Raw genomic sequence first — 546,524 nt, 5'->3', positions numbered from 1 at the left:
CCGCCTTGTATTGACCTAATTGTGCATGTGTCTACACTTAAATTTATCTCCCATTGATGTAAGTGCCCCATTACATGGTCATAGTAACACCACCTCCTCATGTGGCATTGAGCCATGGTTGACGTACAGAGGTTGACGCAGCGCAAGTGTAGACATTGCATTACGTATCTCTGCACTAACAGTCCTCCAGCAGCTGTCCCTCAGTACCTGATACTGACTGCTCTGGTCACAACTGTGAGCTCTGCTGCCCAGAAGTTATGTAGACCAAAGCCCACCTCCCCCCACCTTTAAAACCTCCACAAATTTTTGAAAGGCCTTTTCCTGGTTGTCCAGCTTGGTGAGTAAAACCTCTATCTGCTCTCCATTGTTGTGCATAGCTGACCGTGCTGGCTACATGTTCCAGACACACTCCTGCTTGGAGTAGACGGGAGAAACTGGGTATCCTGAGCCGGTGGGGAGAAGAGGCTGTGCAGGAACAGCTTCGAACCAGCCGTAAAAATATCAACATCTACGAGCGGATTGCTTGGAGGATGCAGTGGAAGGGTTACACCAAGGACCTGCAGCAGTGCTGTGTGAAAGCCAAGAAATTGTAGCAGGCATACCAGAAGGCCAGGGAGACCGACAGTCAATCTGGTGCAGAGCCACAGACCTGCCTCTTTTACAAAGACTGCATGCCAGACTTGGAGGAGACACCACCAGCAGCCCGCACGCCGCTGTGGATATCTCCAAGGAGCCCAAGTCACAGGCCCCTGCTCTGAACAGTGAGGAGGAGGAGTATGGGGGACAGGTGACCAGGGGATCCAGCTGCGCAGTTAGCCAGGACCTGTTTTTGACTCCAGCATAGTCCAGTCAGTGCTGGTAGTCAAGCACGGGTGAGCCTGATGCAGAGGAAGGATCCTCAGATAAATCTCTAAATAAATTTTCCATTACAGGGATGGCACCCCCAAATTAGCAGGACACAGCTTTCAACTTTTCATTTATTTAGAAGATAGAGTGGTACAACCAAGAGAGGTAGAATTGCTATCTGCTCCTCATTCCCCTCTGGAGTTATGCAGAGGGGGCCATGCGGAGCAGTGTGTTGTGTAGCAGAGATGTCCCTTGACTCCTCCTGAGAGATCTCAATGGAACATCATGGAGATACCCTGCAATCCTCTCCCGAAAATTTCTAGCCTTGCTATGGAGAGCTCCATTGTGCCTGAGGAACAGAGGTGTCACGTACATTACTGGTTCTGCACTTTCCCTCCCCTTCTTCTCATGCACACACCCTCAATTTCAGCGTGTGTGTACACGTGCATGCGAGTCAATGCAGACCCAAAAGGACCATTCTTACCCTCTAGTCTTACCTTCTACATAACAAGGCCATGAAAAGTTCTTACACTGAGCCCACCAAATAGAGCCCTGTACTTGCTGAGTGTATCTTTTAGAGAAACATCCAATCTTGATTTAAATACACCAGTCATGGAGAATCCACCACATCTCTTGGTAGTTTGTTTGTTTGGTTAGTAATCCACAATAACCCCTAAGACTCTTCCACAAAGTCTCTGCTTTCTAGGATACAATTCCCCATCCTGTAAGTATGCACAACGTTCTAACCTGCCTTTTAAAATGCAAGCTGTTTAGTTGAGCGCAGACTACCAAGCAATCCAGATCACTCTGACCTGTCTTGATTGTTATTTGTCACTTGCTACCAATCTTTGTGTCACTTGAAAACTATCTGCAATGATTTTATATTTTCTTCCAGATATTGACAGAAATCTGACCAGATAGGGTGAGTTTATGGGGATGTCAGTTAATATGTTATGGTGGGAGCAAGGGCAGCTTCATCCACAGAAACCCTGCAACAGGGGCTCCTGTCTCACAGGGTTGGGGCCCAGTTCCCCACTCTGGGTGATGCAACCTGGTGCAGGGGTTGAAGCTGCTGCTGCGGGGAGAGTGCAGGGCAGGATCACTCTCCAGCCTCCCCCACAGGGCCTCCCATCCTCACCAGGTCAGGATTAGGGTTGCAGTGTGCGGGCAGAAGGTGCTGTTGCGGGCATTTAGTGGCGATGAGCAAGAGGTGATGCCCGCAGAGCAGGAATGCACCCATTGAAATGGGAGGCTGCATCCGCCACTGAGTTTTAGTCACCAGATGGTTACAAGTTTTTCTCTTAGAATGGGAGCCCTGTTCAGTCTTTGAAGACAGGCTGCATTGTTGTTAGTTTTGTCGGGTAGTTTCTTTTTGGGGAACTGTTGAAAGTAGTGTGCTAGGTTGCTCTTTGCCTTAATCTCTTTGATTTGTACAGAGTTTTGGGGCATTGTTGCTCCCTGGGAACTGGGCATTGGTGTTTTGGCTGAGATTTCAGAAAGAGGGATTTGTCTGGGTGTTGTTTGACCAACTCCGTTCAAGGACTGGGGTATATAGTGCAAAAACAAGTTACACTAAGAAAATAATGACAGGTTTCAGAGTAACAGCCGTGTTAGTCTGTATTCGCAAAAAGAAAAGGAGTACTTGTGGCACCTTAGAGACTAACCAATTTATTTGAGCATAAGCTTTCGTGAGCTACAGCTCACTTCATTGGATGCATACTCCACAGTATGCACGAAAGCTTATGCTCAAATAAATTGGTTAGTCTCTAAGGTGCCACAAGTACTCCTTTTCTTTTTACTAAGAAAATACACAGACTGTGGCAGTGATTTCTCCTCCAATGGCAAGCCAACTTGCAGCCTGCCACCGCTCAGCAGAGGAGCCTTAAAAAAAATGTACTTGCAAATTCAGCAAATTTAATAGGGAAACCAGTTCAACACATGAATATGGAACCAGACAATGCCATTTTTACCATCACTTTTCAAGGGAGAAGCAAACTTTAACTTCACCTTAAAGAAAATTTGTGGTTGGAATATTAAGAACTTTCAGGTCATTAATGAACAAGCAAATATTCTGTACAAAATTCCTTTGCAAACTTAAAGAGCTTAGAACTACAAGCAATACTCTGAGAAAGTCATATTTTAACTTGTTTTGACAGTCTACGGATGTATCACATGAAAAATACATATGAGAAAATAGTGTTTCTGCATAAAACAGAGTTAAACAAGAAATAAAAATATGCAGTTAATACAATTCTGTCCCTTATTTTTCTGAGCCACTGCTTGCAAGACACTACAGTGTATATATCACTGTTTCAAGGGTGTCTCTCCAAAGGGAAAAACATCCTGCTAAATAAATAGAGCTGTACATGGGTATTGGCAGAAATATTAAACATATATTCTAGAGAGAAAAGAAAATACAAAATTTATATAATATCTAGATTGATACAGATATACTGGTAAATAACAAAAAGGACAGGGAAGTCTTACAGAGCGATCTGGATCGCTTGGTAACCTGGGCCCATTCAAACAAAATGCATGTTAATTGCCCAATACAGAGTTATACACACAGGAACACGGAATTCTGGCCATGCCTACAGAATGGGGGACTGCACCCTGGAAAGCAGAGACTTCAAAAAGGATCTATGGATTACAGTGGTCAAACGATTTGAGTTTCTAGTGCCATGCTGTGACAAAAAGTGCTAATGCAGTCCATGGATGTAGAAAGAGAACAGTAGTGAGTAGGACTAGGGAGGTGATTTTACCTCTGTGTACGGCATTGGTGAGACTGATATGGGAATACTGCATCCAGGTCTGGGGTCCATATGTTAAAAAGTATGTTGAAAAATTGAAGAGGGTGCAGGAAAGAGCCACAAAACTGTGCAACTTCCAGACCTTAACATGTTTGCATTTCTTTTAAGTGTAACCATAATTCTATGTTTCCTGGGTTTATAATGCTTCATTTTGCGATAACTGCTGTATCCCAGTAACATTTTTGCCCTTAAGTTATTGATATATAGTCTCGCCTTAAGACAGAGTTAAAATAGTTTTTGTCTGGGTGTTTAATAATCAACTGAATATTTGCTGGGGACAATTTGAACAATCTATAAACTCAAATATATTAGTGAAAGCTATTCATCAAATGATTCTGAACATCTAATAAAAATTATGTTTGCAGACAATTCATGAACAGAATAAAAGGCTAAATTGACCAAATAAACTGTTTGATCAGCTCTATCAATAGTCCATTTTACTGGAGCAGTCCTCAGACCCAGGATTCTGACTAACAACTCAAAAATATGCTGATGACTTGATTATACTCTTGTCAATGCAAAACTGTCTATAAAGGAGTTTATTCCCACCAGAAGCACACTACAAGACATAGGCTCTAGAGGTCATCCTACGAAAGAATGAAATCATAATTAAACAAAACAAGAAAACCCCAGCCCAAATTAAAATGTTATTTTGGAAGCAGAGATACTGAAGTGTTATATACCTAGCCCTGATAATAAATATCACAAAAAATTTCAAGCTAGCTATGAAAACATTAGAAGAGGAAAGGCAAGGACGTCTTAAACTATTTGAAAATAAAATCTGGATAAATAAAATCCAATTACTCTACTACAAAACTATTCACTAGTATAATTCTGCCACTTAGGTGCAAAGTCTGGGGCCAAATCTTAACAGTTAATTGCACTTATCAGAAGAAATCAGCACTGACGACCCTAACCCTACCATTCTGCAAACAAATGTGTTTACAGACCAGAACTCACCCAGCAATGGCTGTAAGAGCAGAACTAGAACTAATTAACACCACCACATATTAAATTTCCACTACTATATGAACTAAAGCATAATATACTCTTTCCATAACACATCTACACTGCAATATATACCCTCAGCTGGCCCGTCTGAGCTGGCCCGGGCTCATGGGGCTTGGGCTAAGGCAGGGGTTCTCAACCTTTTCTTGCTGAGACTCCTCCTCAACATGCTATAAAAATGCCAGGGCCTGGTGGGAGAGGGGAAAGTGCAGGGCTCCGGGCCAGAGGTGGCAGACCCTAGGGCATAGGCATAGATTTACTTCTCTTTGTGGGGGCGCAAGGGCTGGTGGGGCTTGAGCCAGCTCCGCACACAGGTTCCAGGGAGAGAACACCACCTCCACCCTCTGACTCACTCAGTAGGCCACTCAGCCTGTCTAGGCTGTGGGGGGATGCAACCAAAAAATATAACTCAAAGCGGGGACTCAGTTCAAGTTTGAAAACCACTCAGGGTGCAAGAGGGGATAGCTAGGGGTTGTGTGTGGGCAGGGGAGTAGCTCAGGGTGCAGGAAGCAGGTATTTAGGGGCTGTGTATGGGGGGGGGGCTCCCAGCTTCAGCGGGGGGAACGCTGGGGCTCCCAACTTCAGGCTCCCAGCTTCAGCCCCCCGCTGCCCCTGGCTTGGGGGGGAGGTTTGCCAGCTTCAGCCCCACGTCGCTCCTGGCTGGGGGGGCACTGCCAGCTTCAGCCTGCGCCGCTCCCAGCTGGTGGGAGGCCTGCCAGCTTCAGCCCCACGCTGCTCCCAACTGTGGGGGGGAAGGGCTGCCGGCTTCAACCCTGCACCAATTCCAGCTGGAGTGGGAGGGCCACCAGCTTTACCCTACGCTGTTCTTGGCTACAGCGCTGAGGCTCGGGGCACTGGGTTTCAGCTGTGGGGCTCCATGGCCCCCTTGAAAGGGCTCATGGACCCCCAGGGGGCTGCAGACCCCTTGTTGAGAACTGCTGGGCTAAGGGCCTGTTTAATTGCAGTGTAGATGTTTGCCCTTGGACTGGAGCCTGAGCTCTGGGATGGTGGGGGTGGGAAAAGGAGGGTTCCCATGAGACAGTCAGCTGACATGGGCCCGTTGTGGGTTTTTAATAAATAAAGTGCTTCACAACCAAAAATGACAACTAAGGGAAGATATGCTGTTTCTAGGCATCAACATCACTACAGCACTGAGAAGTGGGGTCTAGGGAAACAAGCTTGCCCCAAACTGAATACTGAAAACATCAGACAAAACCCAAAACCTCTATACAAATCGTGGAAGGGAAGAACAGATGAGAAAAAAGGCAGACTTTTAATAGATCCCTACATACAACTCTCAAGCAACTCACTGCAGTGAGATCAGGAAAACAAGGTGGACTGTTCCCAAATACAGAATCAGTGATCACAAACTGAGAACCACAAAGCACAATGCAAACCCAAAGAGGAATGACTGTGTAACCACCATAAGAGAAGAAACTGAAATGGAAAGACATTTTCTACTCCAGTGTCCACAAGATGAAGTAGTGTGCCAGTGATATTTTCTCAAGTTACCAGAAACAACTACATAAAAATAATAAATAACACTTGGCTCTGAAGTGAATGAAAAAAGCTCTCATTCTAGGGAAAAATAAGGTGAGAGGAGAAATAGTGTCATATAATTTGCCACCAAATCAGACATATTAATGGCAAATGTCTACAAGGGACTAAACCCCCAAACATTGCTGTGATGACCTACTCTGGGCAGATGCTGAATTACCTCTGCGAGAGACCTCAGTTGCCTGGGTTTTTGTACACATTGCCAGCACTGCTGTCTTGTCATCCCAGCAGATCATTCTGATTATGAATTTGTTGGAGGAAAGGGGGCTGCTAGGGAGCAGGAGCAGTGTCTCTGCAGTGGGGAGGTGCACAGAGGTGTGTGCGTGGGGGGAGGGAGGGATGCTGTTCAGTTGTACAAGGAGGTGTGGGGGGTAGGGGGTGCGTGGGGCCAGGGATAGGCCACTCAGCAGCTGGTTACATAGCAAACCGCCCCTGACTCAGCAATGGAGTATCCTTGCCAGAGGGACAAAGGGATGCGGATCATCCGAGCCCCGCACAGGGCACATCCTGGCCGCCCGGCTCTCAGCTTAACACACATTAGTGACTTGATAGGGGATGGGGGGCAGTGGCTCCCAGCTGTGTATATGGGGGGAAAGCCGCTGTGGCGGGGAGTGGCAGAGTGGCAGCTGTGTGTGTGGGGGGGACGACAGGGATGCGGGGGGAGGCGGAGGCAGAGTCTGGGCAAGCTGTGGGGAGGGGGGCTGACCAGGCAACCCAGCTGTGGGGGAACTGCTGTGTTGGGAGTGGGAGCAGGGTTGCTTTGGCGCGGGATCAGAGGCTGCCCAGCCTTGACCAGGGTCGGGGGGCGCTGGAGCCCCCGGGATAGGGCCGGAGACCTGCAGCCTACGGCCCCTGCGCGGGCTCCAGAGCGCCGCAGCCCCGCCCCGCACTGGCCGGCCGGCCGGCCGGGGGAGGTGCCTGCTGGTCGGGCCCCCGCGCAGCGGGGCGGGCGCTGGGCGGAGCCGGGCGGGCTGGCCGGGCCCTGCCCGCGGCGCTCGCTGCCCTGTGGCGCGGGGGACGCTCCCCGCTGGCGGCTCGGCTCAGCCCGGCTCGGCGGCGCCATGAGCGGGGCGGCGGCCGGGAAGAGCGAGAAGCGGGACGAGGCTCAGGCGCTGGCCCGCAGCTGCGCGGGGAGACCCGACTTCCAGCCCTGCGCCGGGCGCCCGCTCTGCGCCACCCACAGCCACGGCCGCTGCTTCCGCCTGCACTGGTGCTGCCACCTGGGCTGGTGCCACTGTGAGTGCGGGCGGCCGGGGTCGGAGCTGGGGGCGTTGGCAGGGGAGGGGGCGCGGGGTCGGAGCTGGCCGGGCGCGGGGCCGGGTCGGAGCTGGGACTAAGGGCGTGGGGGTGCAGGGTTTCTGTCAGATGCAGGGTTTACAGTTTAGTCCAGTGGCTCTCAGCATCCCTTGCTGTACACATTAGTCCAGCGCCAGTGGCGGGGTGCGAGCGTGGCTGGCGTGGGGCTGGTGAGGGGGTTGTCCAGGGAGGGGGCTATTACGGGGTGGGGGGTTGGCCAGGGAGGAAGCCAGAGTGGTGCTGGCTTGTGGGAAGGGGCTGCCTGGGTTGGAGCAGGGCTGTCATGCGAAGGTTGGCCAGGGAGGGGGCCATGGCCAGAGCGGGGATGGCATGGGGTGGAGGAGAAGGTTGACTGGGGAAGGGGGCTGGGACTGGAGTAGGGCTGGGGTGGGATTGGGCTGGGCTGGGCTCAGAGTGGGGCCGGGGTGGGGTTTGGCTGGGGGAGGGGGGTCCGGGCTGGCGTGGGATGGGGGTTGGCCGGTGCAGGATCAGAGCAGGCACGGGTTGGGGCTGGCCTTGACCCTGCTGCTGAGCCAGGCAGGGGAGGCTGTGGAGGTAGGTATTGGCTGTGCCCTACTGCAGCATGGGCTTTGTGCCCTTCCCTGATCTGGCTGAGCCCGCTCGGCTCTGGTGGTGGACATGAGTGAAAAGGCAGTTGCTGGTCTGTGGTCCTTGTCCTCTTGACACCATGGTGCTGTGCACGTGATGCCCGGGGTGGTGCCTGCGTGTTCTGGGCAAGGACTTTGGCCCAGCCACTGAAGACCCTGATCAGAGAATCAAGCCTAGATTTTAAAACGGAGCCTGGTGCAGACTGGGACTGAGCTGTGCGAGTTAGCTAGTGTGGGGTGTGTGTGTGTGTGTGGAATTGGGGTAGCCACCCCTCTGCTAAAAGCTTGGGGAGCAAGCAGCATACCCCTATAGCTGTCCCTCTTCTTTGTATCATGCGCTCCGCCTGCTTCAATTTGCTTCAACAACTGCCTTTCTCAATTCACTGTTTGAATTCAGCAGTTGAAACTGGAAATAAGATTTTTTTAAATGGTGAGTGTAATTAACGAGTAGAACAGATTTCTTATAGGCGTGTAAATTCTCCATCATTTGGAGTTCTTAAATCAAGGCTGGGTGTCTTTCTAAAAGACATGCTGTAGTTCAAAAGTGGGTTGTTGGTCTAGAATCGATGCAGAAATTGTGGGGTAAAATTCTGTGGCTAGTGGAGGTTGGACTTCTGGTCTTAAAATTCATTAAATGTACAAATACTTATATAGTGAAAGCATCGATCAGTGAGGCTTAGAGTTTATGTACATCACTATTGAGTCTTTGTGCTATTTAAGGATCTCCACCTTAACTTGATATAAAATGGGAATTAAGACGAGATAAATGCTTTCCATAGTTAGGTTTCCAAAAAATGAACATCTTGGTTTGAGCTTATTCATGCTTCCTTTAATTGTAAAGTTTTTGGTATTCCAAGGATACATTTTTGGGGGAATTGCATTTTTAGGTATGGTAATGACGAGACATTCTGTCAGTAACACCGACTGTATAGAAGAAAATGGATAACATTTGTGTCATATTACTTTTTTTCACTTCCCTCACACTTTGACTGGTATAAGAGTAACAGCCGTGTTAGTCTGTATTCGCAAAAAGAAAAGGAGTACTTGTGGCACCTTAGAGACTAACCAATTTATTTGAGCATGAGCTTTCGTGAGCTACAGTTCACTTCATCGGATGCATGCCGTGGAAACATCGGATGCATGCCGGCATGAAGTTTCCACGGCATGCATCCGATGAAGTGAACTGTAGCTCACGAAAGCTCATGCTCAAATAAATTGGTTAGTCTCTAAGGTGCCACAAGTACTCCTTTTCTTTTTGACTGGTATAGTTAGTGAGTTTTTCAGTAAAATTTGCATCTGTCTGAGGCTGGTCAAAAAGTAAATTTCATCAGTATGCTGTGACCATTTGTTTATTTTTTTAACTTTTTATTAGGGCAAAGTTACAATAAAAAGTTAACATTACTTATGAAGTCTCAGGTTAATGTTCCAAGAACCTGGCTAATGATTTTGGCTTGCTGACTGGGGAGCCCTCCTCCTCTGAGTATGATAGAAAGGGAGACCAAATTTGTCAATATCTGTGCTCTCTTTGGTGCATCTCTTGTGTACATAAGTGGTGTGAAAACTTTTCTATTACAAGGACAGTCCATATTTTACTGTACCACAGTATGTTAGGAGGAGGGGCAGGTCACACATGTTCAGTAATGTGCAATAGAGTTTAGCTGGTAATAATAATAATAATAAGTAATAAAATGAAAAGGAGTACTGTAGCTCACGAAAGCTTATGCTCAAATAAATTGGTTAGTCTCTAAGGTGCCACCAGTACTCCTTTTCTTTTTGCGAATACAGACTAACACGGCTGCTACTCTGAAACCTGTCATTATGCAATTAATAAAATGTTATCTTTAAAATGCAGATTTTTTTTATTGGCTCATTAAGTAAGCAAGTCAGGGGATCTCTAGGAAATAGGCATTTTGTCATAAGATGAATCTCTCTAATAATTTCAGGTTTTCCTCCTCAAAACATTTAATTCCTGGACATAACCATCACATATGCAAGCACATTTCCCCCCAGCCTCCAATCAAGCATCTTGCTAGAAGCAAAAATATGATGGATCTTAACTGGAGTCACCATCAGGGCCACACAGAGGTTTTGGGAACCTGGGACAAAATCTGAAACTGAGGGCCCCTCACCCTTAAAAAAAAAAATTACCATGTAGATGAAAGAGTTTAAGAAGAGGGGAGGAGTCTGAGGGGCACAGAGTAGGCCCAGGCCTGTGGAGTCTCTTCTCTCCCTGCTGGGATGGGGGACCAGGGTGGGTGGGTGGGGTCAGAGAGGACCCAAGCCTGTGGGGATGCTGCCCACCCTGCTGGGATTGTGGGTCTTTGCCTTGTGTGTGGCCAGAGGCTGCTCTTGGTCCTGTTTTTCCCTGAGCTCCAGCCCCACTGCTGGTGGGAGCGGTATCCCCAACTCTACTTCTGTATCCGGGCTCTTGGCCTGGCAGATTTTATTGCACCAGGTCCCAAGGCAGCCAGTGGTTGCAATGGTGGGATCTGGGCTAAACGTGAGTGTCAGGTCACAATGCCTCTGGCTCAAATTTGGCCTAGAGACCGCTTTGGCATTTTGGGGGGCAGGAGCAAACTGCCCCTTTTGCCCAACTCTAGATGGTCCTGGTTACCATTTATTTATCTTGAGCCAGAAAAGTTGCTTTCCCAGTTCTGTTCTTTTATACTCTCAACCAGCCTTGCAAATAGATTGTTTTCCATCTACAGGGAATACAATATGTTCATATCCCAGCTTATGCTATTAAAGAAAACTTTTGTGTATTACAGGAAGATTCACCGTAGTTGTTTTCCTTTATCTTACGACTTTTTTTTTTCTTTGTATTTTTGTGCAAATGCATTTTTAAAGCTCCTCCTTCCTCCTAAAATACTAATGGGATCAGTCTATTGATCACAGTAAAACTGTTTCTCTTTATGAGACTCTGTCTTATCAGAAAAACATAGCTGGGTTTCAGGCTGTCAGCATGAAAGATTGTTTTTTCTTACAGTGGTTGTGCCCGTGAGGGTTGATAAATTGCTGCATAAAACACTTAGCGTTTTATCTCTCGCACTGTTCAAGCTGCAGGTTTTGTGTAAAGGGAGGAGCAAAAAGTGACAATCCTGAAAAGTATATATGATGGCTCAAGAAAGTGGAAGTCTTTCTATAAACAAAATTTAAATTTAAAACTTGGTTTTGGAAATCCAGATGTATCACTTTTGACAAACAATATTTTTTTTTCTGACTGTATAGTTATACATGTTCAATGATTACTATACAGTTAATCTCTTCCTCCTGGTCTCAAGTGGGCCTATCCCGTTTTATATTGTATCAATGGTATTGACGTTGGGTGAGGGACAGAGCCAAGGTTTTGAGTTTTTTCAGTCTCCCTTCTGACCTGCTCTTGATTTTGGAAACTCAGTATCATCCTTCATATTAAGTATAACCAAACATGATGCTGGAAGAAGTCTGTGTATAGGTCCCCTTGACTATAGCCCCAAGGAATTATTTTTTGACTAGTTTGTGCAGGTGTGTTTGCTGTCACAATATTCCTATTACAGATCTAGGCTAGTGGAATTGACCTTTTGCTAAATGTGTCAAGTGTTCCTCAGTAGAGCTGGGTGAATTTTTTTTGGTGAATAGTAAATTTGCCGGAAAATGCAGTTTCAGGGTGACCGAAGCTTATTTGCAGATTTGGTAAAGCATTTCAGCTAAAGAGAAAACGAGGATTTTTTTTTCAAAAACGTCAAAAGAAGGTTGTACATCTTCAAAACAAACCATTTCAACATTTTGTTTTGAAAACCTTAACAAAATTTTTTTGATTTTTCATTTTGGCAAGAAAAACAGAAGAAAATGAGTTTTGGTTCTAAACAAACCAAGTCTTGGTTTTTTTTGGGGTGTGTGAGGGTGGTTGGCCATCAAACCAAAACATATTAATTATTTGTGCAGCTGTAATTATCATCCTCTTCTAGCCTACCTTCCCCCTTCATGATTTCTTCAAGTCTTTTCCAGTCTAGTTCATATTTTCACTTGCTTTGAATGCTTCACCTTTTCCTGTCTGTAATTCTGCTCATTAGCTTTCTTTTTTTCCTCTGGAGTAGGAATACTTTTTATATTTAGTGGTATTTTAACACTGCTATGTGAAAATAGAGTGTTGAGCACTTTTGGGTTGGGAATATAAGAACAGCCATACTGGGTCAGACCAAAGGTCCATCTAGCCCAGTATCCTGTCTTCTGAAGTGGCCAATGCCAGGTGCCCCAGAGGGAATGAACAGAACAGGTAATCATAGGCGCCGACTCTGTTGGTGTTCCAGGGCTGGAGCACCCACAGGGAAAAATTAGTGGTACTCTGCACCCAGTGGCAGCTAAGCTCCCCTTCCCCTACCTCCTCTCCCCTTCCTCCCCCCAAGCACACCGCATCCCGGCTCCTCTGCCTACCTCCCAGCGCTTCCCCCAGCTGCCGCCAAACCTGTTTGGAGGCATGCTGGGAGGGAGGGGGAGGAGCGGGAATGTGGTGTGCTCAGGTGAGGAGGCGGGGAAGAGGTGGGGCCAGGGCGGAGGTTTGGGGAAGGAGTTGGATTAGGGGCAGGGAGGGGGTGGGGACTTTGGGGAAGGTGTTGGAAAGGGGGTGGGGTGGGAAGAGGCGGTGTATGGGGTGGGCCGCATGGAAGGGGTGGAGTGGGGGCAGAGACGGAGTGGGGCCAGAGACAGAGTGGGGGCGTCGAGCACCCAGGGAAAAGCGGGGAAGTTGGCGCCTATGCAGGTAATCATCAAGTGATCCATTCTCTGTTGTTGTAAAGGGACTTAGGTGTAGCCAGTCATGTCGCAGCTTGGCAATAACATGGTTCTCTCTTTACAAAGCATTATTGCCTGGCTTTGCTCTGCAGGAGTGAATCCCATTTTAAACTCTCTCTGATCCAGAGCCTGTTTTGGAGACAAGGAAGGGCAAACTCTTGCACCCCCTAAGAAGTTTTTGTTTATTTCAGGATGTCTTATTTCAGTTGGCCAAGCTATTGGCTGAAGCATAGAAGTATGTAATCATCCAATTACAGAGTGTATCACAATGCGTACGCACACGGGGGGCAAACTGAGGTTGCACAGGCAACCTTAATTCTGGTATTTCCTCACTTTGAGAGCTTGACTTTGCAACCTTAACATAAAAAGAAAAGGAGTACTTGTGGCACCTTAGAGACTAACCAGTTTATTTGAGCATAAGCTTTCGTGAGCTATAGCTCACTTCATCAGATGCATATAGCTCACGAAAGCTTATGCTCAAATAAATTGGTTAGTCTCTAAGGTGCCATAAGTACTCCTTTTCTTTTTGCGAATACAGACTAACATGGCTGCTACTCTGAAACCAAGCTTAACATAGTAATTTTTGTCTTGTCTTTTCAGTTTGCAATTGTAAAAAGTTAGGAACTTACAAATTCCATCATGTGGAACCATATTGGTTCCTATATGGGTCATCAGCAGGGTTGCGACCTTTAGAGCTGTAGCACACATCTCTACCACTTTAGTTAATGGGTTAACTGATAGCAGTAGTAATCTGTTATCCTCTAGGTGGCTCACCCATTGGAGGATGAAGGTATGTTTTTGCCACAGGGTTTCACAGCTATGTGCTGACAGCAGAGGAATAGTGAGACTTGGGGATAGTGGGTTAAATTCTAGATTCTGGAAGAAAGTGTGCTCTAGTGGTTGTAGCCTTTTTGCCTCTGCCCTGCTCTCCTGCAACACTGCCCCTCCCCACTGGGTCCTGATCCTGTCCTGTCTTCCTTGCACCAATCCATACCTTCCCCCAAACACATCTCCATCCCTTAGCATGCCTGGGTACCAGCAGAGTGGGCATTGAAAGCACAGGAGAGATGTTCTCCTTGCTCTGTTTCTATCTGGTGCCACAGTGGTCCCTGACAGCCAGGAGGAGCAGTTGCAGGAAATGTTCTGCTCAGCCGCTTCAGCTCTGGAATGGTGCATGCAGTCACTCTGTGGAGATCATATGTGTTCAATCCAGTCAGCACACAGGAGCTGTGTGAGGATGGAACATACTCAGTGCAGATGGAATCTTCTGGGAATTTAGCTGTCAGTCTTTAACAAACCTCTACTGAACATGTGCAAACTGGTTTTGGTTGTGGGTTTTTTTTGAGGTTTATAATTGGCAAAATTCAGATGGATTTTCACACAGATGGCAAAAGGCACAGCTTCAAAGCATGAAAGTGCTAGAATTTCTCCATGAAACAGTTGTAAGAGTGTTTTAATATGGGGAAAACATTGCCCTCTTACGTTGTTCTCAGAAACAGCTGAACCATTTTTGCTGAAATGTAAAATAAATAGATCAGAGGCAACCTAGTATGGTAAAGTTTGGAAAAGTTATAAACAACTGAAAGCAGGGATATATAATGGCAAGTGTTAGATAACTGTAACTTGAACTTGTTGCCAAAGGTGTGCCAGCTGCAAGGGAGACATTTTCCACTTTGTTCCCCCTTTAGTTGCTCGGGATAAAGATCTTGAGAGAAATCAAACATTTTTTACATAATTTGTGTCATAATTTATAATCTAATATTATGCAGACATTTTTGCTGCTTCTTCTAGTCTGACCATCTGCATAATGCAGACTATAGAATTTTATCCGGTGAATTCTTGCATAAAGCTAATAATGTGTAGTTGAACTACAGCATCTCTTTTAGACTTCAAATGGTGGGAGAATCCACCACATCCGTAGATGAATTGTTTCAGTAGCTAATTACCCTCCCTGTTAAAATTGTACATTTTATTTCTGACATGCACAAGGTGGGTGAGGTAATATCTTTTATGGGACCAGCTTCTGTTGGTGAAAGAGACATGCTTACATAGAGCTCTTCTGACCATTTTATTTTATTTCTAGTCTGAATTTGTCTAGATTCAGTTTAAAGCCATTGGATTTGGTTAGGTCAGGGGTTCTCAAACAGGGGGTTGGAACCCCTCAAGGGGTTCCAATGTTATTACATAGGGGGTCGCTAGCTGTCAGCCTCCATCCAAAACCCCACTTTGCCTCCAGCGTTTATAATGGTGTTAAATATATAAACTATTTTTAATTTATTTTGGGGGGTTGCACTCAGAGGCTTGCTATGTGAAAGGGGTCACCAGTACAAAAGTTTGAGAACCACTGGGTTAGGTCTTTGTCTGCCAGATTAAAGAGTCCTCTACTATCAGAAATCTTTCCATACAGATACTTTATTCACCATGATCATGTACTTTGTGCAAAGAAGAATTCACATGATAAACTGGATTAATTTTCAAATCCAGTTTAAGATGGTGTATCTAGAAGTAATGGTGCAGAAACACTTAGATGCTAGGGTGATGAATGCTATATAAAGCCTGTAAGAGATAGAAGAGAGGTGTTTTACCAGTTGATATCATAGAAATGTCCATAAAGACAACTTGATGCCTAGAGTAGCGTAAAGGTTGTTTCTCTCCCCATATTAATGGCCTTTCATCTCATTTTGAATAGTTATAGCATTGTAACTTAATTTTACGAAAGGAAATAAAAACTAAATAGAATGACATCTTATTTCTATTCTCGTATATGACTCTAAGGGCTACTACTAAATGTCTACTGTTTCTTCTGTACTACTTTTGATATTGGTATACCATTTTAGATCTAGACTACATCTGTTAGTTGCTTTGAAAGTTTAGTCTCAAAATCATAATATGAACAAAATATTAAATCTGTATAGCTGCAAGATGACCCAAATATGCAGAATTTATCAGATTGTGGAGAAACATTGATAGGTTTAAAAGAACTGTCTGCGTTGAATTTTGATATCTTAACTTTGAATTTGGGTAATGTTTAGAAAATTGTAAATATGTTTACAAAAATCCTAATATTGCTTTGTAGGAATAGGTAAAAAGCAGGCTTTAAATTCAAGTAACCCACTGCAAAGTCAGATACCTTTTGCAGGGTTAACTCTTCTGTCAGCTACAGTATTGAATAGAAATTGTTACTCACTTTTTTCCAAAGTTCCTAAGAAAGGGTGACTTATACACCAAAAAATTTCCCACCAGATGAAAACAATTAGTTACTCTACATGAAGGTGAAACTGCATCACCTGCTCTCTCCTGCCTTTGAGGAGCTCAGGCTCACAGAGAGTGTCCCTTTGCCCTAAAGTTAGAGGCCTGATAGTCTTTAAGAGTCCTGGAAAAATTATTCATCTCACATATAACTGTGATCAAAGGGCTAAATGACTGTTTTTGTGGGTCCAGATCAAGACTTGACATAGGTTTCTTGTTGGACAATATATGGAGCTATGGATATTTCAGGTGGGAACTTGTACTGCCAAAGGAAAAATACAGTAAGATTGTTCCCCTCAGTGGATCTCAGTTTTCCATATTCTGGAACAAACTTTAATTCTCCAGGGAATTCTAGGAGTATTAATTAAAGAAGATACTCACTCTTGAGTCCATGCTTCTAGTCAGAGCTCAAAATTCTAACCCTTGATTCCAGCAAGCGACATTGGGCCACCACTCTTGTAGGGGAATGAGTGATAGGCGGTGCTGGGCATTGTTGTGCTTGCAGTACAGATGGGGTGCAGGACTCCCCCTTCTGGAACATACAGATTTGGTACCTTCGAGCTATTCAAGGGTTCCCCCATCAGGCTCACTTGGGGGGTATAAACCCAAGAGTGTGTGATTTCAGTGCATCCTGAACGAAGTTCCCTCTAAGCTGCGCAGCAAGCAATCAAGGGCTGTGCAGATGGGGAGTGGCCCCTCTCCCCCAGCCCCGGAGCTGGTGCGGCCTGGGAGAGGAGCCTCTCCCTGGGCCCTGGCCCAGCTTGGACCCCAGAGCCCACACCCGCAGCCAGAGCCCTCACCCACCTGCACCGCAAAACTCTGCCCCAGCCCTGAGCCCCCTCCGCCACTCCAAGCCCTTTTGGCCCCACCCCCGCCACACATCACCTTCATGTTGGTGCACATAACAAAATTCATTCTGCACATGGATGTAAAAAATTAGAGGGAACATTGATCCTGAAGCTCAGCTGGATGTTTTGAGACTGTTAAACTGCACCTCTAGGACATATAATGGTAGGCCTGTGCCAGAGTGATCTGCACTGACAGGCTCAGATGGGAGTTTTGAGGCTAGCATCGTGAAGGCTTTTGCCCTCACAGCTTTCAAAGCTGGCACTGTGTTAAACTTACTGGATGCACTGGGGACAGCTTTCAGGAGCTCCCCACAGAACCTGAACACCCATGGCAGTAGCTGATCCCAGAACTCATTCTGTCATTGTTCGCCCCAAGCCACCACCAAACAGAGTTGGGTTTGTCCATGAGGGACAATTTCTTAAAACATTTATATTTCATTTCCAACTAATTTACATATGCTGACTTGCAGGCCTTTGTATCAGTACAATCTTATGATTTAGCAGAAGTATACAAATGACTTGGTAAGATGGACCAGTATTTTGTTTTTTCTTAGAGATGAAAAATAAAACAAACTTCAACTGTGTAATTCGGAAGGTGTGGATTTCAGGCCCCATAGTTGTTTCTACTACATATTGTGGATTTATATAAATCTAGAAAATTGCTGCTAATGTATCTGATTTCAGGTAGTCTACACAATATCCCCCCCGCCATGTTGTAGTATTTATGCATTTTAAACCTTTTTTATGTTTTTTTTTCTTCCATTGGTGTTGGCTTCATGAAATCTTTTATCCATGGGTTACAGAATTAGTTTTCTCACCAAATTAATTTAAAGTTTTCATCTAGCTAATAATAATGTGAAACAATGAGCGTTATATAACTGATAACTAAGTAAATTTGGACTATGTACCAGATGTCTCTTCATGAAGTTTTGCCAATATTCCAGTTTTAGTGTACTCACATATTAAGTATATCTCTCTTCCCCGCCCCTTCCCCCCCCCAAAAGCCTGTTTGAGCGTGGCAGCTAGGGCTTGTTTTTAGTGTATCTGTTATTTATTTGAGGCAATTTAGAAGGTGTTATATATGCGTGATTTATATAAGATTCCAGAGTGTCATCTGTCACTCTGAAACCTAAAATGTCTGATTCATTGTGAAGCGATGGTAACCGCTACAAGCATGGCTGACAGCTCTTTCCGTTCAGCATATTCAGGTTCAATCGTCACTGGGATTGGCTGTCTGTCACCATCCCGTTTTTAAGTTCTCAGCCATTTTGACTTTATGAATTATATCTGTCTGGTGTACACTATACAGCTACAGTAAAGCATGTGTTTGTGCCATATATCTATGCCAATGCCTTGACCATTGAGAGATCAGAGGTAACTAAACCAATCACCACCCTTACTGTACAGTTAATTTGCATGCAACAGTTTCATTCATTGTTTGAGGGAGACTAGATGGATGGTGGATTACTTGACCAAACTGCAACGGTTCTTCAAAAACACCCACCCAGTAATGCCAGATGTACATAGCCCCTTACCACAGCACACAAATCAACACAAAATCTTCCTCCTAATGTTCTAGCCTCCTCAAAGAGGCTGTTGCTTTATCTGATCACTGACTAATCTCCAGTGTAATGTGGAGCAAGTGTAGTTCTTGGCAGATTGTTTGGTTAGCTCAATCTTTGAAAAAATAGTTGGAGAATATAGCTCCTTGGTCCTTGGGTATGTATAGTTTTTCATCTGTTATTCCAATATGCAAGGGAGGTGTGCAGATTTCAAAGGACTCACCTCCCATTCAGGCACCAAAATATAAGTAGCCAGATTTTCAAAAGAGCTCTGTATCCACTGTGCTGAGCTCTTCTGAAAATCTGGCCATAAGAGTCAGAATGGGAGGTTTTGGGTGCTGAGCTCTTTTGAAAATGTGCCCCCTGGTCTAGATATAGCTCTTCTTTAAGTCTTCGAAGGAGTAAAAACCTTGCCCTGATGCAGTGATAGATATAAAGCAGACCCCCACCCCCACTAGACTAATTTTTTTTTTCAAGGCTAAAGTGAAGCCATGATAATTTCTAAAGGCTCAGTATTGAAATTCCACTTTATCATCTTGGCAATGTCACTCCCTTGCCCATTACGACCTTACTCTGCAGACTCTGCCAGAAAGTCCTCAGTGGTTCTCAGAGCTTTAGTCCCGAATTTTCTTTAAACATTTGTACTGTCCTCCTTTGTGTGTGCTACCGCTCTGATTTATTTGTCAACATACTTGGTCATAGTTGAATTTGCATACACCAGCCACGCACACAGACTCTTGTGTAGGCTTCAGTTCTTGTTCAGCAATACAAACAGGCTCAGGTATATAAGGGAGCCTGCTTGCAAGAGGTTACATGTGCAATCAAAACTTTCTAAGAAGGTAGGATTGTTTCAGTAATGCATGCTTCCCCACTGTGATGGAAGTAGCTCTGCAGACCAGCTGGAAGTACTCCAGAATTACAAGTTGAGTACAATTGTTAGGAAATTGGGTCTCTGAGGTTTTTGTCTCTTAAAGGCATTGGAAAAGTCCCTGCTGTTACTAGGAATGAAGTTTTAATCAATCTGTTTCAAACTCTATAGAGTAAATAGAGGCTCTTGGAACTGAGCAATCCATAAAGAAGTAGGTCGATCACTGTTTTTTTGTTTGTTTTGTTTTAACTTGTATAATGAGCTGATGCTGTTTGTAGCCTTTCTTGGCTTTTCTGATACTGGCTGAATAAGAACTCTGATCCTGGCGGTGTTTCTGTGAACTCTTTTCAGATTCACATTTAACAAAGACTTTGAATATCTGTTGCTCTATGATTTAAAGTTTGAGGAATGGTTTTGTTTTGTTTACACTATTCTTGTATTCATGCCTAAAAGGTATATGCTTTTTAAATGGACTTGTGTATGTTATTGACACTGTCCTTTATACTGAGCTTGACTTGCCTCATTGAATTCCATTTAAATTGACACCTTTTTATCTGATAGGATTATGCTATGATATGCTAATAGGATTAACCTAGACTACTTAATTTGAAGGACATTATATAAAAGTCTCTTATTGGAAAGGGTTTGAGAGGCAAAAACAAATATTAAGAAAGGAAGAGTCTGGAGCCAAAGAGTTGTAGTTTTAAAATCTTAACAGAATGGGACTTCAGGTGCCAGTATATCTTTGCTACATGTATACTTAAAGACCTGGCATGGGATAGTATGTGTGGTATAAAGACCAGATAGTCTTTGATAGAGTATTTTAGCTTCTCTCATAGACTTTAAGGTCAGAAGGGACCATTATGATCATCTAGTTCACAGAACCTTACCCATCCATTCCTGTAATAGACTCATAACCTCTGCTTGAGTTACTGAAGTCCTCAAATTATGTTTTAAAGATTTCAAGTTACAGAGAATCTGCCATATACACTGATTTAAACCTTCAAGTGACTCATGCCCCACGCTGCAGAGGAAAGTGATACAGATCTTTTTGTATGATATTCCGGTCCTCCTCCATTTTGGCAATACCTCTCAAATTTGTGTCATCTGCAAATTTTATTAGCACACTCCCACTTTTTGTGCCAAGGTCATTAATAAAAATAAGATTGGTCTCAAGACTGATCCCTAAGGAACTCCACTAGTAACCTCCCTCTAGCCTGACAGGTCACCTTTCAGTATGACCAGTTGTAGTCGCCCCTTTAACTAGTTCCTTATCCACCTTTCAATCCTAATTTTAGTCGCATCTTCTCCAGTTTAACTAGTAATTTCCCCTGTTATCCTCTAGTTGCTTACAAATTGGTTGTTAAATCATTTGTTCTAGTATCTTTCTAGATATCGAAGTTAGGCTGACTGGTCTATAATTCCCCAGGTTCCCTTTGTTCTCCTTTTTAAAGATAGGTGCTATGTTTGCCCTTTTCCAGTCTTCTGGGACCTCTCCCTTCCTCCATGAATCTGAAAGATAATAGTTAATGGTTAAGATTGCTTCAGCTAGTTCCTTAAGTATCCTAGGTTGAATTTCATCAGGCCCTGCCAACTTGAATACATTGGACTTACCTAAATATTCTGTTCTTTTCCTGATTTGGCTTTCATTCCTTCTACCTTCTTGTTAATATTAATTGTGTTGAATATCTGATCGCCATTAACCTTTTTAGCAAGGACTGAAGCAAAATAGGCATTAAACACCTCAGCCTTCTTGATGTTGTTAGCTCTCCTTCCCCACTCAGTAAAAGACTGACACTTTTCTTTGTCTTTCTCTTGCTCCTAAAGCAGGGGTAGTCAATTATTTTTTGTCAAGATCCAAATTTCTTGGTCAAGGTATAGTCAAGGTTCGATCTCCAGAGAAAATAACACTAAAAACCCAATAATGATGATGATAAGTAAATAAAAAGATTTTGGGGTCCATTCAAAACTGTCTGGCAGTCTGGATTTGTCCTGCAGTCCGCCTATTAACTACCCCAATCCTAAGGTATTTAAATAACCTCTTCTTATTACCTTCTCTGTCCTTTGCTAGGTGTAACTCATTTTGTGCCTTAGCCTTTCTGGTTTTGTCCCCATGTGCTTGTGCTATTCTCTTGTTCTCCTTAGCAATTCATCCATGTTTCCACTTCTTACAGGATTCCTTTTCAGGTACGGTTACCGTGCGTTTGTATTTTCATGATCACTTTCACCCAAATTGTCTTCCACTTTCAGATTCACAACCAGTTCCTCCCTGTTGGTCAGAATCAAGTCTAAAATGGCTGCCCTCTTGATTGCTTTCTCCACTTTCTGAAACAAAAAGTTGTCCCCAATTCATTCTAAGAACATTTCCAACAGATATCTGGGTAGTTAAAGTTCCCCCATTACTACCAGGTCTTTTGTCTTGGATATGTCTGTCACTCTTGTAGTTCATGTTGCTTAATAACATCACTACATAATTTTCAAGACTGTTTCTTTAATATTTGAAAAGTACTCTGTGAATATAAAAGACCTTATAAACTAGATGTGGGGGGATTTTTTTGTTTTTTTTTAACCGGGCAACCAATAATCTTACTATTTGGTTGTTATATACACTTTTATTATACACCATGCCATAAATAGTCTTGCTGTTTTGTTGTTACAGGCACTTGTATTGTTTGTTCATTGGGCATAAAGGACTGTTGGTGCTAGAATAATTTGGGTAACCTGTAAGGGGGGTTTGGAAAATGCTAGCACATTTTTTTTAATGACTTCTGCTAAACATCTTCAATTATTAACAGTGAAATTTCCAAAAAAAAAAAGGAACAAATCTTTTCAACATTTATGCTGCGTGGTTACTTTTCCTTAATTGGGCCAATGAACACACAATGGTCATGTTCAAATTCTGTTTTATATGCACTAATGCAGTCTTAGTTCACAGCATTTCAGCAGCATGATTAAATAAACGGTGTTCATTTAAATATGGACAGTCAGGATAATATTTCTTCAAATGTTGTAAAATTCTTCTGTGAAAGCCATGTCCATCAATCCTTACCTCAGGGCTGGTGCCTTCCTTACAGCACCTTCAGGGGTGTGATGGGCCCAAGTCATAGTCCATCAGGTACAAGTAGCTGTTGTAGTTAACTCCAATAGTGTGGTATGGTGCTTTTTAATTCCCCTTACAGAGACTGGGGGTTCTCCTCAAAATATTTCCTAGTACCAAAGAAGTACAGAGGCTGGAGGCTGATCTTAATTCTAAGACAACTAAACAAGTTTGTGAAGCCTCAGAAGTTCATGATGTTGACTTTAGCAAATATAAGTCCTTCTCTAGAGGAAGTAGATTCATTTTCATCCCTCTATCTGTGAGATGTCTCCTTCCATATAACTATACACCCATTGCACAGGAAGTACGTACAGTTCTCCATAGGCCAAGATCATTTTCAGTACCAAGTGCTTCCTTTCGGCCTATCTTGGCCCCAAGTGTGTTTTTAGATCAGATGCGGCACATGGTTCTGCAGTACTATATTCAGTTCTGGATCCTGTTCCAAAGCTCCCTTCTCCTAGGGACACTGCTTGGAAGTCACCTGAAGTGGAGCACTCAGAGGGGCACTACTCAAGAAGGAAATGTACTAACCCTGTGCAGTAGCTGTAGCTCTTTGAGATGTGTCCCTATGGCTGCTCCACTACCCACCCTTCTTCCCCTCTGCTTCAGTTGTTCCGTAGGGGATGACTGAGTAGAGAAGGAACTGCGGGTGGTTCACCCGCATACCCTTATATAGCCTAAGTGTCTGCCACAAGGAGGCATAAGGTACATGCGTGGGTTGAACAGGTACTGTTAGCTAGTAATCACCAATCAAGGACTTGAGCGGCACTGTTACCCGCACGCTGTAGGACACCCCACCTTTACCCTTCTGTGAGCTCAAGGCCTACCCTGGTTGATTTAGATACCTCACCCTTTCCCATCTTGGGCTCAGGGCAAAACCTGGTCAATTTAAATATCCACCCTTACCCAGTTCCTAGGTCTAAGGGCGTACTCTTCTGCGGTTTGCAGGATCCTAGAGCAGTGAAAGAGGCTTATACAGTAATATCATTATCTTATATTTATTAACAATTACCAAGCAGAATACACATGCTAAGCTGTATTTTAGATGTGTCCCCTTATGGATGCTCACCAATCCTGATCATGCAGGTGGACTTTCCCTGTTGACCAGGCAAGATCAGTCTTGTCTATAACTTTGTTGTATGTCACGGTTGTGCGGAGGATTCTTAGCAGCTCTGATCTTAGGCTGTGTCTTAGAGGTGAGTTCTTCTTCTTCTTTTTCTTCAGCTGGTCTCCTTCGTGGACCCCAGTTTATATAGTGAAATTTGAGTCCTCCTTAGCTATATCTTAACCAATCATTTTACTAAAATATTACAACTTAATTCTTTGACCAATCCTAACCTATTGTGAAATAAATCTTTAACCAATCATACCTCACCACCTTAGTTGACTTAAATCTTACAAAATTAGTTATGCAACAGACAGAAACCATCAAAAAACCATACAGATAAATAACAAAGAAGTAGGGACCATAAAGGCAAAACAATAGAAGTATAGATTTTACAATCACAGCTGTTAAGTGACTCCTTGTCAGACAGAATGCCATCAAGCGAAATTTTCTTTAAACATCTTAAGAGATTCCTTGCTTATCTGGTGATGGTGGGTACTATTAGGAAGGGTACCTTCTTAACAGCCCAATATTACATTGTTTTGATATAATTTAGAAGGAATGTGAGGATGTGACTTCCTGCATCTTGGCTTATGGCTGCTGCTCTCCTAATATGGCTGCAGGGGAAAAAAAGGCCTCAGACCTTATAGCACATGAACATCTGAAGTGAAACATCCATAAGGGGACACATCTAAAAGAAGTACAGTTACTGCACAGGGTGATTAATGTTTCCTTATGACAAACAATGGCTAAAAATGATCCTAAATCCATATTTTAAAAACACGACCCGTTGCACCACATCTATTCAGCGTTCACCTCTCCACTAACTTTTGTGAAGACATCTGCTGACAAAGTAAAAAGTGTCATGGACAAATATCAGGCAGAGCTCAGTTTCAGACACTTCTTGTTTAAACATTTATGAGAGACCCCCAAGATTTTTATCCCATTATAAACCCTTTTATAAACACAACAGGAACTATGTAGCCACTACCAGTCTCTACTATAACAAAGATACAGCAGTACTTAATTTCTTCCTGGAGCTTATATACACAGTGAACTCTGCTTTTCATTGAATACAGGAAAGTATTATTTTCCATCTTTTGGACCAGAAGCCAAAGGAGAAAACAGCACATCTTAGATGTGTCCCAGGTTTTTTTTAGGAGAGCTATATCTTCCACATAAGCAGAAATGGCAAGAGTTCCAACAAACTATTTCCTGTGCATTTACCTGGTTCAATACCTGTACCTTGACAAAGCACTGTAAGTTACAGAAAGCATTCATCAGTGGAAGTGGTCTTCTGTAGCAGAATCCTTCAGCTTATTGTGTAATTCTGAGTTAAAAATATACATTAAATGGCAGATTAAAACATGTATAAATTGTTAAAGATGGGCGGCGGAAAACGTTTCACTAATGGTTTGATCCAACTCTTATTAACATCAGTGGAAAGATTCTATATGTTTCAGTGGGAGTTGGGTTAGGCCCTCTGTCCTTGGTGTAAGAACTGATGGTCCTGGCCTTTAAGATAGAAAGAGGTAAATTAGGCTTTGGTTGATTTTCTTTTCCATAGAAAGGAGATGCCCTCCAATCCAACCATTCCAGCTTTGTGTGAGGTGATATTTTTAATAAGTTGAAGGTTATTCTCTTTGAAATTCCCATAGTTTTTTTCAATAGGCATATAGCACTGTTAGTTGGTTACATTTACAGTCATTACGTTAGAGTAAGGAGGCTAAAATTACTTTGTCACAGATTTTTTATGTGATTCCTTCAGGGAGTATTCCTTCTCATCATCTCCTGACTGACTCTTCCAAGCTGCAGAGCTCGGTGGGCATGGCTTCCTCGGAGAGAACTGATCCCATAAAACAAACATTTCATTTGTCTGTATGTTTAAAAAAAAATCAATTTGGGCTTAAAACTAGCTGTCTTTTAAAAAATAAAATATGTTCAATGCTTTTTAAAGATATGCTCCAGGTGCCAGTAACAGCAGCAGAAATCAGTTTATGTAGAAGATTTATTTTTCATAACGTGCAGAGCTCATCTGGGTGTGTGTTTGTATACAGGTCTGTAGAGTTTTTTGCCTAAGGCGATTCCAACTCTCCATTATGCTGCTCTTCATGGCTTGTCCTTGGGATATGTTTGACATATTTTCAGCTACTACAAGGTCAAACAACTTAGCTGGTAATCCTCTGTTTATAGAATAGCCACTGTTTCCCTCTACCCTGAAATTAGTGCCAGCGTGGCAGATTTCAGAGACATATTGTGAATTATGCCATTGCTAGCAGCATGCAGTAACAAACAGCAAACATCTCAGATTATACCTGATCTGTTCCCCACCTTTATTTTGATTTGTCAGCTTTTCTTTCAGAAGAGTAATTTAGACTGCTGCCTCCCTTTGCCTCCCCCCCCCCCCATATATGGGAAAACAAGGCTGTTGACTCAGACTTTAAGGCCAGATCCTCTAGACTGACCACCTGTACATTCTAGGGCACAGAACCTCACTCACCCACTACTGCAATAGACCCACAACCTCTGGCTGAGTTACTGAAGTCCTCAAATCATGATTTAATGACTTCCAAGTTACAGAGAATCCACCATTTACTCTGACAAAGTTATAAACTTTATTACTTTGAACATATAGATGGAAATTCAAGGCTTTTTCTATGTATATCTTGTACCATAGAGTGTATTTTTTTTTATATTTGAGTGCAAAGAAAAGACTCCAAATGTAAACAGTAACATGTGACTTCAGCAGTTTTGATCAGCTGACCATGTATGTATCAAACTGCTTCAGGTTCACAATGGAAAACACTAATCCGTGGATGTTTACTACTTTGTTAGCAATGGTCAGAGAGAACTCCTGAAGCTGAGGACATTATTTTCCATCTAAAGTGAACTTATTAGTTCAAGTGGCAGTAATTTCCCCTACAAACTAAATATTCCAGCATGCTGTAAGTCTTCTCTTGTTCTCTCCCTTTCCCTGCATTATATATTTCCCTGCATACACACATTTTTTGTTGCTTATTCCATCAGTTTCTCCCTCTTTCTCCTGCCCACCCCAACACCCATAGCTAAGGCTTGGAAAATCTAACAAACATCTAATAAACAGAGAATGAAGCCTACTAGCCAAAGTCAGATACAAAAGATGGGGCTGTCCCCTCCGCTGGGAAGGAGCATCAGCCTGCTGTCAAGCTAGCCCACTGCTTCCAGTTCTGGGATTCCTCACAGTGTTTTCCTTGGACTCAGCTTGAGAGTTCCAGCTTTTGCATTGGCCCCTGGCTTGTTGGTGTCCAAGTATAAATGCCCACCATATGCTCTGACACTAGAAAGGAGAGGGTCTATCCATTCATCCGCACCCCAGGTTACTTGGCCAAGGCATTGATCAATATTTTCCCATATTCTCAGCCTCCCTAAGCTGGAGGGATACACAAGCTTTATAAAAAGAAAAGGAGTGATCCAGACATAAGGGATAGAAGGAATTTATGTGAAAGGAGGAGGAGTGAGACACACAGCAAGTGAAGGAAGAACTGAAGGCAGAGAAGAAACACAAAATTAAGGGGTAATATGAAATTATTGAAAGGGTGCACAATACACTGGGAGAAAAAGGAAATAAGGAATAAGAAGGAAAATGGGGGGAAGCATCGTAGGAGAGAATTCAGCACTACAATAGGAATGAAGGATAAAAGATAAAAGTACTGTAATTTTAATAGTGTAAAAAAATTAAAATTCTTTTTACCCCAAAAAAAAAAGAAAAAAATTTATGGAAATTTTATGTAGCTCACGAAAGCTTATGCTCAAATAAATTGGTTAGTCTCTAAGGTGCCACAAGTACTCCTTTTCTTTTTGCGAATACAGACTAACACGGCTGTTACTCTGAAACAAGCTTTATAAAGTCTGTAAACCAAGTCCAATTTCAAGAAAAAGGAAAATTAGAATAACAGAGTTGAAAAATTAGTTTTCGAAACCAAAGTAAGTGAAGGAATGTGACTGAAGACAGAGCCTTCTTTTGAAACATAGGGCAACTTTTTTTCCAGTTGTTGCATAATTTAAGGCATTTTCCAACCTTTTCTATTAATCTCTTGCCTCCGGATCCCAGAAAAACTCATTTGGCAACAGAGAAACCCTGGAAGTTCTTCTTTCATGATTGACATAAATCTATCAGAGAGACAAGGTGGGTGAGGTAATATCTTTTATTGGACCAGCTTCTGTTGGTCAGAGAGACAAACTTACACAGAGCTCTTCTTCATGTATGAAATAAGCTTGAAAGCTTGTTTCTCTCACCAACAGAAGCTGGTCCGATAAACAATATTACCCCACCCACTTTGTGTCTCTAATATCCTGGTCATTGCTACAACTTCACAGCATAAATCAGTAATGGCTAACATGTCCCTTCATCACAATACAACTCACTTTGTTAATGCATTGAGAAGCCTGCGGTGGCTTTTAAATCCTGTATAGAGAAAGATGGGGGCATCTAAAATATTCTTCCTTTGTTGTTTTCATATCATAACCACTGTATTTTGTAGAAATCTTACTAAGATGCGTCAGCCTTACAATATCCTGCTGTGAAGCCTCTGCTTAGTGATGGGGAGATTATAATGGAAGGGTGGAAATTTGTACTGTAATTTAATTTTTTTGAAAGTAAAAAATATGAGGGAAAAATGCATGACTAAGGAGCTTGTTTGGTTATCTACAAACAAAAATGGAGCCTTAACATTTTTGACCAAGAATTCCCTTTAGGATTGGGCCCTTCTGTTTGGAAAATGACAGTGCTAGAAGAGGAAACTCAGACAGTGCAAACCAAACCTCTTTATACATGGTGATTGCCCAGAATCTTCAGCACCATAGATCAGTCAGGCAACTCATTATTATACTGCAACTACCCTCATAGTAATCACATGTTGTATATATAATAATTGTTGAAATGGATCTTTAATGGCCCACAGCTGGGTGGATTGTTACTGGTACCAGTGAAAATTTGGAAACAGTATGCTTTATTTATTTGAGTATTTGAGTAATTTATTTGAGAAAGAATCACACAAGCAGTGAAGGTTATAGAATACACATCTCTCTAATAAGCCTTCATTCCCCAAGCATAAAATCTCAGTAACAATGCTGGCCTTACACAGTATCCTGATTGGCAAAAAAAGCAGGTATAGCTACCAGTCCTAGATGGAGATTTCTCTTCTTCTCCCCTCTCAGGTACTTGGTCTGTCAAATGTCCCCCAAAGCAGGGTCTTGGGTACCCTGAGGCCTTCTGGTTCAAAAGTCCTACAAAAGTCCCTCCAATCAGGTCTTGATTACCCCAAGGCCTTCTGTTTTACAGCGTCATGGACCTCTTCAGACGTTAATTGGGGAACTAACTAATTTACTCTGCTTAGCATTTATGCCTTCCATTCTCAAAGGAGTCACGTGTCCCAGAAGTATGCCCTGTGGGCGTTTCATTACTTGTTTTCCTCTAATTCATATTTTAGAAGGGGGCTGCAAAATGGAGACAGACCAAAGATCAAGTGATGTTTACCCTCTCATCAATCCTTCACTTTAGCCTTGAGCATGATGCCATTCAGATGGGTCATTTTGACCCAGGTCAGTCTGTGCCAACCTCACTGATAGCATGTTTTTATGTTTCCTTTACCTGGTGAACTGGTTGTCGGCTGATATATTCCAAAGATTGATGTTGAAACATACACACAGATAGAGCCTCAAGTGCAATTTCAGCACTTTCAGTAAATTTCCACACCAACTGCCTGATGCAAAGAGAATCCTGCTCCCAGAATCCTCTAGCAAATTCAGACGTACCAAGTCATACCAAATTCATGCTTACCACATTCATTCATATCAGCCACAGTAATTCACAATAAAATGGCACCAACAATAATATTTGAGATGTAATGCTCTCAAAATACTTTACATAAAGGTGAGTATTATCTCTGTGGGTTTTAGCTCTCAGATGTTGACTGACTTGCCCAATGTCAAACTGAATCGGGATTAGAATGTATGTTTCCTGATGTTCCAGTCCCCGCTCTAAGCGTATTAAGCTGTACTGCATCCTCCGTGGTTTTTATCATATGACATTATTTGGCTATACTTATTTAGGACTATGCTATCCTTTTCCTCAAACAAAATGAAAATAATCACATATAGTTCAGAAAGTCCTCTGAATGGAGCAGGATCCTGACAAAGGGGTTAGCTTAGATGTGGGCATCATTCAAGGACACCAAAAGAAAACACAAAAGGTGTGTTGGCCGACACAAGGGGGAACCACATTCACACTCCGTGTGTAGTATGCACATTCCAATAGTACCCTGCATTCCCTACTCCTGGAATTGTAAGGCACACACCAAAGGGAGTGCACAGTGGTGGAACTTTTTGGAAAACCCCCCGAATGTGTCCTCAGAGATGGTAATTTTTAGACACTCCTTGTCCCCTTGCTGTGGCATGGAACAAACACCATGATTTTGGAGCCCTGTTACAGGCACATGCTGTACGTTTGTATTGACTAAAATAATAAAGTATTCTGTGTTTTCAAAGGACAGGATCCGCATTTTGAAATATGTTACACTTTGGCAAGCCAGCCAGGAGGAGTTGTGAGCTTCTGGTCCCTGAAGCTGGAAAACAACCCCTCCAGAGAACAGAACCTAAAGAGCTATATACATCTAGCACCTGCAGGGGTAGGCGTAGTGCAGGGGATATACTGAGCACAGGAAACAAAGATGGCTAGTGCTGAGCTGGAAAATATACGCAAACAGCTAGAGGGGCAGTTTTGCCAGCTATAGAGTGAAGATCTCATTATTTGTGATTTCTTAAATGTTTCAGGAGAGAATTGAAGCAGAGTTATAGGAAAGACCTGGTTAGCTCTAATTAGATATATTAATCAAGTCTCTGTCACTGGACCTAACCAATCGGCCACTAAGGAAGAAAACAAGAGAGAATTTAATCCCAGCAAGAGAGAAACAGCAGTACGAGCTCTGCAGTGTGCACCCCTGCTACAAATGGATTTCAAAGTAACAGGACAGATTGGATGTTCGAATCAGAAGGTTGGATGGAGTTTTTTCTAGTGCATACAGGAACAAGACCATGAAGGGGTTATGCAGAACCTTGAAGTAATGGAAGCAGTGGTTAAAGCAATTACCCCGGAACAAGTCCTTGGAGTTAGATGGAAGGAAATAGTACCATGACGTTACCAAAGCTGAGAATTTTAAGATCCTACTGTGAAGAGATGGATGCAACTGAACTGTATTGGAATCTTTCCAGTGCTGCCCAGGGTCCTGAAGATACACCTCAGGATTTCCTGGTACGTGCCTTGGATTTGTGACAAAGTACTGCTTGCGTCACAGGAAGCTGATTCCACTCTGAAGTACAATCCACTCCTTGTGCAAAATATGTTCCTTCTTTCAGTTTCCAGTGGGCTGCAAAATAACAACATTCAGACTTTACAATCTCTTCATCTGTGACTGAGCTATCTCCGAGATAGCTGTCACAGGTAAAGCTCTTTTGGAGAAACTAAATACTGTAACTGGCAGGAAAAGAGAAAAACACACAGTAGCAAGAGGGGCACGAGGAAAAGCTGCAGACCCTCTGTAGTACAACAGGCCTTTGTTGTTAGTGAGCCAGAGACTGATGAGATAGCAGCACCAATTAAAAAAACAAAACACTGTATATGTCACCAACTTAATGGATGGGATTGGAGAATTGAAGAGAGGCCTAGAAGAAATAAGAGCTACAAATGGAGATCGCCGTTATCAAGCTGGTTCTGAAGGCACCCCATCATGACAGAAGGAGACCACTCCAATCCACCCCACATAGAGCTCTTTGGAGGTGAGGCCATCCCAACTGCTAGATGGAGGGCAAAGATAATACATGCAACCACTCTGTGCGGTGTAGGAATGAAGAGCGCTACTAGTATGGATATCATAAAGACACCCCTTGGGATGGACTGGAAGGGAAACTACACCCAGTTGCTCCAATGGGACCTCGAGGGACCAACCAGCCCCAAAGGTCCCACAGAGAGACAGTCGCCATAAATAAGAAATTGAGAAACCCGTGGGACTAGTACAACTAGACATAGAACCATAGACATGTCAGACTGGAAGGGGCCTCTATAAATCACCTAGTTCAGTCCTCTGCACTGAGGCAGGACTACGTATTATCTAGAGCATTCCTGACAGGTGGTCTTCTATCCTGTTCTTAAAAATCTCCAATGTCGGAGATTCCACAACCTCCCTAGGTAATTTGTTCCAGTGCTTAACTACCCTGATATTTAAGAAGATTTCCCTAAGCTTCCCTTGGTACAATTTAAACCCATTGCTTTTTGTCCTGTCCTGAGTGATTAAGGAGACCAATTTATTATCCTCCTCCTTTATAACAACCTTCTACTTACTTGCAGACTGTTATCCTGTTCCCCACTCTTCTCTTCTCCAGACTAAACAAACCCAGTTTTTCCAGTCTTTTGTGGTAGATCATGTTTTCTCAGGGGTGAAAGTAACTTAAAATTCTTAACAGAATGGTCATATCGCAACCTCCCTTCTCACCTCCACTCCTACACACTTAACTTCATGGATCCCTTTGCATGACTTTGATACAGTAGCTGTCTGCTAGTTTTATTCTAGAGTACTGGCAGTAGCTTTAAGGGTACGTCTACACGGACGACGTTAAAGCACTGCCGTGGTGGCCCTTTGATGTGACTGTGTAGTCGTGGCTCCAGCACCGGGAGAGAGCTCTCCAGGCACTGTAGTAAAACCACCTCTGTGAGGGGAGCAGCTCCCTGTGCTTTCTGCGCTGCCACTTACAGCCCTGCAACTTTCCTCCCTCAGGGGTGTGAAAAAACACACTCCACCCCACCCCCTGAGCGATGGAAGTTGCAGCGCTGTAAAGTAGCAGTGTAGACAGTGCTACAGCGCTGGTAGCTATTCCCCTTTTGGAGGTGGTGTTATTACAGTGCGGGGAGATCCGGAGCCACAACTACACAGTCATGTTAAAGTGCTGTCGGCTGTGATTAGTACAGTTAAACCTAGCCTGTTTCACCCATTTGTACTGAACGCTTCGGCCACTTTCTTACCGGTATGCTGTACCAGCCCGTACTGGCATACTTTCACCTCTGTTTTTTCTAGATCTTTAATCTTTTTTTGTTGCTGTCCGCTGAACTTTCTCCAATTTCCACGTCTTTCACGAAGTGTGGTGCCCAGAACTGGACACACTGCTCTAATTGAGGCCTTATCAGTGCTGAGTAGAGTGGAAGAATTACCTCTCAGGTCGTGCTTACAACATGCTCACAACCTCTCAGGTCCTGCTTAATACATCCCAGAATGATGTTTGCTTTTTTTGGCAACTGTTTTTCATTGTTGACTCCAATTTAGTTTGTGATCCACTATAACCCCCAGATACTTTTTCTTCGCTACTCCTTCCTAGCCAATCATTTCCCATTTTGTATTTGTGCAATTGATTGTTCCTTACTGAATTTCATCCTATTTATTTCAGACTATTTCTCCAGTTTGTCAAGATCACCCCAAACCCATCATCCCCGGCTCCATCCCAGAGCCCTCACCCCTCCTGCACCCGAATCTCCTGCCCCAGCCCTGATCTCCCTCCCGCCCGCTGAACCCCTTGGTCTCAACCCAGAGCACCCTCCTTCACCCCAAACCCCTTATCCCTCAGCCCCACCCCAGAGTCTGCACCCCCAGCTGGAGCCCTCACCCCCCCCCAGCCCAGAGACCCACACTCTGAACCTCTCAGCTCTAGCCCAGAGCCCCCTCCTGCACCCTGAACCCCTCACTTCTGGTTCCACCCCAGAGCCCTCACCCTCTCCTGTAGCCCAACCCCCTGAGCCAGCCCGGTGAAAATGAGTGAGTGAGGGTGGGGAGAACGAGCGACAGAAGAAAGGGGGGATGGAGTGAGTGGGGGGCGGGGTCTCAGAGGAGTGGCAGGGCAAGGGTGTTCGGTTTTATGCGAGTAGAAAGTTGGCAACCCTATTTGATGCCCTTTGAATGGGGTTAAAGCAGCGGCATAATGGGACACTGGTGCACAGGTGTGCATAGTGCCATGCACATGGGTGAAGGAGACCCTTCCTAATGTACCAGAAAGGGAGCTCCTGGGTTGCTTGAGAGAGATCAAAGCCTGAGCCTCGCAGCTGCTACTGGCACCCCCACTGCCTGTGACAGGTGGGTTGAAACACATTTTCAGTGGCAGACCCCATACTGCTCCTGACTCAGGAGATGGAGAGTCCTGTTGTGTACAGTGTCATTGATCAGGTTGTTAAACAGCAGTGTCAGGAATGGCCAACCCACCGTGGTCATCTGTCAGCAGCTCTTCCCCATGTTCAGCAGAAAACAATGAATGTGTTGGTACTCTTTCTGAAGGCAATAAAGTCCAGGGACCTTGGTATGGTAGAAGTAGGGAAATGTGGGCTCAGTTAAAAAAGGGGACATAATACACTTGAAATGTTGGGCTCATAAATTGCCTTTCTGCTAGTCTAACAGTCATAGCTGAACCAGGGAGTCAGGGTCAGTGGCCGGAAGGGTTAGAGCATAGGGAGACCCTACTCCAAATTCTCCAGGGGTCATCGTGTAAAGTCAGTACTCCCATCAGTTCAACATGCTGAATGGTAAAGTGTCCAGCCAAGTGTGCAGTGAAAACTTAGCGAAGGGCAGTCACTGTCCTTGTTCTGTGAGGAAAAAAACTAAAAATAACCAATACAAAGCAGTTTGATTTTGTTTGTATGTGTGTTAAGAAACTTCATCGCTAAGTTTTTATTTTGGAAGACACTGATGGCACAATGGACTTGTCTGTCAGAATTACACACTCTGCAGTGAGTGGTGGTAGACTATTGGGTAGAAGTGTATTTTTTTTTAATCTGGATTTTCTTTGGTATAATAACCTTAAAATGTGTCCTTTGTTCCTGGTTTTCTAGTGTGGTTGGTTTTAGAAAACAAACAACAACCTACTGTGTGTAAACTAGAGCCAGCCAAAATTTTTCAAATGAAAAGTTTTTTCTTTAATTAACCAAAAAAAAAAAGTCCTTTTTTAATGAATTTTTTCACCAAAAAATCAATGTTTTTGAAAATTTTTGTGCCTTTCACAATTAAAAAAAACAACCCCTATTAAACACACAATTGAAAATTTTTGTTCACCAAAAATCTGGTTTTAGGTAAACTTAAAGTGTGATGGTCATTTTGAATGGCAAACATTGGGCAGATTCATGTAAACACTTTTGAAACCCCCAGTTGGGTCTGTTACGACCTCTTCTAAACAAAAACCATGTAGAATTTTTTTTGCAACACTAGTTTTTCACTTGCAGGCTGGCTCTCATGATCTCTTCTGAAAAGCCCATTGCATTTTCACTTGTCACCCATGGCAGTGGGCTCAGGGGCAATTGCAGAAGTGCTTGTTTTGCCACAATTTCTGTCTGGCTGATCCTAAACTGGTGGCAGGAATGTTGAGTGCTCTGGACTCAGGGTTTGTGGGGTGGGAAGAAACCATCTTTCTTGAGAGCAGAGAGAAAGGGAAGTCCTCCTCTTCCCCTCTCCAAAAAAAGCAGCAGGGAGCAGCAAGAGAGCAATGGGTAGCTGCACTGGAATGCCCACAAGCCCCCAGAATCAGTGAGCAGGAAAACCTTGTTTCATCCAGGATATCATACCACTGCTCGGGGACCTCATATATCTGATCATATGTGAGGATTTCCATTGAGGGTACAACTCTCCACACAAGTATGTGAAATCTATGAGTGGGACATATCCTTCCTGTGAGAAGGATCAAAGAGAAGCAAATCTGGGCTGCTAGAGGGAGCTGTCACACAGTCTCTTTTGTCTCTATGCCCATGCCCATGTCCAATGTCTGTTAGTTCACTGGTTTGACAGCTTCTGGAGTCCTGTCCCAGTTCTGGTGCCCAGAATTCAAGAAGGATGTTAATAAATTGGAGAGGGTTCAAAGAAGAGCCATGAGAATGATTAAAAGATTAGAAAACCTGCCTTGTAATTATAGATTCAAAAAGCTCGATCTATTTAGCTTAATAAAGAGAAGGTTAAGGAGTGATTTGATCTACATGGGGGACAAATATTTAATAGTGGGCTCTTTAATCTAGCAGAGAAAGGTCTAACACAATCTCATGGCTGGAAGTTGAAGCTAGACAAATTCAGACTAAAAATAAAACATTACATTTTTAACAGTGAGAGTAATTAACCATTGGAACAATTTACCAAGAGTTTTGGTGGATTCTCCATCACTGACAATTTTAAAAACAAGTTTGGCTGTTTTTCTAAAGGTTCTGCTCAAGGAATGATTCTGGGGAAGTTCTCTGGCCTGTGTTACACAGGAGATCAGACTAGATGATCACAGATGATGGTCCCTTCTGGCCTTGGAATCTGATATTACGCTCCACAGCACTCAGTACTGGGATGGCTACAAATGATCCAGTCATCAATTCCGCTGCTGGTACCAGGCCTAGCGCTGAACCAGGATAGGGTTGAAGTGAAGAGAGTTTGGTGTGATACTGTTCGTAGTGATAATTCACACCCTTGTAACACATTAGGGCTTTTGAAAAGGATGATCAGGACATAGGCCAAGTTGAGAGTTTAAAAATGCACCTAAATCTTCATGACTCCCAGCTTGTACAGAGGTAGGAGACTATTTGCAAGACCTACTAAACCATGGATAAAGAAAAGGAGTACTTGTGGCACCTTAGAGACTAACCAATTGGTTAGTACTCCTTTTCTTTTTGCGAATACAGACTAAATTAACAGCTGCTACTCCTAAACCATGGATGTGTCATTAGGTCCAGCTCTGTGTCTCCTAGAGGTTGTAATATTTAGACATGCCCTGCCCTGGCCGGTTGGGGTTGCTGTGGTCTGACGCTGTTCTCACAGAGTCCTGAGTCTCTGTTCTGCATGTGTGTGCTGTATGTTTGCACTGATGGAAATAATAAAGAATCCTGTGCTTTAAAGACAAAATCTGTGTTTTGAACCGTGTTAGGCAGTGCTGCACCTCGTCATCAGCAAGCTAATAACTGTATTTCCTTTTAAGCTACATCTTCATAATAAGAATGAGAGGAAATGCCTTCCATTCACCTTGAAACAGTCCCCTTGCTCAAAAACCCCTTGTGGTTAGCAGCCTCAAAAGGCAAGCACCCGTAATCTGCTAAAGAATGGCTTATGGTAGGCCCTGTACTTACATAAAAAGACAAATTGCTCTGCAAGAAAGGTCATACGGTCCCATGTTTAAAAGAATTCCCAAAGCAAATATAGAAATCAAACTAAATACAGCTAGAAACAATCCAGTTAGAGAGGCCCCAGTGCCCCCTGTAAGTGGGAGATTTTTTTGAGATTCAAATGAAATACGTCGTGAAATGTGTTTTTGACTATGGATGGTTAAGCCACAGGACTGGGAATGGCAGACTTCTAGAGAGTCAAAAAGACCAAGATGCTAATGAGGGGGAATTGCAACAAAAATCTATGTCTTTGATATTCAATTTCTTGCTTACACACTTAAACATTTGCTCTGGTATATGACTATGTGTGCCTGTATGGTACTTTGCCTCTGGACCAAAAGATGGTAACTTCATACTGCACACCCAGGCTTGGCTGAGCACAGGCAGTCCATTACTCATGGTAGGGTGTGCACCCCTTCCGAACAGAAGTTATGTGGATGTCCGTACAGCTCAGATGTGTTAGTTTAGAGTCCAGGGTACTTGTAGGGAAAAAAAGATGTAGGATAAACAGTGTTCCTTCTCCACCTATGGTGGATGTCTACACTGCCTGAGCTGTTGTTAAGCACATAATGGCTACTTTGTTTGCTTTCCTCCTGCTTACCTACTTACAGCTCTGGCATTAGAAATTTTAATAATTTTATAGCTTAATTTTTTCTTCTTAGATAACCCCCCCCCCTGTGCTTGTAACTGTTCTGTAATTGAGCTTTATAGTTTGTGAAAATCATAGTAAGACTTAAACCTTTTAAAAGGTAATTATGTAAACTAATTGCTGCATTTTATGGTCCTTTGAAGTAGTCTCAGATTTCTGTCTTTCATAACAAAGTACTGGTTTTCAGCTCTATCTCCTTATTTCTTTCTTTAGCGTAGCTCTACAGTGTTGGAGTCCACTATACAACCAACAGAACCCTATTTTCTTATTACATAGCCAGAGAATCAAAATGCCATAGGCACTCGAAGAGCTTTGGAGTTCCCTTATTTTCTGCCTTAAAATTCCATCTGCTAACTACATAGAGGCCGTTTTGAGACTAGAGAAAGGGAAATGCAAATACACGAATAAAATAAACTCACTTTGACAAAGAACAGACTAATTAATGTTAAAATGATTCAGTTCACCAAAGGAAATATCTGTCAGAACTGATCCCTGTTTAAAAGACAAGATTAATGTGAAATATTTTTCACAGGAGTTTTCTGACTGCTTTCTTTTGTTTTTTTTTAAACCAGTTTGGTGAAACACCATGTATTTTTGTTCTGTATTGATGAACTAATAATAATAAGATGATATAATCTGTTTGTAGCAATTATGGTTTTTAACTCTCTTTATGCAGGTAAATACGTCTATCAGCCAATGACTCCTGTGGGACAGCTTCCCAGCACTGAAATACCTATCCGACCTAGGGAATCCACAAACACCATTCAGATCTCGGTCTCGCTCACTGAACGCTTCTTGAAGTTTGCACCTGTCTTCCAACTGCCATTACCCCCCGACTCCCCACGATACTGCACAATTTCCGACCTTTTTATCGACAATTATCGTGTGAAATGCATCAATGGGAAGATGTGCTATGTCCAGCGGCAGCCTCCCGCTGCGCCCCATAAAATAAAGCCTGAGGAGCTTGCTGTTCGCAATGCCTTAATTTCAAGAGAGAGCAATAAACCAAAAATAGATCCCTGCTCTTCCCCTTCCAGCTCCGAGGACTCTGGGATCAATGCTGTTGGGGTTCCCTTTATGGAGTCATGTGATGAGGACACTGAAGAGGGGGCCGAGCTAAGTTCTGAAGAAGATTATAATCCAGACAGCAGTTGGGAGCCAGACGAATGCCCCCTTCTGTTGCCCTCACCATGTGAACTGGAAGTGATCGAGACTATAGAAACCACAGTGTGACATGCCATGTTAGAATCAGTCCTGCGTACACTAACCAATATTGCTTTTATAGCATTTATATTTGCTTTCTTTCTGACAAGTCCTTTTTCCCATTGCACTTGAGACTTTTCAACCTCCTCACAGAAGAGCAGTACCAAGACTTACACATCAGTGAGTTAGTTATTTGAATAACTAATTCTACCAATTAATTTTAATGCACTCCTTCACTAATCGGATCTCCCACTTCTACATTTAAGCAATGTTAAAAAATTATATGGCTTTTATGACAAAGTGGGCCTTATCTTAGTCTGGGTCACTTCCTTTGCAGTTAATTGTAACAGGACTCGCACCCTCCTGCTGTTTTCCTCTATCGGGACATTTATGATGTACTTTCACAGCACAGGGGATATTACAAAGCAGCATGGGGAAGGTTATGCAGTTGGCCTGATGGCCGAGAAGTCTTTATTCTCTCCTTCTGTCACACAAACGCATACATCTACGCCCAGTTGGAGATCCGAAGTACTTCCTCTGTCCTCCTCCCAAAGGCTCCCCCGATAGCACACCCCTTTCTCCAGTCCAGATGTGATTCCTTTCAAACCCTCTCAGTTCCTCCTCTTCCAGCTTGTGAGAGAGCAGTGCAAAGTGCCTCCTACCCTCTTCCAGGCTATGTGTAATGTGTCCACAATAGCTGAACTCCTGATAACTCAAAAGCCGGGATTGAGCTAAACTCCACTGATGAGTGAATTGTTTTGCTGCCAATACATCATTTAGCCAGAGCCAGCCATTCTTTCTTCTGACTTAAACAAAAAAGAACGGCGCTAGTTTTTGTTTTTATTTTAGGTGAAGATTTCGGTTGTAAAACAGGCTACTCTGGATTTAGCTGTGAAGTGACAGCTAAAGGAGAGAGCTCAATCAGAAATTGTTCTAAAATAACATGAATGTTCTGTGAAGAACCATCCTGCATTGAAAGGGGGGTGGGATAGATGAACGAATAGTTCGGTTCTGCCCTTTGTCTGAATATTTGCATTATCTTTGTTTTGATTAGGGTTTAGTTTAATTGGTCCAAACTACTGCCATTGCTAAGACCAGGTCTGAACGTGTCTGACTGTCTTTAAGGCAAGCTCTAAAGACAACAGATTGGGGTGAAGAGTTGCAGGACAGAAAATGGCTAATTGGTCTAACACTTTTCCTCAAGCCCTTCTTTCTAATTTGACCTCTTAAATGTATTTATGCCATTTCCTCCGAATTTTAATTTATTGGCACTGATTAGATGAAAATCTTGATAAACAAGGATTATCTACCTTAACTAAGCTTTAAAGACCCAATGTACATGTATCGTTGTAGCGTTGTTAAACCATACTGGGTTACAGTTACCAATAGTCGTGCTATTAAGAAATACACGTCTGTGACACCTTCGTTTGTATGTGTGTATTTTAGCTGGAGAATCCTAAAGAGGTACTCTCTAGCCAGTTCAACAGTTAGACATGGATGGATTCTAAATGAAACTTAAGCAAGATGGGAAAATAAACATTTTTCTGACCTTATGCGTCAGTCCCTTGACAACCTCTAAATGTATTGTTCTTTGAAAAGTTCTGTACGACTGAACCAGTTAGGTATAGTCATAATAACAGTTCTGCTTCTGACTGTAAACATAGCCTTCTTGTAATTCTTTTGTTTGCTATTTACCTTTCAAAATTATTGGAGAGAATAAGGATATATAAACGTACAGGTTTAGTTATCAATACTAGAATCTCTTATTCTATGTTGTAAAATGGAAAAATCTTTACCACTCTATCCTGACTTATTGCTAATTTTTATACACTTTGTAATCAACACCTTTAGAAAATATTTAGACAACAGTGTGTGTGGTAGGAATTTAACATGAATTGTTATATAAAGTAATATTGTACTTTTTGACTAAAATAACACTTTGAGAGGAGAAATAATAGGTTTTATAGTTTTGATGAAGTATATAAACAGTGCAATGCTTGTTAAACAGATGAGGAATTCGGCCCTTGTGCATGAGCAGATACAGTCTTACCAAGCACTTAAAGAAACATGCTGTTTGGTTGACATTTAAAGGAAGATTGTAGAAAAAGCTATTTAAATGGGGTTTGTTTTTTTAATATGGGATTAGTCTTTCTTGGGTAACCAGGGTTTTTACTTGGTGGCGGTCTGTCTTAAGCATTAATTTAATTAATGCTATTGAATTTGTATTATAATCCTTCAAATGTAATTTGAGACTCTGAGGAATCTGAAAATCTGTCATCTTGTGGCCTGCCTGGCTGACTTAGCCCCCTGGAGGGGTTCTTCCTGTTGATGTCTAAGTGTATTTTCAGGGATCTAACATTGTCAGAGGGGCCCTGTTGGAGAGAACAGTGGAAATAATTACAAATTATATTTTGGTGAGGGAATAGAATATTGAAAAGGGTAACCTGAGTGCTCAGTAATCTGAAGGGGGAGACCTCCCCTTCTTCCTTTGAATTTACGCGAGCACGTCTGCTGTCAGCAGGGCTATAGTAGTGTCTAGTGAAAAATAGTTGGGTGGTCATGACTAAGATTAACTTAATTTCCTCTGGTGACACAGATTCCATATCATTGTGTCAGGATACATTTCTTTCCAAACTGTTAGTAATTACTGTGTGTGTCTCTTTACCATGATCTGTTTAAAAGTCTTAAGCACAATGGGCTAAATCCTAACTTGTATTACACCCCATGGATTTTAGTGGAGTGCTTGGGGATAGGGAAGGGCAAGATTTGGGGAAATGTTTTAACAGCTAATTCTATAATGCATTTCTCAAATTTATGTTCAGTTCTTGAACCAGACTCTGAACAGATCACTCTGTGTGTACTACTTCAGAAAAATACTACTTTCTTAAATAAATGTGATTTGTTTTCTTTTGCACAAGCACAGGCTTAGGTAGATTTCTTTTAAAGAATACCTTTCTGATATCAAAGTTACACGTTCTAATTTGAGTGACTGAGGAGTGTCCTCTTTCAGGTGTATGTATTTCCTCTTTAATAAAATACTAAACCACTGCAGCACAGCTTGTCTTAAGTAACTCTGTATTCCACATATTAGAGTGACGGGTTTCACAGTTCTGTTCGGTAAAGAAACAATCACTCTGGCCCCAATTCAGCAAGACGTCTAACTTTCTGGGCAGAAGTAGCTGTGTTGAAGTCACGTGCTTCAGTATCTTGGAGCCTTGATCACAAACATTGTGTGAAAGTTTAAACAACACAAGTTCTGACTTGAATTTAAATAAGTGAGATACTGGTGTCCATGCTTCCAAAAGGATGTTAACAAATTGGAAAGGATTCAGAAAAGAGCTACAAGATGATCTGAGGTCTGGAAATCAGGTCATATAGTGAGAGAGTAAAGAAGCTCAGTTGATTTAGTTTATCTAAGAGAAAGGTTGCAGTAACTTGATCACGGTCTACAAGTTCCTACATGGGGAAGGGATTTCTAATAGTAGAGATCTTTTTAATCTAGCAGAACATGGCATAACAAGGTCCCATATTTGGAAGCTGAAGCGAGACAGACTCAGACAAAAGGCAGGTACACCTTCTTAGCAGTGATGTAATTAACTATTGGAACAATTTATGTAGTGATGTGGTGGATTCTCCATCATGGTTTTTAAATTGAGACTGGATGCCTCTTTAAATTATGCACAAGTAGTCAAATAAATTATAGGCTTGAAACAGGAATAACTGGGTGGCATTCTATGACCTGTTTTGTGCAAGTGGTCAGACTATACTAGTGTTTCTCAAATGTGGCCACCTGCAGCCCCCAGAGGCATTTTTTGCAGCCACAGCCTCCTGGATAGTGGCTCCTCACCCAGGGCTGCCAGCAGGAGTTGGGCCCAGCCTTCCTCTGAAGCCACAATGCCAGAGGAACAGGCAGCTGGTGTGAGTTCCCCACCTTCCCGGGGTGGTGGGGCTTGGGCTTCTGGTTTCAGCCCTGGGATGGCAGGCACCAGCCCCTGGCCACAGGGCTTCAGGCTACATCCCCCAGCTGGGGGGCTTTGGGCGCCAGCCCTGGGCTCACCCTCCCCATCATCCTGGCCCCCACTGCCTCCCTACCCACCTCTCCATCCATGGCTTAATTCTGGCTTGCCAGGGCTGCATAAGTCTGCTGTGAAAAGCGATATTTGTATGTTTGTTTATCACGTTTCACTGTCTCCCAGCTAGTTAGTAAGTCTGCTGTGAAAAGTGATACATACAAATAATAATTTTCACAGCAGCAGCCTTACTAGCTAGCAATTTTTTTTTTAAAGGCAGCCAAAAAACCCCAACAAAAACACAAGAATGTGCAAAGCACCTTATGTTGTTTCTATTCTGTTTAGGCCCAGTAAAGAATAGACAACTGTACATTATTTTTTATTATTGAGTCTGCAAAAAACCCCTACATAAATACACATGTCCAAATCATTGTAATTTATGTGCATACTTATTTGTTTGGCCTAAAGTTAATTAAGCATTTTACGAAAAATTGCCAGAGCAGCCCCCAGCAAGAGTTGGTGGCTGCACGCTAAGGCCACCCAAATATGTCTTGAGAACTCCTGGACTAGACTCTCACATGGCCCCTTCTGGCCTTAAAAACTCTGAATGCAGTAAATGAGTGGCGAGGAATTTGTGACCTGCAGATTGCTTTCTATTTCAGCCACTGGTTTTGCCAGTCAGCTATGTAGGACTGGCAGGAAAGATGCAAAGTACAGCCATCAGCCAGTGAGGGCGATCAAAAGGAAGATTACTTTTAGAAATGGGGTTCAGAGGCATGAAGCTTAAAAGGTACATTAGTACCAAAGAGTAAATATTACTCCATCCACCTTGCTTTTAACCCAGAAGAAAAGTTTATAATGACATAACATCAAATGACTTGCTAAAAATTATTTCCTCTCCTAGTTATGATGTTCTTGGGTGCTTCTTACCTAGACTTGCAGACACAGCAGAGGACAGATGTGCAGTGCAGCTTCAGCATAAATATTGCATGACCAGAGTTGTAGTTAAAATAATCTTTAAAAAAACATGTCAGAAACTTGGAGTTTGGGGCTGGAGATTGGCCCCAGTGGCTTCCTGTGGCCCTCTGGCAACACAAAGGGGTCACAGCCATCGGCAATCAGGCCTCAGCTGGTAGAGCCGTCCCATCACTTGTCATATGGACTCGGCGCCTAGCTTCTAATCATTCTCACTCATTTGTGAACCATCTGTTTCTGCGCTCTGCTTGGGGGTGAGTAAGGTGCACCCAGCATTGCGGGGGGGGGGAGGGGGGAGCCACTGCTCTCCAGCATGGCATTGGGGCTCTATTAGCCCCATACTGTTCCTCCCTGCCCTTGGGGTTGTTGTCACCTCTGCTTTAAGACGGTGTGAAGATTTCTCTCATGACTGGAACAACTCAGCTGTACCCCATTTGGGTCAAGCTAGTGGGTTAATAGTTAATTTTTGCCACATTTCAGCCACTTCTATTTTAGGTCTTAACACATCGCCCCCTTGTGCTGTGCGGCTGTGTACTAACTGCTGCTGTGTAACTGTTTTCTGACTGAGCCTCCCATCCGCAAATCCACCCCTCTTGGCTGGTGCCTGAGGACAAAGAAAAGTGTTTCTGCAAAGTGTGGGGAATAATGTTGACTAATCAGGGTCATTTTAAATCTTATCCCATGACTTTTGCCTCCCTCTTCTCAAAACTGACTTATTACTGACCCTCTCCACCTATATCTGAAGACAGATGCAATGGAGCACAGTGAGTATTGTTGTCTATCTCAGGAGGGGGAGGGGCCTGTCCTGCCCCCACTGTTGTGAATGAAATGTCAGCAGAAGCAGTGGGTGATGTGACAGACTCAGTCCAGAAGGATCTAAGAGAATACTAGCTCTCTCACTGCTAAAATCCCCTCCCCCAGTCTAGGGAGGGGCTACTAAACCTAGAACCCAACTGAGTTCAGGGGACAGCAAAGGCAATAACGGGAACAGGTGTGGGGGTCAGAGGGCCAAAACTAGGGAACCAGAAGGAGACACCAACCAGAGAACCCTGGACAGCGCCCACTGCTCCTCAAAGGTATTGGGAGAGCCGGCAGATGCTGCCCAGGGGAACTCTCCCTGGATTCGTGAACAGATAAAGGAACGAAAAACAGCCCCACAGTCACAGCCCCCCCACCCACAACCTCCTCTCCCTGGTGTTATGAATGGCCACCTTAGCCATGGCCAGGAGGAGTTTGACAAGGTGGTCCTGTGACTTCGTGGGGCCTCAAATCGGGTGTGCATAAATAAACAAGTGGGGGGGGGGGAGAAGTGCAGCCAGAACCTCAATAAGAGGTACTCGAGGGGCTGCAGCCTGGTGCACTGAAGATACGCGTGCAGCAGGGTCTCCCTCACGCCACAAAAGGGACAGGCTTCAGGGACAGAAGTGAACCATGCCAAGTACATGCCCGTGCTCACGGCTTCATGGAGGAGCCGCCAGCTGCTATCCCCGGCAGGCTGCAGGACTAAGATGGAATATAAACTGGCTCACTGGGGTTCCTCACCCTCTACTGCTGGTAAAAGGTCCCGCTCCTTGATATCTGGGTGGGACATGAGGGTGGGGAAATGAAGCGTATGCAGCACGAGCACGTATAGATGGTCTCTTGATGTGGTTCGAAAACAGACTGGCTGCAAGACACGCAGCCAGCTCAGGGTATGAGGAGGGGGAGGCCGGGAAGGCTCATGGGGCAGGGGACCAATGGAAAGATCCGGAGGGCCTGGAGTGAGGGGCAGGCGGGGTGCACCCTCTTGCAGGACCCACTCAAGGAAATCCCGAGCTGCAGGGGACAGGGCTGCCTCCTGGAGAATGCACCAGGGGGTTTTAAGGGTGGAGAGCCCCTTGTGCCGACCGAGCAGCAGGGGATCCACCCAACCCCCCAAGGGCGTAGTCCAGGAGGTCTCTGATCTTGGTGACTCCTGCCAGAACCAACCTCTGGCGCACCAAGGGGGACTCCGCCACCTGCACACAAAGATGAGGATTGTGTAGCAGGGGCTCCGCGAGGAGATCTAACCCCTCGGTGGCCACAAAGGACCTGGTTGCTGCCTCCAGACCTGGAGGAGGTCCTGGTAGAAGACCAGCAGTTCGGAGAGGTCTCGCAGAAGAAAACTCAGATGGAGAAAAAAGAGCTGCCGGTCATATCGGAGCCCTGCAGATGGCGGAGGAAGGCATGCGCCAATATGCTCCACGACAAGCCACCTGCACTATAAAGGAGTCTCTGCAGGGTCTGGAGGTGGAAGACATGGACCTGTGTGTGCAAACACGTCAGGCCCTGTCCTCCCTCCTCCAGGGGGAGATGGAGAACCCCTGCAGAGACCCAGTGCAGTCCCGGCCAAAAAACCTCCAGAACCAACCTCTGGAGGTTGGCCAGGAACATGGGGGGTGAGTACAGGGTGTTGAGCCAGTGCCAGAGCATGGACAGGACCAGCACTCTCCCCGAAAGGGAGAGGTACCGGAGCAGTCCTGTCCAGCCCTGCAACAGCCCAGTTACCCTGCTCTCTAAACCGGGCCAGTTCTCCAGTAGAGACGGATGTGTGGCAGAAAAGTAAATGCCAAGATAAAGCAGCGGACCCGCACTCCACCAGATGGGCTGAAGCGCGGGTGGGAGGGAGCTCACCCGCCACCCGGCCCGAGCTCTTGACCCAGTTGACCTGGGTGGAGGAGGCTGCTGAATAAATAGCTTGGCAAGCCTCCACCCGCACCAGGTCTTCTGGGTCCAGGACCACGTCGTTGGCATACACTGCCAGGAACAGCCGCACCTCTGGCTCATGTGGCACCAACCCTGTCAGCCTCTTATGAAGGAGATGGAGGAAGGGCTCAATGGCCAGAGTATACAGCTGACCTGACAGCAGACAACCTTGATGCACTCTTCGCCTGAAGCTGACAGGTGCAGTCAGTGTCCCGTTGAGCCTGACCAGACACTCTGCGGAAGCGTACAGCACCTGGAGAAACCTCACAAACCGGGGCCCGAAGCTGAATGCCTGCAGAGTGCCCAGGAGATGCTCATGGTCAAACGCCTTCTCCTGATCCAAAGACAGGAGGGCAAATGACAGACCATCCCTAAATCCAAGCTCCAAGAGATCCTGGACCAGATAAAGATGATCAAAGATGGTATGGTCCGGGACGGTGTAGGTCTGGTCAGGATAGACCACGTCCACCAGCACAGACCACAGCTGCAGCGAGATGGCCTTCACCACGACCTTGAAGTCCGTGCTGAGGAGTGAGATGGGATGCCAATTTTGGAGATAGCTGAGGTCCTCCTTCTTTGGCAGTAAGGCGAGCACTGCTCGCCTGTATGACAGTGGGAGGACCCTGCTCTCTAAGGACTCAGCCCAGACAAAGACAAGGTCCAGGTTGAGGATGTCCCAGAGCACGTGGTAGAACTCCACGGTCAGCCTGTCCATGCCCAGAGATTTATTGGTGGACATGAGACGGAGGGCTTCCGAGAACTCTGCCAGAGTGACAGGCAGCTCCAGCCGGTCCCAGTAGCCCGTGCTGACCGTCAGGAGTTCATCCCAAAGCACTCCGCAGGCATTGGCATCGGTTGGATCTGGGGAGAAAAGGTTAGCGTAGAAGACCCGAGCCCTCTTGCACATCTCCACCGGATCCGTGAGGGGTGTACCATCAGCTGCCAAGAGGCAGATGATCTGCTTTTTAGCTCCCATCTTCTTCTCCAGGGCATAGAAGAAGTGGGAGCCGCGATGCATCTCCTGCAGGAGACGGATGTGGGATCGAACAAAGGCACCCCAGGCCCGAAGATAGTCAAGGGCCTGGAGTTCCTCTCACTTCTGCCAATATGCTCCACAGAGGGGTGGATTCACGGGGCTGGTGGCCAGATGCCTCTCTAGCGCTAAAACCTCCCGTTCCAATTGCTCTATCAACACATCCCTCTGCCTGCTGGCGCCCCGGGTGTGGCTACAGCAGAAGAGCCAGGCGTGCACCTTCCCTGGCTTTATTGTGGGCTTTATTGAAATGCCAATAGGCCAGCCCTGGCCTCTCCGAAGAAAGAGAGGCCGTCACGGCCACCAAATGGTGGTCCGAGAACGGGTCCGGCCAAACGCTGGAGGAGTGGGCCTGTGAAAGATAACCTAGGATGGGAACAGGGTCAGGTCAGGGGAGGGGATGGGGACACTTATTTTTCTCAATGGCCTAGGTTTGTGTCCTGCCCCGACCCCATTCCAGCCCCTGCTCCTATCCTTAACCTTTATTCCTTCCCTCCTCCTGTTGCTGCCACCCCCGGGTTTGCCTCATTTTCTTTTTATGAGGGACCCTGCGAGGCCGTTTTTGTTTTTCCCTCTCTTGGCCCATTAGGGGGGCTGCAGTTCTCCCGTGGCCATTGTCCCTAGTGCTGAGTTGGGTGGTGTGGTGCCAGTGGGACAGGTGCTGGAGAGAAGATCTGATCCATGCTTGCCCGTCTCCATAGGCCACGGGGCTGGCAGCGGGGTCCAATCGGGAGACGCTCCAGGGTCCACGACCCCAATCCCCACTCCGCAGAGGAATGAGATGCGCTGTTTCTTGGAGGATAGCCGTGGCTCCACAAATAGAGTGTGTCTCGCTCTTCAGCTAGAACCAATTAAGGTCCCACTCATTCTGCTTAAAAGCTCTCCTTTCCAGTTCTCTCCAAAGAGCCCAGCTGAAAGGAACTGGAGGAGGAGCAGCATTGCTGAAATCCTGAGGTAAGGGTGACGCTGGGAAAAGGGGACTACAGGGAAGTGGCCTAGGGAATCAAAGCAGCATCAGTGGTGAAGGGAAAGCTGCCACCAGCGGTTATCATTAGGGTCCCTGGGCCAGAACCCAGAGTAGAGGGTGGGCCCAGGTTCCCACCTCCCCCACATTCTACAGAGAGCCCCTTGACAGTATCTCCCATACTGGCCTGTGATGAAAGTAACTCAATAGGTTGTGACTCTTGCCACTACACTGTGAAAGGAAGGTCACATTGGGCCCTTAGTGAGTTTTTGAGGCCCCTGAATCCGCTCAGAAGCATGAGACCCACCACTCTAGGCTTGGAACTTTGTCACAGTGAGCACTTTTCCCATTCACCACTCAGCAGTGCCTTTTGGTTGAGGCTAGCTGATCAGGGAGAGGGATGGTCCCCATTGTATTCCATGGGAGGTAATGCACATGCGCCTAGAGCTGCAGGTTTAGTATAGGCCGAGCCTGAGTCAGATTATATGGGCCAGCCCTGGGTGTTTTAATGGGAGTAGAGACATACTCTAAATCAAGTCCTTTTGGCCTAATCTAGTTAACACTGGGGGATCTCTTGATTATGCCTAAAAAAAAAAAAACCTTTGACCTTTGGCCTCCAAGCAGCATGGAAGTGATGTGTTCCTTTTGTTTGTGATTTTTAATTCCCCCTCCTGCCCTCTAGTCAACTGATGGGAGGAAGCCAAACAATGTCTTTTGCCCTCATTCATGGCCCCCAATAGTGCCTGTGTGGGTCAATGGACCATTCATGGTGGGCTGGACATACCAACTTCTGTTGATCAGCATTTCACATCTATTAATGGGTCTCTAGTGTCTGGTCACAGAAATTCACAGTACAATAGCTCAAATATTAACTTACATTAAGGGCTACAGCAGTCATAAGTGAGATTAATGCATACAGCAATTTACAAGTATTCCCTGCAGTCTAAACCCATTCTTATAATGCTAATACCTCTTTTATCAATACTAACACTCAGTTGATTCCAGCTTTGGCGTTACCAGTGTTCAATTAAGCTAGGTGGCCTGTGGCATGAGCTGGCACGTGGTCTGCCAAGATCACAGGCCCTACCTGTCTGTCCTCCGCAGGGCAAATAACTAGGATCAGTATTGCATTGCACAAGGCAGTTTGGGCACTGGAATGAGATGAGCATGTCGTCATTCCTTTCAGAGACTCTTGCGACATGATCGACTTTAGGATTAAACCAATTAGACCTGCAGTTGGGTTAAACCCATTTTAAAATAAGTAGGCTGCATTTGTCAGGGGGAACTGCAGTATCACAGCATGGTGTTATCTGTTAGCAAGCTTCCCAAAATGGGCCTCCCAGAAGGCAGCAGCAAACTGTAGGGATAGATTAAAAAAGCCACCTGAACAGAGACAGTGCTATGCTTGCATGCAAAGCGTGGCCTTGTGTCTGTGTTGCATGCAAGGTCATGCTGTGAAGAAGATGCCATTTTTTTTGTACACCAGGTACCTACAACAATGGTATCCTCTATATGTTTTCTGGTGCCAGATGGCATGGTCCTGTGGGCACAGCCAGGCAGGAAGTCATAGTTTGGGTTTACGGTGTATACGTAACTGACATGGCCCTGGGTGCCATTGGGCTAGGAAGAAAACCTTCCCTTAAACATGCTCCAAGGGCAGCGGGCCCTGCAACTTGTCAGCCAGCCACACCATGGCCAGGCACAGTAGTCCTGTGCCCCCAGCTGACTAACCGGGATGGGAAAAAACTGGTCCACACACTAGAATGTGCCCCTTCCACCTTGGGCTTGGGAAAGGCGCTGAGGGCGAGCCTATGAAGGAAAAAAAATCACAGCCCTGTGCTCCTTGGTGTTTTCCAAACTGCCTCAAGCCCCCTTGTCCCACTAGTAGCTGTAGGGGAAACCCAAGTTTCCCTGTAACTGAGCATCACGGGCACGGTGACAGAGGTGAGCCCTTGGACGCATGGAACCCTCAGAAGACAGTTCTAGCGAGAGGTGCCTGGCCCTGGGCGAAAGGCATTTGGCTCTGAGGGCAGACTGAAGTTTCTCCCTTGGCAGCATTGTGTACTGACAGCCCCTTCCTGGAGAGCCAGCCCTCCATGCTGGCCCATTCGGTCTAAAGTGAGGCTTATGCAAAACCCGCAGTGGCAGAAACCTGCAACCACCACCAGGGTAATCTGACACCATAAGAGCACCAGATATTAGGTTTAGGCTTATAGGGTAACCAGGAGCCTGACAGTGCCTGCTACTGATCCAGCCAAGAAGAGCTGGACTAGCATATGCCAGCTTGTTAGATGTCAGGGTTATAAGAGATGGAAATTACAAGAGAAGGGCAGAGGCACCATCTGACTCAGTGGGCTCCCCTAGGCTGCTAGTCAGGTACTATTGCTATGGCCACTTCTTGGGGGAGAGGGGGCGGGACATTGACAGAGGTGAGACTCTGGAAGTGTGGAAACTTCCAAAACGTGACTATGCCAGACACTTTAGGGACCAGGTTTAGTCATAAACTTTGGTAACTTTCAATGTTATGTGTCTTTGTGAGCAAGATATTGGATTCTAGTTCCACAGGGGAGGGACACTGAGCTTCCCCAAGCAACTAAAAGCATGGTGGGGAATTACTGCAGATCCCAGGCCAGGAAACCAATGCCAGAGGCCCTGAGTGAATTGTATATGCTAATTCAGACCAGGTTCAAGAAACCCAGGAGCCAAAGCAAGAGTTTGTACAAAGGGGGAAGCCTGAACTGAGTCAGAGATCCAAAATTGACATGAGACTGTATCTAAGAGGGTTTAACCCTGTTGGAAGGGTGTGGAGACCTAGAACCCGTCAGGGCTCCACCTGGACACTGGGTGACACCTGTTAACTAGTCTACACAGATGCCATGTTATGTTTATTTCTGAAATGCTTTTGTTCTAAAATAAATGCCCTGGTTCTGTGAAAGCCAGCTTGTTATTGCTGACCCTGTCACTGTCCCTGAGAGTGACCTACAGGTGCAGGACTAAGGTCAGACCTGCTGGGATAATCACAGTGAATTGCAGGGGGCCTGCACCCCTAAACTTGCAGTATGGAGGGAGAGGACAACAGGTTCTGGAGGTCTGAGCCCTAAAGGGGAGCCCCATAGAAGGTCACAGAGGGGGCTATCACAAAGCAAGTGTTGATGGACAAAGAATGCTGACACTGACATGAAGGAATCGAATAGATAGTTTGTCAGGGCTCTCAACCTGAGCAGTAAGGCTCACTGTGGAACAAGCAGCCTGACTGCCAGCATGGCTAATTAGACTGATCTAAAAATCTGGCTACGTGTTGGTTCTCTGCCAAGGAAACGGCAGATCCTGTGACTATCACTCTGAAAGAAGGCTGAATGTTTGGACAATTCACCCGAAGACCTCCTGATTCAGGACCCACTTGAAGGAGTTGACCTTTTAGTTCATGTCTCCTTTTATAAGAAGCACTCTGAGGTATAAGAGAAAGCGTTCCACTCATCGTATGACTATTTGCTTTTGCGCCTTGTTTCCCCTCGGTTATTCACAAATACAACCATGTCAGTCAGTGTTGTCTGTCCGAATCAGGACGTGGTTTCCCTCTAGGCTGGACTGGAACCATTGCAGCGCCAGCTTGACAGCACTTTGATCTAGAAGGTTTATGCTAGGGGTCCTTTCTCCTTGAAATGTTGGGCAGTCAGCACTGCACCGCTGTTAAATAAATGAGTGACCCCTGCTCCTTCCAGCAGGAGGAAGGGTAAGATGAGTTTGGCACTACTCCCATTCATTAACCTCTGCCACTGCTCTGACTTCCTACTGGGGCATGTCAGGCCTGGCCCAGCCGCCTGGCAGGGGGCAGACCGTAGACATATGCTAGGTCAGAGGTCCTCCTAGAACAGCCCCTTGGCAAACCTCACCAAACTGGTATCATGGTAGCCCTGCTCAAGGCTGCACAGAGACAGAGTGAGAGTCTCTGGCCCAAGAAGCTCAGAGTTTGAACAGACAAGACAAAGGGGAAAGTGAGGCAGGAGGAAGGGACGTGACTTGGCACTTAACAGGTCAGTGACAGAGCTGGGAACAGAACCCAGCTCTCCTGCCCCCCAAACCTGTGGTTGATCCTAGGTGTCACAGCCTTCCTGAGGAAACTGCCATCAACAAAAGGTCATTGTCTGCCAAGAGGCCCCAGCACTTGTTAGTCAGAAAAGAGTTCACGGTGGGTGTCAGGGAAGCTAGAAGAGAAGGAATGCATGTTACCAAAGGCCCCTCCCCCCACAGGGAGCAGCCGCACAATGACAAAGGCATTATGGTCTGGAGACATTTAAAGGATTTGAATAGAAACATCTTTGAAATGCCTCCACTGAAATCTATGTGATTGGACGAGCTGGCCCTTTAACACAGGGACATGGGGCCTAAAAGGGCAGCCTGCAAGTCCTTTAATCTAGAAGTAGCGGGAACTCTTTTTTCTGCTCTTTGATTTCCGGGCATCTCTGCAGCACATTAGCATACAACACTCTGCTCCCTGAACATGAAAGGGCTGGGCGCTTTCCCCACCCTGCCTGACAATTAGCAGGAGACTTATTATTCAGCTTAATGCGGGGGAAAAATACAGCCTTCATTAAAATTTTATCAGCGCTGCCTTCCCCCTTTCCTCTGTAATTTATTGCAGCTGAAAAAAACCACAAGTCATTTTCCACTTATTGTTTCTTTGTACCAAATGTCAGCCTTTGAGCAGAGGGAAAGGTCACCATTCTTATCTCCCCTTTGGGCTGGGAGCACTGGCCCAAGAGTGTCCCCCCCAGCGGTGGCTCTTCTCCCATCAGTACGCACAGCTCTGAGAAGTACCAGGTTGGGGAGTGGTTTTGCTTTTTTCTAATTGCTGCTGGGGCAGTCTTGTGAACTCAGAGACTTTTCCACATGGCTTGCAATACTTTCCTTTGGATGACACTTTGGGCTACTCGTGCCCATCCAGTGCCCAAATGTCACAACCGGGCTACCTGCAGTTACACTCAGATACAGCACTTAACACGTGTGCTAAAGCACTATACAACATACACATCAAATGTCTTCTGTTGAGAAGACAGCCTTCCTATAGTTCAGATGCCTGGAACAGGGTGACTGAGTTTGTGTCCATCTTCCCATTCAGCTAGAAATCATACATGTCCATTTGCATAGAGGAAGAATCCCACAGTGGAAAGTTCCTCCCATAACCCCGCAAGTGCATCCTCAGTCACAGGCTCCCAGCTACTCAGGTGTCCTTGGCAGCCGGCTGAAATCTGACCACTCATTGGGAACTGCTGATTACAGGCAAAGAGACATTTCTATCAGAGACCAGGGTCCCCTTAGGGAGCTAACAAAGAACAGGTGGGTAGGAGGGCCCCATTTTGAGGGAATTAAGGGCATAAGAGATCCCTGACTTCACCAATCAGATTGTAGCCAACAAACATGGAAGTTGGTGATGTCAGTGTCTGTAGAAAACACAGACAGCCACAGCTGGACTAAGGGGGGGTCACTGCCACCTCCCTTATAGATCACTCACAAACCAGTTAGTAGCATTTTTGATTTGTTGTGAAATAATCAAGGCATCAGTGTTTCTCTCTTTCCCGTTCACTGTAGCTCTTGGGATTGTGTTTCCAATCGCTCCCTTGTCTGTAATGCACTGTTCCTCACTCTCTCTCCCTCCATTTCCCACATCTCTCACTCTCTAGCCCAGGGATGGGGTGTCAAACACACAGTGGGCAGGCTGGATCTGGACCCCAGGACTCTCACACCTCTGGCCACAGCTGACCCTGCACATTTCATAGGCTCTGGCTGGCAGATGCCTGACTGGCAGCTCACACGGCCAAAGCTGGAATGCGCAGGGCTCAGTGTGCTACTGCCAGATTGGCCCTAGACCTCTGCACCACTCCTGCTCCTCATCAGCAGTTCTTGGAGCAGCCACTGCTACAACAGGGGCTGCTTTCCATGCCCCAGGGCTGGGTTTCTGGCTCTCGCTGCTGCTAAGCCCCAAGACACTAGGCTGTGGGGCAGGGGGATATTCCCCAGAACAGGGGCTGTCCTCAAGCCAGTAACATACCTATATAACCCAGCAGCAGGATTGGAAAAAATGGTTACTCACCTCTTGTAACTGTTGTTCTTCGAGATGTGTTGCTCATGTCGACTCCAAGTAGGTGTGCGCAGGTTGTGTGCATGGCTGCCGGAAAGTTTTCCCCTAGCAGCATCTGTGAAGTCGGCTGTGAAGCCTCCTGGAGTGGTACCTTCATGGCGCTCAATATATGAGCCTGCCAACCCAGCGCCCCCTCAGTTCCTTCTTGCCGGCTACTCCGACAGAGGGGAAGGCAGGCGGGTTTGGCATGGACATGAGCAACACATCTTGAAGAACAGTTATGAGAGGTGAGTAACCATTTTTTTCTTCTTTGAGTGATTGCTCATATCGATTCCAAGTAGGCAGCAGGGTCAGGGTTAAGGAATGCTGATTGTAGCACTGCTCTGCCGAAAGCCTTGTCATCCCTGGCGTGCCGGACAATGGTGTAGTGTGAGGTGAAGGTATGTACCGAGAACCAAATCGCTGCCCTGCAGATTTCTTGGATTGGAACCTGGGCAAGGAACGCTGCTGATGAGCCCTGGGCACTAGTGGAGTGTGCGGCAAGAACTGGGGTTGGCACCCTGGCCAGCTCACAGTGAGTGCGGATGCAGGACGTGTTCCAGGAGGATATTCTTTGAGAGGAGATCAGGAGGCCTTTCATCCGGTCCACCACCGCTACGAATAGCTGGGTCAATTTTCTGAATGGCTTAGTGCGCTTGATATAGAAAGCTAGTGCTCTTCGGACATCGAGGGAATGTAACCGCTGCTCCCGGGGACTAGCATGAGGTTTTGGGTAAAAGGTGGGTAGGAAAATGTCCTGGCTGGTGTGGAAGGCCACGTGCGGTCTGAGTTGGACCTTATCCTTGTTTAAACCACGTAAAGGTGTTCCGAGGTGAGGGCCTTTAGCTCAGAGACGCATCTCACCGACATAATGGTGACCAGAAAGCTGTCTTCCAGGAGAGATCACACCCTCACCCCACCCCCACCCTGCCCCTATTGGAACCCTCCCCAAATCCGTGCCCCAGCCCCGCCTCTTCCCCCAGCGCACCATGTTCCTCCTCCTCCCCCTAGCGCTTGCCGTGCGTAACAGCGGTTTCGCAGCACAAGCGCTGGGAGGGAGGGGGGAGAAGCAGAATGCGGCGGCGTGTACAGGGGAGGTGGTGGAGGTGAGCTGGGGCAGATCGGGGAGCTGCCGGTGGGTGCAGAGCACTCACCAATTTTCCCCCGTTGCTGCTGCCTATGGGAGAGATACAAGAGGGAGCACATGGCCAACAGTTCAAACGGGGGCCCCATGAGCCTCGAAAGGACCAGGTTAAGATCCCATGCAGGGACAGACTGACAGATCTGAGGATATAAACAGTCCAAGCCTTTGAGAAAGTGACCAACCATAGGGTTGGCGAAGACCAAGCTGCCAGACGCGCCCGGAAGGCAGAGATGGCAGCAAGGTGAACCCATATGGAGGATGCTGCCAGACCTTGCTGTTTCAGGTGTAGGAGGTACTCTAAGATGAGCAGTACTGGTGCCTGGAGGGGGTGTGTGTGGTGCTGGTCACACCAACACGAAAATCTTTTCCACTTTGCCAGATATGTGGCTCTAGTGGAGGGCTTTCTGCTGCCCAGCAGGACCTGCCTGACTTGGTCCAAGCGCAGAAGCTCCATGGGGTTCAGCCATGACGCTTCCAAACCTTGAGATGGAGGGACTGTAGGTCGGAATGACAGAGGCGACCATGGTCCTGAGTAGGTCAGGGAGGAGAGACAACGTGACCGATACATCCACAGATATCTCCAGCAGCCAGAGGTGAAAGCAAGAGCTGGTGTGCTGTACCGTGGTGGATTGGCTTCCCCAGGTGCAATTTAAAGGGCCTGCGGCTCTCAGCAGCAGCTGGAGCCCCCATCCCTTTAAATTGCTTCCAAAGCCCCGCTGCCGGAGCCCTGGGATAGCGGCGGTGGGGCTGGAGCGTTGATTTAAAGGGCCTGGGGCAGTACCAGCGGCCAAGCCCTGAGCCCTTTAAATAGTTTCTGGAGCCCCGCCGCTGCTTCCCCAGGGCTCCGGCAGGCTCCGGGGACGGTTTAAAGGACCCGGGGTTGTAGTGGCGGCTGGAGCCCTGGGGAAGGGGCAGCGGGGCTCCGGGGTCGGTTTAAAGGGCCCGGGGCTCGGCCGCCGCTATTGCCCAGGGCCCTTTAAACCGCTGCCAGAGCCCCTGGCTGCCTGTTACCCCCGGGAGGGGGAAGGAGACACTTGCCGGTACAGGGGGGGCCGGGGCTGGCTCTGACCTCTCCCAGCCCCACCCCTTCCACCCAAGGCCCCGCCCCAGCCCGTCCCTAGACTTACTTTCACCCCTGCCAGCAGCGTGGTGTGCCGGTGCTGGCAAGGCCTTGCTGGAGCTATCAGAATCACCGCTGGGTTGCCGGGGAGAGCACACCCTGTGGATTTTGAGCAGGACTTTGTGCACGAGAGGGAACGGAGAGGTGTAGATCAGGCAACCGTTCCAGGGTACCAGGCATGCGTCCGTGAGGGAGCCCAGGATGCAACCCTGGAAGGAGCAGCACGTTGGGCACTTCCTGTTGCATCAGGTGGTGAACAGGTCGACCTGGGGAAACCTTCACCTTTGGAACACTGGGTGTTTGACATCCGGTCAGAGAGACCACTCATGTGTGTGGAAGGACCTGCTGAGACAGTCCACCAGCTTGTTCCGAATTCCTGGGAGAAAGGACGCTTCCAGGTGAATGGAGTGGGCTACGCAGAACTCCCATAGCTGGAGGGCCTCCTGGTATGGGGGGGAGGAACAGGCTCCCTCTTGCTTGTTGATGTAAAACATGGCTGAAGTGTTCTCTGTTAGAACTGCTATGCAGCGACCTTGCAGTTGGGCCTGGAAGGCTTGGCAAGCAAGGCGCACCACCATTAGCTCCCTGACATCGTTCTGTGAGCACAGGCCCAGTGTCTGAAGGTTCCCCAGATGTGCCCCCCACCTCATAGCTGATGCGTCCATAACCAGGGACAAGGAAGGCTGTGGAAGGGGACTCCTCCGCACTCTGCTCGGGGGTTGAGCCACCAGCGAAGGGAGGAGAGGACCTGTCCCGGCAATGTGACCACCGAATTCAAGTTGGCACGCCGCAGGCGGTAGACTGAGGTGAGCCATGCCTGCAATGGCCTGACCTAGAGTCTGGCGTGCCAGGTCACGAATGTGCAGGATGCCATGAGGCTGAGGAGATTCAAGCACCCTCTTGCTCTTGGAGTTGGGAATTGCTGAAGTCCTTGAATGATATCTGTGATAGCTTGGAAAAGGAACTCCAGTAGGAGGGCCCAAGCCTGAATGGAGTCTAGCGCTGTCCCAATTAATTCTGTCCTCTGGGTCTATTCTAGGGTCGACTTCTCCATGTTGAGGAGGAGACCCAGCCATTTGAACATACACCTGACCAGGTGGAGTTGGGACTGCACCTGCGCCCTGGTGCGGCTCCTGAGCAGCCAATCGTCTAAGTGGGGTATTCTTGCACCTGCCGTCGATGGAGGAAGGCAGCCATGACCGACATGCACTTGGTGAACACTCGGGGGGCTGCTTAGAGGCCGAATGGAAGGGCCGTGAACTGGTAATGTTCATGGTTGACCACAAAGCGCAGGAAACACCTGTGTGCCAGATGAATCGCTATGTGGAAGTACGCGTCCTTCATGTCGAGGGCGGAGTACCAGTCTCCCGGATCCAGGGAGGGGATAATAGTGTCTAGGGAGACCATGCAGAACTTCAACTTTACCATGAACTTGTTGAGCCCACACAGGTCTAGGATGGGTCTGAGACCAATGTTCCCTCTAATTTCTGACACGCCGTGTGCACAAAAAATTTCTTCTGTGCAAACTGTTGTGCTTCTGTGCAAATTTTTGTGCATGCGGTGTTTCACCGTGTGTGCGGGGCTTAGGATCTGTGTGCGTGCGCACATGTGCAAAGCTTAGAGGGAACAGTGTCGAGACCCCGTTAGCCTTAGGGATTAGGAAGTATCGGGAGTAGAATCCCTTGCCCCTTAGCTCCTGCGGAACCCCCTCCACCTCCTGGATGAGGAGTTGCTTGTGAGAGGGACGGGGACAGGGGGTGGGAGGGTGGCCTGGAACAGCATTGGAGAGAGTATCCTGCTTCCACTGTGCGAAGGACCCAGCCGTCCAAGGTTATTTAGGACCATGCATGGTGGAAGTGGGATAAACGATTCAAAAAGGGCGGGGAAGGATCCAGGGATAAGTCTGGTACGCCATCCTCAAATGTCCCTTCAAAAGGCCTGCTTGGAACCTGATGATGGTTTGGTCAGGGACCTGGCCTTGTCCTGACGGGGGTTGGAAGGCTTCCTTCTGTTGCTCCGTCCCCTCCACCTGTAAAAGTCCTGCCTTGGTCGAGGAGGGTAGGAGCACTGTTGTGGCTGCTGGGACTTTAAGTGCTTCCGCTGGGTTGCTGGGGAGTGCATACCCAAGGACTTCATGGTTGCCGTCGAGTCCTCTATGTAGCCTAGAGTCAGTCTGTTCTGCAAACAAGCCCACCCCATCAAAGAGCAGGTTCTGCATAATCTGTTAAACCTCTGGCAGTAGGCCCGAGGTTTGTAGCCGGGGGGTGCGCCTCATGGCGACTCCTGAGGACAAGGTGCGTTCCGCCAAGACTGCAGTGTCCAGTGAGGCCTGTAAAAAGGTCCATGCCACTGCCTTGCCCTCTTTTACAATGGCCCCAAACTCCTCCCTGGACTCACATGGCACAAGCTCCTTGAACTTGAGCATCAAGTTCCAGGAGTTGAAGTTATATCGGCTGATTGGCAATCCTGAGCTGGAGCCCCCCCATGGAGTACACCTTGAGGCCAAACAAGTCCAGTCGCTTGGCCTCTTTGGATTTGGGTGCAAGGGCCTGCTGCCCCTGCCTCTGTTTCTCATTCACGGCCGCAGCCACCAGAGAGCAGGGCTGCGGATGCGTGAAGAGATATTTGTACCCCTTAGAGGGCAGGAAGTACTTGCACTCTACACCCTTGACTGTAGGGGGAATGGAGGCTGGTGTCTGCCAGATGGTCTTGGCACTGGCCTGAATAGTTTTGATGAGGAGCAGGGCAACCCACGACTGACCTTCTGGGGACAAAATGTCTACCACCAGGTCCTCTGATTCCACCACGTACTCAGCCCACAGGCCCATGTTGCACGCAGCCCTATGCAGAAGGTCCTGGTGGGCGCGGTTGTCTGTGGGGTGTGGCCCAGATTTGGAGGTGCCTGCGATGGCCTCGTCAGGAGAGGAAGATGAAGAGGGCAAGCGGGGGAGACTGACCACTTCCGTCTCAGGAACTTGAGTTGGAATCAGTTCCGGGGGGGATAGGGTGGGGTGGGGGGAGGGCGAGGGGGAAGTGGGGGCACGGTGCCTCCTCCGCATCCCTAGGGGTGGGCCGACTGTGGAGGCCTCCAGCACCCTCGGTTCAGAGGTGGCCGACCGGGAACCTTTAGACTGCACACCCTGGGTCAGGTGGTATGCCCATGGAATCCAGAATGGCCACAGACTTGGCCCCTGACAGTGCACTGGCCATGGCCTGACTGGTGCCGGTCCCACTCCGAGTACCTAGACACCGTCTCCGACCCCAAGGAACGGGATCGGGACCACGAGGGCCAGGGCGGCGCCGAGCAGAGCTGAGCCAGGGAGCGGTGCTGAGAAGCTGGAGAGCGGTGCTGCATAGCTGGGGAGCGGTGACATGACCTGGAGCTATGCCAGGATGTCGAGTGGCGCCGGGACCGGTGCTGGGTCTGGGACCTTCTCCTTTAAGGTGACCGGCGTGCAGATCAGCGCTGCGATCGGGAGCACAGGAGCAATCTGGAGTGGTGCCGCGAGTTTGATCGGTGCTGCAAATACGACTGGTGCAGTGACGGGGAGCAGTGCCAGGACTTGACCAACTGTGCTGTCTGCTGGATCTTCGCAGGCTTGCCTTGAGACAGTGCCATATGCTACGGTACCGGAGGCTTGGCATGGATCAGAGGAGACCTCAGTGCTGTCATGGTGATGAGGTCCCTCGGGGCTGCAAAGGTGTCCGGGGTGGACGGCAGCTGAACTTCCTCAATGCTGTGGGTCGGGGAGTCCAATAGCATCGGACTTGATGGCTCCCCTTGTGGAGCTGAAATCGATGGTGCTGCGTCCACAGGCCTGGCTCTGGGCGCTCCTTTTTGGGACGCACCACATTGGCTGGCTCTGGGTGGGGGGGGTCTCTGGGACGGAGAGCCACTCTTCTCTTGCTTCCGGTGCTGCTTTGGCGCTGGGGAGTGGGAGCGGTGCTGGGTCGATGCTGCTGGTTTCGGTGCAAGGGAGCAGCGGTGCCACAGGTCTTGGCCATAGTGGGGGGACTGTGCATTGAAGAACTCCGTGCTGGGTCCTGCCACGCCGAAGGAGGCTGGGATTTAAGTGCCGCCTCCATAAGGAGGTGCTTAAGGCAAAAGTCATGCTCCTTTTTGGTCTTAGGACAAAACCCCTTGCAAATCTTCCACCTATCGGCTTGGTGAGCCTTTCCCAGACACTTCAGACAAGAGTTGTGGGGGTCGCCCATTGGCATGGGCTTGAAGCAGGACTTTGCAGGGCTTGAATCCTGGAGACTTGGGCATGAAAGCCTCTCAAGGAAAAGCGGTTGGGACGGAGGGTAAACCCCCAGCCCAACTGCTACTAACTACAACAAAAATAAACTAAAATAATTAAAGAAAAAATAAGAACTACTCTAAGAACGACTATAAAACAAGCTAGGGAAACGTGGAGAACTTGCTAAGCAAGACGCCACAGTTCCAACGACCGTCGCAGATGGTAAGAAGGAACTGAGGAGGTGCTGGGTCAGCAGGGTCATATATGGAGCAAAGGCGCCACTCCAGGGGGCTCCACACAGACCCGATGGATGCTGCTAGGGGAAAACTTTCCAGCAGCCATGCACGCAACGCATGCACACCTACTTGGAATCGATATGAGCAATCACTCGAAGACATGCATCTGACGAAGTGGGTATTCACTCACGAAAGCTTACGCTCCAATACATCTGTTAGTCTATAAGATGCCACAGGACTCTTTGCCACTTTTACAGATCCAGACTAACACGGCTACCCCTCTGCTACTTGACACTCGAAGAAGAACTCCCTTTCCACAGGGCTTCACCGCCACATGCAACATGTGCAGAATCCAGCAGCATATGCCCTAAATGCAGCCTGATCACCGTGCACCCACCTGGCACAACTACAGGCAGCCAGCACAAAGTGATGGTTTGGGTAAAGGCCTCTTTCAGTAATAGTATGGAGGTAGAGGCAATGTGTGGGTGGTCCATGGATTTTACTAAGGCTGGTATTGTCTAAGTGGCAGCGTTTATATGGTCATGGTGTAATACCCTGTGTCCCTCAGCTGGGGAAGGGAAGCACTTTATAAATACAATTCTACCAAACTACCAGTTCAGGTCCAGCCCCCTGGGCTGGTCAATGTCCTATGTACACTGAGCTGGGGCTTTATATCCTGCAGTATCTTTCAGTGCTGGCCCAGTCAGTGCAGCAGTTAGTCTGATTTGTGTAAAAACTCCAGCCATTCATCTGGGGACCTCCACAATAATTACGCCACCCACCCTGTTCCAAGTGCAGGGTTGGGGCCCATGCTGTAGAACACGGTCGGAGGGTTTGTTTAACGGCTGGGAGTTCCATGTCGAATCAAACATTTGCTGGGATACTAAAAATACTGTAAAGTTTAACAAAACCAGGGGAGGCATTACAAATTATGACAGGGGTTCACAAAAACAAAATCCACTCTTGCTACCCGTGGAAATGGACAGCCTTAGCAGAGAGATCTGCCTGGAGCATGAACTGACCACTTGCTTCTAGTGCACACCCTCCAGGAGAAGAATCCAGTGCCACAGGGGTGATGGTCAGGTGCCTGCAGTGTTACCGCCTGAGAATTACTTTTCTTGTGGATACATAGGAGGTCAATCCTCAACACTGTCAAGTCATCAACTCATCTGCACTACAACCCTCTTTCCCAGAGAACTTGGGAGGAGGGGCTGTTCTAGATCCTTATGTGGGAAAGGAAGAAAATATTGAAAACTCAAATTCCATCCTTTTTTGGACTAACTCATGTCCAGACCACTCTGAGTAAAAAGGGGGAGGGGAATAAACATGTAGACCATTGCCTTAGGAGCAACCACCATAATGGCTGTGACACTCTATACCTCAGAGGAGCGCCCTGTAACCCCCATATTCCTCATTTATATACAATTGTGATCTTGCATATAAAGCAGGCCATGTAAGGTATCGGGGAAAGGTTATGATCTGCTGAAAGTCACTGTTCTGTCTAAATATGCATATCATTAGTACATATGAAGTGACGAGATTGTGTTTTATGTTGGTCAGTAACACATACTGTAAATTAGGGAATCAGCCAGATATTAGCTCCCAGAGACAACAGCAAGGAAAGTAACCAACGCCCAGGTGGGGTGTCAAACAACCATTGTCCAGCAAGGGAGTTACAATTCAATGACTCACCTGCATAAGGCCACACCAGAGGAATTGCTCAACCTTGCCTGGGGACTCAGCAATGCCACCAGACATTCCTGGACTTGTGTTCTCCAAGCACATGGACTAAGGGTATAAAACAAAACACAATGCCCCATGCTTGGTCTTTCTCCTTCCCACACCTACGCTGCAAGCAAAAGGACACTCAGAAGACTGAAGACTCCAACAGAGGAGACTGGCCCAGGTTTCAAGGGTGAAACCAGTGTTCTATGAACTGCAATATCCAGTGGGGTGAGAAAAACTGCTTAATCTAGACGTTGCCTGGTCTAATAGGGTTGAGAGTTTAGACTGCATGCTTATATTTTCTTTTGGTAACCACTGACTTTTTGCCTATGACTTATATTCACTTAAAATCTATCTTTTGTAGTCAATAAATTTGTTTAACTGTTTATCTTTACCAGTGAGTTTGCCAGAAGCGTTTGGTAAGGGTTTTGCTCAGGTTTACAAAGGCTGGTATATATCCACTTTCCATCGATGAAGTGCTGAACCAATTAATAAATTTGCACTGTTCATCTTGAGCAGTGCAGGGCAGTATATTCCTGAGGTACAAGGCTGGGAGCTGGAGGGATTCGGCTGGTGCCTTTTGCTGTGTGATTCATGAGTAGCTCTGGGAGCATTCATGCAATCTAGCTGGGTGAGGAGCTTCACATGCTGTAGTGCTGAGTGATAACAGTGCCTAGAGGGGCTTAATGCTTCTCACTAGCAAATCATTGTGAGAGACAGACCAGGCTGGAGAGTTATGGGGGCACAGGGGTCCCACAGTCCCAGGCTGCACCCCAGGGATTCCGTCACAATGGCCATATACATTTACTTTATATTTCCTTCCACCCAATTGGAAACAGAAAAATGTTTGTGGAACCCACTAGAACAGCGACTAGCTCATATGCATAAGCTTGACTTAGTGGTTTGTGGCTGCCAAGTTTGCTGAATGGTAAATTGCTACATTTCTCTTGCTCCTAGAATTCCTGATTAATGGCACTTAGGAGAAGAGGAACTCTCTCACAGAGCTGCATCTATCACAGTAACCCCTCCACCAGCTCCTAGAGCACAGTTTAAATACAGACATTTACCAGGACTGAAGGGTTTAAAGGCAGGGCATTTTTATTAGAGAATGTAGTTTCACAGGAGCATTGCACACAAGTTTGTTTACTTACAAATATATGCTCTTTTGCAGTTTCAGCTCCTTTCAAGTGCTGAGTGTGTTTCATGCAGTCATACCACCCACTTTGCTTATAATCCAGGAGATCCTGAGGGGGTTAGTGATTTGTCAAAAAGATTATTTTTACTAATACTAAATTTAAACTCAAATAAATTAGTTATTTCCCTTATAATGTTGATGAGGCATTTTGAGAAATGCTGAGTTTGGATATGTGACATGTTCTGTATTCCCTTGGTCAATCTGTCTAAGGAATAAAAATGAACATATTATAGGTTCCAATTATTTGGATAAGCTTTGGCTGCAGACACAGTCACCTTGGGGTTAGTACAGATGCTTCAACTTCCTGTGTTTGGCTCGAGTGAAGTACATGGAATTGACAGCACAGTTTATAGCTTTCAGTGCATCCCACTGGACAAGAACTCTAACAGTGATCTCTGTGATGTTCCTTCTGTTTTGTCAGAAGAAACAGAGGAAAATAAGCCAGCAGAGAAACTACTACAGATTCCACATGGTTACAAACCCAGTAAAGCCATCTGACACAAAGTGACATGTCACAAAGGATTTTGGGAAGAATATGATGGCAATGGGCAGCAAATCCAGCCTAGTAGGGCAGGCCCCATAGCCAATAAACTCACGCTCCGGGATCGATGGTAGGAGCCTTCTCAGAATGTTCTTATGCAACCATGGAAGGACTGCACCCATGATCTGGCAAGGGGAGGGCTACTCTTCTGTCAGTGGAGGGGGAGTGAGATGCAGCTGGAAATTCTCATTCTGGAAGACACTGTTCAGTGCAGGGTCACCCTGAGAGACATTGAGGAGCCCATGTTTTTCACCACCATGAGTTCGAGACAATTCTGTCAGGAGAGCTAACTGCAAGACAAAAAGAAATACACCACTAAATACACAGAGGCCTGAGCAATCTTTAGGGAAGCATTTATTTTAAAGGGTGTGTGAGCGCACGGACAGTATGGGATCCCTCCACCTGTCCCCTTCCTTTCACAAGATATTCAAGTAACAATGATACAATTAAGACAAAGGGGATACATTCGCACCCACTGTATAGTTAGCTGTGAAACTCATTGCAGCAGGATATTACAGAGGCAAACAGATTAGTATGAAACCCTGGTTGAACCCTTAACTATGGAGAAAGTGCTCACAATGCCACAATGAGAACAGCAATGACAGCTATGACAGCAGGACAAAGTTACAAGGGATTTTCACCCTCTGATTCACAGTATGAGGTGATCACTAGCTGGAGGCAGAAAGGAGTCTTTTGTGGGGTAATATTGCTCACTGACACTTATTTTGAAGATTTTTATACCTTTCCTCTGAGGCATGTGACATTGGCCACTGTCCAGAACAGGATCCAGAACAGGACTATTTCTGTATGGCAATCTTATGTTCCTAAGCACTGACCAAGCAAGGAGGTTCTCACCTTCACCCTCTCTGCAACGTACCGCATTTTAGATGGATAGCCCCTCCACCCAAGATGTATGTGAAAGACAGAAAGCAATCTATTGGGGTGAGCTGTGTCTATATTAGTGCAAGGACCATGGAATAATTGCAATTGTCAGAAGGCTTTTATATGGCAAAACACTGTTTTGAAATGAGTTTGGATGTTAATATTTTTTAACTTGGTAATTTGTATATTTGAATTTTGGTAAGTGGGATATGGTCCTTTGAAAACAGGGTGAGGGCACTTAAATGCAGAATGGAGTTGAAGGTGATAGCAGTCTGTGCGAAATTTTGCCTGTGTATTGAGAGTGGAAAATCCTGCCTTTGTAAGCTCCAAAAAGATCAGAATTTGATTTAATAAACCTTATCTTTCCATATTGCAGCAGCATTGAAAGAAGCTGGACAGCACAGCATGAGGAGGAGGTGACCAGCCCTCTGTGGAGAAAGAAGTGGTTCGGGACTATTTAGAAAAGCTGGACGTGCTCAAGTCCATGGGGCTGGATGCGTTGCATCCGAGAGTGCTAAAGGAGTTGGCGGATGTGATTGTAGAGCCATTGGCCATTATCTTTGAAAACTCATGGCGATCAGGGGAAGTCCCGAACGACTGGAAAAAGGCTAATGTAGTGCCCATCTTTAAAAAAATGAAGAAGGAGGATCCTGGGAACTACAGGCCAGTCAGCCTCACCTCAGTCCCTGGAAAAATCATAGAGCAGGTCTTCAAGGAATCAATTCTGAAGCACTTAGAGGAGAGGAAAGTGATCAGGAACAGTCAGCATGGATTCACCAAGGGCAAGTCATGCCTGACTAATGTAATTGCCTTCTATGACGAGATAACTGGTTCTGTGGATGAAGGGAAAGCAGTGGATGTGTTGTTCCTTGACTTTAGCAAAGCTTTTGACAGTGTCTCCCACAGTATTCTTGCCAGCAAGTTAAAGAAGTATGGGCTGGATGAATGCACTGTAAGGTGGATAGAAAGCTGGCTAGATTGTCAGGCTCAACAGGTAGTGATCAATGGCTCCATGTCTAGTTGGCAGCCGGTATCAAGTGGAGTGCCCCAAGGGTCGGTCCTCAGGCCGGTTTTGTTCAATATCTTCATAAATGATCTGGAGGATGGTGTGGATTGCACCCTCAGCAAGTTTGCAGATGACACTAAACTGGGAGGAGAGGTAGATATGCTGGAGGGTAGGGATAAGATACAGAGGGACCTAGACAAATTAGAGGATTGGGCCAAAAGAAATCTGATGAGGTTCAACAAGGACAAGTGCAGAGTCCTGCACTTAGGACGGAAGGATCCAATGCACCGCTACAGACTAGGGACCGAATGGCTCGGCAGCAGTTCTGCAGAAAAGGACCTAGGGGTGACAGTGGATGAGAAGCTGGATATGAGTCAACAGTGTGCCCTTGTTGCCAAGAAGGCCAATGACATTTTGGGATGTATAAGTAGGGGCATTGCCAGCAGATCGAGGGATGTGATCATTCCCCTCTATTTGACACTGGTGAGGCCTCATCTGGAGTACTGTGTCTAGTTTTGGGCCCCACACTACAAGAAGGATGTGGAAAAATTGGAAAGAGTCCAGCGGAGGGCAACAAAAATGATTAGGAGACTGGAACACGAGTTATGAGGAGAGGCTGAGGGAACTGGGGATGTTTAGTCTACGGAAGAGAAGAATGAGGGGGGATTTGATAACTGCTTTCAACTACCTGAAAGGGGGTTCCAAAGAGGATGGCTCTAGACTGTTCTCAGGGTAGCAGATGACAGAACAAGGAGTAATGGTCTCAAGTTGCAGTGGGGGAGATTTAGGTTGGATATTAGGAAAAACTTTTTCACTAGGAGGGTGGGGAAACACTGGAATGTGTTACCTAGGGAGGTGGTGGAATCTCCTTCCTTGGAAGTTTTTAAGGTCAGGCTTGACAAAGCCCTGGCTGGGATGATTTAATTGGGGATTGGTCCTGCTTTGAGCAGGGGGTTGGACTAGATGACCTCCTGAGATCCCTTCCAACCCTGATATTCTATGATTCTAAGCTCTTGGGAAGAGTTGGCACCCAGACTGCCGGCTCCAATGGATGGCACAGAGTCGGGTACAATTTGATTCACCAATTAAAAAGAAGAGATGAAGACACTTTACCCTGGAGGTTCCTCGATAGAGTCGACAGAGTTGGTCAAAAGCCTGGATTTGCTGGGAATCCAACAGGGACTCTGAACTTGTCTAAGAAACAAAGTTACAAGGTTACAAAAAATTAGAGACATAAAAATCAAATAACCAAAATTTAAATCTGTATAGCTAGGTATTTACACTGGCTCACTATCATTAGATCTGAGCACCTATGCTACAGTTTTGTACCTTGTTAAAAAAGGGAACATGCTTGTTTTGCTTTATGTCACTTTTCTATGCAAAAAGAGTAATAAAGACTGAACCACACAACACAAAGCTCTAAATATACTAAGGGGTTATGGTGACATCATAAACCATTGTAATAGGTACTTAGCACTACACTGTGCTTAATTCTTATTTCTAAAGTGCTTTATAGATATTAATTAAATTAATAATCTGGGAAGAGGTGGGGGGGGATAGCCTGTCCAGAATTATTGTACCCTTGCTTGGTTAGAATATTAAAATGTTTCTATTTTGTATTCCAAAACAATAAGATTAACAATATGATCTATTGAGAGCTAATGATGCCAGATCAGCATTAATGAGGATTCCCGTTAGCTGCTAGTTTCTGAAATTTACTTTTACAAAACAATATATAAAATATTCATGCTAAAATATTTTCACTATGTTCTCAAACGTGCAAAAAATATTTGTATGCAGGATTTTGTTTATACAGAGTCTTTATAACAATACAACTAATGTTTATTTACTGAGTCACCTTAATATGAACTTACCTTGAATCTCTTTGGGTAGGAAAGCAGGAGTCACAGTAGTGGCTCAAGACAAATTACAAAAAGAGAACTAATATTACCTCTTAAAGAATGAAGTTGATGGAAGTTTTGCCATTGATTTCAATGGAGCCAGGATTTCAGCCCTCGTGTATTATCCTGACAATACCAAGCACTGACACTTGACTCTGTGGTTGTGCATTTTTAGTGACGGTTATACAAAGGTATATTGGAGAAGTAGTGAGTGCGTCTTCCTGAATCAGAGCCTTACGCACTCAACATCACAGTATGTTAACTTATTCTGTATTTATTACCAAAGTTATTTTGTGCTTCGACAGCACCTTCAAATGTTTTGCAAACCTTAAGTTTCAAAACACCGCTGAGAGTAAGCATGGAACACACTGACACTTCATATGCATGTAACCCAGGGCATAGAGGTTGTAACCTTCCCAGAGTCATACAGCAGTTCAGTGGCTGTGCTGAGAAAAGAACCTGGGGGCTCCCAGTCTCCTGTTCTAACCGCAGGACTACAATCGTTCCCAAATGAAAATACTTAAGCAATTCCTTACGTTAAAGCAGCAAGTCAGTAACTACTGTATTAAAGGTTTCAGAGTAGCAGCTGTGTTAGTCTGTAGCCGCAAAAAGAAAAGGAGTACTTGTGGCACCTTAGGGACTAACCAATTTATTTGAGCATGAGCTTTCATGAGCTACAGCTCACTTCATCAGATGCATGCAGTGGAAAATACAGTGGGGAGATTTATATACACAGAGAACATGAAACAACGGGTGTTACTATACACGCTGTAACAAGAGTGATCAGGTAAGGTGAGCTATTACCAGCAGGAGGGAAAAAACCTTTTGTAGTGATAATCAAGATGGGCCATTTCCAGCAGTTGACAAGAACGTCTGAGGAACAGTAGGGGGGGAAATAAACATGGGGAAATAGTTTTACTTTCTGTAATGACCCATCCACTTCCAGTCTCTATTCAAGCCTAAGTTAATTGTATCCAGTTTGCAAACTAATTCCAATTCAGCATTCTCTCAGAGTCTGTTTTTGAAGTTTTTTTGTCGAAGCATTGCCACTTTTAGGTCTGTAATCGAGTGACCAAAGAGATTGAAGTGTTCTCCGACTGGTTTTTGAATGTTGTAATTCTTGAAGTCTGATTTGTGTCCATTTATTCTTTTACGTAGAGACTGTCTGGTTTGGCCAATGTACATGGCAGAGAGGCATTGCTGGCACATATCACATTGGTAGCTGCGCAGGTGAATGAGCCTCTTATAGTGTGGCTGATGTGATATCTACCAATCAGAGGCTCGTTCACCTGCACATATACCAATGTGATATATGCCATCATGTGCCAGCAATACCCCTCTGCCATGTACATTGGCCAAACCGGACAGTCTCTACATAAAAGAATAAATGGACACAAATCAGATGTCAAGAATTATAACATTCAAAAACCAGTCGGAGAACACTTCAATCTCTTTGGTCACTCGATTACAGACCTAAAAGTGGCAATTCTTCGACAAAAATCTTCAAAAACAGACTCCAATGAGAGACTGCTGAATTGGAATTAATTTGCAAACTGGATACAATTAATTTAGGCTTGAATAAAGACAGGGGTGGATGGGTCATTACACAAAGTAAAACTATTTCCCCATGTTTATTTCCCCCCCTACTGTTCCTCACACATTCTTGTCAACTGCTGGAAATGGCCCATCTTGATTATCACTACAAAAGGTTTTTTCCCTCCTGCTGGTAATAGCTTACCTTACCTGATCACTCTTGTTACAGTGTGTATGGTAACACTCATTGTTTCATGTTCTCTGTGTATATAAATCTCCCCACTGTATTTTCCACTGCATGCATCCGATGAAGTGAGCTGTAGCTCATGAAAGCTCATGCTCAAATAAATTTGTTAGTCTTTAAGGTGCCAAAAGTACTCCTTTTCTTTTTACTGTATTAAAGCCAATATTCATGAAAAGCTGAACAGCAACTGGGGCACACAATCTGGTTTTAATGAATAGCGTATTAGTTTTTATTGTATTAGAACAGGTTAGGCTTGGCTCAGGCTAGCAGTTGTTGGATGCCTAGGCTTGCCAAGGGCAGCAATAGAGGGAAGACCCCTGAACTCTCATCACCGTAAAGAGTAGGAACCTCACCTGCCCAGATACACCTAGTTACTCCTGTAACATCCTCTTGGAGGCCAACCCTTCCCTTTCTGCCAAAGAGCATGAAGGCCAGGCGCCTGCTGGAGAAAGTGTGCTGCAGGACAGAGTTGCCACTTTGCCTGAGGACATGTCTCCTCAGCCTCTAACTTGGTTTTGAACTACTACCCAATGAAGGGAGGAGAGAAGGCCCCAGCACCCTCTTGCAAAGTCAGTTAAGCCTGGAAAAGGCCCATAAACTACCTTGGGAAGAAAGAATTCCATTTGGTCAGACGCTGGGGCACTAACTACTGAGGAGCAGCTGGAGGGCAGGTCCCACTCATGCACACAGCACCCAACACTGGAGAGCTATTCCTTATGCTAATAGGGAATGCAGACTGATGCCTCTAGCTGCTGTGGCATTTCAAGGAGATGAAATGCAATGTTGTATTATGTTAGTATAATGCCCTCTACTGTTGACAGTATTCTATTACCCACTGTATAACTTGTGCCAACATGGCAGCATCCTGAACACTACATAATACCTGCCTCCATCATAATCATAAATGTCTACATTTCTTTTACCCTGTGTCCTTCTGTCTCTTTTACAATCTTTTCCTATCTTCTCTTCTTACTGGTTTTCTTGAGCCCTTTGTAAGATTTATTTTCCTTTTCTCTTTCATCTGTTTTCCTGTGTCCCACTATGTTTCGTTATTGTGTGCTTTTATATTTACTTTGCTCCACACCTGCTCTGAGCAAAGCAGTGGACAGGGCAGGATGTCTGTATGCACATAAGAGCTGTCACTATCGCACTCAGACAGTTTATTCATTTCAACTTGCTCTGTGATGAACGGCTGGGGATGAATTGCCGCCTAGAGGCACAATGCAATTGCTGGTTGAAAGAGATGTGAAATCCTGTATGTATAGTATTGCTGTCTGAAGAAGCACATTAAGCTAGTGAAGAGGTTTGAATTTTGAACAAACCTGCCTTCAAGAGGCTGATTCAGTTCCTTGATGAATTCTAACACTGCAGATTAAGACCTATAATAGATCACTCATGCCAAAGTGCCGTTTTATAATTTGGTGACAAACTGAAATTGATGATATAATATTCCTGACTCATTTCCTTTTTCCTTCATGTTTGAAATGTAACTATTTACACAGTAAAATGTTACTGTCAGTACCTGTTGGTCAAGGAACCAATAGATTTAATTTGCTGCACACATTACAGAATATTTTTTGAAGAAGGTAAATTTAGAAATAAAGAGATCCTAAAAAAGTAGGGTTTACGCATCTACTCTAGATAGACCTGTTATGTAGTGGTGTTTCTGGTCAGTAATGGCTAGGCTTGGAAGGATTAGATTTTTAATTAGTAAATGTCAATTTCACCACAATTTCCATTCTTAACTGAAATTTACAAAAAAAAATACTGCTTGAGAACTTAGGAGAGTTTGATTTAAGGATATTTACTTTGTATATTTTGATGGGATGTTGGTAACTTCTGATTAGCAGTTATAAAGCTTTAGCTTTTTGCATTTCAACATCTACTGTCAATAAATAATTATTGTCTGACCTCCTCCCATTATCTGACCGCTCCCCCATAATTTCCCAGGACTGTGAAAATTTAAATAAATAAAAGTAGAAAAAATATTTAAAACCCATAATTTTGCACAAGTGTGAAAATTTTATTTGATAAGAACTGAAAAAATGCTTAAAACTAATAATATCCTTCAAAATTATAAAAAAAATGAATTCTGCCAAGCCTACTAATTACCTATGCCACTTGTAGAGGAAAAGAAAGGATAACAAGGAAAGCTGATCATCTACTCTTCTCAGTCATTCAAAGACAAGAAAATGTAACATAACTGCATCGAGTTTGCCATTTCTCCACTTGTCTGTATGTAACTATCAGATTGTTCTCAGGATTGAGGAGTTGAAATATTGCAAGCAACTTTTCCTGTTGTCTTGGAAACAAGCGATGTGGGTCCTTTTCCTTTTTTAACCATATAACTAAAGGAATGTTTTTCCTTGTGATAGGGAGTCTCTCTTAGCAAGTCTGACACCTGTGTTGGTGCACAGAGGTTAAACATCTAGTTTCACACTGAAATGTAGTTTCTGCCTCAAATGCCTCAGGCTGGCTGGGCAGCCAATTACTGCCCGCTTTGCAACTCCATGAGAACTCAACAACATAGACTTTCTTATTCAGAAAGGGTTTTGCAGCCTAGAAACAATCCAGAACAGAGTGCTAGTTGAGTCAGTGGTGGGTTTAAAAGGTCTGGTTGATTTTGCAAAAAGGAGGAAAAACAAATTCTCTGTGCCACATTTTCAATTCCAGGCTCCCCATTTCCTACTCTGATCATGGTGCCCAGGTCACCATCAAGGCGAGGATATTTTCTGTAGTATGTTTTTTCTCTAGTAGTCATAGCACCGCTATGCTAAACCTGCAATTATCCTTGATTCCACAGCTGCACAACCCATCACCAGCTAGAGCCAGAGTAGAGCAGCAACATACAGTAGTTATAAGTATGGGTACTTGGATCTTGTGGCATGATTATTAACCTACAGAAGTACTTCTTCCAGGAGCCGTACCTTCCACAAAGATTGTCACCATATCAACTAACCAGTGTTTCAAAGGGTATCATGCTATTCCCAAAGTGCCACTTGCAGAGGCAGTCAGTCCGTCCATTCAGGAACAGCAGAGTGTATGATAATTGGAAGCAGGTGGTGAGGCAAGGACTGATTAAGTCCTTGGTCTACAACCCCACCACACCCAAGCCTGGAATCCTTACACTTTCAGGTCTGTATCCTGCCTCTGCTGGGGTGGGAGGCAGGAGGCTGTAATGGAGCTGGTTGAGAATCCCTGATTCTGGAGCTGAGGCTACAATAGCCTTGATATAGATTACAGCAGTTGGCTGATGATGGCCCCCAAGGGACCATGCCCCAGCTAAGAGTTGCTGGAGTGCAGTGCACTTCTATGCCCGGGGCTGCAAAATGTGGGCAGCATGGAGCCAGAGATGAAGCGCTCTCTGCCCACCTGTTGTGAGGAAATACCCAGCTGGAGAGATCTGGCCTCTTTCCATCCCCTTCAAACTATTAGAGAGGCTTGGTGACTCCAAAGACAAATACATTGTTACAGCCTCTTCAACCTAGAAACTGCAGACAAGAGAGACCTACTGGGCAAAATACAGATAAGGAGCACAAGGAGTCAGCATGATTGGCATTGGTTTCTGCACATCAGTGGCTTAACCATTGACAAGTTTTCTGTGGGCTCTGCAGTAAAGGACTTGAGTTCTGAGGAGAGATTTGAAGAAGGATAACAAGCTAGCTTAGTGGATGTTTACGTGGAGCTTCTCCCAAGCGTGAGGGGCAGCATGGGAGAAAGCACACAGGTACTTGTTTGAAAATTAACAAGCGGGCAGTGGAGGCTGACTTCATTGGCCAGTTGGAGGTAAGTGTCAATATCTTGATAGTAAATAAGAAATGGTAGTTAGGGTGGGGTTGAACAGGAAGGACCTTGAAAGTGAATACAAGCAGTATTTGATGCAGTAGAGAGAAGGGGGAGCGCCAGTGGAGGGATGCAAAAACGGTGACATGATCACAGTGACAACTTAGGAAAATTATCTTTACAGCAACATTCTGCATGGATCTGAGCAGTTTGCAGTGTTGCTGTAGCCGTGTTGGTCCCAGGATATGAGAGAGACAAGGTGGGTGAGGTAATATCTTTTATGGGTACAACTTCTGCTCAACCAAACTTTCGAGCTACATAGACCTCTTCTTCAGGATATGTGCAGGACAAGATGGCATTTGTCAAGGGCATAAAGAAGGATGTTGCAGTAATATAGATGTGAGATGATGAGAGTTGGATGAGCATTTTAGCAGTGTGGATGGATAGAAAAGGCCGTATCTTAGACACGTTATGCAGAAATTAGAAAAGATTATACAGACTGGATGTGAGGATGTAGAGAGCGGTGTGAGTCAAAGATAACACCCAAGTTACAGGCTTGAGTGACAGGAAGGATGGTGGTGTTGTCCGCAGTCATAGAAAAAGGAGGTAGCACTGAGGACTTGAGGAAAGAGATTAGGAGCTCTGTTTTAGCCAGTGACCTTGCACTGATGGCAAGACATTCACCAGATGTCAGAGACATGAGAAGCTGAGATTTTAGTTTAGTTTGGAGAGAAGGAAACAGGTGTGGAGTAGAGAGATAGATCTGTGAATAATCAGCAAAGAGATGGTAGCTGAATGTATGTTTGTGGATGAGATTAACCAGAGATAAGGTGCATAGGAAAAAGAGAGGGGACCCAGGCCAGAGCCCTCTGCAAACCCCACAGAAAGCTGATCAGTGGATAAGAAGGAGCCTCTGAGGGACATGCTGAAGGGGTAATTAGAGAGGTAGGAGGATAACTAGGTGAAGGCAGAGGGTGAAGCCAAGGAAGGACAAGACTTCAAGAAAAGCATGATTAATGGTATCAGAGGCAGCTGACAGGTCGATGAGGATGGAGTACTGAGTCTGCGCTTTGGCTAAGAAGAGGTCAAGACATTGACAAGAGCAATTTCAGTGGAGTGCAAGAGGCAGAAGTTGAAGTAAAGAGAGTCTAGGATGGAATTGCAAGAGAGGAACTCCAGACAGTGATTGTGAACAGCATGTTCAATGAGCCTAGAGATGAAAGAGAAAAGGGAGGGAGGCGATAGTTGGAGAGGCAAATAGGGGCAAGGGTGGGGGTTGGTGGTTTGGTTTTTTTTGAGATGGGAGTCTAAAGCAGGGATTCTCATGACAAATTTTTTGGTGACCTCAGAGTGCAGGCACCAACCCCTGCTGGTGGCTGCTGTTAGGAATTTTAGTTAAAATTGTAATTAAGTTTAGGAAAGACAAAGAAATAAATATGCACATATACATGTCAAAATCATTCCAATTTATTTATGCTGGGATTTTTTGCAGACAACAATAAAAATACCTTGTTATCCCTAGCCTGATTCTTGCTTGCATGCATATTTATACCTGCCTCTGGAAATTTCTGCTATATGCATCCGACGAAGTGGGTATTCACCCACAAAAGCTTATGCTCCAATAAGTCTGTTAGTCTATAAGGTGCCACAGGACTCTTTGCCGCTTTTAATAAAAATAATGTACACTTGTCTCTATTCTTTACTGGACCTAAACGGAACAGAAACATAAATAAGGTGCTTGTCTTGTCTTTTTTATTGTTGTTTATGGTTGCTTTTTTTAAGACTTGCTAGCTAGTACGTCTGCTGGTGTGAAAAGTGGTATTAACAAACATAAAAATACCACTTTTCACAGCAGCAGACTTATTCAGCCCTGACAAGCCCAGGGACAAATTAAGCCCTGGATGGAGAGGTGGGCAGGGAGGCAGTGGGGGTCAGAGGCCATGGGGAGAATGGATATGGGAGCAGGGGAGGCAGTGAGGGCTGGGGGAGGGAGGGATGGAAGGAACGTAAAGGAAGGTGTGGAACTCACTGGCAACCTGCTCCTCCAGCACGTTTCTCTCCAGAAGGGGGTAGGACGCAACTCCTGCTGGCAACCTTGGGGAGAGGCCACTGCTTTACCCCCTTCCCCCATCACTGTTCAGGAGGCTGTGGCTGCAAGAAAAGCCCTGGTGGCCGCATTTGAGAAATGCTGGTCTAAAGCATGCTTGTATTGTGAGGGGCAGAGCCAGAAGAATGAGAGGTTAAGGAGAGGATTAAAGGAAGGGATGAGAATGTTGGTGATAGAAATTAAGTCAATGAACTCTCCTCCAGAAGCTGGGCATGCTGCTTCCATAGTGCTCCCAGGAGATGAGGAACAAACTGAAAGCCCAAAGCTGCACAGGGTAGGCTACTGGTTTGCCCATGATCACTAGGATGGCATGGAAAGCATCTTTTCAGTAAGAGATGCTAATGTGCCCATGAAACCTCCAGAACTTAATGTTTAGAAGTGCCCCATTTGTGTGTGATTGTCATGGGATAGACACATCCTCCAGCTGCAACAACAGAAGACCGGGTGTGGAGGCTTAGTGAGACACATTCACATACTGGGTCTGACTGTAGCCAATGCGACTTGGGCTGCCACTTGGGTTTTTAATCTGGGGCTTTCAGTGATAAAAGCATGAGCCACCACCACTTGATCAAAAGGCTAAGGATTCTAGCTGGAAATTCAGAAGACGCACTAAGCTGGAGACTCAAAGTTCTGTGGATCAGCCACTAGCGGGGAATGTGTAACATGCACTGAATTATAGGTGTCACAACACAACAAAAAGATGTTAGGATGTCACAATACACATGCATGCCTCAAGCACACCACAACATGACAAGCCCTATGGTCACAGTGAGATACGGAGTGACGAGACCTTTATCCTCAGCCTAATGAAGACCTATGAGGTAACCCTCTTGATCTCATGGGACCCCCAGAAGCAAGCCTATTTTAAATATATTACTGCTGACAACTTGTATCCCATGACAAACTGTGACTCTGCTCTTTTTTCCCAGCAAGGTAAAGTGAGTAGAAGAGTGTTGGTGTTTGTAAGTGAACAGAGAAGTAGTAAACTTATCTGGGTTTGTACAAGTTAGGGTCTTTCCTTGGTATTTGCAAAGACAGAAAAAACTTGTGTGTAGAACTGCTCCACTTCCTGGAACTAAAAACTCAGAGCTCCGCTTGATTGTGTCCTTCATTCTTTTCTTTTGTCCTTTTAGAAGTCTTAGAGGACACCAAGGCAGAGGCAGAGAAAGTGACCACATTTTTAGCCACACTACTTTTCACATAGAAACCTGCCATTTAGACAACAGAAACAAAGATTTGTTATTTCTGCTCTGTAATCTCAAACCTACCTATTGTTACTGCAGATACTGTCGGAAATTGTGAAGGCCATAAGAAAAAATGACTACATCTTAAACATCTAAAATGCTTCAATTATCAGAAAGCCAGAAAACGCTGGTGTCTTTGGCAGTTAGCCAAATGCTCTCTCAGATACGGTCAGGATATACCAGTTTACATCTTTTGCTGTGTCAAAAGATAAGACTGTCTGGGCTCTGCAGGATTAATGAGATAGTAGTGGTAAAGCACTGAACATTAAAACAAAATATCCATAGCAAATAGGGGTAAGGACTGTAGGAATGTAGAAAAATCTGTGTTTTGCAGTTTAAGTTTAAGATAAAGGGTTAAAGATAAAGGATAGTGCTCCAATTATCAGAGATTGTTAATAATAAGGAAGTGTGTGTGCTGAACTCATAGTGACCTCAAAACCAGCCAAAAACCATTTTTTAGCTAAGTTAGCAACAGGTGATGACATCATTTGTTTGTTAAGGCTATAAAAGGGTGAACTCTTAAAAGGTTAGGAGCACTAGTGGCACCTTAGAGACTAACCAATTTAAGGTGCCACAAGTACTCCTTTTCTTTTTGTGAATACAGACTAACACGGCTGCTACTTTGAAACCTGTCCTAAAAGGTTCATTGCTAATACCTCCTGCCTGACCAAACTGGAGCTGACCAACATAGGTCAAAGCACCCCTGATTTTAGCCCTTTTTAAAATACCTTAATCAAATATTTATGAATGTTTTCTTACTGTTTGGGTTCAGTAATTACTTATCAGTAGGCTTTTGCACATGTTTAGAACAATGGTATAGATACCATTGATCTACTGGATTTAAAAAAAGAATTTATGGTGAAATTAATGTGTGGTGCTACCCTGTATTAATAAGGCAATAAATAACAAAATAAAATATTGTTGTTAATAATAATAATAAATTTCAACAAAGACAATTAGATAACATTTTTAAATGCATCAGGAATGAAAGGAATCATAGCAGAGGCATAAATAAAATTATTACCTGATGATGGCAAAATTGTCAATGAAGTAGAAAAGGCATTAATTCAATACATATTTCTGTTCTGCATCTGGAACCAAGCTGGCTCATTTAACAATGTTATGTATTGATGCTGAAATACTTTATCTTCCAACAGCGGCTAAGGAGCCTGTTAAACAGCATCTTGCAAAGTTAGACATTTGAAAAGGAACAGTTACTCACGTTTTTGTAACTGTTGTTCTTTGAGAGGTGTTGCTCATCTCTATTCCAGTTAGGTGTGTGCGTGCGCGTCGCATGCACGGATGTTGGAAACTTTTCCCTAGCAGCTACCCATTGGGCTGGCTGTGGAACCCCTTGGAGTGGCACCGATATGGTGCTCTATATGTGACCCTGCCGGCCCGACCCCCCTTCAGTTCCTTCTTGCCAGCTATTCCGACAGAGGGGACAGTGGGGGGCGGGAGGGGGGAATAGAATAGATATAAGCAACACATCTCGAAGAACAACAGTTACAGAAAGGTAAGTAACCGTTTCTTCTTCATTGAATGCTTGCTCGTATCAATTCCAGTTAGGTGACTCCCAAGCCTTACCTCGGAGGTGAGGTTGGAGTCAAGGAATTGCAGACTGGAGAACTGCCCTGCCGAAGGCCGTATTGTCACGTGATTGGTGGACGATGGCGTAGCACGACATGAAGGTGTGCACCGAAGCCCATGTGGCAGCCCTGCAGATTTCCTTGAGGGGTATGTGTGCCAGGAAGGCTGCTGACGAGGCCAGAGCCCTCGGGGAGTGAGCTGTGACAACAGGTGGAGAGACCTTCGCTAAGTCATAACAAGTACGAATACAACCGTGATCCAGGAGGAAATACGCTGGGAAGAGACTGGCAAACCTTTCATCTGCTCTGCTAGAGTGACAAACAATTGGGTTCTTTTGCGGAACGGCTTCGTTTGGTCTATGTAGAAGATGAGTGCCCTTCTAACGTCCAGCAAATGTAGCTGCTGCTCATGGAGGTTGGCGTGCGGCTTTGGATAGAAAACCGGCAGGAAAATATCCTGGCTGACATGGAAACGGGACACAACTTTTGGTAGGAAGGCCGGGTGAGGCCTAAGCTGCACCTTGTCCATATGAAAGATGGTATACGGGGGCTCACATATGAGGGCTCGTAGTTCAGAAATGCGTCGTGCTGAAGTGATGGCCACTACGAAGGTAACCTTCCAGGAGAGGCAGAGGAGCAAGCATGAAGCTAGTGGCTCAAAGGGAGGACCCATGAGACGAGATAGGACTAAACTGAGGTCCCAGGCAGGGACAGTGCGCTTCATTGGGGGATGGATCTTTTCTAGTCCTTTTAGGAAATGTCCCATGATATGGTGTGCAAACACTGAGCGCCCGGAAATGCCCGGTTGAAATGCCGAAATAGCCACGAGGTGAACCTTATGAGAACCGAATGCCAGGCGCTGATCTTTCAGGTGCACCAAATAGTCCAGGATGCACGGGATTGAAGTCTGGAGTGGGAATACCTGCCATTGGGCACACCAGATAGAAAACCTTTTCCACTTAGCTTTGTAAGTGGTTCTGGTAGAAGGCTTGCGGCTTTCCAGGAGCACCTGCCTCACCGGGTCCGAAGAGGCGAGCTCTGCTTGGTTCAACCACGGATCCTCCAGGCCATGAGGTGAAGTGACTGAAGGTCTGGGTGGAAGAGGCGACCATAATTCTGCAAGATGAGGTCGGAAGTGAGAGGTAGATGAATTGGTGACCAGATCAATAGGTTCATGAGGGTGGGGTACCAGCACTCGCAAGGCCAAGCTAGGGCCACCAGGATGACGTCTGCCTTGTCCCTGCAGACCTTGAGAAGCACCTTGTGGATGAGAGGAAATGGCGGAAAGGCATATAGTAGTTGACCGGACCATGGGATCCGCAATCGAGCCCAGGCTGTGAGCCCAGGAAAGAGCAAAAGGCTGGGCACTTCCTGTTGGCCAACGTGGCGAACAGGTCGATTCGGGGAAACCCCTAGCTGCGGAAGATGGAGTGGATGACGTCCGGCCGAATAGACCATTCATGTGTGAGGAACTGCTGGCTCAAGCTGTCCACTAGTACGTTCTGAACACCTGGCAGGTATGAGGCTTGGAGAAGGATGGAGTGGGCTAAACAAAATTCCCATAGGAGGAGAGCTTCCTGGCAGAAAGGAGACGACCAGGCTCTGCCTTGCTTATGTAAAACATGGCCATGGTATTGTCCGTCAGTACTGCTACACAGTGGCCCTGCAAACGGGACAGGAATGCCTGGCAAACGAGGCGGATTGCCCTGAGCAATTTGATGTTGATATGCAGAGCCAGTTCCTCTACTTGCCATAGGCCCTGAGTCGTCATGCTCCCGAGATGCTCTCCCCAGCCGAGCGCCGACGCATCCATTACAAAAGTCAGAGTGGGCTGGGGGGATGGAACGGTACCCCAGCGCTTTCCATCCGGGGGTCCAGCCACTATTGTAGGGAATCGAGGGTATGTCCCAGAACGGCCAGCACCATGTCCAGACTGTCGCTGCCTCAGTGATACATGGACGCAAGCCACGCCTGCAGGGGCCTGAGCTGCAATCCCAGAGATTGTAAAGTGGCCTTGGAATCTTTTAACATATGCAAAGATTCATCTGTGTTTTCAGCAAACAACTTAGTGCAGTCAAAATGGAGGTCTTCTATTGTATTCTGGATCCCCTTTGGGAATCCTGAGAGTTAAAGCCAAGAGGCCCTCCTGCTGCTATAATACCTACTGCTGTAAAAATCAAATAAGCAGCATCAGCATCAGCATTGGGAGAAGAAGCCTGCAGAGATGTCTTGGCGAGCAGTTGGCCTTTTGCAATAATTGCTTGGAACTGCTCTCTGTGTTCTGTCAGTAGATGTTCAATAAAGGAGTTCAGCTTGGTGTAATTTGTGTGGTTGTACTTCGGCATTAAGACCTGGTAGTTGGTGATTCTATACTGTAAAGAAGCTGAAGAATAAGATTTTCTATCAAGGAGGTCGAGATGCTTATGATTTTTATCATAGGGTATAGATTTAGCATGGATCTGCCTTTGCCTTCCATATTCATTAACCAACTTGCCCACCAAGGAGCTAGGAGATGGGTGAGAAAATAAAAATTCTGACTCCTTTAAGGCATATAGTGGCAGGAGCTGAGGCAGGAGTATGCCAGATGACATTTGCAGGATCCAGGAGTTCCTTGTTGACTGGCAGGGCAATATGTGCAGAGGAGGCTGTATGGAGGATGTCGGGCAGCTTATCATGCGGTTCTTCAATTTCCTCGAGAGAAATCTGTAAAGAATCCATGACCTTTCTTGAGGAGATCCTGAAACTGTATAAAATTGTTAGCCAGGGATGGTGGAAGTTGCATGACAGCTTCATCCGGGGATGAAAAAGATGTTCACAGTTGGAGAGACCACCTTGTCAGCCCTCAAACATCGAACATCCTGTTCCTCAAACATCTCTTCCTGAGGCTCCGGTCTTCTGGAAAGGGAGGCTGGGGAGGGTTGACTATCTCTATGAAGGGGAGAGCTTGAAGTCCTAGAGAATCAATGGCAATATGCTATCCAGGGGTCCCAGTACAGCCAGGGGGGTGGCGCATATATCATGGGTGGCACCCCAGCAGGATGGAACCTGTGGACATCTGTCACTAGTGAGCTCAGGCTCCTCAGGGATTTCCAGAAACAAACGTTCAAGGGGCGAAGTGGAGAGCCTTGCACTGATAATTAGGAGGCTGAGGCAAAATCTTCATCAGAATCCTCCTCCTCTAAGTCACTCGGTAATGCTGGGCCAGCAGAAGGAGCTTGAGGTACCGCCATCGGTATCAAACAGGTGTCCGGAGATCTGGAGGCCCTTGGTACTGAGGAGAGATCTGAGCCAAGCAATGGTGAATCAGTGGGTCTCAGACATTGCATGGTCTTGGGGAAACCTGAATTCTTGTGGTTCAGAGAGCGTTTTTGGTACCATGTCCAGGGCTTGAGCTGAAGTAACAGTAGCCGAAGGAGTCAACGCTACACTAGTTTCGAATGATCTGGGGGAACTGGGACAGAGCCTGAGTGGTCTTTTTTGGTACTGCAGTAGAGCTCTTGCCGCCATGGTCTCCTGTTGGTACCAGTGGTCTTTTGGAGGCTGATATTTTAGGGTCTCTTTGATTAGACGAGCTCTCAATACCTGAGGAACCAGCAGCTTTGTGGGCATCATGTCTAAGACTGATGGGAACCAGGGAAGCTGATGCCTTTGACTTCTTTGAGGTAGATTCCCTACCTGGAGAACTTGGAGCATGGTCTTTGGAATACTTATTAGAGGAATCTTGGGTCTTCCTCTTAGATGCCCTCGAGGAATGTGGCTCAGAGATAGTCTCTGAGTAAATCAGCTGCCTCTTCTGGCATACAGGGGGAGGGCCTGGCCTGGCAGTGAGCTATCCAGCATAAGGAGTCAAGTTTTATCTCGCTGTTTTTTCTGGCTCTAGATTTTAACGTCAGAAAGAAGTTGCACTTTGGGGATTTATGAGATTCCCCAAGGCAATGGATGCAGCGTGAGTGTCTATTGCTCACTGGGATTGCCTCCTGGCACAACAGGGAATACTTGAATCTGGGAGAACAGGGCAAACCCACAGAGAGGGCAAAACCTCTGCGGGGGTTGGGGGGGGCTAGCTTTTATATATATATTGAAAAAAAACAAAAAACCTAATGCAACTAACTACTATAATACACTAACTACAAAAAGAACAGCTGAGGCAAAACTCAACTTGGACAACGAGCTAAAGCTATTTCAAGCCAGGGTGGCTGAGAAGGAACTGAGGACCATTAGCCCATGCAGTGCTGTATAGCAATGGCATGGGGCATGAGACTGAGGAACACGCATGTGCGGGCCGAACAGACACTGCTATGAGAAATCTCTGATCGAAGACGCAGCTGGCGCAAGCGTATCTAGGGTGCAGCAACCATAGGGACACTACTTAAAGAAGAACCTATATTTTTAAAGTTTACCTGAAGCTGCTGCTAGGTTTCCAGTATGCTGCAACCCAGCACATGCAGGGACAGCAGACCTCCTCCCCCCGTGCCCCTTTGGCAATGCAGGCTCTGTGTTCTAGGTAACCTGTGCTGCAAACACCTCCCTTCTCCCATCCCCTGGACACTCTTCAAGCCACCCCTCCCATGCCCCATTGAAGTTTACCAATGTTTTAAAGGTGGGTGAAAGGGGCTTTTCTGTTGCTTTGACTGATGGCCAGCTGAGTTAATTTGTTACATAATTTACTGCTGCTGAGTGGTCATCGTTATGATTCTAAGTTTGTTTAGGGCACCTAGAGCATTTGTATTGGCAATTTTATTGTTTAGATGTAAATGCAGTTTTAATATATTTTGTAAATAAAAATATTAAAATTGTACATGGTTAAAATACTGAAGTGCCACAACTTAAACGTTTGTTATGCATTTAAATTATAAACATTATAAACTTGAGTGAAGAGGCTGGGGACATGAAGAGCAGTCAGGGGGTGAGAACAAGAGGGGCTCTCGGGGCTCTGATAAGCCAGAGCTAGCTCTTGTAGGAGGAGAGAAGAGCTAAAGGGCACTTCCTCGAAGACCACGGGCTCAAGAAAGCAGGGAAATGTGAAGCACTTTCCTACCTGCTGCTTCTGCAGTGCCAAACAGCTCTTCACACCCTCCACCTGACTCACTGAGCTTTTTCCCTTTTCCCAGCTCAGCCCTGTCCCATCTCTCAGCCAACTGCTCTCTTGGGATTTGTTTCTTTTTCCACTAACAGACCCATTGCATAACGATGAAGATATTAAATAGCAGTTTCTCCACACACACCCCACAAAAGAGTAGCCTTTGCTTGAGTGCCTACAGACCAGTATAGATGGGTGACACTGAGCTTTTTGTTAAACTAATCATTTTCTGAGAAATTGGTAGTCAAAAATTCATGAGATATTGATATAAAATGTAACCTCAGTAACTTGAGTTATAGCAATTAATTTAAGCACATTTTTAATCTTCTAATTTTGAAAATAACAGAAAATAGTAATATAGCCTCTCTTAACCACTCAAAATTTCAAATTAATACCTTGGCTTCAATCAAAAATTAGAGAGCTATAACATATGGCTTGCAATAGAAGCCGAGACAGCCTTAATTATGGATTCTCTACTGCTATTCCACAATACATACTACATAGAAGCTGCACACTTTTCATTTGATAAAATTTGTAAAGATGATGTTTTGGGCCACAAAATTAATCTACTCTCAAGGCTAGGGAAGATTTTCTGTTCCCATTTAAAGGGCTAATACAGTATGACCGCTGAAGCTGCACTGTGCTGTATGTATTCCTCAGAGATTCCCTCTTAAAAGTTTGCCTTCTAGCAAGAAGCCTCACCCCGCCCCTCCCCACAAAAGCTGACGGAAGAGGACTAATGCTGTTAGCTATCCCTTGATCAGAATTGATTTGGCAGACGGTGAAGTAATCTGCTAGAAAAGAATTTGAGCAAAACACCATCACAATGTACTCAGTCACTGATTTACTTTGCTTTCAGAAGAGAATATGCACTAATGGTTTGTGTATGTGGTAGGATGTTTTATTTTCAAAGAAAATGCACAAAATATCTAGATGTATTTAGGGAAAAGTCCATATCTCCACCTTCTCTGTAACATTCAAAAGCAGAACTCTGCTCCCTGAGATACATAATTCAGAGGAGACATCTTGGCAAGCCATCCATTATTTATTTTTACTTGCACTTTGTGGTATCAACCCCAGGAGAAAGTAGGAGTTTGCATGTTCACAATTTATTTCTGGCTGCATTAGGTTGAAAAAGACTTGCACCAGATGTAGATTTTCTTATTGGCTCGATGCAAACTGACAGTGGTGATGTATTATAGCCAATCATCAGTAATTTCTTACTATTATGAGTTTGGTGCCATTACCATTATCTAGACTTTCTTAAAATTTCCCACCACAGAGAAATGGTCAGGCTCAGTTTGGAGTAGGGTGCAGGAGGTGGACAGCAGATCCTGTCTCCTGGGAAGGTGGATCAAAGACTCTCCAATATCTATCAGACCTATAGCAGGTCTGCTAGTGAGTCTATACAAAACACAGTTAACATTAATCTAAAAAACTGCCCCCAAAGGCCTGTTCCAGGCCCCCACATAGCAGATGAAACGGTAAATGCATCCACCAGGATGTCACTCTGTGGGAGCTCAGCCTCCTTTCTTATAGGGTTCATCTCTGTAAATGAAGCTAGGCTACAAAAATGAGATGAAATTCACTAATAATCTAGAGACAGCAAGGACAGTTCAACATGTTAGCACTCAGGGACGAACCCTCCCATGAATCTTACCTGTGCCAGAGATGCACCATTCCCTTTTTTGAGCTCTGAGAAATTCTCACTTAGTTTTCCCCCTTTGTTACTTGAGTTGCATTTATAGCAAGTCCATCTCATCTGTCCCTTGGTTTCAATGCCACACTCTTTACTCAGCAGACAGAGTGAGTGGTACAAATGGCCACAACTGTAAAAACAAGAGAAGAAACTTCACTATAAACTTCTAAAATGTGATAATACTAATATACTAAATAATACTAAAACTAAAAAGTCTTATTAAGGCTAAGTACAATAATGTCATGCTACTGAAAGGGGAGATTTTCCTGTTGATTTTCAATTAAGAAAAACAGCTGCTTACCTACAACAATAGTTCCCAGTATATAAATGCCTCCACATTTTCACACCCTTGGATCAAGGGTTGTACAAACCCAGAGTCACTAAAAGCAGAGAGAGCCACAAAAGAATCACATCTTCTGACAGAGATCACATCCATAATGCTTTGCACATACAGACCAGGCCCCTTCATTTCATGATGGCCTGTTCAGAAGCAAGAATTTCAAAGATGGGAGATAGTGAGTGTGAAATTGTGGTGGCAATATATTATGAGAACAGTTACAGGTAAATAGCCTTCAGATGCTGAACAATTACCTCCTCGTGTCTGTTGAAGTTCAGCTACCCTCAGACCCTGATCCTGAGCCATTGTTGACCTCAGGGAGGAACCAAGCAGGGGCTGATAATGTCACTCAAATAGCTCAGTTCCTTTCTGTGAGAGAGGTCTTGGGGCAGAAACGTGCAACAGCCCAATGCTATCCTCTAAGGTCGTTACCCATTTTGTTTCATCTGCAGCTGGGAGCAGGAGTGAGGCATTATAGTTCACAGTGTTCTCAGCAGGAAGACATCCAGGTCTACATCTGCATCTCTTCCAACCCTGCTGGTGCAGTAGAACAACTCCCCAGTGAAGACTGGGATGTAGAAGAGGGCTAGCTGGCTGAGACTCAATCCAGGGAAGAATTGGATAGATTTACTTACCTCGTAATTCTTTTCTTTGACAATTACTCTACAATAGTCCTTAAAGTGGGTTTTCCTTCCCTCATGCACTTGGGACACATTCCACAGGAACAGACATCCCAGACTGAAGCAAGTGTCCACTAACATAAGTATCCTGTCTGACAGCAGAAAGAACCAGCTGCTTCAGAGGAAGCTGGAAGAACCCCTTAGTGGACAGAACTGCTCACAGAGGCAGTGTGGCTTGGTGGCCAGGCACTGGACTGAAACTCAGGAGACCTAGGTTCAATTCCCAGCTTTGCCACTGGCCTGCGGGGGACCTTGGGTAAGTCACTTCATCTGTGCCTCAGTTTACCCATCTGTACAATGGGGATAATGATACTGACCTCCTTTGTGAAGCACTTTGAGATCTACTGATGAAAAGCACAATACATAAGAGCTAGGTATTATTCTATGGCCTCACTAATGATAACAAACTGTGACTGTGGGGTCCAGAGAGGTTAGCTCTGTTCTACACTTAAAATTTAGATCACTCCAGGGTGTGACAAATTCAGATTCCTGATCACTGCAATTAAGCTGACCTAACAACCAGTTCCAGATGTGGTTAGATCAACAAAAAAATTCTTTGTTGATCTAGCTACTACTGCTTGCAGAGCTGGATTATCTACATCAATGGAAAACCCCCCCGTCAGTGTAAGACGTGTCTGCACTATGGCATGGTTACAGCACCTGTGGTGTAGACCTTAGACCACAGCAGGCTAGTATGGGGCAGACTGCAGCCCAGTTTGCTGTGAACTAAATGTTTGCGTAGTCAAGCCCTTAGTCCCCAGTCACAGTAACCTGGCTCTTCCCTATGGTCCCTCCTGGGGTAAGTGCTCCACAGTTCTGCTAAGCCTCTCTCCATAGCCCACTGTGGAGACCCTTTTCTGGCACCTCCACCTCTCTCTCAGTCTGCTGGCCCACACAGGAAACTTCTTAAATGACCCTTTAGACAGGTTTCACTTATTTTGGGATTTTGTATGCATCAAGAGGAATTGGTGACAAGTGCAATGTAAAATCTAAATAAAATAAAGATGTGAACTCCAGTTATGGGAAATGACTAGGTTTTTTTCCTTTATCAATTCCTTTCATAGAAAGGTCTACGCTTATCAATCAGGGATGTGCCGCAAAAAATGCCAAAACGCACGTTGCTAGCCAAATAATAATAAAGCACCCTATGATCTCCTTACATACTTAAAGCAAAAAGATACAGTGATGGCAACAGCTCCACTACAGCAAGAAGGAAGACGTAGCATGGGTGCCTTTGTAGCAAGCCTCAACACTCAAACAAATAGTAATACTCAGGGTATCTGTACAGTTACCTGAATCTTTTGAACTTCTAAAACAAAGGTTTGGTTTGAAAGTTGGATAAAGGCTTATGGCAGTTCCTATTTCACCAAGGTAGTGTTTCCATCCCTATGTATAAAACATGAACATGCACATATGTCTAGCTTTACCTGAAGACAATGATTTCATCAGCCATCTCTTGCCTTCTCTTGTATTGCTGCAGACAGATACAGCAGTAATCCTGCTTTGGGTTAAGCCCTCTAGTGATGGAGGCTCTCAAGTTACACAAGGACCAGTGCAGATCGTGGTTCAAGAGGTTAGTAGTTGTCTCTAGAAGGGTCTGTGCAGGAAGACAATTTTGTCATTTTGTCACTACTCTGCAGAAATTCTATATGTAGTAATTTATCATAGCAAGAAATTTATGAAATTACTAAAAGTAAAACGGTAGCCTCTCCTTATACATTCTATACCTGCTACCCAGAAAATACAGTACCCCTTTATCTCCCCACATATGTTAACAGAGACCATAACTTTTTGCTTTTATCTATTCAAGTCATTCATTTACAATCTGTCTTTCAGTGGTTTTGTTCAAGTCCCAATGGAACTGACACATTCTGTGATTTTGCATACTCCAGGTTTCCTTTCTTGTTCTCCATCTTTATGCAGTACATTTTTTCAGAGGGAATTCCTAACATCCACCATTTTATGAGAATTATAGGGAATATAAGGGTGAAGTGGGAGCAGTAAACTGAAATACGCTATACACTTTAAGAGTAAAAAGTGCAGAGAATTCCAGTCTGCCATAAAACTGACAATTCTGTCTTTTTGATTTGTACACTTTTAAAATGGAATTAAAAATCAGAGGCATTTCACTGTTAGGAATTTGTTTCCTAGGCTGTTGCACACTTTGCTCTCCTGTTTGTGTTCATAGAATATACACAGAAGCCCACTAAAAAAGAAATGAAACTGTTAAAGGCCTAAACACCTATAAACATTCTGTTTAGTTTTTTAGATCCACAGCATTGTAAGGAGGAAATCAATAGTATTTTTCTCTAATACAAGTTCAAAGCACCCATCACTGGCATAGGAGCTTTATCATGTTCATTATCCCTAGGGGAGTTTTATTATTACACTGTAATCCCGCATGATTGAATCTGACCATTTATATAATTGATATTACCACTCTTATACAATTGCAACAAATCTGGTACAAGTAGGTCATGTAAGGTGTCAATGGAAAAGTTAAGTTTTGCTAAATATGAATATCCTGGTTGAATCCATGTATCATCTTTGTACCTAAAGTTATGAATATTGGCCATGGACTTGTATCTTATACATGGGTTGTATTCCTGAGTAATACCCATCAGATAAGACTTACATCAAGGCTAGACAGTTGTGTATTGATGGCCCATTAAGGACACTTAACTCTAACAATGGGCCATGGAGGAAACTCCTCCCACCCAGTAAGCTTTCCTGTGGACACCACAAGAATATGCACAGCAAGAATATGGGCAAGGACTGCCCCTGAGAGTCATCAAGCCATATAAGGACATGTGATATGCTCATGTGACCCTGGATTCCCTCTTGGGCCAGTAACACTGCACAAACAGAGGCTGTGAGCTTTGTTCGAGACAGTAAATTTCCAGGCACATAGCAAAGGATATAAAAAAGGCCCCTGAGATACCTCCATTTTGTCTCTTTCCTGCCCTGATTCTCTGGGCGGTGGATTTACAATTAAAAGGAGCATTTTGAACTATGGACAGAAGACCTTCCCATCTTTTGGAAGTTACCAGAGACACTTTACAAGACAGCAGTCTATTCCATCACTGCTACAAACCTGATATAAGGACCTTGCAATTATTTGTATGTATATGATCTATTAACCACTATTAACTCTCTTATTCTTTTCATTATTAAACATTTAGTTTTTAGTTATTAAAGGATTGGCATCAGCGTGATTATTAGGTAAGATCTGAGTTACATATTTACGTGGCTAAGTGGCTGATCTCTTGGGATTAGAAAGACCCTATAATTGATTTAATTGGTTTTCAGTAACCACTCATCATAGAGTCCAGAGTCTGGGTGGTGAGACAAGGGCTGGATTGCCTACGGAGACTGCATTTTTGGCTTCTTGTTAACCAGTATGATGAGACAGAAGTTTTCTTTGGTTACTGTCTTGGTATAACCTAATGATAGAATAACCACCAGTTTGGATGAGTCTGCCCTATTTCTCAGCAGTGTGTCCTAAATTTGGCATCCTCAGCTGTGACACACTGTGAGGCATGGTGACATACACCGAACACTTTGAAAATGGAACAAGACCTATGCAACCCTTGGAGTGCTGTGACCATTCTCCCTTGAGGCCAGTCATGTTTGCACATGCTGTTATGGCTCTCAAGGACTGGATAGCTAAATACTGGATAGATAAATGCATACTTAAATGCACAAGGAAGACTTGCACAGTAATACAGTCTGCCAAATATCTGATTAGCATAATTCAAAATGCAATGGGTGAGCAAACAGAATGAACGGTCCTTAAAGGGAAAGGCTCAGCCTAGCCTCAGAGTATGCTGCAGGAATGAAACATTTCCAAGGCCAGCATATGCATGGTAGGTCACATGCTGCTTGCCTCAGTGAGGCAGTTCCTCCAAATAAGAAAAAAAAAAGACTATGAAAATAGTCTTTCCTGTCATTTCCTGTGGCTGATTGTTGATATTGATCCCTAAGTTAAAAGGAACTGAAAAGTTACCGTAAACCTAGGTTTGATGAGGCAACATCAAAATGACTGAAGTTTGAGACCTGGCCCATTAATGTCTTTTCAGTGTTTGTCCAGAAGCATCCTTTCCTGTAAATCTTCTCTGGGAAGAACCTCTCCCCTCCGCAGGTGAGCTTTTGCCCCCTTAGAGGGAGCTAGGTAATCTGCTTGTCTTTCACAGCCCCAGAGACTGACTCAGCTGCTGTCTTAGCTTGACTCTTCAATAGGTCAGGCGATATTCTCTCCTTTGTCAGCCCCAGCCTTGCTCCAGTGAGATAGTGGGGAGGCATTACAGGAAGAGGAACATTTGAGGAACTTGTCTTTTTTGCTTTCACATTCTCTGACTGAGACACAAAATGGCAGCCAGATACAGCTGCAGAAGTCACTTCCAGGAATCAAAGAGGGAAAATCCTGGATTATGACTGATGGTTGTCCTGCCCATCAGTGAGTGAGGAGGAAACACCCAGTATCTGTGCTGTCACAGACTGCCCTGTGAGCCATGGAATGTTTGTCACACACCCAGAAGGGATCAAAGACAAACATATTTCTGCCAAGTCAAAACAGAATGGACTCAGGAAAAGGCTGAGACATCGTAGTACATTCACTCTATAATGTGCTCTATCCAAGACCAGCCCAAACACCATGAGGAGATCTTGCAGAGTGAAAAGGATGTGTGAGCAGTTGAAAGAGGAACTCAACTGTTATAGAAAGGTGAAGGCATTCCAGGTAACATGTATGCGTCATCTTCCCTAATTGGACTTATCAAAACTAAACATTACAAGTGAGGTCTTTCCTCCATTTGCCAGAGTTGATTTTGAAAGGAGACCTAAACAGGAGTCTCCCTCCCTGAAACTGGGCAAAAAAGCCTAAAATGGATGTAGGAATTTACTTCCCAAACTGATAGCACCTGAATGATAGAACTGGACCATCAGTTGGTCACTCTTCCTTCATCTGGCAACAGCTTGACAAGTATGAAAGATAAGCACCCTACTAAGAAAGGAGAGTGCTTTGTGCAAATTTATATCACCTCTGCACGATCTTATCATTCCTTATTTCCCTCTTCAGGATTATTCAAGGACATTCGCTCCTGAAAGGATACACTGGGAGAGGCACAGGGCAGCTCATAAAAAGCAGCAGAAGTTGCTGAAACAAAGGGGACAGTCTGTTTTAGACACTATGTACGGCCTGTGGCAGATGTTGCTAAGTGATGTCAGAAGGCATCTGCCACTGAGGATCAGCTCTGTTTCCTAGGAAACATGAAAAGGGAAGGGAAAGAAAGAGAAGATTCTTCTCTTTTAAAAAGGATCCTTCCTGGACAGGTCTGCATAGTGCAGTAAATCTCCCCAGTTATCAGTATTCAATATTCCTACAAAACAGTAAACCTGCTTGATTATCAGCACCTGATGAAGTCACTGATCACTAGCTATGCCTGTCTGTAGCAAACACACTTGGCTCCATTGTCTGAATTGCCTACAGAGGTGCACAAAAGGGAACTGGGGCTTTCCTTCCCCGGAGGAGGAAGTGCCCTTCAAGGCAGTCCTGGCTCTTTTGGAAGCCCTTTTTTCCTCTGGGAGGAGAGGCCAGATGATGGGTGCAGAAGTATCACTTGAGTCCACTGCTTTTCCCCAGAGCCAGTGGAATCACAGCAGGAGGGAGGAAGCAAGAAGGGAATTTGAGCCATCTGTGAAGGCTCTTCCCAGACATAATCTTCGCAGAAAGTCAGGAGAGGCCTGTGGACTGTAATAAGATCAGCATCTCAGTGAGGAACCCGAGTATCTCCAGGCAGATGAGCACCCAAGGGGACAGTTTCTGGAGCGGGGGTTACTGGCACTAAGATAAGTGTAGTGAATCTGAGTAACTGGTATGGGGGATGAGTTTGAGGAACCAGCTGTTCACAGGTGCATGGTAGATCTCCTCTGGCCACATACCCCACAGTCCTTATCACATCCATGCTGCACACCATTCCATTCTCTGCAGACATCTGACTCATTACGCACCTCAGGTAACAAGGCACCTGCAGTGACCTTTGATGAAGAGTGGGGGAAGAGGCAGTATGCCACCATTTTGGGGTAGTGGACCTTGTTTCCACCAAGTTGCAGGGTTCCAGTTGCACCACTAACCCTGGGGTCCATGTATAGAAAGCTGGTATGGATGGGAGGAGTGCAATGGAGCAAGATTGCCAACCAACCCCAGGGGTCCGGGGCCTAAATCTTTGAGCTCAAAGCAGAGCTGCTATGAAGAGCTGTTTGCTGTGGCACAGAAGCAGCAAGACTGGGGTTGCCAACTATTGAATTTACTGCCAGACTTTCAATATTCGGTGTTCTTCTTAAACCCCAGCTCCCAGAGTCAAGTGATTATGTGAGATTTTTTTGGGGGTGTGTGTGTATAAATGAAAGTAAAAAGGGCCTCAGTTTCAGATTGTGAAAATATGACCCAAGTGAATTCAAAAGGCAAAGAGAGAACTCAGTTTACCTCTGTTAAAATTAAGCCAATCTCATGAGTTTTAGGGGCTTGACTCAATCGATTTTTTAACCCTTTGGTTTGGCAATACAGGAAGATACTGGAACACACTGGAACATACTGGAAAACTTTTTGCCCTATTAGCTATTCATGTGGCCTTTGGTGATATGGCTAAAGGCTACAGGATTCTCCGAGTGTGAGAATGCACTGCAGGCAACTGCAGCAATGGCTTTCATGGAAGCAAGACTTTTTAACCATCTTTAAACAAAAAGTAATTTCTCTATTTTCTTAAAATGAATCCAAGGTTAGAGGCTTGAAAGATCTGTAGAGTGGTGGTACAGGCCAACATACTAATGAAAGGGGGAGAAGGACAGGCTTTGGGAGAAGATCAGAAGCTCCATTTGGGTATGCTAAATTTCAGTTGACAGCTGGAATATCCACAAGATGTCGTCAAAGACAGGATGAGATTTTTTGTCTGGACGGCAGAAGGTATGGAATAGAAATGTAAAGGTATCAGTTGACAAAGAAGAGTCAGACTCCCATGAACAAATTTCAACATGAGCCAATTTCAAAACATGTATTAAAAAGTATTAAAAGAAATCATACTAAAGCTACATAGAAATTCAAAGGGCATAAAAATGAACACTGAAATTCAACACTCTTTTTAAGTAAATTTTAGAGCACAATCTGAACTATGGCTGCTTCCACAATAATATGCTAAAGTGTGGTTAAGACATGTTGTGATAAATGAAGGGGAGGGGGGTAGCTCCCTTTTATGGGCACCCAACCAGCCAGTTAGCTATAAAATTCCTCTTAGTAGCTGTCCTCTACTTGCTTTACCTGTAAAGGGTTAACAAGCCCATAGGTAAAAGGAAGGGAGTGGGCACCTGACCAAAAGAGCCAATGGGAGGGCTAGAACTTTTTGAAATGGGGAAAAAACTTCCCTTTGTCTCTCTGTTGCGTTCTCTGGGAAAGAGGGGAACAAGGAGCAGTTATGCTATAAGAAGCTTTAAGCCTGATATGAGCAAAAATAATCAGATCATACCTAGAATTACTTATTTGGAACTCCCAAATGTATAAATAGATTAGGAATGTTTCAAAAGACATGATTAGGTTTATTTCTTGGCTTGTGGACTCCTCTGTGCTAACCCCAGATGCTTTAGTTTTGCTTGTAACCTGAACCTCAAGAGAGCTATCTTGATGCTTAATTTTTAAAAGAAACAATTACAAGATCTAGCAAAAAGCCTAAGTTCCAAATGTATTTCCTTTCTTTTTGTTTTTAATAAATTTTACGTTTTTTAAAAACAGGATTGGATTTTTGTGTCCCTAAGAGGTTTTTGCATATGTTGTTTAATTAGCTGGTGGCAACAGCTGATTTCCTTTGTTTTTTTTCTCAGCTATTGTGTGTGTGTGAGAGAGAGAGAGAAAGGGCTCGAGGGTAACCCCACAAGAAAGAATTCCCAAGTGTTCCTTCCTGGGTTCTCAAAGGGTTGTGTTTTTGTTTGCACTTTGGTGGTGGCAGCATCTACCCATTTAAGGTCAGAGAAAAGCTGTGACTTTGGGAGTTTAATACCAGCTTGGAGTGGCCAGTACTAATTTTTAAAATCCTTGCAAGCCCCCACCTTCTGCACTTGAAGTGCCAGAGTGGGGAATCAGCCCTGACACATGTTTAACTGTTTCAGAGTGGTAGCTGTGTTAGTCTGTATCAGCAAAAACAACAAGGAGTCCTTGTGGCATCTTAGAGACTAAAATTTATTTGGGCATAAGCTTTCATGGACTAAAACCCACTTCATCAGATGCATGGAGTGGAAAATACAGTAGGCAGGTCTAAATACACAGCACATGAAAAGTCAGGCAACTCCTATCTTTTCATGTGCTGTGTATTTACACCTGCCTACTGTATTTTCCACTCCATGCATCTGATGAACTGGGTTTTAGCCCACGAAAGCTTATGCCCAAATAAATTTGTTAGTCTCTAAGATGCTACAAGGACTCCTTGATGTTTAACTGTGTAGTTGGCAATCTATTTAAAAAAATATTTCCCTGTAGTGCTTTGTTTTTCAGTGCCTCATAGAGCTATAGGAATGCACACATCTTTTGAGGGTGACAAAAGCTGGGTTTCCATTTACCTGATTTTTTTTTTAAAAGTACTGTGTTAGTTCCTGACAATTAATGAACTGAAAAGAAAGAAAAACCCCTCTTCTAGGCAACACTAGTTAGGCCCTTTATTTAGCAATGGGCAGAATGAAGAGGCACACACAACTTACTTGCTCATAGTTAAATGTGTCCAGCATCCCCAGTACAAGTCCCTGAATTTCTCCAAGTTTCCCTCTACCATAAACTGGATCCTGTGTTAAAAAATTAAAAGCTGTGATTAACAAAAATACAGATCATAACATTTTTACATTTTATTGCTCTCTGTTTACTCCCATTTTGTAAGAAAGACAAAGGAGTAAGGGTTTAGAAATATTTCCGACACAAGATAATCAGAAATACCATATGTATTTGGGAAAACTGGTAAAAAAAAATCAAAGCCTGACTTCTTACTGGCAACCATCATGCTAGGGTCAAACCCCACCCTTTGGCTCACATAATCTTCACTCCTTCATTTTGCAGGACCACTTTGCCTGTAGCTACAGATTAAAAATTTGCTCAACAGCATAAACTCAGTTTGTCTTCTCACTAACTTGTATCACAGTGTCTCCCAAATAAAGCCTAAGATGAGAACAAGCGTGGCCAATATTCAAGCAAACTCCTATTGAAGATAGTCTAGCCAGAACAAAGCCTAGCTCAGGATTGGGCCCACTGGCCTTAATATAATGTTGGAGAAGTTCAGCCTATGGTGCACACAGCTGTCTGGAAATGGCAAAAAATGTTACAGTTAGGACAAAAGTTCTCATGAGAGAGGAGATAAACTCTGCACAGAAATACCAAACAATCACCTCTGCATCCCACTAGAATGCATCGAAGCTCTCTTATGCATGCTGGTAGGTTAGAACTGTTGCTACCGTTTTTCTTTGAAAGAATGAAAAAGTATAGCTGAGTGTTAAGGATGGATGTTTAAGATAAAAAACTTACTTTACATTTTGTGATAAAATTAGATCATAAACACATTACATAGATAAAATCAAAATAGAAGTAATAAGAGAAAACCCATAATATTCATGCTGAAAGGTTAAATATAAAGAAGAATACTGAAATGATTTGTTGGTAATTTCAGGATACAACTCATCACATGTAATGGTCTGTATAAAAGGCAAGTTCCAAATACTTTGCCTAGCAGACTAACAGGAAGTAGTTAGACAAGCTTCCAAAACATTTGCTGGCTAGTCCAAAATCTATTCTAATAAAAAAAAAAACTTTAGAAAAAGGACTCAAGAGTGCATTAGTTGCACAGCAGAAGTAAGATTGTTAGATGAAGTCAAAATAATTTATTTATAATGGTAGATTTGCTAATTTTGCACTAGTTAGTCAATACTAGAGTCACCCAATTACACAGACTACAGGAACAACATAAGATTAGTTTGGCAGCCTGTACAAATATTTACTCCTGGGGGAATTCTGCACAACTGCGCAACGCAGAATTTTGCAGAATTCCCTATGTCCTCTGCAGAATTAGGGCTGCAAAGCCGCTGGCTGCCTCTAGGGGCCACTAGGACTCTGCAGAGCCCAGCTCACAGTGAGCGGAATGTCCAGCCTGGCTGGGCTGGAGGCTGCATGCTCTGCTTGATCCTCATTCTCTCAGGGATGGGAGAGGGCCTGGAAGACCCAGCTCTGGCAAAAGGCGAGGAAGGGCAGGGCTGCACCACAACATGTCCCCTTGTACAGGAAGACTTTGGCAAACCAGTAAAGTGCCTGAAATCACTATGGCTTATTGCTAAAAGCAGCCAAGTCAGCAGGCTGTAAATTGGCCATTCAGCAGTCTCAGTTTAACGAAGGCAGGAGGGGAGGGGGGTCTTTGGGTGCCACAGAGAGGGCAGCTTGACCCCATGTCCTTCCTGATAAGAATTGTGTTGAAGTTGCTGATACATGCATCTTAGAAGAGCAGGATGTGCCCCAGGAATGTCTATTGGGGCCTCAAGGCTGAAAACTCTGGAAAAATCCACACCTGGTTAATCAATAATCAGAAGAAAGCCTCTTGCTTGACCATTGAAACAGCTTGCTTGACAAGTTTTCTTTAGGGGACATGTCATTCTATTACTAATGTATAAATAAAGGGGGGAAGTTTGAGGTGGTGGGACTCTTCAGGACTGGACTCTCCCTCTGGATGCATCTTGTGTTCCCCAGCGGCAGATTGGCTGCCGCTGTGCCACTCGAGAGCCACACTCTGCTTTGGTAATTATCCAGGGTTGGGGGCGTTTTACTAACCTGTTACAGACGTGTGTATAAGTGCTTGAGACTAAGTAAAGTTTAGCGTTAAGTGAAAGCACTCTTGTGTTGTCCTGTTTGTGCCAGCCATCTATAGGTCGGGCGGCCATGTCTCCCCTGATTTATTTCCTGATACCACCTCGCACAGAGTAAGTTACCAAGAGCTTTGAGTTGAAAGAACCCCAGGTAACACCCTGGTAGGACAGTAAAGAAGCTGGGGGGAGTAAAGGCCCTGGGGGTTCTGGTGTCTGGGGTTCCCTGCAGCTACGCTCTGGGGGGATGGGAGTGCAGGAGTCTGGGCTCTGGGGGCTCCACACGGCCCCCTCCAGCATCCCTCCAAACTGGAGCTGGGTTGTTGTAGGGATTTCTTTAACTCTCTTCTCCTGGGGGAATCTTTTTTGCTGTTGTCTATATTGTTGACAGGTATTTTGCAATAAATTACCAAAATAACTGAAACTGGAGTGATTATATTGTGTTATTTTGTCAAAATATGTAGAATTTAAAATATTATGTACAGAATTTTTAATTTTTTGGCATGGAATTCCCCCAGGCATAAAATATTGGTGTGTCCCAAAATGCTGTCACAGGGAGTTTATTCACTTTTTATTAAAGCAGAATTGTTGACCGTACAAATTACGTACTAAAATGAGTTACAGGAGGCGGTGATTAATACATAAGATAAAATACAGGTGAGATGAGACAGGACAGGTTAAGAGTTACAGTGGAGACACACCGTGATGTAGTGAATATTGATTGTTCTCCTGGCATTTAGTTAATAATAATGCAGTACCCATAATGCACTCAGCACTTTCCAGAGAGACAACTGGGACAAACTGCTCATAACTTAAGGGCAGGCAGACAAGTAACCAGAGTCTAGGGAGAATAGGAAACACTTTTTTTCTTCTCTCTGCTCATCGATGCTGTGATGGGGTGGATCACAGAAAACCCCTTGGGAACTGCCAACTGATGTGTTGAGACTACCTTTAAGCCGTTTCCCCTGGCAGTTTGGGACTCCAGAACCCTGCCTGGTTGTGCCAGACACGGTTGCCGGCTACAAACTCAGACCCAAGTCTGAACCACATCCCACAAACTACAGGCTTAACTGAAAACAGCTTAATAAGTGTTCCTGTTTCCAACACTCAGATGCCCAACTCCCAATGGGGTCCAAACCCCAAATAAATCCATTTTACCGTTTTATAAAGCTTATACAGGGTAAACTCATAAATTGTTTGTCCTCTATAACACTGATAGAGAGATACGCACAGCTGTTTCCCCCCCGCCCCCAAGTATTAATACACACTCTGGGTTAATTAATAAGTAAAAAGTGATTTTATTAAATACAAAAAGTAGGATTTAAGTGGTTCCAAGTAGTAATAGACAGAACAAATTACCAAACAAAATAAAACAAAACACACAAGTCTATGCCTAATACAGTAAGTAACCTGAATTCAGATAAAATCTCACCCTCAGAGATGTGTCAATAAGCTTCTATCACAGATTGGACGCCTTCCTAGTTTGGGCACAATTCTTTCCCCAGTACAGCCCTTGTTCCAGCTCAGGTGGTAGCTAGGGGATTTCTCATGATTGCAGCCTCCTTTGTTCTGTTCCACCGCCTTATATAGCTTTGGCACAAGGCAGGAATCTTTTGTCTCTTGGTGTGTGTGTCCCCCCGCTTTTAAATGGAAAAGCACCATGTTTAGGATGGATTTCAGTACCAGGTGACATGGTCACATGTCCTGTGAGACCCCAAGCCTTCATGACTCACAGGAAGGCCTGCAAGCAAAGAGAGCCATCCACAGTCAATTGTCCTGGTTGATGGGAGCCATCAAGATTCCAAACCACCATTAATGGCCCACACGTTGCATAATTACAATAGGACCTCACAGTTATATTTCATATTTCTAGTTTCAGATACAAGTGATACATTTATACAAATAGGATGACCACACTCAGTAGATTATAAGCTTTGTAATGATACCTTACAAGAGGCCTTTTGCATGAAGCATATTCCAGTTACATTATATTCACACTCATTAGCATATTTTCATAAAATTATATAGACTGCAACTCACACTTTCATGAAATATCTTTTGATTTCCTGACAAATCATGGCCAGGGATTTCTCATTTCTTCACTAAGGCCATGTCTACATGGGAACACTCAGGAAAATTAAGGTGAATCAGCTAAAGGGGTGAAATCTATGTACATAAATTAAAGCACATTAAGCCCGGTGGATGCTCTCATTCAGAAGCAGAGTGGCCATAGCTCCCTGTAGCTTAGGGCAAGTCTACACTACAGAGCTACATCGGCACAGCTGCACCGTTGTAGTGCATCTGGTGAAGATGCACTATGACGACAGGAGAGCGCTCTCCTGTTGGCATAATTACTCCACCTTCTGAGAAGTGGAAGCTATGTTGGTGGGAGAAGGTTTCCCACCAACATAGTACCAGTGTGAACAGAGCAAAACTTGCATTGCTTGGTGGCGGTGTGGGGGGTGTGTGTGTGAGGCTTTTTCCACCCCTGGGCAATGTAAGTTAGATCAACTTAAGCAGTCACGTACACTGACCCTTAATCATCCTGATCAGGAAGACAGGCTCTTAGCTGCAAAGAGGGGGGCAAGGTTCTACAATGGGACAAGGATGACCAGCTCCTTAAACACATCTATAATGTGGAGGTGTCAAAAACACCCACTTCGTCACAGGAGGGAAAAAAAGCTGAGAGATCATAGGGGGCCTTCAATATGAGTAACATATACAGGAGGTCTCATGTAGCCAGTACTATAACAACACCCTCAGAATTTCTAAATATTATAGATGACAATTTCCTAACTCAAAGTGATCCTGCCAGCTAAAGGAAATTCTGTATTAGACATCATCTTGACAGATAAAGAGGAATTGATCACAGAACTAAAAATCAGTTGCAGCTGAGAGACAAATTTATAACGTGCAAACAGAATGAAGTCCAAACCAAAGTAGTTGCTACTTAAAGGACCAATTTCAGAAAGCTGAAAAAAAATTATGAAAAAACAAAACAAAACTATAAACTCCCCACCCCCAGAGATTTTAATAAAAAAATGTGAATGATAATTGGGAATTATTTAAGAAAAGTTTACTAGATGACCCAAATGGCACAACTGAGAAAGGACATAACAGAGCTTGTAGGTACAGAAAACAGGACACATCAAGAGCAGGTCCATCTTGGGGGGTAGGGAGCCCAGACTCTGGTTCTGGGCCTCCCTCCGTTTCCCCAGCCAGCTCCAAACTGAAACTCCCTCCAGCCTCTCTTCCGGCCTTTGTCTCTTTCCCGGACAAGGAGGCCACCTGATCTCTTTGTTCTCCAACACCTTCAGTTGGCACCTTGCAGGGGAGGGGCCCGGGCCATCAATTGCCAGGAGACAGGGTGTCGGCCATTCTCTGAGCAGAACCCTGCACTCCAGGGCTCTGCAACAATCACACACCCTTATCCCATCACCTAGATACTTAAGAAATGCATAGGGGAAACTGAGGTACCCACACAGGATTCAGAGAAAACATTAAGAACATTCTCACTTTGTCACAAAGGGATACAGATATTACAAGTTAAGTTGCTGCATATATTAATTTACAAGCATTCCACAGAGTCTAACACCTCCCTTGAACAATACTAACATACAGGTGAGCTGGTCTGGTTTCCAGATATGAATTTATGAGTGCTCAGCTGATGCCTAAAGCCTTGGCAAGAGTTGGCACCTGGTCTGCCAGCATCACAATCATATCATATTATGATGAAATACTTTCCATTTCAATAGTATCTCATGAGGATGTTAAACAGTAGCTATTACAGTATGACATTTTTAAATCAACAAGTTCAGATAACTTACATACAAGAGTTATCAAAGAGCTGATTGAGTAGCTCACTGAACAGTGAAAGTTGATTTTCAATAAATCTTGGAACACGGGACATTCCAGAAGACTGGAAGAAAGCAAATGTTATGCCAATATTTTAAAAGGATAAACTGGATGACCTGGCTAATTTTAGGCTTGTCAGCCTGATCTCGATCACAGGAAAAATAATGAAACAGCTGATCTGAGACAGATTAATAAAAAATTAAAGGAGGATAATATAATTAATGCCAATCAATATGGATTGATGAAAATAGATCCTGTCAAACAAACTAGATTTAAAAAAAAATGAGATCACAGCTTGGTTGATAAAGATAATAGTGTTGATATTAGGGCTTTTGATTAATCACAGTTAACTCATGTGATTGACTCAAAAAATTAATTGCAATTAAAAAAATTCATCTCGATTAATTGCAGTTTTAATTGCACTGTTAACAATAGAATACCAATTGAAATGTATTAAATTTTTTGATTTTTTTCTACATTTTCAAATATATTGATTTCAGATACAACAGAAAAAAGTGTACAGTGCTCACTTTATATTATTTTCTATTACAAATATTTGCACTATAAAAATTATAAATAGTATTTTTCAATTTACCTCATACAAGTATTGTAGTGCAATCTCTATCATGAAAGTGCAATTTACAATGTAGACTTTTTTTGTTACATAACTCCACTCAAAAACAAAACAGTGTAAAACTTTAGCGCCTACAAGTCCACTCAGTTCTACTTTTTGTTCTGCCAATCGCTAAGACAGTCAAGTTTGTTTACATTGACGGGAGATAACGCTGCCCACTTCTTATTTACAATATCACCTGAAAGTGAGAACAGGCGTTCACATGGCACTTTTGTAGCCGGAATTGCAAGATATTTACGTGCCAGATATACTAAACATTCATATGCCCCTTCATGCTTTGGTCACCATTCCAGAGGCCATGCTTTCATGCTGATGATGCTTGTTAAAAAAATAATGCATCAATTAAATTTGTGACTGAACTCCTTGGGGGAGAATAGTACGTCTCCTGCTCTGTTTTACCCACAGTCTGCCATATATTTCATGTTATAGCAGTCTTGGATGATGACCCAGCACATGTTCATTTTAAGAATACTTTCACTGCAGATTTGACAAAATGCAAAGAAGATACCAATGTGGGATTTCTAAAAATAGCTTCAGCATTCAACCCAAGTTTTAAGAATCTGAAGTGCCGTCCAAAATCTGAGAGGGACGAGGTGTAGACCATGCTTTCAGAAGTCTTAAAAGAGCAACAGTTTGATGCAGAAACTACAGAACCCGAACCACCAAAAAAGAAAATCAACCTTCTGCTGGTGGCATCTGACTCAGATGATGAAAATTAACGTGTTGGTCTACACTGCTTTGAATCATTATCAAGCAGAACCCATCATCAGCATGGAAGCATGTCCTCTGAAACGGAGGTTGAAGCATGAAAGGACATATGTATCTTTAGTGCATTTGGCACATAAATATCTTGTGAGGCCAGCTACATCAGTGCCACGTGAATGTCTGTTCTCACTTTCAGGTGACATTGTAAACAAGAAGCTGGCAGCATTACCTCCCCTAAATGTAAACAAACTTGTTTGTCTGAGCAATTAGCTGAAGAAGTAGGACTGAGTTGATTTGTAGGCTCTAAAGTTTTACATTGTTTTGTTTTTGAATGCAGGTTTTTTGTACATAATTCTACATTTGTAAGTTCAACTTTCATTATAAATAGATTGCATTACAGTATTTCTAATGGGGGAATTGAAAAATACTATTTCTTTTGTGTTTTTTACAATGCCAAGATTTGTAATAAAAAATAAATATAAAGTGAGCACTGTATACTTTGTATTCTGTATTGTAACTGAAATCAATGTATTTGATAATGTAGAAAACATCCAAAAATATTTAAATAAACAGTATTATTGTTTAACAGTGCAATTAATCACACTATTAATTTTTTTAATTGCATGATTAATCATGATTTTTTTAATAGCTTGACAGCCCTAGTTGATATAATCTATTAAAACTTCTGTAAGACATTTGACTTGGTACTGCACAACACTTTGATTAAGACACTAGAAAAATATAAAATCAATACGGCATACAGCACATGGATTAAAAAGTGGCTAACTGACAAATCCCAACATAATAATTGAGCAGGTGTATTTCTAGAGGTGTCCTGTAGAGATCAGTTCTTGGCCCTATACTACTTGACATTTTTATCAATGATCTGGAAGAAAACAATCACTGAAAGTTTGCAGATGACAAAAATTGAGGGAATAGTAAATAATGAAGGGGATAGATCACTGACAGCGAACTGGATCACTTGGTAAGCTGGGCGCAAACACTGTGTGTTTCAGTATGGCCAAATGTAAGATCAAACATCTTAGAACAAAGCACGTAGGCCATACTTACAGGATGGGGGACTAATCTGGGAAGCAGGGACTCTGAAAAGGATTTGGGAGTTATGGTGAACACGAGGATCCCAGTGTAGCCAAAAGAGCTAATGTAATGCTATCCTGGGATGCATAAGCAGGGGAACATCGATAAGGAATAGAGAGGTTATTTTACCTCTGTATTTGGCACTGGTGCGACTGCTACTAGAATACTGTGTTCAGTTCTGGTGTCCACAATTCAAGAAACACCTCAAAAAACCAGAGAGGGTTCAGAGAAGAGGCATGAGAATGACTGAAGGAATGGAAAACATATCTTAGAGTGAGCTATTGAAGGAGCTCAAGCTATTTAGTTTAACAAAGCTAAGGAGTGACCTGATTACACTCTATAAATACCTCCCTGGGGAACAAACATTTGAGAATGAGCAATTCAAGCTAGCCTATGAAGATATAACAATATCCGATGGCTGGAAGTGGAGGATAGACAACTTCAGACGAAAGAAAAGGTACAAATATTTGGCAGTGACTAATTAACCATTGGAAAAAACTTACCAAAGGTTGTATTGGATTCTCCAGTACTGGCAATATAGAAATCAAGATTGGAAGTTTTACTAGAAGTTACGCTATAGTTCAAACAGGATTTAATTCACGCAAGTTCTATGGCTTGTATTAACCAAGAAGTCTGACTAGATGATCATAGTGGTCCCTTCAGTATTTATAATCTGTGAGTCTAAGGATGCCTGATTCTTTGCTTCAGTAGGTCAGAAATCAGCCAAAAAACCTCAGGGACTGTGCTAATATCAAAAAAGCCTCGGGGCAGACTGTTTCCTTTCATCTGGCTTATCCTGTTCTCCTCAGTCATGCCATCTCTGCTGTTGGTGACTCTCTATGGCAGGGGCAGGAAACCTGCGGCATGCAAGCTGATTTTCAGTGGCACTCACACTGCCTGGGGCCTGGCCACTGGTCCCAGGGGCTCTGTTGCCAGTTGGGGTTCCGGCCGCCGGCCCTGTTCAGCCCGCTGTTGGCCCCGGGGCCCTGCAACCGGTCCAGGGGGCTCTGCTGCCGGCCTGGAGTCCCGGCCGCTGGCCCGGGGCTCTGCAGCTGCCCCCAGCTGTGGCCCACTAGCCTCAGCCTGGGGCAGTGAGGGGTGCAGACAGGGGCAAGAGGGTGTGCAACTCAGCACCCCCACCTTAAAAATTGTTCCAGCGCCACTGTACTGGGATAATTTTAAGTCCTGATTTGCTGCTTACATCACTATCACACCATGTGGAACAGTGCGCTGCATGTGACGTTGAGATTAGAATGTACATGCAAGAACTGGAATCAGAATTTTCTGACAGATTTTAAGATTTCCGGTGATTTGGCCCAATGCTTTCTTTTCTAATTAAACCTGAAAAGTTCAGCAAAAGCGACTTGAATTTGTCTGTACTTCAGTTGATGGGTGTTGAAGATTTCAAAATGCAGCTCATTCAGTTAAAAAGCTCAGAATTGTGGGCATCAAAGTTTGGAGATCTGCGGAGTGCACTTGAAGCTACCGAGAGAGATCATGGAGCCTCTGTTCTGACCTGCTGGACATCCCTACCAGTGAAATTTAACTGTTTGAAGAAAACTGCATTTGCAATGCTTTCAGCATTTGAAAATGCAAACAGGTATTTTCACACATGAAATCTGTCCCCTGTCTCTCTCAGAGCCGGTTAACAACTGATCACTCAGAAGCCTGTGTGCAGCTTAAAGTATCCAAATACATGCCAGACACTGGAAAACTCAGCAAGGAAAAGCAAGGGCAAGGATCACACTAAATTGATAAGATCTGCATTTTAATTTAATTTTAAGTGAAGCTTCTTAAACATTTAAAAAACCTTATTTACTTTACATACAATAGTTTAGTTATATATTCTAGACTTACAGAAAGAGACCTTCTAAAAATGTTAAAATGTATTACTGGCATGCAAAACCTTAAATTAGAGTGAAGAAATGAAGACTCGGCACACCACTTCTGAAAGGTTGCCGACCCTCGCTCTATGGGCAAGAGCTTGCACTTGAACCATAGGGATTTACCGCTCTCCTGAGGGATCACCCAAGGAATGCACTGTTTGCAGCTGCATGGAGGGAAGCACCCTTGGGACAAGGATTCCTTGTGCCAGACTAAAGCCAGAGACTCTCACGTTCTTGAATGAGCTTGCATGGTCACACTGCAGTCCTTGGATTGCTCCTTATAATTATGGGGATTATGCTTAGCAAGATCCTGATGCCCTAGCTCTGCTTCTTGATCATCCTCCTGCAGTCAGTGCAGTGAGTCCTGGAGACAAGCCTCAGAGCATGGTCCCCTCAAATTTGTCTCTGCTCCTATTGGATTCCATCTCCCCCCCCGCCCCAAAAAAAAGGCTACCAGCTTCATAAAGGTCCGATTTGCTAAGGTGTCCTCCTCCTTCTCTCCAGAGGACTGACTCTGGATGCAGAACTTTTGACACAGGGATATCAATAAGCTTAACCTTAAAATGAATCAGGGTGAAGAGGCGAAAACTCAGGGCCCTGGCTCCCCGATAAGGTCCTCTCTACCCCTAATGAATTGAAGAGCAGGACAAATATTTCCTTTCAGTACTCCACTTTTTCAAGGTCATAACGGAGATTGGCTAGGGATAGAGAAGAATCACTTCCATGGTCTCTGCTAACCCATATACAATTCCTAAAGAAATGCTGGAAAAATATGGCTCTTCTCCCCAGGGTGAACTGCAAGTGCTCCTTGGTTGAAATGACCTCCCCTTCTCCCATGCTGTGCATGCAACTGCCCCCAAGGATCCACTGGACAAGTGAGCAGAAGCCTTTCACTTCAAACAGGCTACTTGGATTTCCAGGGCCTGTAAGTTTTCCCTTGAAAGGAAATAAATGTTTAAGGCATTTTTCCTATAACTATGGCCCTGGTATCAGTTGCTGATGTTTCCTGGCAGTCTCCTACTAATGGGATCAGGTTGCAGGCTTGCCAGAAGGGCTCTAATCAGCTTAAACTCTTTTCTCTCTGGTTCTGAGAGCATTTGCTGTGACTGCAGTTGATTAGATCTCCTGGGAACTCTTTGCTCATGCCTCTGCTGCACTTCTATGAGGTTATTTTCCTGCACTTCAAGCCCTGATTTCCTTCTGCTAATGCAGAGTAAGGAAAAAAAAAACACTCACCATATTTAGACGTCAACAATAGGCCAAGGACTTTCCTGTTTCAGGCAACATCTGAGGGGCACTGCTTTTTCAGCGAGCTCCTTGTGATGAAGAATTTTGTAAATATCAAGCAAGCCGCATGTGTCTCAGGATGATGCTTCCATAACTGGGGCTAGACCTTTAAGGATCATGTAAGAATCTTTTTCCGTTATTACTCCAGGCTAAAAAGGTCTTTTGGAAGATACCTCCAGTGGCTCAAAAGCAAGCATCATTCTGGAAGTTAATGTGAACTGATGCACATTTTAAATGAATGGCACCATCCAAACTAGCATAAAATCAACATTAGACTATCATTATCAGTCACAGTTCTCCAGGACAGATTTGCCATGCCTTCTGATGGTCAGAAAAATGGTCAGATTGCTATAAGCAAAATCTCTGACGCAAAACAACTTTGCACTATAGTTAACAGCTTCACAGTTTTAGTATCACCAGATACATCATTCTATCAGATTACGGATACTGTCTGTGATGTGCACTGAGATGAATCTTTCAAGACATGCAAGATGCAAGAAGTTGTCACAAAGCACCAGTTACCTGAGATCAGTACACGAGGATGCCAATCCACGAACAGAATTACATGCAATTAACACTTTCAGTTCAATTGTAGCTGCAGAAACAGAACATATGTTGCTCTTTTGGGCTTTGTGTATTTCCCCATGAAAAAACTGGAGAAGAGAAGACTGAAGGGGGACATAACAGCTTTTAAGTACATAAAAGGTTGTTACAAAGAGGAAAGGAGGGAGAAAACTGTTCTTGTTAACCTCTGAGGACAGGACAAGAAGCAATGGACTTAAATTGCAGCAAAGGAGGTTTAGGTTGGACCGCAGAAAAACTTCCTAACTGTCAGGGTAGTTGGTACACTGGAATAAATTGCCTAGGGAGATTGTGGCATCTCCATCATTGGAGGTTTTTAAGAGCAGGTTAGACAAGCATCTGTATGGGATGGTCTACATCAGAGGTTCTCAAACTGTGGTCTGTGGCCCACCAGTGGTCTGCGAGCTCCATTCAGGTGGTCCGAGGATAGTTCCCTCTAAGCTGCACGCCTGGGTTGCCACACACAAGAGAATGAAGGGCCACCTACCTAATTAGTGGAGCCGTGCAGGTGTGACTCCATTGATTAGGTGCCTGGACCCTGGAGAAGACACACATGTAAGGTGAGGTGGTGGCCTTGGGGGGAAATAGTGGGTAGGGGGCAGTGGGGTGAGAACAGGGAGTGGGGGGAATTTTGGACATGCAGGGCTGCAGCGGCCAGAGAAAGACACCACTTTCTCCAGCTCCAGGGCTGTGGTTGCCAGGGAGAGACAGCCCTCCTTCCCAGCCTCAACTCTGTGGTTGCTGTGGCAGGGGACAGACTCCCCCTCCTTCCCAGCCCTAGCTTGGGGGCTGCTGCGGCAGGGGAGAGAGGGCACATACATCGCATTAGAAAGGTAAGACTACTGATATTAAAATATGAGTTGGGTATTTCTACTTGTAGAACAAAAAATTTTTTTTTAAAATTAATATAGCGCTTTTATCCAAAGCGCTTTACAATAGTTGGCTAACGGTACAAACAACATTCGGAAAGACCATTAAGTGGCCCACTGAGACCCTCACCAATTTTCAAGTGGTCAGCAGAAAAAAACACGTTTGAGAACCACTGGTCTACAGAATACTTAGTCCTAACTTGAATGCAGGGGACTGAACTAGAAGACCTCTCAAGGTCCCTTCCAGTTCTATGATACTGTGTTTGCATTCCCCTCTGAAGGTCATCAGGTATGCACATGAAATGAAGATAGTATGTAGCTAATACTGAATCTGCTCCCTGGATTTGCGATATCAGTGCTCTCTTTTTAAGCAAATGTATAAGTGGTACAATATGGTCAAAATTTCAAAACACAAAGTAGGGAGATAAGAGATGTACAAGTAGAAAACAAGCCAAAAGTCAAAAGGCCATAGGTAGGTATCCCATGGTTTTAGCCATTAAATAGCCTTGGGGTCAGCTGGAAAGTCCTTCTGACAGGCCAACACGGGACAAGCAACTATTCAGTATGTGTGCAGCATCCTCAGCTGCACTCCAACTACACAGAGGCCTGTCCCTGAGTCCCCACGTGTGGTCACTTGCTGCACACCTCACCATCCCTCATCTGAAATAGTTGAGCTTGCATCAGAGACAGCCTCCCATCAGGCTGTGTGAGGAGGCTCATTCCCTTTCTCCTCATCACTATGTAGCAGTGTCCACCATAGAAATGGTCTGGAACAGTCATAGAATAATAGCATCATAGAAGAATAGGGTTGGAAGAGACCTCAGGAGGTCATCTAGTCCAACCCCTTGCTCAAAGCAGGAACAACCCCAACTAAATCATCCCAGCCAGGGCTTTGTCAAGTCAGGCCTTAAAAACCTCTAAGGATGGAGATTCCACCACCTCCCTAGGTAACCCATTCCAGTGCTTCACCACCCTCCTAATGAAATAGTGTTTCCTAATATCCAACCTAGACCTCCACTGCAACTTGAGACCATTGCTTCTTGTTCTATCATTTGCCACCGAGAATAGCCGAGCTCCATCCTCTTTGGAAACCCCTTTCAAGTAGTTGAAGGCGGCTATCAAATCCCCCCTCACTCTTCTCTTCTGCAGACTAACAAGCCCAGTTCCCTCAGCCTCTCCTCGTAAGTCATGTGCCCCAGTCCCCTGATCATTTTTGTGGCCCTCCACTGGACTCTCTCCAATTTGTCCACATTCTTTCTGTAGTGGGGGGCCCAAATTTGTACGCACGCAGTACTCCAGATGTGGCCTCACCAGTGCCGAATAGAGGGGAATAATCACTTCCCTCGATCTGCTGGCAATGCTCCTACTAATGCAGCCCAATATGCTGTTAGCCGTCTTAGCAACAAGGGCAGACCTGCTGACTCATATCCAGCTTCTTGTCCACTGTAATCCCCAGGTCCTTTTCTGGGGAACTGCTGCTTAGCTAGTTGGTCTCCCAGCCTGTAGCAGTGCATGGGATTCTTCCATCTTCAGTACAGGACTCTGCACTTGTCCTTGTTGAACCTCATCAGATTTCTTTTGGCGCAATACTTTAATTTGTCTAGGTCACTCTGGACCCTATCCCTACCCTCCAGTGTATCTACCTCTCCCCCCAGCTTAGTCATCTGCGAACTTGCTGAGGGTGCAATCCATCCCATCATCCAGATCATTAATGAAGATATTGAACAAAACTGGCCCCAGGACTGACCCCTGGGGCACTCCACTTGATACTGGCTGCCAACTAGACATCAAGCCATTGATCACTACCCGTTGAGCCGGACGATCTGGTCAGCTTTCTGTCCACCTTATAGTCTACTCATCCAATCCATACTTTAACTTGCTGGCAAGAATACTGTGGGAGACCGTATCAAAAGCTTGGCTAAAGTCAAGGTATATCATGTCCACCGCTTTCCCCATATCCACAGAGCCAATTATCTCATCATAGAAGGCAATCTAATTGGTCAGACATGACTTGCCCTTGGTGAATCCATGTTGACTGTTCCTGATCATCTTCCTCTCCTCCAAGTGCTTCAAAATGGATTCCTTGAGGACCTGCTCCATACTTTTTCCAGGGACTGAGGTGAGGCTGACCAGTCTGTAGTTCCTGGATTCTCCTTTTTCCCTTTTTTAAAGATGGGCACTATATTAGCCTTTTTGCAATTGTCCGGGACATCCCCCGATCTCCATGAGTTTTCAAAGATAATGGCCAATGGCTCTGCAATCACACCAGCAGACTCCCTCAGCACCCTCGGATGCATTAGATCCGGACCCATGGACTTGTGCATGTCCAGCTTTTATACTCCTCCCTAGTCATCTGTCCAAGTTTCCACTTCTTGTAAGCTTCCTTTCTGCGTTTAAGCCCCTCGACGATTCTCTGTTAAGCCAAGCTGGTCGCCTGCCATATTTACTATTCTTTCTGCACACCGGGAGGTTTGTTCCTGCGCCCTCAATAAGGCTTCTTTAAAATACAGCCAGCTCTCCTGGACTTCTTTCCCCCTCATATTAGCCTCCCAGGGGATCCTGCCCATCAGTTCCCTTAAGGAGTCAAAGTCTGCTTTTCTGAAGTCCATATTGTGCTCCTCTCCTTTCTTCCTTTTGTCAGGTTCCTGAACTCGACCATCTCATGGTCACTGCTGCCCAGGTTGCCACCCACTTCTACTTTCCCTACCAATTCTTCCCTGTTTGTGAGCAGCAGGTCAAGAGAAGCATGGCATCTAGTTGGCTCGTCCAGCACTTGTCTCCAAGATTCTCCAAAAACTTCCTGGATTGTCTGTGCACAGCTGTATTGCTCTCCCAGCAGATGTCAGGGTGACTGAAGTCCCCCATGAGAACCAGGGCCTGTGATCTGAAAACTTCTGTTAGTTGTCTGAAGAAAGTCTCATTTACCTCATCCTCCCAGTCTGGCGGTCTATACCAGATGCCCACCATGACATCACCCTTGCTGCTCTCGCCTCTAAACTTAACCCAAAGACTCTCAACAGGCTTTTCTCCAGATGGGCACTAATATTTCATACTGGAGCTCTGAGCAATCATACTTCTCTCTTTCATACAGTGTAACTCCTCCATCTTTTCTCCCTCGCCTGTCCTTCCTGAACAGTTTATACCCATCCATGACAGTGCTCCAGTCATGCAAATTATCCCACCAAGTCTCTGTTATTCCAAACACATCATACATAATTCCTTGACTGTGCCAGGACTTCCAATTCTTCCTGCTTGTTTCCCAGGCTTCTTGTATTCATGTACAGGCACCTAAGATAACTAGCCGATTGCCCTACTTTCTCAGTATGAACCAGGAGTCCACAGAGGTCATCTGATGAAGAGTCAGTGGCCAGGCAACCACCCACCCATATATCTATGAAAAGTGACAATTTTGGTATCTCTTGGATTTTGTGAAGGAGGTTCTTTGCAGCAATATAAAACCTGATGTTAGGAGGTGAGATATTAGAGAGGACTGGTAGCCATTCGGTGTTTGTTAGTCTCATAGGCCTGGTCTACACTACGGGGTTAGGTTGAATTTAGCCATGTTAGGTCGATTTAAAAATGACTGCGTCCACACAACCAACCCCATTCTGTTGACCTAAAGGGCTCTTCAAATCGACTTCTGTACTCCTCCCTGACGAGGGTCGTAGTGCTAAAATCGACCTTGCTTGGTCGAATTTGGGGTAGTGCGGACGCAAATCAACAGTATTGCCCTCCAGGAGCTATCCCAGAGTGCTCCATTGTGACCACTCTGGACAGCACTTCGAACTCTGATGCACTAGCCACGTACACAGGAAAAGTCCCGGGAACTTTTGAATTTCATTCCCTGTTTGGTCAGCCTGGCGAGCTAAGCAGCACAGGTGACCATGCAGTCCCCCCAGAATAGTAGAGTGTAGAATGTTTCTACGCTCCCCCCATCACCTCCGTCCCTGAGGTTATCGCAGATTAGAAGGCGGAAAAAAACACACTTGTGATGACATGTTTTCCGAGCTCATGCAATCCTCCCGCACTGATAGGGCACAACTTAATGCATGGAGGCATTCAGTGGCAGAGGCCAGGAAAGAATTAAGTGAGTGCGAAGAGCGGAGCCAGGACTTGATGCTGAGGCTAATGGGGGAGCAAACGGACATGATGAAGCAACTGTTGGGGCTGCAGGAAAGCCAAGAGCACAGACCCCCCCAGCTGCATCCACTGAATAACCGCCTACCCTCCTCCCTATGTTCCATAGCCTCCTCATCCAGACGCCCAACAATGTGGAGGGGGAGGCTCCAGGCACTCCACTCCAGAGGATGGCCCAAGCAACAGAAAGCTGTCATTCGAACAGTTTGATTTTTAGTGTGGCTAAAATAAGCAATGTGGCCTTGTCCTTCCCTCCTCCCCCACCCCACCTTGGCTACCTTGTCCGATATCTCTCTCTCTTTTTTATTTAATAAAGAAAGAATGCATGGTTTCAAAACAATAGTTACTTTATTTCGAAGGGGAGAGGGTGGCTGGCTTACAGGGAATTAAAATCAACAAAGGGGGCGGATTTGCATTAAGGAGAAACAAACAACTGTCACACCGAAGCCTGGCCAGTCATGAAACTGGTTTTCAAAGCCTCTCTGATGCGCAGCGCACCTTGCTGTGCTCTTCTAATCACCCTGGTGTCTGGCTGCTCAAAATCGAATGCCAGGCAATTTGCCTTAACCTCCCACCCTGACATAAATGTCTCCCCCTTACTCTCACAGATATTACAGAGCACACAGCAAGCAGCAATGACAATGGGAATGTTGGTTGCGCTGAGGTCTGATCTAGTCAGCAAACAGTACCAGCAAGCTTTTAAACGTCCAAAGGCACATTTTACCACCATTATGCACTTGCTCAGCCTATAGTAGAACTGCTCCTTAATACTGTCCAGGCTTCATGAGCCATGGGAGCAAGGTGTAGGCGTGACCGGGCAGTCCTGCCAGCTGGGAGAGCAGCCTGAGGCAGAAGCCTCCAGCTTGCATGATATTCCAGGCAGGACTGAATCTCCATGAGACAAAACTTAAAGAAGAAAATGACCTGGAGTCTCTGGCTCCCATTCAGTGCTCTAAGAGGAGAATAGCCATGTCTGTCCAGGCGCTCTGATCGACCTCACCAAGGTCTGCCAGAAGCACCCAGGAGACGTACGATGGCTATTAGTCTTACTGCACCGTCTGCCGCAAAGGCAAGGAACTGCTGCTGTGTAGCAATGCAGTGCCGCGTCTGCCAGCAGCACCGAGGAGACGTACTGTAATGGTGAGCTGAGTGGGCTCCATGCTTACCATGATATGGCGTCTGCACAGGTAACCCAGGAAAAAAGGCACAAAATGATTGTCTGTCGTTGCTTTCATGGAAGGAGGGGGGCCTGATGACATGTACCTAAAACCACCCATGACAATGTGTTTGCGCCATCAGACATTAGGAGCTTAACCCAGAATTCCAAAGGCAGTGGAGACTGCGGGAACTGAGGGATAGCTACCCACAATGCACCACCCTGTAAGTTGATGCTAGGCACGGTAGTGAGGACGCACTCCGCCGACTTAATGTGCTTAGTGTGGACATACACAACGGACTGTATAAAATCAGTTTCTAAAAATCGACTTCTATAAAATTGATCTAATTTTGTAGAGTAGACATACCCATAGCCTGTTATTACTATTATTGTTTGATTCAGTTGTACATCAACTAGCTTTCAGGAAGAGTTTAATACAGGTGTACAGTATTCTCTCACTGAGTAGTGGAGAACTAGTACCAAGCTGCGTAGTACTTGCACATTAGCTCCCTATGTTGAGCTTCCAAGCTTATTTAGAAAGCCATTTCTGCTCTTAATCTTCTGAGCTACCTTTGTGAAGTGGTCCTTGTAGGTCAGTGTGCGAGCTCCAGTTACTCCTAGATATACTGGCTTTGGGTCACATACCAGTTGCTCTCCATTCAAAAAGATGTTGAGTTCTGGCAGCATTAGTGTGATTGAGATGAAAGCATGACGACACTACCTTTAACACTCTAGACTTAAGTCTCCACTTCTTGCAATAGGCACCGATGGCTGCCATGTCTTAGTTCAGGTTGTCCTCAATCTTTCTGAAGTCTCTTGAAGCTAGGCAGATGTTATTTACATACTTCAATGGCCTTGAGATTGTTGGAGGCAGATCATTAGTAAATATGTTGAAAAAAGTTGGGGCAAAAACAGATCCCTGAGGGAGTTCATTCTTCTGGGTCCTCCATGTGCTCAGTTTATTGCCTTAGCACCACTTGGACTTTGTCTGTTTTGAAGCATCATTTCCATAGCCATTACAACCCACAGAGATTTTGACATCTTGACCAGCAGACCAATGTGCCAGATAGTATTATACGCTGCTATCAAGTCATGAAACACCACTCCTGTCTTCTTCTTCTGTTGGAAACCACTTTCTATGTAAGTGGTAAAGAGCATGAACTTGGTCACAAGTGCTCCTATTAGGTCTGTGGCCTGCCTGATCATCACTCAGAGCCTGTCCTACCATGGGCATGAGTTGTTGCCAAGATAGTCACTCTAGAATTTTGTAAGCACATCTCAGAAGTGATACTGGACAGCAGCTAGATGGAAAGGAATGGTCCTTTTCTGGTTTCTTTCTGCCATATCTTAGGCATCTTGTTCTTTTGGAGGACATAGCCATTTTGTGCTCCTCTTACCAAGATGTAGCAGCATTTCTTGTACAGTCTTGTCAAGGCCACCTGCTTTTCCTGCTTTCCTGAGGCTCAGTGCTTTCTCCACTTCTTTGGTGGAGGAAGGCTGGACAATGTCTTCCTCACAAAATGGTTCCACCCTTGAGTATCAGCTCCATTTCCTCTTTACTGATTCCTCAAAGGGCTTGTTTCTGTTGGCTTTTGCTAGATTAGTTAGGCATGTGGTGATGCTATTTGGAGACCCTTTCCTGACATGTGGATGGTGGTTTCTGTGCTGCACCAAGATTCCTTTAAGTAACCATATTTCCTGCTAGACCGTGTGTACATATTTCCCGTAACTTCTTACCAACGTTCCTTGTGACAAGATTTTAAGGCTGTCAATAAGATGGTTTGCTTCTCTGAGTCACCAGATTTCCCACACTGCTTCAGAAATTCTGCTTATTCTTCATTTAAGTAGGGTATATAAGTCTCTTGGTAGGCATGTGGAATGGATTTAATGACTGCTTTAAAGATTGCTTTGAAGAAGCAAGTGTAAGCATTTTCTACAGAGGCATTATATGGTATGCACACTACATACTCATTGGTCAGCTCCGAGTATTTTTTTCCATTCTGCTCTTCTACAGATCCACTGCAATCAAGGGATAGTGGTTACTATGGGGATTGTCATTTCTATCTGAGCAAGAAGAGGATGGTACTGGCTGCGTGGGAGGCTGATAACAGTTAGCCCTGCTGAGGCGACCCAACTGCAGTCAGGAAAGCAGCCCTGCTTCCACTGTGCAGAGAAAAAGGTGGCTGACTGCTTAGGGTTATGTAAGAGAGATATGGGTCATTTAGAGAAGTCCAGTCTATGTGATGCAGTCCATTTTTGTCAGATTCTCTGCAGCCCCATGAGGTGTGGTGGCTATTTAAGTCCCCAGCATAGGACAGATGGATGTTGAAGTGCTGGTAAAAGTGGAGTGTTCCAGGTTTTATCAAGACATTTACAAACATTCACAACTTCCAGTTGATCAACTTTTGCAATGATACTGTAGGGCAAAGTAGTTGGTAAGACAGTCATGTGTAAACTTTTCCAGTCACGCCCCACCATCCCTTACCAGTGACGGAATCTGATTGGCTGACCAAGTTGTAGGTCAGAGTGGACTTGTAGACTCTAAAGTTTTACATTATTTTTTTAAGTAACTACACTCAAAAATAAAAATTCTTCATTTGCAAGTTGCATTTTCACAATTAAGAGCCTGCACTACAGTACTTGTATTAGGTGAATTGAAAAGTACCATTCCTTCTCTTTTTTACAGTGCAAATATTTGTAATAAAGATAATATAAAGTGAGCACTGTATACTTTGTATTCTGTGTTGTAAATGAAATCAATATATTTGAAAATGTAGAAAACATCCAAAAATATTTAGGTATTCTATTAACAGGGACATTAATACTGCCATTACTCATGATTAACTTTTGTTAATCGAGATTCTTTTTTTAATCACTTGACAGCCCTATTTTGAATGTTTTATGTCCTTGGATTACAAAAATATTTATGCATTGTTCAGTGATGGTAATTCCTGTGGATTGTACAGGAACTTCAGTGGCCTTGCAAGATGGACAGAAATGGACCTCATTATTTTTCAGATAACTTCTTGCCTCCTCGACTAGTCCCACCCCCTACACGTGACTTTCCTTATTTCAGTCTTTCTTGACCGGCCCCACTTGCATCCCACACATCCAGGCATATTTTACCGATATGTACTTCTACACACTTTAAAAACTTTACCAGTATATACAAAGCATGCACTTGTAAATGATGTGAATTGTATCCATTTGTGTACTCTTAAGTGTATACATATTTCTCCATATTCTAGGCAGAGATGGCAGCAGCTCCCACAAATTATTTTGTAACCTCTTTTGCAATTTTTGTTTACAGGGTTTGTGTGTGTGTTTGTTTTTAAACAACTTTGTCAGACTGCTTGGGCTGACATTTCCCATGCCAAGTGTCCGCCCTGAGCTGAATTTGTTTTTTGAAAATTTCAGCAAAAACTATTCAGGCATTTCAGAAAACCATGTTAGTGAAAAATAAGTTTTTCCCATGTTGAAAAGTCCTTACAGCTATTTTACTGAGAAGCTCTAGAACCTCTATGCTTTGGACCAGATCCTTGAAATGTAGCAGGTGATCACTTTACTTGGAGGGCCAGGTATGGCCTTAGAGAAGGGGACAGAGGGGAAAAAAAGTGAGTAGGAAGCTATCCAGGACACTAGGATACAGTGTTGGTGGTAGCCAACAGGCTGGACACACAGGCATTGGAGAAAGGGTGAAGGGAGGAAGCTAGCAAGTGGCAGAGACTAGGAAGGTGATGGATACCTAACGGATGAGGTGGTGAGAAGCCGGTGTGCAGTGTAGTTGTAGCCGTGTGGGTCCCAGGATATTAGAGAGACAAGGCGGGTGAGATAATATCTTACTGGACCAACTTCTGTTGGAGAGAAAGACAAGCTATCAAGATTTGATTGGCTGGAGATTTGTATTGGTGAGAAGGAGGCAGTCAGTAGAGGAAGCTTAAGAGATGGACTCCAGGAAAGGGAAAAGGAAGGAGTAAGAGGGAGTAGTAGTGGGGTTAAGGCACCAAGGGACAGCTTGCCCAGAGGTAGTGGGAAGGGAGAAGAGGTGGCTAGAGGAAGCAAATTAGCAGGAAATGGGAGTGGAATGCAAACTTGATTGCATGATACTTGGGAAATTGCTCCACAAAATGGCTAAAATGATCCAGAACACTTAGAGCAGCAGCCTCTGCATAGAGTTCTTCCTACTCAATAAGCACTAATGCCAACAGTCTGCCAATATTCACATCTGAATCAAACAAGATTTGGAAATTCATCCAATTCTCAGTCAAAAACCAGCTGTATGCCTGGAATATACTGAAGTGATAGACAGCTTCCAGAGGTAACAATTGCACAAAGTGACCGGTGTCATTTTAGGTCATACTGTATTATAAGTACATTTTATTTTAACATGCATAATTTAAAAGTAACAGCATGGAAAGTACATCATACTGAGATACTATATAAATTATAGAGAGCAATGGGGAGCTCAGGTCTTCCAGCACACCATGTACGTGATCCATGACATACAGCAAGTTATTTTTATATCTGTCAGAAAGCCACTCACTCGTTCCTGGAGCATTCTATTAAATACGTGGCTGAGGAAAGCCAAAAAACAGCCAAAAAGCAGACTGAATGAATACAGCTACTTTACAGATGGTAAATCAGTCTTCCACGAAGCTGTACGTAGAGAGATGTTCCATGCAAATCATTTATCCTAGTTCTGGGGGATAAGTCACTTCAGGCAAGGGTTAATCAATCAGCTCCAGAGACAGGGCCAACACCGCTAAAGGCAGGATGTCATCCCAGAGCTCCCTCCAATCTGGTGCCTATGTATTAACATTGGCTCCTGGGAGCTCCCTCCAGCACATCCCTGTTTCTACATTCTTCCTCCTCTCTCCACTTCCCTAATTTCTGTTGAACCTTCTCCTAAGTGCTCATTGTTTTCTCCTCTCTAAATTGTTTCTAACCCCTCTAGTATTTCCTTCTGCCTTTTTTGGCAAAATCAGTTACACAATTAAAGGAAATAAATCTGTATTACCAGGTGAAAACTCAGATAAAATGACTTAAAACACAATTCCTGAGCCTGCAGTCTATTCCTTTATACACTTTTTCTTATGTGTCACAGATACAATACTGCAAGAGGACACAGTCAAAGTTCAATTCCTTTCTGTCTTTTTTTTAAACCTACAGTAAATTGCTTATAAAACTTTAGAAGCTTAGGAAGCAGTTCTTTCATATCAGATGGTTTTCTCCATTTATGTAATATGCAATTGTTTCTTCATCTGTGACCAAGCACAGCTGAAAGCAGTTACATGAGGCACCTAGTCTCCTGGGGCCCTCCAGTGGCAGCAGGGCTTCAAGCACCTGCTGTGTAGTCTTCCGGCACCTGGAATCCGGAGTTTGCCCCCAACTGGGCCTTGGGCCAACTCCATTTGGTAGGAAGGGCATTGTAAGACTCCCAGGGAGTGGAACTGTGAGCCTCTTCACAGGTTGTTTAAAATTCTTTGAGCTTCTTAACATCCATAGGAGATTGAAGGAAGCCCCAAAGAGCCTCCTAGGTGGACTCCCCAATGCAATTCTTAGGAAGTGAATGAAGAAGATTCAGCCCTTCCACGGGCCTTGGGGAGAGAAGAGGAAAGGCCCCTGTCACTCCCCAGTCCAAAGATAGGACTGTTTTTAAAATGACACAAATTCTGAGACAAAGAACTTTCAGGCAAAGTTAAAGCTGAGACTACACATCAGCAACTAAATGGTGAGAAGCTTTCTACAAATGCAGTAGGCAGTGCTGTTGTAGCTCTGTTGCTCCCAAGATATTAGAGAAACAAGGTGGGTGAGGTAATATTTTATTGGACCAACTTCTGTCTGAGCCACACAGAATTAATTGCCTGTGATCAAAGTTCCACCCCCTCGGCCATGAACAGGAACACCTAATAAGTGATGAAGTGACCCCTGTTCTCTCAAGGCTGTTGGAGCTGCCAGGTCCTTCAGTAGAGAATGGGGGAAATTCAGACTAATGTAGAAAGGACCTCAGCTTCCTTTCTGCTTAGTCACCCCCCACCTACCCTGAAAACGTGACAGAAGTGTGTCCGTCAGAGTTCTGTGGAAGGAAGTACCACAGCATTGGGATGGTCTCAAACACAGCTCTGTCCTTCCCCCTCCCCTGTTTTGACAAAACTTTTTTTAAAAAAATTGTGCAATTTACATTTCTGGTTTCTCCAGCTCCCCATACCTCAACGGGAATCTGAATATATCTGCTTTCAGAACATTAATGAAGCATTATGGATTTGTAATAGAATTAACCCTCAACCTTCCATATCTCTCCAGACAGTGTTCACCCACTTCAGATAAAACTTCTCTTAATGCCCCAGGAGATTTCTCTAAGATCTCTCCTAATGCACTTCTTTTAGGATTTCCTTTCTAATAACTAACTTTACAAAAATCATAGGTTAAGAATAGATAAAAGCACAATCTAATGTTAATCATTATTTGACACAATCTTAATTATGTAAGGTTTAGTCAAGACAGTGTAAAATCAGAACCCAGGATCGAGTGTTTGCAGCAACAGCCGTGGAATCTGTTCCTGGAATTCAGAAGATGCCCCTTACCACAGCATTTAGCACTGAAGTACAGAAATTAACATTTCCATAAAGTTAGATTTATGTGGACCATTTCCCCCCCCTTTAGATTTAACTGCTTAAACTTAGAATATTGTAACCCTTTTCTCTCAACAGAAGAGGAAGATATCTAGCTCAGTTTACTGAATTTGGTATCCCCTTACAAAGATTAGTAAATCCCTTGCAACTGTATTACTTCCAGTCCACAGATCTTCACCCACAGCATAGACTCAGTCTCATAGGTTATATGTACATTGCAATTAAACCTCTGTGGCTGTCCTGTGTCAGCAGACTCTGGCAATGGGGCTGTGTAGACGTTTAGGCTCTGGCTGGAGCCCAGGCTCTAGGTTCCCATGAGTACATGTCCCAGACTTGCAGAAAAGCTCTGTGTAAGCTCAAAAGCTGGTCTCTCTCACAAACAGCGGTTGGTCCAATAAAGCTACAATTGCTCTTTCAAAGCACCCAAATAGCTCCACACTGAGCTCTTGTAATGGTCCTTGTGTCTGGCTGTTCAAAGTCAGCAAACAGCTGCTCCACCTCCACCCTGGTGGCAGCTTTTCCCCCTTTGGTTGAGGGGTGCTTTGAAAGAGCCATAGCTGTGTTCTGTGCTGGAGTGTTCTTTGGACCTATAGCTTTGAATGCTGCTAAGAATTATGTAGCACTTGCTGTACATTTATAAATATGACTATGTTTTACTGATGCTATGAATTACACAGGGCTTGTGTAGTGTTTAGATGTTGCTTGTAATTATTAGAATTGGGCGCACTGGCTGTTCAGCGTCTGAAAGGACAGGAAACAGGAAGGAGGGGGGAGGAGTTGAAGAGGCTGAGGGAGAGCTAGTGAGGGTGCAACAGCAGCTTGGAAAAGAGGTTTCCACTTTAAAAAATAAAGTCCTGTTGAAGTTTGTTAATACCTTACCCGGCTACTACAGCATTTTGGCAACGAAGATGGATCTTCTGCCTCTGAACCCACCTGCACCTTTTCTAGAAAGCCCAGGTGAGCCTCCAATTGCTTTTACTGCCTGGACCCATATGTCTGAGACTTATCTGCTTGCAATCAGTGCTACAGAGATTTCTGAAGTAAGAAAGCATGCTCTGCTAATCCACTGCCTTGGAGCAGAAGGGCAGCGTATATTTTACACTTTTCCCCTTGCAGACGATAAATATGAGACTGCACTCACTGCATTAAAGAACTTTTTGTACCAAAAGTGAATGTAGTAGCTAATCGCTACAGATTTTGCCAGCGTGAGCAGAAACCAAGGGAGACTATAATGCAGTATATTGCTTCCCTGAGGGGTCTGATTGTAACTTGTGACTTTGGGAATATGGCAGATGAGATGATCAGAGACCAGCTCATTGAGAAAACAATCATGCTTCTTGTAAGAGAACATTTACTTCTAGTACCACAACTTACACTAGAAAAAGCAATAACCATTGCTACCCAGATTGAGTCAGCTACAGCTGAAGCCAAAATAATGAGCACAGTCCAGGCTGTGACTCCTTTGCAGAAAAGTTCACCATTGCTGCAGACAAACAATTACAAGAGGAAAACTAATGAAAAACCACCAAATCAGCAAATTCAAAATACAGTAAAAGAATGCTTTTGCTGTGGATCCCCACAACACCTGGCAAGCTACACAGGATGTCCGGCAAAAGTGGCTCAGTGCAATCACTGCAAAAAGATTGGGCATTTTGATAAAGTATGTCGCAGCAGCCAGTTCAATCAACAGGTGCATGCCGTTACAATACCAGATGTTACTGTGCTGAGCGTGGACAAAATCATTACTGCACATATTCCAGAATAAATAAAGTGCACGGTAAACATTTCCGCCATAGCCTCAGGCAAATCACACTCTATTCAGCTAATGTTGGACACTGGCTCAGCAGTATCTATACTACCTGATTCCATCTATTTGCATTACTTTAAAGATGTGCCTCTTACTGAACTCAAGCTTCACTTGGTGTGCTATTTGAAAAACCATGTTCCAGTACGTGATTGCCTGCTAGCAATAGTTACTTTTGGTAATTGCTGTGTAACTGCAGAGTTCTACATTGTCCACAAAGGCACTCCTGTCCTTGGCAGAGATTTATTGGCTGCTTTAAATCTCAGGGTAGTTAATGGACAAATTGATCTTCCCCAACAAAGCACTCTTGCGGTATACACACCAGTTTCAGCTGGGATCCAAAACCAGGTTGAGGAGAAACTCTGCTGTGCTTACGGGTTTCTGCATAAAGTTAAAATGCGGAATAATGTGATGCCTGTATGACAGTAATTACCATTTTCAGTCAGAGAAGCTGTTTCAGAAGAACTTAGAAAACTTGTTCAAGAGGACATTATTGAAGAGATTAACTCCTTGGAATGGGTTTCACCTATAGTAGTGACACAGAAGAAGGGTGTAGGCATTCACCTTAAGGGAGCCAAATAAAGCTATTGTGATCGACAGCCATCCTCTTCCTCACAAAGAAGATTTGCAGAACTCCGTGGAGCAAAGATGTTTTCTACTCTTGATTTGCAGAGCGCATACCACCAGGTTATGTTGCACGAAGATAGCAGAGACCTCACAGCATTTATTACATGAGGGACTATTCCGTTTTAAACGTGTTCCATACGGGTCTCGCATCACCCCAAGTGCCTTCCAAAAAATAATGTAATTGATTTTGAAGAATCAACATGGAGTTCAGTGCTTTTGGATGATATTATCGTGTTTGGAAATACTTCAGAGGAGCATGACAATAACCTGCAGGCTGTACTAAACTGCATCAGGAAAGCAGGCCTCAAGCTCAATAGGTCCAAATGCAAACTCAGACAAACTGAACTCTCCTTTCTGGGCATACTATTTCACAGGCTGGACTAAAACCTGATCCGGCTCATATCCTGGCAATTTCAAATGCTCCTCCTCCAACAAATTTGCAAACCTTACGTTCCTTCTTGGGTCTTACCTCCTGGTATGCAAAATTCATTCCCAGTTATGCTTCTGACATTGAACCATTACGAGAATTACTACAGGGAAGTTCAACCTTAGCGTGGACAACGGATGCACAAGCTAGTTTTGAAATGGTGAAAGACTTGATTGTACATAGTCCAGTACTTGCACTATTCACTCCTGCATTGCCCACAATTGTAACTACTGATGCTTCTAATTATGGACTTGGGGCTGTCCTCAAATAACTTCATGAGGACAACAGAAAGAAGACTGTTGCATTTGCTTCAAGGACACTAAGTAATGCTGAGAGAAAATATTCTACAGTTGAAAAAGAAGCACTTGCTTGTGTCTGGGCTACTGAAAAATGGATAACTTACCTGTGGGGCCACACGTTCAAGTTGCGCACACACAATAGCCCTTTGACGACATTGCTCACCACGGAAGGACTGGGAAGAGCAGGATATCGTATTGCTAGATGGTCTGCAAGACTACTCTCTTTCAATTATGAACTGGAATATAAGCCTGGAAACCAAAATGTCGTAGCTGATTGCCTTCACCAGATGGCCCACCGGAGGATGAGGATGTAGTAGTTGCGCTTACTACAAGCACTCTTACTGCAGTTACAAGAGAACAATTTCATGTTGCTTGTAATTATTAGAATTGGGAGCACTGGCTGTTCGGAGTCTGAAAGGACAGGAAACAGGAAGGAGGGGGAAGGAGTTGAAGAGGCTGAGGGAGAGCTAGTGAAGGTGCAACAGCAGCTTGGAAAAGAGGTTTCTACATTAAAAAATAAAGTCCTGTTGAAGTTTGTTAGTACCTTGCCTGGCTACTAGAGCTTGCTGTAGATTTACAAATACAGTGTGCTTTGAGTACCAGTATGTATTCTGCAATGTGCTGTGAGCTTATAAAGTTAATTTTATTCACCAAAAATAGAACTTTATTGCAAAAATATGCAATAGTTTCATGAGTGACCAGACAGCCTCATATTTTTTTTCAAGCATTTTTATTAGAAAAAAGTCATTTTTTTAATTAATGCAGTAGTAGAGCTCACTAAGCCAGTCTGTGAATCGAAGGAATTGCAGGTTTCCATTTTCTCAGAATAACTCTTATTTATCTATTTAGTCACTTTCATTATCGATGCCCTGCATGACCTCTATGAGTTCAGGTTTGCGAGATTATTTTGTTTGGTTTATAATTGTTTCGTTTTTTCCATGTTTTGCAAATAATGAATGTTGAATTCTGTTATTTATATACTTTTTCCATCTTGTGAATCTATTTATATGTTTTGTTTCCTTGTGTGTTTATATTTTGTATCAAAACAAAGATAAAGTTAAAAATAGAACTTTATTAAGTGGGGAAAACAGTATACAAAAACAATGTAATACTTTTTTTAACAAATTAACAGCGTGGAACTTTAAAATTGGAAAGGCTGCAAACATTTATGTGCATTTCAGCGCACAAACATAGTCCGCTGTGGTTATGCATACACCAACCATGATTCTCACAGGTCAGCGTTTGTGAAGCTGTGATTTTTCTTGCTGTTCCCCAGGATGGAGAAGTAGGGGTATGGATGCAGTCTCTGATGCCATGTAGTCTGGGATTTGTGGATCTGTTGGTCAACCAGTGTCTGCAGCATTTGGGGGTGCTGCCTGAGAAGACCCATTATGTCCTGGTGCATTTCCCTCTCCTTAGGCCTTTTTCCTGTCTTCTTTTTCCTTATTCATGCAGAGGGTCATATTGGCTCTCCACGCTCCTTGTTCCTGATCCGATGCAGCACTGGTTCACAGGACTTCACTGAAAGTGTCCTCCCACCTACTCCAACCAAGGGATGACAAGCAGATGCCAACTCTACCTCTGTTTGTTCTCAGACAAGTAAAAGAATGAAGAGGTAATATCGGTGTTTAACTTGGGAACGGGCCAGGCAACAATCTTTAAATTTAAATATTGTAAAGAAAAGTGTACGCAAGCTTACCCAAGGTACCTTTCTCCTTCATCAAGCTCATCCAGTGCTCTCCTGGTGGGACTGGCTAGACTGTGGGGGAGTCTCAAATGGCATGGCTGGAGCCCCCCACTGTGTCCCCCACTTTGCCCCCCCCCCTTCTTGCTGTTCATGGCAGAGGTCTCTGTCTCAGGCTCCTCTGAGGTCTCCATGGTGGTCTGTGAGGTGCTGGTGAGGTCTCCGCCACATATGGCATACAGCTTATTGCAAAAGTGCCAGGTTTGTGGCTCAGCACCAGATCAATTGTTGGCCTCCTCAGCCTTGTGATAGCCCTGGCAAAATTCCTTCACTTTCACACAGCACTGCTGCTGATTCCAGTCATATCCTTTTGCCTGTATCTCCCATGTAATCCATTTGTAGATGTCCACATTTCTCAGCTGGTCCATGGCTCTGCCAGGGGCATTGTGGAACAGCTGCCGGAGGACTGTTAGGGTATCCAGAGTTCACAGGTCAGTAGGTTGACCATGTTTCCACAACTTCTGGGAGGTGGTTTTTCTGCATCGCACTAACAGGATGCTTATGGCGGCAGACAAATTTGAAAGCAGACATGCACGAATTGGTTGACACAAGACTGACAGTCCACAGCCCTATGTTCACCCCTTTTATAAGACTATGTTAAATATTGTACAAAGCATACTGTATAAGGTATCATTTGAACACTCATGATTTGCTCATCATTACTGTCCTGGTAAAATGGGTGGCAACACTGTATGTAAAGATAAGATTCTACTGTATACTATTACTAAGACATGCAACAACATGTTCTGAAGGGCAGTCACAAAAAGTTCCCCAGAGACAAAAGGCTAGCCAATGCCTCAGCCAGGTGTCAATGAGATCAATTGGACCATCACCTAATTAAGTGGCCATTCTTCAGTGGGAGAGAGGGTGTGGGCAAAAAAAAAAAAAAAAAAAAATCTACATTTTGACAAAGAAGCATCTTAAGGTTCCTGGCCACACAGACTGTGTCTCCTGAACATCAGCTGGAGATGAGTCTTGTACACGAGAAAGGGTTATAAGAGGAGAGGCCAGATGCCCCAAATCACCTCTCCCTTGCTCTCTGCCCATAGCACCATCAATCCCTGAAGAATAAAGGGAGCGGCATTGGACTTGGGGGAAAATCCTGACCGAAAGAGGATCAGCCAGTAAGATTGCTGGAACATGTGGTGAGAGAGACCTTTGCTTTGTATTCATTTAGATTGTTAAGTTAGGTGTTAGTTGTGTTTTACCTTTTATTTCCTTGTAACCAATTCTGATTTATATGGCTCGTTACTTGTAGTCACTTAAAATCTATCTTTCTGTAGTTAGTAAATTTGTTTTGTTGTTTTATTTAAACCAGTGTGTTTGTACTGAAGTGTTTGGAAAACTCCATTTGGGATAACAAGATTGGTGCATATCATTTTCTATTAATAAATGATAGACTTCATATGAGCTTGTGTTGTGCAGGAGGGTGCTGGGCAGTACAAGATGCACATTTCCGGGGGAAAGTCTGAGGTTGGGAGTTTCTTGGTGTTGCCCGCAGTGTAATTCATGAGTGGCTGGCTATAGCACTCACACTATAGCTGGGAGTGATTTACATGCTGGAGGCTGTGTGAGAGCACACCAGGAGGGTTGCTCTCACAGAGAAGCATGTAAAAGGCACCCCAGGTTGGGAAATTGAGGGGACACAGCTGTCTATCAGTCCAGATTGTACCCTGGGTAACGTCACAAAGATGACTTACATTGACCTAACTTTGTAGTGTAGACAAGGCCTAAGTAAGGATTTAGTAGGCTAACTTAGGCTCCCATTTCTTAGGAATCTCAGCCCTATGTTTTAAAAATATTTAAATTTTGGACCAAGTTAATTAAGATCTAATAGGTAAAAAACTGTTTGGTTTACAACATACAATCTTTACATTACTACATCTTCTCTCAAGGCTAAACATTATCATTTCAGTTAGTGTCCCACCACACCAGTCCCCTGAGCATTTTTCATCTTTGTAGCCTTAACGAATAATTAACCAGATTAATTTCTGTAACTACTCCGAAGTCAACAATTTTACATCAGGGATGGATTTGGCTCTACATTCTGAATGTGGTATAACCAGGGCCTTATGAAAGACAACAATTTAGTAAACACCTGTATGCTCACTATGTTTTCTCTTCCCCTGCTGCTCACCTGGAGAATTCTCTGCAAGATTGAGGGAAGGGCAATAAATGCAGCCATGTTGTTTAGCACTTGCATTGTCAAACTCTTCAGAGCTGAAATAATAAATATGTAAAAATCATGCACAGCTAGTCAGAACTGGAGGTTTATAAAAACAACAACATGTTAGACTAAACATCCTTGTGAATTCTTATACTCCTTTGTTTTCAAAACCATGATTAACATTTACAATAAAAATAGTTATAATGACCAGAGAATTACACAAAAAAATTATAATTCTTTATATTTAAAAATAAATGTAATTTTCAGGTATGTTTTTGGGACTCTCACACTACTATGATTCTCCCCCCAACATACACACACAAATTGCCACATAGTCTGGGACCTTCCTGAATTTATTTATTTTTCTAATCTGGTTATTTACTGCAGTTCAAATTTCCCTATTGCCATCAAGTATAAACCTGCAAAACTCATTCACATGAATAGTCTTACTGACTTCAACATTTTCCACTGGTGGCCAACAATTCTGTTATCTGTGTGCCCAGGATGAAAAAGTCAGGATCTGCAGGAGCTCAGCATCTCTGAACAAAATACAGGCCTTAGATGACTCTGGTTATCACACAAAGTGCCTCCTATGTGATGATTTTATAACTTATTCTCAAATAAACCATGCTCAGTTTGGTTTCCCTTCACATTATGAAGGGCCCTGACCAAGAATAAGGAAGCTCTGGAGGCAGTGTGACAGGACATGGATACCCTTATAGCTGCATAGCAGTGACGCCTAAGGGTCAAACATATGACAAAAAACTCAGGTGCTCACAATGCTTCAGGCCTGTTCCCTCTTTCTGTCAGCACAAAGGAAGGAGATGCCACCTGTAATTGCCATGGCATGGAAGAGTCTCCAGCAGCTCTCTGCCCCAGGGCTCACATGGGGACTGGTGGGGCAGTGGCTGGTGTATGGTCCTATGGGGGTCAATGCCAGCCAACTCGTGCTAGAGCAGCCCCCAGGCTGCTGTAACCTGCACCAGTGCTGGGGCACAGAATCAAGGACCTGATTGTTTCCTCACCTTCTTCTCTTTCCACTCTCCTGCACTGCCCTGGGAGCTGGGTGTGGGAAGGGAGCCATCCTGTACTAGACTTTCATCTAGGTGTAGGGCAGGCAGAATCAGCTTGAGTATATCTAGGGAGCAGGCGCAGACCCACAGATCTTGCTGATGAAAATATCTGATTAAGAGGGTACAGACACGTGCACACCCTGATGTGGAGCGCCCGCAGGAACGCTACTTGAAGAACTACTCTCTTCTCCCTCAACTGGAATTCAGCAGGTGGCCAGTGGGGGAGCTGCTGAAACAGAGAAGAGGCTGCTGCCGCTGCTCAGAACATTCATGTCATATCGAAGCAGGTCCTATGGCTGTAGGGGGAACCATATGGAGCAACTGGGCAGGTGGTGTCAACTCCCCCACCACCCTCGCAGTAATGGCCAGATTCAAACACTTCTGTTTAAAAATCATTGGGTGACATTCAAGAAATATCTTTAATTCACAATGAAGAGTTGCCTTTAATAATTCAAAGCCATGAGGACCACAGTGTTTTCTGTGCCATGGGCTGGACACCCCTCCTGTAAAAGTTGTGCCTGTCATAATCCATTTCAGCATATGTTCCAGGCCCCTGTTCACTGGATTCTCAGGGGCAATAGCTATACAACTCTTTAGTCCTGGGATGGCCTTTTTATCATGTGTATACAGTTCTCAGCAGAATGGGTCCTAGCTTCCTGATGGGACAACTAGGCAGTATGGCAATATAAAAATTAAATAGCAACCCACTTTAAGAATGGACTAAAACTGGTTATAATTCAGGATGCAAGTGTGAAAAGGGAGGGCAATAGTTCCTTTACACTTTTTCCTCTAAAAGGGTTGAGTGTTTCCTTCCTTTTTAGGCGCATTAACCCTGAGAACCACCTTCAATTTCCAGAATTTTTAATTTTAATAATGAGCTTGTTTAAATGGATGTTAGACTCAATAGCTCCTCTTTGCCAGAATGCGATGGCACGCCCTATCTTTGGCCATGGCTCTGATGACAGATGATCCTTGCTCTCCAGAGATCACTGTGGATTAAAAACCACAGGTTCTTAGTCTCAGTCAATGCACGGTCACCCTCCACTGATGAACCAGCAAAACCCTATCCACTCATTGCACAAAGAGATAGTGACCTGCTGTTAGAGGAAACAGTCATTGGATTGCACTAGGACTGCAGTATTTACTGCACCAATGGGTTGTGAAGACTGATGGGGAAAAGGAAGGAGAAAATGGAGGCAAGGAAGAACTATCAGATGATCCCAGAGGTCCATGACTTTCCCAAAAGCCTCAGTACAGAGTTAACACAGGGAGCTGCTATTGCATGCACAGAGTCAAGAAACCGGAGCTGTGATGCAGTTACCAAACCTAACCACGGAAGCTGTGCAGGTAATAAGAATTTTGACTCATGCGCTCCCTTTATAGTCATGGATGGTTGGAGTCAGCCCAGCGGTTTGTTCCAGACTAGTGGACTGAATGTGTATGAGGCAGATAGGAGGGAGGCAGTATGGTCTAGCAGGTGAGGACTGGACTCTAGCAGAAGGAGACCTAGATTCTAGTCTTAGTTTAGCCGCTAACCTAATCTGACTCTGGACAAATCACTTCCCCTCTCTGTGGCTCTGTTCCCCTCCCATCTTTGTCTGTTTATCTATTTAGACTGTCAGCTTTTCAGGGCAGTGATTGTTTATACAACACCCAGCACAAAGGAGCATCACGATGCTAGCATCATAGAAATAAGACAATAGCATGAGAAAATTCTTAAGTGTGCGAAGGCAATAGTGTATTATCTATCTACGGAAAGGGGATGGAGGCAGACAGAATAGGGTTAATTTTTAAGGCAACAAATGGAAATGTTTAATTTGATTTATTCTTCTTCTTCTGGCATTGGGCAGAAGAAATACCTACGGTATCAACTGTTAACACACAAATGACAAACACCCAGTTACAAATAATGGGCATGCTCTTCCTTGCTTGTGTTTTTGTGTCAGATTTGCTGTGTGTGGCATCTAACTGTTGCACAACCAAGTTTTCTGTATAAATTCACTTCAATATATCTGAAAGTACCTACAGGAACTCCTAGTTAATGCGCATCACTTGCATGCACACAGAATAACTATGGTGGATCAGTATCCAGAGAATGAATTGGAAAGACCCCAAATCTACCCCCAATGGAAAGCCTAAGAAACGTACAGGACCTGAAGCAAAACTGACCTATATTGGTCCAAAGAAAATAGTTGCAGAGTCATTTAAAGCAATAGGTTCTTAACTCAGATGCCTCAGCTAATTGCAACTTCCACTGAGTCAATGAGGAGGCAAGTAGTCTAAGTAGCCAGGACCAGATGATTTAGGACTTTACAGGTCAAATAAATAACTTACATTGTACTTGAAAGGCAATTAGGGACCAGGGCAGACAGTAACACAGGTGTAATGTGCTCCTGGTAAAAAGTGTTACTTCACAGCTGGAATAGAGTAACTGCATTTTTCACACAGGCGTACACCCTAGCTTTGTTTTGGAATTGTACACTAGTTCAGTCACAATGCTTAGTTCCTCACGTTTGGTCAGGAGAAAAGGAGAAAAAAGACCGAGGTCACATTTTCAGTGGTATCTGGCACCATAAGGTGCCAACAAACTTACGTTCAGAATACTGACACAACACTGTTGAACTGGATAGCTTCTGTGGTGACATCATAGCCTCCAGGAGGGGAAACCAGAGTGCCTAGAATAATTAAGTGCACAATAAATCCTACAATTCTGGCAAAAATAAGTGATTACTGGGGCTATCAAGCAATTAAAGAAAGTAATCACGATTAATGGCATTGTTAAACAGAATACCGTTTATTTTAAATATTTGTGGATGTTTACTATATTTTCAAATATATTAATTTCAATTACAACACAGAATACAAAGTGTACAGTGCTCACTTTATATTTCTGATTACAAATTTGCACTGTAAAAAAAAAATTGTATTTTTCAATTCACCTCATATAAGTACTGTAGTGCAATCTCTTTATCATGAAAGTTGAACTTACAAATATAGAATTATATACAAAAAACTGCATTCAAAAAAAAAATGTAAATCTTTAGAGCCTGTAAGTCCACTCAGTCCTACTTCTTGGTCAGCCAATCACTCAGACAAACAAGGCTGGTTACAATTTGCAGGAGATAATGCTGCCCACTTCTTGTTTACAATGTCACCTGAAACTGAGAACAAGTGTTCGCATGGCACTTTTGTAGCCGGCATTGCAAGATATTTATGTGCCAGGTGAGCTAAAAATTCATATGTCCCTTCATGCTTCAACCATCATTCCAGAGGACATGCTTCCATGCTGATGATGGGTTCTGCTTGATAAAGATCCAAAGCAGTGCGGACAGATGCATGTTCATTTTCATCACCTGAATCCGATGCCGCCAGCAGAAGATTCATTTTCTTTTTTGGTGGTTTGGGTTCCATAGTTTCCACATCAGAGTGTTGCTCTTTTAAGACGTCTAAAAGCATGCTCCATATCTCGTCCTTCTCAGATTTTGGATGGAACTTCAGATTCTTAAACCTTGGGTCAACTGCTGTAGCTATTTTTAGAAATCTCACATCGATACCTTCTTTACATTTTGTCAAATCTGCTGTGGAAGAGTTCTTAAAACGAACATGTGCTAGGTCATTATCTGAGACTGCTATAACATGAAATATATGCAGAATGTAGATAAAATAGAGCAGGAGACATACAATTCTCCCCACAAGGAGTATAGTCACAAATTTAATTGACGCATTTTTTTTTAAACAAGCATCAGCAGCAGGGAAGCATGTCCTCTGGAATGGTGGCCAAAGCATGGAAGGGGCATACGAACATTTAGCATATCTGGCATGTAAATGCCTTGCAACACCAGTTACAAAAGTGCCATGCGAATGCCTCTTCTCACTTTTAGGTGACATTGTAAATAAGAAGCAGGCGGCAGCATCTCCCGTCAATGTAAACAAACTTGCTTGTCTTAGCAATTGGCAGAATAAAAAGTAGGACTGAGTGGACTTGTAGGCTCTAAAGTTTTACACTGTTGTGTTTTTGAGTCCAGTTATGAAACCAAAATAAATAAATAAATCTGCATTTGTAAGTTACATTTTCACGATAAAGAAAAAAGGTATAAACGGTATATAAAATGGTGTTTTTAATTTATACTGGGGGGGGAGGGGTCGCACTCAGAGGCTTGCTATGTGAAAGAGATCACCAGTACAAAAGTTTGAGAACCACTGAGTAAGAGAATGTAAGAGCCAGTATTGCTCAACTCTCACTTGCTCCAAATGTTAGGCATATAGCAACACAAGCATTGCATCTGCAGTTACTACATGATAGATGTTCTCTAACACATGGCAGTGTACAATAATACACAACATGTATCTTTTCTCGGATGTTTATTACAGAGTACAACTTTAGGCATTTAATTAACTAATCCTCACTCTTATTCATTTGACACAATATGCCTGGAAGCTTTAGTAATTTTGTGCAATGCCCAAGAAATTGCCACTTGAGCAAACAAGTGGAAGTTTCAGCTATTTGGCAGGATGACTAATGCATACAGTGGTGACTACTAAAGGCAGCATTTGCCAGCAGTTACCACAGTCTTTCTCCAGACTTCAGAGAGATATGTAGTGACTGAATAGTGGCAGTGGGCAAATGCTGACTCTTAAATGGACTCTACTGTAGACAGAATGGCCAGTTCACCCCTGCACTGAAGTGCAGTCTCCTCTGAGGTGACACATGATAGCTGTTTAGCACCCAGAGCACCACCATAACACTAAGACAAGAAAGAAAGAAAATACTATATCAAATTAACACTACTGGGGGAATTTATGTAGGCAGAAAGTAATTACATGCTTTCTAAGTGGAATTTGTCCAGGTCACATAAAATATATAGTTCTGTTGGAACTTTCCTGAACTGCCAGAAAAGCACCAGTCTTCAATGAGCTCCCTGCAGAATTCCTTGCTGCCCCCACTATAGACACAAGAATTTTTTGGGAGCCCCTTACTCAGTTTCCTACTTTAAAAAAAAAAGCTAGGCTTGTGTGTCTACCAAGGAAGAGGGATAACAGTCAAGCTCTTAGAGAACATTTTTTCATCCACAGATGTCAATGGCAAACAAGTATCATCCCAATATTACAGATGGGGAAACGGAGGCTCAGGGAGATTAAGGGATTTGCTAAAAGTCAAAAGTCACAGAGTAAGTTAGTGGCACAGTTGGGAAAAGATCACAGGGCTCTTGATTCCCACCCCAATGCATTATCCACTGAACCACTCTGCCTCTGCAGAACCGGAGTTTTTGAGTTTAGACACAAAAAGTTATTTACCTTGTAACTGGTGTTCTTTGAGATGTGTGGTCCCTAAGTGTGGGACTCCACTGTGGGATGCGCGTGCTCCATAAGCCCGAGAGTGGAGAATTTTTGCAAGCAGTGTCCACTGGTCTGTGCCTGTGTCCCTATTCTCCTTGTGCTCTGCAGAGAAGGCATAAGGGGCAGGGCAGACTGCCTGCCTGTTCAGTTCCTTCTCTACTGCAAATCTTGGCCAAAATCCAAAGCAGAGGGAAAGGAAGGCAGGTAGTGGAATACAGATAAGGACCACACATGTTGAAGAAGAAATGGTTACTCACCCCGTGCAGTAACTATGGTTCTTCGAGATGTGTTCCCCCATGGGTGCTTCACTCTAGATGGGCCTGCACCCCCTGTGCCTTTGATCGGAGATTTCTCATAGCAGCATCTGGCCCGTGCATGGGTGTTACTCAGTCTCATGCACTGTGCCATTGTTATACAGCATTGCACGGACGAACCGCCCTCAGTTCCTTCTCTCTCATGAAACCCTGTAGCAGAGAGCTCTGAAGCAGAAGGCAAGGAGGGTGGGTAATAGAGCACCAATGGGCACATACATCTTGAAGAACCATGTGTCCTTTTCCAGGGATGGTATTGTTGATGCCAATGTAACCATACAGAATTTTAGTTTGTAAATAAAAAAGTTGAGTGGTTGCGGGTTGAAAATGGGTCTTCATCCTCCTTACTTTTTGGGAACTAGGAAATATTTTCAATAGAAATCTTTTCCCTGATGTTGAAGAGGTACCCACTCTGTTGCTCCCCACTGAATGAGAAATTTTTCCTCCTGGAGAAGGATCTCTTCAAGAGAGTGGTCCCTGGAAAGTGACAGGGAAGAGAAACTTAATGTTATAGCCCGAATGGATGATATCCAGCCCCCATTTGTCTGTTGTTGTGGGGAAAAGAGTGCTAGCTGGCTGCCAAAGGAGATCTGGGGATTGGGTAGGGGTGGCCTCAACAGTGGTTTTCAACCCCAAACCTATCTTTCGGCTGGGAGGTGAGATTGGGTCGATGTGGAAGGAGCTCGGTATGGTGGCTTTTGCACCCTCTGCTCTGTCTTTTGTAAGGTGATTCCTGCGCTGATGGTAAAATGGTTGAGGCATAGGCCTCAATTTGTATGGTCACTTAAGGTATTTCCTCTTCATACCTGGTGTATATATACACCAAGAGAGCAGAGGGGAGCCCTGGAATCCTTTAGTGAGTGCAAAGACTCATCTGTCTTTTCATTGAAAAAGGTTGATCTTGAAATGCAAGTACTCTACAGTGTTCTTGAGCTCTCTGGGAAAACCTGAAAAAAGTGTAGCCACGATTCCTGGTGCATCACAATGGCAGTTGCCATTGATTTTGATGCGGCATCAGCGGCATCAATTTCAGATTGCAATGAAGTTCTGGTCACCAGCTTGCCTGCATCAACAAGGGCCTAAAAGTAAGCGCTATCCTGCTAGAACAACTTGTCCTTAAAATCCAGGAACTCTGAATAATTCAGAAAATTTTAGTTGGCAAATCTGATAGATATTCTAAACTGGAAGCTAGCAAATGTAAAGACCTTCCTCCCCAAAAGGTCCGGGCATTTGGCCTGCTTATAGGTGGGTGTTGCGGTCTAGATCTCTCTGTGGCAACCTGAACAAGAAGTAAATCAAAACTCCACTTCCTTAGCCAGGGCAAAGCATTGCTTCTCTGCCCTCTTGGGGGTACTGTGCATGTTGCCAACGTGCACTCCAGCTAGATTCTGTGGGTTGCAGCTTACACTGTGAGTCCTGGACCTTCTCTAAGGAGATTTGGAGCTCTACCAACATCAGTGCTTAAATTTGTAATGAAGGAGGTGCTGGGCTCAAGCAAATTTTTTACTTTCATAACTGTCACAGCAAGCCCAGGGGTGCGGGCTCTATGAACTGCCAAGCCTAGAGGTGTAGGTGCTCAGCCCTGGCAAGCCCCTGCACAAATTAAGCACTGACCTCCACCCTTTGTAGCAACTACTGGAATCGCTTGTGGTCATTCAGAAGGGAATGAGAAATTGGAGTGACTGATACTTCAGGAGATGAAGATACCCTTGGTACTGGTGGAACCATCTCATAGTCTTCCCCTTCTATAGGATCAGGAGGAAGTTGTAGTTGCACTCTTGAATAGAAGAAACATGGTATGACTCCCTGCTAGATTGCACAGACCTTGGGTATTGTGCATATGGTCCCTGGCTCCAACAGAGCCAGTGGGAAGGGTTGAAGGTGGGTTGTGGAGGTCGCCAAGGCCTGGGGTACCCTGGTCATGAGGGGGGTGTCCTGGTTTGGATAAGGCAGGCTGGTTCCAGGAAGCTCTTCATCTTCTGTCTGGATTTATCTCCCTTGGTGGAGACAATGATGGTTTCTCCAGTATATCTGATTCCCCCAACAAGAAGGTCCAATCCAGCTTGATCAGCGATGCCATTATGGGACCTACCGCTAGTTTTGAGAGCCCTAATAAGCCATCCCTTCAAGCCACCAACTTCAATATCAACCTTTTATCTATTGAGACTTTTTTCTTAGTAGCTGTCATGACCACCAAGCAAGCATTTGAGTTGACAGCCTTTTTCATAGAGGAACCTTACTGCATGTTCCACAAAGACAAGGTGGTGCTCAGGGCACCAGAATCCTCTTTTCCTAAAGTAAATCCCTCCTTCCACACTTCCAAAGAGGTGATGTGCTTCCTTTGTTCAGTCCAAAACCACAACATCCAACTGATAAGTTGTGTCAAAAAGCAACAAGAAACTATCTCAAGCGTACAGAATTCACAAGAAGATTGGGCTTCTTATTAGTGTCCTTTCATCTGAGATGCCAGGAACTCAGATTCCAAGCCCCGCGTCACTAGGTGGATTAGACTCTGTATCACAGAGGCCTACAAACGATCAGATGCTCCTATCCCAGAATCTGTTGTCCCTTTGTTGGGGGGACATTTGTGAGGATGAAGAGAGAAAGGACAGTCTCTGTCTGAAGGCCGATCTGTATTCTCTCCTGAGGGCACAGAGGAGAATGGAGAGACTGTTTGGATTTTGCTGCATTGTCACCTACCACCTTTTGCAGCTTTTCTCCAAAAATGAAGAAGCCTGTAAACTCAGCCAAGCATAGGACCTGCTTAGAGTGAGTATCCGCCTTCAGAGTCAGAGTCATAGGTGGCACCTGGCCACTGAGCTGGAAGCTATGGCTCAGCCTGAGAAAATCATTGTATCCGTTGAGACACCATTTCTTAAAGCACAGCTAAAGTCAGGGTGAACTCTGTAATTAATGGCTTTGAGATCTTCCAGACAGGAGAGAGATGCTCCTGCAAAGCAGGTGGCTGCCAGGGACACTTGGAGGGTGGCAGAGGCGGCTACAAAGCTTTTTTGGGGAGTGGCTTCCATCCTTCTATCTGTGGGTTCCTTAGGACAGAGCTCCCCTGCTGCCCCCAAGGGAACAGCCATATCCCTGGTAAGAGATAGAATCACAGAACTGGAAGGTTCCTCAAGAGATCATCTAGTCCAGTCCCCTGCATTCAAGGCAGGACTAAGTATTGTCTATACCATCCTTGACAGGCGTTTATCCAAGCTGCTCTTAAAAATCCCCAATGATGGATATTCCACAACCTCCCTAGGCAATTTATTCTAGTGTTTAACCACTCTGACAGTTAGGAAGTTTTTCCTAATGTCCAACCTAAACCTCTCTTGCTGCAATTTAAACCCATTGCTTCTTGTCCCATCCTCAGAGGTTAAGAAAAACAATTTTTCTCCTTCCTCCTTGTAACAACCTTTTATGTACTTGAAAACTTATGTCCCCTCTCAGTCTTCTCAAGACTAAACAAACTCAATTTTTTCAATCATCCCTCATAGGTCATGTTTTCTAAACGTTTAATCATTTTTGTTGTTCTTCTCTGGACTTTCTCCAATTTGTCCACATCTTTCCTGAAATGTGGCACCCAGAACTAGACATACTACTCCAGCTGAGGCCCAATCAGTGCAGAGTGGAGCGGAAGAATTACTCTACGTGTCTTGCCTACAATACTCCTGTTAATGCATCCCAGAATGATGTTGGCTTCCTCCCCCCCATAGCGTTACACTGTTGACTCATATTTAGCATATGACCCTCAGATCCCTTTCCACAGTACTCCTTCCTAGGCAGTCACTTCCTATTTTGTATGTGTGGAACTGATTGTTCCTTCCTACTTTGTATTTGTCGTTATTGAATTTCATCCTATTTACTTCAGAGACCATTTCTCCAATTTGTTCATATCATTTTGAATTTTAATCCTATCCTCCAAAGCACTTGCAACCTCTCCCAGCTTGGTATTGTCCGCAAATTTTAAAAGTGTACTCTCTATGCCATTATCTAAATCACTGATGAAGATATTGAACAGAACTGTACCCAGAACCAATCCTTGCGGGACCCCACTCATTATGCCCTTCCAGAATGAGTGTGAAGCACTGATAACTACTCTCTGGGAATGATTTTCCAACCAGTTATGCACCCACTTTATAGTAGCTCCATCTAGGTTGTATTTCCCTAGTTTGTTCATGAGAAGGTCATGAGAGACAGTATCAAAAGCCTTACTAAAGTCAAGATATACCACATCTACTGCTTCCCCCCCATCCACAAGGCTTGTTACCCTGTCAAAGAAAGCTATCGGGTTCGTTTGACATGATCTGTTCTTGACAAATCCATGTTGAAGGTTATTTATCACCTTATTTTTTCTATGTGTTTGCAAATTGATTGCTTAATTATTTGCTCAATCATCATTCCGGGTACAGAAGTTAAGCTGACTGGTCTGTAATTCCCCGGATTGTCCTTATTTCCCTTTTTATAGATGGGCACTATATTTGCCCTTTTCCAGTCTTTTGGAACGTCTCCCGTCTTCAATGACTTTTCAGAGATAATTGCTAATGGCTCAGATATCTCCTCAGTCAGCTCCTTAAGTATTCTAAGATGCATTTCATCAGGCCCTGGTGATTTGAAGGCAGCTAACTTTTCTCAGTAATTTTTGACTTGTTCTTTCCCTATTTTAGACTCTGATCCTGCTTTATTTTCACTGGCATTCACTATGTTAGACGTCCAATCGCCACCCACCTTCTTGGTGAAAACCGAAAGAAAGAAGTCATTAAGCACCTCTGTCATTTCCATATTTTCTGTTATTGTCTTTCCCCCCTCATTGAGTAATGGGGCCTACTCTGTCCTTGGTCTTCCTCTTGCTTCTAATGTATTTGTAGAATGTTTTCTTGCTTCCTTTTAGGTCCCAAGGGAGTTTGATCTTGTTTTGTGCCTTGGCTTTTCTAATTTTGTCCCTACATATTTGTGTTATTTGTTTATATTCATCCTCTGTAATTTGAGCAACTTTCCACTTTTTGTAGGACTCTTTTTTGAGTTTTAGATCATTGAAGATCTTCTGGTTAAGCCAGGGTGGTCTCTTGGCTTACTTCCTATCTTTCCTATGCAGTGGGATAGTTTGCTCTTGTGCCTTTAATAATGTCTCTTTGAAAAACTGCCAACTGTCTTCAATTGTTTTAACCCCCTTAGACTTGCTTCCCATGGGATTTTACCGACCAACTCCCTGAGTTTGCTAAAGTCCGCCTTCTTGAAATCCATTGTCTTCATTGTGCTGTTCTCCCTCCTACCATTTCTTAGAACAGAGGTGGGCAAACTACAGCTCGTGGGACCATCCTGCCCAGTCCCTGAACTCCTGGTCCGGGAGGCTCGCCCCCGCCCCTCCCCTGATGTTCCCCCTCCCCTGCAGCCTCAGCTCACTGTGCCGCTGGCACAGTGCTCTGGGCGGCAGGGCTGCAAGCTCCTGGGGCAGCGCAGCTGCAGAGCCGTGACCTGGCCCAGTGCTCTGCACGGCGCGGTTGCCTGTCCTGGTGCAGCTGCGCCGCCAGCCACCGGTGCTCCAGGCAGCGTGGTGAGGGGGCAGGGAGCGGGGGAGTTCAGGGGGTGGTCAGGGGTGTGGATAGGGGTCGGGGCAGTCAGAGGGCGGGGAACAGGGTGTTGAATGGGAGCAAGGGTACCGGGGGGGCAGAAGTCAGGAAGGAGAGGAGGGGTTGGATGGGGCGGTGGAGGGCAGTTAAGGGTGGTAGGTTCGGGGGCGGTCAGGGAGAAGGGATGGTTGGATGGGGCAAGGGTCCCGGGGGGGGGCAGTCAGGAAGGAGAGGGGAGGTTGTATGGAGTAGGGGGTCCGGGAGTGGTCAGGGGACAGAGAGCGGGGGGGTGGATAGGGCAGGAGTTCTGGGGGGGGCCGTCAGGGGGTGAGAAGCAGGGAGGAGTCAGATAGGGGGTGGGGGCCGGGCCATGCCTAGATGTTTGGGGAGGCACCGCCTCCCTTAACTGGCCTTCCATACAATTTCAGAAACTTTAAGCGGCCCTCACGCCAAAAAGTTTGCCCGCCCCTGCGTTAGAATCATGAATGCTACCATTTCATGATCGCTTTCACCCAAATTGCCTTCCACTTTCAAATTCTCAACCAGTTCCTCCCTATCTGACAAAATCAAATCTAGAACAGCCTCCTCCCCTAGTAACTTTTTCCACCTTCTGAAATAAAAAACTGTCTCCAATACATTCCAAGAACTTATTGGATAATCTGTGCCCTGCTCTGTTATTTTCCCAACAGATGTCTGAGTAGCTGAAGTCCTCCATCACCACCGAGTCCTGTGCTTTGGATGATTTTGTCAGTTGTTTAAAAAAGCCTCATCAACCTCTTTTTCCGGGTTTGGTGGTCTTTAGTAGACCCCCTACCATGACATCACCCTTGTTTTTTATCCCTTTTATCCTTACCCAGAGACTTTCATCAAGTCTGTCTCTTATTTCTATCTCATCCTCAGTCCAAGTGTATACATTTTTAATATATAAGGCAACACTTCCTTCCTGCGGCAGCGGATTCTGAGCAATAGAGCCCTTTGGTTCTTGAATATTACAGAACCTGAGGTCCCTCGTTAATATATTTTCCCTTTTTAGGCTTGTTCCATTCACCCCTAATCACTTCCTCAGAGGAGAAGCAAAGGGGAATTGCTGCCTGAGCGGAAAAAATTTACTGAGGCTTAATTCAGGTTTCAGAGCCAGACAGCTCACCTTCCTCAGTGGAGGAGGAGGAGGAAGAGGGGTCTGAGGAGTTTTATCTCCTGTATTTTTTGGTACTTTTTCTTTCCCCTTTTAGCCTTTTTTAGTTTTTAACTTGTTTTGTGCCCTTTAGGAGCCTTGATGCAGCTTTGGTAAGCCCTCTTGTGACTAGCCTTGCTTTGGATCTGCAGTTGTTTCGACAAGTCTCTCAGAATGCTCCCCACTGGGTCCCATTCAAGGGGAAGGGGGGAAACTCATGGTCAGAGCCCTCCTGGTTGGCTTGGGGGGGGGGGGGCTGGTGAGAAGCCCTGTCTCTCTTCCCAGGGTGCGCAGGACCCACTTTAAAACTTGGAGGGGGACGACTTGTGGCCACACAAGCCTGTTCTGCAGCGGTCCCCTAGGACTTTACCCCTCAGTTGAGTGGTCAGGGTCCTTCACCCTTTTGGAGCCTCTCCCTGCTCTACACTGGAGTTCTCAGTCCAGGTTTCCCCCGTCGTCGGAGTCACAGCAGCTCTGGTAGGTAATGGACTCCTCCTGCTGGTCAGACTCATAGCCCTGGGACCTAACAGAGCTAGGGACAGAAGACTGGATGAAGGCTGGGCACAACTCAGCACCTTCCAAGTCTAGGAAAGCAGTCCCAAATACAGAGCACCGCTTGTATTTGACCTGATACTTTCTTGGCTGTTCTACCATGCCCGTATGGGGGAGTGGAGCCGGCAGGGACATGCTGCAGTGGAGGCTCAGGAAGGGTTAAAACCCCAAAGGGTTAACCAATCCCAGGAGGAGGAATACTGAGGAGGGAGAACACTGCTCCCTGTGCCCAAAAAACTGGGCCGAAAAGTTAAAATAGGAAGAGGAAGGGCAGGAGAAAAAAGCCTCCACTGTCTGGCAGCAAGCAGGAGTGGTCAGACTATGTGGTGCCAAAACACTGATCTGCAGCTGTGAGCTGCAGAGAGAGGAGAGCAGCCCATATCTCCAGGACTGTGGGAGACATTGGGCTGGAGAAAGGTAGGAAGTGCTATAGTGATATATACAGTCTAGATTCCCGGTTTAGAAGCCAAATCATCACTTAAACATTATTTGTTGATTATCACAGCAAGACTTTTAAAGCACAGACCTCTTTTAATTCCTCTGTTATAAAGGGGGCTTCTTAGGTACTCCACCTCCCTTTACATATCAGGCCTTACCATTACTCCAATAGTTACCCTGAGATAGGCTCTACAGCAAAGATGACTATGTGTCAGGACCTAGCCTTTTCTACTTTCTCAAAGGGTGTGTTCTCAGCAGAATATTACATCCCATTTCACCACAGACACTCTCCTATATACATGGAAAATCATCAGGCTCCAGGGATATGGCTCTGAAGATTTCTCATGAATACCACTCTCTGATCACAGAATCACAAGAGCAACAGCCCCACTTCCTTGTAGGAGGTAAGCCAAAGGCCTTTTGAATTCCAGTTTCTGGATAACTTGCAGTACACACAATGGCCCAGCTTTGCAGAACCATGGTTCCACCTACATGTAAGTTGAGATTTGTGCATATAGGTGCCACAAAACATGCCCAAATCGTGACTTGCAGGTATGCCCTGGGCACTGAGCATGGACAAATCAGGAACATACAAAAGTAGGTGCATGGATGTGAAGCAAATCTGCATAATTATAGGAATCTACCAAATCACAGGTCCAACTGAACAAAAGACCAACTTAATGGATACTGAAAATGGAACTCTTCCTTCCACATTTGCACAGTACTACATGCCCTAGTAATAGTGCCTTTTATCCCCTTACCTCTCGCTGCTGCTGGTTTAAACTATGTGAATTCCTCTGGCAAAGTGCAATTGTTTTCACTAAGGTATCTTCAATATCCTTTAATAAGTGGAGTTCTGTTGATTCTAGGTTAATGAAAAACAAAGATTACAACATGGTTCAGATAGTTTACCATGCCATTACTGCTAAATCATTCCAAAAAATAAAACCATGCTGCTCACCTAATAATCTCTTCCCTGTATCACAAACAACTGTTATGAAGACAGGCTCTGACCCTTTTTTTGGATTCAGATCTATAGCAGAATAAACTGTGCTTTGCAAAATGCTTTATGCAACCACATCTGAGTTTTGGCTTAGATATGCCTTGACACTGATTAAAAACATCACATTTTTATTTGATGTTATTGAGTCCTGGAGCTCATGAACAGAGAGCGTAGTAGGAACCACACTATGTTTCCTGCCAATGTAGCAGAGTTGCTTCCTTTGGGTTATTTGCCTAGTTTTCGGTAATGGTAAAAACTAATACAAAGTGCTGTAAGGCTGTAATATTTGTTTGCTGCAGAAGCAACTGGTAAATTTCTTCATTTCATTACTGTATGTTTCCTGACAAAGAGCATGCCCACAGTGAGGTACACAGAGTAGCAGGTTTCAAAAAACAGAAACTGCTACATCAGACCACTGATCAACCCAGTCTAGTTGTGGCCTACTTCCAAGAGTGGCCAATACCAATTACTTCAGGGAAAAAAAATGTTAAAAACCTCACCCTGGACAATCATTACACAACCTGTTCAAAAGGGAAGCTTCTTTCTATACCCTGACAAGTTAATGGTTGGCTTATTCCTGAAACAGGAGAGAGGTAATATCATATTTGTCCTATCTAATATAACTACAGATGATGTCATCCATATACATGTCTGATGGCTTTTTACTCTTAGTAAGCTCTTGGCCTGAACTATATCGTGTGGCAATGAACTGTACAGGCTAATTCTGCTTTGTGTAAAAAGACTAAATTTAAAAGGAAACCAGTATGTGCAAAATGCTGAATGTATTTGCTAGCTTCTTCACCATGCACACTGCTAAGTGCAAATGCATCAAACCACTAAGTTGTGACATGACTGTAGTTTCTCATAAAAGTTTTACTTTGGATTCCAGCATCAGCCATATTCTCTCTAGAGAGGAACGCATTTAGCTCCTCACGACCGCTTTATTAGGGATTGAGGGACTTTTTGGCAGTCCATAACTCCAAGATATATAATGTAGTCTTTTTCTCATTGTTTCTTCAACCAAGAAGACTCTCAATCTGTAAGATGAAAGGATCACTATGTGGAAGATTTCTCTGTCCCTGGAATCCTGAAATGGGATCAGTTACTGCCAGATGTCTCTCATTTTCAAGGACAAAAGTCATTAGCTGTTAGATCTTCCTGTTGTGAAATTAGAATCATGAGATAAATTTCTGGCAGATCACCACAGTGCCAATCATGACCACAAGGGATCACAGAGCAGCAACTGAACTGTGACAATCCATTGAGGCTCTTGTGAGTTAAAAATCTGAGAATCGCTGGATGATGAAAGTTCACTTGAATTGCTATGATAGCTAAGTTAGCATTTTAAATTCTAGCACTTCTATTTCAGAGAACATACATCTCATGGGAAAACTGAAGGTAAAATAGTTTTTAATTAAAATCAAAACCAACAGCTTACCTTCAATTTCACATGTAAGCATCAGCAACTTGCTTCGTAATTGCTAAAACAAATCAAAATATATCTTAGACCATTAAAGTCACAGGGTTTATACAAAGGGCACTTTGTTACCTCAGCACGACTACTGCAGTGCATAGACCCTCATATGTGGGGAACAATCTGCAAGTTAAACTTTGACTAAGATAATCAAAATCAAGTCTCAATCTGTTACAAAGACAACATTCAAAATGTAAAGCAAATTTAAACCAATGCAGAGATGTCTGCTGAGTCTGCAGACAGCCTGGAACATAGCTCTGACAAAAGCTAACTGCTGTTGTAATAACTAGACCTACCAATTTACCATAATTGTGAATTCAACTGTCAAAAGTGAGTGAAAGCTCATAAAACGTCACAATAATCTATAATAATAAATGTTGATGGGTAAAAGGGCAAAAGGGAGACAAAAAGACTATGTTAGTTCGAACAAAAAGGCCTTCTGCTGTAATTCAGGAATTGTTTTCAGATCATGCCTGGTAAATAAGAGAAGTGTGGGGCCTGAAACCAATGAACACAAACGGGCGTGTCAGAATTAGGCCTAACTGGTGAACAAAATAATAAGGGGATGAGCTATTCCAGCTATCAATCCCTTTTGGGTCCTAAAAAGAGACCACTGGCTGACTGAAAGATGAGAGCAGGAGAAGGTGTGAGCTTCACCATCCTGGGTGCCACCCACAGTGTCTCCTGGGATCCTGGACCTTCTTCATCCTAATTCTGAGAGATGTCCTAACCAGACTGGGCCACAGAGAGGGACTCGGGTGACATCACCATCTCCACCTCTACCCGATCCTGCTAAATCCCAAGCACTGCCTGGAAATGTGAGATTCTGCCTTCCCCCCTTCCCCAATCTGTCATTTTCCTTCCCTACCCTATTTATTTCTATTCTTACACCTCTCTCCTTTTTCTGTATATTTTGCATCCTGTGACCAGAAAAAGACAGCTAAGTGAAATGTCCTAAACAGTCCAAGTTTGCCAGGTCTCAGAGTGGTTGTTCAAATCATATGCTGTGCCTGTATTTCTCCAACAGTGAGGCTGCAAGTTAGAGCTGACACCAGAGATAGACGCTGCATTTGTTAACTTTGCTGTTCTTTTTTTCGCCCTTCTTGTGTGTTTTCTCTTGTTTCATCTTCTAGAAAACAGGACTGGACTTTAACAAACCAAACCAAACCAAACAAACAAACAGCTCCAGCCCATCAACTAACTTTTTCTCTTTTCCCCAGAAAGGAGAGTTACCACCTAAAAGACTGTCAAATAAGGAGTTTTTTCCTTCAAGAGGCTCTCTAAAGGGAAAGGGAAGTTGTTAAAATGAAAGCCTCACTTAACTCTTTACATTTCAAATGCTTAAATTGTTTCTCTCTCTTTTCTGTATCTTTAATAAAAGGTTAAAAAGGACACTTAATGTGTTTGCCATGATATTAAGCAGGCTGAGATCTCTGAATATCAAACACTGAACCTTGTTTACAACTGTTTAATGTTGGACAGTTTCAGGGTCCCGTTACCACCTCTGACTCTTTGGGCACTTTATGCCATCTAAATTAATACAATACTGCCCTCATTCATCTCAGCAGAACAACACTGAAAACTAATAATGACCTTTTAGTGTCAACACAACCTATTTCGCTGCTGATCATTTCAGCAGAAGCGTTCAGCTTTGGAATACAGGACATCAGTTTACCATACCTCAAGCATTACTAGGAAGGCACCATGAATGTCTCCTTTCTTCTCCAGCAGGTAGGAGGAAGCTTCATGGAGCAGGTGTTTCTGGGTAATCTGGGCAAAAAATAGTCTATTTTAAAGAATCTGCTGTTTCTGTTGTTAGATGGAATGGAGTGATTGCATTGGTCAGAGTGGACTTCACATTTCCTGTGCATCCATGTGCTCATGATCCTGGATATTCCCCATCTGAGGCACACAGACATTTTCACGTGGGATGGAGTGTCTTCATTCCTAATCTCACACTATAACTATTAAAAAGGGAATTCCAAGCTTAAATAGAAACGAACAAAAATCAAAATCAAGGAAAGATTATGAGCCATAATAATCAAATACAGGAGAATAAGAATCTCTATAAGCTGTAAAGTACTGGAAGTGCTGCCTACAGAAGTACCAGTCTCTTATGGTTTCAAGCACCTTCCAACACTTTTACCGGCCACAACAATAGAGAGCTCTATTCCCTAGTTACATGTAAAAGAAAAACACCACATACTGCCATTAGAATGTGAATGTTTGTATGTTTACATATGAAACAGACTGTAATCTGATTGAATTGGCTTGAAAGACATTCCCTAAAACAGGTTTCAGAGGAACAGCCGTGTTAGTCTGTATTCGCAAAAAGAAAAGGAGTACTTGTGGCACCTTAGAGACTAACCAATTTATTTGAGCATGAGCTTTCGTGAGCTACAGCTCACTTCATCAGATGTTTACCGTGGAAACTGCAGCAGACTTTATATACACACAGAAATCATGAAACAATACCTCCTCCCACCCCACTGTCCTGCTGGTAATAGCTTATCTAAAGTGACACTTTACACAGGATCTAACCCAGGGGTGGGCAAACTACGGCTTGCACCAGGCGGCTCAGCCATGCTCCGGTGCCTGCGGATGGGGTAGGGTGCAGACGCTGCCTGGTTGCGCCTCCACATAGGAGCCGGAGAAGGGACATGCCACTGCTTCCGGGAGCTGCTTGAGGTAAGCATCGCTCGGAGCCTGCACCCACTGAGCCTCTCCCCACACCCCAACCCTCTGCCCCAGCCCTGATTCCCTTCCCACTCTCCAAACCCCTTGATCCCAGCCAAGAGCAACTTCCTGCACCCCAAACCTCTCATCCGGAACCCCACCCCAGAGTCTGCACCCCTTCCTGCACCCCTGCCCCAGGGCTGATCCCCCTCCCGCCCTCCAAGCCCCTTGGTCCCAGCCCAGAGCACACTCCTACACCCCAAACTCCTCCTCCCCAGCTCCACCCCAGAGCCCGCACCCCAACCCCAATTTTGTGAGCATGCATGGCCCGCCATACAATTTCTATTCCCCAATGTGGCCCTCGGGCCAAAACGTTTGCCCACCCCTGATCTAACCAAATGACAGAAGAAAAGATTCCATTCTGAAGACTTAGATCCTCTCCTCAATGAGCTGAGAACTGAATCTGGAAATTAGTAAGTTACGTTTTAAAAAGAGCAGCAGCTAAACTGCTCTCTGGCACCACACAGGCATCATTATGAATAGGATCAAAGCATGTTAGAATCAGATTTTACAGCATTTCCCAATTCTTCTTTATTTCTTAACCATGTGAGAATAACAATTAAGAACTGGGCTAATATAATTGTGACCTAGACTGGAGCATAGCTCTGATTGTCCTGTCTATGCTGACTGCCTAAACCATGACAGAAACTCATTTGATAGGAACTGCATTTAACTAAGTTTAAACACCTTTACTAAAATCTGACTGAATGTGGATGAGCACTCACTGTGTACCAGCCTTACCTGAATGGTCTCTTCCAGTCTGTAGAACTCCAGAACCTGCAGTGTCTCTAAAACATGGTCAGGATTGTAGTGACACAACAACTCAATGAACTGTTCAGTGACACAGGGAGATATCTGTAGCATGTCCTGATTGATACCTTCCCTGGAACACAGACAGGAATTTTAATTGCTATTGTATCTCATTCAAGCAGTAGACATGTTAGATGAAAGTAAAAGGCTGCATGCAGCAGACAAAACACAGGTTACAAACCCAGAACTAAACCTGAAGAACGCCTGCCCTCTATAATGGCTTCCTTACAGAACAATGTCAAATTCAAGAGCTCGGTCCTTCCCAAGAAGTTCTGTGGTTTGAGCCCAGGATACCTAAAAGGTCACCTGAAGCTTTAAAGGGAACGGGTATCTCCAGCAACCTTCCCAAAGATCTCTGGGCCAGAGGCTAGCTGCACACACCAAGCCATGATTAGCTGATTAATCTGTTAAGACTGCCAAACCACTATTAACACAGCATGTAAATATAGTCCAGCCCCTCTGCCTCAGCATGGGGTGAGGGGTGGACTAGGTGACATCTCAAGGTCTCTTCCAGCCTTACATGTCTATGATTTTATAATTGTGTCCTAAATTTAGATATAAATTTGTTCATGCTTCTCAGCTCTTTGTTCTGGTAAAAACAACAGGCACAGCAGGTACATCACCCAAACACACACCACAAATGAATGGATTTCATTGCACTTGTTTGCAATGGAAACACTGTCTTTCCTGGGAAGTGACCAGGAAATGGAAATGAAAATGTAATGAAAGCTTTGATAAGAGAACTGTAGAAATATACACTTCTCTCTATTTACCATCACTGCTTATCAGTCATGGACACAAGGGCACTGGATTTTAAATTTCCCACGGCAATTTCTATTAACCCCCACGCCCCTAATTTAAAATAAAACTCTCGCTAAATTAAATGGGCCAGATTAATCTCTGACGTATTTCCCGTAACTTCAGTGTAGTTACATTAGGGGGATGAATCTAGTCTCATGTGCTGCCATAAAAACATTTGTATTTGAGACATTAAACTCATTTGTTCCTCTAGGAATCTCTGTTTTAATAAAACCTCTGCCTGAAAGAGGATATAAACATAATTCATACGGATTGGAGAAAGACAGATGTTTTTGAAGGGGCTTGAATCATGGTTCTTCCGTCTGACATGCTACAAAGATTGGACATTTAAAAAAAATGTTTTTTAATAACATGTAGATGTTGATGAATATGATGTAGATATTCTTTGACTGTTCAGCAGCCATGAAATTAAGTTATAACCTTGCAGATCAGGCCTTTTGAAGTAAATAAACCAAATCAATTTACAAACTACTGTGAAAAAAAGTTTTAATATTTCATAAAGTGCAAACAAATTATATTGCTAAAGCTCATTTTGAAGTATATCCCCATTACACACACACACACAAATCCACAGCACTGGCAACACAACATAATCAGTAGAAGCTTGTGTGTTATGAATAATAAACTACTCCAATAATCTAAGGTCTCTTCAGAGAGAATTTCTTAAGAAGAGGACAGGTCAGGGGAATATTGTCAATAAAGAAACTTAATTCTTGGGCTTCCAACTCCTTCGCTCTGTAGTGATAGTTGCAAAACTAAGTTCACTGGACTCATTTAAACTCTATTAAGGATCATTCTTCTGCACCTAGAATCCCACTTATGTTTTCCTTATTGGTCATTTTGGCATGTGCCATCAATCCATTATGCCCATTTAATTCTATTATTTTGGACCTCCAGCAATACTGCTGAAGCCCTGAGAGAATTAAATGGACTTTATTCATATTACAGCCATGTTGTACAAATGTGAACAGTGCAGGAATTCAGGTAGTGCAAAGAGGCAGGGTCTGTGGCCTGACTGTGGTTTGTTGAATGTCAGTCCTATACAGGAAGTAGAGATATTTTGTACAATCAAATTCAAAAGCTGATATTATGCTTTTAAATGACTTCCTGTTGATGGTTTGAACACACAGTGTGATGTATGTGCTTATGATCAGACTAAGAGGGAAGTGGCCACTTCCTAACTATTTCAGGGCTAAATTGGATGAGTTTATTACCTGGAGATTTATGAAACCTATTGCTGTTGACAAGAAAAATATTGAAGTCCAGTGCAATTTCTCCTTTCTTTGGGGCTCATTTATCACAATAATCTGATGGTGATACTGTAGCACAAACACAGGCAAATTCAAAATCCAGATGGCAGTAACACCTGTTCATCAATATGCAAGCCAAACATCTGGAGCACACAGACAGTCATACTGAAAATTTATGAACTGAGAATTATCACTGTACAGGATTGTGTGTTCAGTTCTGGGCATCTCAATAAAGTTACTGACAAATTTGTGGATTCTTAGAGAACAATAGCAGAAGCTTAGACTGCTGGTAATCAGAAGAGAAAAACAGGCAAAGCAAGTTTTCAGAAACGGAATTTTGTCCTTATGCTAATTTCACCCCTTTTCCTATGGAACCACTTTTGTAACTGCACAATACAGTTTAATGCAGGGAGAGACTCCTACCATGGACATCTCAACTGATAATCACTCCCCAACTGGCCCTACCCCTTTAAGAAGCCACACTCAGGCCTTTCTGGGCTAGGCTCACCAGCATGAGGTTAGCATATAGCAATCCCAATGTAAAAACCCAGTCACAGAGAGCAGAAGTACCTTTTATGTATGAAGTGTATCTATCTTGACTGGCCCTGTCACTTGCAGACTAGTCTCCTGTGGTTTGCAGAGACTTTAGCTCCTATCTCAAGGAGAATAACTTTGTCCTCAGAAGAGACAGCCTTTTATAGCAGCAGCTACAGTGGAGCTCAGCTAATCAATTTCTTGCCTCTCTTTGGATCTGTATTAGCTCCTTCTCTGCCTTCATGATGCAAGTGTCTGCAAATGTTTGTGTAATGTGAAAAATCACAAAATCTTAAAGACCTGGGATGGAAAAGCCTTGTTAGCGCATCTGGATCATTCCCGTGTCAAGGCAGAATTGTACCCTACAATGTTTTATGATCATGTGTGTATTTATGCATTTATAAATGTGTTTACAGCATTTATATTTGTGTTTACTCTTTAACTAAAGAGTTATGATTTTGAGCAGAAAGTTATAAACTATCCAATTTACTTACATACCTTGGGTCAAGGAGACTTCTCAAAAATTGGAAAAGCAAGAATTGGTCCTGAATAGTGGGAAAAAAAAAAGAATTAATATTTTAATATAATAATCTGGTGTTGAGTTGTCTGAAGTTATACCCATTGAAAGAAATATTATTCACTCTTATGGGACTGATGCTCATGAAGAGTCTGGCCAGAGCCGCTGCCTTGAGCAAATCTCCTAAACCAGTTTCACTTGGTATAATTCCTCCTAGCCTAGCGGTGGTTTTTTGGATTGTAAAAGGACTACATGATCGTTATGAACAAGTGCTAGCCATCCGGTCTTAGAAACCCTGCAGCTGTGCTGTCAAGTGAAGCAACCTGAGCTTCACAGATAGATACATTTTAAGGCCAAAAGAGATTATGATCTAGTAGTCTGACCTTCACAGGCTATAGAATTTTACCCAGTGATTCCCACATCTAAAACCGTAACTTGTGGCTGAACTAGAGCATCTTTGGAAAGTCATTCATCTTTAGTTAAGAACTCGTGATGGAGAATTTACGACATCGCTTGGCAATCTATTCCAATGGTTAACTACCTTTACTGTAAAAGAACTCTCTCTTATTTCAGTTTGAATTTGTCTAGCTTCAACTTCCTCCTCTTTGGATTGCACTATGTCTTTCTCTGCTAGATTAAAGAGCTCTCCATTGTTAGATACCTTTTTCCTGGATAGGTAATTACAGACCATCAACTCTGAACCTTCTCTTAGATAAGAGAAATCAACTGGACTCCTTAAGTTTTTCACCATAAGACTCTTTTCCAGACTTTAAATCACTCTTGTAGCTCTCAATTTTTAACATCTTTTTAGAAACCAAGACACCAGCTCTGAACACAGTATTCCAGCAGTGGTCTTACCAAAGAGTGGATAAACTTTGCTGCCACACCACTGTGACAACAGATCTTGACTCTGAGAGGATCTTTAGACCGAACAAGCAGCTCTAAAACACAGGCCTGTAACCCACAAGTTTTAAGAGCCTTATGCAGAAGCAAATGCTGCATGGAGTGTCAATCCTTTGAGCCCTTTCAGGAAGTCTTATAGACAACACAGTCCCTGACAGCGTGCTTCCTTCAACATTTATCATAGAAATCAGAAATGGGACGCACCTCTTAAGTGCAGGTTATTTGCTGGATCTACCAGAATTGGCAAAGCTTGTGGTATCAAACAACGAAAAGCTGTTGAAACTATCTAATAAACTTATCAAAAACCAAGACAATCTAACCAAGAGCAGAACTATTTATTATAACTATCACAACAAAAATGGAGGTTGGTTCTGTACCTCCCCAGCAGCAAGACAGATAAGAACAGACTGTCTATATAAAATTGGCTTGATGGACAAACATGTTTGAATGGATCCTGGCAGGCACTATGTTTGGGGCAGCTAGGAAAACAGCTCTTTTACACCTTGTTTAGGGACTCAAGAGTGAGAATCATAGAATATCAGGGTTGGAAGGGACCTCAGGAGGTGATCTAGTCCAACCCCCTGCTCAAAGCAGGACCAATCCCCAATTTTTGCCCCAGATCCCTCAATGGCCCCCTCAAGGATTGAACTCACAACCCTGGGTTTAGCAGGCCAATGCTCAAACCACTGAGCTATCCCTCCCCCGAATGGAATGTATTGATGCCAAGCACAGAAGGGCGTAGCAGCTTCTTACTAAAGGGAATAGTCTGACTCCTTGCTGTATATTTGTACAGAGGAGAGCACCAAGGGTTCCATTTGTAAGGATTTAGACGTGTTTGGAAGTGATGAGGAAGTTACTCACCTTGTGCAGTAATGATGGTTCTTCGAGATATGTCCCCCTATGGGTGCTCCACTGTAGGCGTATGTGTGCCCCTGCACCTCTAATCGGAGATTTTTGGTAGCAGTGTCCCATAGAGCCGGTGCATGTGCCCTCCCTCCCTCATGGTCTGCCTTGAGGCTATTTAGCACTGCACAGACGAACCCCCCTCACTTCCTTCTCTACCGCACAGCCCTATCGAGAACTTTGCAGTAGAGGGGAGGAGGGTGGGTTGGGGAGCACCCACAGGGACACACATCTCAAAGAACTATTGTTACTTCACAAGGTTAGTAACTCCTCCTTCTCCTTCGAGTAGTGTCCCTATGGATGCTTCACTGTAGGTGACTCCTGAACAGTACCCACCACTGGAGGCCGGGACTTCGGAGTGGAGTCTTTTACTACAGAGAGTACTGTGGAGTCAAAGATGGTGTCAGCGGCCAAATCTTCAGCGATTGCATAATATTCTGTGAAAGTATGGGCAGAGGCCCAAGTCGTTGCTCTATAGATTGCTGAGATAGAGGTATCCCTACAGAATGTGACTGAGGTAGAAAATGACCTCATGGAGTGTGTATGGACTCTGGATGGAAGCAAGTTGTGCCCTTGATAAGTGACTAATGCAACTAGAGACCCATTTGGATAGTCTTTGAGCTGATATCACAGAGCATTTGGATCTTTCTGTGGACAAAAGGAAGAGTTTAGGGGATTCCCTGAAGTCTTTAGTCCTGTCCAAGTAGAATGCTGATGTCCTTCTAATATCTAGCATATGCACAATTATCTCCCAGGTGTTACAATGTGGTTTTTGGGAAAAAACAGGGAGATGGATCTGTTGATTCATATGGAAAGTGCAGAGAAAGTAGGGAGAAACTTGGGATATGGCCTTAGAGTTACTTTGTCTTTTTTTAAAAAAAGGCTGTGACTGATGCATGTGCCATCAGGGCCGCTATTTCTCCTATGTGCCTAGCTGAGGTGATGGAAATTAGAAATGCTGTCTTCATGGACAGGTGAGAGAGAGAACAAGTTGCCCTGGACTCGGAGGAAGGTCTATTCAAAGCCCTGAGAACTAGGTTAAAGTCCCAGGCTGGAGCAGGTGGTGTCACACGTGGGAAGAGATTCCCAATGCCCTTAAAGAATCTACTCATTAGTGGGTGAGCAAACACCAAGTGGGAAGCCAATTTCGTTGCGAGATGAACCTTAAGGGAGCTGAGTGAGAGTTTAAAATGTAGTGCAAAATCAGAGGGAGGAAAGATGAGGTTGGGTCTGTGTGTTTGGAATGAGACAAACTTGGAGTCATTTCCATTTTGTAGATAAGTATGTTGAGTGGTCAACTTTTGGTTGTGTTGCAACACATCTTTCAGCTTGTCAGAGCATTCTGCCTTTAAGACTTAGAACTAAGAAGAAGCCAAGCCTGGAGGTGGAGGACCCGCGGGTTGGGGTGAAGGGTCAGCCCATTGTTTTGAGAGAGCGGGTGAGGGATGGGCTGAAGAGAAACAGGAGGGCATATTGCCATCTGTGTCAGGTAAGGGAGCCAGACTTGTCATGGTCAAGAGGGGCAATCAGAATAACTCTCGCTTTGTCTTGCTGAATTTTCAACAGAATCTTGGATAGAGTAGGAAACTGGGAAAAAAGACATACAAGTGGGCCCTGTCTTGTGGGAAGATGAGGGCAATTACCAGTGAATGTTTCCCCAGGCCAGCCCTGGAGCAGTAACAAGGACCTTTCTTGTTCCGTTAAATAACAAAGAAATCCATAGTCATGGTTCTTCAAAGGGTGGATATATCTTGAAGCACCTCTGAATTCAGTACCCACTCATTGTCGTGAGAAAATTGCAACAGAGACTGTCGGCTGTATCCTTGGTAGACAGATAGCTGAGATGAGCACATTGTGATGAGTGCATCAATTCCAAAGTTTGAGTGCTGTCCTGTAGAGGGAAGGAGATCTGGCAGCTCCTTGGCGGTTTACACAAAACATACAGGTCACATTAAGTCCATCATGACCTTTGTGTGTTGTTTTTGAAGAAAGGCAGAAAGTGTGCACAGGCACTCCTGACAGCCCTTCGCCCCAAAAGAGCTTTATGGAAGGTCATTTCTGTGGAAGGCTATTTGTCTTGAACCTTGTGGTTGTGTAGGTGATCTCCCCAGAGTATTAGGCAGTTGTGTCCCAGGGTGGTGAATGCGAGTAGCAAGAGGAATGCTCTCGCTTGTACTGCATCAGGGTTGGTGCTGATAAAGTCTAGTCACTGTACCGTGGTTAGTATGTCGCTACAATGAAGAGAAACTTGGAGAATACCCTGTGTGGAGCAGTCTGTACTGAAAATGATCCTGCCCCAAAGGTAAGCAATAGGAAATCTCCTGTATGAAGGTTGTATTGAGATATGGAAGTAGGCACCCTGTAGGTTCAGGGCTAGAAATCAATCTCCTTCCTTTAGAGCTGGTCCTAACTGCTGTGAAGTAGGGCAAGGTGACTTCTGAATGGCATGACAGGTGTATAGATGGTAGCTGATTCTGTAAGGTATCATTGTTCAGGCCCTCGACCAGCTCATCAAAAGTGCTTATAAGAGACAGTTTGAGAAGTCATGGACTGGGGTGCAGACTGTTCCCACTTTGAGCCCTGGTCCTCTTACACTGTGGCTCATAACAGCACTGAGATGGTGGGTATTGAGAAGATTGTGACCTGTGGTGCAGTTGAGAGGTATATCTTCTCTTCTGTAACACAGTGTAGATTCCTAAGGAGTATAATGTGGTCTGAGAATCCTTCAGGATGTGGAGAGAAAAATCTGTCTTTTCCGTAAAGAGTTTGGCCCTTCAAATTGGAAGTCTGTAGCTCTTTGGGCAATCTAGAGAGGTGTAGCCAAAAAAGTCAAAAAAAACCAAACAAACAAACAAAAAAACCACATCACAACCCACCTCAGTTCCACTGTCATGGAGACTTGGGCAGGCAGCTGTAACAGCTACATCCGGTGCTGTCTCTAGGACCAGTCTGGCTATTAACTGACCTTCTCTAAGAATGGTCTGAATCTGTTCTTTTTGTGTTTCCAGTAATGTTCCAGAAACATATTGGGTTTCCCATAATTAATAAAATTGTATTTGGCCATGACAGTTTGGTAATTTATGACTCTAAACAGTAATGTTGTCGATGAATACACCATCTTGCCAAGCCTGATCATATGGAGTTGACTTGACATCATGTTGCGGATGTTGAAAACAAAGTCTGCCTCTTTGAGTAGAGATGTACGGGGTTTTTTTGGTTTGTTTGTTTACACTCTGTTGCTGGATGGTGCAATGGAGGCTGGTGTCTGCCAGATTACTTTGGTAGGATCTAGAATCGTCTCATTAATTGGGAGGACAATTCTAGATGAGGCGGTGGTGTGCAGAATTTCCACCAACTTGTGATGTGTATCTGCCACCTCCTGTAGGGGAATCTGCCATCCTCTTGGTAAGATCCAGAAAGTTCCTAAAATCTTCACCTAGTGATGAGGGGTGGGCAGCACAGCCTCATCTGGGAGACATGAGGAGAAGCGTGCTGGAGGGGTAGATTCCTCTTCAGGTTCTTTTTCCTGTTCTGAAAAAGCTTCCTCCTGCCCTTACTCAGGTGTCTGGACAGCCAGGCTGTAGCAAACCATCTGGTGGACTCTCCCTGAGAGACATAGGGGATGGTCGCGACATATGTGTGTACGTCGCCCAAGAATTACAATATGGCCTTCGGGGGGAGTGAGGGAGAAAGGTGGGCATGGGCGGTGGGCTTACCTCAGGGGGCCCGTACTGCGATTGTAAGTTAGCTTGATGGAATTGGGGGGTACCCTTGTAGTGTGACAGTGGGCCACAATGAGGGCCAGGAAAATGATCTCCTCCTGGCCAGTGTCAGATTCTTCACTGCGTAAGGGTGGTGCTGACTGGGGTATTGGCAGTATATAGCCCAGTGCCAAGAGCGATTCTGGGTGCCGGGATGTGCTTGATACTGGGGTCCTGGTACCAAGTAATGGGGATTGTGGTTCTTCCCCAATCATCAGGTCTCCAGGGTACCAGAGCTCATGCAGTGCCATGCGTTCATTTGGTACCACAGAGGAAACTCCGTGGTACGCTGTCAGTACTGATAGTTGGGCAGAGCACTCCCTCAATGAGAGTTTTGTTGTGCCCAGTACAGAAAGTTTGTTGGTGCCACTGTTTTAGAGATGGTATGGTAATTGTCTCTCTATGGGTACTGAGGCCACAGGCAGGGGTGGCAGGTTTGTAGAAATTTTGGTGGTGCCCAGAACCTGCCCCCCACCTACCTAAGGCTCTGGGAGGGAGTTTGGGTGGGGGGAGGAGCTCTGGGGTGCAGGCCCTGGGCTGGGGATTAGGGTGCAGGAGGAGTGCAGGCTCTGGGAGGGAGTTTGGATGGGGGAGGGGGTCTGGGGTGCAGGCTCTGGGATGGAGTTTGGGTGCTGGGTTCAGGCTCTGGGCTGGGGGTGTAGAAGGGGGTGAGGGATGCAGGCTCTGGGAGGGAGTTTGGGAATAGGAGGGGGTGCAGGGGTGAGGGCAGTGGGTCTGAGGATGAGAGGTTTGGGGTGTGGGAGGGGGCTCAGGGCTGGGACAGAGAATTAGGGTATGGGGGGATGAGGGCTCTGTCTGGGGCTGGGGTTGAGGGGTTTGGGGTGTTGGAGAGGCTCAGGGCTAGGGCGGAAGGGCAGCCTGCCCTGCCATTAGTGAATGGTGGGCAGTAGGACTCTGTGGCAGCAGTTGATGCGGGGAGCCAGCAAAGCAGAGTCAGGGGGCTGGGGGAGGTGAGAGGTGAGCGGGAGCAGCAAGTGGGGACCAGGGGAAAGACCCGGCCCCAAACACTGGTGTAGCTGGGCCCCCGGGCCCTGAATATTGCTGGAGCCTGGGCACCACATGTGTATATAACTCGCCGCCCCTGGCCACAGGTCTCCAGAGTACCAGAGCAGGTGTGTTACCATGGGCTCACGTGGTACCACAGAGGAGTATCTGTAGTATGCTGTCAGTATCTATGGTTGGGAAAGTGCACCTGGTACCAAAGGTTTCAGAGTAACAGCCGTGTTAGTCTGTATTCGCAAAAAGAAAAGGAGTACTTGTGGCACCTTAGAGACTAACCAATTTATTTGAGCATAAGCTTTCGTGAGCTACAGCTCACTTCATCGGATGCATACCATGGAAAATACAGAAGATGTTTTTATACACACAGACCATGAAAAAATGGGTGTTTATCACTACAAAAGGTTTTCTCTCCCCCCACCCCAGTCTCCTGCTGGTAATAGCTTATCTAAAATGATCACTCTCCTTACAATAAGAAAAGGAGTACTTGTGGCACCTTAGAGACTAACCAATTTATTAGAGCATAAGCTTTCGTGAGCTACAGCTCACTTCATCAGATGCATCAGTTGCATCTGATGAAGTGAGCTGTAGCTCACGAAAGCTTATGCTCTAATAAATTGGTTAGTCTCTAAGGTGCCACAAGTACTCCTTTTCTTTTTGCGAATACAGACTAACACGGCTGTTACTCTGAAACCTCTCCTTACAATGTGTATGATAATCAAGGTGGTCCATTTCCAGCACAAATCCAGGGTTTAACAAGAATGTCTGAGGAACAGTGTGGGGGGGAAGGAATAAACAAGGGGAAATAGGTTACTTTTTATAATGAATCAACCATTCCCAGTCTCTATTCAAGCCTAAATTAATTGTATCCAACTTGCAAATTAATTCCAATTCAGCAACCTCTCTTTGGAGTCTGTTTCTGAAGTTTTTCTGTTGTAATATCGCAACTTTCATGTCTGTAATCGCGTGACCAGAGAGATTGAAGTGTTCTCCGACTGGTTTATGAACGTTATAATTCTTTTGACAGGTTTCAGAGTAACAGCCATGTTAGTCTGTATGCATCCGATGAAGTGAGCTGTAGCTCACGAAAGCTCATGCTCAAATAAATTGGTTAGTCTCTAAGGTGCCACAAGTACTCCTTTTCTTTTTGTTATAATTCTTCACATCCGATTTGTGCCCATTTATTCTTTTACGTAGAGACTGTCCAGTTTGACCAATATACATGGCAAAGAGGCATTGCTGGCACATGATGGCATATATCACATTGGCAGATGTGCAGGTGAACGAGCCTTTGATAGTGTGGCTGATGTTATTAGGCCCTGTGATGGTGTCCCCTGAATAGATATGTGGGCACAGTTGGCAACGGGCTTTGTTGCAAGGATAGGTTCCTGGGTTAGTGGTTCTGCTGTGTGGTATGTGGTTGCTGGTGAGTATTCGCTTCAGGTTGGGGGGCTGTCTGTAGGCAAGGACTGGCCTGTCTCCCAAGATTTGTGAGAGTGTTGGGTCGTCCTTCAGGATAGGTTGTAGATCCTTGATATACCAAAGGGTTTCTCTGTGCCGCTCTTTTAGAGATGGTACGGTAATTGTCCCCTCTCCTTGGGGATTGGTACTATGAGAGCATGAGTGTGGAAGCCTCTCCATCTCTGGGACCAGTGCCTTCGGGATGGTGCTGCAGAGCAGAGCTCACAGCAGGGGGCCCCTTATAGGTGCCATGCTTCAGAGCTGCTGGTGTCACCCTACCAAGGTGGCTGTGCTGGGGAGCCCCTCTGGCTGGCCAGTTGCTTCGAGGAGCTCTTTTTATGAGCCTTTCCAGGGGTAGTCTGCTGGTGGCGCTCTCTCTCTCCCTCTTCCCCCCCTCCTTCTCCTCTTCATGACTCGACCCCAAAGGCTCCAGGGATGATGGGGGGGGGGGGGGGGGGGTTCCGGAATCCCCTGCAGGCTGAAGTGTTTTCTCCATAGGGAGGCGTTTTAACTTCAGCTCCCAGCTCCTGTGAGGCTGCCATTTTAGCTGTGGCAGGTAAAGCATTTCTGTGAGGCTCTCCCAGGCACAAAGAGTGTCTGGCCATTACAAGGAATTGACTCCTGGTAGGAGAGGCAGGGCTTGGAGCAGACACACCCAGGCATGCCCCTGGGCAGGGGGCTGTCATCCTCTAGCAGGGAGGAATGCAGAAGAACGTTGTCTTTACCTTTTTTTTTTTAAACTAAAAATAAAAAATTATGAGTCTACTAGTGGGGACTGGGGGGGGGGGGGGGGGAGAATGCCCCCAGACAGGGCAGGAAACTGAAGTTCTTTTCCTTTCTCTCTCTCTTTTTTTTTTAAACCCAAAGGAATAAAATAAAACAAAGAAACACTAGCCTAACTACTTTTAAGAAGAACAAAGGTAACAAAACAAACACTACTTATGCTAATGACACAGATAAGGAAGGGACAACTGCTCATTCCTTCTGAGGCCAGTAGAGAAGGAAGGGGGAGGGGGGGTTTCCACCCAAGCTGTGCTAAATAGCCTCAAGGCAGACCAGGAGGGAAGGATGGCAAATGCGAGGACTCAATGGGACACTGCTACCAAAAATCTTCAATTAGAGGTGCAGAGGCACACATACACCTATGGAGCACCCATAGAGACACTACTCGAAGAAGAAATGCACCTTTCGGTTTCAGGCTGCACAACTGACCTCAGGCAGGGGGTTGGATGGAAACTCCCCCAGCAACAAGTTATTTCATAAATGCGCAGTTCAGGGGCTTCTACACTTTCCTCTGTTGCAGCTGGTTCTGGCCACTGTCAGAGACTGGACTAGATGGACCTCCAGCTTGAGCTGGTCTGAAAATCCCTGTGAACATGGCCAAAGCCAATGCTGAGAAACACCTGATTCAATTATAAAAACATAGTTCAATCCAAAGTGCGTTTGCAAGTTTTTACCTGAAGATTTTTAATGATTCCCTCAATCTGGTCATTGAAGTGAGTGGCTATCAGGTCTGCCGCTTTATTCGGGCTCAGTAACAGCAGCTCCTGGAGACAGAGGGAGAAAATACACTACCTTTAGTCTTACAAACTACAGGATCATGCATTAATGCTGATCCCACTCATACTGTACTATACCTACAAATCTACATGACCATAACTAGAAGTGTAGTAACAGTGGATGAGGAATGCTTTTGAAGCAACAATTAAAAAAGATTAAGAGGTACAGAACAGGCAGAGACAGAGCACAAAAATCCTCATACTGGTGACGCATGGGCCTCAATCCTGAGCTGCAGTTGTCACCTCACCAGCTCTTCTTCCCTGCGTTCCACCCCTGTTGCTCTGACAAGACTTCCAGTTAGTGCCAGTTGTGCAGGTGTTTTGGTGATGTGGCTCCTGTTGTGCAGGAAGTGGACTAAAACCATCAACTAATTTCACAGGCCATTCGTTGGCATTCCAACAGTGATAACTTCCGATCAATACAGGCCTCAGCTGGACTGAAACCAGGGACAAAAAGGCTCTATATCGTATCTGACATCGTTAGGAAACCTACAACGGAATTGTTCTTCACCAGGGCAGTATCACTACAACAAAACCAGACAGGATGGCAGGTGAAGGGAAAAAGAATTTCCTTTGTGAATTTATCTAATTCATTCTGTTCTGATTAGAAGCACTTTTTCCTCAATTCCATACTGTCCTCACAGGTCATACATAGATTAATTTTCCACTCACGCATTTATGTTGGTAAGAGTAAGTTATTCACATATAAATATGGCACCAAGGAGCCTGAAAAGCACTGAAAGAATGTGATACAGCACTATTCAGGGACTAGCACAATAGATACATTATAGTGGGCCACTACTAAAGCAATATAAAAGGTGTTTCTAGCAAAGCCTACCTTACAACTACTCAGAACTTTGGCAAAAATATTCTTTTCAGACGAGGAATGGACAATTTGATTAGGTCAGAGTGATTTCTTTTGCCAAGTTTCACATAAAATGAATCATAATTTACAGTTACCCAAAGTTAAACAATTAGAAGCTTTGAGTTTAAGTTTAAATAACTGAAAATGATCATTTTCAAATGAAATTCGGTACATCATTAATCCTCATGGAGGATAATTGTTTAGCCTACTTTGGAGAGAGATTTTTCATCCTGCAAGATAACAATCGTGAAAAATAATGTACCAAGAAAGAACAGCTTTTCAGCCCTATAATTACACTGTCATTGAAATATAGTTTTGATGACGAAAGTTAACTTGAAAACCAGTAATTTACCAGAAACTTGGCCTCCAAATGAATAAAATAATATCCACCACTTCGGTGTTATACGAATAGCTGACAATTTTTGTCTCAAGCTTTTTAAAATTGTGTTTGTACTGAACTTTGAAAAAGGGGAAGGAGAGTTGTTTATTGGTTAGAGCAGGGGACTGGGAAACAGGATTTGTGTGTGTGGTATTCCTGACTTTGCCACTCACATGCGGTGTGATTTTAACTTAACCTCTCTTTGACTCAGTTTGCCTCTGTAAAATAAGGATATTGTCTTCTTTACAAGACACCAACTCAGCGTGCATTGTCGAATGCTTTGATGGAATGCACAGTAAACATGCACTATGTGACTACTGAAAATACACACCCACACACCACAAGACAAAACGTATAGCAGCTATCAATTCCTCCTTTGCAGTGCTTCAGGAAACTCCTCTTCTATAAACCCTACCAAAACCAGCTATGCCATTCTCAAAGACAATACTCTCCTGCCTACAAAGAAGCACAAGGTGGATAAGGGAGAAACTGGTTTAAATTCAGAAAAACAAGCAATTCAGTCTATGCTGTACCTCAATGTGTTTCATAGCCTTCTGCCACACTGACTGCTTCTCCTCGGCACTGTACCCAGGAATGGATAGGATATTGTGGATGTAGTTGAACACTTCTTCCTGAAAGGCATGAACTAAGAAGGTATAGTATGTTCTGGGAAGTGCATCAATGACAGCTTGCAAACTCACTTATTTGGACAGTGATTTTCAGACTACCCACTAAACTGTATTTGCAACGTGGACAATTGATTATTTAAGGATTTCTTTGGTTGTTAGAAGAAAAGGAGTACTTGTGGCACCTTAGCGACTAACCAATTTATCTGAGCATAAGCTTTCGTGAGCTGTAGCTCACTTCATTGGTTGCATCCGATGAAGTGAGCTATAGCTCACGAAAGCTTATGCTCAAATAAACTGGTTAGTCTCTAAGGTGCCACAAGTACCTCTTTTCTTTTTGCGAATACAGACTAACACGGCTGCTGCTCTGAAACCTTTGGTTGTTAGAGGTGAAGATGAACGGATAGGGAGGTTTTAACATCATAGCTCTGCTCACAGAATTAAGACAGACAGTCACAGAAGGAGCGCACTTCAGAAGCAGTACTAGGGCTAGCCCACCTTGGGAAGCGCCACTTCCAATGACTAAACTGTTGGACAACCTCAGCTACTGGTAATAGTTAGGGTTTGACCTAAAGTAGTTCCTAAAGGAACAAAGGCAAAGTATGAGGAGGAGTAGAACTGTATGTGAAAAGAAGTGGCTGAGATTGTTGACAAAGAGTAGCTTTACTTGGATCTCCTCAGTTATTAGAGCAGTCATCTTTTTCCCTTCTGGGGAGGATGGAATGTGACCCCTTGACAAAGAGAACAGATGAAAGGAGGGAAGAGAGTATTCCTTCAGAGTGAAGGTCATTGCTCCCACCTTCCCACTGTATTGCTTGCTATTGCTCACATTCTCTTCAAGATTCTCCTGTGTCGTCCTCAGCAGCTCACCAATTCTCCTTTATCCTCCCCACTTCCACCTATCACTCTCTCTAGTCCTCTGTTTCTTCTCCCTGTCTCTATTATCCACTTTTCTTTTCACTTCTACTTTTCTCCTTCTCCCATATAGATTTCAGCCTGCAAGTCTATAAGAAGTTCGCAATATCAGATCTAATATTCCAAAAAGAGAAGCTGCAAGGCTCTTCTACTGAGTCATGCTGCTGTCAGGTGTGAAAATTGGGCAGAAAAATGCAGAGTAATTTTCATTGACCTAATGAAAGAGCACTTAATTGCAGCCAGAAAATAAGAGGGGTTTGAAGTCTCTCTCAGGAGAGGGAATCCTGGGCAGGGACAGAAGGGAACTGCTGGGAGAAACACTGGGAGCATGCCAAACTTAGGAGCAAGCCTAACCTCAGATGTATGTTGTGTTGTGGTTTAAGTTAACCAAGACAAACCCCAAGAAGAAGGTGACTTTTGGACACTAACCTAAGCCTCAACTACTCTAGAGAGATCAATTGTAAAACTGACTGGGAGGGGGAAAAAAAATTCAAATCTAGATGAGAATTGAGAATTTTTAAGGACATTTTACTAAATACAAATCCCGTAAGCATTTAAGAATGCTGCATCAGTTTAAAAAAATCCTGGTTCGATGAAGTGAAAGCAACAATAAAAAATACAAAGATAATCTATAACATGTGGAAAAAACAGGAAGTTGATAACAATGAATATAAATCAGAATTAAACAGACATTACAGAAAGTTGGTTTAGATGATCATAATGACCTTTTCTGGCCACAGACTCTATGAAAGTATCAAAAGAAAAATCTATGGCCAGCTAAGTTAAGGATAATAAAAAGATTTAAAAAAAATATATTAGGAACAAAAGGAATTGTAATAACGGTTTAGGTTCATAACTAAATGAAGAGGGTACATTATCAATAATGATAAAGACAAGGCAGAAGCATTCAATAAATATTTCTGTTCTCCATTTCGAAATAAGCTGGATGATGTATTCATATACTAGGATGATTAAATACTTTCTATTCCAACCATAACCATAAGAAGGATGTTAAACAGCGTCTACTAAAGATAAAAAATGTAGGGTCAGCAGGACTGGATAATTTGCACTCAAGAGTTTGAAAAGAGTTGGCTGAGACACAATTTGACCCACTTGTGTTAGAAAGCTAATGACAGCCAACTCACTTGGACTAGCATAAAAGAGCCCTAGTATGGATACAAAAGCAAACCTTACAGTCATTCAGGATGGGTACTGTAGACACATTGAAAATCAGCATAAAACAATTAACTGCTACATACAACCAGTTGAACTCTCTAGCGTAGACCAAGACTCAGCATGTGCCCAGGGTTGGCAGAAAAGGAGGGGGTTCTAACCTTACAAGGTCGATGACAGGGGGGAAGAGGAGCTACTCTCTTCTTGGCTGAGGAAACGTTAAGAGCATCACATATTTACCTACCTTTCTCACTGGATCGCGTAAGTAACAATCAATGATTTTGTCATAGAGATGCTCCCGTTCATACATAAACTCACAAATTTGATAGCTGAAATAAAGAAAGTTTTCCATGTTAGAAAGACTCCGCTCTTTGACACCAGATAAGAAATGGAGTATAGAATGTCCATCTCACTCTCAGCTCTGAGGCAGCAGAAAACAATTACACAGCCCAGACATGAGGGGATAAATATGTAACTTATAAATAATAATATAATATGGGCATTAGAAGTATAATTCTAATTATTAATGAAGTGTCCTGTCTAAATCCTGGAGGAATATTTCCCTGCTGCCTTTGTGAGTGGAAGAGATGCTGCCCCTAGAAACCTGCTCATTATCTCCAATCATTTGTGATGGAACTGAATGGTTATCCTGGGCTGTTGGTTAGAAACCAAGACAGAAAACTGAGGATGCAGGGAAAACAGCTGTATTACAGGGATGATCAGCTGCATTTTGTTTCTGCACTGCTACTTCAGACAGGTTTGGCACCCCTCAAGTAAACCAATTACTTGGTAACAATCTGAGTTTTCCCCTTCAAAAAGTGTCTTATTGGTCAGAGAATAAAGAATTCTTTCAGGACTGTCTTCTGCCATTTTTCACAGATTCATAGATTTTAAGTCCAGAAGAGACTATTATGAACATTTAGTCTGACCTCCTTCCTAGTCAGAGACTCTCACTCAGTAATTCCTGCATCAAGTACAGAACCTTCTAGCTGAGCAAGTGCAGATCTTTTAGGAAGAGAAGTCCAATCTTGATTAAAAACTGTAAATAATGGAGAATCCACCTCATCATTCCTGGGTAAGTTGTTCCCACGGTTAAGTACTAACACTGTTGAGAGCCCCAGGTTTTTCGCAAATAAGACCACCACAAAAACAAAAACACAAGATAAAACAAAATACAATGAAAAACTCTCATCACAGCAATGACTCCTACCCTGTGGGCTGGGCCTCAGCTTCCCACTACAGGCGTTGCAACCTGCTGCACAGGGTCACAATATTACTCATGTTTGGCCTGGCGGCCTCTCCATCATCATGACAGAAGGGCAGCCAGTCCAAACCTGAGCGGCACTGCAACCCTGTGCATCAGGTCGCAATGTCAGCTGTGGGAAGCCAGGCCTACCTCTGCAGAGTGAATACTGGGCAGGCTCACTCAGCAAACTCCTGCCTGGGGACAGGACCCAGCACCCCCATGTGGACAAAATGGATAAAATTAAACACAAAATTCCTGAAAAATAAAATGAAAAACTATAAAAAACAACAAAATGTCATAGGGTTCTGAGATTTGCATTGTATTTCTAGGTGAATTTGTGTAGCTTCAAAACAAGTTTTCAGCAAAAGTGCTCCCAAACAATGAGACACCTGTTTACAGAGCAGAAAATGCAATTTTTGGGAACCAACTTTATTAACAACAAAGTAGGATCCCAAGAATCAGTGGAGCCTGTGATGCTGCACCCCGTAATGCTTTATGGAAATAGGCTTATGAAAGTAAATGTGACATAACTGGAATATGTTTTATGCTAGATATGCCACGTAACATATCTCTGCAAAGGTTATGATCTACTGGATATATTCATCCTATTTGTATGCATGTATCATTTTTGTATTTGAAGTTATGAATATTAGCTATGTACTTGTTTAATTTTAAGTAGCCTCAGTGAAGCAGTTGGTCAGCTTCCTGAGAAAAGACTATTCTCAGTAAGTGCCCAATCAAGAAACACTTAAGCTAACAATGAACTTGGAGATGCCAATCCACACCTGAGCTTTCCCAGGAATGTGGCCTGGCTGGTAAGGAACTCAGTCATTCATGGACATGTGACTTGCCCATGTGACTCCAAAACTTGGAGCTGGATTCTGGATAGGAAAAAGGGGGGGGGGGGGGTGTCTCCACCCACAAGAGAAAGTCTATTTAGGCCCCTGGGAGACTCCTCCATTTTGCCATGTGCACGTGGTTTGCTCACGAAAGGCTGAAAGGAATGCTGCTAAGTGGACCAATTCTTCAAGCCCAAGCAACAAAATTTGGAAATTTAATGGGGGATGAATCATTCCAAGCCAGCAAGGGGTTTATAAGTCGTTTTTAAAAGCGTCATGGCACAGCGCAGGTATCGATTTCTGGAGAAAGCCGATCAGCCAACGTATCGGCCACAAATGCGTTTCCCACCAAGTTAAAATCTATTTTACAAATGAAGACTACCACGAAGAACATGAAGAACAACTTTATAATTGTGATGGAAAAAAATGCGAGCCAGAAAGAGCAGAAAATAACAGCTTTTTTTCTAAGTGAATCATAAGACACTTCTTTCAGCATGGCCCTCCTAACCCACGATCCATTAACACACGGTCGTGACGGCTTGACTCCCAACATCTGTGCGTAAATGGGTCTGTACTGTACTTGTAAATTCCTTTAGGATGTGGACCCCCCCCCCCATCCTCCATAGTCACCCATCATTACATTACAGTCATTACAATATGCCCTACATAGACCACGTGAAACCTGACTATTTTACTTTCCATGATGGAATCAAATTCAAAGCTAGTCAAGTTTCACATGATTTGGGGTTCCACTCTGGAAGGTTCACACAGCTCTGCAGAAAGTACTGCTAAGAAGAACTGAAAACAATCAGGATGACATTAAATACAAATGGACTGAGAGAGATTAGATACAAACTGATAATAAGGAAATAAAAGTGAATATGTTTGGGGGAAAGAAATCCAAGCACAGCTGCAGAACAGCAGTGAGATACTTGGAATGACTACATATCTTCAGTGATGATTAGAATGGCTGAGAGGGCTACAGGAGGACTTTTAAAAACCAGGTAATATACACTGTAAAACCAAAAAAGCTTACAATTCAGCTTTTTCTGCCATAGGGATGAGACGATTCTCTTCAAATTGTACTATCCCTCCAGCTTGCAGTAGTTCTAAAAGGACCTGAAGAGATATTCAATAATTATTATTTGTTTTGTGGTAGTACTACAGCCTCAGATCAAACAAAGATTGTACCTGTCTGAAAGAGCTTGCAACCTAAAACCAAATATTACTGTTGGGTTTTAGTTTACTTTTGGTTCTCCATCAATCTGAAGGTCACATTTCCCAAGGATTTTCCTGATGGTGCTATCAAACACAAGACAAGTACAGGAAAATGGGTGACCCTCTCTGCCAGTGATACCCTAGCAACAGGGAGCAGGAGTTACGAAGGAAATTCAATGACAGAGAAAATCAAGTAGCCTGGATCTTCCCAATTAATTAACTTAATGTCAGAGAAGGTGATAAGACACGACCCACCAGGGAGAGGGAGAACTTGCTGCAAGGATGATAAAGGAAAATAATTAAGAGGCTTCAAAATGGAAAACTAATTATTAAACAAAAGCAACTAAACTTAGGCCTTGTCTAAGTGAGACAGCTGCATTGATTTTACTTCAACTGGCTTTTAAATATTTGCATATTTTGTCCTGGTTTTAAGTGGGAACATTTTCATTTTCTACTCCAACTCCAGCTCTCCCATAGCATCAGTTATTCTTCCACAGAGATAGGCAGGCTATACATATCAGGAAAAAGACAACATTTAGGTACATGTAAGACCTAGTGAGACTGAAGCATAAACAGGAATTGAAGTAAAACACTTGAGCCCAGATATCGCAGTGGTAGCAGCGTGGGGGGAATGCATTGTCCCAGCTAAACCTAGACAAATGCCATGTTAACTCCATGTGTGTCATACTTTCTGCAGGAGTCTAGATTAAAAGATTCCTGATGGCCCTGGTTCATTTGGGGACAGGAGAAAGGTTCTCTCTCTTTAAGGGGCTGTTTCAGACCCCAGTAGTTGGGATCTATAGTACCCATCTCCAGGCCCTGTTATGCCACTGCTCCTGGCTGTGCCCTGCTCTGCCCTCCTTTCCCACCCCCCATCTCCCAATGAAAGCTTCCATTTTGGTACATTAGCTCCAATACAGCCTGTGGTCACTCATTCTCTGTCTTCTGACCAGGTTAACCCTCCTCTAGAGATTGGTAATTCCTAGCACTTCTTTTTTTGACCAGTTTGTCTCTTACACATAGTGAAATACACCTCTAAAGATTGCTACCTGCTGTCTCTCTGAGTGTCGGGAATCGTCATCAGGGCTGCATAGAAATTCAAGGACCTGGTCAAGGAGAAAGATGACTATTTTCATTATATATTAAAAAAACAGTGAGGAGTCCTTGTAGCACCTTAGAGACTAACGAATGTATTAGGCATAAGCTTTCATGGGCTAAAACCCACTTCATCAGATGCATGGAGTGAAAAATACAGAAAGCAGTATACACACACACACAGCACATGAAAAGATGGGAGTTGTCTTACCAAGTTTGGGGGGGGGGGGCAGTGCTAACAAGGCCAATTCAATTAAGGTGGAAGTAGCCTATTCTCAACAGTTGACAAGAAGGGGTGAATATCAAGAGAGGGAAAATTACTTTTGTAGTGCTAAGGAGGCCAATCCAATGAAGATGGACGTTGGTCGTTTCCAACAGTTGATGAGAAGGTGAGAGTATCAGCAGAGGGAAAATTACTTTTTATAGTCACCCATTCACTTTCAGATGTTTGTGGAGCCTTACTCTAAGGCTCTGACGCCTTTCATTAAATATGCTATTATCCATTAGTATAACCCTTATAGACTTGCCTGCTTTAGGGTTTGTATGCACTGGTACACCAATTGGTGCAAACCCCTAGTAAGGTACAGCATACCCTAGTTTCAGACTGTACAGAAACATGCTGTGTATTAAACCATTCCTTATACAAATCCATATACATTATACTTAATTGATACAGGCTTAAATCAGGTAATCTGTTGAGCCCTTTATTCTGGCACCCCACAGTTAGTGGCATGACTATACTGTTCTCAGGGAGAGGGTTGCAGCCAGTGTCAAAAGATTAACATTTTGGTTCTCTCCTTCCCAACACCCGCACTCTCCCCAAACACACAAAATCTATAGGAAACAGATGGAAGCCTGCCTTTCCATGGCAAGGAAAGACTCCAGGGTCTGAGGAAAAATAAAAGGTAAAGAGACACTATAACATTGTTACTGCACACTGTCTTCACCTCAGGAGATATGTGGAGGGGTCAGAAGCAGAGGTTTCTCCCATATCTCACATAATTACATAAATCACAGCAGGCTGAAATAAGAACAAGTATTTAAAACATTGGCACTTTTGTGCTGCCTTCTCCGTGTAGTTTCTGAAATCACAACCACTGAGCCCCCACCCAGTATCCCACCTACTATGTGGCAGGTAACCGATCTTTAGTACACCTGAGCCTACAGTGCAATTTTCAATTTATTTGTGGAACCTGCATGTCAGAGACCTCCATATACAGCTGAGGTTTCCTCAGTGACAATGGAACATTTACCTGGTCAAAAAGCGTCCTGTTTACAAACAGCGTATTGTTGGGTTTAGCGAGCTGCCGGGCAAGAAAGGTAAAAAGACAGCCAACTTGTGATGGGGTGAAATCAGAATTTTCCACCATAACCTTGTGAACGAGAGAAAAAACAAACATGATTTATCCATTATTCAATCACCTTTGAAACACACAAAACAAGACGCCACAGCATGACACACTAGAAGTTACACTAGCTGTACCAGAGTGAACTCTGAGGTGTTTAGAGAGCAGCACAACATCTTACAGGTTTTCCAAGTTGTGGCATCACAACTCTGCCTAGTGATCAAGCCTGCTACTTCCTTACGTGCCCATTCAACATAATGTACTTCTGTCGTGAAGACTGTGAATGAAACTAACAGTCACCCTGTGGGGTATTCATTCCTGCATGGTTTTAAAAAGTAGCTTTGGCTCCCATTTCAGATTAGCTCAGATGTCCCAGTAAGAAAGCAAGTGCATGACTAGCAGCATAAGAGAAAGCTGGAAAAAAGGCACAAGTGCCTGGAACAGAGTGAGTACAGGGGAAGCCAGGTGGGGCTGCACTTAGATACCCAAGCAACTATATGTATCTCTCTATGGCTGGGTAAGAGGATTCCTGAATTAACAAGGAAGGCATACTCAGACATGGTTACCTGAAGAGATGAAGTGCATGACTGCCTACACCCACTACTATGGTAGAGGCACCTGACTGAATGTAGACAGGGTTGTGCTTGTGCTTCCAAGGGTGTGAATTTGCACACATGCTCTGATACTTTAAGGACTCTCAATAAAGGGAAGTCTGAACAAGCTTAGCTGTCTGGAGCCCTGGAATAAAAAGGGGATATTTGTGCCTAGACTTCACTGTCTGGGGAGGGGACTCCTACAGGAAAATCTGTGGCTATGTTCTGGGAAATAAGTTACTGAATGAACAGGAGGGTCTCATTGCCTGTGCATGTGTACAATGGGGTGCTGTTCCCAAGCATGAATGCCTGTGAAGCAGCTGAATTAAGAGGACCAAGTTTTTAGCCATGCTCAGTATCTAAGGAGCCCCCAGGCCAAAAGTTTCCAACTTGAGTACTTAGAGCCTATAAATTGCAGCCCTTCAGGGAGACTCAAGGAGAAAAAAAAATCATTTGATTATGAATTGAGAGACCGATTCTGGGGTGCAATCCAAACCAGTGAGGGGTTGTCTCACTAACTGCCCTGTAATCCTGGGTGCTTCCCAACGCTTTGCTGTTGTAGCTCCCAACCTGGGCTGCTCACAACCTGCCTACCAGCATGCAGGTCACACCTGAGTGTCTGTGCATGCACGGCTGCAGAACCTGGTCCAGCAGCTGTGATCCCAGCAGCCTGCCAATAACACATCAGTCACACACTGACTTCCACCAGCCTCGGTTACAACCAGAGAGATGACCCCAACACACTCCAGTCCTGAATTTCCCCCAAATGTCCCTCAAGTGCCCAGCCCTCTCCTGGACGGGTCCTTTGCTCCTGTAAACAGACAAAACCCACATCACAGCTTATTAATTTAACGGGGGTAAATACACTCTTCTCTTTAAGCATAGCACTGAGTTAGTTTATATTAAAATAAAACAAATTTGTTAGCATCACTTAACCTATGTCCTATTGCTAAGTAAAAGGGAGAAAGTTAGACAGTGTTATAAGGAAGTAAAAATGCAACCTGAATCTAAAAGTTTAGAACTTAATCTAGCAAAATACAGGCTTTGCTCAACATAATCTTTGTGCAAGAAAGAAACTATTACAATAGTGCGTAGGTGTGAATATAGGGGTGCTTAGTGTCAGAGTTTCCCGAGCTGTACTATATGATTGTTAAACGGAGGTGTTTGAATCAGCCTCACCAATACAGGAGGAAGGAGGTGTTGCCCCCCCAACTGCCTTCCACTTCTTCCTAGCAGCCCCCAAGCAGCTCTGGTGAGCCAGGAGCATTCTGCACAGCTGTTTTGCCTTTCTTGTTGCAGCTGCTCAACAGCTCCCACACTGGCTGTTTGCTGAATCAGAGAAGGGGGGGAACCAACACTGATTGCTCCATTGCCAACTTCTGTGCTGAGTTTTGGGAGTCCCAAAGAGAGCACTTAGCAAAGGATGGCTCCCCACCCTACGCAGCCACCAAGGGCAGCCCAGCAAAAGGGGCGTCTGTCTTCATGAACAAGGTCAGCTCCCAGACTACTGCACTGGGCAGCACAGTATGGGGAGGAGAGATCAGCCCTCCGTGGAGAAAGAAGTGGTTCGAGACTATTTAGAAAAGCTGGACGTGCACAAGTCCATGGGGCTGGATGCGCTGCATCCGAGAGTGCTACAGGAGTTGGCGGATGTGATTGCAGAGCCATTGGCCATTATCTTTGAAAACTCATGGCGATCGGGGAAGGTCCCAGACAACTGGAAAAAGGCTAATGTAGTGCCCATCTTTAAAAAAAGGAGGAGGAGGATCCGGGGAACTACAGGCCAGTCAGCCTCACCTCAGTCCCTGGAAAAATCATGGAGCAGGTCCTCAAGGAATCAATTCTGAAGCACTTAGAGGAGAGGAAAGTGATCAGGAACAGTCAGCATGGATTCACCAAGGGCAAGTCATGCCTGACTAATCTAAATGCCTTCTATTATGAGATAACTGGCTCTGTGGATGAGGGGAAAGCAGTGGACGTGTTATTCCTTGACTTTAGCAAAGCTTTTGACATGGTCTCCCAAAGTATTCTTGATTAGGGGGCTGGAACTCATGGATTTATGAGGAGAGGTTGAGGGAACTGGGATTATTTAGTCTGAGGAAGAGAAGAATGAGGGGGGATTTGATAGCTGCTTTCAACTACCTGAAAGGGAGTTCCAAAGAGGATGGATCTAGACTGTTCTCAGTGGTAGCAGATGACAGAACGAGGAGTTATGGTCTCAAGTTGCAGTGGGGAAGGTTTAGGTTGGATATTAGGAAAAATTTTTTCACTAGGAGGGTGGTGAAGCACTGGAATGCATTACCTAGGGAGGTGGTGGAAGCTCCTTCCTTGGAAGTTTTTAAGGTCAGGCTTGACAAAGCCCTGGCTGGGATGATTTAGTTGGGGATTGGTCCTGCTTTGAGCAGGGGGTTGGACTAGATGACCTCCTGAGGTCCCTTCCAACCCTGATATTCTATGATTGTCTAAGAGGAGAAGCTGAGAAACAACAAGTCTTAGGGCTAACGTATGCCAGTTGGCAATGGTCCTCCAGGGACCATATGCCAGCCAAGGACAGCCAGAGGGCAGCATGCAGCACCCCCTGCCCCTCCATACCTCTGCACAGGAGGAAGGCATGTGAGCTATACCTGCTCCATGCTTACTGGGGATAAGGAAACTTGTTCCCTGTGTGTCACCTGAGCAACACAAATGGAGCAGAACACGGAAGAGAACATGTGTCAAAGATTTATGAGGAAGTCAGTTGATTCTTGATTGAATCTTTGTGTCTGAGTTAGGGCAACAGGCAACTCCCTCACACTGTGGGAGCCCCTTGACCTTGATGAAATGTATTTTGCTTTCAGGCTGAACACCACTGCCCTATATTAAAAGAAAGGTTGCCTGGGCATGTTCGATTGTTTGGGGAAGCTCTGAATGACAGAAGGAGCCTATGCCTACTCACATCTCTCTCTGGCCCCAAAAGACAACAGAGAGCCACCCTGACGCTCCTGAATGGGGATTCTTGCCCCTGCTTGGGTAGGAATGCACAGATGAATAATGCGGGGGTGACTATGCCTATGCTTGGGTGTCTGGACTCAACTGTGCTCAAGCTTTGGTGCCTGGGAGAAAACACTGGATGAAGCAGGACAGACTATCTTAATGCTAAAGTGAGTGAAGAACCCAGGATAAAGGATCAGTCCATAAAGGTCATCTTAACCACTGTAAGGTAGATAGGGACCAGTAATGATGTTAATCATGGAACAGCACCATGTTATGTTTCAAAGGTAAACCCATATCATCTGCTTTTCCTTATGTTTCATTATCTATAAAAGGATTTGTGGAGGTTCCTGTATGAAATAAAATAACTAAAATATTCCTCTAGTCAAATAAACTAGATCACTAAAAGGGACCTTTCCTCTTTCACAAATTCACAAGGAATCTGTGCTAGTTGTTTCTCAAGCTGAGGACTCATGTTATGTAAAACATAAAAAAAGCTTTTGTTTGCTGAACCTGAGTTAGTATTAATAAATACTGAGTCTAGTATTAATAAATACTTATCAGTATCACCTCCGCAACAGATTTTTCACTCCAATTCTGCCACCTACACACTGGATGTGATCATGGTCTCTAAAATTGTTATCACTAATGCACTGGCAGCAGATACATTCAAAAGAAAAAGGTCAATAAAAATTCAAACAACAAAAAACACATTTGCTATTGTCTGCCTGTCCACAGCTGGCAGCAACATTGTTCTGAACTCACCAGTGCAGCACAGTAGCAACAGCTTGCAAGGCAGTGCAAACATTGGCCTGTACCCACTAAAGCACAGAAGCCGCCTACTGTAGTTAGTAGGAGGGGAGGATTTAAAGAAGGTTTTTACTCCAAGCCCTCTCCCCATATCTTTTCAAAGAAGCTTGGGCAGAAATTCACATTTCATTCTCAAACAGATGAGCCTTTTTGCTGTCACTAGAATACATACAAAATATGTGGAGGTGATATCCATGTGCTAAAAACATTTATCACATACCTATGGCCTCATCGTCTACCCACTCATCCATCTTCAGAGGTTCTCGTCTGCATTCCAACCCCCTGAGCAATCTCAAACAGCCAGCACTTACAACCCGCACTGATAACAGACTCTTGTTTAGAGAGCTCACACTCCTGTGGCATGAGTGGATGTGGGAAGAAAGAGCTGGAGAAGGAATGGCCACCACATGTGCTCTCTTGACTTTTTCTTTTGCTGACATGTGATTGCATTAGGAAGATTTTTTTGAGGGAACCATATAAATGATGCATCAGATTTGTTTATTTATTGGAAGCCAGTAGGGGAGTACTAATGAAACTGCTCCCCACAGAGGGGAGGAGAGGAGGGGAAAGAGGTACTTGGAACGCTGGTCCTGCTTGCTAAAAGGGTATGTCTTCTGGAAGTAGCTGTGATAACAAATTTCAGAGTAGCAGCCATGTTAGTCTGTATTCGCAAAAACCACAAGTACTCCTTTTCTTTTTGTGGTAACAAAGACCTTCTTCCCATTATCTGTAGTTAGGGGAACATTTTCAATTCTCTAATGAAATTTGGCAATTCTTCAGACAGTTAAAACCTGTGAAAAAATTTGTGACTTATTGCCCAAAGATTCATGAGGAAGTCAGTTGATTCTTGATTGAATCTTTGTGTCTGAGTTAGGGCAATAGGCAATTCCCTCACACTGCGGGAGGCCCCAGACACCCGTGTGTGCTGTGAGTTCTATATACTCAATGCTGGATTAAGTTGTTTTTTGAATGGAAGAATGACAGAATGCCAGGGTCACAGAGATGGAACAGAATAAGTTTAACTTGCAATTCTTACAGTTGCCTGTTGAGGGGCTCTGACTATTCCTGTTCTGCCAGGCAAGGGAGGTGCGAGGCAGGGATTCTCCTCCTGCATGTTTTCTCTCAAATTCAATCAAGTTACAGGAAAGGAGATCTGTTATATGAAGTATTCTGAGAGAATCTCCTAAAGCTTCTATTCTCCAGCAAGCATGAGGGGCTTAACCTGTACAGTCCTTTGGAGGCAGAGAAATCCAACTTGACCCTGGAGGCAGGACTGAGGCACTGTCACTATGACTGACCTTCAAAACTTTACCTCCAATTGTCTCATGACACATGGCAAACCCTTTTAGTGAAGATTGGTGGATGGATTCAGGCTTGAGAGTCAACAGTTCTAATCCTTTCATTTCAATGAACCATTTAATTAGTGAAAGAACTAAATTTAAGATCAAAGGATTTAAAAGCTGTGGGAACACTGGAACCTTTGGATATACATAAACTAGCCCTCCTGGCCGGCTCTGCCACTATTCTCCTAATTTGCCTTTCCTTCTCTCCCTGGATGAGCAGCTATTTACCTTCTCTCCATACCTGCCAACAGCACAAAACCAGCTCCCATCCTGAGTGACTGGCACAGCAATAGATAACATGCTGCCTAGCCACTTGCCTCACAGGGGTCTCTTCGTGCCACTGTTCCTGCTTCACTGCATTCTCTTTTGTTTCCGTCCAAAACATGTTAATAACGTGAATGTTTACAACAGCAGATATACCCAGAGTACCTCAGTCAAATGATGCCTCAGTTAAGGAACCATCGAAAAAGGAGTTTACACACTTGTAACTGGAGGTTCTTAGAGATGTGTGGTCCCTATCCGTATTATCCATGTGTCCAGAGCCAGAAAATTTGAAAATAGTGTCCGTTGGTCCACGCTTGTGCCGTCTCACCTTGTGCCTCCATCCAAGGGTTTAAAGGGAGGGCAGATCAGACCGTCTGCCTGTCCAGTTCCTTCTCTACCGTTAAGAATCAGTTAAGATCCAAAGCAGAGATGATGGAGGGTGGAAAGGGGAATACAGATAGGGATCACACATCTCTAAGAACTTCCAATTATAGGTAAGTAACCTCCGCTTCTTCTTTGGGTGATGGTCCCTATTGTATTCCACTATGAGTGACTGACAAGCAGTACCTAAGTAGGAGAGTGCGTGGAGGTAGATGATAGTGCTGAGCAGAGTACTGCGATCCCAAAGGCAGCATCAGCAGAAAAGCCCTGTATCAGGGCAAAATATCTTGCAAACGTGTGAGCGGAGATTGGTTTTTCCAATCGTGTGAACGGAGATTGGTTTGGTTTATGCCTGATTGGTTTTGTTCTGTGCAGGTAAAAGGCCAAGGCCCGCCATACATCAAGGGATTGGAGTCTTCGTTCCTCTGCAAAAGTGTGGGGTTTAGGGAAGAACATAAGTAAGTGAATCAATTGGTTAAAGTGAAATTCAGAAACTACTTTAAGGGTGAATTTGGTGTGTAGATGCAAATTATATCCTTATGGAATATAGCGTACAGAGAACCTGCCATCATCGCTCCAAGTTGGCCAACCCTTCTAGCTGAGGTGATGGCTACAAGGAAAGTGACCTTCACGTAAAGGATACACAAGGAGCAAGATGCTGAAGGGTAAAAGGGGAGTCTTGTGAATACTGAAAAAAACTAGGTAGTGGTCCCACTGGGGAATAAGCATCTGAATAGATGGGAATGTTCTTACTCAGGCCTTTCCAGAATCTATTGGTCAGTGGATGTGCAAAGACCAAGTGGCCCTGGTAAGGTGGATGGTATGCACTGATTGCCACCAAGTGGACTCACAAGAAGCAGTTGGGCAAACCTGAGGTCTTCAAAGATAGGATATAAGCCAAGACGAGAGGAATAGCTATAGTTTCTGGGAAACTGCTTCTGATGTGTCCAAGAAAATTGCTTCCATTTAGCTAGTTAATATTTTCTAGTAGAGCCCTTTCTACTATCAGAGAAGATGTCTCGTATAGCTGTGGAACATGCATGTTCTAAGGATGACGCCCATCCAAATACCAAGCACTGAGGTGGTACGGACACAGATCGGGTGCCCGATCTTGCCATTCCACTGGGTCAGGAGCTTGGAAAACACTGGGAAGATGATTGGTGGTAAGGGTGACATACATAGAAAGTTGGGAAACCAGAACTGTCTGGGCCAGTAGGGGGTGAACAAGATGACCCGTGCTCCATCATGCCAGATTTTGGATAGAACTCGAGGCAGGAGGGGTAGCAGAGGGAAGGCATAATTGAGCTGGTCTGACCAAGAATAAGCAGAGCACCATTTTGGGCGTGGCAACCTATGGCTTCGCTGGAGCAATGTGGGGTGCATTTGCCGTTTGTTTGAGAGGTGAGGAGATCCCTAGTTGGGGTCCCCCATAGAGTGAAAATATTGCACAGTATCAAGTCATGCAGCTCCTGCTCATTGTTGACTATGCAATGCCTGCTGAGGGAGTCTGCAAGCACATTTTTTGTTTCCCCAGTAGCTAGACTGCTGATAGTGTAGCGGCAATCAAATCACCCTAGTTCCACAAACTGACTGTGTCTGCCCACAGGAAGGCGGATCTCACACTTCCCTGTTTGTTGATGTAGGAGACAGTTGTAATGTTGTCTGACGTTATAAGGATGTGGTGAGTGTGGATGAATGGAAGACAGGACTTGCATGCCTTCTGGACTTCTTACAGCCCCAGGATATTGATGTGCATACTGGACTCTCGAGATGTTGAGGTACATTGTGCTGCACAGCTGTTCATGTGGGCTCCCCACCTGAATATGGATGCATCTAATGATGGTCCTGTCCAGAGAGGAAAGAGAGAGTGGATGAGCACGCATACCAGACGAGGATTTGTCCACCATAGCAGGGAAGACACTATGCTGGCCAAAACTGTTACCATGAGATTCATGGAATGGCTGTTTGGAGAGTATACTGACTGCAGCCACATTTGAAGGCAACAAAGGTGGAGTTTTGCAAACAGGGTGATGTAGGTGCATGAGGTCATATGACCTAAGAGAGACAGACATGACTCAATCAGTACTCAAGAGTTGTTTGTGATGTGAACTATGATATGGTTCATGCCTTCATTAATGAAGAGCTATTCTGTTGGGTCCAGATGCATGGAGGATATCTAAGAGTTTCTGATGGGAGTTGTGGATCTCTTCAAGAGGAATCTGAAGCTCTCCAGAAACTCTGCAAAGATGGTCTTGGAACTCTCAGAAGTAATTGCGGGGGTGGGGGAGAGAAGAGAAGGAGATATAGAACTCACCGCTTCATTTGGGGATGAAGATGGCAGTCTTACTGGTTTCAGCCAAACCACCAGATCTGGAGCATGTTCCTCCTTCTCCCCAAGATCTGAGCTTCCCCTTAGAGGGGAGGCAAGGGGTGACTCCCTCGAATATCGGATCAACTCCTCAAGGGGGGTTTCTGGTCCCCGTGCCCCAATATAGCCAGTAAGAGGGTTTAATAGGCCAATAGACTAGCAGCTCAGACTTAGATGGGGTGGAGGCTGGTCCCAAACCAGCGCAGGTCTTTTGGGCGGTGGAAGACACGTAGGGTAAGGAAAGAAAGTTTCATTGGGTGGTTTGGAATCTCCCAATGAGAAGGCTGATCCCAGTTCCGGTAGCAGTACCTTTGGTGCCATTGGAGGGGAGATGTATTCTGAGTATGGGATGGGTGATGAATGCTAGAAGGAGTTTGATTCCCTCAGAAGTGATACTATCTCCTTAGAGATGGAGGGGCCCAATGGAGGAGAGGATTCTGCATCCAGGAGAGTGAAAATGTCCTGTGGGGCAGCAACAGATTCAGATCTCCTTGGTGTGATAAGGATTCTATTTGTTCGAGCCACCAAAGCCAGCCAGGACAGCAGTATCTGGGAGCTGACAGTAATCTGACTTCATCAGTGCCAACAGATCCTGGACTGGTAGCTATACCTGCTTTGTTTGCCATTCAGGATACCGTGTAAGGCCATCGTAGTTACGGAGGGTTTAGACTTGGGAAATTGAGACTGCTTATGGAGAGACTTATTATATAACCTTTTACTGCTTGTGTGATGCTCTCTCAAATAAACTGCTGTGCATTGAGCAAATTGAATCCAAATTTTCACTGACACCAGTAACAATCTGCCCAGCTGTGGGCCATTAAAGATCCATTTCAACAACTACTTTCAAATTCTCCAGCTCCGGATGCATGATGCATAACCCACAGTGGAATACAACAAGGAGCATCACTCGAAGAAAAGCTTGAATTCCCAGGTGATGCTCTCAGAGATGCCTTAATGTCTATCTACCAAGGTGCCTTGCTAACAAGCAGCTGTAGTTTCAATTTTTCAGTTATCATTAAATACTTACATTGGACTCCAGTGCAGGACACGAGACTCTCTAGTCAATCTCTAGTTAAACGAGTTTACATACTTTGTGCAGTGCCTTTCTTCCCGAATTACATACATGCAGTACAGCAATGAAATAGATACTGCTGGCGTGGAGGTGAGCAATGGCCATTTTTGGTCAAGGATACTGGGATAATTCTGTTTCCCTAATGAAAACTGCCATGAACAGATGCAAGTTGGAGGATAAAGGAAAAATTAGGAAGTGCTTTGCTATGGCCTCCAATGGGAAGGACCTCCAATTAATAATCCCTCAGTAACTTATCAGCTGAGGGGCTGGGAAGGATCCACTCATCCTTTGCCAACTTTGCTCACTCTTGAATCCACCCCGGCAAAGGGTTTTTTAATCCTGATGCAGGACAAAAAGGACCTTAATGTTTCACCTTGGAAATAGTCTCTTTTGAAATTTCTAGAAGTTTTCATGCTGACACTTCTGTGCCTCCTCATCTTGTAGTCAGAGGCAGATTTCTAAGCCATTCTTAAAAGGGCTGCTCTCCTATTTTGATCCCAACAGTATTGAAGAAACACTGGGTCTTCAAGACCCAACTGGGGGAAAATTAGGTCAAATTTGTGGTGGCCCAGCCCTTACTTCTTGTTTAAGAGACAGGCCTCAGGACAATGTCTGCATCAAGAAACAACAGGAATCCCAAACTAAGGACCCTGCTTGTGAAACTGAGTTAGAGAGCAAGGGCTTGGGGAAATGGATGTACTGCTGATATCTGCTATGATGAACTGTGGAACTAAGCAAAGGAAGATGGGCACCTAGAGTCCAATTTGCTAGTTTGGGGTTCAGTAGGGAAATGAAAAGGGTCCTTTCTTTGCTTCTCTTTTAAGGAGCCAGCTTGGGGGCTGAAAGGATACTCACATTTTGCTATTATTGGGGAGCGTGGAACATAGCCTTCTTGCAGTGAGGTTGGAAATACAGAAGATGTCTGCGACTAGATGTACAAAGCAGCCCTGACAAAAAACACACCTAGAGTAGCTCCTGCTCACAGCCCGGTCTACCTCCTTCCCCGACTGACAGATGCTTTCCTCCCCAACCATGATACTCCCCCCAAAACTGCCCTTGCTGTGTGCTATTTTAGGCATTTACTACAACTACGTAGGTATTTTGAAAACTGAACAGTACCTAAGCCTAGAGCTCTGGCAACAAATATTTTTTAAAAGTGAAAAAATAAATACTATATTTGTGCTTTACCCTGTAACTCAGACTCCTGAGCTGAACTGAGCCTAAACTATGTTCTGACTGGATGGGAGTTTACTTCTGCTTCAAAATATTAAAACATAAAACTTCGCATTGAACTGCCTTTTTTGTTTTATTTGTATGGCTTGCAAATTTTAGAATAAAATCTACATATTGTAAATTGTACACATGATTATATATTTATTCATAATAGCCCCAATTTATTTATTTTAGATTCCAGATAGTAGGATTTAAGGAATCTGATTTATCTATAACAATGAGATCTTTGGGCAAGAGGCCCTATTATACACAGTGTTGGGAGAAAGCTAGCTGGGTGCAGGGTTTTGAGAAGGAACAAAATCCCAGGAAACAAGATTTTTCAGTCAAAAAACCAAAATCTCTGCCATGATATATAAAACAGTGCTTCTCCTCCAAGGTCTCAGATGCAAACAAACACTCATGACAAGCAGGTACCACAGCAGGAACTATACACACTTTATTGATGGGCAAGCTGTGCATCAGATGGGTCGAGTGATCTCCTGAAAGTTACACAATAAGGCACTGACAGAAATGGAAAGGGAACTCATAAGACCTGTTAATCAGTCCTCTGTTCTAACCCTAACTCTACAGTACACTGCCTTTTGAAGTGACTTTGTAAATAATACCGTCTAAATGAAACTCAAAGGGTTAATTTTTTACACGCATTCACCTTTAGCAGGATGTCCACAATTCTTTGTTGATACTCCACTGCTTGCTTGTCATTCTTAAAGTCTTCAAAAGTCTGCATTAGAGAAGAGAATTTGTTCCGCAGTATTCTTTGGCAACTTGGGAAGAAGCTTTTCAATGTTATTCCCATAAACAAAAGCAAGTATGAGCAAGAGGGTTTGTTAAAAGGGTGACAAAGGTACTTTCACACTCCTTGTAAGCATGTTACTTTATCACTATCTTTCAGGAGCCAAATGTCCCCTTGTTTTCTTTTGTTGGCCTGTTTAACTGATTCTAAGGCACTTGATACTTTGGTGATAGAACAGACAGACTGATTAGATAAGACAAGTATAGTGGGAAGGGAAAGAAGTGAACGCAAGAGAAAATATGAATAAAGAAAATGTTAATATTAAAACATTCTCCTGTTGAAGCACAAGCCTGAGAGTTTGTTATTTTTATCCCACCTGCAATTTTAGCAGTGGCTTGATAAGAGAATGGCTAGCCCAGTGCACACAACAGAGTCAGATTTTAAAGCCAAAAGGAACCATTACGGTCATCTATTCCAACCTCCTTTACAATACAGGCCAGAGAATGTCACCAATGGTACATCTACTCAGAAGTTAAACACCTGCAGCTGCCCTGGGTCAGCTGACTCAGGCTTGTTGGGTTCAAGTTGCAGGGCTGTAAAACTGCTGTGTAGAATGTCTGGGCTCAGTCTGGAGCCTGAGCTCTGGGACCCCGGGAGTGGGAAGGGTCTCAGAACCCAGGCTCCAGCGCAAGCCTAAACATCTACACAGCAATTTTTAGCCTCACAGCCCAAGTCAGCTGACCCAGCCTAACCCCGGCTGTGCCGCGGGTCTTTTATTCCAGTGTAGATGTACCCCAAATGGTTCCTGCATCAAGCCAATAACCTCTGCTTTAGCTAGTGTATGTCTTTTAGAAAGACATAACTTGAGATTGTGCAACGATAGATGAATAGAGGAGCTAGCTCCCCCCCACCCTTCGCTGAACTTGAATTGCCTCTTACCAGTGCAAGAACGTTAAGGAACTCTCTGGTATCAAAGTGCAGCAGCGTACGAACATACGGGTAGACTTCTTCATCTGCAGATGCCTCAGCTGAGTGGAGACGGATAAGAAATTCAAACACCTGCAACGAATATTTACACAAATGTTGATAATTTCCCACTATTACTCCCATTGTCACTGGTTGAATACGTGAAGAAAGAGTTCTAAACTCTTTAAGCACAAAAATACAAGTTAATAGAACCATTTCTACTTGAGTGTCTTAAATAGTGTAGGATGAACGTACAGCACAGTATTCTGGTATTGAGCTCCATACACCATTGTGAAAGTTTACCTTGTTGCATAAACTCAACAAGCAAGTAGTATCACTATACATAAAGCAGTTTGGTTTAAAATATCACATGATTTCTTAAAAGCTCTTACACAACTGCATTATTTTACTGCAGCTCAGTTGCATAAGCAGAGATCCTCTCTGTATGCTCCCCTACTGATGAATTCAGGCCAGGAGCAAAAATGATTACAGCCAACTTTTTAAGACCTGGGTATCGAACTTTAGGCACTTGGACCCATATTTAGACATCTAAATAAGTGGCATGGTGCAGATCCCCACTGAAGTCTATGTGAGCTGAAGGTGCTCAGCACCTCAAAGTTCAGGCCACTTATTCAGATGCCTCACTTAGGGCACCTATATATGAATTTTTTTTCTGAAACATTTTTAACTTCAAAGTACCACCATATACAACGCAATTTTGCCTAAAATCAATGGTGAACGCTGATGAGGTCATAGGCCAGACATGAAGCTATAAGTTACAAGCTGAAACACACCATGAACCTTATAGGACAAAGAAGTCCCACTTACATAGCAATTTACATCTTCAGAGAGATGTACAAACACTAACCTTCATGATCTCCTGTCAGTAGGTAAATTGGTATTATTCCCACTTTATAGATATGAAGTCTGGGTAACAGACAAGTGAAATGACCTGGCCTAGTTCACACAACAAATCTGCAGAAAAATCTGAGAGACTTTCAGTCGTGTGCCTCTAGACCCGGCCAATGAGCACAGTAATCTCAGCAAACTGCATTTTAGTATTAGAAAATATCTGACTTGGGAATTTCTTTTCTGGATTCCTTCATAGCAGTTGGAGGCAAGTCAGATCTTTAAGAGGACAAAACTATTCAGATTTGCAGCAGAATCTTTCAACCAGAACAAATGTCTAAGAAAAAAAAACTTAGACACTGCCAAGGCGTAAGACTGTTGGACATGAAGGAGCCAAGAATGGAGAAGTACCTGAGAATCGACTCTCCCATTCACATCCAACAGTCCAAATACTGGGGAAACTCAGCTGGGCCTCATGCAAGACTGCACTATGAATTGCGGTAACATGTCTTGGGATGAGCTTCTAAACCCAAAGAAATCCCACTCTGAAGAAAAGGCAATGCCTTATTTTTCCTGCTTTTTGTATACATTTTCTTGTCAATCCAACAGTGGTACAACTTCAGCCAGTCAGTTATACAGGAGAACCTCTGTTTCGAACACCTTGGGAATGGAGATTATTCATAACTCTGAACAAAACATTATGGTTGTTCTTTCAAAAATTTACAACTGAACATTGACTTAATACAGTTTTGAAACCTTACTTTGCATAAGAAAAATGCTGCTTTCCCGTTTTTCAGTAGTTTACGTTTAACACAGTACTGTACTGTATTTGCTTTTTTGGGGGGCGGGAGGGGGCGTTCTTTGCTGCTGCCTGATTGTTTACTTCCGGTTCCAAATGAGGTGTGTGGTTGACTGGTCAGTTCATAATTCTGATGTTCACAACTCTGAGGTTCTACTGTATACCCAGTAGGTGGACCCTTTCTTAGATCCAAGGTGGTGTCCACAACCTTGGCTGAGTAGCCTAGAGTAATGATCGGTGTTTCTCAGATCCCAGGCTGCTAAATGAAGGCCCAGATTGGGGTGAAATATCAGACCCTGAAATAGAAAGCCCTCTTGTACTAGAAGTATCCACAATGTATCAAGTTTCAAGAACCACAGTCATTGAGGCCAATCAAGAGCTATCAGAACAACTCTGGAAGAGAGCACAGCTAGGGGACACTGACCCTCATTGCTGCTTTTCTGGAGACTGAGGTACTGGCTATGCTGGACCATGTTGCTGCTGTGCTAATTTAGATGTTGAGCTAGGACATGGAACTCCTGAGGATTGCTGGGGAAGAGTGCCTGAGTCTGTCATGAATGGTAGAGAGAAAAAGTGTTATTTACCCCTTCACATAACACAAGAACTAGGGGTCACCCAATGAAAGTAATAGGCAGCAGGTTTAAAACAAACAAAAGGAAATACTTCTCCACATTATGCACAGTCAGCCTGTGGAACTCATTGCCAGGTGATGTTGTAAAGGCCAAGAGTATAACTGAGTTAAAAAAGGATTTTATGTAAATTCATGGAGGATAGTCCATCAGTGGCTATTAGCCAAGATGGTCACAGTCAACCCCATGCTCTGGGTGTTCCTAAGCCTTTGACTGCCAGAAGCTGGGACTGGACAACAGGAGATAGATCACTCAAAAACACCCTGTTCCGTTCATTCCTCCTGAAGCATTTGGCATCAGCCACTGTCAGAAGACAGGACACTGGGCTAGATGGACCATTGGTCTGACCCAGTATGGTCGTTCTTATGTAGCTTGATGCCTGCCACAGCAACTGGGGCACACCTGGCTTGCACATCCGTTGGGAGGTTGGTCCTGGCATCCTGAAACACTGTCAGTGATCTAGCCTGCCTTAACACACCAGAGCAGTTTGGCTCATTTTTGTAGCAATTTGGCTTGCTCCTAACACCTGCTCCATGTTTTCTGCTTTGACAAGTAGGCACGACAAGGGAAGCAGCAAGCACAGTCCCTTAGAAAATACCTTGTGTTCACATACTCTAGATCCAAAATGATAAAATCTGAAAAGACCAAATTGCAAAGTTAGTTAGGGAAGTAAAACTGACCAGAAACGCAGAAAAAAGTCCCTCAGCTCAGCAAAGGACTGGCCTGCCTCTAAGTGCTATGGAGAGAGGAGTAACACAGTGTACAAATTGCTGGGTGACAAAGGAGAAAGATACACTAGGCTGGGCAAGGTCTTGAAGAGGCAGATACAGCATTTGGAGGGGATGCTAAAGGTGAAGGGAAAACCAGTGGAGGTACTGAAGGAGAAAGGTGCAGCAGCGGGATTACTAAACAGCAGAGTTTAAAAGGCAAATATGAGCATTGGGGGAACCAGGAAGAGGTAGCTGCAACGGTTAAGGCAAAAGAGGCCTTGGATATGAGCCAAAGTTTTAGCCACAGAGATACCGAGGAAGGGATGCTGAAGGTTGTACTGCCAAGGCCTTTAAATGTACCTATTTCTGTAGCCGAGAGTTTGTTTACTTGGATGAAAAGCCCACAGAAGTGCTGAGCAGCTAACTTCCCCTGCAGACAATCTCACTGAGCACTAGGAGTGCCTCTGTCTACATTAGCTTTATACACTTTGGAAGTGTACTAAGATAAACTGCCCTAAATGCGCAGTAAGAGCCTCCACACAGAAAGTTAGTGTGGAGCAGCTAGCATGCTTTATATCCACACCCTAGTTTACTGTGCACTAAATCCCCCATGTAGATAAGTCCTGAATGACTTCGTCCCTACTGTTGTCAATAAAGTACTATTCAGGAGCACTACAATCATTCACTACTTCTGAATGCATGGCTACCCACACATTGCACGTCACTTCAAGTGTCCTAAGAGGTCAGCTATAATGAAAGCTCAAAACCTAGAACTTTTCCATCTTTAATTTCCGTAGTCCTATGCTGCCTAATGTCACAAAGTCTGTCTAGAGACTAGACTGAGGACTGCATGTTTTCCCATTTCTCAAGGAAGCAAGAGAAATATTAAGCTTGATGTCAGCCTTTTTATAAACACCTGTGTGGTAATCCATGGTGGGTTATAAACTCACAGAGCTGCAGATGCCCAAGTTGCAGTAGTTTTCTGTCATACACCTACCCAGTAGATAAAAATTACTTAAGACAAGGTGATCCTTCATCTCTTATCAACAGTCCTGCAATACCTGCTTCATTCCCTATGATGAACAGTGTCCATCCAAATTAATACTCACCTGGTTTTTAACCAAGGGTACCAGATCTTCAGGAATATCACCCAATGGATAAGCACGACCTGCTAAGCAGCAGCTGTGGGACAAGGAAAGAAACCAGTTACTACAAAGCATTGACCTAGTACCTCCCAATCCTAAACAGATTGGAACAGTGCTGTCTCCCCCACCCCCTGCCCATTTTGGAGCTGCCTACTCTTCAATATGCATTTTAAAAAAATCAGTTCTTCATATCAAAGCACAAAACTGGATAAACATGTATCCTTAACAGTGCTATTACCACAAGGGAATCCCAGTTTTCTGCATAAACATAACCAATCAGTGTTGAACTGTGGCACAGGGAACAGGAGGTGGCACTGGGACTTTCAGAGAGGAAACATACTATTTTTCATATATGTATATTTTGGACAGCATTTGGAACACCACCAAGTCTCCTCTTTTCAGATTCATTAGAATCTTGGATGTGGCTTGCTCAGATTCAAGAAGTAGAGACTGGATATTAACCACCTGTAATGGGGTGTTCACCCACACAAGGCCCAGAAGGGTTAAAATGGCCAGGTGGGCCAATTAACTCCACAGGCTGCACCTGGAGAAGCCAGGAAGCAGGGAATTGACTAGAAGCACACTCAGCTGGAGGGGCCTATATAAGCCAGGAAGCCAGCAACAGAAGAGGCAGCAGGGAAGGAGTCTGCAGTCACTCCCTGGGAGAAAGGACACGTGAAGGGAGCTATGGGCAAGTAACCTACACTTACTCTCTTGGAGAAGGAAGTGTGCCTTGGCAAGCCTAGAGAAGGGGGAAAAGCCAGAGAAGTAGGCAAGGCTCAGGGGAAAAGCAGCGAAGTGTGGGGTAGGTCAAACTTCACTGCCAACAAGAGGGCCCCCAAGCCAGGATCCAGAGTAGAGGGCAAGCCCAGGTCCTCCCACTCACTGCTGATGGAGTGGCACTGGCAGGTCAGTGAGCAGAAAGACTGCCTGAGACCATTTGTCAAGAGGGACTTTGATACCCAGGAAGGGGACGGCTGAGTCATGAAGGAGGTGGCTGCGGATCCTGGAACGAGAGGGTTCTGGAGGACAAGAGGATAATGGAAAAACTTTGCCAGGGTGGTAGTGATGGCTGTGCATAACACCTTGCAGAGCTAATCCCCAGGATAGCCAGGAGACAGCATCACTAGTGGCGAGTGCACCCTGTGGCACCACTATTGGCCAATAATCTCAGAACAGCATTGGTCATAGGGGCATAGAGTTTAGGCCAGAAGGGAACACCAGATCATATAATCTGACCTCCTGTATACCACAGGCCACCATCACCATCCAGCACCTGTACCAATAACTGAAATTAGACTGAAGTATTACAGGCCACAGGACACTAGACTATTCTTATTATTAGACCCTAAGTGCACAACTTTGCATTTGTACTATTGAACTGAATTTCATCCCATTTATGTTACTTCGATCTTCAAGGTCATACACATCCTCCTGTACAATATTCCAGTCCTCCTCTGTATTGATGATGCCTCTCAACTTTGTATCATTATAGGATGGTCAACAGAGGAAACTATTTATTACCACAAGCAGAACCACCTACAGAATCCACAAAGGTTGCCAACACGAAAGGTTAAAGATGGATTTCTGGGCTATGAAGCCCTGGCGTAGGGGAGCACTCTGCTGCAGTTGGCGTGGAAAGAGGCATTATCACCAAATCTCTATATATGAAGTCAAAGACAGTATCCCAAAGCCTGAGTCAGGAGCACCCAAGTTCTAATCCCACCTGTGCTACTTGGTGTGTGGCCAAGGGTCACTTCATTTCTCTGCTTCCATTAAATGCTTTGTAAAACATAGATATTACTACCTTTCACAGATTTTATGATAATAAATTCTGACTCCCTGCATGACACAGAATTCCACCTACCATGCATCACAGGGGTATTGGGAGGATTAGTGTCTGTACAGCAATTTCAACATGTAAATGCATTCTAAGTGCTATCTATAAACATTATGGCAGTATCTTACCTTATGTACACAAGGAGCTTGTTCCCCATAACCACTTTCTCATCTAAGAACACAGAAAAAGTCTTTTGTCACCTTTCATCCAAATAACTAGACAACGGAATAGGGATCTAATCTTTATTTACTGAAAGGAAAATCTCATTTACTTGAGTGTTCATTGTTACTCATAACAAAAGTGGTGTCAGTACAGTCTTATGGAATTTTTCCATTCTCCATAACTTTACATATTTGCAGCATGTTTGTCTGAGAAAGGATAGTAGCTTGAGAACTATGAAGACAGTTTAAAGAAGAAAGTATTTAAGATGTATTTATAGGCTGTGTGAAGTCTGGAGTCCTAAACAGTAACATCATCTCCTCCCCACCTCCCTAAATTAGAAGTGATCAGAGATCAGTTAAACTTGTGATCAAAGACACTAGAAATATCAAACAGTATCAAAGCTGTAAAATCTTAAAGCCAAGCATGCTGTACCTGTGAGAGACTTCCCAGCATTAAGGGGAGGAGCAATGACTTTGAACAATTTCTGCAACAACAGTGAAAAAGAGAAAAGTTTCACTATTGTTTAATTGTTATACATCACATCATTTAAGTGCCAACAAGTCGGTCAGCAATACGCAAATAAGTCGAGTCAGTCCCTGCCCCCAAAGAGCTTAGAGCCTAAAAAGGAACACAAAGCTAAAGAGTGTCAGAGAATATGAATTAGACCATGACAAGACAAAAGCAATGCCTGGTTTAATAACCTGAATTGTTTAAGAAGGTACCTCCCTGAGAAAGGACAAGCTCACCAAGTTTTACAAAAAAAGAAGGCACAGAAAGAAAGGTTCCCTAAATGCACTTGTGCTAGGGAAGCACTTCTCCATCTGCTAATCCTGCGATGATCTACAAGAGAACGGCCTTTGTCAAATAAACTTTCCTAGATCCGTTAGATCAAAGCTTCCCTCTAGTGGTACTTAGCTGCTTTCCAGGAATCTAGAGTGCATATTAAAAAAAGAGAGGCTAGCTGGCAAACTCTAGCATGCAATGAGCTCGGGGAGCCACAGAGGCAAGATAAGCAATAGTACCAGGGAGCAGTCAGAGAGCACTGCTGATCAGTCCTGCTCCCCCAGCCTCAGATTCCTGCCTCCATGGCTCCCCAGCCCTGCTGCCTAACCCTCCCCAGCCAGCCCATACCACTACAAGCTTCCAAACCATCTGTTAAGGTTCACCTGAGGGAGCCTCAAACTCAAGGACCTAGTGAGCTATGTTAGAGCCAGGCTGCTCTCTAGAGAGCCACAGCATGTTCAGCCACCAGAATTGTTTTCCTAGGACAGCAACAGGCTCCACCTTCCCAGGAAACATTTTCTGCAAGTCTCCCCAAGAACCTGTCCACTTCATGGCTTGATACCAGGACAGAGGGAAGAAAACTCCTTGCCCTGGGAGTGGTGTTTGTAGTTCCACTAGTGAGGGACTTAACTTTGGCTGACAAATCAGCCGTTCTTTGACAGAAAGAAGCCCTACATTCATCAGACAGAGACTCCCCAGGGGAGCATAAATTGAGCTGTGGGTATGAAGATGGGCAGTGGAGGCAGAGTGAGCAGTCAGGACAGGAAGTCAGGTGCTATGCTTCAGCATTTCACTGCCTAGGATGCAAGTTGCATTTGTTGTACAGAATAGCCATTACCCAACAGTTTAGACAGAAACAATGAATAATACTCAAATATAAGTTGAGATTTTCAAGGCAGTACTGGGAATTTAGCCATCCACGCCTTCCACTAAATTAATGGATAACTTCCTGCACTGCTTTCAAAATCTGAACCGCTGTTAGTATTAAACCGTGCTATGCCTGAGGAGTTATTTATAGCTACATGGATCTAATCCTTGAGCTGTTACAAACAAGCCAGTTGGCTAAACAGATACAAAGGACACTTTAGACTGCATGTTTACATTTCAAGGAGTCAGTTTTAAAAATAGCTATCTCCTAAACCACTAGTTTTCAACCTTGTTTCATTTAAGGACGCCTAAAAATGTTTGAATGGAGGTGCAAACCCCTTTGGAAATCTTAGTCTGTGGACCCCCAGAGATCCACTGATCACATGTTGAAAATCACTATCTTAAACTACTGAAGATTCACTTGCAATCTCAGAAAATTAACTGTAAATATTGTAAATTGGACAACAGATTTTTCATACATAAAAAGATTTGTCTCACTGTACCTGCACATTGCAACACAGCTATGTAGTCATTAGTGATGCCTTCATAATAAGCACTCTTACATTTACAGAATTCTCTCAAGAGCATTTGCCATCAGGACTATATTCAAGGGGTGTACAATGGAGGTTACTTGCCTGTAACTGAAGACGTGTGATCTTCATCTGTACTTTACATGTGGTACGCATCAGCTCCCTGGGCCAGAGACTGGAATATCTTTCAAGTAGCATCCACTGGGCCACACCCTCATCCTAGATCTGTCTCCTCCTGCTCAGTACCGAGCGGTAAGAAGAGATATAGACTGACCACTTCTTCAGTGTCTTCTCTACCACAAACATGGTCATGGTCCGAAGCAGAGGGGAAGGCAGGCAGGTAGTGGAATAGAGATGGGGCCACACATTTCAAAAAGCCTCCAGTTAGAGGTAAGTAACCTCTACTTCTTCTTTGAGTGCTGATCCTTGTGTGTATTCCACAGGTGGGTAACCGGCAAGCAGCAGCCAAGTAGGAAGGGGGTGCAAGGATGGAAGTACAGATATCTGTAACACTTCAATTCCAAAGTCTGCGTCAGCAGAAGAGGCTTGGACCAAAGCGTAATGCTTATGAAAGTGTGGCTAGAACTCCAGACTGCCGCCTTACAAATGTCCACAATAGGCACATCAAAGAGATGCTACTGAGGTTGAACTGTGTAACTCCCATTCACGTTCAGTGAAGAAGTGCCTGCTAAGGCTGCCTGCCAGTACACTCTGAGCGCCAGGTAAATATGACTCCAAAACTGTGATGTGATTCCAGGTACACCAGTTCCATAAGTTGACTGCCTCCATGCACAGTGGAAGGTATCTTGCCCTCCTTGTTTATTTATACAGAAGACAGTCATGTTGTCTGACATTATCTGGGCATGTCAGGATAGGTAGGAGTACTTGGGGTGCACTATATCTGTCTGACTGCCCTTAAATTCCAAGAGATTGCTATGCATCCTGGCCTACCTTGTGTCATCTGATTGCCTATGTGGGCTCCACAATCTAAGAGGAATGAGTGAATGATTACCAACATCCTGGGTGTGGGAGGTAGGAAAGAGACTCCAACGCATGTGTTTCGGGTTCATCTACCAGATGAGTGAAGCCCTGACATTGACGGAGATTGTGGCTACAGTGATCATGATGCAAGACAATAGATTTGTTGAATGGCATCACAAGCACAGGAGGCCATGTGACCTTACAAAGAAAGATGGATCTGGAGTATTGTTCAGTGTTTGAGAGGGACTCTTTTTTTTTTTTAAATCAGACTCCTCACAACATAAAATCTGTCTGCAGGGAGGTGGGCCCTTCCTGTGGCTGAGTCCATGGTTTCCCCTATAAAATGTATGAGTTACATGGGACTTAGAGCAGACTTTTCCATGTTTATGCAGATTTCCAAAGATGGAAACGCAGGGAAGGAAGAAAGGTAAGCAGCAGGATACGGACCCTGGACTTCAGGAAAGCAGACTTCGACTCCCTCAGGGAACAGATGGCCAGGATCCCCTGGGGGACTAACTTGAAGGGGAAAGGAGTCCAGGAGAGCTGGCTGTATTTCAAGGAATCCCTGTTGAGGTTACAGGGACAAACCATCCCAATGAGTTGAAAGAATAGTAAATATGGCAGGCGACCAGCTTGGCTTAATGGTGAAATCCTAGCGGATCTTAAACATAAAAAAGAAGCTTACAAGAAGTGGAAGGTTGGACATATGACCAGGGAAGAGTATAAAAATATTGCTCGGGCATGTAGGAATGATATCAGGAGGGCCAAATCGCACCTGGAGCTGCAGCTAGCCAGAGATGTCAAGAGTAACAAGAAGGGTTTCTTCAGGTATGTTGGCAACAAGAAGAAAGCCAAGGAATGTGTGGGCCCCTTACTGAATGAGGGAGGCAACCTAGTGACAGAGGATGTGGAAAAAGCTAATGTACTCCATGCTTTTTTTGCCTCTGTTTTCACTAACAAGGTCAGCTCCCAGACTGCTGCGCTGGGCATCACAAAATGGGGAAGAGATGGCCAGCCCTCTGTGGAGAAAGAGGTGGTTAGGGACTATTTAGAAAAGCTGGACATGCACAAGTCCATGGGGCCGGACGAGTTGCATCCGAGAGTGCTGAAGGAATTGGCGGCTGTGATTGCAGAGCCATTGGCCATTACCTTTGAAAACTCGTGGCGAACCGGGGAAGTCCCGGATGACTGGAAAAAGGCTAATGTAGTGCCCATCTTTAAAAAAGGGAAGAAGGAGGATCCTGGGAACTACAGACCAGTCAGCCTCACCTCAGTCCCTGGAAAAATCATGGAGCAGGTCCTCAAAGAATCAATCCTGAAGCACTTGCATGAGAGGAAAGTGATCAGGAACAGCCAGCATGGATTCACCAAGGGAAGGTCATGCCTGACTAATCTAATCGCCTTTTATGATGAGATTACTGGTTCTGTGGATGAAGGGAAAGCAGTGGATGTATTGTTTCTTGACTTTAGCAAAGCTTTTGACACGGTCTCCCACAGTATTCTTGTCAGCAAGTTAAGGAAGTATGGGCTGGATGAATGCACTATAAGGTGGGTAGAAAGCTGGCTAGATTGTCGGGCTCAACGGGTAGTGATCAATGGCTCCATGTCTAGTTGGCAGCCGGTATCAAGTGGAGTACCCCAAGGGTCGGTCCTGGGGCCGGTTTTGTTCAATATCTTCATAAATGATCTGGAGGATGGTGTGGATTGCACTCTCAGCAAATTTGCGGATGATACTAAACTGGGAGGAGTGGTAGATACGCTGGAGGGGAGGGATAGGGTACAGAAGGACCTAGACAAATTGGAGGATTGGGCCAAAAGAAATCTGATGAGGTTCAACAAGGATAAGTGCAGGGTCCTGCACTTAGGACGGAAGAACCCAATGCACAGCTACAGACTAGGGACCGAATGGCTAGGCAGCAGTTCTGCGGAAAAGGACCTAGGGGTGACAGTGGACGAGAAGCTGGATATGAGTCAGCAGTGTGCCCTTGTTGCCAAGAAGGCCAATGGCATTTTGGGATGTATAAGTAGGGGCATAGCGAGCAGATCGAGGGACGTGATCGTTCCCCTCTATTCGACGTTGGTGAGGCCTCATCTGGAGTACTGTGTCCAGTTTTGGGCCCCACACTTCAAGAAGGATGTGGATAAATTGGAGAGAGTCCAGCGAAGGGCAACAAAAATGATTAGGGGACTGGAACACATGACTTATGAGGAGAGGCTGAGGGAGCTGGGATTGTTTAGCCTGCAGAAGAGAAGAATGAGGGGGGATTTGATAGCTGCTTTCAACTACCTGAAAGGGGGTTCCAAAGAGGATGGCTCTAGACTGTTCTCAATGGTAGCAGATGACAGAACGAGGAGCAATGGTCTCAAGTTGCAGTGGGGGAGGTTTAGATTGGATATTAGGAAAAACTTTTTCACTAAGAGGGTGGTGAAACACTGGAATGCATTACCTAGGGAGGTGGTAGAATCTCCTTCCTTAGAGGTTTTTAAGGTCAGGCTTGACAAAGCCCTGGCTGGGATGATTTAACTGGGAATTGGTCCTGCTTCGAGCAGGGGGTTGGACTAGATGACCTTCTGGGGTCCCTTCCAACCCTCATATTCTATGATTCTATGATTCTATGTCAGGAGATGGTACAAGAACATGATTGCTGACTGAACTTCCAGATAGGAAATAGAGGTTACTTACCTGTAACTGGAGTTCTTCAAGATGTGTGGTCCTTATCTGTATACCACACACAGATATGCATGTGCACCATGCACCTGAATTTGGAAATTTTTAGTAAGCAGTGTCCATTGGTTTGTACATGCACAGTTCTCCTTGTGCTTCAAACTGAGAGCACACGTGTGGAACACTCATAGGGACCATCACTCAAAGAGCTGCCTGTTAGAAGCCAGTCATCCAAGTATAGGAAGATGGCGTTGTAGCTGCTTTCTCTCAGCTGTGCTGCCACTACTAAGACAACCTTCCTGGGTGCTGTTGCCAGACCCTACTGGAGTACTCTGAACTGGCAATTGTTCCCATCCTACCAGAACCTGAGGAACCTTCTGTGGGATAGCTGAATGTCCACAAGAAAGTAAGCATCTTGCATGTTGAGAGCTAAGAACCAGGTTTCTTCCTCCAAGGAGGGAATTACTGATCCCAGCCTAACCATGAATTTGGGAATAAAAATATTTTGCTGATGTAGGTCGAGAATGGGCGTCCTCTTCCCTTTTTTCTTCCCAACCACGATTTAATACTGGGAGTCAAACCTCTTCCTTATATGCTGAGGTAGCACTCACTCTATAGCTCCTTGCTTGAGAAGAAAGTCTCACCTCCTGCTGGAGGATCAGAGGATCTCCTTGTGACAGTGGCCCCCTGACCAAAAGCAGGAAAGGGTTTTTGGAGGATCTGGGAAATGAAATTCAACAGTGTTGCCAAAGTGGATGACATCTAGTATCCACCTGTCTGTTATATCTCCCCAGCTGTGGGCAAAGTACAATAACAGACTTTGGAAACAAGTGAGGATGGCATCATTGTAAGGTCACAACTTAAGTTCCCTCTAAGCTGCGTGGCCAGGTGGCCACCCAGCAGGCTATCAAGTGCCGTGCACTTCAGGTGTCCCTCCCCACACTGCCGTCCTGCTCCTGTCTTCTGCCTGGGAGACCCTGGCCAGCTGCTCCCGGAAGCCTCCTGCTTGCTGTGCAGAGTGGGAGAAGTGGTGGCAGGGAAGCACTGATGTCAGGGTGTCCTCCTACCCCCGCACTGTACCCCATTCTCCACAGAGCAGGGGTGGAATTTGACAGGACTCAGGACGGAGGGAACTTGTTGGCAGCTGTTGCTGTGTCTGAACAAGCATGCTTCAGACTGCTGAGTGCTGATCTACTTAAAAGGGCAGTGCGGGTCTCTCTCTCTCTCACACAGTCTCTCTCTCACACACACTCAGGTCTTTCACCCTCACCTCCCAACATATACTTGTATTATTATTGTTGTTACTTGATACTTCTTTCAAAGCATGTTTTAGTTTTTTGACTGGGCTATGCATTTCATAATTTTTCTCTCTCTTACGCTTAAATTTCATTCTTTGAGTAGTGAGTTCTAAAATGCCAAGCCTGACCTGGCTGGAGTAATTATCTCTATGGTAACTTTAAAATATCGATATATCATATCTAGGCTTTTTGATTCTATTGGTGGTGCACATCTGCATATTACCTTGATATGGTGCACATCATAAAATACATTCCACACATCGATGGAAAAAATTAGAGGAAACATTGGTCACAACTCTCAAGCATCCCATCAAAAGTAACCTTTAGCCAGTGGATCAGATTTGGTGGCTGATAAGGTGGATGGAGCTGTATTACTTGGCCTCTGCACTCTGACGCTTGCATGGTGGTTTGTATGGTCATTGGTAAAGAGGCTGTGGAAGAGGTTTTCACTTGTACATCTGTTTATGATGCTTCCTCTTTGGGGCAGGGGTATAAAGATCCAAGGAGTGGAGGGTTGTCCTGAACTCTTTTAGTGAGTGCAAAGACTCATCTGTTTTCTCATTGAAGAGATTGGTTTAATCAAAAGGCAAGTTCTTAATGGTATTAATGGAACCTCTCTGGAGAACCGCAACAATTGAAGCCACTACTCTCACTACATCATTATGGTCTCTATAGATCTTGATGTGATATTGACTGCATCCACTGAAGCTTGCTATCAGGTTTTAGCCATGAGTCTACCTTCCTTAACAAGGGTTTAAAATTGGGCCTTGTCCACTTGGGGGAGTTTGTCTCTGACCTCCATAAACTTCAAGTAGTTCATATATCGATAACAGGGCCTGGTAGTTAGAGATTCTGAACTAGAGGCTGGTGGACAGAAATACCAAAAGGTCCAGGTATCTCGCTCCCTTGTCCGCAGAGGTGGTTTTAGGGTGTTGCCTGGATCTTTCCACGGCTCCTTGTACTACTGGGGAGTTGGGGGCAGGATGGGTAAACAAGAACTCTGCCCCTTTTGCAGTTACAAAGGACTTTTTCTCAGCCCTTGCAGGGGTAGCGGTACACATTGCCAGCATATGCCATATCGCTGTAGTGGTTTAGTAATGGCCTCTTCACTGGGATAACTATCCAACTGGGTGCCATTGGCTGCAGGATATCCAAGAGCTCATGCTGCATATCTTGAACTTCTAATGGGATCTGAAGTTCTGCCAGCATCGTCGGCAACTATTCTTGACATTGCCTATACCCCTGAGTTAGGTGAAGATGGGGGAATAGCCTCATTGGGTTAAGAAGATGAAGATAAGCCTGTCGGTACAAGCTTGTCGTTGTCTGCTTCCACGTACCCCTGAAGAGCAGGATGCTGTTGCCTAAGAGAAGAGGGATGATGGGACTCTAGCAGAGCACACAGATCCAGTGTGTCGTACAAAATGATCCCATGGACCCCAACAGGACTAGTTTGAGGAGTTGAAGACTGGTTTGGGGGCCCCAAGGCATTGGTACCAGCAATCCCTTTGAGGGTAATCATGCTTGTGCAGAAGACAGGTCCAGATAACTCTCAAAGCCCTGTTCGGACTAACCTGTCTGGGAGGTGATGATTCATCCTGGACATCGGATCCAGAAAGCCAAATCAGTCTCCACCACTGGTACCATCAGAAGTGGTAGAAGGAAGCTCCAGCTCATGGATGGAGTATGGGAATAACTCCTTCTTAAGGTTGTAAAAAGAAAAGGAGTACTTGTGGCACCTTAGAGACTAACCAATTTATTAGAGCATAAGCTTTCGTGAGCTACAGCTCACTTCCTCAGATGCATATCGTGGAAACTGCAGCAGGCTTTATACATACACAGAGAATATGAAACAATACCTACTCCCACCCCACTGTCCTGCTGGTAATAGCTTATCTAAAGTGATCATCAGGTGGGCCATTTCCAGCACAAATCCAGGTTTTCTCACCCTCCACCCCCCCACACAAATTCACTCTCCTGCTGGTGATAGCCCATCCAAAGTGACAACTCTTTACACAATGTGCATGACAATCAAGTTGGGCTATTTCCTGCACAAATCCAGGTTTTCTCACATCCCTCCCACCCCCATACACACACAAACTCACTCTCCTGCTGGTAATAGCTCATCCAAACTGACCACTCTTCAAGTTTAAATCCAAGTTAAACCAGAACATTGTTAATGTTATTTGTTAAAACAGAATGTTAATTGTTAATTGTACATTGTTAATGTAAAATGTTAATTGTTAATGTCAATGTTAAAACAGAACATTAAGGTTGTATAATTTTATGGGGTTAAGATACCCCTCAGAAGAACCAGGCCCAAAAGTAGAGGAGTTCCAGGGTAGTAAATGTCCCAGTCTGTCCTGGAGTACGAGGTTCTAGGTTACTAGTTCTGCCGGATCTGGTGCTGCGACAGACTTTGTGATTGGAGGATCCTTACAGGATCAAACCAGTCCATTCTGGAACTCTTGGTCAATACTGGTGGATATCAGTTATTTGACTTGCTAGAGGGACAGCACCAGTATCGACACCAGGCCTGGTGCTGTTAGACCCTCTTCCTGCATGCTTTCCCTTTGAGGCTGAGAGACTTAGGCAGATAGAACTCCAAGGGACTTCCAAGTTGGGTGAATTTTCACGTGCAAGGAGTCAGAGAGACCTCTTCTACTGGAAGCAGACAGAGGGGGAAATCTATTTTTGTGTCTGTGAGAATGCTCCTTACCCTCATGAGAAGCCCGAAGCAACAGGTCTTTAGATTCATCTGATCCAGCCTCTGCTCCACAGCTCATGCTCAGAAGCATGCTGCTTGAGGACTGTGGCCAATGTGCAGGAGGGTCTCTCCAGCCTGGATCTGACTGGAGCCTCAGGGCTTTCTTTATGAGGAACTTCCTCAGTCAGCACTCTCTTCCCTCTTGTGTCCTGGGTGGGAAGGAGTGACAGACACTGCACTTGGTGGAAATAAGTGCCTACCCAAGGCAGTGCTGGTGGTCCTCATTGACCAAGGAGGATCAAGGATAGGAGATGCGGTTTTTAAGCCCGGGTTTCTGGGCACAGCTCCAGTCCCAAAGGGAGAAGGAATATGTCCCACGGTGGGGAAAACTAAGCTATAAAAATACTATATAAACACTAACAAATGATAGTCTCTGTGAAAATAACAGTGTAAGACAATGAGAGAATAGCTCTGGACACAGAGGATTCTGACTCAGGTCATGAGGCTGTAAGAAGCAACTGAAGACGTGATCAATCCACACTTCCCCTTATGCCCTTGGTGCTGAACACGAAGAGATCCAGGGTCCAGGCACAGACCAATGGACAAAAGTTGAAAGATTTTCCAGTCTTATATGCATACCCACAGTGAAATACACATAGGGAGCAGCACTTGAAGAAAAGTGGAATCCACCATGCAGCAGGGTGGATTTGATTTAAATCACTAGTCAGGGCAACTCGATTTAATCATGGATTTCTACATAAAAGTGCATTCTTGTTAGTTGTTATAACCTTAAGACATTCTTCACAACTCAGAGATAGATGTAGGTTTTATTTTTAGAAGGTACACACTATACATTTTTAAGCGATTTATTTTGAAAACTTTTCAGATTAGTTTTACAGCTATATCAGAAAATGAATGAATGTTTGGTTATTTCATTTACCAAAGGTAATTGAAATGGATATTTATGAAGTCACTGGGAGGTAAACTATCTCCAGTTCAACAGGTTAATCATTAATATTTGGAGGATTTTCTTGCCATGCTGCATTAGGAGGAGAACATCATCAGACAGACATTTAAATTGTTTTATTCAACTAAAACCACAACAACAACGTTATGTATTCTGGATGTTTTTCTTCAACAGCAAACATATAATATTTTAACAAAACAAGCATATGAATTTAATTTAAAAAGTCAAGTTTTTTAAAATCAGGTTTGTTTTGGTTAAAATTGTTTTAAACTAAAATAGTTAAATGAAATATTGAAAAAACCCAACAAAAATTAAATTGACTATGTCAGCCAGGTCAACATGAGAAACTTAAAATATTGGCTTCTGAAGCTAACTCAGTCATCTTCACCTTCATTTTCCTGTTTGTTCATAATCTGGAAGAGAAAAATAAGCTTTCCTGCTTTTTCAGATCCCAAACAATTTCTCAATTTGGAATGAATTAGTCCAAAGGAAGAAAATATTCTTTCTACACCAGAAGAAGCTACTGCTGTTAAAAGGGAGATCATCACTTCAGCAGTCTCTGAATCCAAGTGCTTAAGTGACTTCCACCAGTTCACTGATGTAACTTTCTTTAAAACATCATCAAACATACATTTCTTGAATGGTTCACTCTTAGCTCTGAAGTTTATTATAGTTGGCATTATGGAGAGATGATTGCTGGATGTCCATGTCATAGCCAACTCCTTTTCTTCAGCAGTTAAGGTTTGACCTTGGTGCCGAGTATTGAGATTATTTACAAGAAAATGAGCTGGAGGTAGTGCTTGTCCCATTCTTTTTTTTTTAATGCTTGTAATTTAACTCTGTCATTGCATATTTCTCTTTTTAAGTTCTCACTCGGTTCCTTCCAAATTTCAACAGCGTCAGCAATAAAACAGGTATTTCCCTGCATTTTGTTCAAGGCTACAGAAATAGGCTTCAGGGTACTCGGCATGTGTTCAACATCTCTCTTAAGCCCAATGTTGAGAACTTGGGCTGTGATAGTGCCATTTTTTCCCCCACTACTTTGTTCACAAACTGTCAGCAGGTTAGGCCAGTTCTTGATATAGTGCTCAAAACAGTCCACTACTGAGTTCCATCGCACGTCTTGTGGGAGCGTTAGCTTGGTTCCTCCCACTTTTTTCAAAGCAGCTACTGCAAAGTGGTTGATACGGAAGTATTTTGCAATTTCAACAACATTAGCTTTTATTTGTGGAACACTGAAGTCTTTGGCTAGGAGGTGCATCAAATGAGCACAGCAACCGTATGATATTAGCTTGCAACTCTCTTCTAAATAATTTCTTCTCATCTTGGATACATTTGCAGCATTGTCTGTGACCAAGCTGCATACTAGACATTTGAATTTTTTCCACAGTTTGTTATAGCTTTTACTGCTACTTCTTGTAAGTATTCTGCTCTGTGTACATTTCCTGCTGTATCAATTGTTTCTGTAAGGAAGACATTCCCTTCTTCTGTTGTCACACAAGCAGGTACAACAGGATCATTGTGGACATTGCTCCACCCATCAAGACTCAGGTTAACAATTTCACCCTCTAGACCTTTTGCAAACTGCTCAATTTCTCTTTCATACACTTTATCCAGCAATTTGCCTGCAACATCTGCTCTGTTGGGTGGACTGTATCCTGGTCTTAATGACTGAATCATGTTAATGAAGCATGGGCTCTCAATCATACGGAAAGGAGAGTTTGTTGCATAAAGAAACCAGGCAATTTTTTCATCAATTACCCCATTTTGTAATCTGCTGGTTCTTATCACAAACTTATCTATGGTTGTTCCTGGATGTTGTAGATATTTCTTTCTTTTTGCAACAGGTGATATACTGTGGCTGTGTGACATACATGATGTGACTGAAACACTATCATTGGCAGGTAACCCTGAAACTATAGAAAATGATGATGATCTTGAAGGTGGATAGTCTTCAGAATCCTGTATGTTGAGGATGGATTCTCCTAAACAAAATAAGTCAATGCAGTTATTTAATTATTATTACCATACTGCTCATTTAGTATTACTCATTGCATTAACTGACACTCAGTACTACTTTAAAGGTGAAATTGTAAAAGGAAGATCTGCCTATTTCAGCTATTTATTTTTTAAACACAACTGCATCTGAAATGGTAGTACCATAGAGTAACAACTATATTTTTTGCTCAAACATGAGAATTCAAGAATAGTCCAGAAGGAAGACAGGCAGTCCTGAAAAAAGACGTATGAAATAAAAAAGTTTACCAACCTAAAGGTCCTGCATGTTCAGACATGTTCCTTTCATCATCTTCAACGCAGCTTCCTCCTGAGAAGCAACACTTCTCATGCTGTTGTTTCATTTGGGTAACCAAGCCTTGCATTTCTTTGTTGCACTGTTTGCATTTTGCACGCATGCCCGTCTTACCCACAGGTAGAGGAACTTCATTAAAATATTCCCAAACTGGGTCTCTTTTACGGTCTGCTGCCATTATAGGTTTTTCCCTTCTAGTGAGAGAATGGTATGGTAGATCTCAAATCAATAAAGGCTACACTGAGAAAGACCTCAAGGCTTCTGGAATATGCTGCTCAAACAGTTTCACTTTTGTTTCTACTGCCTGTCCATCCCCTCCCACATTTATCTCCAGACTTCTTCTCCTTGTCCAGATCTATTCCGCCCCCAACAATCTTCTATTCGTTTGAAACTTTGCACTTTTAGAGAGGTAAGGGATTGACTCTGTGTACACAAATTTGCAGAGGGACAATAGGGTTGATGTCTGTTATTTCTCACCTCCATATAGTATTTATTTATTTTAAAACATTTTTGCTGTTCACAAGCATGTTATCTCTGGAGACATAAATCCACAGTTTGAGAACTGCAAAACTAAGTATCTCTGATGGTATCTTTTAGACTCAGCACTGAGTCCCATTGTGTAGATAGAAAGATTAATCTAAATAATCTACACAGAAGCCTCTGGAACCCCATAAAATCGAGTCCCTAATCCATGAACTATTGGAACTCATTTACAAAACTTTTCTTAAACACTACATGAATATATTGTCTCATACTATAGAATTAGAATTTATAATCCCTATTCCATGATGAGAGATCTTTGAGCTATAAAGTATATCTTAAAACTATCTTTATATAAATGTTTTTTGGGAAAAAAACCTATCAAAAAAATCCAATTGAAATAAAAGAATCGGATTAAAAAAAATCATTGATTTTTATCCACCCTGCCATGCAGCCTTCAGTCATATCACTCTACTGGATCCTACCACAGGAGACATGCCTGGCATTGGTAGTCTGTGCCCCAATACTAGAATTAAAAACCTGCCACTATGCAGAGGCTGCTCCTCTTGTAGTTCTGACCACCACCACACACAGGTACATTCACATTAGATGGCGTTAAAACACTAGGTACACCCAACAGACAAAAAGACACAGCACAGAATGGGGTGCCGAGAGAAAGAAACTCATTTTCTCACTTGCTGACTTCCAATTGGACAGAATATGGGATGCTATCATCATGCATTACATCCTATTGTCAGAATGGCCATGAGCAACATGTAGACAAAGCAGCCCAGATTGTAACATACATTACCGTTACTTATTGTGTTGCATCTGGTTTTTGTGTACTTGTTTTGTTTTATATTTTTTACAGACATTAGATCTGCCAGTGTTTGTGGCCTGACACTCAGCAGAGCACTGATACCTCAGACATTTTATGGTATACTTAGATTTAAGAAAGGCATTTGAACAAGTTTCACAGAATATTCCCAGAGAAATATGAAAAATGCACATTAGGTACAGCAGGAGAGAGGAGCAAGAATTGAATTTGTATACACTGAACACTAGCTATCAGCAGAACTCCCATGCTCAGAATCATAGGGAAGAACATGCAGCACATACGAGCATTACAAACTGATCCTCAGATAAAGAGTGCTAAATGGCACAGACCAATATCTCACTGCAGTTTGAAAAATTAAAACATGTAGATGGAAACAATCCCTCCCAATGTCCTATGAAAGGTGCAGGGAGAAACAAAAAGGAGATGGATGGATTAAAGAGCGGCATTAGGTACCACAAGCATAGGTCATGACTAGTCTTCCTACCTCCATCGGACTAATGAAGTCATTCATTCCACTGTTGTACACATAGATCATGGCATCATACAGATGATTTTCCCAGCACAGAAGAACTACCTGTATGGAAACAAAGCAGATTTCCTCAGCTGTAGAGAATCCTTGTACAGAACAGCCTAACACCTTCCATTAGCCCATTAATTCCCTTCCTGTATTCACTCAAAGACAGCTCTGACCATAGCACTTATCCTAGCCAGCTGCAGGAAAACAGCGCCATGGGTGGTTGTTTTTTTTGTTTTGTTTTTATTGGGGAGGTGGGGGGGAAGGGGTGTTTGTTGAGGGGGTGGGGGTGGTGTACAAAGTTACACAAGTGAGAATTTGCAATATGCAGAACTCTGCCAAGCCACCAGGGTGGGGGAGACAGATCTGATTTATGGCTCTACACTGTACATCTGTAATCCATGGCCTGTCTGAGGTACTGGAATGAGAAATCCAGGTCGTCTTAATTCCTTACAGCCTTGACCTCTGGAGCAAGGGAGCCAAGAGAACAGCTCTCCAAATGTCATGGCTTTTGTTGAGTTAGTAAGTTGTCCTGTCATCATGCCATCAGCCAGCCCCAAACCAGGGGTGCCCACCAGCCTACAGGTTAAATATATTTCAAAAAAGTCAAGGGGCCACAGTTCATACCTGAGGATTCTCTGCCCTGGCACACTCCCTTTGCACTAACTCAGGTGTCAAAAAGGGAGCCGCCCCTTGCTTGGAACACCCAGCAGCCGTGAGTCAATATATTTTACTCCAATATCCTGGTGCAGGGGGCATATCAGGAGTGGATGCAGCTAAAGCATGCTGCATTCTGGCTAATCCCAGCTGCTTTACAGCATGCCACAGGCACATACTGAACCATTCCAAGTTAGAGCAATGTCCAGGTTGCTCTAACTTGTGCCAAGGCAGAGAATGATGGGGTAGTGATTGATGGCTGCTTCTCAGCTTTTCCCCTCTGCTGGGCTGCCCTGGGGACTGAGTGGACGAAGGGAACCATCCTTTGTTATGTGCTCCCCTAGGTCAAGGCCGAGCCTGCTGAGCTCCTTCATTGCTCCCCCTGGGGCTTCCACAGCCTAGCCGTGAAGCAGACAATGGGGAAACCAGAGCTACCCTTCTCCCTGCCAAGCTGATGAGCAAATGCAGAGGAGACAGTAGCCATTAGTGCTTCCAGCTCACATCCCAGCTGCTCCTGGGGCTAGAGGGGAGGCACATGGGTGACCATGGTCCCTACCATCTCCTTGAAGTCATGGCCCACTTCAGATGCTTTGGCTGAAAACAAAAATAGAGGCTACAGTGCCTTGAGAATATTTTCTTCTTAACTCAGTCACCCATGAAGGCAACTGTGTGGTCCCCAAGGCCACAAATGCCCTAAACAATACACATATTAAAGTAATGTAATTAAATTAGTGTGGTTAAAAGGATGTCGGGTGTAGTTTCGCTAAAATGCTGCTGTTCTCTGGGTTAAATTTTATCTTCAGTTACTGACTGAAGACAATGAGGTTGTTTAAGTATAATAAGGTCTGAGTTTGGCCTACATAATTTTTATCACTGGTGACGCTGGAGAAAGAGGAAAGAACACAGCTTAACTTCCCAAATCCAGGTGGAGTTTGCTGGGCCAGCAGTTACAAAAAGAGAGAAGTTTACAAGGAGTATCCTGGGATATGTAGAATGCTGCCTTGTACAGCAGAGCTGCCGCTCGTGCGGATGAAGTCCATGATAGTTTCATAGATTCCAAGGCCAGAAGGGGGGCAGCGGGGGGACAACGACAACAACAACAAAAAAAGCAGTTACTAACCTGTTCTTCAAGAAGAGTTCCACATGCCATTCCAATTCAGGTGTGTGCATACTCAGTGTGCCAGAAATTAGAGATTTTTTCCCTTAATGATATTCATCGGGGCAGTTCATGCAATCTCCAGTGCCTCATTCTGCTGCACGATGGTATAAAGAGCAGAGCCACCTCTGACCTTCTGTTCCTTCTTACCAGAAAGATTCTTATATAGAGGTGAAGGAGAGTGGGTCAAGAAATGGACACGTGCAACATCTCAGAGAGCAACAGCTATATAATTGGTTAGTAACCGTTTTTTCTTCTTCGAGTGACTGCATATGTCCATTTCACTTCAGGTGACTCACAAGCAGTTCAACCTGGAGATGAGTTTCAGTACCTGAACAATAACTGAAGGACTACTTGACCAAACTTGGCCTCATCTCTAGAATGCTGAGATACAGCGTAATGAGTTGTAAAGGTGTACACCAACAACCAAAGTTGCAGTGATACAATTGTCTGTTATAGCTACCACAACCAGTCAAGCTGCAGAAGTGGCTCGAGACCTTGAAGAATGTGCTACCCGGTCTTGAAGGTTTACATTAGCAATGTCATAGCAGATGAAAGTAGGAGCAAATCCAGGACAAGATTCTCTAGGTTGAGACTGGAAGGCCTTTTATCCCGTCTGCAACTGACACGAATAGCTGGGAGGATGACTTAAACAACCTAGTTCTAGCCAAGCAAAGTTCCAGAAGACTGGAAGAAAGTTAGTGTGCCATTTTTTAAAAAGGGTGACCCAGCTAATTATAGGCCTCTCTGCCTGATATCCATCCGTGGCAAGATAATGGAGCTCTTCAATTGGAATTCGATTAGTAAAAAATTAAAGGAGGGTAATGTAATTAATGGAAATCAAAATGGGTTTATAGACAATAGATCCTGTCAAACTAACGATTTTTTTTTAAAATCAAGACTACAAGTTTGGTTGATAAAGATAATAGACTTCTCTAAGACATTTGACTTGGTACCATACAAAATTCTGATTAAAAAACTATAATGATATAAAAATGACATGGCACACATCAAGTAGATTAAAAATGTGGTAAGAGAGGTCTCAAAACGTAATTGTAAATCCATGGTAATTTTGGCCTAATTCCACAGCAAATAGGATAACCTGTTGGGAAATACAGAGGTGGGAAAAATTGGTCCAAAACTAACCAGTATTCTGTTCCTCAAACAGGCTGCTTACAAATTCCTGGCTGTCTACAAGACCCTACCACAAAAGAAAACTGAGGAGGTGTACGTCTCCCCCTGTGATTTTTTCTGTAGTAGTCAGGCTGTCTAGGAGTGACAAGCAGGTACCGTTGGTATGACTGAAGACAGAACTGTTTCATTTTAGGGAAAGGAGTGTACATGCCCAGTGATTTCAGAGCGGCCCTCAAGTCTTTGAGCTCTGAAGCTTCTCACCAGTCTGCTAAGAGAAGAGGGTAGGATCCCTCAAAGGAGAGATTCTGGATAGTCTGTTGGAACTCCTGCAGAACACCCAATGACTGAAACCGTGATGAATATCTGTGCATTGTTTCTGCTGATGCCATCACTCGGGCTGCCAAATCCACCCCATCTAATGCAACTTGGAGAAAGGTCCTAGCTACCAGTTTGCCCATTTCCAAGGTGGCCTGGAACTCCTGCCTGGCATTCTCTGGCAATTTGTTTGCAAACTTCAGTACATGGCCCCAGAGGGAAAAATTGTATCTAGCCAAAAAGGCATGCTAGTTAGAGACACAAAACTGCAGGCCAGCAGCGGAATAAAGCTTTCTATGGAAAATGCTTGGTCCCTTTGCTTCTTTATCCTTTGGGGGACAAGGAGACCATCCCTGATGCTTGTCTTGGCAGTAAACAAAAGAGCACAAGGAACCTGAGGGATGGAGGTAGAAATGTTGATAGCCCTAAGAACGGACAAAGTACCTTTGCTCAGTTCTCTTGGCTGTCAGCAGCAGAGATGATGACATTTGCCACAACAATCTTGCGGGCTCCAGAATGGCTTCATTTATAGGCAGAGCATTTGGAAAGGTCCTATTGATGTCAGTAGTTCTGCCAGCCCATAGAACTCTCTTGCACAACCTTGACTAGAACATCAAGAGAGGAAGCAACCCTCTATCAACTTCTGGTAGGGCCTGTAGACACCTTGAAAAGGCGAGGACATGCCTGACACCACAGTCTCATCAGGTGATGATGAGGAGCAGCACAAAGGAAGTAGAGATGGAGCCTCCTGTACGGAAATTGATGGAAGTTCTGGCACACGAGGCAGTTCCAGCTGGGTACTGGGAGTAACATCCTGAGCCTCCTCATGGAAACTGATCTGTCATCCGCTTGGTGATCTAGAAGGAAGAGGAACCTGGTAGGATCTGCTGGTGGTGGAAAAATCCTATGGGTTCCCATACGGCCATTGGTAGCATATAGGACCCAAGCCCTACCAGCCCAAGGATTCAGATCCCTGGATCACCTTAGGATATCTGCTAGGCACCAGGAACGGAATCATCATGAGGAAGGCAAGAGAGGAGCAAGGGACACAGAAGCCTACCTCAGTCTCAGAGGAAAGATCCTGAGTCACCTCACCATGGACATGCTGTACCATGCAGTGCTGAAGTCCAGTGGAACACCTCCAGAGATGTCAGTACCAGAGACAGCATGCAGAGTTTGCCCTTGGACTGCACTGTGCAAGGAAGTGCCAGACAATCTGAAGTCCCTCACAATACTGAGAGTCTTGGAGGCAAGTCTGAAAACTCCGCCTGAGGGATCAGTGGGTAAAGGTTGATTTGTCTCCTGCACTGCTGGAGAATCCAGCACCAAGAGATGGTAGTCCTGTGCCACAGCATAAGTTTCCAGCATTGCTGGTACTAAGAGATTTCCCTGCTGCTGCATTGAAGGGGATGGCACTGCAGTGGGGGTCCACCTCAACAGCACAAACACCAGTGCCACAGTCAACGGCTCCGGGCAAGATGAAGTCTGTGCCCAAAATGTATCTTCCCAGAGAACACATCATCCTGTCATCCAGCTTGTTTGCTGGCAGACAGTACTGAGGACCTCAATATTTTGGAGGAGTCTGGCCCTTAAAGGCATGCTGTCTGTGTTTCTTCCTCAGCTCCATGGAATGGGATAGAAGTGCGCCTCAGACTCTGCACCGAAACAGAGGAAGAAATACTCCAGGTAAGGCCCCAAAGGCCTAGAACCCAGGACTGCAGAGCAACTAAGCGGCTGATATCTCCAGGCTACTGTAACCCAGTGGCAGCTGTAACTAGGGTGACCAGATGACAAGAACAAAATATCAGGATACATGAGGGGGCAGCCACAGGCTCACACCCCCCTCCACCAGGGCTGGCTCTAGGTTTTTTGCTGGGGGGGGAAAAAAAAAAAAAGAGTGCCGCTGAAGCAAAATATCAGGACAAATGGCATCCCAACCGTACATCCGTCAGGACGCGGGACAAACAACTAAATATCAGGACAGTCCTGATTTTATGGGGACATCTGGTCACCCTAGCCGTAATCAGCTTGCAACTCCACTTCCCATGACCCACTATGGACACAGACCATGGGAAGTTCCGCCTGAAGCGTTTGACAGATAGCAGACTCATGGCTCCTGATTGGCTTCCTGCCTTATATAAACCCCCAGGGGTGTTCCAGGAAATATCCTTGCAACGATGTGGATCTCCTGTAGCTACCACAACCATTCCTGCTTCTTGCTCCTGAATTCCTGGCTTTTACCTCAGCTTGATTAGGACTTTGCCTCCTGACTCAGACGCTGACCTTTGGTATCGACCCTGGCCTGGAACCCAACTACGAACATCTCTGCTACTTCCAGCATCAGTTTTGTCCCTGCTCTGACCCTTGACCCCGACAGCCTTTGTTCGGATCCTGACACTCAGTGACCACGTCAAGCAGGAAGATGGACACAGGACGGCCTCCATGAGAAGGTGACGCAATCTCACCTCCCAGCCCATTTTGGTCCAGGTCTTGAAGTCTCTGCAGATTTGACAGTGGTCCCGGATGTGACCCTCACCACGGTACTTAAGGCACCTGGAATGAGGGTCACTGACTGGCAGATTTCTTGCTGATAGTGCAAGGCTGAAAGCCCAGAAACTGAGGCATGCTCTGGTACTTGGCATCAGCATCCAGAACAAACAGGAACCGACATGCTAAGAAAACTAAGAAAAATGACTAATGAAACTTACACTAAAGCACTCATTAACTATGCAATGAGTACTAATAATTATATACCAGAGAGAAAAATAAATCCCTGAGAGAGAAAGCAGGAACAAGCTAACCTGCTCCAACTACCAATCACGGGAGGCAAGAATGAACTGAGAGCGATCAGGGTCAATCTGCCCTTTATACCAAAGTGCAGAAGCATGAGGCAGCGGAGATTGCATGCGCTGCCCCGAAAGATACTGCCAAGGGAAAAAAGTTTGACTCTGGTGCACTGGGTGCACACACATCTGAAATGGAATGGACATACGCAATCTCAAAGAAAGATTGTGATCATCTGACCTCCTGTATAACATAGGCTATATTAACATGGCAGTTCACCTGCTGTATGTCTAGGCTGGTGATATCCATATGCACAATGCAGGCCTCCATGTCCTCCATTAGGTTCTTATCTTGGTAGTGAAGCAGCAAGTCTTTCATCACTTGAGCTGTCATTCCCATCAACTTATCACTTAAAATGTAAGGCTCCAGGCACTCCAGAAAAACACCCTTTGCCACTGAATTCTCACTCAATTTGTCATACATCTGGCTGAACAGAAGATCACTAAGAGAAAAAAGTGACAATTACTTATTAAAACGAAGATTAATTAAACTCTATTAAATGTTATAATGACCTGCTTTCTATACAAAACGAGGTAACTACAGCATTCTGCATTTCTTAGCTTAACAATTGGAAACCCCACTTAACACCAATGTAGACACAGTTTAACACTTTTACAAATGTATCAATCATATTGTAGCCTAGGAGGGAAGCTGGTAGAGGAAGCTTTAGCAGAGTGGTTCATGAGTTCAATTGCACCCACCAAAACACCCTTGGGGGACAGGTGGGGAGCGGTATTCACTCCTTTGCACAAGAAATTATATGCAGCTCTATAGCCCAGCACCTGCATCATGGTGCTACTGCTCCCAGCCATATCTCTGTGCAATGATGTCAGAGTCACGTGCTGCCAGGGAGGCCCAAAGGGCAAAGTCTGCCAGAGGGTGTCTGGGTATGGGGGGGGCATGAGGGTTCCCCCATGTGTCCCAGGCTCCAGGCAGCAGGACACAGGGCTCATTGTGGGGCCTCTCCCCACTCTGCACAGCAAGATCCAGATGCTGAGCAAAGATGCCTCCCCTACCATACACCGAGCAGGTGCTGGGGTGACCAGCACTGAGAGTGGGCCCTGGACCCTCACTGGACCATATCCCTGCCCTAGCATTCATTATATCATGCTCTCTTTTTATTTATTTTTTTGTTTTGTTTCATACTGTGATTACACTACAGTTTAGTATAGTGCAAGGGTTCTCAACCTTTCTTTCTGAGCCCCTCTCCCCCCAACAGGCTATAGAAACTCCATGGCCCAGCTGTGCCACAACAACTGTTTTTCTGCATATAAAAGCCAGGGCTGGCGTTGAGGGGTAGCAACAGGTGGTGGGGTTTGGGGTCCCAAGCTGCAGTCCTGCACAGCAGGGCTTTGGTTTTCTGCCCTGGGCCCTAGCAAGTCTTAACACCAGCCATGCTTGACGAACCCCCTGAAACCTGCATGCAGCCTCCCAGGTGGCCCTGGACCCCTGGCTGAGAATCAATGGTATAATGCAGTCATTGAACACGGAGGCTACATCCACCACTAGAAGCTGGTGAAATAGTTTTTTCAAAGAACAGTGAAAACTAGACAACAAAGTGCCTCCAAATAAAGTCAGAGAGGTGCTGGGTCCACACACAGTTTCTGTACACAACTATTTTGGTTAGCGTGATTTTTAACCAAATAGTTATGACCAGCCCAACTCCTGGGGTGCATGCAATTATACCAATATAAAGACCATATTTCCCTTCCCTATGAAATAAAATAGATCAGTATAAGCACTTTTACATCAATTCAGCTGTGCCCACACTGGGGAGTTGTATTGCTTTTACTAGACTGGCATAGTTAGGTGGTATAACTAATTTGTAGACAAGCTCGAATAAGCATTTAACATGCAGGAAAAGTCCTGAAGTAAAATAGGAACAAGAACTAGTAGACTCAGAAAATCTTTTCCAATTCTATCTCATCTAATTCTTGGAGTTGGAAAGGTAGATGATTTACTAGAGGAGATAAAGAGAAGTGTGGGAAAGCAATGTGCACGTAAACTAAACAGAACACTTTAAAAAAAAAATAAAGTGATTAAGTGGAAATGAGAAATTTTTTTAATACAAAATTAAAACAGTGTCAGCTTTTCATTTTCCTGGTGTGAAATTTTCCTGCTTTTACATAGACTGACACTGTGGTTTAATAATTTTACCAAAAGGGTTTAACATGAATGAATCAAAAACATTACTTTTGAACTGGGATGAATATTCATAACCTGGGGGTCATTTGTCGAAGTACGAGAAATTACTCTGTGGGGGAATGTAGAAAATTCATAAAAGGAAAATCTGTCAAGTCAATTTCACAGTAGTTGTAGCAAGAAAAAAAAAATCTAGAACAAAGGTGCTGAGACAGTAAAGTGACCAGTTCCGTCATAAAATCTATAAAGATTGGATAGACAGATCAAATATAAGTGTACTGATGGAATCCAAAAAGTCTTTGACATTTACATGGATACAGAAAAGTCAATTACATTAGGTAGAGTTAGAAAAATTAGAAGTGATAAACTCTCCCTGCTTTATTGCATAACTGGCTTGGCAATAGGGAGGAAGGTTAAAAACAAACTTCCCCTTTTGGCCTATTATTCCATAATTGTCAGCTATCAGGTTTTTAACACCTGTTCGGGTCACCATGAGACAGAGCATATAGGACTAGATGGGCCACTGGCCTGATCTGTGATTGCAGTTCCTATGGTTTCATTAATCTGACAGACAAGCATGCAAACTGTCTTACGTTCGCTGAAGTAAAAGGCAGTAGTCGACTATGACAGGCACCATATCCTGTAGAAAGACCATGAAGAAAGAGTGAGTAACTCAATCACAGGTAATGTCAAACAGTATACATTATCAGTATGATCAATACTGTGAAGAATCAATGACCGTAGCTCACACATTTAGGCAGTTGCCCAATTACACTGATTTTCCTGGACAAAAGATACAATTATACAGCTGTAACTCCTCCAAAGCTACACCCACATCACAGGCCTTTCCAAATTCTAGCAGTAACAAAAAATTTATTTTAGTACATCAGCCCGCAGAGACTGCAAATCATATCTGGGCCCCATTAGGCGAGCTGCTGCAGACACAACATAGACAAAATTGACAAAGATGTAACAATTGCAGAAGAGAAGTACAAGGACAAAACATGACAGCAACACACATCTCTCAATTTGCAGGTTTCAAGACCTTTTAAAAATCTTCCATACTTGATGAGTGGATGACAAGGGATTTGGGCTCAGCTGGACAAAGGGAAAATAAGGAGACAACGGCCAGAGAGTTTGATTTGGATTCACTTGGCAATGGATTCTCAGAAAAGGTTTCTGGACAGAGCTGGACAAGAATTAATTCTTGAGGAAAGTTTTGAGGTATGTTCCAGGTTATTCTGGCGCCCCATTTAATAGTACTGAGAACCGGGGCATCTGAGGGGATTAGAGGTGGTTGAAGACAGAAGGCAGCTAATCTTCCTCTCCATAAATCTTCTGAAGGAGGAATGGGCAGAATGATTAAACATTTTGGAATATTAAAATAGATCTCATTTTCTTCTGATTCAGTGGGTGAGGCTACCCCTCTACTGAGAGTTCTAGGAACCCCTAAACCCGTACCTGTTAGCCTGGACAGCCTTCTCTGGACACCTGAGAAAACCCAAGTCCAGTGGCAGAGCTCTCTCTCTGGTACCTTGTTCGGCATAGCTTTTACTCTTCCCAAAGGGATCACATTCCATTGTGAACCCCTCAGGTCTCTGCCATGGGTATCCAGAATTCCACAAATTCATCTCTGGACACTGCTCAGCTTGACATACTCAATCTTCACCTGTCTAGCCAGGGTCAAATTAAGGTGTAATTATGCCATTGTTCAAAGAGGCTCAACTTTTAAAGAATGGATAACAAAATGTAACAACTTTGAAAGCAGATTAGAATGAAGCCTCCCGAAGGCCACATCAGTGCTCCAGATGCAGAGTGTAGCACCTTGTTCTTCATCCATAGAATTAGAAAGTTGACAGGTTTCAGAGTAGCAGCAGTGTTAGTCTGTATGCGCAAAAAGAAAAGGAGGACTTGTGGCACCAAATTTGTTAGTCTCTAAAGTGCCACAAGTCCTTTTTTTTTTTTTTTTTTTTTTTTAAGGAAGTTGAGTTATTTTCTGGTCATTATGTCCCAAGAGCTCACTGTCTTCTGGAAGAGCCGTTTAACACCACAGCATTTCAGTTCTGAAATATTCTGTATACAAACTCCTGTTTGTAGGACTGATTTTGGAATACTCTAGAACTCTCAAGCAGATTATGGTGCTGGCTGTAGAGGATTGCTACATACCCTAACAGAGCACACAGGGGATTCAGTCTATTTCTACTGGTGTAGATTAGAAGACATCGAAAATGAGAACAGTCATACTTGAATTAAGAATACCTAGGAGTAGCTAATACCTAATTTCTCAAAGAAATCACACATTTCATGAATGTTTCAACAACATTTAAAACCTATTATATAAAAAAGTCAATGACTTTCAGAGAAAAGCTACAATTTTATTGTAAACTGCAGCGTTGATCAAGAGAGCATCTGAGGTTCTGTACCTGAAAGTGTTGCTCCATAACTTGGATTTTACCCTGGTCAGGACATTTTTTCAAAGTTCGATCCGCATAATGGAAGAGGATTTCAACCATCTAGATGAAAAGATAACAGTGGGAAATTTTCTTCACATACTACTATCAGCAGGGTTGGTAGTACCACTGTATTAATGTTGCCCAACATTTCCCATTATAAAAACTTGTTTTCAGTTGGTTATAAAACTTTGCCAAATTAATTGTTCCACCTGAAATTCTGCACGCCATGTATGTTCCTCAGACTGAATTTTTTTTTTTTCCCCCTCAAAATTTCACCCAAAATGGTTCAGCCATTTCCAATAATGAGGTTAGGGAAAAATAGATTTTGCCATTTTGAAAAAACTCTAACATGTCCTTTGAAAAGCTCTAGTGCAGGAGTGGGCAAACTATGACCTGGAGGCCATATCCGGGCCTCAAGTTCCCACTGGGGAGCAGGGGCTTGCCCCGCTCTGCGCGGATCCTGGAAGCAGCGGCATGTCCCCTCTCCGGCTCCTACTCGTAGGGGCAGTCAGGGGGTTCCGCACGCTGTTCCCGGCCCAAGCGCCACCCTTGCAACTCCCATTGGCTGGGAACCACAACTAGTGGGAGCTGAAGGGGTGGCGCCTACGGACAGAGTAGTGCACAGAGCCACCTGGCTGAGCCTCTGTGTAGGAGCCGGAGAGGGGACATACTGCTGCTTCTGGGAGCTGCTTGAGGTAAGTGCCCCCCAGAGCCTGCACCGCTGACCCCCTCCCATGCCCCAACCCCCAATTTTGTGAGCATTCATGGCCCGCCATACTATTTCCATACCCAGATGCGGTCCTTGGGTCAAAAAGTTTGCCCACCTCTGCTCTAGTGCCCTCATGCTTTGGAGCAGGGACTTGAAATTTGGCATAGGGTGGCCTTTGTTTCAGTGAAGTGCTTTTTTCCATTCCTAAGAAAATCTGCCCAAATTTTGCAGTTACAAGCTTTTTGAAAAACGACAGTTTACATATGCTCAGTAGAGAATAGTCAGTAGAGAATAGCTAGAGATTCTATCTGCACTGAGCATGCTCCAGCCTGTTACGAGTGTTAGTAACAATGTAGAATTCATGCCTGCATCTTTGCCTGAGATAGAATTTTGGGTATTGTCTGCCTGTTTGGTTTTTATACTCTTATAATCTATATATTCACATATCTTATACTAATGCGTGTGAACAGAGGATAAAGACCTTGCTTCTGCCCAGCCAGATGGGTTTATTAGTACAATGAGAAAGAGATAAGAAACAGAGCACAGCTAAAATGTTACAGCGTATGGTCGGAGTATAACATACGAGCATACACTGGAAGGCTGCCTGGCTCTTCTCTCAAGCCAAGGTCAAGCAACCAGTTAGGAGAGGTAAAGGGGAAGGAGGGGTGTGGTGGAGTGGTGCCCCACCCCCATTCCAGATTGGGCTACAACAGGCCAGAGCAGCTGCACAAAGCAGCAGCCAATCAGGGAGGGCCTGTTAGAGAGCCAATCAGGGCCAGTATTACAGCCAGCCAATCAGGGCTAGGCTAGGCCCTATATAAAGGCTGCTTAGGAAGGGAGCAGGTAGTCTCTCCCAGGCCTTTAGAGGGTGAAGGTCTTTCTCCTGCATATGGAGACTAGCACCAGGGACAGCGCAGGGCTAGGCAAATAAGGGGAGCAGAAGGGAACTCCCACCCAGTACCTGCAGGGCTGCAGGCACTGAGAAAAAGGGCCTAGCCGGTGCAAAGGGGCCAAAGGGGAAACGGCCCAGGTTGAGAGATGGACGAAGGAAGAGAAGGAGGGCAGGCAGGAAGGCTGTTGCCAAAGGGTCCCTGGGTCAGGACCCAGAATAGGGGCCAGGCCTGGTTCCCCGCCTTGCACTTCCACCTGGCCATTGGGAGTGGCCATCACAGGCTGCACCAGACCCCTGCCAAAAGGGGTTAGACTTTGGGGTGTGGTTGGCCATTGTGGCTGGGGCGAAGAGAAGGACTGCTGATAACACCAAACCCCTGGAAGGGGGTGAGACCGGAGCAGTGGGCACTGCCAGAGGGCAGTGTCCTGAAGAGGACACCATGAGCTGGGAGCAACATTGGTTGAGATGCCAATCTAGGGTGAGAGATGGATGGGACAGAACAGGCAGAGGGCGCTCTGCACGAACTGAGCTAATTCCCGGAGAGAACAGCAGGAGGCGCTGCGGTGGTGAGTCCCAACCCCGTCACGGGGGGAGGGCAATAAGAAACACAAAGCCAAAGTAAAGTCTGGCCTTGGCCAGAGCACAACCTCACTTTTTACCCCTCCCACGGGATACAAAAGAGATGGGATGAAAACCCCAGGCTCATGAGCCTCCAAAACGGAACATGACCATAAGCTGTAAAGGGTGCCATTAGGGACATGCACTGCAGGTATATTTGGGCCTGATAAAAAGGGGGGAATGGGGACACAGGCAAGGCTCTGCAGTGTCAGAGCTGGGAAGGGGGATACAGGGTAAATGGGGTCACTGGGGAACAGACTCTGCTGGCATGCAGAGCTATGGATATGCTTGCTTGGAACTAACCCCAATAAACATCGCACTGCCTGCACTTCAAACTTCTGGTCTTCTGCTTTCTGTCTGTGTGACAAGAACCAGGGGAGGAGGTGAAGGGAAAGCCTTCTAACACAGCCTAAGGCTGCAGGACCTGAGCAAGAATTTATCTGAAAATGCTTCTAATGGCAGTTGGGGCCAATAGCATTCTGTTTTTTCCACTGAGATTTCAGCTTTGAATTGAGCTTTTTGATGGTCAGACAGCTGAGGGACGCTCATCCTATCAAAAAATTCCTGGTTTGTTCTACCAAGAACATCTGAGTGTATAAAAGCTTTCTATACAATAAATAGAGGCTGCCAGAATGTCTATTCTGCATGTCCCGCCGTTTGGTTTTTCTTGATTGTTGGTACAAAAAGTAGGAATGGGAAATGGGTGACAATCTAAGACCTGGCAGCTGAAGCAACAGACTCTTCACAACTAATAAGATGCATATGTTCCAAATGTAGCAGCTTCCTGAGCTTTGCTCAGCATAAATGAAAGTCATTTCTCCACTATAAAAGACCCACTATTTACATCAAACTATTGCCATAGATTTTCACTGTTTAAAAACATACCAGGGATAGTTGGTTTTGGAATGCCTCGGTGCCTGTGAACAAAAGGATGTTCAGGAGTCTGAGGGCAGGTTGAATATTTAGTTACTTCTGAATTGGTCTTCGCTGCAACTAAACATTTCATTGTGCACTGCCCACAAAAACAAGACTCAGAGGCAAGTGGGCAATGTCAACTGGAAGGGATTATTTTGCAGGTACAGGCACATTTAAGACACCCACTGGAAGTCAGGCTAGGTACATGCAGGATAGCTGCCAATATTGAAGTAGTGAAGTCTAGTTCTTGAAGGGTACATACTGGCTGGGATTGGGACTCTGGTACCTGTGAAGTGCCAAGAGGCAGAAGAATGAGTTAAATTTGGCACATGCTAGATACCACATCCTGCAAGTAGCTTTTACCTGAAGTACATGCTTTGTCAGTATGCCCAATCGCTAGTTTCTAATCAGTTCTCTTTCAAATAAAGCTCATTTAAAAAAAAAAAATCACAACCTACATACGCACACCTACGGAGATTTTTGGAGGACAGAAGCCAATTCTTTCAAAAATAGTTGAGGGGTAAATTAAGAGTGGTATCAATACATATGAAATTGGGATTTGGAACTCACTCGGTCTGCAAGGACAGACTTTCGCTTATTGGCATCCCCAGACAACCCTGTAAAGGAATACAAAGAGAAAAAAAAACAAAGGTTCCTTTTCATAATCAATATGTAAATGGAAGTGAGGACTCATTTCAGCTCCCAAAACTCAGAAATAATAGAAGACTTAACTGCTGAAACCCTTTAGCTGCAGGTGTCCAGATATCCTGAACATACTTAGACACACCTCATACAGACAGGCCCTTTGCATTAACAAACGAAACCTACACTTCATGTGACGATTAACTTAATCTGTTTATTGATGGTTTTAGAAAAAAGATTTTGAAAGGGCCCTGTTCTGATTCTGCCCCATTCAGTCAGGAGGATTTGAGTTTTAGGTAACTAAGTCTTTACCTGCATTTTTATAGTCCCTTAGATTAGTTTTGTGAGGCATAATTATTACTGTATTCATAAGATGCTTTGAGATCTTTGCATGAAAGGAGCTAATTTACTGCACTACAAGTGCAAAATACATCTATCCCAATAAAAAATATGCAATTCCTTTGTATATTGAAAATTGTGATGTGTAAACTAAAATTTATGATTTTCATTTATTCAAGTACCATAGAATCTCAGAGTTATGAACAGAGTTATTAACTGACCGGTCAACCAGACACCTCATTTGGAACCAAAAATATGCAATCAGGTAGCAGCAGAGATGAAAGAAGAAAATAATGTATAGTATAGAACTGTGTTAAACATAAACTACTAAAAAAAATAAAGAAAAAGTTTTGATGTTTGGTTAATTTAAATTAAGATGGTTCAAAGCAGCACTTTTTTTTGCATAGTAAAGTTTCAAAACTGTGTTAAGTCAATATTCAGTTGTAAACTTTTGAAAGAACCATCATAAAGTTTTGTTCAGAGTTACAAACAACCTCCAGTCTCAAGGTGTTTGAAACTCTGAGGTTCTACTGTATTACAAAGACACATAAAATACACAAGGATATTTGTCTCTATGTCCTGGAACTTAAAGAAGAGCAACCTGTCAAAATCCATCAGAAAATTTATAGAAAACGTAGGGTGAACCATATAAATTATAGTTCATTGTGAAATTCAGCAAAGCAGGCACAGGCATATGTAACATACTTCATCAGCTAAGGACACCTAGAGGAGAGGGTGTTACTTTAGTACCCAATAGGGCCACAAAAAAACTCCAACTAGTACAACTGCAGGGAAGCACTGAAGTGGTGTGCTTTCCAGCTGCCCTAGCAATCCCCTGCATAGAAGCTATGCTGGCTTCTTAGTCATGCCTGCGCATAAGTGAAGATGTGCCACCTTGCTCCTCTTGTGCATTTTCAATCACTAGGGGCCTCTGACTTTTTTTAAATTCATATCAACACCTTCTTGAAGCCCTGGGAACCTTCTAGTAAGGTATGAAACACTGCTTTGCAGTAATCCCTTATTACAAGCCTCATTTTCCAAGAGTCACATCCTTTACAGTTGTACTTTTCCAGGAAAGTGAAAGCAGATGGAAGTAATTACCCCATAACCCAGTAGGGGTAGGGGAGGTGCTTTGCCGCCTTAAAACAGCTAATTACTAGAAGGAGAGAAGTTTTTACTAGGAAACTGCACAACTCTACAAAAGCCAGTCAGCCCATAGTCAACACATTTGCATCATCCTGATCACATTCAAACTACAAGAGCTTTTTTATTCTTCACGGATACAATTCTCACTTTAATTTCTTTTGACTAATGCTTGCTTCTGTGTGCATGTGTATAAAAGCTACCCCATTGCTTTAAAAATAACTTACCTACTACAGCCTTTGCTTTACCCTCATGAAAAGACCATGCTAGAGCCAGGGCCTCAGTAAGACAGTCTTGTTTCAGAAGGTGATCCACTCTCTAAAATTAGATGTACAAGCAATATGGGACTCCTCAGAATTCCAGAACAGCAATCCTTTAAGCCAGTATTTCCCAACCGGTGGGTCATGACCCCCAGGCAAGTGATGAAAGACAACTATGTGGGTCTCAGGGCATTGAAAACTATTATAATCTCAAGCAAAGAAAATCTTGCTCCCCCACTTACCTTTCTAGGTCAAGTATTCTGTCAACCTCTCAAAACTACAAATGCATTACAAAGGCTTATTATGATGGGTACATTTTTTTTCCCAACCTTCTTACATTTACTACAAGAGTAAAAAATGTATTTCAAATAAGGGGTCGCCAACCTGGAAAAGGTTGAGAAACACAGATATAGACATACAAGGCCAAGCATTTTAACGGAAATAATTTCAGAGATTTTGAATTTTAAACAATTGGGATGAAATCCTGGCCCTATTAAGTCAGTCAATAAAAAAGTTTTGCCCTGGACTTCAACAGGACCAAGATTTTACCCACTATCATTTAAACCAGTGGTATGTGTACCCCATGGGTTACGCAGAGGTCTTCCAGACGGTACATCAACTTAGCTAGATATTTGCCTAGTTGTATAATAGGCTACATAAATACTTATACTTTAAAATTTCTATTAGTCCTGAAGTTCCTTTCCGCCATCAAGCTACTTTTAAACAATTCACACAGTTTATTAAAAAACATACATGCCTCTTCTCCTGACTTACCTCTCTCCAGCTCCTTATCATCATCACATGAACAGACTGAAAAAGAGAAACAAAAAGGTCAGAAAGGGAGATATTCCTTTATGGGCAGTTGTTCATGAGTAACAATCTATGGATTCCCACACATACATTGTAGTCTTCCAGTGATACACAGAGGCTGCAACTACTCTTCAGAGACTGGAGATGTCGCTCCAAACAGGAGAATTTCCTACCAGCTATTATATAGCAAGTTCATAGTTTCCAAAAAGTCCCTACAAGACTCTGCTTAAGCCTGACCTACATTTTGAAAGAATGGAGGACACCAAGCACAAGGATGTACCTTATTGTTCCATATGTTGGGATTCAGCCTCTCTTATTTTTCACCTGTTCTATTCACTCTAGTTCTTCTTGTAGATAGGGACTTGTTAATTTCTGCATATTTCATTTGACATTTTACCCACTATACATTTACTCTGAAGTAGCACTCAACAGGGACTGTAATCCTGGGTGCTACTTCAGCACATGCCTGGGCTAAAACCAGACTGGATTCAGGAAACTTAAAATAAACAACACTGGAGTTACTGCCTACAAAACCTCCCCATTTTACAGCCCCATGTCCTAAAGCTTCATCAGAGATAAGACTGCAGCACTGGACCTCACAGCTCCACTGAAATCTTTCAGGAATCTCCCTTGCAGAACACTTCTTTCACTAGAATCACTAAAGCCACCTTACTCTTGAAAGTGCATACATTTCCTGAGAGCTGTCCGCATTTACCTTTGTGCCAAGATAGAAGATTTGACCACCACAGCTGCTGATGGACTGGTAACAGGCTCTCTCCCCAACCAGGGCCTGGGAAAAACATAAGATTTACTCCAGCACAAGCTGCTTTTATTTTTATTTTCAGTAAACATACATGACATATATGGCTGTAACTAAACCCTGAGGACATTTAGCAATGAAGAAATAAAACAAGAGTTGGGGAGGACACAGCAGTTTGTCCAGTCATGCTATTCACTCGAAGTGGAGCTGGAGACCTAGCAACCCAATCCCTTTCACAGATGCTCACTCATACGTCACTGGAAAAGTCACTCAGTGCAGGGAACACTGTCTCACACTCATGTCAGTGATGACAATTACTGTATTCACAAGACACCACCAGAAAGAAAAATCTCATGAGAAATGGCAATTCAGAGTAATTCCAGTCTTATTTCACAACAAAAAGCATTTCTGCTCAGGTTATCTGGTTAAGGCCAGAGAGAAAGAGGGGGGGAAAAAGAGAAGATAATAAAACACAGAAGGATGAAATCTTCAATAGGAGAGTGCCCTGAGCATCAGCCAGGATGTTGGTTAAATATGGACTACAAGGGAAGAATATCCCCTACCAAATCACCATCCTCACTTCCTCCATCACCTGGGTTTGTCTAGACATATCCAAATCTGGCACAACCCTGCTTAGCATATGAGACCTAGTGAGATTATAACCAAAGATGATATGACTGCAGTCTCTGCATAACAGCAGCTGGAAAAAAAAACCTGGTAATTTACCATAGCAAAACTGGTTGAGTGTTGCCTCTACAAAGGTTAATGGTGATTAGAGTCTCAACACAAACAACATTAACAACAAGGGGGAAGGAATGCAAGGCAAAATCGGGAAAACAGGTTAAAGAATATTTAGTTTAGTTAGATGTATTCAAGTCAGCAGAGCTTGATGAAATTCATCCTAGGGTACTTAAGTAACTATTTGAAGCAACCTTGGAACTGTTAGCAATTATCTTTGAGAACTCATGGAGGACGGGCGAGGTCCCAGAAGACTAGAGAAGGGCAAACACAGTACCTTTCTTTAAAAAGGAGAACAAAGAGGACCTGGAGAATTAAGGACTAGCCAGCCTAACTTTGATAACTAGAAAGATATTTGAACAAATTATTAAAACAATCAATCAATTTGTAAGCACCTAGAGATAAAGAATAGCCAGCATAGATTTGTCAAGAACAAATCAAGACAAACCAACCTAATTTCCTTCCTTCTCCCACTGGCCTAGTGGAGAGGGAAGAAGCAGTAGTGTGAGAGATCAAGATATTTCACATCAATCCCACATGACAGTCTCATAAGCAAGCTAGTGAAATGTGGTCTAGATCAGTGCTACTCAAAGTGGTGGTCTGTGGACTGGTGCCAGTCTGCGAGCCATCGGCTGCCGGTCTGCGCACACATTGGAAAAAAAATTGCCGGTCCCTCACATCAGATAGCTTGAGAAGCACTGGTCTAGATGAAATTACTATAAGGTGAGTGCACAAATGGTTGAAAGACAGTACTCCAAAAGTAGTTATCAATCGTTTGCTTTCAAACTGGGGAGCCTTATCTAGTGAGGTCCTGCAGGGCTCAGTCCTATTCAGTATTTTCATTAATGACTTGGATAATGGAATGGAAAATATGCTTATAGAAGTTTGCAGATAAAACCAAGCTGGGAGAGGTTGCAAGCAATTTGTAGGACAGAACCAGAATTCAAAAGGACCTTAAACTAGAGAATTGGTCTGAATTCAACAAGATCAAATTCGATAAAGATAAGTGCAAAATACTTCACTTAGGAAGGAAAAAAAATCAAATGCCCAACTACAAAATGGGAACTAACTGGTTAGGTGATCACAATGCTGAAAAGGATCTGAGGTTTTTAGTGGATCACAAATTGAGTACGAGTCAACAATGTGATGCAGTTGCAAAAAAGGCTAATATTCAGGGGTGTATTAACAGGACTGTTGTATATAAGACATGGGAGATAATTGTTCTGCTCTACTTGGCATTGGTGAGGTCTCAATTGGAGCACTGTGTCCAATTCTGGCTGCCACACTTCAGGAAAGATTTGAATAAATTGGAGAGAGTCCAAAGGAGAGCAACAAAAATGATGAAAGGTTTAGAAAATATGATCTATGCAGAAAGGTAAAAAACTGGGCACATTTAGTCTTCAGAAAAGACGACTGAGGGAGGACCTGATAATAGTCTTCAAATATGGGCCATTACAAAGAAGACTGATCAATGTACACTGAATGTAGGACAAGAAGTAATGGGCTTAATAAGCAGAAAGAGATTTAGGTTAGATATTCGGAGAAAAAAAATTTAACTATAAGGTTAGTTAAGCTCTGGAACAGGCTTCCAAGGGAGATTGCAGAATCCCCATCATTGAAGGTTTTCAAAACAGGTCAGACAAACACACACTTGTCAAGGATGGTCTAGGTTTAACTGGTCCTTCCTCAACACAGAGGGCTGAATTTAATGCCTTCTCAAGGTCTCTTCCAACCCTACATTTTTGAGTCTGTATTCCCCCTTCTGGGATGCGACCCACCCCAGCACCATTGAGCTTCAGCAGCTTTCTGAAAAACACCATCCAATGAGACCATACAAGAACCCTCTTACAGCACTCTGTATTGGGACCTGCCATTATAACAGGCCAGGAGACCCCAATAACTTCAGTTTCTTCCACTCAGAATTTTAGAAGAGGAACGCTGAGAAAAAGGGGAAAAATGTGGCCTTTGCAATAGTCACTCTACCTGCCCAATCTTGAAGAACCAGCTGCTACAGTCACCATTATATTTATCTTTGAAGAGGGTTCTGAGGCTCAGTGGGACGATGGTGCATCCTATAAGCGTGAATGTGAAGAGGCAACACTTCAAGAATTCTCACTAAATCAACAATAAACAAGCTTTTTAAAAAAGGAGTACTTGTGGCACCTTAGAGACTAACAAATTTATTTGAGCATAAGCTTTTGTGAGCTACAGCTCACTTCATCAGAGCTGTAGCTCACGAAAGCTTATGCTCAAATAAATTTGTTAGTCTCTAAGGTGCCACAAGTCCTCCTTTTCTTTTTGCGGATACAGACTAACACTGCTGCTACTCTGAAACCAAGCTTTTTAAAAAGGCTCTTTAAAAAGGTTTTAGGCAATCCTAAACTTCCCTGTTTAAAAAAAGCAAATTTCAAAGAGTGTTATCAATCAACAAGTAAAACACTAGCAGGCTACAAAGTTCATAGATCTTTACCAATGCTTGGCTGACATTGCCTCCTGTGGCCAGTGATTTGAAGTGACTACTGTTATATACTAGCTGCACCTCCGAAATCTCTATAGTCTCCAGCTCCTCCTGCGTCTGGCGATCTATCATATGCAGCTTCTCCACACTGTCCAGAAGCACTACTGTGCGTGAGTTTATCCACTGGAAAGAAGGCATATGTCAAACTTCAGCAACATTTCATGCATAACTATCAGGACAATATACTACAAAAACACCCTAGAGCACTAATATCTTAAGCTATTGGTAGCCGGCAGCATACAGAAGTTATTATTCTGGGTGTTTGGGGTAAGGCTGAAGTTTAGAATCTAACTATTTTACAGGACAAAAGTGTAACTACAAGGAAGGTGACAACCAGAAAATTTTCTCTGGAGCACCCAGTTATGAGAAACTTCCTCACGGAGTTTAATTTCTTGTACTGTAGGTCTTTAGTCAAAGGAACAATTTTTGCTCTTAAAGCTTAATATATACCTGGCACATCTATATTGCCTTCCTCCCTGAAATCCTTACTCACATTCTTGTTATTGTTGTTCTTCAAGATGTGCTGCTCGTATCCATTCCAATTAGGTGTGTGTGTGTCACGTGCAAAGTCAATAAAGTTTTTCCCCTAGAGCAGAAGTGGGCAAACTACGGCCCGCAGGACCCTTCCCTCTGGCCCACAAGCTTCTGCCAGGGAGCAGGATCAGGACAGGCTTGCAGAGGAGCCAGCCCAATTCCCCTGCAGCGTGGTGAGTGGGGCGGAAGCTAGCCCCTGTCCCCTCCCCTTCTGCTCTCCTCCCTCCCCGCCTTTCTTGCGGTCACAGTTCCCCCAGCACCTGGGCAGTGTGGCTGCAGCTCCGGCCGGGTGGCACAGCTATAGCACTGCCAGACCTGGTGCTCCAGGGGGCACAACAGAGGGAGGTCGGGGTGGGGAGGCGAGGAGCAGGGGGAGTTGCGGAGGGGGATGGTGACGGTCAAGGGGCCTGAGTCCTGCTGCCAGGGACAGGGGTAGAGCAAGCCAGGGCCCCCCTCCATCTCCAGCATGCTTGACCCCCGTCCCCAGCAGCCAAGCCCAGACAGGGAGTGAGCCCTGCCCGACTGCCAGGGAGAGCAGCCAAACGAGGAGGGGAAATGCACAGGGAAAGGACTGAGCACCCCTTTCCCCCAGCCAACAGGTAATGTGGGGTGGGGAGAGCAGGGAGGGTTGGATAGGGGATGAGGGGCCCCACGGGGGCGGTCAGGGGACAGAGCAGGGGTGTTTGGATAGGTTGCAGGAGTCCCAGGGGGCAGTCAGGGGTGGGGAGCAGGGGGGGTTGGGTGGGGGCAGGGGCCAGGTCACTCCTCGCTGTTTTGGGAGGCATAGCCTCCCCCAGTCTTCCCTACCCAGCCCACCATACAATTTCTGTACCCGCTGTGGCTCTAGGGTCAAAAAGTTTGCCCACCCCTGCCCTAGAGGCATCCATCAGTTCAGACCTTTGAGGAACCAGCCAACCATGGGGCTGGGAGAGACGGAACATTCAGACGCTCCCGGGTGGAAAGCCAAGATAGCAGCGAGGTGTACTTTTATGGATGACGTAGCCAGACCTTGCTGTTTCAGGTTCAGAAAGTACTCTAGGATGAGAGGTATACACACCTGAAGTGGGGGTGTATGACACTGGTCACACCAGCAAGTAAACCTTTTCCACTTTGCCAGATATGTGGCCCTAGTGGGGTTCTTCCTGCTGCTGAGTAAGACCCTCCCTTACCTGTTCCGAGCACAGAAGCCCCCGAGGTTCAGCCATGAAGCTTCCAGGCCGTGAGGTGGAGGGACTGGAGGTTGGGGTGACTAAGACGACCGGGGTCCTGGGTGATCAGGTTGGGGAGGAGTGGCAACATGATCGGGGCATCCACCAACAGCTCCAGGAGCGTGGTGTACCAGTGTTGTCGAGGCCACGCTGATGCCACCAGAATTATCTCCGCACCGTCCCTGCGGACCTTGAATAGGACCTTGTGCAAGAGGGATCGGGGAAAGGCGTAGAGCAGGCGGCTTCCACAGGACAGCAGCAATGTATCCATGATTGAGCCTGGGGCTGTGTTTCTGGAAGGAGCAGAAAACTGGGAACTTTCTTTTGTTCCAGGTAGCGAATGGATCGACCTGGGGAAACCCCTACCTTTGGAAGATGGAGTTTATGACATCCAGCTGGATGGACGACTCATGATTGGGGAAGGATCTGCTGAGGTGGTCCACCAGTGCATTCTGAACTCCGGGTAGATAGGATGCTTCTAGGTGAATGGAGTGGGTTATGCAAAACTCCCATAGCCGGAGGGCTTCCCAACATAGCGGAGAGGAATGGGCTCCACCCTGCTTGTTGATGTAAAATATGGCAGTAGTGTTGTCCATTAGAACTGTCATGCACTATGCTAGTCGCACCACCCTCAGTTCCTTGATATTGATATGGAGAGAGCGAGCTTGTGCTGCGACCATAGGCCCTGTGTTTGGAGGTCTCCCAAATGTGCCCCCCATCCCAGAGCTGACGCAGCCGTTACCAGGACAGTTGGGAGCTGTTGAAGGGGACTCCTTCATCCACTCTCTGAGGTTGAGCCACCATAGGAGGGACTTCTAGTACTTGCTCTGGCACCGTGATCACTGAGATCAGGCTGTCACGCCCCGGGTGATGCACCAAAGCAAGCCATGCCTGGAGTGGCCTGAGCCTCAGTCTGGCATGCCAGATCACGTAAGTGCAGGCTGCCATGTGGCCGAGGAGAGTCAGACATCTCCTTGCTGTAGTGGTCAGGTACTGCCTGAGGCCTTAAATAATGTCTGTCATGGATTGGAATCGGGACTCTGGCAAAAGTGCTTTTGCCTACGAGTCCAACACTGCCCCAATGAACTCTATTCTTTGGACTGGTGACAAGGTTGACTTGCTCACGTTGAGGCGGAGACCCAGTCTCTCAAAAGTGGAGCTGACTAATTGGAATTGAGACTCCACCTGCTCCTTGGTGCGCCCCCTGAGCAGCCAGTTTTCAAGGTAGGGGTATACCTGCACTGTGTCCTTCGGAGGAAGGCTGCTATGACCGACATGCACTTGGTGAACACCTGGGGGGTCTCTTGACAGGCCGAAGGGGAGCACCATGAACTGATAATGTTTGTGGTCGACCACAAACTGTAGGAATCATCTGTCTGCAGGCCGAATAGCTATGTGAAAGTACGCGTCTGTCATGTCAAGGGTGGCACCAGTCTCCCAGATACAGAAGGGATAAATTGTACTCAGGGAGACCATGCGGAACTTCAACTTCGCCATGAACCCGCAGATCTAGAATGGGTATGAGACCCCGCCTTGACCTTGGGGAATTAGGAAGTATTGGGAATAGAATCCCTTGCCCCTGAGTTCCTAAGGAACCTCCTCCTCTGCTTCTATGGCGAGGAGTGCCCGCACCTCCTAGATAAGGATTTGCTCATGAAAGGGACAGGGAAAGGGGGGTGGGAGGGAGGGCGGGCAGGAGCAGAACAGGAGAGAATATCCCACTTCCACCATACGGAGGAACCAGTTGTCCGAAGTTATTTGGGACCAAGCACAGTAGAAGTGGGACAGACAATTCAAGAAAGAATGGGAAGGATCTGGAATCGTGGCTGGTGCGCCATCCTCGAGCATACCTTCAAAGGGCCTGCTTGGAGCCCGACGATGGTTTGGTCGGGCTCTGGCCCTGCCCAGGCATGGGGTGGGAAGGCTTGTGCCTGCCATTCCTGCCCCTTCTCCTATAGAAGTCCTGCCTTGGCCTAGAAGGATAGGAGTGTTGCTGCTGTTGCTGTCACTTAAAATGTTTATGCTGGGTTGCGCACACAAGGATTTCAGAGTAGACTGGGAGTCTTTTAGGCTATGTAGCCTATCTGCTCCGCAAACAGGTCTGCCCCATCAAAAGGCAGGTCCAGCAGGATCTGTTGAATCTTGGGTGGAAGCCCCAAGGACTGCAGCCATGAGCTACACCTCATGGAGATTCTAGAGGACAAGGTACACGCTGCCGAGTCCGCAGTGTCCAGTGATGCCTGTAAAGGAGATCTGTGCCACTGCCTTGTCCTCCTCAAAGATAGCTTCAAACTCCTCCCACGACTCTGCTGGCACCGGTTCCTTAAATTTCAGCATCAAGTTCCAGGAGTTAAAGCTGCATCTACTCAGGATTGCCTGCTGGTTGGCAATCCTGAGTTGCAAGCTCCCCATGGAGTACAAATTGCGCCCGAATAAATCCAGGCGCTTGGCGCCCTTTGACTTGGGCGCTGAGGCTTGATGTACCTGCCTCTCCTCCTCGTTTACTGCAAATGAGCAGGACTGTGGGTGTGTGAAGAGGTATTCATACCCCTTAGAAGGGACTAAATACTTTCTCTCCACACCCTTCACGGTTGGAGGGATGGAAGCCGGGGTCTGCCAAATAATCTTTGTGTTGGCCTAGATAGTTTTGATAAGGGGTAGAGCCACTCTTGATGGGGCCTTCCGTGGCCAAGATTTCAACCTTAGGGTCCTCTGACTCTACCACCTCCTTGGCCTGCAAACACAATCCATGCCACCCTGTGTAGGCGGTCCTGGTGGGCACAGCTGTCAATGGGGTGACAGCCCCAAGGTGAGTGCCCACAACTGCCTTGTCCGGGGGAGGATGAGAAGGCTAATGGGGGAACACAGTCCTCCTGACCCTCTTGGTCCCCAGGGGCCTCTGGCCCCGCCTCTATTTCAGGGCCAACCACCCCTGGATCTGGCTCAGGAACGGGGATCAGTTCCAGGGGCAGTAGTGCAGCCGGTACCTCCTCAGCACCCCGGGGGTGGGGCGACTGGCCAATGCCTCCGGCACCCTTGGTTCAGACACCACCAAACTAGAACCCTTGGATTGGGTGCCCTGGGCCTGGTGGTACGCCCATGGGGTCCAAAATGGCCATTGCGCTGGTCCCTGCCACTGCGCAGGCTATAGCCCTGCACCCACACCAGGCCTTCCACACGCTGACCTGTGCCGGTCCTGCTCAGAGTATCTAGACCTCGCCTCCAAGTCCGAAGACGGGGACCAGGATGGCAGTGCCGAGAGTGGCTGGGCTGGGGAACAGTGCAGCGACCGGGGTCTGCTTGGGGACATGGACTGGTGTCGAGACGACCAGTGCCAGGAGCAGGATCGGCACCGGGACCCAGAGCGGTATTTTGCCTCCGCCAACAGTGCTGAAGGACTAAGCATCACCGGTTTGCCTCGAGACGTTGCCACACGTTGTGGCACCGCAGGCTTGACTCGAAGGACAAAGACCATGGTGCCGTCATGGCAATCAAGTCCCTCGCAGCCTCAAAGGTGTCTAGCAATTCCACCTCCTCAATCACCCGGCTCATGGAGGAGTCCAACAGCACCAGACGCTACCATCCTCCTTACAGGGCCGAAATCAACGGTGCCGGCTCCAAAGTTTTTGGCAATGGGTGCTCCGCCCCAGGACATGCCCCATTTGCTGGCTCCAAAGGGATGGGTCCCGGAGTCGGAGATCCGCTCCTCCCCTGCTTCCGGTGCCACTCCTGCACTGGGGAATGGGATTGGTGCTGGGCCATTCCCACTGGTTTCAGCGCCGGGGAGCAGCGGTGCCATGGGTCTCTTCCAGAGTCCTTCTGCAGTGCTGCTTCTGCCACTGCCACAGGGGCACTGTGCACCGATGAGCTGTGTGCAGGGTCTTGTGGCACAATGCAATTTGTGGACTGAGCACTGCCTCCATAAGGAAGTGCTTGAGGCAAAAGTCCTGCTCCTTTTGTGTTCTGGGGTGAAACCCTTTAAAAATCCTTCACTTGTCCACATAGTGCGCTTCCCGCAAACACTTTAAACAAGTGTCATGGGGGTCACCCGTTGGCATGGGCTCGTTGCAGGTCTTGCAGGGTTTGAACCTCTGGGACTTAGGCATACCCAAGTCCCCAAGGGGAGAACGCGGTCAGGTTGGAGGCGAAATGCCCACTCCCAACAGCTATCTGTTGTAACTACTTAAACTAAACTCAACTAGGCTAGAGAACTCTAAAACTATACTAAACTGAAAAGCTAGGGAAAAACAGGGAGAGCTTGCTAAGCAAGTCACCACAGTTCCAATGACCATCACTAGCGGTAAGAAGGAACTGAGGAGGTGCCAGGTCAGCAGAGTCATATATTGAGCACCATGGCGGTGCCGCTCTAGGGAGCTCCACAGCCGACTCAACAGGTGCTGCTAGGGGAAAAACTTTCTGTCCACTGTGCACACGGCATGCACACACCTAATTGGAACTGATATAAGCAAGCACTTGAAGAATACAAAATTATTCTCAATCCCCTGAGTAAGATAAGGGACCAAAAGTCTTATTAGCATTAGTAAAAGGAACACAATAAACCCCACCAAAGCTAGGAATTGAATTCAAGAGTCCTTCATCCCATTTCCTATTAAAATTTATACATTAGGCCATACTCCCAAACGGAAAAGGCTTTTCTGTTTGCTTTCAGAGTGCATCTATTTTTCAAGAAATTTCACTTGCTAAATTAGAGATTTAAAAGTGCCAACAAACATAACTGGTTCACTGTGGCATTTCTTTAGATCGTTATATCCTTAGTGCTCTTTAAAATGCGTTTTTAGGGTTTGCATGTAAATTTGTGTGTTAACATCTTGTCTTCCTGTTTGATGTTTAACAAAATATATGCACAACGGAAACCAATGTTAGAGCTTCCCGGCACCTTTGGAGCCATTACTTAGTAATTTTTATTTTTTTTTATAAGGACTTAGAATCTGACCAGTAAAATTTGGCCCCATGCTTAAAAAGCCTTCATTCATACACTTTGTTCACCAGGGACATGCATTCTTTAGCTTGCACACTGTACAGCTTTGGACAGCCTAGTTTCTTCACCCCATAGCCACTACTTAACCATTTTTTAAACATGGGATTCTATTAAAAAGCTACAACAAATAAATTAATTTCAGTTCATAAATTCCAGATCCAAATAGCCAATTTGCATGCACAAAGAGAGGGCTATGTTTGTTAGAATAAGTTTGTAGAGTGAAATTACAGCACCCTGAAGCTGAGGGATGTTGACATGCATTTAAAAACACAGCAGGCTATTATCTCCATCTGAACACAAAGGAAAAAACGTTACTGGATCAATACTTACAGTAAAATTGATCAGGTCATAGTGCAGATGAAGTTGCTTTTGCTTAGTAACATGTATTGCACCTGAGTCATCTCTCTTCACCTGATGGAATTAGACAAGACAAACACACAAACTTAGTGCTTTCTTGAACCCAAAACCTGCCATGAGAGAACAAATTTTCTTCCACTGAGGAAGGAAGCCCAGTTCCAGGGTCTTCAGATTTTCTCCAGTATCAGTGTTCTAGATGTGTCTGTTAACAGCACCATCACTGAGGCGGCTTCCTAAAATGGCCTTAAAATGGGGCATAAATTCCTTTTCTCACTAGAAGTCACTGATTTTTCAGAGTCTAACATCACAAAGTGTTAGTTTATGTCCTTTGTATTTCTAATGTATTTTGTTTAATTACTTTTCATATATTTTAATAGGAAGTATCCAAATCTGGGCTCTGGCCAAAATTTGGCCATGGCAATCCAACATTCCTTTGTTGGCTGACTGATCTATTTTAAAAAAAAATTATCTATACAAATATTGGTAGATGTTGATGTTTGGTAGATCCAGGGTGCAATGGGTTTGTTTTGATTTAGGGTCTTTTTAGCTATCATCTATCATAACTAGAAACTGGTCCAACAATACATATTACCTCACCCACCTTGTGTCTCTAATATCCTGGAACCAACTAAGCTACAACACTGCAAATAATTAGGATTGGCAGAGCTTTTTGGGTGGTTTTATTTTATTTTTTTCCAGACAAGGTTGATGTTTATTTAAGCTTTTTTATTTTTAATCAACTTAAAATGTCCACAGTTGCACAAAATTATGTGTTTTAACCATTTTTCTATCGATTTACATTTTTACACTTGTGGGAAATTATGGGGGTCAGACAACTGGAGGGGGAGGGGTGTCAGTCAACTATTTAATGACAGTAGACCTTGAGATTCCAAGAGTTAAAGCTTTAACAAAGAACACACACATAGACAACATCACATCCAATATACAAAGAAAATATCCTTAAATCAAACTCTAATAAGTTCTCAAGCACCATTTTTCTTACTTTGCATATCTGTAAGTTTCAATGATCATTAAAGGAAATATTTCTTCATACGTTTGTGTATGCACAGTGAAATAGACATCTACTAATAATTACTGATAAAAATCTAAGCCTGTCAAGGCCTGTCATAAGTGAAAGTTTGAATGCCAACAGCTGCCAACGGAGAAAGTTCATGCATTGTGAGAACATAAGCCTTTTCCAACAGGAGCTATACTTTCTGGTCAGATTTTATTCACACCACAACCTTAACTCTGCCCTCATAGGAATCCCAGGTTTCCAAACTAGTACACTACATATCTGCAATATTAGTGCTGGGAGAGGGTAGTACAAAAAGGAATAGGTGGGTGAACAGAGTTATGGCTGAAGTGCATGGCTTGTGGAATACAGCCGTGATTCTCGAAGTTATTTGACCATGCACCCCTTTTTTGTGTCTAATATTTTATACCACCCCACCCCACAAGTGTATATGCCAATAAAAACAAAACATGCAACTCAATATTAAAAACAATAAAACATTGATTCAAAAAGAGCCAACAATCCATTGTAATAAGAGCAAAAGCAAAACTGATTGTGATCCATGCTTACAATTAAAAGTGCACACCATTTCATAGCAAACAGATTAACATACAGATGGCAACGACTTTGTATAATGCTATGCAAGCTTAACAGAAATCTGTCAAAATGCACAGTGTCATATGAGGACCTGATATGTCAGGGAGAATCAGCTTTGCTAGTTATTCATTGCTGTGGGTAAAATGTGAGCAGAATTTTTTTTCCCCTAAAGCTTACGTCCCGTCCCGTCCCCCCACCCCCGAATACATTCTGCAGTTTGAGAACCTTTGGCATACAATAAAGTGTGCGCCTAGAAGTGAAGGAATAGACGGAATATACTGTATTCTAAATTAGCTTATCTTTATTCCCTTGTTGTTGTGGTTGTGTGTTTGTGTAACAACCCCAACTCCTTCACAAGGAAGTTTTTGTTGTATTAATTTAAAAAACAGTCTGGTTTTTAGAAGATGGTGTATACACTTGACACCTCTACAGACCACCTTAGAGAGAGGGTAAGAACAATGTATGTGAAGAGCCAGTTACCCATCGAGCCCATCATTTCTCACCATGCCTCTCACAGTATAATATTTCACAATGAAAAGAAGGGGGCTAACCCCTTGTGGGAGGGCTCTTGCTGAGGGGTTGAGTAGCTCTCTAGTATTATCAACGTAAGTCGACGTCTAGAGTTTCAATATTAATTTTGGATTAATTAATAATGGATTTTGATTTATCCAAGCACAAAACATAGGGTTTGCAGCAACAAAGACTGAAATAAGGCTTCTTTGCATGTGGAGAGTTCAAAATATAGCTGTGAAGAATTTAACAATCTGTCTTTAAATAATAAGCAGTCACCTCAGGGCTTAAATAAATATCAGTGAAAAATTTCTGCCCTCAGAAGCTATTTTTCAGCAAGATAAAGTATAAGGACAGTGGCATAAAATTAAAGAACTTTTTACATTGTAGCTAATTTAAATGGCCACTACTGCAAATTGAACATTATACAAGGTGTAAATGTATCAACTATTTGCCTCAAAAATAATTGACTATACAGTATATTGTTTGAAACAGTATTTGCATTATGATAGCACGTACAGACTTCAAACAGGAACCCCAATGTTCTAGGTGTTGCAGTAGCACATAGTAAGAAACAGTCCCTAGCCTTCAGAGGTTACAATCTAAATAAAAACAAAAGAGAGAGAGAGAATGAATTACCTTAGTTATATACCCGTGGAAAACTAAAGCCCAAAGAGCTCAGTGACTTGCTCTAGGTCTTACAGGAAATCTTTGCAGAGATGGACACTGAATCTCATCTTCCAAGTCACAGTCCAGTATATTACCCATAATCATAAGACCATCCTTCCTCTTGAAAATACACCGTAAGTTGTTTACAAGCAACTCGCTCTCTGATCATATTGCTACTGTAGAAACTTCATGCCCTGACACAAGCCAATGGGCCTTTCCCAAGTAGTTAGCCACTCTCAGCCACTCAGTCTAGACACATCCCTCAGATCCAGCAGTCTGGAAAAATCCTCTCCCCACAATTCAGTTGCTCTCTAAGGGCATGTCTAAACTGCATTGTAAACCCAGGCCTGTGGAACACAAATCTCCAGACTCAGTGTTTCCAAGCCCACACTTTTGTGCCTACACTGCACAATGAACCCAGGTTTACAATTTCTAGACCCAAGTCACACAACTGTGCTGACGCACCCAGGCTGCATTACACAGACCTGAGTCAAACCTTCTGATTCTGGAGGCATATCCCAGGCTTCCTACTATGCTCCCCAGTTATAGTCGCTCTATGCTTTGGGGTTCCCACAGTACACCATGAAAACTTGTCTGCCCATCCTGCAGCAACTTGACTGGAAATTCTCAGCTTGCCCACACGTGCAGCTGAGCCATATTCATGCTCCCAGCAACTGGAGTCAGCAACATGGATGAACTGCCATTGGAAGAATTTGTCCAGCTTGTGCTTTCACTCCTATTTCAGGAAACAGGCAAAACATTCCTGAGACACTGGTGGACATTTCAGCAGCGTTTTCTGACCCATTGAAAGCACCTCTCAAAAGGAGGAGATGGACATGGCAGACTCTAACCTGCTGATGACGTTCATAACTCTTGCTATAACTCCCAGATTGCCCATATGTAGACAGGTGCTTCTACAGCAGGGTCACAAGTACTGACTGGTGGGATCTCGTCATCATACGGACCTGGGATAACCAGAGCTTTCACATGGAGAAGTGGGCATTCCTGGAGGTTTGTGATCAGCTTGCTAGACCTTCCAGCTTCAGGACAAACACAGAAGATAAGCCACTTCAGAAGTGGGTTGCAACAGTCGTCAGGAAGATGATTACCACGAATCCTACAGGTCCATGGCTAACCAGTTTGGTGCTGGCAAGTCAACTGTGGGGGAAGAGGTTTGTTTATGTCCACCACATCACAATCTTTCTGAAATAACTGCCTGTTTTGAGAGAATGGGCTTTCCAAACTGATCCCAGGTCATTAATGGGACTCATGTGTCCATAGTTTGTTTTCGTCAAGAAGCACATGAATGTATAAACTGCAAACGGTACTACTCCATCATCCTGCAGTCCCTGGTTGACCACAGACATAGATTCACAGACAATAGCATGGATTGTACTGGTTAAGTGCATCATGCCAGCATTTCCTGCAGATAAAAACATTACCTTCATGGACAAGTGGTGACACTAATCCTACCAAATGACATTGTTATAAATGGCGTCATTGTTATAAATGGCCTGCTGTGCTCTGAGGAAAAAGGTGGGCCATTTTGTCAGGAGTGGACTCATGGCACTACTGTATTGTTGAACCAGTACACAGCCAGAAAGAACCAGTACACAGTCATAACTGGAGCGAGTTCCACATATGCAATGGAAATCAGGGATGCTTTGTGTGCCCATACTATGGTTTGCATGGCCCCAATAGATGAATGAATGAGTCCCTATATCAATAATAGGAACAGTGATTGAATACTACCTGAGGGACTGGCTGGGTCCCCTTCACACTTTCTACCAATGGTGATGGTTTTTATGAAGAATTTAAGCTCATGGGTATGATAGACTATATTATGTTTTATAAGCGTTTATCTTTATTTTGTAAAATGGGCATGTGCTTCAACCCACCACTTATGGATTGCTATTTATGTAGTTCAGTTTTAGTTAAGGTAATAAACAATCCTCATGACACCACACCTGTGTGCAAGAGTCTGTTTTTGCACATCCATTTAATAAAACTTGACAGCCAGGCCAGCCACCATCAAAGGCAGAATTTGTTCTCTTTGATCCTGTTGATGTGTTTTGCACACACTTACCACTGCTGCACTGAAGTGGAGGAATGAACAGGGAACATTTGCCCATTCCAGCAAGCGTTCACTCCTTGCGACACAGACCACCCAACAACAGAACTGTCCGAAGTGGGCTGCAGGACATAGTGTGGTGAGGACTCAGGGCAAAGAGCTGGAGTGGGAGGTGCAGATGGAACTGGAGCCTGCACTCCTACTGTCTTGAGCACAAGCTCCTCCTCAAACAGCTCTCAGTGCTGCACTCAAGCCCAGCTCATGGTCCAGCTATGCTGCCAATCTCTCCTCATGCTCTGCAGTCTCTCTCTGTCCTTCAACCTGGCCTGCCTCCTTCTCCCATTGGTTCTGCAGTCGTCATTAATTAATATCAGCCTCCTCCTTGACGCTGTACGAGTGTACACAATGCAAGACGCCTGATTGACTGTGGGTGCCCTGCAGAGGTGGAAGGGTCTGCCAAGACAAATGAAACGATACATTATTATCTGAGTATGTCCAAAAAATTTGACTTCCTTTGTAGCAAAAGTGGTTGTGGAATCTCAAACAATCTCAAATTATATTTTTTAATCATTTTTTTTCAGAATATAACAAAACCAGAGTTCTCAGATGCCCTTTAGATACTTGAGAGCTGTGCAGAGCAGAAAGCCATCGGACATTATCATAAAGTCCAGTTTACAAAATCAATTTATAAAATTTCCATACCACTGGCCCCTTATGGTTGCAGACAGAGGGACACTTGGTGTGGTTTGCTACCTATGGCTTTAGAATCTGTTTAGGCAGTCCACTTTCTGGAAGACATAGCAAAGGGATCTTCTGTTCCAGGCTACCAGGACCAAGCCAGACGTGTCTGCTAAAAAGCTTTTTATGTGTATCACACGCAAATCTATAAATGGAGGGGGCTAGTGGCCTATAGAGGAGGCCCTAATAATATCCTGCTCTGAAATGTGACTGTTCATCTGTAGTTCCTGCTCCAGGAAGAGCTGGCAATCAGCAGCGAACAGGATTTGGTGAAAATTCATGGTGGGATTAACAGGATAGTACTCTAGTCAGCAGATGTATTGCAGCCTCCCTGAAAGCTCCCTGCGTTCATGCAGTGAACACAGTGCAGCTTGGGCTTACAATACCGCAGCTTGCCATGGACTACAAACACACATCCTGGACAATTTGGACTCATGATACACCATCCAAGAATTAAATACCTATCCCAAGAATAGCCTGGACTCAGAGCATCCATCACCTGAATACCATCCCCTTCTGCATTTTGGATGTTTAATATGGTACCACGGACTACATACACACACATACCTATTACAGTTTAGACTAACTGAACAGGCAGTTTGGGATGGTCTGATGTGGCCAAATTGTACAGTGGGGCATACTTTCAGGGAAGGCAGTATAAGGCCCTTAATTTTAATGCCCCAACACAACTTTGTAACCTATGAGTATAGAGTAAAAATTTCATCATAACTGCTTGTTTAGCTTTTGTTTTCACTTCCCAGTAGCTATTTTGAATTCCATGTTGTGGGGGTGGCTGTGGGTCTGGCCGTGCCATTGGCGTGCATTGTCTCATTAGCAGATACATGCTGCAACACCTGGCTTGTAATAATCATTTCATTGGGTCATAAGACAGAAATCCACCCCATCCACATACGAACAAACCTGGAAGCAGAAACTTACCAAGTTCCAGTGCCACTTCTGCTTCTCGTTCCACTGCCTACTGCTCCCCCAGGGCATCCTCAAACATTTCCTCAGAGTGTGGACCCAGGAAATGTGGTAGCTGCTCCAGCCGCAAAGGTTCCTCGGGGACAGGCATGTGCAAAAAAAGTCACTTCCTAAGCTTGATCTTGTGGCACCTGTGGATCAGGGATGACCATCTCCACTTAGAGTATAACGTACCACTGTGTGCTTAGTGGTTGGCATATTTCCCAGCACCTGGCTGAATTCCTGACAGAAGAGGCAGGTAGACAGGGAGTTCCCAGAGATGTGGTGGTCATCCCTGACTTGGCGGTAATCGGACTTGAGTTGCTTGATTCACACACTGCACTGATCAGCTGTCCGGTGAACCACCAACATCACAAACAATGCAATTTCCTGGTAAGACGTGATCATTTCTGGTACTCTTGCTGATGTCAAATGTCTTATTTTCCTTGCACCAGAGATTAACCAGAATCTGGCTGCATTCCCATGGTCAGTTAGCAGCACATCTGGTGTAGGGCTTAATGCTGAACTACTTCTTGTTGTTGGCCATAGCTAACACAGGAACTGGTTAACTGTGTTGCAAGTTCAACAGTCAGCACTGGAACGAAGGGGTGCTTCCAGTTTCTGGGTATCCAGTGGGTACTTGATAGAGGACCAATAAACACTGGCCCAGGACATTGTGGGACAGCACTGGCAGACTCTCCAGACACGAGTCTGGGAACCCAGGTTCGAGCTGTGTCCACACAGCGAAAAGACAGGACTTGGTCCAAGTCCCACCACCCCGGCAGGACCTACAATTCAGATCCTGAGGAGTTAGTCACCCAAGTCAGAAATATTTGTGTGTGGATGGTAGGAGGATTGGGGCTCAAACATGAGTCTGAGTCCAGGTTTACAGTGCAATGTAGACATACCTTAAGAACCATTCCAGCTCCCACTAACTTCACTGAGATTGGACTGGGCCCCAAATCAGGACAACTCAATAAAAATTGTTAAGCGGAGGAAGAAGGTTCAGCATGGATCCAGAGAAAACATTTTTCAACTTCGTTATATTAAAACTACAAACACACTTGATCTAGCCATCTTAGACTTGGGGTATATTTATACAATGGCACTGTCTCACAGCATTGCCAAGCCAATTAAAAAAAAAGACACCACGTCTTTCCCAATTCAAAAGTGAACTGCAGTGATTCACATCACAGGACGACATCGATCCAGAGTAAATTAATTTCTGTCCCAGTGTTTTAGAGGTAATTATCTAGAAGACAGTAGGCAACAAGCAATTCAGACTTACCAAAAGAAAATGAACAACATCTCCTCGACAGAAGGCAAGCATGGGGTTCACAGAGTTCTGTGCAGCAACAAAATGCCACGCCAGCAGTGGCACACTAGAGGGATCCATCTAAAAAGAGAGACAGAACAGCCTCTTTATAATACTGTGTACACAGAATTAGGCTAACACTCACTCTGATTTCAGTGCGATATACGAACAGGTCAGATGGAACTCTTGATGCCAGTGGTCTCTGTCTGCTCCAGCACTTGAGAATCCATTTAGAAAGTCAGGAAAAGCAAACTTTTGACACCAAAAAGATCGTATTTTCTCTGCAACATTGTCCACAGAGAAACACGGCATTCTCATGCACTGTGTACAAATTACCAGTAAAAAATTATGTTAAAAAGGAGTTAAGACTGAGAGGACATAGTAATTTATAGTAAAGTATGTTACAGGCAAGTTGTATTTATTCCAAAACTAAGAATTCTATGATTGAGCTCCAAACGTGTTAAGGTATGAAAATGTACAGTTAGGGCACTAACTCTGCCCTGTAGGGACACCTTGTAATAACGATAGGATTATGGTTAAGGTATTTGATTGCCTGTGGTCTCATTAAACTGATTTTAAAAAAGACTGAGTTCTTCCCCCTTATGGTGTCAACTACAGGTCATAATCATCTTTATGCCCCATGCCATGGGAGCCACTACCTCAGGGAGGCATGGCCGAGGCATTCCTATACCTCCGCTATCCCTGCTTGCAGGAGCCGCCCATAGAAGTTACTGCATCTGATGCAGCCTTCAGAAACACTGCCTCCCATCTCAGTCCCGGTCCTGGTATAAATCAGGTCCATAGTCTCCTCTGCCATAACTCCCTCATACAAAGATCTAAGAGTGAACTTCACCATAAGAGTTGTCTGTGACCTTAATCCAAAAAGAAGCTACTTGTTCTTACTCACACGACCATAGGGAAAAGTCATCCACACCTTCAAAGATGGTTTCAAGCCAATGACTAGAATCTTTAGCCAAAAAATAAAATAAAATAAAAGTTACAAAAATAATTTGTCTATATTTTTCAATATCTTTCATTTTAATTTAGCACAGATAGATTATGAGAGAGGCAGAATACCTTAGTTAGGGAAGCCATTGCCAGTAGTGAGTACTGGGTGATAGGATGATCTCTCAATTCAGTCTTTGCATGTAAGGGCTCAATACAGCAAACTTCTCCCTTGGAACCACTGAACAGACATCGAGACTCACATGTTCTCACACCCATAACTCTCCTGAAAACAAAGCAATCAACTTGATGAATACCTGTCCAGTGCCAAGAATGGGCCTGCCCAACACTTTAAAAAAAAAAAATTCAAAACATGATCTCAGATAACTACTCAAAAAAAAAGATCTTTTCACAATGCCTGGTAAGAGTTAGGGATACTGCTTTTATGGCATTTCAAGGCATATCACAGACACGGACAGGATGAGTGACTGGGATTCTGTTTTAAGAGCATTTTAGCAGCTCCTGGCCCATTACCAAGAGTTAGCACTACCCCACCCATTGTAATTTGTCAGGCCCTAATCCCATACTCCTGTCTCTGCCCACAGCTGCATATAACACAAGTTATACACAAAGGAAGAAAGCTGCCGAGAACTACCTTGCAGCTATTGCCAATGAAAGAGTTGGGAGAACTGGGCCTGAAGATTAAAAGCTGCACTGCAGGCTGAGAGAGAGGGAGCAACTTTGGGGCAGCTGCAGGAGTATGGGATTAGGAGCTTCTAAGGGAATGGTAATTTTCCCCACAGCTGCAGTCACCAATCTGCTCTAGTTCCTTTTTCACGCCCATCTAAATATATCCAAATTTGATCAAATTGCATATTTTACTGCAGTTGTAAGGCCAAATCTTAGTTCCAACATATGGTCCAAGGTAGGGAGGAATCTGTTGAACTGTGCTACATTAGGATGAATACTCTCTCCTTGTGATCCCCAAATGTGGTCTTCTACATACACCTGTGCTGTGGGTGTGGAGATCTTATACATTGCTTAATGATTTAGGCAGAGAAAGATTCTATGCTACTTCTGCTGTAGGCTTTGAAATAAAACTTTGTACCTTTATTTGATTTTATTTTATTAAGGTCCTGATCTATGAGTTTCTCACCATTTGGAAGATACCCTATTAGTTCAAATCCTTTTTTAGCTCTAAAAACTTTGATTCAGAATTAATACTCCTCTCTACTGTCACTTTCCCACAAAACATAGTTATTCTCTTACTTAAATGACAGCTCAAACACGGAGCCTCCACTGTCATTGCAAATTGCAAGCGTTGGGTCATCTGTAAACTGAACAGAGAATTAGATTATACCTTTTCTGTCTCAATTTTAAATTTAAAAAAGTCAAACCCGATGACAGCACATTGGCCTTCTATTGCAGTGCCAAAGATGTGGGGGGAGTTGATAGTGCTTCTGCCCCAACCTGGTATCTGTAAAATGATTCATTATCTACCTAAATTTCAACCTGCAGGGGAGGTGAAGGACTCCCCAAAGGTATCCCATTCTGGTAATGGAAGCGGTGTTTTGGGAAACTGACAGTGCTTCTTCCCACCACCTAAAACTGATTCCAGTCCAGGATGACTGAAAACCCCCAATACGGGTATCGGAAGTTTATTAAGCACCTACCCTTTGATTCCTTTCTTCCAAGAGAAACACTGAGGGAGAAAACACTAAAGTTTCAGTATGTCTAGGTTCCAGATAGAGGAAACATCCTTAGTAGGTTTTTTTTGTTTTGTTTTTGTTTTTTTAAGTCCTATGTTACCAGTCACTGGGGAGAGGTCTGAATGTTGCAGACCAGCTAGATTCTGTTGTCTCTGATCGTGAGCATGGTAAGATTACTAATCAAATATATTACTAGTCATTTTAATGTGACTAAGGAATGGAAGGAAAACGCTCTGTCACAGAGATAAAGTTGAGGATCTTGGGACAGGGGAGTTTGAGTGGGAGTTCTGTTAGAGGAGAAGCAAGGAGGCAAGCCCCTGTTCCTTATGGGCAATGAGTGAGTGTGTGTGTGTTTTTTCTTTTTTCAATTTGCAGAGGCTGATAGGGGGCAGTGCTGTGAGAGAAGTGGAGACCTGATTAGAGGGCAGGACTTCCCTGATTGGGGGCATATAAAGGCAGTGAAGGAGCCAGCCAGTGGCATACAGACGAAAACAGGGGATGTTAGGGGGAGTTTCTGAGTGGAGTTTGGGGGAGGAGAGGTTTGGTTATTTTGTTTTGTCCTCGTCAGAAGCTTAGGCTATGACAGATACAAAAGCAGCAGCGGTAGTGACACAAGGGATGGAAGAGACAATGAAGATGACCAGATGTGGAAGCTGCAGGATGTACATTATCCTGGAATGGGTACCTGACAAAAACTTAGTTTGTATGAAGTGCCGTCTGGTAGAGCTGATGGAAGGTACGATCCAAGGTTTGGAGAAGCAGGTGAAAACTATGGTTGCATTTCAAAGGGGATTCAAGCAAATGATGGAGGGAAGGCAAGACTCAGAGATGCAAGCTGGACTAGACAACTGTGAGGGTAGACTGCTGGGTGAGGAAAGTGGCCAGTGGAAGCATGTGACTATGAGAACCAGGCAGAGGAAAAAGATCAGAGTGAAGAAGAAAGAGTTCAGGAACATGTTTGCCGAGTTGGAAAATGAAGGGGCACAGCAGGCAGTAACAGATAGGAGGAGGACAAGGAAGAAGAGAAGAGTGGCTAGTCCTACAAGAAGAGGGGAAGAGACAATGGAGATAGCCAGAGTTCAGAGCCCCAAGAGGATACAGAATGACTTGCAGAAGATTGCAAGGGAGAACAAAAGACAAGGGGACTTGCAGCCAGAAAGAACAGGAGGAAGGCCAATCACACCAACACCAGGAAGAGGTAGGTCTATGTGACTGGTGACTCCCTACTAAGAAGGGCAGACAGGCCTGTTACTAGAGCTGATCCAGAGAACAGAAGAGTGTGCTGTCTGCCAGGAGCTAAGATACAGTATGTGGATCTTAGGCTGAAGAAGATCCTAATGGGAGCAGAAAGAATCCACTGATTGTCCTTCACGTGGGAACAAATAATACTGCTAGATTCTCACTTGGATGCTGACAGGGAGCTGTGGTCACTTGAAGACAGTTATCAGGCCTGGTGCAGGTTGGAGGGAAAGTTCCATCGTAAGGAGATGAAGCTTTAGCTCTGTTTTTCCTGGAATAACTTTTGAATCTTGAGCAAATCTTGCACTTGGCTGCTACACAAGTATTCACCAAGCAGCAAATATGGTGCAAGTGGCCATCAATAACTCAGATGGACTCCTGGCAAGTGAGGCAACTCGTAAATCCTAGGGATTTAGGCATACCCCAAAGGGGAAAAAAGCTCCTTCAGGGAAGGGGAGGGACCCTAAAAAGCACCTAAAATCAGCTCAAAATAAAACTAAACTAGAACTATTTAAATAAAAACTGATTACCTAGTCCTAACAGACTAGTTTAACTAAAGATTAAGAAACTAAGAAGAAACAGGTAACTAGCTATATTACTTGGCACAACTGAAATTTTCCATCTCAGGACATAGGTAGTGGAGAAGAAACTGAGGGTAGTTTGTTCATTGCAACCTCTATATATCCCAAGTTGGGGCACAAGTAGAGATACAGTGCACGTACAGAACAAAATAGGAACTGCTGCCAAAAATCTCCAGCAAAAGCATGTGGGAGCATCAATACCTGAAATGGAGCACCCATAGGGCTATTACTTAAAGAAGAATACCTGATCTTTTCCCAAAGGCAGAGAACGGGACTTCCGGGTTTTATCGAGTCTGGGACTGAAGGGAATACTGGTCTTATCCATGAAGATCTCATTGAAGATGCTTCCTCCTGGCTTGCACCCTATTCTTAGTTTCCTACTTTTAAGCACCTGAGGGGTAGGGTGGTGGCTCATCTGGGAAAACAGAGTCTCCAGGCTGTTTGCTAAACTTAGGACCATTTCGTTTGTCAGCAAGGAACAATTAGGACAGAGCCCCATCAGCACTGTCTTCCAAAGAGACTCCTTTAGCTTCTTGCATGCACTTCTTGTGCTTTGGTTCTTGCTCTTTATGTGCACCACCAAGGAGAAGGAGGCAGAAGTAGTGAGGGCATGTCAGTAACATACCTACCTTGCTTTGCTAATTAAAGCTTTAACTTCTAAGTTAGATTTAGTCAGCTAATCTGCTGTTCTTGCAAGATGAATCTGATAAACCAAAGTTTCTCTCTCTGTCAGTCCCACTCCCCGCCCAAGATTGCAAAAACAAACCAAAGAACTTTTGGACTCTCATTAGGATGCATCACTTCAAATTTGGGAGGAAATTCTACCTCAGTCCCAGATCTAACCTATCAATTTTGAGGCTACTAGACCCTTATCTGCAGATTTTGGAGGGAACAGGAGCAAAGTTTTAAGAGAAACTCAGCTGCAATCTTAACAATGGAGTAGATGTCACTTTCTAATTACTGCTTTTCATCTTGAAAAAACTCTAAGATAATTAAAAGAAAATAAAAAGAAAATCTGCATCCATTTTACAAAGCTCTAGATAAAATGGTATTGGCTCTTATATAATGCTTTTCATCAGTATACCTTTTAAAGCATTTTGAGATCATCTCCTTTGTAAAGCCACTTTGAGATCTACCTGCATCAAGACATATAGTCTATTACTACTGGGATTATTAGGGAACTATATAATAAGAATACTGAATGCTTATTACCTTGATGTGTAAAATTGCTGTTCCTGGGGGATGAGCATCTGTTATTGATCTTAAAAGTTTCCCACTAGCCAGATCCCACATGGTAATCTGCAAACAAAGTTAATTTTCTTCAATACAGGCTTTTGTTATCAAGAGTGCAAACTAAAACAAGATGTTCTCCATGCCTCCCTGAGCATCAATAAATTAACAAGTTTCTCAGTTCCCAAGAAATTTCCAATCTTAGATTTTCATTTTATGAAGGGGATCTGATAACTTATTTCTAAATTTGATTTGATGCACACTTTATCTTGCTTGTCCATGCACAGCCTGGAAAAAAAAATCCACAGAAGCTCTCAATTTCCAGCAAAACCTACCTCTTGTCACCTTATATGATATCAAATTGAATGGATAATTATAATACACTCTAATTATCTACAATATACCATTTTTAAAATAGTGCAACAGTTCATACAATTTCTCCTATAACATTAGAGATCTATGTGTAACATCTACTACTGATCACTGCTCTGGATAGGTCAGACCTGTTGACCATAAATCATTCCATTCTCTTCAGATTCTTATACCATGCCTATCACCAGGATATTTGATCACTCTACAGCATTGCATGTGACATGTTAGCATCTGACAAAAAAAAAATTTCTAATCTCATCTCTGTCCACTCAAGGAAAACTGCATGTTAAATTTTATTTTATATCTGCATGCTGCACTGTATGTATTTTATTTGGAAGGTAAAGTCAAAGAAGTGTGGTGAGGTTTAGATTCTTTGGAATCATGTTCCACAGTCTTGGGCTTGCCACCAGTAATTAAAGACTGCTTTGTAAAAGCATGCACACAAGAGGGAAGAATTAAGGCTGAGTGTACTTCAATAAAACTTCCATGTATCCCAGCTTCTGAGTGCTTTACCATATGGTCTTAATGTAAAATTTTATTGTTATTATTTTAGAGATTCCATGACCTGGAACTGTTTGGCTAGAGGATCAACAGGGCATTGGCTTTTCCACACTTAAAGTGAGAGTTCTCCTCAGACTTGTCTCACTGACTCATTGAAACCTTTATGCATTGGGTGCACAAAGTTTTCAGCAGCACAAACAAAATGGCACCCTATGGAATCCTATGCATATCCTAGAATATCACAAGGATGCAGCAATGCTCCAGTGTGCATGTCCCATAAGCTTACCTCCTCTGACTGTACATAAAAAAAATGTTTAAAAAAATTCAAAACTGAACACCCAGATGCAAAGTGCTATTTTCATAGATTCATAACAGCCTAATTAAAACCAGTTTCCACCAAACTATCAAAAGGTATTGCATCCCTTTACTAACCACCTCCTTGCTACATTTCAATTTTCTGTCTTTAGCTATTGTGACAAAGGAAATATTTTTAAATGGTGTTTTTTAAAAAAAATTGAGAAATTATTTTTCTCTCGTTCTCTAATTGAATAGTTTTTACTCAAACTTTAAATTTAAAAACCCAAACACACACACACACACACACACCACTAACCTTCCAGTAGTGATCAGAGAAAATTTCAGCATGAAAGATCAGAATGTTATGGAGCTTGAGCAACTGAAATCATGGTCTGAAACAGGAAATGCTCAGGCAACTAACTAGATTTCCCTGTTACTCTAGCTATAATGCTGCTACAGAACTTCACCATTACTACATCTAAGAGTTCTAACACATCTAGAAAGCTAAAATTCTTAACACAACTTTTATATACTTTTATGCTTTATTTTTATAGAACAACTTTTATTTGCAAGTAAGAGTTTAAAAAATATTAAAAGTGTGGGTGATGTGTGCTGAGACCAACAAAACAAAAGATTTAGTTCCATATTGTTACCCTCAGTTTTGCGCAAGCCTTATATAGATCAGAAAGATGAGAGGGGCACACAGAGGCAATGTTCAAGTTTCCCCACTTCAGGGTATTATATAAAAACTCACTAGAACATGACTTCGTGGGGGAAAAAACATGTTCAAGCATCTTCCTAGCGTGTAAGAAACTCTGGTCTCCAATTTTTACTTACTGAAATTGGCTTGAAAAGCAGGCATCTCAGCCACTGCTAATCAAAGTGTATACAGAAACAAATGTATTTGTATTTACTTTACAACATCCCAAGTTAATACCCATCACCCTGCTTCCTCCCTTCCACTCCCCATCACAACCCAAGGAGAGAATAATGATGAAATGAAATGAAGAAAATAAGACAACAGAGTAGGGATACTATTACAGGAGGCAGATATTTTTCCTTGTTATGAAAGAAGAGAGAAAGGTATCTGGTGGAAAAAAGGCACAAAAGGAGATGAAGATAAATGAAGAAAGGACACGCACGTTGAGGTTATGGAAAAGGTTGCAGAGACTCTTAATCTTAAAATATTATTCTGATATGAAATTTATCTCCTTGAGAGACAAGGTGGGTGACGTAATATCTTTATTGGACCAACTTCTGTTGGCAAGAGATGAGCTTTCTCATCTCTCTCACCAACAGAAGTTGGTCTAATAAAATATATTACTTAACCCACCTTCTCTCTCTCATATATCCTGGGAACAACATGGCTACAACATTACATACAACACTTTATCTCCTTGGAATTTTGACTTTATAACTATGCATAATATTTGTCTTTCTTTAGGACCAGAGATAGGTGCAAACTGCAACACTAAATCAGAGCCCTCTTTCCCCAAAGCATGTCAAACTTTGGACCTACTGCTTCATTATAATACATAAAACCATAACACTGAGCAGCCCCAAACTTTGGGGAAAGATTCATATGTGAGTTACTCAAATTAATCCGAGCTCTCAAAATAATTCAGGATTAAGTGGAGCATATAGTTCCTAGATAACACTCAGATCAAACAGGAAAGGCTTAAACCCAAATCAACTAGCTCCCTAGGAAGAGATGTTGGTAGATGTTGGTAGACAAGCACGCTGCACCAAGAGAAACTGTTATCCTTCAAACAATCATTCCCTAACCTTCTTATTCCCCAACATTCCTACTCCTATTAAATGTCAATTACCTGTCCTTTTGCAAAGCCACACAGTAGTCTTGAACAGTCATTGTTGATACTCAGAGCTGAGATAGCCCCGTACTGGGCCCCAACAGCAGTGCTGCCCAGACAAAGCCGAAGAGCCTGGTTTGGATCTAAACAAGAAGTAATATTAGTAAGAAAACAGTGATAAAATACAAGGTATAACTATTAAAATTAAGGCCTCAGTCCTACAAATACTTATGCACATGCTTCACTTGGAGTATGAGTACTGCTCACATGCTTAAAGTTAAGTACAAGTACAAGAATTTAAGAGCAGGGTCTAAAGGGCATGGCTACACTTGCAGATGTAGAGCACTTTGAGTTAAACCAGCCCTCGTAGAGCACAGTAGGGAAAGCACTGCAGTCAGTCCACACTGACAGCTTCAAGCGCACTGGCGTGGCCACATGTGCGGCACTTGCAGCGGTGCATTATGAGCAGCTATCCCAGCATGCAAGTGGCTGCAATGTGCTTTTCAAATGGGGGGATGGGGTGGAGTGTGACGGAGTGTGTTGTGTGTATGTGGGGGGAGAGAGAGTGGGTATGTGGGGGGCTGAGAGCATATCAGCATGCTGTCTTGTAAGTTCAGACAGCAGCAGACCCCTCTTACCTCCCCCACCTCTCTCTCTCTCTCTCTCTCTCTCTCTCACAGCATTCCACACTAATGGTTGCTTTGTCTTGGAGCAGATAAGCAGCCGGCTGTCAGAAACGGAGCTTTCAAAGGGCATTTCTGCATTCCTACAGCCGATTCCAAACAATGACAAGAGTAGCCACTTGATTTAAGGGGATTATGGGACGTTTCTGGAGGCTGATCAGAGTGCAGTAAAGCAACACCTCGCTCACATTGGCGCCGCGGCACCTCAGCGAGGGCACAACAAACTTTATTCCACTCGCCGAGGTGGAGTACCAGCAGCGCTGTAGCCATGGAGTCTGAGCACTCTACGTGCCTTGCCAGTGTGGACAGATAGCGAGCTAGTGTGCCCGCGATTCCTTTATTGTAACTCACAAGTGTAGCCAAGCCCTTAACCAGAAAAGAGAAGGAAAAACACTTTGTATTTGCTTGACTTAGTAGACTATTTTAATAAGAACACAGTATTTGGTGGGGGTTTTTGAAAACTACATCAGAAGAAAAACAATTCTGATGATTTTTGGAAATACAGGCAAATATTTAATGTCCTTTCAATTATTCTTTCGTGGTTGCTGTTGGAGCTGATTTTTTTAATAAACTGCTTTTACTTTTTACTAACAGGTGGGGGAAGAAGTGAAAATAAAGGAACTTGTGTCCTGCCTCCTTGAGCAATGGCATCCTTCCCAGTACAGACTGCTCTCTTACCAAAAAGGAGGATTCTAGTGAGGAGGTAAGACAGCTTTCTTTACCGGAAATTTCTGGACACCATTTAACAAGGAAGTTAATAAAGCCCAACCTGAAACAATACATTTGTCTGAAAACATTTGCCACATGTTCAAATAAGCGCAATTCCTCCTGAAGTTGAAGTCTGAAATACGAAAGGTGTTGTTTTCTTCCTATCAGCTCAAAACACAATCAGTTCCTTCCTACTTTAAATTTTACTTACAACCTGCCAGTTAGGAGGAAAATTGCAACCTCTATAATTTTTTTTTAAAACTTGTTTTGTAAGTTGTCTCATGTCTTTTTTGACGTTAATATTATAGCTTCCCAAAAAGTTAACAAAAAAACCCTTTACTATATGGAGGCTGCAGTTTTCCTGCTAACAAGAGAAACCAATGCAGCAGGTCAGACTAGATGATCATAATGGTCTCTCTGACATTAAAGTCTATGAGTCTATAAAAGAGCAACCTATTTTTATTACCAATCCTGTTCATTCTGAATTTACACACACACTGGATTGCCCCTTTAACAATTCACTTTTGTAAGTAATATTAGCATGGTATTTTCAACAATAACATTCAACAATGCATCACCAACTGAAGTCTTCCACAAGTAGCTCTTTACCAATCTAGCTATAAAATGTGTCTTATTAGCTAGCTTTACACCATTAATTTAGAAGAACTATGCTGAGTTACATCTGAATATTATTTTTAGCCCCACAGTGCAAGTGCCCGCCTGACATCCAGAGCGCGCAATCTGAACTCCTCTTCCAATTTACAAGGTTTTGAAAAGCAGACCAGTAAGTATGTGTCTTGGTTGGTATGAAACTGTGAAACTACCTTGGACAGGAATTCTAGATGCAGCCACAGCTGGACAGTGTCCTTGTAGAATAACGTATAGGGCGGCTCTGAAGTAAGCAACCTGATCTCGGAGACCCTACGAGTGGACGATATTGAAACCAGGAAAGACTTTCCAGGAGAGAAGGAGAAGGGAGCAGGAACCGAGAGGCTCAAAGGGAGGACACATGAGCCGCAACAGTACGAGATTCAGGTCCCATGGAGGGACGGGATCTCTAATGTGTGAGTATAGATGTTCCAGACCTTTCAAAAACTGGACCATCATAAGAACGGCCATACTTGGTCAGACCAAAGGTCCATCAAGCCCAGTATCCTGTCTTCTGACAGTGGCCAATGGCAGGTGCCCCAAAGACAATGAACAGACAGATTATCATCAAGTGATCCATGCCCTGTCACCCAATCCCAGTTTATGGCAAACAGAGGCTAGGAACACCATTCCTGCCCATCCTGGCTAATAGATTCTTGGAAGATAGCCATTGATGGACCTATCTAGCTCCCTTTTGAACCCCATTATAGTATTGGCCTTCGCAATACCCTCTGGCAACGAGTTCTACAGGTTGACAGTGTGTTGCATGAAAAAATACTTTCTTGTGTTTGTTTTAAACCTGCTACCTATTAATTTAATTTAGTGGCCCCTTGTTCTTGTATTATGAGAAGGAATAAACACCACTTCCTTATTTACTTTCTCTATGCCACTCATGATTTTATAGATTTCTATCATACCCCCCCTTAGTTGCCTCTTTTCCAAGCTGAAAAGTCCCAGTCTTATTAATCTCTCCTCATACGAAGGCCGTTCCATACCCCTAATCATTTTTGTTGCCCTTTTCTGAACCTTTTCGAATTCCAATATATCTTTTTGGAGATGGTGCGACCACATCTGCACACAGTATTCGAGGCGTGGGCATACCATGGATTTATATAGAAAGAAAATATCACATTGCCTCTTATCTATCCCTTTCTTGATGATTCCCAACATTCTGTTCACTTTCTTGACTGCCGCTGCACATTGGAGTGGATGGTTTCAGAGAACTATCCACAATGACTCCAAGTGGTACTTCTTGAGTGGTAACAGCGAATTTAGACCCCATCATTATATATATATATATAGTTAGGATTATGTTTTCCAATGTGCATTACTTTGCATTTATCAACATTAAATTTCATCTGCCATTTTGTTGCCCAGTCACCCAGATTTGTGAGATCTTTTTGTAGCTTTTCTGGGACTTAACTAACTTGAGTAGTTTTGTATCATCTGCAAATTTTGCCACCTCACTGTTTACCCCTTTTTCCAGATCGTTTATGAATATGTTAAATAAGACTGGGCCCAGTACAGATCCCGGGGGGACACCACTATTTACTCTCTCCATTCTGAGAGCTGACCATTTATTCCTACCCTTTGTTTCATATCTTTTAACCAGTTACCAATCCATGACAGACCCTTTCCTCTTATCCATGACTACTTATTTTGCTTAAGAGCCTTTGGTGAGGCCCACGTGATGAGCGAAGACCGACCTGCCCTGGAGCGGAGGGTGAAGACCGAAATAGTGGCCAAGTGGACTTTGATCGATGACAAGGATAACCCTTGGAGCTTGAGATTCAGAAGATGGTCCAGGATGGCCCACAGCGAGGCCTGCTCAGCCCGGATACCCCGGACTCAGGCTCAGCATGTGAACCTCTTCCACTTGGCTAAGTAGGTTGCTGTGGTGGAGGGCTTTCTGCTACCCAACAAGACCTGTTGACCTAGGCTGAGCATTCCTGTTCTTACACATTTAGCCATGCAGAAGCCATGCTGTCAAGTGCGGTGCCACCAGGTTCGGATGCAGAAGACTGCCATGGTTCTGGGACAGCAGGTCTGGCCAGAGAGGCAACTGCAGCGGAGCAGCTACCGAAAGGTCCATCAGTGTGCCAAACCAGTGCTGCCGAAGCCACACAGGGGCTATCAGAATCACCTTCACCTTGTCCTGTTTGATCTCCATAAGGATCTTGTGGATTAGCGGCACCAGTGGGAAGGCGTACATCAGAGCCCCCGACCATGGCAGCAGAAAGGCGCCCAACAGGGAGCCCCTGTCCAATCCCCGGAATGAGCAGAACACATGGCATTTCCTGTTCTGACAGGACGCGAAGAGGTCCCACCTGTGGAGTCCCCCCACCTCTGGAAGAACATACGGACCGCCTCTGGGTGGAACAACTACTCGTGGTGAGTTCAGAAGGTCCTGGTGAGGCAATCTGATAATATGTTCCTGGCCCCAGGTAGATGCGCGGCTACCAGATGGATGGCATGCTGCACACAGAAGTCCCAAAGGTGGAGTGCTTCTTGGCAAAGGGCCGATGACCTGACTGCCCTGCCTGTTGATGCAATACATTGCTGTGGTATTGTCTGTCAGGTCCTGCACCACCTTGCTCTTCACTTGGGGCAGGAAAGCCTGGCAGGCCAGGCAAACCGCTTTGAGCTCCCTGACATTCATGTGGAGGGACAGATTGTCCTGCAACCAGCAGCCTTGCATGCAGAGCTCATCCAGGTGGGCTCCCCGACCAAGGCATCAGAAACCAGAGTCAACGACAGGGATTGAGCCACAAAAGGAACTCCCTCCAACACTGATTCAGGGCTCAACCATCAATCCAGGAATGGTCGGATGTGAACCAGCACCCTAACTACCGGTCTAGATTGTGTCTTACTAACTAACTACTGTAAACAAACTATTCACAAGGCCTTAAGGTTCAAAGACCGATGTAGAACAACCATTAGCCCTTGTGAAATAAGGGAAAGACACTCCAACTAGCCACCATGGTCAGCAAAAAGGAACTGAGAGGAAATAGGGCCAGCGGCACCTAATATACTGACGCATGAGCGTGGCACTTAAGAGGGCGCCACAGCTGACCCTACTGATACTGCTAGGGCAAAAATCTCCAATGGTCTGATCCTGTGAGTGCACACACACCTAGAATAGAACAGACATGAGCAAGCACTTGAAGAACTGTTCGCTTGTGGGGGGGTTCTAGGTTTTCTTCCCCTGTGAAGGGCTTATGGAGCTCCTATCCCATGACAGAAGGAGGAACCAGACTTCGCCAATAAAATGCCATCGCTATCTGCTTGCAGGGGGAGTCAGACCTAGGCCTTGTAGAAGTACTCTGTTTTGCCTGGCTCCTGGAAAAGTAGCCAAAGGTGGCCTGCAGTGGAGAGCCACAAACAGCACATATGCTTGTCTCCTCTTTTACTGTTCTTGGAGGCCAGATCCACGAAAAGAACAAATAAAAACAAAAAAGAAAGAAAGAGTCAGACCCTCAAAAATAAGATTGCTAATACAGTAAGCTGCAACAGCCAGCAAGAGAGAACCCTGCCTCCTTCACTGCCCAGCTCATACACCCTCAACTGCAATATACGATAACCTGGCCTTTCAGCATTCAAAACAACACTGTAAAGCAGGAGACACAAGCCATTCATGCGACGTACATGCACAATGCAATATTACTATACCTTTTCCTTTTCAGTCCATCGGGATAGGGTCAAGAAAGAGAAAAGTCAGAGAGAAATCAATACAACAGAAGAAAGTGAAGATAGCAGTAACAGACATACTATCAAATAATGTAAAGAAGGGTCTAGAGCCTCCAAATTCTGCTGGTAGAGCTTGTTTTGTTAACTCTCAATGTTTTGTTTATTTAATAAATGGGAGAATGGGAATTTTAATAAATGAGAGAAAGAGAGAAGGGTGGTTGGTAATCATATTACAGCAGAAAAAAATTAAATATATAGAATTACTACAGAAGTGTCTATGCCAGACTTAATCATGAAGTCAGTATGAACAGAGCAATCAAAGAGGAAGTATAATGGAAAAGCAATAATTTAAGAGAACATTTGTGATTTTCATCTTATGACCATGTATTATGCAACATAGTAAATGACAGGAGGGATTTTTTAAATCCACAAATTTTTGAAAGTTTGTTTCAAGTCCCCAGGTAGGATTTTCCCACATGATTTAGGAGCATCAGCACCATTGACTTTCACTGGGACTTGTGCTCCTAAGTCTTTTAGGCAATTATGAAAAAAGACCTTTCCCTTCCCCCATAGTAAGGAGCCACACAGAAGCAAGAATAAAAATACACAGATAATTCTGTCAATGAATTTTGCTAGTGAGCTCATAATATTCAACCCCCTACATACCCACAGTATTTTCTGTATGGTTATGTGTCCACTGCAGAGCTAACTGGGGCTCTTACTTGGGACATCCTAAACCCCCTCCATGCTACACACAAAACCTTCTCACCCAAATTTGGTGCTGCTTTAAATCCAGACTAGCTGATCTATTGGGGGGCGTGGTGTTTTGTTTTTTAAACCAAGCTACTCAAAGACTTCAGTAAGTCTGGTAGGAAGTTTCCTCTTATTTACAGAAGCAGCCCCTTGGATTATTTATTTCTCAAATCACATTTATTATGGAAATGCCTACAGGCCAGGCCAGAATAGGGGCTCATTGTGCTAGGCACTGCACAAACATAGTACAGGGAACGAGCACACGGCTAGGAGTCAGGATTCACAAGTTCTATTCTGAACTCTCTCCGACTAATCTTACAACTTCACAAACATTTAAGTTAGGCCTCTCACCACCTCTCTGACATAGGTATATCAATGACCCATCTACAGATGGCGTATGAAACATAACAGGTAAGTAACTAGACTAAGATCACACACAAGAAGCCTATGGCAGAGCTGACATTAGGTCCCGATCTCCTGTCTGCTAATGCCTAATCCACTCACCATACTGCTTAGACAAATTAACTCCCTTCAGCCTCAGACATGCAGTCTAATATTCATATAAATCTATTGTTTGAATACGTTCAGTTTTCAAGAGATGTTACAGAAATAGAAGAGTTTAAAGAAAAGCAACAATCAGAGGCACACAAAAATATCAGTCATATGAGAAGAAACGAAGATGTGAACGGTTCAGAGGAAACAAATAAAAGGTAACTGACAGTATTAAGAAAAATACTCTATAGAGAGTATAGAGAAAAGAGACACAGGCCTTTATTTACTGATACCCAATGGAACAAGGAGTCACTCAATGACATTAAGGGCATATTTAAAAACAAAAAATATTTTTACTTTTAAACACAATGCAAAATTACCCTGTGGAACTTACTTCTACAACACAGAGGACAAGAGCTTTGCACCTTTCAAAAGAGATTGGATATATAATAATTAGAACAGTTACATTACAAAGGATGAATGTTTATAAAGGCTATAAAAAAAACCTCATGCCTCAGGGTGTAACTCAGCCACTGACAGAAGTCAGGAAGAAACTTCCTCCCATGGACAGATTTTTCTACTGTGACATTTCTTGTACTGGCTTCTGAATACAGTTGGAAACTGGACACCTGACTACACACAGACAACTGGTCTGGATCATGCAAGGCAATCCCCATACCTCTGTAAAGGTGTACTTGAAAATCCCTCCTTAGCAGTCTCCTTCAGTTTCTCCTACTGATTTGACAGACTGGGGGTAAGAACTATTGTTTTAGATAAGAGCTTTCAAAACTACTTAGCAGAAAAGAGAAGTGTATAGTACGTATTTCTGTTCTGTATTCAGAACAAAGCTGATTACATATTCATATATATGATGAAATGTCCTCTTTAATATGCTCTTTAGTTTCCACTAGAAAATAGAATCTACTAAACATTTTTAAAAGTCAGTAAGTATGAATGATCTGTACTCAAGAATTTTAAGTGAGTTGGTTGAGGAGTGCTCCAGACCAGTAAGGTTAATTTTTATTAACTTAGGAGAAGTCAAGGTTGTGCCAATATGTATAAAGGATAAACAGGATAAGCCCTGTAATTATAGGCCAGTAAGCCAGACCCTGATCATGGGCAAAATACTGGAAAGGCTGATACATGATACAGGAACAATCACTGATGCAGAGCACTTGATAAGGTGGGCACAGTTAAACATACTTCTCAATACAGCTAAATGCAAAGTCATACAAGTAAGAGAATGTTGATGAGACTTACAGCAAGGGGGATTGCACCCTAGAAAGTAGTGACACTGAAAAGAACTTGGGGTCATTAACAACTGCACATGAGCTCCCAGTGTGGTCATGTGGCCAAGAGGGCCAACATAAGTGGATACACTGCGACAGTCTGTACCCCTATGCTCACCCTTTTTACAAAACTATAATGGATTTTGTATAAAGTATGCTTTGTGAGGTATCATTAGAAAACTCAATTTGCTGATCATTATTGTCCTGGCAAAATGTGTGTGGCAACATTGTATCTAAAATTGTAAGATTCTACTGTAGGATGTTACTAAGACATATTCTAAAGCTGGGGACACAGTCAGAAACCAGTTCCTCAGAAACAAAAGACAAACTGATGCCTCATCCAGGTGTCAATGAAATCAAATAGACTATTACCTGGCTAAGTGGTCATTCTTTGACAGGAAAAAGGGTGAGAGAAATTTACATCTTGCCAGTGAACAGCTGGAGGTTCCCTCTCCATAGACTGGCTGTCTCCTGATCCTCAGCTGGAGATAATTTTCAAAGGAAAAGAGAGCTATCAGACAGGAAAGCAGAGGCCCCAAAATCTCTCTCCCTTCATCACTACTCACAGCATTACCACTACCTGAAGGACAAGGAAATTAACACTGAACTGGGGGAGAGATCCTGACAAAGGATTTCAGCAAGTAAGACTGCTAAAGTATATGGAGAGAAAAGGAGTACTTGTGGCACCTTAGAGACTAACCAATTTATTAGAGCATAAGCTTTCGTGAGCTACAGCTCACTTCCTCAGATGCATCTGAGGAAGTGAGCTGTAGCTCACGAAAGCTTATGCTCTAATAAATTGGTTAGTCTCTAAGGTGCCACAAGTACTCCTTTTCTTTTTGCGAATACAGACTAACACGGCTGTTACTCTGAAACCTGTCTATATGGAGAGAGAAACCTTTGCTTTGAATTAACTTAGCTTGTTAAGTTAATTAGATGTGTTTTACCTTTTATTTACTTTGTAACCAATTCTGACTTTTATGCCTTATGTGAAATCACTTTAAAAAAAAATCTATCTTTCTGTAGTTAAAAAACTTGTTGTATTGTTTTATCTAAACCAGTGCTTGCATAGATTTTAGATAACAAGGTTTGTGCATATAATTTTCTATTAATGAAATGACAGACTTTATATGAGCTCATATTGTCCAGGAGAATACTGGGCAGTAAAAGATGCACATTTCTTTGGACAGTCTAGGACTGGGAGTTTACTTGTGTTCCCCACAGTGTAATTCATGGCTATAGCACTCACAGTATAGCTGGGAGTGATTTACATGCTTTCCGAAATTTATATCAGAAAGACTGGTGCAGATTGAATCGCATCAGGACATCTCATGCGAGATGTGGACAAACCCTCTTCAAATGGAAAATGAGGCAAACACCTGTACATGACTGGGATCTCCAGGCTCAAACGATAGAGCACATCATATGAGGAGGTTACTCACTGTGCAGTAACTGATGATGTTCTTCGAAAGGAGTGCCCTGTGGGTGCTCCACTGTAGGTGTCGGTGCACCCCTACGTCGTCGTTTGGAGGTTTGTACAGCAGTACCCGTATTGGCTGCACGTGTGGGGAGCCTGCCTCAGATAGCAGTCTTGTCTTAATAGTGCGCATGCACGGCCGAACTCCTCAGTTCCTTCTCTACAATGGAGGCCGCCCAGCTCTGAAGTAGAGGGGAGGCGGGAGGGGAGCGGAGCACCCACAGAGACACTCATCTCGAAGAACGTCAGTTACTGCACAGGTGAGTAACCTCCTCCTCTTCTTCTAGGGGTGTCCCTGTAGGTGCTCCACTGTAGGTGACTGAAAAGCAGTATCTCCCAAGGAGGTAGGGACTTTGGATCTAGAAGGAATGCAGTGGATAGAACAGCTCTGCCCATAAGCATATTGGTAATGGGTCCCTGTGTAACAGCATAATGTTTTGCAAACGTATTTTCAAAAGCCCAAATGGCAGCTCTGGAAATGTCCTTAAAGGGGGACATCATGCAGAAAGGCCACTGAGGCCACCATGGATCTGGTGGAGTTAATCCTGATAAAGGTAGGAGTCACGTTCTGTAGTTGATAACAGAGACAAATGCAACTCGAGGTCCAGTTGGAAAGTCAGTGGTTAGAGATAAATGAGCCCTTAGAGCGTTCCGCAGTGGGGACGAATAGCCTGTTGGAACGCCTAAAGGTTTTAGTCCAGTCAAAGTAGAAGGACAAATCTCTGTGCATGTCCAAAGTGTGCATCTAAGATTCAAAGGAATTTGCATGTGGTTTTGGAAAAGGTAGGGAGATGGATAGGCTCATTGACATGGAAAAATGCGTGCACCTTTGGGGAATTTCGGGAAGTAAGCGTAGGGTGACTTTGTCCTTAAAAATATGGTGCATGACGGATCTGCCATGAGTGCTGCAATTTCGCCTGTGTGTCTCACACAGGCAATCGCTACCAGAAACGCAGTTTTCATAGATGTAGGAGGGAACATGTGGCTAATGGTTCATATAGTTTTGGGTTAGGCATGTTAAGACTAGGGGGAGGTCCCAACATCGATTAGGCAGTTTGATGTGTGGGTATAGGAATCATAGAATATCAGGGTTGGAAGGGACCTCAGGAGGTCATCTAGTCCAACCCCCTGCTCAAAAGCAGGACCCATACCCAATTAAATCATCCCAGCCAGGGATTTGTCAAGCCTGACCTTAAAAACTTCTAAGGAAGGAGATTCCACCACCTCCCTAGGCAATGCATTCCAGTGTTTCACCACCCTCCTAGTGAAAAAGTTTTTCCTAATATCCAATCTAAACCTCCCCCACTGCAACTTGAGACCATTACTCCTTGTCCTGTCCTCTTCCACCACTGAGAATAGTCTAGAACCATCCTCTCTGGAACTACCTCTCAGGTAGCTGAAAGCAGCTATCAAATCCCCCCTCATTCTTCTCTTCTGCAGACTAAACAATCCCAGTTCCCTCAGCCTCTCCTCATAAGTCATGTGTTCCAGACCCCTAATCATTTTTCTTGCCCTTCGCTGGACTCTCTCCAATTTATCCACATCCTTCTTGTAGTGTGGGGCCCAAAACTGGACACAGTACTCCAGATGAGGCCTCACCAATGTCAAATAGAAGGGGACAATCACGTCCCTCGATCTGCTCGCTGTGCCCCTACTTATACATCCCAAAATGCCATTGGCCTTCTTGGCAACAAGGGCACACTGCTGGCTCATATCCAGCTTCTCGTCCACTGTCACCCCTAGGTCCTTTTCCGCAGAACTGCTGCCGAGCCATTCGGTCCCTAGTCTGTAGCTGTGCATTGGGTTCTTCCGTCCTAAGTGCAGGACCCTGCACTTATCCTTATTGAACCTCATCAGATTTCTTTTGGCCCAATCCTCCAATTTGTCTAGGTCCCTCTGTATCCTATCCCTGCCCTCCAGCGTATCTACCACTCCTCCCAGTTTAGTATCATCTGCAAATCTGCTGAGAGTGCAATCCACACCATCCTCCAGATCATTTATGAAGATATCGAACAAAACCGGCCCCAGGACCGATCCCTGGGGCACTCCACTTGACACTGGCTGCCAACTAGACATGGAGCCATTGATCACTACCCATTGAGCCCGACAATCTAGCCAACTTTCTACCCACCTTATAGTGCATTCATCCAACCCATACTTCCTTAACTTGCTGACAAGAATACTGTGGGAGACCGTGTCAAAAGCTTTGCTTAAGTCAAGATACAATACATCCACTGCTTTCCCTTCATCCACAGAACCAGTAATCTCATCATAGAAAGCGATTAGATTAGTCAGGCATGACCTTCCCTTGGTGAATCCATGCTGACTGTTCCTGATCACTTTCCTCTCATGTAAGTGCTTCAGGATTGATTCTTTGAGGACCTGCTCCATGATTTTTCCAGGGACTGAAGTGAGGCTTACTGGCCTGTAGTTCCCAGGATCCTCCTTCTTCCCTTTTTTAAACATTGGCACTACATTAGCCTTTTTCCAGTCATCCGGGACTTCCCCCGTTCGCCACGAGTTTTCAAAGATAATGGCCAATGGCTCTGCAATCACAGCCGCCAGTTCCTTTAGCACTCTCGGATGCAACTCATCCGGCCCCATGGACTTGTGCACGTCCAGTTTTTCTAAATAGTCCCTAACCACCTCTTTCTCCACAGAGGGCTGGCCATCTATTCCCCATGTTGTGATGCCCAGCACAGCAGTCTGGGAGCTGACCTTGTTCGTGAAGACAGAGGCAAAAAAAGCATTGAGTACATTAGCTTTTTCCATATCCTCCGTCACTAGGTTGCCTCCCTCATTCATTAAGGGGCCCACACTTTCCTTGGCTTTCTTCTTGTTGCCAACATACCTGAAGAAACCCTTCTTGTTACTCTTAACATCTCTCGCTAGCTGCAGCTCCAGGTGCGATTTGGCCCTCCTAATTTCATTCCTACATGCCCGAGCAATATTTTTATACTCTTCCCTGGTCATATGTCCAACCTTCCACTTCTTGTAAGCTTCTTTTTTATGCTTAAGATCTGCTAGGATTTCACCGTTAAGCCAAGCTGGTCGCCTGCCATATTTACTATTCTTTCGACACATCGGGGATGGTTTGTCCCTGTAACCTCAACAGGGATTCCTTGAAATACAGCCAGCTCTCCTGGACTCCTTTCCCCTTCAAGTTAGTTCCCCAGGGGATCCTACCCATCAGTTCCCTCAGGGAGTCGAAGTCTGCTTTCCTGAAGTCCAGGGTCCGTATCCTGCTGCTTACCTTTCTTCCCTGTGTCAGGATCCTGAACTCAACCAACTCATGGTTACTGCCAGATTCCCATCCACTTTTGCTTCCCCTACTAATTCTTCCCGGTTTGTGAGCAGCAGGTCAAGAAAAGCTCTCCCCCCAGTTGGCTCCTCTAGCACTTGCACCAGGAAATTGTCCCCTACGCTTTCCAAAAACTTCCTGGATTGTCTATACACCGCTGTACTGCTCTCCCAGCAGATATCAGGAAAATTAAAGTCACCCATGAGAACCAGGGCATGCGATCTAGTAGCATCCCATTACTAAGTGATTCCTTAAGGGACTTGGGGTCCCTTAAGGAATCACTTAGTAATGGGATGAGTAAAGACAGTCCTATCGTCAATGGCATCATAGAACACTGTAATTGCGGCCAAGTGGAGTTTGATGGGACTCAGAGATTAAATTATCTGGACTCTCCCTAATAGATAGTTGAGGATTAGTGGGAGAGGCATGGAAAAAAGGAGCAGTGTTTGTGACAGCCCACCAGTGTGTAAATCTTGTCCAGTTATAAAGGCAGGTGGTGCATGTAGAATTTGTTGTGTTATGAAGAAGTACATTTTGAACCTGCTCCAAACAAGTTCACTCGGCATGAGAGAACCATGAAGGAGCCAAACCTTGAGGTGTAACATGGTTAAATTGGGGTGGAGTAGTAGACCCTGTTGGGACAAGAGATTTGGGCAGAGGGTAGTGGGATGGGTGTGGAAAGTGACATCTTGGTAAGGAAAGGGTATCATGCCTGTCTGGGCCATGTGGGGCTATCATTATGACTCTGGCTTGGTGTGTTCGTATTTTTAATCAATAATTTGTGTATGAGTGGTATCAGGGAAATGCATACATTAGGTCTGTGTTCCATGGGAACATGAACTCATCCCTCGAGGAGCATTTGCCTAGTCCCGCTCTGGAACAAAATCTTGGGCATTTCTTGTTTGCTGCAGTTGCAGAAAGGTCTGTGGTTGGGTATCCCCATGTGTGGAATATGTCTAGTACTATATCCTCATTTAGTTCCCATTCGTGGTCTATGGGAAATCTTCTGCTGTAGTCATCGTGGTGGTAGAGAGAGAGCCAGGTAAGTATGCAGCTGATATTCAGACATTGTGTCTGAGACACTAATTCCATCGTTTCATTGCTTCTGTACAAAGGGAGCGGGATCATGCCCCCCCCCCTTGCCTGTTTACATAGAAGATGTATCAGAGGAACAGCCGTGTTAGTCTGTATTCGCAAAAAGAAAAGGAGTACTTGTGGCACCTTAGAGACTAACCAATTTATTTGAGCATGAGCTTTCGTGAGCTACAGCTCACTTCATCAGATGTTTACCGTGGAAACTGCAGCAGACTTTATATACACACAGAAATCATGAAACAATACCTCCTCCCACCCCACTGTCCTGCTGGTAATAGCTTATCTAAAGTGATCAACAGGTGGGCCATTTCCAGCACAAATCCAGGTTTTCTCACCCTCCACCCCCCCACACAAATTCACTCTCCTGCTGGTGCTAGCCCATCCAAAGTGACAACTCTTTACATAATCAAGTCGGGCTATTTCCTGCATAGATCAAGGTTTTCTCACATCCCCCCCACCCCCATACACACACAAACTCACTCTCCTGCTGGTAATAGCTCATCTAAACTGACCATTCTCCAGGTTTAAATCCAAGTTAAACCAGAACATCTGGGGGGGGGGGGTAGGAAAAAACAAGAGGAAACAGGCTACCTTGCATAATGACTTAGCCACTCCCAGTCTCTATTTAAGCCTAAATTAATAGTATCCAATTTGCAAATGAATTCCAATTCAGCAGTTTCTCGCTGGAGTCTGGATTTGAAGTTTTTTTGTTTTAAGATAGCGACCTTCATGTCTGTGATTGCGTGACCAGAGAGATTGAAGTGTTCTCCGACTGGTTTATGAATGTTATAATTCTTGACATCTGATTTGTGTCCATTTATTCTTTTACGTAGAGACTGTCCAGTTTGACCAATGTACATGGCAGAGGGGCATTGCTGGCACATGATGGCATAGATCACATTGGTGGATGTGCAGGTGCACATTCACCTGCACATCCACCAATGTGATCTATGCCATCATGTGCCAGCAATGCCCCTCTGTCATGTACATTGGTCAAACTGGACAGTCTCTACGTAAAAGAATAAATGGACACAAATCAGATGTCAAGAATTATAACATTCATAAACCAGTCGGAGAACACTTCAATCTCTCTGGTCACGCAATCACAGACATGAAGGTCGCTATCTTAAAACAAAAAAACTTCAAATCCAGACTCCAGCGAGAAACTGCTGAATTGGAATTCATTTGCAAATTGGATACTATTAATTTAGGCTTAAATAGAGACTGGGAGTGGCTAAGTCATTATGCAAGGTAGCCTGTTTCCTCTTGTTTTTTCCTACCCCCCCCCCCAGATGTTCTGGTTTAACTTGGATTTAAACCTGGAGAATGGTCAGTTTAGATGAGCTATTACCAGCAGGAGAGTGAGTTTGTGTGTGTATGGGGGTGGGGGGGATGTGAGAAAACCTTGATCTATGCAGGAAATAGCCCGACTTGATTATGTAAAGAGTTGTCACTTTGGATGGGCTAGCACCAGCAGGAGAGTGAATTTGTGTGGGGGGGTGGAGGGTGAGAAAACCTGGATTTGTGCTGGAAATGGCCCACCTGTTGATCACTTTAGATAAGCTATTACCAGCAGGACAGTGGGGTGGGAGGAGGTATTGTTTCATGATTTCTGTGTGTATATAAAGTCTGCTGCAGTTTCCACGGTAAACATCTGATGAAGTGAGCTGTAGCTCACGAAAGCTCATGCTCAAATAAATTGGTTAGTCTCTAAGGTGCCACAAGTACTCCTTTTCTTTTTATAGAAGATGTAGGCAATGTTGTTGGTAATTATCCTGACATGTTGGTTTTGTATGAAAGGAGAAATTGGAGGCAGTCATTGCATATTGTTCACCGTTCTAGACATTGGATGTGAAGGGATGTCTCGGCAGGAGACCAAAGACCCTGGGTAGTGTATTGGGGCGTGTGTACTCCCTATACCATAAGGGATGCATCTGTAGTGAAAACAACCGATGGGACGTCCTGTAGAAAGGGGACCTGTAGCAAAGGTTGTGAGGCAATGTCCACCAGTGGAGAGAGAGTCCTAGACTCTGGGAGGTATGTATAAAAGTTTGTTCAGACCATGGATATTCGGTCTGTAGACAGTGGAATCCAGCTTTGGAAACCTCTCATGAAGAGGCAAGCATTCCTGACTACAAAACTGCAAGAGGCCATGTGACCTTGGAATTGTAGGCAAGCTCGTGCAGCCACTTGTGGACTGTTGCACAGCTTGGGAATGAAAAGGTTGATAGTGTTAAAAACGTGGAGTGGGAGAGATGCTATTCTTTTGCATGAGTTAAAATGTGCTGCTATGAATTCCAGTTGTTGGGTGGGAGTGAATGAAGATTTACTTAGTTCATTCACAGGCCAAGAGCATGGAAATATTGGACTGTCCATTGTGTGGACTGAATGGCTTCTTGGAGGGTCCTGGCTTTGAAAAGGCAGTTGTCGAGATAAGTAAAAATTATGATTCTCTGCCTTCTGAGATGAGCTGTTATGACTGTGAGGAGTTTGGAAAAGACACAAGGCGCAGTCAAGAGGCCGAAAGGTAGGACCCTGTACTGGTAGTGTTGTGAGCCCAGAACGAAGCGAATAAAACGTCTGTGAGCAGGATGTATGGTCACAGGAACATAAGCATCCTGCAGGTCGAGGGCTGAAAATCCAATTTCCCTGCTCCAGTGCTGGAATTACGGTTGCAAGAGTCACCATTATTTTTTTGTAATTTTATTTATCGAATTTATTGAGGCATCTGAGGTCAAGAATGGGTCGCCATCCCCCAGTTTTCTTTTGTGTTAAAAAGTAATGGGAGTAGAACCCTTTTCCTCTGTGTTGGTCAGGCGCTGGCTATACTACTCCTAATTGGAGGAGGTGATGAACCTCTTGGTGGAGCAGTTGTTCGTGAGAGCGGTCCCTGAAAAGGGATGCGGGGGGGAAGAAAATGGGCACTGAAGTATGGATGATATTTTCCATACTATCGGCCACATTTTCAAAATTCGCTTACTAGTGGGAGTGAGTTGACATGGAGTGATGAATTGGTGCGGCGACATTGATATCTTGGTCACAGATGTTGTTGTTCAGATGGTCTATGACTTCGTTGAGTATACACTGGGTAGCATGGATGTTGATAAGGTTGGTATTCATATTGTCTCTTCCTTTTGCAGGGGTTTGGATACCGAGAGACTATAATGTTGCTCTCGAGTCCTTCATGGAGTGAAGCACATCGTTGGTGTTACTGGCAAATAGTTTTTCACAATCAAAAGGGAGATCTTCTGTAGTATTCTGAACCTCGCAAGGAAAAGACGACGACGACTATGAAAGCCGTGAAGCTCAATGCATCATGATTGCTGTAGCAGTGGACCTCGCAGCTGTGTTGGCAACATCAAGCGCAGCTTGTAGTGCGGTATGGGAGATGATTTGTCCATCAGACTATGGCTTTAAACTGATGGTTCCCTAACCCCCCGGAATGTCATCAATAAAGTCCATGAGTTTCTCATAATTTCTGTGGTCATATTTTGCCAGAACAGCCGCATAATTAGATATCCAGAATTGTAATGTGGATGAAGCATACACTTTACAACCAAGAAGGTCCAGCCTTTTACTGTCTTTACCAGTTGGGGTAGACCTGGGAACTGGTGTTTGTTCTTTTGGTTAGCTACCTCTACTACCAATGAACTTGGCGCTGGGTGAGTAAAAAGGAACTCAGACCCTTTGGAAGGAATAAAATATTTCCAGTTAGCTCACTTACAGGTAGATCTGCTAGTAGCTGGTGTCTGCCATATGGTTTTGGCAGGATTCATAATGGCTGGATTTATAGGTAAGACAATCTTGGATGTGGAGGAAGGTTGCAGGATGTCAGTCAACTCATACTGCTTTTCAGAAAACTTCCTCCAGATTAATCCTCAACTCATTGGTGACTCTTTTGAAGAGGTCTTGAAATTTTTTAAAAATCATCTGACAGTGTTGGTGGGAAGGCAGTACAGCTTCATCTTGTGTGGATATGGGCTCCACAAGGGTTGGGGAAGCATGTGTAGCGTGTTTATCAAAGAGTGGAGTAACAGCTGCTTGTTGGGTCTCATTCATAGCCATGTGCACTGGTGGTAGCGAGGTGGCATTGCTCCTATTTTTGGCATCTTGGCAATCATAGTAGAATCACTTATATGGTGCTCATGGACCCCATATTGCCACTGACCGGGGAAAGGCATAGGTGGTGCCATCCATGGGTTTGTATACCAGGGAGGGAGGTCTTTGATGAACAAAGACCTAGATTTTCTGTGACCAGTGCTGATTTGGCTCTGTGACTGGGAGAACTGGTATGGTGAAAAGTCTCCCTGCGCTATGGCTTCCTCCTCACTAGAAAAGTGAGATACAGCTGGAGACAGGCGTCTGGACCGCATGCAAATGTCTGGAGAAAAATAGGTGTCAAGTAGAGGTAACTGTAGGTTAGGTGACACCTGTAGGTCGGGTGAATGAATGAACTGCTGTGCCGGAGAGTCTGCATGAGAGAAACCCTCTGTTAGGAGCGCCAGCAGCACTGGAGGGTCGTTCGGCACCGAATTTCTCTACACCATAGCGCTCAATGCATGCGCTGAGGTCAGCGGTGCCGGGAAGGTAAGCGCAGCCCGGGTCTGTTCTGGTAAGGTCCTCTGTGCTAGCACTGTGCCCACTGCGGTGCCAGACGGTGCCAGGAGAGAGGCAGGCAACTTGAAGCCTGAAGCCTCGGCACCGGGAACTTGGGCTGTCACCACAGCCAGAGGCGGAATTAGCGCGATGCTGGGGGAACCAGCACATCAAAGGTGCTGAGCCGAGAAAAGGTCTGCATAGAAGAAATAGACCTGCTCAGCAACCTTTTTTCTCGCAATGTTTCCCTTCTGGGTGAGGGAGGCAGGCGTTTTTTTGTTTTGGTTTTTTTTGGTCCTTTTTGGAGGTAGGAGGGCTGCAGTTCACTGAGGAGCCCATACCTGGATCAGAAGCAGGTCCGAGTGACTTCTGCCCAAGAATCATTTTCAGACGGAGTTCTCTATCTTTATGGGCCCTGGATTTTAATTTGGAACAGTGGGCACACTTGAGGAATAAGGGACCCCCCCCCCAGGTATTTTATACACTGGGAGTGACCATCCGACATAGGGATGGCGTCCCTGCATGCAGTGCACCACTTAAATCCTGGGGAACCAGGCATATTAGCGTTGGCTGGAGACTAAGAGGAACAAGCGGGAACAATTTTTGTTTTTTTAAAAGGGATGAACTTATCTAGTAACTACAGTGCTAAAGTAAGGGGAAAAAAGGATGTAGAATGGGTAAGAGAAAAAGTTTTAACGAGTCTGCTGTAGGTCCGACTCCAGCCGGGGACAGTAGAGAAGGAACTGAGGAGTTCGGCCACACATGCGCACTATTAAGACAAGACTAGTATGTGAGGCAGGCTCCGTGCATGTGCGGCCGATAAGGGTACTGCTGTAAAAATCTCCAAACGGCAGCACAGGGGCACACCGACACCTACAGTGGAGCACCCACAGGGACACCTCTCAAAGAAGAACTGAATGTCTCTCATTCTTTTGCCGGGAGCCTGAAGGACATGCACCAGCTCACCGCTGCAGCAATGTGCTGGCTATCAAAAACTTAGATATAAATTTGTAGTTGTTGCTACCTACCCAAACCATACAAAAGATGATGATGATATTTACATGCTGGAGGCTATGTGTGGACAGACCAGGAGTGGTTGTTCTCACAGTGAAGCAGTGTAAAAGGTACCCCAGATTGGAGAATTGAGGGGACACAGTTGTCCACCTGTCTAGATTGTACCCTGAGGAATGTCACATATATAAACTAGGGAATAGAAAGTAAGAGGGAGATATTCTGTATTCAGTATTAGCAACATCATTACTGCAATACTGTATCCAGTTCTGGAGTCCACACTCTAAAAGAATGCTGAAAAATTGGAAAGGGTTCAGAGAGGAGCTACAAGAATGAGTCAAGGCCTGGAAAACCTGCATAACACTAAAAGATTTAGGAAGTTCAGTCCACTTAGCTTATCAAAGTGAAGATTAAGTGGCAACTTGATCAGTCTACGTCACCTACATAGGGAGAAGATTTCTGATGCTAAAGGGCTCCTTTAAATTAGCAGACAAAGGCATAACAAGAAAAATGGCAGGAAGCTGAAGTCAGCAAACTTCACACTGGAAATAAGCAGCACATTTAACCATGGGGATTATTAGTCACTAGAACACATTATCAAGAAATGTGGTAAACTGTTCATCATTTGGAGGCTAAACACATCCAACTTGATTTCTAAAAGACATACTGTCAGGGTTCCCTCCCCACTCTGAACTCTAGGGTACAGATGTGGGGACCTGCATGAAAGACCCCCTAAGCTTATTTCTACCAGCTTAGGTTAAAAATTTCCCCAAGGCACAAATCTCTATTTGTTCTTGGACTGAGGTATGCTGCCACCACCAAGTGATTTAACAAAGAACCAGGAAAAAGGACCTCTTGGAGTTCCTCTTCCCCCAGCAATCCTCCTAAGCCCTTACACCCCCTTTCCTGGGGAGGCTTGAGAATAATATCCTAATCAGTTGGTTACAAAATGATCAAAGACCCAAATCCCTGGGTCTTGGAACAATGGGAAAAAAAATCAATCAGGTTCTTAAAAGAAAGATTTTATTTAAAAAAAAAAAGTAAAAATCATCTCTGTAAAAATCAGGATGGAAAATACTTTACAGGGTATTCAGATTCAAAACACAGAGGATTCCCCTCTGGGCAAAACCTTAAAGTTACAGAAAACAGGAATAAACCTCTCTCTTAGCACAGGGAAAATTCACAAGCAAAACAAAAGATAAGCCAGGCAAGGCAGATTAGTTTACCTATACTGGCTGCAATATTGGAGACTTGGATTAGGATGGGTTGTAGAAGATGGATTTCTGTCTGGCCCCTCTCAGTCCCAAGAGAGAACGGCCACAGAAACAAAGAACCCCAAACAAACCCTCTCTCCCCACCCCCACCCCCCCACCAGATTTGAAAGTACCTTTTGTCCCAATTGGTTCCTTTGGTCAGGTGCCAACCAAGTTATTTGAGCTTCTTAACCGTTTACAGGTAAGGAGGAATTTTAGGCTACCCTTATGGTTATGACACATAATGTAGCTCAAACACATCTTCTGGCCTAAGAATCAATGAATAATTAACACTTTCATGCCACCTCATGTTCTGGAGCCTGCCTCAAGGCACCCAAGAACATAATTCATCTTCACGTTCCACTGTGACATTGAACAGCAAACCAGATAACATCTGTTTTAATAATGCTTAGACTGTCAACTTTCTAATGTATTTATTGTTAGAGTTTTGAACATGTCTTAAAGTGTTTGCACATGATTTACAAGTCCACGATTATGTGGATTTTGAATCGTGGGAGAAGAAATGCCAGTCATGCTGAAGTTATGGTAAACAGAGGAGAAACCTTTGAAGAACCCCTAATGTAACATTAAATGTCCAAATTCTACATTTTAAAAGTTGATACTGTAGTTTGACAGACAACTTTATCTCACTTTACTACAGCAAGGTTTCTGATGTGCCTTAAAGAGTTTGTAAATGATTGGATGTTTTTGAAGCAGTATTACATATATATTGTTCCAAGATTTTATAGATATTGCTTCTGTCTTTTCCTTTGTGCTTTGGATGGGGGTGTATGGAAACATTCTCTGTACTGATTGTCTCTTTTCTTCTTTACAGAGAAAGGAGGAACAAAGTAGTTTGCACATATATAGTGCTTTACAGGTTCAAAGCACTGTATCCGACTGATGTAAACTGATCTTTACAATATCCCTGTAAGGCAGGGAATTATGCTTAGCAGCATCTCCCAGCTATAATATGGGGAACGCACAGTTTTTCCTAAGGTCAGCCAGGATGAGAACTCAGCCATTCCTGGCTCCCAGTCCTGTGCGCTAGTTACCACTAGTCTGCTAGTACCTCAGAACACCACATGCAAATTTCCACTGGTGTGGTTGGATATGGTTGAGAAGATAGAGTACTGTTACTTCTGCTAGCTTCAAAAGTATCTCACACTCAAAGTAAATCATGCAAATTTGGCTTTTAGATTACAGTTTACATTTAATTGAGAATATAACAAGTAGGACCAATTCTTGTTCAAGTTTGATTTTATCCTCAGCCCAAAATATTTAATAGCAGACTTCTCTCACCTTGAGAATCAGTCCAATAAGATTATAAATCAGCAATTGTAATAGCTAAGAAATGTATTACATTGTTAGACTTAACATGTCCTGCCAACATTTAAGTCAGGATGTAATCTGATAACAAGGAATCTATTATTTGAAAAATTAGGACAAATCCTAGCAAAAAGATGATAAACATTGTGACACAAATTTATGCTGATCTTGTTTATATTGCCTTAACATTCTGTTAAACCAAAATGAGGAATTTTCCTTAAGTATAAGAGACTTCTATAATAACAATTGCTTAGAAGATAGGAAACATTCCAGAAGGCCTATGAGATTTCTGTTGTGTGAACTCTAGTCAACCTGACACAACTTGTTATAAAGTTATAGGAAAAAATAGACAAATGACAGAATGGACACTTGCCATTTTTTAAAGCAATTTGAGTGTTTTGTCACGTTTATGACCCTGTATTTTGTACAGTTCTTTACTAAAATGAATTAATGTTTAATATATAAATTAAATATTAAAATATGACATTCAGAATGGGATCTGAATGCTAAAGAGGCACCAAAAGGATATTTTTAACTTACCAAAAATTAATGCCAAACCATGGGAAGTCCCCACTGCTATCAGACTTGACGCTGCCTGAACAGAACATGGAGAAAAGTTAAATTTTGAAATATTGAACTGCCACAAGTCCATGATTTAAACCCAGTCAGCATCTTTATTGCTGCTGACCAAAGTTAATAAGCAAAGGGAAAACCATTTTAGAAAGCTAGACAGCAGTGTACATTACAGCAAGCTTCCCACAGACAAGTAACAAATACATACAATTCAAAATATCTGTATCAACCACCCATCACAAGACTGCTATTAAAATACAATTTTACAGCTCCCTAACTGCGATGATCCCGCCCAGCTCCAACCCTGGAGGGGGACCCCTCTCCCAGCTCCCAGCCACTGGGCAACAGGGTCCCTGGAGCTCCCAGTCACTACAGCGGGGGCGGGGGAGTGCGACAGGGTGCTGGACCCTCCTCTCTCCTCATTTTGTCAGGGATGTTTTAGTAAACGTCAAGGACAGGTCACAACCTTCGTGACTGATTGATTTATTGTCCATGACCTGTCCCTGATTTTTACTAAAAATATCCAAGACAAAATCGTAGCCCTAATTATTTATTTCTGTCTAAATGACGACTGGTAAGGAGGATATATCAAGGGAAACTTGGCATTGACATTTGCCAATCTTTTACCTCACATACAATGGGAAAATATTAGTGCCTAAGTTCACGTATACACTACAGCTTAAGCCGTATAAACCACCCCCCTGAGCAACGTAAGTTACGCAGACCTAAGCACCGGTGTGGACAGCGCTATGTTGGCGAGAGAGCTCTCTCCAATCAGCTTAGAGCGTCTGCACAAGCAGCAGCGCCACTGTAAGCTCGGTAGTGTAGCCATAGCCTAATGAGCCTTGGTCATGGTCTGAAAAAAGGTAGAAAGTTGTGGGACAGGTGATCAACAGAAGCTTCCCAAATGACATTGCCCTCAACGTGACAATAGTGGGGGTGAGGGAAGAGGGTAGAACTCCACTGCAATAAGTGAGGTGTCTCAGGCTACTCCTTCTGCCCTGCATGCTTAAGATTCTGAGTGTGAATCAATGCCACCTTCTGGGAGAAGGCATAGGATGAAAACGTCAAAGTTTCAATACTGCACTATGGAGTATGAGGGATGGACCACAGATGTAACAGGACGTTTTACTATACTGTACTTTACAGTTCTTTCAGTACTTACTATTGCAGTAGGTAAACCAGCATCCACTTTGTCCTACAGTGACAGAAAAGTCATTATTAATAAAGTAAAAGGAGGCAGGGCTCCTTCCCTGTGTACATTTCTGTTCAGTCAGTACAGCTGCACTTTTGGAGAATCGCTCTGTGCTGCGTCTCATACACACAGTGCTCCAATAGCAGCACCAACACGACAATGAGGAGACTACGCCAGCAGCATTGTGTGGTCCTGCCTGTGGAACTGTCCCACAGAAGGCAGGAGCGAAGCTGTGGGAATAGGTACAGAACCCCATGATTCTATGGGAAATTTAAACCCCCCAAAGTGAAGAGGGTTATTTGCACCCACTCCAAAGAAAAAAGATCGAGATACACAATTAGCTTTAGCCTGCCACATGAAAAATATTCACTTTCAGTTAAGATTGCTCAACTGCATTTCTTATTAATGCAATTTAACAGAAGTCGAGAAATCACCAGCTGCACCAGCATTAAGATTCAAACAAAACTAAATGAAAAGAACCGTTACTTACCCTATGGTTCTTTGAGATGGATTGTCCATACCGATTCTACTCGTGGTGCACATCTGCCCCATGCATGCGAGATTGTATTTTTCTTTTTTTAATAACAATATCCTTAAAAGGCAGGGCAGCCTCAATCACAACTCAGTTCCTTTGCCAATAAGAATCCCAGAAAGCGGGACCCTGATTAGCAGGGATGTAGAGCAGATCATGGCATCTGTGTGGACATAAGGTACAGAGAGCAGGCTGCCATCGGTTCAAAGAGGGTACCCCAACAGACCAGTTAGAACCAAGTCACAATCCCAGAAAGGGGGAGTCTCCTAGACTGGGGTGAAAATGTGGGAGACCCTTGAGAAATTTTGATACCATAGGGTGAACATACATAACGTAACCCTGCACCTATGAGTAATCTGCAAAGATGGCCACCACGTGTACCCTAATCAAGCCCAGATGGAAAATCTTTTCCACTTTGCAGCACAAGTGAGTCTGGTAGAGGGCTTCCTGCTCTGTAGGAAGACCTCCTAGACCTCAGATGAACGGTCTCTCTCTAGGGGGGGTTAATCCAGCCAGCATCCACACAGTCAGATGCAGTGAAGCCAGGTTCAGGTACAGTAACCGGCCCTTATTTTGAGAAAGTATGTTGGGAAGGAAAGGTAGGGTTATGGGTGGGTCCACAAAAGTTCACCTGAGAACCAAAACTGTCTGGGTCTTGCTGGGACTATCAAGATGACACAGTCCAAGTCCTGCCCGAGTTTCTTGAGAACTCTGAGGATTGTGTGAACATGCACTAAAGTACAGAGGAGCCATGGGAGGAGAAATGCACCCATCTGCAAACCTGGGCCTACTCCGTACCCCCAAGAGCAGAATGCCCAACACTTGCTGTTCTTATACATCATAAATAGACCCATCAACAGCTATCCCAACTTCAGAAAGATGCTGTGTATAACAGAATTGCTGAGGAACCGTTAGTAACTCTTTCAGAAGTCCTGTTGAGACAATCTGCAAAGGTGTTTCACAGTCCAGGAAGGGGAATAGACTCATGTGATTTGGTGGACTAAGCACCATTCCAACAGATGCAACACTTCCTGGCAGAGTGGAGATAACTTTGCCCCTCCCTGCATGTTGGTGTAGTAATTCACAGTGGTGTCATCAGTGACTACATGGACAGGGAGACATTAGAGAAGAGGAAAGAAAGCCTTGCAGGTGAGTCACATTGCCCTGAACTCCATACGTTCATATGCGGCAAGCTCTCAAACAGTCATACTTTTCCTTGGGCTTTTAAATGGCCAAAATAGCTCCCCGCTACAAAATGGAAGCACCTGTTATTACTATCTTGGTGGCAACAGAGAGAGACTGGAACGGATCTGTACACCAGTTTTAAAAAGATGGGGACTTCTACAGGGACAGTGATAAGCTGGTCCATGCCGCATTTTCTGGGTGGATATATATGGATTTCAACCAGCTTTCTAGCAGCTAGAGGTGAAGATGCTGTGCAACATAAATACACACTTCCATACATCCCATGAGTTTAAGACACGACTTCGCTGGTGTTCTAGGGTACTTGCAGAGCTGGTTGATAGAATCTGCCATGGTTGGAAAGCACTATTCATTTGATAAGCTCTTGCAGACTTGCAGTCCACTGGAGCCCAGATAAACTGTATAGATTAGGTCAGGGTCACAGAAGGCTTGTCCCTGTTGACCCTGAGACTCAGGGAGCTGAAGAAACAAAGGACTGCATAAATGAAGTTTTTGACTTTTTGAATCCCTGAACAAGCCAATTTTACAGGTAAGGACATACTTACATTTGTACTCCCAGTCTGCACAGAGGGGCAGCTACTCCTTTGTGAAGACGGGACTGGGGGAGGGCGGCGATGGACAGAGGCAAATGTTGAGAGGCCAAAAGGCAGTAACTCCTTGTACTGGCACTGACAGGTCCCAACCAAAAATCTGAGCTTGGTGAATGGAGATGTGAAAGATAGAGAGCCACAAACCAGTCCAATGGATCCAGGGAGGGGAATACAGCAGCTAAAGTAACCATATGGAATCTGAAATGTCGGACGGAGACATGGAGATGTCCAAGGTAGAGGATGGAAATTCAACCCCTCTTCTTCTATTCCCACTACTTTTTCATTCCAAAGAAGCCTCTTCTTTTTAATTCCAAAAGTACTTCCTCCACAGCTCCAAGTCATATTAAGGAGTTCACTTTCTGTTCCAAAAAAAGGACACTCGTGAGAGCATTCCCTGAAAGGAGATGGGGAAGGGGGTAGGCAGAAACTGAATGGAATACCCTTGACTAACTACCTTGAGGACCCACAGGTCTGAGGTTATTCTCATCTAGTTCCTCAGGAAGAAGGTTCTCAAAAGGGGTGGATGGGGAAAGGACGAACCATAAAACGTTCTGCCAGGCTCTCAACACTCACATCAAAACCAGTTCTTTAAGGAGGTGCAGCACGTGGGATGGAGGAGGATTGAGCAATGTCTGTGGAACCTCTGTCTCTTGCATGGAGGCTCAGAAAACTGTTATGTGTAGGACTGACTTGGATTTGCTGATTTCTCTGTGATGTAAAAACACAATGTGGGAACACAAAGGCCCAATGGTTGAAGAGTTGCCTTAGTGCACTTAAGACTGATGTGTTGTCTGTAGGGTTGGGGGGGATGGAGAAGATCGGTAACCTCAAAACAGGAGGTCCTCTTGTGGTTTTGACTTCCCATTGGATTTCAGGTGTCTGGACCCAGGAAGCAGGTCTCATGGCAATGCCAGATGCCATGGTCTCTGCCACCATATCCAAGCAGGTCCTGGTGGCCAGCTACACCTCTACCATCAAGGTCTTCACTCCTCCTAGTGTTCTCCTGTGGCAAATTGTTCAGGAGGTTTGAGAATCGCTCCCAAAGGAGGAAAAGAAAATTTAAAAAAATCAAGCTTTGAAAGCAAAACTTGATAATTAGCCACCCTCAACTGGAGGCTGACAAGAATAGACATTGTGGCCAAACAGGTACACTTTTGGGGGCGGAGCTCCCTCTTGTTTAGATTTCTCCTGGACCACCAGTAGTCAGGTGTCAGGTGTTGGAAGAAACCCTCAAATCCCCTCACAGGGGGGCTAGCATTTCCTATCTGCTTTGAGGTAGGTGGAATGAAGGTGGGAGTATGCCAGATCTCCTTCACCAGCAAAAGATCACCCTCATTTTTGAGCATTGCTATTCAGCCCACCTTGCAATGTGGATAACATCCAAAAATTTACCTTTTTTCTTCCTGAATTATCTCAGATAGAATGTCCAAAAGGATTGCTGAGAACTTTGAGGAGATCCTGGAAAATTTTAAACTCATCTTGTGAGACTGAAGAAGATACGTTAACAGCTTCACCCAGAGCCAAGGAAGCTTGTTGAGGAGGTTGGTGGTTCCTGGACAGGAGAAAGTTGGTCTTTCCAACTGAAGTACTCCTCCGCTGTGTTTGGGAAAGTGGAGCAGTTAGAGGAGGCTAAAATTGTTTCCTCAGAGAAGGGGGTATTGGTTGAGAAACAAAAGAAGTGGGTCTCTTCCAGAGTAGGAGTTCATGCCCAAGGGAGGCCAATAATGGCCAGAGTTGTTAAACTGTAGAGGATATTGTGACGAAGATGCTCTTTGGAATCTACTATGTTCATCTTTATAGTACTCTCTGGGCTGTCCACTAAATGCCCACTGTCTCACCCAGGGAGGAGATCGGGATCTGGAGGTAGAGGAGCCTCCAGTGCATTCAAGTGAGGACAAGCAGACATAGGTCTCCTCCAGAGAGAGGCAGTCCTGTCCAGGCTATCAGGTCTGCACGGTACCAGATGGAACAAAGCCAAAGTAGACAGCTGATTCAAGACGTCTCTCAAAATGGTCCAAGAGAGGAGACTGGTACCAGACTGATGAAAAGTTCCACCAATACCAGGATGTTTGGTACCAAGTGGACAGCAGTGCCAAGGAAGTGCTCAGTGATGTGGTAGGTGGTAGTCACCAAGGGTCTTGGTGCTAGAGCACATAGTGCAGACGCCATGCCAGAAGCACCGCAGTCCTTTTGGAATGGAGTCGTCGTTGATGCCAACGCACCAGGACAGGGCTCGAGGCTGCACTTCCTAGCAGAGGGAGCTTGAGAAGATCTGAGTCTCATACTCAATGAAGGACGGCAAATTTGCATCTGACGTCCTGACTGCAGTGGTGCTTCTTTTCTCCTCTCCCTGGTGCCTGAATGCCATCTGTGGGAGGAGAATGCAGGAGACGTAGAGGTGGTACCACAGCTAGCCAGCGCTGAGAACAGGAGCAGTTGAGCTTTCCCAGGCTTCTTGGGGACAATAGACTGGGGTTGCATGGACATCTCCATCAAGAATAACGCAGCCTTGTCTCTCTGTTCTTGAGGATCTTTTTAGCATATCAAGCAATGCTATGTTGTGTCCCTCTCCCAGGCAGGTGAGACATCTGCAGTGCACATCATTAGTGGGCACAGTGGAGTTGCATGAGGGGCAGGTATTAAAGATGGGAGACTTGAAAGTCACCAAGATGAACAAAAATAAATAAAAACCAAAGTTTAAGAAAGCTAAACGAGTTCACAAGTGAGACAGGAGAAACTGTTGCTCGAAGACACAGACAGTACTAGTGTTTCTTCTTACCACCCATGGCACGATGGAACTGAGTGACAATTACAGCTGCCTTACCACTTATGTCCTCGGCTTCAGTGGCCGGGAGGGCACAAGGGAGCAGCCACAGCCGACATTCCTTTTTTTTTTTAAACTGATTTCATGCACATGGGGTGTACATGCACCAGGAGTAGAATCTGTGTGGATAATTACTAACATATTTTACCACAAAATTAAATCTTGCTACCTCAATGCACTCTAGCTCATCACTAACACTGGCAAACCAGGTGCCAGATCATGCGAAAGCCTAGGCATCAGCTGAGAACTGTCAAACTCACAGCTGGAAGCTAGCCAATTCACTTGTATTTATACTAATACAGAAGTGATAGTTAAATGCATAAGAATGCATTTGGTGTTTAAACTTCAAAAAAACTAATTGGATATTACATGCATTGTTTTCACTTATCTGAATCCTGTTATAATGTAATAGCAAACATTTATATTGTATATATTCTTGTAACTAAATAACCCATCAAATAAGAAAGAAGCCTTGTGTAATCCAAATTAAGAACTAACAGGAATGTGCTAATTCTTGTGCATTGAAGGCAATCAGTCAGTGTGTGATGATCAAAAATGCAAAACATGCTCCTTTCTCTCTGCAGATTACTACATCTTTACTGTCATTTGGAATTAGACTGCAACTCATCTGTACATATTTTTACCTGCTTTAACCTCTCAGTAACTCTCATTCCTTTTTCTTAGCTAATAAACCTTTAGTTAGCATACTATAGAACTGGCTGCCAGCATTGCTTTTGGTGTGAGACCTGGGATGTAAATCTACCTGGGTGACTGGTCTCTTGAGAGTAACACCAAAAATCACAAATATTCCAGGTAAGTGACCATTTATCACATAGCACTACTTGCCTTGGTGGCACGATAGACTGGAGCGTCTAACAGGACTGTCTGCGATTCCCTTATAAAACTGCTGAAGTACTTTGGGAGTTCACATTTGGTACTTGATTGGTGAGATCTAATTACAGATACTACCAGTCTGGGGTGTCTGCCTTGCTTTTTACAGTCTGCCCTGAGGCAGGCACTCACAGTTATGAGCCATTCCAGACAGCATGACAGTCATGACCAAAACAAAACTCCCTTTTATTTCCAATATATAGCATCCCACTTGGCATACATTCAAACCCACAAAAACAAGCAGCTTTAACTCTGATCTCAGACAGACACTTCCTCTGGGTCAGTGTAGCAGTACAGTCATACTGTGTTTTATGTGGCAAGACTGAGGTCAGAGTTAATATAGTCCATCTGACTAAGACTGTAAAAAAGTGGATGCATGCATTATAGCCAATGAGGCTTATAAGGGCAGGGATCAGTCAGACCATAAGCTGATTCAGTATCATCATCCATTTAATGAAGCAAAATAGTGCTGAAAGAATCTTTTTTTTTTTGGCAGAAAACATTCTAAGTACGTTTCAGAACAGCAAGGCAAGTCTATTTGGTTAGCACAACAGCTTGCTTTCCTACTATTTAGTTAATCAGAGATTTCAAGAAAAGTTACCCCTTCCCCTTCAGTGGTTCATAAACTTTTTTCCTAATGAAAAGGTGATATTTTCAGTCTTCATATCATTACTATTGTCATGGGGGAGTTCCCTCTGATCTGTCTTTATTTAAGAATACTTTAGCCATTTACTTTTCTTTATAACTAGATGTAGTGATTAGACTGGACTGGAACACACAGGTTTATATTTCATTGAACTTTTTCTTTGAGATGAATTCTTTAACAGCCATTTCCTTTGGGACTCACTTTCCTTCCAGAGGCTGTGGATGAGCACTGCGAGAAACCAGCTTTCCTGACTCAATGCACCACTCCTTTGCCTCTTCATTAAGCTCAGAGGTACAGAATATTACTTGAAGCTAAGAGCGCACAGTGTGAAACTAGAAAAGGAGTACTTGTGGCACCTTAGAGACTAACCGATTTATTTGAGCATAAGCTTTCGTGAGCTACAGCTCACTTCGTCGGATGATGCATCCGATGAAGTGAGCTGTAGCTCACGAAAGCTTATGCTCAGATAAATCGGTTAGTCTCTAAGGTGCCACAAGTACTCCTTTTCTTTTTGCGAATACAGACTAACACGGCTGTTACTCTGAAACCTGTCAGTGTGAAACTGATGAAGTAGAACTCTACACACTTCTTACCAGAGTAGCTACTGTTTTTATTTACCAATTTATATTCTCATTCCTGTTCATTGTAATGAATAAGACACTTACTGCAGCAGATACTATTTGGGCAGAAATTCCTTTCAGAAGAGAAAGACGGACAACCGATCCATGAAGAGAGAAAGAATCAGGGAGTTTTTTCTTTCTAAGAAGAGTAAAAACGTTGTTAGTCCAGAATAAATCCTACCATCTGAGTTTATAGGAAAAAGTTACTAACAGTTGCAATCACCTCATTCACCACACACTATCCAAACCATGCAATGAGAGAGGCAGGAACATATTTTCACAAATGATATGGAGTGAGGTTTGGGCCCCTGCCTTGAATTGTACCCACTTTGTCAGACAGATTCCACAAGCACTTGTATGTCAAGTGAGAAATCCATTCAACTTTCTGATGCACACAGGCACAAAACCAAAGGGAAAGAGATTTTTAATACAAAACCTGCCTTGTTAAAAAGTTAGTGTGTCTGCTTTGTCTTTTTGTTAACCCTTCAATTTGACCAAATATTAACAGCCCTCCAAAAAGATCATTTTCAGGCTTTTAAGAATTCTCTCCAATTCAAATGATTTCCTCGCCAAACACTGAAACATCAGAACTATTAATAAAAGGTTGCAAATGATTATTTTCACACTTCATATTTGAAAATGGCTGAAATGTTCCTGCTCATTTTTATTTAATCACCACCACCCTTGGGCAGAGATTAGATATGGAAAGTTTCAGCCTGAAAAGTGAAAGTTTGAGAAATTACAAGGAGCTGAACATGGCCCATTAGAATAGGGACAGCCAGGCAATCTTAACTATAGGTGTTATGCATTAACACAGATTTTAAAATTTAATTGAACTCTTAGGTTGAACAGTTTCATTTGATTTGAAAGTTAACAATGTTTTTAAATCAGCCAAGAACAGTAAAACTGGAAACTTATTTTTCCCCATAAACGAATTCAAGCATATTTTATTAAAGTGTTACTGTATATACAATATAATGTACTAATAAAGCCCCACTGACACAGGGCCTCATTGTGATGCTATAAATTAACTGTAAATTCCTACATATACACAGATTTTCAAAAATGGCCTTTGAGAACTCCTGGGTGCTCAGCACTTCTGAGTGAGGACACACATTTAGGACCTCACATGTGGACTTTGTTAAGATTTTCAAAAAATAGGTGCCTATGTTTTTTTAGTATGGCTTATGGCTATTGTCAAAGACCACGTACCCTGAAGTTAGCTTGGCCTAAAGCCTGCAGCAAGGCCTTGTGGTTTCTGCAGTACTTCTGTACAGCAAACTGGAAATACTACTTCAACACTTCAGGCAAACTGAATTTGATAAAAACTTGTTTTTAACCTATGAAAATAGCCAGTATGTCATTGTATCTTATTTGACTTTACATTCAAATCATTTTATTTTGCCCCAATCATTTTTCATCTAATCTTATATTAATAACCACTGCACTGTGCAAATTTTCAGGGGGCAGCTGGAACTTTTGGCCCCAGAGAAGGAACCAGGAGTGGTTTGGGATTGTGGGGCTAGAACATCTGGTACAAATAATCAGCCGTTAAATTGGTTAAATAATCAACAATACAATGTTGCCCTCTAAACCGTGATTAAGTTAACACTCCACTAAAGAGAGGGAACAGTTCACATACTCTCAAAAAACACTGTTTCTGGATGTCTACACACAAATTCATCAATTACACTGTTCACATTTGGAAGGTTTTCTTTACAATCACAATAGATAATTTTTTAAATTTAAAATAAGCCATGAAAGTCTAGATTCTGGTACACAGTTCTGCAAGTTTTCACAGCCCACTGCAGCATATAAAGAGCCATGGTGCAAAATGTCTATCTTTCTGTCTAGTGGATCCTTTAGGAAGAAGTAGCCCGTGGCAGAATTACTTTTCTTTGTCCACATCATCCATTTTTAACACCTGCACTGGGGTTTGATCCTATCAGAGTTTACAAAAAGTATATTGAGGGATTTTCCTCTTAATGGTGGGTTTTTCCCCCCAATAAGATAACAAAAAGATTAGGTTTTTATTGAGAAAACTGGTTCTTTTATATGAAAAATATTTCAACACAGAAGTTTGGGTGGTTCTTTGCTTGGTATTGTTCTAAATGTCTTTTGAATAGTAGACCACATTTCTAGTTTACAATTCAATACCTGCTAGCTTGTCCCATTGGATCTCATACTAATCCCATGGATTGAATAGACTTGAGTGTAGGTCAGAAAATATAGTTGTGTGGTGCTCAGTGAAATATGATAAATCAGTTCCAATACTCATGACACACATCTTTCTGACACCATCTTTGAGATTTAGAACTGCCCAACTTATCAGTTACCTTTTCGAGTGCGTCCTGTCCCCACTGTCCGAGCTTGCCAAGGAAGATGTGTCATAGGAGTGAGTGTCAATATTATCAATGTTTAAAAGAGAGGGATCCTCAAGAACGAAAGACTCCTCTTCATCATCAGTCTGAAAGAAAAGCAACAATTTGGTAAACATGACAGACAAAACAGATGAGTCACCTCTAATGGAGTTCTCAGGCTGTTGATGCCAAGGTCACGCTTCCTTGCACTTAGAACATATAGGGAGCCACAGTGCTTTATAAACAACCATCCAGAAAGATGCCAGTTACAAGGGGTAACCAGTTTTTCTTGGAGTACTTGTGTTACTAGTGGAGATCCCCACTGCTGGAGTCTGACAGGGACTGACTCTCAGAAGATGTAGGGGCCAGAGTCTAGAACGTGCAGTCAATGTTCAAAGTGGAAATAAGAAGCCAATTCTTAAAGGTAAATAATTAAGACTGGAACAGATTATTAAGGGGCACGGTAAATTCTCAACCACTTGTAGTCTTAATATCAAGAATGGGCAGTTTTCTAGAAGACTTGCACTAGTTCAACCAAAAGCTATAGGGTTTCATGCATGGATCACTGGGTGAAATTCTCTGGCTTATATCATATAGCAGATTAGATTAGATCATCATAATGCTCCCTTCTGGCCATAAAACCTACTAATTTAAGTACATAAAAACAAAACACTAAACCAAACTGAGCCACAGATCTTGAGGATAAATCTAGGGAGCTGTGTGTCAAAGTAAGGCCAGAGGCACTACAGAGATCCACAGTAAAAACAAAATTACCTAAAAGTAAGTCTCAGCGTATGCCTTGGCTCTAGACCTTCAGGAAACATGATGTTGCTCCATTTTTTAATATTTGAAGGTGGGGGGGGATTGTTTTTATATATAAAGACTCTTGCTCTTGTAAGGGAGAGGAAGAAAGATTGTAACAACCTTACCATTCCCAAAGTTATTTGTGTGGGAATCTATATACTGAAAAACAACACACAAAAATTCACGGATATAAATGAACCTGCCCTACTCACCCAATTAACTGCTGCAACATGCACTGATGTATAATACATGCCACCATATATACACACTATGCATATACACAGAGAGCACACAAACAATATTTTGGTGCCTAGATATAACAATACTACAAGAGTAGTCTCTGTATCAAATGACAACACAATATTGCATCAAACTGTATTTATCCATTTATAACATTTACCTACATACCTAGTGTTCTGTGACTACGTATCTATTCACAAGTATGCCCAATTGTGTTTCTACCTACCTGTAAATATTTTCTAAAAATACAAGTATCTTAGAAATATAAGATGGCATCATCTGAGTAGAAAACACAAAATCTAAGTGCATCACACTGGGTTCAGAGTAATTACTACACAGTTTGTGTATTTTGACAACCACAGAAAGACAAAATATTCAATTTCATTGTAATTTAGAGAGAATTTATTAATATGAACAATTCTGTTTGTTTCAATATTTTGGAACACTACAGTATATGACTGGGTTTCTTAACTCTTAAAAAGGTACTCACCTCATTTAATATGCTTTCCAGTGTTGGAGGGGTATCAACCTGGGGAATATCAAACTCTTTGTCATCTATCTAAATAAAAAAGAAAAACAACAGATTGAGTTTAGCCTCTTTATTCCACCTTCCAAACACATTTTTACACAGACCCAGAATGTACTTCACAACTTTCTGAAGACAGACTGGAGCATGATGTACAGTAGAATTTCAGGTTACAAACTGACCAGTCAATCACACACTTCAGTTGGAACCAGAAGCATACAATCAGGCAGCAGCAGAGACCCAAAAAAAACCAAATACAGTACTGTGTTAAACTACTAAACAAAAAAATAAACAGAAGGCAGCATTTTCTCTTCTGCAAAGTTTTAAAGCTATAGTAAGTCAATGTTCAGTTGTAAACTTTTGAAAGAACCACCAAAACGTTTTGTTCAGAATTACGAACCTCCATTCCCAAGGTGTTCATAACTTTGAAGTTCTACTCTACCTTCACATTCAGATGCCTTCAATGCACTCAAAATTGCTTTGCAGTGGTCTGAAGGACAAGAAAGCAATCCAGTGTGCCATACCTACTATATTTAAGAGGTTCAATTAGCAGCTTTTCTATTTCATTAACTCCTCAAAAACTACTTAGTTTGTAAACTAGGGATTCTACTGTATCTCGAGGCTCCAACTTAGATCATGCCCCTGTTGTGTTAGGTATTGCTCACACACTAAAGCAGGTGTTCCCAAACTGTGATATGCATACCTCTGGGGGTATGCGAGACATCTCTGGGGAGTACATGAAAGAAATTGTGTAACGGTGGATTTTATTTATTGTATTTTCATAATAGGCTACTCAGACGAAGCTTTAAAACTCTGTGGGAATTTGTTGTATTAAATACCGTAGTTAATTTACTTCAAGATGTACCAATAAGAACACAGAGACGCTGAAGTACAGAGTCCTCACCTCCAATCACCGTACAGCATGGATTCAGTTGCCCAGCAAATGTCCAGCCTGAGCTCAGAACTTATTCAGGGTGGTTTTTTTCAGTTGTATATGTCGGGCTATAACTACCTGTACATAACAGTGGAATATGGACAGATGGCTAAAGACAGGTAGTGTTAAGAAGAACAAAGCATCAATGATGAGAAGGGCAGGGGTACGATGGCAGATCTGGAAGGGGGTACACAATAAGAAAGTTTGGGAACCTCTGCCCTATAGTTATACCAGTATATTTCTATCACTATAGTTGTACTGACAACTCTTCATGTGAATGCTCACTCCAGAATTAATGTCCACATAGGGAGTTATACTGACATAGCTACAGCAATACAATTATAATGGTACAGTTATGCCAGAAAATTTCACCATGTAGACAAGCCCTAAGAGACAGTTCCTACTCCAAAGAGCTTAAATCTAAATAGACAAGACAGACTAGGTGGAAGACTTATTCTGATTTTACACATTGGGCACAGCTATTCTAGAAGGGATCTAAAGCCCAGCAGCATCTGGGGCACATCCTAGGAGAGGGAATATGGCAGACACTCTTGAATCAACTTTTACCCTCAGCAATTTTTCATCAAGAAATTCCAGTTTCTGACAGTAACTTTGAGTAGTATGGCCTAATATTTATTTTAAATCCTTAACTTTTTTCTGCTTCCTTGGTGATGTTTAAAAAGAGCTTTTCAGCTAGTCATTTTTCCCTTTGCCCACCACCAGAACAGTGAATGTGAGTATACCTACTTTATCAAATGCACAAAATACAATACATTGAAGAGAGATTTCTCTCAAAACTTTAATTACTGTAAGTGTTCCTTATAATTATGGTGTTTTAAGACAAATGTTATTTCCAAGTTGACACTGTCCCCTTGGTCATATAATGTTAACAATTCTTAACACAATTAAACGAAAGTAAACTGAACTTATGCTCTGTAGATAATTGGTTTGTACACTGAAATGGAATCATTTGTAACATTTCTTACATTTATTTTTTAAGAACAGTTTGGCAATCCAGTACAAACGGCAGCTTTGGCACTCCCTATTGCCATCTACATATAAGCACTAACAATATATTTTAAAAGATAAAATGAAAAAAATTATTAAACTTCATCATACTAAAGTCATAATTAAGGCTGCGTGTCTGTAACAGAGATTCCGTTACTTCCGTGACTTCTTCAGCAGCCAGTGGGGCTGGCTCGGGGCTGTCTGAGCCAGGCAGCCCTTGGGCAAGCAATAGCAGCAGTTCAGGTGTGGGAGGGAGTTCAGGGTTTAGGCAGATGGTTGGGGTGTGTCAAAAATAAAGGGAAGGGTAACCACCTTTCTGTATACAGTGCTATAAAATCCCTCCTGGACAGACGCAAAACCCTTTCACCTGTAAAGGGTTAAGAAGCTAAGATAACCTCGCTGGCACCTGACCCAAAATGACCAATGAGGGGACAAGATCCTTTGTTCCCCCACCTCCAGATTTGAAAGTGTTTGTCTGTCTGTGTGATGCTTTTGCCGGGAACAGATCAGGAATGCAGCCTTACAACTCCTGTTAAGTTAGTAAGTAATCTAGCTAGAACATGCTAGAGATTTCCTTTTGTTTAATGGCTGATAAAATAAGCTGTGCTGGATGGAATGTATATTTCTGTTTTTGTGTCTTTTTGTAACTTAAGGTTTTACCTAGAGGGATTCTCTATGTTTTGAATCTGATTACCCTGTAAGGTATTTACCATCCTGATTTTACAGAGGTGATTCTTTTAACTTTTCTTTAATTAAAATTCTTCTTTTAAGAACCTGATGGATTTTTCATTGTTCTTAAGATCCAAGGGTTTGGGTCTGTGTTCACCTGTACCAATTGGTGAGGATTCCTATCAAGCCTTCCCCAGAAAAGGGGGTGTAGGACTTGGGGGGATATTTTGGGGGAAGACATCTCCAAGTGGGCTCTTTCCCTGTTCTTTGTTTAAAACGATTGGTGGTGGCAGCATAGGGTTCAAGGACAAGGCAAAGTTTGTACCTTGGAAGTTTTTAACCTAAGCTGATAAGAATTAGCTTATGGGGTCTTTCATGCAGGTCCCCACATCTCTACCCTAGAGTTCAGAGTGGGGAAGGAACCTTGACAGGGTGCAGGGCAGCGCTTACTTCGGGGGGGGAGGGGGGAGTTGACAAGAAGGAGTGAGGATGCTTAAGGAAATAGATTCAATATGACCCAGCCACTCACAACAAAAACACTAACTCGGGAACCTATCCTTGCAACAAAGCCTGATGCCAACTCTGTCCACATATTTATTCAAGTGACACCATCATAGGACCTAATCGCGATTATTATTGCGATTATTGCAGCTAATGCATCAGGGGCTCGTTCACCTGCACATCTACCAATGTGATATGTGCCAGCAATGCCACTCTGCCATGTACATTGGCCAAACCAGACAGTCTCTACGCAAAAGAATAAATGGACACAAATCTGACATCAGGAATCATAACATTCAAAAACTGGTATGAGAACACTTCATCCTCCCTGGTCACTCAGTAAAACATTTAAGGGTGGCAATTTTGCAAAAGAAAAGCTACAAAAACAGACTCCAAAGAGAAACTGCTGCACTTGAATTAATATGCGAACTAGATACCATTAACTTGGGTTTGAATAGAAACTGGGAGTGGCTGGGTCATTACACATATTGAATCTATTTCCTTAAGTTAAGTATCCTCACACCTTCTGGTCAACTGTCTAAATGGGCCATCTTGATTATCACTACAAAAGTTTTTTTCTCCTGCTGATAATAGCTCATCTTCAACTAATTAGCCTCTCACAGTCTGTATGGTAACTTCCAACGTGTGTGTGTGTGTGTGTTCCATTCTATACATCTGATGAAGTGAGCTGTAGCCCACGAAAGCTTATGCGCTAATAAATTTGTTAGTCTCTAAGGTGCCACAAGTACTCCTGTTGTTGTTCCACTTTGTACCGAGCGGTTGTGACACCCCGAGTTCCTTTCCCAGACCTGAAGAAGCACTCTGTGGGGTGTGAAAGCTTAAGTTGTTCCCCAACAGAAGATGGTCCAGTCAAAGATATCACCTCACTCACCACCTCTCTCAAGTATCCTGGATCCACTGTGGATAACACAACATTGGCATTGCCAACCCCAAAGCACAGGCTAGTACCCTAGAAGCGCACACACGTCAATAAAACAGCTGTGAAGACTCGTGTGGCTTAGACCAAACCCAAACCTTTTACGGGACACGAAAGCCGCAGATGTAAGTGGAAGTAAACACACAGCCCGAGCGGAGACTCCTGCCTCTCCCTTCGTCTACACGGGCCCCACCCAGTCAGGTGCCCCCAGCAGCCAGAGCCCAGGCTTCGCCTCACGCAGAGCGTTACCCCAGGGGAGTCACAAACCCAGCCTCACCAGGTCACTTTTGGACTCCAGCTCCCCGCCGCTCAGCTTCGGCAGCGCGGCATCTTGGCCCAGCAGCGTCCCCAGCTCGTCGGCGGGCCCCGGGAGAGAGGCGCCCTGCTCCGCGCCGAGGCTCTCGGGCTCCATCTCCAGCTCGTCCGGCACCTGCGCCTCGCCCAGCCAAGGACCGGCCGCTACGAACCGCGCTCGCCGCCTCCCCCAGGCTCGCCCCGGGCGGCCGCCGGAGCCCGCGTCCGAAGGGGGCGCGCTGGGACGTTGGCTAACGCGCGCCCGCAGACGGCGCGGCGGTGAGCAGAGCCCGCGGCCCGGCCAACGTCTGAGCCGGGTGGGTTGCTGTGCCTGCGGCCCAGGCAGCAGCACGAGGGGCCCGGGGGGAGGAGAGGCGCCGCGCCGCTGTGACGGCCGGGCTCCAGAAACCCCGCGACCGGCACCAATCCCGCGGAGTGGACACACAGTGCGCATGCGCGCGCGCGCCCGCCTCCTCTGTGGGCAGAGAGCAGCTGCTGCAGCAGCAGCGCTCATGCGCCTCTCCCCGCCCCTTACAGTCACGCCCCACCGCCAGGGCCCGCCGCCTATAGCTGCGGCTCGCTGGCCTCCTGCGACCTAGCCACCCTGCGGGACCCGAGTCACGCGCCTCTCCTGCCCTTCCCCCGGTGGCGGAGGGGTCCCCACTGCGCAGTGCAGGGCCGGGTGGGGGATAGGAAAGTGCCCAGCCCTAGTGGGGGAGCCCTCCGCGCAGAAAGCAGCGCGGGGGAAAGCACCACGCAGCGCCGAGGCAGGGCAGGATACTGCACAGCCTTGGAGTGGTAAGAAATTGTGAAGCGCTCAGGACGCTGCACATCTGTGCCTTGCTCTCCTGCGGGCCTAAGGAGCACAGCTGGGCTGCACCAGCTAGGCCACTTGACAGACTGTCCCACCTGATTGGCTGAGGAAGCCAGCAGGTCTGTTCTTAAACCCAGCACGAGGGTGCCGGCTGCCTAAGAATACATACCTCCCTATGCTCCTCTGGCCTGCTGCAGCCTAGACCCTGCCCTGCTCTTGTTCCAGGCCTGTCTGTCGCAGCCTCAGAATCTGATAACCCAGTTCTGAGCTTCCAATTCCTGACTGTCTTGCCCTTGGATCTGGTAGTTGGACCCCTACTTTAGTTCTGAGACCTGGCTTCAATTCCTGATTCAGATGCTGCCTTGGCTCTGACATGCAGACTCTAACTCGGGTTCTGACCCTTTCTCCACCCACTAGGCCTGGCTGCTGCTTTGCCCACTAAGTCAGACCACCCATGATCCAGTCTCCTGGCAGTTTGAGCAGACCAAACAAAGGAAAACAAAATCTGACACAGGGTCCAGACTGACAGCTAGTTTGGATCTGTCCCGGGCCTATATTCCCCTGCTGGAGATAGTGGATACCTTACAGACCCTGCCAATGTAGCTGGCTGCATTGCAAGCACAAAATGCGCTGCAGGACAGGCCATGGCATCTTTGGCTCATCTTTCCACAAACCAAAGAGTCCCCTGCCTGACAAGTTTAACAGCCAGACATATGTTGCTCTGGGAATGGGTAGTACCCACAACCCAGGATAGTGGATGATCAGACGCAGTGTGCTGGGAATGGAAGGTGCCCACACCCCAGGCCAGTGTTTGGTCAGCCACACAGTGCACTCAGAACAGGCAGTGCCCACACCCTGCAGCCTGGGCTAGTCAGACACATGGCACACTGGGAACAGGCAGTGCCCACACCTTGGAACAGGGATTGGTCAGACACACAAATTTTGTCATTCTGCTCAGGACACCCAGAACTGTAAGCCACTGTGTTATCCATCTGATTTAGCAAGTGTTAGCTTTGCTGGAGACTAGATTATGTGTCGGCTCTCCAGCACACAAGTCTGTCCACCTCACCAGAAAACCCCTTGAGACTCTGCCAGTTAAATCTTGCCTTGCAGGTAGTAGTGAACCCCAGTTCCGCAGAGATATCTCAGTGTCCAGTCCCTCTCAATGGACAGTTACAGAAATTAAGTTCGCTGCCTCCAGAAAGACAGAGCACACACCATCCTGGACGCACATATCACTTTAACAAAATAGCACTACAATTATTTATTGTAAAACTAAGAATAATTTTATTAACAAAGAACACCAATTAAAGTGATACATCTGAGATCTGGGACACATCTGGTTCCAAACCAAACCCACTTTCTAGCGACTACAACTTTATCCTAGCAAGTTGCAATCCCTTTTCTCACTTACATAAAGCTACCAGTATCTCTAGCCCTTCTGGCCATGAGACTTAACATTCACAGACTCCGAGTTCCCTAAGTCCCCTACATGATGAACGAAGGGGTTCTCTCCCCTTCTTTTTAAGGAGCAGTGAACCTTTGAAATATATTCTTTGAAGTTTATACCCCAGACTGAGTTGTTCTCCCCTGCTGGTGTGCAGGTGCCATGCTGTCCTTATCCTCTTGTGAATTAGCTCTTTCTGTTGGTTTGATCAGTTTGTTTATTTTAGATGTGTACTTTCATTGTCCCTAACTTTCAAAAGGCCTCTGCTCCCCTTGGGAAACCCGTGTTCTGGTCTCTCTTGAAAACCTGGCTCCAAGTCAGAAAGGGGACAGGGCTTCATTGGGTGCCGCTGAAGTGGTGCCTGTCTCCATTCAAAGTAATGTCAGAAAGTTTCTTTGATGCAAACATCTAGGAGAGAGAGAGAGATCACATCCTCATCCTCCTTGTCCCACATGTTGCTGTAGCTCTTCATTTGCTTCCCTGTGCAAGGCCCCAGGGATGGTGCCGCTTACTGATGGTGTATGCTAGGTGTTTCCATTCACAAAGAATAACCAGAGATTTGTTAGATGAAGGGAAACCAAGAACTGAAGTAAAGTCCATGAGAGAGCACAGAGCTGCATTTGCCCAGGACACAAATAGCAGCAGATAGGGTGCCCTGATTTTGATTTTTGTTCCCAGTGCTTTTGTGCCATAATAAAAGCATCCACACACAGACTTGCACAGAAATAACTGAAGGTGTGAATTAAAACCCAATAAGTTATTTTGATGCAAATGAGTGTAGAGAGACCTTAGGGTTTGTCTAGACTGGAGCTGGATTGCTAATTAACCTGAATTAACAAACAGGATTGCAAATGTTAGTATAGACAATCCACAGATGTGTGTTTGCACCGGGGGTCCTGGTCCATGACTGGGACATCTGGTGCTATTGCAATACAGATAGCATCATCATAAACCCAAGTGGTTTATGCTTGGACTCAGCCCCGGGCAAAGCAGGGAAGCCACTTGGAGTGCAAAGCTTTGGTTTTGTTTTTTAAAGAATTCTCTAGGTGAGGCCCTTTGGGTTGCCATGTCACAGGTTAGTAAAGACAAAGGGCCAGATCCTGAGCTGCATAACAATCCTTTGCATAGCGTTTCTGTTGGAGGTAAGAGAAGTGACATCTCCTGGACCCAGGGCTGAAAGTAACTTATAGGACTTACTGGTACGCTGGAGTCCTGAGCAGGGGGCAGGGCCTTTAAATCCCCAGGGCCCTTTAAATCACCGGCCTGCAGAAGCTGCGCTCTCCCAGTACAGTCAGCTGTGTACCGGCTCTTGCTGGTATGCCATACCAGACCGTACCAGCTTACTTTCACCTTTGCCTGGACCTCCACTGGTGTTTTGAACAGGGAGTGCACTTTGTCACAGAGCTGTTGACTCCACCCAACCACACAGTGCAATTGTGTGGGGGGAGAGCTGTGGTGGGCAACACTATGCTGCTTAGAGGAAGTCAAGACTAGAAAAACCTCTGAGGAACTTTAGAGACCTGCATAGTCTCTCTGCACTGGGCTTCCCTGGCAAGAGGGAATCATGCTATCTCCACTGCCTCAGAGGTCTTCCAGAGCTCTTGCATAGGCTGTAGGATCTGACCCAACATGTAGTGTGCCAAAGAAAAAACAGAGCAAGAAATATCAGACATTGAATTTCTTCATTAATGCCAGTTCATAAACACATTAGTTGCGTGCAAATATCTTCAGAGGGAGGATCAAAAGCAGCACAGTATGTAGAAGCAGCATGTATAAAAGGCAAAAAGACATCTCTAAAATTCCTCCTCCGCCTCAGTAGGATAATTGAAAGAGCAGTCCAAGAAGGTTAGGGGCACATTAATCTACCAAGGAGAAAAAAATTAATAATGTGCAAAAAAAACATTTAAACAACTTATAGCAACTTCAAACAGATCTGTACAACCAAACAGTGCAAGATTAATTTTGGTCTTTGCATCAATTAACAAGGTGTAGTAGAAGGAAAGTGTCTTATACTCTCACTGCTCTGTGCAGATGAAATTCAATCCTGACAAATGCAAAGTAATGCACGCTAGAGAGTAAATGACCTGTTCCTACTTATGGGCAATACTTGGGCATCACTCTGAACAGTGTGATACAATGGGAGAGTGCTAGAGGGGAAATATAGAAGCTCAAGGCTAATTAAGGTGTGGTTCCCTATAGACTAGGGAAGGTGGCTGCAGGTTAATTGGAGCACCTGCAGTCAATTAAGGCCCTGTTAGGAACCTAATCCCCCACCACCACCCCCTTTGCATCAGGCAGACAGGGGAGGAAGGAGAAAGAATTGGAGCTTGGAGGTGTGGTGTAAAATTTGGAAGACCTGAGAATTGAAGTAAGGGAGACCCTGCCCAGCAGGATAGGGAGACTCCCTTCCCTCCAGCATCTAAGGACTGAGGGTAACCCCACTTAAGGGGGGTGAGGGTAAGAAACCAACAGGGGTTCAGAGGGGCTGGGACTCAGAGTGAGGAGCAAACCCAGCCCCCTCCCCCGCTTCTCTCCTCTACCACGTTCCTGGGCTAGTAGTAGGGTCCTTGGCACCCAAGAGCAGGGGCGAAGGGGGGCATCTTAGCTCCCCGCCAAGAAAAGTGTAGAACCCACCAGCCTAAAATTGGCCATCTTGCCACAACAGGTTGATGAAGACCTCTGCTTAATGCCAAGCAGCAGTCAAAACATGTTAAATGCTCAAGAAATGGAAGATAATACAGAGAATATTTTAGTGTCATGATATAGCTCACTGGTACACCCTCACTGGGATGCTGTGTGCTATTGTGGTCACCCATTTGAAGAAGGATGTAGCGGGAACAGGGGGCAAAATGGAAAGACTGGTTAAAAAAGGAGACAAATAGGAGGGGCTATGATAGAGGCTTACAGAGTAATGAATAGGATGAAGAAAGTAGAGAAGGTGGCTTTGTTCATCCTCTCTTGTTAGAGAAGAACAGGGGGATAGTCCATGAAACTGACAGAGCAAATTTTAATAGTGATAAAAGGAAATATGGCTTTACGTGGTGCATAGTAAGCACGTGGAGCTCATTGATGCTGCATGTTCTAGTGGCCTGGAACTGGGTAGGATTCAAAAGAGGATTTATAGGGCTAATAGGAACAGCTACAGTTACATTTGATATGATTTATTAAAAGGTAAAGTGGGATCTTAAACTGCCATGCCACTGGGTACATGCTACCTGGCCGTGTGTTAGGAAGACATTTCCTCTAGAAGAAGGCTAGCCCATAACTGTCCACAAGGGCAGTGGTATGCAAACTTTTCCAGTTGCGCCCCTCCATTACTGTGCAGCCAAGGCTTCCTCAGCAGAGGAGCCTGGGCTGAAGCTGGAGCTGGGGGCGGAACTGGGGATGGGGGAGGAGCTGGGGGCAGAGAGGGAATGAGGGCGTAGCTGGTCTGGGGGCACAGAGGAGCATAGGGTGGTGTGGGGTTGGGCGAAGATCTGGCCTGAAGGTGGACCAGGGCTGAATGGGGTGGGGCAGGGCTGGGGGGTGGAGTGGGGCTGGAAGCACTGTGCTCCCTCATTGTGGCAGGTTTACTTACCCAACTAATCTTCCTATTCTTCCTGAATGATGGTGGCATCTTCTCCTTCCTTGGAGAGGGCTTCATCCTTAATCTAGCAGTGAGAACACATGAATGAGCAGTGACTGCAGGATTCACACCACACTTAGTGACCTATCACACTCCATACATGTGCCAATCATAAACGCCCCACTATGCCACAGCAGAAAGCTGGACTGGATCCATTTGCTTCTTGCTGTTTTCAAGGTAAGACTGTTCTGCAATGACCAGCCTTAGTCAGTGGGCTGTGCAGCAGGGTTCTCCATAGGTGCAAAGCGTGCAACTAAGGAACTAGCTGCCCAAACCTCCCTGTTTGTTCCTCAATCATGAGAGAAGGAAGCGCCGCCAATAAAAACCAGTAGGAGACAAGGAGCAAAATCTGGTCACACAAGCCCAACTTCCCAGGCAAGAGGTACAATAAACCCAAGAAATGTAGTTCCCTGAGAAACACACCTCCCGCTCTGCATGTCTCATGTGAGGCTGTCTTTTGAGTAGCAGAGTTGCAGACGGAGTTATTTCTCATTCATTAACAATACCGTCCATTCCAGAGTCTCGCTCTCGGGAAATAAACAGCTCAGGGGATGTGCCAAAATAGAGAGAATACTAATAAGCAAGTGCTGGAGCAGCTGGGCTAGTGCTGGAGCTAGCTAGGTCTACAGTGACACCAGCACAATTCCTCAAAGGGGATTGGCTCAGGCCTCTCCTTTGAGGCTCTCCTATGACCACTCCTGTATGGGAGCAATGTACAAGGTCTCAACACTAGATTCCTTCACTGTATTTACCATGTTCTTCTGCCTGCACTGTTTGTACTTCCAGCAGACTCTGCACTTTTCCCAACCTGCTGGGTATTATCTGTTTTTACAGTCATGTCCACACCTCCCACACAGTTGTCTGGGCTGTCTATTTGGGGCAAGGTTTTGGTGCCCTTTCTTACACTGATTGATTTTATCTCGTTTTCCTCTCCTGTATATCCTTAATCCTCCATTATGTGACATCTGCATATATGGTTTCTTGGCTCTCTTCCTGCAATTTTGCTGATTTGTACAACTTTTTCTAAAGCTCACAGTCTCTCAGCAAACCCTCTTCCCATCTCTGCAGTCACCATCCCAGAGCACCCACTTGTGGCGTGACCCAGCATTTAGGAAACTCTACTTGGGTCCTTAGGACTTCAGTGGTCTGGTATGGTGGTGACTTGGCCCTATGGCCAGGTCCCATGATTGATAGCCCGAAAGGGGGGGAACTATGTCCCAAACAAGTAGTGTCCAACACAATACTGGTACTCAACACATCTTCAGTCTCACCCTGCTTCCAAAGCAGCATCTCCCCAAGCTTCCCCCTGGAGTCATGCTTCTTTTTCAAGGTTCACCACAGGAGTTAACACTACTCCTGTAGCTTTTGCACAGTTCTCCCTCTGCCAGGCCCTGCCCACAGAGCTTTACCTCCAGACCACTCCTGAGTCTCTTGTTCCCCAAACCTCTAAACTCCTTCCTTTAAACTCTTCCCTGGGCCTGACAGACTCTCCAGATGTAATCAGCTGGGGCTAACAGAGCTAGTTAACCCCTTCTTGGCCTGAGTGGGGTTTATACACACCACCACAGATGTGCAAATAGGTTAAAAAAAGCCCATCATGACCATGTCTGAAATGTCAGCTTCATTCTGTGAGCTGGAGCCCAACTCCAGAAACAGCTTCTGGAGGATGACAGAACTGGTGGATGTTGCAGTGGGTGTGCTTATTATACCCTTGGCCAAGGTAGATAATCCTCGTGTGCTCTCTACCAGGGACAGCTTTATGAGGAGGAAGGGAACCTTTCTTGTGACAACATGCCAATATATTGAGAGCCCTGATTACCACTACACGTTCTGCTCCTTGTTCTAAAACCTTCCTTTCTGCCTCCAGCTGGTCCAGGATCGTTTTCTGTAACAGTGGTGCATTGGCTCCTCTTACAACAGCTACAAATTCTCCTCCCTGAAAGGTATTACAAGGCAATCAATCAGATGATATGCTTACTGGTGACAATGTTGTTTATTTTTATTACTCCCACTAAAGCAGTTGAAATGCTAAAATCAATTTTTATTTTGAGGACAGTATTAATTATGGCAAAATCCAGGTTTAATTTAGTTACTTGAAAAAAATACCTCCACCAAAACTGAACGGGAAGTGGTAGGTGAAAGCAGTTAGTTATTTAGAAGCATGAGCATTGATTTATTTTATTAGAGGAGAAAGGCTGAATCAGGAAAAAGCCACTCATTACTTGATGCACTGACATCCATGGAGGAGCTACCTAGAACTCATCAGCTGCATGGAGTGGTGCTGGGTATTACTCTAAGGGGAGGGATACGGTCAGGTTTTCTTGTCTAGGTGGAGGATACATTGCTTCCAACCTGATCCCTTTCTATTTGCTGAGGCAGATGAGGGGGAAGGGTGTGCAAGCTGGCCCTGGCCAGAACAAGAAGAAATGATGTAACACCCCTAATAAGTATAAGGGCCCTGCAAGATTTTCCTTGAACTTACAACAGCACAGGTAACCCAGTGGTCAGACTCAACCATTAAGCCATTACACATCTGTGCCAGGAGCTGAGTGGTGGCATGAACGAGTCTTGCTACAGTGTACAGGAATTTGATAGTATCCTTTTAAATAGCTTGTGAGTCCTCTAGTGGTGCTGTGTGTTCTATGTTTAGAAACCTGCTCGAGCAACATGTATGTAGTCAGTAAACATGCTGATTTGGACTACAACATGCCCAGCAGGTTCCATCATGTTAGGTTTGTTGAGTAAAGAGCAAAACAATATTTCCCCTGGGCTTTCTGGTCCTGGGTTCTTCCAAAAGACCATGGGGCACACTGCTAGCATACCTGGGTGGATAAAAATCCATTAAAATTGGATTTTCCATTAAATTAAATGCAGATAGTTTTTTTTTTAAATAAACCTATTTAAAATTAAAATTGAAATGACAACTAATGCTAAGGCCTAAATTTCTTATATGCTAGTAAAATCAGTTAAATTAAATACAAAACATAATAGTAAGCAGTACATGTTTGCTGCCAAATTTTAAAGAAAATCAAAACACAAAACTGGAAGACACTGACTAGGCACCTGGAACCAGAGTTTGATGAAGTGCCAAACCAGCTTTTAACGACAGTAGCCTCTTCTGTAGGTGAAGAGAAAATGCTTTCTTCATTTCAGTTTATGCATCTAGTTCAGTTCAAAGTTAAGAAACCAAACAGGAATTGGAAAAGCATGCAAGCTTGTTTCCCCGTTCCCTGCCCCCCACATCTATAAATATAAACTAGGGTGAGAGGATGAGATCTACTATTTCTAAAATCTTGAATAGGACATGATGACCAGAAACAATCAGTTCAGTTAAGTACAGATAATACTTTCTTTAATAATTCAGTTTTACAGGACAAACGTGTTTTGATAAACTTTTTCCTATGTATTCAGCAGTTTTAAGGTAACTTTATTTAATAACAAAACTTTTAATGCTGTCTGAGTCCATTTGTAACTGAATCTGAATTTCCATCCAAATAGAGCTTAACACAAATCACAAGTAAAAAATTAATCATCGTCTAATAAATAAGAAATGCATCATTCACAATTTTCTAAGATAATAAAAATGGGGAAGTTAAGAGGGTGAATAAATGTAAATTAAGTTATATAATTGTTTAAATAATGTGTATAGATACTTGTATCATCCTGGCTAGCAAAAAGAAGTACCAAACTTAGTATTCAGAGTAACAGCTGTGTTAGTCTGTATTTGCAAAAAGAAAAGGAGTACTTGGTTAGTCTCTAAGGTGCCACAAGTACTCCTTTTCTTTTTGCAAACTTAGTATAAAGACTATATTTCGTTGCAAATCAACATGTTTGAATTGTCACCAGCCAAAGAGAATCAACCTTTCCCTAGGAAAATAACTAAAAACTACAAATGTAAACCACAATTGAAATCGATTATTTAAATCAGTTTCCTGCTTGTGGATTCAAATAATTATTTAAATAAGTGATTTAAATTGTTTTGCTTTAAATCAATCCATGTTGTGGCAGATCACAGTCAGCACCCTTCCTGTTGGGGATGATTGGGAGGTCCTGAATACCACCCCCTTACTCAGCTCCAGGCCAGGAAGGTGTTCTGCCAGAGAGCCCTCTTTCCTACGGTGCCAGGAAATGAGGGCAGCATCTCTATTCCCTCAGGGTGAGCCATTCAGCCTGTGGGAATAGGGAAAAGTTCTGTTCTGTTAACATGCTGTGTATACAACACCATACTCCAGTTTACCATCATCTGCACAAGCTTTCCAAGTGCCTGTCTCCACTCATCTGACCTCAGCTACTCAGACTGTCCAGCACTAGGGAGATAGAAGAGAGATGCTAACACTGCTCAAGTGACACCTTTTAGATACACGTCAATAGCCAGTGAGCACACATTCTCATGATATAATTGAGACATGTATTGCCTATTGGCAGATGACAAAAGACTCCTGCAACCCTGGTTCTTCACCCCCATTGTCCATCTTCAGTTATGGCCTGAGCACAAATAGTGCTGCCCTGGGCCTTCAGCATGGCTGTAGGTACAAGTCAGTGAGATGCTCTATGGTAGGGTTCTTGCCATTTGTGAATGAACTAAAGAGGAGGGAAGCAGATGTTCTCTGGGAGCAGCTTGAACCATTTCACATAGTAATGGATGGAAGGCCATGAGTAACAAGACAAGGTGAAACAGGTGCTCCAAGTTACTCTCTCACTAGGCACAGACAAGGGGACACTTCAGGAGATTTAAAGACAAGGCCCTGATTCTCAACTATGTGGGGTTTTAATAAGTGGCCTGTGGGGCTCATTGCACAGGATATCATGGAGGCCAGGATTCAGAAAGAACATTCAGATGGAGAATGAGACCATCCACTCTTACATTAAGGAGGGTGATTTTGTCCTTTTAAAGAAGGGATACACACCTTCATGCTTCAGGGCAAGAGTCAACCCTGACTGATGAGGGATAGGAAGAAACTTGCCCTATGGGCAGGTTATTCTATAACTGCCATTAGGAGCATTCTAACACCTCCCTCTGATGCAGCTCATCCTGGACAATGGTGGAGAAATGACACCAGCTTAACTGGATCTTGGTCCTGATCCAATATGAATATGGCAAATTCTATAGTCCTGGGGAACAGCCCTCCTATATCTCTCTGAATCATCAGTTCTTCATCCCATTTCAAAATTCAATTACACATTTATTTCCCCTCACCTATACAGTATATCTTAATATCTCTCTTGTTCAGTTATTTATTAATAAAATAATATTGTAATTGGATTATTTACAGCTGCTCTGGAAAGCAACTTAGGACAGAGTGTTCAAAAGATAATAACTGATTGGATATGATGATATTATGTCCAGATGGTGGGTACATTATAAATACCTAGACAGACACACAGAAAATAAAACGACTATCATGCATGGCAGCATTTGGGATAGATAAATCAGGTTGCATTCAGGATAGGATTTTGGCACCAAACTGATTAGCAAAGTGAATGAAAGAGATGGAATATATATCCAGGAGCTGGAGATCAAAAATGCAAACAAGGCATCTTTGGAAGAAAGTGATTGTTTCAACTGGTAAGGTTTATTATTGTGTCCAATTTTAAAATATTTTAACTTACTGCATAAAACAGAAAGGTAGGTTCACATTTTCCTCTGTAGTTCTCTAGAGCATCAATGGAATCTACTTCAGCCTAAATAAAACGTAAAACAAATAATTTGGCTGTATCAAAATTTTACATTGTAGAAAAGTAACCATTTTAAAAAGTGTTGAGAAATATTTTTGCCCTATTAGCGTGAGGGTTTGGAAAAGGTTCTAAAATATGCTTTTAGATATATACATTGCTTATATTAAGCTCTTATTTTAAATGTCACTACCAATTTGTTCACTGTGCAAACACCATCGTTCTTTAATAAAGGTGCTAAGCACCATTTTTAAAATTATCCCCTATAAGATGTACATCCAGCCTCCGAATTAGCTTACTTCCATTTTTAAATAACTTTTAAATGTTTTAATGACTGAAAGGAAGGCACAGCCACACATGGGCATATAAGGGATGATTGGCATATCTGATTTTTAATCCCACTCCCTATGGGACCCCACTGGAAATACCCCCACTCATTGTCCCTATTAGCAATCATATTTTGAGCACTATTCAGCCAGCTGAGCTATTTAATATGCACCATATTGATTCTCTATAGTGCTAGGTTGTTAATCAGAATGTTGTGCGGTACTAAGTCAAATGTTTACAGAAATCTAAGTATATTATATCACCACAGTTACCTTGGTGAGTCAAACTTGTCATCAAAGAACAATACCAAATGTGATTGATTAGGCGTGAATAAGACCATGTTGATTAGCATTGCTTATACTTCCAAATATGATAAAATACATAAAACCAAAAGCCCATTAGTCAGAATTAAAGATGTGTTGAGACAAATTATCCATTTCTTTATGCATAATAAGAAAAAAGTGTTTGTGCACAGTGTAAGGTTTGAGGTTCTGACCTATTCATGTCCTTGCTTTTCAGTGCCTGAGTTTGTAAGTGATATGATAGGCATGTACCTTAACTAACTTCTAAAAGGAAGATTTTATATTTGGAATGTAATTAGAGAGTCCATTGGAATGCATACCCACAAGGGGCTGAGTTAAGGTTGCACACACATCCTTAACTTCAGCATTTCTCAACTTATGAGTGCTTCACTTTGCAAATGTAGTGTTCCTACAGCATAGCTGTATGTCTGTGAGAGGGAAGACAGGGTAACAATGTTATATTATTGAGTACTGTTTCTTAATTTATATTAAAATGTAGTCTCTCCCATTGTTCAAAATGGGATACATGTTTACCTCACTGGTGATATTGTTGCTTCGCACTTTAGGCTCAGATTTGAGATGTTCAGTATTGTATAATGCAATTCTAATACATTTATAAAGAAAATGTGTGTTTTAAAAAAAAATCTTTCCATTTGGAGAAGGAATAAGAACTGAATAGAACAGTAATAGACCTGGCCCTGCAATTTGTATCCATGTAAGTTTCCTTATGCACACATTTCCTGCCTATTGCAAGGACAAGTGGCTGCAGCATTTCCTTGTCTGTTGATTCCGTAGGTGATTTGGTACTTTTGAAGCAGACACTATTCTGAATTACATCTTACCACGGCAAAATGCAGGAGGTCATCACCAAGCTCATTCCTTATTTTTCTGAAAAGGTTCACGACTGTTCTGCATGGACCACACCAGCCTTGATACACATCAACAACTACACAAAGGAGAAGCTGTGTCAGTAGGGTTATGCAATGACAGGATGGGGACAGTTCAGAAATATTGAGGACAAGCACATACAAAGAACTTGGTCAGTCCAGCTTTTCACTCCATTTTGATTGTACTAATTTCAGATTATGCAGGGTCACTTGGGCAGTGAAAGGGGGAAATTTCCAAATGCAGATGGCCAGGAAGCAAAATCACACAATTCTAGAAGTGTGGGTCAGGTGTTCCACACCCAGATAAATTATTAGAAAAGACTGCTTGTTGTAGGCTCAAATATTGTTTGTTCATAAGACATAAAAAGCAACACAGGAAAGCAGGGAAGAGTAGTGGCATGGGAAGAACAAGCACAGTACCTAAAAAGACACTGACAAATCAGATTACGGCCATGAGTTGGTAAACTGATGAAAGTTGAGCTGACAGGCAAACTTTAATTATTTGGTTTGTTCCTGTTCCTTAAAAAAGGTTATGCAAAAGGGATGTGTATACCAAAGAGCTCTGTTTGTTTGCTCTATTAATGCTGTGCAATTTGGCCTCTGAAAAATCTTGTGTATGACAGCAGCACTTTCAGAACATTATTAATTTTCACACACACATGCACATGTTGACTCAACACATACAGATTCTGTAAGGAAAAATAGCTCTTGGACAACATTAAAGTTGAAACAGCAAGCCCTCAGAAATTCAGGAAATCAACCTTAACTCTCCCGACTTGTTTTTATCTTTTACAATAGGGTCTGGCTGAAATCAATAGAAATAATTTAGTGAGACAAGGTGGGTGAGGTAATAGTTTGTATTGGACCAATTTCTGGTTCAATAAAAGAAATTACCTCACCCGTCTTATCTCTCTAATATCCTGGGACCAAGAAGGTTAAAACATTACTAGAAATAATTTGTCCATTTAAATAAGAAAACCAGTGTCCTTCCCTATAATTAGCACTTCTGATAATAGAGGGCAGCACCTGCTCTGGACATTACTCACTGTTACAGGGTGTGCTGACCCTTTAAGGGGGCTGGGGCTAAGCTGCACCTGTTATAAGCATAGCTATCCCCCAGGTCAAGGAAATGGGCGAAGTCATATAACAAAGTGAACATGTGGTTAAGAGCAGCCCTGATGGGAAAAAGAGAGCACTTGTGGTTCAGTCAGAGAGGGACTCCAAGAAGAACAGCTGTGGGAGTCAGAGCTCTATAGAATAGTAGGATGATATATGGAAGGGCTGGGAGTACAGGAAGAGGGGTTGGGAAGGAGCAACGGGGTGGTTGAGACTACAAAGGGGCAGAAAGCCCAGTTGTTTAGGGTTCCCAGGGTGGTAACCTATAGTAGAAAGCGGGTATGGATTCCCCCTATAAAGGGGTGCAGCAACTTGCTAGTAAGGGGAGGACTGAGCGGCTGTTTATACTGCCATCTAATGAGGTGCTGCAGTAACCCCTACCAGCCAGGGGAAGATTGAGAGGCTGAGGAGAGCCCAGGGGCAGGGCAGAGGTGGAAGAGAAAACAGACCCTCAAGAAGGAAGGGATGGGACCAGCTGATGACTGGGGTGGAAGACTCTTCAGTGTTGTGTTTGCCTGGACTTTGGTACTCTGAAAAGGGCAGACTTTTGGGGGTATGGCCCGGGAGCTAAATCATCTCAGCAATCAATCCATGCTGCAGGTGAGGGGAACCTGAGGCATCAGATGGGCCTGGAGCCAGACTGGATAGGTTCCTGTTACACTCTCAAATATATACACCTTCTCATTGAACCTCAGTAGAGGCAGCTGAGTGTTTTCTCCCCTTTGACATTCAGACTCTGCTGTCCTGCTGCAGCACTGCGTTCCAGCTGAAGGGGTGCAATTCCCATGCTGGAATGACATCAGCTAGGCTGGTAAAACTAAGGCCTGCTCTAGAAAAAAAAGTTGCATTGGTTTAACGAAAGGTACGATTTTAAATTAATTTAGTTAAGCCAGTGCAAAAGGTATGTATGTGTAACGCCAACAGACCCCGGTCATCAGCGGGTAGGATCGAACTTGGGACCTCAGTGCATCAGCCTCTACCACATGAGCTAAAAGCCAACTAGCTGTAAGCTAAGACTGTAGAGCACACTCATTCTTCTCTCTCTCTTTCTAAGTGGTCTCAGTGCCACTAGATGGGACAACACCACACCCAAGAGGTGTGTGGATTACATATGCACACACTGAGGGTGGTCCAAGTGATGACCCATGGACTGGATCCAGCCTGCAGAACAATACCATCTGGACCGCAGATGTGTCTGTCCCCCAGCAGACCTGCTCTACAAAATAGCATCCTATGTGCAAGGTCACTCTTCATGGAGGATGCCACTTTGTAGAGCAAAACGCATCCTCCATGCACCATGACCTCACATACAATGTATGCGTGAGGTCATGCCAAATGGAGGACTCCATTTTGTAGAGCATTTAATTCTGTATGTGGCCACAGAGGTGCCCCCAAACTACTATCCAGCCCACAGGACTGAAAAGGTAGGACCACCATCTTATGCCAATTAGAAACAGATTTAAATTAATCTGAGCAAGCCTCTTAAACAAAATAAGAGTGTCTATCCAGCCTTTTGCACCAATTTCACTAAAATTGGTTTAAAAAATTATTTAAGTTATTTTATTTAATGATTTAAGTTAAGTTAACTGGTGCCACTTTCTCAAGTTACAGTCTCAGATAAGGAATGAACTCTCCTAAATATGCATCCTTTGGGCTAGCCGCTACTCAGGCTAACTCTGAGGAGGTTAGGCATCTACAAGTGATACTGGTTGAAAGCTGAAGCACGGACAGTCTCAGTCATTGCAAGCTTAAGTTGATTACTGTGTTATGACAAGAAACTTTGCAGAAATGTTTGTATTGCTGCTAGTTTTGGGGAAGCTGTTGCAAACAGCAGGAGTGTGTAACCTCTGCCTAGAGTCATTGCTCTAACTAGAGTCAATTCCTGGGGCAGGTTTCTCCCTGACAGACTGAAAGGGGTATAGATAGAGTTGTTAGATTATCCTGAGTAAGAGCAATTTCAGGTGAAGTATCATGAAGGATCCTCAAAAATGATGTCTAGCAGATTGTGGAGCAAAATCTCAAGCAAAGTGGTAAAGTCATTTCAGGCAAGACACAGCAACTGAGTATCTACAGCAGCTACCAATGCTGCATGGGCAAGGGGACCAGGATGACCTAAAGACATCTCAACCATGTTCATTTTATATCACTCTGTTTGTTTCCTACTCCCCTGCCTTACAAGGAAAGTGGCACACCTTCATTTCAATACTTTGCTGGTCCTGAGTGTTTGTTTTGAAATTAAATGCAAGTGATCTGAAATGTTTGCTCAGTCCTTACCTATCAGTCCTTTGAAACCCAGCATTTCCTCCCAAAGCTCCTGGTTATTGACAGTAACCTGGGGTAAATTAAAAAATATACATGGTAAGTGTGAAGAGTAATAGATAGCAATATGCGATAACTGTTTATTTTACCACAAAACAGTTTCACTTTTATATTTAAACAAGTCACAGCAAACCATGACACAGGAACAGCTGGAAGAAAGGTTCTGACTATAATACTCAGTATCAAAGGGTCTCTTACAATACCCAATGGGATGTTAATACCAAGACACACTGTTCTGGAGTACCCGAACCCCCCAGCAGGACTCTGGGTGTGTGGTAGGAGGGAAAGAGCACAGCTGTCTCATCTCCTCCCTTCAAGTAGATATATGTGGGTGCTGGCAGACGTACCAGGATGGGGGTACTCTTGCCACTACTGCCTTTCTGACAGGGGAAGTGGGTACTTCTACTGCTCCTAAGGGAATCTGGCCCTTGTCTCTCTGAGAGGGGAACAGAACCCCAGCCACTGTCTCTTCAAAAGGAAAGGTCATTGGGCAGGGTTCTGCCATGCCAGATTTTAAGGCAGAGCTAGTGGACAATCCACCCTCTCATTCAGACCTGTCCAGCCCCCTCTTCCCATTCTTGATCACACAACACCCTGCCGCAATGATAATTATGTGGAAAGTTACGTGCTTACAATTGTCCTTTAACATAGTAGCAGCTGAAAATATGGCCAAACCAGCACCATGTGATCATCCAGCTCTCTGCAGACCACGTGGAACACAATTCAAGAACCCCAGAGCTAGAAAAGAGCACCTGGGCATGTGTCTGGTAGGCACCAGTGAAAATTTCCCCATGGAGAAGTATGAAGTCAGCATTAAGGATCTGTATTATAGTGTAATTGCGAGGAATGTAATGTGTATTATGTTACTGTACATGCGGTATGGGACTTATAGAAAGGCAGCGTCTGTCAGTGAAAATGGTGAACGTAATGTGTGGTGGTAACATATGTTGAAGGAGGATACTCTACCTAGACACTTCTTGGCTTTTATGGGTTTGGGTGGATGTTCCTTTTAGGCAACCCTCACTGGGTGTTGCTTGTTTGTTTCTTTGATAGGAAGTTCTTGGTTTGTGAGAATTTTCTTGGTTTTTTGAAGCTACATTCAGTAGAAATGACACAGGCCTTTCCTTTACACAGAAATTATAGGTGGAGCTGGAAATTTTCTATGCCAGGTAGGTCTGCCTCACACTCTTATTTATTTATTTATCAAGTTTCCACAAATGAGATTAGGAAAAAATACATTTTGTCCCTGTTATAAAATTTGTATAGTTGTTTTGTTGAGATGATCTAGTGCATCCATGCTTTGCAGCAAGGGCTTGAAATTTATCAGGGATGTACCTTTTGCTTTCTTGGTTTAAAAAACAAAAACGCCCAAATTTGGCCAGTTTGCAAAATCTCAGTTTGCACACGCTCACTGAAGACTTGTTAGTGTGACAACTGAATGCTCTGAAGATTCCAACTGTAGAGAGCATGCTCCAGCCTAAGGCTGCAGGGGCTGAACAGGCCTTTGCTTGCAATTGCTACAGGCCAGTGTGGCACCAAGCACAGAAACTGAAAGCATGAAAGGTTTCAGAGTAACAGCCGTGTTAGTCTGTATTCGCAAAAAGAAAAGGAGGACTTTTGTGGCACCTTAGAGACTAACCAATTTATTAGAGCATAAGCTTTCGTGAGCTACAGCTCACTTCTTCAGATGCATATCGTGGAAACTGCAGCAGGCATCTGAAGAAGTGAGCTGTAGCTCACGAAAGCTTATGCTCTAATAAATTGGTTAGTCTCTAAGGTGCCACAAGTCCTCCTTTTCTTTTTGAAAGCATGAAGATTCTCTCCAGTGCTTTCAGTGCTCCTCCTGCTGGCCTGTGGAAGAGGATGCTGCCTGATTTGAATGCAGGTGGGACAAGGACCGGACCCGGGGCAGTAGCAAAATGAGCAGATTAGGACAAGAAGCCTGGAGTGGGGTAAAACTGGGACTGGGAGGAGGAAGACTAGGACTGGGAGCCAGTGGGAGGGGACAGAGATGTGGGATGGGGAGAGATCGACTGGATTACGAGCTGGAGGATGGAGAGAAACTGGGACTGGCTGGGGACAGAGAGTGGGACAAGAACCTGGGGTGCAGTGGGGTGAAATTGGGACTTGGATAAGAAGTCCAAAGGAATAAACTGAGGCAAGATGGGCAAGAAGATTAGGACTGGGTTGAAGAAGTGGGGTGGGTAGGGGGAGTTGTGGAGGAAGAGACAAGACAGGGAAAAGCTGGAGGGGTGGGGTAGAAGTGGAATAGAAGAAGAAGGACTGTGACCTCCAGTGCACACTACCTTCCAGAATTTGGAATGGAACTAAAATTCTTGAATCTCACCATTCCTTTCGTGACTGATTCAAGTAAGAGAATAAAAGCCTAATATACTGTTATTAAGTAGCACGTTACTTCTTCAGTATGAGTGGTAGAAGTCAGAGCTGTGCAGCAGAAGGTCCCAGTTTCAAACCCTGCTGACAACCAAGCAAACCCTATTTTACCAAGCCCCTGAAAGCTGCTTGTTCCTGGACTGGGGCTGCTATTTAGAATCATAGAATCATAGAATATCAGGGTTGGAACGGACCTCAGGAGGTCATCTAGTCCAACCCCCTGCTCAAAAGCAGGACCCATCCCCAATTAAATCATCCCAGCCAAGGCTTTGTCAAGCCTGACCTTAAAAACTTCTAAGGAAGGAGATTCCACCACCTCCCTAGGCAACGCATTCCAATGTTTCACCACCCTCCTAGTGAAAAAGTTTTTCCTAATATCCAACCTAAACCTCCCCCACTGCAACTTGAGACCATTACTCCTTGTCCTGTCCTCTTCCACCACTGAGAATAGTCTAGAACCATCCTCTCTGGAACTACCTCTCAGGTAGTTGAAAGCAGCTATCAAATCCCCCCTCATTCTTCTCTTCTGCAGACTAAACAATCCCAGTTCCCTCAGCCTCTCCTCATAAGTCATGTGTTCCAGACCCCTAATCATTTTTGTTGCCCTTCGCTGGACTCTCTCCAATTTATCCATATCCTTCTTGTAGTGTGGGGCCCAAAACTGGACACAGTACTCCAGATGAGGCCTCACCAATGTCGAATAGAGGGGACTATTTCCACAGTCAGGCATCTTCCCAGCCAACCAAACATCACCACTGATTAAATTTATCCGTTTTATTTGGGTGGTTTTCTTGTAAGTTAAGTAGAAAATATCCATTTTTGAAAAGTAGAGCTAGAAGACTTGAGGAGAAAAACAGGGTGTGAACTTCAAAGACGGGATATTCATAGATTCTCAGGCCAGAAGGGATCACTGTGATCGTCTAGTCTGACCTCCTGGACAATACAGGACATAGAACTTCCCCACAATCATTCCTAGAGCATATATTCAGAACAACATCCAGTCTTGATCAAAAAATTGCCAGTGATGCAGAATCTACCGTGACCCTTGGTAAATTGTTCCAGTGGTTAATTACTCTCACCATTAAAAATCGATGCCTTATTTCCAGTTTGAATTTGTCTAGCTTCAACTTCCAGCCATTGGATCATGTTAGACCTTTTTCTGCAGGATTGAAGAGCGTGATATTAAATATTTGTTCCCCATGTAGGTGCTTATAGACTATAATCAAGTCACCCATTCAACCTTCTTTTTGTTAAACTGAACAGATTAAGCTCCTTGAGTCTATCACCATAAGGCATGTTTTCTAATCCTTTCATCATTCTTGTGGCTCTTCTCTGCACCCACTTCAGTTTATCAATATCTTTCTTGAATTGTGGACACCAGAACTGGACACAGGATTCCAGCAGCAGTTGCACCAATCCCAAATACAGAGATAAAATAACCTCTCTACTCCTACTCTCAAGTTTCCCCTGTTTATGTATCCCAGGATCCCATTAGCTCTTTTGGCCACAACATCACACTGGCAGCTCATATTCAGCTGGTTATCCACCATCAACCCCAGATCTTTTTCAGAGTCACTGCTTCCCAGCATAGTGTCCCCCATCCTGTAAGTATGGCTTACCTTCTTTATTCATAGAGGTATACATTTACATGTAGCTATATTAAAATGTGTATTGCTTGCTTGCGCCCAGTTTACTACCTGATCCAGATCACTCTGTATCACTGACCTGTCCTCATCACTATTTACCATTCCCACAATTTTTGTGTCTGCAAACTTCATCAGTGATAATTTTACATTTTTCTTTCAGGTCATTCATAATAATGTTAAATAGCGTAGGGCCAAGAACTGATCTCTGTGGGACCCCAGGGATCCTGCATATGTTGTGTATGAATTTTGAACTTGGTGGGTATTATAGTTTTCATGCAAAAGGGGTACAAAGTTTTGTGATGTACCATGCAAGATTTATGCGTGTGATTTTAAAAATTCACATACTTTTCTAAGAGTACTTTCCACTTTTAGTTGTTTAAAACAAGTAATTGTTTCATTTCAGAAACATCAAGGTCCTACCAAAGCAAATGCCCTATTCCACTTTTACCCTAGACCCACCATCAGTGCCTCAGTAATACCACTAGAACTTAATATTTGACTGTTCACTTTGGCCACTGGACGGCAGGATTTATATTAGGGTCACCCTTCCTGCATCAGTAAAGATTATGCCGTTATGGGTTGAATTTTAAATTCAGTTCTTAACATTGTGTTTTTTGAGATGCTCAATGAAGTGCCTGCCTTCACTGTGGCTAGTGAGCCATATGCAGATGAATACACATTGGTATCAGATCAACTCCATTTTTTTCAAGTCCATTTGGCACTGTGGAAACAAAGATGGGATGTTTCAGAGCAGCAGCCGTGTTAGTCTGTATCCACAAAAAGAAAAGAAGTACTTGTGACACCTTAGAAACTAACAAATTTATTTGAGCATAAGCTTTCGTGAGTTACATCACTTCATCGGATGCATGCAGTGGAAAATACAGTGGGGAGATTTATATACACAGAGATCATGAAACAATGAGTGTTACTATACACACTGTAACGAGAGTGATGAGGTAAGGTGAGCTATTACCAGCAGGAGAGAATAATAATTAATAATAATTAATAATAGTACATAGTAGAACATAAGAATGGCCATACTGGGTCAGACCAAAGGTCCATCAAGCCCAGTATCCTATCCTCTGACAGTGGCCAATGGCAGGTGCCCCAAAGGCAATGAACAGACAGATTATCATCAAGTGATCCATGCCCTGTCACCCAATCCCAGCTTCTGGAAAACAGAGGCTAGGGACACCATTCCTGCCCATCCTGGCTAATAGCCATTGAGGGACCTATCTTCCATGAATCTATCTAGCTCCCTTTTGAACCTCATTATAGTATTGGCCTTCACAACACCCTCTGGCGAGGAGTTCCACAGGTTGACAGTGCGTTGCATGAAAAAATACTTTCTTGTATTTGTTTTAAACCTGCTACCTATTAATTTCATTTGGTAGCCCTTTGTTCTTGTATTATGAGGAGGAGTAAATAACACATCCTTATTTACTTTCTGTATACCATTCATGATTTTATAGACCTCTATTATATCCCCCCTTAGTTGCCTCTTTTCCAAGCTGAAAAGTCCCAGTCTTATTAATCTCTTCTCATATGGATGCTGTTTTATACCCCTAATCATTTTTGTTGTCCTTTTCTGAACCTTTTCCAATTCCAATATATCTTTTTTGAGATGGAGCAACCACTTCTGCACGCAGTATTCAAGGTGTGGGCGTACCATGGATTTACACAGAGGCAATATGATATTTTCTGTCTTATTATCTATCCCTTTCTTGATGATTCCCAACATTCTGTTCACTTTCTTGACTGCCGCTGCATATTGAGTGGATGATTTCGGAGAACTATCCACAATAACTCCAAGATCTCTTTCTTGAGTGGTAACAGCTAAGTTAGACCCCATCATTGTATATGTATATTTAGGATTATGTTTTCCAATGTGCATTACTTTGCATTTATCAACATTAAATTTCATCTGCCATTTTGTTGCCCAGTCACCCAGATTTGTGAGATCCTTTTGTAGCTCTTCGCAGTCTGTCTGGGACTTAACTTAAGAAGCCAACACATAACACAGCCAATCTGTCGAACTACTGTTCTTGTCTCTAACCCTCTCCTTAAGTCAAAATAGTGGAAAAAGTACTGGCAACTGTCCTCTAAGACCACATGCTGACTGCTGATAGCCTGGATCACACACAGTCTGGTTTCAGACCAGAGTGTAGAACAGAGACAGATCTTGTGGCACTAAAATAACCTCCTTATAGTTATTAACTTAGATTTTGAGGCCAGAGGGGACCATTTACTCTAAACCCCTGCATGATACAGGCCAGAATTTCACCCAGCAATTCCTGCATCAAGCCCAGTACTTGTGGTTGTACTACAGAAGAGTTAGAAAAACAGATGACCACAATTAAAAGTCTCCAGGTGATGGACAATCCACCTCGTCCTTGGTAATATGTTCCAGTGAGTAGGTATCCACAGTTAAAAAATTGCACCTTATTTCCAATTTGAGTTTTCCTACCTTCAACTTCCACCTATTGGATCTTCTTATGCTTTTGTCTGTGTGAGTCAAGACCTGTCTGGTATCAGAAATCTCCTCCTCACATATGTATTCATTGATTATGAGCAATTCACCTCTTAACGTTTTCTTCCATCAGTTCAGTAAACTGAGCTCCTTCAGTCTCTCAGTATCAGGCAGATTTTCCAAACCTAGAATCTTTCTTGTAGCTCTTCTTTCAACCTTCTCAAATTCTCCAACATCTTTTCTAAAGTGTGGACACCAAAACTATATGCAATATTCCAGCAATAGTCTCATATATGCTATGTGCAGAGGTAATACCACCTCCCTACACCTACTCAATATTCTTTGAAAGACTAAGCTAGAAGGGGTAGAAGTTTCTCAGTTTTCTTAGGGAAGCCAAACTCCAGCTGAGTGTCATCACTGGAATGAACCCCACCTACTCCTTTCTGCACCCTTTACAGGAGTGGCTCTTCTTCAGAGTTCTCCTACTGCTTTGGCTCTCAGTACAGGAAGATTTTCTAGACAGATTCCCTGCACAATTCTTTTTACATGGTGACGACCCTGAGGAAATCAAAATGTAACATAGAATAGGACTTGAAAGCACCTTCTTGAAAGAGCAGCTGTGAATGGTGTTCAGACTTCCATAGAGGTCCCGGTGGTAGCGGCTGAATTACCACAATCCCTTATTGTAAATGACCCTGCTACATCCTTTAAAAACACCTACTTCGGGGCCTGTTCTGATTTGCTGCAGCCTCCCCACCTCTCCCACCCTTTGCTCCCTCAAGGAAGACTTGCCTCAGCTGGGACCCTGCACCATCACTTTCCAAGCAGAAGCTGGAGTAACTCAGGCCAAATCTACCCCACAGTACTGACAGCAAGTATAAAAGGTACCATATCATCAGTTCTGAAATGTATTTGTAGCATGGACCTCTATTACTGACCTGCAGTATTATCTCCTTCTTCTTACTGGTCATTATTCTGCAAGAAGAATAGAAGTCACTGGAACATCAGTACAGAGCAATTGCTGTTTGCAGTTCAGAGCCACCTCATAGCATAATCAAATGATCTAGTACAAAGAAAGGAGTCTTCTTTCTACAACTGAAATTCACGTGCTGGCCAGCCTGCTGTTGTAGAGAAAGGCTTTTCCATGCCATGCTCAGCCAGTGGGGTTTTATATTGTTCAGCAGTGCCCCTTCCCCGTCACTAGGTACTAGTGTTGGCGGGCTCCTCTGGAAGGATTCGTATGGCCAGAAGGGACCACTGTGATCACACGTGTTTACTAATCCTTTAATTATTCTAATAGCTCAACTCGGAACCCTCTCCAATTTATCAACATCCTTCTTGAACTGTGGACACCAGAACTGTGCCAAATACAGAGGGAAAATAACCTTGCACAATTCCTATTTTAGATTCCCCTGTTTATGCATCCAAGGATTGCATTAGCTGTTTTGGCCACAGCGTCACACTGGGGGCTCATGTTCACCTGATTAGCCACCATGACCCCCAAATCTTTTTCAGAGTCACTGCTTCTCAGGAGAACCACCATCCTGTCATTTTGGCCTACATTCTTTGTTCCTAGACATGTACATTTACATTTAGCCATGTTAAAATGCATATTGTTTGGCTTTACCCAGGTTAAGAAGCAATCCATAGATTCATAGATTCCAAGGCCAGAAGGGATCATTGTGATCATCTAGTCTGGCCTCCTGTAGAATAAAGGTCAGAAAGCTTCCCCAAAATAATCCCTAAAGCAGATCCACCAAATCGTTCCACTGGTTAATTACTCCCACTGTTGAAAATTTATGCCTTATTTCCAGTCTGAATTTGTCTATCCTAAACTTCCAGCCACTGGATCGTGTTATAGATTGCTCTGTGTCAGTGATCTGTCCTCTTAATTATTTACCACCCCTCCAATCTTTGTGTTGTCTGAAAACCTTATCAATGATGATTTTATGTTTTTTTTCAGGACATCAATAAAAATGTTAAATAGCATAGGGCCAAGAACCAATCCCAGTGGACTCCGTTAGAAACACACTCATTCCATGATTCCCTGTTCATAATCGCATTTTAGGACCTATCAGTTAGCAAGTTTTTAATCCATTAGATGTGTGCCATGTTAATTTTATATCACTCTCATTTTTCAATCAAAAAGTTGTGTGGTACCAAGTGAATTGCTGTACAGAAGTCTAAGTAGATTACATCACCTTCACTAACCAAACCTGTAATCTCATAAAAAAAGACATCTCAGGCCATCTCAGACAGAATGGTGGAGTCTGTGCCACATGGAGGCACACACAAAGCACTGACACGCTGCTACTCTCCAGGAGTTTCAATATTTCAAGACATGTGCTATGTCATATTCAAGAACGCACTAAAGGAGCAAATCCAGTCCTCTGGCAAAAAACCCACACGGTGCCTCCCATATACACCATGGCCCTATGCAGGTGCAAGGCCAAACAGCCTGCTGACTGCAGAAATGTTTTAGTGCAGTGCTGGTCAGAGGAGTGTTCTGTGCAAAGGACACCTCCTTGCTCCTTGGCCCCTCCCTGTGGGGTATGACTGCCAGAGTGATAGGAGATGCTTGCATCACTTGGAACCCCAGCTTCAGCTCAGATGAACACAGCAGGGGTGTTGAATGCCAGCACAAGAGCTTGAAGTCAGTTCAGAAATAAGGCAAAGCCCAAGTGAATGGCACATTGGAATGTGCTTCATGGGCCAGCTTATCAAAGGCCTAGGCACCAATTAAACTAGCTTGGACTACGATCAGGCAAGGGAGTATCCATGGGGACAGCCCAGCACTGCACTGGCTGGCGGAGTATGAGCAAGGGGGCCAGGTGTAGCCACACATGCGTAGAGTGGGACTCGCCTCCCCATCTGTGCACAGCTGCACCATGTTAGCAGGCAGGCACACTGCCTGCCCTACTCTGGGCCATCCATCTTAGTTGCTGTCGGCCTCCAATCTGTACAGAGGGGGTGGCTCTCCATCAGAGGTGCTGGAACAGGGGTAAGCCAGGGGACCATGGCCCCATCACTTTTAAAAGTGGGAGGTTGAGTGACAAGGGGAGGGGGCGTAGAGGAGCGAGCAGGCAGAGAGGAGCGAGAAGAGGGCATGGTCTTGGGGGGGAAGAGTTGGTGCAGGAACGGGGCCTTGCAGGAGGAGGTGGCATGAGGGCAAGGGCTCAGGGAGAAGGGGTGGCGCAAGAGCAGGGCTTTGGAGGGAAAGGGCAGCACAGGGAGCAGGGCCACAGTTTGGGCACCAGTGGCCCCCCCACACACACACTTTTAGGGAGCTTCCACCGCTCCTGCTCTCCATCCTCCAGGTTCTGCTGCATCCCAGCCAACCAGCCAGCGGAGGGGGAGGGTGCCCAGACACCAGTAAGTCACCTTCTCTAGGGAGCTCACCAGGACATGCCATCAGAAAGCAACAGTGCTGTGACTCTCGCCTCTGAGCCTATACATCATCTAAAGGATGTAGCTCTTCATGCATGGTTCCCCACCCTGGGCTGTCTGGATTTGTTCTCTCCAGAGACCCCTTGTGCCTGCTCCCTCCTACCCTGTCTGCCTCACCAGGTGCTGGAAATGGTGTAGACCAAAATACTTCTCCAGCAAAGGGAGGGGTGTGGGATGGAAAGACACACACACACACGACTCCCACTAGCCATGCTTCAATGCCTTTGTGATGCTAGCAGACCAAGTGTCAGCTCATGCCAAGGACCCTAGGTCTCACTGTACATTGAGAGATGCATAGCTGGAAACCATTTTGGCTCACCTGTGGGTTAACATTGTTAAAACAGGTATTAGATTTATAAGAATGTCTTTAGTTTTAATTAAATGCTTGTAGGATGCTGTATGTATTAATCTTTCTTATAATGTCTGTACTCCATGTTATAAGGTAATATTTGTTCTGTAACTATAAAAACTGTTTCTCTGAAACTGTAAACCCCCACAGTCAGGAGAGACACATTACCAAGTGTGAAATACTAGTTTACTACAAAAGGTGTCATCTCCTCTCCAACAAAAGAAGGCCCATAGGTGCCAGACAAGCCATTGTAGAACATCAGGGACAAAAGACTTTGTTGATTGCTTTCTCCCCCTCCCCCTCCTCCCCGCCCCTGAAGATGAGACGTGCACAAACACTCATCCCATCAGTTTCAGCTCTGGGGGATGGGAATAAAAATCCCTGTCAAGAAGAAATTGTTATCCCTATGCTGCTTGGATTTCAGGGAGAGGGCAAGACTTCTAAGCATAAGCAAGGGATCCCCAGCTGTTTAGCCTGGGTTAGCCCTAAAGGACATAGAAAGATTGCACATTAGCAGCTTCCACTACTTTTTGGAAGCTAAGATGGTAACTCATTGGTGTGTGTATGTTTACCTGCTTTAACCTTGTAAATAATGATCATTTATTTTTCTTAGATCTTTAGCTAGTTTATTATAGGATTGGCTACAAGCATTGTCTTAGGTGCTGAGGTACAATTGACCTGGGGTAAGTGATTGGTGCTTTGGGACTGGGAGTAAGCTGAATATTCTGGTGATTTTGGGGGTAAGGGGCCATCTATCACAAAGACAAGTTTGCGTGGGTGGCCAGATAGACCAGAGTGCCCAATGGGACTATCTGTGACTCTATTGTTAAGGCTGTTATAGTGCTTGAGGAGTTCACACTTGATACTTAATTGGTGAAATCTAAGTATAGCACTCACAACTAGTTTGGGGTTTGTGCCCTGTAGCAGTCTGCCCTGAGATTGGCACTCAAGTTCATGAGCCACTCCAGACAGCCTTTAGAGTAGCAGCCGTGTTAGTCTGTATCCGCAAAAAGAAAAGGAGGACTTGTGGCACCTTAGAGACTAACAAATTTATGCAGTGAGCTGTAGCTCACGAAAGCTTATGCTCAAATAAATGTGTTAGTCTCTAAGGTGCCACAAGTCCTCCTTTTCTTTCTCCAGACAGCCTGACAGCCTTCACTCACAAAGGACCCACAAGAATCCCCTCAAATAAACTAACTGGCCTGCTGGGCATTCTCCTTTCCCAGCCCAGGATCATCAGCCCAAATCTTCAAAAATCAAGAGTTAGACCCCAGAAATCATGAGACTAGCACAAAAACCCATGAGACTGAATATCACCCAATTGCCTTGCTTGTCGCCTGTCTACTGATTTATTTTTTTTACCATGTGGGGGAAGTCGCTTGCCCTCAATTTGTGTGCCCTCATCTCAGGGTTAAAATCCAACTGTAACTACTTACATACATACATACACCTGCTTTCCCCTGCACTCCCATCTGCCTCCTGACCCCACCTTTCCCTGCCCCCCCCCAAACTGCCTCCTGGCCTCATCATTCCCTGCACCCCCCATCTGTCTCCTGTCCCCCGTGCCTTTCCCTGCAGTTCCCCAATCTACTGCCTGCACCCCACCTTCCTCTGACTCCTTGTACTTTCCTATCCCATACCCTAATACAGTCCCCATCCCCTGGAATTCCTCAGTCCCAATTCATGTGCCTTCACATGGTGATAAAGGACACACATCTACACTGCAAAAAAATCCTCGCAGCAGCATCTTAGAACCTGGGTCAACTGACTGAGGTTTGCATAATGGGCTAAAAATAGCAGTGTAGACATTCAGGCTTAGGCTGGAGGTCAGGCTCTGAGAACTCCCCCCTTGCCAGGTTTTAGAGCCTGGGCTCCATGTCTATGCTGCAATTTTTAGCCCCATAACACAAGCCTGCAAAGGGCAACTAGGCTGACAGAAGCCAGGTTTGAGACCTTGTGCTTGTGGGCTGGGGCTACTGGTTCAGGGCTCTGAATCAAAGCTACACAGCACAAAGGCATCCTTCATTACTGGACAGTACCCGTTACTGGTCTGGGGATCCCCAAACATCACACCTCCGTTCCCAGGAGTTCTTGCTGAGAGGCCTACAGTTCCCATAGTCCCTTTGGACTACAAATCCCAGCCTTGGTCCTGGGCAGCACCAGAAACAGGCGGACGCTGGGCCTGAATCCTGCCTTAAAGCCAGAGCTCCCTATCACACACTTGTGAACTGAGTGAGTTCAATGGATAAGCCAACAAACATGAAATCCCATCATTCCATATGCAGACTATAGCCACACTCACAACAGAGCCAGTGACACGGAACCTTCTGGGTAGGGTTATCAACAGGCCATTATAAGGGACATTCCTTAGTTTAAAAAGAAATTACTCTCCCATACTATATCAGTACAGAATGCCTTTTATCCTGAACTTCAACCATGTGGTTGCAAGTTGCAACCCCATGGTTCAAAATGTGCAATGCCACTCAAATTTGCCAGACGGGCAGCTAGGCCAAATTTTTTCAGGGGGTAGCCAGGCCAAATTTGAGTGGCATTGCAACCCCATGTGTTAGGTTACATCACCACTCAAGTTTGCACTCCCTGCCCATCTATAGAAATCTGAGTGAGACGAGCAGCTCTTCCTCCGTGATGGTAGGTATCAGGATGTGGGGGAGAGGTGGGGGGCATGTGGGGAAATGGGGGCCTCTCTGCAGGGGCTGGGAGTCTGTGTCCTGTTTGGCTGGGTTGGGGGCTGCTCTGATGAACGCTGGACCAGGTCCTGTGTGATGCCTCAATGGTTGCCTGGCTTAGGCCTGGTCTACACTGTGGGGGGGATTGATCTAAATCATGCAACTTCAGCTACGTGAATAACGTAGCTGGAAGTTGATGTACTTAGATCTACTCACCACGGTGTCTTCACCACGGTGAGTCGACTGCAGACACTCCCCCGTCAACTCCGCCTGCGCCTCTCGCTCCAGTGGAGTACCGGAGTCGATGGGAGAGCACTCGGCGGTCGATTTATCGCGTCTAGACTAGACGCGATAAATCAACCCCCACTTGATCAATCACTGCCCACCAATCTGGCAGGTAGTATAGACAAGCCCTGAGGCTGCAGGTTCCATTGGGAGTGGCTCAGCACTGGGCTCAGGTTGCACTGCTTGAGACTCTGAGCCAACAGTGTCACTCTTAGAGATGGGTAAGGGGCCAGACCAGGCCGAGGGGTCTGCTGGAGGGCATGCAGGGTCAGACATCCATGGGAAGCGGGATTCCCCTGAGTACTGAGGCCCTGCCCTCACGCCACCCCTCTTCCCTGAGCCCCCACCCTCGCTCCGCTCTTCCCCCAAGACCCCACTTCTGCGCTGCCTCTTTCCCCCGAAGTCCATATCCTCTGCTCGCTCCTCTCTGCCTGCTCTTGCCTCTCTGCAGACAGTATTTCAGTCCTGGTGAACACAGAAAAGGCTAAAGTGGCAGAGTCATTTTAAAATGGGGTGAGAAAACCTGCTCCTCACAGTAAACTTCTTGTTCTCCAACCCCTGTGAGGCTGGAAGATCCTGCTCCATCCCAAGGAGAAGGCAGCTGGTCCTGAAAGCGAATGACCCGTGACTCTCCTCCTGCTGCTCACCTCCAGGGGAGCCTGGCTGCTTCTTGAGGAGGGCAAAAGGGGCCAGGGACTGAACCTATGAGTAGGAGATGTACAGAAGCCCGTTGCAAACTGTGTCCACATATCTATTCAGGGGACACCATCATAGGGTCTAATCACATCAGCCACACTATCAGAGGCTCGTTCACCTGCACATCTACCAATGTGATATATGCCATCATGTGCCAGCAATGCCCCTCTGCCATGTACATTGGCCAAACTGGACAGTCTCTACGTAAAAGAATAAATGGACACAAATCAGACGTCAAGGATTATAACATTCAAAAACCAGTCGGAGAACACTTCAATCTCTTTGGTCACTCGATTACAGACCTAAAAGTGGCAATTCTTCAACAAAAAAACTTCAAAAACAGACTCCAACGAGAGACTGCTGAATTGGAATTAATTTGCAAACTGGATACAATTAACTTAGGCTTGAATAGAGACTGGGAGTGGATGGGTCATTACACAAAGTAAAACTATTTGCCCATGTTTAATCCTCCCCCACCACCCGCTGTTCCTCAGACGGTCAACTGCTGGAAATGGCCCACCTTGATTATCACTACAAAAGGTTTTTCCCACCCCAACCCCACCCTGCTCTCCTGCTGGTAATAGCTCACCTTACCTTATCACTCTTGTTACAGTGTGTATGGTAAAACCCATTGTTTCATGTTCTCTGTGTATATAAATCTCCCCACTGTATTTTCCACTGCATGCCTCCGATGAAGTGAGCTGTAGCTCACGAAAGCTTATGCTCAAATAAATTTGTTAGTCTCTAAGGTGCCACAAGTGCTCCTTCCCCTCACTACAGCGAAATACAGCACCCAGGCACACTGTGGGTGGCTCTCACACATGCCCAGTGCAGTTCCTTCCATGACTGACCAGGCCAGGGAGCCCCAGTGCAGTGACATGGCTGGGAGCTAGAGAGCCAGATGGAACCACAGGCTCTGTCTGTGTCCAGCAGCCCCAATACAGAATCCTCTTTATATTCACTACAGACGAGCCCTGCTTCTTCACCACACACATCAGTGTCTCTGCCCATCCTTTTCCTTTCCTAAATCCCACTTATGCCCAGTGCCTCCTATTCCATAGGAGGCCAAGCTTCCTTCCAAACTCCAGCCTGATTTCTGCATCCCTCACTCAGCCAAAACTCTCATTGGCCACAGTGAGGCTTGTCCCAGGAAGTACTTTGCTTGCCTCCAAAATGCAGCCAACTCTGTGGGACATAACAATTGTTCAGTAGCAATGCCACACAACTTAGGACAGGATGTGAACAGGAATATTGTTATCCAATAGGAACTGCAGGGAGGGAGGTGGATTGAGGGGGGACCAAATGTAATTCTATACACTGGAATTTCACCAGGAGAGTGGGTGAATACCCCAACTCATCTCCAAGCTCAGTTTCTGCAACTCTGTATCTCGGGATGGAGCCACCCGCCTGGAGAAAGCTCCATTGGGTCCAGATGCAGCAGCCTGTCTGCCTAGTTATACACAGTGGGAACTTGAGACGGTCTGGACCTAAACAGAAAAAAATGAAAAGACTATAGATACAAATGTCAATGGGAAGAAATATACAACTGGGTAAAACCTGTCAATGGTGATTCTGGTAAAGTCTTTTGTACTTTGTGCCAGCATGGATTCACTGTTGGTCATGATGGCACAACTGACATTAGACAGCATGCAGCAATCAACTGGATATAAGAAAAGCAAACAGGCCAAGAGTGGGACAAATATCAGCAAATTCTTTGTCTCTTCAAACTCCGTGACTGCCAAGGGGGTGGCTACAGAACTTATGAACATCTTCGCCCGAGTCGGGGTGCCGCGGGAAATCTTGACAGATCAAGAGACAAACTTTATGTCCTAGACGATCAAGCAGCTCTGCCAGTTATTCAAAATCAAGACCTTAAGAACATCTGTATACTAAACCCAAACGGACGGTCTGGTAGAGCGCTTTAACTAAACCCTGAAAACAATGCTCCAAAGGTTCATCCTGATGGATGTCTGGCATTGGGACCAGCTGCTCCTGCCTCTCTTGTTCGCAGTCTGGGAAGTACCCCAGTCTTCCACTGGCTTCTCACCGTCTGAACTTTTATATGTGAGGGAAACCCGGGGGATTTTAGACCTTGTGCGAGAAATGTGGGAAGAGCAACCGTCCCGAGCTAACAACATGGTACAGTATGTTTTATACCTGAGGGAGAGGCTTGAGGTCCTGGGCTCGTTTGCCAGGGAGAACCTCCTACATACCCAGGATACCCAAGAGGTGGCCTACAATAAACAGGCGTGTCTCCAGGAGTTTCAGCCTGGTGACTGGGTGCTGCTATTGTTGCCCAGTTGGGAAGCAAAGCTCCTGGCCCGCAAGGACTGAGGTGATCCGATGTGTAGGGCAGGTGAACTATGAAATCAAGCAACCAGATAAATGTAAGGTACAACAAATCTACCACGTGAACCTGTTAAAACTGTGGAAAGCCCAGGAAGGCTTACTAATAGTGCCTTACTCACCAGAGCCTGAACTGGGCCCACAGGCCATGAAGGCCTCAACTTCAGGGGTGGTCAAGATTGAGGACAATCTTACCCCAGAGCAGAGAGGTCAGGTGCAAAAACTGATCACCACCTTCTCTTCCGTTTTCTCAACCTGACCAGGGCAGACTCACCTGATAACTCATCATATTCAGACGGACCCAGGCATTAAAGTCAGAGAAAACCCCTGGCACCTCCCCAGAAACTTAGAGACACCATGAAAGAAGAACTCCGCTCGATGTTAGCATTGGGGGGTGACCGAGGAGTCGTCTAGTGACTGGAAGAATCCTGTGGTACTGGTCCCTAAGCCCGAAGGAAGCCCCCGCTTTTGCATCGACTTCCGTAAGCTCAATGCAGTATCCAAGTTCGATGCCACGGGTTGATGAACTGCTTGACTGGCTGGGAAAGGCAGAATACATCACCACTTTAGACTTAATGAAGGGCTATTGGCAGATCCCTCTTACACCCGACTCCAGGGGAAAAAACGCTTTCTCCACCCCTTGTGGACTTTTTCAGTTCCAGACCATGCCCTTCGGTTTGCGTGGGGCTCCGGCCACATTTCAGCAGCTAATGGACCGAATTCTCGGCCCCCATAGCAGGTATGCAGCTGCATACCTCAACAACATGGTAATTGATAGTTGCGACTGGCAACACCATTTGAAACATATGACTTCAGTCCTGCAGTCCCTCCAGGAGGCCGGCCTGGCAGCAAACCCCGTCAAATGTCACTTTGGGAAGAATGAGACCACCTACCCCAGGTACACATTGGAAAAGGGCTTGATCTGACTCTTGGTTAGCAAAGTTCAGGTCCTCCAGCTGTGCCCCACGCTGTCCTCAGAGAAGTATGTACGTCGAGTCCTGGGACTAGCCGGGTATTACCACCACTTTATCCCAGGGTTCTCCTCCATTGTGGCCCCCCTGTCCAATCTCCTCAAGAAAGAGAGTCTTAAAAGGACCAGAGCCTGTGAGGAGATGTTTCAAACTCTGAAGGCCCGGCTCTCTCAGGAACCCATCTTGTACAGCCCTGACTTCGCCAAGGAGTTTTTGTTACAAACAGACACCTCAGACATGGGCCTAGGAGCTGTTTTATCGCAGGTAGTTGGGGGTGATGAACACCCCATCTTATATATTAACTGGAAGCTATTCCCGCGAGAGAAGACCTATTCTGTAATTGAGAAAGAAGCCCTGGTGGTAAACTGGGCCATGGATTCACTCTGTTATTATCTTCTGGACACGCACTTCACCCTCATTACTGACCATGCCCCCCCTTCGCTGGCTCCATGCCATGACGGACACAAATCCTCGAGTCATGAGGTGGTACCTTTCCCACTAGCTCTTCTCCTTCTGCATCCAGCACCAGGCCGGGAAAGCCCATCTGAATGCAAACTTCTTTTCACGGGATGGTGGAGAGCAGTTGGAGGGGGGGAAGAACCCAAAGGGGGTCATGAGGTGGGAGATGCGTGAAGGAGCAGAGATACTGCAGCCAGGCACAGCAGGGGTTAAGGAACACCTGTGGGTTCAGGTAGCCCTGCCCCGTTATACCTGCAGCCAATGCCAGGCCTGGAGGGGGGAGAAAAGAAGGGAGCCTGGCTCAGCCAGGGGCTGACTGGTGAAGAGGCAGGAGCTCTCTGTATGCCTGCCTGAAGGCACAGACCAGCAACCTGCCTACCAAGGCAGCCACTAGAGGCAAGTAAATCACCCCCTGCCAAGGGGAACCTACAGATAAGCCCCAACTGTGGGGCAACTGGAGTAGCAGGGCCACACCCCAAACTAAAAGGACTTGCATAAGGAGCAAGTAAGACCAGGAAAACAAGCCCTGCACACCCCCTCACGGCTGGGAGAAAGATCCATCTCCCCTGTTTAGGGGTTGAGCGACACAGGACGCTGGGCCAAGACCTGAGGGAGAAGGAGGGGGTCAAGTCCCCTTACAGCCCCCCTAACCAAAGATCTAGCTACTAGGCTCCCTGGCTACTGAGAGCCCTATCATAGACAGTAATATAATTAATGCAAATCAACATGAGTTTATAGAAAATAGATCCTGTCAAACTAACTAGCTATCTTTTTTTTGATGAGATTACAAGTCTGGTTGATAAAAATAATAGTGTTGATGTAATATACTTAGATATCTGTAAGGTGTTTGACTGGATACTTCACGACATTTTGATTAAAAATCTAGAACTATATAAAATTAACATGACCTATTAAATAGATTAAAAACTGACTAACTGATAGTTCTCAAAATGTAATTGTAAAGGGATAATCAGCATCAAATGGGAATGTTTCTAGTGGAGTCCCACAGACCAGTTCTTGGCCCTATGGTATTTAATATTTTTATCAACGACTTGAAAGAAAACAAAGTCATCACTGATAAAGTTTGCAGATGATACAAACACTGGGGAAGTGGTAAATTACAAAGAGGACAGGTCACTGATACAGAATGATTTGGATCACTTGGTAATGGTATACATTTTAATATAGCTAAATGTAAATGCAAATGTGTACATCGAGGAACAAAGAATGCAGGCCATACTTACAGGATGGGGGATTCTATCCTGGGAAGCTGTGACTCTGGAAAAGATTTGAGGGTCATAGAGGATAATCAGCTGAACATGAGCTTCCAGTACAACACTAAGGCCCAAAAGGCTAATGAAATTCTGGGATACATAAACAGGGGAATCTGGAGTAGGAGTAGGGAAGTTACTTTACCTTTATATTTGGCACTTGTGTGACCACTTCTGGAATACTGTGTCCAATTCTAGTGCCCACAATTCATGGAAGATGTTGATAAATTGAAGAGGGTTCAGAGAATGATTAAAGGATTAGAAAACATCCTTAGAGCACTGCAGCAAGGCAGCTATACCAGTGCAGATGTGCCGTTGAAGCACTTCATGAAGATACTACCTATGTCGATGGGAGTCCTCCCATTGATATAGCATTGTCTACACTGGGGGTTAGGTTGGTATAGCTAAGTTGCTCAGGAATGTGGATTTTCCACACCCCTGAGCAATGCAGTTATACCAACATAAATTGTAGTGTAGAACAAGCCTGACAGACTGAGGAAGCTCAGTTTATTTAACTTAACAAAGAGATGGTTAATGGATGACTTGATCACAGTTTATAAGTATCTACATCAGAACAAATATTTGATAATGGGCTCTTCAGTCTAGCAGAGAGACTGAAAATAGGTGTAAATTTTTAAGAATGGGAGCAATTAACCATTGGAACAACTTACCAAGGATGGTGGATTCTCCATCACTGGCAATGTTTAAATCAAGATTGGGTGTTTTTCTAAAAGATCTGCTCTAGGAATTAGTGTAGGAAAGCTCTTTGGTCTGTGCTGTACTTGAGGTCAATCTAGATGATCACAATGGTCCCTTCTGACCTTAGGCCATGTCTACACTAGCACTTACGTCTGCAAAACTTTTGTTGCTCAGGTGTGTGAAAAAACACCCCCTTGGTGACATAAATTTTGCTGGCATAAGCACTTGTCTACACAGCACTATGTTGGCAAGAGACGCTCTCCCAGTGACACAGCTACTACCGTTCGTTGAGCTGGTTTTATTATGTCAACGGGAGAGCTCTTTCCCATCGGCTTAACGCAGCTACCTGAGCGATCTTACAGCAGCCCAGCCGTATTGGTACAGTTGTGCTGCTGTAAGCTTGTAAGTGTAGACATGGCTTTAGAATGAATGAATCTCTGGTGAGCAGCACTACCACGTATGACCAGCTGAGATACGTGCACAGCTGTGGGAAACGAGGGGCCTTGTGCACACTATGTGCTTGGCAATAAGGCTGTGTGTCAGAAGGAGAGTTTGAGAAACTGGGTGTGTTTGTACCTAGTAGCCATAACATAATCTGTGAAAGTCAAATTGTTTTCCTCCCTGAGAAATGAACTGCCAACCACATCTTTACCAAACAGGTTCTCATTTACAAATATGTGAACAACAAAAAGCAGAGCAATATTTGCCTGATTCATAGATTTCAAAACAGTGTGACAATCTGGCACCCAGGACTGAAATTTAAATTGCTGCAACATGAAATTGGAGGGAAAACATTTGGCCTCATTACCAATCCATCAAATACAGAATAAAAATAAACAGGAAAAGACACCTTTAAGCAAGAATGGGGAATAAGAAAGGAATGTAACAGCATGGCCTTCTTCAATCTGGCTCACCAGCCCCACTGGAACCGTCCCCAGAATCTGAGTCTCCTACAAAATAACTCAGAGATAAAGTGCCTCTGTGTGCTGATGACTGACCACACTGTCACCTACGCTGGTCTGTGGAGAAACTGACACTTTCTAGAAACCTGCTGCTTAATGTGGACCTGCAGCGCAGCTTGGTACAAACATCAGGACATTTCAGGAAAAGCCCAGAAGCAACCAGAACAAAGTAAAATTTTATTACATATCTGGCATCAGAATCCAACCCAGTCTACTACACAGGAGTGAAATCTAGGGCCTGACTTCAACAACACCCTATGGCAGCGGTTCTCAAACTGTGGGTCCTGACCCCTTTGAATGGGGTCACCAGGGCTGGCTTAGACTTGCTGGGGCCCAGGGCTGAAGCCCAAGCCCCACCATCCTACCCAGGGCCAAAGCCAAACCCCGAGGGCTTCAGCCATGGGTGGCAGGACTCAAGTTTCAGGCCCCCTGCCTAGGGCTGAAGCCCTTGAGTTTCAGGTTTGGCCCTCCTGCCCGGAGTGGTGGGACTTGGACTTTGGCCCCCTACCCAGGGAAGTGGGGCTTGGGCAGGCTCAGACTTTGGTCCCCTCTCTTGGGGTTGTGAAGTAATTTTTGTTGTCAGAAGGGAGTCACAGTACAATGAAGTTTGAGGACCCCTGCCCTATGGTTACTGGAATAAAACCCCAGCTCTGCAAGTCCTCTGTGGCTACTGAGCACCACTGGGCTGGTTCCCCCTGCTCATCAACATAAAGACTAAGCACATTCAACTTCTGGTGCCACCTCAGTCACACTAGCAAATGCTCCATTCTGCACAAAGTAAAAGAGAGTCAAAAACTAAATCCAAATGAAAATATCCATCCCTACACATCATTGCTCCCTGTTCAACAGTTCCCGCCTCCAACCAGCAGAGGAGCTCAAGATGTCAGCCCAGCCCCTGCAGCACCAATCCATGAGGCACTGGAAAGAACAGATCAAATCAGCAACAAAGACGACTGGGACAGCTCCCTGTACAGAACTCTCACCAGCAGAGACCTCGCTGGAGTGACCTTGTGCAAAATGACAGCCAACTCTCGCACTTAGGTACAGAATCAGTGACCACATGCTGGAGGTGAGCCTGGGAAGTCCAAAGCAGAGACCAGCAACTTTGCAGCCAAGGGGACAGAGCAGAGATTGAGACAGAGAAACATGTTCTACTCCAATGTCCCAAACACCACCAAGTGCATGAAAAATATTTCCTCAGACCATCAGGAATCACCTAGGCTGCCACATCAGCGAGTGAAGAGGAAAATCTGTGCCTGGCCCTGGGAGAAAGGAGAGAGATGGCACCAAGTGATGGAGCACCCTGCTCCCAGATCAAGACCGGATAGCACTGACAAAAGGACGCAGCTCAGACCCCACAGGCAGTGTGTGACCTCATCCCGAGGGATTGCCCTACCTGTGATGGAGCCCCGAATGACTTTTTTTACATTGGGGCAGCACTTGTCCCACTCACCCAGCCCCTAAGGTCTCATTGAACTGACTTGAGCTGGTGTTGGCTCAGAATGCAATCAGCAGGGGTGTGCAGTGGCCGAAGGTGTGACTGTGTCTGGGTGGGAGAGAAGGAAAGGCTCCTCGCTTCTCACTTTCTTGCTCCCAAGTTTTGCTACTCAACAAATCAGTTAGTTCTTAACAAAGTGAGGCAGGGGGTGGCAAGAGCACAGGGCCCCACATCCTAATGCGGGACGGCGAGGGTACAGGCCTCCGCATCCTATCTAATGCAGTGGCGGGGAGCAAGGGCACAGGGCCTCCCACATCCTAGCTAACACAGCGCGGCCGGGGTGTATGTGACCATGCCTTAGGGGGTGGGGTACCAGGTCTGGGGGGGCTCTAGGAGGTGGGGGGTAGGCTACTAGGGAGCAGGGGACCTGGGGTGGGGGGCTCTAGAGGGCAGGGGGGGCTAGGTCACTAGGGAGCGAGGGGTCAAGCCAGGAATACTGGGAAGGAGGGCTCTGGGGAGGTGGGAGGGCCAGGTTACCAGGGAGCTCTAGGGGGCAGGGGACCAAGCCGGGGATACCAGAGAGGGAGGCTCTAGGGGTGGGAGGACCAGGTTACCATAGGGCTCTAGGGAGCGGGGGGCCGGGGATACCTGGGGTGGGGGGGCTCTAGGGGACGGGGGACTGGGTTACTAGGGGACTATAGGGGGCAGAGGGAACTAGGTCACTAGGGGACAGGGGGCCGAGCCAGGAATATCGGGGAGGGGGACTTTACGGGGTGGGGGTGGGTTACTAGGGGTACCTAGGGTGGTGGTGGGGGCTGTGGGGGGCAGAGGGACTAGGTTACCAGGGGACTCTAGGGGGCTGAGCCAGTGATACCGGGGAAGGGGGCCTCTAGGGGACGGGAGGAGGGCTCTAGGGGGTGGGGGAGGGCAGATGACCAGGGGTTTCTAACTTCTAGGGGGCAGGGGGTACTATACCTAGGGTTGGGAGCTCTAGGGGGCAGGGGGCTGAGCCGGGGATACCGGGGAGGGAGGCTCTACCGGGGGGAGGACCGGGGGTACCTGGGGTGGGGGGGTTCTAGAGGACGGGGGACCCGGTTACCAGGGGACTGTAGGGGGTGGGGGGGCCAAGCCGGGGCTACCGGGGAGGGGGGCTACCGGGGGCTCTAGGGAGAGGGGGCCCGGGGGCCGAGCCGGGATACTCGAGGGCAGCTCTAGGGGCAGCCCTATCCCAGGTCCATGGAGCCGAACAAGGGACCCAGCTCCCGCCCCCTCCCCGCCGGTACCTGCAGCAGCACAAACTCGCGGGGCCTCGGACACCGCGTTTCCCGGCAACGGTCTCCCTGGTGATTGAACCAATGCACAAGTGACTCGGGAGACCCGCCCCTTCCCACAGCCCGTCCCGCCCCCACCAACTTCTCCATAGCCCGCACTCCGTGACAGCCCGTACCCCCCCCCAATTTCTCCTACATACACTTATTCGTCCCACACCACATACCCCCGCCTTCCCCTACATACCCCCAACCCCACATGCCTCCTGCCCCACACACCCCAATGTCCCATACATGCCCCCCTCTTCAATCTCCCCCCCCATACACCACCGTGTCCAGCTGGGGCCTGCCAGATGTAATCACAGGGTCCCTTTTGGCTTTGGAATCTAAGTTCTGTTGGGCACTGGGCCTCTACCTTGGTGCGTGGAGGAGTCTTTGGGGCCTAAAAAGGCCAGGAAAATTTCCTGTAATTATGTAAGCCAGTCCAAGCTGTCTAAAGCAGCCTGGTTTTAATGCTTGTGGGAGGAGTGTGACCATTTTTAAAAAGGGGAGGGGGGAGAACAACAAGAAACCCATCTACTCCCAACATCACAAGCAATCTAAATAAGAGAGAGAGAAAGAAAGAGGAAGTCTGTTATAGTCATGTCCTTGGGTTCTATGTTGGCACCAACACCTACAGTGTCAGCAGTCCATGAGACTAGGGTGATGGTGTCACTTGTCCACTGTGATTTGAACTGAGATACCCAAACTCATTTCTAGAGTGAATCAGACACAGAGTTATTTATTCAGTGAAGTCAGCATGTTTGCAAATTGACCACAGGCAGTTTATGATGGAATGGCAATGGAATTCATTGCCACAAGGTGTCACTGAGACCAAGAGTTTAGTAGGATAAAAAAGGATTTCAAATTTACATGGATGGAGACTATCTAGATTTAGAATTGTAAGCATTGAAAAACAGGTACGAGTTTTGGAAAAGGGCTAAACCACCACCTCCATCTGTAGAGGAATAGGAAGGAACTTCCCCTATGAACAGATTATACATAATTGCCCAGTTCATGATTTCTTGCACTTTCCTCTGAAGGAGTTAGTCCTGCACTGTTAAAAGGGTGCTGGACTACAGAGGGCCCAGGTCTGATGTAGTCTGGCAAGTCATATGTGCCCATGTTTTCTCTGAATTTGTTATTGAAACTGGATATTCTGCAAATTGGTAGTTCAGGAGCAACTCACTGTGATTATTCAGTATTTACAATGTCTTTGCTAGACACTGGATTTATAGCTTATTACAACAATCTGTAACCCCCTAACCCCTGTTTTTATCCTATGACTAGGGGTATTAGTGGGCCACTTAACCTTATATAGCCCCTTAGAATATGTGCTAACTACTTATGCTAAACTATCTGTTTGATTTTGTATTTAACAGTGACACTCTGAGTACCTTTCACAGACCTGAAGAGCTCTGTGTAGCTTGAAAGCTTATTTAGCTCAGCAACGGAACTTGGTCCAATAAAAGATATTACCTCACCCACAATGTTCCCTCTAATTTTTCCCATTCATGTGCGGAATTAATTTTGTTATGTGTACCAATATGGAGGTGATGTGGGAGGGTGAGGCCAAGAGGTTTGGAATGTGAGATGGGGCTCAGGGCTGGGGCAGAGGTCGGGGTGCGGGGGTGTGTGTGTGAGGGCTCCGGTTGGAGTGTGGGCTTTGGGGTGTGTCTGGGGATGAGGGGTTTGGGACGGGACTCAGGGCTAGGGTTGGTGTGCACTCTGGCTGGGCTGCGGGCTCTGGGGTGGGGCTGAGAGGTTTGGGATTCAGGCTGCCCAGGGCTGCGACAGGGAGAGAGGACTCCCCCCAACAGCTCCAGGGCTGGGGAGAGGCGGGCCCTGCGGGTGTGTTTGTGTGTGTGTGTGGCCCCACTGTGATACAGCCCCAGGGCTGGGAGAGTTGCTGCAGCCCTGCACACCCCAAGCTCCCCCATCAACACCCCTCACCTTACCCCATGCCCCTGAGTGCAGTGTGTGGCCCTTTGTGGCCTTCTGCACAGCCATGCACCTTAGAGGGAATGTAGCTCACCCACCATGTCTCTCTAATATCATGGGACTGACATGGCTACAACACTGGATACTGTATTTATGATGTAAGGCATATTGGTTAGCTTTGATTGGACAGATGTGTCACACTACATTGTTTCTGTTCCCTGACAGGTAAAGTGTAACAATCAGATTTGGATACAAACACCCAACTTAAAAGTTCAAAATTTGATTTCTGCAAATATTCTCTAATATATGCTTAAAATTCATGGTGATTTACAAACAATCCTGCTCGTGAATGTGTTTGCAAGGACCCCACTCCTCCACCTCCACCCCCACCCATGTGTCTTGATATCTGTTCCACCCACAGCCACACTAACTTCAGTGGCACTTCACACAGGTGCAATGACCAGCCAGGTGGATGGAGCTGAAAGATCAGGACATAAAATATTTGTGGAAAACAGAAAAGGGCCACAAATCAAATAAAACAATTTCCATGATTTACTGAGTTGCTCACCTGGCTTAATTCATTATCATCATATAAATACATGATTGGAATCAGGGACAAATATGAAGGGGAGACCCAGAAAAAAAAGTGTGATGCAGTATTAAAGGCAGAAGAAAACCCATAATGGAACAAATCCTGCTTGTCTTACTCTTGCAAGGAATCCCTTGTCTTATGGGGGCGCCTTACTCGAGTAAAACCAGTAGGGTTTGGCTAACTTGTACACAGGATTATATTCTGTTGTCCTCTCTGTGTTGTATAAATCTCCAACTAAAATCTTAAAGTTTGTAGAGCAGAAAACATTGAGTCAAGATTTTAAATACATATTTTCTTCATAAAGTTCAGTAGAAGCAAAGTAAAGTACTTTTTATTTATTTACAGTATTTATGTTTTCTTTACATACCTACAGCAACATCAAAAATTATTCACAAAAGCTTAACTAAGTGTAAAAATGTTATTTCATTGGACATTTGACCTATCAGCTTGATATTATGGAAAATGTTGACTTTTTCCCCCCATGCAGTATCCAGATTGTCTGAGCATCATTTTTAAGTTTTCTGGTACATTTAGGGCCACATTTTTTAAAAAAGTCTCTAAACATGCACACCTAAATTTGCACACTTTTGTGTACAATTTTAGTCACCCAATCTTTTGAACACAAACTCAGATTTGCAGATATGAGTAGGGGGGCATGCAAAAACTTGAGCACATGAAAATGAGCGCACAAAATATCAGGAGTGTAAATTTAGAGTTCAAGCTCAGGCTATTTTGAAAATTTAGCCCCATGTGTATATAAAGTTTAACCAAGGAAGTGTTTTCTCAGTGCTACCAAAACTATGGTTCACTTTACTTTTTAAATAAGGCTTTTATTTCTGAGATACTAGACAATTATCAGGTTCTCACATATTCATACTTGCCTCTCTGTGCAGACCCTTTACCAAGAGACTTGTAGCAATAATAAGAAATGGCCACTAACTTATTGCCATGTCCACATTGGAAAAAAGTGTTAGGTGCTCACTTTTATATGATTTTCAGAGTGGGAAAACAATTACATTAAACTTATATAAAATTATATTTTCCTTTGCAACCAAATGGAAACAGTTCTCCAATACATAACATTCAAACTCTGGGCCAAAGTGTGATCGCCTTTTGCTCACACAAGTAGTTTCCTTTAAATTAATAGGACTACTCAGAAAAGTAAGGCAATTATAATCTGACACTGCCTAGAAATAAAGGATAAAGGTTTGAGATTACATTTTTGACAATTGGTTAGTGGAGTTACAGTCCTGTCCTCTTGACCTGAAGCTCAAACTGCAAAAGGAGTTTTTTAAGGTAGAGTTGAATTCTTTAGTTTGCCCTTTAGTGCTAAGTAGACATAGCGTGAGGTGATTTTGACTCTATTAACGCTATTTCCTAAACTGAAAACCAGGAAGCAGTTGGTAAATGTACTGCAGGAGGAAAGGAATAACCCTGAATTGCAGTCTGGAACAGCTTCTTGCTGCACTCACTTCTTTCTATGCACATTTAACTCCTGAAGCTGAATTCAGTAATAATGTAGGGTCTGATTTTCAGCATAATCTTAAATGGTTTTCCCTTTCTGTGCCCACAATTGAGTGGATGTGAATTCTTGCAGACACAGTATTTCACAATTTAATTACAGGCATAATTTCAGCCATTTAGTTGTCCAAGTATCTGACTGCAATGAGGAAGGTAAATGCTGTTTCTACAAATAACTGAAGCCACAATTTTAAGTGCCCACAAATTGTAGGCACACAGACAAAGGCCAGGTTTTAATAATCTGATCCTTTAAATGCAGTAAAATCTGGGCTATTATCCATGTATATGAATTCCTGGATATGTCAGTGTGTGTGTGTATATATATATATATTGGTATTACTATAGCAATGTCAATGGAGATAATTTTCTAATAATGTGTCCATTCTCCTGCAATCTAACCTATTCAGCTAATATTATGGAGAAGTATTTTATAAAGCAGTGAACTGAATCTGGAGATACAGGTATGACCAAACAAGTCCCTTAAGCCATAACTTGCCAGGTCCTCTTGGTATCTTGAAAGTACAAGTCTTGCAGTGTGCTACCTGTTTGATGTATCTTGGTGTCACAGTCAGCTGGTGTTCCTTATCACTGAGACAAGCCAATCTTTCAGCAATAATCTCAGCAAGATCTTGGATTTCACAGCAATAGGCTCACTCCTCCAAGCCAGTGATGATATTACATCCACCTATTTCTTTTTGGCAGAAGATCAACACAACAGTTATAGAATTGGTGAGAGTGAGAGTCCACCCTTGTCTTCTAAAAATGTAAAGAAACCCCAAACAATCCTTTTGTCCCATTCTACTGAGCTGAAAATGACATCAGTATCTGTTGACTGTGTGGCAGTAAAATGCTATCTCTTAGATTTTTTTCATAGCACAAAATGTGCTGGCTGTTATTTGAGTCTACTGTATTCCTCAATTTCTCTCTTCAAAAAGGAAGTATAATATAAGTTAAGCTTAGGTTCAGAAATGCATATGTTTTACTTAAAAACATTCATCTGTTCAAAATTCAAAATAAACTTTATGGGATACAGTGTGTTTTTTTAAATAACATTTCATTCAAACTGTATATAATTCATTAAAGTATTCATACAGCAAACAATGGTTAACCCTTGAAAATGTGTAGAAAAAGATTTTCACACAAAAAAGGAAAACAAAATTCTGAGGTATCACACTCACACATACACCCAAACACACACGCAGGCTGCAGCAAAAGCAGAAAATTGTAGGCCCAAAAGAAAATGATGATTGATTGTTCTATTAGAGAGTCCAGGTAGCTCAGGAAAAAACAAAAACAAACCCCCCCACAATAGTCCTCTGAGTAAAGAACTACCTCAAGAAAGTTCAAGTGCATTGGAGACCTGATCACCTAAACTGTTTCTGCAAAGCAGCTCCCTGCACCTGAGAGAAATGCAGCCCAAGGTGACTTGTGCAAATATAAGGAATCAGTTGAGGCTATTTCCTGTTAGTCCTTAAACACACGAGGGGTGTCCAAAGATTCGCTTAGTCCTTGATCACGCAAGATACTGCTGGAGTGCCGTCTTCGCCCTGAAATCACAAATATTCCATTAACCATTGGATCTGGACTTCAAAAAAATAAACACCCGCTGGAGATTTATGGTTAACATTTATCCAATAGGACATTCTGTGCACAAGGCTAGCATGTGAGGGAGGAACAATGTTAGTGTGGCAATAAAAGGCTAAACTATTAACACGTTAAGATGGCAAAGCCTGAGGTTTCTCAGCAAAAGTACAGCCCAATGCCATTTGTGCTATTTTCTTCAGCTAGGAGGAAAACTCTTTTGTGCTACATGAGCAATGAGTAGCGCCAAACACTCATTAAACCAGATCTAACCCACTGGTCCGGATTGCACCCCAGAATGTGACAACGTGGATGGCCTCTTTGCCCCAGGATTGCACTAGTAGCTCATACTGAGTTGTCTGTCCACTCTAACTCACAGAGCCTTTTCAGGGTCACTGCTTTCCAGGATACAATGCCCCATTCTGTAGGTATGGGCTGCATTCCTTGTTCCTAGATGTATAACTTTGAATTGGCTGTATTTAAATGATCCCTTGAAATATGTAACTACTTATGCTAAACAATATGTTCCACCTTGTGTTTAGCTGGAACACTCTGAGTACGTTTCTCAGATCTAAAGAAGAGCTCTGTGTAAGGTTAAAAGCTTGTCTCTCTCACCCAACCGAAGTTGGTCCAATAAAAGATATTACCTCACCCACCTTGTCGCTCTAATATCCTGGGACTGACATGGCTACAACTACACTGCATACTACTAAAGTTACACATTAAATCTGCAAGACTGGATAAATTATATTCAAGATTAAAAAAAATTAGCTGAGGATACTGAAACTGCCTTAATTTTTAGTAAAACATGGCATACTGAAAAAGTGCTAATGTTGTGTCAGTGTGTACTGCTGTTTTTGAGGAGGGAGATAACGTATGAGTTGATAACCATCTTGGTGTCTGTCCTGCCTTAGAACTTGTCATAAATCCTACTTAGCAACCATTCTTCACATAAGATGAATATAATATTTTATTCCTATGTGGCAGGACTCATCAATGTAAAGAGAAAGTCAGACACAAATGTACAAAAAGGCACTGTCTCGTGGATTTTTCTGTAATCCAAATGCTTTCAAAACAAGATGCATTTTTTTTAAAAAAGCACAGATTTCCCTCTGATCTCTATTTTGGGGGTTCTTTTATACTTACTTGTCACAAAGATTTGGATCTGATGACTGACTCAGTTTGTGTAGGATATCTACTATTCCGATATCTCGTAGTTTATCTTGGCGTTCTTGTGAACCTAAAAAAATAAATCACATTATAGGGGATAACATCAAATAAGTGATTTATTAAAAATGATAAAAAAGAATTGGAGACAGGTATGTGCTATGAGGGGATAGAATGTGTGGATGCAAATAAAATGCTGTGCTAAGAAGCCCTTTAAGCTGACTTAACCTATGGCTGCTCTGTCTTTTCCCTTTTGGAAGAAGCTACTAAATTTTTTTCCCTTCAATTTTTTCACATGAATAAATGAGAGAAAATTAAACAGGCTAGAACCTGAAGAGATTTTATTATAAAGTAAGGAGTTTAACTCTGATTGGCTTCTTCCTTTCCAACTGTCTCTGATATAGGGTGTATTTAGCTGAAAACTTGTTACAGAGTTAAACTTCTAGCACTCAGTGGACAACACAAGCTAATACAGGAAATCAGAATGCTGGAAATACAGCGTGAAGTTTTACATGCTGAAGTGAGATTTGTTCCTGATGCTCCACATTCTCAAATTACTCAGCAGTAGAGTGGGAGATCAAACTACAAAAATAAGTCTCCTTGTTGAGGAACACCACAGCAGATTTAGAGGATGTAACCACCAATCTAAGAGTCATCCTCCCCCAACCCCATCTCCACTCACACCACCCCCTCCCTAGCACTGCTCCCATCTCCTGCTCTGCAACTCCATTGCTTCCAACTCCTGATTCATAGGGTATGTCTGTACTGCAGTGTAAGTCCAAGCTTAGACTCAGGCTCAAGCCCAAACCCCCTTCCTGTCTAACACATAATTCTGTCTGATCTGGGCCCGGGCCCAAGCTCAGGACCCCACAAAGGTGAAGGGTTTGAGCCCAGGCCCTGCAATGTCTTGGGTTCAAATGCCATCATTTTGCAATGTGGAAATAGCTCAGGCCCGGGCCTCCCAGACTCAGGACGTGAGAGTCCACCAATGCTATTCCACACTCCCACGAGATGGTGGCCTCTATGCTTTTTATCCCAAGACTGGCCAATCAAGTCCCAGGAAATGGAAGCCACCCCTCTGGGTCAAGTACAGCTGCTCAGCATTTAACTCTTCCATTTTATTCCGACTGTTGAGCTGCAAGCAGAGCGAACCTTCTCCTGAGTTTGTAATGGCCACTGACACGAAGAAGTCCTTTGCCAAGTGTGCTGCTACATGGTCATGGGAGCAGAGTCTGATTTTGGTTAATCACTGGTGAGAGGAGAGCAAACTGTTTGACTTCACCAAGAATTCCAGGAATGACCACAAGTACCAGGAAATAACAAAGAAGCTGGCAGCACTGGGGATTCGCTTGACTGGTTAACCAGTGCAGGGAGTGTATTAAGCAGCTCAAAATGACCACTGTAAGCCAGGTATGAGAACTGCACCTCTGGAAACTCGCTGTCATCCTGCCCCTTTTACAAAGGGCTTGAGTGGGTGCTGCAACTGTGCCAAGCACTGAGCCACAAACACTTCACGACAGCCTGGTAAGCTTGGATGGTGACCTTCTCACCCCCAAACCCAGTATAGGACTGTACCATGTACCAGATGAAGCTGCTGAAGTGAACAAACTGGGACAGTCCCCGAGGAAGCTTTGCAGCACATTCTAGGTCCCTGCTCAGAGGAGCTATTTGATGCCCTCCTGGCGGAGCAGCCTGCCACACAACTGGCAGCAGAAACAAGAGGCAGTAGCCCCTCAGCCTGGTTAGTTTCTGGCTCCATGTTTGTTGTTGTTAATATAGGGAAGGGAGTGATTTCCAGGTTGTGACCCAATGCAAACTTTATTACAAACTTCAGGAAGAAGCATGTATCCACTAATGGTAGATTTTATTACCATTACTGCACCATATCATATAATATATATTTCAAATAATAAAGGTAAACACAGAAGGGGCAACCTGTAAATTGTATCCAAACACTCTTTCTCAATACATTCATCTACTCAAGCAATACTATAAATTAACAGGTTCTTGGTCCCCACCCTCCACTGTATAAGCAGCTATGTCATTCACAATCAATTGTCCCCCCTACCCCATTTCATTAAGTGATAACTGGAATACCTCATTTACTGCCAACCTTGTACAACAATCACATTCATAAACGCATATTCTCCGTCTTCCATTGGGTCATGCAAGTCCATAATGTGAGTGCACAAAACATCCCCGATGTGCGTTGTCATTCAGGAACCATTAAGCTGTGTCACAGCGACCAGCTGGGGATCTTCGTCTCATTGCCCTCCCTCCCCCAGCCTCCCTATTGTCTATCAATCACTTGCTGCATTTGCATCTAGACCTTAAGCTCATTGTACTACTACCTAACATTTGCCATTCTCTCCGTTGAAAGGATTTTGTTCTGACAATACTTTCTGTCCAAGACAATACATAAAAGTATGAGAGTCTCTTACCTTCTTCTTCATTCCATATGAGATTAGATATGCAAAACATGGCGGCAAGCTGAAGTTTAGCATTCGAATGACTCTGAATATAGAAACAGAATTTTTGGAGTTTCAGAAGCTAAATATCACAAAACTTTTTAGATGTACATTTTCTAACATTCACTTAAGGACTGAGGTAAAAAATCGTGGGCAATTCCTCATCCACGATCTGCACCAAAGACATGACTGCTATTTAGAGCAGTCAGGTACAGTGTTCTTTGAATGGAGAGTTATTTTGTCCTTGATTTCAAAATAGATTCTACCTTCACCATATTGCAGCCATTGTTACACTCACTACACTAACCATGGAGCCAAGAGGCTCTTGCTGCTGCCACTCTCCCATCTGGCATCAGGTTCAGTCCAGTCCAGTCCAGCCTATAGATCATCAGGAAGATTGTACCAGCAACACTGCTCCTGAGCATAACTGTATTCTCCTCAGACTTGCTTTCTATTTCGGAACTCTCACTCTCAGGCAGCTGGGATGAGCCTGTTAAAAGCTGGGGTTTCCTCAGAACTGCTGTGTTTCTGTTATATCTTGAGATACCAGCAAGTTCTTTTCAACACAGTTATAAAATATTTGATTTGATTCTGCCTTGGCCTGTTGTTCTAGAGGCACCAAACAGAAGAACAACTATGCACAGACTGTGTGCCCTGATTCCTACAGCAACTAGCCTGGTCTTTAATAGGTATTGAGGGAACATTTCTGTTTAGATTTCTCTGCTGAACTGGTTGTGTAACAAAGCGTTGGTCCTGGTGCTCAGACACATATCCCTTCACTCTGTTCCAAGGCTCAGTTGCCCCTTTAATAATGAGTTCATGGAGCACGTGACAGGGGTCATGTGACTGCAGGTTGAGAGGGCCCTTCCATGTGCGAAACCAAGCAGGCTTGAGGGGGGTGGAGAAACCAAACTTTTTGAGCTGAGCTCCCCATTTGAGTTACAATTTTTTGTTGCACCCCCCCAAACTCAAACAGGTTTGGAAGCCCACTAAGGTGAGTCAGGGGTGCAGGTGGTGCTCCGTCCCTGAGCCCTGCTGTGTGGGACTGGCCTGAGCCACCTGGCGTTGCTACTCCCCCTCCCCGCCCTGCTGAACATTTTTCACATCCCACAGTTTGAAAACCTCTAGAAGCTGTTGCCGGAAGGCAGAAAACTGGGGGGAGGAACATGACCGTGCATGTCCCCTCACATGTCACCTCTGCTTACCTGTACGCGGCAGACTATTAAAATAAGCCAAAAAGTCTGAAAACCATTGACCTACCCCAGAGAAGCAGCAAAAGTATGAGCTCATCTCTATCTATTCCAATGAGATGCTAACTAGAAGCGTACAGATCAGTGTTAATGCCACACAGGCAGGTTAACAAACAAACACTGGAGTCCATGCTCACCCCAGCTAAAGGACATGCAACGAAGCAAATACTTGAGGGGCTGAACAAACCTGAATCTGTTGTTTTTCAGATACCATACTGCAAGGAACTTCTTTTCAGGGCTGTTGAAGGCTAGTCTTGCTAGGGGTGACGTGGGAAAAGGGTGGATTTGATTTAAATCACTAGTCTGGAAGACTATTTTATCATGGATTTAAGCATGGATTTCTACATAAATATGCATTCTTGTTGGTTGTTATAACCTCAAGACATATTCTTCACAATTCAGAGATAGATGTAGGTTTCATTTTTAGAAGGTAAAAAGAACAAGAATACTTGTGGCACCTTAGAGACTAACAAATTTATTAGAGCACAAGCTTTCGTGGGCTACAGCCCACTTCATTGGATGCATAGAATGGAACATATAGTAAGATATATATATACACACACCTATATGTTCCATTCTATGCATCCAATGAAGTGGTATGTATATATATCTTACTATATGTTCCATTCTATGCATCTGATGAAGTGGGCTGTAGCCCACAAAAGCTTATGCTCTAATAAATTTGTTAGTCTCTAAGGCGCCACAAGTACTCCTGTTCTTTTTGCAGATACAGACTAACACGGCTTCTACTCTGAAACCTGTCTTTTAGAAGGTACACACTATATATTTTTAAAGTGATTTACTTTGAAAACTTTTCAGATTAGTTTTACAGCTATGTCAGAAAATGAATGATTGTTTGGTTATTTCATTTACCGAAGGTAATTGAAGCAGATATTTATGAAGTCATTGGGAGATGAACTATCTCCAATTCAACAGGTTAATCGTTAATATTTGGAGGATTTTCTTGCCATACTGTATTAGGAGGAGAACATCACCAGACAGACATTTAAATTGTTTTATTCAACTAAAACCACAACAACAACGTTATGTATTCTGGATGTTTTTCTTCAACAGCAAACATATAATATTTTAACAAAACAAGCATATGAATTTTTTAATTTAAACATTCATGTTTTTTAAAAGCAGGTTTGTTTTGCTTAAAATTGTTTTAAACTAAAATAGTTAAATGAAATATTGAAAAAAAACCCAACAAAAATTAAATTGACTACGTCAGCCAGGTCAACATGAGAAACTTAAAATATTGGCTTCTGCAGCTAACTCAGTCATCTTCACCTTCATTTTCCTGTTTGTTCATAATCCGGAAAAGAAAAACAAGCTTTCCTGCTTTTTCAGGTCCCAAACAATTTCTCAATTTGGAATGAATTAGTCCAAAGGAAGAAAATATTCTTTCTACACCAGAAGAAGCTACTGCTGTTAAAAGCGAGATCATCACTTCAACAGTCTCTGAATCCAAGTGCTTAAGTGACTTCCATCAGTTCACTGATGTGACTTTCTTTAAAATATCATCATCAAACACATATTTCTTGAATGGCTCACCCTTAGCTCTGAAGTTTACTATAGTTGGCATTATGGAGAGATGACTGCTGGATGTCCATGTCATAACCAACTCCTCTTCTTCAGCAGTTAAGGTTTGACCTTGGTGCCGAGTATTGAGACTATTTGCAAGAAAATGAGCTGGGGATAGTGCTTGTCCCATTTGTTTTTTTTAATGCTTGTAATTTAACTCTGTTGTTGCATATTTCTCTTTTTAAGATCTCACTTAGTTCCTTCCAAATTTCAACAGCATCAGCAATAAAACAGGTATTTCCCTGCATTTTGTTCAAGGCTACAGAAATAGGCTTCAGGGTACTCGGCATGTGTTCAACATTTCTCTTAAGCCCAATGTTGAGAACTTGGGCTGTGATAGTGCCATTTTTTTTTCCACAATTTTGTTCACAAACTGTCATCAGATTAGGCCAGTTCTTGATACAGTGCTCAAAACAGTCCACTACTGAGTTCCATCGCACGTCTTGTGGGAGAGTTAGCCTGGTTCCTCCCACTTTTTTCAGAGCAGCTGCTGCAAAGTGGTTGATACGGAAGTATTTTGCGATTTCAACAACATTAGCCTTTATTTGTGGAACACTGAAGTCTTTGGCTAGGAGGTGCATCAAATGAGCACTGTAACCGTATTTTATTAGCTTGAGACTCTCTTCACGCTCTTCTAAGTTTCTTCTCATCTTGGATACTTTTGCAGCTTGGTCACAGACAATGCTGCATACTAGACATTTGAATTTTTTTCCACAGTTTGTTATAGCTTTTACTGCTACTTCTTGTAAGTATTCTGTTGTGTGTACATTTCCAGATGTATCAATTGTTTCTGTAAGGAAGACATTCCCTTCTTCTGTTGTCACATAAGCACGTACAACGGGATCATTGTGGACATTGCTCCACCCATCAAGACTCAGGTTAATAATTTCACTCTCCAGACCTTTTGCAAACTGCTCAATTTCTCTTTCATACACTTTATCCAGCAATTTGCCTGCAACATCTGCTCTGTAGGGCGGACTGTATCCTGGTCTTAATGACTGAACAATGTTAATGAACTGTGGGTTCTCAGTCATACGGAAAGGAGAGTTTGTTGCATAAACAAACTGGACAATTTTTTCATCAATTACCCCATTTTGTAATCTGCTGGTTCTCATCACAAACTTATCTGTGGTTGTTTCTGGATGATGGAGGTTTTTTTTCCTTTTTGCTACAGGTGATATATACTGTGGCTATGTGACATACATGAAACACTATCATTGGCAGATAACTCTGAAACTATAGAAAAATGATGATGATCTTGAAGGTGGATAGTTTTCAGAATCCTGTATTTTGAGGATGGATTCTCCTAAACAAAATAAGTCAATGCAGTTATTTAATTATTATTACCATACTGCTCATTTAGTATTACTCATTGCATTAACTGACACTCAGTACTACTTTAAAGGTGAAATTGTAAAAGGAAGATCTGCCTATTTCAGCTATTTATTTTTTAAACACAACTACATCTAAAATGGTAGTACCATAGAGTAACAACTATATTTTTTGCTCAAACATGAAAATTCAAGAATAGTCCAGAAGGAAGACAGGCAGTCCTGAAAAAAGACGTATGAAATAAAAAAGTTTACCAACCTAAAGGTCCTGCATGTTCAGACATGTTCCTTTCATCATCTTCAACGCAGCTTCCTCCTGAGAAGGAACACTTCTCATGCTGTTGTTTCATTTGGGTAACCAAGCCTTGCATTTCTTTGTTGCACTGTTTGCATTTTGCACGCATGCCCGTCTTACCCACAGGTAAAGGAACTTCATTAAAATATTCCCAAACTGGGTCTCTTTTATGGTTTGCTGCCATTATAGGTTTTCCCTTCTAGTGAGAGAATGGTATGGTAGATCTCAAATCAATGAAGGCTACACTGAGAAAGACCTCAAGGCTTCTGGAATATGCTGCTCAAACAGTTTCACTTTTGTTTCTACTGCCTGTCCCTCCCCTCCCACATTTATCTCCAGACTTCTTCTCCTTGTCCAGATCTATTCCGCCCCCAACAATCTTCTATTCATTTGAAACTTTGCACTTTTAGAGAGGTAAGGGATTGACTCTGTGTACACAAATTTGCCGAGGGACAATAGGGTTGATGTCTGTTATTTCTCACCTCCATATAGTATTTATTTATTTTAAAACATTTTTGCTGTTCACAAGCATGTTATCTCTGGAGACATAAATCCACAGTTTGAGAACTGCAAAACTAGGTATCTCTGATGGTATCTTTTAGACTCAGCACTGAGTCCCATTGTGTAGATAGAAAGATTAATCTAAATAATCTACACAGAAGCCTCTGGAACCCCATAAAATCGAGTCCCTAATCCATGAACTATTGGAACTCATTTACAAAACTTTTCTTAAACACTACATGAATATATTGTCTCATACTATAGAATTAGAATTTATAATCCCTATTCCATGATGAGAGATCTTTGAGCTATAAAGTATATCTTAAAACTATCTTTATATATATGTTTTTTGGGAAAAAAACCTATAAAAAAAATCCAATTGAAATAAAAGAATCGGATTAAAAAAAATCATTGATTTTTATCCACCCTGCCATGCAGCCTTCAGTCATATCACTCTACTGGATCCTACCACAGGAGACATGCCTGGCATTGGTAGTCTGTGCCCCAATACTAGAATTAAAAACCTGCCACTATGCAGAGGCTGCTCCTGTTGTAGTTCTGACCACCACCACACACAGGTACATTCACATTAGATGGCGTTAAAACACTAGGTACACCCAACAGACAAAAAGACACCGCACAGAATGGGGTGCCGAGAGAAAGAAACTCAGTCTCTCACATTTATCTCCAGACTTCTTCTCCTTGTCCAGATCTATTCCGCCCCCAACAATCTCCTATTCATTGAACTTTTTGAAACTTTGCACTTTTAGAGAGAGGTAAGGGATTGACTCTGTGTACACAAATTTGCAGAGGGACAATAAGGTTGATGTCTGTTATTTCTCACCTCTATATATTGTTTATTTAAAAACATTTTTGCTGTTAACAAACATGTTATCTCTGGAGACACAAATCTTTGAGCTATAATGTATCTTAATTAAAACTATCTTTAGACAAAATGCTTTTTGGGAAAAAAACTATCAAAAAATCCGATTTAAATAAAAAAATCAATTTTTTTTTTAAAAAAATAATTGATTTTTATCCACTCTGCGTGGGGAAATGGAGTATTTGGGTTACTGCTTTGTGTTGCTGGTTATTTTGTATTATTGTGTTTTGGGTTTGCCAATTTTTTTTTAAATTTACCCTGTTTATGTAAATGTCAGAAGTCCTCAAGATGCAAAGATGGGGCTTCTTGTTTCGTACAATTAAACATTTACATTAAATAGGCTGGAAAGGCCTGGGAGCCAAATGAATCTTGCTGCCTAGGGAAAGGGGGAAGCCAAACAGCACTATGCATGGGTTAGCCTGCTACTAGGATGCAGCTTCCTTTTCCTGCAGCTGCCTGAGATCTGGAGAATTGGAGTCTCTGCCCCCAAGCTCCCGCACCCCAAGGGGAGCATTTATCAAAACCTCTATCAGATGCACCTAATTAAGGCAGAAACACCTTCCCTTCCATTCCCTGTCTGGTGCTACATGTGTACCTTAATACATTATAAGGCTGCTGTGGGAGCCTTAATTTTTGGATTTCCCTTGTGACTGACTCGCCAGCCTTAACACTGCATTCATGTAGTGTTTGAACTGAACTGACACACATGCTCTCTGTACAGATGGATACACACGAATGAAGTGTTGGATACTGAATACTAGAAATTTGTTTAACTTTTAAGCCATGTTAGAATATCCACTTTCAACTCCTGCAAAGAGGAGAGGGCAGACCCTTCAAAGAAATTCCCCATACCATGTAATACTTAATTTTCTGCAAGATGTCATCATTGGTCATAATGAGTTCTTTTGCTGTCGTTCCATCTGCTATGTTGGCAAGTATACATAATGTCTGAAAGAGAGAGAAAGTTGTCATTTGCAGTACATCTATGAACCATATCTTTCCTGAGTTCCAACCTTTCATGGTGAACACTTCTTTATCAGAATCTGGAGCCGGGCCAGCTCTAGGTTTTTTGCGGCCCCAAGCAGAAAATTTGCCCCCCCCACCCCAAGCTCAGGTGGGGCTGGGGCTCGCAGGTGGCACTGGAAGCAGAGGGAGTGATGTCACCTTTTCCCAGAGACTGCAGGGGCTTTTCCCCCTCCCCCTACTGATACCTTCTTCCCTCTCTCCTGGCCCTACATGGTGGGAAGTGCTGATTCCCCCCATTTCTTACATCCCTGCTGCTCTACTGCACACAGTCCTGATCTTTGCCAAATGTATATAATTCAGGATCCCACAGTTTAAAACTATTCTGAACTCACTTCCAATACCCACCATAACACTCAGAGCCTTACTAAGCTTAAGCTTCCAGCAGTGAAGAAAAATGGACAGTCTGGTTGTTAGCACCACTGTAACTTTCATAGGACTTAATTTGACAGATATCATGGTAAAATATTCAAGGCAAGTTATTTATAATCCCCAAAAGGGAAGACCTGTTAGTAATATACCAGTGATGAATGCCAACATCTTAAAACTTTCTTGACACTTTTACCCGGCTAAGAGAACACACAAAACAGTAAAGGATACCTGCTCCTTGACCTCGATATTGTGCTCCCCCTCCAAAATCAGAGTCACTGCTTGCATGATTTGCTTTCCATGGGTGCTCATTATCTGGTCTATATGCTGTAAAAGCAAAGCAATTACAGATACACAATTAGTACACATTTTCTAGAGAAAAGGACAAAAACAAGGACATTTTTATTGTGAAAGTGAGTGGAATTATCATCAGTATTTCTAGGTGCCAGTACCTTTATGCAAGGTATCACAAATGCGAGAACCCATTGCAGCAGAAAACAGGAGTTACTTTCCTTTTCATTACTTTAGCCAACCCTTGTCACAGGGAGTAGAATAAGGAACTATATGTTTGATCCTACTTCCACTGAAGCCTGTTGAACATTTAAATACTGACTACCCCAGAGCAACACAGTTGTCACTGAGGCCATAATCTGAAGACTGAAGGATCTGAGTCATAAATTGATAACAAGATGAACATGAGAACTCAGTGTGATGCTGTGGCTAAATGGGTCAACATGATCTTTCCATATTTAAGAGGGGGGACACCAGGTAGGTGTAATGATATCATTTTGCTATTAGCCAGGATGGGCAGGGATGGTGTCCCTAGCCTCTGTTTGCCAGAAGCTGAGCAACAGGGGATAGATCACTTGATGATTACCTGTTCTGTTCATTCCCTCTGGGGCACCTGGCATTGGCCACTGTTGGAAGACAGGATACTGGGCTAGAAGGACCTTTGGTCTGGGCCAGTATGGCCGTTCTTGTGTTCTGTATACAGTACTGGTGAGACCAGTACTGGAATACTGTGTCAAGTTCTGGGGTCTACACTTCAAAACTGAAATTCTGAGAGGGTTCAGAGAAAAGCCACAAAAAATTATTTGTGGCCTGAAAATCTGTCTCACAGTGAGAGATTTAAGCAGCTCAATATATTTTGCTTGATGAAGCGAAGTTTTAGAGGTGACTTTATCATTGTCTATAGCCACCCATGCTTAGAGGAGATGAGATACACAGGAGAACTCATCTAGCAGAAAAAGGCATTACAACATTCAGTGGCTGGAAATTGAAGTCGGTAAAGTTCAAATCGCTGTAAAATGCAAATTTTTAAGTGAGGATAATTAAGCAGGGGAACAGATTACCAAAGATATGGTAAATTCTACATCACTTGCAGTCAAAGTCAAGTTTAGATTTTTTTGTTCCCCCAAACACAAAAATACTGCAGTTCAGTGACAAGTTATTAGGTTTGAGGGTGAAATTCTGTGGAATGTGATATGGCAGAAGCTCAGAGTAAAGAATTATAATGGTACTTTCTTGCCTTAAAAAAAAAACAAACAACTATGAAAGAATATAGAGTTACTCAGAAATAGCTGGGGCCATAATTTGGGCTGCAAAACCACTTTAACTATGGTTCAGACACTAGTTTGACTGTTAGAGCTCAGGGTGAGTTTACAGGGCAATTTGAAAACAAATATTTTTACTTGTAGATTGAGCTAATTTGATATGAAAATTGAAAATCAATTATTATGGAACCCAAAGGTGCACTTTTTACAGCATCACTTTTCATGATAGAAGCACACTTTACAGGTGGCTATGTTTCTACATAGATGTCCACCTTGCCAAATATTTATTGCACTTTTTCCTCTATTCTTCACTAGATGGGCCTCTTGCTCGTCCTCCATTCGTATCTCAAGCATTTTACTTCTTGCCATAAAACAGTTCACGTGCTTAAATCTTGTATCATCTTATTCTATTCTATAAAAAGGATATATGAACTGTGTGAATGCACAATCCAATAGATCAAAATCAAAGACTGAAGAAGTGTTTTAAAATGATAGATAAGAGACAAATGAAATAGCTCAGACACTTGGGGCTTGTCTACACGGCACTGGCTGTGCGCACCACAGAGTGCTCTATCTGCCCTCTATAGACTATGCTGGTGCAAGATACCCAGTTCACCTTAGTACCAAGGTATCTTTTAGTTTGTGCCAGCAAGGTCTACATGGGGCAGTTAGAGCGCAGCATATTGGAGTGCTCTCCAAATCACACACCTCTAGTGCGCACTACCGGCACTGTGTAGACAAGCCATAAGTAAAGAGAAATATGGGTATCCTTAAGATATCTGCATCCCACAGGCATTTCAAAACACAAACCACTCCCTCTGTTAACTAGACTTTTAACAGTGTTTACAAAAATGTGTTGTCTGTCTGTCAAAAGCCTTTCTAAACACAAACAGAATCCAACACCCAACAAAAAAGTATTGGTCTGTATCTGCGGACATAACTAGAGATAAAGCTCCAGCTAGATATGCAGAATTCTCTCTTTATTAAGGATTTTCATTTCATTGTGGTCTTTTTATGACCATTAGTGTTTTTGGGTTCAGATACTTCAATAATGCGCAATGGAGGCCTCACAGTTTCAACAATAATATTTTTAAATGAACTTAAAGAGAAGAGTAATTTGCTTTTCAGATCTACTAGATCACTGGAAAGAGTATTATGGATTTACAAAGTATCATCTATGAATGCTGGCTTAGAGTTAGGAAGGCAACTTTTCTGGAGGATTTGTTTGTGGTTTTACTTACTGGGCGAGTAGACAGAAGATTTCTGAGCAGTCCCAAAGTTTTCATTAGCACGTTTACATCTGAATCAGAGAGTAACTGGAATAATTGTTCTGTACTCAAACCTTGTAAGATGTCTGCTTTGATCTTTTGTTCTGCTTGAAATGCCATGTTCTGAAGAACAGATACATACAGAAAAACTGAGCCGTACACCTCATATTAGCATTTCTCCTTCACTTAATTTTGTCTCAGAGTGTGCTTTCCATTCTGTCTACAGAAGAATTACTACCATCTCTGCTGTGCATACGTTCTTGATAAAATAACCCTGCAAGCAAATGCAAGGAAAGGTTACTCACCTTGTAGTACCTGGAGTTCTTTGAAATGCATTGTCCCTACGTGTAATGCACTTTAGGTGATTCACAGGCAGCGTCTTTTCAAGGAGGCAGGTACCCAGAGTCCAATGCCACAACAGACTGCAGAACCACCCTGCCCAGGGAAACATCTGAGGTAGCCACCTGCACCAGTGTTGAATGTCTCGCAAAGGTGTATACAGCGCCCCAAGTCATTGCTCAGCAGATGTCAATGAGAGGGACATCTTCAAGGCAGGCTACTGAGGCTGCTTAGGCTCTCACAGAATGTGCTCTCACACTGCCCATAAGAGGGACATTGTTCATCTCATAGCAGAGTATGATGCATCCCGGGATCCCTTTTGACAGCCTCTGTGTGGAAACAGCCTCTCCTTTCATCCATTCCATAAATGACACAAAGTCTAGGAAATTTCCAAAATTTAATTCTCTGTAGGCAGACTGCAAGGTGCCTATGCATATCCAAGGAGAGACACATCACCTCTTTCCGCCTGGTGTGTGGTTTAGCGCAGAACACAGGCAGATGGATAATTTGGCTGATGTGAAAGTCTGATACCATCTTAGGGAGGAACTTATGGTGGAGTCTCATAGGTGCCTTAGCCTTGTGGAAAACTGTACCGCGATGAGGAGATCTGCCATGAGTGCCCCTAGCTTCCAACCTCTTCTGGTAGATGTGATTGAGACGATAAATGCTACCTTCATGGAAAGATGCAGTAGAGATCCCAAAGGCTCAAACAGCACCTTAGTCAGAGTTGAAAAACCAGGTTCAAGTCCCAGGATGGTACCAGCTTTGACACTGGAGGGAAGACTCTAACCAAGCCTTTCAGGAACAGAAACGGGACTGGATGAGCAAACACAAAGTAGGTGTGTACAGGTGGGTGAAATTCACTAATGGCCATCAGCGTCCCATGTATTTTAAGGATAACTGGCTAGCCTAGTACATCTGGGATTCCGGACCATGAAAGGGAAATTCCTCACTGATCACACCAGAATATAAATCTTTTCCACTTTGCTGTGTAGCATTTCCCAGTACAGTCCTTCCTATTACTGCTCAATACGACCTGGATATCTGCCAACCAGGCCTTTCCTAGGTCTGATGTCCATCCCTACAAAATGCCCTCAAGTGCTGGTTGAGTTAGAGTGGTAAGTCCTCCCCTTGTCTTGACTCAAAAGATTTTGCCTCAGCGCGAGGTGGAGAGAAGGCTGGCTTGACAGTTGCAATAACAATATGGTACTAAAACTGATGGGTCCAGCTCAGCACTATGACAATAACCGCACCTTGTGCTGTCTGACTTTCCTCAATACCCTGGATAGAATCATAGAATATCAGGTTTGGAAGGGACCTCAGGAGGTCATCTAGTCCAACCCCCTCCTCAAAGCAGGACCAATCCTCAACTAAATTATCCCAGCCAGGGCTTTGTCAAGCCTGACCTTAAAAACTTCCAAGGAAGGAGATTCCACCACCTCCCTAGGTAATGCATTCCAGTGCTTCACCACCCTCCTAGTGAAAAAGTTTTTCCTAATATCCAACCTAAACCTGTCCCACTGCAACTTGAGACCATTACTCCTTGTTCTGTCATCTCCTACCACTGAGAACAGTCTAGATCCATCCTCTTTGGAACCCCCTCTCAGGTAGTTGAAAGCAGCTATCAAATCCCCCCCCCCCATTCTTCTCTTCTGCAGACTATACAATCCCAGTTCCCTCAGCCTCCCCTCATAAGTCATGTATTCCAGTCCCCTAATCATTTTTGTTGCCCTCCGCTGGACTCTTTCCAATTTTTCCACATCCTTCTTGTAGCATGGGGCCCAAAACTGGACACAGTATTCCAGATGAGGCCCCACCAATGTCGAATAGAGGAAACGATCACGTCCCTCTATCTGCTGGCAATGCCCCTACTTACACAGTCCAAAATGCCATTGGCCTTCTTGGCAACAAGGGCACACTGTTGACTCATATCCAGCTTCTCATCCACTGTCACCCCTAGGTCCTTCTCTGCAGAATTGCTGCCTAGCCATTCGGTCCCTAGTCTGTAGCGGTGCATGGGATTCTTCTGTCCTAAGTGCAGGACTCTGCACTTGTCCTTGTTGAACCTCATCAGATTTCTTTTGACCCAATCCTCTAATTTGTCCAGGTCCCTCTGTATCCTATCCCTACCCTCCAGCGTATCTACCTCTCTTCCCAGTTTAGTGTCCTCTGCAAACTTGCTGAGGGTGCAATCCATGCCATCCTCCAGATCATTAATGAAGATATTGAACAAAACCGGCTGGCGTGGATTGCACCCTCAGCAAATTTGCAGATGACACTAAACTGGGAGGAGAGGTAGATATATGGGACAGTAGGGATAGGATACAGAGGGACCTAGACAAATTAGAGGATTGGGGCACTCCGCTTGCACCAACTAAACATGAAGCCATTGATCACTACCCGTTGAGCCTGATGATCTAGCCAGCTTTCGATCCACCTTATAGTCCAATTTTTTGTTTATATTTGACACAAACAGATCTGTGACTGGGAGACCCCACATCCAAAACACCTCCCAGAGAGATAGGTCATGCAGCTCTAACTCATGCTCTGTGGAGAAGTGTCTGCTCAGAATCTGCAGTGGTGCTTTGGACTTGTGGCAAATGAACGGCCGTCAGGGTAATCTGCAATTCCAGAGGGTGATGGCCTCCACACAGTGCTGTGAGGAGCTTGCTCCTTCCTGCTTGTTGATGTAATAGACTGTTTCCGTGTTGTCTGATAAAATCTGGACTGAATGGCTGCAAATGTGAGGTAGGAATTATTCGCAGGCCAGCCTGACAGCTCTCAATGCCAACACGGTGATGTGCAACAAAGACTCCTGAGAAGATCACTTCCCTTGCACTACCTGCCCTTCCAAGAGGGCTCCTCAAACTATAAGGGAAGTGTCCACAGTCACAGTAATTCTTGGGAGCAGGGAACTGAACAGACCGCCACACACACCCCTTTCCTCTGTCTTCCCACCTGCCCAGGAATGTTAAGGTCCTTTGTGGAACTGTGACCAGCAAATGGAGACTGTTTGCCTGGGGTGTATGGAGTCCGTAGCCATGCTTGCAGGCATCTGAGATGAAGCCTTGCAAATGGGATCACATAAGTACTTGCAGCCATATGACCCAACAGATCATCCAAATCTGCTGTATGAGTCCATCGATGGTGAGGAAACAGTCATCTGGTATGCATGCTCTGGCCAACACCATGTCCAGCCTTGCTCTGATGAATTCTGTCATTTGTGTCAGTTCCAGAGAAGACTTCTCTGGGTTCACCGTCAGACCCAGCCTTTCAAACAGGTCCAGGAACATGTTGGTTGCTTCTTGCATTTCCTGGTAAGATCAACCCTTTAGGAGCCAGTCATCCAAGCAGGTGTACGCTGCCACCCCCAATGATGAAAGGGAGCTGGCACCATGACAGGGTGAAAACCCCAGGCACTGCTGAGACTGTAAAGGGAAGAATTGGTAGTGTTGCTGATTAGCTAAGGACCTCAGGAATCTCATGTGTGCTGGGTGGATGTTCACTTGAAAAATACACATCTTTGAGATTAAGGGCCATGAACAAATTTTCTAAACCTAGTGAGAGATAATTAAAGACAAAAAATCACCCTTCTGACCCTCAGTCAGTGGACAAACTTGTCAGTTCCCTGAGGTACAAAATGGGTCTCCATGCCCCTGACTTTTGGGGGACGATGAAGTAGAACCCCTTTCCCTTTGCTGCTGGAGGTACTGGTTCTATCACCCTCTCCTGAAAGGGATCCCAGAATTAAGGTGGCGAGGCAGAGGTGGGGTTTCAGAGGGAAGAAAACTGGATGGTGCATCCTGAAGAGACAAACTCTATTACCAATCAATCAGTCGATCGTGATCTTTCTCCAGGCAAATAGATATTGGATAGTTGCCTTCGAAAAGGGGAGGGGGGGGAAACCACGGGAATTGTTTAGATGGACGGGTTATTGGTGCACACTCTCAAAGGTTCTGATGAAATGCCAGTTTCAGAGTTCATGCTGTTTGGGAGGCAAAAGACGGGTGTCTTTGGGCACCCTTCCTCTGAGTTCTCTGATGCTTACAGGGCAGCTCAGAAAAGCCACTGATGGTAAAACCCTGATGGGACTGTCTCTATTGAAACTGTGGTTTGCTGGATTTCTGCTTAATCATAGCTGTATATATGCCAAGCGATTGGAGCATGACTTCACAGTCTTAATGAGCAAAGGGACTGATCCGTCTTTGTACTGAACAGCGTCACACTTGAATGGAAAGTCTTTTGTACTTTCATCGGGACCCCTGAAGAAGAGAGCCACGACAAGCATCTCTTTACTATCACCATGGACCTACCTCCTTGTCCACTGTATCTAAGGCCACCAGCTTTCCTTTATTAATGAGGGCCTGGAACTGCTCCCTAGTATCCTTATGCATTTTCTTGACTGAGTCTGTCAGCTCATTCTAAAATCTAAAACCATATTTGGCCATCAGTGCTTGACAGTTTGAAACTCAAAACTGGAGGGACCTGGCTTGTCTCTGCCCACTATGCTCTATGCTCACTGGATGCTGACACCACTAGTGAGTTGGGTGAGAGAAGAGGTACTCTGACCTGATTGGATACTGGTGGCAGGTGTCTACCAAAGTTTTTTGGTGGATTCGAGGAGGGCTTCAGTGATTTGAAAAACTCCTCTACTTGGTCCTGAGGTTTCAGGCTGTTCAGCAGCCTGCATGGGACTTCCTGGACCTCATCAAGGGAAATCTGTAGCATCTCTGCCTTTTCAGCAAGTCCTGGAAGTGTATGGTGGAGAAGCTGGAACCACAGCCTGGTTGGGAGAAGAGGAGGACAGAGTCACTGGCATGGTGTTCTCCTGTTCCTGTTCCTGTTCTTCTCCAAAAGGTTGTGCCTCCTGGGGAGGCTGAGAGAGGTCTTCTTCCCTGGGAGCCTTACACCCCTGTGGGTCCTGTGTCACATAGTAAATAAATTGGGCAATAATAGTGTGTGTTTTCTGGGCTCCAATATGGACACTGTCCAGGGCTCCAGGCTGATGGGTATCAATATGTAAAAAGGGAGGGCACTCCCTCATATGGAAGTACTGAGATACCCTGGAGACCCCTGATGCTCTGTCTGAGCTGAACCCTCAGCGAGTAGTCCAGGGATAGTGTCCCTCATTCTTCTTCCAACTCCAACCCCATATCCAACAGGAGAGCTCTTGGTACCAGAGGATTCCATGATGACCTGTCTTTATTCATCAACGGTGGCCATGATAATCTAGCTCAGTGGTTTTCCACCTGTGGTCTGTGGACCCCTGGGGATCTGCAGACTATGTCTAAAGGGTCCACAAAAGGTTATTGTTACCATAGAACAGTGGTTTTCAACCTGGGTTCCGCAGACTATATCTAAGATTTCCAAAGGGGTCTGGCACCTCCATTTGAAATTTTTTAGGAGTCTGCAAATGAAAAAAGATTGAAAACCACTGCTCTTGCTCAAACCAGGCTTGAAGAGTCATAGACTCCAAAGCCAGAAGGGACCATTGTGATCATCTAGTCTGACCTCCGATATAACACACATCACAGAACTTACCCAAAATAATTCCTAGAGCATGTCTTTTAGAAAATATCCAATCTTGATTTAAAACATTGCCAGTGATGGCACTTGGTAACTTTTTCCAACTGTTAATTACTTTCACTGTTAAAAAATTACACTTTACTTCCAGTCTGAATTTGTCTAGCTTCAGCTTCCAGCCATTGGATTGTGTTATACTGTTCTCTGCTAGATTTAAAAGCTCATTTTCAAATATTTGTTCCCTATGTAGGTACTTAGAGACTGATCAAGCCACTCCTTAATCTTCTCTTTGTTAAGCCAAATAGATTGAGCTCCTTGAGTCTGTCACTATAAGGCATGTTTTCTAATTCTTTAATCATTCTCATGGCATTTCTCTCAACCCTCCCTGATTTATCAACATTTTTTTCAAATTGCGGTCACCAGAACTGGATGCAGTTTTCTACCAGCAGTTGCACCAGTGCCAAATACAGGTGGTAAAATAACCTCTCTATTCCTATTCAAGATTCTGCTGTTTATACATCCAAGGATTACATTAGCCCATTTGGCCCCAGAGTTGCACTGGGAGCTCATGTTCAGCTGATTATCCACCAAATCTTGTTCAGAGTCAGATGGGGATGGTGAGGATCACCACAGCGATATTAGTACTGGTCAATGTCGTGGAAGTGGGTGTCGGAGTCCAGAGTATCAGTGACTCTGGTTCCATAAGTACAATTAGACCACCTGATGCCGAGAAGCAGGCTGGAGTAGTTTCTGTAACCTGGATCACTGGTGCTGAAGGTGCTGGATCTAGCAGCGCCAATGCAGAACAGGTGCTGGCACTGAAGTACCACTTTTGGTACGGGAGAGTGGTGCTGTCTTGCCCTTTGATGAAGTCCTGGGCTGGTCCTTCTCAGAAGCAGACACCCGGGTCCAGAGCACAAGGTATCTCCTGACTTGGTACAGGATGGGGACTTCTGTCTCCTCTTAGAGGGCTTGGATGTGGAACTTTCCCTCTCGTCTTTATGGGATTGTTTGTATCTCCCTTCTGCCCTGTCTCGAAGCTGATGGGAGAAAGGGGGCAGAGGCCCTGGAACTGGCCTGAGCCGAACTCAAGAGGCTGCTCCTACCTTCTTCAGACTGATGTACAAGAGAGTCTCCCTGGTTAGAGGCTGTACCCCATCTCATGGACCTCTCCATGAGGAATGCTTCGAAACTGAAGTCCCCTGACTGTTTTGTCTTACTTGGGAATAACCAGCAGATACTGCACCTGAGCAGGACATGTTTCCCACAGGCAGTACAGACAGGTATCGTGATAGTTACATACATATAGCAGGGCTTATGGGGATTTTTGTCATACTTCTCCTGCCACTACTGGAAGACTGGGGGGAAAGGGAGAGAGGTAGTGATGTACAGGAACCACTCCTCACCCAAGAGGTATGGGGAGTTGTCCCAAGTCTTAATGACTGATCCCCAAATATTTATCCTAATGACAATTTATTTACAGACAGAAGCTGAAGAAGTCAACACGTACATTGAAGCTCCATGCCAGACGATGAGAGGTTAGAAGGAACTAAGATGCAGAGCATGAGGACAGTGGGGGTGCATGTGTGGACCAGACAGACACTCAGGAAAAATTCTCTAATTCTGGGCCATGGAAAGCATGTGCAATTGCTGAAGTACACCACACATAGGAACAAGCACTCAAAGAACTACAGCTTCTGAAGGACATTTTTGGATCTCCACATCCCTGACAAAATGCCAAAGGCTCACCCATTTACCCTTGTTTTAAATCTTCCTTCTTACCTGTACCGAACCATAGCCTTATCTTTGAACTAATCAGTTATGCTGCTGCTCAATTAGCTCATGACTGACATGCACAAGTGAAATAGATATAAGGTTTGAATTTTATTCTTGCTTTGATCTCCTGATTTTACACTCTTTGTATAATTCCATGGATTTACACTTCATTTATTATTTGTTGGAAATTACTGCACTGTGAAGCTTACATGAATAGTTTGTTATGGATATAATTATACTGTCAAGAATTATACTGTCAAGAATACATGAATAGTTTGTTATGGATATAATTATACTGTCAATAAAGACATATCAGCAAGATCATTTTTTGTTTATTGGCTTATAAAAAGTGGAAAGCTGACTGCAAAGAGTTACAAAAGGATTTCACCAAACTGGGTGACTGGCAACAAAATGGCACATGAAATGCAATGTCCATAAGTGCAAGTAATTCATATTGAAATAAATAATCCCAACTGTACATACAAAATGATGTGATCTAAATTAGCTGTTACCAAGAAAGAGATCTTGAAGTCATCATGAATAGTTCACCCAACTGCCAGATGCTAGAACTGGATGATAGGGGATGGATCACTCCAAATTGCCCTGTTCTGTCCATTCCCTCTGAAGCATCTGGCACTGGCTACAGTCAGAAGACAGGAGACTGGTCTAGATGGACCATTGGTCTGACCCAGTATGGCTGTTCTTATGTTCTTAATATACTTTCAGGGACAGATCACTATTTTCTTGTATAGTCACACATATAGGCAGGCTGAACATCTGCAATGTTGTTTTTAGTAACTGATATGATCTTCATGGCCAAAAGTAAAGCTCTGCGTCTCCCTTCCTTGCAGTGTGTTTTGGTGGTTGACTGGTTGTGTGTGGTGTTTGCATAAACAATGTTTCATTGGAGTGAGCACTTACCATTAAAGCCCAAATGCCATTCACTCGCAAAGCAAGATTTTCACTCTGGGTTAAACTACAAAGAAGTTCTATGGCTCCTGATTCTAAAATAGGCTGTAATGAACAGGAAAAAACATACAGCTTTAGAACACCATGAATTTACTGAACTTACATGTACATCAATGATCTATCAAATGTGGTATTGCATACTGTGTTTATCTCGAGGTGGATCTTGGTTATTTACTGAGGAACTGTAGACATAACTATAATGAAATGTGTATGCACACACACCCTTTTCAGACAACCTTCTGTCTCAATAGACTGCTAGCAGTGAAGCACCTTTAATAAAAGACTATCTTAATTAAGCAACTGATTTTTGATCCCTTGAGCAGACACACAAGACAGGTTTCACTGTCTTTAATTGCATTTAAACTTGCTCTTCACATTCACTAATGAAGACACATTGAGATGTAATGAGTTCAACACGTATATAAACAATAGAACAACCACCAAGTGTAATAAGGCTAACTCTTAAGAATTCTGGTGACAACCTGAGAAAAACTCAAACCGCTTGTGATATTATCAGACAATGAGGTTACAGGACAAATACAAACAGATGGATTTAGAAAGCCCCAGATTATTAAATGAAACAGAAACTACAGTCACAGAATGATAAAAGCTTGAGACCGTGAATCCACAATAGTCAGGAAACTCAGGGTTCAGGTTGCCATGGGAACAACAGGCCAAATTCTACCCTCAGTTATGTAAATCTAGAATAACATCTCCAAAGTCAGTGGAATTACTCCAGACTGGGGGATATTCACTCTGTGCACAAGGTCTGCAAAAGCGCTCTGCACCATTTATGATTCACATAAGGCCCCAAAATAGGTTAGGGCCCCTTACACAGGGGTGAATTTCACCAAATTTACATCAGTATATGTGAATGCAGAATTTGGCCCTTAATTCTGTTTGCTTGCACACGTGCTTTATACTAAGGTCTTTTGTTACAGGTTGGCAGAACACCGCTGTGGAATGATTTGGCAAATGTTAATTTACAAATATGAATTAACCATTACAAGTTTAAAGATGAAACATCTTGGGTGACATAGTTTATTCTGAAACTATGTAGAATAAACAGTAATAAAATGTCATATATTCTTGCAAAAACTTAACTGTAAATTTTATCACCTGATTGAGATTAAATGTATACCATTAGCTTTTTTCTAACAAACACCATCGCCACAATGGTATTAATATTTGTCTCAATATTGAAAAAGTACTATTATAATTGAGTGTGAAAAATATGCTGATACTCCTTGGCAACTGAAATAAGGATTTGAATTAAGATGCTAAACACTAGAGCAGCCAATCTGTTAAATTTGGCAAAATGCTGATGGAAGTCAGGCAGGAGCTGGAGCTGGGACTCCCAGGGTCACTGGCAGGATGGCTGCTGTGGAGCTGGGGCTCCTGGGGAGCCTGGCAGTTGGTTCCCAACCTGGCTGTCTCCCTGGGCTGCCCTCTGCCCTGGAGAAAGGGTGGGCAGGCTGCCAGCTGGGAAGATATTCCATAGAAAATTCCAGGATTTTTTTTGTCCTGAGACAGAACAAAAAAACCTCAAAATCTCTGAATTTTTCATGCATCAAAAAATCCTGCTCCAGCTCAGCTCAACTAAATACACGGACAAAATTATTTTTGCTACTGTAGTTGGTATTTAATGTACAAATCTTAAAGTGCTGCAAATAAAAAAGAAAATACAGAGTATGTTAAATAAAATAATATATTTCATAGCTATATGAAGGAATTTCAAAACAGTCTCTCCTTTTATTCTGGCAAATCATGTCTAAGTAAAGACACATTTGCATAAACAGCGTGTACATTTTTTTATCGAGAGAGAGTCTCCATCAAAGGGCTTGTCTTCACCAGGAGATCTGATCACATTTAGATGTTATGAGAAGTGGAGTTAGCTGACACCACAGTACTCCTGGCTGACTGGTCACTGTAGGCAAGGCTATAAGCACAGCCCGTTGACATGACGCTGAGCACTATTTGTCATTGTCTATACTGACCAGTTAGTTGTGGTCAGCTTTTTTTAGCTAATTCTGCTCCTCATGAAGAAGTCTAAACACGATGAGATCTCTTGGGGAAGAGAAGCCCATATAAATGGGCCCATTAGCAGCCAGAGTGCAACACACTCTGTCTGATCCCCTAGCCATGATAGAGGCAAGAAATGTACAATGAGGTCACAAAGATGACTAAGCTCTGATAAAGTTATGGCATATCACTACTGAGCATACTGATGAGCATTTTTTCCAATTGCTTATAACATCTTTATTTTTAACCATTTTCCAGCCTAATCAAACAAGGGCACTAGCTCTCAATAAGGACTATCTATGGCCATGCCAAGTTTCAAGTGGCTAATCAGTTGCTTTTTTGGTAGCCATGTTTAAAAATGTGTGGATAAAATTACTTTATAACATGAGAAGCGTTTTTTCCACTTCTCATCACAGAGCAGATGAAGGGATTTTCCTCAAACTTAAAAAAAGTCACCTATGGGCTTAGATCAAATACTGAAAATTATAGCCCAAGAGATGAATGTTTTGTCCACTATAATACAGAAATGCATACATCACAGTAAAATGAATACATTATAGAATGAAATGCCTAAAGAATATACTGACCATATGCTACACTTCTTAGGTGGCAATATGAATATTTGTACGCTGTGTGCAACATATACTGATACTCATGAAGCACATACACTGCATGGTGAAATGCATAGTGTACTTCATATAAGCCAATGCACTATACAATGCAATTAATGAAAAAGAACTTTCTTGAGCATTCACTTTTGCTCAGCCTGGTGAAATCACATTCCTGCAGTTATGGCCCATTTCTGCTCACAGTGATGCCAACAAGTGTTTTGCCATTGTATTTAATGAAGGCATAATTGGGTTTCAAGTCTGTGAACTCAAAGTGCTGAAGGTAAAATACATGGCTTACCTCTCAGCTGTCAAACTTATCTCCTGGAGAAGACTGAAGTCCATTTGTAATTGTGGCCCATGGGCAGAGAGATAAATCTAGAATTATGTACTCCCTTCACACCACAGATGTGGGAGACAGATTTGCACACAGATCAAGGAGAGCCTCTGGCCTTTATGTAGTAACAGATTTTAGTTATGATTATAACTTACTATTTATTCAGTCCCTCATTGTCATACCCAGCATCACTCAGTTCGGATATCTGCACCATTATTCCTGCCCTTTGTTTCTATTTCTTCCCCAACCTTCTCTTTTTCTCCCTTTTTTGTATGCCTTCTAGGTTCATCCCTCTGCATTTCCTTCCTTGCTGGTACTCCCACTTCCCCACTCGTCACCCGCATCTGCATTTTACCTGCTAAAATTATCAGCAATTAACTAGATAATGGTTTAAAAAAAAAAACAAGAGAGATTCTAGAGCTTGTGAAAGTTGTTGGTTTGACAGCCCTGTAGATTGAAGTTATCTGATTTATCTCTAGAGCAGATACAGCACAGGCAACAAGGCAGAATTATAAATGAAAAGTGTTTTAAAATCTTATTAAAGGAAGAGTCTATCAGTAAAGTTAGGGCTCATACAGCATACTCATGTCTAACTACATTAGATGGGACCACCTATTCTGTCATATCACTGAATAATTAAGTTTTTTTTTTTAATTGACAGAATATCAGTGATAAAATTCCATCATCCAAACATTACAACTACCGTATAATCACCTGATAGTGATTAAAAAACTTCTTTGTTTACTCAAAAGTCATTGTTGTAACACACAGTTCTACTAAACAAGCAATAAGAGGAAATGATAGGTGAATACCAACCTCTTTGCTTGGGGAGAATTCAAGGAGAAGGTTGCATAATGTGGAAGATGCTACCACCAGGACTTCATCTGGAGCATTCTGTAAAACCTAAGGGCATAAGGAGTAGAGTGGGGAGCTCCATTAATTGTTATGAACAAGACTAAGATCACTTTTAAACAACGTTACGGTTTTGCTTAGCAAGAGCCACCAGATGAGCCTCAGTGCCCTTGTACTGCAATGAAGGGTTATGCTGGGATTTGGGAATCCACTTCCACAGTCATCCTGTTGAAGTAGAGCAGTTTTTGAACAAAAAGACCTTCAGGCATTGTGATATGCATGGTACTGACGCCTATGTGAAGGTGAGGTGGAGCAGTTGATAGTCTTCCCCACCACTTACATGTTCTGATCTTACATGGGCCATAACAGCTGTTCCTCTGTGGAGCAAATTATTTTGAAAGAGTCTCACTTCTTCCTTTTCAGTGGACTACAGAGCTGGCACACCAAGGGGAGCAATCTACACTATCTTACACTATGAATGGTGCACAAAATGCATCTCTTCAATGCACTGAGCAGCCCAGGAGGGAATGAGTCATTGGAGATACATGTTCTCCCTTGGGGTAATGGCAACTCTGAACAGCCTCCTACAAAGGGCTTTGTGCAAACTGCAACTATCTACCCCTATATAATTAACTGTGATTACAGAGTGCTACAGAATCAGCTTGCTTGAACAATCCTTAAGTGTGTTTCCTTAAATCATTGTGCTTTTACATTTAACTGTTATAAAAGTAAGAATGCCCAAAACCACTTTTTCATTCTTGGATGTGGGATAAGAAGTTACTTACCCATACAATACCTTGAGTTCTTCAAGAGGTTTTGTCCCTATGGGTGCTCCACCATAGGATGAGGATGCACTTGAGCATTCTTGACTGGAGACTGTGAAAACAGTGTCTGATGTATTACAGCTAAGCATCTTGTGCTTAGATACGAGGGCATATAAGTAGGTGTGAACTTTGCTGCACTCATTTCCTTCTCACCCGGGAAGCCAGAGACTACAAAGCCAAAGACTCCACAGCAGAGGGAAAGAAGGGTAGGGGATAGAGCACCCACAGGGACAAAACATCTCAAAAAACTCAAGTAACCGTCACCTTGTCTGATCGGTCCATCAGCCCTCACAGGAAAAGTGCCAATCACCACATGTCTTTCTTGTTGGTCTAGCCATTCCTTCAGCCACCCGCTGGCCAGGCTGTCAGTGGCACCAGACACCCAACTGGATAGCACACTGCAGCCCAGAACCCCTAAGCTCAAGTGATCCATCAACCTTAGCCTCCCAAGTAGCTGGGATTACAATCTCCAGTCAAGAGCACACAGATGCACACACATCCTATAGTGGAGCTCCTATAAGGATATATACCAGAGGTGGCCAACCTGAGCCTGAGAAGGAGCCAGAATTTACCAATCTATATTGCCAAAGAGCCACAGTAATACATCAGCAGCTCCCGCATCAGCTCCCCACTCCCCACACCTCCCCCTTACTCCCCACACCTCCCGATCAGCTGTTTTGTGGTGTGCAGGAGGCTTGGGGAGTGGAGGGGGAGGGGAGGAGCAAGAGCGTGGCAGGCTCAGAGGAGAGGGTGGGAAGGGGTGGAATGGAGCCAGGGCCTGTGGCAGAGCCAGGGGTTGAGCAGTGAGCACCCCCTGGCATATTGGAAAGTTGGCGCCTGTAGCTCCAGCCCCGGAGTTGGTGCCTATACAAGGAGCCACATATTAACTTCTGAAGAGCCGCATGTGGCTCTGGAGCTACAGGTTGGCCACCCCTGATATATACTCAAAGGAGAATAAAGTGGTTTTAATTGGGATTTACTGAGTCAGAGTTTAAGGCTAGAAGGAACCACCAGGTTATCTATTCTGACCTCTTGTATATCACAAGCCACTAAACACCGCCTATCCATGCCCAAAACAAGCCAACCACCAGAATTAGACCAAAATATTACGGGAAACTAAACTATTGTGTGCCACAGGCAGGGAAGAGGAGAGATCAAGATGCACCAAGCTCTCTGTTCGTGATCTGTTACTGCTTACAGATATGGCAGTACAGGATACTTTATTTAAGAAGAAGAAGAAGATGAAGATGACAGTACAGTCCAATGCCCACCCTTCTGCTGTGGCAGGGAATAGACTCCACTTGCTATTGAAAGATCCCTGTTCAATGCATAAGAGAACGGAAAACAAAAACAAAAAAATCCTTTTTTTATACTTTTTACCTTGTGGATAATAATTCCTTCCTAAGCCCTAATTGTGTGTGTGGTGTAGTCCTATGCATGAGCAAAAACTAGTATGAGCCTCAAATCCCATTTCCAAAGATACTGCCGACATCTGTTCTCTATCTTTTGTTCTTGTATCCCACTAAATTAGATTCCGCCACGAAATTTCTAACCGTTTGCCTCCAACAAAAAAATTATTCCATTTTTTAAACCTGACCTTTATTATTACTATTGTTACAGTAGTTGGTTTTCTCTCCTGTTGCTGCTGTCACCAATGAACTTGTGATCCCTTTTTATACACAACTTTAAACTAAGTTCCCTTTGTAGACCCCTCTTCTCCCCCCTATACAGCTGTAATACCTTCAGCCAGTCATCTTAAGGAAGACTTGTTCAAGTCTTTTTTCATTTTTATAACTATTTTGAGATTTAAATTCTTTTTCCCTACATTACAACAGTTATATACTGGGGGATAGTTCCACACTTTGCATTGTGGAAAGGAGATGTAGGATAAAAGATCTAGTAAGTTTTCCCTATTAGCTGCCAACAAAATGTTAAAAAAGCGCCCGATTCTCCACTGCCTGGCACCTTGGATAGTCATTTATACACACATTGTAAGTAAAGTATAGGGCAGTAGAGAATAAGGCCAAAAGGACAGATATAAATCCAATGGCATCCTTCTGTGGGCCTCAGTTCCTCACATGTCGTTGTGAGAGCATGCCCACAGAGAGAGAAGTACCTCTTATGTTTGACAGAAGGACTGTACATTTATTTAGCACTAGCCAGAAATATTTTCCTTATAAATCATGCTTTTCAAGCTGACTGAATAACTATACTCAATTGTTTAAAAGTAAGCAGCTTCTCTTTTCTGGGGGAACTAGTGAGCCACTAACTGAAAGGCAAGGATCAAAGTCAGAGGTGATGTAAAATGTGGTGTAACTTACTGATGTAAGTGGGTATAATTTATATAATGAGAGGACAGAAAGGCAGAATTGTTACAGGAAAGTCAACCAAAAGTAAGTTTAAGACAATATACCACTAAAGCTACTGAAATGAATTTGCCTTGACACAGTTCCTAAAGGACAGCCAATGCTTGGTAATGGAGAAATGCTTGAAAACATGAACTTCCTAATTACAATATTGCTGACATTCCTTCCTACCAAGCAAATCCATCCCTAAGATTTTTCTGCTGATCAATGGACTGGGCAGCTCTCTCTGGTCTGGCTCTTTCTGTGGTCACAAATACAATAAGCAACCAAGAGCAGAATGCTCGTAAAAGAAGTCAGATCCATTTTGAAGATATGGATACATTTTATATTCCCTTTTGAACAGGGATGGGTACAAGGCTGAGCCAGAGATCATAGACTGGCTCAAGAAGGCTTTTTTGGAATGGATGGCCACGTTCTCCTGCCATTGTTCAGAAATATCAAACTGCTGTCTTCACCTAAAAAGAGGAAAAGAGTTGATAGTCACAGAATCATAGGGTGGGTAGCGATCGATCTATTGGGGATCGATTTATCACATCTTGTTGAGAGGCGGAAGCGGAGTCGACGGGGGAGCGGCAGCGGTCGACTCACCGCCGTCCTCATAGCCAGGTAAGTTAACCTAAGATACGCTGACTTCAGCTACGCTATTCGCATATCTTAGGTCAACCCCACCCCCCATTAGTGTAGACCAGGGCATAGAACCATAGGGTTTGAAGGGACCACAAGGGTCATCTAGTCTAACCACCAGCCAAGATGCAGGATTTGTTGTGTCTAAACCATCCAAGACAGATGGCTATCTGGCCTCTTTTTGAAAATCTCAAGTGAAGGAGATTCCATGACTTCCCTAGACAGTTTGTTCCATTGTCCTACTGTTCTTACAGTTACAGTATGAAGTATTTCCAGAGATTTAATCTAAATCTGCTAAGCTGTAGTTTGAACCCATTGCCTCTTTTCCTGCCCTTTGTGGCAAGAGAACAATTTTTCTCCATCTATTTTATGGCAGCCTTTCAAGTATTTGAAGACCACTATCATGTCCCTCCTGAATCTCCTCTTTTCCAAACTAAACATACCCAATTCCTCCAGCCTTTGCTCATACGACATACATTCCAAACCTTTGATAATTTTTGTCTCTCGCCTCTGGATCCTTTCCAGTTTCTCTACATCCTTTTCATATAGCCGTGACCAAAATTGGACACAGTACTCCAGCTGAGGCCTAATCAGCGCTGAGTAGAGTGGTATTATCATCTCCCATGACTTGCATGGTATGCCTCTGTTTATGTAACCCACAATTGCACTTTTTTTTTTTTTGCAACAGCATTGCATTGTTGACTCATGTTGAGGTTGTGATCCACCACAACTCCCAGATCCTTCTCAGTGCTGCTGCAAAGCTAGTTATCCCCCATTCGGTATTTGCACATTTGGTTTTTGTTCCCTAAATGTAGCACCTTACATTTGTCTTTGTTGAATTTCATTTTGTTGTCGATAGCCCAGTTCTCCAATTCATCAAGATTCCTTTGAATTTTAGCTCTATCCTCCAAAGTGTTGGCAAGTCCCCCTAGCTTTGTGTCATCTGCAAATTTGATCACTATGCTCTCTATTCCTACATCCAGGTAATTAATAAAGATGTTAAACAACACCAGACCCAGAACAGATCCTTCTCCAGTGACAGGGTAGAAGGTTAGAAGGCTGACTCATAAAATTGTGGAAACTAGAGGTCAATATGGCCAAGAAGTTCAGAATTCATAAAGAAAAGGTGGTTGTCCTATGAGGTATCCAGGTTCTAGAGATGCCCAAGGCAGATAAATCCGGTCTGCAGGTAACCTTAATGGAGTACAAGAGAGACCCCAACTATAGGCTTGGACGATAAGGACCTACAAAGGAATAGTCTTGAATCTGAGACTCCCTGAGACTCCTTGCAAACTCCACTGATGGCAAACCCAAAAACTAAGACCCAAGACTGTCCAGGCACCCAGGACTACTGAAACTTGAGGGGGTAATGGGCAAAGAAGTCCAACTTTGCTCCACAGAAGTCACCCATCCCAAGTCAGGGTCAAATGTCATCCACAATTAAACCAACACACCCTAATTTGGTGGCACAGTCAGCAGCAAGAGAAAGGATTCTAAGAACCAGCACTCACTGCTGAAGCATCAAACAGACTGGTTGAGAGTCATCTCTTAGTCCAGAAACCCCTTCGGATCTGACACACTTGTGCTGTTTCACTTGTGAACGAAAGCCGGGGTAGTTCTCAGAATGGCAGTACTCTTGCTGCCTTTTACAGAGGCCTGCATTCTCCAAGCCCTTATGTACCTTGTTGTCAGAGTTCCTGGCTCTTCTTGATTCTGTACCACTTCAATCTCTGAAGATGTGTTGAAGCTAAGGTTGCTGACACGCCTGCCTGGCTTATATCATGAAACAGGGGAGTTTATATCCTTTACACATTTTTATCCAGTCTAATTTAGCTGTGGATCCTGTTAAACTCAGGATTTGCAATGAGTTCCACAGGATAATTTCCCTTTTTCAGTTTAAAATTTGCTGCCTTTTAATTTCATTGAATGTCTCCTTGTTCTAGTAATATGAAACATCGTAAACGGGAATTTTTGGCTGACCTTTTTACATTATTCATTATTTTATATACCTCCACCATGTCATCACTAATTCATCAACTCTCTAAGTTATATGGCCCTAATCTTTCTATTTGTCTACTCATTTTTGTTGCCCTTCTCTGTACCTTTCCTATTTTTGCTATATGATTTTTGAGGTCAAGTGCCCAGAACTGAACACACTGTCTAGGTATGGTTATACTGCTGATTTACAAAACAACATTATAATATTTTCATTATTATCTATTAGTAGTATTACAGAAACGCTGTATTCTGTTTCTTCAGGTAACATATCATCTTATTTGCTTTTTTGATCAAAGCTGTGACTGAACAGGTTTTCATGGAGGTGTCAGCTATTCAGTATAACAACATTGGCTTCTATGCAATAAGCTTAGCCACCCTGCATACTTGAGGGCAAATGGGGAACTGCAGAAACAGGAAACACTCTGCACAGAGTGCCTCACAGCTTCCTCATTCTCTCTCTCTCTCCTGTTCCAGCACATCTGCTCTTTTGTTCTATGCTTAACTAGGCAAATCACAGGAACAAAATCTCTTAGCCTTGCACACTGTTTCTGGTTGGTTTGCCCATTCTCTCCTCCAGAAGCTGCCATTTTCCCATAGATAGAGTAGTATGTGCAGTGCAATTAGTCTTCCTCTGTCCTTTTTCACTAATTCAGTACAACCCATTCTTTACAACCACTCAGTCGTTCAATAAACTGCAGTGCATGTGACAATGCAATATGAGAGATTTTGCATTAGGCTGAAGAGGAATGCTCTACCCACATCATGGCCCTGCCTCTTCCAGCATCCCACTCCCTGGGAAAGTATTGCAGGTGGAATGTAGGATCAATATCCCCTCCACAAAACAGCTGCAGCCTCAACCTCAGTTGCCAGTTATAGGCTAAGCAGGGGAGCAGAGGGGAGCCCTTTCCTATGTTGCTGAGTAAGGGCTAGGGGCAATATGGCTCTCAGTGCCTGTCTTATTTTGTAATAGATTGTGTTACATTTCAAAAGAGAAAGTGCAGGTAACGACACTGTTTGTTGTTACTGGGCTTTTGCTGATTTGTGAGCCTCCAGAACAGATCACACATATCAGATGTCAAGGTGATAACTATTAAGATTCTACAAAAAGACACTGTAACTGATGAACAGGTCACATCCACTTCCAAGTGTGTGATTCTTGCTATTTTTCATCTCACCTTCATTAAGGGTTTCCATACGGCGTGATCCTGGAAACTCGTCCGTAGCTGCTGCACAGACCGGGACAAACTGTGCAAACATCTACAAAGAAAAATGAAATGAGGTCTGTGAAATACTTTCACTGTTTCTCTCCATACAGATATAGCTAGGAATTTGATGATAATTAATACAACAAACACCAAGAAATATTTTACTATCATCTCTAATGAATTTTCAGAGACTAGAAACTACTTTACGTTAGTTTTAGTGTTTGATGGACAGCAAATCAAGGACCAAAAAAAAAAAAGCAGAGTTAAACACTCTGAAAATTATTTTAATTAGATAAGGAAAGCTCATACCTGACTGCAGATAGCCGCACCTTGATACTAGACTCAGACAAACCATTCACAATTCGGTCCATCATATTTTCAGTCTCAATGATCTGGAGAAAAAAGTTAATGGTGCATAAACAACATAAGGTGGACAACTTTTGTATTACTTGTAAATGCTACTGTTTTGCTGTGGTTTATCGATAACATTCTAAATTTTGCATATGAAAAGAGAATTTACCTTAGAAACAACCACCCTTATTTCCCCTTATGGAACCACTGAACTCATCAATTAGACAATAGTATCTACTCCCTTTGCCTGACGGTGGTTTTCTTCTGATGCTTTCTTGGTGATTCATAAGGCCGTTGATGGAAAATCTGAAAGGTTCTGTAACACTGTGCAGACTGTGGCAGTAGAACTTAGTTTTGGCGCTGGTGTGCAATATCCAAGGAACAGAGTGTAGCTCTTGAATCCTTGAGAGTGTGGAGGGAATTGTCCATTTTCTGGTTGAAAAGATGGGATGCACTGAAAGGGAAGTCTTCAGTAATGTTTTGCACCTCCCTGGGAAAACCAGAGGAATGGAGTCACGACTCCCTCCTCATGATGATGCCAGTGGCAACTGCGCATAATGAAGTATCTGCCGCACCTGCTGCTGATTGGAATGAGGTCTTTGCTATCACCATCCCCATTTCAATTATTGCCTGAAAGCAGGCCTGGTCCTGTTGTGGCAGTTTCTTGACACAGTCCTCCAATTTGCTGTAATTCAGGAAATCATATTTGGCAAATAATGCCTGATAATTCGAAATCCTGAATTGAAGGCTGGCTCAAGAAAAGACTTTGTAGCCTAAAAGGTCCAGTCTCTTGCCCTCCCTGTCAGATGGGTGCAGCATGGATGCTGCTGCCTAGCCCGTTCCATCGCTGCCTGGACCACAAGTGAATTGGGTGTGAGAACAGAAATTCAGACCCCTTGGCTAGTACATAGTATCTTTTTTTCTGCCTCCTTTGGGGTAAATGTACATATGGCCACTGTATGTCAAACTGTGTGAGCTGGCTCAAGAATGGCATTGTTGATTGGAAGAGCAACTCTATTTGGCTCTGATGAGTGAAGTATATCCAGCAGCTTATGCTCAGTGTCTTGGATTTCCTCCAGAGGAATCTGAAGCTCACTCGCCATTCTAATGCAAGAGATCCTGGAATTGGTAGTAGTCATCAGAAGATTGGGGGTTGTTGAAGCCACTGCTGCATCAGGAGAGGACAACAGGAATCTCAACTGTTCCAGCAATACTGTCTGAGCTGGACTGAGTGGCTCATCTCCCATTACTGGTTCCAAGCTCAAAGGCGCCCATGACGGTGAAATAGGTGAAGCCTCCCTAATTGAACAGGCAGGTTCTAATGGTGGGTATTGGGGCCAGGATCCCCATAGGGCCAACATAATGGTTCCGGAAGGTGCTGAGGAGGGCCCCATGGCAGGGGAAACCAGTGGCTCTGAGGCTGCTGGAGTTGAGGATGCTGCCATGATGTGGAAGGCCTCCTCATAGTGGTGGGATGGGATGGATGGTCCTTGACTCTCATCCGAGTCCTCCAAAAATGAAAACTCAGTACCATCGGCTGCACTGTCAGAGCCGGTGGAAATGTGTACGCTGTTGGAGCGAGAGGTGAGGAGTGCCTCAGATACTTCATATCTGGTGCCGGAGATCCCCCTGAAAGTACAGGGCCCCAGAAGGGGTGAGGACCTTGGTTTTCCCAGGACAAACACTTCCTGGGGCTGTGGCACTTTTCACGACCTCCCTGGAGTCAAGGGCACTTTTTCAGTCCCTGGAACTGGAATGGGAGAATGGTTTTCCCTGGATTGGATGGCTCTCTGGCTCTCAGGGATGCTGATGTTAACTGTGTGTGGTCTGCACTCAATACTGGCAGATCTGTCGATTTATACAGCTTTTTTTAATGTTTGTGCGTGTTAGGGCACGCTCTGTCCCCATGACTAGAGTTCGTTCCCTTCTTAGGCTTAGAGGAAAACTTATCGCCATGCTTATGTACATGCTTTCTTACCTCCTGACTAGTCCCCGGTGCAGGGTCCATAGTGGTGGTACCACCAGTGCTGGCCTCTGCCTCCATAGTTGGTGGTGCACTCCTGGCAGCCTCAGCCCGATGTACGGAGGGGAGATGGGGGTGTCTCCGCGGCCAGGGTCCAAATGAGGCCTCATGAGGACTTCCAGGAGGTGCTTTTGGAAGCGGAGAGCCCGGCCTTCTCAGGTATGGCTAGGGAAGGACTAGCAGATACTGCACCTGGATGCAATGTTGGCTTCTCCCAAGCAGTAAGAGGCAGAGTTGATGTTCGTCGTTGACTCGAGAAGGAACGCGGGGCAGGAGGCACAGATTGTAAAGCCTGGGGATTATGGCATGGTCCAGTACCAACATGTGGGTCCAGGGAGGAGGGGTGTTCATGGGGAACAAAACTCCCCAAATAGGAACCCCAATCCTACTTCTAAAACTATCAAACTATTAAAAACTACAACAAAAACAATAAAAATGGTAAAAACTGTAAAACTAACTATGTACAACTGTAGATTTTTTAAGTGTGTCATACGAAGAGGACACACAGGACAAGTCTACACTAGCACTTATGTCAGAAAAACTTTTGTCACTCAGAGGTGTGAAAGAACACACACCTCTGAACGACATAAGTTTTGTCAGCATAAGCGCTTGGGTGCATTATGCTGTTGGCGGGAGATGCTCTCCTGCCAATACAGCTACCACCGCTTGTTGAGCTGTTTTTATTACGTTGACCGGAGAGCTCTCTCCTGTCGGCATAACACAGCTACACGAGCGCTCTTATAGTGGGACAGCTGTATTAGTACAGGTGTGCCACTGTAAGCTTAAGACATGGTCTAATAGTTCTGTAAGACATGGCCTAATAGTTCTGACCTGGATCATGCAGTATTGTGTGTTGTGATAGGTCATTCTTGCTTTTTTATCCTATTTTATTCATAATAAAAATCCAATATTTATTTTCATAGCAATTCTATCGCCATATTTCACTCTTAGATTACCACAAACATCTGTCAAGGTCTATCAGAACTAACAAGCTCCAAGTGTAGTTAAGTGCCTCATATGCACAGATGAGGACAAACCAAGTAGGAGAGAATACTCTGGTCATTATCACTGGTGATCACACTGATTTTACAATTGCCACTCATCATTTTATTTGCACTGCCATCTCCAGTGTGGTTTGCCTGATAGGAGCTAGCCATGAATCTACTTTTAAACATTACTGCTTCCTTATGTTTACTTCTGAGAAAAAGCTTGCATTATGCTACACTGCAAAACAAGAGGAAGTTACTCACCTTGTGCAGAAAAGATGGTACTTTGAGATGTGTCACCCTATGGGTGCTTCATTCTAGGTGTATTTGCTCCCCTAATTGGAGAATTTTGGTAGCAGTGTCTGGTCAGCCCATCTCAAGGTTACATAGCACTGCGCAGGCAAACCACCCTCAATTCCTTCTCTACTCAAAGGGCAGAGCCCCTCCTCAAGGACACAGAAGTAAAGGGGAGAAGGCCGGTTGTGGAGCATCCATAGAGCAACACATCTTAAAGAACCATTGTTACTGCACAAGTTGAGTAACTTCCTCTTCTTCTTTGAGTAGCGTCCCTATGGGTACTCCATTGTAGGTGATTTCACAGCAGTATTCCCCATGGAGTGCTGGGGCTTCTGTTATTGATGATAGTTCTTCAGAGCCGAAGATGGCATCAGAGATTGAGTCTTGAGTAATGGTATAATATTCCATGAAAGCATGGCCAGAGGCCCAGGTCGCTGCCCTGCAGATTTCTGAGATAGGGACATCTTTAAAAAACTCCGCCAATGTATAAACAGATCTTGTGGAGTGCTGCAGGTTATACGCATGGTAACAATGGCTAATGCAACCAGAGACCCATTTGAAGAATCTTTGAGTTGATATTGTAGAACCCTTGGATCTTTCTGCAAATGAAAGAAAGAGTTTAGGAGACTTCCTAAAGTCCTTAGTCCTGTCCAAGCAAAATGCTAGGGGTCTCCTAACATCCAGCATATGTAGTATCGCCTCCCTGTTATCACAATGTAGTTTTTGAAAAAAAAAAAAACAAAAAAAAACAGGAAGGTGGATTAGCTGATTCACATGAAAGGAGTAGGCTACTGGGGTGGAGAGGAACTTGGGGTGTAGCCTCAAGGTGACAGTCTTCAAAGAAAACCATGAACAGCAGATGTGCCATCAACCCCACTATTTCCCCTATCCTTCATGCTGAGGTAATGGCCACTAAAAATGCTGTCTTCATGGACAGGTATAACAGAGCAAGAAGCCATAGGCTTGAAGGGCGGTTTAGTCAATGTTCTCAGAACTAGACTGAGGTCCTAGGTTGGGGTGGACGGTCTGACACGTGGGAAGAAGTTTCCCATGCCCGTAAGGAATCTACATGTCATTTGGTGGGCAAATACTGAACACCTGTCCACTGGATGGTGGAAGGCCACTAAATATACTTTAAGTGAACTAAGAAGAGAGAGTCCAGACCTTTTGAGGTCTACAATGCAACTCAGAATTGAAGGGATGGAGGAAAATGTTGGGTCCACTTGTTTGGAATCGCACCAAATTTGGAATCATTTCCGTTTTCGCAGGTAAGTACGACAAGTGGTAGATTTCATGCTATGTAGTAACACCTTTTTCATCTCCTCAGAGTATTTGCTCTCTAAGTGTTGGAACCAAGAAGACGACAAGCCTGGAGTTGGAGGATCCTTAAGTTGGGGTGAAGGGTCCGCTGTTGTTTTGGTGAGGTGAGGAATGGGCCAAAGGTGAGGAATTGGAGAAAATACTGCCAGCTGCATAAGGTATGATACTAAACTGATGCTTAGAGAATGAGGGTTGAGAGATTGAGGAATGGGAGGATGACAGCTTTCACTTTTGCATCCTGGGTCTCTTATGCTGTGAGCCATAACACTGTTGTGATTAGAGGAACTGGGGTGGTCGGGATCTGTGAGGTGGTTGTGAACCGTATTTCCTCGTCGGTCCTTATGTGAGATTCCCAGGGAGCGTAGTGTGGCCCTGGAGTCCTTTAAGTTAAGGTGTGGAAAGATGCATCAGTCTTACCGGTGAAAAGTTTGGGCCCTTTGAACAGGAGATCCTTGAGTGTCATCTGCACTTCCTTGGGCAATCCTGAGAGGTGTAACCAGGATGCCCACCTCATTACCACTGCAGTCGAGACTGAGTGGGCCACTGTGTCTGTGGTGTCCAGTGTGGATTGCAGCACTGTTCTGGCTGCTAACTGGCCCTCTTTGACGATGGCCTGAAATTGTCCCTTTTGTGCCTCTGAGAAGTGGTCAATAAACATGTTGAGTTTCCCTTATTTTATGTAGTCATATTTAGCCATTATGGCTTGGTAGTTTGTGACCCTGAATCATAATGTCGCCAAAGAGTATGCCTTCCTCCCAAAGAGGTCTAGCTAATGTATCTCTCTCCAAGGAACCAGATGTAATGAGAGTGTCTGTCCATTATTGTGATTGCCTCCTTGCAGGAAAGGCACGTTTTGAAGCCAGGGGAACTGGGCAATCCCCCCCCAACAATCCCCCCTACAAAAGGTCCTCTTCCAATCTCTATCATATGGGATTGATTTGGCATGATGTTGCTTTCCTCGTGCATTAACCGCATCTGCTACTATAGAGTTACGTTGACGGTGCGTAAAGAGGAAGTCTGCCTCCTTAGGAGGAATGTAATACTTCTTGTCGGCTCTTTTGCACATTGGTGCAGTGGACGCCGGTATCTACCAGATCATCTTGGCAGGGTCCAGAAGTGCCTTGTTAATTGGGAAGGCAATTCTGGAAGAGGAGGAGTGTGCAGAATATTCAAGGTCCCTGATGTTGCAATGGTGATCCATGGTGTGAGGCCAGGGAGAGATGGTCATCCTGGTCACTGTATGACTCCCTGCTGGAGAAGGGTGGAGCTGACTGGGATGCTGTGGGTAAATGGCCCAGTGGCACTGTTGATTCCAGTGATCTAGATGTGCTTGGTACTGGGGCTCCGGTAGCAGGGACTCTGGTTACTCCGTGACAATAAGATCCCTCAAGAAACATAACTCCTGAAGTACAATTGATTTGCTCAGTGCTGTCAAGGAGTGCCGGTGCTGACTTGTCAGTACTCATGGCTATTTATGGAGGAATGCTCTGATGAGGGTTGCTTTGATGCACTCAGTGCCGAGGGTGGACCTGTCAATGCTGATCTCTTAGAGGTGGTACAGTCTCTGTCCTCATCCCTGGCAGACAGTGCAGTTGCTTCCAAGCCTATGCACATAAAGATCTTTAGGTGCCATGGCAAAGCTCAGCGGAGGGTTCCTGATGTTTCTGGGTACCGCACTTCAGAGCCGTCGGTACCGAGATAACTGAGGATGCCGGGGATCCTCTCTGGCTGGTCAAGGACTAGGTTTGAGGGCTTGGAACCTTTTTTCTAGAGGCTTTGCGGGGGGAGTCAGCCGACTTTTTCCATGATCTCACCCCTCTGGGGGTTGAAGGCTCTGGGGACAATCTGCATCCTGATGAGGCTTCAGGACCAAGGTCAGTTGGCAGCTTAAGTGCACCCTCCATGAGGAGAAGTTTCAACTTGAGCTCCGGAGTTCTTAAGTTCTTCTTAAAGTCCTTGAGGAATTCCACCATGATTTCAACAATTTCCATCCCACCATCAACCTCAGCCTGGTCCAGTCCACACAACAGATCCACTTCCTGGACACTACTGTGCTAATAAATGATGGTCACATAAACACCACCCTATACCGGAAACCTACTGACCACTATTCCTACCTACATGCCTCCAGCTTTCACCCTGACCACACCACACGATCCACTGTCTACAGCCAAGCTCTGCGATACAACCGCATTTGCTCCAACCCCTCAGACAGAGACAAACACCTACAAGAGCTCTATCAAGCATTCTTACAACTACAATACCCACCTGCGGAAGTGAAGAAACAGATTGATAGAGCCAGAAGAGTTCCCAGAAGTCACCTACGATAGGACAGGCCTAACAAAGAAAATAACAGAACGCCACTAGCCGTCACCTTCAGCCCCCAACTAAAACCCCTCCAATGCATTATTAAGGATCTACAACCTATCCTGAAGGATGACCCAACACTCTCACAAATCTTGGGAGACAGGCCAGTCCTTGCCTACAGACAGCTCCCCAACCTGAAGCAAATACTCACCAGCAACCACATACCACACAACAGAAACACTAACCCAGGAACCTATCCTTGCAACAAAGCCCGTTGCCAACTGTGCCCACATATCTATTCAGGGGACACCATCACAGGGCCTAATAACATCAGCCACACTGTCAGAGGCTCGTTCACCTGCACATCCACCAATGTGATATATGCCATCATGTGCCAGTAATGCCCCTCTGCCATGTACATTGGTCAAACTGGACAGTCTCTATGTAAAAGAATCAATGGACACAAATCGGATGTCAAGAATTATAACATTCATAAACCAGTCGGAGAACACTTCAATCTCTCTGGTCACGCGATTACAGATATGAAAGTTGCGATATTACAACAAAAAAACTTCAAAACCAGACTCCAGCGAGAGACTGTTGAATTGGAATTCATTTGCAAATTGGATACAATTAACTTAGGCTTGACTAGAGACTGGGAGTGGCTAAGTCATTATGCAAGGTAACCTATTTCCCCTTGTTCCCCCCCCCCCCCAGACGTTCTTGTTAAACCCTGGATTTGTGCTGGAAATGGCCCACCTTGATTATCATACACATTGTAAGGAGAGTGATCACTTTAGATAAGCTATTACCAACAGGAGAGTGGGTCTGTGTGTGTGTGTGTGGGGGGGGAGATAATGCACTCCATCATTTTTTTTAAACTGAAAAATGGAACCTCTAGACTACTAAAAAGAAATGGAAACTCTAAGAATAGCTACCATTTATATTAAACACTATCAATGTAAAGAAGGAAGACACTACTGCTCATTCCATTCGAGGCCAAAGGTGTTCGAGAAGGAACTGAAGGCAGTTTGCCCATGCAGTGCTAGATAGGCTAGAGGCAGACCACAAGGGAGGGAGATTGCACGTGAACACTCCTACCAAATTTCTCCGATTAGAGGTGCAGGGGCACCGATACACCTCAGTGGAGCACCCATAAGGACACTGCTAGAAGAAGAATAAAGGGATATGCTACAATATCAAAACCATTTTTAGAGATTTTTAATTTCCGCTGACCACTTACCATAAACACATCACTTAAAGCTTTATATGCACAATATTTGCATACTAGCAAAAATTAAGAATAAAACTAGGCCATATATTGAAGGACAATATACGAGAGATGTGAATTTCTTTATGGCATTAGAAAGGAGGTGTTTCCATAAATAAGCATTTATAGTATTATATTTTGTCATAGCGTTTGTTGCATCACAGCGTGAAATCAAATTTCTCTGGAACTCATGCAGAAGAACTGCACCATAAGGTTAACATAACACATTATTTGTAAATCCAACATGTTCACACGAGAACAAAAACCAAAGTTGCATTCTAGTCATTCTTCACTTATGCTTTTATTCTCTCTGCTTTGTCTCAATCAGTGATAATGCACTCCACCATGACTTCCAGGTTGATGTCACTCCCTGCATGACGGCTGCCAATACCAAAGGATGACCCTCTCTCAGACTCACCTTCTTCCGAATGTCTTCATCATTTGCTCCAAGTGAAGCATACAGCTTGAATGCAGCCTGGCGCAGTTCGTGAGCATGCTTTAAATCATGGTCAAGCTATTGAAAAAAGTAAATCAAAGTCAGATACTTTATGAGAGATCATTTATACTTGCACATGGTATTTTCTTAAGCGTTATAGGTTAGTGCCTGTTTACTTGAGTTTTGATCGCATTACACACCAAAGAGGCAGGATCACCACTGAAACTGTAGATTAACTTTGAGTATGTGTTTATGTCCCATTGAAGTCAATAATTAAAGTTAAGCACACATGTGAGTGCTTTGCTGAATTGTAGCCTATACAGATAAACAGTAATAACCAAGAAACATATGTATGCAACCTCTCAAAATACAGGATGAGATTAGTTACATTTTCCAAGACAAAATGAGTCCCACTCTCTTCCTCCTCTACAAGTCAGACCAAAATGTCCTCCTTTCGCCATGTCCACCCCACAGAAAGAGTTACATGGTCAGATTGGGGGAAAACAACTAGATTTACTAGGATCTAGATATCAGAGGGGTAGTCGTGTTAGTTAGTATCTACAAAAACAATGAGGAGTCCAGTGGCACCTTAAAGACTAACAGATTTATTCGGGCATAAGATTTCATGGGTAAAAAACCCACTTCTTCAGATGCATGGAGTGAAAATTACAGAAACAGGCATAAATATATATTGGCACATGAAGAGAAGGGAGTTACCTTACCTTACAGTCACTTCCTCATCAATTATTGGGAGTGGACCACATCCACCCTGATTGAATTGGCCTTCAACATTGGCTCTCCACTTGTAAGGTAACTCACTCCCTTTTCTTCATGTGCCAATACATATTTATGCCTATTTCTGTAATTTTCACTCCATGCATCTGAAGAAGTGTTTTTTTTTTTTACCCACAAAAGCTTATGCCCAAATAAATCTGTTAGTCTTTAAGGTGCCACAGGATCCAGATTGCAGTCCCATAAAAATGAATGGCATAAAAGGACCAGAACGGCTCTTAGAACTTTGGCCGAAAGGCTCCAACAGATGAAGCAATGGTATCTATTTAATTCAACATGAAAAACATTGTCAAGGGAATGTTGAGGTTGCAGGGTAAAGCACTCAAAAGTCAGGAAATGCCAAAGGCAAGGTTGTCTGAATAAGCTTAACTCTGCCCCAGTGCATCCACATTACAGTACAGTATATTACTTCATGATTATATACAATTTTTAAATAGGACAATCAATTTATCCTGCAGAGCCCTGCCTCATTCCATCTACAATTTACAAGATATTATCCATTTCACAAAATACACTCACCACATGGCTGAGTTAGGCATACATGTGCAATGCCGCTGATCTTTGCTGTGGACATTCATAAAAAGTGTTAAAAACACAGTGTCAGACTCAGGTCTGGAATGTTGGTTTTTTGATTCTCTAGCCAATGTCTAATGCTTCCCAGCCAATTACTGAACCTCTTTTTTTGTCTTGTTTATTCCATTTAAAATTTGGCTAACAATTCTTTGTACTTATGTGGTATTTTTTCCTGTGTGGCTCTCAGAGCATTTTGTAAACATGGGTATGCAGGAGCAGCCCCATATTATAGGAGTTTGGGAACTAAATCTGCCAACTGTGCTTTCCCGGGCTATTCCAGAACCAAATAGGATTACAGGGCCTTTGTCTTTCTGGAGTACATTCCAAATCAGTGGAAGAAGGGGCGGGGGAAGGCCAAGAATACTTTCCATTCCTGGGATCAACATTCCTTTCTTATATTCTCCCTTCCCCAGTGAGGGGGGGAGTTAGAGAGAGTAAGCAAGACAGGGAGACTGAGTCTGCAACTCCATGCTCCCATTGCAAAGGAGGCTAAAGAACGGTCTAGAAGGTGGTGTAGTAGGTGCTTTGCAGAGTGCTTGGTTAACAGGCCTTTGCCTGCTCACTGCTCCTACAGTGTTATCTGCCTGGAATGTTCCTCCTCAGTGTGGGAGGAGGGAGAGTCATACAACAAAAGAAAGGTCTTGTGCCTAAAGAGCCAAAAACATTGAGGGCCTGATCCAACTCCCACTGATTTCAAGAGGTGTAGGATCAGGCATTAATACAGCAGTGCAACAATTGAAAGACCATTTTAATTAAAGTTCTGAGTACTCAAGACACACATTTGCAGTTTCAAAATCTCTTTCATGTACTCTGAGAAGTTCTGAACTGACAGAGAAAAAACACATACCCTTTTGATATCGGTGATTGCACTGACTGAGCTGGGATACTTGAAGTAGTCAGAAAGCATTGCAATAAGATGGTCTGTAATACTGGCAATTCTCTGGAGCTCAACATCTGTTTCAATTAGATAGGCAAGTGTTTCGGCTCCTTCTACTCGTTCCTCCAGCAATCTCTCCTTACTACACATCCGAACCAAACTTGGCAGTGTCTGGAGGGTACAGAATTCAACTTTATTTTCAGAGAAGATAACCCGTAAGTCTTTATAGATTCCATTTCAGTTTGATGTCGAGAGCAATTTTCCTCACCAAAGTCTCTTAAAGAAAAACGGTTCAAATGGTTGTGGGAATATACACACAAATTAAGTTCAACTTATTTAATTATAGGCTCTTCTTAGCAGTCATCACTGCACTATAGGGTTCTCTCCTGCCATCTTTTTTGGTCATAATACTCCTTGCAAACGTCATGTCCAGAAAGGACCCACAACCAAAATGTTCTGTATGGAAGTTCATATGTCTACTTAATAATCTTTACTTGCAAAGCTGTGCTGTAGAAAAGAACCCTATGATTTGTCCCCAGAACTCACCCGCACTGCTATGCAAGAGGCTTCTAGGTACCAAGGTAAAAATGAGCACATCAAGTATCCCATTTTGATTCTAAACATTCCCAATTCAGTATTGCCACAAGAAGCAGCTTCTGGCAGTAGAAATAGACTGATTCCGAAACAAAAAAAACTAACAAGAACATGTTGCAATGATTTATGTCTCATACTCATGGTGTAAATAAAAAAAGCTGAGTTCCTTAGCAGTAACAGGAGTGCTAAAAAAATATTGCCTTCATGTAGTCCAACTCTTGGAATCTGCATATCAAGCTGTGAGACCTGAGAATGGCTGAAAGCAGAAAGCCCCAAGAGAGGTCCATGGGCTATCCCTCATGGAGATGAGCAGTGAGACGAAGATTAAAAAGAGGCATGTGGCCTCTCCTTATTCATTTAATGTCCCCTGGACTGGAAAAACAGAGGACCTGATGCAACAGGAAAGGAGTGTGAGGGAGTATAGGTCTGTGGAGACCATATATTATTAGGACTCCAATTACTAGTAAGTAATCTAGTTTTCCACTAATGACATTGCCACCAAAGAGTTATTGGGGATCAGACATGCAGCAATCTGCCACAGTAGAGGGATTGTGGGTTGGGGGTGTAGGAGAGTGCTCTGGGCTGGGACTGAGGGCAGGAGGGGGATCAGGGCTCGGGTAGGGGGTTGGGAGGGGTCAGGGTGCATGCTCCAGGCGGTGCTTACCTCAAGCAGCTCCCAGAAGCAGCGGCATGTCCCGCTCCTAGGCTGGCCAGACAGCTCTGCGTGCTGCCCCCTCTTCAGGAGCTGCCATTGCAGCTCCCATTGGCCTCAGTTCCTGGCCAATGGGAGCTGTGGGGGCAGCATGCGGAGCCCCCTGGCTGCCCCTACACAGAGGATCTGGAGAGGGGACATGCCGCTGCTACCAGGAGCCACATGGAGCAGGGCAAGCCTCGGACCCCGCTCCCCGGCTGGAGCACCAGAGCAGGGCAAGCCTCGGACCCCGCTCCCTGGCTGGAGCACCAGAGCAGGGCAAGCCCTGGACCTTGCTCCCCGGCGGGAGCTCGAGGGCCGGATGTGGCCTCTGGGCTGTAGTTTGCCCACCCCTGTTTTAGCCTCTCTGGAAATTATCCAGGAGTACTTAAAAGGAAGAGGTAGGTCGTTGCTGGGGGCATGGATCCAGCCACAATGAGGGAAATCAGCTCCCAGAGAAGTGAGATTTCTAAGACAGGTGAGTTTGTTTAAAGTTTCTTTACGGGCTTTTCCATATCTCAATCCTGAAGAAAGAGTGTTTGCTTAAAGCTTACATGGGATTTTCTACCTCACTTTCTTGAGGAAGGAAGAGACCAGAGACTGAGGTCTGTTTCTGCCCTGGGAAGAGGGTTTTTCTGGATTTATGGTTTCTCTTTTCTGAAGAACAGAAGGAAACTGAGACCTTCATTTTTAAGGACTGTTTTTTAAACAAGTGATTTCAGACTTTGGTGTGCTCTGATCCTGGAAAAAGGGAACCTTGGGTCTAGAGAATATTAGCTCAGTAACCCCCCTCTCCAAGTCCTTAGCTGTCCTGCGGTAAAATGGGGTTAGTAATAGCATTTTGTACTTTGATAAAAGGATTTAGCCACATGTTCCATTCATTTTAATTTACATGAAATGGGATGGGGAAGAGGTTGGATTCTGGCATGAATTCAAAACTGGAGGATACAGCTTTTTTCAGTTTTCTATAGAACTGAAGTGATCGGTTTTTATTCCTTGAAATTGGACAGTCCCAAGGAAGTGAAAAAGGGTAGGAGTAGAATTGAGGACTAGTTATAGAGGTCCCGTGTAAACCTTCAAACTGCCACTGAGTCACAGCAGTTACAGATACGTTTGAAGTAGAGGGAGGTGACCTCTGATTATTAGGGAAAGATTTGCACAGACCAATTGGATCTCCCTTTCTGGTGAGACTAAAAACAGGATGAGAAAGCAGGCTGTTGGAACTCAGACCTGCTTTGGAATTCAAAGGCCTAATATTTCCTATGGCTCTGAAAACCCAGTAGACCTGGTCATGAACCTGATACCTTGGAAAGTGGAAAAGTTCAATCTGTTTTGCTAAATCGACAAAATCAGGACTCACAAAGACATGACGATTTTACAGCTGTACTTCCTGAGGTAATCTTCATGAGACAGGACTAAGAACTGAGACACCTTATCAGAGCTACAAAATAATCTCCAAGCACCATCCTGCCTCTTCTGGTCAGTGAACAAAATCTGACAGGTTTCAGAGTAACAGCCGTGTTAGTCTGTATTCGCAAAAAGAAAAGGAGTACTTGTGGCACCTTAGAGACTAACCAATTTATTTGAGCATAAGCTTTCGTGAGCTACAGCTCACTTCATCGGATGCATACTGTGGAAAGTTTAGATGATCTTTTTGGTTAGCTAAAAAGATCTACACTTTCCACAGTATGCATCTGATGAAGTGAGCTGTAGCTCACGAAAGCTTATGCTCAAATAAATTGGTTAGTCTCTAAGGTGCCACAAGTACTCCTTTTCTTTTTTTGAACAAAATCTGTCACTGATCTTCAGAACCAGATTTATAAAGAAGGAAACCTTACTCCATCTGGAATCATTGTAATGTCCCAGGAGCAGTGGATTATTACTCACTCTCATGGCTAAGGTAGCAGAGAAATACAATTTCCTCCTAGGCAGAGGCATCTTCCTTACTATTAAAGCAGGTAGATGGAAAACACTGCTGAATTTTGCCATTTAAAAATCTGCTGCCACTACCAATAATCCAGAAACTGGGCAATTAAGAAGAATTCAACCATACAGGAAACCTGATAAGAGTCTGGACTTCTTGTTACTGAAACTGTAACTGGGATGGACCAAACCCCTCCAGCAGATTCGCAAAGCACCTTAGCTCAAAGAAGGTCGAATAGTTTGTGGTTGGAATTTACCCTGAACTGAGATAAAAGGGATACTACAAGCCTGAGTCATGCAGGTTACCAACTCCTGGAGAAAAGGAGGAAGAGATGAGAAGATTAATTTGAACAAATGTGTGAAGAGGACAGGGATCTACAATGCTGTTCCCCGCCCCCTCCTCCGGCTCACAGCACTTAGGCGAGGGACTAACTCAGGCACCATATGCCTTTCCATTTCCTGAACAACTCTTGCTCTTAGGATTTCATAGGCCTCAAGGACAGATCTGAACAAAGAGATTGCTGAAAGCCCCTCTGGCACAGATTGATGCTTTGAGGAGACATCAGCACTGGAGCACAATTAAGTGAGACAGAGAAGACAAGTACTTCTTTGCTTTAGTCCTCACAGTGCTGTAAGTACAGCTGTCAGTTGTATCGTGGATTCCTGGTACTCTGAGGCTTGTGGAGAACAATCAGTTGTCCCCTCATGGGAGGGGATGGAACCTAGGATCACACATACAAGCCCCTCAGGGCCAAGGACAACCACCTCTTCTATGAAAAGACTTCAAATCTGAGACCTGAAGTGTTTGGGAGAGGATAATGTTTTGCTGCTGACAACTCTGATGAGAGTTGGTTCCACTCTTTGGCTGCTAAGCCTTATCCACAGCAGGAGTTTCCTCCCACTCCCAGGTAAGGGCAAGAAGATCATACATGTCAAAGAGATACTGTGAACGCTGCTCGACCACACATCTGATGAAGTGAGCTGTAGCTCACGAAAGCTTATGCTCATATACATTTGTTAGTCTCTAAGGTGCCACAAGTACTCCTTTTCTTTTTACATCTAGATTGTGTATTTCTTAAACCTGAACTGTTTCCCATCATCTGGGATGATGGATACAGAAGTCTCACTGGACCGACAGCTCTTAAACCTACCAAATTCTACTACTATTCAAACAATTAACAGACTGAACAAGGGAATGCACAGGTTCTTTGACTGCATTGTCTAGCATACAATGAGGAAGTGAGAAATACTTAAGAGGGCACATTCTTTGTATCCCTCAGCTCTAGAATGTTCAGATCTCTAGTTGATACATGAACATTCTAGTTGTCAGTGCTAGCCATGGTTCTATAACTAACCACAAAGTTGTGTAATTCCTATAGGGGTGCTCTAAAATGGCAATTTCCTGACAGAAGGCTGGATATACAAATCATACCCAACACACCACGATAACAGTATCAAAGATTTCACTTGCCCGCCACCATATACGGAATGATGAACACAAAAATATCCAGACAGATCCTTAAGAAAAATATTTTATGAAACTATAATTAGCAGAGATGCTTTTTCAGATTAAAAAATTTAAACTGAAGGAAGCACAGAGTACCATCTGTTGAATACTGTTTCTTAAAACAATCAATCACGAATGATAGATTTTCACTTGCATTCAAACGGGAGCCTGATAAGTAGTTTTGCATGTTCTTTCCAAATGATTGTCCAATACTGCAGTGCAACTTTTAAAGTTTCTGCAACTTGACAAATATAAAATGGATTTTGTACCAAACTTTTTTTTCCTGGATTCGGACTTACTGTAACTAGCTTAATAAACAGAATTAAAATGTCATCACTATTAAATATTTATAATGAATGTATTGATACATAAGGAGATTTTCAAAAGCATAAATGGGAGCTAAGCATCTAATTTTTAAAGAGACCTGGACAACTAACTGCACTTTGCCTTTGAAACTCTCCCCCATAGAATCAACAGTGCTTTTGTAACACTTTATTACAGATGTACACAAATAAAATAGTGACAAACACATAGTGTGATAAAACTCTGGTTTAACTGCTGCTTAAATGTCAAACAAATTATGTAACCAGCTTACCTTTAAAACAATGCAGTTATCATCTGTCTGGATTGCTCCTGCCCTGCACATGTAAGTAAGGCTGTAACAAGACAGCAGAATATAAACTCACTTACTTCCAGCTTTTATAAACATTAAAAAGTTATTGTAAAAAGAATGGCTGTGCTAACGGAATAACTACTTGACTTTGTTATAACACCCATTCCAACACATGAAGTTTTACTGGGCTCAGACACCATTCCTTACACCATTTCAGACAGTTAAATACTTGAATAATACATTTTATTTTTCTACATGCAGCTTTAAAGACTTAGCTGTCAAACCCTGAAGTGACTAGCAATGGTAAGATCGGTTAGGTTTTGCTCTTGCTAACACCACCATAAGTTTGGAATAATTTTATCAAAATCAGTGAGAACAGAATTGGGACCTACGTTTAAAAGACACAAAGTATAAAATGCACCAGAGAACCAGGTTATTGCCCTGATTCAGGAAAGTATCCCTATTAGGCCACGACTGAAGCATGTGCTTAAATCCCATTGAAGTAAACAGGACTTAAATCCATTCCTATTCATGATAGCATGTAAGCATGTGCTACATGCTTTCCTGACTTGAGTTACATGTGCATAAAATGGCAGAGTACATGTTGTTATGGAGCCTTACATTTTGGATTTCCTAACTTTTGAATTTAAACGTTCAGCCCTAACACTGTAGTGAAGCAGCATTTTGTAGTTAATCTTCTTTAAAATAAAAAAAGCTGCACGCAAATTAACTTGTTTGTGTTCTCACAATCAACTGAGCATCATGGTACCTGAAGAAAGCGTGCCCTCCTTCCAGATACCAGGGTGGTTACTAAACACCCTATGTTCTTTGAAAAGTACTCCCTGAGACTGTGGCATTGGGAAAGGGGTACAGGAAAGACTGGTAGCCGGGTTAAGGACACACTGGCTAGATGGAGGGTGACAAGAAAGGTATCATGGAATTGTGGGTTGAGGAAAATTGGGTGAGGTTATTACAGGCTTGTTGGAGAAGAATCAGAGGTACTTAAAGGCAATAGGTAATTTCTCAGGGTGTATAGTATTGCAGGGAAAGTGGGATCTGAAAGACACTCCAAGATATTTTCCTAGGTGGGATGGAGGTCATCTCAGGCTTCTTGGAGGATCCCCTGGTGTCTCAAAAGAAAGGTGCAATGGGAGCTATTATGTCTTCTACATTTCTAATGATGCTGGAGGGGTCTCTCAGGAAATGTCAGGTTCCTGCTTGGTCCAGCTATCCATTTAAATTTAAAAAATCATGTACAAGTTTAAGAAGTTTGCCAAAATTAGAACAAAAATAAATTATTTACATGTCAAAATTAAAGTTAAAAAGGGAGAAAACCCTCAGTCTATTGAGGTCTGTGTTAACTGCTCCGGAGTAAGTAGTGATGGCGGTTAGGAAGTCATAGATATCCAAGTACTTACTGTCATGGTATCTGGCACCACTTACATGTACATAATTAAAAACAAGTACTTCTACAAAGGTAATAGATTTGATCTTGCCCTAAGCCACCCATCAACAAATGATACACTCAGCTAAAAACCTGCAATAAAGAAAAGGCTAAGTTAAAGAGGTCACATTACAACTCTCCCTTAAAAGCGAGCAGATGGGATCTTGCAATCAGCAGAGGTGAGGCCCACAGCAGGGATATTTCACTGAGATTGACATTACCAACCTCACAAAACCAACAGGATTTGTTTTTTGTTGTTTGCACGCATTTGTAATTTCTGTGATTGGTTAGAAGGAGATAGCCTGTCTCTCAAATAGCTGCGTCTTCGGCCCAGCTAGGACTCGTCTACACAAGGAAGTTGCACTGTTTTAACTTAAATCAGTTTTAGTTAAATTAATGTAAACTTCTGTATGGACATATTTATTTTGGTTTAAGAGAGGCTTATTTCAGTTTAGCTTAAAGCAATTCCTAATCCATTTAGGACTTGTCTGCATGGACAGCTGCAACAGTTTAACTTAGTGTGATTTTTAAAACATCTAGTTAAACAAGTTCAATACCGTACAGACATACTTAACAGTATTTCACTTTAAACTAGCCTCACTATGCTTTAGTGCAAGAAAGGCAGTCTGTCTGAGTAACCAAAGCTACAGAAAGATTTTTCGAAGGGTAAACCTATGGAAGTTACATTATCATAGAATTGTAGGATTAGAAGGGACCTCGAGAGGTCATTTAGTGCAGTCCCCTGCACTCATGGGAGGACTACGTATTATAAAAATTGCAGACTGCTAATGGGGTAGTCAGTCAGTCAGTGCTGCTATCTGGGAAACCAGTAACCATTTTAGATCCAGAAAAACCCTGGTATCATTTGTATTACAGCAGAGCCCAGAAGTTCCAGTCAGGCCCCCATTGTGCTGGACTTGTAGAAGTATACTGAAAACCACTATGACAACAGGCAGTTGTACATGTTAAGCTGAGAATACAGACAAAGCTCCTGACATTTTCTTAAGATGCTTCCTTGAGCCTGGTAGCATAACTCTGACCGGCCAAGCAAGAGCCTAAAGCAACCAGCCCACTTTTGTCCAGGTCCTGATCATGGCCAGGTATTTGGAAAGCAAGAAAAGGGCCAATCCAGATTTGATGAAAAAGATGCAGATATCTCATTTTTACATGGAGAAAATTGCAAGCCATAACAGCTCACTATCTCCTCTTATCTCATAAAAGCAATGAAAGATGGGGAAGATAGAAAGGACTCCTGTGTGATTCTCCATGCAAGATCCTTCTAAAGGCTACATCTACTATTGGAACCAGGGGTATGATTCCCAGAATGCGCAGACACACTCATGCTAGCTCTCTTCAAGCTGGCGTGCTATACATAGCAGCGTCACCAGGATAGCACAGGCAGTGACAAGTGACAGCACAAGCTAGCCGCCCCAAGTACAAACCCACATGGGTACATGTTCAGGGAAGCTTCCCCATGCTGCTACTTGCCACTGCCCATGCTACCCCACTATTTTTAGCCTGCTAGTTCCATGGAGAACTAGTGTGGGCATGTCTACATGAACTGGGAATCTCTCCCCCAGCTCCAAGCCAAGAGGTAGCCTAAGAGAAATTGCCCATTGCACTCTCAACCAACCAACCATACTGGGGGCAGCTGATAAATTTAACAACATCAGCATGAACCCTTGGTCTCTGACCCTTGCCTAAAGGAGGTCAACCAATGAGATTTGCACAGGCTTTTTTGCCTTGCACAGGCATAAAATGGTCGGGTAGGGACCCAGGAAGTGGAGGACTCCAAATGCTATGGGAGATGAATCAACACTATCTTCTCAATGGTTTTCCCCCAATATGGGAGGTTACAGACAACGTAATTTGTGAAGTTGTTAACTTTTAAAGCCAAATGACAGCATATATAAGGATTGACAGCTAACAACCATTAACAGTAACCAGTAATGGATGCAGATGCTCCACACAGATTTTCACCAGTTGTGAGACCACAGGTCCCTCTTCCAGACAGTTAAACACATTTCACCCAGTGCACTGAGAACTCCCACTTGCAAAACTATGTGGAACTCCATCCGGGAGGATGGAAAGCCTGTCCACTCTTGCTCTGACACTCAATCCAAAGAATCAGACAGACTATCTTGGATCGAAAAATCCACCAAACACTACGAGCTCCAGGATTAAACGCACAAGCTCAGAAGGGTTGGGGGTCCCCATCAGCAAGGTCCAGAGATAGCATTTGGTGATAAGCCCAGCCCCCTCTGCTGGCAAGTGGGAGGTGGTACAGGAATTTCTTATGGGGTGCTGTGCCTGGGTCCTGTTTGTGGAGAACAGCTAGTGAGTGTTTGAAAAATATGAAGCTCCATATCCCTTAGCTATGAGAAAGAAGAAGTCACTTGCTGGCTCCTCTCTCCCTTCCTGAGCCTTCTGGCTGCTGTAAGGGCAGAGGATATTTGCTACTCTACCCCTCCCCCTAGATCCCACTGACTGCTGAGTGGGCTGTGCCAGCTACTCTACCCTAGCCCCATACCCCCTAGACTCCTCCAAGGATAGTTGGCAGTAGGATTACTCCCCTCTATTAACCCTGCATGGTTTTAATTCCTCTTCCCACAAACATCATCAGGACCACCACTGCTGTTGCTCCTATCTTTCCCACATTGCAGCAACATCCAACCGTCAGTGGCACAAAAGCTGTTGAATAGCAACAGTGAAACTGCCCGTAGTCATTTTAAGTGCCCATATATTGTTGCTTTTTACCTCTACAGTAGAAGGAACAGCAGCAGGGATACTGGAGGTGCCTGTAGCACTGTCTATACTAGTGAAGTTTTGCAGAAGTTTCCCGCCATTATCATCACTGGTTCACATCCACCACTATTAGCAACGCTGGGAGCCTCAGCACAAACCAGCTTCTGGATGTCATTGATGTTTTAAGCACTTTGTCATCTAATCTGCTCAGAGCCAGTTTAAGCAACATTGGCATCAGCAAGTGTCCGGTTAACACTTAGGCTATCACTGTTAACAACACTACTGAACTGGTGTTAAACGGTGATGCAATACATTTGCAATATTTACTTAGTATAGATAATACCTGTGTAGAATGGTTTTCATTCAGTTCACACTGGGAAAAATGTCTGTAAAACTGAGAACATAAGGACTACAAACTTTAAAAAAGTGCTTAGAACTTGAATATACCACATAGGCCACAAGTACATTATCTGAGCTGGATCCAGCACATGGGAGAGGGTTTTACCATAAAATTGAGCAAGCTATATGCTGCTGCTAAGAGCCTTCTGGTGTCACATATCAGTGCCTTCTTGGCTGCTTGTGTCCCCCACACCTTCCTCAAGAGCTTTTGTAACTAGAACAAATATATATTTTAGGCTGAACTGGTTTCCTTATAGAAAGCTTTTGTCTTTATGGGCCTGTCTACACTACAGATTGTTTACTGAATATGAATCCAGGTTCCATTGCAGAGTTTGCTCCTGGTTACACATAATATGGTTTAAACATGGCCCCTATACCATGACAGACTGCAACTAAATTGTCACTCTTCCTTTGCTGCATACATAGAAATTCCCTGATAGTGTTACCACACAAACCAATCCTATTACTTTCCAGGTTCACCTGGAGAACATCCCAAGGTGCATTGCACCATCTGCTACAGAAAGCACTAAGTATTCTCAGCACTCTATTCTCTATACACCAGCAATGCTTACTACATAACTAGGAAGTTGTGGATCAGATCAAAATGACCAATACTTAAGGTTGCTAGCTATACCAAAACAATCCACTATCCCCAGTCTGTTGGATTGCTGACCTCTTTTACCAGCTACCTACCCCAAAATCAAGAATGTTCAAGTGCACACCTAGTCTTAATGCTAAACTGAAAGACCTTGCTAGTGATCTAGATTAAAAGCACCTGGTTAATCTCAGCTCATCTAAACTAAATCAGTAGGTGTATCAGCAGAGAGTTGAGATTCACCAAATCTGAGAATCCTATGCGGTAAGAAAATCAAGGCAAGAAAAGTCCAGTATCATTGAACACAAGATGATAGCTGGGAAATCCAGCACAGGATGAACCATCTGCTCAGTCATAATGAGTTAGATGGCATTAGAGGCACCAGAATGATATTTAGCCCATGCTACATAGTCAAGAGCTGTGTGTTGAAACAGCCGACGACAACAGGATGCCAAGGAGAAGAAAGAAGATTGTATCAGCTGGGTGCTGGAATAGAACAGTGGTGGTAACAGTTGATCACAGATGTGGCAATGTTGTCAAACTAGCTGTGGGCTGAAATTTTAAATTGCTCAAAGTGGATGAAAAGTGGCAGGACCTCATTGTAACCTAGAAAGGAATCTAAAGAATTATCTATCTATCTAAAGAATTATGTAAACTAATAGTGTCTGCAGTAAAAACTGCCGATTGGAGGTTTTCAAGGCTCCTTGTGAGGCTGAAGATGTTTTAGCAATGGAGGAAGATATCTAAGATTTTAAGATAAAAAGATTAGACGTGAATAATAAGAGTAGCCACATTATGAACAGGAAACATTTATAAGGGGTACAAATTCATGTTTCAGAACACAAGCCAACCACTAACTGCTTTGAGATCATGAAGTATCTTCCCACATGGGCATATCAGTACTTTGCACCTTCTTTTAAAGCTTGTAGTATTGACCAATGTCAAAGAGCAAATAAGAGATTAGATCAACCAGAGGTTTAATCCAATATGGCAATTGCTATGTTACTATAGAACATTTTATCTCCAGAGCTGGTGAAAGTCAAAGATATCGTAGAAATATGCCATATTGGCATAGTTGTTTCCATAGAACTAAGAGTCCTTCTGCTTATACAATCATATATTTTATACTGAACAGCACCGCGTAGTCCCAATATATATAATCAAATAAACAAAGCAGCATCTTCTAAAATTGGTTTTATACTTGTACTAAAAGTTACATTTATTCAAGAAAAATTCTTTTAATCAATCTTTAAATAATTCATCTCTCATGCTGTTACAATACTGAAAAACATCTAGTCGATACTCAGTTACTCAAGCTTCGGAGAGATAAGGTGGATGTGGTAACATCTTTTATTGGACCAACTTCTGGAGACAGGCCTGAACAATTTAGTGTTTTATTGAAATATAGGAATTTTAGTAGAATTTAATACATATTTTATGTATATTAATAGAATATACAAGACAATTGTTTGTAAAAGTTTGAATTTCTTGCTACAAGAGGAAAAGAGTACTTGTGGCACCTTAGAGATTAACAAATTTATTTGAGCATAAGCTTTTGTGAGCTACAGCTCACGAAAGCTTACGTTCAAATAAATTTGTTAGTCTCTAAGGTGCCACAAGTACTCTTTCTTTTTGCGAATAAAAACTAACACAGCTGCTACTCTGAAACTTTCTACGAATACTGTATTTTTTATGTACACTTGTTCCTTGGAAAATTCAAATGGTGTCTCTGGTGTTTAAATTTAGGAAAATATAACCTTCCACGGGAAACTGGCGGCACCTGAGAACAGCAGCAGAAGTTAACGTTTATTGCTATCGGGTTTGCAGGAGACTGCTGGCTGCTTTTAAAAGCATTCAGTCAGTCCATGACAATGGTCTTTGAAGTATTTGATCTGTCTTTATGAGATGACAGTGGTTTTCAGATTCTTGCTTACTCCACAGATGTCCATGAAAGGCTGCAGGGGAGGTAAGGTTTCCCCTGAAATTATCTCAAAATATAATTTCTCACTAAGAATTACTGATATAGAACAGGTCTTGAGGTTAATTACATCATTAAAAAAAACTTTTTTTCAAGAATGTGCCCACATTCCATGGTGTTTTCTACATAACTCAACTAGATGCTGTAAATGTGCTCTCTCTAAGGGTGAATGATCCCGGAGTGTAGTACAAACTGCAGAGTTCTGACAATCACAGAGAGACCTCAGATAAGAAGAGGATGGAGTAGGAAACAAGGCAAAAAATAAAACCACCTGGAGAGGGCAGGTCTCGGGGGAACCACTCATGGGATGGAGAACCTTGCTGATTAACATAGGGGAGGACAGAGACAACAAGCAGGAGACAGAGCAGCCTGTTCATTTAACACAAGCATTACTCTCTACAGATATCACAGCCTAAAGATGTACACACCCTGTGCTCAGATCTCTCCCATCTCCCAAGGCACTTGTATGATACACTTGACAGAGCTCCTCCCCTTTCCAGAGGTGCCTGCTTTAACTGATCTGAAGTACATCCATTTCCCTCTCTCAAATGCCTTTAGTGAAGGCAAAATACTGAAATAAGTGGGCAAAACTGCTACAATTCTGAACAAATATTTGTAATTCCTGATAGCTGTTCAACCTCACTACTGGAGATTAGATTGGGCACCTCCAGAAGAAATACAGTACCAGAAAAAGTAATATGACAACATAACAGGAAGAAACAAATTACTTAAAATGGTTTGGGGGGAGGGATAGCTCAGTGGTTTGAGTATTCGCCTGCTAAACCCAGGGTTGTGGGTCAAATCCTTGAGGGGGCCATTTAGAGATCTGGGGCAAAAATTGGGGATTGGTCCTGCTTTGAGCAGGAGGTTGGACTAGATGACCTCCTGAGGTCCCTTCCAACCCTGATATTCTATTCTATGTTACAGGCAAGGCCCCATATATTACACCATTCAAAAACAACAAAATTCAGTTCTTGCCATGGAATTATACTCCAAAAACTGAGCTTTAAAAAAAAAGGAAATATGTTTATAGTCCTTGTGTATATGGAGATTAACTTGAACACATACAGCCTCAAACAGTAATTTTGAGAAGTATAGTGGCATCTCAATAAAGACCCCATTGAGTCCACAATTCCACAACTCTGGAATCTGGCATTTTTCCAAGATACCACAGAATTCAGAACTCTTGTCATAGAATTTGCTGTGTCCAGGTGCCTGGAGTTTTGCTTTCTGCTCCCCTGCCCAGCCAGGACCAGCCTGCCACTCCCTTTGCTTTTCAGCTTTTCTCACAAGGGGAAGTTAATTGGATTCCAGTCCATGATCCCTGCACTGTTCCATGGGACCAGGCAGCTGTGGCTCAGGAAGCCAGACCTGGAGTCTAGCTTCCACCACGTAGGATGACAAGCTGAGACACCTGAAGATCAGTGCAGAAGCAGGGGATAGGGGAACCAAGGAGATGAATTGCTGAAGCTGGCTACCCACTGGGACACACGATGTGCTGTAATACTTGAGGCCTAACAGGCCTATCCTAATTGTGGGCTGAATTATTGGAAAGTGGGTAAAAGTTTGTAAAATGTTACCATCACCTATAACAATATATGTTGATGCACAAAGGGAAGACAAAAAGCCTGGACTAGTCCATACAAAAAGGTCTACTAAAGCAACCCAAGGAATACGTTGAGATCGTGCCTAGTAAACAAAAAGCAAACGGAATTAGAAGTTAATGGACCAAAACTGATGTCAGAAACTAGGCTTCATTGGCAGACAAGTAATGAGGGAATGTACTGTCCTGCCCACCACTCCTTTTGGGGTCCTCAAAAAAGAGAAACTTTGGCCAGGGGTGGGAGGGGAAGGGTGGGGAATCAAATGGGAAAAACTCCTGGAGGAGCCCAACAGGTCTCCGCTTCACTCCAGAGATTTTCCTTCATTTGTGAGTTTCAAGGATGACTGTGACACCCAGACTTTGGCACACCAGTAGAGACCTGATACATGTGAGATTCTGCTCTGTCTTCCCCTTCCTTTTCATCTCCCACTATCTCTCTCTCTCAGCTTTTCACCTGATCTTGAGACCAACTGCACCAGCACAATGAGATGAGCTGTCCCATCGAGCTCTGGTTGGCCTGAGGAGGATTGGTGAAGGAGACTGAGATGACCAGCTAAATGATGTTCTACTGTCAGAAATGTGAGATAGGGTCCAGAGCAACAGCTATTATGGCCTGACTGCCAGCCCAGAGCATCTGTCTGTGACTTCCCAGCCACTCTGTATCCTGAGAAAGTCAACAATAATACATATTTCCCCACCTTTACTATCCTATCTCTTATCCTATTTGCATCTGTTTGCTCTGTCAAAGGCAGGAAGAGTGCCTATCATTCACAACTTAAAATTCAGCAGAACTAATCCTTTCCTTTCCCACCAAGAGAAGGATTGCTTGACAAAATAAGACTCCAACCAACATCCTCTCTGAAAATGGGGATTTGATATGTTTTTGATTACATTTGTTTTACATACCCGTTCAATTTCAATATCAAAATGCTTTATATCTTGTTTTGATTCTTCTTCTCTTGTTTATCCTACTCAATACATTCCCAAATTTTGGCACACATTTTCTAATGTGTTTGCCACAGAACTAAACAGGGTGAGGTCTCTGTACTCAGAACCCCAAACTGTCTAGTGTTGTACAGCAACATGGACACATTAACACTTCTGAGTCTCTGGGCACATTTATTCCATAGAAATTAACACAACAAAGGGAAGAAGGTTCTCCCAGGAGGACAGTTCCAGGGAGCGGATCCTGGATGCCTGAAGAGCACCGTGAAAAAACCCACCCACCAAAATAATCACTGTTAAACATAATCAGACACATTTTCCAACTATGAATCGTAGTTGTGTGGGACGTGAAGGGAGGAGGGATGGGAAGGACAGGCTATGGAAGCAGAATAAATTAATATTGATAAAGAATTTAGCAATTACTGCTATGAAAATTGGTTCCATTGAGCTGCAGAGTGCACAGGGCCACGATCATGGGAATGGCAGTAAGGGAAGATGGAAGAGGCTGAAACTAAAAAGATGAACATCTTATATTAACCAGTAATATTAAATAGCAATGGCATAATTTCCAAGGAGTCTCCAGCAACACCAGAAGCCTTCAGAAGTAAATATTACTTTAGACTGCAAACCCTTCAGGGCAGGGATTAGCTCTTATCTAGATCTGTACCATGTCCAACACAATGAAGCCCCTAACCCTGAATGGGAACCTTTGGGTACTAGTATAATATAAATACTAATTATTATTTAATAACAACACTTTAAAAGGAGTACAAGAGTTCATCTTGCATAAGTGCAAGGAGATGGACTACAGACTAACATTTCACCCAATTCTATCACTTAGGATTTTATGACAAGAAGATTCGTACGAGTTGCAATTTTAAGCATTAGGTTACATTGCAGCCCCTCTCCCTGTAGCTCCTGTTGAGGATTACCATTTGGCTGAGGTGAGCTGCATTTCAATAGGCTTGTCCCTTTGTAACATCTTCACAAAAATCTGTGGTAATAATTCTCCATCAACCAAAACTGCAAACAATGAAAAAGAGGATTCAGGAAATAATTCAAATTCAGTTAATTTGTAAAATGAACAACATATTAGCCACTGAAGCTTTCAGCTTACCATTTACAAGAGTCATTGATACCTGGGGGTTTTCAAAGGCTAGAACTGAGAAGCATTTCAATGCTTGCATTCGAACCTGTACAAAAACATAGGATTTACATTTCTTTATGTTTCACAAATATTAACCCAAAATAAGTCACACGGTGTTACACTATTTTAAGCTAACTAGGCTTTTGGAAATACTGGCTGATGATGAAATTTAGATGTGTCTAAGAGGCCGGTGGAAGTGTCTGGGGACATGGCTCAACACTTCTGTGATAAATCGGATATTATCTCTGTATGTTGTATTTTGCACATTTGTGAGATCCAGGGGGAAGTGATTACTGATGGGTGGGAACATGAGGAGCAGAGGCCATCTGCCAACACTGCGCAAACATTGGCAAGACTTATTGCCAATGGCATGGATGACAGAGTCAATGATAATGTCTGCATACTTTGAGGGGGAGCTTCAGAAGCATCCAAAGGAGTTAGGAGCATAAATCTGACTAAAAGTTAATAGGACGTGTACTCGTAAATCCCTTCTGGATTTTTGAGAGCAGTGCATAGATAAATTGAATTTATCTACACTATTAAAATCAACTAAAGCTATCTAATCTGCTGTAATTATATTAGGGCTGTCGATTAATCTCAGGTAACTCACGCGATTAACTCAAAAAAGTATTGATTAAAAAAATTAATCACAATTAATCGTACTGTTAAACAATAGAATACCAACTGAAATTTATTAAAATATTTTGGATGTTTTTCTACATTTTCAAATATATTGATTTCTATTAGAACACAGAATACAAATTGTACAGTGCTCACATTATATTTTTTATTAAAATATTTGCACTATAAAAATGATAAACAAAAGAAACAGTATTTTTCAATTCACCCCATACAAGTACTGCAGTGCAATCTCTTTATTGTGAAAGAGTAACTTACAAATGTAGATTTGTTTTTGTTATATAACTGCATTCAAAAATAAAACAATGTAAAACTTAAGAGCCTAAAGTCCACTCAGTCCTACTTCTTATTCAGCCAATCACTCAGACAAACAAGTTTGGTTATAACTTACAGGAGATAATGCTGCCCGCTTCTTGTTTACTATGTCACCTGAAAGTGAGAACAAGCACTCACATGGCACTTTTTTAGCAGCCATTACAAGGTATATACGTGCCTGATATGCTAAACATTCGTATGCCCCTTCATGCTTTGGCCACCATTGCAGAGGACATGCTTTCATGCTGATGATGCTCGTGAAAAATATAATGCGTTAATTAAATTTGTGACTGAACCGCTTGGGGGAGAACTGTACATCTCCTGTTCTGTTTTATCCACATTCTGCCATATATTTCATATTATAGCAGTCTCAGATGATGACCCAGCACATGTTCGTTTTAAGAACACATTCACTGCACATTTGACAAAACGCAAAGAAGGTACCAATATGAGATTTCTAGATATAGCTACAGCACTCGACCCAAGATTTAAGAATCTGAAGTGCCTTCCAAAATCTGATCAGCACAGGATATGGAGCATGCTTTCAGAAGTCTTAAAAGAGCAACAATCCAATGCGGAAACTACAGAACCCGAACCACCAAAAAAGAAAATCAACCTTCTGCTGGTAGCATCGGACTCAGATGATGAAAATGAACTTGTCGGTCCACTCTGCTTTGGATCATTATCGAGCAGAACCCATCATCAGCATTGATGCATGTCCTCTAAAATGGTGGTTGAAGCATGAAGGCACATATGAATCTTTAGCACATCTGGCACATAAATATCTTGCAACACTGGCTACAACAGTGCCACGCAAACGCCTGTTCTCACTTTCAGGTGACATTGTAAAAAAGAAGAGGGAAGCATTATCTCCTGCAAATTGTAACTAAACTTGTATTTCTGAGCAATGGAACATAAGAACGGTCATACTGGGTCAGACCAAAGGTTCATCCAGCCCAGTATCCTGTCTACCGACAGTGGCAAATGCCAGGTGCCCCAGAGGGAGTGAACCTAAAAGGTAATGATCTAGTGATCTCTCTCCTGCCATCCATCTCCACCTTCTGACAAACAGAGGCTAGGGACACCATTCCTTACCCATCCTGGCTAATAGCCATTAATGGACTTAACCTCCATGAATTTATCCAGTTCTCTTTTAAACGCTGTTATGGTCCTAGCCTTCACAACCTCCTCAGGTAAGGAGTTCCACAGGTTGACTGTGCGCTGAATGAAGAAGAACTTCCTTTTATTTGTTTTAAACCTGCTACCCATTAATTTCATTTGGTGGCCCCTAGTTCTTATATTATGGGACCAAGTAAATAACTTTTCCTTATTCACTTTCTCCACACCACTCATAATTTTATATATCTCTATCATATTCCCCCTTAGTCTCCTCTTTTCCAAGCTGAAGAGTCCTAGACTCTTTAATCTCTCCTCATATGGGACCCGTTCCAAACCCCTCATCATTTTAGTTACCCTTTTCTGAGCCTTTTCTAATGCCAGTATATCTTTTTTGAGATGAGGGGACCACATCTGTATGCAGTATTCAAAATGTGGGCGTACCATGGATTTATATAAGGGCAATAAGATATTCTCCGTCTTATCCTCTATCCCTTTTTTAATGATTCCGAAACATCCCATTTGCTTTTTTGACTGCCACTGCACACTGCGTGGACGTCTTCACAGAACTATCCACGATGACTCCAAGATCTTTCTCCTGACTAGTTGTAGCTAAATTAGCCCCCATCCTACTGTATGTATAGTTGGGGTTATTTTTTCCAATGTGCATTACTTTACATTTATCCACATTAAATTTAATTTGCCATTTTGTTGCCCAGTCACTTAGTTTTGTGAAATCCTTTTGAAGTTCTTCACAGTCTGCTTTGGTCTCAACCATCTTGAGCAGTTTAGTGTCATCTGCAAACTTGGCCACCTCACTGTTTACCCCTTTCTCCAGATCATTTATGAATAGGTTGAATAGGATTGGTCCTAGGACTGACCGTTGGGGAACACCAGTAGTTACCCCTCTCCATTCTGAAAATTTACCATTTATTCCTACCCTTTGTTCCCTGTCTTTTAACCAGTTTTCAGTCCATGAAAGGATCTTCCCTCTTATCCCATGACAACTTAATTTATGTAAGAGCCTTTGGTGAGGGATCTTGTCAAAGGCCTTCTGGAAATCTAAGCACACTATGTCCACTGGATCCCCCTTGTCCACATGTTTGTTGACTCTCAAAGAACTCCAATAGATTAGTAAGACATAATCTCCCTTTACAGAAACCATGTTGACTTTTCAAAAAGAAAAGGAGTACTTGTGGCACCTTAGAGACTAACCAATTTATTTGAACATAAGCTTTCGTGAGCTACAGCTCACTTCATCGGATGCATACTGTGGAAAGTTTAGAAGATCTTATTATATACACACAAAGCATGAAAAAAATACCTCCTCCCACCCCACTTTCCTGCTGGTAATAGCTTATCTAAAGTGATCACTCTCCTTACAATGTGTATGATAATCAAGGTGGGCCATTTCCAACACAAATCCAGGTTTCAGAGTAACAGCCGTGTTAGTCTGTATTTGTCCTCCTTTTCTTTTTGCGAATACAGACTAACACGGCTGTTACTCTGAAACATGTTGACTTTTGCGCAACAATTTATGTTCTTCTGTGCGTCTGACAATTTTATTCTTTCAACTAATTTGCCTGGTACTGACATTAGACTTACCAGTCTATAATTGCCAGGATCACCTCTAGAGCCCTTCTTAAATATTGGCGTTACATTAACTATCTTCCAGTCATTGGGTACAGTAGCTGATTTAAAGGACAGGTTACAAACCATAGTTAATAGTTCCGCAATTTCACATTTGAGTTATTTCAGAACTCTTGGGTAAATGCCATCTCATCTCAATGACTTGTTACTGTTAAGTTTCTCAATTAATTCCAAAACCTCCTCTAGTGTCACTTCAATCTGTGACAATTCCTCAGATTTGTCACCTACAGAAGACGGCTCAGGTTTGGGAATCTCCCTAACATCCTCAGCCGTGAAGACTGAAGCAAAGAATTCATTTAGTTTCTCTGCAATGACTTTCTCGTCTTTAAGTGCTACTTTTGTATCTCGATCGTCCAGGGGCCCCACTGGTTGTTTAGCAGACTTCCTGCTTCTGATGTACTTAAAAAACATTTTGTTATTACCTTTTGAGTTTTTGGCTAGCTGTTCTTCAAACTCCTTTTTGGCTTTTCTTATTACATTTTTACATTTAATTTGGCAGTGTTTATGCTCCTTTCTATTTACCTCACTAGGATTTGACTTCCACTTTTTAAAAGATGCCTTTTTATCTCTCACTGCTTCTTTAACATGGTTGTTAAGCTACTGTGGCTCTTTTTTAGTTCTTATACTGTGTTTTTTAATTTGGTGTATACGTTTAAGTTGAGCCTCTATTATGGTGTCTTTGAAAAGTGTCCATGCAGCTTGCAGGGATTTCACGCTAGTCACTGTACCTTTTAATTTGTTTAACTAACCTCCTCATTTTTGCATAGTTCTCCTTTCTGAAATTAAATGCCACAGTGTTGGGCTGTTGAGGTGTTCTTCCCACCACAGGAATGTTAAATGTTATTACATTATGGTCACTATTTCCAAGCGGTCCTGTTATAGTTACCTCTTGGACTAGATTCTGCGCTCCACTCAGGACTAGATCGAGAGTTGCCTCTCCCCTTGTGGGTTCCTGTACCAGCTGCTCCACGAAGCAGTCATTTAAACTATTGTAAAATTTTCATCTCTGCATTTCGTCCTGAGGTGACATGTACCCAGTCAATATGGGGATAATTGAAATCCCCCACTATTATTGAGCTTTTTATTTTGATAGCCTCTCTAATCTTCCTTAGCATTTCATTGTCACTATCACTGTCCTGGTCAGGTGGTCGATAATAGATCCCTACTGTTATATTCTTATTAGAGTATGGAATTACTATCCATAGAGATTCTATGGAACATGTGGATTCATTTAAGATTTTTATTTCATTTGATTCTACATTTTCTTTCACATATAGTGCCACTCCTCCCCCCCGGCATGACCTTTTCTGTCCTTCCGATATATTTTGTACCCTGGAATGATTGTGTCCCATTGATTGTCCTCACTCCACCAGGTTTCTGGGATGCCTATTATATCAATATCCTCCTTTAACACTAGGCACTCTAGTTCACCCATCTTATTATTTAGACTTCTAGCATTTGTGTACAAGCACTTTAAAAACTTGTCACTGTTTATTTGTCTGCCCTTTTCTGATGTGTCAGATTCTTTAGGTGAATATTTCTCGTCTGATCTGGCCCATACTTTGTCCTCTTTCATCCCCTCCTCCTGTCTAAACCCTAGAGAATCTCTACCAGTAAATTCTCCTCTAAGAGAAGTCTCTCTCCGATCTGCATGCGCCTCTGCAGCAATCGGCTTTCCCCCATCTCTTAGTTTAAAAACTGCTTTGCAACCTTTTTAATGTTAAATGCCAGCAGTCCGGATCCACTTTGGTTTAGGTGGAGCCCATCCTTCCTGTATAGGCTCCCCCTATCCCAAAGGTTTCCCCAGTTCCTAATAAATCTAACCCCCTCCTCTCTACGCCATTGTCTCATCCACGCATTGAAATGCTGCAGCTCTACCTGCCTAAGTGGCCCTGCCCATGGAACCAGTAGCATTTCTGAGAATGCCATCATAGAGATCCTGGATTTCAGTCTCTTTCCTACCAGCCTAAATTTGACCTCCAGGACGTCTCTTCTACCCTTCCCTATGTCATTGGTACCTACATGTACCATGACCACCGGCTCCTCCCCAGCCCTACACCTAAGTCTATCTAGATGCCTCGAGAGATCCACAACCTTCACACCAGGCAGGCAAGTCACCATATGGTTCCAAACTCCCTCTCGAAACTCCCTGGTTGCTTGCTCACTGCTTTATAAAGCCCTGGCCTCCTTGATAGCCCCGCCCCCTGCCTAAGGCTCAGCCAATGAACAGAGGCTTCAAGATTTAGTTGGGGACTGGTCCTGCTTTGAGCAGGAGGTTGGACTAGATGACCTCCTGAGGTCCCTTCCAACCCTGATATTCTATGATTCTATGATTTCAAACCTTGTTTAGAAGCTCACAGCTTCCAACTGCCAGCCACAGCACACGGTCCTTCAAACAAACACACACACACAAGCTCAGCACACAGCACATAACCCCCAAACACAAACACACACTACAGACAGCGACTTACCCCAAGGGTCCCGTATTTGCTCCTCCTTCACCTGGAGAACTCCCTCTCGAAAATTCCTGTTAGCGTTCCCTGTTCGCAAAGCTTATTGGCTGAATAAGAAGTAGGACTGAGTGGACTTTAGGCTTTAAAGTTTTACATTGTTTTATTTCTGAATGCAGTTAGTTCTACATTTGTAAGTTCAACTTTCGTGATAAAGTGATTGCACTACAGTACTGGTATTAGATGAACTGAAAAATACTATTTCTTTTGTTTTTTACAGTGCAAATATTTGGAATCTAAATAAATATAAAGTGAGCACTGTACACTTTGTATTCTGTATCATAAATGAAATCAATATATTTGAAAATGTAGAAAAAATTCAAAAATAGTTAAATAAATGGTATTGTATTATTAACAGCATGATTAATCGCAATTAATTTTTTTAATTGCTTGACAGCCCTAGATTATATATCATTACTGTTATCTGCACTACCACCATTGCTATTATACAATGACATTAAAAATAATATTGTGTAAGTGTATACTGGGTGGGTTTTCATGTTGCTTTTGGTATTTGCTTTTGCTACTCTACCTATAAACATACCATATGATATAAGACAGTCTTTTCAATATAGCAAAATAAAATTGATTATTGCTATTCAGTCAACCTTGGCCTCCCAACCTGGGGGAGAAGATATTGGTAGGGTGGAGAGGGGAAGATCAAGAACTCCATTTTGGCTATGGTGAATTTAAATAGGAGATCATGAGGAGTCTAAGATGTGGGTTTAGACAGAGGGAGCTGGGTCTGGAGTTGGGAGAAATTTCTGAGCCATTCATCAGATTACCTGATGCTAGAGAACAGAGAAAGAAAAGACAGAGGCTTTTGGAAGAGTTGAAGTTAGGGGTGGTGAATCAAACAGACCACTGAAAATACAATTAGAGGGGTCAGTAGAGAGCCAGGACTGGACAGAGAGTATCAAAACCAAGGAGGACAAGAAGAGCAGGGCCGGCTCTACAGTTTTTGCCATTCCAAGCAGTGAAAAAAACTGCTGTCGCCGATGGGAAAAGGAAGAAGCTGCTGCCGATTTGCCGCCTTAGTCTCTAAGGTGCCACAAGTACTCCTTTTCTTTTTCCAGAAGTTGGACACTTCCTGACTTTGGTGGATGAATCAAGTTCCTCCTTACTCATGGAGTGAATAGTGAGTAGATGCTGGCAGTGTGTTTGTCAAGAAGCGCACAGACTTGTCCTCAAAACAAGGAAGGAAAGTGCGCCATGCCAGTCAAATTATTTTTGCCCTTCTCACATAGGACAACTGACTTTCAAACCTTGTAGGAATCAGTCTGCCAGTTGTTGCATAGTGGAGCCCACAATGGCTCCTTGTGAACTCAAGGGGTTGAGTGACAATGAATGTTCATTTTCTTGTGGTTGATCCTAAGCCCAAGGAACTGAAAACATTTATACGCATTGTCCAAATTATACTTCACTCCTTGTGGAAAGAGCTCTTTTGGCTAATCACATAGATAAGCCAGCCTTGCAAAAATCACACATGAACAGGGATAGGTTTTTTTTTAAAAAAATTAAACACAGAAGAATCATTTGTATTTTCCTTATCAGGGTAAGGTAAAAATAAGTAAATAGGTTTTTGTGTCAGGGCTGCTAAATTTTCATTACAATGAAACCCTTGAGTCTTGGGGTTGCTAAAAGACCAAAGAGTAGAACCAAGTACAAGTAATGGGGACTGCAGCATAGTTAGACAGCCAAGGTGGGTGAGGTAATAGCTTTTATTGGACTAACTCCTTTGGTCCAATAAAAGATATTACATCACCCACCTTGTGTCTCTAATATCCTGGGACTGACATGGCTACAACTACACTGCATACATAGACAGTCTGAGTGAAACATGAAATTAACTGCCTTTGAGGTTGAGCCCCAAACAAATCCTGCTGACTTACACCCACCATATGGGATCTGAATTGTTGGATATAATTATTCTACCTTCTTAAATCCAGGATAGGGCAAAAATCTCTTCCCATTATATCCTTATTGCCAAGAAAAAAGGAGAGCCCCTTATCCAGAAGCTGCTGAAGAAATTATGTTTCCAAATAAAGGAGGAAGGCTCTCTGCATTTTCTCACGAGAAGGCTTCCTGAAAAGGGATGGGTAAGGAGTTTAGGGGAAGCAGCTTGGAGTAGGATATCCTTTCTGGATGACTTGTAGGACCCATCTGTTTGAAGTAATTCCCCTTAATAACACCAAGTAAAAAGGAGCTAGTCAGTTACTATAGGGGAAAAGGAAAGGGTAAAGTATCTATGAGGAACGGTTCGTGGTTCCTGACAGCCCCATGAAAATGCTTTCTGGCAAAGTGTGCCAGTGAAGATGAAGCACTCAACTCACTACAACCTTCTGCTACAATGTTTTTCCTCTGCTGGCTTGATGGAACTCTTTCTGATCAAGTCCCTAGAATTACTTATGTGTGTGTAGATGAAACAACTCTTTCAGATATCTCGTGCACGTAGAATTTGTAATATGTGAAACAACATCCATAAAGCATGGATTTTATTAACAGAAATATTCTATATCAATTGTCATTATATATCAATGGTCATTATTGACCCTAGACACAAGAAACACAAGCTATTTCTATGTTTTACGGAAAGAGGAGATTCCAAGCTGAGAAATTAATTGCCAAATCTCAGGTTACCAGCAAACTTGCTCTTTTTATCCTGGTTGAGAAGTTATTCCATATTTCTGTTAAAGTTATTTTATTAAATATAAATACACTAGTGGTTTTAAATAACTGCTTCATATTATTAGTACTAAGAAAAGTGTAATTGTACCATGTAGATCGATCTAGGTCGATTTAAAACCAGAGGCGATTTTAATGTGTTATGGACACTGAACAACTTCTGTGTGAAAGTCTCAGAACTTAAAGGGAAAGTTCTGTTGCTAAGTAACCATAATCACAGGACCATCTACAGAGTTAAATATTTGCACAAACACAATAAAAGGGACATGCTATTTATTCTGAAATAAATATTGATTAAATCACTTCTTCAGTTTTCATTAATGCTGAGCACGACAACATTTATATAAAAATAGGGCTGTCGATTAATCACAGTTAACTCACACGATTAACAAAAAAATTAATCACGATTAATTGCAGTTTTAATCGCACTGTTAAACAATAGAATACCAATTGAAATTTATTAAATATTTTGGATGTTTTTCTACATTTTCAAATATATTGATTTCAATTACAACACAGAATACAAAGTGTACAGTACTTGCTTTATATTATTTTTATTGAAAATATTTGCACTGTAAAAATGATAAAAGAAACAGTATTTTTCAATTAACCTGATACAAGTACTGCAGTGCAATCTCTTTATGGTGAAAATGTAATTTACAAATGTAGATTTTTTTTGGTTACATAACTGCATTCAAAAATAAAACAATGTAAAACTTTAGAGCCTAAAGTCCAGTCAGTCCTACTTCTTGTTCAACCAATCGCTAAGACAAACAAGTTTGTTTACATTTACAGGAGATAATGCTGAAAGTAAGAACAGACGTTCGCATGGCACTTTTGTAGCTGGCACTGCAAGGCATTTATGAGCCGGATATACTAAACATTCGTATGTACTCAACCCAAGATTTAAGAATCTAAAGTGCCTTCCAAAATCTGATCAGCACAGGGTGTGGAGCATGCTTTCACAAGTCTTAAAAGAGCAACACTCTGATGCAGAAACTACAGAAAACGAACCATCAAAAAAGATAATCAACCTTCTGCTGGTAGCATCTGACTCAGATGATGAAAATGAACATGCGTTGGCCTGTACTACTTTGGATTGTTATCGAGCAGAACCCATCATCAGCATGGATGCATGGCCTCTGGAATGGTGTTTGAAGCATGAAGGGACATATGAATCTTTAGCGCATCTGGCATGTAAATATCTTGCAACGCCGGCTACAACAGTGCCATGTGAATGCTTGTTCTCACTTTCAGGTGACTCTGTAAACAAGAAGCGGGCAGCATTATCTCCTGCAAATGTAAACAAACTTGTTTGCCTGAGCAATTGGCTGAACAAGGAGGAGGACTGAGTAGACTTGTAGGGTCTGAAGTTTTACACTGTTTTATTTTTGAATGCAGGTTTTTTTGTACATAATTCTACATTTGTAAGTTCAACTTTCATGATAAAGTGATTGCACTACAGTATTGTATTAGGTGAACTGAAAAATACTATTTCTTTTGTTTTTTTACAGTGCAAGTATTTGAAATCAAAATAAATATAAAGTGAACACTGTACACTTTACATTCCGTGTTGTAACTGAAATCAATATATTTGAAAATGTGGAAAACACCCAAAAATATTTATATAAATAGTATTCTATTATTGTTTAACAGCCTGATCACACAATTAATCTTTTTAATCATGCGATTAAAGGCGACTAATTTTTTTAATCGCTTGACAGCCCTAATGAAAAACCAAGATGAAATATTTAATTTATAAAATGGAGAGTCAATGTGAAGTGAACACCCAAAAACTAAACCCAGGCAAAATGTATAATAATTAACTGAACCACCATGAAAACTTTATTGCAAGAAAATAAAAATGATCCAGGTATTGAGTGAACTAAGAAAGAACAAAAGGATAAACTTCGTATCAGTACCTGGTTAAAGATAAGGAAAATACTAACCTATATTAAAAGGACGTTAAAAATAGAACAAAACACTCAATTTAGGGAATGCTAAAATCAGGGTTGCACAAGGAAACTTAATTTTGCCTATTGTGGGTATATATCATCATAGAGTCTCATTACATGATCATATGTTATTTTTCCACAGGACCCCTTCCTCATTCAGTGCACAGCATGGATGATGAAACGAAGCAACAGTTCAGTATTTTTTTATTCCTCAATATTCAGAATAGGGCCTCCATACCTCATTTACTGCACACCGAGTACATAATTATAAATATCTTCATGGGCTTTCCTATGGCACTCATGATTATAGCATTTGCACCTCAAACATTAATTTATCTTTATAATAACCCTGTGAATTAGATAAACTTTAGCCACATTGTACAGATGGGAACTGAACAGGAGTAATTAGAGCCAAAATTTGCAGAAGAATCAACTAATTGTAATGTTTCAGTGTTTGGAGGCCCAACTAGAGACTCATAGTGAGTCTTAAAGTCTCATATTTCAAGTATGCTGAGCACTCACAGCTCCCATTAACTTCAAATGGAGTAGTGAGTGCTTGGCTCTTCTGAAAACCAAGCCCTAAGGCCAGAATTTTCAGAATGGCTCAACACCCATGGTTTGGGTCAGATTTTCCAAAAAGCTCAGCAGTCAGTGTGCAAGGAGTCCTAGTATGTGATGATGTAATTAAAACAGTTGAAGGCAAAAACCCATTAACTCAGATAAATGCTGCAGACTTGATACTATTTCTGGGAGTTTTGGAAATATACTCTGAAGTTGTCCAGACATGATGAAACAATAAAAAAATGTCCCTGTACAATTATAAAAACTCCCTCACTCTCTCTATATAAAAATGTAGCTAAATATATATTTTTTTAAAAGAAAACATATGCCTACTCTGAGCTAAGTGATAAAGCACAGACATGTGGATGTTCAGAGAACTTTCTACAGTTTTGACTGGACTTTCTCTGCCGTGGCCTGATTGGCTGTTTGCGAGGGAGGGAGAAAGAAGGTTGGAGCACTCTCTTCCTCTCAATTTCACTCCACACCTGCCTCTCTTATACTCTTCTCCCCAGCCTTATTCCCCCTTGCCCTCAACCCTTCACTTCTTTTTAGCTGATTCCACTCCTAAGTAAACCCACCAAAAACCATGGAACTAACATGACATTTGCTCACTCTGTTTGTATGTTCTACTTCATCACCCATCCTGTGTCTGTCAGGTCTATTTAGATTGTCAGCTCTTTGGAAAAGGGCTCAATTATACAGCACCAGTACAACGGGGCCCACTCTTTGCTGGCCCTTAGACACTACCATAATAAACATGATTAACAAAATAAAAATAAAAACAAACTGCTAAGTCTGATCTGAACATCTGGTTTATTGGGGCTAAGAAATCTGTGGGTGAATATTAATAGTTCCTGAAAAAGCTACTTATTTATTTTTTTTTAAAGGACCTATAATACTCTTCAAAATTTGGAAGAAAGCAATTAAACATCAATTGGTAACAAAACACAGAGTCCTGTTTATTGTCTAGATGTACTCCCCGCCCTAGCAGAGAGGCATCTATCATTATGACGACCGTTGGGGAGGGACACACAAATGGAACTCCTGTGCACAGCTAAGGTAATCTTTCCACCAGTTGAGGTATTGTTGTACGGAGGTAAGAATGGAAAGCAGCATATTTAAACTGTGTCTGCTTGGTGACTAAACCGTTCTGAGCCACTCCTGAAGGCAGCACATTCGAAACCTGGCATATTCTGTAACAAAAGTGGTGGCTGCCATGTGCCCCAGCAACTAAAGACAGTTCTTGACCATAGTTTGGGGGTGGAGCTGAATTGTGCTGGTTATGTTGGAAAGGGCCACTAACCTTTGCAGAAGGTAGGCTCTTGCTATTCCTGAATCAAGGTTTGCCCCCATGAATTCTAAGCCTTAGACAGAGGACAAAGTGGATTTTTGAATGTCCAATTGCAGGTCCAATTCAAGGAAGGGACCTATGGCGGTGGAGGTTGCTCAAGATGTCAGTTCCAGGAAGTGGCCCTTCAGCAGACAATCAAACATGTAAGGGAATACTAAGATACCTTTCCTGTGGAGCAGACTAAAGGGGAGCACTCAGTATTGAAAGTGATCGTGGCAGACAATGGAACATAGGAATCATTTGTGGTATGGGTAGACAGCAATATGGAAACACGCATCTTGAAGGCTGAGGACTGATAACCAATCCCCTTGCTCTATTAACAGAGTTATTTCTCCAAGTGTCACCATTTTCAATTTCAGCGTCTTCACATAGGTACTGAGTATGGTCTCTAACTGCCACTCTTTTTTGGTACCAGAAGGTACCTTGAATAAAATCCCTTCCCTTTGTGCTGCATGAGGACTGGTTCTATGGCTCCCAAATGTAAGAGAGTGTCTATTTCTTGACAAAGCAAGCTCTCATGAGGAGGACCCTGAAGAGGGATGGGGAAGGGGGGGTTTGTTGGTGGAAGTGTAGTAAAACAGATGGTGTATCCTTTGGAGATGACATCCAAAACCTACTTCTCCATAGTGATCAAATCCCAGGAGCACCTGAAGTGGTGAAGGAAATAAGGGTGGTAAATCGGTGCAGCTGAAGAGGACGAGGATGGCAATTCGAGCCCATGACCAACCCGTCAAAATTGCTGCTTGGATGTGGACAGCTTCTTTCTATAGAACCTCTGTCTCTTTTGGTGAGTTTCATACTATTTCTGAGAAGTAAGGAATTGAGAAGGGTGGGATCTCTGGGCTGTCTGGGCCTTGCTGAGCTTCCTCTTGTAGGTGGGTGTGTAAATGCCAACAGAATGTAAGTAGCTCTAGAGTCCTTTAATGTTCGCACATACTCATCCATGCTATCTGTGAATTTCAACCCATCAAAAGGAAGGTCCTCTACTGGATTGTGGATTACTTTTGGGAATCCAGAAAGCTGCAGCCAGGAAGCTCTTCTCATCTCTACCTCTGTAGCGATTGAAAGCGAGACAGTATCAGCAGCATCAAGGGAGGCTTGCAGGGCTGTCTAGGCAAGTACTTGGCCCTCTGCAATAATTGCCTGGAACTGCTCCCTGTGCTCTGTCAGTAGGTGGTCCATGAAAGAGTTCCGTTTGATGTAACTGAAGTGGTTGTACTTTGCCATTAACACCTAATAATTGCTGATTCTAAATTGTAAGGAGGCCAAGGAATAGAGACTTCCCCCCCAGTAACTCTAGACACTTAGGGTCTTTTTCATGAGGCGTGGTTTTAGTGTGGTGCTGCCTTCCATGTTCATTAACTGCATCAACTACCAAGGAGTTAGGTGAGGGACAGCAAAATAAAAACTCTGAGTCCTTTGCTGGGACGTACTCTAATGCATCTAGGGGGAATAGAAGTTGGACTGTACTAGATGATCTTCACTGGGTCCAGAAGAGCATTAACAGGCAAAGCTATGTGAGCCAATGAGGGTGAATGGAGGATATAGAGCAGTTTATGGATGAGGCTCTTTCACCTCCTTGAGAGGAACCTGCAAAGAGACTGCAACTCTCTTGATCAGATGCTGGAAATGTTTAAAATCAGCCAGGAATGAAGGAGGAGGAGGCATGATTGTTTCATCAGGAGAGGAAGAGGAGATGTTGGCCATAGGAGAAACCTCTTCAACAGCTCTAGCTTCCTGCTCCTGGAAAGATTCCTCTTGAGGGTCAGGTCTCCTGCAGGGATCAGGTGATGCAGTCTGCCCCTCTCTATGGTACTGGATGATCTGGAAAATTGTTGGCAATAAGCCACCCAAAGGTCGCAATATGGCCAAGGAGGTGGTGCATAAGGCATAGGAGGAGGCACCCCAAGGGTGCTCACACCAGCAAGGTATTGGTGGTAATTGTGGGCCACGAGTAGTTACAGCTGCAGCGAAGACTTCTGGAAAGGGGCTGCTATAGGAGTGAGGGGTAGAACCTTGGATTGACACTTGAGACACCGAGGAAAGGTCTTCATCAGAATCCTCTTCCCAAGCTCACTCTCGAATGGTGGAGTGCCTGGAGAGATCGGAGCTGAAAAGGTCAGTATTGGGGGAAGTTCAGGCGATCTCCCCCAAGTTCAGGCGATCTCTCAGATGTTCTCACTCTGAACAGCACATCAGAGCCAAGCAGCAGAGAATGGGTATCTCAGAGGAAACAGAACTCATGCGGTACCAAGAGTGTTATGGATACCGAACCTGTAGACTGCGCCGAGGTGATCATAGCTAAGGGTGGTGACAGTACTGTAGGTCTTGGACACTCAGTGCAAAGCATGGTCACTGATGTTACTGAAGGTCTTGAGCGCTCAAAACCAAGTGCGGTCGGAACCTGAGTGGGCTTCTTCGGTACCCAGGAAGTATAGGAAGGAGGAAGAGGCTTTCTGGCTGCCTCGGTCTGTTAACAGTACTGATGGCCTCTCCAGGCCCGAAGCCTTACCAACTTTCAATCTAGCTGTGCCCTGAGCACTTGAGGAGCTAGCAGCCTCATGGGTACCTGATTGGTGAGCCAGGGGGTGCCAGGGTAGCTGACAGTACCAATGATCTCATCTTTTTAGAGGTAGTTTCTTTAACTGTTGAGCCAGGGGCATGTTCCCATGAGGGCTTATGGGAGGAGTCCTGTGTCTTCCTCTTAGATGACCTGGAGGTGTAGCAAGCCAGGCGTAGAGAGCTCTCCATCATGAGGAGACGAAGCTTTATCTGTTTTTTCTGGCTCTTGATTTCAGTGCCAGAGAAAAAGTTGCACTTCTGGGCAACATGCGATTCCCCAAGGCAACGGATGCAGCAGGAGTGCCCGTAGCTGATCGGGATCACCTCCCAACATGACAGACAACAGTTGAAGCTGCGACAACCGGGCATAACCTCCCAGTAAAAGAAAAATTACCAACCAGCTAATATCTACCTAAATATAAAGAAAATATTTTTTAAAGAAAAGATAAGCTATATTACTACTAACTACAGAAACTAACACTAATACTATTAGTGACTATTAATGAAAGAAGCAGAAAGCTGAGGAAATCTCAATGGGACAACTGCCAGAGCTCCATCTCAGGCTGAGGCAATTGAGAAGCAACTGAGGGTGGTTCACGGTTGTACAGTGTTATATAACAATGGCACGGGGCACTGACTGACATGCATGCAGGGGCTGAACGGACACTGCTATGAGAAATCTCTCATCAAAGGCGCAGGGGGTGCTAGTACACCTAGAATGAAGCAACAATGGGGATACCACTCAAAGAACTCCCTATTTTTGGAAAAACATGTCTGTATAAATCAGAGGTCCCCAAAGTGTGGGGCGGGAAGGGAGTGCCACCCAGCCCCACCCCAGCTCTGCTCCAGTCCCGCCCACAGCCGCATCCCTGGCTTCCAGTCCCGCCCCAGCTACGTCCCCGCGCCTGGCCCTGGCCCCATCCCCAGCTGTGGCTCTGTTCCTGGCCCAGGGCCAAGGCTGGGGGCAAAGCCTGGAGCAGAGCCACACCAGGCTGCGGGCCTGGCTGTCAGCCCCCACCCCTAAACCAGCTGTGGCTCCGCTCCTGCCCCCAGCCTCAGCCCCCTTACGTCTCTCCACATCCGTCCCCTACACCGAGCTGTGGCCCCACTCCCGGCCCCAGCTCTGGGCACAAACAGGGGAAAAGGGGAGGGGGGGCAAGACCCTTAAAAGTTTGGGGACCGCTGGTGTAAATGCACCCACATAACATGATGATGATGATTTGTAGAGTATTGCAGTAATTTCTGGAGCCCACCGCCCCAACTATACTAGGCACTGTAGCAACAGTGAGGAAGACTGTCACCTTGTACGCTGAAATACTTACTGCTACATAGGATATGGGGAAAATATTGGCAAATCAATTAACTAGTTAAGGATAATCTCACCACCACCTTCGAAAGGATTTAGGCTAATCACAGATTCCGTGTGAGCCCCTAGAGTGGATACAGGCAGATTGGCTGTTTGTACTGGAACCAGAAACAAATAAAAAACTCACTATGAGTTTTTTTGTACTTACTGTTGGGGACCTAAGACCCAGATACCTCTAATTCTGAGAGGTCTAACAGCTGGCTGTTGGAAGTAGAGAAAAGAAGTGGTCAGTTTTCTACATGTTGTTTTTCCCCTTCCTCTCATTAATTTTGCTGATGAAGAAGAAGCCTGGATGGCAGTACTAAAATAAAATGCCTACCACATTCTCCCAAGAAAGTTACCACTTTGATAACTCAGGTCTGAGATTTCCCACTTACAGTGAAATCCTGAGAAATTCCACTAAGTGCGCCCACAAGACCCACAGTGAAATAGCCACTCACTCATGGTCACTTCACAGGCACTAAAGGCCACCCTTCCCTGATACTAGCTCCAGCCCGTAATCATCAAGGGACTTGAAATTGTTCTGAGGAAGGGAGAATGAAAATCTTATTCTTCTTCCACAGTGCAAATCATATTCTGCTGAATTGTTTGCAATGCCAGTCAGGTCTCAATGCCTAAAGTAAGCATCTTGGAGCAACAAAATTATCCTTGACCACAGCAGCTTCCACTACTACAGACGATCTATAAGGCAGGCTGGGAGGAATAGTGAGCAGCAGAACTTAGTTGCATTAAACACATCGGCCCACCATACAGGAAGTAACCAGGACAAAATAAGATGTTTCCATAGCTATTTCACCACCCATTCCAGGTCAGGGTGGAGGGAACAGCTCCCAAATCTAAAAGGGCCTAAAAAGCCCTGGAGTCACTTGTCATTTCTAGAGTAAAGAGGACAACCACAGACATCCTCTTCACAAAAGGATGCCTTATTCTTCAGAGGAGGGTATTTCTCTAAACCTTCCTTTGATGAGTTGAGTAGAAACTATGGAAATCTTCCTTTATGTCTGTCAGTCAAGAAGAGAATCTGGCAAGTCATCCTCACAGTTCTCTTAAAAATGCAGCCCAAATCATACCTTTGGGAAAGGATGCGAGAGGAATGCCTTGACACACAAGGAGCCTGCCTTGACTGAGACTGAGTTGGGAGAACTAGCACAAAGAATGCCGACTTCATTGGTGCATTCACCAGCATCAAATGCATCATGACCACCACTGTTTAAGGCACAAACATCAATGGTATTGACACATTCATGGCACCCAGAGCTGCAAGCAGGTTCAGCACCTGGAAATCAACACGGCTCTTGGAAACAGTGCCTGATGGCCAGTGCCAGGTTTACAATGGCGCCAGTGGCTCCATGGAACTGGGCCCATGCTCAGAAGGGGTCCCGGCCTACTCCACTTGCTCTGCACCCCGAGACCCCGCTCCTCCCCACACCCACCACTTGCTCCTCTCGGCCTGCCTGCCAGCCGGTCAAGGCCCCCTCTACGCCCCCTGGCCCCACCCCCCTGCTCCTCTCTGCCCCCTGGCAGGACCCCAGTGCACCTCTGGCTCCAGGCCTGTGTGGCCCTGCCTGTCTCCTCAGAGCTGAGCCGCTTGGGACTGGTGCAGAAGCCTGGCCAGTCTGAGCCTCGGGGGACGAACAGTGTGGGGGGTTGGCTGAGCCCCTCAAGGCAAGTGCGTCTTGAGGGAGCCCAGTCGGGGCAGGCCTTGGTCTGGCTTCTCACACCACTCCTGAGGGGACGGAGCAATTCCTGGCTCCGGGACCAGCCCTGGCTGCGCTGCCGGCTCAGCTCAGCAGACACAGTCAGCTCCCTGCAGGGCCGGTGAGTGCAGCCAGGAGGCAGGGCATGGGGGAGTGGGTCTCTGGGGAATCGGGGCCGGGGGGGGGGGGGGGGGGTTCAGGGCTGTGAGGGGGCAAGGAAGATGTGTGTGTTGGGGCAATAGGGAGTGGGGGTTCTGTGGGGGGTGCTGGGCAGTGGAGTGCTGGGCAGGGGTGGTGTTGTGCAGGGCATTGTGCATTTTGGGGGGGGTGCTGGGCATAGTGGTTCTTGGGGGGCTCTGGTCATAGGGAGTTGGGGGGGTGTTAGATGGAAGGCTGTGTGGCATGGCATACGCCTGCCCCCGAGGGGAAGGGGCATGCTGGCATCACAGGGCCACTGTGCGTCTGGCAACTGGCAGTTTGTAAATAGTGCCCTCGCACTGGGCTGGGCAGAGCGGGGCCGTCCCTGCCACGCCATGCCCCTGCCTGGCCCCTCGGTCTGGGGACTGACATCCCTGTACCATGCTCCATTGCCTCAATGGGGGCCCACAAATATGTTTGGTGCCAGGCTCACAAAAGGTTAATCCAGCCCTGCTGATGGCTATATGATCATAGCTAGTGCGCCTATCAGTTAATCAAAGCAACAGGATCCCAGGAGACTGGCCCGTAGGGTACTGAATGGAGGCCCTTGCAAGTCTTGAAGAGCATTCAAAACGTACAAGGGGTATGAAATGTCCCACCACAAATAAAGCTCTAAACTTGAACTTCCAGAGAAGTCACATGGCCTTGACTTGTCATGAACTGTTGCAAAAAAAAAAAAAAAAGCGCAAACATAATTCTGGAATGTTTTAGCAGGAGTGCTGTAAGCAAGACACAAGTAATTCTTCTGCTCTACTCCGTGCTAATAAGGCCTCAGCTGGAGTATTGTGTCTAGTTCTGGGTACCACATTTCAGGAAAGATGTGGAGAAACTGGAGAAAATCCAAAGGAGAGTAACAAAAATCATTAAAGATCTAGAAAACATGAACTACGAGGGAAGATTTTAAAAATTGGGTTTGTTTACTCTAGAAAAGAGAAGTCTGATGGGGAACATAATAGTTTTCAAGTACATGAAACATTGTTAGAAGGAGAAGAAAGAAAAATTGTTCTCATTAACCTCTGAGGATAGGACGAGAAGCAATGGGCTTAAATTGTAGCAAAGGAGGTTTAGGTTGGACAATAGGAGAAACTTCCTTTCTGTCAGGGTGGTTAAGCACTGGAATAAATTCCCTACATAGGTTATGGCATCTCAATCATTGGTGGTTTTTAAGAGCAGGTTAGACAAATACCTGTCAGGAATGGTCTAGATAAAAGACAGTTACCTTTTCCGTAACTGGTGTACTTTGAGATGTGTTGCTCATGTCCATTCCATATTAGGCGTGTGTGCTCGCCACATGCACCATTGCCAGAAGTTTTTTCCCTTAGCAGTATCCGTAGGGGAACTGGCTCTGGTGTCCTCTGGAGTGACACCAGCATGGCATGGTATAAGGGGCGCTGCTGACTCCTCCCACCCTCAGTTCCTTCTTGCTGGAAACTCCAACAGTGGGGAAGGAGGGTGGGTTGTGGAATGGACATGAGCAACACATCTCGAAGAACACCAGTTATGGAAAAGGTAACTGTCTTTTCTTCTTCAAGTGCTTGCTCATGTCCATTCCATATTAGGTGACTCCAAAGCAGTACCTCTGGAGGTGGGTAGGAGTTCACGGATGTGTAGATTGCAACACAGCTCTGCCGAACCCAGCATCGCCTCTGGCCTGCTGAGTGATGGCTTAATGAGAGGTTAACGTGCAAACAGAGGACCATATTGCAGCTCTACAGATGTCCTGGATAGGGATGTGCACCAGGAAGGCCACCAAAGACCCCTGCACTCTCGTTGAGTGGACTCTGACAATCAGCGGTGGCAGAACCCCCGCCAGGTAGTAACAGATCCATATGCATGAGATAATTCAATTGGAAATCCTCTGCGAGGACACCAGGTGACCCTTCATCCTATCCGCTGTAGTGATGGAGAGTTGAATCTATTTTCAGAAAAGCTTGGTACATTCTACGTAGAAAGTCAAGGCGCTCTGGACGTCCAGGGCACTGGTCTTGTGCCATTTGGGACAGAACACTGGAAGGAAAATGTCCCAGTTCATATGGAAGGTGGAGACCACCTTTGGCAGGAAGGCCGGGTGGGGCCACAACAGAACCGTATCTTTGTAGAAGACTGCGTACGGAGGTCCTGAGGTCAAGGCTTTAATTTTAGAGACCACCTTCCCAACGTCAACGCCACCAGGAATGTGACCTTCCATGACCGGTGGGAAAGGGAGCAGAACCTAGCAGCTCGAAGGGCGGGATCGTGAGCCTGGAGAGGACCAAGTCAAGATCCCACTGTGGGACAGGGATCCGCACCTGCGGGAAGAGTCTCTCGAGGCCTCTCGAAGAATCTGACTGCCATGTCATGAGAAAACACTGCCAGGCCCTGGATCAGTGGGTGAAAAGAGGAGATGGCCACGAGATGCACTCTAATGGAAGAGTGTGCCAGGTCCTGGTTCCTCAGATGAAGCAGGTAGTCTAAGACAGACTGTACAGAAGAGTGTGAGGAGACAAGCGGGAAAACCTTGTCCACTTGGCCAGCTAAGACAGTCTGGTTGAGGGCTTCCTGCTTCGCAGAAGGACCTGTTGGACTCCTTCCGAACAGGTCGGCTCCTCTGGGTTCAGCATGCAGCATCCATGCCAAGAGGTGGAAGGACATGAGGTTGGGGTGCAGGAGCCAATCTTGGTCCTGTGACATCAGATCCGGTCAGTTGGGCAAGTGCCAGGGAGGGATGAAAAAGATAACCTGTGCCTGTCACTCTTGATCTTTGCCAGGACCCTGCGGAAGAGAGGAATTGGAGGGAACATGTACATCAGGTTCCCTGACCACAACAGGAGGAAAGCACTGGGGAAGGAGTCCTTGCCCAGGCCTTGCCACGAACAAAACAGGTGGCATTTCCTGTTTAGCCTGGTGGTGAACAGGTCCACTTGAGGAGTTCCCCACCTCTGGAAGATCATGTAGGCTACCTCTGGGTGGAGCAACCACTCGTGGTGAGAGGAGAGGTCCCTGCTAAGGTGATCCGTTAACGTATTCTTGATGCCAGGGAGGTGACAAGCTTCCAGATGGATTTCGTGGCTGATGCAGAAGTCCCATAGACAGAGTGCCCCTTGCCTGTTGATGAGAACACGGAGGCTGTGTTGTCTGTCAGGACTCTCACCACCTTGCCCGAGAGGTGAAGTAGGAAGACTCCACATACCAAGGGCACTGCCCTGAGTTCTTTGACGTTTATGTGTAACATCATCTCCTCCGGGGACCACATACCCTGAGTCTGGAGGTCGCTGAGGTGCATGACCCAACCGAAGTCCGAAGCGTCTGATACAAACTTGATGGAGTGATGGGGGGTGTCAAATGGAACCCCCTCTAGGGCGGTCATGCGATCGGTCCACCATCGCAGTGAGGTGAGCACTGTCGGGAGAATGGTAACGACCTTGTCCAGGTGATCTCTGGAGTGGGCACAGACCATCGCCAGCCATTGCTGCAGGGGCTGCATCCGGAGCCTGGCATGGCGGACAATGTATGTGCACGCTGCCATGTAACCCAGCAGGCACAGGCAAACCCTGGCTGTAATCGGGGGGGAACACTGAGACCTCCACAATTAGGTCCGTCAACGTCTGGAACATTTCGAGTGGCAGGAATGCTCTGGCACAGGTCGAGTCGCGCACCACTCCGATGAACTCTATCCTTTGAACCGAAACTAACGTAGACTTTTTGTCATTCACCAGTAGGTCCAGGGAGTGGCACATGGCTTGCAGCACCGCAACATCCTACTGCACTAGGCAGCACAGCACGCGGAGGAGGTGACCAGCCCTCTGTGAAGAAAAAAGTGGTTCGGGACTATTTAGAAAAGCTGGACAATCACAAGTCCATGGGGCTGGATGCGCTGCATCCGAGAGTGCTAAAGGAGTTGGCGGATGTGATTGCAGAGCCATTGGCCATTATCTTTGAAAACTCATGGCGATCGGGGGAAGTCCCGGACAACTGGAAAAAGGCTAATGTAGTGCCCATCTTTAAAAAAGGAAAGGAGGAGGATCCTGGGAACTACAGGCCAGTCAGCCTCACCTCAGTCCCTGGAAAAATCATGGAGCAGGTAGGTCCTTAAGGAATCAATTCTGAAGCACTGAGAGGAGAGGAAAGTGATCAGGAACAGTCAGCACGGATTCACCAAGGGCAAGTCATGCCTGACTAATTGAATTGCCTTCTATGATGAGATAACTGGCTCTGTGGATGAGGGGAAAGCGGTGGACGTGTTGTTCCTTGACTTTAGCAAAGCTCTTGACACGGTCTCCTACAGTATTCTTGCCAGCAAGTTAAAGTAGTATGGGCTGGATGAATGGACTATAAGGTGGATAGAAAGTTGGCTAGATTGTCGGGCTTAACGGATAGTGATCAATGGCTCCATGTCTAGTTGGCAGCTGGTATCAACTGGAGTGTCCCAAGGGTCGGTCCTCAGGCCGGTTTTGTTCAATATCTTCATAAATGATCTGGAGGAGGATGTGGATTGCACCCTCAGCAAGTTTGCAGATGACACTAAACTGGGAAGAGAGGTAGATATGCTGGAGGGCAGGGATAGGATACAGAGGGACCTAGACAAATTAGAGGATTGGGCCAAAAGAAATCTGATGAGGTTCAACAAGGACAAGTGCAGAGTCCTGCACTTAGGATGGAAGAATCCCATGCACCGCTACAGACTACTGACCGAATGGCTCGGCAGCAGTTCGGCAGACAAGGACCTAAGGGTTACAGTGGACGAGAAGCTGGATATGAGTCAACAGTGTGCCCTTGTTGCCAAGAAGGCCAATGGCATTTTGGGATGTATATGTAGGGGCACTGCCAGCAGATCGAGGGACGTGATTGTTCCCCTCTATTCCACATTGGTGAGGCCTCCTCTGGAGTACTGTGTCCAGTTTTGGGCCCCACACTACAAGAAGGATGTGGAAAAATTGGAAAGAGTCCAACGGAGGGCAACAAAAATGATTAGGGGACTGGAACACATGACTTATGAGGAGAGGCTGAGGGAACTGGGATTGTTTAGTCTGCGGAAGAGAAGAATGAGGGGGGATTTGATAGCTGCTTTCAACTACCTGAAAGGGGGTTCCAAAGAGGATGGATCTAGACTGTTCTCAGTGGTAGAAGATGACAGAACAAGGAGTAATGGTCTCAAGTTGCAGTGGGACAGGTTTAGGTTGGATATTAGGAAAAACTTTTTCACTAGGAGGGTGGTGAAGCACTGGAATGCATTACCTAGGGAGGTGATGGAATCTCCTTCCTTGGAAGTTTTTAAGGTCCGGCTTGACAAAGCCCTGGCTGGGATGATTTAGTTGGGGATTGGTCCTGCTTTGAGCAGGGCGTTGGACTAGATGACCTCCTGAGGTCCCTTCCAACCCTGATATTCTATGATTCTATGATCCTTTTGGATCTGAGACCTGGAGTTGCCCTTGACTAGCCAGTCATCAAGGTACAAGTAGAACTGGATACCCCGACACCTGAGGTAAGCAACCACCACCACCAAGCACTTGGTATACACTCTGGGTGCTGTCACCAGGCCAAACTGGAGGACCGCAAACTAGTAGTGGTGGGGGCCCATCATAAACTGGAGGAAGCGTCTGTGACCATGAAAGATCGCTATGTGAAAGTATGCGTCCTTCAAGTCGAGGGCAGCATACCAGTCTCACGAATCCAGGGTAGGGATGACAGAAGCCAAGGAGATGACGAGGAACCTTAGCTTCTTTAGACACTTGTTGAGGTCCCTCAGGTCCATGATAGGCCGCAGACTCCCCTTGGCCTTTGGGATTAAGAAGTACTGGGAACAGAACTCCTTGTTCCTGTACTCAAGAGGAACCTCTTCCACTGCACCCAATTGCAGCAACCTCTTTACCTCCTGTGTGAGGAGACTCTCATGAGAAGGGCCCCTAAAGAGGGATGGGGAAGCTGGGGTGGTAGAAGTAAACTGTAGGGTATAACCCTCCACCACAGTATTGAGGACCCAGCAGTCTGAAGTTATAGCTGTCTATGCAGGGAGGAAAAAGAAAGGTGATTGGAGAACAGTGGGATAGACGGATCTGGGGTAAAGTATGGTAGGTCGCCCTCGAGCGCACCCTCAAAATGCTCGCTTGCCCTCCTGCTTATTGCGGGTTGAGCCTGACTGGGCAGAAGGAGGAGGTTGGTGGCCCAGGCAGCACTTGTAGACCCTACTCTTCTTATGGGGGACAGGGAGGGGGGGCTCCCAGAGGGGTTGACTCGCTTGGCCCTGAGATTGCTCCCGTTTGAACCACTTACAGGCTGGACCTGGAACATATAGCCTGAGTTTTCAGGGTAGTGCAGGAGTCCTTAAGACCATGCAGTTTACTGTCTGTCTATTCGGCAAACAGGACCTGGCCGTCAAAGGGGCAGTCCTACAATGATTGCTGAGCCTCCACTGACAGACCCGAGAGGAGCACCCAGGATGCCCTTTGCATGAAGATGGCTGAGGCCATGGTGCGAGCTACGGAGTCTGCTGTGTCCAAGGCTGCTTGGAGGGCCGCTTTTGCTACAGCTGTGCCCTCTTCAAGGATCACCCGGAATTCCTTCTTGGAATTGGGAGATCTCCCCTTCGCGGACATCTTGGGCTTCTTGGCTGGGGAGGGAGATTGGTGCCAGCTAGTAGACAGCACCAGTGGGGCGCTCCGTACTGACGCTGTGGTGCTTGGGGCTGAGTTGGATCTCTGCTCCAGTGCCGGGGTCCACGTCGATTCCATCAGGAGTGCCCTGAGACGGCTGTCTCTCTCCTTTTTCGTTCTGGGTTGAATGACTTACAGATGCGACACTTGTTGCTTATGTGTCCTTTTTATAGACATCTTAAACAGCTAATGTGCAGGTCTCTGATGGACACGGGCCGCTTACAACGATGGCATGGTTTAAAGCCTGGGGATGGGGGCATGCCATCCCTAGACTGAGTCCCGTCCTGGACCAACAACAGTAACTCCTCGCTTAACGTTGTAGTTATGTTCCTGAAAAATGCTACTTTAAGTGAGACGATGTTAAGAGAATCCAATTTCCCCATAAGAATTAATGTAAATGGGGGGATGAGGTTCAAGGGAATTTTTTTTTTTTTTGCCAGAAAAAAGACTATTGTATGTGTGTATATATATATTCATGCTGCCTTGTAGAGTGTGAGGCTACATTAACAACTATGTGTTAACCCTTGAGGGCTCGGCCGAGTGCTAGTTCATCATTTAGCAGTAAGGCATGCCCTGGGAAATATCCCACCCTCTGACTCCACCACCTCAGCCAAGCTTCACAATCATCACTGTTGTGTACAGTATTAAATTGTTTAAAACGTATACCGTGTGTGTGTGAGTGAGAGAGACAGATGCGCATTGCCCCTTTGTATGCTGAACCCACTCAGAATACATTGCCTTTTTAAGTAGATCAGCAAGTTGAGAAAGCAGCTGCTGCCAGCAAGCTCCCTCTGTCCTGAGCCCTGTCATGTCCCATCCACTCCGCTCTGTGTAGGTGGGGGGCAGGAGCAGGGGAAGGGGGACACCCTGACATTAGCACCCCTCTTCCTGCCCTCCCCCCCGCGCACAGCAAGCAGGAGGCTCCCGGGAGCAGCTCCAAGCAGAGAGCAGGAGCAGCACATGGCAGTGAGGGAAGGGACAGCTGAACTGCTGGCAACTGATAGCCTGCTATGCAGTTGCTGCATGGGGAACTTAGGGAGCGGGGAGCTGATGGGGGGCTGCCAGTCCACCTTGGTTCCAAGCCCCCACCACTAGCTCCAATGGGCTGCTCTTTCTGCAAGCAGTGAGCAAAGCAGGCGGCTGCCAAACAATGTTAAAATGGAGCATTGCGCAACTTTAAGAGAGCATGTTCTCTAATTGACCAGCAATATAACAACGAAACGACATTAACTGGGACGACGTTAAGTGAGGAGTTACTGTAACGAGAACTAATACTAAGGGTAAATACTAAATTATATACAACTACTTTACAAAGAAACCTTCGTGAGACACACTGAACTAAGCGAAAGCTAGATGAAGCAGCAGCAGTTCCAGCACCATCACTGGTGGCAAGAAGGAACTGAGGGTGGGGGGAGCTGGCAGTGCCCCTTATACCGCGCCATGCTGGTGTCACTCCAGAGGGCACCAGGGACAGTCCCCTACGGATACTGCTAAGGGAAAAATTTCCGGCACCGGTGTATGTGGCGAGCACACACACCTAATATAGAATGAACATGACCAACACTCAAAGAAGAATACTTAGTTCTGTCATGACTGCAGGGGACTGCATTAGAAGACGTCTCTAGGTCTACTGCAGTCCCACAATTCTATGACTCTATAATGGATCAGACCAATGGTCCATCTAGCCCAGTATTCTGTCTTCCGACAGTGGCCAATACCAGGTGCTTCAGAGGGAATGAATAGAACAGGCAATCAAGTGATCCATCCCATCATCCACTCCGAGCTTCTGGCAAACAGAGACTAAGGACACTTGGAGCATGCTGTTGTATCCCTGCCGCTCCTGGCTAATAGCCATTGATGGACTTATCCATGAACTTATCTAGTTCTTTTTTGAACCCTGTTATAGTTTTGGCCTTCACAACATTCCCTAGCAACGAGTTCCACACGTTGACTATGTGTTGTGTGAAGAAGTATTTCCTTTTGTTTTAAATCTGCTGCCTATTAATTTCATTTGGTGACCCCTAGTTCTTGTGTTATGAGAAGGAGCGAATAACACTTCCTCATTTACTTTCTCCATACCAGTCATGATTTTACAGACCTCTATCAGATTCCCCCTTAGTCATCTCTTCACCAAGTTGAAAAGTCCCAGTCTTATTAATCTCTCCTCATGAAGAAGCTGTTCCATAACCCTAATAATTTTTGTTGCCCTTCTGTGTATCTTTTCCAATTCCAAAACATCTTTTTGAGAGGGGGCGACCAGAACTGCAAGCAGTATTCAAGATGTAGGCATACCATGGATTAATACAGAGGGATTATGATATTTTCTGTCTTATTATCTATCCCTTTCCTAATGGTTCCTAACATTTGGTTAGCTTTTTTGACTGTCGCTGTAGATTGAGTGAATGTTTTCAGAGAACTATCCACAATTATTCCAAGATCTCTGAGTGACAACAGCTAATTTAAACCCCATCATTATGTATGTATAGCTGGGATTATGTTTTCCAATGTGCATTACTTTGCATTTATCAACACTGAATTTCATCTTCCATTTTCTTACCCAGTCACAATCAATTTGTATACGATTAATGAGAACCTCCATTATGGTGTTTTTAAAAAGTTTCCGTGCAGCTTTCAGATATTTCACTTTGGGGACTGTACCTTTTAATTTCTGCTGAACCAGTTTCCTCATTTTTGTGTAATACCCCTGTCTGAAATTAAATGCTACTGTGGTGGGCTTCTTTGGTGTTTTATGCCCCACAGGGATGTTAACTTTAATTACATCATCATCACTATTACCAAGCATTTCAGCTATAGTCACCTCTTGGACCAGAACCTGTACTCCACTTAGGACTAAATCAAGAATTACCTCTCCCTTTATGGGTTCCAGGACTAGTTGCTCCAAGAAGCAGTCATTTAAGGTATCAAGAAACTTTATCTCTGCATCCCACCCACTCAATATGGGGATAGTTGAAATCCCCCATTATTACTGAGTTTTTTATAGCCTCGCCAATCTCCCTGAGCATTCCACAGTCATCCTCACCATTCTGGTCAGGTGGTTGGTAGTATGTCCCTAGTGCTATAATCTTATTATTCAAGCATGGAATTTCTATCCAGAGAGATTCTATTGGACTGTTTGGTTCATTTAAGATCTTTACTATATTTGATTCTCTGCTTTCTTTCACATATATAGTGCTACTCCCCCACCAGCATGACCTATTCTGTCATTCCTATATATAGTCTACCGGGGTATTACTGTGTCCCATTGATTATCATTTCACCAAGTTTCTGTGATGCCTATTATATCAATATCATCATTTAATACAAGGCACTCAAATTCATCAATTTTAGTTTACAGACTTATAAAATTTGTCACTTTTTCAGCTGTCTGCCATTATGTGATGTAAACGAATGGGACTCTTTCATTTGACTGTTTCTCCCCTAAGGAACATCTCTGTCTGAACCATGTACTCCTTCACAACTGTCGGCTTTCCCCCAGCCCTAAGTTTAAAAACTTTATCACCTTTTTAATTTTACATGCCAGCAATCTGCTTCTGTTTTGGTTTATGTGGAGCCATGCTTCCTACATATGCTCCTCCTTTTCCAAAAGGTTCCCCAGTTCCTAATAAAATCTAAATCCCTCCTCCCTTCACCATTATCTCATCCATGCATTTAGACCCTGTAGTTCTGCCCATCTAACTGGACCTGTGTGTGGAAATGGAAGCATTTCAGAGAACGCTATCATGGAAATCCTGGATTTCAATCTCTTACCTAGCAGCCTAAATTTGGCCTCCAGGACCTCTCCCCTACTTACCCTATGTCATTGGTACCTATATGTATTACAACCACTGGTTCCTCCCGAGCACTATACATAAGCCTGTCTAGATGTCTAAAGACATCTGCAACCTTCGCCCGGCAGGAAATTCACCATGCCATTCTTTCAGTCATCACAAACCCGGTTATTTATATTTCTAATGATCGAATCCCCCATTACTATTACCTAATCATCAAATCTCCCATTACTATTACAAAGGGATGGAGGCCTCAGTGACAATGAAAAGGAGTCAGGGATTATTGCTGACTACCAACTGAATGTGAGCTTCTCAATGCTGTGGGCAAAAGGGCTGATGTGATTCTTGCACGTACAAATAGGGGAGAATACTGAATACGTAGAGATAGGTGATATTACTTAGAGTACACAGTACTGGTGAGACCACCACTGGAATACTTTGTCCAGTTCTGGTGTCCACACTTCAAAAAGGATGTTGAAAAATTTTAAAGGGCTCAGAGTAAAACTAAAGAATGATTCATGATCTAGAAAGCCTGCCTTACAATAAAAAATGAAAGTAGCTCAACTACTTAGCTTATTGAAGATTAAGAGGCTACTTGACTATGGTCCATAATTGCCTACGCAGGAAGAAGATACTTGATAGAGGTCTCTGACTGCTAAAAGTAAAGGTATAAAAAGATCCAGTGGCTGGAAACTGAAGACTGGAAATAAGATGTTAATTTTTAAACACTCAGGTAACTAATCATTGGAACAGATTACCAAGAGATGTGGCAAATTCTACATTACTAGAAATCTTTAAATCAAGACTGGATCTCTCTCTAAGAGGCTAGATCAGCCACAAATTATTGTGATAGATGCAGGAAGTCACTGGGTGAAGCTGTATGGCCCGTTATACAGATCAAACTGGATGATTACAAAGATCTCTTCTGGCCTTTATACCTATGGATCTGTGAACTGTAAGATACAGTCTTAAAAGATAACAAATATAGCCTTAGATATATTTAAATGTAGTACCTGAAAAAATCAGGGAGGTAACTATTTACTTTCAAAGATTTCATTCTGAAAGTTTATATAGGGTGACATTGTTCAAAGTTAATTATTTGTGTAAGATGCTCCTTGTCTAAAAACCTTTCATAATGGCTTAGCCTCCACAAGGTCACAGCACTGACTTTAATCCACAGTCATGTTTTCCACAAGCATATACCAACAGATATAGTTTAAACTATGTATTTACTTACATGTTAGCCCCGAGGGACCAAATTCTCAAAGCCTTAGACAGAACATGTATGCATCTGTGTGTGCACTCAGACATGCAGTTTTGAGTAAAACTGTGGAATTTTGCTCAGCCTCTCTCTTTGAATCAGGCTTTGAAAATTTAGTTTCAGACTGCCAGCAAATAGCCATTAGAGGTACCACTGCCACCAAATCCAAATTCATACAGTATGATGTTGTCCCAGAAATACCACTTCACGACAACATTGTGCAATCAAATCACCATTCTTCATTGGTACTTGACCCATCCAGGATGGATTTCAAAAACAAAAGCATATGGTAGAGCCCAGACTCCAAAGGATTCGGTGGAATAAAAACCACTCACAGGCCCTTTCAGCTACATAATCAAGTTTTCAGCACATACTTGACTTACTTCTATCCAGGTCAGCTCATCTATGCTCCCCTTTTCACCAGCTCTTTCTTTTAAGATGTCTTCATTTTCTTTTGTTTGGCAAAATGGCTGCTTGCCTCTAAGTCAAGCTCTATTTCAATTACTGGATTTTAACTTTATAGAGCACCCAGATATGTTGTGGCAGTTTTCTATATATCTCTATATACCACACAAAAACAACAATAGGCACCCAAAAAACGTGTATTGCATACTTTTGTGTGTGTGTGTGTGTGTGTGTATCTATCTATATATGAATACATATAATTTCTATAATAAAATTAATACTGATTGCTTTTATAACTGATGTGAAATCAAAATCTCAAGCAGTTTTAATGCCTTACTTTGTAGGACGTGGAACTTAATAGGTGAGCAATATTCTGAACTGCTCCATGGTTAAACAAGATTGTCTGATGATCTGGACCCTATAAAGGGAAAAAAAGGAGTATTTATTCTTTTAAAAAACAAATGTGGAAGAGGCTTCCTGTTAACTGTAACTTCAGTAAGTACTAAAATGCAGGTTTTCCTGCCATTCTTTGCTTTGTACATTGGAAATGTGCTAGTTTCTTTACCGTCAGAAGCTAACTTTCTGTTACATCTGTTGAGCTTGACCTACTTATTTATAGCCATTTTCATTCTCATTCTTGAAAGGAAATACCAAAACTAGAGAGATTAGGAGTAGAGTGAGTGAAGTTATAACATTTTAATTAATGAAGGATGAGTTCTACAATAATTGACAATGGGGATTTTATTTTTCATAGCTGATATAGGGCTGCTAGCAATATACTGTTTCAATCTTTGCAATATTATATAAGATTCTCAATAATCTACAACACCTCTTCCATTGCTAATCCCATGCATTTTCAGCAATAACAACCCCAGAAAAGATAGCAAGTAACCAATTCTAAAACTGTTCCCATATATCAGAATGTGCATCAACTGACAGTGTGGCGAGAGTAGTGTCTCACTCCTACACTAGTAACTCCTACACATGTAATCTAGATTTAAAAAGTTTTTTATAATACTATTTCAAATACATCAACTGTAAAGACAGCTCACCAACCTTAAGTACTTAAAGAGCAAGTAAAAATAAGCGTCTGAGGTGTTAAACATTTTTCAGTTTTCAAAAACTCAGTTTGAAATCAATTCAAGTCCAAATACTGATCCCATGTCTCCTCTACAGTACAAAAGTCTCAAGATCTCTGTGGTCTGGCCAGGCTGTATGGAGGCAGAGGAGGAATGGAACTCTCAGGGGACATCCCACCCTCAGCAGTCTCAGTGAATCCTAGGTGATCAGTGAGCTCTTCCTCCCCTGGAAGTTGAGTGCATGACTCTACTCCCACTGCCTCTTCCCATGACAACCCACCTTTGAGGGCAGGACTGCCCCAACCTGCAGAACTGGCTGGCAACTTCAAAACAGAGACATCAGATGGGGATGATGGGCCTCATCAAGACAGAGGATGTCTGGAGGAAAAAGGCACAACCCTGACAGACTCCTCCCTGCTCCCATTCCAGGGGATACCTTTGTTCCCCATTCCTGGTTTACACTATACCCCATGGCTGCTTGACAGGAGCTGCTATGCCCTCAAGGCTATAGTGGTCTCTGCTTAGCTTTTGCATGGGAAGAGAAGGGCAGGACCCCCAGTCACCACACACCGCCGCTTTTAATAGCTCCTTGTATCCATTCCTGTGGAACAACTCTATGGCCCCTTGCACACCAATCTGATCATCCTCTATACTGGTCAGGCCAGTGTACAATCCCTATATGGGGGAGTAAAGGGACTAGTACTGTCTTTACAAATGTGTAAGAGTCAGGTTTTGGCTCATAGAGTTAAATTTCTAAATAGAGTCAACAGCCGTGACAGCATGTGTCACCACAAACTACATAATTCCTAACAATAAACTTCAGTATAAACACCCTAGAATAAAATATGTATCTCCAGTATCTGCTCTGGCGCTCCCACATTGGTATGATGTCTACTCTGTGCACAGCCTCTGTAGCCATCTGATTGGCTGAAAGAGAGAAAGGTGGGAAACACCAAATTTGACCTGCAAAACACTGCCTGATTTTCTTGATTGATTTGCAACCTAAATGCTAATGGTCTTCCTGCCAGAATGAAGATTTCAGTATTCTGTTTCATACTTATACCAACTTGGCACACATGAACTACAGACCTCTGTGCATCTGACAATGGTAGAGACATTTCACTTCCAAGCTTCTGAAGAGTCATTAAAAACAGTTTGTTTTTTTTAAAAGGTATTATGAAAAATATTTTTAGTACTTCATTTATAATTATCCCTTTCCAGAAAAACCATGAAAATTATTTTTACGTATAACATATCTGATGCTTTAAGATGCTTCAGCTGCTACCACTGACAACTTCCTATCAAAAAATGCAATTAAAATACCTTTTTTTGCTGTAGAAAAACACTTACATTGGCACACAGAAGTGGCTGAGGCGATGATTTAAAGCCGCAGCTATGCCAGTGTCGAAGCTGAAGAAGAGATATTAAAAGACGGGGGGAGAAATGAATGAAATTGAAATCAAGAATTGCTTTAACTTGTTTTTGTAACCTGATAAATATATCACTTATCTAGTTCCCATGTGCCAGATTTTCAAAGAGAATCATCTAATTTGTTGTGTGTAAATACCACCATGAATACACAAATGAGTTATTTGTGTGCACTCATGGCTAGTTAGCTGCACAACTAGACATGCATGCAAAAAATATTCAGTTTGGACATGCACTTAAAGTGTTTCCTTGAACAAATCAGGTATGCTTAATATATGTATACATATCTTTGAAAATCTGACTTTGTATTAATAGCCCAAATTTAAGAACTCTACTGTCAGGCTTATTCAACAATAAATAGTAAGTTGTTTTAAATCTAGACATGTGAAGACTTGATTATACACTATATAACTCATTTTTAATTTCAGATATCTCAGAAACTGTGTCAATAATGAGGGATAATTGCTTTTGTTACTCTGAGTACAATGGTGGAGTTCTAGGACCTATTTTAATGATACTGTGCCTGTCCTCCAAAGATTCAAGGTATTTCAGTTTTAAATCTTCCTTGGATGTAGCATTTGGGGAACAGAAACAACAGTTCTTGATTACACATCATTCACTACTTACAGATCATCATAAAAAGTTGACTTTCAACAAAATAGCATGGCCTATTACAGATGATGTTCAAAAGAACCATGTAACAAACAATTTATGATGACAAACATCAAAAAGACTCGAAAATATCTTTGGATGCTACAGACTCTTATGCAGAAGTTCAACACAAGGCCTACAAACTAGCTACAGCCCACTTACATCCTTAGAATGAGGCTTAAGAGGGATTTAGCTAGTTCATAAGCGTTGTGCTGTACTGCTGCAGGGGGTGAATTTCATTTATCCTGCATAGCTGATCAAGGTGTTATTTAAACAGTAATAGCAATTACATTCAAATGAAATTTCCAGTGCTAATTTTCAAAATTTTGGTACCATACAATCATGCATCAAAAAAATAGGCCTTTTAAAAATAAAAAGCTCACTTTGACAATTAAAAGTAGTAATAAAGCTTCTTCATTTATGCCACCTTCCCTGAAAACAGATTAACTGTGACAGAGAGAACCTGAACCCCGAATGCCCTTCCAACGTAAGTTTCAACATGCATTTTACAATGCTTTGTGCATTATTGTAGCTTAGTTTTCAATTAAATTGATTTTGTTTATTTTATAGGCAGATGGTGTCCAAGATTTGTATGTAAAGAACAGGCCACCCACTTGTCCCAAGAACCAGCATTCCCCTTCATGTCCATCCAAAATCTCTCCAGAGTCGTCATTCTGTCAGTCATTGCCACTCAATTTTTTTTTTTTAGCTCAAAACTCTCAGTGTAAATAGTAAAAGATATGCCGCAAACAAAAGGAAGTATGCAACCATACTAACAACATTGAGTAAGGATTTTCTATCTAAGGAAAATGTCTGCTGTCGTCAGTGAAATTTGAGGTGGAAAAGAGAAAAAAGCTGATAGGCAAAGAAGCCTCCCGCGACCTGAGCTGACCTTCTGCCCAGGAAGAGGGAGGCAGTGGGGAACCCTTCACAGGAACACTGGTTCTTAAGAGGAGTGTGGTGTCAGTTATCTTCACAAATGCTAGACCACCTGCCTAGAAAGTAAACAAAAGAAAAAAAATACATTGAAGCACAAATAACCCTTTAAAATACATGTTGAAGCTTACCTAAAACCAGTATTCATAGTGAAGTGTTTTCCCCAGAGAAATCAATCAGAAAGATTCTCTCCAGCACACAATCTGTTCAAGGGAAGATAGTAGCTTTCATTAAACAAGCTCAGAACTATCTACGGCCACAGGCATATTGAAACTTTCATGGGTGTTTGATATCTTGCCTATCTGTACAAGACAGAAAAACAGGTTTCTTTAACCCTTGCAAGTATGTTAGACTCTGACATATCAGCTGGCTGGTATTATATCTGAAGGCACAGTAGTAGGGCATTTGTTTTGGTCGCTAGATCTTGTACCCATGGAATAAAGCAGCTAAAAAGAAAAAAAAGGTATTTTCAAGTTTCCCTTGAAAGATTCTATTTACCTAGAAAAACAAAGATCAAGTTCTTGTCCAATTTAAGAAACAGCTTCAGAAGACCTCAAAGCATCAAAAATGTGCGTCTCTCTTTCTCTTTGTATTATCTGATCCTCTTACCGATTCTAAAACAGTAGTGTTTTCTTGTTACGATTCTGGGATTTATTTTATGTCAACTATTTCATTTGCCATTACTCATTTACATTTTCAATCATTCACACTCATGTATTCAGTGTGCCCTACATGCTCATAGTTTTTGCTGTAAAATGTGACATTTTCAAAATATTCATGGTAAACTAAATGTCCCAATTTTTTCAGTTCAGTGAAAATAGCATACTGGCTATAGAAGACTTTTTTTATTTTTTTCTTAATTAGTGAATGGGGTTTGGTTTAGTTAATTAAATATTTATGATACAGAAAAGTTGGCAAGTTTTACAAAACAGGGCAAGGTGTTCATTTTGTCAGGGAGAGCAAGGCAGAATTCATCCTTTTCACAGTAGAGCTGGATACTCAAGGGTAAGAGATCCAGTTTTCATATACCTGATTTGGTTGTGTAGTGCTGCTGAGCTACTACTTTCGTTTATATGCAAGCTTGTGTTTTATACAATCAATCCTGTGCTAACACTTCTACAATAATGTGCTAACAATTGTTGTAACACAGCGTTCATTCTAAAGCAAACGTTTCCAAACTATATCTTCTTACTCAGTTTTCAATTGGAATTTTTTTCTTGTTAAAAAACACATATTTGAGCAATCTATTTAATATTTTAAAGGTTCTAATTTTCATCTTATAAGTGACCCCAGAGTAACTGACTAAACTGGATAATCCTTGATTTCATCAAACTAATGCAAGATTATCAGGATTTAAGGTAATGTTGGAATAAAATTCCACATAAAAGATAAATGGGCAGAAATAATAGGAACTGGAGTGTCTTTCTTTCACCATGTTAATCACAAACTTTAGATTAATTTGTATATTTCGCTCTAGTGTTCTCTGTGTTGTAACAGTTTTCCTCTACATATCTGATACTTTTGCTAAAAGAAAGCCTCTTTTAAGATCTAAGATTTGAATTAGATCAGTCACTTTAGTTTCAGTTCTCAGTTTAATACAAAATTGCAATTCTATGAGTAGATACACATGCATACTCACTGCATAAGAACTAATGAGGAAGAGTACAATTTTAATACAAGAACACTTTTCATTGGTCTATAATCTCTCAAAATACAAACTATCACGGGTACAAAATGGCTGCCTTGAGAGGACAGAGGCAGTCTGAGCTAAGGTTTATTCAATAAATTCCCAAAGCAGAGCAAAAAGAAAAACTGAAATCCTCAAATATAATCATGCTGACAATGAAGTTTTATGTTTCATTCAATTTTTGTTTTTATTTTTTTAGTTAATACACTCTAATTCCCAATAAACCCAAAGTTCTTATTATCTGCAAACTTTACTTTATCCAAGAGCAGTATCCACCTATAATCCCAGAAACACTATCAGCAAATTGGGGGGGTCCGGGGAGGGGGGATTCAGTCTTTATTGTGCTACTGTTCCAGCCATAGAAGTCAATATTATCTTATACAGTTTCTAAATGGCAGAAACACAAGAACCCTCATGGAGAATATTTATTCTCTTTCCTTACTTTGCAGCAATGTGAGAAGATCTGACATATGTATTCTTGAGTATATCGAGACCTACTAAGCAATGCCATGAGGTGGGGGATAACTGTAGCATCCTAGAAACAAGTCAGAAAAGAAAACAGTATTAAAACTAGAAATTTCAGCACCATTAGTCAGCAATCTGTAACTAACAAGCTGCATCCTAAGCTTTTCAATAGTCAGTACCCAAGCCTAAAATGGGGGAGGTGCTGAGACACACAAGGAACAAAGCCTAGGCCATAAAAGTACTATGGGGGTGATTTTCAAAGAAAATAACAGCTTGGTGCTCAATTCCCATCAAAATCCAATGTTCCTAACTCCCAGCTATGTGTCACTGAAAAATCTCTCCATTAAGTAACCTACTTAGTAAGAAGTCTTCGGACAAAGGAAAAGAGGAATTCCGCTCACTACAAACTGTCACTGACAACAATCACTGAATAAAAAGCTCTGTGTATTTTTGAGACAAAAATTCCCCAGTGGCATTCTTCTCCCAGAACAGTAATTTACTTACCTTTTATTTGGTTATCTCTTAATTCTGAGAGGGTGGGAACGGAGGGAGTGTAGGAAGTGAGGTGCAAGTATAGACAATGGATTTTTTCATCCTCCCACCAGCAGTTGGAGACAAGACATCAAAAGAATTTAGTGATATTGGCCTTCCATCTGACAATCCAATTCAAGAGTTTTCTTTAGTACTGACATAGCACAAGCATGCACACTCATAGTGGGAAAAACTAAACAAAGAGTAATCAGAAGAGAAATCAGAGAGAGAAGGGAGATCATCTCGCTACCTGTTTCTCATTGTTTGGTTCTGTTATGAATCCAATCCTGTTTCTTAAGATCACTATAGTAAGTGAGAAATACCTAAATATTGTTATAAATCAATGAAAGATTTAAGATATCTAACAGATATATTTTAGCAGAAGCCAGCTACAAGTGGGGATGCCAGGAGAAGCAGTAGAAGATTAGCAGTTTTTGTGAACTCCGGAAGCCAGCCTCAACTGAATCATCTCTGAAACAAAGGGTTTGGTTGTTTAAGCAGAGGAGACTAAATATCAGAAATCCCCTTTAAGAGGTTGCTTCTATGTTGACTATGACAGATAAACTGAGCCCTTCACCTGGGGAGAGCTGGAGTCAGTAAGAATTGTTGTGATGATCAGACAGGTCTGCCTACAATGCAAAAATCTTCCTGCAGCAGCAAGTCTCATTGTCTAGTCAATTGACTGAGGCTCGTGCTGCTAGGCTAAAAACAGCAGTGTAGATGCTCCTGCTCAGACTGGAGCCCAGGATCTGAGACCCACCCCCTTTGCCAGATTTTGGATCCTGGGCTCCAGCCAGAGCAGGAACTTCTACACTGCTATTTTTAGCCCTGCAGCATGAGACCAAGTCAGTTGATCCAGGCTCTGCGACTCGCTGCTGCGGAAGTTTTGTTTTGTTTCTTGTAGCTTAGATGTACCTTATAGATATGTCTATATTGCAATTAAACACCCATGGCTGGCCCATGCCAGCTGACTCAGACTTGTGGGGCTTGAGCTAAGGGGCGGTTTAAATGCAGTGTGGATGTTCAGGCTTGGGCTGGAGCCCAGGCTCTGGGTCCCTGCAAGAAGGGAGGATCCCAAAGCTCAGGCTCCAGATAGAGCATTTACACAGCAATTAAGCAGCCCCTTAGCCTCAGCCCTGCGAGCCCGAGTCAGCTGGCACAGGCCAGAAATGTATTTTTGACTGCAGTGTAGATGTGCCCCATGTGACTTGGTCAGTGAGGTGAAGTTATTGTTTACTAAGTTATAAAACTTTTCTGTATTAATCCATTGATATAACTTAATAGGGGGCTGTGGAAAACAACACAATAGCTATAGATAAGCAACCCCCCAGCAAACATTGGGGGGCAACTACAGGCCAATGGCATACTTCCAGGCTCAAAGCCGAAGTGAAAACTCTTCTGCCAATGCTAAGAACTAACAAATCAAAGGGCTATAAATAGTTAAATGCCCCGCTCATGAAAGGAAAGGAGAGTCAATCAGGAGCTGTCCAGAGTGACAGGTTGACAGAGTAAAACTGCAGAGGGAATCTGAAGAAGTTGAGCCTTCCCCCAGACCCAGACAATGTAAGCCATAGGAGACACAGGTTTTCTCTTAAATGCTTTGGTTCTAAGTAAATGCTTTGCTTTAAGAAAAAGTATTTAAGCAAAGGCTGTTTGGTCACTGCTCACCACTACCACTGCTCCCAGAGGGAGCAAAGCTACTGGCACTGAAGGTAAGTCAGGCCTGCTGAGGTACTCACAATTCATCACAGGGGACTGCAACCCAGAGCCTTGTCTGAGAGTGGGAGAATCCTGTAATTCTACCCAAAGAAAGGCAACAGCTAGAGGCCTGAGAGGGGTGCCCTCGAAGAGACCAGGAGGGGTCTGAAGTACAGTTCACCATTTAACTATGACAGGAGTAATAGTAGGAACTTTAGTTTCCCTTCTCAGAAGTTGCTCAGAACACAACTGTGTAGATGGTACTATTGCCTGTTTCCCCAGGAACATCTTGTTTAGTCAGAACATCTTTCAGCACCAGGAAAAAAAAGGCCCAACTGTATGACTATAAATCCCTCAGTCCCAGCAGGTTTGCAACAGTGCTGAAAGTCTCAGCCAAGAGTGAGATGCAGTACAGTTCTCCCTACCAGACATTAGCTTGCTGTCATGCATAAGCAAACCGACAAGTGCTGTCCAGAAAAGCAACATCCAAAAGGAGTAGCAACCGAAACAAGTGCCGTATGGTCCATACCTACATTCTTGCTCTTATCTTAAGAACACTTTTGCCTGTGGCTACAATTCTGCAAATTCACCATGAGGCCTGAAAGACTTTTTGTTCAAAAAACTCAATTTACATCATTCCTTAGTCGTCACTGTGTTTTCTTTCAACAGCTTTACATAACATGTATATCGGTTAAAATCATATCCTGCCACCTTTCACCCACCTTTGGCAATTTAAGATTTCAAGCCACATTAAGGCTCAACACAACAGAACCACATATTAATTGACTTTTCTGGTACCCTACGAAACCACCATCAGCTGAGGTTCTTGCAGTTGTGTCAGGAAAAAGGTAATAGACTTCTGTAAAAGTAACTCGTGACTTTTTGGCTAAAAAACTAGAAAGATATAAAATTAATATGGCACACATTCAATGGGTTAAGAGCTGTCTAATTGAGAGCTCTCAAAATGCAAGTGGGTGTGTTTCTAGTGGGGTCCCACAGGGATTGGTTTTTGGCCCTATGCCTTTTAACATTTTTATCAATGACCTGGAAGAAAATAAAATCACTGATAAAAGTTTGTAGATAACACAAACATTGGTGGAGTGGTAAATAATGAAGAGGACAGGTCACTCACACAGAGCAATCTTGGATCACTTGGTAAGCTGGGTGCAAGCAAACAGTATATGTTTTAATATAGCTAAATGTAAATGTATATGTTTAGCAACAAAGAATGTAAGCTGTATTTAGAGGATAGGGGCTCTATCATTGGAAGCAACGACTGAAAAAGGTTTGGGGGTTGTGATGGATAATCAGCTGAACATGAGCTCCCCTAAGATGCTGTGGCCAAAAGGGCTAACGTGATCTTTGTATGCATAAACAGGGGAGTCTTGAGCTGGAATAGATAAGTTATTTCACCTCTGCATTTGGCACTGGTGCAACATTTGCTGGAATACTGTGTCCAGTTCTGGTGCCCACAATTCAAGAAGGCTGTTGATAAATTGGAGAGGACTCAAGAGAATGACAAAAGGATTAGAAAACATGACTTATAGGACAGACTGAAGGATCTCACTCTATTTAGTTTATCCAAGTGAAGGTTAAGGAGTGACTTGAGTACAATCTACACCTCCCTATATGGGGAACAAATATTTAATAATGGGCTCTTCCATCTAGCAGAGGCAGGAATAATACAATCCAATGCCTGGAACCTGAAGCTACAAAAATTGGAAATAAGGCGTGCATTTTTAACAGTGAGAGCAATTAATTACTGGAAGAATTTACCAAGGATTGTGGTGGATTCTCAATCACTGGCAAATTTTAGATCAAGACTGGATGTTTTTCTAAAAGATCTGCTCCAGGAATTATTTTGGGGAAGTTCTATGACCTGTGTTATTCAGGAGATCAGACTAGATCATCACAATGGTCCCTTATGGCCTTGGAATCTATTAAGCTATAAGAAGGAGCAACAGAAGATTCATCATGGGTTGGATGTTCTTCACACAGAGCTCCAAAGCGGAGACAAGAAGAAATTAACTCAAACCCTTGACATCCCATGTAGGGATGCAACTGGCTCATTTTAAAAAGTGACAGAAGTGAAAAACAAATTAAGTTAAAAGCCTAACTAGAAAAGGCTGATGTTTCTGCGGGAGACAGGAAGTAAACTGGGTTGCTCAGCCAGAACCAGCCCTTATATCTTCAATTTTTTTTGATGTTCTCACTCCATCAGCTGAAAAGTGGGATATCAATACCCACTGTCTTGATAGACCCACCGCAGGAAAAAATACCAATAAATATAGACAGCTACCTTGGCAGGGTTCTCAAAGGGAAAAACAAATCCTCATATTATAAACCCATAAGTGCTGAAATGAGTTTTGGGAATTTGTATGCAGAATTGTTGTAACTGTGTTGGTCCTAGGATATTATGGAAACAAGGTGGGTGAGGAAATATCTTTTATTAGACAAACTTCTGATGGAGAGAGAGAGAGAGATTTCGAGTTTATGCAGAAAGAAAAGGAGTACTTGTGGCACCTTAGAGACTAACCAATTTATTAGAGCATAAGCTTTCGTGAGCTACAGCTCACTTCCTCAGATGCATCCGATGAAGTGAGCTGTAGCTCACGAAAGCTTATGCTCTAATAAATTGGTTAGTCTCTAAGGTGCCACAAGTACTCCTTTTCTTTTTGCGAATACAGACTAACACGGCTGTTACTCTGAAACCTGAGTTTATGCAGAGCTTCCTTCAGGTCTGCAAAACTTAGCCCTGGTCTACACTGCACGATAAGGTGGACATAAGCTGCCTTGCGTCGACCTAGCCGTGGAAGTGTCTTCACTTAAATTTGGCTCCCAACAATGTAAGTGCCTCTCTACGGTGACTGAGCACCACCTCCCCAAGTAGCATAGAGTCACTGTCGATGTAATTAGTTCGATGCAGCGTCTATATACACTGCACTGCTTACATTGACTGTTACTCGCTTTCAGGAGGTGTCCCACAATGTCCCACACTTACAATACAGTCGACACAGGTGCTCCTGATGAGGATATGCACCGCCGACATAAAGAGCCAAGCATGCACACACACAAGCTATTTAATAATTTCAGTGGCTGTACGATGATGTAAGTTAGATCGACATAATCTACGTAGGTAGATATGGCCTTACTCAGAGTGTCACAGCTAAATACAAAATTAAACAGATTGTCTAGCATAAGTAGTTAACACATATTCCCAGAGACTATTCAAGGTGAAATAAATCTTTCCTGAATCCTCCCTTCTAACCTTCAAACAACCCCCAACCTTTCCAATCTCATCATCAGAAGCAAACTCTCCACAGACCAGTCACTAACTCCAAGTGGCACCAGACCCTGTCAGACAACAGACACAAAACCTGCAGACATAGCTCTACTACTGCAAAGTTAAACACCCCCCAACACCTTGCAAGATTCCTGGGCCCTACACATGCCTATCACAACATGTGGTGTACCTCATTCAGTGCACTGAATGCCCCAAAAGCAATTGTATGGGTGAAACCAGACAATCTCTGAGCTCTCAAATTAACTCACACAGGAAAATGATAAAATACAAAAATAACACATCACCTGTGGGTGAACACTTCTCACAAAGCGATCAATATCTGACCTATCATTCCTCATCCCCAAAAGAAACACTTTCAAAAGTTGAGCCTGGGAGCTTAAATTCATAACTTTGCTAGACACTTAAAAATAATGGACTGAACAGAGAGACTGGATTTATGGTTTATTACAACAATCTGTAACCCACTAACAATCCCCATCAGCTGCTTCCCTCTACTCTTTCTTTCCTCCCTATGACTGGAGGGATGTTAATGGGCCACTTCACCTTGAACGGTCCCTTGAAATATGTGTTAACTACTTATGCTAAACAATCTGTTCCATCTTGTATTTAGCTGTGACACTGAGGACTTGTACACACTACTACTTAGGTCAGTATAATTTATGTCGCTCAGGGGTGTGAATAAGCTTCTCCTGCTGATATAGTTACCGCCTCCCGCAGAAGTAGTTTTATTATGCTGACAGGAGAACTCTCTTCGGTCGGCATAAGGCATCTTCACCAGATGTGCTACAGTGGTGCAGCTGCATCGGTGCAACCGTGCCACTGTAGAGCTTCTAGTGTAAACTAGCTCTCAGTAAGTTTCCCAGATCTGAAAAATTGTGCGTAAGCTCAAAAGCTTGTCTCTCTCACCAACTGAAGTTGTTCCAATAAAAGATATTACCTCACCCACCTTGTGGGAACAGGTAGTTCAGCAGTTCTCAACCTATGGCCCAATCAGCACACAGCTGCAGCCCATGTGACATCCTCAGGGCCATACAGGTAATATATATATATTGTGTGGATGAGACCCACATAACACAGGGAGCTGCATATGCGCCCCACAATGGTAAACAGGTTGAGTACCACTGAATGTATAGGATTCAATGATAGGATACTAATATAGCCCTGCCAAAAATGGGCCACATACTAAAATCAACCAAGACTAAAAACTTTTGCTATGAAATTCAGCATCACAAATCAAATTGGTTAATTTTGTTAATTTCTTTTAAAAAATACAATTTCCTATTAAATTAAATTTTAAAAAAAAAATCAAATAATATATATACTATTCCACTATGTCAGTAATATACAGGTTCTTGTAGCTATATGCTACAGTACAATAGAGTGCTCTGATTTAAAATCAGATTTTAATCAATCTGCAAGCAGGAAACTTTGATTTCAATCACTGATTTCAAACTTGTTTTGTATATGTACTTTTTAGTTATTCTCCCAACAGAATACTGATTTTCATTGGTTGATCTGCAACTAAATACAGCCTTTACATTAAGTCTGCTACTTTTTTTTTTTGCTAGCCAGGAGGATACACTGTTATCTATAAACACATTTAAGCAATTACAGTGTTTAATTTACATTTTTATTGTTCTAGAAAATGATGAATGATGTATTTCCTATTTACTAGATGATTAATTTTTAACTCATATTTGTGTCAAGTTGTATCTGGATGGAAATTGGAATTCAATTAAAAATGCACAAAAAGAGCATTTAAAAAATAGTTAAATAAGAATATCTTAAATGTGCTGGATACACAAGAAAAGAAATAAGTTTATCAAAATGTTTTTGCATTTAAAACTGATTTAATTAAACAAAAGGAGATATCTGTAGTCTGGGACTTGAACTGATTGTTTCTGTTCATTATATGTATACAGTATTGTTGTAGCTGCGTTCGTCCCAGGATAAGAACATAAGAATGGCCATACTGAATCAGACCAATGGTCCATCTAGCCCAGTATCCTGTCTTCCGACAGTGGACAGTGCCAGGTGCCCCAGAGGGAATGAACACAACAGGTAATCATCAAGTGATCCATCCCCTGTCGCTCATTCCCAGCTTCTGGCAAACAGAGGCTAGGGACACCATTCCTGCCTATCCTGGCTAATAGCCATTGATGGACCTATGCTCCATGAATTTATCTAGTTCTTTTTTTAACCTTGGTATGGTCTTGGCCTTCACAGCATCCTCTGGCAAGGAGTTCCACAGGTTGACTGCGTTGTGTGAAGAAATACTTTCTTTTGCTTGTTTTAAACCTGCTGCCTATTAATTTCATTTGGTGACCCCTAGTTCTTGTGTTACGAGAAGTAGTAAACGCTTCCTTATCTACTTTCTCTACACCAGTCATGATTTTATAGACCTCAATCATATCTCCCCTTAGCCGTCTCTTTTCCAAGCTGAAAAATCCAAGTCTTATTAATCTCTCCTCATAAGGAAGCTGTTCTATACCCCTAATCATTTTTGTTGCCCTTTTCTGAACCTTTTCCAATTCCAATACATCTTTTCTGAGATGAGGTGACCACATCTTCACACAGTATTCAAGATGTGGGCGTACCATGGATTTATATATAGAGGCAACATGGTATTTTCTGTCCTATTATCTATCCCTTTCTGAATTATTCCCAGCTTTCTGTTCGCTTTTTTGACTGCCGCTGCACATTGAGTGGATATTTTCAGAGAACTATCCACAATGACTCCAAGATCTCTTTCCTGAGTTGTGCCACAAGACACAAGATGTCGCAGTGTTTCATAGATCAAAATTCAGTCTTTGATGTAGCTGGGAACTGATCCATTAACTGCTTTGAAAATTAGGATCAAATATGACTGGGAACCAGTGGAGGGACACAAACAGAAACCTGATGTGCTTGTAACAGCCTGAGCCATTGAGAAAGTGGGCAGTTGAATTCTATACCAGCTGGAGCTGGTGCATCATCTTCACATTTAGCTTTAGATACAACAAGTTACAGCAACCCCACCTAGAGATGACAAATGCATGGATCATTATGAGCGGGTACTCCTCGAAGAAGAAGCAAAGGAGTTTCCCTTACCAGTTGGGGTGAAAGAAGGCATTTTTGGAGACTAATGCTACTTGGTCATCCAAGCTTAGCAAGGAGTCAGAAAGGGCACTGAGGCATCATACCACCTTGAATTTAGGATGTATGCATTCGATGGAAGGCAGGGACAATGTCTTGGCCAGTTCTTCAGAGTTCCCCCTTCGCAACCAGTACCACTTAGATCTTGCCTGGGTTCAGCTGAGCCAACTGGTCTTCATCCAAGAGCTGATGTCCTGTAGGTATTCAGATTCATTAGCAGTAGCGGTGGCTGTACCAGTTGAGAATGAGATATAGAACTGACTGCCATTGGCATCCCGTTTGCAGCCAAAATCACAGTATCTCACTATCTCTGACACTGGTCTCATGCAAATATTGTAGAGAAGCAGGGATGGTATGGATCCCTGCAAGTGAGGGCCTTCAGAGAGGAGGAGCAGTTACTCATCATCACTTGAGTTATGCTGGAGAGGAATGATTGTAGTGCGGGGCCATCTACTCCTGCTATGTAATGTGTTAGCAATACCAATACTTTGTGGTGCACTGTGTCACAAGGCTGCAAAGAGGTCCAGAAGCGTGAGTGTGCAGATTCTGCCTGTATCCACGACCAAAGGGAGCTTGTCTTCTAGTACAATCTCTGTGCTCCTCCCTGGTCCCAACCCTGATTATGAGGCATGAAGGATATTGGCTGATGTAGCTAGTGCCTATTTTGCTTCAGTCTTCACTACAAAAGTTAATGGCAACCAGATGCTTAACACAATTAATATTAACAGGGGAGAGGAATGCAGGACAAAATAGGGAAAAACACAGGTTAAAGAATATTTAAGTAAGTTTGATGAATTCAAGTCAGCGGGTCCTAACAAGGTTTACCCTATGGTACTAAAAGGGCTACCTGAAAGCAATTTCAGAACCATTAGCGATTATCTTTGAAAGCTTCTGCAGGATGGGTGAGGTCCCAAAGGTCTGGAGAAGGGAAACATAGTACCTATCTTTAAAAGGGGGAACAAACAGGACCTGAAGAATTGTAGACTAGTCAACCTCACTTTGATACGTGGAAAGATACCGGAACAAATGATTAAACAATCAACTTGTAAGCACCTAGAGGATTATCAGGTTGATAGGTAATAGCCAACATTGATTTGTGAAGAAAAAATCATGCCAGCCAATCTAATTTCCTTCTTTGACAAGGTTAGTGGCTTGGTAGACAAGGGGAAGCAGTAGACATGATGTATGTTGATTTTAATATAGCTTTTGATCCAGTTCCACATGAAACTGTCAAAATGAAACTAGGGAAATGTGGTCTAGATGGAATTGTTATAAGATAAGGGCACAGCTTGTTGAAAAACTATACTTAAAGGGTAGTTATCGATGGCTCGCTGTCAAAGTGGGAAGACGTATCAACTGGAGTCCTGGAGGGATTTGTCTCTGGTCCGATACTGTTCAATATTTTAAGTAATGACAGAGAATGGAACTGAGAGTATGCTTATAAAATATGCAGATTACATCATGCTGGGAGGGGTTGCAAACATTTTGGAAGATAGAATTAGAATTTAAAATTACCTTAATAAACTAGAGAATTGGTCAGAAATCAGCAAGATGAAATTCAATAGACAGGTGGAAAGTACTACATTAAGGAAGGGAAAAAAAAAATCAAATGCACAGCTACATAATGGGGAACAACCTCTTCTTCTTCTTCAAGTAATGGGCCCTACTGTATTCCACTGAGGATGATTAACAAGCAGTACCTAAGCTGGAAAAGGGTGTGAGGATGAGGATGAAATGGTCATGCGGAGAATGGAATTTGTGTTCCTCTGTAGGTGTGTGGGGCTTCAGGAAGAAAACAGTTAAGTGAATGGATTGATTGATGTGAAACTGGGAGATTACCTTTGGTAAGAATTTGGGATGCAGGCTCAGTGAGACTATCTTTTGTGGAAAATTGTGAAAGGCAGATCTGCTATCATAGCTCCAAGTTTGCCAACCCTTCTCACGAAAGTAATACCAACAAGGAAGGAGACTTTCATAGAAAGAAGGGACATAGAGCACAATGTTAACAGTTCAAATGGTTATTTTTTTTCATTAGCATAGCTAGAACTAGTTTCAGGTCCCATTGGGGTGTGATGGGCTGGGGTGGGAAGGTTCTGATGAGACCCTTCCAAAAGCTAGCAGTTAGCAGGTGTGTAAAGACAGAGTGACCCCACGGGAATGTGCTAATTACCGCCAAATGGACTTTCAGAGAGTTGATGGAGAGACCCGATGCCTTCAGGAATAGCACACAGTCTAGGAAGAGGGGGATCCCTGCTGATTCCGGTGAAACTCCGATTTTGTTGGGTCAAGGAGGCAAAGCGCTTCCACTTGCTCCAGTAACAGCACCTGGTGGATTCCTCCCTGCTGCTGGAGAGGATGTCTTGCACAGTTGAAGAACAGATCCGTTCTAATGCAGATACCCATTCAAATACCATGCTCTCAGGTGCAGCAGCGCCTGTGGATTGGGATGCCTGATCTCGCTGTTGCACTGTGTCAGCAAATCAGGGAATGTGTGGATAGGAATTGGTGGACAGGTTTACATGAAATGGAGATTGGAAACCAGAACTGTCTGGACCAGCTGGGGGCGATCAGAATGACCGTTGCTCCATCTCATTGGATCTTGTGCAGTACCCGAAGAACAGTAAAGGAGGGAAAGCATAGCTGATTTGGTCTGACCAGGAGAATAGGAGATCATTGCCCTGAAAGTGATGGCCGAGACCTCCCTTGGAGCAGTACATGGTGCATTTCCTATTTATATGCGAGGCAAAGAGGTCTCTGATTGGAATCCCACATTGGGTGAAGATATCACTACCAAACCATGAAGTTCCCACTCATGGTCGATCATAAAATAGAGCAAGTCCGCAAGCACAAGAGGGTCTGATGAGTGATGCATCAATTCCAGAGACTGACTGTTTCTGTGTATAGAGCGGTCGATCTTGTGACCCCCCTATCCCAGTTTGTTGCTGTAGAAAACAGTGGTCATATTGTCTGACATGTGTCGACGATGATCGCCTTTTCCGGGGAGGAGAGGAAGGGAATCCCTATGAATACGTGATGTGGGTCTATCTGAAGGGATGAGAGCAGGGACTCTCAGCATGAGGTCTATGGCGTGATGTTTGGGCGAGTAAACTGTTTGGAGTCACATCTGGAGGCAGCAAAGATGGAGTCGAAAGTGAAAGTGGTCACATATGTATGCAAAACCATGTGGCCAAGGAGGGATAGGTAAGTCCTCACCAATACATAAGGATTGTTGATGATGTGAGTTATGCTTTCTCTAATTGCCTGGAACCTGTCCCTCAGTAGGCAAGCCCGTGTTGTGACTGGTTTTTACTGATGGCGTTTAGCATATTTGGCATATAAATATCTTGCAATACCAGCTACAACAGTGCCATCGAATGCCTATCATCACTTTCAGGTGACGTAAAGAAGGAGGCAGCATTATCTCCCGTAAATATAAACAAATTTGTTTATCTTAGCAATTGGCTGAACAAGAAGGAGGACTGAGTGGACTTGTAGGTGCTAAAGTTTTACATTGTTTTGTTTTTGAATGCAGTTATCTAAAACAAATAATTCTACATTTGAAAATTGCGCTTTCATGGTAAAGAGACTGCACTACAGAACTTGTATAAGGTGAACTGAAAAATACTATTTCTTTTGTTTATCTTTTTTACAGTAAAAATATTTGTAAAAAAATATAAAGTGAGCACTGTACACTTTGTATTCTGTGTTGTAATTGAAATCAATATATTTGAAAATGTAAAAAACATTCAAAAATATTTAAATAAATGGTATTCTATTATTGCTTAACAGTGAAATTAAAATGGCAATTGATCACTTCTTTTATCTCATGATTAATCACAATTAATTGTTTTAATCGTTTGACAGCCCTAGTTTTTTACTCACAATATCATGCTGTACCAACTGAAAGGCCTTACAGAAGTCTATTACATCAACACTATTACCTTCATCAGCCAAACTTCTAATCTCATTAATAAAAGATACCAAATTACTGCCACTAAGAAGCCTGATATCCACACATGTGGAATCTCCAGCACTCTTTGCAGGGCCATAAGGCTCTACAGTGGGCAGAGTGTTCTGCCGCTGTAGGCAACATTTTTAGTCAGTTGCTGATTGAATTGACAAGGTGTTGGCCTGCTAAAGATAAATTTGCAATGAAAAGCAGTGATGGATGCTTTTGTGTGGTGTACCTAGTACCTATCCACCTCCCATTGGAGTCTTGCTACTGACCTTAATGAGAGATGGACTGGGCCTCTAAATGATGGGACGAGGATTTCACCGATGTCAGTAACTGGCTATGCCTGGCTGTTACTTTCAGGAGGTGTTTCATGGCATCACATATGGGGAGTAAAATTTATCGAAACCATCATGAAATGTATGTACACTGTATAGAAAACCCATCACACTTAAGGAACAAGAAAACTATCCGGTGATGATTTCCTACAATGTTTGGAATGTGCCTGCAATAAAAATAAAAATGTGCTGCATGAACTGAGAAAATCTGTACGGCCTGGTCTACACTGGGGGGGGGGGGGGGGGGGGGTGTAATCAATCTAAGTTACGCAACTTCAGCTACCTGAATAACGTAGCTGAAGTCGACGTACTTAGATCTACTCATCGCGGTGTCTTCACTTCAGTAAGTCGACTGCTGACACTCCCCCGTCGACTCTGGCTGCGCCTCTCGCTCCAGTGGAGTACTGGAGTAGACGGGAGAGCGCTCGGCAGTCTATTTATCACGTCTTCACTAGACCCTGCTGGACCGATCGCTCTGGAGGTAAGTGTAGACATGCCCTAAGTCTCATCGTCATTGATGTTAAACCAAACAGCACTTCCATATGGATGCATCTCAATGCTTCTGGCAAGATAGAGCAGCAATACTTGTTTGGATGTATAGGAGGCGGTCTCAGTGCTTCTGAAAATTCAATTAAGGACCATGCCTTTCATCACCCTTTTATTCCCAGCTCCCACCTGAAGACTCCAAGCACTCTTGCAGAAGCCCAGCACACAATGACAATGCAATGGATCTCAGGGTATCTAAACACCATATTTTAGCCACCCATCCTGCAATGTTAGCAGTGCAAGCATTTAAAAATTTTGGCCTGAATGCTTTTTAGTCCAAGTCTGGTTCCTGACTGCTTAGATGCAGAGTGTTGCATGTATACCGTGAGCTTACGGTGTGGGTCAGCACTGAAAAGTGTCTGTAAAAATGACACTGTACGGGGTCCATGTTCATTTTCTCTCAAATGCCATATTGAATTCACTCAGTGTACAAACAAGAGGGTTTTTTTCCCTCTTTAACTGAAAGCCCTGCTAATTTAGCCTGGCACATGAGACTCAAGATAGATTATTGCTGGTGATGATGCATGAGCCAGAAAGAAAGATTATGCCAGACAAATTTTGCCCTTTTTAACAAACTAAGGAAGTGACAATACAGGTTAACTATAAGATGAAAATATCTTGACAGTGAGGATCTTCCAAGCTAAATGATGGAAGCTACCTGAAATATTTAAAACTGAATAATGCACTAAAAATTTAGGTTAGAAGAAAATGCTGTATTGCCTGCATGATTTATTAGACCTTAGTAGGTCTTTTCCAGTTCTAACTATTATAATTCTGTGATACCATGGGATTTTTTTCCCCTCTTAAATGATACTTGAATTAAACCAAACCATCTGTATTCTCACATCTTCTATATACAATAGGCCACAGCGCTAGAATTTTCAGTTATTTGGTGTACAAGTGGCATCAGTAGTCAGGATCTCCCATTGCCAAAAAATTAATGTTCGCAGGGTCAGGATATCTGGACTCCTGATGCCAATGAGTGAAATATTAATAGTGTTAGTAGCACCATACCTAAATATTATCACAAACAGATGACATCATCAGCACACACACATAATACGGCTGCATTGCAGGAACAGAAATTATATACAAGAGCAAAGATACATTGCCTAAAACTTACTGTGTACAATAGTTCCTCTGGAGTTACTGGGCTGGTGAAAATAGTACGAAGACATCGGAGGCAAGCTTCAATAAACTTCAGTTCTGGTGACAGCAATCCTGTGAATATACATATAGTTTCATTCTTTTTGCTTATTTAAAACACAAGTGTTGTAGAAATAGTTACCAAAGTATATTGCATTAAATGAAAGCCAAGATACCTTGCAATAAGGCTGGGATAATATGGCAGTCTAGTAGAGATTTGACATTGTTTTCTGTACCCATCGCAAGGCTTCCTAGCACTACTGCACATTCAGTTCTCAGTTCCGTGCTGGAGGTTTCTTGCTGAAGCAAATACAGCAACCTGTAAATGGAATTACAGAATAATTCCAGTTATCCAAATGCCCTTTACCCAAAAATCCTAGTTATCCAAATCCCAGTGTGCCCCATATGTAGCCCTATGTTAACCAATCACCTGCTAATAAATTCTCAGTCAACCTGTTAGTGCCTGCTGGCACTAATTAATGGCTTAGTATTTGTATAGCAGCTCAGAAAAATTCAGAATTATGTACACAGTGGTTTTAATACAATTTGGGTGTTTTAATAAACTTAAAGTGCAAAATATTAAGCAAATATCAACATTACTCCCTTCATTCCCCATATTTCTATATTAGTGAGACTGCAGCTCAAAACAGCACTCTGTTCATCCAAATGCCTAGTTATCTGAAACTTCTAGATGTCCCCAGGCCATCTGAATAAATAAGAAAGTGTACTGTATTTACAGAGAAATATTCAGACTGAAGAAAACCATAGCATCACAGCATCGAGTTCAAGTGCAGCCTGCCATGTAAAAAGGATACTGTTCCTACTGGAGGGAATGACGGAATTGAAAGAGGATACAACAAACATCCTACAACAGTCACACAGGTATTTTTACAATAAGTATTACTGTATATGTTAGACTTCTCATTATTACAGAAAGATACCATATTCTGAACCTTCTAGAAAGATAAGAGCACAGTAATGATTGACATCCTAGAAAACTTCCTACTAGATACTGGTACAATCCAAAATTTGAGAGAGAGAGAATTTTGAAAATTTTATTTAGTTTAAATCAGTGTCCTGATGCCCCATCTTTACATGAACAGACACGATCACTGACAAACAGACAATCTTGACCATGCCTGTAAATAGATTCCCTGTTAAGAGACAATCTATCAATCTGGAATAGAATATTGAGTAACCCACCCCCATCAGCTCTCATTAAAGCAGGTCAATAGTGAGACGTTTGGGGCCCAACTGCTCCTCTCATATAAGCATAGGAACTGAGTCAAAAAAATAATCCATGCACACATCCCTAGCTGGTCAGACAGGTGTCTGCTGTGATCCAGATGAATTGGGATCTTGAGGAGAGGTTTCCCTAGACCAGGTTTCTGGAACGTTCCACCATCTCAGAGACAAATTTGCAATGGTGGGAGTGACCTAATTGAGCAGAGATACCGGGAGGAGAACCCACACTATAAAAGAAAAGATCTGAGAGGAAAGGCCTCAAGATTGCAACTCACCAGGATACTATCAAGCCTGAGAAAAGAAGGGCTTGCTAGATGAAGTACTGGGTCTATACCAAACCTTTGTTTCTCTGTAGTCCACGAGCAGGATAACTTTGTCGAGATGGATTCTTGTGATGGAAATAAGCAGCTGTTTTTCCAGATAATCACAAATCTATGCTGATGGACCAGAGAGAGAGAGAGAGACCTGAACCCCCTTTTATCTGCACTGCTATCAAATGAAGAGACCCACTGCCTGGAGAAATATGTGGATACTCTCTCCTCAGCAGAAGAAAAATCAGCACCTGCTAATATTTTGGAGACATCTCATGGGATTGAAGGAGAAGGTTCACTTACTGAACTTAAGCCTCCCTCACTACAAACCTCAAGTGTCTAAAGTAGGAAGGATGAACTGGGGACACAGAAAAATGGCTCTCTGAGGTCTATGGAGCATACATACAGTAGAACCTCAGCATTACGGACACATTGGGAATGGAGTTTGTCCATAACTCTCAGATATTTGTAACTCTGAACAAAGTGCAATTTGGGCTCCAGATCCAGCAACTGACTCTCCAGGCCAGGTTTCAACAGTAGCTGAGCTCCCTACTCAGCACCGGTATGAGTTTGCAAGTTTGTCCCCGTCCTTACGGGGGTGTGTGTGTATAAACAGCATGTCCCCCTTATGGGGTGGGGCAGGGGTGCTAACAGCCCGTCCCCCTCCCATGGTGGGAGGGGAGAGGTGAAAGCAGTGCAGACCCCAGCGCTGCTCCTGCTCTGTTGGCTCCTGCTGCCTTGAGCTAGCAGCTCCAGGGTCTTGCTGTAAGTGGCTACCCCGTGTGCAGGGGTAGGGACAGGCAGCCCAGATGTGTCCATCTCCAAGATGCAATACAGGCACAGTACAATATTTGCTTCCCCCCCCCCTTGGGGGGGGCGGGGGGTTCTCTGCTGCTGCCTGATTGGTTACTTCCAGTTTCACTTGGTGTCCGGTTGACTGGTCAGTCCATAACTCTGGTGTTTGTATCTTTGAGATTCTACTGTAGTCCTTTTTCTAGATCTCTTGGATTAAGATGACGTGCTCTATTCAGTAACATACGCGTCATGAATCAGATGTAAATTGTTGTGAGGAGTCTAAAAAGAACAACACTTTCCTTCTCCTCCAGTATAACAAACACCCTTCTTGGAGGATTCTGACTTTTAGCTTAATCTCTTTTCCTGGTGTGGGGACCTGAGGCAGGAAGAGGGAAAGAGAAATGGGAGGAATGATATCTGAAGGTATCAACTGCCAGGTGGGTCAGGACTTGAGCCTTTTTACGAGATCGCACACTGACCAGGCCTAGCTTCCTCCTTCCAAATCATTTACTGTGCTACATCAGACTATGGAGGCTGGGAGGGTAAATAGCAAGTATTTTAGCGACTAGCAATGGTCTTCCCTCAGAAAACTCACAAATACAGAGAACATCCCTAAACCCAACCCCACACAACAGTGTTCGGACATCCTGAATCCTGCAGGGATTATGCTTCAGACAGAGGGCAGCTCAGGCCTCATCTCCAGCCTATAGCAGTGCCCACTGTCACCCTTTACGAGGAGTCCGTATAGACCCAGGGTCCAGGCTTGTCCAAGGCAGGGGGAAGCCCAATCCCTTGCAGTCAGGGGAGTAGGCACTATTACAAAGAACGAGCTGCATTTCCTGCTCTGAGTCAACGCCTCAGCTAATGAGTTGGGGGTCAAGAGTCTACTCGGTGAGGAATCTGGGAGGAGAGAGTACAGTGGAAAAGACTAGCTGTCAAGCCTGCTGAAACAGACTGAGAGCACAGCCTGCTCCCCCAGAGACAGCACATTGGGCTTGTGACACAACTCACAGCTTATATAAGGGGAGCAGTGAGATCCCAAAACTTCTAACCAATGAACTGCCTCCATGAGTTCCTGTGGGGCACCTAACCCTTTAATTTGTTCCAGTGTACAAGAATGTAGTAACACATTCTCATCTTCACTGCACAGAACTTCATGCAGAAACCAATGGAGTTACTCTTGATTTATACCAATGTAAATTAAGATCAGAGCCAATAGGTTTTGGAGGGAGGCTCTCAAAGAGCACTTTTAAACCTTTCAGATGATTAATATACTCTAATAAAGGCCTTAATACACATTTGTTTATGCATGTGGTCACTACAGGGCACAGTTAGCAGTGTTTGGGTGCCTTATCTGTGTGTTTGGATACCTCAGTGTGTTTGGATTTCTAAGTTAAGGTTAAACTCTAAATTCCTGGATTTGTAATGCTTATTTTGGGGATAATTACACCATTCCTTAATAATTTTACTGCTAGAGCTCGAATATGTACTCTCAACCTTAACTCTAGCTTAACTTTTTGTTTTTTTGTCTTGAGAGACCATGTGGGTGGACCAATTTGTTGGTGACAGAGACAAGCTTTCAAGCTTACAGAGAGCTCTTCTTCAGGTCTGGGAAAGGAACTCCCAGCATCACAGCAAAATGCAAGGTGGAAAAGATTGTTTAAAAAATAGTTCACACATGTTGTAAGGAACTATACAAAGTAGAGTGGCTCATTAACAGCTCTGCAGTCATAGGACAAAAAAAAGGAAAGGGGGGTTAGTGGTTTACAGATTGTTGTAGTAAGCCATAAATACAGTGTCTCTGTTTCAGTCCACGATTTTTGGTGCCTAGCAACGTAATGAATTTAGACTCCGAGGCTCATCTTTTCAAAGTGTTATGCAGGTTTCCTTTGAGGATGAGGAATGATAGGTCAGATACAGAGTGATCACTTTGTGAAATGTGTTTATGCATAGCTGGTACAGTGTTTTTATCTTTTATCATTTGCCTATGAGAGTTCATTCGCGAGATTGTCTGCTTTCACCACATAGTTATTGGTGTATTTAGTGCACTGGATGAGGTATACCACATGTAATAAGCATGTGCAGGATCCACAGCTCTTGAAAGGTGTGTTGTGGGAGGTGTTGATTATTCTATCACTGAAGATATGTCTGCAGATTTTGCATCTGTTCTGGCAGGGTCTGGTGCCACTTTAAGATGGTGCATCCTGGTCTGTGGGGAGCTTGTTTACTGATGAGTTTAGAGAGGTTGTGGGAGTTGTTTGAAGGTCAGAACAGGAGGTGTTCAGGAAAGATTTCTTTCATGATGGGGCCCCCATTGAGTTTGGGTTGTAGTTTGAGGATACCCTGTATGGGAACTAGCGTGGGCTGGTAAGTGACAACTAAGGGTGTGCAGTCAGCATGGGTTTTATTTCAGTATTGAAGGAGGTTCTCTTAAGGTATCTGGGTTGCCTGTTCCATGATATGATCTCCTTCTCTGGTGGTGTGTCCTTGTTTGGTGAAGGTGGTTTTAAATGAGTTATGGTGTATATCCTGGACTTTTCTTCAGAGCATATTCTGTCGTATTTGAGTGCCTGGATGTAGATAACAGATTTCATGGTTACTAAAATCTATGAAGGTAGAGGTGGAGGTCCATGGGTTTCTTGTATATGATTGTCTGTAGGGTTACATTGCTGAAGCTGAGTGTGGTATCCAGGAAGTTGATGCTCATGTGGGAGTGTTCCAGAGAGAGTTTAATGGACAGGTGGTGGCTGTTGAAATCTACAAGGAAGTTTAAGCCATATATCCAGAGGATTAAAATATCCTTGATATATCTCAGGCATTTCATTTATTTTGTGGTGCATTTGTCCAGAAATTCTTCTTCCAGGTGGCCGAAGAAGTTGTTGGCATATTGGTAAGCCACATTACTAACCATGGCTGGTCCCATGGTTTGGACAAAGTGTTTGTCATTGGATGTAAAACTGTTATGGGTGAGGATGAAGTGGATGAGTTTGGCAATGTGTTTGGGGTTGATATCTGAGGGTTGTCCATTGTCTTGTAAATATATTTGAGGCGGGCAGCTATGCAGTCATTGTGGTATATAGGGAAGTGACATCCATGATGGCGAGGATGATGTTTAGAGGGAGGTTGTTAATATTGTGGAGTTTGTGGAGGAAGTTAGTTGTGTCCTGGAGGAAGCCAGCCCTTTGTGTGGTGAGTGGTTCAGTAAGAGTGCCATGGCCAGATATGATGGATCTGCCTGGGTTCCCTTGTTTGTGTATCTTGGGAAGCCTGTAGAAGGTCCTTGGGGTGGGTTCATGCAAAACCCTTTCAACAGATGAGCCTGGGAGCTTAAATTGCTAGACACTAAAAATCATGGTCCTAATACAGACACTGGATTTATGGCTTATTACAATAGGTGGACATTCTGATGGATATGACAATCTACCAAGACCTTTGGCAGGAAGAGAGGATGGGTATGTAATGTGACCTTGTCACTGCAGAAGGTAGTGTAAGGTGGGTCAGCCATGCGCAGTCCAATTTTTCTACCCTTCTGGCCACGGTGATGGCTATCAGGAATGAGATCTTGAGGGAGGAATAAAGGAACGAGCAAGGGGCCATAGGTTTGAAAGGAAAGTTTTTTAAGGCATTCAGGACTAAGTCAAGGTCCCAATGGATTGTGGGATTCCAGACATGAGGAAACAAGTTAGATAGACCCTTAAAGAATCTAGTCATGATAGGGTGAGCAAAAATTGAGAAACCCTTGACAGGCAAATGGAAAGCCATGATAGCTGCCAGGTGCACCTTGAAAGAACTCATAGACAGACGCTATATTTTTAATTCCGACAGGTAATAAAGGATCGTTGAGAGAGGAGTTTCAGAAGTGAATAAGGAATGATGAGAACACCAGAAAAGGAAGTGTTTCCACTTCTGCAGGTAAGTCTTACGTGTGAAAGGCGTCCGACTATTCAAAAGTATGGACTGGATCTCAACAGAGCTGTGTGATTCTAAATTAGGGAATTGAGGAGCCAGGCTGCCATGAGGTCCAGACATATGGTTGGGGCGGCTCATGGTGCTCGAGTTGTGTGTCAGGGGGTCTGATCTGAGCAGGAGGTGTCAAGGTATCAATACAGAAAAGTGGGATAGATCCGAGTACCACATTTGTCTGTGCCAAGATGGGTCTATTAAGATGACCCTTGCTTACTCCTGCTTCTGTCTGATTAATGTCCTGAGGATTATAGGAGTTGGTGGATAGGCACAGAAAAGAATATAGGGCCAGGAAACTAGAAGGCTATCTTATAAAAAGTTGTGGCCACATCCCCCTTTGGAGTAGGAGATTTGTTATTGGTCAGGGTTGCAGAGAGGTCCATTAAGGGGACGCCCCATGCTTTCAGGATCCTGTGGAAGATCAGGTTATTGCGCTCCCACTCATAATCCTGCTGTAAGTTTCTGCTCAGAACATCTGTCGTCATGTTCTGGAAGCCTGATAGGTAAATCGCAGAAATCTATGTGGTGGGCCAAGCACCAATTCTATAGTTTTAGCAATTCTATAGATAAGGACTAGGATCTTGCTTCCCCTTGTCGATTTATATAGTACATTGCTACCCTTCTATCATTAATTCTGACATGATGGCCATGAATGTCATGGAAAAAAATAATGGCATGCATAAACTGCTCTTAGATTTAAAATGTTGACATGAAGCACCGTTTCCTGTGGAGACCATTTGCTATGTGCTGTGGAACTTTGTAAGTGAGCTTCCCAGCCTAAGTGGGAGGCATCCATTGTAATGACTCATACTGGTGGGAGGCATGAGAATGGTGCTCCCACACAGACCTTCAAGGGCCCTCCCACCACCTGAGGTACTCCAGTACCCATGGAGATATGGAAACTCATTAGGCCAGACTATGTTTGTTCAGTGTACATAGGATTTTGAGCCAAGCCAGAAGACATTGGAGACATACTCTCACGTGTGGTGTCACAAATGCCAAAGCTGACAAATGACCTACAATTTGGAAGCAAGTTATTACTGATGTCAGAGGATTCAGCTGTAGGGCGGTAATAAGCCTAGATATGGCAGAAAACCTGTGCTCTGGTAGGTAGGATCTGGCAGTCCAGGAGTCCAGCATAACTTCAGTGAAATCAATCCTCTGAATGGGTGTTAAAGTGGACTTTTTCAGGTTCATATGAAGGCCCAAAGATTGGAACAAGGTTAGGGCCTGGATGGTTGCCGATTGGACCACTGTTATAGAACGTCCCTTGAGAAGCTAGTCATTCAGTCGGGAAGACTGCAATACTGTCTCCATGCAAGTAAGCTGCAACTACTGAGAGGACCTTCGTAAAAACTCATGGGGCTGTGGAAAGCCCAAAGGGGAGGATACAGTATTGTCTGTGTTCTGAGCAGACGACAAAGAGCAGAAATTATTTGTAGGAAGGAAGTATGGTGATATGAAAATACGCATCTGAGAGGCTGAACCAATTCCCCCATTTAGGGATGGGATTATGGTAGCCAGTGTCACCATCCTCAAGTGCTGTGAATGGTGTTCAGGTTCCAGAGGTTTAGAATCAGCTGCCAACCACTGTTTCTTTTGGGAACCAAAAAAATATATGAAATCAAACCCTCTTTCTGCAAATTCTGAGGGAACTGGCTCTATCATCCGCAGAAGGGATTGAACCATTTACTTTAAGAGATCCCTGTGAAAGGGATCCCTGAGGAGGGAAGGGGGGATGAGTGATAGATTGAAAGTGTACAGAGTATCCAGTAGTGACCACCTCTAAAATCTACTTGTCTGTGGCAATAAGCTAACGAACAGGTAGAAATCAAGATAGGCGATCCCAGAAAGAGGGGTACTTGCAGCAGACTCATGAGAGGGAATTTTCTGAGGCCCTCAAGTAGGCTGTCAAAATGGTTGTTTGGAGCCCAACTGGGGGTCTCCGTTGGGCATGACCTATCTTTTGAGACCTGGATCTCTTTTTGGGAGGTTCTGCAGGGCTGGAATAGGTATGATCCAGATGGTATTGGAATGGCCAGGATCTTTGTGCTGTCTGGAATTTACTAAGAAACTACTTTGTTCCAGGTCCATAAATCCTGAGCAACCTAAGGGTTGTCCTTCTGGGTGAACAATGAGCTGTCAGCGTCACCAATGAACAGATAAAGCCTTTCGTAGGGGAGGTCTTCTACTGTTGTTTGTACTTCACTAATGAGGCCAAAAGACTGGAGCCAAGATGCTCATTGCACAGCCACAGCACCATTGAGGACAGCCTGTAAGGAAGCTCTGGTGATTAGTTAGCCTTCAGAAAAGAGGGATTGGTACTGTGGAAAATCATCAACAATATGAGTAAATTTTGCAGTTATTGAAATCATGTTTTGTCATCAGGGCATAATAATTTGTTGCTTGAAACTGAAGAACAGCATAGGAATAGCTCTTCCTGCCAAGGAGGTCTAAGTGTTTTGCCTCCCCATCCAAAAGCATGGATCTTGAGCATGTCTCACTGCTTCTCTTGTTGACTGCAACCACTACAAGAGAGCTGGAGGTGGGGTAAGACGAAATATTCCAACCTTTAGGCTGATACATATATTCTGTCTGTCCGTTTACAAGTAGGCACAAGAGTGGCAGGGGTCTGCCACAAATTATGGGCTGGAGACAAAAGTGCTTCATTAATAGGCAGCACAATTTTACTTTGAGGGGTGACATGAAGAATATCCACAAAAGAATGCCTGAGCAACCCCCCATAGCCTTGCTGCAGGCCATGAGGATGAGTAGGGTACATGTGTGGGTCAAGTGGGCACTGATACCAGAAATCTCCGATCAGAGACGCAGGTACACCTGAAGTGGTGAACCTACAGGGACATAACTCGAAAAACCAGTCATGCTCTATGCTGTAAGTTCTGCTAACTTATGTTTTATTGTTTTATTTCATGAAGCATTACAATTTTGTTTCGTGAAGCAATACAACCTAGTGACAGATGATGTGGAAAAAGCTGAAGTACTCAATGCTTTTTTTGCCTAGGTCTTCACAGACAAGGTCAGCTCCCACACTGCTGTCCTGGGCAACACAGTATGGGGAGGAGGTGAGCAGACCTCAATGGTGAAAGAACAGGTTAAGGACTATTTAGGAAAGCTGGACTTGCACAAGTCCATGAGTCCAGATCTAATGCATCCGAGGGTGCTGAGGGAATTGGCAGATGTGACTGCAGAGCCACTGGCCATTATCTTTGAAAACTCGTGGCAATCGGTAGAGGTCCCAGACGATTGGAAAAAGGCAAATATAGTGCCCATCTTTAAAAAAGGGAAGAAGGAGAACCCAGGGAACTACAGATCGGTCAGCCTCACTTCAGTCCCTGGAAAAATCATGGAACAGATAGATCCTCAAGGAAACCATTTTGAAGCATTTGGAGGAGAGGAAGGTGATCAGGAACAGTCAACATGGATTCACCAAGAGCAAGTCATGCCTGACCAATCTGATTGCCTTCTATGTGAGATACCTGGCTCTGTGGATATGGGGAAAGCAGTGGACATGATATATCTTGACTTTAGCAAAGTTTTTGATATGGTCTCCCACAGTATTCTTGCCAACAAGTTAAAAAAGTATGGGTTGCATGAACAGACTATAAGGTGGGCAGAAAGCTGGCTAGATTGTCGGGCTCAATGGGTAGTGATCAACGGCTCAATGTCTAGTTGGCAGCCGATATCAAGCAGAGTGCCCCAGGGTTTGGTCCTAGGGCCGGTTTTGTTCAACATCTTCATTAATGATCTGGATGATGGGGTGGATTGCACCCTCAGCTAGTTCACAGATGACACTAAGCTGAGGGGAGAGGTAGATATACTGGAGGGTAGGAATAGGGTCCAAAGTGACCTACACAAATTGGAGAATTGAGCCAAAAGAAATCTGATGAGGTTCAACAAGGACAAGTGCAGAGTCCTTCACTTAGGATGGAAGAATCCCATGCACCGCTACAGGCTGGGGACCGACTGGCAAAGCAGCAGTTCTGCAGAAAAGGACCTGGGGATTACAGTGGATGAGAAGCTGGATATGAGTCAGCAGTGAGCCCTTGTTGCCAAGAAGGCTGACGGCATATTGGGCTGCATTAGTAGGAGCATTGCCAGCAGATTGAGGGAAGTGATTATTCCCCTCTATTCAGAACTGGTGAGGCCACATGTGGCGTATTGCATCCAGTTTTGGGCCACCCACTACAGAAAGGATGCGGACAAATTGGAGAGAGTTCAGCAGAGGGCAACAAAAATGACCAGGGGGCTGGGGCACATGACTTACGAGGAGAGGCTGAAGGAACTGGGCTTGTTTAGTCTGCAGAAGAGAAGAGTGAGGGGGGATTTGATAGCAGCCTTCAACTACCTGAAGGGGGGTTCCAAAGAGGATGGAGCTCGGCTGTTCCCAGTGGTGGCAGATGACAGAACAAGGACCAATGGTCTCAAGATGCTGTGGGGAAGGTCTAGGTTGGATATTAGGAAAAACTATTTCATTAGGAGGGTGGTGAAGCACTGGAATGGGTTACCTAGGGAGGTGATGGAATCTCCATCGTTAGAGGTTTTTAAGGCCCAGCCTGACAAAGCCCTGGCTGGGATGATTTAGTTGGTGTTGGTCCTGCTTTGAGCAGAGGGTTGGACTAGATGACCTCCGGAGATCTCGTCCAACCCTAATCTTCTATGAACATAACCAAGATTTTTTGGAGGGGTGGAGGAAGGAGTTCTGTCCCTTTCTCCATCTGTATTTTGTTAACACAAAAAGCTAATTTTTCTTGGCCCCTGTATCCTATCCAGGGGAAGCCCATATATACACATGAAAAATCCTAGAATGCAATTTTAAATTTCCACAGATTCATCAATTCTAACACCAAAAGAAACCGTTGTGATAATCTAGACTGACCTCCCATATAGCACAAGCCAGAGAACTTCCCCGCACTAATTCCTACAGCATGGTTTTTAGAAAAACATCCAAACTTATTTTAATTCTGCACTTATTATTTCAACACAGGCAAGGACATTATAAAAAACCTATATTACGATTTAACTTGATAGTAATCCTTCAATTCTCAAAGATCTGATCTCACAGACCAAAATAATAGTCTGTGACACACTGTACCTCAAAGCAGCATCCTGGAACCCCTCTATTCAACGTCATATAATTATTATATGTTTCATACAAAGTATGCCTTGTGAGGTATCATTTTAAACGTCTTGGTCTGTTGAACATTAATATCCTGTTGGAGTGTATGTGTTAACATTGTATGTGAGGTTATGAAGTTTTGTTATATGTGCGTTACTGAAATATGTTGTGAGGTTGGGAACACCCACAGCCAGCTTTTCAGGTACAACAATAGAGTAGCCAGATAGGCTGATGGCCCTTTGAATGGAATCCACTCTCCCCAACGACCATCTCAGAGACAGCACGTAGACAGTGGAGAATACCTGACCAATGGGGGTGTACGCCCATATCACAAGTATAGATCTTTCCAGCAAGCTGGAAGAAACTATAAAAGAGGGTAAGTGACATCATGACTTGATCTCACTCCAACTCAACACCTAGAAGAAACATATAGAGGACTGTGACAGCGTCAGGCCAGACTGCTACAGGAGAGTGCAGGAAGGAAGGTATTAGCCTCAGGATAAGCAGGTCCCCTTTCCCTGGTAACTGAGCAGGGGTTACTCCAGGTTAATTAGGAAACCTGGAGCCAATTAAGAACCTGCCAGAATGGGTTAAAAGTCTTGTCCCCAGTCAGGGGTGTGATAGGCATTGTGAGAGTGAAGGCGAGGTGTTGGAGAGCTGAGCGGTGTGGAAGCTGACAAGGACAAGGGGAGAACCCCACAGGTATAGAGATTGGGGAGAAACCCTACCTCTAAAGACCTGAAGAAAGGACCCCACCAGAGGAGAGAGACTAAGCCATGCGTTTCATGTGGTGCTGCCATGCCCAAAAGGGCTACCAGAGAGTAGGGGCTCTCCCTCCCCTGGCAGGAGGGTCAAGAGGAACCCCGCCCAAGCAAAGTGGGGACAATAAGCCAAGTGGCGTGGGGAAGTAACCCAGGGAAGCTAGCAGTTTTCCTGGGAACTGGCACTGTGAGGCTGCTACTTGTAGGGTCCCTGGGTTGGGGCCCGGAGTAGAGGGTTGGACTGGGCCCCCCACACCCCTTTTTCCTCTCACTGGACGTCCACCTAGGAGGCCAGAAGCCCCAGTGAAGCAGTGAGGGCCTAGTAGGTCCAGAAACGGGAAGACCACTTGGGGACAGAATTTCCCCACTCACTATAAACAGAGGGGGGGAATTCTGAGAGATGAGACGCTATCCTGACCCACCACTAGAAGGAAGCACAGGACCCACTGAGGCAGAGAAGCAGCCCTGCTACAGAACAAAGACTGAAATAGAGAGGGTGGTCCCTGGCTGGAAAAGAGTCCCATCCTGTGTACTAAAGATCTGTGACCTGTTTGTTCCATCTATCAGAGTGAGACATTGCTTGATTCAAATCCTGTTTAGTTTATAAAACTCAGACTGTGAATTTACTTTTCGTAGTTAAACAACTCTGATTTCTCTGCTTACTAATTATAATCACTTAAAAATCTTTCTGTAGTTAATAAATCTGCTTTATAATTTACTTAAAACAGTGTGTTTTGGTTGAAGTGTTTGGGAAATCTCAGATCAGTTTATGAAGCCTAGTTTGTGTCCTTTCCACATTGAGGGGGCACGGACTGGGTAATGAACTTAGACTGTTCAGGCTTCTGACCAGGGCAACCTGATACAGTTCTGGGGTGCAAGGCTGGGGGCAATTGGCTGAAGCTTCTATACTGGTGGTTCATGAGTGGCTGGGAGAAGCATTCATGTAATTCAGTTGCTTGTGTCCCTGCCTGTGGATATCTGTGTAAGTGCACTACCTGCCAGAGGTTTGTAGCGTGCCAACAGCAACACGGTGTGAGAGGGAACACCAGTTGGTGGGACAGAGGCGTCAGCGGTCCCACAATCCAGGCTGCACCTAGTGAATTCCATCACACCCTCTTCACACTATTTTCCCCTAAGTTTCATTAATATCAATTCATTATTTAGAAGTAAAACTTAAAATTGACTGATCCCAGTTTTATCAGCGTTCTTTATATCTTCACACAAAAAGAAACTTAATGAGATGAGCAGTCTCCAACTTTTCACAGAATGCCAATAAGGCATTAGTGAGTGCATTAGCAATCTATTGTAGCAGAGTCAAAGGCCAAACGTTTTCACCCCAGGGAAGTACACCTATAGCATTTAATGCATACCCTTCCTTGGCTTATTGCTGTCAGTGTAACTCATTATACATTTTATGAGTTTGTGGCCATTTATGCAATGTATCCTTCCGGTATAAAAAGTAGTTCCAGTTAAAAGGGTATACAGTAGAGAAAAGAGGAGGAGGAAAGTTAAGAAATATATTCATAACATTGAAGAAAAAAGTGTTTATTTTCAACCCCACTTTAAAAAAAACAAACAAACAATTCCCAGATGTATTTGGACTCTTCTCATTGCCCCCAGAAAGCAAACTGCACTTTCAGCTGCATACTATTTGGACTCATATATATATAAAGAACACCAGATATGCAACTACAGCTTCACAGTCATGCTGGGCTGGAAGAGCATAACGAGTGGGGTCCCGCAGGGATCGGTTCTGGATCCAGTTCTGTTCAATATCTTCATCAGTGATTTAGATAATGGCATATAGAGTACACTTATAAAGTTTGCAGATGATACCAAGCTGGGAGGGATTGCAAGTGCTTTGGAGGAGAGGATTACAATTCAAAATGATCTGGACAAACTAGAGAAATGGTCTGAAGTAAATAGGCTGAAATTCAATAAAGACAAATGCAAAGTACTCCACTTAGAAAGGAACAATCAGTTGCACGCATACAAAATGGGAAATGACTGCCTAGGAAGGAGTACTGCGGAAAGGGATCTGGGGGTCACAGTGGATCACAAGCTAAATGAGAGTCAACAGTATAACACTGTTGCAAAAAAAGCAAATATCGTTCTGGGATGTATTAGCAGGAACATTGTAAGCAAGACATGAAAAGTAATTCTTCTGCTCTACTCCACACTGATGAGGCCTCAAATGGAGTATAGTGTCCATTTCTGGGCGTCACATTTCAGGAAAGATATGGACAAATTGGAGAAAGGTCAGAGAAGAGCAAAAAAAAAGATTAAAGGTCTAGAAAACATGACCTGTGAGGGAAGATTGAAAAAATGGGGTTGTTTAGTCTGGAGAAGAGACGACAGACGGGACATGATAACAGTTTTCAACTACATAAAAGATTGTTACAAGGAGAAGGGAGAAAAATTGTTGTTAACTTCTGAGGATAGGACAAGAAGCAATGGGCTTAAATTGCAGCAAGAATGGTTTAGGTTGGACATTAGGAAAAACTTCCTAACTATCAGAGTGGTTAAGCACTGGAATAAATTGCCTAGGGAGGTTGTGGAATCTCCATCATTGGGGATTTTTAAAAGCAGGTTGGACAAACACCTGTCAAGGATGGTCTAGAAGAGAATATTTAGTCATGCCTTGAGTGCAGGGGACTGGACTAGATGACCTCTCGAGGTTCCTTCCAGTTCTATGATTTTATGTTGTACTCTGACCCCAAGCTCTTTCGGGCATGGACTGTTCTTTTGTTATGTGCAGTGCTTAGCACAATGGACTCCTGATCCTCAAATGAGGTCTCTAGGTGTTGCCTCAATGTAAATAAATAGTCCAAATGTAGTATTATAGTATAGCTGCCAACTGCTGATGAAAGAGGAGTCTGTCACTTTCCAGAGAGTGGACAGTAAATAACTGACACTTAACTCCTTCAGCTCCTCTATTCTCCCCATAATTACTCTTAACTCCTCCCCCCACCATCACATACAGACTGCTTATTAATTTTGCCTCCCATTAATATTTCATCCCACCTATGTAATACAAGGGCAGGGACTGAGTGTTTGTTTCAGTGATCATGCCACTGCTGTGCACAGCTAAAGTATAGTCAACAGACAGAACTAGCCAATCAGAACATGACTTTGGACAAAGCTCAATGAAACTTGTGTAGGGTGCAGTTTATGCAAAGGTAGCTTAGAGTACCCAAAGATGGAGCCATCTCGGTGCCAGTATGCTTTTCTACATAAATTAGATCAGCCTGGGAGGTGCTCTAGTTCACCAGCCATTCCATAAGTCTATGTCTATGCTTGGAGCTGGGGGTGTGATTCCTAGCTCCTGCAGACATACCCATGCTTGCTTTCGAGTTAATGCGCTAAAAGTGCTAGTATACCCAGTGTAGCATAGACAGTGGCAAGCAGTGGCACTGGCTAGCCATCCCAAGCACATGCCCACAGAGTCTGGGCAGGTATATATTTGAGGTAGCTAGCCCATGCTACCACACTGCACTACTATTTTTAGCCCACTAGCTCAATGATCTCTAGTGCAAATATGTCTATTTAAATTGGGAATCACACCTCTGGCTCCAAATGTAGACATACCTTAAGATTAACATGTTATTCTAATTCCCGTTCCTATTCAGATGGCCCCATGTTCAATTCATGCCTTTTTTCCTTTAAAAAGACGAAATTAGTACTTCATTTCTATAGCAGCACAGTCAATAGAAGAAAAAAAGGGGAGAAATTCTGGTTCCCTCATTACACAGAGGATGGCACATTCTCTTAGAATTTAAACTGTATTGGTGAGCTACAAAAATACAATACACCAAACTTTTTCCACAGCTTCCCATTTGGCATCTGCTTTTTTATATCATTCAAAATCTAAAATTTTAATGGGCTTACTTTATAAACGTCCATTGATGGCTACAGAAAAGAATACAAAAAAGGCAAATAACCTCTTAAAATCTATGTTAAAAATGAAAACCACTCTCCCCATTCACCACTTCTCCTGGGTTTTCCCCATATGAGATAATACATAATAAATAATGATGACACTTTAGCTTCCAGGAATTTGAGCTTAGATATAAAACACCAACAAAATATCAAACTCTCAAGACTGCACAAATCTTCAATATAAGATGGAAAATAAACAATTTTAGCATTGTGTGTATACAACTGGCACACCTCAGTTTTCAACGAGGGATTTCCCCCCGTGCATTATGAGATCCAATTGAAATACTACTCTGAAATACTGACAGACTCACACCCAAATCTCTGAAAAAGCCTTGGAGCCACTCTGTGCCATTCCAGTCTTCTAGCTTGAGTTACAGCAGCCATTAGGCTGCTCTAATTTGCATATACTGCCAACAGCAGCCTGGGATCACCACCAGGTCACAAGGTAGTCCTAGTCATTTTCTTTTATTTGGCCACACCACTGCACCAAGCAAGATCTTCTTATTTATTTTCATTTACATAATAACTAAAAAGATACCTATCCAGGGCTCTAGGCACGCTAACACAGTGTTTCTCAAATGCTGTCAGCAGGGGCTTTTCTTGCAGCCACAGCCTCCTGGGCTGTGATTGGGGGGGTGAGGGGGGGAGCAGTGGCCCCTCCCCCAGGGCCACCAGCAGGGGTTGGGCCCTGTCCCCCTGTGGAGACACAAACACTGGAGGTACAGACAGCTAGTGAATTCCCCACCTTTCTTTGGGAGGGGAAGGTGGGGGGGGCGCGCTTCAGCCACAGGTCTTTGGGCTCTGGGTCCAGGCTCACCATTCATGCCATTATCCCTGAGCCCTGCGGCCTCCCTGTCCACCTCCCTATCCAGGGCTTAATTTGCCCCAGGGCTTGCTGAGGCTGAGTAAGTCTTCTGTGAAAAGTGATATTAAACACACAAATATCACTTTTCACAGCAGCAGACTTACTAGCTAGCAATTTAAAAAAAAAATCAAAAAAGCAAAACAAACAACAAAAAACAGAAGAACATACAAAGCACCTTATTTGTGTTTCTATTCTGTTTAGGTCCAGTAAAGAATAGACATACTGTACATTACTTTTATTACTGAGTCTAAAAAAACCCCTACATAAATAAATTACAATGATTTGGACATGTATATGTGCATATTTGTTTCTCCTAAAGTTAATTAAGTATTTTAGGAAAAATTGTCAGCACAGCCACCATCAAAAGTTGGTGGCTGCACTCTGAGGCCACCAAAAAATGTGTTGTGAGAACCCCTGCACTAACACACCATTAATCTTCAGTTACATCTCAGCAGCATCAAATGATCCGTTCAGCCAGCCACCTACAGTAACTCCTTTCCATCACTTTATCATTGTGGAAAGCATACTCTGAGCCTTTACCCAAAACCCTTTCGAACAGATGTCTCTTTCAGCATGCCAGGTCACCAAATTCAGGCTATTTTTGAACAAGGCAGCAAACAAATTCCAATATCTCAGATCCCTCACAGAGAACAGCCTACCAGCTGCCCCTTCTCTTTTATAACAAGGGAGATTCAGCTCAAGCGCCTCTGCTGACCACAGCTGTGGCAGCTTGGCACAGGGAGAGAGGTGATCCCAGGCCAGTTAGAACTTTACAGATCTTAGTGAACATCTTAAACTCTACTCAGAGATCAACTGGCAGCCAGTGTCAAACCCAGGGTGCTGGGGTCATACGTTCCCTATGAGAAGCCCCATTCAGTAAGTGAGCCACCTCTATCTGCACCAGCTTCAGTTTCTGAATGGTTTTAAAGAATAGCTCCATGTACAGCACATTGCAACAGTCTAATCTTGAGGTGACAAAGATATGGATAATAGTGGCAATGCCCACATACAAAAAGAAAGGTCACTGCCTCCTCTCTGGATGCAGCTGGTACGAAGCTGACTGGGCTTCTGCTGTAATATGATGGTCAGAAAGTAGTAGGGGGTCTAAAAATCACTCCTAAATTCCAAAACCGTAGTGACTAATGGCAGATGCACTCCCTCAGTCAAAGGGACTGATATTACTTCTACCATCTCCCACAGCTACTTCCCCCACTGCTCCCCTCTTATTTGGGTTGAGCCTCTGCCAGTTCACTCTCATGCATGTCCTAATCTCAGCTAGACATTGGCTGAGGAGCTGAACTGTATCAACTAAGTTGGGTATGATCAGGATGTTGAAAACAGCACACCTCATGGCTCTTTACTAGTCCTCCCAACAGCCCCATATACAAATTGAACAAAAGAGTAACCAAATGGCACCCTGCAGCACCCCACACTTCAGATATTCAGGAAGACGTGCAATCAGACAACTACCCACAGAGATCTCTTCTAAAGAGGCTGTTATTGTTCCCCTGCTTTGTCAATTTTACATCTGCCTACTTCTTATTTTCAGTTTAACTCAATTTTCTAGATATCTATTATTTTCTTTCCATTTTTAAGCCCCTCTTTACTATATAGAACAATACATTTAACCATTGACTACTGTATTGTCTCGTGACTTCAATGGGACTATGCATGTGCTTAAAGTACAGTGCACATCTGCAGGAGCAGGGTCCTAGACTGCCTATAAACTGAAACATTTTTTAAAATATGATTCCCAACCACTCATAGCCCAATTCCTTGAGAATTTGGGCCTTTCTTCCAGTCTGAATAGAGATGGGAACTCTTAAAACACCATATCACACAAAAATAAGGCACATACCTCCTCTATCTAATAAACCTCCAAGGCATGACAACTATTCAATTAGTTTACTTAAAGTTTGGTCCAAGTAGTTATCTTCTTTATTGGTTAATTATTTAATACTCTGCTGTAAAGTGGGGACAGTTAAAATCTCTGCAGATTCCACCACATGGTCCTCAAGATGCCCCAACTTCCTTGTTTTAGACACTGAGATGTTCTGAATTTAGAACGAACACATACGTACATATGCTATCATCCCAGGCAGCTCACTCACTGGCACGAAGATTAAAACTAAATTCTAAGCTCAAGACATTCTTATAGTTCAATTATCTAGTGAGGCTGGGTGCTGTGTTCTATAGCAAATTTCCCTACACTTCACATACATTTCCCAAAGTCACCTACTGTATCATTTGACATATGTCTCACTAATCAGAAATGCTATGCAGCATTTTTAATTCTCAGAAGAAGTTGGGGAAGACGGGAATCACAATGCCAAATACTAACAACAATATTATTCCACTGAATACCCTGTGACTCTAGTTTTATCTATTTCTCCCTTTCAGTAGTAAAATCTACTCCTGTGGGAATTCTGCACTACTGTGTGCGTGCATAATTAATGAGCCATACGTATTTTTAATTTTTTTGCGCAAAAAAAAGCTTCTGCTGAAATGTTGGTGCAGTTCCGCTGTTTGCCCACCAGAGGGCACTGTGGCAATAGAACAAAGCAACAGCTCCCAGCCAGCTAGGGAAGTGCCTGTCAAGCCAGTTCAGGAGAGAGAGGCTATAGGGAGACAGCCAGCATGGGGTGCTGGGGGATCAGACAGGGGCTCATAAGGGCTAGTGTGGGAGGACAGACTGGGCCAAGGGCTGAATGGGAGTGGAGGGGCAGGGCCACTTGGTGATGGGGGAGGGGGTGCAGAGCTACATAGGGACCGAGGTTGTCTGAGTGGGGGCACAGACACGTGGGGAAAAGGGGAGGGGGTACAGGGACATAGGGTGGCGAGCAGGTACAGATCCACACAGGGACAAGGGAAGGGGGTGCAGGGCCACATAGAGAGGAGGGGAGTGGGTGTCTGAGAGGGACATGTGGACCAGGGGTGCAAGGACACATGGGGGTGCAGGAACATATGGGGACAGGGGAAGATGTGCCTGACAATGAGAAAGGCTAGGGGTCAGCAGAATTCCCTCAGGAGTAACACACACTAATGCACTGAGAAGACCTGATATTCGAAGAGATATATTTGTTTCTACTCTTCCAGTGGACAGATGGAATATACTCTCCCTTATATCATACAAAAAATTACCTAGTGTTCTGAAAGGTTTAAACTGCAGTTCCACTCAAAAAGTGACTTAAAGGGTTAATGTGGGGTTCCACATTTCTCAATGATTTCCATTCCAAGTTTGCTCAGCTTACAAATAAGAGATTCCCCCTCTCCTTCTCAAACAGCTAACACAGCAAATTCAACCTGGCATCTGAAAGAGGAGCTGGGTTCGCTCTCTCTCTCATGTATCATCAGTAATAAATATTTCAGTGGCTAGATTATGCCCTCATTTACACTAGTACAATCCCATTAGTCTTCAGTTGTAATGCAGAAGTCCAGGGTGGGTTTGCTGTTCAGGTAAGATTTAGATTTTTCGAGATGGTAGAGAAGGAATAAATGAAAAAAAAATAATGAATATAGTATCCTATAATGCCATTTTTAAATAATCATTTTTCAGAGAAGAACAATTAATACACACAGGTGGAGAAGGATCAGACCACAGGAATATTAATATTCAGAGGGTAGGCCTTGTATGCAGGAGACCTACTGCTGATGGGCCACAGATAGTCTTAATGCTCTTATCTATCAGACCAGTAAAGAGAATGAAATTGTCAAACTCTCCCTCAGTTTCTCCATAAGACTAGCAGAATTTGTTTTAGTGGAGACCAACGGTACAAATCTTGGGTTAGCAAAGTGAACTGTGATGGGTCAAGAGACATAAACATGGGACTGTCTAAGAATGTTAGAGCAAAGGTGAACATGGTTTTGGGGAACAGGTTTACAGAAATGAATGAAGGCAATAAAGAGATCCAATTCAAACAATGTGAAACTCCACTCTCCTCAGAAGCGGATTGTAGCTATTGGAGTTTACCTGTTACAATACTGCTAGAAAAGGTTACATTCAGTAAAAGCATTTGATTCATTCACTTACGTAGCTATGTATTTCTTTAACTTTAGAGGGATTTCAAGAATACAATCTTATCTGTGCCAAGGTCTGACTGACATCACAAGGGTTCACGAACAATAGTTGACCCAAGTAGCACTATGATCACTAGAACTGTGGGTGGCAGCAAGAGGATGGCAAGCTTTTCCATATCTCCTCTAAAAAATTATCAGGTGCTGAGCACTTCCTCTCAGTGAACAGCTTCAGAATCTCATGCTTTTGAGATCATATAGCACCTTTCCTTCTCTCTATTCCAAGAACTTCCACCTTTCCCTTAAGAACCAACAGGATACTAAACAAACATTCTACCATCTCACTGAAAAGTAACCAGTTGAGGTGGAATCAAAGAGTTAAAACTCAAGTTTATCTCCAACCTGTCTTTGCAAAGACCCCTTTAAAGATTATAAGATCTTAAAGTTCTATTAAAGTAACACAATCAACAAAAATAACTTTTTTTCAATTCAAAAGGAAAGCAATTACTATGTGCTGCAGTGGGCTTTTTTGGTTTTTGGGGTATTTTTTAAGATTTGATGATGGAATGCTGAAAATGTTCCACCCTCACTGATTTTAACTGTAACTAAAAATACTAGTAATTGTTTAAGCCTGAAAATAATTTTCCTTCTGCTCCACTTCAACCCACAAAGTTCTCAAATAGTAGAGATTTTCCATTGACCGATTGCACGCTGGCTTTCCTTGGCCATTTGCAGTAGGCTTCAGCAGTGCTGTTTCTGAAGATCTTGTGTGTTTTTTTGTGACTTCCAAAACAATAACATTCAGCCCTACACTAGTGAACTCCAGCTAATCATCAAAAACTGGGGATGAGAATACATGTAGGGCAGAAAAGTTTCAGCAGCCACAGAAGAAGAATGCTGTGCGCAGGCACTAATAGAGCAGACATCTAGGAGAATCCACTGAAGATGCTGATGTCCTTGTTCACTCAATCTTCAGTCTGCAATATCCCTGGCAAGTCCATCACTGCAAAATAAGAAAGGCAGGAAGCCTAACAGTAAATTCTTGCAATGTAATCTCCCCTGGCTACCATTCCTGAGTCCATGCCTGCGCTTTGAACTCAATTGTTTCAATTTCCTACTTAGTTTCTTGAGCTCTTTCCCCAAATGGGCAGGTAGAATCTGATTTTCTCAGGTTTATCTCTGCACCTCCATGGGCAGTATACTGATGAGCACCAGTGATGGTGTTCAGGAAATCAAACACACCTACATAGGATGGTAGCTTAAGCCTTTCAAGGTCGAGGATGGCGTTCTTGATGTATTCCAGGAACTTCCATGCCTGAAAAACATGTGAATAAGGACAATTATTGACACACAGTAGTTTCTAGAGAGCTGACAGAGATTCAGCAAGGAGAATTCTGCAGTATGCTACAGAATGAGGACACAAAAATACAAGACAACACAATTGCTGTACAAAGTACAGGTTAGTTGATGGACAGGGCAACTCAGCAAGGCAGACGAATAGCTCACATTTTCCTTCACTTTTACAACTTGTGAGGAGCGTTCTTGGACCTGATTAAACCCACCCAACAAACACAGACTTGAATGAGGCAATTTTAATCTGTATACAACTAAAACTGCAACAATGTTCTGGTCTCAAAATAGATCAACATCAAGAAATTAGCTAAAGCAATGAGACTACATGAGGAAATATACATTGTAACTGTACTAAGGCCAATATCCAGGTCTTACCCTCAGACTTCCATCCCCTGTGTTCATGATACATTTTCTCCTCTTCCAGCACTCCAAGATTTCCTGGACTGGGTTTCCAACAATGGCCCTGATTTTGTTCTATTCTCTCAGCTATATTTTCATTTTACTTTGCTTTCTTTTGACTTTTTTGTCCCATCTCAAAGTCATCACAACATCTCCAATGCTCTTGAAAGAAGAGGAAATCTAGGAAGAGAAATGGTGAAACTTAGTTGTTAATAAATGGTGGAACATTTGTAGTATTCCATCATGCTCCAGAAGCAAGCATGCGGAACACAACACAGAGAATAGTGGTTCAAATTACAGTACCTCCTATCTTGAGAACTTTTACTTCAAATCACTGCCTGTCATCTCTGGGACATTTCTGGTGAAGTATTACTTTGGCACCTTCCTCAACATCACCCTTCCGATGTCTTGTTTCCATAAATTTCATGATTATGCTGTCTTTGCTAAGGAACTGAAGAGCCTTCATGTCTCATCGGATGATCTGTCACTGCTCCATCTTGACATGCTGCAGTTAGTTCACGATGGAATACCAGCTGGTACTGCCAAGAAACTGACTTTGTCCCCCACCTGTGAGTCAAGCAGCCTTATAACACTGTTGGAACGATTGGGAGTAGCAAGGCTTGACCACTAATTGGTGGCTCTTGGCTCACAAGCTGTTTAAAAGATTACTTAAATAGAGCTGTATACCAAATTTCATGGAAAGATGAGGAATTTTATCAGTTGTAACTTGGTCAAGATTAGTTGAAAGTTTAGCATTATTCTCTAGGAGATGCTACACAGAGGAACACACTACTTGCTGGGATAGGCATCCAAATTTCTTGTTCCAGTCCTTTGAGATATTTGTCACTGGACCTTCGTGCAACGGATAAGAGGAGATCTCCAAGGAAATGCATATGGTGAATACAGAGAAATGGTATTATATCAAGGCAGTTTGCATCTAGTTTTGTCCTTTTTCTTTATCTTGAAGTGATATTCAAAAAGAGAAGTGATTTCAAAGAGGATTGTGAGCTTCACCTAAGATCAATGAACATACAGAGGAAGTTTGAGGTGGGCATAACCCCCAGAAATGTGAACTGGCGCTACAGAAAGACACAGTGACGTTGAATGTAATAAAATAAAGCACACGTACTAAAATTAAATGTATGAAAAAGTATGATGTACAATATAATAATGTAAAAACTGTAACAGAATGAATATTCTTTTAATACGCATTGCGCTTTGTTTCAGGTGGTCAGTAAGTACTAACAGTTGCAACAAACAAAGCCCTACAATGGCTTGAAAGCAACATGAAGTTCAACGACATGATCTTCACGGATGGGACAACAGCCAAAATCACTACCATCATCTGATTTAACACATCCTCTTCACTCCTCAGACATCAGCATGTGAAGCCACTGCCATGTTTAGAGAGCCACATCTGGATGCAATTTTAAGAGCGAGAAAGGCCAAGCAGTTAGTTTTGAAAGTATTATATGAACTTCTTGATGCCATATAAGCCCTGTTAAGAGTTGGAACCTGTGCACTTAACTCATCCTCTACTATATTTAGGTATCACTAATCAGCACTACTTTTTAAAACAGCAAAATAAGGAATGTAGGGTGACATAAAAAACTTTCAGCAGTCACAGATTTTTCCAAGGTGAGGAAAAATATTCTCTCTCTCAATCGTAAAAGGTCATGGAGCAATATTTCTGCATAAGAGTTATACAAACAAATCCAATTACATGTTCTACTGGGTTTTTGCAGACAATTACCCAAAAGCATAACGAAGTCAGAGAATTCACTGAATCACAGGGAATTAATTGAGGGACACCAACTGAATCTTTGACACACAAAAGAAAAGCCTGTGAAGAAAAAGGGATTTCTAGTGTGATCAAGTATTTTTAGAGAAAAACCCTTCCTGCAAGGACATGCAATACACAGATCATCTTCAGAAAGTTCCCATGATGGTTGAAAGGCCGGGAGCAGCCAACAGAACATAGCCAGACATATGCTAATCTTCTTTATAGGTACTGACACTAATTTCCTGGGTTCTGGGGACCCTAAAAATCCACCTCTTATATTAAGAGTAAAAAGAAATTTCCTAAATCATAGCTTTCTCCCATTTATATACGGGTTTGTTAAATTTCCCTCTTGCTTTTCTCAACAGTGAGGTAGATTAGACTTTTTTCTGGTTTTGTCTTCTAGTTGTTAAAGCAATAAATATAAATTCAAAATCTGTTACACAGAAGAAAAGCTGCACATAACGTGACTAATTCAATAGCAAATTCCATGTTATCTAGCAGAGCTTCCCATCACTGCAGTCCCATAACTGTATAGTAGGGGAGGCTATAATTCTGCAAATTGTCAAGTTAAAAAAATATTTAAGGCCAGAAGGGACCATTAAATCACCTAGACTGACCTCCCAACATAGGCCAAAGAATTTATGAGGTTTAAATTGAAGTTCTTCAAGTTGGCTCTTAGTCACACCTCTGGCTAATGAGCCACTTTGTGGTGCCTTGCTGCAGAACAGTCTTATAGCAATGTTAGCTAACTCACTCTCGCATCCCCCACCCCTCCCCTAAATTTCACTAAGACTATAGAGAGGACCCTTCCCACCTCAGTTCCTTCCACTGCAAAGCCAGATACACCGAAAAAAGACCCGGACAGAGGAAGGCAGGTGGAAAGTGTATGTATGCAGAGCCATCTTGAAGAAACGCAGTTACAAGAAAGGTTTCAGAGTAGCAGCTGTGTTAGTCTGTATTCTCAAAAAGAAAAGGAGTACTTGTGGCACTGTAGTGAGCTGTAGCTCACGAAAGCTTATGCTCAAATAAATTTGTTAGTTACAAGAAAGATACCTTCACTTCTTCGAATGGCTCTGCATAGTTCCACTTACAGGATAGCCTGCTAAGCAGTGCTGAAAACTGACCTGAAGGCAGGAACAGAGTCCTAATTGAATAGGGGATGCAGCACCACTTTACCAAAACCATCATCTGTCTGAGAGGCCAGGTCCAAACCACTGTGCTTTAGTGAAAATGTGCACTGAAGTCCAAGTTGCAGCTCTGCAAATTTCAGCAATTGGTACATGCCTAAGACAATCAAAGGAAGTAGCCACAAGCTCAACTGGAATATGGTTGAACCAAAGCAGGTACAGGAACTTTTGCTAGCATGTAACATTCAGCAATATATTGTTTAATCCATCAAATTGCAGTCTGGGAAGAAACCATATAATCCACTCAATTTTTAGTGAGACACACAAACAGTGTCGACAATTTACAAAAGTTCCCAAGTTCTATCTAAATAGTAAACGGGTGTCCTTCTGCCATCCAGACCAGATTCCCCCTTATTAAAGTGAGGGAAGAAAACTGGCAAATTCACTGTCTGCTCCATGTGAAAATCAGTCACCGCCATAGGTAAGAACCTGGGATCAGAACCTGAGAACTACCTTGTCTTTACAAAAAGAAGTGAAAGACAAATCAACCACAAAAACATTCCATTCATTCACTCTCCTGATTGACATAATGCTGAAAATGAAATCCATCTTGATGAACGGTAAAACACTCAGCCAGTTCAACAAGCAATTTTACCCACCTGGCCAACACCAAATTGAGATCCAGGAAGGGACAGGATCTCTAAAAGGGGAATATACATTTGATAAACATTTGACTGAACAATGAACAAAACAGCGATCTTCCATCAGTTAAAGTATAATATACTGAGAGAGCTGCCAAATGAACTTTTAATGATGAGTTGGAAAATATACTTAAAGTCTCAAGAGTTAAGTATCCCAGAGCACAAGGAATGGAAGCAGATATAGGAGAATCAGGTTTTCCCTTCATCCATTGATTGAAATCTGGTCCACTTTAAATGGTAACAGCTTCTAGTGGACTGTTTTCTGGAGATAACTAGTACACCCCGCACAGGGGAAGAACATGACTACTCAAGACCAGACAAACCTAACGTCCTATCACCCACTCCATCAAGTGAAGAGACCTTGGGTCCAGATTTTGCCCTCCTGCTGAGACAAGAAGTCTGGAGACAGAGGAAGATGCATAAAGATTCTGCCAGATAGTTGCAGAAGACCGGTAAACTGCTGTTGACATGGCCAATCCGGGACAACGAGAATCATCTTGTCCTGGTGTAGCTCCTGGATGAATGGAAAGGGAGAAAAGGCATACATCCAGCCCTTTCCCCAGTGTAGAAGGAAAGTATCTGATAGAGACAGACAGTCCCTCCCAACACTGGAACAGAAGAGAACAATTTTTGTTGGACCTTGCTGCAAACATGTCCACCTCTGGTCAACCCAGCTGGAGGCTATGGTCTGAATCAATTAATCCTTTAGGGACCATTCGTGCATCTGAGAGCAGTCTCTGCTGAGACAGCCTCCAACTACATTGTTTTCCCTGTCAGATGCAGGGCCACAGGATAATCATCATGAAGGATACACCAATCCCATAGACTGATAGCCTGTGCACACAGGAAAGTGGAGTAATCACCCTCTACCCTGCTTGTTGATGTAATAGACAATATATTGGTAGTGTGTCACCACTTGCACCACTCTCCCTTGTAGGAGAGGAAGAAATGATTCGAGTGCTAACCAAACTGCTCTCATTCCAACACACTGATATGCAGGGCTGTCTCCTGCTAAGACTACTGCCTTTGAACTGTCAACTGATTCAGAAGGGCTCCCCAGCCCTTGCTTGATGCATCTGACATCACCATTGGTGATAGGTCTGGGGGACTGAACTGCACATACCTCTAAACAAATTCGTTCTGACTGACCACCGTTTTAGGGAGGCTACGATGATCTGAGGTATGGTGATCAACGTATGGAGGCTGTCCTGACTTGGTGCATAGACCCGACATATCCAGTGCTGCATATTTCTCATTCTTAGTCGAGCAAATGGAGTCATGTTAAGTAGTGGCTGCCATAAGACCCAAAAAGGGTTTTACTCTGAGCAGCAACAATGTTGAATTTTAAATAGAAACTAGCTCATTTTGAGAAATTAGTCCTCTGATAGAAAAGTTCTCCCTTTCACAGAGTACAGTATGGAGCCTATAAAGGAAATCCTCTGAGTAGGACAGAGAATTGACTTTGGGCAGTTCAGAAGGTGCCAGAGATCTGGCTGTAAAAACAATATGGCTTAACAATTCCTCAAAGACAGCAGGCATTAGTAACCAATCATCCAAATAAAGGTAAACAAAAATACTCTGATTTCTCAAATGAGAGGCTTCCACAAAGAGGCATTTTGTGAAAACTCTGGGCACAATGGAGAGACCAAATGGAAGCATCTTGTACCGGAAATGCCATCTGGCCACTAAAAACAGAGGTACTTGTGATGGATGTGATGAATCAATACATGAAAAATGCATCACTTAAATAGAGAGTCACGAACTAATCCATGAGCAACAACTAAGGGATTATGGAGGTCAAAGTCAACATGTGGAAATGGAACTTCCAAATGTACTTGTTCAATTCCGATAAGTCTAGAATCAGACAAAGTCCCCTGTCCTCCTCCTGCACCAGAAAGCAATGAGAATAAAAGCTATGATTCTTGGGTATTCGAGGATCCTCACAACCACTCCTATTAGAAGCAATTTTTCTACTTCTGCAAGAAGAATACCATCATGAGAGGGACTGCTGGAGAGAGAAGGATAGAGGAGATTGTGTGGGAGATAATCTTTCAAATTGTATGGCATAGCCCCTTTCTACAATCTTTAGAACCCACTGATGTGACATAATTAATCTTCATGTGTTGATAAAGTGAGCTAGCCCCTCTGCAAAGAAGGGCAGGCTGGAGCTCATTGAGAGCTGGGAATGAGCCAATTACCTTATCAAAACTGAGGCTTGTTTTCCATGGCTAAGATGCTGCTAAGGATGCAGGTTCTTTAGACTTAGATCTCAGTCTGAAAAGCCTCTTACTATGACGACTCTAGAAGGATGTAGGCTGCTGGTATTGTTGAAGTCTCTAACCTGATTAAAAGTAAGACCAAGACTGGGAGGTAGGGCTGTCTCTGATACCAGAAAAATAGAGGGTCTCCTAGCAGAGGAAATCAAACCCAAACAGTGGCTATCCATTTCACTTCCTTTAATATTTCCAGTAACTTGTCTGTCTTCACACTGAAAAGACCCTCCCCTTCAAAGGGAAGGTCCTTTAACTTAATTTTTGTGTCTAGAGCTAGGGAGGAAGAACAAACCAGGCATGCCTCCTGATGCTCAGAGCAGATACCAACATTCTGACAGCAGAGTCCGAAGTCTCAAAAAAGGCCCTAAGGGAACACTAGGCTACATTTTGGCCTTCCATTAATATGGGATTCACCAATCTCCTTTGGTCAAGTAAATCCTGTAAAAATAATGTCATCTTTTCCCATAAATGGAATTGGTAGCAGGCCATAACTGCCTGATAATTTGCCATACAACACTGAGGGACAATGAAGAGAACACCTTCCTCTCCAACGAATCAGGCCTCTTTTCATTTTTATCAGTTAGGATGGAGTATGATTGTTCAGATATTTCCCTGTTACTGGCAGTAGCCTCCACAATTGAATTAGGAATAGGGTGGATATGAAAGAAGGAAAACCCTCAGAGGGCATCTGATGCAACTTGTCGTCTTTCTCAGAAGAGGCAGACATCACTCACACAAATTCAGCTGTCTGTAGCAAAATTATCGAAAAGTAGTTAGGATATTCTACTGTAAGTAGCACCAAGGATATCAAACACCATGTGAAAAGTATCTTTCACAGGCACTGAAAGAAGATTAAAAGTGGACACCATACTGTTGACTAATATACACTAGGCTAGCATATTTAGATATAGATATATATTACATTAGATAAACATATTATCCACACCACACGTCAGTATGGATTAAGCACATAATAGTAACATAATAGCAGTAATATAGCTTAAATTGGCCTATGCTTTTTATATAACCCTGCCCACTTATGCTAAGTATCCCCTTACATTCACTGAAGAAAGTTTTGGCTTAAGTCAAGACCAGCAAGACAGATGAGTGCTTTATCATAACAGGAAGGGAGTTACTCTCTGAGGCCAGTACTGAAGTGTCCCAAAGAAAGAGGCCATGACACGATTGTTCGACCCTAGTACAGACCTCAGAGATGCTGTCATGCCCTTTGGTACCTGGAATGTCTCTCTTTGTTTTGAGCACATGCATCATGGTACCTGAAAAACAAGGTAGAAAGCTGATTGGTTAAATCTAGTTTCAGATGATATACATACCACCGTTTAGTGGTAAACAGATAGGGGATAAAAGATGGTATTAGGGATGTAATTTTGGGAGCACAACTTCTGTGTAAGGTAATGTAACAATGCTGCACGAGATGGCTTCCCAGAGACTGGTATCATACAGAACCTTTTTCCAGTATTATTATTGGATTATAGCAATAAATCTGACTGACATGGATTTTTTGGTCCCTTGACTATATTAAACCAAAGTGTGGTCAAGTAATTGACTATACAATATATCAACAATATGATCCACCAAACAGTGGAACTTAGTAGCGTCCACAGAAGGAGAGGAGGCTGGAGACAGCCCCACTTATTCATCCACTGATAAATCGGATTCATAGTCTATTTCCAAACAGCTCCTCTTTTTGAGCAGGAGATAACTTCTTCCTCAGACAGCATTTCAGGCACAGTTATCTGTATTGCTGACAGATCCATAGGAGTTGTGTCTGTGGGATCGCTGGATTGTTTCCTGTATAAAGGATCTGACATTACCTCTCCAGCCACACAGAGGATAACTGAAAAATTCCTAAGGTGGCCTCCAGTAAGGCCACAGGCTCCAGGGGATTGCCAGTCTCCCCAGTAACTGTAGTTTAAGAACATGCCTACAGGATGCAGAGCATAGGCTGGTACGAACAGAGCAACAGGTCTCTGCATTCTTCCTCTATCTTTCTCCTAGTAAGAATCTGGGTCTGGATGAGACAGAATGCACCAGGAATAATAACAACAATGAGTCCTTGTGGCACCTTAAAGACTAACAAATTTATTTGGGCATAAGCTTTCATGGGACATAACCCACTTCATCAGATACATGGAGAGGTAAATACAGTAGCAGGTATAAAAATACAGCACATGAAAAGACAGGAGTTGCCTTACCAAGTCGGGGGTCAGTGCTAACGAGGCCAGTTCAATTAGGGTAGATGTGGTCCATTCCCAACAGTTGACAAGAAGGTGCGAGTATCAGAGGGAAAATTAGTTTTTGTAGTGACCCAGCCACTCCCAGTCTTTATTCAAGCCTAATCTGATGGTGTCAAGTTTGTAAATTAATTCCAGTTCTACAGTTTCTCGTTGAAGTCTGCTTTTGTTGAAGAATGGCGACTTTTAAGCCTGTTATTCGCAAAAAGAAAAGGAGTACTTGTGGCACCTTAGAGACTAACCAATTTATTTGAGCATAAGCTTTCGTGAGCGAATACAGACTAACACGGCTGTTACTCTGAAGCCTGTTATTGAGTGTCCAGGGAGATTGAAGTGTTCTCTTACTGGTTTTTGAATGTTACAATTCTTGATGTCTGATCTGTGTCCATTTATTTTACTGATACAGACAAACACGGCTACCCTTCTGAAACCTGTCACCAGGAATAATAGTGGATCCAGAGGTAAGTACGGAGATCCAGCTCTTTGAGGGGAGCCTGTAGGGGTCCTAGAAGGAAGGATGGATGGGGTAGTCCTGTGAAAAAACAGAGGCTTCTGGCCTCTTCTAAACAGGATGAAAAAGATGGTCTTGGAACCGTGGAAATATGCCTCCTTGAAACCCTGTGGTTCACACCTGGATCTGATGAATGAACCGGAGCTGCAAGGAGAACTTGGGCAGCCACAGTGACAGAGCTTTCAGGAACGCAGGATGTTGCCAGGACCACCAACAGCTCCAAAGAGGTAGACAACATTGGATCCAATGTTATACACGAATCATTTCTTGTTACTGGAGATAGGGGTGGAAAGGATCTCCACTTCAGAAACGTACCAGCCTTGTCAGAATCAGATGTATCCAATAGTTCTGATGCATGGGAACCAGCAGCACTAACAGCAGCTGTTTTGTCTCTATCTTTGCCTCTTTCTTTAGAGCTGCAACAGATGGAACTTAAGGTGCTGAGGGCCCAGATTCTGACACACTGATCAATTCCATCTTCCTGAATCTGGTCCTGCAGCTCGTAGATACAGCACCGGTGTGCGTGGCCAAACTGACTCTGAACCTCTCTTCTGGCTTCAGGGCAGTCAGATCCAGCCACCTGGCCCTCAGTTCAGACACCTATAGCTTCAGTTGCTTGACTGAGGGAGCCTCAGGAACAGACTCTGACCTTTCAGCTTCTTGAAATCCTTCAGTAACATGGTGCTGGTAGCTACGGGGCAGAGACTTGCCTCTTAGACCTAAAATGCAAGGCCTGACTGGATCCAGAGGGTATAGCCTCGAGAGTTTCCTTCAGAAGGAAGAGCTGAAAAATAGACATCCTACCCTTGTGGACTCTGGGAGTAAAAGTCCAGCAAACTGAACATCCAGTAGGCACTTCCCCCTCTTGATGCACTGCACATAGTCACTAGATGCCAGGACGACAGCTGGGCAGGAAGTACACTTCTTGAAGCGTAGCTTCCTCCGTTTCTTCAGTTCCTACATAACCCAGTACCAGGAAAACACTAAGTATATTGAAAGAGCTAACAGTGACTATTTCTAAGAAAGAAAAAAAAACTGACTCTGAAGACACCAGAGCAAACTACATCTGCACAGGCATACAGCTGGAAAGAACTGAGGTAGTGAGAGTGCTCTGCCCCCTACATAGCCTCTCCCTCACAAAGTTAGGGTCACTAGGGGGAAGGACGGGGGTGGGGACGGGAGAGCACGAATGCTCTAGTTTACACTGTTAGAAGAAGATTCTGACGTAAGCCACCACAACGTGTCGCAGTACCCAGAAGTGGGAATATGCAGAGCCACTCAAAGAAGAATACCCAGTTACTCCTGTAGGAAGTCAAATAACTTGTGTTTGAGTAAAACGTATTTTCCTGAAAGGCATCCAGTCTTGATCTGGATATCTCCAGGGATGGAGAATTCACCACTTCCCTAGGGAGTTTGTTCTGATGGATAAATCACCCTCACTTAAAAATGTGTGCTTCATTTCTCATTTGAACGTCTAGTTTTAACATCCAGCTATTTGTTCTTGTTATGCCTTTCTCCACTAGGTTAAAATGCCCTTTATTACCTGGTATTTTCTCGCTGTGAATATAATTACAAACTGTAATCAAGCCACTTCTCAATCTTCTTTTCAATAAACTAAACAAATAAAAGATCTCTAAGGCTTTCACTAAAACACATTTTTTTCCAACACTCAACTAAGTTTGTAGCTCTTTTCTGAACTCTCTCCAATTTATCAATACCCTTTTTGAAATGTGGACATCAGAACTAGACTTAGTATTCTAGTACTGGTCTCAGTGCCATGTACAGAGGTAAAAATCACCTTTCTACTATTCTCCACTCCATTCTTTGTACATCCAAGGATAGCATTATTCCTTTTTGCCACACCATCCCACTGAGAGCTCACATTGACCACTATGACCCCTATATCCTTTTGAGTCACTGCTTTCTAGAATAGTCCCCCATTGTGTAGGAATGGCCTACATTCCTTATCTTGCATTTGGCTCTATTTTATTTAAATGGGCCCACCTTACTCAGTGATCTAAATAGTTCTGTACGACAGCTGTCTTCATCTTTCTTTACCACTCTGCCAAAGTTGTGTCATTTGCAAATCTGATGAGATCATTGATTAGAATGTTGAATAGCCTAGAACCAAACCCGTGCAGAGACCTCCATTTGATGATTATGATGATTCTTTAATGATAACTACTTTTTGAGAGGTCATTTAGCCATTCCTTAATCCACGTAATGTCTTTATTTATATCAGAATGTCAAATGTATTACAAAAGTTTAAGCATATTCTATCTATGCAGTTATCTTTATCAACCAAATTTTTAAATGTCAAACAAAAACATGACTTTTTTCCTCATAAAACCCATTTTCCATAAAACTATGCAGATTAGCATTAATTATATTCCCATTTTTCAATTCTTTACTGATCTGGGATTCATTTTTCCATTATTTTGCAAGGGATTGATGTTAGGCTAACTGTATTATAATTATTCAGGTCATCCCAATTGTCCTTTTTGAATACTGGCACAACATTAGCACTCTTCTGGAATTTCCCCAGTATTCCAATATTTATCAAAAATTAACTCTCAGGACTCTGGGGTACAAGCTATCCAGATCTGCTGATTAAATAAGTTCATGCCAGTCAACACAGTTTAACATCCTCAATTACTGATGGCCTGGAAAGCACTTGATAACCTCACGTGACAGGAGTTTATCATACTACTACTTTCCAAAATTAGAACAACAACAAAAAACTTCTCTTGAACTTACCTTTTCTGCATCAACAAACAACAATTTTACTATCTCCACTTAGTAATGGGCCTCTATCAGGGGTTGGCAAACTTTTTGGCCTGAAGGCCACATCTGGGTATGGAAATTGTATGGTGGGCCATGAATGCTCACAAAACTGGGGGTTGGGGTATAGGAGGGGGTGAGGGCTCCGGCTGGGGGTGCGGGCTCTAGGGTGGGGCCAGAAATAAGGAGTTCAGGGTGCGAGAGGGGGCTCCGGACTGGGGCAGGGGTTGGGGTGATGGGGGGGAAGGGTCCAGCTGCAGGCTCTGGGGTGGGGCTAGGGATGAGAGGTTGGGGGTTCAGGAGGGTGCTCCAGGCTGGGACTGAAGGGTTTGGAGGGCGGGAGGGGGATCAGGGCTGGGGCAGGGGGTTGGGATGTGGGAGGGGTGTCAGGGGTGCAGGCTCCAGGCAGCGCTTACCTCAAGCAGCTCCCAGAAGCAACAGTATGTCCCTGCTCCGGCTCCTAAGCAGAGGCGCAGCCAAGCGACTCTGTGCGCTGCCCTATCTGCAGGCGCTTCCCCGCAGCTCCCATTGGCCGTGGTTCCTGGCCAATGGGAGCTGCGGGGGCAGCGCTTGGGGCAGGGACAGTGTGTGGAGCCCCCTGGCTGCTCCTACGCGTAGGAGCCAGAGGGGGAACATGCTGCTGCTTCCGGGAGCCACGCGGAGTTGGGCAAGCCCCTGACCCTGCTCCCTGGCTAGAGCAGGGCAAGCCCCAGAGAGAGCTCGAGGGCCGGACTAAAACATCTGGAGGGCTGGACACGGCCCCTGGGCTGTAGTTTGCCCACCCCAGCCTATATTATCGCCAGGATTTCTTTTCCAGATATACTTAAAATCCTTGTCCTTAACCATACCAGCCATGGATTTTCCCCCTGTGTCTTCAGCAGCTTCCCTGGTCAATTTTCTGTACTTCATAACTTCTAATTTCTACTTATTCCTATCTACCTCCCCCCTTTTTTTAAACTTTTGTTTTTATATAATTTTCTAATTGCTCTCTTCACTTCTCTTAAGCATGACTGACTTTTAACCAAAGGAGTCGTCTTTAACGATTGTCAAAAAGCCACAATCCAATAAATTCTTCTTAAACAACTTCCACTTTTCATCTACATTTTTCTGTCTAAATTAACTCCCAATAAATTTCACTCTATTTTCCTCAGCTTTGTGTGGTGTGTGTGTATGTGATGCTCTCCACAGGGCACACGGAACCATAAGCCACCATGATATCGCTCTGCCTCAACAAGGGAGAGTGTTGCTGGAGCTTAAACGGTGTGTCAGCTCCCTGCCACAGCAGTCTGTCCGCCTCACCAGCAAACTCCACAAGACCCTGTCGGTCTTAACCTTGCCAGTCCCTATTTGCCTTGTTTTGCCTTATATAGGCGCCTATTACACACCATCCCCATCCCAATTTTTCACACTTGTCATGCTGGTCATGAATAGGGTGACCAGACAGCACCAGCTTTTACGGGATACCTTACAAGACAGTGATTCACTAAATATTGTGATTGTGCGGAGCGTGCCTTTTGCAGTTGGCATAAAGGGGCAATTAGGATCACTTCCCCCCCCCCTTTTTTTTTTTAAACACTGGTTGAGACTGTCCAGTTTGCCCACAGTGAATTTAATCAGGTCATGATCACCGGTCCCTAGGCAATCACCAGCTTCCAGTCCAGTAATCAATTCTATCTTGTGTTGACCTTTTGTATGAGAAAATCATAAATTTTTAGAAGATAATGATGTTTTACTACTGGCTGCATGAGGTACCTCCAACAGGTCTCCCCTAGACTGAAGTGCCCAATGATAGCTTTTCTTTCCACATATTACAGATAGACACTCAAGGAGCAACTCATCCTGTTCTGTAATGTCATTCAGTGGTCAGTAACACCCCTGGTCCTCCAAGTATACTCTCCTAGTTTCTGCTGTTCTGAGTTATCGATAATGCTAAAACACACAATGATATCTTTAATGTAGAGCACCACTCTCTTTTATCCACTCTATCCTTCCTAAACAGCTACTCTAACATTCTAATTAGGCAAATCAAACCCCCAGCTTTCAGTAATGCCATTTATACCAAGTTTCTTCTCATTCTGTTCCCCATAGGTTCTTTTACCGCACTTATCAGTGTGTTTATCAGTAAAGCATTAAGCAACATGACTAACATCTGTCATGTGTTCTTTGTTCTCTCATTCCCCACCAGGGACAGAAGTGTGTACAGTAGAGTGTCTTGCTTTGGTAGGTTTTAAAGGGAAGGAGTGTTTTTGTGTTAATATACATGTTGCTGTGTATTTATATTCAAGAAGGTATGGTCAAAAATGAGTCTTATATTTGGAAAATGCATGTTGCATCAATGAGATTTTCCAATACCTCTTTTTTATTACCCAGAATACTTGCATTGGTAAACAATTAAAAATTCTTTCCACCTTGTTTGCCACTTTCGTTCTATATGTTCACAATGTCTTTATTTATATGTTTGTATGTATGTGTATCACATCTGCCCGCAGCACCTTCCCCTTGTGATCGTTTAACATCCACCTGGCTGCTCCAACTAGTCTCTCACCAAGATTATGCCCCTATTTGTCAGATCAACTGCATAGCCAATGATACACCTACAAGATTTTCTGCCTTTTCTCACTCATGGGACAAGAAGAATCTCTGAGAATATCATTTGGATTTGCCTCTTCTTCAGCTTCCTCCTCAGATTTTTGAAGTTTTCAGTAATCTGTGTAGTTGCATGATACCATATCATTGGTCCCAGTAGATATTACCAGTGGAGACTTGCCAGCCAATTTCAGAATACTCTCTTTCTGGAGTGAAGGGACACTGTACAGCTATCCTTGTGTCTCTTGCTGAATTCTTTCCACGTTTAATAATACGGAGTCGTTTATGACAACTGCCCTTCATATATAGTGAAATTCAATATTTCCCTTATATGGTCAGTTTCCAGAAGTCTTTCACACAGTAACAGATTTACAATTTATTGTTTTCATTAAAAACAAAACTACAAGAACTGGTGGGAAGCTCAAGAGCAGGCGCAGTATCTGAAGCTACTTTTAAATGCATTTTGAAACTGATAAGATTTCAAGTTCATGGTGTCCCTTTAAAATGTGCAGTTTGCTCAGTACCCAGCTAAAGGGATCCCAACTAACTGCATTTAACACATACACACACTGCTAACCCCCTCCATCCTATCTCACCCACCCTCAACTGTTCCTCCCATTCCTCCCTCCAGTACCTCTCCTCTAAGTGGGGGAAAGGGAAAGAGTCTACTACTCTGGCCCATGTTTCTCCAATTCTGCAAACTCTCAGAGCTGTCCAGGCAGGTTGAAGGGGCCTGACAGGGATGGAACTGAGCCAGCTGGAGGGCAAACACCATAACTGCAGCCTCTTGCCTGAGAAGAGGACAGCACAGCCTCTAGAGACAGGAGGTTCCAGCTGTGGCTTCCTATAGCACCAGTCAGTGACACAACTGATCAACAATAGCACAGTTACAGGAGGAAGTCTATTGAGTATTGCTGCCCAATCCTTATAACATTCTCATCCACTCCCCTTTCTGCAGCCTCCTATCCCCAGCCACAATTTGGAATAGTAAAGACATTGTGTTCTCCCCCACCTACTCCCCTTAGAGCTGGAAGTTTAGAGCAGGGGCTAGTGAGAAACAGATATTCTCTGTACTCTCCTAGAGGTTTATTAAGTAATATTATATTATTATAAGATTCACCGATGCTTATCATAGCAAGCAAACAATTTCCCACTTCTTCCTAGGGACTAAAACCCCCAATTGCTCTTCTCTGTTCAGCTGCCAAGACGTCCACCTTGCCAGTAGAAACATCTTTGACAAACCAAGTTAAACAAATAAGGAGAGCGTAAAATAAACTGAAATTAATATAACAAAGGTACAGGAAGATTATTATATTTATTTTTACATAACTAGCTGCATTTTTATTTATTTATTTTGGTATTTTGTTTAAATGAAGATGCCACAGAATCCAGAAACCTTACAGCAACATTTAGGACCAGGTTACTGCAAAGCCCAAGAGGCCTTGGTCCTTCTCAAGGTCCTCCCCCAGTTTAGGACACATTCGCCAAATTTAAATATAAATGGTGGTTCTACCATTGTCTGCATGTCTTACCAGCTCTAAAAACTCCAAAGAAAATAGTCAATAAGGTTTAGGTTATGGATATTTAAATTCAAAAGCACCTTGAAGTGGAAGGTTGTTAGCTGCATTTGGGAAGATGCAAGATGGCTTGGAGTTAGAAACAGTTGCAGGGAGAATCAGTGCCCTCAAGTTGAAAAATGAGATCAAAGTTGGCATAAAGTTTCAGAAAAGTGTACAGCTCATTTTTTCCAAAAAATGGAATTTCATACAATACTAATGCTAATCAGTTGAGAAATCAAGCATTCAAAGTCTAGAAACATGAAGGTTGCACACCTAATCTCAACACTGCATCCCTATGCAGATGCCTTACAATATGGCCTCTCTTTATAAAACGTTTTAGATTATCAAATATGTAACAAAATCAGAATTTCTTGAACCTTTTACACAGTACATAAACATACCATATTACGATCAATTATCTAGAAATCAACTAATGCAAAAAGGATCAGAGAATATGCCCACTTCTCTGAAGAAATAGTTAACAAAAGACCTAATATTATTGGTATACAGAAGCTTTGTTTAGTTTATCCCTTTAATTTCTGAATATTCTAAAATGTTGCATTAATTCTGCTGCCACATTTAAGATCTACATTGCACAGGGCATCTAAAATATTTTTGTCAGGAGAAATTAGATTTATCAGTTACGTCTGTAGCAAAAACCAAGTATCAGCATATATAATTTGTAGCATTTATCCCAAAGCTAAATTCCATTTCATTAGGAAAAACACATGTCTATATCTCAAACATTTACATCAACACAAATTCCACAACCAAGTCTAAAATAAGCAATAATTCACCAATAAGGACAAATACTAACATTCCAAACCATCCTTTAACATATCGTCCCCAAGCAACTCCTTCCGCAAGCTCAGCTCTGGCAAATTCCAGCATCTAAGATTCGACTGAGAACATCCTGACTATTTTAATTCAAATCTAGATGATAAATGAAGCACCTTAGCTGATGTTAGTCATCAGGATAGTAAACAGGGAAAAAGATAGTCCCTTTGGCAGCCAGGACCCAGACAACACAGATCATAATCAGCATCCTGAACTGCATACTGTAGCCAATAGGAAGCTAGTTGGGCATAAAGCATATCTTTAGAAACACATCCAGTCTTGATTTAAGGACTTCCGTTGATGGAGAATTCACCACATTCCTCAGTAAGCTGTTCAGTGGTTAATTACCATCACTTTTAGAAGTGTATCTTATTTCCAGTTTGATTTTAGCTGATTTTAACCTCCAATCATTAGCCCTTGTTATTCAATTAGCAGCTAGTAAACAATTAAAATATCTTCTGTGACAGCAAAATATGGTCTCTGTTCAAGTCACCTCTTATCTCTTTAATAAACTAAATGAATTGAGCTCCCTTAATTTGATTATAGAATCTTTTCCAGATGTAAAGTTATTCTTACAGTTCTTCTCTGAACCTGCTCCAATTTTCCTTCATTCTTTCTGAAATATGACCGCTACAATGGAACACAGTATTCCTCTAATGCTCTCATCAAAGCCATATTACAAAGGGAATATCACCTTCCTACTCTAATTTGATCTTCTTCTGCTTATATACTCAAGTACCATATCAGCCTTTTTAGCCATAGCATCATACTGGAAGATCATGTTCAGGATACTGAAAGTATGAACTAAACTTTTTACTCCTGGGGGAATTCTGCACCAAAAAATTAAAAGTTTTGCACACAATATTTTAAAATTCTGCAAATCTACATAATTCTACATAATCAAGCCAGTTTCAATTATTTTGGTAATTTATTTCAAAATATCTGTCAGCAAGTATGCCTGTAACAATACACACACAAAAAATTCCCCAGGGAATAGGGATTAAACAAACCCCTATGACAACCCAGTTTTTGTTTTTCTGCCCACTTCCCCTCCCCACAGAGCCCAGGCAGGGGGCCAGACACCCACAACGCTTTCCCCCCGCCAAAGCCCCCCTTCAGTTGCTCCCCCCAGCCAATACACCCGAACTCCCTCCTCCCCAGAGCCCAACCATGCCCCCTCCAGCCCAGATACCCACCTCCCAGGCCAGCTATGGGCCCCCCTTTGCCCAGACACCCATCCCCCTCCCCCACCCCGAGCCCAGGGACCCAGAGGGAGAAACAGTCTGATGCTCGGTCCCATGCTTACATGGAGTTTCCTGCATGCCATCCTCTCCTTCCCTCAGGGCATGCTGGGATCTCCAGCTGCCAGGAACCCTCTAGCTCCCTCTTCCTTCTCCAAGTAGTGTCTTCTCTGTGAAAGCTGGGCTCTGCCAAGTCCAATGGCCCCAAGTAGTGGCTAGCAGCACTGCAGCCCATTTCTGTTGGGGAAGTAAATTCTGCACACACTAATTTCTGAAAAATTCTACATTGTGCACTAGCGCAGAATTCCCCCAGGAGTAACTTTTTTCCTAGATGCATGACCTTACATTTGGTGGTATTAACATGCATGTTTGACTGTGCCCCGTTTAAAGTGATTTCCATCACTTGGTATCAATGACCTGTCCTCACTGATACCACCCTAGCAATCTCATTCTTCTACAGACAATCAGCAATTATATTTTTCTTCCAAATCATGGATAAAAGTCAATAACAGTGTGCCAAGAACCAATACCTGTGGACACCCCACTAGAAAAACATCTCAATTATATGGTACTTCTATATTAACTATATTTTTAAATCAGTGCACTTTTAATCCATTTAATGTTCACACTGATTTTATACAGTGCTAATTTTTAAGCTGAGTACCATGCAGCACTAAGTCAAATGCACTTCAGAAGTCCAAGTCAGTTTTCATTATCAGTCAAACTTATAATCTAAAACAATATCAAGTTCTTTTGACAAGACCTATTTTCCATAACTTCAAGTTGATTGTCATTATTATTGTACTATTCTTTATTCAGTCCTATACCAGCCATTCAGTTATATGGCCCAGGAACAATGTCTTGCAAACAGATCTAATTACCCAGGTCATCCCAATTACCCTTTTTAAAAATATTAGCACAACTTCCCTAGTGTTTCAAGATTTATTAAAAGTTATCAGTGGGTCACAGAGCTATTTGACCAGTTCTTTTAAAAACTCTTGGGTGCAAGTCATCCATACCTGCTTATTTTAAAAATGTTTAAGTTTAGCAGATGCAGTTTTACTTCCTCCTCAGTCACTGTTTAAATTTAAAGTACTTCACCATCATTATACACTAAAACATCATCTAGCTTCTTTCCACATACAAAACAGAGGTATCAGTTCAACATTTCTGCCTTGGCTACATTATTGATGACAATTTTACCATATTCACCTAACAACTGATCTAAGTCACTGTTTGGATTCCTGATAAATTTAAAAAATTCCTTTTTATTGTCCTTAATTCTACTGGCCAGGGATTTTTCATGGTTACTTTCAGATTCCCTTATTTGTCTGAATTTAACTTCTATTTATATATATTGTTATCAACTTTTCCACTTGATATTTTTATATCACTAATCTAGCCATCCACTAAGCACTTCCAATTGTTGAGTGTTCACTTTGATTACATTCACAAAAAAAATTTTTGTTCCTGGTTTCATTGCAAGCCAACAGAAAACAGCCCAATGGGGTTGGAAAGAAGCTACACTTGAACCAATTACTTGTTTCTTCATCAAGCCGAAGTATGATTTGCTACACAAGGGGTTTTTTTTATTAAGTTCGTTGTGAAATACACATTCTACCACTACAGGCCTATAAAGGAATGAGAATAGCTTTCTACCATGAGCTATATATCCTGAAAAGTAGGTGGCCTGATGGTTAAAAGCTATGTTGAGCATACTTGTACCTTGGCATCTGTTGTGGATTTTGTAATTTCAGAGGCAATGAATGGTGCAGGGTACACAATTTTTCCTCCTCATTCAGTACCTATGCAAAGATGTCTAACTAATTGACAACTTGTACACTTCCAAAATGTGCATTAAACAAAAGTTACTAGGTGACTGTGTGGAGTAAAAGGCATTGAAATTAAATGAATGTTGGTTAGTGAACCTTAGTGAATATTATAATAGTGACTATGTCAGCTTCAAAAATTAGTTCTGCTTTTCCTGTAGCTTTGTCTCTGAAGATCCAGAAACATTTACTTCTTCAAAGTGGCCATCCTGAAGGTATACTGCAATATACTTTAAATGAGTGACAGGCAAATGTAATTGTCTTAAGTGCTTTGGTCTCACTAGCAATCCAGCATACAAGATATCTATACACCTCTAAAAATAGTTCAAAATTGCCACAAAGTCATCGGCAAGAGCTTGATGTTGCCATCAACTTTTGGGACTTAAACAGTAAAATTTGAAAATGTCTACAAATACTAGAGAGCAGGATCATCTGAGATCCAGAATAGCTTGCATGCCATTTGAGCAGCCTATATTCACTGCTGATCACTAAACTGAGGTTCCTCACTTATTTGAGCTGTCTTGGTTCCCAAAACTTCGAAAGCAGTCTTTATTTCCTGCCTGATGTCATCAGCTATCCCAGATTTCAAGTCTATCGGTCAAAGAATACAAGGGCTCCCATGATCAAGGTCTGATATACAGAAGCTCTTGATCAACTATAGCTCTGCCAGCAGGTGAGTAATAAAACTAGCTCTCTTTATGTATTTCTAAGATATTTCCCAAAGAGATGTTCCAATTGCCTCTCTGAAGTATTTCACTCCAGGGATGTTAATATAACTTCAGCCAAGATTCAGGTCAGTTACCTGCAAGCTGAGAAGTAATTCAAAACAAGTCATCTTTAATATCAGCATTCCTTGTTAGATAAAGGAGCAAAGTTTTGTATCTCCTCACGTTGCATTTTACAGAGCAATCTAGCAATAGGAATTCTTTATGGACATAGACATTTTCCACTGTCACGCATCTCACATGAGCAGCAGAGTATCTTCCATGAAGTCTGAAAATTGCGTTGATAGCCAAGTTTAAAAAAAGACATTAGACTCTCAATATTATTTTCTAGTGACTTTTGACTGGGCTACATCTGCATTTTGTAGGATTTCCCTTTACTCCACACATCACCATGATATGAGTTTCTCTATAAGAGCAAATCCATCTAACACCTAAAAATCAATCAGCTGAAGGCTAAAAGGCCATCAAATGAATAAAAATTGATATTTAGTGTTTGGTTAAAGCTTCTGGCTGAATAAATTTGAGATTGTAACTAACTTCTCTGTCTTAGGTTTGGGATGATGTAGTGATAGTTGTCTGAGTGTGCAGTAGCTCAGATTAGAGTGTGAACTATTCAATGAGGCATTAGCTCGGAAGGTTGGTGACTTTTTAAATATTTTATATATTTATTTATTTATTTTAAAAAACAACTTTCCCTGCTGATTACACTAGCAGAATCAAGTTATTGTGCTTACCTATTCTTGGAGATAGTGGCATAGGGAAGGGCATTTAGATGCTGCTAAACTGCTGGAATGGGGAAAATGCATTCAGATAACCTGGACCCCATAATGTAATGTCCCCTCCATCCCTGCCCAACAGAAGAAGGTAAAGAGATATGCATCACTAGCACTGAAAGCCTCATCTGCCTCCTGGATTCCAAAAAACAAGTCCAACTCCCACATTTTCCTGGGTACCAAGAGTACCACTTGTCCACTACCCAGCTGTCAAAAAAGCTTCCCCCTACACACTCTCGCAAAAACTTCTACAATGCAGTTATCAATGTACCACAGAACTTAGGGTCCTTGCCAAAGAACTCACACCCAGCTTGCCACTGCATTCAAAGTGCTTCCAATATGGGTCTCCTGTTCTGAGGCAACAAATTTGGGGGCATGACATGTGGCTGGTAGGTAGCTTGCAGGGCAGCAGACTAGGGGATATGGAGGGACCAATGAGAAATAATATGCTCCTTCACATCTTAATTGTAAGTTCGGTTAAAGGGTCAGAACAGAGGTGGGCAATGAAACTGAATGACCCAAGAACTCCGACAGCCATGATCATCCTGCTACCCTCAATCCCTCTGGCTCACTTCTTAAGGGACTCTTTGGTCCCTTCATAGCCTGCCAATCTTAAAGTGGTTTAAAATAGTGGTGGGTTCAGAGGCAGCATCACCTCAATCTGTGGACTCTGCCACATGATTTCACTCTAATGTACCTCATAGGGCAGATGGTTCTGATTACAACTATGGTGAAAGGGAGAGAAGACTTTGGAAAGGAAGTTGTAGCATATGGTCATCACTACTTTAACCAAATAAAAAATCACGAGAAGATACACAAGAATGCATGGTCAGCTGCCTCTACTTCTTGGCCAAGGTCTCAACCACAAAAATGCTATCTTCCAAGAAAGTAGGGTGAGTGGGAAGAGAGGAGAGTGACAAAGAACTATAAGTACTACAATAAGGCTCCAGGGAGGTACATGGAACCTAGAGGTACACATATTTCCTCAAAGATGGAACACTAGGTGCAAGAGCACACCAGAACTCTCTATATCCTTCCTTAATCTCTTTAGACATTTAATCTGGGTGCAAAAAGAAATTTTAAAAAGGAAAACCTAATGACAGTAGGAAAGTACAACTCCTTTAGGCAAAGCTTTTCTATAAGCATGCCATTGGGAGAAAATGATCCAAACCCTGTTCATATTATTGAAGTACCCCTCTTTCTAGGCAACAAGAACGTTTTAATAACTTTCCTAAATCAAGTCTCAACATGTTTCTCTCACAAATCAGGTCCAATAGAAAAAGAAGCCTTCTCAGTATATGGGGAAGGGGCTTAGGTCAACATATCCTTCAGCAGAGGAAAGGAAATCGTGACCCCCTGGTTTTGTGGTGGGCAAAATCCACACACCTGTAGGATTTTTTCTCCTCTTGTACGTCTTGGGGCACAGTGATTGTACAGTGCTTAGTGCAATGGGGCCCAGCTCATGGATAAGGTTTTCCAATTACTACTAAGATGACTGATCTTATTTTTCTTAGCATTCTCCACAGATTAAATGTCAAGAAGTGAACACAAATGGCAACCTAACTTCCAGGAATCAAGCCAGCACCTTCCATGATCATTTCATGGTCTCCATATACGTTATTAAACTTATCCATCTTTCTGTTGTTTCTTGTGGTGAACAGCTGAAAGGTGTTCCTCTTAAGAGCCCATTCACCTAGATGGATTTATCTCAGCTAGTTTCCTCAGTGTTTTCCTTTATTACTACAAGGGGAGCTGGAGGGAAAAACGGTTACCTACCTTCTCATAACTGTTGTTCTTCTAAATGTGTTGCTCATGTTCAATCCAATAGCGGTGTGTGTGCACCACATGTACGATCGTTGGAAGGTTTTTCCCCTAGCAGTACCCGTCAGGTCAGCTGTGGAGACCCCTGGAGTGGCGCCTTTATGGCGGTGTATATAGGTCCCTGCCGACTCACCGCCTGCTCAGTTCCTTCTTGCTGGAATACTCCAACAGAGGGGAGGCAGGCGGGATTTGGAATGGACATGAGCAACGCATCTCGAAGAACAGTTATGAGAGGTAGGTAATCGTTTTTTCTTCTTCGAGTGATTGCTCTTGTGCATTCCAATAGGTGACTTCCAAGCAGTTTCCCTGGGGGAGGGGTCGGAGATCACCTGGTTGCTGAGTGCAGGACTGCCCTGCCAAAGGCTGCATCATCCCTTGCCTGTGGGTAATAACGTAGTGTGACGTGAAGGTGTGGATGGAAGACCATGTTGCTGCCTTCCATATGTCCTGGACAGGGACCTGTGCCAGGAATGCTATGGACGATGCCTGCGCTCTTGTGGAGTGTGCCATAAGCGGAGGGGCTGGAATTTTAGCCAGGTTGTAGCAAGTCATGATGCAGGACTTGATCCATGATGAAATGCGCTGGGACGAGATCTGGAGCCCTCATCCTTTCTGCGATTGCAATAAGGAGCTGTAGCGACTTACGAAATGGCTTTGTGCGCTCAATGCAGAATGCTAGGGCACGCCTAACGTCCAGGGAATGGAACATGCATTCTCTGATACTGGCATGGGGCTTAGGGAAGAACACAGGTAAAAATATGTATTTTTTCACATGAAACTGTGAGACTACCTTTGGCAGAAATGCAGGGTGAGGGCATAGCTTCACCTTGTCTTGAAAAAGACCATATGGGGGGCTCAGAAGTCAGCACTCTGAGCTCAGATACCCTTCTGGCCGAGGTTATGGCCACCAGAAAGGCTACCTTCTAGGAAAGGTAGGACAGAGGGCAGGTTGCCATGGGCTCGAAAGGGGGCCCCATGAGTGCAGACAGGACCAGGTTGAGGTCCCACTGGGGAACGGGCCATTGTACCTAGGGATAAAGTCTGCCCAAGCCCTTGAGAAACCGGCCCACCATGGGATTACCAAAAACTGACCTACCTGCTGCCCCCAGGTGAATGGCCGAAATGGCAGCCAGGTGTACCCTGAGAGATGATATGCCAACCCCTGCTGCTTGAGGTATAACAGGTAGTCCAAAATAAGGGCAATTGGGGCTAGCCGTGGTTTGGTTCCCCTCTGCAGAGACCAGATGGGCAAAGTGGAAGCATTTTTCAGGTACGTGGCATGAGTGGAGGGTTCCCTACTTCCCAGCAGGACCTCTCTCACTGGGTCCAAACACTGAAGCTCAAGAGGGTTCAGCCATGGAGTATCCATGCCATGAGGTGGAGGGACTCCAGACTGAGGTGTTGCAGATGGCCATGGTCCTGTGTGATAAGGGTCAGGCACACGGGAAGGGCTAGTGGTCTGTCCACTGAGAGGTTCAACAACACTGTGAACCAGTGCTGCCGGGCCATGCTGACGCTATGAGGATCAAGGAAGCCCCATCCCGGTGAGTCTTGAAGAGGCTTTTGTACATGAGAGGGAAGGGCGGAAACACGTACAGCAGGTGACTCGTCCATGAAAGATGAAAGGCATCCGCGATGAATCCTGGACTGTGGTTCAGGAAAGAGCAGAACCGCTGGCACTTCCTGTTGCTGCGCAAACAGATCTATGTCGGGAGAGCCCCACCTCTGGAAAATCGAATGTACAATGTCTGGCCTGAGGGACCCTTCGTGACCATGAAATGAGCAGCCAAGGCGATTGGCTAGCTCGTTTTGCGTTCCCGGAAGGTGTATCAAGTGGGCAATTCAAAAATCCCACAGCCCGAGGGCTTCCTGGCACAGGGGAGAGGAGCAAGCACCACCTTGTTTGTTTATATAGAACATCGCTGTGGTGTCGTCCGTCTGCACCGACCTACCTGTGCCCTGCAGGTGGGCCTGGAACGCTTGGCATGCCAGACAAACCACCCTCAGCTCCCTTACGTTGATATGCAGCGATAGTTCCGTGTGGGACCATAGGCCTTGGGTTCTGATATTGCCCAGGTGCACTCCCCAACAGAGTGCCGAGGCGTTTGTAACTAGGGATAGGGTAGGTTGGGGTTTGGTAAAGGGTACTCCCGCACAGACAACTTGTGGTTGCAGCCACCAGAGAAGAGACTCGAGGATGCAACGGGGGAGGGTAACTATCACATCCAGTCAGTCCCTGCCCGGCCTGTGCACCCATGCCAACCACACCTGGAGGGGCTGAAGGCATAACCTGGCATGCTGAACCACGTATGTGCAGGCTGCCATATGCTCCAATAGTTTCATGCAATTTCTGGCCGTGGTTCTGGAAAATCAGTGATAATGACCAAGAGTGCTTGGAAGCGGCAGCTTGGGCAGGAACACCCTGGCCTGCATGGAGTCCAACAGAGCTCCTATGAATTCTATTCTCCTTGTCGGAGCCAGTGTAGATTTGGGCACATTCAGTACGAGGCCCAGCCTGCGGAACGTGGCCCAGGCCAGAGACACATGCTCTCCGGCCCATACTTGCGACTCGACCTTGATGAGCCAGTCACCCAGGTATGGGAACACTTGCACCTGACGTTTGGGGAGGAAGGCTGCCACAACCACCATACACTTGGTGAATACTCGGAAGGCTGCTGAGAGCCCAAACAGGAACACCCTGAATGGGTAGTGCTGGCCACTGACCACGAATCTCAGGAATTCTCTGTTGGCTGGGATGAGGGATATATGGAAGTATGCATCTTTCAAATTGAGGTTGGCTTACCATTCCCCTGGATCCAGGGAAGGAATGATGGCGGCCAGAGAGATCGTGCAAAACTTCACTTTCCTTATTAATGTGTTGAGGTCTCGCAGATCCAGGATAGGCTGGAGCCCACCCTTGGCCTTGGGGATGAGGAAATAGCAGTAGAAGAACCCCTTGCCCCAGAACTCCTGAGGAACCTCCTCTATTGCCCCAGAGCGAGGAGCGATTGCACCTCCTGCAAGAGGAGTTGTTTGTGAGAAGAGTCCCTGAAGAGGGATGGGGAAGGGGAGTGGGAGGGAACAGAATTGGATAGAATATCCCACCCCTATCAGGCTGAGGACCCAGCGATCTGACATGATCTGGGACCAAGCCCAGTAGAAGTCAGAGAGTCGATTCACAAGGGGGGGGGCGCTAAGGATCCAAGACTGAAACTGATGCTCCGTCCTCGGGCGCATCTTCAAAAGTTTGGCTTCGGGCCAAGGGGCTGTTTGGCCAAACCCTGGCCTTGGCCTGAGGAGGACTGTGGCAGGCACCTCCTATTATTTCTGCCCCGTCTCCTTGACGAGTCTTGCCTAGGAAGCCCAGAGCAGAAGTGGAATGGGGGCTGAAGCTTAAAAGGCTTTCTTTGAGGTGCAGGGGTGTGGATCCCGAAAGACTTCAAGATCCCACAAGTCCTTAAGGCTGTGCACGCAAGAGTCCGTATTTTGGGCAAACAGGCCTGCACAGTCAAAGGGAAAGTCCTGAATTGTGTTCTGGACCTCAGGTGGTATCTCCGACACCTGGAGCCACACACTGCGTCTCATTGTAATAGTGGTGGCCATGGTCCGAGCCGCCAAGTCCGCCGCAACTAACACGGCCTGGAGGGAGGTTCTGGAGACCACCCTGCCCTCCTCAAGGAGCGTGCTAAACTCCTTGCACAAGTCAGCCGGAAGCAACTCCTGGAACTTTGCCAATGAGCTCCAGGAGTTGAAAGCATAGTGGCTGAGTACTGCTTGCTGTTTGGCCACTCAAAGCTGGAGCCCCCAGTCGAGAAGATCTTTCGGCCAAAAAGGTCCAGCTTCTTAGCATCCCAGGACTTAGGCGCGGGACCTGGCTGTCCTTGCTTCTCTTTGTGAAAAGGTGTGTGTATCCTTTCTGCAGCACAAAATAGCGTCTTTCCACCTCTTTAGCAGTGGGTGGTATAGAGGCCAGAGTCTGCCGGAGCACCTTAGTGGTGTTTTGGATTGTTCTTATTAGGAGCAAAGCCACCCTAGAAGGACCCTCCAGGGCAAGGATATCCAGCATCATGTCAGACTCCTCCATGACCTCCTCTGCCTGGAGGCTGAGGTTTAGGGCCACCCTCCTAAGAAGGTCCTGGTGTTCCTCGCTGGTAGGGTGGTGGTGATGCCCTCCACCACCTCATCTGGCTAGGAAGAGCAGCAGCCCGTGGCATAGGGTCTTCCTGTTTTTCTGGCTCTCTGGAGGCTGGGTCAGGTACCTCGGAGCCTCCCATGACCTGTCACATGCGGGGTCCGGCGAGCCAGCGACATTGCTGGGGGGGAGGGGAGGGTGCAGGCTGCAGATGCCACCAATGCCAGCCTGGATAGACGCTGCAGCTGATGCCGCCACCGCCGCTGATGCCTGGACTTGCAGTGCTGGGGACTCCACTGCTGTGGCAATGAGGTCCCGTGCTGCCTCGTAGGTATCCGGCATGGAGGGAAGGTCGAGTTCTTCCTCCAAATCCTCCCGAGTCGAGAAGTTCACCAGTACCAGACTTGACAGGCCTGAAGTTGGGGCCGGAATCAATGGTGCAGGGTCTTGAGGCCCAGACCGTGGGTGTCCCACCAGAGGACGCACCCCGCTGGAGTCCCCTTGCACCTTCTTGACAGGGGAACGACCCGTCTGCCTTCTTTTTCTTATGTGACACTGGGGACTCTGATCGGTGCCGCCTGGTAGCACTGGCCTTACGAGTTGGGGAGCGGAGCTGGTGCTCCTTAGAAGAGTCCTTCTTTGGTGCCGGGACATCCCACACTGAGGCCGGGGTGCTGTGCACCAATGATGCCGGTGCTGCTTCCGGTGCCAGCTGTGGGTGGAGGGCTGACTCCATCAGGAATAGCTTCAAACAATAGTCCCATTCTCTCTTAGTCCTGGGTCTAAAGCGCCTGCAAATTGGGCACTTATCTGTCTGATGGCCCTCTCCTATACACTTGAGACAGGCAGTGTGCGGATCGCCTGTGGGCATAGGTTTCACATGCCTCTCACACACCTTAAACCCCTGTGACCGAGGTATGCCCCAGTGCCTGGGGAAACTAGGGTAGGGAGAAGCCCCCCAAAGTAAGTCCAACTAACTACAAACTACTATATAACGAACTAACAACTATGTACAACGAAGAAAAGGGAACCACTAGGTAGGCACTTGCGAATGCAAGAGAGTGAGCTGTTCCAAAGACCGTCACTGGCAGCAAGAAGGAACTGAGCAGCCAGCAGGTCGGCAGGGATCTATATACACTGCCATAAAGGTGCCACTCCAGCGGTCTCCACAGGCGACCTAACGGGTACCGCTAGGGGAAAAACCTTCCAACGATCATGCACACGGCCTGCGCACACACCTATTAGAATGCACATGAGCAACCACTTGAACTTTAAGGTTTCTTTCCACCAAGAAGCATGGTTTTTCTGCTTTGTTTAGGCAAGGGCAGTTCACACAGGCTGAAAACAGACCGCACAGCAGTAGCAGAAGATGGTAACTAAGATTTGTTTCTGAAAGCCAACATGGGTCTGTTCCACAATAGTAACATATAAATTTCTTTTCATTAGGTACCAGACACCTTGTGTAGTTTTCAAACTAAGCCCTTTCCCCACATCATATAAAACTATCATCTATGGTCAGATACATCCCAAGAAGATTTTGTAGGGGCATCCCATTCATATCTGGCCAACCCACTGTTTGGAGCATCTCCTCACTGAGACTACGAATGCACCAGCATCTCCAACTGTATCCCAAAACACATAGTAAACACAGAGTAAAAACTGCTCTAAGGATTTGAGGTGTAACTGGACTGGGGAAGGAGAGGAGTGGGGGAACCTTGACAAGATATAACAAGGCCCAGTAGAGAGGCAAGTGATCTCACCTTGACCATTTCCTAGACATGCACAAAATTACTGAGCTATTCCAGCTACTCCACCCTGTCAAGCAATGGGAGTAACAGTTTTTAAAATTTCTGCAAGTGCTTCAAAGCAAGACAGATGTTGAGGCATCAAAAATCTTTGTTGCATTGATCAAACCCAGAGACTAAAAGTTGTTCCAGAGTAACAGCCCTGTTAGTCTGTATTCGCAAAAAGAAAAGGAGTACTTGTAGCACCTTAGAGACTAACAAATTTATTTGAGCATAAGCTTTCGTGAGCTACAGCTCACTTCATCGGATGAGCATCCGATGAAGTGAGCTGTAGCTCACGAAAGCTTATGCTCAAATAAATCTGTTAGTCTCTAAGGTGCCACAAGTACTCCTTTTTAAAAAGTTGTTTGTATCTGGTCACCTCCCATAGTGTTTCTTAGAAAGGATCTGTTACTAGGTAGCTGAAATATGGGATTACATTAAGATTCCCTCTCTTGAGAAAAGTGCAACCACATCATTTTTATGAAAGTTTTTGTGATGGCTGCAAAGCTGAAAGGTAAAAACTTATTGGAAATTAGGTCATCCTATTGAAAAATGCTGGAACTTTTGATGGTATACAGATGTGAAGAAAAGTACTTTGCACATCTATATTCACCAGAAAAACCCTTGGTCTGAGGGCTGACAGGGAGGACATGGGATTCCATTTTAATTTTTGACAACGGACTAATGAACTAACTAGTTTTGTAGTTTTAGATGAGTGTCCCCCTTGTTTTTTGAGAAATGGAAAAAAGTTAAGGATGCTCCTAAGAAATAATCAGGATGGGAAAATTAGTAAGTGGCTCCTTTGTCAAGAAGACAAAATGAAAACTTGCCAAAAGAATGCTGAGGGAAGCACAGAGAAAGGGACAGAAAATAATTACATTGAGGAAAGAAGAGGCTGGGGAGATTTTATTTATATATACTCAGGGCAAACTGATTCTCTCCTTAGTGACATGGCGGGGGCGTTACAGAATTCTTCGATCTGGCTATCCACTTGGGGAGGGAGAGAAGAATTCTGTAATATACCCCCCATGTCACTATGGAGAGAATCAATTTACCCTGAGTAAATGCAGTCCAATTTTTCTTTTCTTTCTTTTTTTTTGGGGGGGGGGCGGGAAAGAGGTGGTGTTGAAATCAACTCCTTAATTTATCCTACTGAACAGAGTGAACTGACATCAAGGGGATGCTTATTCTGAACCCTAGTCTGGGAAGGTCTGGCGTGCTTGCTGGATTTCCAAAAGGAACTGGACTGTAAAGGTTCACTGGGGACTTTGATTTGGAATTCATTCATTCCTTTTTTTTTTTTAAACTTAAATTTCACTACCACATTATAGGAAGCAAAAGGAGTCTTTCAAGTACTATTCTGTGATCTGATTTATCTCTGTCAAAGAGGCCCTGGGGTGATTATATCAGCCTCTAAAGGGACAGAGGATTATTTGGGAGACGCTGTCATTGAACAATCCAGCCAGGGAGAAAAATCTTCCTGGGTCTTCCAGTCCAACTTATATTTATTAATAAACATGGTCCTAAAATCCTTAATATAGGATACTTCCCAGCATGATCTTTACCAAAATTACTCTTGAGGAATTCTGCACCACAGCGCAATGCAAAATTTCGCAGAAATGAATGTTGTGCATGCAGAATTTGGTTTCCCCCACAGAAATTGGCTGCAGTGCTGCTGGCTGCCACTAGGGGCTCTGGACCCGGCAGAGCCCAGCTCACACATAGAAGACACTCCTGGGGAGCGGGGGAGGGAACTAGAGGGTTCCTGGCAGCTGCAGTTCCCAGCTTCCCCTGAGGGAAGGAGATAGAGACACGCAGGAAACTCCATGCAAGCCAGGGACCAAGCATCAGGCTGTTTCTCCCTCTGGATCCCTGAGCTCTGGGGTGCATGGGGGTAGGTGTCTGGGCTTGGGGGGCCACGGCTGGGCTCTGGGGAGGAGAGGGGGCAGGTGTCTGGGCAAAGGGGGGGCCCCCACGACTGGGCTCTGTAGGGGAGGTGGGTTGGGTGTATTGTCTGGGTGAGGAGCTCCGTGGCTGGGCTCTTAGGGGGAGTAGCTGTGGGTGTCTGGCCCCCCGATTGGGCTCTGGTGGCGTGGAAAGGGACAGAGAAAGAGGAACTAGGTTGTCATAGGGGTTTCTTTAACTCTGTACTCCGGGGGGGGCGGGGAGCGAGAGTGTGTGTGTGTGTATTGTTACAGACATACTTGCTGACAGGTATTTTGAAATAAATTACCAAATACTTGGAACTGGCATGATTATGTAGTGTTATTTTGACAAATAAAATTTGCAGAATTTTAAAATATAGTGTGCAGAATTTTTAATTTTTTAGCGCAAAATGCCCCCAGGAGTACAAAATGAAGACAGGCAAGGTCTTTTCCCTATAGGTTTTATCAGGATAAATGGAGAATCTTTTTCTAGTTACAGGCTGACTCTTTAGGATCCTCACAACATATTTTCATGACATTGAAGATCTTGGCAGACTCTGGAATTTGGGATACAGACTCTGGAATTTCAGTATCAGGCTCAAAAGAAGGGGGAATCTCCCCACCCTCTGTATGCACAGCAACAGCAGAGGATGGGACGATAAGAGGCACACAAAGGCTTGGAAGGTCTGCTCAATTTGAAGGAAAGCCAGATTCAAGAACTGGAGAATATACACACCTGTTAGAAGGTTCAAGAGGAAGAGTGCTCTGCCACAGAGAGAACCCCAGGGGCATCTTTTTGGGGGGTGGAATCTGCCCTGAACTATGCCTGTACTCTAGCAAATACCTGGTTTTTACCAACCCTGAAGCTAGCGTCTTCCTTTAAGCTATTTGCATTTGGTAAGGAGGGAAGGAAGAGGGAAAGTTCACCAGATTTTGGAGAGCCTTTTCATCAGTGTAAACTCCTGGGGAATCTGGAAGACTAGCATCACCCTGCAAGCTTACTGTCCTGCCAGGGAAGAGCAGATAGGACCTGTTAACGCAAGCCACTCTTTCATGAGCCACCAGAACCTGCCTCACGAGGCGGGACCGGGACCCGAGTTGGGACCAAGAGTGGGCTGCACAATGAAGCACAATTGGTGCACTCTGTTCTTCCACATATTCCCCCTCCTGTCACCTTGCTGCAGCTAAAGGCTGAATGACAGCCAAGCCTTGTGGAGGGGAAGGGAAGAGTCACAAAATGACAATTTCTCATTGGGTACCAGAGAAGCACAAAAGAAGCATCCCATTAATTTGCACCAGTGGAACCAGGAAGTATTAACACTTGCTGAAGCAATAAGTTGGTGATACTGGGAAATTATTTCTTTATTTTTGTTATTCTGTGAACTGGGTAAGGGACAGAAACTAAGGTTATCTTTGTGTTTATTACGTTATTGCTTTAGAATGGTACCTTTAATGTAAAATTGCAAAATTCTGCTAGCCCTCTCACAGATTGATTTACTACAGCATGGGAGTAAAATATAATCACTTATCTATCATCAATGTTATAAAAGTTGGAAATTAGATTTTGTACTTAGGCCGGTAGGTTTTCATACCAATATGCCAAGGTTGCTTTAATTAATTCCTTAACATTCCAATGATAAGCATATTTACTCAATCACCTGTTCTGTAATACATGAACTTAAATATTCCAAGTCTCTAAAAATTACATTAGGGAAAGTAATCAGCCAACTACAGCTTTCAAAATCAGGTCAAAAGCAGTGCCTGTGATGGAGAGATATTTATTCCCAACCTATTGTGAATTAGTGAAAAAAAGAGTAGCAGAGGACATACCTTGGAACTGCTCCCAAAACAATCAAGTTCGCTTTTTGTTTGTTGTTTCCAATTACAGCATTTTTCATATCTCTGTAAATCCAGAAAGAAAAACAAACCCTGGTAAATTACGCTGAGGTACTAAGTAAATTTTATAAAATTGAGCCCTGTTTCCACAGATTCTATCAAACTCTTTCAGATCTCCATTCTGCACCTACAGAGCTGAACACTGCTTCAGGACACAGTACCTTTCCAACATCTTTGGCCACAAAACCCAGATCTCCAGGTTTCCACTCTGCCCCAGCTCATTCAAATGAGCAAAAACCCATGCCACTTTACGTTAGAATCACACGTGGAAGCAAGTCATTACTGATGAAGTCAGATGGACCACTTGATCATGCCCACCTACTTCATCCAGCATCTAAAATAAGTCAGCTGTGGGGAAAACATTAAACCTTGGTAATGTGAAATCAGAAGCACGGTTCTGATGGGAGCAGGGAAAAGTCACTTCTTACCAAAGGGGAGAGGAAGGAAGGATAGTCCAGTGATTAGGGTGCAAGCCTGGGACGCTGGAGACAAGGGTTTAACTCCCTGCTCCACCACAGGCTTCCCGTTTAACCTTAGTGAAGGTTACAACCTGTATGTGAGACCACCTTCTGTTGGTGGAAAAGATAAGCTTGAAGACCCCAGGTTTTCCAGCATCAGAAGGTGATCCAATAAAAGATATTATCTCACCCACCTTGTGTCTCTCATATCCCGAGATCAACACGGCTACAACAACACTGCAAACAACAGCCTCTATGCCTCTGGTTCCCCAGCTGTAGAGTGGAAATAACAGCACTTTCCTACCTCACAGGAATATTATGAGAATAAATACATTAAGGGACTGTAAGGTGTTCAGATCGTATGGTAGTGGAGGTTAGATAGTACCTAGGATAAGAAGGCAGGACTACTCCAAACAAGAGGCAGCTGTCTAATATAACAGTTCTACATCCCAGGCAAGCTCCTGTTGAAATGCTTAGTTTGCAATCTAATATGGTGCAGAAAGTTACTGTTGTATACTAAAAACCACAAAGCACTCACTTGGATTTTTTACATTAGTTGCTTTTATTATACACATGATTCTCAATGAGTTTCAGGGAAGACCAGCAGTCTGTTACATTACCAGCTTCCAGACAACTCAATAGAACAAATTTCTTAACTTCTCTCAAACTGTATCAAGATGTAATTGATCTTAGACTTTGCAAATGCAGAAAGCATAAAAAAATTCATTTTTGACTATTCAAAACCCTCCGAACTAGCAGAAAGGCAAGATACACAAGACTTCTAAGTTCAGTTCATGCATTTCACAACTCTAAGCTTTCAGAGTCGGATTAAGTAAAACTGTACCCCAATTTTTTTCAAATGGTTTCTCATCTTCAGTGTTCGCTATTAGAAAGTTCTCTATCCAAAGCAATGTTCAGACTGCCATTAAGGCCCTCTATTTTCACTCACAGTTTTTTCAACAAAGTCTCACTTTACAGCCAAAGTGTTTCCATGTTGGACCTTTTGGGGGATTTAGATAAGGCAGGGGTTGGCAAACTTTTTGGTCCGAGGGCCACATTGGGGTTGCAAAACTGTATGGAGGGCTGGGTAGGGAAGGCTGTGCCTCCACAAACAGCCTGGCCCCTGCCCCCTATCTGCCCCCTCCCACTTTCCACCCCTTGACTGCCCCCCTTAGAGCCCTCAACACATCCAACCCTCCCCGCTCCTTGTCCCCTGACTGCCCCTGCCCGGGACCCCCCCGTGCCATGACAGGCCCCTGGGACTCCCATGCCTATCCAACTCCCCCCGTTCCCTGTCTTCCCTGACCCCTATCCAACACCCCCTGCTCCCTGTCCCGACCCCATCCACACCCCCATCCCTGACAGGCCCCTCAGGACTCCCACACCTTTTCAACCCCCCCCGCCCCGTTTCCTGTCCTCTGACTGCCCCCCCCAGAACCTCCACCCCCTACTCCCTGTCCCCTGACTGCCCGCCCTTTATGCGACCCCCCTACCCCCGCTCCCTTACCATGCCGCTCAGAGCGGCAGGAGCTCGCAGCCACGCTGCCCAGCAGGAGCGGCGGGCCAGAGCGCTGGCAGAGCAGCGATGCTGCGGGGGAGGGGGGACAGCAGGGGAGGGGCCAGGGGCTGGCCTCCCCGGACAAAAGCTCAGGAGCCGGGCAAGACAGTCCCACGGGACGGATGTGGCCCGCGGGCTGTAGTTTGCCCATCTCTGAGATAAGGGCAAAACAACTGAAATGCCTTTTTTTAAAAAAAAAAACACATTAAAATAAACTTTAGAAGACTAAGTTTGCGTGTGTGTGTTCCTAACTGAAGGCTAGTCACCATGCCAACTAAGGAGGAGTTAGGTGTTAAGAAAACAATATTTGCACCAGGTGCACTAAAAAATTTCCACCAATCTTACAGTTGCAGTGCAATCCATGGAATTTTACATTTACAGACACAATTTTAATTGGATTTGCTTGTCAGTTTGTGTTTGCTTTTCTCTGTACCACTATTTAAGCAAGGTCAACAGAAAGATTAAGCGTTTTCGTCTCTTCCTGATTTTTTCCCCCTAAAAGCCAGGGAAAAAGAAGGAAATTCTAGGCAGAACTGGTAGCTACTGTTGTCTAACACTTTTCCATTACAAAAACCGGTTTTTCAATTGTTTATAACTTTGCCAAGCTGTTCAGGTAAAAACTTTCCATAACGTACATACATACGTATGTGTGTGTGTTTAGAAGCATTAGCACCTACAGGCTTTGGAACATGGACTTCAAATTTGGTGGGGTTTGCATTAGTGTCAGATGTGCCTGGCTTTTCCTTTCCCTATGAAAAATCCACCCAAATTTGACCAAGTTATATGCAGATGCGCAGTGCTTCGTTAGAGACTGGCAGCTCTGTTCTCCAAAAAATCTGCCTGCAATGAGCATGCTCCACTAGGGTGACCAGACAGCAAGTCTGAAAAACTGGGACAAGGTCTTGGGGGAGGGGAGGAGAGAGATAATAGGCACTTTATATAAGACAAAGCCCCAAATATTGAGACTGTCCCTATAAAATCTGTTCACCCTATGCCGCACCCACACACAGCTCCTATGCCGCACCCACACACAGTTCCTATGTCCCTAGTGGACAAACAAGTTTCACTGAAGTCTGTGGCTGCTGCAAGTGCTCAGCATATCTTCTTCATAAATTATGAAGCCAAAAAGGGACCACTGTGATCATGTAGTCTGATCTTCTGTGTAACACAGACCATAGAACTTCCCCAAAATAATTCTTAGAGCATATATTTTAGAAAAACATCCGATCTTGATTTAAGAATTACCAGTTATGGAGAATCCACCATAACCCTTGATAAACTGCTCCACTGATTAACTACTCACTGTTATTTTACATCTTATTTCAAGCCTGAATTTGTCTAGCTTCAACTTTCAGCCATTGGGTCATATTATACATTTCTCTGCTATACTGAAGAGCCTATTATCAAATATTTGTTACCCATCTAGACAATTATAGACTAATCAAGTCACCCCTTATGCTCTTTGTTCAGCTAAATAGATTGAGCTCCTTCAGTCTGTCACTAAAAGGCATGTTTTCTAATCCTTTCATCATTTTTGAGGCTCTTCTCTGAACCTCTCTGATTTATCAGCATCCTTCCAGAACTGTGGAAACCAGAAATGGACACAGTATTGCAGCAGCGGTCACACCAGTGCCAAATACAGAGGTAATATAACCTCTCTACTCCTACTCGAGATTCCCACATTTATGCATCCAAGGATTGCATTGGCTCATTTGGCACCGTGTGCTACTGGGAGCTCCTCATGTTCAGCTTGATTATCCATCAATATCCTCAATCCTTTTCAGAGTCTGTTTCCCAGGATAGAGTCCTCCATTCTGTAAGTGTAGACTACATTCTTTGTTCCTAGATGTATATGTTTACATTTAACCATATTAAAAAGCATATTGTTTGCTTGCACCTGCTTACCAAGCAATCCAGATCACCTGTATCAATGACCTATCCTCTTTATTATTAACCACTCCCCCATTTGTTGTGTCACCTGCAAACTAACAGTGATAATTTTATGTTTTCTTCCAGGTCATTAATAAAAATGTTAAATAGTATAGGGTCAAAAACCAATTCCTGTGGGAACCCAGTAAAAACACACCCACTCCACGAGGATTCCCTGTTTACAATTATATTTAGAGACATATCAGTTAGCCAGTTTTTAATTAATTTAACATGCGCCATGTTAATTCGATATCGTTCTACTTTTTTTTAATTAACATATTGTGCGGTACTAAGTCAAATGCCTCACGAAAGTCTAAGGCCTTGTCTACACTACAAAATTAAGTCAAGTCAACATATAGCCCCCACAGTAATTACAGCAGCCTTTCATGTCCATAGTGGCCCCTTCTGTTGGCAGTGCAGGTCCTCACCAGGAGCTCTTCCACCAACTGAAGTGAGGCATTGTAGAGCACTGACAGCCCCATGTGGTGCTCACAGCCCAGAGCACCAGACCCGCTTCTGGGGCTGCCAGTCTGGATCCCTGCTGTCGCCTCCCAGTGAGGGATTTGAGGGAGGGAGGGGAAGGACAGCCCCACAGCCTCCCAGTGAGGGACTGGGGGAGAGGGGCAGAGAAGAACCCAAGACCGACAGCCTCCTGGTGAGAGATGCGGGGGGTCAGGCTGACATCCAACAGGCAATGTAATTACACCCTAACTACATGGAACAAAGCATTACACCTCTCATGGAGGTGGAGTTATTAGGTCGCTGTAGTGGGCGACTCTCATCAGCGGGAGCACCACTGTAGTGTAGACACCTACAGAGTTAGGTCAACATAAGCTGTCTTACATCAACTTACCTCTGGAGCGTAGACCAGCCCTAAGTATATTACATCAACATGTTACCCTTCTCAGTCAAACTTATAATCTCATCAAAAGGAGATATCAAGTTAGTTTAACAAGATCTATTGTCCAAAAACCCATGTTGATTGGCATTAACTATATTACCCTCCTTTAAGTCTATATTCATCGAGTCCCACGTCAACTGCTCCATTATCTTATTTGGTGTTGATCTCAGACTGACAGGCCTATAATTACACAGGTCATCCCAATTACTCTTAAAAAATTGGCATATTAGCTTTCTTCCAGTCTTCTGGAACTTTTCGAGGGTTCCAAGACCTTTTGAAAATGGACACCAATGCTCAAGCAAGATCTTCACCCATCTCTTTTTTAAAAACCTCTTGGATACAAGTTACTTGGACCTACTGATTTAAAAATTTTAAAAGTATTGGCTGCCTCCACCATGTGGAGGCTACTGCTCTAATTTCAAGGCAGTCTCTTCCTTGAAGCTTTTCCCTCACACGTTGCTGCCAAGGCTCACAGCAACAGGCTCAGAAGAACTGGCTGTTTGGAGCAACAAGTTCAGGGGAGAAGTGTCCCCTGCTGCCCCCCACAGCACTAGTGCCCAAAAGGTGGGGAAAGCAAGAGGTGAGATCCCAGATCCCCAAAGGGGATGGGTGGGTGAGAAAGGAGTGCATATAAGTACCATGGGGAAGAGTGTGGTGACAAAGAGGCAGGATGCAGTGTCCAGAATACAGGATTGAGACAAGAAAAGTTTATAAAAGGGGTGGGGGTGTGGGGAGGACTGCCTACAGTGGGAACAAAGATCTAATTTGACAAAAAGGAAGGAAACAAAATGCATTTATTTAAATTGTCTTTAATGCAATATTTAACTTCACTAACTGAAAAGCACATTCTGTAGTCAGACTAGATTGCAAGATTCACTTCTTGCCCGTGAATTTTACTCCTAGCCCACAGCCTGAGTGAAAAGGTAATCAAGTCCTCACCACAGAATGAGTCTGATGCCTCTGATCTAGGGAAATGCTTTCGATGATTAGTTGAGTTATCCGAAGAGGTTGACTGCAATTTTTGCTTCTTTTTTGACAATTTTTTCCTTAGAGACTTATGGCAAAACTTGGCTAGAGAATGAGATGGGCTTGGGAAGGAACCATAAGTGAGACTGGACCTTGGTCTTCTCAAAAAGCAAGCGTGGGGGAAAGGAGAGTGCAGATGGAGTCTGATTCTTCTACACTGAGTGAAGACAAAGAATCTGTAACATTTACACTGCATGATTTGGGGTAGGGAAGTGTGTCTTGATCCAAGTCAGAGTTGCTGTTTAAACAGAGAACAACTTGAGGCTTAAGAGCCAGATGGGAGCCTGAGGTGTTTCCAGTTCTATAAGAGCAGACTGACCCAAGAGGCAGTGTTGTAGTGTGTTTGTGGACTTTCAAGGTAGTAATCAACAGAGGGGCCAGGCATTAGTGCCAAGACACATTCTGGGACACATGAGAGAGAGTTGAAAGGCAAGGAGACAGCCTGTCCCAGGAAGTCAGTCCTGGGCAGCTCAAGGCCTTTTTTGCAGTGTTGCTGTGTAAAGGTGGAGGGATGAAGAATTTGTGGACCCAAGTGGAGACAGGAAACAACCTTATAGCATCAGTCAACAAACCCTGAAAGTTTTCCTTCAAAATCTTTCTATCAACACCTTCTCCCTACTACTACTGATGCTAGGCTAGAGGAAGAGAAAAAATAGATTCTGCCTGAGCAAGTTGAGAGAGGCTTCCCTGTGCTGAGGCTGAGTCAGAAGGTCAATACAATGTTCTATACATACTAGCAAGGGAAGACTGTTGAAGCAGGGGGTGGACACATCTGCTGTGGTGATGGAATAAGGACAGAATTCCAATCAGACCTGAAAGAAGGGCACCTGCTGCTCTTCTGGTGATTGTGAGGCTGCGCTACCAACAGTATGCACTACAAAGCGATAATATACTAAAATATGATTGTGTTTTTGTATCTGATCCATGTAATACTTTCCAAAATAAATTCATGTAGAAATTTGCAGAGTATCCCTTTCTTTCCCTTCAAGTGCAAAGCTGCCGGGTTTCAAGCAAACCTAGACTACTAATGATAGAACTTCAAACTCAAGTTCATATTACTTACATGACACCTTGCAGGACTTTCTGGGGATCAGGATCAAATAATCTGTCAACATAATGGCGACTGCTAGCAGTTACTTCCTACGGAGAAAAGGAGAATTTATACTTTGTCAATTCATGCAGTGGCAAATTCCAAATTAACAGCAATGCCCAATGACACACAAAACTACAAAACCTACCAGACAAGATAGTGATAGAACTGCACGATCACATTCAAATGCATAATATTTACAACCAAACAACTTTTAAGTTAGGCGTTAACACTGTGTGTGAGAGTGCAATTTTGAATGGGATGTGCTTATTTTGGTATTCATACATTGGGAATGAAAGGAATTGTATAGGCATTGTGTGGGCATTCTAATGTTTGTGTTTGAGACAAATGAGTCATGTTTGGTCTAGATGTCAGGGTTGCCTTAATTTGTAATTTAACCACTTTTTTGTGGTTGAACGGAAAGGCAATACTTGCGGAACATTACCAGTTCGTTAACTTTTTTTTGTGGAGATGTATTATAACCCCACACAGGAAAAAAGTTCATAAAACAGTTAAGGTTGCTCAAGAGGAATACCCACCTACATAAACCCTAAAAACAAGGGAGTGCTCAGTTAAGGTATCCTTCTTCAACACACCTTACCCTCACACATCACATTCGCCAGTTTCATTGACAGAGTCTGCCTTTCTATAAATAAGTCCAACACACTCCAACGCATACAGTAACAATACATACTGCATTCCTCACAAGACTAATTTAAAACTCTGATCCCAGAAACTACATATGTATCCGCTAAATATTTATGCACCATTTATTTTCCCTTAAGATGTCCAAGGTTGGAAGTGCATTCAAGTGACTAGCATCCCAAATCTTCCCTTCCTAGAAGGGAAGAAGGGAGGGAAAGCTTCCACTCCAAGTTCACGATGACATACATACAACAAAGTGTTTTTCTTTCATCTCAGCAAACTGTTCTCAACTTCCCAGAAAATTCATCAGGCCACAATAAAAGGTGGCCTAATTTTCAAAGGTGGAGAGCACGCAGAGATTCCATTGACTTTAATGGAATTTGCTGGTACTCAGCACTCCTGAAAGTCTGATGACTTATTTAGGCTTTCCTAAACTAACATGTAGAGTTAACTACAGGCATCCAGTTTGGAAGAATGGATGCCAACCTGGAAAAGTGGTATTGTTTGCCAGCTGAGCCTTTTCCCTTTATTAGGCTTCTCATATTCCTCCCCAATGACTTTCTTGAGGAATGAAAGGGAACTAAGTTCAGTCATGCTTTTTGAGTGGGGAAATATGTGCCCTTGGATTTAATTTACTCCTCTTTATCCAGCTGAATTTCAAGGATGTCCATTATCTTCCTCCCTACCATCTCATGACTATCTGGGAGAAGCGAAAAGAACCTAAAGGCCCCCTGCTTCATTATGCCACCTACATTCTACAGGAATGCTTGCCTATCTGTCCCAAGGATGAAGCTTTTGAGAGTAGAACGGGCTCAGTAGTAGACTTCCACCACCACCAGAAATATATCCAGAGCAAACCCTGTGTATAAATGCAAAATGAAGACCTCCCAATAAGTGCTGATTCTAATCTAGACGGTCCTTTAGCTTATTGACTAGTACTAACCTTGCCACACAAAGGTTAACTTGTTCACTCACTGCTGGGAGGAACATCTCATCACCAATATCCATAAGAATGAGTCTCTCAAACCTCCCCAGATTTTTCATATCTATTGTTACCAGATTTTATTTGCTCATAGTTTCAAAATATATATCCTTCAGTCTTGTAAGGAGTAGCGAACAGAAACGGTAATATAAAAAACAAATAGCAACTGGGGTATAATATAACCTTGGCACTATTCTATTCAAACACAAGTAACACTTGCCTTCACACTGCTTAAAAATCAAAATTAAAGACACAGATACTTCAGCTTTTAAGGTACCCATTTCAGACTGGCAAGTAGGATTTTGGTTCACAGTGTTTTCATTTTAAGATGTGGGACAGTTGCATTTAGTAATAAACACTGTTACCCAGAGGTGAAGGGGCAATGTATTCCTTTATTTTGCCATTTAAATAAAAACCACTGCCAATTATAACAAAAAATCAAAGAAACGCCACAACAGTCTTTCCTTTTTCTCTAATCACAACCTTCCACTTTTTCTCAGCGCAATGGTGGGTGCACTAGAGTGCAACCACCATGGGTATTCTGTCTGTTACCTCCTCCCTTCAGACCAACAGGAAAAGGAAATGCTTTCATGCTACGACTCCTGGGTTTTTCCATTCTAAAACTCCAGTGCTGTAGAGGAAGGACATCTACACCAACATGTCAGCATAGCAGCAGCGGATGAGCCTCTTCACAAGACAGCAGCAACATGGCCATCAGAAGAGCACTCAAAAGTGCTACAAAGAGCAGTCTTCAGTGACCAAGACAAAATTATTATTTGCCAGTGATGAGTGGGCAAGGGAGCTTCAAAAGCCCTGAACTGACAGCAGTTTTCATAAGAAAGGAACCTGCATCCCTATATATGGTGCAAAGTTTATAGTGAAACTGTGTAGATTCAACACCAATACGGGTAGAGGAAGGTAAAATGAATACTTTCTGAAAAAAGTACCATATCTGCATCGGGGGTGGGGTGGGGTGGACAACAACACTGAAAATTATATATATTGCAACAAAAAGAACCAGAGAATCCTGAATATTTAACATCCAAAACACTGATTTTTTTTAAATTAGAGTATCCAACACAAAAAGTGTTAGTACACAATACTGTTTTGGCTCTTACATCTTTCCCCACATCTAGCTATAAGGCATCTATTAGCTACATAATAAAATACAAAAAGAAAAGGAGTACTTGTAGCACCTTAGCGACTAACCAATTTATTTGAGCATAAGCTTTCGTGAGCTACAGCTCACTTCATAGGATGCATAAAGTGGAAAATGCAGTGAGGATGATTTATACACACAGACCATGAAAAAATGGGTGTTTATCACTTCAAAAGGTTTTGTTAAACCCTGGATTTGTGCTGGAAATGGCCCACCTTGATTATCATGCACATTGTAAGGAGAGTGATCACTTTAGATAAGCTATTATCAGCAGGAGAGTGGGGTGTGGGGGGAGAGAAAACCTTTTGAAGTGATAAACACCCATTTTTTCATGGTCTGTGTGTATAAAACATCCTCACTGCATTTTCCACTTTATGTATCTGATGAAGTGAGCTGTAAGTTCACGAAAGCTTATGCTCAAATAAACTGGTTAGTCTCTAAGGTGCCACAAGTACTCCTTTTCTTTTTGCGAATACAGACTAACACGGCTGCTGCTCTGAAACCTAATAAAATACAGACACATACGCAAAAGGCATACATACACTAAGCTATAATTTTCTGTCTTCATTTAGGCACCATTTTCATTTCTTTATTCCTTTTTTCCCCAACAGACACATTCTCTCCCTTTTTCATGCTATTTTCCAATTTGTCTAGTTTATCTATTTCCTCTATCCTTTCTCACCTCTTCCGCATGTCTCATATGTGCTTCCCCATCTCTTTTCCCTTCAGTGCGTCCCTCCTGGATCCTCCCCAGCTCCACAAGGGGGTGCCTTATCTTGCCTGGGGCCCGCCCTCCTCGGTAGTAGAGGCAGAGCGAGGAGGGACGAGAAGGCGAACTGAGGCGGCTCGCTCTCCCCCCCCTGGGCCCTGTGGTTTCTCCTGAGTCTCTCTCCCCCGCCGCCGGGATGCACAGGCGCCGGGCACTGGGGGGTCACACTCACACCAGTGGGCAGCTTCCTATCTCTGCACTGACAGGCCCAGGCCATGATGGCTGGCACAGCCAGGCCCCTGCCCGCGGGCCCAACAGGGCACGCCTGGGGGAGCGTCCCCAACTGACAGCACCTAACGCTGCTCGCCTGGGACAGATCCACGCTGACCTCGGTAAAGAAGCCAGGGCCCCCGGCCGCCCGGAGAGGAAGGGCAGGGGGGAGCCAGAGCCCCCGGCCGCCCGCGCCAGGGCTCCGTCGGGTTTCCCCCTCCTGCATAACACCGCACAGGACAAGCCGCCGAGCGGGCTCCAGGGCCCCGCTGGGGAAGGGCCGGGCACTCACCGAGAGGACGCTCATGCGGAGCGGCGTCTCCAGGACACACGCCATCTTGGGGGCGCGCGCGGCAACGACGGCACCCAACCCCGCGCGAGGCGGCCAGCGCTACCGCCGCCGAGCCCGGCCCATCGCCGGGGGAGGGGGAGGGGGAGGGGGCGGGGGCGGCGCTAGCGCCTGGCCCGGCCACAGGAGCCGCTCTAACAGATCGGCCAAATCCAAACTCTCCGCCTGTGGCCCAAACGGGTGCGCATGCGCCCACTGAGGCCGCCCGCGGGGGGGCCGGCCGGAATATTTCCTCCTGCGGGGGGTGGGGGGGGTTACAGTGTGCATGTGCCGGCAGCACCGCAGAGGTCTTTGAGGTACCACCCGACTCCTTGTTTTTGTGGATACAGACTAACAGGACTACCCCTCGGATATCTGGCAGGGCGGGGGAGCGCAGGGAGGGGAAATGGGAGCACTAGGGAGGAGGGAGCGCAGGTGTGTTGGGAGGGGAGCTCGGTGGGGAGGAGGGAGCGCAGGGAGGTGAGTAGGAGGAGAAAGGGAACCTACAGAGGGGAGTGAGCAGTGTGGTGAGGATGGAGGGGGAGGGAGCGCAGGGAGAGGAGTGGGAGGAGGGAAGGGGTACAGGGAGATGGGGTGGACTGGAAGGAAAGGGAGTGCAGGGAGGTGAGTGAGCACAGTTGGGTAAGGATGGAGGGCAGGGAGGTGGGGTGGGGATGGAAGGAGAGGGAGCACAAGGAGGTGAGTGGGGGGATAGATGCATAGTTTGAGCAAAAAATAAAAATATAGTATTAGATGCTGTGTACTATAGAAAACTACATTAAGTTAATTTAAAGGATTCTTATCCATTAACACAATTAGAAAATATCCTTGACACTAGAACACGTTCATTCTGGTTTTCTACACTGGATCTTGGCAAGAGAAAGAGATTCAAATGACAGGGAAAAGACCACTTTTACTGCAGGATAACGGCTGTGGCAAATTAATGGCTTTTGGCTTGTGTAATTCCCTTACTAGCTTTGGGAGTCTTATGTAAAGAGCATTCCATGGAACGGCACTCTCAGCCTATCTGTAATAGCCAGAAGATATCTTGGTGAGTTCTAACACTTTTGAGCAGGAAATGATGCAGTTACAAATGGTCTGTGATAAGTTTGTGTGCCAATCTGAAACTGAAACCAAAGAAATACAAGCAGATTCAAAAAATAGCAGCCTGTCTTGGGGAACACATCGGGCATTTCCACGGACAATAAGAAAATTAGTCTGATGCCCCAGACACTTGCAGGTGTGCAGAGTTTGGTAAGGCTCTGCTCATAGTACAGGTTCATTAATGGGTTTGGCAATAGAACTTAAAACCATTGCATAGCTTAGGTGAAAAGTGAAACCATCACCATAGTGAAGGAGTACTTGTGGCACCTTAGAGACTAACAAATTTATTTGAGCATAAGCTTTTGTGAGCTACAGCTCACTTCATCGGATGCATTCAGTGGAAAATACAGTGGGGAGATTTATATACATAGAGAACATGGAACAATTGGTGTTACTCATACACACTGTAACGAGAGTGATCACTTAAGGTGAGCTATTACCAGCAGGAGAGCTGGGGGAAGGGCCGACCTTTTGTAGTGATTTGGCTTTCAGGGTAAATGACACTTGTGACCCATTTACTCTCAACCTACCTGCAATTCACAACCCCTTTATATTAGATATGCATGCTAGCACTTAGGAATGGAGGTAATATTAGCACATGACAAAGGACTTAAAAGGGTAGTGGCTTATTGGTTTAAACATTCCTTGTGTTGGACATAAGCTAAGAACTTTAGCAAACCTCTGATACAGAGTTCCAGAAAAACTATGTAGAAACACTAGAGTCCACAGAGCATATATTAAAAGGAGAAACACTCTAAGACATAACATTATACTCCACAGTTGATTAGCACAGAGCAATACTGGTTGCTCAGTGTTTTGGGGTCAGCTCCCCATTGTATGTTGGCCATTTTTTGGTCAGAATTCCAGGACTTCACTTCCTTTTTCAGCTTCTTGAGGTGTTCTCTGAATATCAACAGTTGGTCTATGTGACCCAAAGGTACACTGGATGTACCTAGTGCTCAAGGCTTGGACCATTCCATGATATCTGGAGTTTTTGCTTGACCTGACCATGTTTTAGGTGGATGATGCACACTTGTACCTGTGGGTACTGTGCACCAGTAAAGTCACATTGGAGCCATGCACACAAAATTGATAGTGAATTTGATCCTATAAAATCAGCACAGCAACCTTGAAACTGACTACTACCTAGTCATTTTACTGCTTTGCAGAGATTGCACCACCATCCATGAGACAAAAAGAAAAGGAGTACTTGTGGCACCTTAGAGACTAACCAATTTATTAGAGCATAAGCTTTCGTGAGCTACAGCTCACTTCATCAGATGCAGATCCATGAGACAGACTACCTTCACTTGTGAAGCACTTGTATGCTACAGCAATGAGTGCTCATAAGAAATACTGTACTGAGAGTAAAGGTTGAATGGTGTGCAGTAAATAAGGCAATAGGGCCACACACATTGAATGATGAGTGTGTATATGTCTGCTCACAAAGCATCATCCATTCTGTGCCCTGAAAGAGGGATGGGTCTTATGGAAAAAAAACCAACATGCAAGATTATGATAATGCATATGAACAAAGGGGCCTAGCTTAGGTTTCAGGTCCAGCTTTTGAGAATCCTTGATTTTGCAACCTTAACATTCAGATTCTGAAGCAGGCGTGTACAGTAATTAAGACTCTTTTACAGGATGTCCCGTGAACCTCTCTTTGTCCTACTCCTAGTCTCCTCCACACCACATCCCAGTCCTACGCCCTCCCCTGGCTCCACATCCCAGTCTCCCTGCTTACTACTCTGCTCAGGCCCACTTCCTCATCTGTCTGCATTCTAACCAGACTACTTCTCCTCCAATAGAGTCTGGGCCCTAGAAGGCAGAGCACTGCACACAAAAGAGACATTCTCCCTGCTCTCAGATCTACTACCTGGCAGCGGAGCAACCCCTGCAGTGACAGCAGTGGCAGGGGAAGTCCTTCTCACCCCTGCTGCACTGGGATGGAGCTCAGTGTAAACTGAATCCTTGGAGAGCTTAGCTGCCAAACTAAGAAGTTTGAGTATGTGCAAGCAACAGTTTTGACAGGTTCATAACTCTGACAAATTTTCAGTGAAAGGCATATCACTAACAGTAAAGGTAACCCCCTCAAATTTTAGCACCGAATGATGGAGGCACGAGAGCTTCAACAAAACAATTAAATTTAATGTGCAAAAAAACACCCACAAATATAGGGCTAGAAGAGATATTGAGACATCTAGCCCACCCCTTTGCACTGAGGCATGACCAAGTAAAACGTAGGTCATCCCTGACAGGTGTTTGTCTGAACTGTTCTTAAAAGCCTCCGGTGACAGCAATTCCACAGCCTCCTTAAGTAACCTGTTCCTGTACTTAACTATCCTTAGATATTAGAAAAAGAAGTTCTAACTAACCTGAAACTCCCTTGTTGCAAACTAAGCCAATTATTTCTTGTCCCACCCTGAGTAGACATGAGAGAACAAAAGATCACTATCCTCTTCGACAACCTCTTACGTATCTGAAGACTGTGTCCCTCAGCCTTCTCTTCTCTAGAAGAAACATGCTAGTTCTTTCATCTATCTCATTCTGAGATTAGGAAATAGTTTTTTTGCTTAAAGTTTCCAAGTAAGAGAGCTGGCATGAAAAATTTTAGCCCAAATAGTTAGAGTTTGACAAAGTTATAAGCAACTGCAAACAGGATCTTAATGGAACATGTTAGGTAACATTTACTACATGCATCACTACCTATTGTAAGTGTATAAACTTTCAGCCCTCTCCCCTGAAAGCACCAAACACAACAGCTTACCCACAAAGTCAGGAGATTCAAATTCAGAGTTATTTGAGGAAGTAATTCAGATACAAACATCTATGAGGTTATTGCTAGATAATTTTAGCTTCCATTAGTATTTTAATTTTGAAATACTGTTCTGAACTTTTGGGAGTTCATGATAATTGATATTGAAAACAAATGCACTCGCCTTCAACAGTTTAGTGTAACCACCTCAGTCATAATTTATGTTTACAATGTGAGATTTTTCTGTATATATCAGAACTAAAAATTTAAAAACCAGTATTAGACAATGCATATAATACATATTCATATTTTTAAAGACACCAACTGCCAAGATTTTCCACTGCAGAAACAGTTAACTCCAGAGAAATAAAAATCATGATCATCTTCTCTTACTGCTCTTTTTATCTTGGGAGTACTGCTTTTAACCACACTGCATAGAATTATTGCATTAACTATTCTGTACTAAGTTTTATCTTTAGCTGCAAGAAAGCATTAAAGGCAATGCAAAGATCCTCTCCCTCCAAAACTAACTACAATTTAAAGAAATTCTCCTTTGGTTAACTAAGAATTACAGATATTGTATGGAGGCAAAGCAGAATGTAAATAAAATGAATTATCAAAAGCTGAAGCAAATCCAACTGATTATACACAAACTTGAAATCTTTCTACAACACACTTAGTTGAAAAGGACTGAGCAAGAAGACTACTACTAAACAGGTATTCTGCTCCATTAGAAGTTTTGTTGCATACTGTAGTATGTAGCATAAAGTGGTACTTATCACTTCAAATGCTGAATTTTAAAAGCTCTCACCATTGCCCCAACACACCAAAAAAGGTAGCTAGTTACAGCAGTTAATAAAACCTCTGGGATATTAATGCATTTTCATTATACTTTATCTTCATCCTCTGTGGCATAGATAGCCTGATTCCGTCTTTTAATTTTCTTCATGGCACTGTTTCCGTTCTCATTTTTACCAATCCGCTTTAAAGCTCTTTCATTTAAGCTCTTCTCTTCAGTCTGCTCACTCACACCAGATTTCTCCACGTCTTCATTGGTGGAGTCCATAGCATCATCAGAGGATACCATCATGGAATCTGGCATGATCCTGGTGTCAGAAAAACTTGCTGAAAAGTCAGGAGGATGATCAGGTGAAGGATCCACAGAACAAGTACTTTGATCTTCATCACCACCCTCTTCATCCAGCATTATTTCATCTGGGTTAATAGAAAAAGACAGCCCAGAATTATCTGTATAATATTCACTGGGCTCCTCCGCTGACTCAGTACTGTCCATTTCCTCCTCCTCCTCATATTCTCCCCGAACTGAGCGCTCTTCTTTCACTTGCTGAATCCTGTCATTAATATCGGTGAGACCAAACTGGGCACAAAACTCAGTGGTCTGCGGACTGATTATATGAACTGGTTCCATATTTTTCTGCGGTTTGTTGGGGTCATAGCAAGCAGCTGTCACACTGAAGTTGCAAGGAATTTTGAGGTTATGGCTCAGCTCTTCCAATATCTCTTTGAGGGCTCCTTCTGTTGCACTGTAATCCCACCTACAGGAATAAAAAACAAGGTCAGATTCTATTGAGCTCAATTAGCCAAGATATCTCTCTTCCTGTTCCTATTTGAAGAGGTTCTCTTTATAGACATTATATCTTCTTTTTGATAAACTGAACAGATTGAGCTCTTTGAGTATCACTGTAAGGCATTTTCTCCATCCCTCAAACTATTTTTGTGTCTCTTCTCTGCATCCTCTCTAATTCTTCATCATCATCATCCTTTTAAGATTATGGAGTCCAGTACTGATCTCACAAATACCATATACAGAAGCAAAGTCTTCCTTGATGTGCATAAGAATTTAAGATTACCTAAAATATTTGGAACGGTCATTCAAACTGATGTGAATATTGGAACTTTTACATTTGACTGAACTATTATCTACATTTTAGGCTAGAAATAGCCACATAAGGACTACAGATTCAGCTTCCCTGAAACCCTGCTGTCTTTTTAACTGCAAGCCCCAGTTGATATGAGATGCCATTATAGGAAGATAAATTATTTCTAACCTGTTAACAATGAGGCACAATTGCTTTATACTGGAAAAGCCAGAATGCCCATCCAAATATTATGGCTGACTAAAATATAATTACTACTGTGGATCGATTAATTTATGGTAAACTAACCCAAATAGGATGTTTTAAACAGGACTCCCGTTCTTCAGTTATTCTGAATGGAGGATTTATTCTTTAAACCAAAAGCTCAGCTTTCTTATGCAGGCATATGCAAAATGAACACAAATACTGATGGTCTGTCCAAGGAATGGAAGTTTCCACTCAACATATGTATACACACATGCAGTGCCAGTGAAATGTGGGCACATCAGTGAACAGTTTTATGACAAAACAGGGCACACTCATTAAGAATATGGTTCTTAACTCCTCACTCTAGCAAATGAAAACAGATTAATCAAACCACAGTGGCAGTCATCCTAGAGCTCCTGCAAGCTGATCAAATCTTGGGCCTGAATACCAGTCTCATGGGAGTTCAGGCAGCAATACTGTAGTGTTTAGCAGCTCATTAGGTAGAATCCTAATATGCAGCCTGGTTCTTGAAAGCCGTAGACAATCTGAGATTCAGTCTCATCTTCTTACATGGGACTTGAACCTGGTACTGGGAATGGTTTTATGACCTATTAGGAAATTTCTAGGAAAGATCTTACAGAATCACAAACGTACGGCTGGAAGGTGCGACATTCTATACCTTGGTGGAGCACCCTGTAACCCTCCATCCCTCATTTATATACAATTGTGATCTTTCATATAAAGAAGGCCATGTGAGGTATCACAGGAAAGGTTATGACCTGCAGAAAGTCATTTTTCTATCTAAATGTGTACATCATTAATGCATATGAAGTTATGAGAATATGTTGTATGGTTGTCACTTAAATATGCTGTGGGTTTGGGAAGCACTCAGATACTAGCTCCCCAGAGACAATGACAAGGGAGGTAACCAATGCCTGGTGGGTGGTTCCCATCACCAGCCATTGTCCAGCAGAGGCATTACAATTCAATGACTCACTTGCACAAGGCCATGCCAGAGGAATTGCTCAACGTTGCCTGGAGACTCAGCAATGTCCACCAGACATGCCTGGACTTGTGTTCTCCAAGCACATGGACTGAGGGTATAAAACAGAACACAGTGGCCACATGCTGGGCCTTTCCCCCACCTCTGCTACAAACAACACTCAGAAGACCAAAGACGCCAACAGAGGGGACTGGCCCAGGTATAAGGGACAACCCTGTATATTAAGGACTGCAATATCCAATGGGGTGAGAAAAACTGCTTAATCTAGATGTTGCCCAGTCTAATAGGGTTGAGAATTTAGACTGCGTGCTTATATTTTATTTTGGTAACTAACTGACTTTTTGCCTATCACTTAAAATCTATGTTTTGTAGTCAATAAATTTAACTTTTTATCTTTACCAGTGAGTTTGCCAGAAGCATTTGGTAAGGGTGTTTGCTCAGGCTGGTGTATATCAACTTTCCATTGATGAAGTGGTAAACCAATTAATAAATTTGCAGTGTTCATCTTGAGCAGTGCAAGACAGTATATTCCTGAGGTACAAGGCTGGGAGGATTTGGCTAGTGCCTTTCTCTGTATGATTCATGAGCGTCTCTGGGAGCATTCATGCAATCTAGCTGGGTGTGGAGCTCCACATGATGTAGTGCCGAGTGATGATAACGCCTGGAAAGGCTTGCTGCTTGTCATTAGCAAGGCATTGTGAAAGACAGCCCAGGCTGGACAGAGTTAAGGGGGCACAGCGGTTCCACAGTCCCAGGCTGCACCCCAGGGATCCCGTCACAGAAGGGACCTTGAGAGATCATCTAGTTCAGCCACCCATACTGAGATTGAGTATATTTGATCCTGACCCTCCCTGACAGGTGTTTGTCCGACCTATTCTTAAAAACCTCCAAGAATGGGGATTCCACAACCTCCCTATTTCAGGGCTTAACTATCCTCAAAGTTTTTCCCAATACCTAACCTAAATCTCTCTTGATCCAGCATTAGCCAATTACTTCTTCTACCTTCAGCAAACATGGAGAACGGTTCATCATGCTCTTTATAGCAGCACTTAACACATTTCATGACTTACCAGGTTCCCCTATCAATAGTGTTCTTTCAAGACTAAATATGTCCCGATTTTTTTAAAAAACCTTTCCTTAGATCATATTTTCTAAAACTTATCATTTTTGTTTCTCTCCTCTGGACTCTCTCCAATTTGTCCACATTTTTCCTAAAGTGTGGTGCCCAAAGCTGGACACAGTACTCCAGCTGAGGGCTCAGCAGTGCAGAGGAGAGCAGAACAATTACTTCCCAAGTCTTACACATGAAACTCCTGTTACTATATCCCAGGGTGATCTTTGCCTTTTTTGCACCTGCATTGCATTACTGACTTACTCAATTTGTGATCCTGCAACTTCTATTTTTGAGTCCAGTTTCTAATAGTAGCGTGCTGTGTAAGAGTAGGAAAGTTTCAAGCTAATGTATGACATTGCAAGGTAAAGGTCATGCTTGGATCTCTTGCCAGAATATAGGCCCAACAAATCCATCTTCCACCAGGAAAATCACCCTTGCCTCATTTGACCCCAAAATTCCTAAAGAGGGAAGGTTACATCACCTAGATGTCCACAGTACAATAAGATCTATTGTTTAGGAAGGTTTAAAGATAAAGTGGCCTCCAGAGCTACAGTCTATAGCTGGATTAGGACACTGATCAGAGACTTACTATTGCAGCAGGAAAGTTCACGTTTACTCTCCCTCTACAGTGGGGGGAGGGAGGGAGGGACACGCGTGTGTGGCAGGCAGGCAGGGTAGTGAATCCTTTTTAATGGATATTTGAATGGCTGTCTTCTGCTTGCACTTTTGCAAAAGATTATAGAACAGGTTCAGGGTTTGCAGGCTCTAGAGAAGGGTGGTGGAGGCAGTAGTCAAGTGATGATCCCTCCCATACTAAATAACTGCTTTGGGTGGTCTCAACATCTGGACTTAGTAAAGAAAGTTTCAATTTTTTAACATTTTTCATTTTAAGGCTCCCTGAAGATTTGGATGCACATTGCACCAGCAACTCAGTTGAAGCTTTTTGCAGTATGTTCAAATTGCTACTGCTAAATGTATCAGGTAACAGCTGTTGAATACTGTCAGTTGACGGTCTTTGCTTGGTACTGCTTTAACTGTATTCAACTGAAAACTAAGAAACACCTAGTGCCTTCTGTGATATGAAATCCAAAGCCTTAATGTTCTGGCTCAATCTGCTCCTTGGGGGGAATTATAACCCAAACATCTGACCTGGTGAAGAAAGACGAGGCGATTACAAGTAAGCAAAATTTCTCCATATCAAAATTTACATGGTGCTTTGCAAACTGATTAAACACATTTCCAGCTACAGGAAGCTTACAATCTAAAACAAGACACATACAAAGATATTTAAACAGATCAAGAAAGGAAGGACTAAGATGTCCAGTAAGAGGGTAAGAAGTGGTTGAAGAGGTGGGTTTTAAAGAGGTGTCTGAAAGAGGGGAGAAAGGACTAAATATATAAAAGATGTCATCTATTTTCATGAAATGAGACCATACTTGCATATACAGTACACCCTCGCTATAATGAACATCTGGGGATCCAAGCCATTTGTTAGGTGTAGCCAGGGGTTCTTTATATCAGGAAAGGGGAATAGCTCCTCCAGCTCCGGGATCGGGGGAACACATTCAGCCCTCCTCCTTTGTGGCCCAGGGGCCAGGGGAAGGATTCAGAGACCATGTTCACTATAGCCCAGCGGTTCTCAAACTTTAGTAATCCGAGAACCCCCATTTTGATTTAAATTTTTGCCTCAGACCCCAAGCCCCCCACTCAGCCCCAGGCCCCATTCCACTCCCTCCCCCAAGGCCCCACCTCTTTCCACTCCCTCCCTCAAGAGTGCCCCATCCCTGCTCCTTCCCCTCCCTCCCAGCACCTCCTGCACAAACAGCGTGCAGAAGGCACCGGGAGGGAGGGGAAGGAGTCGATCAGCAGGACCCACAGACCCCCTGGTGTTCCCTCATGGACCCCAGTTTGAGATACACTGCTATAGCCCAAGGTTTGCTATTGTGAAGCATGTTATAGAGAGGTTCTACTGTATGAAGTTGCTTGATTGCAGAAGTTCCTCAATCACTCAAATCTTGCTATCAGAACAGCAAAACAAATGACAAGCAGAAAACACACTTCAACAACACCTTCCCCAGAGGGAATATGAAATATTTCCTACAGTTGAGCAGTTCAGATGGGTATGATTCTGATTTACTCATCTACTGTAACATATAGGAACAAGGAGCTAAAGCTCTGGATGAAACTTACTCTTGGGAATAAAGTCAGCACAAGGCAAGAATCATTTAAAACTTAAGTAGGGTTTAGATGGAATAACTTTGTGCTGGGCCTCTCGGTATAGGGATGAACTTGACCCAGAGTGCATTAGCCATCTTCTCTTTTATAGTAATTTAAAAGGGTCTTCCACGGGTTGCAAACATGGTTTCGTCCTTGAAGTCTGTATCTGCATAAACTATATTCATTAGGCAATGCACATTTCGTAACTTTATAAAGCAATTTAATGTATCTTATTAAACCTGTATTCATATCAAAATGTTGTAGACAAAATTGAATACATAATGACATGACATTTAGAATGGATATGCTTCTGCAACCTTAAGGTCTCTTTTCAGTTGCTTAAAACTGATCCAACTTCTACTTTTTGGGGCTGAAATTATCCATGCTTGGTCTTTGCCCAAGACCAGATTTTTTCTGAAAGCTTGAGTACAAGTAAGCTGGCTTTGTTTGAGTACAAGGTACAGCTATTTTTCATTTGTAGGCTCTTCTAAAATTGGCTCAGTGGGGAGGTAGCATAAACCTGCTAAATGTGCCAGATATGTAACTGAAGGATTATGTATATGCCAGCATCCATTGTCAAAGCCTCCCATGCTGGCAAGTCCAGAATAAATCCAGCTAAGAAAATGTCAAGAAAAGATTTTGCTCTCAGTGAGACTTAGACATCTTGCAGGATTACTGAACATCTGATGTAATCAACTCCACTTTCCAAGTACATTTGCTCTTTAGGATCAACGTCTCTTGTTTAATCACCAACCTACGCCTCTACAAGCACACACAGACCTCCTCAGACACAGCCAGTTATCCAGGTACAACAGCATAGATCTCTTGTAGCTGCCATGATCATTTCTGCTCCTGAAATCCAGGCTTCATCTTTGGCTTGATTTGGACTTTGCCTCCTAACTCAGGACCTGACCCTTGGTATTGACCCTGGCCTGGAACCTATCAACTCCTCCATGATCCCCAACCTCAGGTTTGCCTCTTCTTGGACCTATGGTCCCAACTGCCCTTGTTGGGATCTTGACAGTCTGTCTGGACCACCCTCCCCCATGGTGGAGGCCTACCCTAGGGGAACATGAAGGCAGCGGGCCAGTCCCTGCCTGGCATGCCCTAGAGGGTATTTGAGATGGCTGAATGGGTTGACCATTCCCAGGAAAACTACCCCATGCTTCGAGCCCAAGCATCATAGCTCGCAACAGAGAACCAAGTTCTGCACATGCAATCGACCCAGCTCCATGATGAAAATGTGGCTCTGTGGGCCCATCTGGCTTAGCATGCCACAGATAACTAGATGGTACAAGAGATGGGGGCCTGGCTGCAGGATGAGAATGCTACACTATGGGTATGCACTGCAGCTGTACACCCTGACCAGCCCCCCCAGTTAAAAGATATTACCTCACCCATCCTATCTCTAATATCACAAATCTCTCTTTTCAAAAGTATACTCATACTTTCAACACAAAGAAAGTTTAAACCCAATACTAATTTTACTTACTTTGCATGGAGGCCATTGTTTTCAGGCATGTTCCATGCGTTTGAAGTCACATTAATAAGATTGTTGGTAGCCTTGAGAACAGCAAGCCATTCAATGTCATATTCCAGAGAATCAGATGCGTTGGGGTCATGGTCTATATCTATTACCTTAGAAAAACAATATTGACAAATGAGGCATTTCATTCAACCTGACAGGAGGACATCATTCTATATTTAAGCATTATCTTCAAGCAATCAGTTCTTAATTAAAAGTTCAGTATACCTGCCCACTGAATAAGGCAGGGGTTCTGTGAAAAAAGTAGTATGTGATCATGTAATTAGAGACTATCATAATGCATATGCACAAGGAGGCTGAATTAAGGCTGCATAGGCAACATGAATTCTAGCATTTCCTAGCTTTTGAGTGCTTGACTTTATTTTTAAAGTTAAAAGCTGAAAACAGTTTGTGGGCAAAATATTCAAGAATCTGCCCAGGTGGGTGCATCTGAGATACAGACTAACAAGCAGAAGTTACTTTTTGGTCCATTCATTTCCACCAATCCCAAACTGGTTTGTTTAACCCTTCCCTCAAAAAAAGGAAGGCAGCAAGGAAGGAACAGCTGCTGCATTTCCCAAGAACTGCATTTATAGAACCATCCAACCTATAATGTTTGGCAAAATATGATCAGACCTGCTTTTCTCTTTCAGCCCAAGAAGAGGATCTTAGGGTAAGGAACATCCCCTGTTTTATAGGATTCTGAAAGAGATCCTGGGTCTTTTGAAGATAGCCTTGAAAACACAGAACTGATCACTAGTGTTGTATTAGTCACTGATTTTTCTCTATACTAGTACTAGTCATTAATAGTCTTCCTTACAGTTACCTATAGGATTGACTGTGGGCAATGGTCTTGATTTTTGGTTGTAAAGCAGTGCCACCCTAATTGACATTGATGGGAATAAGGCCACCATAAGTTTCCTCCTAGTACGTGGCCTGATTTGAGTCAGCTACTGTACTGAGCAGTCTCTGTATGGCCTCTTGCCACAAAAGGTAAAGCTCACTAGCTGGAGAGACGGAATGATCTAGTGGACTAATAGCCAGGAACCCCAGTGTTCTACCTCCCATCTCTGAACCAGACTATGTCTCTGGTTTTAGTCAAGTCCAAAACTCCAAACTACAAAAAGCCACTCTTGCAGACAGCTGAAAACCCACTTGGCCCTGTTTGTACGAAGCCAAGTCTTTAAGTGGTCAGTCCGGTGAAAAGAATTAATCTATTACTTCTAATGCAGAGTGTCTGGTGATGCATCTACCAGGGAACACTTCCTTCAGTACCAACTTAATTCTCCTGTCCCTGACATACCTCAATCATTAGCCCAGTTCTTGCTGCTATTACCCAGTAAAACAGGTTGATGTAACAGCGTTTGCATAGCAACTGCTGAAGCTTCTGCCAAAGATGGAATAACTGTATCCTCTTGATTAAAGCATCTCACCCCGCTGAAGGAAGGGGACAAGTCCAAGAACCAGTGGCAGATTCAGGGCCGTGGGTGCAGCAGGCCTGGGTCAGGTAAGCCACTTTCCACCGCCGCTAAAAACAAGCATGGGATTCAGCCCCCACTGTAAGTTCAGGAAGTGGCTGAGATCCACCACTTTCAGAAATTTGGCAGCTTGGGTCGGTTTTTAGTTTGTGTGTCTTTCCCAGAATGGGGCTAAGTTTTCCAATGGGGCAGCATGAGATGGAGGAGAATACTCTGGCTGAGCAGGGACTGAGGAAGTTTGACTGGCAGTGAAGAGGCGGTTCTTATGTGAAAGAGAAACTGGGAAGAAATTGTACTGTACTTCTGGCGAGCTTAATTTTGTTGATTGTCTGTATTAGTTTGTCTTGTATTTTGGGGCAGGAACCATTTTCTTTTCCGTGTATACAGTGCCCAGCGCAATGAAGCCCCAATGCCAGGTAGGGCCTTTAGGCCCTAGAGCAATATAAATTCTAAAAAAGTCTACTGTACATATTAGGAAAAAGTCCTCTTTTGGGTACTGTGAGATATTGAATTCAACAAGCTGTCTGGATTGGATTGTCTTTTAGGATTTCTCTGGAGTTTCATACCAAATAATTGTCCTTAAGGGGTTGTGCATTGGATCACCAGCTACTTTTCCACCCCACCCTGGTCAGATTCTCATCCCACAATCTCTTGATCACAGTATCATGAAATAAGGAAGAAAAAAAGCCAGTCTAGGGGGTCTTCCTCACCAGGACAGACTCAGTAAGTTCTCTTTCCTCAAATTGGGGGGGGGGGGGAGAGGATCTTATCTTTTTTTGTTTTTATTTTCCTTAGGCTTACGTTTCAGGCATTTCACAGGGGCCTTCAGTTACTTAGTTACAGCCTCCAAAGACAGAAGAATACATGTGGCTAGACAGTGGCACCAGGACACAGCCCATAGTGAGGTGTGGTGCATTGTTGCACCTTCCAAGGAAAGAGGTATCGTGACTTAACACATCACAATTCCCTCCACAACCCGCACGTGCTTCAAAAAGAGGGGTGGGGAGAGAGAAGTAATTTAATTCTGATCTATACCAGCAGCAAGTTACCACTACACACGCTCCACCGGTCAGCACGTTGAGGGGGCAGAGCAAAAGCTCCACATATTCCCCACCCTCATGCTCTATAGTAGTAATAAGCAAATACAAAGTGCCCCTCATTCCTGTATCCTGCTACGAAGTCCTGGCAGTTTGTATAGGGGCATATGGAGGGATTCTTATGACCCCCTATACCTCTGTGCAGCCCAAGAAAGGATCCTCGTAATTTTCCATCACCCATTAAGTCCTCATCCCATACATGAGCAGCAACTGAGAGATTTAATTCTCCGGGGATGGAAGAATCATTCTTCAGCCTCCTGCTGAACTGTGCACTCCCTAGCCCAGATATATAAAGTACTAAATGGTAGTAGATGACCACTTACAGTGGTCTTACCTGCAAGAAGTCTCTGTGTGGCAGACATTTATCCAGAGCCAAAAATTTTGTTGCTTTTGGCAGCTGTCCTTCAATGTTTGTCTAGGAAACAGGAATGAAACTATTACTGGCAATGCTAAAGATTCCCTGAAATATGACCTAATAACCAAATTATGCATGGAGACTCCAGGGCAGAATTTAAAGTTTTAACAGTTTCTATTAAACAGAATATTCTAAAGTTCCTAGAGATAAAAAGGGAGGACTGCGGTACAAAGAGAGCGAGCTTGAGCTGAAGTCAGAGGAAACTGGAGTAGATAACAGCGGCAACACAGGGGGGAAAGACACGACACACACGGGTCTTGTTCAGCTGAAGCAGTCTGGTGTAATCAAGCACACATGCCTTGTCTACACTACGGACTAAACTACCCGCTGCAACCATCGCAGCAGCAGTCATCAATTTAACAGATCTAGTGAAGACGCAATAAGTCGACAGGAGAGCAGTCTCCTGTCCACTTAATTAATCCACTTTAATCAGAGACAGAAGCTATGTCAACAGGAAAGCATCTCCTGTCAACATAGCGTTAAGTCAACGTAAATTATGTCAACTTAGTTATGTAACTTAGATTGACTTATATTGCTAGTGTAGACTAGGCCACAGACTCAGAACCTCAGAAGGGGCTATTCTCATAAGGGAGAGAAAGATTTGCCAAGACAGGAAGCTCTAGAGACACAAGAGCTATCTGATTTTTATACTGTTTGGAGTTTACCAACTGTTAAGGAGCACAAAGAGAATGAAGCCAATTACTTTCCTAGTTTGCATTATTCTGGTTGACAAGAAACTAGCAAATAAACCAACAGGTTTAAACATTGCAGATTTTCTGGCTTTGTCTGGGCTACTCATGAACTCTCCCTGTCTGCTCTGACCCTTGCCATATCTCAGGCACCCAAAAGGATACCTGGTTGTTTGAGATGGGTATCTTCCCTGAATTGCTCTTCTCTCCTCCTTCACAAAGTGAAAAACCCAGCTATTTTTAACATGAAATATAAATTTTCTAGTTCGGCAACCTCAGCTACTTAACTTGTTTAGTGACCATCAGGGCAGAGTAATTTGAAAAAGATTGGCTTAAAACTACAAAACAAAGTAATAGTTCTACAAATAGCTTCAAAAGTATCTTAGCCCTGGTCTACACGAGGACTTTAGGTCGAATTTAGCAGCATTAAATCGATGTAAACCTGCACCCATCCACACGATGAAGCCCTTTATTTCGACTTAAAGGGCTCTTACAATCGATTTCCTTACTCCACCCTGACAAGTGGATTAGCGCTTAAATCGACCTTGCCGGCTCAAATTTGGGGTACTGTGGACACAATTGGACGGTATTGGCCTCCGGGAGCTATCCCAGAGTGCTCCATTGTGACCGCTCTGGACAGCACTCTCAACTCAGATGCACTGGCCAGGTAGACAGGAAAAGAACCGCAAACTTTTGAATCTCATTTCCTGTTTGGCCAGCGTGGCAAGCTGCAGGTGACCATGCAGAGCTCATCAGCAGATGTGACCATGATGGAGTCCCAGAATCGCAAAAGAGCTCCAGCATGGACCAAACGGGAGGTACGGGATCTGATCGCTGTACGGGGAGAGGAATCCATGCTATCAGAACTCCGTTCCAGTTTTTGAAATGCCAAAACCTTTGTCAAAATCTCCCAGGGCATGAAGGACAGAGGCCATAACAGGGACCCAAAGCAGTGCCACGTGAAACTGAAGGAGCTGAGGCAAGTCTACCAGAAAACCAGAGAGGCGAACGGCCGCTCTGGGTCAGAGCCCCAAACATGCCGCTTCTGTGATGAGCTGCATGCCATTTTAGGGGGTTCAGCCACCACTACCCCAGCCATGTTTGACTGCTTCAATGGAGATGGAGGCAATACGGAAGCAGGTTTTGGGGACGAAGAAGATGATGATGAGGTTGTAGATAGCTCACAGCAAGCAAGCGGAGAAACCGCTTTTCCCGACAGCCAGGAACTGTTTCTCACCCTGGACCTGGAGCCAGTACCCCCCGAACTCACCCAAGGCTGCCTCCTGGACCCAGCAGGCGGAGAAGGGACCTCCGGTGAGTGTACCTTTTAATACACTATACATGGTTTAAAAGCAAGCATGTGAAAGGATTACTTTGCCCTGGCATTCGCAGCTCTCCTGGATGTACTCCCAAAGCCTTTGCAAAAGGTTTCTGGGGAGGGCAGCCTTATTGCATCCTTCATGGTAGAACACTTTACCACTTCAGGCCAGTAACACATACTCGGGAATCATTGTACAACAAAGCATTGCAGTGTATGTTTGCTGGCGTTCAAACAACATCCGTTCTTTATCTCTCTGTGTTATCCTCAGGAGAGTGAGATATAATTCATGGTCACCTGGTTGAAATAGAGTGCTTTTCTTCAGGGGACACTCAGAGGAGCCCATTCCTGCTGGGCTGTTTGCCTGTGGCTAAACAGAAACGTTCCCCGCTGTTAGCCACAGGGAGGGTTGAGGGGGTAGCCATGCAGTGGGGGGAGGCAAAATGCGACCTTGTAACGAAAGCACATGTGCTATGTATGTAATGTTAACAGCAAGGTTTACCCTGAAAGAGTGTAGCCACTGTTTTATAAAATGTGTCTTTTTAAATACCGCTGTCCCTTTTTTTTCCTCCACCAGCTGCATGTGTTTCAATGATCACAGGATCTTCTCCTTCCCAGAGGCTAGTGAAGCTTAGAAAGAAAAAAAAACGCATTCGAGATGAAATGTTCTCAGAGCTCATGCTGTCCTCCCACACTGACAGAGCACAGACAAATGCGTGGAGGCAAATAATGTCAGAGTGCAGGAAAGCACAAAATGACCGGGAGGAGAGGTAGCGGGCTGAAGAGAGTAAGTGGCGGGCTGAAGCTCAAATGTGGTGGCAGCGTGATGAGAGGAGGCAGGATTCAATGCTGAGGCTGCTGGAGGACCAAACCAGTATGCTCCAGTGTATGGTAGAGCTGCAGCAAAGGCAGCGGGAGCACAGACTGCCACTACAGCCCCTGTGTAACCAACCACCCTCCTCCCCAAGTTCCATAGCCTCCACACCCAGACGCCCAAGAACGCGGTGGGGGGGCTTCCGGCCAACCAGCCACTCCACCACAGAGGACTGCCCAAAAAAAAAGAAGGCTGGCATTCAATAAATTTTAAAGTTGTAAACTTTTAAAGTGCTGTGTGGCATTTTCCTTCCCTCCTCCACCACCCCTCCTAGGCTACCTTGGTAGTCATCCCCCTATTTGTGTGATGAATGAATAAAGAATGCATGAATGTGAAGCAACAATGACTTTATTGCCTCTGCAAGTGGTGATCGAAGGGAGGAGGGGAGGGTGGTTAGCTTACAGGGAAGTAGAGTGAACCAAGGGGCGGGGGGTTTCATCAAGGAGAAACGAAGAGAACTTTCACACCGTAGCCTGGCCAGTCATGAAACTGGTTTTCAAAGCTTCTCTGATGTGTACCGCGCCCTCCTGTGCTCTTCTAACCGCCCTGGTGTCTGGCTGCGCGTAACCAGCAGCCAGGCGATTTGCCTCAACCTCCCATCCCGCCATAAACGTCTCCCCCTTACTCTCACAGATATTGTGGAGCACACAGCAAGCAGTAATAACAGTGGGAATATTGGTTTCGCTGAGGTCTAAGCGAGTCAGTAAACTGCGCCAGCGTGCCTTTAAACGTCCAAATGCACATTCTACCACCATTCTGCACTTGCTCAGCCTGTAGTTCAACAGCTCCTGATTACTGTCCAGGCTGCCGGTGTACGGCTTCATGAGCCATGGCATTAAGGGGTAGGCTGGGTCCCCAAGGATACATATAGGCATTTCAACATCCCCAACAGTTATTTTCTGGTTTGGGAATAAAGTCCCTTCCTGCAGCTTTTGAAACAGACCGGAGTTCCTGAAGATGCGAGCGTCATGTACGTTTCCCGACCATCCCACGTTGATGTTGGTGAAACGTCCCTTGTGATCCACCAGAGCTTGCAGCACTATTGAAAAGTACCCCTTGCGGTTTATGTACTCGGCGGCTTGGTGCTCCAGTGCCAAGATAGGGATATGGGTTCCGTCTATGGCCCCACCACAGTTAGGGAATCCCATTGCAGCAAAGCCATCCACTATGACCTGCACATTTCCCAGGGTCACTACCCTTGATATCAGCAGATCTTTGATCGCGTGGGCTACTTGCATCACAGCAGCCCCCACAGTAGATTTGCCCACTTCTAATTGATTCCCAACTGACCGGTAGCTATCTGGCGTTGCAAGCTTCCACAGGGCTATTGCCACTCGCTTCTCAACTGTGAGGGCTGCTCTCATCTTGATATTCATGCGCCTCAGGGCAGGGGAAAGCAAGTCACAAAGTTCCATGGAAGTGCCCTTACGCATGCGAAAGTTTCGCAGCCACTGGGAATCGTCCCAGACCTGCAACACTATGCGGTCCCACCAGTCCGTGCTTGTTTCCCGAGCCCAGAATCAGCGTTCCACAGCATGAACCTGCCCCATTAGCACCATGATGCATGCATTGGCAGGGCCCATGCTTTCAGAGAAATCTGTGTCCATGTCCTGATCACTCACGTGACCGCGCTGACGTCACCTCCTCGCCCAGTATCGCTTTGCCGGTTCTGGTGCTGCATATACTGCTGGATAATGCGTGTGGTGTTTAATGTGCTCCTAATTGCCAAAGTGAGCTGAGCGGCCTCCATGCTTGCCTTGGTATGGCGTCCGCACAGAAAAAAGGCGCGGAACGATTGTCTGCCGTTGCTCTGACAGAGGGAGGGGCGACTGATGACATGGCTTACAGGGTTGGCTTCAGGGAGCTAAAAATCAACAAAGGGGGTGGCTTTACATCAAGGAGTATTTCAGGCAGGACTTCACGGAGGGTTCCAATAAGAAATGGTGCACCTAAGTTATTGTTCTTATTGGAATAAGGAGGTTAGCCTGGCCTCTGATTGATACATGGCTAGATTTACCTCGCTGCACCTTCTCTGTGAGTGACTGCAGCGTGACCTAGAGGAATGAGTCCCCTAGACGGGTGGGGGGGAAGCAAATGAGTACAAAACAAATCTGGTCTATTTCTTGTTTTGATCCACTCCATCTATCTTTTACATCTTTGGCTGGCAGCAGACGGTGCAGAAGGACTGCATGCCATCCACATCTCATGGCTGCTTGGCAGAAGATGATACAGTACGACTGCTAGCCATCCTCATCTCTTGCCAGCCTGGCAGAAGACTGTACAGTACGACTGCTAGCAATCCGTATCGCCTGCCTGCTCACCATAAGATGGTTCAATAGGACTGACTGCAGGACTAAAGAGAATGACCTGGTCAAGTCACTCCAAATTTAGTCCCTGCGCCCATGTCTGCCCAGGCGCTCCCAGCCGACGTGGCCAGGAGCACCTCAGACACGACGAGGACGGCTACCAGTCGTACTGCACCGTCTGCTGCCAGAAGGCAATGGGTTGCTGCTACTGTGTAGCAATGCCGTACCGCATCTGCCAGCGCCCAGGAGACATACGGTGACGGTTACCTGAGCGGGCTCCATGCTTGCCGTGGTATGGCGTCTGCACAGGTAACTCAGGAAAAAAGGCGCGAAACGATTGTCTGCCCTTGCTTTCACGGAGGGAGGGAGGAAAGGGGGGCCTGACGATACGTACCCAGAACCACCCACGACAATGTTTTAGCCCCATCAGGCATTGGGATCTCAACCCAGAATTCCAATAGGCAGCGGAGACTGCGGGAACTGTGGGATAGCTATCCACAGTGCAACGCTCCAGAAGTTGACTCTAGCCTCGGTACTGTGGAAGCACTCTGCCGAGTTAATGCACTTAATGCACTTAGAGCATTTTCTGTGGGGACAGACACACACTCGAATATATAAAACCGATTTCTAAAAAAACGACTTCTATAAATTCAACCTTATTCCATAGTGTAGACATACCCTTATAAACAGAATAAGTTATAACATTCACTGTCTTCATGAGTTAAGACTCTTTAGCTTAGGCTATGCCTTTGATTATTAGGGTGAATTAATAGTTACTTAATATAGGTAGGAGTACTTTCCATGAACTATATGAAAATACATTTATAAAAGGAAAAGCAAATAAGTTTTTACAAGAGAAAAATGCTTGTGTGGATCTGGCTACTGGCATTAGAAACCTGAGATAGACACAACATGCTTTTATTTATTTGTTACCTGGTGTTGCATTAAAGCTGCAAATTTTACATGAAGATGTGCTGAGAACCAATATGTGGGTTGAAAGTGCTGCAGAAGCTCTGAAGCAGCAGGGCTTCCCAATGTATTGTTTTCCACTTCTTGGCGGAAGAAAGATTTCATTTTAAGAAGCTGTTTCTTGTTTCCATAGTGATATATACTTCTTGGCCAATCATGTGACATAAATATATCCATAGGATGCTTTAGCTATAAAGCAAAAAGTAAACATAGGAAAAGAACAGCACTTAAATGAATACTAATGAAGGGGGAGCATACTTGATTCTTTTTGTCTGACCAGAGCAGATTTTGACTGACAGTCTGACTTTCTAAACACTGAGGTTATACCACTGGATGCAATCTTCCAGAGTGCCACTGAGTTTGATCTTGCATTCTCTAAACTCTATGGTTTGTGTGCCACTTTCTTGCTTTCCTTGGGACAGGTAAGCCAGCATTTAGTGCACAGTATCGTTTTGATATCTCCCCTCAGAGGCAAATGTCAAGCAGTTATATGGACATAAGAATTTCTAAAATTATAGCCATATAATAAGTGCTATTTACAAAGCAAATTCACACAATAGAAAACGTTGGAAGAAAGTATCACTATGCTTGAATTATAGTTATTACAACTATAAGTTAGTTGTATTCTATTGGCATACATTATCTTCTCTGAGCTGGCAAGCTACTTAAGCATGGGTGAGATTCCCTGTGTTACTCTCAATCACCATTTGCGCTATTTTCTTGAAGTATTTTAGCTATCCCCTGCCTACAGGCACCCCCTACCTACAGGCACTTCAATAGCTCTTTTAAAACTACATAATAATTTTTCCATCTCCAAGCTTGTGATTTTTCTAGCACCATGTTCAGAGATTTTCATAGTGCAACAGTGAAACTGAAGTAGGTCAGTTTCATTCTTCTGCAACTTGGGAAAGTTCTGAGCTGCAGCAGAAGCAGTCACTCATTCACTCTGGCTACATCTACGCTACAGACCCTATGTTGGCACAACTACGTTGGTATAGTCCCCTAGTGCTGAAAGGAAGAGTTCTGTCAGTATAGTAACATGACCTCCTAGGACATTAACTATGCCAACAGAAGCCCTCTTCTGTCTGCATAACTGTCTACACTGGAGCTTTTGTCAGCATAGCTATATAGCTAAGGTTGTGTTTTCATTTTGCTTTTTTTTAAAAAACAGCTCTGATCAACATAGCCATGCTGGTGTAAGTTTTAAATGTAGACCAGGCCTTTGAGTGGCTCTAGGAGGATTAGGTTAGAAGGCCAAGTATCAGAGGGGAAGCCGTGTTAGTCTGTACCCACAAAAACAAGGAGGAGTCCAGTGGCACCTTAAAGACTAACAGAATTATTTGGGCATAAGTTTCATGGGTAAAAAACCCCACTTCTTCAGATGCATGAAGGCATGCATCTGAAGAAGTGGGGTTTTTTACCCACAAAACTTATGCCCAAATAATTCTGTTAGTCTTTAAGGTGCTACCAGATTCCTAGGTTAGGCGGGACCATTCTCACCCATCAGAGCCACCAGCAGTCTCTGAATGGGAACAAAGGAAAAGTATTCCTTTTATCTTCCAGGAGTCAGAGATAGGTCTTTTGGGGAGTGACGGGGACCTCTCCCACTGCTGGAAAATCATGAAATGCAAAGTTATAGTGACATTTCCCAGACCACCTTAACTGTCTCTGAAGGGATGGCAGTAGGAATTGAGAACGACAGTACCTTACTCAATTGAGTACCTTACTCAATCCCAACACAGTACATCTCTGCTAACAGTGCCAGGCTCTGCACCACTACAGATATAGCACTTCCTCGGCTTCCAACTGAAACCCACTGGTCTCTCTCAGACACTAAAACAAAACGTTAGCTACAGCCTCCAGCTTTCCCAATACACAACACACTGCACTCTTAACCCATGCACATAAGTCCCCTTGAATATTTGCTGATATTGCAGAGAATGTAATTAAGGATTTGCATCACCCTGTGAGGGACACCTGCGTGACGTGTTTCTTTATCAACTGAAGAAGGCAGTCTTGCGACAATGCAAAGATTAGTGACAAGGCCTGTAGAATTACCTTCTATTGTGAATAGCAGAAGCAAACTTTGATTGTGTCAATAGAAACAGATAATGTAAATTCAGATCAACATGCTCATCTCTAGATTAGTCTAATCTCATGCAAAATTATCTACCCTCTTCAAAAAAAAGCTTTACTCCCCACCTGTTTGAGTTTGAAGACTTCAATATTCCTCACATGGTACGCACTTCTTACGGTCTGCTGATTGTATGGAGGACACTCAAAATGACCTGAAACATACCAAGAAAAACAGGTCACACAAGAGACTGGGTTCTTAGAGGGAGAAAGGGGAATCAAATTGCAAGAGGTGAGCCTCGCTTGTGGTGTTCAGAGCATAAGTGGGGGAATAAAGCCTTGAGACTTTGCAGCTCTGAAATTCAAGTTGAGTCTTTTGATATTTCTATATAAATGCCAACTTACATAATCAATTTTATAGGTAAAAGAAACAGACTGACACTATTAACTAAAGAATGCTGCCAAAGAAACGTTAGGATGATTGCTACAAAGACTTGTACATCCACGGGGAGCTCTTTTTCTGGTGTCAATGACTGTTTTCAGCTTGAAGAGTTGGTGCCATGTCTGCGCATAGACATATGGACTCAACAGTTGAAATCTGTTCACAGGCAACTTTGGAGAACCTGTAAATTCTCCAACACACACACTATAAATAAAACACCTAATAAAAAAAGAGTATGGAATCTTAATTGCAAGATGTTTCTGAATGTATATGTTAATAAAAAGTCAAAGTTACAAAAAATATTACCTTTTTTATAATCATGAGATTTGAAAATGCCAGAAATTCCACCAATTCTTACACCACGATATTTTACTACTCCTGCATAACCTAGAATGACAAGAGATTAAAATAAAATTCTCTGCATATCAGCAAAACAGGGAGCTTTTAGGAATTGTAATCTAGTCTGTTCAACTTTAACATAATGTGCATTAGGTACAAAAGAATTGATTCAGATAAAATAACTCATCCAGAACTATAGTTCAAATTAGTTGCATTTTAGAAAATGTTCACTTGCCTCTGCACTACTTCCAATCCCGGACAAAACCTATTATTGTAGAAAGCAATTTTTGTATTTCTAACCTGCCCAAAACAAATGAAGTCATTCACATTGCAGCACCACACATTTTCATGATTCTTTACAAATAAAATAAAACTAAGTCTTACAATTTAAGACTGACAAGAATAAAAGCACAAGAAAAGTCAGTCATCTGGGGATAACTGAAAATGAAAAGCAAGGATTGATTGAAGATGTGAATTTTAAAGAGAAATTCGAAGGATAAGAAGTATTTGGCAGAAGCAAACATGGAGACTTTCAGTCATGAAAGATGACCAAAAAAATAAGATGAAAAGAAGGGAGCAGTAAAGAGAAATATTTCAGAAGTGAGATGAGATTTAGGAGGGGGAGAATTATAAGAACGGCCATACTTAGACCATCAAGCCCAGCATCCTGTCTTCCAACAGTGGGGTTGCTTTCCATGACCATCTTGGCTAATAGCCATTGGTGGACCTATCCTCCATGGTGTTATCTAATTCTCTTTTGAACCCCATTATAGTTTTGGCTTCACAACATCCCCTGGCAACAAGTGTTCTCCCCCCCCCCCCTTTAGTGCCTAAAACTAAAGGCTTATAATAAAGGATTGACTGGCAGCATAGTATTTTGGGTAAGATCCACACCTATACTGATCTGGTAATGTGGCTGACCCTTTGGGGTCAGAAAAACATTTTGTACATGTGAGCAGTTTTGATTTATTTTTTTTTCCCCTAAATAACTTTTCAGAGTACTGGACCTAAGTGCTGACTGGGAGCCAGAAAATAGAAATGCAATAAAGGGGGCAGCGTGATTTCTTTTTTGCTTCTTGATAACCAGTGGAGGAAATCAGAAGCACAGTTTAACAAATAAATGGACACAAATCAGACATCAAGAACTATAACATCCAAAAACAAATCGGAGAACACTTTGCTCTCCCTGGACTCTCAATAACAGACTTAAAAGTGGCAATTCTTCAACAACAAAAATTCAAACAGACTCCAACGAGAAACTGCCGAACTGGAATTAATTTGCAAAATGGACACCATCAAATTAGGCTTGAATAAAGACTGGGAGTGGATGGGTCACTACAAAAAACTAATTTCCCCATATTAATTTCCCCCTACTGTTACGCACACCTTCTTGTCCATTGTTTGAAATGAGCCACCCTGATTACATTGGCCTCATTACCACTAAAAAAGTGATTTTTTCCTCCCTTCGAATTCTACTGTTGAGAATAGCCCACTTACACTTTAACTGAATTGTCTCATTAGCACTGACCCCCGCACTTGGTAAGGCAACTCCCATCTTTTCATGTGCAGTGTATATATACCTGCCAACGATATTTTCCACTCCATGCATCTGATGAAGTGAGTTTTAGCCTACGAAAGCTTATGCCAAAATAAATTTGTTTGTGTCTAAGGTGCCACAAGTACTCCTCGTTGTTTTAACTTCAGTGTTACCCACCAGTCTGGGAGTATCTGCTCTCGCTTTTGCAGCCTGCCCTGACCTTAGCATTTCCAGTGAGGGTTGCCCCAGGCACCACAGATCACATTGTTGTAGTTAAACAATGGAGGAGGTATAGCTCAGTGGTTTGCACATTGGCCTGCTAAACCCAGGGTTGAGAGTTCAATCCTTGAGGGGGCCATTTAGGGATCTGGGGCAAAAATTGGGGATTGGTCCTTCTTTGAGCAGGGGGTTAGACTAGATGACCTCCTAAGGTCCCTTCCAACCCTGATATTCTATGAACCAGATCATTTGGGTTTTGGATCAGAACCCCAAGCTATTTCAAGTTTGAAATTTAAAACTGAGCGTGCCAAAGGTTAAAGTTAGTCACAATGAGCGATTCACAGTCAAAACTGCAAGCCCTGAGAGAGAGCCACTGTCTTCAGCATGAGAGAGAAATGGCAGAACTTCAAATGCAAGAGAAGCAAGCCTTGGCCCAGCTGGAAAAAGAAGCTGAGAAACGAGCCAGGTGAGCTGAGGAAAGAACCAAGCAAGCTGGAGAGAGAGAGAAAAATCTCACAGGAGGCAAATGGATCTGCTGCAAGCTGATACCAATGTTGCCAGACTTAAACTCCAAATCAAAATAATGAAGAACAGCAGGTACTGTGTTATCCTGGAAGCTCAGCTCCTCTCTACAGCAATGATGGAGATAGAGTCTGTTCAGTTTATAAGAATGTTGATATGTTGTTTAATAATGATGTGGAACTGGGTTATGACATTACCCTGATTAACATAGTCCCAGATAAAGTATGAATGTGAATTCTCTGTATGTTGTCTGTAACAGGGAGATTTGTAAGGAGGGGTTTGACTCGAAGCAGTTGCATGTGTTTAACAAGGTATGCTGTAGCAAGGAAGAGAGTCTCTCTAGCCTTGGGACTGGAAAACAGCTGTTTGTCTAGACAGAAAAGCAGTTTATCCGGTGAAGAAATTTCTGAATGTGTAATATCTCAGAAGTGAATCTAGAGTTAAATGAAGCACAGAAAGAAGCTCAGGAAAATATTTCTTTAGAGAAAGTTAGAGTTGATGTCAGTTTGAAGCCCTAACTGAGGGAGGAAAGGGTAGATTTCTGGTGGGTGATGGATTACTGGCAACTGAAGTTTGTAAAAGTGAGACTGAACAAAGTAAAAATGATTTGCTTAGAGTAGCTCAGTATGATGAACCACTGTTTGTAGAAAGCAACAGTTTATCTGTTGAAGGAAAAACTGTTTCCAACTGTTTGTCTGTTGCAAATAGCAGTGTGCCTAACAAAGGAGAACTGTGGAGCAGACAGAAGGTGCCCGTCAGCCTATGATGGTTGAGGATATTTCATTTAACCCAGAGTGATTCGGGACTTGACTAAAACCCAAGAAGGAAGTGTTCCTAAGCTTGTGTGTGGTAAACTGCATTTTGCCAGTGAGGAAAGCTGCTTAGGGAAAAAGTGCCTTTAACCATGGAGTTTAGCAGCTTGCCTAAAAGGAGGTTATGTGAAAGTCCTCTTAATACACCCAGAATCACCTCTGGAATAAGTGAAACTCAAAGGGAGTTTGTTGTGGCTCCACAGAGCAATGCTTTTGTGGAGAAAAAGGGGGAAAAAGAAAAAAAAAAAGATTCCTGAAGAGAAAAATCTTCATGGTAGTTTTTGCAAGCTATTTGCTGCAACTGATGGGTGTGGAAGTGATTTGATTGAGTTACCTCAGGGTGAATCACTGCATAGAGAAAGTAGCAAAGAGTCCTGTGGCACCTTATAGACTAACAGACATATTGGAGCATAAGCTTTCATGGCTGAATACCCATTTCGTCGGATGCATATCAAGGAAATTTTCAGAGGCAGGTATAAATATGCAAGCAAGAATCAGGCTAGAGATAACGAGGTTAGTTCAATCAGGGAGGATGAGGCCCTCTTCTAGCAGTTGAGGTGTGAACACCAAGGGAGGAGAACCTGCTTTTGTAGTTGGCTAGCCATTCACAGTCTTTGTTTAATTACAAGGGATACTTGTAAGCAATTGTGAAACTTGGCACAGCAGAGAAACCTTTACAAATTTACAAAAAGAAAAGGAGTACTTCTGGCACCTTAGAGACTAACCAATTTATTTGAGCATAAGCTTTCGTGAGCTACAGCTCACTTCATCAGATGCATACGATGCATCCGATTAAGTGAGCTGTAGCTCACGAAAGCTTATGCTCAAATAAATTGGTTAGTCTCTAAGGTGCCAGAAGTACTCCTTTTCTTTTTGCGAATACAGACTAACATGGCTATTACTCTGAAATCTTTACAAATTTAGTCTGCTGTATAGAAAGGGAAACTGAGGCACGCCACCACATTGGTATTTAGCCATGACAGCAAGGTGATTACACCCTTGAAAGCAGTAAGGTCTATATTAGAGTATTATCAGATGAGAAAGTCTTTCAGAGAATGAAAGAAGCTTTATAGCAAAAAAGCCTGATCTAATCAAACCTAATTTTGATAAACTATTTCTGTTATACAGTGATACTTCTGAGATTGGGTTAGAAGCTGTAGTGACATATAACCAAGAATGAAAAACTCTTATGATGCATTCAGCAGTGTCTAGGGACACCCCTTTCTGCATCAATTTTGCATGGGGGGGTGTGACTCTGTATGGAATCTGGGGGACACTTGAAGATATTATAAATATTAATATTGCAAAATTGAAATGAGTTGTGCCAGATATGCCAGGTAAGATCTCTGCAAAAATGTTACAATTTGCCTAATATCACCTTTGTATTATGGGTTATAGATATGTATGTGTGTGTGTCTTAGAAAACTTGTGCTATGCTTCTGCGTGACACCCCCAGACAGTTTGGCATCAGCACAGCCTAGTCTGTTTGATGGCCCATTAAGGACCATACAACTGACCCATTGAGAGAAGGCAAGGGATACACCTTATGACTCATCATAAGGCATTAGGGGCATGCTTAGGGACAGAAAAGGCTTCCAAGCCATATGCTAGGCAGCTTGTGTTTGAAACAGAGGAAGCACAAGCCGAATGGCAAAAGACTATAAAAGGCGGCTGCATCTTCTCCATTTTACCTTCAATCCTGCTTCTTACCTCTGGAGGAACTTTGCTACAAACTAAAGCTCTGAACAAAGGACTGAATGACCCATCCAAGCTGTGGATGTATTCCAGAGGGACTTTCAAACCAGCAAACTCACCAATACTGCTAGGAATCTGATGGACTTTGAAGTCTTTGTGTGTATGTGACTGCTTTACCATTTAACATCTCTCTTCTTGGTCTCTTTTTCTTTATAATAAACCTTTAGACACTAAAGGGTTGGCTGGCAGAGTGGTATTTTGGGTAAGATCCAAACCTATACTGATCTGGTGACGTAGCTGACCCTTTGGGGTCAGAAGAATATTTAGTATACTGAGCAGTTTTTTAAATAACTTCTCACTGTACTGGACCTATGTGCTGACTGGGAACCCAAGGACTGGAATGCAATAAAGGGGGCTGTGTGATTTCTTTTTTGCTCCTTGATAACTAGTGTGGTGGATCAGCAGCAGTTTGTGACTGGTTGGAGAGTTTAACTTTAGTGTTACACGCTAGACTTGGGAGTATCTGCTCTTCCTTTTGCAGCCTGCCCTGACCTTAGCATTTCCAGTGAGGGCTGCCCCAGGTTGACTCTGCATTGTGTGAAGAAGTACTACCTTATGTTTGTTTTAAGTCTGCTTCCTATTAATTTCATTGGGTGACCACTGAGTCTTCTGTTACGCAAAGGTGTAAATAATACTTCCTTATATACTTTTGCCACACCATTCATGATTTTATAGACCTTTATCAAATCATCTCCCTTAGCCATCTCTCTTTTTTAATGCAAAATAAGGTCTTGTAGATAAAAGCAAAGAACCTAAACTTAATCCAGAAAACAGTAAGGCCAATTTAGTGACAGGAGCAGGAGAGAAAGGTCATTAGCAGTGGCATGTCCAATTGACTGGAATGGAAATGGACTGGAACAAAAACAGGACAGCAGTAAGGGGACCAGCAGTGGGTTCCATTAATTGTAAAAAGTTACCAAGGCACAGGGAAGGGTGTTAGGAGTAGTAGGGATAATAAAGAAGCTAGTTTGGGCAATATTAGAGAGAAACCACCAACAAGAAACAAAATAAGAAAAAAGATCAGAGATAATACTCAGGTTGTGGTCCTGGGAAATAGAAAAGATAAGCAGAGATAAAAGAATGTAGCATGAGTAAAGAGATTAAGAAGAAAGATTAAATTCAGTTGCAGAGAGAGTTTGTTATGATGGCTGGTCATCTACCCCTTATCCCATCAATTTGTTAGATCATCATGCAAGCATAGCCATCTTCAATTGTACAAGACAGCACTGAAGTCCACCTGCTTACCATCTTCTTTGATGCAATCCATCCATTTGCAGGTCATGCAACAGGAAATTTCAGAGCCAATTTGAAATCAAAGATTGGATAGAAAGGGTGAGATGGAGGGTAAAGAGAAAAACTGGCAAATCCTCAGCATAATTTAAAACATTGGCCCTTGGAGAATACAGAAAGAAACCAAAAACAGAACCCAGAAGTACTGAAGTCACTAAAAGCAAAGACTCAGGCTCACGAGATCACCCAGCCAAAGTCATTTTACTATATTCTGCTAATCTTCAACTGAGCATCTGAAGCAAAACTGAATCCTCCTGAGCTTTTCCCAATGCTATATAGCCAGTACTCCAAAACCAAAATCCAAAACAGTAATATGCATCTCAACCTAGTCAGAAATCTAAGAGTTTATAGAAATTACCTCAATATTTAACCCCTGGAAGTTCAAGCCCATATTTATAATTAAATCTGTAAAAATCAAAGAATTAAATGACATTCCATACCAAGGTAATATATGTTTGGTGCCACCCATCCTCCATATGGCAATTCCTGCAAGTGATTTGAGGCTTCATGATTACCCCCGATAAAGATCGTGAGAACAGGAGCCTTCTTCTCTCCTGAATAATACCTATTCCAGAAACAGAAAAACAACATCTTAACAATACACAAGTGATATTTCAAGATGTTTACATGCATAAGCAGCAGAAAAGATTGGGCCTATACAAATCTACATGCAAAAATGTTGGGACTTTTAAGTTTTTGAAAGGATAGATTTTTACAGCCCCAAACTAGCAGACAATGCTAGTATCAGACACACAACCTATTTTGTTCAAAGATAGGCCCAATTTATTCTGTTTAACAGGCCACCAGGTGTCCACAGAAACACTGAAAACATCCGATGAAGTGAGCTGTAGCTCACAAAAGCTTATGCTCAAATAAATTGGTTAGTCTCTAAGGTGCCACAAGTCCTCCTTTTCTTTTTGCGATACAGACTAACACGGCTGTTACTCTGAAAACTGAAAACAAAGCTACTGGTAGTATTTGTATATAAAAACGACAGTGCTCAGTTTCGGGCTGCGTTTCAGTTCAGGGGGACCCCGCCTTCTCCAGATCGCTGCAGAATCCCGTAGGGACGAGGAGGGGGTCGAGACCCTGAGGAGAAAGGGGAGGCCCGGGCCTGGAGGCAGCGGCCGTTCGCGTTCGTGGGGGGTGGGGCGATTCGAGCTCCAGGTACCCAGCGAGTCTGGGGAGAGGGCGCAGCCTCCCCCCGCTGTCACACACGGCGGCGCAGGGATCTGACGCGACGGCGGACGGGGAGGAGAAGTTCCCGGTGCCGCATCTGTCAGCGCTCTGCTCCCCACGGCAACGGAGGCGCCCAAAGCGGGCGCTGGGGGTCTGCAGGGCGAGCGGCCAGGCCCGACGCTCACCGGTAGAAGGTCTGCATGTGGCGGTACTTGGCCGACACGGCCATGCAGCGTAGATCCGCCTCGTTGCGCACGGCCTGGAAGTCGCCGCAGCACAGCAGCAGGTCGATACGCACGTTGTGCCGCCGCTGCAGCAGCTCCAACGTCTCGTAGAGCTTGTCCAGCTCGCCATGGCAGCAGCCGGCCACCGCCACCTTCATCCCGCCGCACGGCGCCTGCTTAATGCGTCACCATCCCCCGAGCGCTCGCCAGATCCCGTCCGAGTGCGCCTGCGCATCAGCTCTCTCCCCCACGCCCGGCTGTGGGCGGGCTGCGGCCCGCGCTAGCGCCCGGCCCGCGCGCTCCCGGGCCACAATCGGAGCGTGCACGCGCGTCTGTGCGCGCACTTGCCGCCGTGGGCTTGGCGCAAAATCCGGGCTGTGTGCGTGCCTGGTCACGTGCATGCTGTGCGCGCGAGTTGCATGCTCTTGGGTTTGGGAGTGTGCGTTCACTTGAGTGGCCACTATGTATCCGTTGCGTGAACATGTGCGTAATGGCGCCCCACAAGGGCGTTATGCTGTGAGTCTTACAGTAGCTGCCCGCTCTGTGGGAGCTGTCGGCAGCAGCTACCAGTATCCGTCCAGCTCCATGTGGGCAGTTCACCGAACAGTCAGCCTTTTTCTTCAAGTTAGCAGAGGACTCAGCGAGTTCTGAAAAACCATTAGCAATATCTCCTTTTTCCAGAAGAGCGACATGTACATAGCATCTTTCATCCATTACATTTTCCATGTCGTTTGCAAACAATATATTCCATATAAAATATTACATTAAAAGACTGTTATGGTTGCAAGGTCAAACACTCTAAATTCAGGAAATACCAGATTAAGGTTCTCCTGCAGAGACCTCCATCAGTTGAGCTAAAAGAGAAACTCCGCAAGCTGTTAGCAGAAGTAACTTATCCTCTATTAAATGCTCAGAACGTTTTATTAACACAGAGTTAAAGTTGTCCTGTGGCTGACACCTTGTGCCCTTCCAGAATGTGGCTGGCTGCTGCTATGGCGCACTGGACAAGCTCAATTTAAACCTTTGAAAACCAAGAAACGCAAAGTTAAGGGACATGCTATCCCAATGGAAGTGAGAGAACATGAATATGTAGGAGGGGTTGGGACAGAGATGAAGTCCCTACACATACCTCACTGCAGAGCTCTGATCCCCTCCTTTCCTCTCCACTCTTCTAACACCCCCCCGCACTTCCCCTCGCTGCTCCAACCTGCATATTCCTTCCAGCTGCTCGTAGACCTCACACACTGCTCCGATACCACTCCAGCTCTTCCAACATTCCCTCCATCACACCCATTGCTCTGACCACAAGTGTATCTCCTGCTGTTCTGAGCTCATGCACACAAATACTCTGCTCTGTGCCTTCCCCTCTGTGCCCACTCCTTCCTCCTCCTTGCCACTCTGTGTCCCTGGAGTGGTAAATTTAGGGGGGTCATGGGAAAGTAGGAAGGTGGTGGGGCTGTGAGCTGTGCATGTACCAGCTGGACACAGGAAAGGGCAAGAGAGACCTTATTGAATAAGTTTACATATCTTTGGGGTCCTTTGTATTAAATGAATGATTTATGTATTATTGTGGGCCTGGATGATCAAAGGTCTATAGTGAACAATATGCCAGACAGAATGGACTTTTGGGGGCAATATGTGTGAAGTGGATTTCCTGAGAAATATTTAGCGGGAGGTGAATACATTTCTTTTCCCCATCCCACCTCTGGCTATGCAAAACCCCAACCTTTTGAATCTACACCCTGAGAAGAGGACAATTGTCTGCTGATTATCTGTTCCTGGAGTACCAAGATCAAAGGACCAAGCTATCAAAGGGAAAGACTCACAGATTCAAGGGTGTGTTTGTTCTAAGCCCAGGCAGCTATGAACTTATAAGCACAGAAAAACCCCTTTGTGGTTTGAAGAACTGACTCCTACTAGAGCCTTGCTGGAGTTGGTGGTGATCTCTGATAAGCTTATTAGCATGACTGTACATTCTTTATTGTTTTTAATATGTTTTCTGTGTAATGCTTTTACCTTAATAATAAATGTGCTTGCTTAGAAAAGGCAACTTATAAGTAACTTATAACTGTGGGCAAGTACAACTGTTCATAGCCTCTGAGGAGAAATCAAAATGCAGATGCTGGACTGTTTTGGAAATCTGGCCTACTGGAGATATCACAGTGCAGGCAGGGAACTGTGCAGCCTGGAAAAACTCCAGTCAGATTTCCAGCCAAGAGAGGTGAGGGCTGAGGAGCTGGGAGTCCTTGCTGGACCATGAGGGGGAAATACAGGTGCAATTGCCCTGAACTGTGACACCCTGTATTGTCAAAGCTGCCCAAAATATTGATACTATTGTCCCTTCTTCTGACACCAGTGTTGCCCATTTGCTGAGCAATAGCAAAATTCTGGGGCATTGCAGGTCATCTTCCTGTTAGAAGAGAAGTCAGTGATGTGCCATCTGGGGCTATG

General features: G+C 43.8%; 7 protein-coding genes across 26 annotated transcripts; 2 read left to right on the top strand and 5 right to left on the bottom strand.

The window, feature by feature from the left end:
• Positions 1–7,171: 7,171 nt before the first annotated feature.
• Positions 7,172–41,719, top strand: C9H3orf70 (chromosome 9 C3orf70 homolog). Its single transcript, XM_073360268.1, has 2 exons — positions 7,172–7,457; positions 38,142–41,719. Exons 1-2 carry the CDS (start codon positions 7,283–7,285, stop codon positions 38,696–38,698), a joined length of 732 nt encoding a protein of 243 aa, XP_073216369.1. The 5' UTR covers positions 7,172–7,282; the 3' UTR covers positions 38,699–41,719.
• Positions 41,720–64,031: 22,312 nt separating this feature from the next.
• VPS8 (VPS8 subunit of CORVET complex) lies at positions 64,032–289,115 on the bottom strand. Of its 6 annotated transcripts, none has more exons than XM_073360260.1 (45): positions 288,628–289,115; positions 284,266–284,334; positions 282,708–282,838; positions 280,417–280,510; positions 273,036–273,068; positions 271,838–271,892; positions 248,994–249,118; positions 245,977–246,063; positions 242,505–242,572; positions 241,368–241,521; positions 241,198–241,257; positions 240,264–240,371; positions 232,386–232,466; positions 225,267–225,437; positions 222,014–222,088; positions 221,263–221,298; positions 220,456–220,546; positions 218,675–218,721; positions 214,941–215,030; positions 213,111–213,157; positions 210,595–210,817; positions 204,240–204,329; positions 189,764–189,815; positions 189,298–189,340; positions 187,294–187,366; positions 183,171–183,290; positions 182,148–182,219; positions 170,372–170,491; positions 169,073–169,129; positions 167,842–167,924; positions 164,965–165,049; positions 162,540–162,638; positions 160,661–160,750; positions 151,137–151,183; positions 147,967–148,108; positions 146,170–146,259; positions 144,454–144,496; positions 142,774–142,877; positions 131,227–131,308; positions 127,492–127,613; positions 95,519–95,599; positions 88,207–88,376; positions 85,724–85,892; positions 67,696–67,776; positions 64,032–64,984 (listed from the first exon to the last, which is right to left on the bottom strand). In XM_073360260.1, the coding sequence occupies exons 1-45, from the start codon at positions 289,096–289,098 to the stop codon at positions 64,835–64,837; spliced, it is 4,581 nt and encodes a 1,526-aa protein (XP_073216361.1). In that variant the 5' UTR covers positions 289,099–289,115; the 3' UTR covers positions 64,032–64,834. The 6 variants fall into 6 exon arrangements, with proteins under 6 accessions (XP_073216361.1, XP_073216362.1, XP_073216363.1 ...); XM_073360261.1 differs by having other exon boundaries at positions 127,504–127,613; XM_073360262.1 differs by having other exon boundaries at positions 127,531–127,613.
• Positions 199,796–202,600, bottom strand: LOC140917429 (uncharacterized). Its single transcript, XM_073360267.1, has 2 exons — positions 202,396–202,600; positions 199,796–202,111 (listed from the first exon to the last, which is right to left on the bottom strand). Exons 1-2 carry the CDS (start codon positions 202,538–202,540, stop codon positions 201,492–201,494), a joined length of 765 nt encoding a protein of 254 aa, XP_073216368.1. The 5' UTR covers positions 202,541–202,600; the 3' UTR covers positions 199,796–201,491.
• Positions 289,116–290,732: 1,617 nt separating the features above from the next.
• Positions 290,733–328,606, bottom strand: NME9 (NME/NM23 family member 9). Its single transcript, XM_073360259.1, has 8 exons — positions 328,558–328,606; positions 312,603–312,639; positions 305,110–305,167; positions 301,675–301,778; positions 300,141–300,212; positions 296,350–296,466; positions 294,483–294,555; positions 290,733–292,767 (listed from the first exon to the last, which is right to left on the bottom strand). Exons 2-7 carry the CDS (start codon positions 312,633–312,635, stop codon positions 294,496–294,498), a joined length of 444 nt encoding a protein of 147 aa, XP_073216360.1. The 5' UTR covers positions 312,636–312,639; positions 328,558–328,606; the 3' UTR covers positions 290,733–292,767; positions 294,483–294,495.
• Positions 328,607–331,107: 2,501 nt separating this feature from the next.
• On the bottom strand, positions 331,108–512,946 carry ARMC8 (armadillo repeat containing 8). Of its 14 annotated transcripts, XM_073360245.1 has the most exons (24): positions 512,524–512,649; positions 508,614–508,690; positions 501,613–501,684; positions 468,631–468,699; positions 446,531–446,673; positions 446,332–446,429; positions 431,682–431,774; positions 427,888–427,947; positions 425,796–425,876; positions 394,741–394,816; positions 394,556–394,646; positions 383,897–383,957; positions 378,557–378,757; positions 376,327–376,422; positions 367,664–367,746; positions 367,325–367,406; positions 360,302–360,388; positions 356,471–356,563; positions 347,885–348,034; positions 345,322–345,417; positions 344,551–344,646; positions 337,825–337,897; positions 335,363–335,456; positions 331,108–334,182 (listed from the first exon to the last, which is right to left on the bottom strand). In XM_073360245.1, exons 1-24 carry the CDS (start codon positions 512,629–512,631, stop codon positions 334,149–334,151), a joined length of 2,214 nt encoding a protein of 737 aa, XP_073216346.1. In that variant the 5' UTR covers positions 512,632–512,649; the 3' UTR covers positions 331,108–334,148. The 14 variants fall into 14 exon arrangements, with proteins under 14 accessions (XP_073216346.1, XP_073216359.1, XP_073216353.1 ...); XM_073360252.1 differs by lacking the exons at positions 468,631–468,699; positions 512,524–512,649 and adding an exon at positions 512,698–512,943 and having other exon boundaries at positions 331,109–334,182; XM_073360256.1 differs by lacking the exons at positions 331,108–334,182; positions 335,363–335,456; positions 337,825–337,897; positions 508,614–508,690; positions 512,524–512,649 and adding exons at positions 340,777–341,994; positions 342,279–342,513; positions 469,113–469,316; positions 469,440–470,150 and having other exon boundaries at positions 501,613–501,687.
• A 2,111-nt stretch (positions 512,947–515,057) lies between these two features.
• DBR1 (debranching RNA lariats 1) lies at positions 515,058–544,317 on the bottom strand. The gene is made up of 8 exons (XM_073360241.1): positions 544,035–544,317; positions 543,111–543,235; positions 536,503–536,583; positions 535,884–535,969; positions 533,646–533,870; positions 527,445–527,525; positions 524,503–524,648; positions 515,058–518,148 (listed from the first exon to the last, which is right to left on the bottom strand). The coding sequence occupies exons 1-8, from the start codon at positions 544,229–544,231 to the stop codon at positions 517,479–517,481; spliced, it is 1,611 nt and encodes a 536-aa protein (XP_073216342.1). The 5' UTR covers positions 544,232–544,317; the 3' UTR covers positions 515,058–517,478.
• Positions 525,739–530,370, top strand: LOC140917425 (uncharacterized). Of its 2 annotated transcripts, XM_073360242.1 has the most exons (4): positions 526,741–526,952; positions 528,934–529,032; positions 529,129–529,528; positions 530,110–530,370. In XM_073360242.1, exons 1-4 carry the CDS (start codon positions 526,878–526,880, stop codon positions 530,304–530,306), a joined length of 771 nt encoding a protein of 256 aa, XP_073216343.1. In that variant the 5' UTR covers positions 526,741–526,877; the 3' UTR covers positions 530,307–530,370. The 2 variants fall into 2 exon arrangements, 1 of the variants encoding a protein (XP_073216343.1); XR_012160829.1 differs by lacking the exons at positions 526,741–526,952; positions 528,934–529,032; positions 530,110–530,370 and adding exons at positions 525,739–526,042; positions 526,559–526,736 and having other exon boundaries at positions 529,129–529,142.
• Positions 544,318–546,524: the final 2,207 nt, after the last annotated feature.

Source organism: Lepidochelys kempii, chromosome 9, assembly GCF_965140265.1.
Source record: "Lepidochelys kempii isolate rLepKem1 chromosome 9, rLepKem1.hap2, whole genome shotgun sequence".
NCBI lineage: Eukaryota > Metazoa > Chordata > Testudines > Cheloniidae > Lepidochelys > Lepidochelys kempii.
Note: the sequence above shows the minus strand (reverse complement) of the source record. Positions and strands in the feature narration are given on the sequence as shown.

Bases quoted from the DNA above. Each gene is read 5' to 3' on its own strand.
- C9H3orf70 (XM_073360268.1), top strand. From the start codon at position 7,283: ATGAGCGGGGCGGCGGCCGGGAAGAGCGAGAAGCGGGACGAGGCTCAG. The intron at 7,458-38,141 runs GTGAGTGCGGGC...CTCTTTATGCAG, and splicing joins CCACCTGGGCTGGTGCCACT to GTAAATACGTCTATCAGCCA.
- LOC140917429 (XM_073360267.1), bottom strand. From the start codon at position 202,540: ATGCGTGCAAAATGCAAACAGTGCAACAAAGAAATGCAAGGCTTGGTT. The intron at 202,112-202,395 runs GTTGGTAAACTT...TATTTTGTTTAG, and splicing joins TGAACATGCAGGACCTTTAG to GAGAATCCATCCTCAACATA.
- VPS8 (XM_073360260.1), bottom strand. From the start codon at position 289,098: ATGCGCACTGTGTGTCCACTCCGCGGGATTGGTGCCGGTCGCGGGGTT. The intron at 246,064-248,993 runs GTAATTGACATT...CTTTGTTTGCAG, and splicing joins GTGGCTTTGCAAAAGGACAG to ATTACCATGTGGGATCTGGC. The intron at 241,258-241,367 runs GTATTCTGCCTC...TTTTGGCTAAAG, and splicing joins CAATGGCTTCCCTAACTAAG to ATTCTAGTCATTGGCTTGAA.
- NME9 (XM_073360259.1), bottom strand. From the start codon at position 312,635: ATGACCAGTAAGAAGAAGGAGATAATACTGCAG. The intron at 300,213-301,674 runs GTAAGATGTAAT...CGTTTTATTTAG, and splicing joins ACCTCCTGCATTTTGCCGTG to GCTGAAGTAGATTCCATTGA. The intron at 296,467-300,140 runs GTAAGTTAAAAT...AATACCTTTCAG, and splicing joins CTACCTTTCTGTTTTATGCA to GGAGGAGAATTTGTAGCTGT.
- ARMC8 (XM_073360244.1), bottom strand. From the start codon at position 512,631: ATGCAGGAGGGGGAAACCCGACGGAGCCCTGGCGCGGGCGGCCGGGGG. The intron at 378,758-383,896 runs GTAAGCTGGTTA...TGTACCCTCCAG, and splicing joins ATAACTGCATTGTTTTAAAG to ACACTGCCAAGTTTGGTTCG. The intron at 341,995-342,278 runs GTTGGTAAACTT...TATTTTGTTTAG, and splicing joins TGAACATGCAGGACCTTTAG to GAGAATCCATCCTCAAAATA.
- LOC140917425 (XM_073360242.1), top strand. From the start codon at position 526,878: ATGTGGCTAGACAGTGGCACCAGGACACAGCCCATAGTGAGGTGTGGT. The intron at 529,033-529,128 runs GTACGGGATCTG...AAAATCTCCCAG, and splicing joins CAGCATGGACCAAACGGGAG to GGCATGAAGGACAGAGGCCA. The intron at 529,529-530,109 runs GTGAGTGTACCT...TTCCTCCACCAG, and splicing joins AGGCGGAGAAGGGACCTCCG to CTGCATGTGTTTCAATGATC.
- DBR1 (XM_073360241.1), bottom strand. From the start codon at position 544,231: ATGAAGGTGGCGGTGGCCGGCTGCTGCCATGGCGAGCTGGACAAGCTC. The intron at 527,526-533,645 runs GTAACAAATAAA...CCTGTTTCCTAG, and splicing joins CAGCTTTAATGCAACACCAG to ACAAACATTGAAGGACAGCT. The intron at 518,149-524,502 runs GTAAGTAAAATT...TTATTCCTGTAG, and splicing joins AACAATGGCCTCCATGCAAA to GTGGGATTACAGTGCAACAG.